This window comes from Anser cygnoides, chromosome 4 (assembly GCF_040182565.1).
Source record: "Anser cygnoides isolate HZ-2024a breed goose chromosome 4, Taihu_goose_T2T_genome, whole genome shotgun sequence".
Taxonomy (NCBI): Eukaryota; Metazoa; Chordata; class Aves; order Anseriformes; family Anatidae; genus Anser; species Anser cygnoides.
Window position 1 is genome coordinate 12,663,001 of NC_089876.1, and position 522,833 is coordinate 13,185,833.

Genomic DNA, 522,833 nt, shown 5'->3' on the forward strand with positions numbered 1-522,833 from the left:
AAGTGAACCTGGAGTGCCATCTGATGGCACAAAATTAAAACCACACGGCTCATGTGCTTGCTAGAAAAAGGGCAGGTACCCTTTAAAAAAACAGAAAAGTACCACTTTCTTGCAAGAATTATTGAACAGAAAAGGAAAACAAGTGCACAGAGGCTCCTGACACAAATCTGCTCTTTCTGGACATTAATGAAACATATATAATTCACAGGCAGCACCCCTCAATGAGCACATTAACTAGACTCCCCAAGACCGTATTTTCTGACTTTTTAAAGAACACACATTGCAAAAGTATAACTCATCAACACTTGGGTAATGACTTGTACCATGATGTTTTTGGCATCCTACGTCAAATCGTACATGAGAACTAAATATCTGCCAGTAATTGAGAATGGAAATGTGAATTGTTAATTACCTTTGTTCATCACTCACTGACGTCTCCATAAAGCTGATGCAGATGTCGCTAACCCTGACTAATCCAGCCTTAGAACTAATGAAATGAAAACTACAAAATGAAGGGATTTAAAAATCAAACTTAGTGTCTGGTGGGTTCTAGTCCATAAAGAGCACTTGCCCTTTTTCGCTTAAAACTTCATTTGTTTTCTTAAAATGCACACTGGCATCTAATTGAAAGATTCAGGAAAAGGGTTAAGAGAAATTCCAGCTGTCATAAGAGCAGGAATAAAGTCAGATGCATCAGCAATACCAAAGGAACTTAACTGGAAATGCAGCGGTTGTGCCATCAGCAGTAGAGTGGCATTCCTGTGCTTCACACTGAGCTATGGAGAGTGCAAGGGAAACGTTTTGTGGCAGAAAAGAGACTCAACCTTCACAGCAGCAATCCCATCTGCACGGTGCCATCAATAAAAGACGCATCACGTCTCAGCAGGCAGCTTCTGCCAGTGCTGACCCAGGGTAACAGAGACAGCACAGCCCTGGAGTAGGCTGATTTTGTCCTGGTCTGATTGTAGTAGTGGTGGCAGGTGTGAGAGGTAACTAATTGTACTCAGCCTCACTTGTTAAATCTATCTCCCCACACAAACCTTATAAAGCTGTCTCTTTTTTCTCTCTGTAGTGGTGAATCTGTGGAAGGGAGGAGGATGCAGCAGGCTGTAATTCTGTTGGGGGCAGACAATCTGGACAGATCCACTGCAGGGGGATTGCTTCTGCTGAGGCTCACATGAAGCCCAGTGAGCTATCTTCAAACAGGTAGTGCCATCAGTCTCTGGGACTACACCCACCAACCTAGATCAGGCTATGAATGTCTGGGCTGCAAGGTTGTGCTTGAATTGTTAGTATCTCACTGCCTTGGGAGAACATCTTAATTTTGTGTGTGTTTGAATCTAGTGACCTTCTGTTTGCAGTCAATTGTGGGAAAACTTGCTTGTTGTTCTGGAGGAGTAGTGAGAAGGCACTGGAAAACATCAGAACTTCACTGCTTTGTTTTCCTTGTTGCAAAGCGACACAGTTAAGGAGGAATTCATGTTCCAACCCACAGGCCATCTGGGAAACAAGAAGAGGGGAGTTAAGGCTAAGAAAGCTGTCCTGGTTCCAGTTAGGACAGAGTTAAGTAGCTCATAGTAGCTGGTAGGGTGCTATGTTTTGGATTAGGATGGGAAGAGCGCTGATAACATGCTGATGTTTTAATTGTTGCAGAGCAGTGTTTACACCAGGCCAAGGACTTTTCGGCTTCTTGCTCTGTCTTGCCAGCGAGCAGGCTGGGGGTGCAGCAGGAGCTGGGAGGGGACAGACCCAGGACAGCTGACCCAAACTGGCCAAAGGGGTATTCCATACCATCTGACGTCATGCTAAACAATATATAGGGGTGGCTGGCCGGGGTGGGGGGGCTGGCTGCTCGGGAATAGGCTGGGCATCGGTCAGCGGGTGGTGAGCAATTGCATTGTGCATCACTTGTTTTCTTACACATTATTATTGTTAATACTATTACCATTATCACTATTATTATTATTGTTATTATTATTTTCCTGTCTTAATAAACTGTCTTTATCTCAACTCACAGGCTTCACTTTCCCATTTCTCTCCCCCATCCCAGAGAGGGAGGGGGGAGGGTGAGCGAACGGCTGTGTGGTGTTTAGCTGCCAGCCGGGTTAAACCACAACAAAAGCTTACCAGAGAAAAGAGGTTGGGGATGGACTGCCAACATCTAGTCCTGAGGATATAATGCTTTGATAGGAAAACCCTAAGGGCATGTTTTATAAGATGTGGGCATACTAAAGTGTCAGATGGCTCTGGTGCAACAACTATGTATGTACTGACTACAGACATGCCCCACCTTACTCACGTACTGGATGTGCACCTGCTTCTTGACTAAAATGCTGACTATCAGTAACCTCCTGCTATTTGTTTTCTGCTATGTTTTGGGAAGTGTGATTACACACGTTCTTTTCCATAGAATTGCAAAGAAACTGGTGGCCTCACCATCAGTTTCAGCCCCTCAGAGGAAAGACTCTAAGAAACTCAGTCCTCAACTAAGAATGTGCCATAGATCGCATCACTTATTGCACAAAGTTACATGAAAAATTGTCAGACGAATGCTGAGGAGTGAATTGTGAAGCTGCAGTCTTACAGAAGCTGTTTGCTGTAGCTGGCAGTGGGAAGATTCTATTCTGTATGCTTGCTTCTATACCAATGTAAAATATTTTGTAAAGGAAGGGTGAAAGTAGTTTGTCCATGTTCATGTCTGGCTTCACAACCTAAAGAAAAGTTTCATTTGATTGGAGATGATGAAAATGCAAGTTTTCCCAGTGCAGAATGTCCTTCCTTAATCGGAGGGTGAATCTCATCTTTTGCACTTTGGATTATAACTTACAAGAGGAAGTTGCAGGATGCTAATGACCTTTTATTTTTATTTTTTTTCCCAGAACAAAAGCTAATTACAGCTTTTGAGTAACGGAAGGAAAGCAAAGGAACCATTTTAAGGCATATAACCAAAAGCTGTTTGTTTGGTTTCTAGCCATCCCTATTTGCATTTAAATGACATTTGCACGTATGTGTTAGCTGTTAGAGCAGCTATATTATCTCTTCATATTTTGGTGAGTTCCAACTAACTTTTGCTGCATGGATTAGTATTTGCTTAACTTAATCATTAAATGGCTGTTCTTCTGTCATAACTCTCTGCTGTTCAAACAATTGCAGGTGTAAAGCTGAGATGGGAGCACAGCCCCCAGTGAAGGACAGTCCCCTTCATTTGCTACTGACCATAACCCTTGCACTGAAAGGCTGCAATGCATCTGGCTAGTGTTAAGAATATATTCATAATTGTGAAATTCATTTTGCCTTTTTCAGTGGAAATAGAGAAGCCAAGAGACAGATGGACATTGGAGTGCTCCGGAAGGTGGCATATCACTTTATGTCAAAGGCTCATGCTCAACTTTGTAAGGAACCACAGTGCTACCCCTAAGGTAACATCCTTATTACCATGTATTACGAAAAATTGCAAGCAAATCTGTAATTAATAACAGCAATTTTATGACACTTGAGAAGACTAGTTTGTTCTGGGAAATAAAAAAACAAAACATGTAATTCCTACATATCTACTCATTTCTTTCTCCAGAAGCACTGGGCAAAATGCAAAGTATAAACTCCTTGCATTCCTGCCTAAAGCAAGAGGCTGTTAGTCATTACAGAGTGGGCTCTTAAGTTATTCAGGATTTCTATATGTGCCGAATTGTTCTTCTGTGCTTATAGAAGAATGTGCCAGTTTGAGAACAAGCAGTACTTTTACATGTTAGAGGATGGAATTCAAATAATGAATATTTACTTTAATTTTGTATATTCTAAATGCTAAAGCTGAGCTTACAGAACAGCTGAACCTAATTTAGATGTGTCAATAGCCATGTAATATCTTCTTCCTCCTCCTCAGTTAATTAATACTAATTCAAAAGATTGAATTATCAGCCTAGAAAAAGGGCACCTATCTTTGGAACTGTTTATAATTCATTATGTCTTCAAAATTAAATAAGAAAATAATAAATGTAGAATTGAATAATTAACAGCAGCTGCCACGTTCTGTCTCTCTCCTTTGCAGTTCAGGAAGATGAACTGTTTTGGAATATAAAGATGTGGCACACAGCAGTAGAACAAAGTTATTTTGTGCTCTGCTTGCCTGCAAGATTTGAGGTAGTTGGAAACACCCTTTGCAAAAACACTTTGCTTGGGATTGCAATCACACTTCGTAAGAATTAGTGATTTCATCAGCTATAATTTAGAAATATTTGCGAAAGGTTTCAGTACGCTGAACACTATACAGACAAGAAAATGGAGTATCTATCCATGATGTTACTGTTAATGTACCCTCTTTTTCCATTAAAAAATTGAACTGTCTCCATCAAACAGGGCTGTGCCCCTCTGTGCTTTCCCTATTAATTCCTCTCAGACTTGGAGGTCTTCGCCTAACTAGTTTTTAAGAGCATCACAAGGTTTCCCTATTGACCCCCGAAGAGGGTAACAGCCTCCAGCCAGCAGTTTGCTTCATGACAACCCCCCAAATTTCCCTCTAAGCAGCACTGAATGAAGCAGTGGTGTTTTGGAGGGCAAAGTGACTGTGTAAGTAATGACAACAAAACACTCATTTCCTTCCTACCATATTGTAGTCTTGTGTCAGAGGCTCTCTGCTGTTATGGTTCCTACAGTGAGTTGGTCAGGATTGTTTTCTTTCCTCTCTACAGTGTGGAAGCTGACACAGGCACTGAGAGCACTAGGGGGGCACTTCTCAGCTCCCTGTTCTCACAAGGATTCAAAGTCCAACTCGGCTGTTTGCCCTGGGCTGAAGCATAAAGACAGACATGCAAAGATTAGTGGAGTTGTGTGCAGATAGCAGTTTCAGAAATCTAGCTCATCATCTAACCTGTCAGTACTGAGCAGGTGAGCTTTTTTCCCTTACAACTATAAGCCAGTATCACCTAATAATTTCCTGAGAAAGTCATAAACTACAGTTTTCAAAGTTGTTGGAGTTAAGCCTCATAACAATGTTATATATGGGAACAGAGGTACCTGGATTAATGCTTTTGTCTTGCAACCCTTTCCATCTGACTTCAGTCAAATTTTCCCTTTTTGTGACATGTAATAACTTCTTCACAATGCACCAAAGTTAGTACATTGACATCTTTATGCAAGGAGTAAAAGCTTTTTTTAAAAAATTAATGCTAGTTCTGAATACCAAGACTGTTTTTTTTTCCTCCTGACAAACATGTGAATAGAAGTTTCAAAATTATGTATATCTAAGGAAAAATGCATCTTTAGAACCTAAATTTCAGAACCAGGAAGAGCATTTAGATCTTCAAAAGGAGCCTACAGATTTTCTAGAAAAAAAAGGAGGAGAAAAGGCAAAGTTTAGCTTAGCTGGTCTCCTTTTGGCTGGAAATAAGCCAATCTATATCAAAATTTGCATTTACCTGCAGGTAAACCTTACACTATTTATTTTCCCCAGGTAGGAAGAAGAAATGGCTGATAGTTTTCAAAATTAAAATATCCTGAAGACATAATTCCACTTCAGATTTTCTGATCGGCTCAGACATGACCAGGTCTGTAACATCAGGCTCAGCTAATTGCCTGGGAATCTGGCAGCATGGCTATAGGTGCTTTTGGGTTCTTCTTCCCAGCTGCAGCCTAAAGTGTGATGTTCAAGATGGTGCTTGACAGTTGGAGCACAGCCAAATGCTTAATTTTTTTCCAGGTTTCCCCTTCTCTATCAATTTTCACTGACAATGCTTCCCCCATACACCTCAAGTTGATGACTGGCATGCCAAGGCAAAAACAATATGAATGCAGGATCAGTGAAAGTAGTCGAGGAAATAATATGATGCATGTGCTACACACACATCCAGTGGTTCAGAAAGTAGTAAGTCACAACGAAAGCAGAGGCACACAGTATATTTAAGATTTCATAGCTATAAAAACTTGGCCTAATGTACTCACATTTGACTGCTAGCTTGAAATAATGTGAAGTACAACTTCAGGTATCTCATGCAAGAAAATTTTCATCCTAAACAAACAGCTTTCACTGGAAAACACAATTATCAGTGCAACGTGAACAACTGCTCAAAGTGTCAAAGCATAATGAACAAATGTTCTACTCATTTAATTCAAGTTTATCTTTTGTATTTATTTGCACAATACAAATCATTAAACAGACGTTCTTTTCAGTTTCCACTGTAGACTTTTACATACTGTTTTCAGTTGCTTTGGCTTGTCTGTACCATCACAATCTTATTATCTGGTGTTTGACATTCACATGCCAGCATGGATTATACCTTAGTGTCATACATGTAGTGATCATAACCAATTAGAACAAATACTGTGTTTTGTACAGAATATTTAATGCAAAATAAAAGCTTGAGAGATTTTTTTTCCTTTTTTATTTTTTACAGCCTTGCTGAGGTGTGAAATGGTGTGCTTTTCAAAAAAACACTTAAAATCATTATCTTCTGGACAAATAGTGAAACAATGAGCTCTGTACATAACACCACCAGGTACTGATTATATGATCACCTTTTTCTGGAATACACCAAATAAATACAAGCAATATATGCAACATAAGCTGTTGTCAGCTACCTATTCTAACTCATGCCTGTGAAAATACATATGGGCATGTTGTGAATATTTAAACAGTAAAGTGCTTATAACATCGAGCAAGTAAATGTATCTAGTGTCGTACCACAGGCAAACAGCATGTTCATTTTGGACAAAATAGTCTCCATGCAATTAGTCAGCAGCAATCCCCTGCATTCATTTACAATATTAAACTAGTATAACATCACTTCGGTCATATGGGGTTTTAAAGTCAGGATACAGTGTATACACTTACAAACCTCAACCAATGCTCTACATTAACATACATTTTGAGCATTGCTACAGCAGGGTGTTTTTTTTTTTGTTTTTTTCCTTTTTAAGCCAAACCTTTGGTAGTATAAATGCACCATACATTGAAGATACCACCGAACCAATATGACCTCATTATGCAGCTGACAGGAATGGGAAGAAGAAAAAATCAAAAGCAAATTTAATGGCTTTATGCACTGTGCTCCTCCAGTCATGCTCTATTTTCACATGCCTCCCTGCAGGTAGGAGTTTAGACATGCAATTCAAGCAAGTGATTGCTTTCAGTTCAAAGACAGGCCATTTACTGCCAAGACGACCTTCCAGAATTGTGCTGAATTCAATTATACTTCCCTGCCTCAAATTCAACAACACTTTCTTAAACTCATTGCTTGCCTTCAGCACAATATCTTTGGTTATGTCATCTTCCTCTACTGACTTGGTTCCGTTTTTGCTGCTGAAAGGCATACCCACAGTTATTTCAAATTTGTACCGATCAAACATTTTCATGTGGCAGTTATGCTTTGTCAAATACTTGAGACGACACAATTCTTCCTCCTCCAAAGTGACATTTTTGGGGTCACAGAGAGGGTACGTTTCACCATACAAGCATCTCATCCAATCACCGATAAAAAGTGGAAGCATATTTATTGCAGACTCTGCACTATTGTCAATTTCTGTAACACGCACATACTTGAACCGCCCAGTCCACGTCACTCTGTGTCCTTCCAGGTGACTACATAAAATCTGAGTACGTGCCATGTTAGTCTCCTTCCACGATCGGGGTCCACAGAGGAAAGCATACTGATTCCATGTCAATGTGGAGTTGTAAACTTTCATTCCCTCTGATCGATACACATAGAACCAACAAAACAACACTACAGCTGTAATCCACACCAAAATGAGTTTCACAATCGAGCTTCGAGTAAGGGATTTAACCATTTCAACTACAGAGAAGTTGACTTTCGTCCACCATCGGAAGAGCAGAGGAACAGCACACAAAACTAGAGTCACTACGATTTTCACGAGCTCCAGAGACACAAACCACTTAATGAAATGAACAAGACACATCAGTGCAATGCCTACGCCTAGCACTGGGAGTGCAAAGAGAAACAGAAAATAACCAATTGATGCACGAATGAGCCCAATGCCAGAGGACTCCTGCAGAATGACCACAGAGAGTTCACACCACATAAAGCAGACTAGATATGGGACCAGGTAACAGTAGGTGCCTTTAAAATTCCGTAGTTGTGCCATTCTAAAGAAAAGATAGAACAAATACAAGAACAAAAGGCATGGGATACTTACATTTATCACAAAGAAATGGCCTACAGGAACAGTGAAGAAAGTTTTACCTAAGAATTTCAAGAAGCCAAAATTTCCAGGTAATACCTGCAATAGGGATAAGCAACCAGTTGCTATCTCGGTCATTAATGCTCTTCGTGTGTAAGGTTCTGCACATGTGCTTAAACTCATGTAACTTGTCACTGTGAAGAAAACGGAGATGGTAGCTAACTCTGAGCATGGTATACAGTCTTTGCTTGCTATAGGGAAGGAAAAAATTACAAAGAATACAGAGAGTAAAAAATAAATGTATGGCTCTAAGTGATTCCATCCAAAGTTCACTTCAGCTTGCTCAACATCTAGGTTTGGTTCAAAACGAAGGAGTAAGTCAGTCAAAGTGCGGAAGTTTTCCCAGGCCTTACTGTCCTGAAAAACTTTCAGTGTGCAAATAACCATAGAAATGAAGGACAAATAGAATATGACTAATGGAATAATGAAGGCAAAAAAATCAATTGTCAGATTACTGATGATGAAGAAGAAGATGAGAGCATTGATATGGTGTGTTGGAATAATGGTAGACAACCAGTGCATTCCTGCCTTTGATGCCATATCTATCAGATATTCTTTAATTTCCATAATGGCATGAAGTGGGTATTTTACAACCTGGAAAGAGAGGGAGAGAGAAGCATTTTATTTATGAGCAGTTTTGTATCTGTACATCACAGATGATCATAGCTGAAGCAGTAGCAGTAAATTGTCTAACCTTAGTTGACATGAAAAGATATTTATTTGAAAAGAATGTTGCCAATAAACTGAGATTACTTTGTCTGATATTATTAGATCTGTTTTGATTAATTCAGTCAGCTGAAGCACAGAGGCTATTTTGATTTCAGGAAAGATGAATTTCATTACCTTTGACACATAATTAAATGGCTTCCTTGTCAAATACTCTGCTCCGTTAACATCTTACCGAAGATAATACAGAACTGCAGCCATGTAGTTAATCTTAAATCATTACTTGAGGCGTGAGTACTGTAGCTTTAAAGCACTTAACTCTACCACTGTTCTGCAGGGATTATGTTATAGGTTCTAATGAAAAGGACTTACAGAAAGTCTTTACAGCTGTGGTTTAAGAAAAAATCCTTCCCAAGTACCTATGGATGCAGCTGTCAAAGTCTGTTTTGTAAACAGCAGAAATACCTTTATATTTACATGCATGTGTGTATTCATATGTAGTAATTACGGCTGTTCTTTTAACCTCATAAGAGTAACTGTACATGGTCTTAAAAATCTATCTTGTGGCATTTCCCAATTCAGTCATATGACAACAGAAGAAATGCTGGATCAAATCCTCTGGCAACCACACACTTAACCTCTGAACAACAAAAAGTTACAGGATCTTTTTTTTTTTTTTTCCCAAACAGTTATTCAAATATTACCATCTGCACGTTAGATACTGCAAGCAAACCCTCCCCCGTAAAAAGTCAATTTTTAATGTTGTCCCAGAACTTATGCTTTTATATTATTTACAGCAGTGGAAAGTCCAAGAATGCTTCAGTGAAGATCTATGCATTGTGATGAAGCGGGGTAACAAACACAATGACTTTGGCATAAGCCTGTTTACTCGCAAAAGTATCTGTGTTGTTCTTTATAAATGCATCTCTTTCAGAATAATAGTTATTCAAAATATTGGAAAAAAAGACACCCCCCCATCCCTTTTTAAAAAACAAACAAAACCATAAAAAGTCAAAAAACCCTACCATATGATAACGGACAATGAAATGACAACAATGACAACAAACTCAAGTTAGTAGTCAAAAACCCGCTTCCTCACTTGAAATTTACACTGGTACTGAATGCGTGCTCCTTAATTTTCCCTTCTCCTTTCACTACACCTAGAGAATTATCAGTATAGAAAGCCACTGACAGCAAGTTTCATCATTCTTGAATTCCTTCATAATACAACCTTTTTATACTTCAAGGTTATGGATAATTTTTCCCACCTTCTTGTTCCTGTTTATGTAAGGAAGATTTGAAGTATATAAAAATAACTGTAATAAAAATGTGGCTGTTATGATAGGGCCATTTGAATCCTCATTGAGATCTAATGAAGTTAGATTGTCCCCTTGCAAGGAAAACCATTACTCCTCTCTCTTAAATATATTCCTCATATATATGAAGCTATAAACACATACGAAGTAAAGTTCAAAACCAAATTGTAACAATAATTCTCATACTGTTTTACTGAGACTAAACATCAGCTTTGAGAGTCGAGTGCAAGTCACCTCTGTCTGAAATATGCAAGTTAAGAGTTCTTCAAAATAACCTGTTCATTATTGTCTTTTTACCTTCAGTCGCAGGGGTAACTCTTCAGGAGTCTTCCCTGCCAGTTCATCATCTTCCTCTTCCTGCATAATCAGGTTAGATGGGATGATTCCCTTTGCATATTTCTTGGTAATCTCCACAAAGTCATCCAAAGCAATAAATTTTTTAGCTAAGAGACAAAATACAGACTTTTAGATAAGTAGTATCCCTACAACATTGTCCTGATTATGTGTGTTGGAATATTAATTTTAGAATCATAGAATATCCCGAGTTGGAAGGGACCCACAAGGATCGAGTCCAACCCCTGGCACCACACAGGTCTACCCAAAAATTCAGACCATATGACTAAAGAGCACAGTCCAAACGCTTCTTAAACTCCAACAGGCTCGGTGCCGTGACTACGTCCCTGGGGGGCCTGATATTTTCTTCCCTGTTATTAAAGTTGTACTCTGAGCTTCAAGAACTGAACTACTGATAACACAGGCTTCCCTAGCAACTTGCTCCGAGATCTGTGCTAAAAACAACCAGCTGCTTTTCCCAGCAATATGACTACTCTAAATCTTGTCAGACCAGTAGGTAATTTTATTTTACTCATAAGTAGGAAAACAAAGTGAGTGACTGTAGCTTATCTGCAAGTATTCCAAGGAAAATAGACTGCTGGATTAGGTTACACAGTTTTAATCACAAGTTATCATAGCTCTGGTAACTTTGTGAGAAATCTTTAACTAACATCTACACCAAAAAGAAATAATTGCACAGAAACAGTACTGATTTAGTAACGATTTATCTGTACACTATTAACTGAAAACTGACTTCTGATTAGGTGTTTAATAGACATTTTTCCAATTTCATACCTTACAGACAGATGTGATCATGGGAAATCATAGAATCATAGAATCATAGAATATCCTGAGTTGGAAGGGACCCTTAAGGATCATCAAGTCCAACTCTTGATACCGCACAGGTCTACCCAAAAGTTCAGACCATGTTCAATTATTTATAACTACAGGACTATAAGTTAATTTAGTGTATTAATTTAATATGCTTTGTCTATACAAAAGTCCTCCCTCAAACTATATTAACTGTGATTTAAAATACCCAGCCACAAAATACACTTTGCTCTGTTGTACACAGAGACAAAATTCTATCACTGCCTATTTGTAAAGTATCTGAATAAGAAGCATGATTTATTTACTGGTATGATGCATCTTTTCCACTAACATTTTGTCACCAACTTGATAATACGGTTGCAATTCAGTGGCAACACACAACACAATGAAGGCTTTTGCTAGAGGCCCTCAGACAAACGTCTCGAGTTTCAGAATAGAGTAAGCTAAAATCAAGTAAGATGCTTTCTCTGGAAGTTCAGAAGGAAACTGAGATAGTAATCTGTAACAAACACATCAATTTAAAATTATCAAGTTTTGCAACATCATTACATTGCTGTTCCCTGAGCTCTCACTACAAGGGGAAGGTCAGGGAGCAGTGACACTGTTGTGCAGTATCAGGAGCACGAGGACACAAACACTGGCGGCCAGCAGCTCTGGAAATCCTTACCCACTCCTGTGAGTAGAAGGGAAGCAAGAGATTACTTCAGAGATCTCTAGGGATGCTGCAAGATGATTTATACACTGCTTCCAACTCGTTTCATAGCCAGTGCCTTGAATTAGCATGGATTAGCCAGTTTCTATGGTAGACAAGCTTGATGTCGTTTGTAAAGTAGGATAATTAACAGCAACTTTTTCCATACGCTAAAGCAAATGACACTGCTGTAGATATGAAAGACTTTTGAATGACAAAGATCTGTAACACACCTCCTACACAGTCAGTTTAGCTAGTCAGCTGATAAAAAGATACCAAAGCTGGCTTGCTTAATACTAGTTTAAGATTTTAAAGAGACAGAAAACTGAATTGATTCACTAAGTTTAACACCAGAGGATTAGTGGGTTTGAGTCTGTTTTTCTTCAACTTTTACAAAAACACGGTATTTATGGAAGCCATTTAATATTAAAAAGATACAAATATTTTATAAAAACTTGTAGATACAGAACAAAAGGCATTTGTGTCAAGATACCTGCTACAGGAAGAGGTGTGTTAAAGGAGTTCAATGGAAAAATGGCAACGTACGATTTATCTTTTCCTTCAGTCCCACAACTTGGACGTTTTCTTTTGCTTTTATTTTTAAATTTTTTATTTTGCCATTGTATGAACCTGTATGCCCTGAAAAATACCACATGGTATGCCTCCCAAGAAGCAGTTTAGTTTTCTGCTAGCTATTCTTTTTCATTCACCAGCTGTAGGGCCGCATCACTGGCACACAGAGATCAGGGAGGCTCCTCACTTGTCCTTGGTGGGCTCCAGGTCAGGCCCAATACCAAACAGGCTATCTACATTTATTGTTGTCTTTGGACAAGATATATAGAAGTAAGATGGTCTTTCTGGTGTGGAATCAGCAAGCAGACATGACTAGAACCTCACAAAAGTTCCTTAAAGGCACTCCTACAGGTTCATGGGGTATCCTGAGAAGGAAAGAGTTATTAATTTACTGGGTATAGATGGCCTGCAAAGTGTAATGGCATGTATATTCTCAAGCATGCAACGACTGTCCATTGACAAACATCAGCTTTAATATTCTATTTATGCCTTCATTAAGCATACCCCAGATCAGGTATCTGGAAACAAGCTACTGGCTTAAAAATTATCTTCCAAGCATTGGCAATGTATTAAAACTGAAGGAAAAATTTCCTGCTGGCAAGAGAAATGCAGAAACTCTGCGGATCAGAGAAGTAAATGCAGGATAGTAACAGCTGTCTTGCTCATCCATGAAAAGATAAAAGCTCTCTAGAGGAGAAGGTAACAGCTTAACTCCTACTTTAAGTGTTTGATGAAAACTTTTCGTTTTTAAATGTTATTAGTATTTTGTCACCCAAGTGTCTCTCAAATTGATATAAAAAGCGTATGTTGTAGATTCTACTTTATTATTCATAGATTTTTTTTTCTTCAATTTGGTTATGACAAATTTCCCTGCCTCCCCCATCCGCCATAGGAAAAGAAAAATATGCACATCAATTTCTGCCTACGCTTACGTGTAGGTTCATTTACTCTCCTGTTATTTTATCTGCCATTTAAGCCTTAAAAAAAGCGGGGGGGGGGGGGGAGGGGAGGGGGAAGCTAGTTCCTTTTCTGAAACTTTGAATTACTGAAGAATCCAGAACAAGTGACTTGCTTTGCACTCATGCTCTATCAGCAGGTATCCTTTCAGCTAAGGAATGGAAAGAGCACCAGTGTCATCCAGTGAACACCTATGCGATGCAACTCCAATGAACTCACATACATCTGCTTTACAATACGATGACCAGACAGTGAAACACAGCAATTTTATCCTTATCCTATTTAGAGCTTTCCAAAAGTGGCAAATTAGTTACAGGAACATCTGCCCTACTCTCATCGAAATTTTGATAGGACTAGAAGTTTGGTCTTCAAAATACTATTTCTCCCTGTCATGACTCCCTGATTTATATACACAGGCACGTGTCCCTCCTCCACTTTTACTTCTATTAAAATTAACAAATCTGAAATACTCTGTTCTTTGGAGTGCCAGCTGCATAACTTGATTCTGAAGTCACCTGTGTAATGAACACGATCCTTGAAGGTAAAGGCCAAACTGAGCTGGTGAAATGTAAATTTAATCTTTCAAGAGGTTTAAATGCACAAAACCCAGGTTTGGCTCACCAATCCACGTATGACACCTTAGTTGCATGTATTCTAAGCTACAGATATATTAGTTATATGATGTGGGACATTTAACAGAGTTTTTCAAGAATTGATCTAGATTTTGTATAAACTAATGCATTTCAAGGAAATGAGATTTTCATGACAAGCGATTCATTAAACCTTGCTAGATAACATAATTTGAAAAGTACATATGCTGCACTGTTTGTAAAACATATTCTTAACTTAAAGCCTTCTTTAATTTTAACCTGTTTTCCAATTTTCTTTTTTTTCTGTTATAAAAGTAATCAACGCATCTAAGTATTAGCAGCACAAGCATACTATTAGCACAGAAATTCAGAGTAAGCCAGAGCAATGCTCCACAAAGTCCAATCTCCTTTGACACCAGTGATAATGCCCTAGAGGAAGATGCGTAACCACAATCATCTGGTTTCTTCATGAAATCCTCAGAAAACTTAACTCATCTCCTTTAGGACTGAAAACCACAAAACATTCATATTGAACACATCCTTAATTTTATTTGCCACTCCTCTTTTGCCAGTCCTCAATTTTCTGCTAAGCATTTTAATACTTTGGGCAAAGTGGAGACAGAGTCTTTCCTGTTCTTTTAATTTGGTTTTGATGTTCTTTTTTTTTTTTTTTTCCATATTGCACATCTACTCTCGTACTGCAAGTGAATCTATGTAAAGCTCTTTTTTATCAGCTTCTGATGGGATTCTTCTTCTGACCTTTTCTACTACACCACCTATAAAAAATCCCAATGTTAAGAACCTGTTATAGGCCCAACCTGTCACCCCTATCTTTTAGGCTATTCATGACTGGGATCAGACTTGTAAGTTTGTTAAAATCTGTTCATTCTGTTAAATCTGTTCATTCTGTTTTCTGTGCTACTATGACAAACAACAGAACTCTCAGTTGCATTCTCACTCATTGGGGAGAGTGAGTTTTATATCCAGGGGTTCCTTCCCCATCCAACAAGTGCAAATATGCAGAAAATATGCAGTAGGACCACTAATGATTTGACTTTCCTCCTGAAGGCCCAGGAGCATGGCTGCATTTCTTAGGTACGTGGGGCTAGAGAGAACTTGATTCAAAGTCCAGCCCTTCCAACCCTACAAAATTCGTATTTGACTACATGAGGCTGAACCATGTGCATTGAGTGGTTTAGATCTCCCCACTACGTGAACTGAGCTGCTCCTCTCTATTTAAGTTACGAAAGGAGTATCTTGGTACATCTTTCTCATATAAATTCTTTAACATATACAAAAACACAAGCATTATTTATGAGGGAAAGGCAAACAGAAGCAAGGCAAACAGAATGAGGGATCTGTCCACATTTAAAGACTGCATAATTCATTCCCTTATTGTAATCAGAAAGCTTACTGCAATTCATAAGTAAAAAAATACTGAGAGTGCAATTTATTTATTTAGCATTGAATAGCCTTTTAAGTGCTCGAATAGGAAGAACATAAAGATGACAAGTTACATGCAAACACCTTTTAGCATACTAATCACTGACAAGTTGATGAGAATGGTAACATCTACAACTTCACATGCAGATCAGTTACATTTACCTTGCACACATACTGAATAGACACCATCAGTTTACAGCAACCCAAACTTGCTATACAGCCTTACTCTGGCAGCACAGAATTGCTTAGCAAAACTAAACAGAAACTAAACTACAGTCAACGATTGAAAGAAGCATAATGCACTCACATTCACTGCTCACTAATCGCTCCAGCATCCTCCTCTGCTTCTGCACTGACTTTGGGACTGGGCCGGGTTGCTTCTCACCACCTGGTTCAATAACAGAAGTTCATGGAAAGTCAAAGCAGCCAATTAAAGCGATCAAACAAAAACCAGAAGGTTGTTAAAGCTGCAATATCTGGAGAATAGTATTTCGTCAAACTTAGCACAAGACAAATGTATATATACACATGCAGAAAGTGGCTATATAGCTTTTTATATCCATATTACTATACTGAAAAAAGGGAAGATCATTGGCAGGTAACATATTGTCAGAATGGCCGAATGAGACAGATGTCTTAAATACTGAATTTGCAAATTGAAATATCTGGCAAAATATAAGGTTGATTGTTAAAGAAAAAAGTTAAACACAGCAACATCATAAAACATCTATCTTCCAACAACAGTGCTGAGAATGAAGGTATCTTTAATATTTTGTCACTTGTATAAGGGCTTAATCAAATCACAACCTACAACAAGAGTTGGCAGGCCTTTAGGAAATAACTTCACCGGTCCAGAGAACACGTTTATTAAAATAGTTAGTCATTAGGACAGTTACTTTCTCTCAACTACATCATACATTTATAAATCAGGCATGAGACAGAAGTAAAACTCTCTAGGTTTCTAGCCTGAAAGCTTATATTTCATCAATACCATCAATTGGTTCAGAAACAAACCTTCGTTGTCAACTTGCCCAACATTTTCCAGTAGTTCAGAAACTGCTAATTGCTTCTTCTTTTTTGGATTTAATTTCCAATACATGACTAAGGCAGCTTTTCTCACAGCTCTCTCCAAGTCAGTCTCTGAAGATAATTTTTTCACTTCTTGCTCATTCTCAGAAGTGATGCCTCAATAAAAGAAAAATATATTAGATACTATTATCCCACACCCATGCTGAAATGACAGATTTGCCCACAATTTATTTTTCTCAGTTTAGTCTGAAACTTTTGAAGTTTCATTCACTTCTTGACCCCTTAAAAGTAAGTTACTCAAATGCACTTCTGTGCCCATTGCTTATCAAAATCAAATTACATTAAGTATAAACCGTACTTCAAAAACTGTGCATGACATGCATTATCCTTTTGTCTTTTTCAATTTTTGAAGCACAACAGATAAGTCAAAAGATGGTGCAGATATCTATGGTTGACATTAAAAGCAGAAAGATTATCATTTATTTATTTTTTAAATACGAGTTCAGATAGTTGGCAGACAAGAGGAGCCCCATTCCAAGCGTGGGAAGCAGCATGAAGGAAGGTGTGAATCTTGAAGTGGGAGAAGACAGCGAAAAAGTCCAATTAGGAGAGAGGTTGGAAAGGGGCAAAAGAATGAAACAACAGCAGACGTGTAGGTGGCGTATGGTTACATATGATCTTCACGGTCAAGTAAAAGAAGATTCAACGAAAGGTGGGGAGAGAAAGTCTGAGCATGAATCCCATGAAGGAATTCAAGCAAACAATTAATACAAAACAAATCTCAGCTCATAAAAGCATTTAAAATTACCTACTTGAATGTGCTGTCAGGAACTACTCACATAATTTTTCCATGAACATTCCCACCATATTTTAACCCCTCTTTTCAGTATTGAAACGTAGTGAGCATTATTTCAGACAAAGGAGAAAGCGCAAGCAAAAAGTCTCAGAGATCCCATACCTCTTCTGTCTGCTAAGCACCTACGTAACAATTTGACGGCCTCTCTTCGACCCTGCTTAGCAGCAAGGATGAACCAGTCAACCGCACTACAATTGTTAAGTTCTTCATCCTCCTCTTCCGCTAATCTCAAGAAGTGTTTTCCCACCTAGAACAAGCGGCAAACAGAATTCCTTCTGTTAACCTGAAATACACTCTAGCCTCTGTCTTCCTCCTCCCTCTGCTAGAATAAATTCTCTTGAACAAAAGGTCAAAACATTTGCTCCCAGCACTGAAGAACATAGCTGTAAGTTGATATTCTGCAGAGAAAAATCACTTTCCAGAAGTGGAAATAAGAAGGAATCGCAGTACATTTGACTAGGTCAATGAATTAGTTGCCACTGGTCTTTGGGAACCTAGAAGGATCAGGTAGAGCTTCTGGTATTACACACGGTATTAACAGCAGTCTTTTCTTGGATTGTTTTCTTTCTATAAAAATGGTCAGACAACGTTGTTAACATTACTTAAAAAATACAATAATTAAGTGTAATTACTGGTGCCAGTAACATTCAGAAATTCAAACGAAGTAAATTGGCAGAGGGCCTTGAGATGGAAGGAAGGCTCAGGAAGGAAATGCCGGACTTATAGCAGTTTAGCCACTGAAGGTCAAAGCAAACTCGTGATTAATTAGCGAATGGAATAAAACTAATATTGCTTAAGCATTAAGCAATTTAAATGATATAGCCTGTAAAATCCCTACCATTTCGGATTACAGAAATTATGGAACAATTGCCTATATCAGTTTTAAAAGTAAGACACCACCTTCATTCCTGCTATAAAATTGCAATATATGGTAACGTAAACACACTCATGCAGTAGCACAAAACACTCCTGATTATCATACCCCAAAGTGTTAAGTGGCAGAAATTAGACAAAACTACTGGACATTTTATTTGTATGTCCACAGAATCTGGGAATGTTTTCGCTTAGTTCACTGCACTCCTCTCTCTAAGGTATTGTATTAATTACACCAAGAATGTAACTGGAAATAGAGTACTGCTCCATAAACCCACGGTAGTATCTGCTGCAAAAACAAAACAAAACAAAATAACTGTTTGACAGTTTCTCTGAAACTTTGTTTTTGATATTACCAATAAAGGTGACTACAGAAATACCTTTGAAAGATTAATAATATAGAGTTATTACAAACAGATAGAACACATTGATCTCACCAAATTATTGTTTTCTTAACCATTAAAGATTAAGCCTTCAGCCTTGCAACTGGGTTCCAACACCAAAGTGGGTGCTCAAACAGCTTCTACTTAGTTTTTGGGTAGACCCCAGAATGATTAAACCCACAGTATTTGCAGCAAAGCTATCCAATACTAAGATATACAAAAGACAGAACACTTTTTATGAATACATGCCAGAGTTCAACAAGCACTGCACACGTATAGTGGCACACCAAGAAGAGTATTTGAGACAGGATTTTTAAGATTTCAATCTTGATAGCGCAATTGCCTGATAAATTATCACCCAACTGCAGCTATTTGTTCAAGCAATTGCTTCCTGAAATAAGCTGCATGGTAAATAACATCCTCTGACAAGAAGTTGTTTCTTGAGTGTGTTTATATTTATAGCCATTGAAATTTTGAGCAAAGCTTCAAGAGTAGCAGCACTTGATGCAACCCCTTCAAGTTATGAAGATCTCTCGGTCATAAAAACTTGTATTGCAACATAAAGAAGCAGAAAGGAAAAAGGGAAAGGAAAAAGCATAATACTGTGGTTTTATGATAGATTTTTTTTCCTATAGTTTTGTTGTTGATTTGAAGTTCAGCATCAAGATTTAATTATTTAACCCCCCTCAAAAAAAAAACCAAACCACAGATACCCCTCCCAAAATCTGATCAAGCAGAAAATATTTGCCCTTCATTTTGATTACAAAATGACAAGCTTTTGTGCATTTTTGAATGTTTTAGTAGCAAAACCACACCTCCACGTCCCATAACAAACATCTAGCCTTTCCGTGAAATACTGCTGAAAGGTTGACTTCTAAACAAGCCCCATGCAGCAGCTGCTTTTCACTTCCATAGCAAAGCTTCTACGTGGAACCACCCGAGGATGGCCACACAGCTCTGGCATGTGGCAATCAAATGATGAAGAACCGACAGGGAAAAGTATTAGCCTCAGACTGCTTAGGTGATAAATCATGGATTTTCTCTTTCCCATGAAGTAAAACAGGGAAATGAAGTCACAGCTGGTAATGGCTAAACACAGATCTTCATACTGTACTTCTGCAAAGGTTGTTGCCTGCCTCTCACCTTTGGGCTTCGCTAACTGAAGCAGTTCTCTTATGCAGTCCCCTTGCAGAGAGCCTCTCGTTAGACACGGAGCTGCCTCTGCTCCATTACAGAATCCATCTGTGGGTGTCTCATTTTTTGTAAACGCTGCACAGTTATTTCTCAATAAAGAATTATATAAAGCTACGGTAATGTAGGCTGACATCCACTCAGAGTGCATTTATTTCCATAGTCATTGCAAGGTTATTACTATGAGTTTATTCAAAAATAACTACACGCCAATGAGCTGAGTGATTCCTTACATTTGATTTGGTAATTATCAGCAACAAGCACAATGATGCCATCTCAGCTTCTTACTCTTAATCCTACAACGGTAACAAGTTAAAATACATTTGTCTGACTGGATTCTAAAGGGATGTGTTCCATGATAGAAAAAGAAGCATGTATGAAATATATATATTTTATTTTTGCTTTCTGAAAATAAAAGCTAATTCCCTCTCCACGTGCCAGAAGAAATTTGGCTCCCTAGAAGGGAAACAACTGTATTTAGGGTTCCTTTTCAGACAGTCAATTATCCTGAGTGCATAATATAGCAAAATTGTACGCTGGATCTTTTTTTGAAAAAAACACTGTTATTGTGTGGAAATAGAAAGTGTATGCAGTTAAAGAGCTAAAGGAAAGGAGTGAAGGAGAAGGGTAAAAACTTATTATTTATATAGATACATGCACACACATCATAGGCTTAGATTACACAAGGAATTTCTTACTCAGATGGAACTTATATCCTGAAAGAATATATTATGACTTGCTCTTTTGTGTGGAGGAATAGAGCCAAGATGTGGACTTTGTAGCGGCAATCCCCTCAAGGTTAAAGCTTCATCCTCCGCAAAGCCGCTGGCTGTTTCAGAGGTGAGGAATTCCTTACTGTCTCACGTTACAGCTCCAAGGACAGCCTGCCCTCAAACAAGTTGAGATGAAGTGGGGAGAGAGCCTGGCATTGCAATATTTTTTATTATTTTTTTTTTTTTCTTGAAAAGTGATCTCTGGGTTAAAAAACAACAAAACACCAATGAGCTTGTAGGAGACCACGAGCACTCCTTGTCAAAGCCAAAGCTGGAAAAGAATGCTTAAGTCAGTCACCAGCCAAATTAAGCAGGAATTCAAAAACTTCTCTGAAGTTTTAGGCTATTTGTACTAGATCAACTAGACCAATATACCAGCACAATGCAATGGAGAGGAAAGAAAACTTTTCTGAAACCTATGGGAAACCCAAATACCAACATATACAGGGATAGAATTACCATTACCATTTAATTGGATCTATCATTACACAACTAAATATAGATAGCTTCAATAAACCACGAAGGGCTTCTTTTCTAAAACATGTTAATTCAATGCAGAAATGGTGACAGAGCAAAAACCAACCTCTGATGTTCCTGCTGAAGCAGCTCAGTGACGGTTTCTTCCACAGAGTCCAGCCTAAGAGTCTTTGTACATAGTGAAGTACTGAACCAACAGTGTTGACACAGCTTTCATTTTGATAAACAATTTTGCTCCAATGACAAAATTAAATCCAACACCAAAATTCCAAACAGCATTTAATAATCACTACCTCCACAAATAATTCTGGTACATAGCAATATAAAAATAAAAGTCAAGCACTGTGGCTTCTCCACGCTCTGAGCCTAATCCTTCCCCTACCCCCCACCCCATTTTGATATTCATCTTAAAGGCTTATGCAAGAGTGGCACCTGAAACCCAAGTAGGCAGCAACGCTCAAGGCTGAGAAACCACCTGCCATCACCTTTCTCACCTTTCTTTGAACAGTTTATGATCAAAACAGATACTGTTCAACTAAGTGTCTTTGGAAGAGAGAAGAGTTCTACTAAAAGCTGGTAATGCTATTTTTGGAATTGAGAGCAAACAGCACTGGACAAAGAGCATATAAAATTACCTCTGTTTGTGCTTTTGGTTCTCCTGCTTTAGCCCTCTCGAGCAGCTCCTCAAAGAGCACTTCAGGTTCTTCCTTCATGGCCTCTAAATGAATTTGAGAAAGAAAGTTTGTTAGCAAAATTTGAAGTTTTCTAAATCGTTACTATATTTGGTCAAAGAATTACAGGATCATATCTACAAAATCCAACACAAGGCTTTTTACAAGAACAGCAGAACAGCAGTGGAAATTAACTAATATTTTCTCTCCACCTCAGTGTAGGCACTGTTACTTGTTATTTTTTACCTGCCACAGGATGGTAAACAGTTTACAGTTTCTCATTTACTTCCACAGGATTAATCTCTCAATAGAAGGAATTTCATTACAGTAAATATAAGCACACATGGAACCTGCAGTATGGATAAACTTTTGTACTGTTGTTATTCTTATTCCTGATAGCCCTTGAGTCCTTCACCTGACTGATGGCTTATTTAGTAGTGGAGCCTTCTCAGGCATTTTGAAAAAAATCAAAGAGCCTGTAAAACTTATCCAGTATATTTGAAAGCTCAGCTTCTCAGTCCCCAGAGTACATAGAAACAACAACAAAATGATTAAATGCTTATAAAATTCATTATACTGAGTCCAGTTCAACACTCGCGTCTATTTTTTTCTCCTTTCCTATCTGACTGAATACATACAGATGAACATTTTATTTTTTCTTCTTCAAAAGCATCACATTGCTCTACAGGTCAGTCATCACGAAAAATTTTCATAGCTTTATCTGATATCCAGGGTTTGTAAATAATGTCATGCTGGGAACAATTTTACGAAGGAAGAGCAAGTTTAATGCAAAAGCTAACAAAGCCTGTGACAGCTACTCCCTCTCCCCACCCCACCCACGAGAATTTATAATCTGAAGTTAGTTTGGAAAAACGATAAGGAGAAAAACAATATAATTTACAGTTTACTCAACTGAGAGTGTGAGAGAGATGTTCTTAATCAGTGGTCTGCTATCCTGTTTACTAGCCAAGATAAAACTTAACTAGAAAGTCAGATCCAAACTCAACATCAAGCTCCAAAGCTCGAGCCTTACCCCATTAACCCGTAAGGTCACCAACCACATCATGACGCTTGGCAGCTACGTATTTAGGGCAGACAGCATGAGAAAGCATGCTTAAGAAGCACAGTTTCCAAATGTAGGAAAAAACTTGAGAGACGCATTCTGGCACCTGCTCAAAGCTACAGATTTCAGTCTCTGCCTACTATGGGCAGCAATAATGCGAGAAGCTTGGTAAGCAGCCCAGCTAGCCGAGGTGCCATTTAGTATCACTGATTTTTCAAAAGGTGGGAGGAAGGAAGAAATAAACTCATTTCCAGATGATCTCCCAAGGAACAGGGCTACTTACGTTCTTTAATATCACTGGGACTGGGACTATTTCCAAACGAGAACAGGCTACAAGCCAACTCTTTCATTAAAACGGGTTTATTTTAACAAGAACAAACCATGAAGTAAGTTCTCTCCGTCACCATGCCACAGTTTTGTCTGCCAGCCTCCACTTAGAAAAACACTAATGCCAGATTATAACATGTTGTCTGGCTAAACAAGGCATATAATGAAAAATAATTTTCATTTACTACTCCCTCTTTTCAGAAAGCTGTAAAAATATTATTGTAAGATAAGCAAACAACATCCCAGGAAGATTAACTACTTAATCTCCTTGCCCTGATGTATAACCAAGAGCACTGAACCCTACACAAGTCAGAAACCTGTCTTCCGGATGGCACCACACACACCAGCACCCATCCTGCAGGGGCCCTCTGCTAACAATAAAGCAGAAGTTACAGAAAAGAGTGTATTGTTTGAAATGAATATAATATTCATTCATCTACCCCACCCAAATGAAAAAAGTTGGGTAACACAGCACTGCCCTGCTGCTTCCTGTGCTTTGACTTATTTGTAAGCCTTTCAAATCAGAATTTCAGCAGCAACAATCTTGGCTACAGATTTTTATTTTTTTTTCCGTTCAGTGTTTTCTACGTGTTGAAAAGAAAACACCATTTATGTTTGTGACACTCTGGATGAACCAATAAAGGAGGCACTGGTCAGAAGTGTTTGCTAACTAAGTGGAATTTACACACAAGAGTCAGAGAGAGCAATTTGCCAAGCCCATATAAACCCCAACAATATCAGTTGTTCTCTGGCCGTTTACACAGGCCAAGCAGCTTCTTTTCTCTCCTGCTCCATTTGGCATGCGCAGGAGCACAGCATTGCTCTGATCCCTTCCACCTTTTGCTCAGAATGAAGTTTGTTAGATAAGCCCATTTATTACAATATAAATCCCTAATGCACTCCCATTTTGCTCCTTTGTTTCTTCAGTACGGTGATATAATTACCTTACAGTCCGACTGCCACCTTCACTGGGAAGAGAAAGTAAAACATGCTGACACCGCAGGCAAGCCTGTTAAAGTGTTTGCTTTAAAGGAGCAGACTTCCAGCAGAAAGAAACGCTTCCTGCTGCTGTTTTCTACCTATAGCCCAATCCCTCCTGCCCCGTTATCACTTAGTCTATGCACTGTCATGTGGAACCTGTAAATATAAATGAAGATAGCTAATTTAAATTATCGCTGTGGGTTGGTTCTGTAGTTACATGGTGAGGGCAGAAGAGCAGACTGTGATGAGTTCTGGAGGTCAAGGTTAGAATAGCTTTGTACCAAAGCATTTCCACAACTATCAATATTTTGCTGTGCTTTGTCTGAGGAAGGCCTACAAGATCAGCAAAAGGATCGGGTGTGAATGACTCAGGTTGCATGCCTGCCCTATCCATTTACTTTCTCAAAGTATTTAGGTCAGTCTCCAAAGGTAAAAGGTACACAGTCAAAATGTGTTCAGGAACCAGGATGGACAGACGCTTTCTTCCAGTTCAGTTCAATGCTAGGAGGACAGGCACTATGAAAGACTTGCCCGCCATAAAAAGGCTAAGTGATGATCTCTAACTTAGCACCCGTGTGCTTAAGCATGTTTTTAGTGCTTTAACCTCCTAATGTTTATTCCTCCCACACAGTAGTACTGCAATGGAAGTGCTGTCAGTAGAAGCTTTTATTTTCCAGCTTTGCTAAAAAATGATGTCTTTTTAATGTCAAATCTTACTCTGTCTTGAATATAAAAGTTTCCAGAAGAGAGGAGCATTCATCTTACAATACTTCATGCATCTTTTATGACAATTAAAATAGACTTCACTAGCTGTTGTGTGTCAGGTGCATTTATATAAGCCAATGAAGTCTATCAGTTATTCAAGGTTCACAAGCACTGCAGTCATTCAAATGAAAGCAGGCAGGTGAAAGCACACAAATTTAAAACAGTACATAGCATTCATATAAGAAACAAATTAAGACAGGATCATGAAGCAGAAGGGAGGATAGTACTTCATATTTACCTTTAGTTCCTACTCTGCCACCAAGACCCTATGGTGACCATCATCAGGCTACCCCATGGTTCAGCTCTTGATTCATAAAACAAGCTAGTTCTACCCTTTCAGAGACAGGCCACTCAAAATCACAAATTGTTCATCAGAACAATGACATTATTAAAAGAATAATTTTAAAAAAGTTCTATTTAAGTCAAACTTAATATATGAAATTATATAGTATCCCTTAATTTTCTCAGTTCCACTCAAAAAAGTAGAATTGAAGAGATTTGTAATCTTCAAAGGATGAAGCACATGCGTACTTTCCAGTCCACTGCATTTATGTCCTTATACTACAGAAGGCATTTAAACCTCTGAAAAGTTACAGAAATATCCTTTTTTTTTTTTTATTCAGGCCTTTCATTTAAAAGGTTGAAGCTGTACAGCAGCATTTAGAAGAATAAGCCAAAGCTGCATATCATTAACTGATGCACTATTAACTGGTAGCACTTAAAAGGTGCTATCAAAACCATTTCTTAGAGCCACTTGTTTACTAGTTAAAAGTATGTTTTACAACCCACACTACAGAAGTCTGAACACAGCTGTCTATATACATAGACTGCAAGTAAGCTGATGAAAACTGAAGACAATTTCCTTCCTGAAATTTTATACATTACTTTGTGTTACTCTAAAGAGATTCCAATTTGGAGTTCAGCATTGCTGCTGAAGGCTTAAATGGAAATTTATTGTTCATTTTTGCATGGGCAGGCATTTTTAATCTTTGTTAGGTTTTGATCAGAAAGAAGAAATGTTGTACTAAAGGAAAACATCCTGTTTTTTCAAGAAGTCTAATCCTATGTTAATACTACTAAGTCTAATACTACGTTAGGATGCAGTTATTGTCCCTCATCTCTGACACTTAACAATTAAATTGACAAAAAGCCAGTTTATATATAGTAGGGGATTTGTGTGCGTGATATTCAAAGATATTAGTGTTTAATAATAAATCAGAAAAGGAAGATGCCATCATAGGTTAAATAATACATATAAGCCTCATCTTTGGGCTACATCAAGGCCTAAAACCCAACAAATGCTTCAACATCCACGGAACGTTTTGTATGAACCTCTACAGTTTAGATAAGAAATCTTTTCAATGCAAAAGATTTTGCAGAAGACAAAGGTTGTTGTCATAAAATTTATTTCCCAGTATTCTAGCACAAATCAGTGATGGCTGCAATAGATTCCTGTTTCTTCTACTACCCGTCACATCTCCAACTGAAACACACCACGTGTGCATCGCTGTAGACAGGCTGACTCAGTGTCCGATGACATATTTAGCAAGATGTCTTGCACACGCTTTAGACAAATACTGTTTCAAAAAAAATAGCATTTAATATACACCATGCATCACCATTCATAAGCTTTAAAATACGTAAGGCACATACATAAATAATAATCTTTACATATAAGGAAAGATTTTTAGTTATATATACACAGAGTAGATCATACATGCTCACCCAGAACATAAAACAACCTCCGTTTTCTCTGTGCTTTTCTAACTGCTAGGTAACACTGCCTTCCTTCAAAAATATTCTTTCAAGTTACTTCATGCAGAAAGAGTCAACAGGACGCAGACTGAATAATACAAGTGTTTATTGATGTAATTTCCTACCAACACAAGCATGTCACAGCTCCCAGCAGAATGGACTTTGCCAGAAGAAGGAGGTTAGGTTAGGCAAGGTTTTAGCACCTTGCCTGCTTTCATCACCCGCTGGCCAGGTGCACACAGCTCTTTCTTCTCCCCGTTTAGGTCACAGCTATATCACCTGAATTCTCCAGATAAAAGAGGAGAATGAAGACCATGAACAAGGAACGCCAACACCAAAACTGGTATGTTAAGGGATTACAATCTCAATCACAAACCTTTTGAGCTTATGATCTTTGTTCACGCTGTTATTGGGGCCAGCTACAAGAGTGTTGTGTTACTGCATCCAATAAATCAATTTGTACACAAACACAAGGCAGGCACTTCCATGTCTTTTGTGCAGCAGAAACCTAATGAGCACAGGATAAGAGGAAAACTGAAAGCAGGTTCTCAGACAGGAAGCAATAATGAAGACAAAGTATTAATTTGAATTATATAAATTTAAAAGAAATTACAGGTTTTACAAGCGAATATGAGAGCTGCATAGAAATGCTACGGAACAAAAGATGAACGCATTAGGCAACACCCCCAGGCAGTGTACGAAGGAAACCTGTATGGCACACACACTTTGCATGATCACGACTACAAGCATTCATTTGGGCTGAGAAAAGAAAGTGACAGGGACGTGCAGGAGGAGGAGGAAAAACCATGTGTTTGGGAGAATAAAGGATCTCAGATGACAAGATATGAAACAAGGCTTCTGGATTGGCCTTCCCATTTTATTATTACAGCGAGTATTCCTGAAGCAACTGAAAATAGTAAGTTAAGCATATGCACAATACATATGCTACATTCAGACCTAGCCAGTGGTAACATACTTCCAAGCTCACTGAATATACAGCCAGAAAAGTACAGAAACTTTTTTTTTCCAAAACTATGTCATGAGAAGACATGACAGTTGTCACAGATGAAAACTGCTATCAAGGTATCCCAGCAAGGCGGGCCAAAAAATGATAAGTAGTCAATCTCACAGTTGATCTTGCAAATGCTAGATTTTTATTTTTAAATTTAAGATTGTACACGCAGTTTCCTTTTTGCTTTGTTTGAATAAACATGATTAAGACATACTGAGAAAAACTGGAGCAGCAAAAAGGCCAGAAAACAGCAATAACAACCTCAATTCCTCCCGGAGAGAAAGTGAGTATTACATTAGAGCGATATAAATGTAAGATTTTAGCTACACTTAATAAATAAAGCAACTGATAGAAAAGATTTTTTTTCCTATAATTGAGCAGTGCACAGAACCTAGATGTTAGTGAGCTACTCTAACAGCACTTTAGATTTAGTACTCATCTAGGCATGTCAGAAACCAAGAGTCTGCTACGGTCATATTCAAAAGCAAAACAGGATTGGAGGAAAAGAAAGAAAAATAAAGGAGAAGACACAGAAAGTTATTTAGAAATAGGCATAAATCATTATAAAGCTGAGCTCATGCCAAAACAAAGAAAAATAAAAAAAAAAAATCAATGAATCTAAGACATTTAAATTTAAAACCTGTACCATGATAGACCAAGAGGAGAAGGTTTGCAGAACAACTCAATGCAGAATCTGTTACTTCTTTCTATTCCTTTCTCCAGCACACAGGTTGCAGCAGCCTGTCAGGCAGACTATACGCACTTCACGGGCAACTGAATATTTTAAAAAAGAAAAGGGCACGGTGAAAGATTTACTAACACACATACTCCCCTCCTCTCCCAGCAGAGGATAGCATTGAGAGGCTCCTGTGCAGGAAGCTCAAATGCCTTTTTTTTTTTTTTTTAAAGAAACTACTGTTACTTTCAATTGTAGATGAAAACTATATTTTAAAAAACCAAACAAAAAAACACCTATAGTTTCTCTTCTCTGTTTATCCAAGTGTTCAAATGGACTAAAATCTATTGAACTACATATTGCGGCATGTAACTTCTCACTTAAAGATGAAAAATGAAAGTGGCAAACAATACCAGAGATCCACGATAACAGAGACCATTAAGTCTGATATCCATACAATGTAAATACATAAAAGGAAGAAAAAACGTAAGCCTGTGAAGTGTGGGGAAAAAAAAAAAAAGATATACCAGGTAAAATGAGAATAAAAAAGCCGTGATGTGCCACCCTTGTAGGAGTGTTGGAGGACAGGCAGATTCAGCTTGTATTTATCGCTCTAAGGGTGGTGTGTAAGGCTTCTCACAGAAGTTTTCTAAAGAAATTACAAAGAAGGCTGTTACATGGATAAATAATAGACTAAGAAACAAAGAAATGAAGAGTAGAAATACACAGCTCACATACTCCCAGGGAAATGATTATTGGTTTAGACTAATATACAATAAGGACCTGTATTATTTAACATATTTATGTGTGACGTGAAAAAAATAGGCATATACAGAGATGCCAAATTCTGCTGATGATTTTGTGTTACACAGGGGAAATAAAACAACAAAAAACATGACCTATGATAAACTGAAGAAGGATTTAATGATTGATTAAGTGATAAAAGATGAAACAGTACATGCAAAGTAAGAAAAAGCTATCCTATCATTGTATGCACAGTGATAAGCTCTGAACTCACTACCATCACTCAGACTGAAACCTTGGAGCTGTAACAAACTGCTTTATCTGCATGAGCTTAAAAAGCTACCGGAGAAAACAACGGCAGAAGAAACACCCACAGAGCACTCTCAAATATAAAGACCTCACCTGTCAGCCAGGAAATCTCTAGACTGTAAAGTGCTAAACATGCTGAGAAGTAACCAGCAGCTCCTGCACACCTTTAGCATGGCAGTAACGTACGAGTAAAATTGATGAGGAGAGCACTAGCACTGCCTGTAGAAAAATCTCCCTAGGTCTAGCAGGCGTGCTGTAACCAATAGTGTAAAGGATTCACATGAAAAAGGTAAGAAAAACTGTGTAACTGGAAAGTGCTTGTCACCGTTCAGACTCTCCAGCAGCAGCAATACTGAGCACGGATAGCACCTTCTGCAGGCATTCACGCAGAGTTCACAGACTAACTCCCGCACTAGCTCACGTAGGAGAGAAGAAAAAGCTGAATGATACCCAGAGGAAGAAAAACACAACTTCGTACTTCAATAGCTTTATCCAGTAAGCTGTCTACTTATGTAAGTGGGCTTCTTACTTATAAGGAGTCACAGGATGTCAAGCATTTGTCAGTTAATAGCATGAAACGGGGAAGGGTAATTTACATGTTTGATGAAGAGTAGCATGGAACAAGCTTTCACCCACAGGTCTTTCCAGCAGCTAAGTCACTGGGGGAAGAAAGGAGGGAAAAAAAAAATGTCATCTTTGACATCAGATCTTCTCCCACACTTGAACAAACTCTCCATATACCGTTAAACATACTGATGTCTCAACTGATCAGTACTGCGCTGTACAGTCCTGAACTTCTCTGAAGCTCCAGGCATCCATCATTTTACTGCTTTGAGATCCTTTAGCAAGGAGGCCTTACTGTAAAAGGATCTGAAAGGAAAGTGTCTGAATTACAATGAAAATTACTGTACTTTTAGTTTAATAGGATACTAGTATGAATAACCTATGTTCACTGCTAAACTCTACTCTTCCTATCATGCTCAACACAACACTGAACAAATAAATCCGTATGTGCAGACATGACGGAAGACAGATATAGGGTTAGCTATTGTTTGAAAAAGCCTCTTCCGTGACTTTCATTATATGATAAGCTTGAAGCTTTTTTTTTCTTAAATCTTTTGACACAAAAACATGCCTCTGAAGTGCAACATGTAAAGCTTATCTCATACTTAATGTCAAGATAAAGACACCGAAGTACTACTTGCAGATAAAACCAAACTGTTCTGCTATCATTAAGTACTTTAGTTCATAATAACAAACGCACTTGTGGCACAGAGTTTCAACAGGAAAGCTAGAGTTTATATTACACCATAGCTATCTAACCCAAATTTGGGTTAGCTTGAAAAAGTAGCAGCCAGGAACAGCTCAAAACCGTGCTATAAATCCTGTCCCAAAGGAAGTTAGGCTGGTACACAGCAGGGATGCGTACCACGTTTATGGTAACCAAAAGCATCCACAAAAACAGAATCAGCTTCCTGGGTGCTGGTAGTTTTTATAATTCATTTTCTGTCCTCAATTTGTATTAAAGGACCCCAAAATGCACTCTCCGTCCCCTGGATTTCAATGCCTTCTGTAAAATAAAGCTAGTATCAATGAATCATTGTCTGGCTTCTTAAAAAGCATCCAGCAGCTAAAAACAACCCCCTGTATTTGCAGACTGCCTTGAAGCATTGACATCTTCCAGCTCTGACCAACAGCGCGAGATTCTTAAGCCACCGTTCCAAGAAAAGCGTCTCCTACTCCTTGGCTTTCGTCAGCCTTGTTCTCTACTCCTCCAGTATTTACCTTTGCTATAGTTACAGGCAGAAAAAGAAGTCGTTACATCAAAGAGTGTGGAGGCCTTGCTGGGGAGTTCAAAACTATGCTAGGACTGTATTGTAATCATCTGGTCTTTTTGGACTAGTAAAAAAGAAACAACACATGACCAAAGCATCAGAAATAACAGCCTGTCACCCAAGTGAAGCAGTTAGTTTGTTAGAAGACTTGAACAAGTTTGCTTTAAGGAGTTCACAAGTGAAATATACTAACTATAGTATAACATTTTCTTGCAGATCTCTGCAGTAGCCTATTTGCTGGCGTAAATAAGTTTAACAATGCTGAAAATGGAAGATTTTATAATATTAGACAGGAAATAAGCAACAAGAATGCATGCACATGCACAGTAAATAATGCAGGCATAGTCTGTTCAAGCAATAAATGTTGTCACGAAAAAACTAGGAAAAAGAAAGCTTCAGGGCACGCCCACACCGGCATATTGACCTAAACAGATACAGCAGAATACATTTTGTGCTAAATCTCACTAGAAGGTATTTCTTTCGGAGTCAATTCAGTAGCTCTTTTTTTGCAGGAAGTGAGTTCCTTTTAAAAAACACAAATTTGTGAAATTTAACTAGATCCAACAAAACCAGTTTTCAAGCAACAGTCCACAGTTCTTTAATACAGATTTTATTTTCACTATGAAACAAGCTCTCTAAAAACTCAACCACACTTAGAAACAAAGGCATATACATATTAATGACAAAAAGAAAGAATCATTTTATTGCTAGAAGCAGCTATGTAAACATATAATCAAAATGAAAGGGAAAAAAAATCAAACACCTTTCAGGAATGAGAGATTTAAACTGTTCGTCGCAGGCAGAACGTCTATTATAAATGGGCTTTTAGAAAAAGTTGGTCTGTACATTTTGTAACAAAATGTAATGTTCTAATAGCTTTTGTGTGTCACTGGATTGTACTATAGAGCTTTCAGTGTTCAGAGGAGCCAGTCTGAATCTCTAGAGAAATCCTCCTACTCGCTTTGCACAAGCTCCGGGAGTTCAGTGCTATTGTGTGCAGTACCTGTGTAGCACTAAAGTTTCCAGAAAGACTGACTGAAGTTCCACTTCAGAGCAGACATTAAGCATCATGTCAGAAACACGATCTGTTCATATAGAATATGATACAAACAGAGGAACTGACTGGAGAGGGAGAAACATTTTGTAAAACAAACATCGCTGTTTTAATAAATGGTTTTACTACTTCAGACCATTACTTGCTCATCCACGAATGTTCAATCCTTTCATCCATTCAGAAGCCTTCTGTATTCTTCTCTAACTGTAAAATAAGGGCTGGGTACAATTAAGAGTATAATGCACTTTTTGTTTTTTAAAGTGTGCTTCTACTTACACAGTAATCTTAAGACAGTCCCGTTTGCCCCAAGAACAGTCTAATATATTTGTAAAAGCATATACTGTGAGGCATTCTATTCTGAAAGGTGATAACAGGGATGAGAGAGAAGGAAATAACATTTGTTTAGAGAAGTGCTAAAGTCTAGGACTCAGCTTTGCTTCCTATGGGAGCAGCAGTGGCTTTGTAGATACGATAACAGTCTTAGTCACACCACAATTGCAAGTCATCAAATAGCATTAAATTGAAAAGGGAACAACTTCTGCACCCCCACAAAATGAAGGCAAATTGTCAGGAGAGCAGTGAAAAAAGCATGTAGGCGGAAGACTAAGAGTGATGATATTATAGAGAGTATAAATTTTAAAAGTGGAGGGAAAACTATTCTTAAAAGGTATTTCTTTCTAGTGTAGCTATTATTGTACAATGATCGTTTAAAGTAATTTAAAATAATTTTACACACGACTAATAATATAGCCCTGCTACTTTTTCTATGCAGGCACGTCAGATTTATCCCAATTTATCAATAAAAGATTTGATCAAACATGTTCCAAAACTGGAGAGTTAAAAGTAAATAAGCTTTTTGTCATTTCTCAGTTGAAATTAAACACTGCTAACCCTCCCCACCAAAACAAAACTAAGAAAATCAACCTGCAGAAAAGCAACATGAGAAAGAGTTGCAATCATAAACCTTACCAAGCCCACATATTTTTGTAGGTGAAGACCTGAAGTTATCATAACAACCTGCACAACACTCAGAATTTCAGTAATTCTGCAATGGATGTTCTTCAACTTAGACACTATCGGTTTGTTACCTTACCGTCAAAATAGACGACCCTTAAAAAAAAAAGGTTGTTTTGCAGGTCCATAGTGCCTTGTTAACTTGCTCACTAAGCACTTCAAATAGAGAACTTTGCAAAGGGTTGGTTTCATTTCCCAGTTTATTTTTCCAGTCTCATCTCCTAACTTTTGTACGGAAGTAAGCCTTCTGCTGCTGGAAAGGGCCCCTCTAACAACACAGTTTCAAATCTCTCCTATGCATTAATTTGCTGCAGTTTTATTTAAACATCAGTGTACGGATTAGGTACTTCCAAATGTTTTCCTCCAAAACCTCTGCAAAATATTTGCAGAGGTTAGCCGGTCTCCAGAGGTTCTTGCTGCTGCTGGGTTCAGGCGCGTTCTGTTAGAGCCTTGGTTCAGATGAGGAATGTGCTTTTAACTTCCCAGCTGGTCCCATTTAATGCATTTTGTTAGCACGCTGGAACACACATACTGGATGCCTTCTGGAGGAAACTAAATGGAAAAAATGTATTTCCAACTACTAGATGTAATTTAGACCAGCTGAAGTTTGGTATAAATAAATCCTACAAGATAGATACAATATGAACCCTGGATCCTCAGCACCAAACAATTGACTATACATTCATTACACAATGTATTCATGTGGATGTAGCTCTTTCCCTTCTACTGCTCATTTCTATCCTTCTAACACCTTGGGACTATGCTAGAACAAACATTTTGTCATCATATACTAAAACAGATTAAGGAATTGATCCACCTGTAAAAATTATGGAGGAAGATGATCCAGACAGGGCGCTTTCCTTAATCTGGCTCACTGAGTGGCCAAAAAATTTATTATGCTGGCACAGCCCAGTGGTAGGACTGAATGAGGAAGAAACAAACTTCATCTACGTGTGGAGAAACTTTTTTTTTTATACTTAAGCCACCCCCAGATACCCAGCCAGCATGAGGTTCAAAGATGCAAGACTTACTTCTGTTAAGGGACCTGTAAGCCTTTGTTTATCTGCCAAAGAAAATGTTTATAAATAGTGAAAAAAGCCAGGAAGGAATAGTCTTCCTCATAAACGGGCATCCAATCCTAGTCCCACAGATGGTAAAAACAACAGAACCTTACTGACACCAATAGCAGCAGACCTGAAAAATGCTGATTTCCACTGTTCTTCACAAAGTATGACTACCTCCCAAAATTTTATCTGAAAATACAGTCATTAACTTTGGTTTGTATAGAATCCTTTCTCCCCCACAGTAATGCTTGGCAAATGAGCTTTCCAGAAGCCCTAGTAATTACAGGTAAAGCTTGAAGGGACATCAATAAAATGACAGATAAATTGTTAAGTAATTAATACTTCAAGGCATAATCCTCCCTTTCTAACAATCAAAGATTTTTTCTGAGTTTTCTTCAAGCTTTGCACAAACATTTCACTATGTCTCCAGAGTTAGCCTGTATAAGCAAACTGACAGAAAATGAAGACAAAGTGCTAAAACAGAGCTTTGAAGCAAAGGTTCTTTGTAACCTTACGTGGAATAGGTTAACATTTGGAAAATATTTGTAAGTTAGCAATGTTTCCTATTGTTAGCTTTCATTTAGCAATGTATTGGGGATGCACTGTGGCACGCTGTTACAGTGTTGTAAATTGTTTGCAAGGTGTTTTTTTGTGTGTACTATTTATAAATTTTAAGTCATACAATTTATAAAATAATCCTCTAAGAGATACAAAAAACCTTCTAACCTTCCAAAGTACATGCAGAAATCCACTCATCCACAAACATAAGACTTTTTTCTGTCCTCAAAGCTCTCCGTAAAAAATACCTCCCCCCGATGTTCTCAATTCTGGAGCAAAAAATTTGTGTATATTGCCTTAATAACAAAAACATGGACAAAAGAAAAATATTCCTCTAACCCAAGAGACGTTTCTCGAAGCACTGCAACTTTGTTCTGCAGTCCTCTCAAAACTTCCCAAACTCACCTTTGAGATCCTACCTGATTCCTTTTCTCCAGCTGTACCGGCTAGCAAATGTACGTGAATAATGTAAAAAGAAAAAACCTACACAAATAAAATCCCTTTCATGCACATATAAGAAATTGTCACCCTCACACTGCGTACCAGACTTCTGTTATCCTAGAATGTCCTCTTACCTTCTCTTCTATTGCTGACCAGCAGACAGTTCTCTAACAATTTTTAAGAAAGACACTTTGCATACTTGAAAGCAGTTTAGGCCCTACAATAAAGAGAAGCACCTCCAGATAAGCTGGGATGAGAGTCAGTCCAGCTCAAGTTACCATTATGGCTGACTCAAACTAATGACTTGGACGCAGACATCCCAGGCAAGCATCCTATCATTATCATGCTTACCTAGAATATAGATTCATAAGCCTCTTTCCCTCTTCCAAAAACATTAATAGGAGCAGGATCTAGATACTCAGCTGACTAAGAGAACATGTTGATGGTGCTCTTTTTTTTTTTAAAGCCATGATCCAGGTACACACATGGGAAACAATTCCACTAGAAAGAATTATGCTTTTAAGCCTATTTTGGAGGACCCAGTGTTCTTACAAGGTACATAGCACATGGATAGAAATTGAGGGCATGTGCACCTGGGAGGCACAGAAGTGTTTTAGAAGATTCGAGTCTTAGTCTGTTTCAACAAACTTCACCAAGTTTCATGAGCAAGCAGCCATTGGTCTTCTTTGCTATATACCATGTTCCTACTGATGAAGACTACCAAAACAATGACAGAACTTATTTAAGCAACTGGCAACTCTCCTGTAATTTGCTTACATGAATACTGATGACTCAATGGTTTTAAAATTTTGGAAACCTTAATTAGTAGTGCATATGCTTTGCTCACCAGTAAACTTCCTGCCCAGGAACATTCATGAAAGAGTAACAACTTAGTTTTTCTTTAAAAAAACAAAACAACAACAGAAGAGTCAACATACTGATACGCATTCATTCCTAACTCATTCCATACACAAAAGCAGTAACTTATGTAGGCAGAAGTTTTGCAGAGAAAACAACAGCTTTGGGTAGAAGAACCCTCATTAAAAACAAAACAAAAGATCTACAAATCACTTTATGCTCATCAATTGAATGTATTTTTTCCCATGAAATCCAGGTTTGATTTACACAATACATTCTACTAGTGCTGTTACCCCTTATTGTGAAATTGATTATATAAGGAATAACAAACACTAACTAATGATGTATTAGCCTAAGATGAACTGAAAAACTGCCAAGAAAAAGCCTTCAGTATAGGCTTTTGATCCAAATGAAGTACCTATGCAGTTGAGGATGTGTATTGTACTTAAGTGCTTTACTGAGTCAGAGCCAGGGGCATTGGCTCCATTGCTAGATTATGCCGCAAGATACCGATAAAGCTGCAGGAGCAGAAGATAGGTGTTTCCTGGAAACAAATTACTTCATGTTCATATCAATGCTATAGCTTTGAACACTGTATGCATAAGCAGAAAACGTAAGGAAAAGCATGTATCAGAAATACAGATATTTTGGCAAGAATATTCCAAGAGTAACAGAATGGATGAGGCTGGAAGGGCTCCCAGGAGGACATCTGGTCCAACCCCTGCTCAAGCAGGACCACCTACAGCAGGTTGCCCAGGACCACATCCAAGTAGCTTTCAAAAATCTCCAAGGAGGAGACTCTACAACCTCTCTGGGCAACCTGTGCCAGTGCTCAGTCACCCACACAGTAATGAAGTGCTTCCTGGTGTTCAGACAGAACCTACCATGTCTCAGCTTGTGCCCGTTGCCTTTTGTCCTGCCCCTGGGCACCACTGAAAACAGACTGTATCAGTCCTCCACCGAGCCCCCTCTCCTCTAGGCTGAAGAGTCCCACCTCTCCGCCTTTCTTCACAGAAGAGATGCTCCAGTCCCTTAATCACTTTTGTGGCCCTTCCCTGGGCTCTCTCCAGTGGCTCCACATCTCTCTCATACTGTGAAGCCCAGAACCGAGCCCAGTACCCTGTCAGTGGCCTCAGCAGTGCTGAGCAGAGAGGAAGGATTGCCTCCCTCGACCTGCTGGCAGCGCTCTTCCTAAGGCCCAGGATGGGATCTGCCTCCTTGGCTGCAGGGGCACATGGGCACGTGGCAGGTAGGTTTGAGGTGAAACTGTCTTTCAAGATCATCATATGGCAGACACAGAACACCACTCCTCCTCCAACTGAAATCATAGCACTGTAATAAAAGACTACATTACTCGTATAAAATGCTACAAGCTTAAATTTGTATTGTGAGATACTTAAGTCACAAAGAGGAAGTGTTCTAAACCTTTAATAATTCTTATTGTGATAGCTTTCTGTACATCAATGTGTTGGTCGTATCTGTCCTCTTTTGCATCAGTTGCAGTCATCGGAGGAACTAGTGACACATAGTGACTGTTCAAAGCAACTGGCTCACTTTTCCAAGGAAGAAGTGGCAACAGCTCTTCTCAAAGCATCTGTTCTATGTCCTTTCATAAAACCAGAACACAACAGAGCTACACGTCATGGCTATGAGACTAAATCCTTTGCTCTTCCTAGATCTATCAGCAACTGGAACATTATTTATTGGTAAAGGCTCTAGTGATTCAAACGAATATCTATTCTGTCTGAATATTCTGAAGACTGCCAAAGTGCCAATTTTCAATTTGAGATTTTCATATTTATGTTTCAATAAGCAGATATATGGATGTGTGAACTTTTGTGGATTTGCGCTTCTCTTTCTGAAGTGCTACTTAAATCCCTGTTTTTAAGTTTTGATGTCCACTGCTGCTGTGGGTAGGAGAAAAATTCTCTGCTACCTCTTTTTAAGAGAGTTTTTCAGTTCTAGAAACTATTAGTATTATTACAAATCTTTCAAGTCTAAAATAACTGTAGAAGAAAATACTGGATGAAAAAACTTGCTCTCACTGAACACATTTGGTACCCAAATCCACTCAAATCTTGGCTGTTAAGAGACTCTGGCAAGATAGAATTGCAATAGTAGCTCATTCTACAGCATTAAATACTTGAGTATATTAAGGGGATGTAAAGGGCAATGACAGTGTTACCAGTACTGAAAAGATTTTTATAGGAATTGATTTAAATAGTCAGAAATGAGTCACAACTGAAATGAAGAAATATATCAATTCTTGACAGTCCTCTTTTATAGGGGCACAAAGAGAAGCACCTTTAATACAAAAACCAGCACAGAGATCATCAGTAAATACACAGGCCTGTAAAGAGACAGGATTGAGACAAAGCTTGATATGACTTTAAAAGCCTGATATTGATACAGAATAGAAAATCTCCAGATTAGCTAAAAAATACCTGACAATCTCTGTTTAAAATAGCATGTATTAATTTTCAGAATCTCGCATGAATGTGGGCACCAGCAGGAGAAACCTCTGCCTTCCCATTTTAAGTGATACTATAAAAAAGTGCAAGATAACTCCATACCACATTCCTAATATTGTTGCTATTCTCTTCTTGTTGAAGCATACTAAGAAACCGAAGAATGAAGAAAGGAAGAAAACATAGCTGTTAGCAGTAATCCTAAATTAAGAATCATGTAATTAATGTCAGAATTGTCAATTCTCCAGCATCTCTGAATTGTTTTACTGGTGGGTGAGATGACAAAGTCTGTAGTGATACCTTGAAGCATGTTAGAAATTCACGTATCAACTTTTTTTTATTTATTTTCTTCTGTCGGGAATGAGCCCTTTGGTACCAAAGAACCAAGAAAGTTCCAGCAGTCAATTCTGAATTAGATGTAAGAAGCACTAACACAGCCACGATATTGGCCTGAACCACATGCATCGCTTACCTACATCTGATGCGTGACATGGAGATATTCACACATTTAATAATTTTAAATTCTTGGATAGTTTTACGACTTGCTTTACTGAAGGCAATATGTATATATGAGTATTAAGGCATGCACACAATTTCAGAATTGAAAGTCCAATTTTAAAGAAAATTAAACAGCAGTAACTGTGTTATACCTGGAATAGCAAACTTCTTGCAGAAGTGTTAGATTACAAACCGAATTTAAAGTGGAACTCAGCAGCTGAACACCGAAGCCAGATACTTTTCTTTCTACTTTTTGCAAGAAACTTTTCTCTCATCCCACGATCAGTTTTCAAAGTTCATGAAACTGAATGGGTTCACAATGATGAAGAAAAAGTATTCTTCTGCCTTTCAAAATGTATCTTCATTCTTAATCTTCTTGACTGCTAATCTTAACTTTATTTTTGTCACTCCCATTTTATATATCAGTTTATTATTCCCTCAGTCTACATTACCGTAGTATCTATTCATCCAGATTAAAACTCATATTAAAGCTACAGTTAACAAGCAGTCAAACTAGTTAAAGAAATTAAATTGAAACCTTAATATTCTGCTAAATTACATTTAATTCTTCCTGCCAATTTTTCACAGAAACTTCTTTCCTGTTTCTCTGTGTATGTAAGAAAAAGTGGATGGAAAAAACCACAAAAATACACAAAAATATGTACAAAATAAGCAGCAAAAAACTTCTCTTCCAAAACAATAGGTTAAGAAATTAGAGCCATTTATTTTTTTACTTGATGGTGTCTCTTTAAAGCAAGAGCTGAATGTGTGTACGTACTTTATTCTTTTTATGTTTACCATAACCCAATTTTGCAGAAAAATTGCTTTCATGCTTACCATTTTTTTCAGCTTTCTCCCTGCTACGGGAGTAGTCAGAACCCGAAGGAAAAGTTGCAGCATCTCCTGAGGGTGGTCCTGACCTCCGATTGTTCTCACTGTGGTCCACAGCAGCAGCGTTCAGCTGGGACCTTCCAAGATGTTGCTGTGGCTGAGGAGGACTTGACTGGGGATCAGGATCTGAATTCATTTTAGCTGCAAAAGAAGAGAATTGTAATTAATTATCAGGTAACATGATTAATACACGAAAACTGAATAAAACTTAAAATGGGAATATATTCATGTAATTATTTGAACAAAAAGCCTTGAAAAGGGCAAGGATGTCAATAGCAACCACAAGACATATAAAAACATCCTTGAATAATTCTAAGCATTAACAGTTATTATTGAATAAGAATCTTCATATATGTATAATTAAGCAAGAACATCTACTGCCTTTTTTCCTTAACTCAATGAGAATTGGTTTTCAAGTCTTGACAAAATAAAAATCATTAATCGATCCCATAAAAACTGCATATAAATAATTTATCTGAACCTAATCTTGCACTTCCACATGCAACAAAAAAAGACTAGCCCCTAACTTTTAATAGAACAATATCAACCATTCTAAAACGATAGAAAAATCACTTCGTATCAAGAGCCTGGTTCACAGCCACCACCTCAATTCGGTAGCAGGGTAAGAAGAGAAGGATAAGGCAAAGGAAGAGGAGATGTGGAGCTACGACACTGGAAATGTGAGGAGGTATGTCACTAAAGACACACTTTGTTGAAACAGACAAGATACAAAATAAAGTCACTTGATTTAATACTTAGTTACTATCTTATTTTATTAAAGCGCTTTTACACTGAAAACAGTAGGGCAGGGCGGGAGAGGCCTTACAATTCCTTACAAGAGAAGGCCCGAACTCCCACTGTAAAGCCTCTCCTGAACGAGGAGGGGATCTCTGTTCTGCAGTTTGATTACTTACATTAGTAAACTTTCACGTAAGTGCTTACTGAAAGCTTAGCTTTTACAAGGCAGGAAGCGGAGAGGTACACGTACACTACCGCGGTGCAACACGGAGTAACTCCAGCTGCTCAAAAGCAACTTCCCCGGAGTGTGGCAATTCACAGCAAACACTGTAAAAGGTGTCTGCCTACAAGCTGTATTCTTAAAATTCTGTACGTTCAGAATGTTGGCCTAAAGATGTTTTCACAGAAGTGGAAGCAATAAGCCAAAACTGAAGATGCAGTCCCTAATTGAGGCAACATCACCACCTCTAATTAGAGAGCACTAAAATCACAGCAGGATGCGAGAAGTACCAGCTGTATTATCAGCACACAGCATTCTTTGAAACATAGACAACGTGCTTGCCAAAATTAACTTACTTACACCAGAAAACGTTTTACTGAAAAAAAGAAATGCATTTCTGTCTTAGGTCTCTATCAAGTTATAAATAAACCAACACAGCTCAGTTCACCCAACCTTCGGACAAGCCCTAGGAAAACACAGAGATTAAAATACTTTCCAGTAAGCCATCAAGAGTATTTTTAACCACTATACAAGCACAAAAGTTACTCAGCATCTTCTTGTGAGCGTGACCTTGGCCCAGGGAAGCAGAGAAGCGCAGGACCAGCCCGGGGATGTGCCCCACTGCGGACCCCCAGCGCCTGTGGGGCGGCCCCGATCCAGGACGGGGAACCGGGCACCAGAGGCCTCGGTCCGTGGGAGTGCTGTGAGCAGGATGGGACTTACCTCGGCCTGAGCGAGCTACCGAAAGTACTCCCCTCTCACACGCCGCTCCGTGCTCTCCCCGTCCTATAAAGGACTCCCCAAGTTTCCCTCGGTGCCGGGGTTTCCCCAGAAGGCCGAGAAACCCTGCGGGGAGCGGAAGGGAGTAAGGCAGGGAAGCTCAGGCTGTCCTCCCCCGAGCCCTGCGGGGGAAAGGTAGCAGCAGGGACTGCCGGCGGAAAGTTTCTCCGCCTGCTGCTGGGCGCCGAGTGGGGCGGTGGCGGCGGCCCTAAGGGGCGGCCCCGTCCCGCCCCATGCCGCGGCCCCCTTCCCGCGGCGCCTTGCGAGGGGGCAGCGCCGCCGCCGTTCCCCGCCCGCTGTTCCAGGAGGAGGAGAGGCCGGGAAGGGGGCGCTGGCAGCGGGGGTTGCCCGTGCTGAGGAGGGGGCTGCCTGCTGAGGGCTGGTAGCCATGAGGGAGGCGGCCGGGGAGGGCTCCCGCACCTCCAAAATGGCAGCGCGGGGCGCTGAGGGCGGCGGGGACCGAGCGTCGTTGGGCCGCGCCTCACGGCTCCCCCTTGAGGCGTCCGAGGTGCGGATGAAGCCTTTTTCTCGAGATAGGCCCTTTAGTTGTGCTTTTGGGGGACAGAAGTGAGGATTTGGGCCGGTTCTTGCTGAAATACCTCGGGGTTAGTGAACAAGGAGGCGGCCGGGGGTTGGTGCTGCCAGTTGGGGCAGGCTGAACCTGCTTCCCCCGGGCTGTACTTGTAGAGAACTAAAGGAGCAAAGAGAAGGAAAGAAAAAAAAGTAACTATGAAATTAAGAAATGAACTTAAAAGTTGCTACTAAATGTGCTTGTATTTCTGTCACGTACACTGAAAGCTGCTGGGCTGGTAGTGAAATGGGAATGTATCTGAAAGTGTTGGCATTGTACTGGTAGTAAACTCATTTCTTTTTACAAATACTACTTTACTTTTAATTTTTGAGATACCTAAAATAAATCAGTCTCTACACAGTACTGTGAACACCTTTAAAAAAAAAAAAGCCTCACAAACTCGAAATGGGAGATGAAATTTCAACTTTGGAGTAATTTATACGAGTAATTTAGTCATTAAGTGAGTTTTCATAAGTTCCAAGTTTGCAGCAGATCATGGGGTGCTGTGATATGTCTCATTTTTAAAACAGCAAATACTAGTTGATGTCGCTGCATTTTTTTTTATTTTTTAGTCCCCAAACAAAAATGTAGTCCCCAGCACCTTCTTTCTTCACTATGTCCATACCTTGGAACCTGTAACAAAATCATACCTTTTACCCCAAATAAACATCAATGAGCGTGAAGTTTGGCTTCCAGTTACTTAAAATAAAACTTTGAAAAAGAAAGCAGTCACTTTTAAGAAGATGCTTTTGCAGTCTGAATCTAATATAATCAGGAACCTAAAACGCCTGTATTGTGTTATCAATTCAGTTGTTTCTTTGTTCTGACAGTACGACTTAGCTCTGATACGACAACTTTTACTGCTGCAATCTGCTCCCCCTGCTATTCACATTTGCTTTAAGATATTATTTTATACAATTGATTTGATATTTAGTGGGTGTGCTTAACGGATGTAACTTGCTTCGGGAACAGGTGGAAATGAGGGCGGTAGCTGGAAAAGTAACTAACAAGGAAGTGTAAAATAAAGCCTCCCTCTGCTGCTTATGTCCGCTCCTTTCCAACACAAGGCACAGTCACACATGGCATAAGCCATTCCCGAGGAGCTCAGTTCAAGGTTAAAACTGTCTCCACTGAATACTAACTGGTTTAACAGTGAAGCTCTATATATAAAGTACATTCTGTGGTTGTTTATGAGTGATCGTACAGTGGATATGTATATTAGTGCAATTGCTGAACTTAATCAGCTCCTGAGTTTAGAAAATGACACCTAAACCTCTACAGTGACTGGATTGTCACATACTTTATGTACGCGGGTATATAAATACACATAGCTTGACGGAGAGTAAACCAAGCTGAAACATGGTGGCAGCAACCAGTACCAACTTCACTAACTTCACTTTGGCTCTCACTGTATCACAAATGTTAATTTGCATTTGGCGTAATTACAGTTGCCATTTGTTTCAGCTAAAGAGACAAACCATGGAAGTACTGTAAAAACTCATCGCAACACCTTTTCAATTTCAGTTATGTGCTATGAATAAAAGAAAATCCTAACAAAAACAAAAAAGCTTGAAGTTCAACCAGTTGCTTTTTGTATTAGAGAACCAATAATCCTTTTACAAATATTTTGTAAATTTACAAAGTGGTATTGGCTTTAGCTGATTTCTGTAAACATTGTTTACTCAAGATAGGATAAGATCTGAGTGACTGCCTGAATGTCTTAGGTGTGGTACTGAGCTATAGGCTGAAATTAACGGCTTTTCCGTACAAACATCAAGGAGTTCTAGAAACACACATGAACAGGGACATCTAGTGATCTAAGCAGCTCATATGTAGCCTGTGTTAAACTGCAGTGACTCTGGAATGTGATACAAACTTGACATTTTTACATTCTGTTGCGAAATTTGTATTCCAGCATTTAGGTATGAGTGTACTATTGAAACGTTTAAAAAAAAAAGTCTGTCTCTTGGAAAACTTAATTTGTAACGGTAAAGAGAAGAGATCATGGTAAGCAATGTTACATACAACATTTTGTTATTAAATCAGTCAATTCAAACTGATTTACCTTTCATACTGCTGAAGTGAAATCACATTTGTAGCATTGTTGGCATACAAGCAGTTTCTCAACAGTCCAGAGAAAAATCTTTAATCAAATAGTTCCTAAAATGATGAGAGAAAGCAGTGATAATCCAAGAAAATAGACCTGCATGAATCATTCCAATGAATAGCCTTCAACTCTGTTTGTCATAATAGCTCTGAATAGGAGTCCATTTCTTTATTCTATGGTACAGTCAGAAACAGATTTGATGTAATTAGGCTGGATGTTTACAGAATATGTAAATCCTAACAAAAAACATTGTCAGCAGTGCTGTTGTTGTAAAGAGTAAGGAGAGTTGTAAAATCCAGAGAAAAATGCCATGTGCATCTTCAGTAGTTATATATTATGAAAGGAAGTACATTATGGAAATAAAAATATTTAATTGATGCTAAATAAACTGTACCAAAAACTGTCTTAAATATCCTTTTTTTTTTTTTGCCCCACCTTTCCAATTAAATGAACAGCTGCTATTTCAAAATAATAGGTTTTGTTGTTTACTCTGTTACACCCATTTTAACAGCATAATTTAATAGATGGAGGAATTACATCAGCATAAAATTAGTGCAATAAAAGCTCCAGCATACCTCATGAGCAGCTGGGGCACTATTGTTTCGTTAGACTAAGGACCAGCCTGAAAACAGGCTTTTTTTGGGGGGTGTAAATCTAAAGCAGCAGGCGTTTTCTGCCAGAAATCTGAGCTCAATGCTTTAAGCACACTGAGACGACAGACGTAGAATCTAGAAAACGAACAATGTGATGTCAGTAACTAGGGTGTTGGTGCCCTTTGGGGTGGACATTTGGGAGGGAGAATTAATAAAAAGCAAGGGTGGGAGGAAATGGAAAGAAAAATATCGAAAGGTGGGCTCAAAAAGCAGGTAAAAATAGCAAATGAGGAAGCAAATCTGTGAAGACTGACGATGAATCTTGTCAGATCTGCATGTTAAATACCACTCTTACCTCAGGGGTGAATGGGCTTTTGCATAAGCACCTGTTTTCATGTGCATTACATAGGGTAATGCGAGCATCTTTCCACTGCTCTCTTAACTTCTCTTTATTCCACTGTCCTTATGCCAAGTACTCTCTGTGGCAGCAGGCAAGTAGTAATCAGCAACACTAATTCTCCCTTAAGCTCTCTCAGCTGGGAGCAGAGGGTCAGCATTCTCCTTTTCACGAATATCAATGCTATAGGTCACTTACGTGGCATCAGATGATCAGTTTTGTATTTATATCTCAGTTGTTTTCTAATCATGGACATACACGGTGGAAAAGGAAAAGTTTATAAAAATGTGCACAGATGCCATAGCCAGCTGTGCTGTACTGTACAGGCACAGTAACCACACAGGTGATAATTAAGGCTGTGAACGTCTGACATAGCAGCTTCTCTGAGGTAATGCCACAGTTGGATGCATTCCCAGCCGAGCAGGTGAAGGAGAATGTGCTCCTCTTTCACTTCTTTAATGTTCTTGCTCGTTCTTTTTGCTATGAGAGAGCTACCGATTCATTGCAGCAAGTGCTAACAGAGGCTGGCACTGTATCTCAAATCAAGTTGGTGTTACCGGAGATGAAATTTGTTCTAACATTACAATTTGATGTCTTCAAACACAGAATTTGTTGGTAGAGGTAACTTCCCACTCTAGTTTGTAAATAGCTTGTAAATAAATGAGGTTGTACCAAGAAGGACCGTGGGTACTACATGTCTCAAACAACATATTTAACATTGATGAGTTTGCATCAAGCTTTCAAATTACAAAGTATGCCACAAATTTTGTTCAGTAAATTGATATATTAATGTTCTTTCCTTCACCAGTTGAGCATAATCTTTTGCTTACAGTGACCTCTAGTGTAAATGAATGAAACAATTTGGATGCTGCTATGAATTGATTTCAGGCACAAGCACAGTTCAGATGCAGTGCAGTGCATGTAGAACATTATAAGCATTGATACCGTTACCTGTTTGAGGAGACACATATGCATGCCATCTGTTTGACTGTGTAACAACCTGTTTTATGGATTAAACAAGCACACAAAGCATGAACAGAAAACCATAAAAACAAAAACACTTCTTCAGCCATAATAAATAAATAAAGAATTTAAAAATCTTTCTTGATTGCTGTGTAGTTTTGTTTAGATTTTTCTTTATGGATCAAAAACAAAACAAAAGAAAACAAACACAGACAAAAACAAACAAACAACAAAAAAACCACCAACAAGCCTAACTATATATGATTCAGGTAATTTCCAGCATTCCCAAATGCATGAGATTACTCTTAATTTTAGAAAAACAGCCTTGTATTAGACTTTGTATCTGAGATACAAATCAGAAAGTAGTGATGCAAGAATTTTTACAAGGATTGCTCTAAAATTTACAGATTTTCCAACTCCTGACCCCAATTTACTGAGTTAACCTCAATATCATACATATTTTTATTTTTTTACCCCAGTACACCTAAGTATCCAAGTAACCATTTCCCCCTTTTTATTTGTAGAATAATTTGCTCTAAACCAAAGATTTTTCTGTCTGGTTTCTATAAAACTGCAGGAGAAAAGGAGAAATAGAGCAGATCATTTTAGGAAGTAAGTTATCGTGGAAAAGTTCTGATGCTTGGCAGTGTTAAATCTGGAATTTAACAGTTGTAGGGAATTTAGCTAGGGAAATAGTCAATTCAGTCCCTGGATATTAAGAATTCATGCTGTAAGCATCTTCCCACAATTCAGGAGGAAATCATCTCTGGCTCACTTTGGACAAATAGAAATTACCATTTCTTTGTCAAGCCAGTTCACATGGCTTGAAATGCAAAGTGTTAGTAATTGACAAAGGATACCACAAAAATGTTTCTATAAACTACCTTCTGTCCTTTCCAGGATTCCATCTGCTACCCAGCAGCAAACATTTTGTTCTCCATCCAGAAAACACGATGTATACATTGCTATCTGAAAAACTGCGTTGCTATGTCTCAATTGCAGGTAAGTTTAATGTAAAGGATTCTGTAACAGAAATTGTGTAGCATTTAATTAAGTTTTCAAAATTGTGCAAAACTGTCATATTGCAAGTTACATTTCTGACAGGAATATATGCTGTTAGTCCTATACCTGTCAGATCAAATTCTGTCATATTGTGGCTTTCAGGGTTTTAGTCAGGAAGCCCCCACAGAGTCATATTAGTCATTAAATTTTCAAATCATATCTATGTGAATAGTTCTCTTTCCAAATCTCACTACTTCCTGCCTAAAAAGACATTGTCAGAAACGTGAAAATAAAGTGAACTGTGATGTGAGTTAATTAATGATATAAGCAAATTAATTAAATATTAAATAGAGAAGTTCAGATTGATAATATCTGCAAATTTTCACATTATTCCTTGTCAATTATATAAAATCAAGAGAAAGGCTTCGGTCAATTTGAAATGCAGATTAAAACACGTGTTCTTTGTCCATTCAGTTCTTATCTCCCCCAAACCTTTTAGATACAACTTTTCTGCTACAGACCTCACCGTGCTTGTTCAGATTTGATTTATACATTTCAGTATTCCAATCCTATTGATTAACATTAAAATAGTGGGATTTGGTAACTTTAACAGTGACTTCACCTGGCTTCAAAAGGAGTGGAAGGACAGGTTGCAGCTCACTAATTTTGTACAATTTTTTCTGTTTTGTCATAGCAAATGCAATCAGCAAATTATTATCATGGTGCAAAATGTAGTTAGTGGATTCCCTCCGGGCGGTGTTAGTCAGTTTGAGTTGTTCAACATCTTCACAATCCTCTGTTAATTAAGTTGATACACACACGGCTCCCACCAGGTGGCAATAACACTTCATTCTTTAAAGCATTTGCTGAATCTTGGCTGGCAGAAATGTATTTTCTGTAGTAATTAGAGGGAAAAATGTGATTTATAATAAAGACAAGCTGTGGATGCCCCATCCCTGGCACTGTTCAAGGCCAGGCTGGATGTGGCTTTGAGCAACCCGGTCTGGTTGGTGTCCGTGCCCGTGGCAGGGGGTTGGACCTGGATGGGCTTTAAGGTCCCTTCCAACCCAAACCATTCTGTGATCCTGTGATTCTACAGGCACTTAGGAAAAGTCATTTGTAAGTGACAACAGAGTGCCTTGTGCTGGGCAATATCCATTATTAGATTTTTACAATCTATTTCAATATAAATACAAGCAGTAGCAACTTGGTTCCTGACAAACTAAAATTGTTTATACTTGCCTTTCAATGAAACCCCAGGCAGCAGACAGCATGAAATGCTAATTTACTAGTACAACTTTAAACCTCTCAGCGATCTCACAATTTTAGCTCAAATTTAGACTGATCAAATCCACACCTGTATCTACAATATAATTGTACATTTTAGATTTTTAATCTAGTTCCATTTGTGTAAGTGCTGTACACCTGCTATACTCCTATCGTATATTTCTAGAGGAGAACATATTACTTGCTGTGCACTCACTTTTCAGATGCTCTGCAAGTAGTCAGCAATCTTTATACAAATGTACTTCACCTGCAGATCTGTGCACCTGCTTAGACCAGCAGTACGCGTTCCACAAATTCAGGGTTTCCAGATGTGTTGCAGCTCAGTTAAAGGCACTGGTCTGACAGCATGCAAAAAGTTCTTGGCCAGTGAGAGGAAAAAAATATATATATATCAGGAAGAAAAAGAGAGTATTTCTGAGGAAAAACATGACAGCTGTGGTATCTAAAACTAGTTTCACAATAGTTGTCTCAACTCTTCGGTATGTTATCATGCAGAGGCATGCCATGTGCTTAGTTATTTTATGGAGTTCCCTATAATAATGTGTGAGAAGATGTAAGTGCCCAAAGAGGGCTTCACAAGGAATGAACAGGACAGCATCTATCCAGGCAAGTAGAAAGTTCTACGGAAGGAGATGGAGACAAATATTACAAACTTTCTCGTACAGAGGAAACTGTTTAGAACAAATGCCTATTTCTGCTATTACAATGCAACCTACTGTATTTTTAAGAACTTAGGTCATCTTGCATACTTTGCATGCAGTTCTTTTGTACATTTTCACTCAGCAGAACTCTATGTTCCAGCACTATAACCATCAGTTCACATTTTCCATGAATCCTATGTAAGTAACGTAAATTTTTCCTGCTCCCTCACATAAAGGTGTACATGCATAAAATTTCATAAGTATTTCTGAACCATTTCATAGTAACTTAAAAAAATAGATCTGGTCAGAATCCTTTCTTGTGTGTTCTGATTTTTAACCTATTGCAACTTGTCTGATTGCATAAATTGCCCATTTTCATTTTTCTTTTCTCCAAAATGCTTACACTTGGAATAAAGAAAAAGCTGCTGCAAGAAAAAGTAATTTATAGCATTGGTTGAAATAGGATATTGCATTTGGTTCAGTTTAGAGAAAATGTAAGGTGGTTGCAAGTTACTGTTTTTGATGCAACAGCTTATGAAAAATAATTGCTAGTTTTATATGACTGAGTATATCATGAAATACTCATAAACTTGGAAAAATATATTTAATGTGTCATTTAATACCACTTTTAGTGTGTTTCTAATAGCTTTTTGGACGAAAGCCCTTTGAACATGAATAGCTAAGACAAAAAGCCTGCAAAACTTATTCTTGAAAGAGAACGTGAGTTAGGTTTTGCTTTCTTTTTCAGTTCATTTTGAAAAAATGAGTGTAAAACATGTTTGAGTAGGGAATGTTGTGTGCAGAAATAAAAACTTTACTGCCATATATATTCTTGAAAGGTCTAGTAATACCAAGGCACATTCTGCTTCAATGGAAGGAATCATTCGAGTACAGGAAAATTCAAGCCGAAGAAGCTCACTACAAATTCAAACCATCCTATACAGCAACAGAGCTAAATACTTTGCAGGATATCTAAGGTATATTCTCAACTATGTATAAATGGACTTCACTAGGAGGGCCTAATAATGATGTAATTCACTGAAGTGGAGCTTAGTGATAATAAATCAAAAATGTCCCCAACCTGATGACGTCGGACATTTATTATCATAGACCTAATTCTGTCCAATGTGGGTTGCTGCATTAATGTTTTTATTTTGCTTACTTAATGAATATTTTTTCCCTTTTCTGTAAATACCATTACAATGCAAAACAATTAAGAATAAAAGTAGAAAATACATGTTCAGCCAAATTTTGGAACAGGGTCAATTTAACGCTCAGGATGCCAGAACCATTAGGGAGCACAGGTCATAAACAGCGGCTCCCATTCCCTGTTAGAGATACAACAGGACAAAATTTTTGTTACAAAATTGTTCTCCACCAAAGCGACATAATTATATGTGATGTACTGCAACAGAAGGAAAAGATGAAGAACTCTAAATTTCTTTTCACAGTGTTAAAAAAAAATAAATAAACAAGGGCAGTGCAACTGCACTCTATAGACCGTGCTTTCCCATACTCATACGTACATCCATTATGTAGAAATTTTAAGTTAATATTTTGCATTTAGAAGTCACAGAGGACATAGTCAAATAGTATACCCATACTTGACGTTTTATTCTTCTTTCACACTATTCAGCTGCCTTTTCTAATGTAAATAAGGGATTTTTCCTACTACTGTCCCCAGGAATGGTGCCCAAAAAGCAGTAGGCAGCCTTAGCTGAGTTTCACAAGTGGTGGAGTGTCAGTAGCAAAAATTACATGGAGATGCACTGATGTTCCTCATACTTTAATTCAGTAACTTCTGGTGCATATTTCTTGCCCCACTCATCCTAATTCTCTGCAAAAGTCTCTCTTTCAATTATTTCCTAATGATACTTTCTGCTTTATGTATAACGTCACCCTTCACCTCACCCTTCCTACTTCCAACACACTCAAACACAGTAGTGGAAGTATGTCTCTCTGTCACTTCTGGATCCAAGAAGACTCCAGTATCAGTAGTAGTACACTGATGCAATTTGTGTCTGAAATTTTATATGCTTTCTGATGCAAATTTGCTTTGTATTTTTGGCACAATTAATCTGCAATGCAGATGAACTATATCTGGATAAAAGAGAGTTGATTAACCACATGTATTTTTTTTTAAGACATGTTATTACAATTCTGTATATTTTTTTTCTTCTTTATACTCAGTACTTCAGCCATCAGTATTTGGTTTATGAGTATTTTGGGCTCTCCAGTATGCAGTAAATGCTCTAACCATTATTGCTGAGTCAGATACTTGTAAATTCTGTGGTTTGGCACAGCATACACAATAAATACTTTTTTTTCTCACGGTATTGTAAGGTCATATTTATTCTGCTATACGCTTGAAGTCATTCTAATTACTCTTTGCCCAGATGGCTAGTACGGATGTATGACTTGGACTGCCTTTTTCCCATGTAGATTGGTATTTCAAAGATGAATCTTACTTCATGTTTTGATCCATGCATTTAGACTCTGAGTTTCATGAACTCTCCATGCAACTATATTCCTGAATTATTCCTAGAATTAGCCTGAATGTCTCTGTTAAATAAAACTTAAATAAGGCTTAGACAGGACTTAAAATGGCAAATTTCTTTTTTCATCTATCTGCTAGTTTTCTATGTGTTCTGCTTAAAAATAAGCAACAAAATATTGCAAGACTTTGTGAGGAAGATAAATAGTGACATACATCTGCAAAAATTCTGTGACCTGAGAGACAGCGTATTCAGGATGGCAGTGCACCTCTGCTGTGTTCATTTTAATGTACATAAAGGAAGTTAGTATGACATACGGCTATGGATACTGATGTATATGGATGCTACATGTCTTGGCCTTGTCAAGGTGTTAAGTCTTCCCAGTATTAATGTGTTGACCTGATTTAAGTTAGGGTTGTATGAAGAAAACAAGGATTCAGCAATACTTTCAGACCAGGAGTCTTGTAAACTAATATGATGAAGAAATAAAGGGCAGACGTATTCCAGCCTGCAGGCTGAAATAACTGTTTTAACAGTTGGGAGTTGGAAAGCACTGAGTAATATTAGAAACAGCCATAACCATTTTTAGCTGATTAAAAGGCTACAACCATACAAAAGTGCTAAGAATTTTCTATAAAATACTTAATTTTTTCAAAAATGGTAATTGATCGATGTATGTTGTTACAGATCAAACAATATCTGGTGGGATGAGAAATTGAGAAAGAGAAGCCTTCAGGATTAATTTGCAGGGAGCAAGGCAGACTGTTTTAGAAAGAAAGATGGACAGACAACTGATAAGAAAGATGTCTGTTTTATTGTTTCAGAATAAATACAGCTTCTTGCATTATTTTTTTTTTAATTCTAATTAACAATGCTCTATGGTAAGGAGAACATTTGATAACTGATGGCCAATTTAATTGTTCCAGAAGAAGAAAAAAAAAAAGTAGACTTGGTGTGGTGAATCATGGCTGATTCACTATAGACTGCATCTTGGTCCAATTATGAAATCAGGGAAAAGAAATTACCTTGACAGACACGTGACTGAGATCACTCGCAGTCCTGAACAATTACATTTGGAAAAAACAATGAGCCTGAGAGAAGATATCTGATACATTTTAACAGACATAAGCTTATGTTGGATAGGGGAAGTCTTTTTAATGACCTCAAGATTCTTTTCTGCTTGTTCTGAACAGGCTAGCATTAATTCACAGAAAGGCTCTCAGAAGTCTTAAAAGGTCTTAAAAGCTTTTGTAATCTTAAATATGATATACAGCTATCATTTTAGTAACAATACCAGAGAAGGTCTATCACAGAAAAATGACTTACCGTCATTCAGTATTTGCAAATGAAACAGGGAGTGCACAAGAATAATGTTTGAATTTTTAGACTTTTAAAAAAGATTTTAAAAGTAACTTGAGAGACATAAAATCTGTTCCCAACTCAAAATGTCGATTTCTAAAACTGCATAAAAGCTGCTTCACTTGAGGAGATAGATGACAATACAAGAATATTAATAATGCTTTCATTGTTGAGCCCTAATTTGATTCTTTCTCAGTAGTTCAAACTTGAAAGCAAACAGTCCAGCAAATACACTAGGAATCTTTGTTTGTTTCTATTCAAAGTGTTGTGCCAATAAGTGGGTAACTTCTTCAGAGGAACAATGAATTCTGGATAATGTTAGTGGAAGGCAGATGAAAATCAACTTCATTTTTTCAGCTTTTGAAATTACTTAGATCAATAAACACTGAATCAAGATCAACATAAAAACCAAGGCAGTAAGACTAGCAATAGCAAGTATACACCGTTAAGAACAGCAAAGACTGATCTGCAAGTTAAATAAATCATTGTAGTTCTACTTTTGTTGTATGGGAGCAGAGGAAATACTTTGTTGGTCCTGTCTTGTGGAGGTGGAGCTCAGTGAAGGATGGGCTACTCCTACCGAAATCAGAGGTAGCTCCATGTAGCTCAGCTGCCCTACAGCCCTGTGGTTGGCAGCATCAGGCCAGGAAGGTAGGATGATGTTTGCTTCCATTCCTGAAGGCAGCTGAAATCTACTCCCTTTTATAGGAAGTTTTATAGTTCTGTTGTGGAAGTACCAAGCTACTGCAATCACCCCCTTGCTCTGTATGGGTAGAATTCACAGAATCAAAGCAGATGAAGGATGAACAAACAGATTAAAAAAAAAAAAAAAAAGACTTCTTTCAAGCAAGTAACTACTGCTGATTTAGTGGTTAATCTGTTCACGTCAACTCTGAGTTGGAATAAGTGAATTTTAAAATCTAATGCTCATCAAAAGTGAGCAACCGGTCTTGTCATGCAAGGTCAGGAAGAACAAATGGAGTGGTTATTCAACTGCTTTCAAAACCGTCTTTTAAGTTTTAGGCTCTGCAAACTCCAGAGAATTTATTGCTGAGTGACAGACATAAGGAAACAAGGAAACATCCTTCACTAACAAAACGAAGCACTGTAGATAATTTCAAATGCCACATTGATTTACCCTAATTTAAGAATTTGGCACAAGATAAATGATTTCTTTTTTATATTCTGGGAAAAAAAAAAAGCAAACAAACCTGTGAAAATGCATGGCAAGATGTTGAAAGGAAGTGCCATCATTTACTGTCACTAGTGCCCAAAACATCCACCAATAAAACCCAAATGTGAACCTTGCATGCAGCAGGGAAAAAACAAATCGATTAGCAGGGTAGAGAGAGAAGGGAAGAAGCAAATATTATTATCATATTATGCAAGCTACTCTTGGCTATTCATCCATATGCTATTTATATTGCTCTACTGTAAAAAACAAACAAGCAAACAAAAAAAAACAAAAAAAATATTCTTCATATATGTATTTTATAAGGAATAAATACCTAACGTGTATATATTGTACAGATCTTGCCTTTAAAAATCCAGTTGCCTTTTCTAAACTTTCTTGCCCTTCATATTCCATTTCCAAGCTTCTCTTTAATTCACCAAGTTCCAACTCCTTGCCTTTTAAGAACCGAAAGTGTACTTAACACTTTTGCTGCACCTATCTGAAAGATAACTATATGGGCATCAGCATCAGTATGCCATTAAATATTATCAGTATGCCATTACATTTAGCCAAGACCACCTATGCTAGAACTGAGGTTTACATAACTGAAGAATGTTATACAACAGTCCCATTTTGTGTACCAGTTTTCTGCAAGGACTGTGGAAGAAATCTGTGAAGCAAAGCATCGGCAGAATAATTCTGCAGCCACAAGGTGTTCTTTACACCTGCTGCCATGCCACAAATTCTACTCTAAATCCTAACAAATGAATGAATTTAGTTCTTCTTGAAAAATATGTTTCCCTGAATAACATTTTCCAGCGAACGTCTCTTTCAGTCCTCAGAAAGCTCATTTAAACGTGCCTCAAAGGCAAAACACAAAAAATAAGTTTTTTTTTTTCTTTATGTTTTTAAATTCTCTAGGCTAGAGATACTTGTATGAATGTTACTCTTCTGGCACAGGATTTCAAGGCTTCAAATTGCCACTGAAGGTGCAGAAAAAGCCTATTGAGTTCACCAGATTCCCTAGGTCTGGACTGCAGATACTCTTTAATTCATAGCCCTCACCATTATTATCCATCCTCTAATTGCTTGTTTTCTTTCCCTCCCAAATAGGAAGGCTATGTTCAGTCAATCTATTTCTAGCATATACAATTAAAGCACCATTCAGTGCATCTTCAGACTTATGAATTTTTCTCTACAGGTAAGAAGACTCATGATTACATTTATTCTGTTTTATAAGGAATAATTTGCCTTTCGCATAGTTTTCACTATGCATGCCCCAAAGCCTTCTAATCATACCATTCCCAGACAGATTCAGCATCTGAATAGTTACACAGCAGGTTTAAAAGTTCACACTCCAAAGTTGTAAAGAAACCCTGCAAATACACTTATATTCACTTAGGCAGCCTGGAGTCTAGAGAAGGCATCCATTACCATTTTAATTCTCTTTAGGCATGTCATTTTTAAAAATCCCTGCTTTAATCATTTCATTGTTACATTTCTACTCGTAAGTTACAATTTTCTGGCTTTGAAGAGATAAAGACCAACACTGAAGGTTTTGTATGTATCCAGCAGCGATGGAGATGAATCAGTATTACAACACCATAGCCTCTTTTAACACCAAACAGAAATAAATCTGTATGTTTTAAATGAATCAAGTCAGTGTACCTAGACATATTTATAAAAATGTCAGCATTAAAACAAATTGTGGTAATAATAAGCAAAGCTTAAAAACTCAAGTGTTACAAAAGAGGACTAGCTGTTTGTTTGAGATTTTATAATGAGAGCTCATTATTTCCAGACTCTGCTTCAATAATTATTTTAATTGTGTTAGAATTCATCTTTCATTTCCTTTCCCCATGAGGGGGCAATCATGCTTAACCAACCTGATAGCCTTCTATGATGAGGTGACCAGCTTAGTGGACGGCCTTATGACACTGTCCACCAACAACACCCTCACAGGAAAGCTGACAAAGTACAGACTAGGTAATTGGACAGTGAGATGGACTAAAAACTGCCTGAACTACCAGGCTCAGAGGGTTGTGATCAGCAGCATGAAGTCCAGCTGGTGGCCAGTCACTGGAGTTGCACCCCAGAGGCTGATACTGCCTCTGGGACTGTTTAACCCCATCACAAATGACCTGGATGATGGGACAGGCTGCACACTTGGTAAGTGTGCAGACAGTACAAAACTGGGAGGAGTGGCTGATACACCACATTGTTGTGCTGCCATCCGGAGGGACCTCAACTGGTTGGAGAAATGGGCAGTTTGATTATTTCAAACTGAACATGTAAAATGCAACCGCATTTAAAAAAAAAAAAAAAAAAAAAAAAAAACCCACACATGTAAAATACAGATTTGAAAATGTGGCTTTCTTTACAGATTCTGGAAGCAAACATACCCTATAATTTACATCTTGATAACTGCAAGGAAAAGAAAAAAAAATGATGCCAGAACGGACTCCCAAATTTCAGTGCTGAATCAGGCAGCTGTCCTAAAAACATCAAACTTGTTTTAAAGACTTAAAGTCATCTCTGCACATCCTTATGTTATTAATGCATAATGAGATTCTTCACTAAAATCAGCAACTACAGTGCAAATATGCAAAAAAAAAAAAAAAAACGAAAAAGAAAGGCTTTCAGGGCATGCCTTTTTGACTACAAATGACTGAAACTCTCAATTACTTTATATTCATACAGTATAATAAACTACAATATAAATATAAAAAAACGTAATGCTAAACACATGAAACAACTATATTTATTGGTAGCAGAGCAATTCAGTATAATGATCATAATTGGTCTCTTGGAGTACTGCTTTTTTTAAACCATTAAAAATGCAGCATTGATGACTGCATGTGAATATATATAAATAAATTTCCCTGAGGTGTATCATTACACATCACAGATGTATACCTAAATCACTTATGGAAATTTCTCTAGGGTCGTGAGAGATTTTCGTATTGTCTTGGAAGAGGAACACACATCTAGAGAAAGACTTAGGGGCTCACTTGTACTATCTGACCTTTTTAATAAGGGAAGAGAATGTGTTTACAGTGAAAGTATTGTAAATTTTATAATTTAAAGCAAATAACACCACCAACCCTCTTTTAACAGGAAACAAAGTGTAGCATACACAGTTCTGATATGTGACTGTGTGAACAAAAACTAACAAACAAAAACAACAACAGAAAAACATTAACTACTTACACAAAGCTAGAAAGAGACCAGCTAGTTAAGCTTAACGGTATGTCACTGAAAAGCAGGTACATTTTGGTAAACCTCTTCAAAACATTTAAAAAGAGCCCCAGTCTCACATCTCCCTTGTTTTCAGTTACTGAATTTATCTGGTGAATTACTGAAAGCAATGGGCTCTAAATGCCAGCTACTTCACGCACATGACAGATGTGATCTACAGGATAAATACATGAAATGCATTGCAAAGTTAGGGTTTTTTAGCCTGGATAAAGAAAACAAACAAACAAACAAACAAACAAAAACAACACTTAAATGTTATCAGAGTTCTGTAACGTGCTGCTTTTCCATAAGGGGCTCTTCCTTTGTCATTAGTAGAACTACAAACAAAAAAAACCACAAACAAAAAAAGACAACAAAAAACCATCGCCAGTTATGCATTCAACAAAACAAGTAATTGTTTCATTCCTCTGTTTATATAGGGAAAACCAAACCAAACCAAACCAAAAAAAAAAAACCAGCAAACAGTAGTGAAGGCCAAAAGCATTTAGCAATGCTAGAAGCTCGTATGCACTAAATAACAAGTAATTCAAACCCACTATTTGCTGAAAGGGGAAAACTGCCACCAAGGTTTACAGAGAAATGACTACGTGGAACAGAAACAACTACCCAAGAAATGCTTTTAAGACTTCTGGGCAAATCCTAATTCCACAGATATGATGGATTTTTTAATGCAATGGGACTCTGCAAACGCATTTCATGCAGGTGCATATATGTTCAGTAACTGTCACTGCAATTGCAGGGACACATCGCAGACATGCATACACAGAAGCCCTTTGTCCTCTTACCTTCCAACCTTGAACACTGTCAGAGAATGTAAGACAAGCCATGTTTAACTTCTAGCTCTCATAGCTCTGTTATAAAGGACTTTGTTTCTAGAGGTACACCATTCATCTCCTTTTTCTCTCTGGAGTTCCCATGTCAACATTTAAAGAAGTTACTTGATCTAACCAGAGATTTTCAGTCTGAGAAGCTTTGTTCTGTAGTAGTGTCTCTTTCTTCCTAATGAGACTACCATGGCTGTCTTCTACCTGTCAAGAGCTGCATGTAACACTTCTAAAATGAAAACAAACATACTTTAACCAGGGTCAGAATCAGCTAAGAACAGAAGGTGAGTCATTGTAAGACATAAAAATCACGAATATAATGCTTCCTCAAGGACAAAAGAAACCCTGACAGTTACTTGAATGTATGGTGCAGAATTAAAGCTGAGAAATATAAACAGAGATTAATTTTTCACATTGTTCTACCACAATAAAGAACAGGATGCAGGAAAACCATACTCCCCATAACCATGATGGAGCAATGAGCTCAGTGAACCATATTAACTGTACCTCATATTAGAATTGGAGAAATGTGAGTTCTAGTCCTAATTGTCCCACTGAACTGCTGCCTTGCCCCAGGTCTCACATTTGTCATTTTCGATACCTGCTTCTCTATCTGCAAGAACTAGTTAATTGCCTTTATGAAGTATCTTACCAATCATTAAATAAGGCAAAGATTTAGAGAGAGGTAATACTGTTTGTTAGACAAAGAATTATAGCTGGAGGAAAGGCCATCCAAGTTTGTGGACACACAAACACTCCAGGTATTATGAAACATTACAAAATTTCCAAGACATTAAACACCAACAAGAACCCATCTAAAAACTAACCTAATATTTTTGGTCACGCAATTACTGCTACTTCTGTTCCCATTTAAGTCATTTATAGTAAGAACACAAACTTTAAATTCATTATAGAAGTGACTTTTTTGTACCTTCCTCCTCCCTTCCCCCCAACAAAAACCAAACAGCTATACAGAACAGTGATTCTTTCACAAAAAGCTGAATAAGATTAAAAGTACAGATAAAAATAAATTAGGATGCAAATAAAGGCAAAATCCACAGCAAATATACATAAGAGGACAGAAGCAGGTTGCAAAGGCAAGTATAATTGTGCTCTCTCCTAATATTGGAGCACTTTTTATTCTTAATATCCTTTATCTTAGGTCCATGCATATTTAAGCAAATACTTACAAAAACCCATCAAGGTAATATCAGCTATCAGGCTTTTAACATGTGCCATCTATTCCTCTCCACTGCTAACATTCAGTTTTAATGCACTTGCATCAGTCACGGGTATATATGCTTTATTCTGAGATTTATTTCCTAGAAATACTCCTCCTGTTGAACAAATGAATAGTAGCATTCTGACTTTCATAAAAGAAAAGGAATGCTAGCACATTTTCAACAAAACAGAATCTGCAGTTCCCTGTTTGTTTGTTTGTTTTCCCAATACAATAATCAGAAGATACTGTTATATTCTGGTATTAAATCCAAAATTCAGGTGCATTTTTCATTGAAAGAGATAATGTATCTTCCTCAATGGAATTAGAATTTATCAACATGGCTTAAAACAAACTATAACAGTTCACACAGTTCGTTACTGAGGACTGTCCTCAGTCTCCTGCTGAGTTTGTTAACTGCAAAGGGAACTATTAAAAAAAATACCACTATATGATTACAAAAACACAGGACTGGAAGAGATTCAAAACCAATCCTCTACTACTCCTATCCTAATGCAGGATCCAATTCTCTTTTGTTGAAATTCATCCAGGAAAGATTAAACAAAATGACTTCTCACAAGAAAATCTGCTATGGTTCTTCACTGATGTTACCATTAAAATGATTTTAATAGACTGCAAAACAAAAACAAACAAACAAACAAACAAAACATCCTCGCCTCCCAGATGAAAAGTAATAGGAACAAGTAGAGAATATTACATTTTCCCCAGCTAATCAGTGATCTAGGATAGGTCAATAACAGGATGGATCGAGTAAGAAACACAGGATGAAGAATAACCAGCAAGGTAGCGGTATATTGGGGATTACACTAGATTAAAAACTGATAAATCAAGAATGTCATTCTATTTCAGATAAAGGCCATCTTGGCATGTAAGGCAAACAAGGTAATCCCACCAGTACTCAGGACTGTAAGGCCACAGCTGCCACGCTTCAAAAGCCAAGTCCATACTATGATAAAGATATGAATCACATGGACAAAGTCTAGAGACGAACAGTGAGTGGTCAAAAACCTAGGAGGAATTCAGAGAAAAGGTAGAAAAACAGTCTTCCAGCTCTATAAAAGAAGATATTTCAAAATATGCAAAATCTTCTGCAAAGAGAATGCTTTTAGAACTCAAAGTAGATAGAACTGTTAGAAAGAACTTGCAGCAAAGGAGGTTTAGATTAGATGTTAATTAAAACTTTACAAGAACACTGATACAGACCATCTGTGAAACCATCATCAGAGTTTGTTGTTGTTGTTTTTACAAGAAGGTGATAAAAACCTTTATAAGGGACATCCCAGCCATACGAAGAATGCCTTGGAGAAAAAGATAGTTCTCAGATCCAGCTCTGAGATTTTTATCAACATTCCTTTATTCTTCAAATGTAAATTGTTTCTCATTTTACCACAAAAAGTATTATTTTTTTGAATTGCACTTCTTTTAAAGAAGGTTTGATAAGTGTCAGTATTTTGGCATGCATTTAATTCCATTTCTCTCTTGCAATATACCATTTAAATACCACTTAAAAAAGGTATAGTTAGAATACTCCCTTATTACTTGCTGTCTCTTTTAATCCTACTGTTGTTTTTTGTTTGTTTATTTGTTTGTTTTTTGCTTGACACAGCTGAGAACACCGATCAGATAGCATCTTGTTTCTTAGTAAAAGCCAAAGATGGGTATCTGATGAACATAATGCTTTGCTTACTCAAAATGCAGCGCAGCTAACACAAAGGTTGACAATATATTCACAGTTAGCTATTTAATAACCTGTAATCCATTTGTCTTTTTTTTTTTATTATTATTTTGTTGACATACATATATGAATTATTGCATTAATAGAGTATTTCCTTACTACTTCAAAGAGTAAGAAATCTGCTGTTTACGTATGTTCAGGGTGACATTTTCTGGTTTTAAGATAAAGTTTCCAGTAGCAGCATGGAAACAAATCTTAAAAAAACTCTCAGGACACAAGAAAAAAGAAAGAATGGATTTAATTCTTAACTTAGATTCCCTTTAGTTATCTTAATCCCACCCTGAACTTCTTTGGTGGATTAAAAAGGGGCAGAGAATGGTGCATGGATTTTTTATTTATTTTTTAAAGTTAGCTGTCAAGACTAAAAAGATGATTTCATTAAAATGCAATTAGAAGTTCACAAAATTTTCTAGGCTTTAAATTTTTAATTCTCTTCCTCTGGGCCATTCTCAAAGTCTTTAGAATATGCCAAGATTTTTTCAACTAAAGGCCCAAACCACTTGAATGACTCATATTATAGCATACTCCAAGAGGGCAAGTTACATCATACCCTCTGATAGGGATGCAAGGAGCTGACAATTCCTTTGGAGGTTTAATTTTATTTTCCCTGTAGGTTAGCTACCGTTTCCTTTCTGAAGCAGGGTAATACTTTATTACGCTGTCTCACATCTACACCACAAAGCATTTTATATACATTGTGCTTGATTCATTCCATTTGAGCAGGAAGGGCTTCTGTAGGAAATAGGCAGTCTGAATTCCAAATGCAGTTGCACAGATGTCTCAAAAAAAAAAAAAAAAAGCTAAGGAAATTTTGAGCACCTTCTGAGTCCTTTGCCAGATTTACCTGGCATTATCAGATTAAAACAATTTTGTACACTAAAGTCTGGGTTATTGACAAACAGTGGTCTGTTTTTTGTTTGTTTGTTTTCTTCCCTGCAGTCTCCTTAGATGGCCTTTGGGAAATTGGCAAGACTGTACAGAAAGCAAATAAATTTGTATACAATACCTGCAGCATAGATTTGTCATCTCAGCAGCCCTCTCTTTTTGCTGTAAATCATGAAACACAACCGAAGAAGAGCCACAGAGGGAAAGCCCATGTGAGGAAGTAACGTGGTTAGTGCCAGCCCTCAGCTGCCCATACAGAGATTAACCAAGCTGCCTTTCAGGAAGCTGCATAGCCATTATCCCATCAGGCTGTGAATTAACCAGCTTACAAAGAGTGGTAGCTGAGAGGTCTCAGCAGTTCAGTCACCTGTCATTGACCACCCTTTCCTCAATTACATGTTCTTTGTATCTTCTTATAACCTAATTTCTATACCCTTTCTATTATCAGGTTCCTGCTGTATTACCATGGCTAGACAACAGTTGACTGGACCTTTTTCAAACTGTTAAGTGTATAATATCATCTTATGGGAAATCCTCACCGCAACATTTTCATACTGTTGCTCTTTAACTAGGACTGCAATTACACAGTTAAATTAGATTTTGTTTGACATGCATCCACATTGTGTCCTATTCTTTATTTGCAATGTGATTCTCCCCTCCACTATAAAATGACAGTCACAATCTATGCCAGCATGCATTATTCAGTTGCATACAATGTATCTGTTCGTATTTTGTCATACCAAATACATACCTTTTGATCAGTCTTAGTTTTCTCGATTATGGCTGTGCTGCTAATGGAACATGTTGAAGTACACACAACAATGAAGCACTGGGATAGTTGTCAAATATCTGAGTTCTGGAAGACATTTGTTCCGAAGCCATCTAAAGAAAAGAGGAGTGAAAAAAAGTGCTATAAAGTGTTATAGATAAAGCTCACTAAAACATGCCTGAGGACATAAGAAAATTGAAAAACATCCTGTGTTATTTGGATGGAAGTTTATGTTTATGCAATCTTAATTACTCAAGTTGTGACTGAACTCTGGGCACTGTACTTTAAGAGATTAATTGATTTTCTAGCCTTTCCAAAGGACAAATGTAGTAAGGACAGAGCTAATGTCATTAACCCTGTCAAAAATGTCTTCTTATTGTATTCTGTTTTATTAAATGGTGAAATTGTCTTTAAAGTGGTAAAAGGAAAGCTGAATTATAAGGGCAATTAATTAAAAATATTTGTTCTTATGGTAAGTTTAATTATATCTGACACTGATACAATTAATTTTTAAAATTGGTAAGTATTTTTGTTTTATTTTCCTCTGTTGCACATTACCCTGTCACTTAACAGAGATTAAGTATGCTTTTATTAAGTACGTGAGCATACGAATTCTGCAGTACTAAGCAATTTACAGACTGTTAGGAAAAACTTCAGTTATTTTGTCTCTGAGCTTCTAGAATATGATGATAATACAAAACCAATTGCAGTGTCTTCATTGACAAATATCATGCTAGTGCATCACTGGGATGAGTAATGAAGTGTCTAGTTCATCTTCCACAGCATATAACTCACTGATTCCAGTATCTTCTCCTTTGGATAGCAGCTGATCCTATCCAATTTCTACCTCTAAAGAAAAGACCACATTCAAGATTCAAAGTCCTACTCTGTCTTTATAGAGAGCTTCTTTCAAGTGAGAAACAGCAGACCTTGCAGATTTCCTATCCTCAATTGCATCCTAGCTTGCAAAGATAAACAAATTTATGGATCGTCTCCTCTTTTAATAGAGAAAAAGGAATGAATTTGTCAGCTGATCTATTCATTTCTCTAACACCGTTTCTTTCCTCATGAAAATGAACTTTATGACAGCAACATTTTTCTATTCTATAAGAAAGAGTAACAGAAGCTGTGGTATTTCTTAACAAAGATTTCCAAGTGGCTGCTGTCCTTTGAAACGACACATAACCTTGTATTATGTCCTGACAGCCTACAATTCTGAATACACAGATACAAGAAAAGTACATCTACTTTTCTAACCACATAAACTGCTTTAAAAGCACTAAAATCTTCAATATGATGAAATTCTAATATGAATTATATTATTAATAAGACAGACTTTCTTCACTTTTTTCCTTTGTACCTAAAGTTTGTGTTAAAGGAATGTTGCAACTCAGGGTTGCCAAACGTACACAGTATTATCAATATATACGTCTTTAGAAAGTTGAGGTGACCATTAAGCTACTCATCCTTCAAAAGAAAGAATGTGAATCATGAAGAGAAAAAAGCCACCAAAATGTAATGTTTTTAATGTCCATGCTTAGCAGCCTTTTTCCAGAAAAGCTCTCAACAGCTCGCAGTGCACTATGTACTACAGCAAGCATGAGTGACTCACAGACACGTCCACAGAGAATTCTTCCTAAGTATTGTGGCTGTTACTCTAATCCCCAGTCTCTCTTTATTAGAGCTAATCATCTCAACATATGTGTTGAAGAGAGCTATACAGGTAGCACTAGAAATCAATTGCCACCCAAACCTCTCGTGCTTATTTCAGTACCCCTATCTTTTACCAAATGTGGCTTAATGTATTGTAAATCTTCAGTTTTCCCCTTTGATTCAACATGGGCCAAATGCTTTATTCCCCTATTCCACAGTACAGTCATTAACTTCATCTATTTATATTGTCATTATCAATTTGATATGTGACTACACAGCAAGGCAGCCTTTAACCAAGTCAGCTGTACATGAAGCCTATAATAAATCTTAATTTTAGGGTGTATATTCCCAGAAGACTCTTCTCCCCCTATTATAGAAAAAGAAGCTTCTCAAAAACAGGTGCAAAAAAATATTAAAAGTGCATGCATATCCAGTCAGACATATGTCCACACACAAAAGAAAGGAATAGTGTACAATCTACTCAGTGCAACGTAGAAATGTTAAATTATGATTGTCAAAATTAAATTTGGAAAATAACATATTTCAGCTCTTAATTGCAGTCTGATTCCTTTGCCTGCTATTGATAAGAGTGCATGGAAATATTCCCTAACAGAAGCACATGCTATTTCTGGAGTTTGCTACCAATATCCACCTATGACAGAACCAATTAATAGGGTGAGAGAGAGTGAAGAACATCGCTAAGAAGAAACACTGCACCTTGTCATATCAGGGTTTCTACCATTTGTAAAAGATTTGATTCTGACAAAATATGTGTTGTGGAAATAATTTGTTCCACTCACAGGAGGCTGTAGGCAGCTGCAGGCAGTTTTTGCCTTTGGCCAGACTGAACGGTGTCTCCACCCCACTAAGATTCGGCGATATGATCTGCAGACACCAGCATCAGTCTCCCTTTTGGTTCAGCAGTATTTTACTTTTTTTTTTTTGATGAATAGGAAACCATTATTATTTTAAATGAAAATCTAAGGCAAGTTTTGCAGTGCTTGTAATAACTTACAGGAATAAAAATTATTCTGTTTCAGCTACTCTGAATCTCCCAGGCTCTCTGAAAAGGATGTCTTAAATCCATCTTTCATAGAAAAATCATTCCCATACAACACATCACACAAAAATCCTTTAGGGTGCATAATGACAGTCAGTCTGCTTAAGGATCCCCCTAAGAGTAATTTATTTTTCCTTTCCTCTCATAAACAATAGTAACATTAATAATAATCAGAGCTGAGCAGTGAGAAGTTTTAAATATGGCCATATATTATACATAATTGCTGAAGTGGTGCTATGCACTATTAAATATTTGCCTGCAGATGGCTGCATTTCAATGGACAAAAAACATACTGCATAAAACAAAATTCTGTCCTTCAATGTGTATTTCTGATTTCTAGAACAGTAAAAGAATCTAATAAATCAATGCAATCATTCTACATTTACAGCAGCAGATAATTTGTTCCCCTGTATGTAAATCAGTATCGGAAGTGGTCTGGAATGCTTTTTATGAGAGAATGTAAGAACTCAAAGCATTACTATTATTCAGAGCCAAAGTTTTAAAAACTTCTCATACTTTCAGTTTTGACTGAGTAGGAGGGCCACCACTGTTTGCAAGGCATTCTTCTTACTATTGAAAAGGTAGGGCAAATTTAGAGCATGGATTCTGATATCCTTCTGCTAAGCCACAAGCTTAAAGCTCTTTAAGATGAGTGTATCAATATTAAAAATGGATTAACTTTTCAATTATGGCCTGTCCTTGAAATTTCATTGTGCTTTCTACTTAATATAGTTACTTTGGTGTAAGTACAAGGAAGTCAAAATGCCTCTAATTCTAAACTCCATAGCTATAAAGTCAGCAAGAGTTTTTTAATGAATTTTTAAAGTGTTACTTTTAAGCCCCCATTCTATTCCCACTAACCTAAATGAGGAATTTGCATTCATTTTGAGGGATTCTACACAGAACCTAGTATTTTCTTGTACTTTTCTCACATAGCACTTTTTGTATTTGGTATTTCAATCTGCTTTACTAATGACTAAGGGCAGACTTAGAAAGCTGGTAACACAATACACAAACAAACAGTAATGATATGTCAGACACTGACTGGGCAAAATGTCTGTTTTCCTTTTAGACTTCTGCAGTTCACAACTGTGTACTCCATGTGTATTTTTCAGAAGCCTCCCACGCTGTCAGGGGCACTACAGTTACCAGGATATATCTGGATTAATTTCTGGCCAACCCATAGAATTCCTGGGTGGATTTGGGCACGTCTTGTAGGACCCAGTTTTTTTCTTGAAGTAAGTCAAGCTCCCAACTGAGGCTAACATAGCTCCACTGATACAACACCAGAAAACAAAAACAAACAAACAAACAAACAAAAAAAAAGGTCAGATTTTAAATCTTTACTTTATATGCCAGTCATCTTGGATACTGCATGCTTACTAGGAACATTAGTGCTTTAGGGGCGGAATCTCTGCAGTACATCTGTGCCGCACAAACAGTGCAATGGGTCCCTCAGCATGAATCCAATACTGATTTCTAGACATTAGTGGATATACCAAACCACATGCTCTTAAAAGAATTCTCTAGAGTTTGTAAAGTGAAAGTGCTTTCCAACTGAAAGGGACAGAACATTATATCTATGTGTGACAAGAAGCTAATCTTTTTGACTTGTGCAGGCAAGATGATCACATACCCTTACTTTCAAATGAAGCCCAATTTATGTACATTTAAAAAGCTCAAACACTTCTATTAGTGACAAATATTGAGAAACAAAGTGTAAGCTAGGTCATAAATTTCACCTCTTTTATTTGTAAGTACTGTCAAGCAAAAATGATTTCACACATAAGAAAATTAGCTTGCATGGTACAACCCTATGCATCAGCCCATTATAAGCAAATCCTATACAGAACATCCTTCCTTTTTTTCAGAAGACAATCCTGCATCCCTGCACAAGACACAACACAGATAAAAGGCTACACATATATTATTGACGAGCTTCAATTTCCTGATCAGGGCCAGAACTAAGGGCCAGAAATCCTATTTCTATAAAAAAAGAGTTACAGTGTAGCTAAAGCATAAGGGGCTGCTTATTATTGTTTCATTAATCCAGACTTGGAACGCAGCAACTAATAAATGTATTGACTTTTTTAGAGTGTATATATCAAACATTTATACTTGATAGTGTCTTGGAAAATGGAACAAATAAACTATATGAAGTAATTAATGCCAGCCAGGATATTCAAGTCATTAATTTTAAAATTAAAAGCAGCGTTTTCAATATAGAAGAGAAATTTCCAGGGTTATTCTGACTACAAGAATTCCTCCAGCTCCTGTTAGAAATACCTCCCTTTGGAAAGAGATTTGTTTAAATGTTGCTTAATACTGCCCTGCAATGAATGTTCCTTTTTGGCTTTAATATGTAGTCCTGACTGTTAATTGCCTTTCTCATTAAAAATGTACATTCTGTTTCAGATTTAGATTTTGGCCATTCAGTTTGGCCATCAATAGCATTATGCTTTTGCCTGCTGGACTGAAGTATCCCATCATCAAATTTCTATTGCCATGTTGTAGCCTAGTCACCCCAGAGCTCTCCTTCCGATGAATTGCCTCAGCCTACCTCTCTGAGTATGTTTCAAGATGGATGCAATTTCCTTGTGTTTGTGGTTCCTCTTTCAAATCCATCTAGCTATTTTCCCATACCCATCTCGTGTTGTGAAACTAAGTATGGATCTTGAACCCCAGCTGCAACAAAGTGAAGAAAAAAAACCCAATACACTGGTAACACAGCTTATTTTCTCCTTGAGGCTGGGTCTGTATACAAACGCTACATTAGCCATCAATGTAACATTGAACTAATTGTCGGGACAGTCCCCACCTGCTGAGATCTTGGTATTTTACTAACCGAAGCACATTTCTGCTGCGTGGACTTGGCCAGCCACCGAACCTGGCCCATCACACACGTACTCACAAGCAGCACTTCAGCTCGGGTGTGTTCGAAGCCAAGGTACGACAGCGCCGAAGAGGCAGCCTGGTTGGAAACGAAGCCTGGGCCTGCGAGCCTCAAGCACATATTCTCTTCCATTCTAACAAAATAATGAGGTTTTAAACGGCATTAGGATTTACAGCCGTCTGGCGTGGATAGCACGCGCTAGCGGTTGAGTTAATCTGACAGCTCTAATTCTTCTGTGCAACGATAGCGCCTAACATAAAAAAATTAATTCGATAAATCCTTTTCAGCACTGTACTCTTGGAGGGTTGGGGCCCACCTGTACTCGGGTGGCGAGCCAAGAAGAAGGGTCCCAAAAGGGGGCCCAGCCGGACTGGCACAGCTTCGGCCGCACCGCTCCCCTCAGGCTGGGCATGTTTCAGGGGGCACATCGCGCTTCGGGCAGTGGGGGTAGGTTGCTGGGGGGACCCGGCAAACGCTGCCCAAAGAGCTGGGACTAAAAACCACCAGGACCCGCGGAGCGGCCGCCTCGTGTCCGCTGTCCCCTCCTTATCCACCGAGAGCCGCCCCGCTCCCCTCAGCGCCACCACCGCACCCCCCAGCCGCCGCCCCGCTCCCCTCAGCGCCATCACCGCGCCCCTCAGCCGCCACCACCGCCACCCCTCACCGCCACCACCACCACGACCACCACCACGACCAACACCGCTCCCCGGTGTGGCGGCGGCGGGGCTCCCCGCCCGCCCGAGGCGGGGCTGCGGGGAGCGGCAGGGCCCGGCGCCACTGGCGAGCTCGGCTCGGGGCCGCCGCCTCCCGAGGGCGGGCCGCCGGTGACAGCCGGGGAGGGAGCCCGGGGTGGGGACCGGAGCCGGCATCCGAGGTGCAGCCGCCGCTCGCTCCGGCGGCTCCGCCCGCAGCGCTGCGGGTCCAGGAGGGTCCCTGAGGGGGCGAAGAGGGGACAAGGGGGCTCGGGGAGCCGGCGGGGCGCTGCCGCCGTTGCCGGCTGCGGCGTGGGTGAGTAGCGGCGGCGGGAGGGATGAGCGGGGGAGGCAGGCAGGATGCTGCCGTGCTCGGGGACTTTGACCGTGCGAGGGGATAAAAGTGTCGGCCCGCGGCTGGGCGAGGCCGTGCCCGGTCTCCGCTCGCCCCTCGGTGCCGCTCAACCGGGCAGGGCGGCCGGTCCTCGGCGGGGCTGGGCGCCGCCTGTCCCGGGGCGGCGAGCTGGGGCGCGGCTGCTGCGGGAAGGGAGAGCCCCAGAGCCGCCCCGGACCCCCCCCCCCGAGGGGTCGTCCCCGTGTCCCTACCCACCTCCGTGCCCCCCCGGGTCGGGAGGGGCGCACAGCCATGCCCGGCGCCCCGCCGCCCTCCTGCCCGCCCTACCTGGGGCCCAGCCCGGCTCCTGTCAGCCCAGCCCTGCTCCCTGGGGATCCCAGGAGCAAATCCCAGGCCTGCCCTCGGAAGACTCGCAAGATGAGGCCTTTATTTGATTTGATTTTTTTCCGTGACGGGTGCTGGCAGGCTGTTATTTACATAATATCCCTGCTTAAGTGTGACCTCTTCTCTAATTGGAGGCTTCCTTGCCATTTTCTATGGCAACACCACAGAACGGATCGCTTGGGGGGGCTGGATGAGAGGAATATCGAGATACGGGGTGATTTGGGTTTGTCAGCTGCCCCTTAGGATTGGTTTGTCATGGGGAATAGCTGAGGTTTGGGGGAAAGTTCCTCATCTCAGCCCTTAAGGCAGCCGGTAGGCCCGTGGGTCACTGCAGATCTGCCGGATCTCTATTTAAAGAGGGGATGGAGCAGGCACAGCTTTCACAAGCAATTAGGAACAATTTTTGTTAGGTTTTTACAGATTAGAAGTCATATATTACTAGCCTGACTAATGCCTTAAATGTACCGTGCTGCCTATAAATAAACAACAAATTCTAAGGAATGATGTTAATTTAAACACATTTGATATTATATATATATATATATATATATTCTGAGTTCATGGAATTATTAGAAGGAAATCCTAGCAAATTTCATAAGGAGGAAGAAAATGAGTCCCATTTCATTTCCAGATTCCTTTTGCTCCCTAAGATCCCTGCCATATACTTAGGACCTATCATGTATACACAGTAATGTCTTTTCTTCCTCGGTTGGTTTCACTGACAGTAAGCGTGATGCGCGTATGCATTTATGCAGGAATGGGATTCTGTAATGCTTATTAGGGTCTTACGTGTTTTATCTCTGTGAGATGCCTGTTCCTGTTTCAGGTTTTATATAGCTAGGGGTGAATACGCTTTGTGTAGGTTTTCTAAAGCCTGCTTAAAATAAATGTTTTCTGATTGTAAGAGACACTAATTCATGGTGCATTTAGGCAGGAAGGTTTTATAAAGAGTTTTAAATTCTGCTTAATTTTTGTTTGAGATGGTGCTTTTGTTCTGCATTGAAAATATGCATGCTTACTATTAATAACGCTAAAATCAGTTACTGTAATAGAGGAGCTGTGGTATTCTCTAGGGTTTATAAATTTGCTTTCAATTTCTGTTCCCTGTTGTTTATATTTCTCATTCCATTGGGATGACTTTGTTTCTTGCACCTGAGGGAGAGCGGCGTCTTTCTGGGGTTTGGGTGCTTGTTTTGGATTGGTGGAGGTGTTGAGGATGTTAATGTGAAGTCAATTCATACGCTGGAGTTTTAAACAGGAGGGCCAAGAATGTAGGATCTGCTAGAAGAGGTGGTTCTGCTTATGGATGGAGGGAGCAGGTGTTTGGAGCGGTGCCCCACAGGTTTGAGAGGGAGGCCACCCCCTGGGGCTTCAGCCTGAGACGCTGAGGTACTAGTACTGTGGGAGTTCATTGGTGTAGAGGTTTGTAGAGATCATCTTTAAGTTCTCCTGCATGCACATAAAGCATTTTTTTCCCCTTCTTCTTTGAAATGCTCTGAATGATGTTCATTCTTCACTTAAATGTATGTTCCTTGAGTGTCTTAGACAGTTGTTATGGGAACGTAAGAGTTGGAAATATCCTTAAGAGGCCATGGTTTGAACCAGAGCTAAAAATGAGGCTTGAATTGGAAGAGATGTGCTTTGTTAAAAAGTTAATCTCTACTACACAGTGATAGACCCAATATTTATCATTATGCTTTTTCTCTTAGAAGTCCATCTCATTCAAGTCCCTATTTGTTTTCATTGGTATTTTTGTGTCTCTGCTAATGTGCATTCCAGTTTCCCTCCAGCACCATATTTCTTGCAGTTTACCCCAGCTGTGCTGTCGGTTTCTGCTTTTAAATATTATTTCTCAGCATTTAAATGTTAATAGTTATTTTCATGTATAGTTTTATTTTTTTTTCTTTCTGTTGAATATTTTGATTAGAATATGATAGAAAAATAGGGGATATAGAATTAGCAAGTATGTTGACGTAATAAATGGGCCACATTTCTGGACAGTGTAAGGCCAGCTGATGTAAATATGTGTGAGGAACAGCACACAATGCAGTCGGTGTGGTTGGATTGCCTCTGTCAAGAAGCAAGGCTGCATGCTGCCACCTTCCAAGAGGATATATGGACGCGTACCACTGATTACTGCTGGGCTACCGATCAGTCTCAATTTATCTATTCATATATTAACTTTGGACTACAATTGCTCTGCCATCCAGGAAACAAAAACCATTACATTCTTCCTTGTGTTCTCATCTGTAATCCTCCTGATTCTTTTTTTTTCTCTCAACTTTCATTAACTCCATTCTGCTTCATTTCGAAAAGACAATATGCAGCCTTAATTGCAGCTTTGTGCACTGATACACAGAAGCATATTCCAAGTCTTTGTTTTTAATTTAAAAATAAAAAGTTGCATATTTAGAACAGTTACTGATTTATGGTACTTATTGCAATGTTATTCTGCATTATTCAGGAAAACCAATTTCATAGTCATTGTTTTATAGGTTATTCAGATGTTATGATAAAATATTCTGGACAATTCAAGGTCTAAAAAAGTGCTTATTTTTCTTCCCACCTTGGGAAGGCTTCCTCATATATGTGAACTTTGTAACCAATTTCTTTTTAACTTTTGCTAAGATTTTTTTAAAATATAAAGTGTTACTCTCCCTAACTTCAGTAATAGATCACCTTCAGTATTGCAATAAAAATGGTACAGATTCATTGTCAACAGTGCAAAATGGAACTGTGATCTTTAAAGCTTTAATTTGGTTGATTCCTTACTTGCAATATTCCATCTCTTAGCTCCATTCATCTCATAGGAATGGCAGCTTAAGAGAAACTAATTCAGTGTGCTGTGATAAATGAGTTCTCCCCCATTTTCCCTCAACCCAATTCCAGGCTCAAAGACTTGGCATCTTTCCACAGTTTTTCTTGAATTTGATTCATTCTTTCTTTACCATATGTACTTTCAAACAAATGCATAAATGCAAACGAAGAGCCAAATGTATCTGGGAATCTCCCACCTACGGCTGTTGTCATAAATTAGATGAGGAGTGGAAAAGGTGCTTGATGTAATGAGGAACAGTGTGAAAGGTTGCATTCCCTGTTTTGGTTTTGATGTCTTTCAGGCACGAAAATTTGGAGTCACAAAGTATCTTGTTAACTGTTCACAATGGGAAATTATATGTCAATATAAAAGAGCAAAATACAGAGCGACTGGCCATTTTGAATGTATCTTTTTATCCCCTGATTATACATTATATAAAAACATATATATACTCAGTTATTTTACTCCTTTGCTAATGTGGTGAAAAATCTAATTAACTGACTCAAGTTTCTAGAGGTGAAAGTCTGAAAGATAAGCAAAAATGATATGTTTAGAAATAGTGAATAGGCTTTTTTATATTGGCTATGTCTTCCTCGAAAAGCAGTTTCCATTAGTTTGTTGTGCCTTTTTTTTTTTCTTTGCATTGATATTAATGGAAGATGGTTGATGAACGTCATATTACTTTGATGATGACAAGACCTTTGATGTAAATATTACTTGCTTTGTTTCTTGTAGATTTTTAAAAAATACATATATTTAGACTGTGAGCTGGCATTGTGTAATCAGTATAAAATTAAGAGGGATGCTATTTCTGCTATCAGCTCAGTGTGTATTTGTTCATGTGTTGCTTTCTTGTTCCTTACTAAACCATATCACTAAATCCCTACTGAACATAGCCATAACCGTAGGAGGATCAAGATGTCTCTTGTAACTCTTGTCATTAGTCTTCGAGGTTTTGTGCTGTTTTCTTCTCATTTTCAGTCCACCCTAACAGTATTTTGTCTGTTCTCTAGCACACTAGAAAGTAAGGAAGATTGGAACTGTATCAGAAAGTAAGTTTTTCATGTTTCTTAGTTTCATTTTGACTTAACTTTCATCCTCTAGGATAGCTGGAAGATGTCCTCCAATTCTGTTGTCTTTGACAAGACATACGTATGGAACAGTTTTAGTCACTTTTGTGATAGCTGTTACCTCTTCATTCATTACGGAAGTGTCGTTAGTGCCCCACTGCTGTTTTTTTGCAGTTTCACTTTTGATTTAGCACTGATGTTAAGCATGTGCTGCAGAAGAAATGCATGGCTCCCTGGCAATAACTTCAGTAAATGGCATACCTTTAGTTAAGGTAAGCATGGTTGTCAGCCTTCATTCTGGGCATTGACTGCTTATCTGTTTGCTTTGACTTCACTATGCAGGTGCTTATTTTTTCCTCTTAAGTATAGTGTGTTCAAGTTTATCTTAAACCAAATAGATAACACATGGATTAAAGTGAGCCAAGTGGCACGTTAGTGTAATTGAAACTGAAGTATAATAATAATAATTATTATATGGTGAGAATAAAAGTATGCAGAGCAATCTTCCTTGACTTCTTCCAAAATTGTCTTATTTCTCTTCTTTAATGATCAGAATGAGGAACATCTTATCTATCCAAAACAGACCTTTTTTTTTTAATAAGACTTTCTGAATTGTCATTGGTTATGGGGCTGAGATTTCATCTTGTTTTTCTGTTTACTGTCTAGTCCAGTAACCAGAATCTGATAACTATTTACTGTACCATAATACTTCCACTTGTGCTATGAAAATCCTGTTAAATATTTTGCATTTCTTCTCACTGACTTGGATTTTACCTGCCAGACAAAGGTGCAAGCCTTCTTGTAGACTACTAAATCTCTGAACAAGCTTGTTCACCACTTTATAAATACTTGTGGCAATGCACTGCTACTCTGAACCTAATCAGGGCACATTTCTGGGCAGGGAGTTGTATTTTGTGAGACAGCGATGCCATCTCTGTTTAAGTGTCTGCAGGCACTTCTGTGATGATTTAAGTACTTCCTTCAGTTCTTTCTGCCCTATCAGGATACAAAGTCACCGTGGTCCCTGTCAGGATGGGGACAGTGTTTTGTGATGTGTTGCTTCTCTAAACTGCTTAGAAATGGGGGATGAAACCCCGTGAATACAGCCGTTCTACCTATAGAGGTGTAAAACATCACTTTCACAATGTTCCTACCTTCTGTTGATGTAGTTAGAGTCACATCTTGACATTTCCTGCAGAACAGAACCCGTCTTAGTCATTCATTAGCAAACTACTTAGATACAGAGTATATTGTAATTATCCTCTTGTTAATTCAGTGGAGCTTACTTCTTAAAGAAGAATACATCATTTCCTTTCCTGGACTTTTAGTTCTTAAACCGAAGAGAATGACCTGTAAGTGCATTCTATGCCAGCTTCTCAAACTGATGTCCTTTGATATTCACTTATTTAAAAAAAAGATCAGAGTGAAAATCTATCTGCACTATGGTAAAATAAAATAATTCCATTGACCAATAGGATGATGGACTTAATTCTCACAAAGGCAGACTTCAGCTTCTCTGTTCTGCATAATCCTAGCAGATAATCACCCTATTAGCTTTTGCACAAGGCTTTGGCCACTACCACGTAGCATGGGGAAGGAGGATGGGTTGCTGTGCCCCCAACACTTATTGCCTGTTCTAGCAATTCAGGGTCACTTAGTAAAATGGCAAACTCTTACTAAAAACTTTAATTATATTTGCCTCATATGGAAATGAGAGTTAAATGCTTCTGCTCTCTCTTACTGCCCTATGACTAATTTTTGAATTTGTTGGCCAAATTTGTTGCTCAAGCTGCATATGTAAGAGGAGTTGAAGTCTCAAAGATAATGCTCCTGCCCCAGAACTTAAGATGTGTATATTTGAATGGGATGGTAAGATGAGTTGTTGTGGTTTTGTTTTGTTTTGTTTTGTTTGTTTTTCCTAATAATAATTATTAAAGCAGTTTCCCTATTGCTTTCTGTGTAGAGTAACCTTGAAAAGTGAAAATTTTAGGGCTATTTCTTTTTTTTCCTGATACCTCATTATGTCCCATTAATGTTTTCAGGTTCATTTTTTTTCCTTGTTTTTAATGGACTGCCATCATGTGTTACCATTTCTCTTTAGACTCTGCATTCTAACAACCAAAAAGTCAGGGCTATTACTGTGTCTTGCAGTAAAATACCAAGCTTTCCTGCACTCAGATGTATGCTAATTGTACTAATATGGCTTTATATTAATAACAAATATGCTCTGTATTTTTTTTTTTTAATTGTCCACTGTGTGAAAAAGCCTCTAAGATTTTTATTTTTTTTCTTGTGATTTTTTTCCCACATTCCCACCTTAGCCTTTCCTAGATGGCTTCTAGACTAGCTGGCTATTTGTGCTCCACAATGGGGAACTGTGACCACAGCTGTGGTTACATGGTATGGCTGAGTTAGGTTTACTCTATCTAGTTAACTAACTACTAGCAGTCTAGCTATTGGGTAACAAAACAGTGCTTTCTAAGAGTACCAGTGGTAAACACAGAGAGTTTGTCTGTGTGTACACATGCACTAAGAAAATACTTCGTGAATTAACATACAAATAAATATGTGTCTGGAGACAGTTTATCTGACAAACTGGATGAAATAGATGGTTCCCACATTCTAGTGCTATAAAAGAACTTCATAATAATGCCAGATTAGGCTTTAAGAGGGGATGTACTGGGGATGTGTTTGATTTAAAAACTGTTTAAGCTCTAATTATAGTACTTAGTTTACTCAATGTATATATTGAGGTTAATTCTTGGAGGAGCACAAAAGTAACATAGGATTATAATTACCTACAATTTCTAACTTAGAAGATAGTTTCAGATTGGTCACACAAAGCAAATGAATCTCAAAAAAGAGAGAGGTCTCCCAATATCACTGTAGGTGATAAATGCCGTACATTTCTTATAGATGTATTTCTTACAGATCTGCATCTGTAAATCTAAAACCCTATTGTATTTCAGTAAAACAGAGCCAGAAACATCATTATTATCAAGAAAAATAATTCTTGTCTGTGAAAAGGGAAAAAAACATATACTGCAAGTTTGCTCCTTCATAACTAGTATATCTAGCTCTTCTGCATCGGATGCAAAAATGCATTACTGGTTTGGCTGCCACAAGCAGCTGTAACTGGCATATGGAGTCAGGGTGCTGGAAGAAATCCACGGTCCTTAACTGGAATGCAGTAATTGCCAGCTCCTTCCTGGGAGGTGCGACCAAATGAATGAATCTATCACAGCATGAAGATTAGATCTGCAGAATAACTATCCTGCTCCAGTTATTTCAGATTTCAGATACCCTGGAAATAACCCCTCGCTTTCTCAAGGAAATTATTTTTATTGGCATCTGAATATTTTGGGAGAGGGAAAATTAAAACGGATGATTTATTCTGAACTGATTGTAACAAAATAACTCTTTCCTTGGTCGGTTTTCTTGTAGAAACAGTCTGAAGAAGCTGGTAAGTCAAAGAATAGTCAGTGGAAGATGCAGAAGGAGATGAGTGAGTTAAAAGAACATGCTACAAAAGGAAATAGGAAAGAGTGGGTGTCTATGTAAGCAGCTTTGTTGATGGCAAACTGCTACATGTTCTTATTTTGCCGTGCTCTTTTTCGTGATGAAGGAATGGATGTTCTGCACAGTTTAAGCCATGCCATTCTGTCTTCTGTTGTAATTTTATTTTTTTTTTTTTATATTGGAAGGGTATAGTTAATTTAAGGCTAAGATCTCCTCAGTAATGGAACTGTAAAATGGGAAACACACATTTTTGAGAGTTCTTGAGTTAAACAAACTACTCTTCTTTTTGTCCCGATTTATATTGCCCGAGACACCCCACAGGTGACACCTTTTTTTTTTTTTTTTCTTCTTTTCATGTGTTCTCTGTTGTAATGGTTGTGGCTTTTTAAACAAGAAAATAAGTACCCTCTTGGTACTGACTGCCTTGATTGTGATTTCAGCCACAGCACGTGTAACATGGATCTATCTTCCATACATCCATCAACTTTATTGCATGCATTTGAATTTAAACTGGATGTAAATGACAACTTCTTTGGGCAGAGAGGTTGACTGTAGTAGTTACACTCGACATGAGGCAGCAATGTGCACTTACAGCCCAGAAGGCCAACTGCATCCTGGGCTGCATCAAAAGCACCATGGCCAGCAGGGGAGGGAGGGGATTGTCCCCCTCTGCTCTGCTCTTGTGAGGCCCCACCTGGAGCCCTGCGTTCAGCTCTGGGGCCCCCAGCACAAGAAGGACATGGACCTGTTAGAATGAGTCCAGAGGAACGCCACGGGGATGATCAAGGGGCTGGAGCACCTCTCCTGCAGAGACAGGCTGAGGGAGTTGGGGTTGTTCAGCCTGGAGAAGAGAAAGCTCCAGGGAGGCTTTATAGTGGCCTTCCAATACCTGAAGGGGGCTACAGGAACGCTGGGGAGGGACTTTTTGTCGGAGTGGACTGATAGGGCAAGGGTAATGGTTTTAAATTAACGGGATAGGTTTAGATTAGTTATTCAAAAGAAATTCTTTACTCAGAGGGTGGTGAGGCACTGGCACAGGCTGCCCAGAGAAGCTGTGGATGCCCCATCCCTGGAGGTGTTCAAGGCCAGGCTGGATGGGGCTTTGGGCAACCTGGTCTGGTGGGAGGTGTCCCTCCCCATGTCAGGGGGTTGGAACTAGGACATTTTTAAGGTCCCTTCCAACCCAAACCATTCTATGATTCTATGGTTGGGATTATGACCAACAGCCTTATCCTTTGCACATTGGAAGAGCTGCTACAGTTTTGGGGGTTTGAATACATCTCTCTCTATATATCTTTCTTCAATCTACAATAAAGTCTAGAAACGGGATTTTTAGAGCTTTTATTGTGGCTCATGCCACAAGTATTTCTGACTGACGAATGCTGCCCTGAAAAGTAGGGCTGTAAGCGGGTGCTCGTGTATATTCTTAAGATTTTAATAGACAAATGTGACCTCAGGGTCATGATCCAAAACTTTAGTGACTGAAGACATGCACAGACCTTCTTCCTGATATAAAATTAATTCTGTAAGTTAGTAAATTAGAATGTGAATAAATTTATTCAAAGCAGTTGTGCTGTAGTTGTCACTCATTGAACCTGCTTGTGAACATCCATGTCACGAAGCTTCACGTGATGCATGCCTCCGTCACTAGGACTTCACTGGTTGTGTTTAGTTCTGTCATCAGCTTGCAGTGAGTTCGAGAGCTGAGTCTTTCTAATTTGAACCTCTCTAGAATGTGTTTATCAGTGTTTTGTAGGTAAGCTCATGTCTTCTGTTTATCTCTGGAGCCAATCTCTTAATCCATCAATGTATTTTACTTCCACCTGCCCATGCTCTATTGAGTCTTGAGTCTCTTCTCCTTGAGTCTCTTCCATTTGGCAGCAGACTGGTATGGCTGGATGAAGTTTCCCAGAAGGTGCGTGGTATGTGTAGAAGGCACCAGAGATGTACAAGAAATTCTCCTTTAGTTTCTGAATCTCCAAAGTGTTGACAGATCACAGAGAGAACCTTTGTATGTTGACCTGGCAGAACAGTTACTGGCTGTGTGATTTTGCCGTATTGAGAATTGCTGTAGAGTCTTGACAGATACGTTGACACTTTGGGTGAAGGGCAGGCAGTGTATGTATACTCACTATATCACACCACGTAGTAGATTTTGGCTGCCAAGAAATGGCTGTGCATTTGAAGCAGAGGAATTCTTACAGTAGTTACAGGATTCTTGTAGCTTTCCTCACCCTTGCAGTACTGGAGTATGCCAGTGAGATGACTAAGGCAATAGAGAAGCCAGTAACTATCGACATGTGAGTTCACTCCCGGTCTGTGAGCCTCCAGTTCAGTATTGGAAAGACAGTTTTTGGTGCAAAGCTGCAATCAGTTCTGCAGGCGGTGTTGCTGGCCACTGTATCAATTGCAAAAGCAGCTTTAAGACTGATCTCCATCAGAAACATGCATACCTATAGCTTGTGCGTTGCATGCAGCACAATAGCATTCAAGAATAATGCTGGTATGTTTGTAGGTCTCAGTTAACCACAGAGTTGTCTTTATGAGCATCAGTGTGGAAATCCTCAGATGTTGTGTGTTGGGTGCTGATATCTTCCTTATCTGTTTTGGGCAAATAGGATTTAACTTCCTTCAGATAACATATCAGATTGCCTTCAGACTGCAAGAACTTTCTTGTTCATTTTTGCTGTGGCTTCTGAAAGCTTGGCCCCGAGATGTTTGGTGGAAATGCTGCATGCCATGTGCATTTGGCTGGCTGAAGCTGCTGGCTGCTGCACGTCAACACCACTGGAATGTGATCAGGACTCTTGCTGTCCTTCCTGTAATGTGCTGCACAAATAGCACATATTTGTAGCACTCCGGAAATAAATAAATAATATATTATAATTATAATAAATATATATAATAATTATAATAAATATAATAATTATAATAAATATATATAATAAATAAATAATACATTATAATTATAATAAATAAATAAATAAATAAATAAAATCTCATTTTATTCCTTTGTACAAGCCGCTTTTAAAGTGCTGATAAACATTTCAGCTTAAATGGAGTAAGAGGAGGGTAGTAGGCTACCTGATTGTGTTTGCCTTGACAGCAAACTGCAGGCCTCTTTTCCATATGGGATTTAACCTGCTATCAGCTTAGAGACCCATAATATGCTGGAATCTGCCATCTATGTACAGGGTAGCACATAAAATTTTACTGTCTGCTGATTAAACAAAATGTCAAGAGCAGAGGGATGGTTTGTAATCTATGTGTTGAAATTCCTGGACAAGCCTTTGGAGAACTGTCAAGTAGTTCCTGATTTATTTTTTCCCCCCTTTTTCAGGTAAATGTTTTCAGTATGCTGGACTTGGATGTAATGGCTCATTGACGGCAAAACTGCTTCCCTTTGGAATATGGCCCTGCAGTAACCCTCAATACACCCACTCATGCTGCAGACTGCAGGAGCTCTGGTTTATTCCTCTTCTCTCCTTGCCAGCAAGTTCTCTTCTGGTGCCATTTCCACCCTCTTTGAATCCGTTTGAAAAATTACGGCCAGTTGTACAGGACCAAACACTCTGTAGTTTGATATCCCTATACAGTGACTTCATCCTGTTCATTATGGAGTTTTCATTGCTCTGGAGATTTTGAAGGCATATTCCAGCTGCACCAAAGCATATAGATCACACTAAACAAACATATACTGTGATTCTCTGGTCAGCTTGCATCATTCTGCATTGTGGTATCTAGGGTTGTTTGACTTGTACGAGGAGGTTGTTGGAGAAATCGTGCCAACCATGTGGCTGAAGACTTAAATGATGTGTAATTCCACATAAACTAACAAAGGGCTTTTGAAGCTCAAGAGGAACATGGGGAAAGAGTTGCAGGAAATATGGAATTATATAGCTCCAGAGTGGCACTGATGACTGTCAGCACCCAGCTCTGCTTGGCCTTCTGGTTGAGTTGGGTAGTACCTGTGCAGACGCTAAAGCACAGCTTTAACCTGTAACTATGGCAAGCTTAGGTTCAAAGCCAACTCCAGATCTGAGATTTCTTTTCTGAAGGCTGTTAGTAGTAGTATACTAATAAACAGACTAAATAAGCTTGCAGCGCAGTGAGAAATGTTAGTCTTAACGGGACTGCCAGATTAAAACCATGTTTTCTTTTTTCTTAGCAGTTTACAATTTCAACCAAATTCAAATTCATTACTTAACCTATTTCATTAAATTTTGCACTTCTTTGGCTTTGTAATGCTGGAGTAGACTGGCAAGTGCTGTGGCATTTGTATTCAAAGAAATGTAAACACTTAATTTTTTTTTTTATTGGAGGAAAATAAAATTTTGAAAGCATTTCTAATAATATTTGGTTGTATGGGAGCCTTAACCTGCAAGATGTGGCCAGACTTTTATGCTTGTATGATTTTGACATGTGTATACCTGCAGTGAAGCCATGTAATGCGTTACAGAATTAATGCATAAATCTCAACTAACAAAGAGACAATGTGCAAGCTGGACCAGAATTTGACTGCTTCTGTTCGTGAGTATGTGTATGGGGAATAATAGTCTCTGTACAGAAATTTATTTCATCTTTTATTGTCAGAGGAGTTTGATCTGTTCCTTCTGTGTTTGGAATAGTCTCTGTGGAAGTATGTCAAGGAGACAAAACTATCATCCTGTTCCTGATATACAGAAAGCACAGTTCTGGAAACTGGTGGTTGTTTAGTTATCCTTCTGCATAACCACATGGCAAAGAGACATTTTTTTTTTTCTCATCCTTCTACATGAGATACTGGGCCAGCAGGAAAATGCCATGTTCATAATGTCGATCTGAATGCAATTTGGAGCTCTTAGCTTAGCATTTTTTTCTGATACTGCAAAAACTGATTCTGTTTTTGATAGGTGGAATTTATATTTAGATAAGTCCTATCTCCATACAATAATCTGCATATTTTAAACTCAGTTGCTTTAGTAACTCCTCCTCCATAGTACGAGTTCTCTGTTACTGAAGTTTCTTTCCTCCTTTTTTCATGAAGCACCTAAACCTAAGTGTAACTTGCATTTCAGCCTTTTTCCAATATCTATTTCATTCTGTGATTCCTTTTTATATAATTGCTTCTTTTCATTTGAGATTGTCTGTCTCTTTAGGACAGAATATATATTTGTCTGAACAGATAATGTGTATGTGTATTCTTGTAATTTATCCTTATTAATATTCATAGTATGTTTCATTATTATGCAAGTTTAATCATAAATGTTAATATCATTCTACCTGTGTTGTGCCAAAAAAATAATTTTACATAAGTTTTGTTGCTGCTAAACATGGGATTTATCTTTTTGAATTCCAAATTACCTTTCTATTTGAAGACTACGTGCTGTTGGATGACTTCACATTTACAGAGAATGTGCAGTGCTTTTCTGAATTGCCCTTACAATAAGAAAAGTGACCATTTTTTTTCTTTCTTGTAAATAGCAAGCTACTGGTTTTTCTAATTTCTGATTTTGCTTTTTAGTTATCATCAGGCCTCACTTATCCCTCTACTCTTTTTTCTTTTTGAATGAGTGTAATGACCCTTCTAAATTTTCAGTATGTTACAAATTTATTATCCAAAGATTGAAGTGGTTGAAGTGTTTTCATTCTCAGACCCATAGATTCACTTTTTTGCACTTGGGAAGTAGGCTGAAATTCACTCTTTGAATATATCAAAGAAGATGCTTATCAAAAGTGATATTTAGATTTTTCTCCTCTATGTTTTAGCTCACTGTGCAATATATGATACATGCAAAGCCCTACGTGAATGGTTCTCGCAGGATGGTTCAGAACCTGGCCCTTCTTGTGCAATTGATTCTAATGACTGAGTATGACTTTCCGCAAGGGCAGTTTTCTGTGTTTTGGGTGGTAGCTTAAGACAAGAAAAATCTTAGCAACAAAAAAGTCTTCATATAGCTTGACTACCAGGCAGACTGTAATGAGATGTGTTTGTATTGCATGCACATGGTGCAGAAATTCTGCCTTAATTGGTAGATCCACCACATGATGGAAAAGATAATGGGATTCACATTCTGTCTCATTCCCATCACAGAATAAAATCTCTGATTTGTTTGTATGTAATAGTTAAACAAGTTTAGGGCTTGGATTGCCAGTCATCAATCTTGGTGTTCTCTTACTTTTTTTTTTTTTTTTCATAAACTTTTAATTCTTGTATTCTTTTGCTAAATAGAGGCCATTACTTTATTTTTTCTTGTCACCATGGTGGTTTTTTTTTCATTTGTTTTGTTTTTTAATTAAATACTTGAGTAAAATAAATGTAAACTGTTTTTCTTTGAGGCACCTCATTGTTTTCTTTGTGAAGAGCTAAATTAGTGGAAGAAGTTTCCACTGGACTATGACTTTAGCTTTGTAGGGAAATAATTACCTTTTGAAGCCAAGATCCTATGTTTATGGTCTATTTACCTTGTTTAGCTTTTGGAATGCTGTATCTTCATCCCCAGTATAGCCACTGTTCCCTGAATCTTTAAATCTGTTGACCTGATATAGCAACAGAGAATTGCATCCTGGTCCCTAGCAGAAAATGTGGTGACCTGAAACTATAGCTCATTGAACTGAATTTTTAGTGCTTCTCCTGTATATATCAGTAGGCACAGGGTAAAGAAAACAAAATCCAAAGTAATTTTATGCATATATCATGCTTGCATTATGATCATTTATTGAGGTGATCTTAAAACTAGCAGCTGAATCTCAGAACAACAGCTACTGAAGTGATGTAATGACAAATCATAACACTGAAATCTTATTTTTTCTTCTGTTTGTAACTTTTACCATTCTTACCTTATTTTTTATGTCATTGTTTTATATTCCATGCTGTGTTTGATTCCAGACAGTACGTACAGCTTATTTTGTAAGATGTTTCCTGTAGATAACTTGGGTCAAAAAGCACACCTTTTGTCACCACAGCTGTCTTTTAGCAAGAAGGAGTGAACCAACCTCCTTTTAGAATGTCATTCATGCCCCTTTCGATCAGCTGGCAGATGTTACTGAGTGACCGCCGCTCACCCCGCTCAGCCCCCGCTGATCCCCAAGAGCCATATGTGTCTGCGCGGCAGGTGGCTGAACGCAGGACTGCAGCGGGGCGGCGTGGCCCTCAGCGGATACCCTCACCGAAACACGGAGACATTTCTAAGACGGAAGAATTTTCTTGGTGGAACATTTTCTTAAAGAGGTCACCGTGATAAGAATTCACTTTCACTGATTTCTGCATGCGTTCCATTAACTTGTAAATGCAGGCATCAGTTCTCACCGTGAACACTCTGCTGCCAAGGAATTTACCAATTTCTTTACTTACCTAATTCCAGTGACAACTTATTCCCCTGCCGCAAGAGTCTCTAACTAGCTTGGTGACTACGGGTATATAGCAAATTTAATACAAACAAAAATAAACTTTCTGAGTTAAATTAGGCAGTAGTATATTTGTTAGGTTACTGGTTATACTGATGACCAACACATTAAACAAGAGTTTTCTTTGTGTTGTGCAGCAATTTTTACAATGAAATTGTACTCTCATTATTGTGTAGACTAGAAAAAAAAGTAAAAACCAAACCAACAGTGAAGTAGCTGGCAGGCATATCTGGGTTAGGCTGCAGTAACTCATTAGAAGCTTCTAAAGCAGGATTACATAAATGGGACCCTGTCTTGTCAGGTTAAATATAGTTCTGTAGTTTAATCTAATATGTGGCTACCATAGTCACTCAGTCTTGACTGTCAGCAGTCGTCTGATTTATTCACCTTTTCAGTGCTACCATTAAAAACAAAACAACAACAAAAACAGAAATAAGATTCACCAGCGAATCTTCCATGGAATTCATTGTGAACTTTCTGCTGTTATTTAGAGTGTTGTGTTGGTGTTTGGTTTGGTTTTGTTTTTAAATTAAAAATATAATTAACTACTCAGATTGGAATAAACTTGAAACATAGGCAGCATATATTTCATTAATCTATTTTCCCTTTAATGAAGTTATCTAAAGAAATTGCCTTCCTTTTTCTGTTTTAGGGATACAATCTTAAAGGGTGCTGCTGCAAAAGTACGGATACTGCTAGCTATAAATATCTACCAATTATGAAATATGAGTTTGCAATATATCACAATCAAAAAGAAAGTAATATAAATGAATGTATAGGATATTTATATATTAAAGGAATGTATAGCTTCCCATTGGGCAATTTTTTGAGAACTTTCCAATGAAATTATGAACCATCATGGTCTTGTAGAAGCAGTATCTTAGTAAGATACTGAATGGTATTTCTATTATGCTACTATTCTATAAATACTTAACTACTTGTATCATTATTTATAAGCACTGTTTTCTAGTGACATTATGCATTACCTTCAGGTTTCCATTCAAATGTTTGAAGCAAACCAGAACAAAAACACATACTCACAGAGGGAACAGATGCAGGGATCGCAGCACATTTTGAACAGGTTCGTTTATCAGTTTTTCTATAGGGCCTCCCATGTGGTCAGAGATGACATAATTTTTATACAGTTGGCAGTGTGTATGTTTGCATGGACCTGTATATATCAATGATTTTACACAGCAGGCAGATAAATTGAAAGGGTCCTTCCCAGTGCCTTGGTTAAACTTTCTGGTCTTACAAAGCCTGGTGTTGGCACTGCAAGGTTTCGTTCTAACGGCATCAGTATCTATTAGCTGTTGGGTAAGCAGCACTGCTTTTGACAGTACTTTTCAACTGCAGTCTGTTATACTCACTGAGTTGCATTTTTCAGTGTAGCATTGCTTTTTGTCTGTGATCACACCAGATGCCAGGTTATCTACAGTTTCAGGTATGAAGTCAGTGCCATCTATCCATGTCTAGAGAGAAGCATGGCATGTCGTGATTGAAAGCCTTACCTGAAGGTGTGAAGAGGGTAATGGTCTGGTCATAATGCATGGTTGCATTTTTTTTTCTCAGATAAGATTATCCAAATATGATAAACTCATGCCATGTCTACCAAATTCAAGTGATATTAGTAAAATTTTGTTTAAACAAAACAAAAAAACGTGGGTAGTTGCAAATCCCAGTCCCTTTCTTAATTCATTGTACACAGTAAATTTGCTGCTGTTTTTATGTTGTTTCATCCTAAACAGAGGATCTGTTTAACAAGTTAATGAGGACATAAAGATAATTAACTTCACACTATTCACTTTAGTAATGGAGCAGAAATTAGTTATGGACCTTAAGTCTTACTTTTTTCTTTAAAGCCTAGGAGCTCTGGAAATCCTGTTTTGTATATATAGAACAAAAATGATTCTCACTGGGGTATTTCTATTAGTAACACCTCATTGTTTTTATTAGAATCTTCTAAAGACAAAAATAAAAGTGTTCTTAGGTCATGCATTAGAAATGTAAAAAGCTAGGTTCCCAAAATTTAAGTGAAATAATTAAAAGCCAAAAGTAAGATTGCTTCTTTCTAGAAAATCAGTTAGTAATTGATGTATTACAAATCTTATTTAACATCTCATTATTAGCTTGGCTGTTGAATTAGCAAGTCATTAGCTGTTTTATGAGCATTGTTAAACTGAGAAGTCACCCTTGGTGTTTTTATCTATGTATTTATTCAACATTTGTTACCTTTCCACAAGCCATGTTCCCCCCTAAAATGCTGTGGTTAATTAAATTGTTAGATTAACACTGTAAGTTGGGCAGTATTGCATTGTTGCCCCATGTCATGTGTGACAAATTTTTGGCTGATAAATGTTTTTAGGGTACTTCAGGATTTTTATGGTTGTAGGAAACTGAGGTATCATGGAAGAAAAATAATAACTGGAATATTGTTTTTATTAAAAAGCAATGAGAATTTAGTACTTGAGACCAAGCACATTTAAGGTGTTTTCAGTAGAGCTTTCCTAAACATGGTATCTAAGATCAGAATTGGGGAAATTATTTCTTTTGAAACTTGTAGGGGAAAAATAAAAACTTGGTTATTGCAGCAGATTCTATTTCCATGGACTTTAAGCTTCTTCTTAACTTCAACTGTAAGGCAAAACATAAGAGCAACCTGCAAGATGGAAAGGTTTTATTCTTTAAAAAGTATTTGTACAAAAATGTTCAAATAGCTTTCCTTAAATTTCTTGTTTTGGTTATTTTGCCTGGCAGAGAGCAGCAGTTGGGAAGGCCTTGTGAAAAATCACATATTTCCTCAGTTAACTAGTAAATTAAAAAAAAATCTTGCCTTTTTGTTGCTTTGTTTCAAAAAGAAAAGTATCTTCTCAGTTTGTATCTGAAAATACACGTAATTCTTCCTTTGCTTCCTCTTGAATTTAAGTTCTTTGGAACAAGGTCTACCCTGTACTATTAATTCTGGCTTTGTTGTCAAGGCAATAAATGTGATAATGCATCCAGTATGTTCTAGCATGTGTTAAAAGTATCGGAGACAGGCAACATATGCTTTAACAAGATGGGGCTTTGCTAGTTTCAGTCTGTCTATCCTTCAGATTTTTATCTGTACCAGCTTAGGTGATGTAAGGATAGAGGGTTTTTTTCGTTTGTTTGTTTTTCACCTGGACAAGACTCTTATTGTATTCTAATATCTTCTCTTCACCTAGGGATAAAAACTAGCATGTATATGGGATGAGCAGTCCAATTTTCAGCTAGGTTATCTGAGCGTTTCTGAAATTCCAAATAATAACAGTACTTATTGCCATTATCCCTCTACTTTGTTCAGGTTAGCTTTGAAATTGTTTGATTTTCAACTCACACAGTTGTCTATGCTCTCCTAAGTCTATTTGGGTGTATGTTTAATGCTTTGATAGATGTTCTAGAAATAAGTACCTGAGGAACTGTAATAACATGTATATTCACACACATTTTGATTTCAGGGGTGTGTGAGTGAACTCAAATTGCCCTCAATAGTCTGTAAGGATTTCAGCTTCTTTCTTGCTAACAAGATATTTTGCAGGTGTTACTGTAAAAATAACTTCTATCAGAAGTCTCTTTATCTGATTTATGTTTTAAGTAATTTGCAGTGCAACATTTGCCAGAAGTTTGATGCATGCCTTAGTAATGGGAATGCAAAGTCACAAACGTGATATTTAAGTTAAAAAATGTGGAGAGGAGCTGTAAGAGTGGTTTAGAAAGCCAGCAGTGACAGGGCAGCTGTATTTCTGCCTGGAATTTCCCAGGCAGAAGAATGTGCAGATGTACTGTAATGAAGTGCTTTTGCATGCCCTAGGTGCTTAGTAAGGGCATCAGATTTGCTGTTCACGGGCAGTAATTTCCACGTTCTTATAAGTCTTGGCTTGCTCACTATGCATATCATATATGTATAGTCTATGTGTCCAGACTTTTTTTAATGATCTTGACAAGTACATATTTCTTTCTAAGCAGGAGAAATCAAAATGTTCAGGTATAACCCAGGTCATTTTGCACTGTGTTTTGTAGCAAACAAGGTACTTCATGAATGTTCCCAGATCACAGTGACTATATCAGGCCAGAGAGGAAGAAAAGAACAGCAGCGTTATAGCATACACATAGACCTTTGATTTATCTAGAAGTATGGATGACAAAAACATCATGTATGCTACCTGTGTGGCATCCTGTCACCATTCTCTAACTCCCAACACATTTTGCTGAAGTACTGAGTGATGGATTTGCACCAGTGGTGGAGTTTTTGCCCATTGTCCTTCTGAATTCCTTCCTCTTCTACAATACTTGGAAAAATCCTGTAATGCCTTTTCTTTTCTGTATTACTTTTCTTTGGATTTCCACATAGGCTTACGAAGTCTCCTGAGCCAGAAGTTAGGTGAAGTGCTGTCATGTCTGCATGCTCTGTTCTAAATTGTCTCTGAGCTGGCACCTTTGGCTGCTGTCGGAGGCTGGATACGGTGCGAGATGGAGTTGGACCTACCTGAACCAGTGTGGTTGTTCGCAGCAGCATGCGATTCTTCACTTTTAGGGTAGCGCTTTGGAGAGGGCCTCTGTAAGTCCTGGCTATAGTGGTTCCCCAGACTGGTACTTCATTTTATTGGAGTCATGTCACTACAGGAATAAGTGATGGAAATTAAAATGCAATTATAGTGCGGAAAGGGAAAGACCAGGCCATACTGTAATAATAAATGTGTTTTGTTGTTGTTGTTGTTTGTTAAAGGCGAAAAAAAGAGGCCTAAAGATAGGTAGAGCACAAAGGAAAGACTGATTTCACCTTTTACATAAGGAAGGAGTCATATCCAATGAGACAAAAGAGTTTCCTTTGTGTACATATAAGGATGACAGTGAGTTTGATCCACTTCAATGAACACAGCAATAGTCTGTATGACACGGTTACTTGGTCACTAATTTGATTGGGGCTATAGCAGAGCTCCCCATGTTAATACCGGGAGTCCAGGTACTGTTGTATAATTTGGTTTTGCTTTTTGTTTACTAAGCTGTCCTTTCACTACGAAATACTAGCTTAGTTGTGAAGACCGAGGGGTTTGTGCTACCCGGTAGTTTGCATTTGAGATCTCAGCTTTCTTACTATAAATGTTGCTTGCTTATGAAACTGGTTAAGGCAGAATAAGTGAAATGGAGAGACTTCGGTAATAGTCCTTTACCTTTGAATGGTTCTATTTTAAGGAGATAATATGTCATCTACACAATATTATTTATTAAAATTTCTTTGATTAAAAACATATTAAACTTCCCAGTGAGAAGATAAATATTCACTTTTTAGGAACAACTATTGCCTTATTTTTATAATATTCCCTTGTTTCACAGAGGGATGGCACTTTTTCTTCATGGTTCCTAGCAAGAGGGAGGCCTACAAAAAGCCTGATTCACAAGAAACTTTACTTAGTATCTGAATACATGCGCTGGTATATGGCAGGTTTGTTTTATTCGTTAAAACAATTTCTTCTTCCTCCAGAGTACTAAAACTTTGCTCATAAATTCCATTGAGTGTCTCATATATTCAACTGCCAGCTTCCGCTTCCTGCCCTGTCTTATCAAGTGACAGCTTCCCATTTGCTCAGTGCTCACAGAGAAAGAAACCATCTCATAGTAATGTTCTGATTAGGATCTTCTTTAGTTTATCTCTACAGAAGGATATTAAATCAACCGAGTTTAATTTCTTAAAGGGCTATTTCTGAGACACAACTTGTCCCAGGCCTATCTTACTTAGACCCAACGTCTGACATTTTCTGTCTTTCTTATGTCATATCATGCCACATCGCATCTTTTTCAAATATCCCTTTGGTTGTCTCTTCCATTATTCTGTAAAGGTCTTGCAGATATTGGGAAATCCAACACTGTACAAAATACTTTCCAGTGCCCAAGTAAAGTAGATTATTCCTCTTCTTTAATCTCTGCCATTTCTAGAAATCTCTGCAATATTTCTAATACAGGGCTTGAAGTCTGATAACAGTGGAAATGGTTAAAAATGTCTGTACCAATTTAGATGGTTTAAAAATCCATTATTTAACAAATGTACCCATTTACTGAAAATATAAAGTGAGGCGCATGCAGATTGTTAGTAGTGTTTTGGAACAGGGAATGGGTTAAATGGTCTTAATTTCTTCCTGCATAGAGCCAAGAGTTGTACTTGATGATCCTTGTGGGTTCCTTCCAGCTTGGGATATTCTGTGAGTCTGTGATTCTTTCTTAAAAAAAAAAAAAAAAAAAAAAAAGATGAATAGCAAATACCATTATATTTTAGGCAGAAACTCTAAATTAAAAAAAAACAAAACAAAACAAAACCAACAACAAAATAATGGGATTAACAGGTTTTTTGTCTGTTTGCAACAAGTTGTAAAGTACAGCTTGTTGAATTTCTCCTCCTTTTTTACAGCTATGTATAATTTCATATAATCAGATTAGTATGCTTATTTAATATATTAACAGTTGGAAAAAAATGATCACATCTATTCTACTATGTGTTTTTAAGTTAAAAAAAAATCAAGTAGGTTGTAGGACACTAAAATCTCATTAGATGTTCAGTAGGCAGAAGTGGATGAAAAAGCTGGAAGTGGGTTTGAGACACAGTTAAGCCATAACCTCAGAAATGTTTGTGAAGCCAACACCTCAATTGAAGGAGGTGTTCCAGTTCTTCTTCCACACCCAGCTGCCTTTTCCTCTGCCAGCCTCTCTGTGTTGGCTCCAGCATTTTACAGATTATGAGAGAAATTGGCTCAGAGAAAGTGATAAAGGTTAAAGATATTGAGAACAGCAAATGACTGGCTATTATCTGGGATTGGTTCTCTCTTTTTTTTTTTTTTTATAATGACAACATCTGTGCTGACTCAAGGTAATAACATATTTTTTTAAGGTTTACACCAGCTTGAAATGTTCATAAAATTGTGGTCTTAGCTGAGGCATGCTGAAGGGAGAGAATGATAGCTTTCCTTCTATGCCCATTGGGGGATTACCCCAAATATCACTGGATAGAAACTTTTCTCAAGATGGTATTTTCTTGGAGTACTTGCCTTAGCAGTCATCTCTTGTATCCCCTTCCTCTGTTTGAATTACCTGAATCTAAAGGTGCAATTCTCAAAATGTCTGCTTGGTATCTTCCATTCTGTAAGTGAGTTTCTAAAAGCAAGTTTCCTGTGTATCTGTAGCTCAGGTTTTACATATTTCCAAGTTTTTCCATGTTTTTCCATGGCTAAACCAGTCACTATTTATCTGTGTTTAACCTAACCTGTTTCCCAAAAGTGGACTAAGTCAGTAGATGTGCTGTGCTAAAATACACTGGTAAACTGGGGGCCTTAAAGAATGTATTACTGGAATTTTTACTCAGAAATATAATCAGAGGAAGAGAGCTTTCTCTGTGTTTGCAGAATTCTTCTTGTTCAAATCAGTAGCAATCCTACTACAAAATATTATAGGATGCTAGTTCCCTATTGAAACTAGGTCACTTCATATAAAATAATTAAAGATTTATCAGTCCTTAGGGAAGGACCTAGCTCTCTAGACAAATGTTTGGGGCACTCAGCGGAGAATAATGAATCACTTGTGTTCAGGGTAAGGACTGCAATCATTATCTTTGTGTGAAGGGCTGCTACAGCACAGTCTTCCGATTGCATCCTAAAGATAAAATCGACCCTTGCTTCATCTTTGAAGAAACTAGCAAGAAAAATTGAACTACAAAAGAGGGGTTAGATCTGTGTTCTGTGGAGATGCCATCTTAGGAAATCTTAGTGTCAGAAATGCATCTTTTTGTCTGTTTTCTGCTGAGGATTGTATAGAGAGGGGAAAGTAAACTTTCCCATGCACTACAGAGGTAGTGGAAGGGCTTAGCAGAAGGCTGGATATTCTGCTTCTCTCAAGTGATCAGCATCAGAGCTGTGCATTTTGTAGTGCTGTAGCTGCCAAATCCCTCTGCAGATCTAGCCCCGAATCATTAACTAAAAATGTTGCAATACCATCACCGCTAACACCGGGTGCAGCTCCCAGCAGTTCAGCAAGCTACCATCTCAAATATTCAGAATAACCTTGAAATTTAGAAGTCGTGGCTTTTTTCTTTCTTCTCAGTAGCAGCATCTGGACAGAGTTAGAAATGCTTGCTTTTCCTTCTCTGAAAGTACCTGAAGTGACAGGAACTTGAATTCTTGGAATATTGACGACCTAAGCTATTCTTTCACCTCTGGATGATCTTAATGCACTGGGCAACTGGAACAGCAGAGACACAGTTAAAAGAAAACAGCATGAGTAACATCAAGGAATAGTGAGAAATTGAATGGCAGCTTCTCTATCAAGTATTCCTAACTCATTCATCAATGCATTGTTTACAGTGAAGTGTTTCACGTTAATGATATTTAAAAAGACAGTTTTCTAAATGACAACAATTAGTGATGGTTCTCAACTGCAACAAAAAAATGAGACTTGATATTGTCTTGGCTCAGGCTAAATGTCATAAGGCTAAAATAAAACCATCCAAATGAAAGTTATAAGAAATGCAACATTCTTACATAGTTAGAATGAGGCCTGATTTAGCCCAAATGCTGGACGGCTCACTCATATGGCAGGGGGCCCACCATGAGCATTTTATCTGGGTTGTCTGCTTGTTCCAGAAGTAAACGTCTTTGCAAAGGACTGCAGCTTCTAAAGTTGAGCATCTCAGATCCCCAGTGGGCAAAATAAAGCAAGGTAACACTGCCTGTCATTAAGAGCATTAAGAGAGAACTGGATACTATCATGTTTTGTTTTTTTTTTTTTAAATTATTTTTTATTATTATTATTAGCTACAAACAGTGAAGCAACTAATTCTTTTTTTTTTTTGTTTTGTTTTGTTTGTTTGTTTGTTCTAACATTGTTATGGAGAGTTTTTTCTGTAGTTGAGAACATCTCTCCTTTGTACCTGCAAAGTTAGCTGCCCTAATTAATCTGAGTACTAATTTAAATTAGCTTTCTGAAATGAAGGGAAAAAAAAAAAAAAAGTAAATCTAATTCCTTCCTGCTCTCTAAAAAATTGCTTTAAATATATATTCTCTGTGCCTATAGATTTTCTGGTATTCTGACTTGCTTCTGCTTTCAGCTCCTGTGCTAAGTTCACTTTTATCCAATGTAATCTTTTTTCATTGCTTTTCTTTTCTGCAAATATTATAAACTCACTGAAGTTGAGTTGAAGGGGAAGATAGATGAGATTGAATTGTCACTTTCAAATGTATGTGTGTAACAGAGGTGACTTCTCCTGAGAAGGTTTATGTACTAAAATAAGATTTAAAATAATATTTACAAAATTTCTATCATTTCAAGTGGAGCAACTTCATAATTGCAGTCAGAAATTCTGCTTGTACTCTAATCTGATACTAAAACAAGCAGGTTAAGAAGAAATATCAGCTGCACAAATATGCAGCTATTGATGGAAAGCTTTTACAGTCACCAGGTATGCTAAAGATGAAGCTGACTTCAGCTTTGTCCTTTGTCATAAAGAGAAACCGTATAAGAAGACTCCTAAATAACTGTTTGTGTAGAATAAGAGCATCACTGTTACACTTCTTAATCTGAACTTCGAAAATGTGTTTATTTTTCCTTTGTCATGGTAATGTATCATTATGTACAGTTTTCCTGTCTTCTCTAAGTTATGGAAAATAAAATTGCATCATTTAGTGACTGTTAGTAGAATATTTTTCTTTCCTCCTCCTGAATATATTTTCCAGTAGCCAGACAGCATGCAGAGCAGCCAAGTGGTAGGTGGAAGCAATGCTGTGATGTGGTTCTCTTCCAGGCTAGTACAGATAAGTGAGTATCTCTAAGATCCATTGGAAAGCAAGGCAGAAATTGCAAGTTAATGCATGTAGCTGGGAATACCCCACAAAATCAGGACGCCCATCCTAATTTAACATATGTAGTTATGCAAAGCTGTACAGATACTTTATGTTGTCAGGAAGGCAACATCTATTCTGTTTCTGTCAATGTACCACAGCAAAGCAGACTTTCTGCAGGATGATAAATGGCATATTTTTAATGATATTTGACATGGCTGCATTGTCTGTTGAAGGAATGAAAATAATGAGTTATTTATTTAATTAATTCAAAAGCATATTATCACATAGCAGGACTTGAGTTAGACATGAAAGGTTAAATCATGTTATTTTTTATACCATTCAATTATGTGCTTGCAGCACTGCTGTTTTGATTTGAAGCATTTGCCAGAGGATAAGTTCTTGGCTGCAGGTCCTGAACATAATAATCATTATCCCTTAACGGTAAACTTTACTCTCTTTCTACACCTAAGTTCGTGCAAGGGAGAGTATCCTATGCTTTGATAACATTCTGCCAGACAAGTAAACTTTCAGGCCTTATGAAGAGATATATAGTTTGGGTTTGTTTTTTGTTTTTTTATTACTGAAGGACACCATACTCTATTATTGTGAATTTTTAGAACATGGATGACTATTACAGTTTATAAGGAAGGAACAGAAAAATAAGGATGTATTTTGTTCTGTAGTTTATTTGGGTTTGAAAGGCAATTAGTGCAGTGTACCAGCAGATAGTACAGCTTGTGGCAATGATACATTTTAGGTAACTGATGTAGCACTTCTAGTTCATAGCATGAAAATTTTATATTGATTTCAATAGTTGGCTTCAGAAAGCCGATGAAATTTTTTCTCCACTTTCTGATAATGAGAAATAAATACACTTTTGGATTTGTTAAGCCATTTCACCTCACATTATTTCCAGTGTTAGTGCCTCGTGTACTCATGTTTGTACCCAACAATAGCTAGCAGTAACCAAAATGAAAGAAGGCAAACAGTATATTGTTGATTTCATTATCTCCTCTTAGTATTTTTACATTTCCTGCTTAACTGTCCAATGTCTTCATTTGTTAGATCTTTTGAGAACTCTTCAGTTTTTGAATTGCTTCTTGCAATAAAACTCCAGCCAATATTCAGTTTAATTCTTGGTCCTGACTCTGTTGTAGATGCCTTTGCATAATGCCCTCGGGTCCTGTAGTATCTGCTCTCTCTTGTGTTGTGTAACAGGAAAGTTTGTCCCAGATAAAGGGAGATTTCAGGCTTATTTGCTTCTGCTAGGGTTGGATTGGATTTATTTTCTTCAAGTCACTGGTATTTAACAAAAGAATTTTGCTGTTCTTGAAAAGCATAGTGTATCTTTACAACACAGTGCTAGTCTGCCTCTTATTCAAGCAAAAAGTAGTAACGAAAAATCAAAAAGCCATAATCAAAAGTGGTTCAGTGTTCATGGAAGTCACCGAGTGCTCTCAGAAGCAGCAGGGTTTCAGTTAGCGTTAAGGTTTGATGATGCTGACTGGTCTCTGAGGATCAAACAGAGGCTGTTCCATAATTGAATGAAATGCAATTCCCTGTTCTGCCAGAAAGTTCTCCTTTTGGTTTTAAAGATATTTCAAAGCAAAATATCTGTTCCAAGTGTTTCTCCTGGATGCATTTACTTCTCTAACTATACTGTTCTTGAAGTGCCCGGGTAATTTCATGAGAATCACCTGAGTGTCACCGTAGTGTTCTGCTCGCAGCTTGCCGAGCTGCAGATGGGATGGCCAGATCTAACACTGATATTTTTTAGTAACTCAGAAGGGTTTCTATCTCTTTCTTAAATAATACCGCAGATGAAATGAAGTCTAGTCCTGTTTAAAAACAGCAAAACCTAGCAAAACCCCGATGCTCTCAATTTCCTCTGTGAGTCATTAGGGTTTCACACGTACAGGGTGAAATGCCACTCACTGTACAAGTCATCAGTGAAGTTTTTAATGCCAGGGCCAGGAAGCTAAGACAATTATCTATACACTGTCCAGAGGCAGCAATATAACCTGGAGAGAAAATAGTGTCTTCACTGGTCTCTTCTCCCATACAGATTTTGTTTATCTGTAACAGAATTTTAAATTAAACTAAAAAGGATTATGAATCCAGTGTATGTGTCTTTTTGAAGTATAATTTTGCAGTAGGAGTTCAGTTACTTCTTGTAATTATCAGCATGATTCTATGTAGTAAAGAACTGTTTTTTACTTCCCTCTGAACTTAGAAAGCATTTTTTTCCTTTGAAAGGATGCATTTGGTAAGAAAAAAACACTTTACAGAAATGCTCTATTGTAATTTTGCTTTTATAACTCTATTACCATTTAAGTGCGTTATTTTTTTACAGTCAGGATATTTCTCAGGAGCACTTCCTTTTTACTCCTCCTGCACTTTAAAAGCGTAATTATGGATTAAGTGTTATTGGAATACTAATGAAGACTTTTTTTTTTTTTTTTTTTTTGAGGGAGGGAGGTTGTAGAGTGTAGCAGTGGTCCACTTTGCATCTCTCAACTTGCATGTGGTTGTTCAAGAATGAGTTCTATAAAAGCCTGTGGCTTTGTACTACAAAGACATCAATATAACCTCGTGCTAGTGGTATCATAGGTAAGAAAGGCTGGCTGGACATGGTGTTAACAATGCTGAAGTCTGCGGAGGGCACCTTTTGTTCTGGCACACTAGAAGTGCCAGGCTACAGAACCGCAGACGGGACTCTTGGGCATGACTCTCCTTGCCTGAGAGAACCGCTGTTTCCACTGTAAATAGTCTTAATTTAGTTGGACGGAAGATGTCTGATGGTAACCCAGGGTGCTTCTCAGGATTTTGTCAGATTAATTCACAGTTAAAGGAAGCTTAAGAAGCCTTCCCAGTTATCCTGCCCTACTTCACGTAGGACAGGACGTAACTGTTTGATTACACGTAGGACATAACGGTTTGGTTACACAATGAAGTTGAAAGAAAACTTGGCAAATGCAAAGTTAGGAAGGGACCTGGACAAGCTTGAGAATTGGGCTCATGTGAACCTAATGAGGTTCAACAAGTACAAGTGCAAGGTCCTGCACCAGGGTCGGGGCACTCCCAGACATGAGCACAGGCTGGGAGAACTCATTGAGAGCAGCCCTGCAGAGAAGGAACTGGGGGCTCTGGTGGACAAAAAGCTCGACACCAGCCAGCAGTGTGTGCTTGTAGCCCAGAAGGCCAACTGTGTCCTGCGCTGCACCAACAGAGGGGCGGCCAGCAGGGGAGGGAGGTTTGTCCCCTTCTAGTCAGCCCTTCTGAGACCTCACCTGGAATACTGCGTGCAGGCCTGGGGCCCCCAGCACAGGAAGAATTTGGAGCTGTTAGAGCGGGACCAGAGGAGGGCCACAAAGATGATCAGTGGGCTGGAGCACCTGTCCTATGGAGAAAGACTGAGAGAGCTGGGGATGTTCAGCCTGCATAACAGAAGGCTCCGGGGAAACCTCATTGTGGCCTTTCAGTACTTAAAGGGGGCTTATAGAAAAGATGGAAAACAACTTCTTGCCAATTTCATATCTTTAAATAAATGAAACATAGTTAAGACTGCAAAGAAGAGTGTGTCATATACTGTCAGGATCAGTAATGCAGAAATTTATTGAAAAATAGCTTTTGGTGTAAAGTGGAGCTTCTGAGAAGTTGTGATATGCAAGCAACGCACTGCTGGAAAAGGCCTTATAACTATGGTTTCCTTTTTATGGTGATTCTGTTAAGCTGACTGATAAAGATAATTGAAACTGATCACACCATGACAAGGGGCAGCCTGCCAGTACAAAAACAGGCTGAAAATTATCTCATTAACCAAAATCATCAGCACCTGTTCTGCCACTTTTTGAGCAATTTTTAAGCAAAGAATTAACCTAGTTGGTTATTGTGGTTTCTTTGCCTTTGGGCTGTCTTTCTCCCCAGTTAGGAAAATGTGCAGTATGGTTGCTTCTCTCCAGCTTCTTTTTTTTTTTTTTTTAATTCAAATACCCTTGGCTTTGTCCCTCTAAAGGGAGGCCTGTTGGAGTTCATGTGGAAATCCGAGTCCAAGTATATCTTGAATCAAAGAAAAGCCACTTGCACCGTTGGTAAGATCCTTGGCAGTAAATAATCAATAAATAATTTCTCAAAGTGTGGGGTGAGTTTCCTGATGTGATCTGCCTGTTTGAAACACTAATATATTGCTTTCTGTTATTTCTATAGGAAAAAGTCTCTTCTACAGAAGATTTTCTACATCTAGAAAATATTTTTATTTACATGTGTGCACACAAAGTGTACTTTATTTTTTATTTTTAAGAGAGAGTTGTTTTTTATTTTTTAGCCTATCTTCTTTCTCTAAACGGGATAACGTTTAGTTTTCAGGGCTGGCAGTTAGCTAGGGGAGAGCAGAAAGATATATTTTGTATTTATAAGGGGAGATAAATCAAAAAAATTACTTGGGGGAAGTTTCAGGTTTTGTTACTAGTCTTTAATGAAAGGAGAAACTAGAATATATTACTAAACACTGCAACTTTAAAATTTCAGTGAGAACTGAAAATTTGGGATTGGAATAGCCACATGTGTATTCTTTTCTAATCCACAGATTTATGTGGGTATTTTTTTGTGTGTGTCAAAGGCTGGGACTATTGCTTATGTTTGCATTGTATGAACTGGGAGTGATCGAAGTATCTATGTTGTTCCCTGGAGTTTGTGTGACCTGCGTTATCCATCAGTCTTACAATTCTGGTGCTCTAAATTGAACATCCTACTCAGGAACCCACAGTAACCATAGTCATTCGAACGCTTGCAAATGAGGTAGTTTGTGTGTTCCTCTTGTTTTGGGGAAGACTTGTCTGTCTGAAACTCCTTTGAAAATGGAAGATATTCTTGCCTTGCTACTTAGTAATGTTACGAGTATTTTATGTTCTGTTTATAGTCATGTAAGGAATAGTTATCTCCTAACTCTCTCTTTCTGCAACTAGCTTGATTTGCAACTAAACCAGAGAGATTAGCCATCCTTTTAAATTTTGCTGGACATGAGGATGAAAATTTAGTATACAGCTGCAGACCGGGATGAAACCAGCAACGTAAATATGCAGAGGATGCTTTCTGTCTCATTAACTTGTCTGGAGACCACTAGTACCTGCAGATAATGTCCGGGAGTATGCTGAAGCCGATAGGATTGCCCAGGAAGAGGCATGCACTCCTGTACTGGATGCTGCATCTGGAAGTCCTTCCCACATGATTTCCACATGCTGGGAGTTGAGGAGGCAGCCTTCTGCTAAGTGTACTTGGGAGGAGTACCATCGATGATGAGTTTGTATCACTTTGGGAGCTTCTGCCCTAGAGTACCACTGTGTGCTCAGGAGTCTTTGACATAGTGGGAGATAGAAGTCCTGTAAATCATTGTATCTGAAGCTTAAGTGGCAACTTAGATGAGATGCTGTATTACTGTTCTGTTTCCAGTTGTACATGAATAACAACAAATTAAGACTTTTCTAATATAATAAAAAAATCAAACACAGCACTGCAAGAAAAAAAAAATGTTACTGAGGACCAGTGATGCTACTGAAGATGTAGCTAGCCTGTTTTACAAAAAGTAGCATGATGTTATGATATTACCAGCAGATGGGGAGCTGAAAAATCCAAGTACTATTTTTCATAGTCAGTAGCCTATAATCCTGCTCTGTAAAGAAAATCTTGATAACTAAATGAAATAAATTAGAGAGAATGGAATGGACTGCACCTAAGAAGGGCTCTGAGTTTAGGATTGTTTTACTATGGAAGTTTTGTCAACTAAAAGTACTCTTGTTTGCTTTTGAGGGGGAGCTATACTAATTCATTTCAATATGTGCCTAAGGATTTTCCTTTGGTCCTAAAGACTAAAGGGGTAGTTACGGGATAGGTTTATTCATTATGTGAAAAAGCTGTTAGAAATGCAATACCTTGATAACTTCTGGAAGAAAAAAAAAAAAAAAAACAACCAACCAAACAAAAACTCCTGGAAAGATTCTATGTGCCTATGCACACTTGGGTAGTGGTTACTATGAAGTCTAATGGGATACTGAGAGAGGAGAGTTGAAGCAACTCAGAAATTTGTGCCTTACCCTGAGCAAAAGTAAGGCTTTCATAACAAGATTAGTAACAGTTGTTATGATAAGATTTAAATGGATTATCCTGGTTTATTTCTGTCACAGGCTGCACGTGTATTCTTGGACAGGTTTTAAAATCCTTTTGCCTCAGTTCCTCACTTAGAGAATTTCTCATAGAAAAGATGAGCAATTTCTTTTTTTTTTTTCTTTTTTTTGTAGAATCTTTCAGGAGAAGATTTTATGTATATATATATATATATATATATATATTTTTCCTTAGAGCTTTTCTCTCTTCATTTCTCTTCTAGGGAAACTTCAAGCTGTTAGCTCTCAGAATTTCAATAGAAATAGAGGGATTGAAGCTATGAAGCAGTCATTTTCTGCAGGAATCATTTTCTTTCATTTTAAAGGAGAAAAAAAAAAAGGGAACAAATTTTTGTTAACCAAAGTGCCTTAATGCTGAAGTTTCTTCCTTCCTGTTGTGAAGCATATATGCACATGCCATTGCACGTTGGGGTGTTAGACAAATGAAGCTTTTTTCAATAGGAAGTGTTGCTATACTTCCTCCTGGTTTTGCTAAGGAAGCAAGGTAGAAAGAATTGAACTTCAGCATTGTAAAGGGTGAATTCAGCTTTGTTAGACCTTTACCCTTTTAACTCTTCTTGATGTGAACCTATAGCATGGTTGATACGGGCTGATCTGTGCCACTATACTGGTACTTCCCACTTTGAAGAAAAGAAAATCTTCTTGGAAGGATGGCAACAATAAAAAGCGCCTTCTTACTTCTGTGTTTCATTTTTTGATAATGGAGAGCTGGCTTTTATGTGCTGTAAACAAGCACATAATGGAACCTATAGACTGGTTTCTAAATATAGATTTTATGTGCATGGTATCAATTCAGTATGTTGGGATGAAAAGAGGCATAAAATGTCAATTAACCATTCTTCTAATAAATGGAAGAATACACGTTAATGCTGCAGGCATTTTCTAGCAGTTGGAGTCAATAGGTGGGAGACCAGCTGAGCAGGGAAGAAAATATCTGACTGGAAGAGGGAGGAGCAGGAGACTGAGATAGCATCGCAGTATCATGCAGGGTACTTCTGATATAGGTCTTGTACAGCTTCTTTGTGGGCTCAAAAGAGAAGGACTGCAGGTCATCCATCACTGTGATGGACACTAACCCACCTGGTCACAAAATGACAAATTCTGTTTCAGAAAGTTATATTTTTTTAATAATAATTGAAACCATCAGGTTTTGTCTAAGAGTATGCTACCTGAAGGACATGTATAAACATTTTTGTGACGACTTTCTCTTTTTCCTTAAAGGTTTTTACACATAATTAACATCTAAAACACAAACTTCCCTATCCTTCCAATTTTATTTAATTGGCCTGGCAGTTTTGTATATGATCACTATTATTTGAAATAGGTATGCTGCTAATACAGCTATAAAGCAGTTGTGTGGCGTTATATATTACAGACAAAATTTATCCAGTGAGTAGGCAGTGGTACAAGTCTATAGAATGATGAACATCTTTTGTGGAACACTGCTGAAATACTAAAAACTCTGAAATATATCTGTCATTCATACATCATTTCCACATATTATAGTTGTTCCTCCCCTTAAAAGTAAGCAAACAGATTTGTAGGTTTTCAGCAATGTATTACAGTAATATGAATATCCACAATATCAATGGGAAAATCATACATAATATGAATATCAAGTGTATATTACTCTAACAGTGTCATTCCTTAAAGAATTTTCAGAAAGCTGAGCAGCTTTTCAGAGCATGAAATGTAATAAATGTCATGGAGTGAAAAAAAAATCATGCAATGCCTTAGGTATGAATTTTCCTAAACCTTCCTTAAGAAGTAGTTCCAGTGATGTTGAGAAAAGCCCTCAAGATATGAGCGGGAAAAAAACCAAGGTGTATCAAACAGAACTTGTTTTTCCTACAGCTTTAGGAAATCTGCTGTATAAATTACTGTCAGATTGCTTTTTCTTTTCTGTTTTTTTTTTTTTATATGCATTTCAACATGACAGCTTGACACCATAATACAGGATGAAGATGGTAACCAGTCTTTAGGCAATTACTTCACCCCCCTTCGTCCCAAACTGTACTTTGATGTGCATTCTTCATTTCTGAAACTGGAAATACGCTTGTTCTCTAATTTTATCCAACAGCAACAAAAAATCTGCATAAACACTATGCTTAGAAATACAAAGATAATGGCATAATATTTTTCAAGTATTACTCACTATTAAGGAAATTATGACAACTTAATTCAGTAAAAATCATATTTCAGAGATGTTCTAAAAGAAAAAAAAGATAATATGATCTGTGTGTCCTTCAATAACTTGTATCTAATTAAAATGATCCAGTTTTATGGAAAACAAGACATTAAGAAAGGTGTTTGTTTCTTTTCCAAGTAAAACATTGAAGTGTTTGCAGCTAAACAACTCAAGTCCACTCTTGTAATGCTGGCTGTAACAAGTACCATAATATTTTTGGAGTGAGGGTCAAGAAACTTTCAGTATCGGTCTTAAGCGTAATCTTGAGCTGACCAATTCTTGTATGTTCTTGTAATATTTATGACACATCATACTGTGTCATATTGCATCTTACTTAACACAGCATCTGGTATCCTAAGCGTAACTAATCTGAGGACAGGGTAAGGGTAAAAGCAGGTCAAGAATACATGATACTTTCCACTTAACTCTTCCAGCTTCCAGTTGTTTGTAGCTCAGTGGTTTTCCATGCTGAATATAATTTTCTTTGTCTTTAGTAACCATTAGTGGATTTTTTTTTCTCAGAAATTTGTTCATTCTCCCCTTCGACCCATCTAAATTTTTAGTGCCACATGTCTTTTCATTAAAGCTTCACTACCTGTTGCTTGAAGATTTCCTCCCTTTCCTCCCTCCCCTAAATCTGAATCCTACTAAATTTTTGTTCCAGAAAAGTGTCCAGTTGATTCTTGAGTATCTTTTTCATGTTAATAATCATGTGAATATCCACCTTCAAACTGCCTCTCTAAGCTGGTGAGTTCTTCACTTGATTGTTCTTTGCCCAGGAGCTGTTCCATACTTTTTGTCTTCCCCTCCATCCCCCCCCATTTGCTTTGTTCTCCTTTTTATCCAAAGACATCTGCTGTTGGATTAGTACCCAGTTACTGGCAGAGTCAGTATGCTTGCCTGTATGTATGATCCTGGCCTGAGCCAGTATGGTTATGCTTAAGCTCTTCAGCAGCCTGTGCTGCTGTCTAGTATTGCATGTTGTCTAAACAATACAGATGGTGAATCTGCAAGTAATTTAGAAAAATACACACAGAAGGAAGTCTGGTTCTCCCACCTACAGTAAAGTTTACCGAGGTTTATATTTAGAAAGAATTCTTCACGTGCTCATTAAATGCTTGTGTATGGGCTGACAGTTTGACCAGACTGCTACTCAAATATTAAGCAGATGTTGCTAGATTTTTATTTATTTTTTTAGATGTATTATCCTAATGGATTAATCTGACTCATCTGTTAAGACAGAAAAATTCTAGGGTTCTTACCTGTGTGAGTACTCAGTTAATGTTGGTTATTTCTTTCTATCCTTAATTTCTGTTACTTAAATAAATGTAAGTAATGCAGTAAGACTTCTGTTCGCATCTGGGTAGGCTATATACAAACAGCAAACATTTACAAGCCATTCACATCCAAACAACATTTAAGATTACCTTTGTATCATTTGTTTTTACTCCTGTTATATATCTTTTTAGCTTGTGTGTTCACAGTGAAGATGTAATTTTTGTTTGGCCAAGATAAGTGGAATGAAGGGAATGCTTATACTCTATGCTCTGCTTTTTGGCGCATGTCAAAAACTGTTTTGTTTTTGATAGGCATTGCAGATCCTACAGTGATTTATTTATTTTTTCCATTTATTAATGTTACTGTGGAAGTTGATGTGAGACAATTTCCTTAAGTTCACAGCCCTTAGACTTTAATGTATGACCCGGGACCCTGTGACCCTAAGTCTTCATTAATGAACCTTTCTCTCATCAAATTAATTTATGTATCATCAGTTGGAAACTGTAATGTAGTCTACCGATTTAGGTCAGAAAGCATCCTTAGGTGAGATTATAGTTACAAAATCCCAATGCTGTGAGCTGCTTGTTTCAAAACAATTATAAATCTAAATATTTTGGATTAATTTCCCCCAGCTGTGTCATTTAAGCTGTCATTCTTTCTGTTTTGACAACCCCATTCTTTGTATGCCTATGATTTGTTGAAACTGAAAATTTGGATACATATGATAGATCTGACTACTTTGAGACATTTCTAGTGATGCTGTAATGTTTCAAGTGGTATGACTAGAATTTCATTCAATATTGAAAATTATTTAGGGGTCTGATTTTGGATTTCCGAAAGTTAGCAGTTTGAGAGGCTGCTGTTGCTTGTGTTTTGAGATAAAGTTGCAAGAGAGATAAAACAAGGGAATTGGTAGGCTGTTGACTGTTTGTACCACAGATGCTACCAATGTGTTACTAACTTGTAGGCAATCAGGAAAATTTTGTGGATGCCTGATTGTATTTTATTTTTTTATGCATTTATTCTGTTAAACTTTTCTGGTTTGGGGAAATGGTTTTGACTGCTGCCATCTCTGTCATGGTAATACAGATTTCTAACATTCTCCCCATAGAAGAAAGAAGCAGAGAGTTTTTTATTATTATAATTTATTTACTTTTGGACTCTGTAAAGAGTAACGTGGACAAAAGTGCTGTCAACATAGTACTTGTCTGACTTACCCCTTTCTAGGTTATCTTAATATCCACAAACATACCAGTAAGGGCTGATATTCCTTCCTTAACAAAAATCATTTTATTCCTGCAGAGATAGTGTGGTCATAACATATTCCAGTAAAACACAGCAATACATAATATTAAAAAAAAAAAAAATCAACATGGTGACCTGACTGATAAATAATAGTCAAGCTGTGTTATAAAAAGTGCAAATAACTATTTGGTGTTTGGGATTTTCTTCTAATACCAATAGGTAATACTGATCTACAGGAAGCAAGAAGTTGCTAAGCTGATATTAATCTTATTATGTCAGTCTATCATGTACAAAGCAGGTAAGATACAAAATTAGATTTAGAATGACATTTTTAATTGTTTGCATTTCTATTATAAAACACATGATATGGAAAAGTATCAACAATTTCTTTTCAAGTCCTTTATTCTCTTATAAAAGTTGTGGTTTATAAAGGCAGATCTTTCAAACATGCTGTATATCAACACATCAGGTCAATTGTAGCTGCTGAAGATTTAGGAACTCTTGAGTGTTTTGAATTCTTCTGTAATGAAGAATGTTCATATTTTGTGTTTTGCTGGATCAAACCTGCTTTAAGAGGACTGTAGAAGCTTGCAGTTAGTTGAACAATTACAGCATTTATGTTTTGTTTTCAACAGAAAACATTTTCGGAGCAATGCCAGTTAAGTTAACCACATAGTGTGTGTGTTTCTCTTGTTTTTTCTTCTCAGAAGTTATGCCTCTGACAAACTCGAATAACTGCAGCGGAGTCAGTACAATACCAGGCAACTATTTAATGTGTAGTGAACTGATGCTTAAAAAGGGAGTTGTCTGTGTTGTCTTTGAGCATGCTAAGAAAAGTCACTGCTGGTACTTGTGCAAATAGGTTCACCACCATTGTAGATGTTAGATGATAAGGCAGATGCTTTTTGTGTTGAACTGTATATTGCCGTGGAATAGATTTGGAGCAATCATTTCAGCTGGATGTTTATTTCCTTCCCATTGCACCCTGTCTGTGTTTTACTTTGCCCAAATGTTAAATGTTCATGAGCTGTATTAAATGCACTAATCTGCAAGTTACCTATTCACTCCCCCCTACAAATCTGTAACAAGAAATTCACTAGAAAATAGCTAAGCAGAAATCTTTGAACATGTAATTCGACATTATTTGGTGTGTTGTCCTCTTTGAGAGAGGCACTAGTATATAAAGCACATATTTATTCAGCTTGTTCTTAACTGCCTGCCTCGTAGAGTTGACCTGTCAAAAAGATTTGATAGGTCTTTCCAGGCTTCTTCTTTCTAGCTTATCTCACTACTTAGCCAGTCTTACTGGATCCCACCTCTCCTTCACGTTATCTAACCTAAATCCTACTCCTTTCTCACCTGCCTCCCACCTCATCTTGTGAGGAGTTTATTCCTCTTTTCTCTTGGCAAAAACCTTTCACAGATAGGAAGGTGCTTCACACTTATTTTCTTTTCAGCCACATTTTTTAGGTTATTTCTCGTTGCTTCCCTCTAGACTCCTTTAATGGCCTATTTCTGCATAAAATAGGATGCAGTAGTCTAGACTGAAAAGAAGGAAGGAACCACCTCATGTGGCGATATACCATACCAGATATATTCTGGCTGTTTGCAATGTTAACTTGTAATTGAACAAAACATAATGTTAATTACTTTGGATAAAGTATTAATGTCTCCAACTTGCTTATTACAACCCAATTTCATTTTCTTCTGTTACTGTCTCCAAGATCCTGGAGAGGTGGTATGTTTTGGGCACTAATTTGTCTGCTTTTTGGGAGAGATGCACAGTATGAGGTTAAGTTGCTGAAGACATTTCTTGGTGTGTGCTACTTGGGACCTTCTAGATAGTTTGGTTAAAATGCTGTGAATGATAAATTATCTCCTTTGTTTCAGAAGAAACTTTTGATGTAGACATAATTATATACATCTTTTTGTTGCTTGTGGATGGTAACTTAAGAATTCCTTCTTGGAGCTCACACAGTAAACTTTTTTTTTAGTCATAACTCCAGGTTTTGACATTTCAAGCTCATCCTTCTTCTAAATTGGAAAAAAAAATGTAGATAGCAAATGTTTTAGTATGTGCAATACACTATATTTTTCAATAAAATATCATTATATATAGTTGCATTATTTTAACTTTAAAGGGGATTCCAATCCGGTCTTTGTCCTACTGGCACTCAGCTAAGAAATGTGGAAGCTGGTGTTACAAATAATAAAAAACATGGTTTTGTGCCTTTATAAAGCCTTTTTATTGGTTTATATTTACCTGAATCTACTGGGCTGTGTGATGTTCTGAGTAACAGGTAGTAATTTCTGGGGTAGCTGAAGAAGTGCTCACTTTGCTGGATGGCTTTCCCTGGCTCCAGAGCTGAGGTGCAAAAGCACGCCTGTCCTGCAGCTGACACTCACTGAGAGGCACTAATGATGCAGCAAAGCCGGCAAGATGCTATGCTCTAGTACAGTTATCATTTGTAGTATAGGTTGGACTTTAATTAAATTTCTTAATTAGGCTAAAATCCAATAACGCTAGAACTGGTAATTAGCAAGAGCCAGGTCAAGGGACAAGTGTTTTTTAGCTTCTTACCCCACCTTTGTAGTTTGAACAAGATGCGAGTTGGAATAAAGTTATGTATCTTCCTTTTTTTTTGGTCAAAATTACATTGTTTATGTTGCTGTTTTAACCCTGGCCTCACTTTAGATTTTTATATATATAATTTAAATCAAGTATTTTACATAATTCTGTAATAGATAATAATAATTGCAATAATAATTCTGTATTAGAACAGAATATTATGTATCAAGTCTTTGCCAGATTTCCAGCTGATAAATGTATCCATATTACTGATTCATCAAGTCTCTCTCTTAAAAGACTCTGGCGCTGCTCTTGAATCAGGATCTCAGGTCTGTTTGAAACTTCAGTCATCAATTTTCTTGATTTCAACATTTTTTTTTATTGAGATGTTATAATGGTATTTATAAATTTTGGAATAACTTTGCTCCTTAACAGGAATGATTGGAGAAACTCTTCAGGTCCAAAGAGCAGCATACTGATGGGGGAATACTTTTTACTCCATGCCTCCAGACTTTAGAATTAGAGCAGACTGTATTAAAACTTTCTCGTACAATTACCAAGTTTTATGGAGTTTAGAGTAAACAAGTAGTGTATACATAGGAAAATCTAGTTCCGTGTGCATAAATCATCTCCTCCTCCCTCTGTAAACATGTTGATCACTTGGTTGTGGGAGTACTAAGTCATATTTTAGGAACGGTAAAACGAAAAAGAAAGGGAATATTTATCCTATTGTCGTACAGCAGCCAGAGGATCTTGTGGGATTATGACTTCCTTTCTGTTGCCTTCCTGTTGAAGTACCAAGAAACATCAATTATCTTATAGGTAACTTTTATTTATTTTTTTCCTCAAATGCTGCTGATTGGCTTGGCATTTAAAAAATTATATTACCTAGGTGGCTAAGTCATAGATACAGATATGTATGTATTTATAGATATATCCTATAATCCTTAATTAAGTTACTTCTGAGAAACTTTAAAACAATTTCTCTTTTGTTGTGCATTAAGTGTTCGGTGGTCTGAAATTAACTAACTTTGAACTCATCAAATTTGAAATACAATAACACTTCATACTTAGCAGTGTTCCAGTATACAGTTTAACTGTATTTTGTTTGCTTTATAATAGCTGTTATGCTTTCAACAATAAATTGTGTTTTTTTACAATATTCACTCACTAACAAACAAACAAAAAAACCACAAGGATTTTACAAAGCTTGCGGATGTGTTGGCTGTATGGTGACAAGAAGAAATTTAGTGCAGGTTTGCTCAAGATGATGGATGTACAAATGGACAATTGTGAAGTCTGCTAGATTTTAAATTACAATAGATACATGCAACCTCGTGAACAGCTTAATTAAAAGGCTGTGCTGAACCAGAAAGAACCCAACACTCTGCCTGATGTATCAGGTGATAAGCATAGAGGGTGGTAGTTGGTACTGAACTGCCTTTAGTACCACATAAATAAATGGTCATGTCCACAGCATTAGGCCTGCCATGTACCAATGTATCTACCATTTAACGAAAGTCAAACTATGCCAGAAAGTTCAAAGTGTATGTGTATCCATTTTAAACCCTTATGAAGGAAGTGATATTAAAAGTGCTATTTTCTCCTGGTTTAGAGAGATATTTGAAAATGGATGCTGGTCAAAAAAAAAAATCTTTGTGTATGTTTTATATATATATACACATTTATCTCTGTATACAAACGTTAGCTGTATAAAGGAGTGTACAATCCAGTTGAACTATATCTGGGGACTGTATTCCTTTTACATGGCTTCTGAAATATATTTTATCAGCAACACATGCACTTCTGCTGATGGTTGCAATTTCCTTGACTTTTTGTTCCATCGTCCTTAATAAATATGGATCCTTTGATGCACCAGCATGAATATGTTAGTGTCTCTTTTTCTAATACATCTTCACTGACTCGAGCAGCAGTCTATTTCACCTGAAATTTTATTTACTGAGAGGTGATTATATAAATATGCAGTAAACATAATGTGGAACAAAACCATTTATTAAATGTGGGAAAAGTAAAAACCAAAACCAACCAACCAAAAAAACTGAAACCAAACAAAGAATTTCTTGAAACCTTTCTGTGCAGCATTCAAGTTTTATATGGCAATGCACATTATTTTTTTTAAAGTCATTATTTTATGATTCTTTATTAAAGGTGGTGTTATAAAGAAAGTGAAAAATAAATTAATACTCTTGACAATGTCAGGAAGATAGACCAAAGTCATAGTTAGTATGACGAATAATTTTGAGATAAACCTGCTTAACTGAATCATGAATAAAAATACTTGGTACAATGTATTTGGTATTGCAAATGTTTTGAGTTGATACTTTCTGACATAATGTTAGAAGAATATTCATTTCAAAATTAATTCATTATGGAGCAGACAAATTAAAGGAAGTTGAGACTTCTCCTGGAACTGAGTTTATTTTGTTTTGCAAATCTATTAGGGCAGCAGGATACTTTTAAAAAACAAGGGTGCGTGAGCCAGCAGAAGAGGGGAAGGTTCACTCTGCACAGGTGTGGAAACAAGAGAACAGAACTGAGTTGCACTTACTTTGCCAGTTCAAAAATTTCAAGCTCAGCAGCTGTAAAATAAGCTAAGCTATGTTACTGCTGACAGGCCTGCAAGAATTTTAAGCTCAGCATGTGTCACGGTGATGAGAGCTGTGAGGAACTTCTTTGTGGGAATGTTAGAACTAAGCTTGTGTCTGTGCTTGGTCCCCATGTTCATGTCCTCAAAAGACAGATATTTTGCAGTTTTATAAACAGATCTTTGAAATGTCGAAGGGAGTGTAACAAATCCAGGAAAAACACACTACACAGAGTACTTTGTAGGCACTGTGCCCTGCAGGCTGGCTCCTCCTGTTGTCACCTTTTCCTTCCCAGCAGTACGGAACATGACTGTTTTACTGTGGTATTGCACATCCCAGTTAAAATTCCTCCTGGCCTTTGTGAACACCAACATAGTGCCTTGGTTGGGTCGCTGTTTCTGGGGATGAGAGTGCAGGACATTAAGCATCCCAGAAACTGACTTATCCTTCCAAATCTGTGGCCACTTCTGAAATGTGTTTGACAGCATTCTGTTTTGGTATATAATATGTATGTTAATCTGCGTGTGTGTGTATGTGTCTATTTATATAATATAAAAATGCCTGAGGAGAGAAAGGAAAAAGGATTGTAAGTATCAGCATACATTGATTGTCAGTTTTAAGGAATACGACCAGCTCTTTGCATCTCTAGACACCTACATATCTTTTGACAAGTAGATGCATTTTCAGTAATAGTTGTAAAATTTTTGTATGTCCTATTGTGAAGTGTGCTACTGCCAGGTGTGAAATTCTCCTAATAGTGGCATCTGAAGAATTCAGTTTGGTACATAACTGGAAAGGAATTAACAGAGAACTGGAATTTAATACCTAGTATGATTACACATTGCCGCATCTCTACAGCACTTTTCCTTACCACGCAGTTGGTGAAAAGGCTGAAGAAGGATGTGACCAGACCACAGGGTAATTGGTTCATAAAGGCAAGTATCTAAAGATCACTTGGATTTATTTCTTCTCCCATCCCCCATTATTATGATTCTAACTGGAAGCAGCTCTTTGTTCATGTAAAACTAGAGTGCAGTCCTTTATTGGAAGATAGTAATGTCTTTGTATCAAACAGTGCCTGTTTCAAACTGTTACGCTTGTCAGTGTTTAATTGGACTCGATGAGGTTTCTGGGAGAATGAAACTTCTGTCAGCTTTTATTGTACATCACTTTTTCTAGTCAGAGACAGCATGTTAAATACATTTTATGAGTAGGTAGAAAAATACGCTAACCAGGTTCTGATATTATTAAATGTTAAGTCATTGTAGAAATCCAGAAGAGAGCAGTGAGAAGCTCAGAATTTACACATCTATATACGTCTGTCATTTTAATGATCATTATGAAGTCGTTACGCATGCAGAATCTGTGTACTTAATGGTTTCTGTGTAACTCTGAGAAATGTAGAGATCTGCAACTTTGCTGTTGGAATTGAAGCATTTAGTAGTAATGTACTCTAAACTGAACATCAAAGAGGATGCTCAATCTGTGTCATAACACACAGCTCATTGATGCATTTAGGTATGGAAAGCGTAGGTTTTATTCCAAGGGCTAAGTGCTGAACTGCATTTGAAGCACGTGCAACGCGGCTGCCCCAAGTCCTTTTTGCAATTCATTGCTGACTCACTGTGTGACCTTGAGGATACCTCTTCCCTTGGCATACTGTATCTGCAAAGAAGTACTGGTCATCACCTGTGTAGGTATTCCTGGATGGCTGAAACTGCAGATTTGATGAGACTGATCTGTGGTGTTACATGTCTTACCAGTATTATGTTAGGCACTGTGTATTAGCAATGAAAAGGAAGAGAGTGAATATGTGTGTCAAGGGATACAAAGGAGAAAACTGGAAATGAGGGTTGAATGACCTTATCTTTGGCTGCGTTGATTTTAGAGTATATGCTAGTTGATCCTGCAACACTGATTCAAAGTTAGTAAGAGGGATATGTTTTAAACAGGAAAAATAAGTAAAGCTAGTGCTGAAATTCATGGTAGGTATATCAACAAATTTCTTCCAACTTAATGTTATTCCTGATTTAACTAGGCATGCTTTTTTTTTTGTTTGCATACATGTCTGTATTTAGGTATACACAATATATGAAATTAGAGGGAGATTATAACACTATAGTGGACTGCCTCTGTAAAGAGTCTTTGACATCTTGAATGCTTCCTTTTGACAGATAATTTTAGCCTGTTGAGGCAGAGTATATTCTAACTTTCTGAATTTTTGACCATTTTCAGATAGCTACTGTTCTTCATTTTTTGAACTAGCTGTGCAAAAAAATATCAAAATACAAGAGCAGGAATTTTAGTCTGATATTAGTGGAAAAGTTTAAGTGGCCTACTATGTGATCATATCCTACAAGGTACTTGTAACATAATGAAGCAGAAATGTTTATTTTTCCAGTTCTTCACATGATACCAGCTTCTAGCCTGACAAGGACAGTATAGCTTTTGGCTTTCATTTTGGTTGGAATTTTAATTGTATTAATTTCAATTTTTCTCTTATTGAATCTTACTGAATAGTGTATTTTAAGACTGATGGTAGCTGTTAGTATCTGGATTTTAAAGGAAAGAACTGTCATAGAGCTGCAAGAAAGGTTTTTTGAGTAGTTTGTTAAAACCTCTGAAAAATAAAATGCATACCATGAAGTATAACTGTTGTGGCACAGTGCAGTTTTCTTATTGGTGCACAAGGGAATTAAACGGGAATGCTATTATTTGTAGAAAGTCACTTTTGACTTTTTCCAAACTCATGCTAATAGCTTACTGATCTGAAAGTTTCTTGCTTAATTGACTTTGACTTAAATTAAGAAGTTAAATGAGTAAATTCTAGCCTTTGCATAGGGGCTTTCAGGGTTGAGATATGAGAAACAGCTTGCAGGTTGCTTAGGCTTAGAAATCCAGTCCTTTTTGTAAAGGGCCACCAACATGTATGCGCTGATACCCTTATAAATGCTGAATGAATGTCTTCCATATTTATGTACTACAGTAGTAGGAGGAGGCCAAGGCAGCTGATGGGGGCTTGCTGTGAGAAGAGGGAGCCCTTCGTCTCTTCTCACAGAGGCCACATCTGCATTCCCTCACCCCCTACCACAACCTTGCCACGTAAACCCAATCACAGAATCATTACGGTTGGAAAAGATCTCCAAGATCATCCAGTCCAACCATCCCCCTACCACCAATATCACCCACTATAAACCATTTCCCTAAGCACCATGCCCACCCTTCTTGAATCAACTCCTGAGGCAAAACAGCAAATAAACAAGCCATATCTGTGGAAAATGTAAAGGCCAGAATAGCCTAATAAATTTTGCATTAGGTTTAAGTTTAGTATATACTAGGGCCTGAGGATCACCAGTGGAAAGATAGTTGTTTTTAAAAGTGACAACCTGTACTTTTCCATCACAGAAGGATTTCGGACATAATTGCCTTATGAGTGACTTAGGTATGAAAAACACCTCTTCAGACTTAAAAACAAGTCTGTAATAGCTGAAATAGTGAGGAGAAAGTTAGTACATGAATAAGGCCCCTCTGAGGGCCAGTCTAATTGGCAATCTTGCCTCAGCAATCTCAGTCACTTTGCGAAGGTACTACTAAACTCTGTGTCGGAGTAGAAAATAAAAATAGTCTTGAAAACCTTTATTGCTCCAGACTGTCTTTGAGTAAGTCATATAATAGAAAGACAAAATAGCTTCAAGTGCTGGGTCAGTCCAGGGCACAAAAAAATGGTATTCAGCAGCTTGAAACTGATCTGGAAGCAAGCTTCCGTTAGAGAGAAATACTTAGAAACTTTCCATGGATCACAGAATATCCCGAGTAAAAAGGGACCCACGAGGTTCATCAAGTCTGACTCCTGGCTACACATAGGACTACCTCAAAATCAGACCCTGTGTCTGAGAACGCTGTCCAAACGCTTCTTGAGCTCCGGCAGGCTCGGTGCCATGACCACTGCCCTGGGGAGCCAATCCCAGTGTCCAGCCACCCTCTGGGTGCAGAACCTTTCCCTAACACCCAGCCTGACCCTCCCCTGTCCCAGCTCCATGCCGTTCCCTCGGGTCCTGTCGCTGTCCCCAGAGAGCAGAGCTCAGCGCCTGCCCCTCCGCTCCCCTCGTGAGGGAGCTGCAGGCTGCCATGAGGCCTCCCCTCAGCCTGCTCTGCTCTGGGCTGAACAAACCAAGTGACTTCAGCCACTCCTCATACGTCTTCCTCTCTAGCTCCTTCCCTATCTTTGTAGCCTTCCTTTGGACACTCTAATAGTTTTATGTCCTTCTTATGCTGTGATGCCCCAAACTGCTCACAGTACTCGAAGTGAGGCCGCACCAGCGCGGAGCAGAACGGGACAATACCCTCGATCAGCTGGCAGAGCTGTGCCTGATGCACCCCAAGATATGGTTGGCCTTCCTGGGTGCTAGGGCACACTGCTCGCTCACATTAAACGTGCCATTGACCAAAACCCCCATATCCCTTTCTGCAGGGCTGCTTTCCATCCTCTCATCCCCCAGTCTGTACATACAGCCAGGTTGCCACTTCACAGGTGTAGAATCTGGCACTTGCTCTTGTTCAACTTCATGTGGTTGGTGATTGCCCAGCTCTCTGATTTGTCAAGATCTCTCTGCAAGGCCTTTCTACCCTCAAATTAGTTGACAGATCCTCCTCCTGATTTAGTATCATCTGCAAGCTTAGTGTGCATTTGATATCACTTAAAAAAAACATTGAAGAAAACTGGCTCTAAAATAGAGCCCTGGGGAGCCACACTGGTGACTGGCTGCCAGCCTGGTGAAACCCTATTTGCTATAACCCTTTGAGCCCAACCTATTAGCCAATTGTTCACCTATCATATTATGTATTTGTCTAGCTGTATGCTGGACATTTTGTCCAGAAGTAAGAAACAATATTGAAGGCTCTGCTGAAATCCAAGCATATTACATCGACTGGCTTCCATTGGTCAGATAGATGGGTAACCTTGTCATAAAATGAAATTAAGTTAGTTAAATTAGTTAGGACTTTCACCTTGTGAACTCATGTTGGCTGTGACCAATGACTGCTGTCTTTCAAACGTTTTTCAATAACTTTCAGAATAATCTTCTCCTTGTAAGGTCTAAGAAGCCTCAGACCTTTTAGCACTGTGGAACTATCTGAAAACTAATTTCAGGAGAAAGAAGGGATTTCAGGGGGTGAGGCATCCAGTAATTAAGTTGACTCTTTTGGAACACTTGGGAACAAAAAGAGCCCAGAAACTTGTGTAAACAGGCTGAGAGGTGTCACCAATCACAGCCTCCAGGAAGGAAATCTGAGTTGGGGAAAAAAGACTTTTATGTTGAATGTTATATTATTTTTCTTTATGTATAAAAAGACTGATTCTTAGTGTGAATAGGACTGTGTAGTCTCTGGCCATTGGCTATGCTCAACAAAAGCTCATTGAAACTGTTGTTGTTGTTGTTGTTTTTCATTATTTTTTAACAGACATTAATGTGTTTGATATTTAACGAATAAAGAATGTCATTTTCAAATAATGTTTTAATTATTGTTAGTATTTAAGGAGAGAGTTTCGCTTGGATAACTCTTCCACACACAAATGGTTCTGCATCACAGTCATTTTAATTACCAAGAATATTTACAAAAATACATTTATTACACATATGCACTATGTAACACAGATTTGCCTACTGCACACAAAAGCAACTGTGTCCTGCATTTTGCAACCTATGCTAATTTTCATGCAAAATCTAGTAAATGCTGTAATTAACTTCTTTTCCAAGTGTGTTTTATGGTGTTAAATCAACTGTACAAGCAAGTCACACTCATGTTCTTCTGCAACACTTGCTGATGAACGCCTATTGCTTCCCACTTCAGGAAAAAAAAAAAAGATTTGCATTGAAAATCCAATTAAAACAACAAGGTGGCAGGAATGATATCAATTCCTATGAAAGCAGTATTACATGACATGCTGTTTACAAGCCATCATTAAGGCCTATGGGAACTGTCACACTAATCTGCAGTACAGCAAAATCGACTGTTGTTGACCTATTTTTTGGTAGTGCACCATTGCTGTCAGAAGCCTAAATGGACCCTGGGAGTGACTTGTTAAGGAGTTGCCAAAACAAAAAGCTCTAGTACGAAGGAGGCAGGAAAGTGAGTTACTGCTTCTACCTCTCGTTGCTTTGTGACAGCTCAGGTCACAGAACCACAGAATGGTTGAGTTTGGAAGGGACCTCTGGTCATCTAGTCTAAACCCCCAGCCTGCTCAAGCAGGGCCACCTAGAGCAGGTCATTCCTACTATCCAAATAAAAATTCTGTCCAATGAAGACATATTTAGCAATAAAAACAACAGACTAAAACAGATCAGGAAAGTTTCTGTCAGTGTCCTTGATAGACTTATTGAAGAAGTAGGCAAGAATTTACTGCTTATAATGTCTTTGATTTATGTTGTTGTCAAAACGATATAAAAATAAGTAAAGTAGGAAAAAGTCCTCAGTCATTCTGTCAGCACCTATTAAGATCTAAGTGTGTTCCCTATAAAAATGATGGTCGTTGTACATTTGGCTGTGTGTATGTTGATTGAGGATACGTAGAATGCTCTAAAAATGTTGTGCTGATGATTATGTCAAATACAGGTCTTTTTCTGTCTGCTTTTGGTGCAGCCACATTGTAAGACTTCACATTTCCTGATTAAAATGTGGTGCATTAGGTGGAGACTAAATGGGTAAAACAGAGAGCAAGCAATATACATTGTGTACAATTGTTGCTGGCGTGTTCGGGCTGTTGACATGTCGAGTCCCATTCACAAAGGGCTGTGTCTGTGCCACTGATTTATGTGCATGTAAATTCTTTGCTCCCTTGGTAATTACAGAAAATCTGGTACCAAAGTAAATATCACATTCTTAGAAATCAAAGATTGGAGGTACCACTGGGAAGATGCAGCCTTCTTGCATATAACTTGGGTGCCAGACATGTATATGTCCTGCAAGAAGATTATAAATCAAATAAATCAAATTAATATTATGAATTTAAAGCTTTAGGTTATAAAACAAGGTGCTATAGTAAAATGTCATGGGTTTTTGGAAAGAAATGTGATTTCTGTATTATTATTTTTTAATATGTGGACATTTGGTAATAAGAAAGAACCCCCACCCTAACCTCATCTAATTTTTGATTACCTTTTTTTTTCTTTTAAAAAGTTATTCTAATTAAATTCCTATTACAAAGCATTTGCCAAGCAAAATTTCTAGCAACTACTGCAAAGAACTCGCAGATGTGCTCAGTACTGTATTCCCACATTGCAAAGGAATTGCCTTTTATTTGGGTCATTCTTGTCACTGTCTACCATGCTTTACACTTAGTCATCCTAAAACCAGAAAGTCTTGTTTCCAAAAAACCTTCAAAATGTGGATCAGCTGTACAAGAATATAAGGAGGGCATCTGAAATATTCAGGGAAAATACTCTTCTCTTACCACAGGGTAAGGATGTGGCTGTTGTTTATCTTGTTTTTCTGCTATGAAGATGAGTTGGCCCGTGCCTTATGATTGTTTGAGGTTTGGAGGACAGAGGAGGGAGGGCTACTATCTCTCTTGTACTGCAAAAGGTCTTCTGAGGTTTGTTTTTTTTTTTCCTTTTGTAGTCCACAGACCCTACATGTGTGGACCATATGCAACATCCCCCCAATTGTCAGAGGAACTTTCCTCAAGTGTTATACTTTCCAAGAAGAAATCTCTAAAATATCTGTTAACCTTATGGTTTTAATGTTCCTCAGGTAATGCACTCCCTTAAGAGTTAAAATGGATTAGGATGCCCTGTACAAACAGCTCTGGCTAAAATCTATAAACGCTGAGTGCTTTGCCTGTTTAGAGAATTTAAAGCAAAGGGCATCAATCTGTTATGCTCTTACCTTTAAATTTATGTTGATCTCAAGAGATGATGCTATCAGACATAATGACAAAGTGTCAGAAACAGAATTTTCACTGAAGATTCTTTGTATTTCAGTTTATCATTTCAGAAAAAAGTATCTTGGATATATCCCTTTTCTAAGTATTTGGGAAGTGTTGACGGAATTGCAAGTCATTGCCATGTAAACAGAAATAAAACCTTCATTATTGTAACACTGAACTTTTGTCTAGAGAGCCATTATATAACAAAGCACATAATTTAATCGACTTTCCTTATTTAGCATGTTCTGCCCTAACTACAGGATATGAATATGTTGGTGACTTCATTACACTGAGAGAAATTACTCGTTTATCAAACATCAGCTTAACTGTCATATTATTTCTATAATAGCTTTGGTTCTTTGAGGAGTTTTTGGCATATATGATATCTTTTGAGTTCTGAATGAATTTGAATGAGTACGGTTAATGCTCTGTTTGTTAGTAGATTAAGAAATACATATCCAAACCAACCACTTCCCTCTCCTCTTTATCCTTCCTCCCACATTCAGAAGTTGATTCAGCATAGCAGTTACTGGAAATGGGAAATTAAGCATCCAATTACTTTAAATTATTTCTATATTACCATATCTTTTAAGAAACTGTGGGAAAACTACTAAAGGATTATTGGGTTGTAGGTTTCCAGTGGTTACTAATAATTTATTACAAGAAGCATTCTGATAATATCTAATGACATAAAGACATAATTAAATATGTTTCAAGCCTGCAATAGTTTTTGTGAAACTTACTCCCAATTCTTCTGTTTTAATCTCACCGATATACTATACCAGTGAAACTTCCATTTTAAAAAGGGTATATTTTTCTATTGCTATACTGTTTTTATTATATATGCTGTTATTTCATCAGCTTGAAATTGCATGTCCTTGATTTATGTTCATCCTTCTCAAAACTTTGTAAACAATGTCCCCATTATATAGGAAGGCCTCCTGGTCAAGAATATGATTAAGATACTTTTTATTCCCAAATTTACTGGAGAATTCAAATACATCTGCTGTTTAAACAAGTTTTCTAGAATGCAAGAACTTCTTTAAAATGTTAGTATTATGGAATGAATAGATCTGTTGAAGCTTGAATACATTTTTAAATGTAGGAAACTCATCAGGGTAACTTTTGAATTTGAAAAGATTTATTCTGTGACCACTTAGCAAGAACTGTCTTCTTACTCTGCTTTCTTGCTGGCCTGATTGCTGTGTTTTGGTATTTTTGACAAGTAAATTCTTGTTCTCTTAGACATTTCTGCATTTACCTCTTAGCATTGCAAAAACTCTTCTTTCCCTTTTATTCAAATATGTTCAAATTAGCTTCTGTAAGCAAGAAGAAAGAAACAAGATGTTCTTTTATGTGGAATAATGACTGGAATATTTAGAAACAGGGCAGCTCCAAAAGGATAATGAAGATGAGGTAAAGTCTGACGTCATAAAAATCCAGGTTCTTGGTCTCCCTGTCCCTTGAGGAGGTTTGGTACTACAGAAACAAATTGAATTCCTCTTTTCCAGCCTCCTGTGCTACTTAAAGATGCTGACTAAGCTGTTTCAGCACTTTGATCTCTTGCCATGATATGGTCCTAGTTCTACTTTCATCCCCTTAAAATGTATTCTCTCACAGCAGAGAATTTGGCCCTAAGGAATAAGCATGCGGATATTTTTTCCCCTTTTTTCCATTAAATCCTGCCTAGATGGCTTTCCTTATTGAGCAAACAAGCTGCTAAGTTATTCCCTGAGGATTTAGTTTTTATCCCACTAACATTTGAGAACTGACAAAATCTTTAACAAACCACTTGAACTGAATGGAATACTTCCAAGGAAAAGAAATCAGTTAGGAGTTAACATTCTGGGGGCTGGTACCATTGGACACAAGCCTGGTGTATTCTGTGTGAGGTACAGCTTTTGGTGAAGGCTTGAACCAAGTGCAAGGTAATAGATATGTCCGTCATGTTTCAGTGCTGTTCTGACACGGCATCTTGTCTGGCTTGCAGCTCTCTGCCTGAAGGACCCTGGACTTTGGTAGGTTCTGTGGCACGTCTGCCCACCCTTTGCTTTGGAGCCCCTAGTGTGGCTTGCATTAGACGTTATTACATTATTGAAATTTGTTTTCCTTGTCTGAATCCCTTTTGAAGTGTAAGTCTGTGATTGACTAACACAAAGGGTGTACTGCAAGACTTGTTGCTTAGGAGACTTCACTCTCTTTTCTGTACTCCACAGTTTTAAGTAAAGTTGCTGTCATGCTTCTATTGCTTCCCCTTATGATCAAAATATGTTGAAGTATTTTCAATAAATGTGACGTGAAACAATATCAGGGCTTTGTGCATCTATTTTCAGTATTTTTTAAGAGAGGAAATTAACATCTTTACCTTCACTATGCAGGACAGACACAGAAAGAATAGAATTTAAGTTTCTGAAATTCAGTCTAGTCCTTTGTTCAATAGGACATGTGATAACTTCCTTTTGTTGGTATATTTTGGGTATTTATGAAGATCAAAGACAAGGGTAAGTGGGCACGTGACAATTTTTAGGTAGTCACCACAACTTAAGCCTCTAATCCCCAAACAAGTAATTTGTTTTGAAAAGGAATACAACCTTTGCGTTAGCTATGCTCAGTGACCAGTCTGTGCTGCCCTGTTCTAATGGTAAAGTAACTTAACAGCTTTCATCCTGCTTTCGTTGAGGATCATCTAGCCAAAACAACCATGAATTAGACTCTGCATATGTGTGGATGTGTGGTTAATAGAAAGAAGATGCCACGGTTGTAGTTTTGCATGCTTTTTTTTCTGTTGCATTTTGTTACCCTGTGTAATTATGTTTTCATTGCATTACTACCATCAAAGTTGTTCATCAAATCTGATTTGAATTAAATCTCTTTTTTTCTTTTGTTTGACAGATGATGTCACTAATATTGCTCAGAAATCCCTCCTTGCTGATGAAAAAGAGGATGTGCCAATAGGAGTAGGACTTGTGGTGTGGAAAATCCCAGTGCAAACATACTTCCTGACTTCGCTACTGGTGCTGCTCACTGTTAACTTCTTTAATGTAAAATCAGACACAACTGCCTCGGGACCTGAGGACAAGAGAAAGGTACTGTGCATTGCCACCATGTTGATTGCTCAGAAGAAGATTAAAGCTAAAAAATAGTTACATGTTTATCAATTTATTACAGAAAATATCACTCGAAACTTCAAGGGTTATTTTTTTTCTTTGTGCTGAGATATACTTTCAACCCTACCAGATGTGCAGTCAGTAAAATAAACCAAATCAGTACTAAGTTTTTATCTGTTTTAATGTGGTTCCCTTTACATGGAGCCTTCCTGTGTTCAGTGAATACATTTCTTGATATCAACATTTTCATACTCGTTATATTTTTCATTGTGTGGTTTTTTCCCCTCATAAAATCTTAAGTCCTCAGTACAGAAATGTTGCCCAGTGCCATACATTTGTCATATGCTTTCTAACCTCACCACAGTTTCTGTGTCCTGTATACCTGTCACCATTAATAAAGAAGCAAGTCTTTCACTAGAATCATAGAACTACAGAATATCCTGAATTGGAAGGGACCCACAAGGATCATTGAGTCCAATTCCTGGCTACAGACAGGACCACACTAAAATCAAACCGTAGGTCGGAGAGGCGTTGTCCAAATGCTTCTGACTAGCTTGGACCCTGTTGATGCTAAGCTTCTTTGACAGACTTTCCAAACCTTCTGTTGACTTTTGTGTGTTTATTGTGTGAACAAGTCTGGGCATTCAGAAAGCAGCTTTATATGCTGTGTGTGAAAAGTCAATGGTTTGGTTGCCTTGAGAGACCATCTACTTATATGGGGGAAAATACCAGTTTCCTCCTATTGGAGAACTATGGCAAGGGTAAGAGTTTAACACAATGCCTAACTCCTGGGTTTTACATGTTGTAGTATTCCTACAGCGGAACTGCAGTGATAATGCAGTAACTAGATTTAGAAATAGTAAGAGGACTGGACAACCCCTACTCTGTAACTTCTGCAAAATGCAGCAAAATGCCATTGGATCCTAGAAATGAAATACTTCTAGAAAGACACTGAGTACCATCAAGGTTTATCAAAAAACTATATTGCCAAAAAATAAATAAAGTAGCAGAAACCTAGAAAATATCCTTTCCTAGTGTATATTTTGCAGTTTGCATATTGAAATTGTTGCCTCTTTTTTGCTCACAAACCCTGCAATTTTATTAAATATAGTGGGTAGTGAAAACACTTATCTTCCACTTCTGATGGAAGGATAAATTATGAGCCTAAGCAAGGAGAGTGCTATGAGAAATGACAGCTGTACAGTGCATAATCATTACTGAAAACATCCTGAAGATGGAAAGGGTAAAGTTTTTGTTTTCTTTTTAAACAAACAAACAAAAGAAAAACGAAATGAAACAAAATAAAACAAACATAACAGAAATGTCTTAGGACCTCTCTGGGTAGTATTTGATTGTCTTCTGTGACACTCAAGTACAGCTAATAGTTCATTAGTATTTTCTATTTTAACGCTTGAGAGAGAATAGTGTAGTCATTATCAAACAGTAGATAAAGAGTGAAACGATATGACTAAAATAATTTTGTGTTCATTAATTACATTTTAGTATAGAGAAGAATTATTATAACTAAGTGTGGGTTTAGGGCAACAGACACACTAATGTGATCCTAAATTCTTTCTTCTGTAATTGGGTAGGCACTTCAACATTTACTTCCGACCTTCTCTTTATGGTAAACTGCAGGAGGAGCTTCAGTGACAGATGCATCTAAAAACCATTTTCATATCTATTTAATAATAATAGAAAGTAGATGATAATGCTTTTGAAAAGAGTAAAAATGCTGATTATTTTGGCTTGACTTTCTGCTAAGATGAACGCATTTTGATTTTAAATCTCAAAGGAGTGCTATTTAAAGATTTTTATTCTTTTGTCCTTGAGTTCCATCCTGTTCCTGTACATCTAAACAGATGAACATACATTAACAAATTGATTTAGACTGAATATTTTATTTAGCTGATTCAGCATAATGAAAATGAAATGTTCAAGATACGAGGGCCTTCAACAGCTAATGTATTTCTGAAGCTTATTTTGTCACGTGCAAATTATATATAAGGAGGCCTCATATTACCTGGCCTCATATACTTTACCTCATTACCTCATATACTACTTTATGAAAATGTGAGCGCAGGAATTTCAGCCTCTGTATTGCTTATGCAGATCTGCCTGATGCTACAGAAAAAAATAAAAATAAAAATCTGGTCCCTGTTTATTTGATTAGTCATATTTCTTGCATATCAATGTTGTATTTATTTGGTTAGACTGTTTCTGATATTTCCAAACTATCTCCTCAGAATGGCTGTGTAAACACAAACATGTTTGTGCAGGAACAGTTCTGATTTGAATGGGGACTGCTACATCATGCAGCTATGTGTGGGCACTTTGCTTTAAAGACTGGCTGGCTTTTTCTGTGAAAATTTAGGATTGCTGCAATGTAGTGGGTGTGGGGCCAGGCACATTTGTGTTTTTTAAATGTCTCGTTCTTTGTTTTGCTGACTGATTGCAATTTTAGCAGATTTTACAGTCCATTTTTTTTTCTTCTTTCCTTCTCTCTCTCTTTAAATTAATGCAATTTAAATCTCCATAAACTTTGGTATTACCAAATATATTGGTAATATGGTATATATAATATTGGTAATATATTGGAAATATGATATATTTCCTTTTTTTTTTTTTTCTTAACAGCCTTTGGACAGTCTATCTGTGCTAATTATCTGCACAAATATTGTTTATGTTCCCTACCATGTGACTACAGATCTATTACTCTTCAAACACAACAAAGAATTACTATAACATGCTTATGTCTGGATAGTTTCTCTTGCAAATATTCAGCTTTACTAAAAAGGTACTACATTTAGACAGCTGATAGCTCTTATGCTGCTGGCAGAATTCCCACATGCATTTTACAGTTAGATAAGTACATGGCTGGTAATGGTCTCGTTAAGATAAGACAGCTTAGTTATGTAAAAGGACTTCTCTGTTTTGAATGTTTGCAAGAGGTGATAAAAAGACCTTTCCCATATCACAGAAAGGTCTTTCATATATTTAAGACTTGGTGTTGGATATTAAGCAAAACAGATCTTCAGTCTGTTATGAAGCTACTTGTCTATTCATAAATGGGTATGAATGGAAAAAGGAAGGTATGAATGAACCATGAGAAACCTTTAGCCTACATGGTATACACTCAATAAATAGTATGAGAACAAGTTGAGAGTTATGACATCTCCTTATGATGCCATCTTTGTAATAACATACTTCTCTTGATAAATAGGATCTCTCTTCCTTGTGGTTCTCTTTCTAGCTCTTTAAGTGTTTTGTTGTGGGGTCTTGTGTTTCTTTTTCAGCTCTACTGTTCAATTGATTTGTTGAATACATCAATACCTCTGAACAGTGCATTATGAATATTGAATAACTTTGATGATATGGTCTAATTCTGGCAATATAAGTAAAAGAAAAACAGCACGCTTTATGCATAGCAATGTTATAAATGTTGATTTTCAGGAGAGTAGTTTTGTAGGACACAAATTATCTTACCACTTAAAACTTATCCGTTCTGAAGGAAACCTATCCTGTGTGCATACATACATACTATAAATATACACATTTATGTTGAATATATTACGTTAATATTGTATTACAAGTAAACTTAAGCAACAATATATTTTAAAATGTACCTTATATATTTCCATATTATAATCACCTTGGACAATAACGATCAATTTCAGGTTGTCGTTCAGTATCTCAATATTGCATTTCTTCAGTACTACAGGGTGCGTTTGTATTATTTTGATAATGATATTGGATATTTTTTTTAATTCATTGAGACTTTTCTGTTCCTTTTCCACCTTGTGTTCCATATCTTTCATATTAAATTTAGAGTCAGTGTGCTTGAAAAATGCTGCATTCCAAAACACTCCCATCTCACAGCTGAGTTCATTTTTTATTTAGTGTGAACTGTCAAAAAACAAACTTCAAGACAGACTAGAAAGTCTACCTTAAATTTCTTTGAAAAGGGGATTTCAGATGTTAACTTATTTGGTAGAATTACATTTATTAACATTTCCTATTTAGAATTGTACTAGTAGATCTTTTGTATTTTGGTTATAGCAGGGAACAGAGATGAGGAAGAGAAAATATGGGGAAAAATAAAATGTGTGAGTACAGAAACTGAATGAATAAAGCAGAACATGAACCTACCGATGCTAGCTGGAAAACACAAACCATCATAATGAAGAAAAAAGCCTTTTCCAGAGAATTCACTCTTTTGGGTCAAAATGAGGCTGAATAGCATAGATATACTTCCTAATTGCAAAGTTGACCAACAGAATTCAGATTGGTGTTGAAAAATTGCTTGCTCATCAAAGATTTTAATTTGCAGATACGGTATGAGGATAGGCTAATAGATGGCATCACTTTCAGAAATTTTCTTAAATTCCATTTTATCCACTTCTAAACAAGTGATTTGATCTTGGAAAAAGAAATTGTCTGCTGTGAAGTCTGAAACTTATTTCACTGATTAAATCTCTGTGATCCTCTTTACCTGAATTATTTTTAGATGTTGAGCCATGTTGAGAAGTTATGACCAAAACTGATGAACAGGTGTGTTAAACATTTATTGTCTAGAAGAATTATCATGTTATTGAAACCAGAAGTTCTCTGTGCTACTGGAGGTTTATCAGATGCTTATTACCACAGTACCCTTCCCTGTCTTTCCCCTGCCCTGAGGACAGTAGTGGTTCATCCTCCAGGAAGAATCCTCTTACAGTTTAGGAAAGGGGAATAACAGAAACTGACCACATGAGTCTGTTAAAGAGTGTGGCAGAACAGTATGTAGACAGAATGATGGGGTTTGTAGGTGTGCTCTGAAGTCAGTACCATCAGGGATGCAAATATGTATTTCATCTTAAAGATGAACAAAGTGTTGAGGGGTGGGAGGAATCAGACTTAATTAAATCATTTGGATGGGAGAAAAACTTAAATTTGATCTCCTGACTGGTAGCAAAGAGTACAATATCAGTTTAAAAATTAAATGAGCAAGCATGTTGCGTGTGGGTTGACAATGAGTAACTTCCAACCAGAGGAGAACGTGGTGATGGTGGTAACATTTTCTTTCACTGAAAGGACTGCTAAAAAGGGTCTTTTCTTGGAGGTTGGAAGGAAGAAGCAGCAGTATGCGGATGTTACGTATGGATAAGGACAGGCAAGAAGAACAGACAAAAATCCTTCTTTGAACGCTAGGGTGACTTCATAGCTGTATGCAATCTGCAGAGGTGGGAAAGAAGTGAGAAAGGTGGTCGTGGTTGGAACAATGGCCAGGGAAGGTCAAAATTCACAGGCTGCCATCAGATTAGTCGGCAACCCCAAAAAGTGCTGCACGACCTTGATAAGCATCTTTGTTACAGCACTGCTAGCCTAAGCACTGCTCATTGCAATTAAAACCAAAGTAAAAGTTCAGGGGAAGGAAACAAATTCTGTTTCAGTTATGTTAAATCTAGCTTAAAATTAAGAAATGTATAGGGGAAGTGGGTGAGGGAATATACTGAGATGTAAATTACAAGTTTCCAATCTATAGCAGAGATGTTTCTATTGCTTCATTCAGGAGCTTTATTGAGGCAATATTTTATTGCCTTGTGGTTGTTTCAGACAAGAAAGTGGAAAGGGATTTAAAAGAAATATATAGTATTTTACTGTCCTTCTGGGACTTATGGTATTGTTTCACCTTTGGGATCAGTTGTGCTTTATTCCATCTGTTCGACTGTGGCAGTTTAATATTTCTGTGCTTATCAGGAAACTGTGGCAAGCTGACTTCCCATTTTTCTCAAGTAAAAGAACTTGTGCTAAACTGCTTGCAAGACTGCAGTGGTAACAATTTCCTGTTTAGGTAAAACTTAATATTTTCCTTGACTTTACATTTAGAGATCCATACATGAATGACTTTTTCAAGTAAACAGAAGTCAGTGAAAGAAGGGTAGCAAGGAAAGTGGGTTATAATGCTGGTAGAGGCATGACAGCAGTTTCCAGGTGTGCTGTAATTTATTACAACCCAAGAAAAAAAAAAGAGAAATTGTGTAGTAGAAGAGAGGTGGAGAGTATTTGGGCATTTCAGTTAACTTCCAAAGATCAATCTAAGATTTAAAACTGAACTCATTATGTAGCTATTTACTGGGGAAGACCTGCATATCAAAGAAAACATCTGCTAATTTCCTATCTTTAATCCCTCATTACATTTGAGAAGTGTTAGTGAAAATCTTTGATGTGATGCTTCCATGTTTTTACTATATAACAAAAATATAAATGTGTGTGCAGCATAGCCGTTTGAATTCACATTCCCTAGAGGGAAACACCATGGTTAGAATTCAGAGCTTCTAGTTTTCACGTTGTTCATTAACAGGCAGTGTTTCAGCATTTTCTTGTTCCTGTGCAAAAGGAATATATCTAGGTAACAACTAAATCTTGATCTGTGTTCAACTCAGCTTTTCATTTCACCCTTACGTGTTTTGTTTTTTTTTCCTCTTCCTGTTCTGATACGCACTTCTCTTCCTTTCCCTTTTCCTCTTTTTGAGGACTGGTGGTTGTGAGGAAAAGAGCTGGGACAGACTCCACAGGGTGCTGGGGGGCTAATAGACAAACCGCAGATAGGACTCTTTTTTGGGCTAGTGGTAAGGAGTGGGCTGTATTAGATTAGAGGCTCTGTTCTGGAATGGTGTTCCCAAGGGTATATTCACCCCTGCTTTTTTTCTTTCCTGCTTTGGAAACTGTTACAGTTTTGCTAATACAGTTTTGCTGTTTAAGAGGTGAAAAATTGCATTATTACTGCCTTAGCTGTGCTGACTTAAACCTTAAAGCAAAATCTTATTCGGAGATTCCACTTGGGGAGATGATGAGTGATGTGGCAATACCTATTTCTGTATTTCTCCATGAAGCCTTCATTAAGGCTACTTGTGCCTACAAAGTCACTGTTGGTGCCCTAACTTTTCAGGTTTCTTCCTGCCACTTCTTCTCAAAGATGAGATTGGGAGAGTGACAAAACTGGATAGCAGAAATTAAATGAATACAATTTTACACAACTGGACAAAAAGTCTCCTATTTATGTGATAATGAAACTTGAATAAAAATTTTTTCCATAGTCAAAGATGATTTACAGAAGCATTTAGACCATGGAAAGAAAGAAGTTGTGTTTATAAGGATTTCAGATGCATAAACGTATTTCCTTCAACCATACAGGCTTCTGGGAAGCCATAGGTGACATACCTAGGCCTTCACTTTGAGTTAAACAATGGTTAGCTTTCTGAAACAAAATACTGAAATAAAATCTTTATTTCACAGTAATAGAAAAATATTATATAGGTACGAATAGGAAAAAAACACATAGGGAAAAATGTTATATAAGGAAAAGTTTTTCTGAGAGTGAACAATAAATCACTTTTTAATTCCCCTAAATAAGACAAAATAGCCTGCCTGACAGCATTCAGCAGTGTAAGGTACACTGGTACCAATGCTGTACCCACATAACTTGAAGTTGGATGCCCAGATTTCTTACTGGAAAAGTTAAAATTTGCATGCATTGATCTGAATTCCAAAATACCTTGAGACCTTAGTACAGTCTAACCTGGGCAGCACTCAGTCTCATTTTGTAGTAGCTGGTCACAGAGTAATTCTGGGGTTTTGTTTGGCATGTTTCTTTTTAAGCCAATGTGTGACTGATTTGTCAATTTATTTTTTGTTTGTTTTTTAGCATTGTGAGGGATGCTATCCTTAACGCTATGATTTTGACACGCATATCTGAATAAAAGTATTTTCTGCAAGTGCTCCTGGACAGCACATTCTACTCTGAGCATTGCCAGAGGGCACCTTTGTACTTCTGTTGAGCGACCTGCCAACAACCATTCCAACTAGCCTGGCATGCTTTGAATCAAAATTGCTGGCAGTTGCCAGAACGATGTTTTATTGGTAGTCTTCTCACGGTGGTGAAGTTTCCAGTTTGTCGGAAGACAGTTACACAACAGAAGTCTTTAGTTCACAAAGATTCTCTGCTGTGCTTTTCTTGTGCTTTGTCATGCTTGTCTCTGTCTGTTATCTGTGTAAGAAGTGGAAGTTTGTCTTCAGGCTCTTAGTGCATTACCATCTAGCTGTGCATTTTACTGGCTGTAATTTTAAGCTGCTGCTCCCTTATGGAACTGAGGGAAAATAGGAAAGAAGCTAACATCTGACTGAAATATCCATTTTTAGTATTTTATCCTAGGTGATGCTGTTCCATCAGCCTGTACTGCAGAACCAGAGTGACTTAAACTCTGTTCACTCCAATGAACAGTCATTCAATTATCAATAATTGAAATGTCAGTGTTAGCTGGCTGACTATCAGAGCACTGTTTTAAGAATAAATAGAAGTGAGTCACCTCGCTTTGTCACCACTGGTAGGCACGCATGTGAAAAAATACGTTCACTGCTTCCCTCAGCCAGGAAGAACACTCAGTGAATTGGCTAGCATGGTGTCTGATCACACAGGATCTAGCATCCCTGAAATCTTCTGATCAGAATAAGGTGTTATCTCTCAATACAGTATATGGGAACAGGGTATTATGTACCTGCAGAACAGTATCTAAAATACCAACATGAGAGTTATCTAAGCCACCCACTAGAAAACATTAATAAGATGGCATGCAGTCTTGCTTCACTAGAGCTTTAAATGCCTTAGTTTGTACTGCAGTGGTTAGATTATGCTCTGTGTGGAAGGATTATGCAAATTTTTTATGGAGAAGAAACAATTGAATATATAAAGATTTTACATTACATATTAGATGCCTATAGAAATAAGGAGAGCATTGGAGGACTGATTTTTGGATATTATTTTTTGTCTAGTCCGATATGGGACACTCAAGTAATCTTATGAACCTGTATCCAAAATACTTTGCCTTGTTTCTGAACTCATTTGGTCAAGCAAATACTCATTTTTTAAGAGCACTTCTATTAGGAATTTCTGGATAGATCCTTTGAGGGAATTGCAGCTTTGTGATATGCTAAATTTGATGGTTCCTGCCAACTAACAATTGTTGCAAACTCTTGGTAGTTTCTCATAATCCCCTTTTCTCATAATCCCTATTCACTGCTTCATATTTTAATATTGTCCTCAGAATATGAGGTATGCAAGTGTAATATCAATTTTTCTGAGGTCAAGTGATTTGTTCATGGTCATAAAAGGAGTCTCTGGCAGAACCATAGGTGAAACTGAAATCCATCAAGCCTTAGTCCAATCTGTTTCCCATGAAATAAAAAACATTACTATTATAATTCAGTTAGATTTGAAATTAGAGTTGAATGTGGGGTGTCCTACTTCAGCAACTTTCTTTGGCAGAAGTCCTTGATAATAACTGCCAACTGTAAGAAGTTTGAGTTCTTCTCCTTACACTTACTTGACTGAGGTCTGTCAGAGGCCAGATTTACAAAAAATATTAGATTTATGAAATAAGCATTCAACATTTTGTAAAGTGTTAGACTACCCCAGTTTTTCTAACCTTCTCCTAAGGTTCAATTTTTCTCTTTTAAGTCATATGACTGAGAATCTGAACCTCTCTCCCCCAGTCTGACTGTTTTGCACATTTCCTCCACATCTGTAAATTTTTCTCTCCTCTCCTCTCCTCTCCTCTCCTCTCCTCTCCTCTCCTCTCCTCTCCTCTCCTCTCCTCTCCTCTCCTCTCCTCTCCTCTCCTCTCCTCTCCTCTCCTCTCCTCTCCTCTCCTCTCCTCTCCTCTCCTCTCCTCTCCTCTCCTCTCCTCTCCTCTCCTCTCCTCTCCTCTCCTCTCCTCTCCTCTCCTCTCCTCTCCTCTCCTCTCCTCTCCTCTCCTCTCCTCTCCTCTCCTCTCCTCTCCTCTCCTCTCCTCTCCTCTCCTCTCCTCTCCTCTCCTCTCCTCTCCTCTCCTCTCCTCTCCTCTCCTCTCCTCTCCTCTCCTCTCCTCTCCTCTCCTCTCCTCTCCTCTCCTCTCCTCCTCTCCTCTCCTCTCCTCTCCTCTCCTCTCCTCTCCTCTCCTCTCCTCTCCTCTCCTCTCCTCTCCTCTCCTCTCCTCTCCTCTCCTCTCCTCTCCTCTCCTCTCCTCTCCTCTCCTCTCCTCTCCTCTCCTCTCCTCTCCTCTCTCCTCTCCTCTCCTCTCCTCTCCTCTCCTCTCCTCTCTCCTCTCCTCTCCTCCTCTCCTCTCCTCTCCTCTCCTCTCCTCTCCTCTCCTCTCCTCTCCTCTCCTCTCCTCTCCTCTCCTCTCCTCTCCTCTCCTCTCCTCTCCTCTCCTCTCCTCTCCTCTCCTCTCCTCTCCTCTCCTCTCCTCTCCTCTCCTCTCCTCTCCTCTCCTCTCCTCTCCTCTCCTCCTCTCCTCTCCTCTCCTCTCCTCTCCTCTCTCTCCTCTCCTCTCCTCTCCTCTCCTCTCCTCTCCTCTCCTCTCCTCTCCTCTCCTCTCCTCTCCTCTCCTCTCCTCTCCTCTCCTCTCCTCTCCTCTCCTCTCCTCTCCTCTCCTCTCCTCTCCTCTCCTCTCCTCTCCTCTCCTCTCCTCTCCTCTCCTCTCCTCTCCTCTCCTCTCCTCTCCTCTCCTCTCCTCTCCTCTCCTCTCCTCTCCTCTCCTCTCCTCTCCTCTCCTCTCCTCTCCTCTCCTCTCCTCTCCTCTCCTCTCCTCTCCTCTCCTCTCCTCTCCTCTCCCCTCCCTTTCCCCTTCCCTTTCCCCTTCCCTTTCCCCTTCCCTTTCCCCTTCCCTTTCCCCTTCCCTTTCCCCTTCCCTTTCCCCTTCCCTTTCCCCTTCCCTTTCCCCTTCCCTTTCCCGTTTCAGGTTTTAACTACTCCAAACCTCTACAATAGTAATAATAATGATGATAATAATGAAAATACATACCAACGAAGAAAAAAAAAATCTACCACCACCAACAAAGGAAATTTCCTGCAAAATTCAGATAAATAGATAAACAAAAGTAGTCCAGTATAATCCAAAGGCCTAGGTTTGACAGGATGATTAAGTTGCAGGGTGTCAGTGAGAGTGAATGACGATGTTGCAGTCTGTCTCTGTATTTGCTGTTTCTGTAGCCTTAATTGAGAAGTGCTACAATTTCATCTTTCTTCCTATCCCCACTTCTTTGTTCTTAAATACCGTGCTTCAAAGGAAGAGCTGCTCGTCAGTGAGACCAGGGGTCCCTGAATCACAGCCCCGGTACAAGCAGAAGGATGGGAGGCTGGACATAGGTTGCGCTGTCTCGTCAGGTCTCCTGCATGTGCTCAAGGGAAAGGAATTGGCACAAGGATCAGAGGAACGGCTCTGCCTTGAGCTGCCGGCCTCACATTGCAGTTAACCCAGCACCTTAAAGGGCTCAGGCTCTGTAGGAGAGCTGACTTTGGAAGACTGTGGAGGGAGGGTCTGGTTCTATTATTTTTAGTTGCGTTTGAATATCCCATTGTGGTGCTTCCATTTTCACTTTTGTGTGTCACAGGATTGCTGTTTCAAACAGTTTGTCTTTTAATATGTTTAGCAGGGTGATTATAAGGATTAATTCACAAATTACGCTTGAAATTGAGTAAATATTAACAGAGGCCAATCTAATATTCATTGAAACCAATGAATATTTTTTATTTGCCTCAGAGGCCCGGGTTCAAGTTCATAGCATTTTGAGAAGAGATTCAGGCCAAGGTCTTGGTAACTTCTGGTCTGTTGTAGTGCTGGGTAGTGCAGAAAGGGAGCTGCAGAGTGCATCTACATAGGGTCTTGAGGCCAGCAGAGCCAGAGGAGGAACAGCACTGGGGAGGATATGTGTGTGGAGGTTCTCTTCCTCTCCTAGGGTGGCTGTGATGGAGCCAGCATTTTCCACCACTTTTCTACAAGAGAACCCTATGCTACTGTGTTGTAAGGCAGCTATACTGCTCAGTGAGCACCAAGATGTCTCTGAACAAGCTGTGTTGCTGTGCAAACACATTTGCAGTGTGTACAGGCCTTTTATTTATTTATTTTTTTCCATCCCATTAGGTAAGTTTTTTTTTTAATTATTTTTGTTTGTTGTTCTCTAATGTTCTAGTAGCTTTGATATGAGCAGCTGTAGTGATGTGAGGAAAAGTATAAATTTCAGGATATCAGACAGGGTTCTCATACCCAAGGTTAGCGTTGTTGCACCCAAAATTGCATTTCTATTGCTGCTTTGTGGTGCATTGGCAATGACAGATGTCTGTAGTCACACTAAATAGCCCATTCTAAGTTATGTTTCTGAACTGGTCCTTCAGTTGCCCTGCAGAGCAATCTGTAAAATCAGAGACCTGTTGTTCCTTTAAATCTTTTTTCATTGTGTAACTAGTCTGTGGTTCCTGTTCTAAATGGCTTGCCAGGACTACTGACAATATTGTCCCTCCTGTAAGTAGCTTCAACACAGTGGTTTTTTTATTATTATTATTTTATTTTATTTTATTTTAGTTATGTACATAAGTTCAAGTTAATCCTAGTGGCTAAATGCATTTGTGATTCCTTCCCTTCCCTTGTCCTCTTCAGCTCTAACATTCCTTTTTACTGCATACGTACTTGTGATAATTTATTGCAAATAAGAGCTAGCTTGCTTTTTGTTTCTGCCTATTTTTTATTTATTTATTTATTTTTTGGATGGGCTGCTTATGTTCTTTGACTAGAATGAGGCCATTAATGTACTGGGTGCTATCCAATGGTCTGCAGTACTACCAATCAAAACTAATTATTCAGTGTTGTATTAGTAGGTACACATATGTTTGAGTCTGTGTATAGGGTTTAAATGAGTTTGAAATGCTTTGATTTTTTGTGTGTGTCATGCAGTGACTTGGAAGCGTATTTTTGTTGCATGTGTTTTAGCAGATGCATACATGACACAGGCAACCAATTAACTGAAGTGAAAATGGATTTATTGGTGAAATTCATTCTGAAGCTTGCCAAATTCCAGTTCTGCTAACTGCACGGTAAGGACCTGGAAGGCAGCGATCTGTGATGAGATGTTAAAACACAGCTACTGATCCCTGGGAGCAATGAGAAATTTTCTGAAAGACTGTGGAGGTGAAGAATCTCAGCACATCTCTTTAGCTGAGGTGCTATGGTAAAAAATAATGGTGGTACTTACAATCCTTAACAGAAGAGTTAAGTGACTTACAAATACCATGTTCATACACAGGGTATCATCTGTTACAGACCCTCCTAAGCCCGGCATCATGAAAGTTGAACTCATGCTACACTAATATCTCTATAAAATAAATTCCTCTCTTCAACTATGCTTGACACAATTACGTTAATATGAGCTCTTGTTGCAAAACACCAATTTGAACAGTTTAGTGCTTCTTGGTGATTGCTTTCCATATAGTTTGGTTCTAACGGTGTGTGTATATATATATATATATATGTATATATATATTATCCTCTGAAAAAAAGTCATAAGTAGCACTTAAAAGTGTTCCACTATGAGGAAACTCAGCAATACCCTAAGTACGATAGGATTTAAAGTAATCCTTGAAAGCTCTACTGTTACAGAAATAGATTTCTTAGGTAGCTGACAAATGGGTATCTAAAATATTACTAGTCGACAATATACTTAAAAAATCATCCTGATAATTTTGATTTATATTGCTTGGCTTGGAAAAGTATTCTTTTTCATCCTCTAGAGATGCTTTTGCTTTTATCCATTCAATGTTTTATTACATACAACTGAGAACTGAAGCAGGAAATGTAGGTCATCTGAACCTTGTGGGAAATATGCCTTGGGCATTGACAGCTATGAATGTCCCTTTTCCCATACAGCCATTGGCTGATTATCACATTTTTAAAATTCTAATATAGATGAACTAGCACCTCTGAAGATACCGTATTGTACCTGTGTCCGCTGAGTTTATTTTTATCAGGTGCAAGGGTAATAAATTTTATTTTAAACTTCTTGAACATTCAGAATTGTGCTGTACTGATGAGGTACTTATGTCTCATCTCATATTCACAAGCATAATAAAGATTGTGGTTAGGCCACAGTAGGGCTTTGTAATATTGTAAAAGAAAGGATGAATTAAAATGAAAAAAAAAAAAAAAAAACCACCTTAATCTGAATGGAGGCAAAATGTCTAGATGAAGAAGCTTCTATTTATTATTTTTTAAATTTATTTTTTAATGTATTTATGTATGTATTTTATACACAGTTTCATGAATTACTCTTGGCCTTCTGGGAACTTCTGGAAGGTAACTAAGTATCCTTACAAAAATAATATATTTAAGTGAGCAGTTTTAGTCTGTGGAAATGTATTTTTTTATATATATATAAATATATATATATTCAATGAATATATAAATATTCAATGATTTTACAGAAATGTTTTCCCACAGCTAAAATGTTACAAACATAGATTTGTTGAAATAGTGAGTATGGCAAAGTTCAGTATTCAGGCATCCTTGAGAGCTTTAAGGGTTGCAGTTCTTTCTGTTTCTTGCAAAGATTTCTGCAACTTAAAAATCTGAGTTTTCGGAAGAAATTAAAATTGGAAATAGAAGGTTAAAAGCAATATGTAATCATACAGAAAATGAAGATAGTTGTGCAGACAAATGCTGAGTGAATCTTTCTAAAATATTTCTTGGGGAGAAGAGAAACCAGAGCTATGCTATTGGTTTCCATGTTAGACAGAGATGGCAAATATAGGCAATGACAGTGTAGAAATAGATGAACTGAGGAATGTATCTGTTGTGTAAGAGCCCTAGCCAGAAGGTGTGATATGGTGTTTTGTTTTGTTTTTAAAGTGGAATCAACGTGAAAATTTCAGCAGTAAGGTTTATTATATGTAGTAATTGTTATTGTCCTCTGTTTCTCCATTTGTCTTGCTTGTATGTCAGATAAAAAGAAAATGCATGTCAGATCTGAAGGAGAGGACGATGTTGTTGTTCTCAAAGTAAAAATATGTATAGTCTAAGAAGTATTTATGATTAGGTTAATTGATGTCCTTGATAATATGAACTTGGACGTTTAATACTATGTGCTTGTATACACATTTGCAGATGTCTATTTATGTCTTAGTCCTAGATGTCCTCTTTTTATAAGTTATGTTGCTGAAGGCTGACAGTTTAATCTCTTATGCAAGAACAGTGAAATGGTATTGTTTTTTCAGGAAGCTTCAGGTAAGAATAATTAGTCTTCAGTTTATTTATCATTATGTATCATTTCTTCAGAAAACTGCTTGCCTGGATGTGTCTATCTTTTTTTGTTTATTTGTTTGTTTGTTTGGTGGAGACGTGCAAGATTTTTTTTTCTTCCTAAAATTCAGTAAAACTCTTTCATTTACTACGGATTTTAGCACTGTTGGTTTTTGTGTTGCATTTGAAAGATGAAATCTTTCTCTGAATGAAAACTCCTAGTCTAAAATGAAACTGTACTCACAACCCAGCAATTTTCTTTCACATAAGATGAAAGAGCAACTGATTCCATGCGGTATGTAGGGAGATACCTTTTTACCTGACACAAACTATTTTCTCCTCCAAGCATTTTTTGTCTATCTGTGCTTTTGCTTTATGCTTCAGCTGAGATGACTCATTAACAAGTTCACCTTCCAGAAATCTTATTCAATCTGAATAGCATTGTTCCCGATTGAATCAAGGCTAGAATGCTGAGTTTGGGATGACAAATATAACAGAAATAAAGTCATAATTTCTTAACCATGTGAAATATTGGTTCACGTACTTGTTTCACTTGTGAAATATTGCCTTTCATGTACTAGTCCCCCAAACTGTTGAACAGTTGATTCAAATCTAATCAAGTTTATTTCTTTTGCTGTTCTTTATTTTGAATTACAAGTTCCCTTTACCTATCAAGTAAAGCGAGACATTTGGTATGTTCCAGAGACTGTTGAATAGGTGACTTTTGACTTAGAGGCCATTAGTCTTCTCTCTCTCTCTCCCTCTCTCTCTCAATCCCTCTCCTCTAGAAATGATAGCATATATTCAAAAGTTCTTAAGATTTGCAATAAGTGTGTAGAACTCAACAGCGCTGGAAGTGGTTATTTGTATTCATACAGTGATTGAAGGACTGTTGTGGATGTATTGTGAGTTAATAAGTATGTTGTTATATAAAGCTTCTGAGTCAGTAAAATACAAATTTTATCAGAGTAGAGTATTTCTTCCTTCCTTTTTCTTGCTGTGTTTACAAGTTTAATATTTTCTGTCCTTAGAGTCATGCAAACAGTAAGCACGACTAGTCAAATAGCACAGAACCCTGGTCCCACTCACTGGTCCCAACCATTCGGGAGCCAAGATGCATCCTCTTCTGCTGCAACCCTTGTATAGCTGGACTTGGTGCCTTTGTCAGTGTTAAGAGAGGCATTGTGATTCCATAGTTTCTGCTTTTGAAATAGATAGGCTGGAAGATGAATGTAAAGGAAAGTAAAAATGGAAATATTTCTGTGCCCAGCACCACAGGTTGTTTTTTGTTTTGTTTTGTTTTCCTTCAAAGCTTACCAGAGATGTAGGTGATTTTCTTCAGATCCTGGAGCAAAGTTTTTATTTCACTTAATAGGTACACTTTTTAACTCTTATGAGTTACACAAAAAAATTAATAGCAATCTCTTGAGATTTCCATTTTAAGTGCTCAAGGATACTTCAAAGAGTAGTGCTGAACTTTAGTTTTAAGGCTAACATTAGTGCTAAATGTAATTTGAACAGCTGTAAATAATACTTATTATATTTAGACCCCCAAATTTTCAAAGGTAGACAAGAGGATTATTCTGGTATCTCGTCATAGGACCTGGTTTGTTAAAGGGTTTGAGTGATGGTGAATTGTGATAGAATATGAAATTCGAAGTCCTTGAGAATTATACACCATCAAAACTTCATGGAGAGACCACCCATTGAGGTGCAGAAGTATAAGTTTAGATGCTCATGTTGGACAGTATAGCACCTTCGTGATATGCTTGGGAGCATGGTACAATCAGGGGAGCTTACCGTTACTGAACAAGATGTACTTGGTAATTTCAAACCTCTTTTTCTGTTCTCTGGATGTCAGTTTTATCCACATCAAGCAAAGTTACCTCACATTCTTGTTCTATCATTTAAATATTCTTTATGTCAAACTGTAACTGAGATGGGGGCAGATGGAAGGATCTAATGAGGTTAAAATTCCTGAAGCCAAACCAGCAAGGGACACTTTCGGTTTCCTTAACTAAATTAATGATCTACTGAACTAAGGAATATATAATCTGGCTGCATTAAGAATTTTGTTTTAATAAGGACTGCAGAAATAATTCCTGGATAGTGTCTGAGTAACCCAGATAGCTTTTGAGATAAGGAACCATTCATTTCTCCTTCCACCATTCTGAATGGTTAATGATTATTAGATACTGGATTGCACATCTATTCTATCTTAGATTTTTTTTTATAAATTGGCCAAGGAAATAGCACTAGAAACTGATTTTGAAGTCCAATTTTCCATAAAGTTAAGGATTTTGGATGAAATATATTGACTAAAAAGTCTTTAGTTAGCATAATAGAAACTACAAAGATTAATAACATGAAATTCCTTTATCAAGAACAATACTTCCTCAAGTTTCTTCTATGCACTGAAGAGTTCTTGTTTCAAGTTACTATAAGAATATTACTATTATATTATTCTTGATTTACCAATTACATGTAAAATAACAGTACTACAAATTTTTATTTGTATTTAAGGTAATTTTGATATATAAATAAAATTAAATTTTAATTCAATTCCCCATTTTTCATTAATTATGTATTCTAAATGCTCGATATAAGGATTTAAGGAACAGATTAAGTTTTATTGTGTATGATAAATTGATTATTAAGTTTGGAAGGGAAGTCATCTAATAGTACAAAACAGAACACTGGTTTCACTTGTTACATTAGAAAATAATTGGTATAGTTGGTCTTTTATCAACTGTTTTCAACAGATAACAGAACTCAGTGGAAATCGTAAAATCATTAAATATTGTCAAACTAGAGAGGTGGCCTCCTGAGTTCTGTTCCCTTTTCACCTGACTTGACCAGTCATTTTACCAAGATATTTAACTCCTCAGTTTTTGTTTACCAGTCTTTAAAAATAAGAATAAAGCTTAAGTATTTAGTTGAATCCACCAAATGGAGTGTTGGTATGCATATGAATTCTTAACCCTTTAAAATGTATGCACTAAAGAACGCACATGATTTTTGTTATAGTACAATCTCTAAAATAACTCTCAGGTAGTTGTAAGTGGAAAAGAGTAATTTATTGTTTGAAAGCAAACTGGTAGCAATTTTCTTGGAAATATAACACTCCATGAATGTAATTCAGTGTTGAGGTAGGAATGTCTCTGCCTTGTCAGGAATTTAATGATGAAAATTATGTGGATATTTAAAATGAGCAGGGGATGTGGTTTTGGAAACTAGTTAACATTGACAGCACTTGTTGCTCAGTTTGTTCCTGTGGAGCACTGAATTCTTCTTAGAGCAGTGCTGGGGTAGGGTTGGGGGGAAAAATTAAGTTTTTATAACTACCCATGAAGCAAACTAACCATGGGATTTCCTAAGTATTGAAATTAGAGTTCTTTGTTGCTGATATTCTCCTTGAATATAAAGCTGATTTAAATAATTTAATACTTTTTAAGCTTAGATGCAGGCTAGGGAATAAAAATAAACTACCACTTTAATGTTTTTATTAGGTTATTTCAAACTATCAACCCTGAATGTATGCAGTTTATACACACAAGCACGCACATTTAAGTCTTTTAAAATGTTTGTCTAGCTTTGTAATACTTTTTCCATATATTCCGATGTTGTGAGACTCCTCGGTAATTTTGAGTAATGCAGTGTAACTGATAAACTAATGTGAAAAGTGGGTACTTCTTACTAGAGGAAATAGACTATTCCTGCTGAAACACAGGTTCAGTTCATTTACGACTGTCTCAGTGCCTCTTGATAATCCTGTATGTGGTTCAAATTGGGTTCCGAATAAGATATGATTTATATTTATATGCTATAGTCATCAAAAACTTTTATTTCTGTGAGCATAGGATGGGAATGTATATGGTTTTAGATAAGATGATGAAATATTATATAACTTCGTTTCTCATCTATTGCTTTCTAAGTCTAGTACACTATGCTAGTGTATACTACCAGGTATATAGTTCAGTGTTTTTTAAAACAGGATGTCAAGTCTGATGCTTGATTCTGCTCAGTGATGTAGTCTAATTCTGTTCCTACTACTTTGTTTCTTCCAGGACATGAGGGACAGCACCCGCAATGGCTGAGATTCATGTGAAAGATTTTATTGAACACTGCATGACGCTTAAATGCTAAAAGCAGAAGGCACTAGCTGGTAGCTCAGTGTGGAGCAAAAATTTTATTTGAAACTTCAAAAATAATTATGTCAAAGAAAAGTCGTTCCAAGGGAGAGAAGTCCGACATGGATACTGAAACACTGCAAGCTGCTAATGAGGAGCTACGAACTAAACTAACCAACATCCAGATAGAATTTCAGCAAGAAAAAAGCAAGGTACGTGTATATGGTTTGTGATGTTTATAAAACTTAATATTTACTTTTTATTTATTTTTATATTTACTTTTATGTGTCTCTGTAGCATTTTAAAATATGGTAAGCCAATAAAGTTATTTCTAAGTTAATTAATCACAATTAGTGCATTTGAGTTTGCACAGTACAGTCCTGGAGATGAATCCATGTGGAGATCAATTTATCTGTTTTTGCTTGGTGATATTATATTTCTAAGGGTATCAAGGATTTACCAGTAGAACAAGTACGCACTAAAAATGTGTTCACTTTATACAAAATAGCTTTGTTCTGTACTTGCTTCTTTATATCAGTGTAAAATTCGGAACATCTTTGGAACACCTGAAAAGTAATATTCCAGTATGTTCAAGTTTCTTTAACAGCCTTATGTGATACTCAGCTTTGAATGGTGCTATCTTTCTTATTTCATTTTATTTTTTCATAAAACAAACAAGTAAACCTGTGAATAGAATCTTCAGAATTTATTTCTCAGAGAGGAAAAAATAAACAATAAAGCCTTAGTTCTTGGCTGAAAGTAAAAGATTCAGTATATATCAGAGAAACTAAATTTATTTGGAAAATGGAAATTTCTGGTAACTTAGATTTTTTTTTTTTTTTCTGCTGCACAGACTAAAGCAAAAGGTCTTAGGATGATACACTTTACACAATGGAAATTTGAGAATTCTGATGTTATTTTATATTTGCTTGTTTCCTACTGTTGCTTTGATTGCCTTTTAGACTGCAGAGGCTATGAACTTCTGTCTGTCTCATCCTTTCTTCCTGTCTCTTACGGGTCACCAGTATTGATGAGTGAACAGAAAATCCAGTTATGTTGGTATTAGCTTCTTCATCTAACAACTTCTACTCTTCTTTCATATGATGTTAATAAACTATAGTACAAGAGCGGGGCAAACTCCTTCTGCTTCTTAAAACATCACTACAGGAAATTTACCAGTGGCTGAAGCCCTCTAAAATTGAATTTATAAGCTCATATATTGTATTGTATCAGTGTCTTTTTTAATTTATTTATTATCTGCTTCTGTTTGGGAAGAGAATTGAAAGAGCTGGTACATTTGGCTAGTCATTTCTTTTGTTTAGTTATTTTGTTCTGTATCACTTTTTATGTAGAAATGCAGAATGTGAATTTTATCTCCTTTTAATTACCTTAGAAAGAGCACAAAAATTATAAAGTTATCTTATACATAGGACAGAAGAATGAATTAATCTTGAGTGTTCACACTGAAGACTACACAAATAATACAAAGAGTTTAGTCCTGGTATACTTCAAAGTTTGATACTTTAATAGTGTCAAGTTTAACTCTGATTCAATGAAGATTGAAGGATAGCTTTAAGACACTTTCAAAACACTACCAGTCTTCTTCTAAAACTGGTCTGCTTATTTACTTATATCCATTCTGGCAACAGTTTCTTTAGTTTGGTTACTCGTTCATCTTTTTACAGTTTGAGAATTTTACATTTTTGGGTATTGAGGTTCTTATATATACGCCTACTGTATACTGAATGTACGGTACGCTCCATAGTAAGCTCTGCTGCATGGATGCATTTCTGGGAGGAGGGGGGAAGTGCTATCTTCAACTTCTTCTGCATTTTTGCTGTGATGTTTGTTGTAAATCATTTGACTGGAATTGAGGCCATAAAGCTTCTTTCTCAGCATCAGGGCAACAGCCTGCTATCTGTGTACGTGTTGGCTGTGTAAGATGGTGAAGGCCTGACTGACGAGATGATTGAATTATAGCTACAGAGATTTTACTTCTTTAGACTGCAACTTAAAAATAAGTAACAAAACCAACAGGAATTACAGCTTAGTATCAGAGTAGTAAAAACACTGTGCCTAGAGGATTCTAAATAAATTAAATGGCTTTATTGAGGGGAATGAGTAAGAGGGAATGTATTAAAGCTGTGAAAAAGACATTTCTGTGGCCTGTGGGATATAAACTGTATTAGGAAAGGTAACAAACTCTTGTGGGGCTAATTCATTTAATTTTATTCTCCTAAACTATTTTCTCCCTCGTGTATATGCATTTATTAATGAATTATCTGAGAAGGAACCTTCTAATTGATGAGAGACATCACAAATGGAAATTAGTTGTAATATATTTCTGTGTGCAAAGTACTGGTGTTGGTTGTTTTTGTTTTTGTTGTTGTGTGTTTTTTTTTGGTGGGGCGGGGAATTTTATCCAAGAGACATCGAAGACTTTGTGAATGTTTTCCCAATTCATTTTTGTTTCATTTATTGTTGAGCCTGTCCAAGAAATTTCTCCTGTAAAACTGTTCCCCTTCATGTTTATACAATGCCTGATCTAAAAGTGATGTGTTTGCAGTTCTCTGAATATGCACTGCTGTGGCTCTTGCTGTTGGTGTTTTGGTCATCTGGCATAAGAGCAGCTGGATTGTACAAAAATTGTAGTTACTTCAATATGAATGGAGACAGGACTCACTCTATCTGAACCTTAAAGTCCTGTGCAGTAAGCACAAGGAGATGCAGTGAATAAGCATCATGTTGATAGCCAGACTCAGGAAAATGTGAATCAGCTCAGTGGTTAAATGCCTATCCTGAGATCCATGAACGTTTAGAAAAGAATATTATCAAGTATATATTCCTACTGAGATGGTTAGCAAACATTAGAAGATAGTCTTCGAACACTTCATTTTTTCCTGAAAACAAAGTGTTACAGTGTTTGCTGTCACTGCCGTTCCATCTTCACTGAACTATGATATTGTCTTTAAATATCAGTGTTCTGCATTTCACTGTACATTTTATAGAGTTGAGATCACAAAACAGTATTCTGCACGCGGAAATATGTTGTCTAATTTCCATTTGTGATGTCTCTCATCAATTAGAAGGTTTCTCCTCAGATAAATCATTAATATACACATATACATGAGGGAGAAAATAGTTTAGGAGAATTAAATTAAATGAATTAGCCCCACCAGAATTCGTTACCTTTCCTAATACAGTTTATGTCCCACAGGCTACAGAGCTAGAATAAATGAGACATTTCAACCCAGTTGTCTCTGTGCTACCTTGCAATTTCACAGCTTGTTTTTGCAAGTCTTTATGCTTTTCCCCAGATTTCTTAGCTTTTTTTTTTTTTTTTTTCAGCTTTGGTGTCAGATACTGAATCTCTGTGTAACAGAGATTTAATGTAAGTTCTGAAAACTCTATTTTCGGTATGTGAAATTAAAAAAAAAAAAAAGCAGTGGCATATAATTCTGGCAAAACAGCTGTGTGTGCTGGGGATTAAAAAAGTAACATAGGAAGGAGTTATGGTTAGTACCTATGGAAGAATTCATACAGCTGTTAATTTGAGAATCCAGACAAACTGAACGTACATAAATGAATGTTACTACCATCTTCCATGTATGGAAAAACAAATAAGCAGATAACTTACTGAACTGTAAAGAGCCTCATGAACAACAAGGAGGTAGTAGGGGGTTATAATTGGCAATCGTCTTGGGGCAGGGAAATGGATGATGTATTGGTAAAACAATGTGTAAAGGTTTTTCCAATTAAAGTCGAAGGGCATTTAAACTCAGCTCTGTATTCTTGATGTATAAAGTCAAATTCATAATATTTAACAAAACCACTAAAATGAGAAAATCTGGAGCAACTGTCAAACATAGTAAGTAACAGAAAGTTATTAGGAATAAATGTGACAGTGTTACTTCTATTAGAGTTCAAAATTAGTAAAGGAGTGAATACGCTAGACATGATAATGTAATTTCTAGTCCCGGTAAAACACATATTAGAGCAGAGTAAGACATCGATAGACAGATATTAAACAATGATTATACTTAAATTGGAAGAATCAGCAAGAAAGTATGATAATTATGATTATGATACTGCCGTGTTGGAAGACGTTGACAGAAAATGCGGTGCAAGGCATCCTTAAAAAAGTCAGATGTTACAATGTGATCCACAGGAAAATTCTATTTAAAACTCTATTGGGGCCTATGTAATTAATGTATCTGTCAAATTATATATGTAAGCTATTTTGATTTGGATTAAGAGGACAGTTACTGCAGCCTTCAGAAGTTTCTAGAGGATTCCACCAATACAGAACAGGAAAATATCCTCAGATATGAGTAGAAACACATTTTCTATGATATTGTCACATAATCTTGAGAGTTTAGGTTAAAAGATTATTGGAAGTGGAAAATCTTGAGTCAAGAAAGATTACAATAGAAATGTAAGATGGATATATATATATATTAATTTCTTTTAAAGAGTTACTGCTGAAAACAAATATGGTAGAACTGGATGATTACAAAGGTGGACAGAATAAAGAGTGAAAACAACAGGTTTTTTGCTATGGAGAAAAACAATGAGTAAGAAAGAAGCAGTAGAGGCAAGTGGAAAGAAAAAGTGGTATTTGGGCAGACAGATAACTTAGATATGTATCTTATATATCTTATATAACTGGAAGTGATAAAAGCTGTTACTTTGTGAAGGTGTGATGCAATGGTGCAATCAGGAAAGAAGCCAAAAGAGTTCCTAGGCTGTGGACTGATGTGACAATCTGTCACCTCCAATAAAGAGACTGAATCAGGCCTGTGAATTCTCTAGTAGTCTTTCACTATCTTGCTTAAGTTTCAGGGATCTACATTACAAGCTTAATATGCCACAGAAAAATTATAAAATCCCCAAAAATACACGTTTTTAGCTTGTTTTTATTCCCCAAAATTGTTTTAAATTTAATTTAACACAGAATTCTTGCAATCCAGTTGGTAGATACTTTATCCTGTGACACACAAACAACTTTAGGTAGTTATGAACTTCCCACGCTGAGTATTTTCATCATCTCATTCTGAAACTAGCTTGTTGCCAAGTCATTTTCTCTTACTCTGAGATTCATTGGAATGCAATGTCACTTCCAAGAAGGAGCTTCAGGGATCCAGTGGTTGTAAGTGACCCAGTGCCCAAGGTTGTCTGAGTAGGCTCTGATACAAAGACCGAAGTGTGAGTTTGTGTTGGAGGGGATGGTGATTGCAGCTGATGATTCTGCTAAGGTTCCCTGTGTGGTATTGTGTGGAGTGCCTCACAGAGACACAGCTTTTGGGGTTGCTTAGCACTTCTCCTCCTTATCCTTGGACTCCGTACTGGAATAGACATATTAAAGTTGTTCCAAATAGGTGTCCTCAATGAATCTTCTAGACTCTCCCACCACACCTCCAAGTGCATTCCTGATGTGAGTGGGTATTATGCAGAGACTGCAAAGCTGATCCCTCTCCAGTTTCAATAGCAGCCTTTTGTAAGTTATAACTAGCCCCCTTGGAAAAGACCAGACAGGCAAAGCTCATTCAGCGGATGGTGACATCTACAGTTTCAATGTGGCTGATGTGGATGCAAAAACTTTTTCTGAAGAGCTTTTCAAGTGACGTAACAACAGCTCATTGATGTTCAGATGCTTGGTTATGCACCTTGACCCTTGTGGTGGTGTAGGAAGATTGCTATGAAGGCAACAATAGTCTCCTTCTCTAGCCTGCTGCAGAATGGAAGGTATATATGTAGAGGAAGATGTTCTTTGCTACCTCGAAAAGCAGAAAAGAAGGAGAAAAAAGAGAATTGTGCACGATGTACTTACCAAATGTAGAATTTCAGAAGCATATGGCAAATTCACTTGACATGTCTGGTTACAACCTGTTAATGCTATGTTTTTCCAATTTACTTTAGAGTAGATAGCCTTGGCTCTGAATTTGGAGCAATGAAAGCTTGTGTTACCTGCATTGTGGAGAGCTGATGGTTCAGAGCAGTTTGCAGATACTCAGGATTATTCAAGATCAGGCCCAGAACTAAGTATTTCTATTAAATATTGTTAAGATTCTTCAGATGATCTTGGCTGGAGCAGGTTTGAGGTGCATTGGTTACCACTGGATTTATATGTACCCGGATGTACCAAAAAGAGTTCTTATTTTACTGGTTTTGTTCTTTTGTGGTTTTGTGTGTTTTGTTTTTTTTTGTTTGGTTGGTTGATTTGTTTCGTTTTGTCTCATCATGTCACTGGAAATGAGATCCATACTAAAAATGTTTTCTTCCCTACACACTTTCCAAAATGACACATTTGGATTACCGTATTCCGTTGCAGAGAAGAAAGTTTTTAAGATGTTGCTGTAGATATTGCTGCAATTCAGTGAAGCCATATTTAGTCACACAGTAGGATAATTTGTCAACTTTTTTATTTCTTGTCCTTTTACCTACAGTTATTTGATCTCTAACTTTAACCCAAAAGGTAAATTCAAGGTAAATATTTAAGAGAAACAGAATGAAATGCTGCTGAATGCTTTTTCAAATATCAGTTTGTATCAGACTATGTGACCCTTGTTTTAAATGTAAAAATGTTTTGAGGAATTTTTCTGGTGATGGTAGAATCCCTGTAGAGTTAAACTAGTGTGTATGAATCTGCTCAGTGTGTGTTTGCAGTGATGCAAAAATGTATTTGAACAGGAGCCAACAATGTGCCCTTGCAGCAAAGGTCACCTGCATCCTGGTCTGCCTTAGGAAGAGTGTTGCCAGGAGGTCAAGGGAGGTGATGCTTCCCTCTATACTCAGAACTGGTGGGGCCATGTCTTGAGAGCTGGGACTAGTGCTGGGATCCCCAGTAGAAGGGCCATGGACGTGCTGGAGCAAATCCAGTAAAGGATCATGAAAATGATGGATGGCTTGGAGCACGTGACATACAGGGAAAGGCTGTGAAAGTTGGGACTGTTGAGATGGAGAAGTCTTAGAAGGACTATAAAATTGCATAAATAGCTGATAGGGGAGTAAAGATGGAGCCAGACACTCTCAGTGGTGCCCTGAAAGCCTACATGAATTTGTTTGCTTATTGGCTTCATTTCTTGGTTATGCTTGATATTGTTCCTGTTAACAGAACAGCTTTCTCATTTAAAAAAATAATTTAAAAAAAGGGAATGCTGGAAATTAAAGAAAGACAAATTGCATTTAAGTTCATTTTGAAACGGAGAGTAAGGCATATGGGAAAATGCCATATTACTATTTTCATTCCATTGGTTGATCTGGAAGCAAGAAGTGTAGAGATCTGCATATTGTGAGGGAGAGGGGGACAGAAGGAGAGAAGGACAGAGAGTTCATGGCTTTCAGGGAAGGCCTAACAGATCTCTCTATCTTCTCTGATAAGAAGCAATAACAAGAAAAGACTTTTTAAAAACCTTGAAAATTAGGATGCATCTGTTTTACTGGGTCATGAAGAGTGATATGCATTTCAGATGCCATGTAAAATCCAGTGGTTTTAGAAGGACTGTTATTCTTTTTGCTTACATTGCTCTTGCTAAAACTTTGTAAGTGAAATGACTGGATGATACGTGATGATATTCAGCTACTTTGAGTGGTTTAATATGTATTGTCACAGACAGCAACAATCCATATAGATATTGGCATGCATTCAGAGAAAGATGAAAACCGCTGAGCAAGCATACCCTTTTGTGTAAACCAGTACTCCTCCAAAATTTTGGAATCCATTTTTCATATATTAAAGTGTTTTTAGGAAGTAACAATCAATAACGTGTTAGATTGGAAACTGCCTTTTAGTTGCATAATTAATGTACAGTATGACTAATTTTAAATTACTGTAGTTCTGGAGAAGTACTAACCTTGTTTATAATTGCCATTATACAATTTGCTTTCCTGCGTAATTATTTGTGGGTTTCATTTCTCAGTTTCATTGCAATTTTCTTTACATATCAGTAGGGAAATAACTAATATATTTAAGTCACTGTGAGTGTTGGCTCGTTTGCAAATTTGTCTATAAATTCATCCACTTGTGATAGTAAATAGGCTTAGCTTTGTCTTATATGGAATTGGGTACCCTAATGCAAGCACTGAAAATCAGTGTTATCGACCATAGAATTGGAACTGGATGTTATAAAATAAAATATGGGTGTCTAAAGAAGATGATTTCCAGTAGCCAGATTTACCATTTGGGGTTGATTTTATTTTTTTTTTCATAAAGAAATATTATCTGAATCATCTAGTAACAGGATAACAGTACCTGTGCAATAATATCCAGGTCTGATGGTGCCTGATTCAGAACTGTTACCTTTTCCACATCTATAATTATAGTGCTGTCCCAGCTGGTGTTTAGTCCACAGTGGATCTAGGAGATTGCTTTCATGAAAATGCAGATACCTTCCCTCCCTATCCTGCTCCAATAAACAAAAATAATGAAGCCTTCTAAATGCTGCCTGAAGTGGTATTACTGCTTATATTTTAACCCTTTACTTTTCTTTGGACTCAAAAGGTTATAGTAAATAGAGTTACATCAGGCTGGTGGGGTTCACTAGTGGGGTTCCACAGGGCTCCATTTTAGAGCCAGTCTCCTCAATGGTTTCATAAATGACTTGGATGTAGGATGTTAAGGTATACTGAGTAAGTTTGTGGATGACACTAAATTGGGAGGAGCAGCTGACTCCATCAAGGATAGAGAGGCCAGGAGGGCCAACCATATCTTCGGGTGCATCAGGCACGACATTGCTAGCCAGTCAAGGGAAGGGATTGTCCCACTCTACTCTGCACTGGTGCGGCCTCACCATGAGTACTGTGAGCAGTTTGGGGCACCACAGCATAAGAAGGACTTAAAACTATTAGAGAGTGTCCAAAGGAGGGCTACAAAGGTGGTGAATGGTCTAGAGGGAAAGACGTATGAGGAGCAGCTGAGGTCCCTTGGTTTGTTCAGCCCAGAGCAGAGCAGGCTGAGGGGAGGCCTCATGGCGGCCTGCAGCTCCCTCACGAGGGGAGCGGAGGGGCAGGCGCTGAGCTCTGCTCTCTGGGGACAGCGACAGGACCCGAGGGAACGGCATGGAGCTGGGACAGGGGAGAGTCAAGCTGGGTGTTAGGAAGAGGTTCATCACCCAGAGTGTGGTCGGGCACTGGGACAGGCTCCCCATAGCACCAATCCTGCTGGAGTTCAAGAAGCGTTTGGACAATGCTGTCAGACATAGGGTCTGATTTTGGGGTGGCTCTGTGTGTAGCCAGGAGTCAGACTTCATGATCTTGGGTCCCTTCCAGCTCAGGGTATTCGGTGATTCTATGACTGCAGAATGTAGACCTGTGAAGAAATAAATTGTATTAATTATGCCTTAATAGTAAATGTTACTCTGAATATTAATAGAGTTCTCCCCTACATATTGCACTAAAATATGAGGCAAGTTGCAACTTTACCTTAGTTTAGCATAAATGAAATGAATTGTGTGACTACAGATCCCAGCTGTGCATAGCAGAGATGCAAGCAGTCTAGGAATACTGCGGCAGTGACTAACATCCAGCTGCTCAGTAACCTCATTTTACCATGAAGCACTACGTGTTTTATATATTTATATTGCCACCCAAGGTTAAAACACAAATGTTTGAAATCTCTGCTTCTCTCTGACTTCCCTTAATAGTAGCAGATCATGTGTAGAGCTCATATTTTGGCTGACACTCCTATAGGGGTTGTAGGAAGATGCTGATATTATTACTGATATTATGTGTGATTGGATACATTATACCCTTTCTGGTATATTACAATAGAGAAGCAAGCCTTTCTCTCTTTTTTTTTTTTTTTTTTCCCCTCCCCTTCTATATTAATGTCGAATCCCACCTGGAAAAAGCATTGCTTCATGTACAGCCTGCTGAGCATCATCTTATAATGAGGTTTCATCACAGTGGGTATTACTGTAATGGGCTATAAGACCTCCTCCCCAGCCCTTAGAGTCACTGGCCTACATTTTCTGAGATGTCTGGGACTCTAAATACCTCAGTTTTGGGGTGTCCAATCTGAAACCCCTTGAGTAGACTTGGTTTTTTTTCAGAACAATTCATTTGGTTTATCCAGTAAGGAATTTCCCATTAAAGTGGCTAAGAAATTAAGAAATACAAAATCAATTTCATTTTATTTTCCCTCTACTTACTTCCTCCCCCATGTTTCTACTAATAATAATCCACCTTTTTAATACAGTTTTTTCTTTCTGTTGCTTCAAGGTAAGATCCTCCTATCCTCCTCATCTTATTAGCGGGAAGTATCTTAGGTCAAGTAGTGGATTCAGGTGTAGAAATTTGGGAATCAAATCCCAAAGACAGTGTGTGTGCGTAAATTAGATAAATCAATCTATGCCTGGCTGGGGATCCCATCTGTAACACAGTGGTAGGGCTTCTTAGCTACAGAAGGATGTTGTGGGAATAAAATAATTGAGTGTATGTAAAGATCTAAGTCACTATGAGGATCCTTGAAGTATGGTCCTTCTAGAAGGTTTTCTAGCATTTCCTTTGCAGAGTAAATATGAACACCTCTCTCTGCTTCTTTTTCTGTCACCATGTTGGGCACAATAGAGGGGTTGTGGATAAGAGTAATCTGGGATGGTTGATGGGGGAAATAAGGACAGGGTTGGATGCTGCTTGGTGTTATTTTATCCCCTAATACTTTGAGATCTTGTTGCCAGTAACACATCTGCACAGCAGATTCCTTTGCACACACAGGAACAAACATAGCCTTTTCCAAGCTCTAGTTCTCTAGCTGTTTACTGAAGAGAGAAATTTCAGGTATGCGGTCTTTGCTTTTCAATATTCAGGATGAGTTCTTAAGAAGGTTTAAAACAAAGCTCCCTTGATGACTTTTAAAGGTGTGGTGATACTTGCTAATCAATATTTTATATTGATGTTCCAGGTGGGTAAATTGAGAGAGAAAATCCAAGAGGTTAAGCAAGAAAGGGAGCAGGAGCAGCACAAACACACTGCCTATGTTTCTGAACTGAAAGCTAAGCTCCATGAGGAGAAAATGAAGGAGCTTCAGAGCGTCAGAGAGCTACTGATCCGGCAGCATGAGCAGGAAGTAGCAAGAATGGTGAAAATCAAAGATGGTGAAATTCAGCGTTTGCAGTCAACCGTCAATGTCCTGCGGGACGGGGCAGCTGACAAAGTGAAGACAGCACTGCTAAGTGAAGCAAAAGAGGAGGCTCGGAAGGCGTTTGACAGCGAACGAATGAAGTTGCAACAGGAGATCTTGGAGCTGAAATCTGGTAAAAAGCAGCTTGAAGAAGCTTTGAACAACATTATGCAGGCAGATAAAATGAAAGCTGCTGATCTGCGCATGGCTTATCAGTCCCATCAGGATGAGATTAATAGAATAAAGCGTGAATGTGAGAGAGATATCCGCAGGCTGGTAAGTTCATTAAGTTGTACATGCTTATAGCAGTTTATGGCAGTGTTTAATATATTTCTTTATCTGCCCACAAACAAATATCTAACCTGTTCTGCAGTGACATATTTTATCAGTGTTGGTTGGTACAATAGGCTGCTACTTCCACTACTTTTTCTTCTGTACAGCATAGATGGGCCTTGGTTCCATGGCTGTCTCAACCCAATTCAAAGTTTTATGTCCCATCAAGTCAAATGTGAGTAAACCAAAAATTTCCAGAGTGAATTTTTTCAACAGATCAAAGAAATTGATTTTCCCTTTCCTAGTTGCCTGAGCTGTATTTCTTTACAAAAATCTCTTTGATGAAAACAGTGAGGCATTCATCATTTGTCAGTTCAACAACACCTTTGTGAGATGGCAAAACTAAATTTTCAGAGCAATTTTATAATTTTATGTGGGGAACCAATTGCAATGAACCAAGACAATATGTTTTCTCCTTCTGAATCATTGTCCTGCTCATTCAATTTTAACTATTGTTGCTCTTTTTGGCTTTTTAAAATTTCTGGGTTTATATGATGCCTTTTAGGGGCAGAAAAATTAGGGTGCAGGACAGCAGGCTTTTGTCATGTTTCATAAGCTGTAGAACTTCAGCACAGATGGCCAGACTATGCTATTTGTATAAAATGGAAGAACAGACAAAATTTCCTGACAGCGAGTGCCCCAAATATTTCAAGTTCTGCAGCTTTGTAAAAGGTAAAGAATCTATAACGTGGGTCATACACATCAGTATACGCAAAGTAGTTGAACATCAAAGGACATTTCTGTTGGTACCATGATACTTTCTATGCATATTCAAGATCTGATAGTTAATCTGGCTAAACTAACAGTACAATAGTTATGCAAATAAAATGTAAAATTATAAAAAATATATTAAATATTTTTCATATGTAAAGTCTGCATTTTAAATGGAAGAAAACATCCTTTTTCTGAAGCCAAAAATATTTTGTCAGTTTGTGCTTATACAGATATGTCCTCTCATTTCTTTGGTTCTTTAGGAAAAAAGATGGTGAGGGCAAGCTACGAATGGGTGGTGATTTTCTTTCTGGGGCAATTAAAGCTTTTAATGCTGTTAATATTTGTGCTTTAAATAAATTGGATATTGATCAACTCTTAGGGGTAGCATTTCCTTGATAAACACACTTGATAATGACCACTTCAAAGACTGACAACATGATATTGCTGTGAGCATAATTTCTTTCATGTTTTGTTCCATATTATACAGCTAAAGTTTTAAAATCATGACTACAAAGCACAGGTAATTTTAAAAAGTGTTAAGGAGGCGATACGCTTACTACATTGTCGCCTGTGTTTTTCTAGAAAATAGTTTATATTAAATTTAGTCTTCTGAAGCTCAAGAAATGGTGAGGTGAGGCACATATGCACCCCAGATTTTGTCATCATAAATTACCCCAGTAAACACACCAACAGTGTGTCTTTGAGTGGTACTGTAAAGGAACTGCACTTCTCTTTCAACAGTCGAACCTTTCAGCCTGCTGTGATATGAAAGTGATGAAGGAGGGCGTTCAGGGTTTCTCATCTGGCACAAAACAATTCTGTCAAATCATTCAGAATAGTAATTGGAGCCTTACTGGGCTAATCCATTTCTTCCTCCATTATCCAGTACAACTATGTCTATAAAAGATGACTATATTTGAAGCGTGTGTAGATAACTCCTGTTATCTACTCCCAGCTCTGGTGGAATTCTGCCATTGTTTTCATGGGCTTTCACTAGAAGTGTTCATATCCCTCTCCACCTTAAGGCGGGGAAAAATATCAGAAAAAAATGTCAGAAGTCTGGTGTTGCCTTGTAGTGGCTTAACCCCTTTCAGATTATGAATTTCAATTTTTTCATTAAATTGTGTGAGTTTTTATTGAAAAAAAAAAAAAAAGTGTTTCTTCCAGGAATTCATAATGATTTAGGCAGCTGTTTCTGTATAGGGCACTCTTTTAATCTGGGGCAAGGTAAAAAGCAAAACAAATAAACAAACGAAAAAAAAACACTGCAGAGTTTTTAGGTGCTGCTATCTTCCACTGGGAGAGTAAGTGGGATTTGAGTCAGATTATCTGGATATTTCCCTCCCTCCTGCCCCCTCATTTTAAATAGTGCAAAGGATGCTTGCCTTCAATTTTAAATCAACTGTATCTGCAGCAGATTTGGGGTACTCTATTATTTTAGATCCTACCCTTGTGAAATGAAATGGCAAGAATGTGGCAGGCAGTATTAGCACAGATCTGTAACTGAGCTTCAATTAGCATGCTTTTTGTTTGTGCTGTTTTATGACAGTATTAAGAAATCTGCATCTTTGGTATTAATGGCCGAAATGGGCTGGACATACCATAATTGAAAATCAGATGGAGTAAATCAGGATTCAGTGTATGATTGTCTTGTTAGACTTGGCAGATTTATTTTTACAGTTTTAGATCACAGATTGGCTTTGCAGATTTATTCCATATATAAATAATTATTAAATTAATATAAATAAATAAATATAAATAAATAAATAAATATTTCGGCTGGGAAAAAAATCAATACTATTACCAATGGTTTTAATACCCATGACTAATTTGAGTAAAGTCTTGCTTTTTCTTGGCTTGCGGTCAAAAAAATAATTAAAAAAAAAAAGCATTGAGAAAGGAAAAAAGAAAAATCTATTGTCTATGAATATGTGGATGTAATTATATTGGGTGCATTAACAGCCATGCTTGTATTGTACAAATGTTAGTATTTTAGAAATATCATTCATTGATTTTGAGATATGTCTTCACACTTCTGAACTGAGCCGTGAAAAATACCCAATAAGCCTCAGTGCAAACAAGATGAATGGGAAGATTCTAATTCCTAATAAGGGAAATTAAAACAGCTACTTTACAAAGAATATGTTACTCTTTTTCTTGATATAGTATGAAATTGTATTGGAATTTGTCAGTTCCTGTAACTGACTTCATATAACAGTTATATAAATGTTTTCATTGATTCAAGGAATGCTTGTGGACATGATTTCTTTTTTTTTTTTTTTTTCCCTTCTTCCCAAAAGAAAATACGTAAAATTTGGAAGTAAAAATAACTAGTAAACAAAATGGAGGTACAAGTGAAACAGAGAGGCTTTAAAAGTAAAGGGACAACTTGAAGAAGAATGCAATAACAATTCTTTCTTTTTTTTTTTTTCAGACAATATTTTCCAAGTAGGTGAGTCTGAGTAGTATTCAGTGTAGAACAAAAACCGTTATGACACAGATTGAGGCATTTCTTAAATATAGAAATAACATTAAAAACAGCAAATAGGAATAAAATCAATAATAGCAAATTGAAAAATAATCTACATGAAGGAAAAGTGCAGAAAAAGCCTATTTTTCTGGATCAGATTTTTCAAAGAAAAAGAACATGTAGAATCATTCTAGCACACTTTTATTCTCTGAACATCAGTATAAGCAGTTCCAAAACATATATTCAAATGGAGGCAAGTGTGTGCATACCTAAATATCTCTATATCAACAGACTTCTGTTTTAATAGCAACCTTGTAAGCAGTATGTCTAGTTTCCCTCCGAGGTCTGGGCTGGTATAAGTTAATTTAATAAAATACCTGATAAATGCTGAAAAGTACATTTTTTCATTTTTTCCTGAGCCTCCAGTAAGCTTGTCATGTAAATGACATGCAACAGGTTTCCTCTATTGGAAATTTCTTTAACATCAAAACCTTTCATCCACTTTACAGATAAATATCATTCTATTAATAATAAATAGTTAAATAGTAATAGATAAATAGTTAAAATCTTCGCACACATGGTCTTCCTGAATATTCCTAAACAGTTCAGATTTAAATGAATTGAAAGACTTATGTCACTTTAATGTAAAATAGACACAATTTTCTTATCCACAAAATCAATGTACTGGCCACCAGCCCAATGTAACCTCATTTACTGTAACCCTTTGAGCCTGATCCGTCAGCCAATTGTTGCATGAATTATAAACTCCTTCCATCGTGGAACTCTTCTGCAGTTTAGTGTTTCCCAAATATATGTAATGCCATACCTGAAAGAATATAATTCAACCTAATAGATTAAGTACTTTTTTGGATTTAAATTCAAAGCAAGAATTGTTCCAGTTCAGAACAAAACCAAAGGCCAGATTTCAACTCTAGTCCTTAGTAAGTTGGTGTTTTCTAACCTTGCACAGCTCTTACTGTGTGTGTCTGCCTATAATGCATTAGTGTATTTCTTAGCATTAGAATTTCATAAGTGAACTGGAGTATCATAAAATCATAGAAAAAAATAGATTGTGAGGGTTTTCTCAAGGTTATCCCAAGGTCATGTTCGAATCAGGGCTACCTTAAAAGTTGGATCAGGTTGCTCACGGCCTGATCCAGACAAATTTGAAAATCTCTGAAGATGAAGATTCCACATCCTCTATGGCAGCCCCAATACTTAATTGCATGTGGAGTGAAATTTCTTTCTTCTTTGACCTAGTTGGAATTCCTCTTTCTGTTACCACTGATTGCCATGCTTTTCATTTTGCTATTTCATTTGCCATGCATCTTTGAGGAAGATCTGCCTGGTTCACCCTAATGTTCCCATTTAGATAGCTGCAGTGGTATCAGCACCAAAGGCTTTTCTTGTTTTCTTTTTTTTTTTCTTTTTCTTTTTTCTTTTTCTTTTTCCTTTTTCTTCTACCAAACTGCCAACTTCAGCTGGCTTCCATATTTTTCGTTTGCAGAGCTTAAACTATTTAAGGGTCAGGAGTTTCTATCTCTTTTATGTGAACTCCATGAGATTTCTCCAGCACGTCAAAGTCCCTCTGAATGGCAGACATCTCCTCTATTGTAGCAGCTCCCAAAATTTGGTGTTCCATTTCTTCATCTGGATAGTTGATGGGGAAGTTAACATGCATTATTCTCTTCAGTTTTTAAGGGGTAAAATTTATATGTCCAAATAAAAATCTGTCTTGCAAGATTCAGCAATTCTTTTCAGTAAAACATGAAAAACAGTAGGAGCAAAAGTTTAACTCTCCACCAAAAAACAAAATTACATCCTTTGTAATGGCTGCAACTATTTCCTTGTAACATTTCTCTCGCATTCCTGTTACTAGGATTTTGCCATTTTAAGGCATTGGTATTTCTATCTCTAGGTTACACCCTGGAGTGTGAGTGATAAAGAGTCTTTTTCTCTCTCAAAATTCTGGTAGTTGGCTATTGGCAGGGGGACTTTTTGTTCCTCTGCTGCCCTGCGACTTGAAATTCGAGTGATGGGGCATGGCTTTTTTCACTTCACTTGTGCAGTGGGTGTAAGCAAGAGTATTGTTTCTTCCAAATAGTTAATTTTTGAAACTGGAAGCTGAGTTTTGAATCTTCCAAGTGTGTCTTTGAATCTTGTAAGTGTGTGCAGTCATGCATGGTTGGGTAGAGATTGCTGTGACATGCTTCTTATCACCCACTTAAATGTGTATGTATTTTGCACGCAGCTGCTGCTATCAAATTGTATGCTGCTTCTCTGGATTTTGCCATTTGTTTGAGAAGCCTGTTTCAGTTACGTTTCAAGGCTGAACTAATCTCCTGCAAAGACCCTTCTACCACCTTCAGCATTTTAGGACTGCAAATAATACCTTGCTTTCAGACCTCTGAAGATTTATGCTTGTCCTCTCAGGAACTAACAGGGCAGCATTCCACCAGAGCCTTGTTTTTTTCCTGAATCACACAGATCTAATGAAAATGCTTTATACAAACTCAGCATTTTCTGTTTATTCATAGTATTTTCTTTGGACTCTATTATTGTAGGTAGGTCACAAATCAGACTTTTATGTCTGTTTAAAAAGTATGCAACTCTTTAGACAGTATTAAAAACCCACAGAAATGATGTATGGTGTGGCACGTGGAAAAAAGCTCATGAAGTTTGGATTCCTGAGTTTTTCTAACTTTTCCACCATTTGAGTACTTTTGTTTCAGTTCTTTCAATGAACAGTTAAGAGGCTGCAGTCACCTGCAGTACTGCAAGGTGCTTTTGAGAAATATACCGGAAACCTATCGAAAAGTTCTGGAATTGTCTGCCTTTATAGTGTATCTTGTATAATTTATCGGAACTTTTAATATATTCCTTAGATTTACTTACTTACTTAAAAAAAAAATGGTGGAAAATATTCACTATTGGTTTAGGAAAATTACAAGAATGAAATTTAAGAATAAGTCCCAACTACTTGCGCATATAACCCTTACTTCTCCACTGGATGCCTGGCGTCTTTTCTCCCTCTTTCCCTGAGGTTCCTAGATAAGCAGCAAGCATTTAAATAAATAGGTGACCATGTCTGCTGTAGAGGAGGCTATGCACAGCCTAGAAATGTTTTGGTTCCTCTCACCAGGTGCGCTTTCAGTGTAGAATATTGCTGTTAGATCTTACTGGCCTTTTATTAATGTAAAAGTTGTTAATTCTATTTAGTTCTAACTATTTATTTGAGTAGCCTCTCCTTTCTGTTTTTCCACTTAACTAGCAGTCCTCCTGTCAAGATAACCCTATTTTCAACGTCAAGCATTTAGTATAAAGATCAATTCAAGTTCTTCTGGAGAAAAACACTGTAGAATTCTGTTCTGCAGTTGGCTAGGAGATAACTTTGATATGGATGGGTCTTACATTTGGCCATGCAGCAGCTGGCTTTTTCCACTTTGAAAACTGAGTATGTGACTGCCTTGATAGATCTCGCTTTTAATTCCCTGGGAATTTCTCTTTCAACTTGGTGAGAGGCTAAAGTTCCCCCAAAGGTCTCTGACTTTCTTTCATTGCAGCTATTGAAGTGTAGGATAATTGGCACAGAGATACTTTTTCCAGTGGCTGCTTGGTTTTCTTTCATGTCTGATAAATATTATTACAACACTTATTTCTGCTCGTTTCTCATAGCTTTAGGAGGCTTAGATACCTGTTCTTAGGAAACCGTGCAATTTTGGCACAGGCTATAAACATTAGCTCTTCACGGATATAATGCAGGTAATTGCTGTGTTCAGCACCTAACATATGACAGTACAAAACCCATTAATTAAGAAATGATACTTCAGAAAGCGGTAATTTTAACCAACAACACCAGAGTTACTTCCAAGGTGATTCTGTAGTAATATCCTTCTGCAGCTGCTGGTTGATGACCTTATTTTCTTTTCAATGCTCTTTCTGAAGTTATTTCTACTACTTCCCTTCTCAAAGCATATAATGGAAAACGAGTTCTAACCTCTTGCTGCTCTGATCATCTTGCCTTCTGATCACAGAATCGCTTTTTATACCGAATTTTGCCATGCTTAACTGCATAAAGAAAAACGTGACTTTTCTAAAATGTTCTAAAATCCATGCAGAGCAGAATGCAAAAGAATATGTGTGACCCTGTTGTACTGTATAGCTGCAGAAAAAAAAAAAAAAAAAGGAAGAAAAAAAAGTTCAATTTTTAAAACTGAGAACAAATTAGCAGCCAAAACAAGCAGTTGGAAAGAGTTTCTGGGATTTGATTCAGTGTAATACCTTGCATGTGAGCCAGTGCATGGATTGGGATTTCACCATGCTAAATATGATGGAATAAAAGATGGTCTCTACCCTTTGTATCTTACCAAGAAGTCTCAAATGAATAGCAGTAAGGGAGCAATCCACAAAAGCAGTGGGACAAGCTTTCAGTTGCTTGTCTCAGCTATATTGTGCCACAGATGCAGAAATGTCCTGTAGGCACCTGCTGTGGCAAGTCCTGTACCATGTTCCCAGGACCACGGGGGGCTGAGGAATGCAGTGGAAAGGCTTTTGCTTGCTCGGAATCATGTCATGAATCATCAGGTGAGACCTGATCCATCCAGGTTTATCAGCTTCAGCTCAGTGATGACCTTAGCATACCTGAGTGTATTTGTGTACATATTATATACATATATGTGCAAACATGTATACATACCACATTTATGGGAAAAGCAAACTTTTGGAAAGATGGAAAAAGCTTTTAAGCAAAAGGCTTCTTAATCTGCTGAAGGGCTTCTCTACCTGAAGGCTTTTTTTTTTTTTTTCCTTGCCACATAGCATGGTGTAATAAAAAATATTGCTTTTCTTTAGACCATGTGGATTCCCAGACAATCTTGGCTATGACAATGTTACTTTCACAACATGTGTTTGGTCCGAAGAGCAACCTACAGGGAAACCAGATTAATTCACTTTGGATTTCATTTTCCTAATGGAAAATACTCCGCTTACTGTTAAAATAAAAACCGTAATACATAGTCTGATAATATAAGGCTGTTTTGCTTTATCCTGCTATCTTTTTTGTTTGTTTGTTTTGTATAACAAACCTGGCAAGGCTTCTTCAGGAAAAGAATAGTTCTCCAGTGGCGTTGAACTGGCTTGGTGACTATGTGAATGCTTTTACAACTGTTAAAATAAGGCTACACAACGCTTAAGCCTCTTTGAAGAGTTGTTGTTTTGTCTCTGACTATCAGTGTATGTTCAGTCTGGGAAAAGGAGAGATATCACTTGGGTTTAGTCTTGTATCTTCTCTTGCTTTGCCTGCCTGCCCCTTGACCTGGCACCTCACCCACTTGGAGCTGAGGAATGTTGCATCCCTGAAAAATCATCTCCCCCTGCCTCCCCCCCTTTTCTTTTTTCTTCTTTTTTCCTGATTTGTAGTCTCTGCTAAGAAAGCAGATGGGGAAGATGAACAAATTTGCTCTGTAGTATGCAAGTGAGAAGAAAGATGGTAAATCTTTGGGTCAGGCATTGGGGTAAATTTAAGGAAAGTGAGTTAGTGACTGGGCTGATATATTTACATTGAAATCATATGTGTAACTGTCCCCTTCAGGAAAGGAGAGTTGTATTGTGAACCAGGCATCTAAAACAGAATTCAAAGCAGAGGTGTTATTACTGCTTCTCTATTCATCTCTCTCGGTTTGTTTTAAGTTACTTGAGTAAAATTGCTTAGTAAATCCTGCTAATTTGTGCTTGTAATGAAATTAGTACTCTTGCAGTATTCTGTATGTGTGTGTATATATGCATGTTGACTCGTGTAAGGATTCTCTACTGTGTAACTCAAGGTATAAGTCCAAATTAAAAAAAAAATAGTGTGTAGTAATGGCTATTGTGTTACTGTTTTCAATTATTATCAATGTCTCAATGATTTTTCTATTTGACTGAAACTTTTTTTTTTCCAAAAATTTTCACCACATAGAATTTATGGTAGAAGAAAAAGCAGTATGAAGAGTAGAGGGTAATTCTGCCTTCTTCCCCGCCTTCCCCCAACCCCACCCTAGACCATGCTCTTTCATGGCCTTTCTTTGTAATGTGTGTGAGCTTGTGTGCCTTCATCCATGGAAGTGTCTGTGAAGGGTGACCTGGGCACCATTTCACTGATGACATGTTTCAGAAGGTTTGTTCTGCTGCGGTTCAGCATCTGTCAGTCTATACCAAAATTGTTGCTTTCTTTTTATTTCCAACTTAAGCATCTATATTGTTCCATTTAACATTTAAGTTGTGAGAGTATGAAGAGTACAAAATGTGTGACTAATTGGGTAATTAAAATCAAGGCTGCCTACATAACATTAGTTCTTCCTTGTTAAGTGTGTGCCTCACATGGCCAAATTTCTATCTCAGTTACATAGATGCAGTTCCACTTATTTCAGTATGAACACCTGTGTTATTGAGAGCCAAACTTTGTCCACAGTATTTAGTTACATGACATTTTTTCCTCTGAAGAGATCCCGAACAGATCAGTGTGCATGACAGATAGCATTCAGTGAATGAGGCAGCTGCTTAATTTTTGTCATTGCTGTTCTCTGCACAGTCTCTCTGAAACCCTGCATGTTGCAGATTCTTCCAGTAATAAAAACTGCATGCTTTTCTGGTAGTCCTTTTTGACATATTTGAAACTCTCACAGATCTGAATTAACTTACTGGGAATTATTACCCCCATTTACTGGATGAGGAATCGAGACCCAATGACCTTCCCAAATCAGGAAGGAAATCTACATCAGAACCAATAATTGGGATTTAAGAGCAGTCTAGCCTGCTTTATTCACTTCAAATCTGACCTTTTTTCTGTGATCTTGTCATGAGTTCATCTCATGCCATCTCCTGCCACTCGGATCCAGAAAACTAATTTCACTTGTTTTGTAGCAAGGAATAAGACTGGAATCCTGAAGAAGCAAGTTGTATCTGATGATGTAATCTGGTTGTGTTAATCCTGTGCATCACTCAGACTCTCAGACTTGACAAAGTTTTATTTTTTTCTAGCATTTCTGTCTCTCTCTTTTTTTTTTTTTTTTGGCTGGGGCATGGGAGGGTGGGTTAGAACTTGACTGAAGGACTTCTATGGGTGTAGGACTATAATAAATAATGCATGTAGCTGTAATAAACAATACGTGAATGATTTAACAAGTTCATGGTTTTATTTTTATTTTTCTTTTTGCATACAAATATAATACTCTGACTTCCAAAATTCCATGAGTTTGTTGGCCAAGAAAATGATTTAGTAAACTGAAGGAGATAGAGCATGGTTCTAATAAATATATCATTAATGGTTAATATTCTTGTTAAGAGTTGTGTTTCTATAGTAACTGCTGCAGATTCCCACTTCTAGCATTTGGAATAGTACCAAAGTGAATTTAACACTGATGCTGGGAGGGACAAATCCTATGAGAGCTGCAATAGATCCCTGCTAGCAGCATGCTTTATTTGGTATCGAGATGTATGAACAACACAGTTCAGTAACCATAGATGGTGTTTAAAAACTAGTTCTCCCTACCATTTATTCTAATGCTCGGCATGCATTTGCTTTTTTCCTTCTATACAAAGACTAGGCCTCCTTTGAATCTTATAGCAAAGGCACACAAAATGCTTAGGTATGCTTAGGAATTGATGTTGAAACGTGTGTGTGTGTGTATGCTACTAATTTTAAAATGACTGTGAAGAGATTCACCCTGCATGATTTTTCACTAATAAAGAGGGGAGTCAGCAAATGTTTATTGCTCAAACTTCAAAATATAGCTTAGGTGAGCTTTAAAGGGTCTTCTTGTCTTACCTCATACTAGCCTTTTGTTTCTTCTCTGGAACATAGTGAAGGGAGATTTCTCTTCAGCTTATAGAAGTGTGTATAGTCAGATAAAGTGGAGACAATTTCAGTGGCTATATATTGTTTCAGTGTGATTGCATCTATTTTTGTTTGTTACTTGAACTGAGACTGCACCCAGCAAACTCATGATCAAGTGAAGGCTGAAACTCTTAAGGGAAGGGAAAAAGACTTCAGAGAAGAGATATCTTCCTTTTACCAACCCCCGTTTGGCTGCTGGTATAAATCTGAGAGAAACAGAACTTTGTTTTTGCAAGTTTGTGGATATGCATGCGGTAAACACTTGGGGATGTTATAGAAATTTCCTTCTTGCTTTTTTTCTTTCCAGATGGATGAAATAAAAGGCAAAGACAGAGTGATTCTGGCTCTGGAGAAAGACCTTGGCATCCAGGCAGGCCATACACAGAAACTCCTCCTTCAGAAAGAAGCTTTGGATGAACAGCTTGTCCAAGTGAAGGAGGCAGAACGATACCACAGTAGCCCTAAGAGAGAGCTTCCTGCAGGAGTGGGGGATATCACTGAGCTGATGGGAAGCCCGGTAAGAAAATTGTATTCCCTTCAAATGTTGAGCATGGGACAATTACTGCCTGTGTATTCACATTGTTTTTGTGGCTACATTTAAAATACTAGAACTAATTCATGATAAATGGCCTTGCACTACATTGTGGTGTTTTGCTGATGGTTAGAAACTCCTTAGACCTCTTCAATTTCAAAAAATGTTGAAAAATAGGTGGATACAGAGCTTTTAGCTTGTGACCTAAAAGTGAGCTTCATCTATGAACCAACTAGTTTCCTGTGACTGAAAAGGAACTTTATCTAGAATCCCATTATTTTCATAGAGTTAGTTATTTCATAATTTTAGAATTATAAAATAGAAACTATAGTTTTCAAAACTGCCATGTGATTTTAATCCATGCGCTATGCATTAGATTTGTTCTACTGATAGTAAGAAATCTTGTGAGAAGTTACCAGTAATATATAAAATATTATTTATATCAACCTTTGTTTTTTTCTAAACTCTTAAATCTTTACATACATTTGGCAAGTAGATCCTTTTAATGTAAGATATCACGTAGCACTTCCACAGTATGTTATTGTTTAGTTTTTCTTTTAATTAAAATAAGTTTTCCAGATATTGATGTAAGAGTTGATTTTAGATTTACACAGTCTACTTGTTAAACCATGATATTAAATTTATGGGTAGTAAAGTATATTTTATAAGATAATTTTATATGTCTCTATGTTTTTGATATAAAGGAGCAGCATTTGGATGAACGAGATGTGCGGAGATTTCAGCTGAAAATCGCTGAACTGAATGCTGTAATAAGGAAGCTGGAAGACAGAAATACTCTCTTAGCGGATGAAAGAAATGAACTGGTAAATTAATTAGTAACAACACAGATGGTGACTGGGAGGGCATCTTTATGGTAAATGAATTAATGCTGGAAAGTCACTGTTATAAATAATTTACAAATTAGTCCTGCTTGGCCACAATCAATTATATCTAAAGGTAAGAGAGATTTCTATGGATATTCACTTTGTCACCATAGACATGGGTGGAATCCCTTTTGTTCCAGAGTAATAAAGCTTTATAAATTTATTTTGGGGCCCTCGTAACCAAATAGACTGGTAGCTTGCCTGTGGCACTGTGTAATAATGTTGTATAAAACATGCATAATCCACGCACTCAAATTACTATATTAATCTTTGAAATAGACAAAATTGACATTAGTTTTGTGACATGCTTATGCTAGCTAGGAGTTAAAAAGCTCTCATGTACTGGAGATGGCTAATCTGCCATCCCCTTTCTCAAGGGTAATCTCTTAAGTAGGTGAAATTGTCCTAGGAGAATGATAGTAACTCATGAAAGAATGGATATGACAGTAATTTAAGAATGAATTTTACTAGCCTGCATTGCTTCTTAATTGCTTTTAATGAGATTAATGGTAAAACTCCCATTGACTGCAATGGAAAGTGAGTTTTAACAATAAGAATTTTTATACATGTCCTGTTATAATGCTCTATTCCCAATGGCAGTAGAAAGGATTTCTCATTCTAATCAGGTGGAATTTTGCCCTCATGCAACCTGTGTATCTGACTGTAAAACAATGCTATTATTTATGGTGAGGGTAGAATTTCAATGCAATAAATTGAGTGGAGCACTGACATCTTCATAGTTGCTTTGACGTGCTTAGTTTTTCCTGTTGAGATTTGAGGGCTTTGCTTTATGATGAAAGGACTAAATTTAGTTGCAATATATTGATGATTATCCAAACTAATTTTTGAAATTTTCTCGTCCAAAATCTTGGCTGAATCTAGACTAGCAAAGTTAATTGAATCATACTAGAGTAAAATTGGATCAATTGAGAACGTAGTCATGTATTAAAAAAAAAAAAAAAAAATCTATTCCATTTTAAATAGCTATATAGTCTAAACTGCCTTTTCATATGACAAAATTGATTCCTCGTTAATTATTTTATTTTATTGGGGGTAAGGAGAGCATGCTTTTTAACCTGGGTGCTATTAGCTGTTTTCACTACTTTGCCTAGATGCTGAGTGGTGTGGTTTTTCATTTTCTTTTTCTTCCACTTTTACCAGTACAGTTACTTTCTCTACTCTGTACTCACAAGAACATCATGCTTTCTTTCAAGGTTGCATTATATAAAGACAAGATTATTCAGCCTCCTAATCCTTTCTGTGGACATAAGTCATTCAAAACATCCCCGAAGAATGCTAAAGTACTGCAACATCTTTACTGCAGTGTCCCTCTTAATGGAAGGCATGTATGACTCAGTCAAATGCTGAGGTTTCAGAAATGCATTTTGGAAATCATATGGAAGAGGTTTTGTCATATTTCAAGACAATAGTACATAAACCTAGTAATATCAGTAAGCTGTTGTGATTAAGTACTGTAAAAATCATTTTCTTCTGAGAATGAGACAGAAAACCAAATATTCATAGAAATTAGCTCAGGACAGATTATCTTTTTCTCATTTCTGGTTAAAACTCAGAAAATTGAAAAATCTTTTTATTGGGCAAAAAATATAGAAAAGGACTCAAGGATTAATAAAATAGCAGAATACTGAATGCATACAAATACAAGAAAGGGCAGTAATTTGCTTCACATAATTGTCTAACATCACAAGACCACAGGAGCAAAATTGAGCAGCTTGGAAATGTCAGCAGAATGCTGAGATTGAATCTGTGCCCTCTGGCTGACTCTCTCATTGCTCTAATTACACATTAAGTATATGGGTTTTTTTAAAGTAAAGGAGGAAGAGTTTACTAAGGGATAGTTGAGTTGGTAAAAGATTGCTACCCTAGACATAATTGCTCACAATAAGTTTGTATGCAACAAGATTAGCTTATCAAGAAATCAGTTTTATAGATAATCGTAAGCATTTTCCAGGAGCAATATAGGGACCAGAGCTATTTCTTATTTGTTTGGACTCCTTTAGTTCTTAGTTTAGCAATAGCCTATCAGATGCCACTTAACAAAAGAACTAAACTTTCTGAATGAAGGAAAAAAGGCAAGAGAAAACCCACAAATTTCTTCTTTCCTGCAATTACAAACTAAAGCACAGCTTACTTTGTTCCTTGCCATTTACAGCTGAAACGTTCTCGAGAGACAGAAAGTCAGCTGAAGCCTTTGGTTGAAAAAAACAAGAGGATGAGCAAAAAAAATGATGATATGATGCAGTGCATCCAGAGAATGGAAGAAAAAATAAAAAATCTTTCCAGGGAAAATATAGAATTGGTAAGTAATCATATCTAATGTCACGTTATGAGAACACAGTTGCTTCAAGGTGGAAGTGCTTGTGAGGCTTTTGCTCTGGTACAGACATTTCAGAGTCTCAACAGTAGGATGGTATGTCTGTCAAATTCAGCCAATGCACTTGAATACTCCTATTCTAAATTCAGTGACATATCTTTTGTGTCTTTGTGTTGTATCAATTCACACTGATTAAGGAAAAGGATCACAAATAGTTAAAAATGTGTTTGGAGGCTGTAAAAATTTATGACAAAATCAGCTTTAGTAATGCTGCTTTTTTGATTAAAAGTCAAAACTGAATTTAAATGCATGTGCCAATGGCTGTACCATTGTAGAATCTTGAGTTTGCTTGCCTCTAATTTTGTCCCTGACTGGTCTTTGATGCTGCCCTAAACTACCTTATGTGAAGTACTGACACTAAGGCACACAAAATGTATGATATTTTGTTGGTGAAAGAGGCCTTATGTTGTGGTGGAGGATGCAGTGATGAGTATGCAGAATTCTTGATTGCTACATCACATGTGAGGATGTTCCTACTGTTATGGGAAGACCCTTTAAAACATTCTTGTGTTTAATAACAGATTTTATTTTAATTTTGTAGAAAGAGAAGTTATCTGCACAACCAGCACTGAAGAGGCACACATCTTTAAATGATCTTAGTAGCACACGGGAGGAACAAGAAATTGAATTTCTTAGACTGCAAGTCAAAGAAAAACAGCATGTTATTGATGATCTCACAGTGGTAATACTTCTCACGTCTGGTACACGTATATGCATGCATACACATCTATAGGCAAACTGAAGATTTGAGAGCAATATTTTAACTCCAGTTGTAGTAGTGGCATATAAGTAGTTCTTCAGCATTGAAGGGTTCTTGTTATTTCCCAAGTGGTGAATGAATTCCTTTGGAATGTGTATAAATCTCTGGATCTTAAAGCACTTACCATTTATGGGCTGCTTGTGGAAAGAGTTGTATCAATCCATTCATCTTACTTACAAAACTGGCTGTCAACAGCTGAGGAACCTGGAGGAAAGGAAGCTTTCCAAAACTTAATGACGGAAATATGTTGGATATAGACCCTACTGTAAATCCAACCTCTCTCTTGATGTAGAAGTTCTCTTGAAAAAAAGGAACATGCAGAATGGCATTCATTTCACTTAACTGAGCTGCCCACACTAGCTGTATTTATAGCAAATAGAGAGAAATTTGCATGACTAATTTAACTAAAGGTAGCAGCGTATTTTGGTATTTGGCACAGCTGTTACCCTCTGTGAAGACTACTAAAGATGATGCTCAGAGATTTTTGCACTGTTTGGGACTCACTTTAGTTGTTCTAGATGTGTTTTGGACATTAGGATACACCATTCTGGTGCTGGAAGAGATTATTTATCATCTCTGAGAGATCCATGCCCTTCTGGAGCAGCACCTGGAACTCAGGCAGACTGTTCTAGAGGATCTCAGATTGGCACTACTGAAAGCTACATGATGATGAAACAAATTTAAGATCACTCTGTCTAAATAAAAGATTAAGCAATTGATTAGAACACTGAAAATAAAAATAGAAGATACAAAGTATAAAAAAAGAAGATATGTTATCGCTTGGTCTGGAATATTGTCTCTATTCTTGACAGTTCCCTTCAGATTTTGACCCAGGATTTCTCTCTGTAATTAGTGCCAATGTCTGTGTGCATTCTCCAGTGTCACAGTGTTGCAAGCAGTAGGATCTTTGCCAGATTCTAATGGAAGGTCTGATTCACAAAGGTTTGCTGCTTTACCTTCCAAATACAACTTTACAGGCAAGGTCTGTGTCACTACATTAAATTCCCAATATATGCAGATATAACTCAATTTATATTTCTTCGTGAAGTAGGTATGAAAGAACTCTACCCACTGCATCTCAGCCAGTAATTTGAGGAAATGTATCTTATCCTAACTTTAGTCAACTAGTATTAAATAGTTTTAAGTATGAAAATAAAATTAATAAACATTTTAAAATATGGTTTCATTGTTGCTTTATCTCCTATTTACAGATACATTTTCACGGGGAAAAATAAGTTAAATCATTAACTATGTTACTGCTTTGATTGGCGGTACAAACTAATTGATGCTTCACCTGCAATATGAATGCAGTGGAACTCTGCACTTCCATTGTGCTTTTTAGCTATTATTTCTGGTCCAAATCACACCTCAGGAGAATACAAATGTATCATAAATATTAAAAATGACCCACATGTCACATACCTGATTAATATAAAAGTCATCAGCTTAACTCCAGCTGAGACCAATGTGATACACAGACAAAAGAATGATAGTCTTAGGCAATAGTGTTGTCTGAATCGATTTACCTTGTCCTTTGAAGAGTATCTTTGATGCTCTTGAATCCCTATCAACTTGAGTTCTCTGATGACAGGATTTCCTGGTCAGGTCTTAACAGGAAAGCTGTCAAGATAAACTCAGATGCTTGCAAAACATGCTAGTGATTTAACAACGTTTTAAATTTTTTTATTTTTTAAATTGGCATTATTATTGTTCTGGTAGTTTGACGTGTGATTGAGACAGAAAGTAAATTGAGCAGTCTTCTTGCAAACAAAATTAGTAACAGTAAGGAGTGAGGGGTTTAGGAAGTGTTTGTTCATTCTTCAGTGGAGTGAAAGGAAAGAAAAGGAAAGACAGTGAGAAGACTAGCTAGTTTCTCCAATTATTTGAACACCTGCTTTTAATGCAGGAGACCTAGGTTAAATCAGGGACTGTGCTTTAACCAGGTCCCCGAGGAGGGAACATTCTTCTCCTGCAGTGTCTAAAATTCAGCTGTGTGGTTTCAAGTTTAGCTTTATATATTATGTTTTCCTACACCATGGAATATCTGTTTCAGTCTACCTCGGCAGTTGTTACTTTTCCTTATTTCAAAAGCCAGATGTATTAAAGGCGCAATAGTAAGTGTTGTGCTTTTCTGAATTATTTCTTACTTTCCAAAACTTCTTTCTTGGGACAATGTGCTGATAAAGATGAATTATTTTATTGTGATTTCTACTGGGTGCTTCTTATTTGTCTAGTTTCTGAGCTGAATGTACAACAAGTAACTCTGAATAGAAAAATACCATACAGTGAGCAATAACTGCTAGAGATGCACTTGCTACTGCTATCTCTCCTTTAAAAATAGAGGTGTTGCAAACAAAGATGCAGAGCTAACGAAAGAATTGGGAAAAAGGCAAGGAGATAAATCACCCACTTTTTTTTTTCTTTTTAATTTATGCTCTCCTTTGCATTTCTTACCTTGTCTTTCTCCTCTTCTGTGGAATTCAAGACAATATTCTTGCACTTCAGTGTTTCTCAACCCAGTGTTTTTCCAATTATAGCTGTATTATGACTTAATTAATTGTGATCTTATTCCAAGGCCACATTAGAAAAAAGACATGGGCTATTCTGAATATGCTTGATCTGAAGCAGTCTTTGTTTTGATGTACTAAGTTAAATGTAGGGCTAATTTCCCTTAATAAGAGAACACCTTTGGATTTTAGACTTTTGCCATACAAGGGTAAGTCACATGTAGCACTATCAAACTGTATGTCAGAGGATGCCTGATATGATTACTAAAGCTGGATTCATTTTTGGCTACCAAACAGCTTCTTCAGGATGGTGGAACGCTGGACTGAGAACGTTAATTCTGTTTCCATAGTGAGCTTCTTGGTAAAAGAGTCAAAAGAACTGTCAGAAATCTGTGCCCAATATTTAACGAAGCCTCTTCTTGCCAACTTCCAATCAAGCGTGTAAAGCATGTGGCTGAATGTTTGTTTGCTTAAAGAGATAAAACTGCAGTATCACGTGGTGTTACACCAACATGGTGTCATTCAAAAGATAAAGACATTGTGTTAGCTTTATCTCAGGCTTTAAGAAAATTGTAATATTTCTTTGTGTTCGACATAACTAAATAGAGATTCCAAAAGAAATCTTTACTAAAATGTTATCTTTCCTTCTAGGAAAGGGAACGGTTATTAAGGTCTAAAAAACAGAGGAGGAAAAGTCTGAAGCCTCCAAAGGTGAGCAAATCTTCATTTTCTGTGCTTTTTGATTGCTATGAACAACAGTAGTTTCAAATACTGAAGTTAGAACTCTATTTAATTGTTATCATTTAGAATGATAACATTTCATGTAATTCTCCTGTTTTCTCTAGTAAGGCCCTAGTAAGTTTTTTTTTGGATAATGTAGGAGCTGCTTCAGGAGTTTTGTACTGCACACAAGTTTGTTTTTAATACACAAAATAATTGCAGTTTTAGCCATTGTGGCTTAAATTCAAGTGTCTTGAGGCCTAATGATATAATGACTTGAAACAACCAATATTTTAGAGTGCAAATTCTCAGTCCTTTTTAAATACAGTATACCCCTTTAAAGCACTTGCACAAAGTTACTGCTTAATTACATTGAAAACTTTAACTCATGCTAAGGATGTTATTGAAATGATATTTATGTAGATATATAAATAGAAAAAAAAAGATATAACTATTTTTCTCTTGTAACTGTTTTGTCCTAGAGTGCAAAGAAAAAAATAGAACTAAGAAAAGGAAAGTTTTGTTTCTGAATGTACCTTCAGTGTTTATTGCAATATGTGTTTTAAGTAATTGCTAAATACTGGGTTTTTTTGTGAAGTTGAGCATGAGCAGCCTGGAGCATGTAAGGGGAGGAGAATGGGATAAGAGGGAGAAAATGGAAATGAAGAGAGGTTATTATCAAGTATATCATGGTTTAAGATGCATGCTTTTAGTATTTTTTTTTTGTTTTGTGTTGATGTGTTCTGCGTAGTATACTCCTGATGACCTCCAGGTGGTGCTTTTTTATTGCTCTGTGCTCTGTAATAGCTGTATTCTGAAATATTTCTCCTTTTCAGTTCTCTGTATTGGTGGTAATTCTTCAAATGATGCTTCTAATAATGATATGTCTTTGTCATACAAAAAAAAAAAAAGAAAAATTCAAATGCAATAATAAATTTTATACACCTTCTTCTTTTATATAATGTAAGGCTGATAGAGGCCAAATGTGTTTACAGCAAACCTTAACTGTTCTTTCTTTGTGTACTATACCTGGAAGTTTATGTATTGTGAGCAAGTTTAAAACAGGATTAAAAAAAAGAAAAGTTTGTACCTAATCTGACACCATATTTTTATTGTCTTCTGTAATTATTAGCCCTCCTCATATTTTAAATAAATTGCGTAGATCTTTTACTAAACTGCAAAGTTCCTAAATGAAAAAAAAATCTATGATTTGATAACTAATAGTGCTAATTTTCATAGGCTGAAAACACCCATAATTATTAATTTATGTATTAAAAATATCCTGGGTTGACAGAACTTCAGCTGACCTACACTCTGAACCCCTTCTCTTTACCTATTTTTCCTTGAGTGAGATGCTTCCTTAGTGATATCATCTTCTTTTCCTTATTGAACAGAACAAGAGTTGTACAACATGAAGGTTTGAGAAATGGGTTTGATTTCACTGAAAACTTTATTGCATTGCTATTCTTCATGTGGCAAGAATGCTGTATTCTGCAGAGTTTACAGCAAGAATTGTGTGCATATGAGCAACGGAGTTACTAGTGCTTTGCTTCTTATTTCCGTCCATGCTACCTGTTGAGGAAAAGCTTGAGCTTTTGCCAGCTGCTTCCTTCCTTTGCTCATCACTCTTCTGTACATGTATTTCTCTACATGGTGATCTGGCTGTCCTCCTCTAGACTTGTGAGCCCAACTGAGCACCCTGAGGACGTGACCCTGAGTTGTGAGACTGAGGCCTGAGCTAGAAAAATGAGGTAGACCTTGTTGTGGAAGACCTTCCCCTTGCTAAAGGTTCTTGGGAGGATTTTTAGGAACTAATGTGATATGTAGCAAGTCTTCATTCCTATCATAAAGCTTGTTTTTACTTACTTGCAATTTGAGAACATCCTATAATTTTCTCAGTGAAAGAGTTGGGTAGGGAAATGTCAATCGCTATTGTTGGTAGAGTGAGGGGCAACAAACAACATAACAATTAAAAGAGAAGGTTTTTAAGTTGGACTGGCGCTCTATGGACCTGGGTTGTGGGGGTATAAAATTCTCCACCTGACTTTTAAATAAGGGTGTAAATAGTCACTTGTGTGTGTTACAGAGGGGACAGTGATAGAGACTTCTGAAGAAAATGCAAGTGGAGGAACAGCTAGACAGAATGGGTCAATCTGGGAAAAGAGAAAAGGCAGATCTAGTTGAAAATTGGGTGCATTTTATGTTATATATACATACATATATGTGCAGATATGTAGTTTTTAAATGCGCTAATTCTTTAATGAAGGAAATAAGTCATCAATAATATATTTGTTAGGGTCCTATTACTTGCTATGTGTATTTGCTTGTATGTTATGTGTAATTTGGGTTATGATTACTATCAGCCCCTGTGTAAAGGCAGAACTGCAACTTCCTTCAAAATTATGCTTTGAAACTTTGCACAGCTAATCTGTTATATCTTAATATCAAATCGTCTAAGTAAATTTTCTTGTTTTTTGCCTTACTGTTTTAGATAGATTAGATAGATTTAGATTTTAGATTGTTATTTCTCACTCTAATTCTCTATAAAAATATATTGAGTTACAGCTAGGGTTGAGAATTTAACAAAAATTAGAACAACTATACTCCAAAACCTAAAAACAAAATTAAAAAAAGCATCCTCTCTTCCTCTCCCCCACCCTAACCCCCCCCCTTATGTTCAAATCAAAGACCCATCCTTTTTCTAATTGTGATAGGTACATTTTAAAATTTCATACCTTAATTTTAAAATATTTTTATTTTTTATTTTATTTTAATGATTGTTAAAAGCCAAAGAAATTTACATTTTTTGTTATTACATTATTTTAATATAGAGGCACTATAGCTTGACTCCAAAGCAAAATCCACATAGGCAGCTATATTGAAAAGGTATATTATACCATTTAAAATCTTCTCAAAGTTCATTGCAAAATGTGCTTTGTCTTAGTTGTGCCTGCCTAGCTCCCACTTAAAGGTTGGTTTAACAGGACTTTCAAAAGGTTATCTCAGGTCAGGAATTTCTCCATGTTTTCTTGACTCCTACATTTCATGGACAGGGAGTCAAAAGGGTTTGGAATACTTTAGTTAGGTTCTAAATCCAGAAAGATAAATCAAAATCCTCAAAGCTATGTAAACTTCCAGCACTTTTTATTTAAACAATCTATGTAGAATGGACTGCTCATCTGGATATATTGTTGGGATTGTACCATCTTCATCTTATATGGTTTTACAGCCCATCTCTGGAATCTAGTTGAAAATGGTAGAACTCATCAAACCAAATGCTTGATTAGATGTCATTAACATCACTGAGATACAGACATCTCTCTCTGGACAGAGTGGTAATGTTGTGATTGTTCTCCTCTGGAAGTAGATATCTAAATCGGCCATATGGGTTTTGTCCTGAAATTGCCTATTTCTCTCCATGGACTATAAATGCAGTCTAGGATGAGTTGCTTTATATAGAGACATGTACAGTGCAAGTGTGTTTCTGTCTATGATCTGCACAAGATTTTTATATCCTACAGATGATAACCTATATATAACAGTAAAAGAAACTATGGCTGTATCTGTCCTAACCAACCACTCAGAAGGAGAAATTACTGATGTAAATCTTTGGCTTTGCTTTTCTAAGTTTTGTTAAGTGTAAAATCATCTTTAACACTAGTTAATTATCAAGTTTGGCTGTTGGAGTTGGATCTATTTCCAGATCTGTGCCCCACTTTCTTTGACAAAGTGAAAAAGGAAATAACTGATGGGAACTGAGTTTCATGAATGTGGTCAGATAAGCTTACACTAGAAGGTGTAGGAAGTTTCGTTTTTTCTTTTAATAAACAGGTGCACGGGTGGAAGACTATGAGGGTGGTGAGGCATTGGAACAGGTTGCCCAGAGAAGCTGTGGATGCCCCATCCCTAGAAGTGTTGAAGTCCAGGTTGGATGGGGCTTTGAGCAACCTGGTCAGGTGGGAGGTGTCCTTGCCCATGGCAGAGAGCTGGAACTGGGTGGTCTTTAAGGTCCCTTCCAACTCAAACCGTTCTGTGGTTCTATTGCACTCATGTACTGTTGCAGCTTTTCCTGAATGGGTACGCTTACACTCCAGCTTCCTTAATTTTCACAGTACTCTGACTAAACAATGTCCAGTATATGGACATTTCTAAAATGAGTGTTTTCCTAACAGTGATTCCCGTTAGGTAGAACAGTACCCATGGCATACCTTTCTCGGTCTGTAAAACAGCTTGTGGGAATGATCTTTCAAACTAATCCAATAGCCTTTATAGCCCTGTTGTGTCTAAATAACATTAGTTCAGCTGAAAAGCTTTTGAAAGTACCAGGGATTTAATTATTTCTTCTTGCAATTAGGTATCTATGTTATTGCTGGAGCAGTGTAAGTGCACTAGGTTACTGTTGCTAGTGTAGGTTTAACTGAGCACTCATTTAATTACCAAGGGACATACAGGTCCATGGACGAGCACAGGCAACAAGCTCAGGTCACCCATGAGGAAAGGAGCAGCATAGTGGGATGGGGCTTTATAACCTCTGTGACTGCAAGTCACAGAGTGAATCTTCCTTTTGCTGTTCAAGGCATGCTTTTTTTTTTTTTTTCAAGTGCAATGAGTGTGTTTTTGTTTTTGTTTTCTTTGACTTTTTTGTTGTTGCTGTTGTTTTCTCCTCCCAGTTTTGGTAGTGAAATAACAAAGTCTGGAAACAGTGTATTTTTTTCTTTCTTTCCTTTATTTATTTATATATATTTTTTTTTAACACACGGAATGGAATAACAGTGATTGCCCAGTTTGTTTGGTAACTGCAGAACTCTGCAGATTTGTTTCTTTACTTAAACTTTAACAAATGAACTCTATTTGTGATAGTGGAAGGCCTGCATGCCAGTGTGATGGAGTTCATATTTCTTGTTTTATATTTTTCGTTTTTTATCTGCCTCTGTGCTTTGGTGTGCCTGTATTTTTCTGGCTGCCAAGAAATGACTTATAAGCATGAAGGTAAGAAGTTACTGAATAAGTTCATCTGATTGAATTACAAGGAAATTCATCCTGGATTATTTTTATCATGTTAGATTAATTTATTGAAAATGAAATATTTAACTATAAAGTTCCTCCTTTAGGAACAGAGAAATTAGATTATTTATATGTAAGTATATCCAGCCCAAATCATTAAAAATGGAGGTATGTTGAAATATGCATGTAATATGTTCTATATATTGATTTATAACAGTCTAAACTGTTATGTTTACTGAGCATTATACTTCAGTAGAAACCTTAATACTTGAGTTACAAAGGCCAAATGCACGATTTTACTTTAAAATTACTTGAAAGCATTGATACAAATTCATGTGAAAAATACTTGCTATCAAATACATGATAGTAGCCAGAGGAAATAGAATTTAAATCAAATTTTTAGTTACTGATATGACTATTTTCTCAGTTATGATTTAGAGGTAACAATAGAATGCACAAATCAATATAAAAGAATAATTTGTTGATTGGGAATGTTTCGAGAATGTTTGTGCCTCTTAAGAAAAGCTTGAATGAAACTTGAATGAAAACTGTATAGTTACAAAAATCCAGTGAGTATTGTACATGCTCACATATGCTTTACAAAAGCCATTGTGATCCAGCTCTTAAGCTATATGTGGATCTCCCTAGAAGTCACTGTATTTATTTATGCTTTTAATCAACAAACTTTGTATGACTCAGATGTCATCTTTTTTTTTTCTCTACAGCTGTTATCAGTTAATTCATTCTGATTTTGCTGTGAATCACTTCTTGCAGATAATTGCTTCAAATATTAGATGATCAACAATAAAACCAGCTATTTTGTAATTATGTCATGGAGAAATTCATACATGTATGATTAATACACAATGTTTAAATGCCTTATCTCTATTTCTGTGGAAAGTATCTTATCCACGAAATGATAAATATGCAGCTTCTCTGTAGAGGAATGAGGCATTAAAAAACAAATAAATGGTTCACTCGTAACTCCAATATTATAGCCATAGCATAGCATTTAACAGGTTTTGACTTTTAAATTTCTTTTAAGCTTAGGGATTTTTTAGTATCATAGTAAATACTAATTTTCTTGCATATTTCCCTTCCATCAAATAATCAAGTGTATTATTTATGAATATAGGCAAACATAAATATTTACATGCTAGTATCTTTTGTCAAATTGGTGACATTTCTTCTCAAGGATCTTCTCAAACCCTTACACATTTATGTAAAGTCAAAAAAACTGTTGTTTGGCTATTTTATTTATTTATTTATTTATTGAAACTCCTTGAAACAGTGCACAGGTGTGTGTGTGCATGGTTTAAGCAAGACGCATATTTAAGCTGAGTTATCTGCAAAAGTGCTTGTAGTTTGAGATATCGCAAAAAAACAAACAAATAAAAAAAAAGTAAGACTCGGTATACAAATGTGTTTAACTAGGAAGCTGCTGACCTTCATGCTACTGTATTATCTATGCCATATATGTGTGTATTATCTGTGCCATTGGCGTTTTTCTCTCCATCTTTTGAAGTCCCTTCTACTGGCCTTTTTAAAATCAAGTCTTGAGTTTTACTCCCTGTGTCAGCCCTCAAGCCTATACTTCATTTCAGACTTTCTTTGAACTTTGCTGTAGTGTGTTTATCATTTTCACGAGGCTGAGCAGTCTTGAAGTTTTAGGCATGAGCAGGGTCAGCCATTCTTCAGCCCTCTGAGTTGATTGTCCTTGGCTAGGGTCATCCAAAGCACAGTCCAAATATTCTGAACTGAATCCACAGACAAGCTAATACAGGTGGAAGAGCAGGATACAAAAGCATTGGAATAAAAGTCTGCATGCAGCTTTGTTTTGGGTTTACTCTCAGCATCTTTGAGTAAATGGTATCCACATTGAGAAATGAGGATGCAATCTTGGTGGGAGTCTCTTGGTTTTTGTTTGCCTGCTCTCTTCTTCCTTACGTCCATATCATCTGCTTTCATTTTTATGAAACTATATCTCTTCATTGGTCTGGAGTCATAAAGCAGTCTTGTGGCCTTCCTTATAACTTGAGTGCAGTCTATTTAGCCCCATTTTCAACTCCCAGTATCTACTTGTAGTACTACTGTTAGATGATTGTAGGCTGTAGCCAGTGTCCAGTGTGGGAGGAAAGCTGGATGGGCTTGGATCTCCCAAGGTCTAGTTTTTGTTCACCTCAGTTTTCTTGGTAAACCTTTGTTCTGATGAGAGAGGGGTCTGAAATGTTTGTAATTTGAATGTGAGAGAACAAATTATTTTTCTGGATAAGTATTTATCTTTCTAGAATACAGCTTAAATCTATTCCCTGTGTCCTTTGTTTTGTTGAGCGGGGAAGAATGGTGAACAAACTGGTGTAGAATGTGAATGTTGGAAGAAAGAATTAAATTATCCCAGGGAAGTGTTTGTCTTAAGACAGTTCTGCTAGGCTCACAGAGCTGGCAACGCAGTGCTTCCAAAATGACTGAGAGATCAGAAATGTGCCTTTATAGGGTTTTAGTACTAAAACTGCATTCCTTTTCTTTTCTTTTGAATATACCTGATAGTAATGCTAGTGGTCTATTAGCTTACAAAAGTAAGGTTGTTTTTTAAAGATTGTACAAAAGCTTTCTATGGTCTGTGCGGCATCATCTGTATCTGCATATCCATGGATGGATGTAGAACCATATTCAATTTGGAAAAAAATGTGACTTTTTTTTTCTGAGTGCATAATATCCTTTCAGAAGCTTTTAGTAAAACCAGTTAATTTGAAAATGCAGTCTGAATGAATTTTTTAAATTATTATGTGAAGGACGCATCTTAAGTAAAGCAATTAAATGTCTTAGGACAGGGCATTAAAGTTGTCTTCAGTAGCTTGAGTGGGATTTGCTGTAATGTGAAACAACTATGGAGCTGTTCAGTTAGGTGGGACTTGGTGGATTGTGATAACCTGGTGACCTGGACCGTGGGCTGCAGGCTGGACATGCAGTGCACAGTGTTATGTACGCAGGCACCAACTCACCCCTTTATTTTATGGTACCACTTCATTCAAGATAGGGAATTTTGGCTGTTGACTAGAGCTAAGCCAAAAGAATGTACCATACATTATGGAGCTTTATGCAAAAGTGGAGATAGTATTTTTCATACCTATAAGGAAGAATGGATAAAGTTAAGTAAGTCTAGAAGACTTCAGTAAAAGTAAATATTCAGAATTCATAATGAGATAGAGCAATATAGATAAAATAAAGCCTTTCAATACGTTGAAAGAAAATGACAGCTCACAATGCCACTCAGTTAGCCAGTTTGGCCTTGCTGAGATGTAAAATGATGTTCAGAAGTAATAACAACTAATTTATTTATTCTTTATCCTTTAGGCTTATTTAATGAAAAGGGCTATTAACTTCTCACGTACAACCTGTGGCTTGTAGTTTAAAAACAAACAAAACAAAACCAAAGCAAACAAAAAATACTGACATCAGAATCTGTGATTCAGCATCAAGCAGGGCCAAAAATAGAGACAGGTAGACATTTTTTTTCCTTCGTCTTCTTAGAGCCACTTCTCTCCACCAGCCTCTCTGTCAACAATGCTTCATAACCTGACTTAATTTTTCCAGCAACTTGTACCTTTATCTTAATTTCCTTGGTTCTTTGAATTTCTGGGGGTTACCAGAACACTTGTGTAGTGTAGAAAGTTAGACTCCTATTGCTTAATAATAGTTAACATTTGTTAATGGTATTTTGGAAGGAGCGATGCTTGAGAAACTTATTTCTCAGTTAAATGTTAAAACAGTATTTTGATTTTTTTGGACAGCAACATTTTCTATAGAAATTTTCTGCTTTCTAAGTATGTATTAGGAAACTGCTGGAAATGGCAGAAGGATTATTGCAATTGTGACATTTTATGTAAAATGTCACATTTGTTAGTACTAATATTATTCACTTTCTTTGGCTACAATTTTTCTCTAGTTGTCTACAAGCATGCATTACATTGTGCACAGTTTTTAAAATTTGTATTAAAATGCTGGGTTTTGTACTTTTTTTTTTTTGCTATTGGAGCAAACTTTTGAAAAAATTCAGAATGATGGTGTTGGAAAAATAAATGGAAAGGAATAATGCATACCTTTAAGTAGGATTTTGCAAAATAAATACTATAAATGGATCTCTTTTTTTTTTTTTAAGCAATATGAATGTCAAAGTTAATTCCACATAATTCTTTGGAGTATTTTTTTTTTTTTTTGGTACTACATCATATATGTTACATCCTGTTGGGTTACTTTCTTCTGTACAGATACTGCAGTCCTCCACTGTGAATCTTGAAATATTCAAGATCTGTATGATTTTGATAATTAGCTTTGGTCTTTGTGTTAAAGCCTTATTGTACTGGCAATTACCCAGTGCTATGTGCAATTTACTTCTTGAATCTACTTAAGCAAATGGTGCTGGAAAGTTAACTAATCCAATGGAATTCATAGAACAAGAGTTTACACAGGAACCATTTTTCTTCCTGAATACTAAAACAATGGTCAGAGAAGACCTTGGCTGCTGTTTACTGGGTCACTGGGGTTTTCTAACTCTTTTGCTAGTAACTAAGGAAAACTAACTTTTCAGAGGCATGTTGTGGAGACATTTTTTGGATTTGATGAAGAATCCATAGATTCAGAAACATCATCTGTAACTTCATATAACACAGATAAAACAGACAGGACACCAGCAACACCAGAGGAAGATTTGGATGATGTAAGTAGCAGATGATTTTTTTTTAACTTCTACAGAAATTGGCATGGAGTATAAATGCAAACATTTTTCAACTATTCTGCCGTAGGAACTAAAAAAGATTTGGCAAGGAATTGTTTTGTTTTGTTTCAAGTCCAGTAAAAAAAACACAGTCATTGCAATAGAATTAATAAGTTAATATTCTGCCTTACATACTTGGTAGATAATTGGGCTGAGAAACAAAAATGTTTTTCTCAAACCATTTCTTAGTTGTGAAAAGAAAATGAATAGGCATGTTGCTTTGCCTAAAGTCAATAGTTACTAGACAATAGTTTGCCTTTCAACCTTGTAATTTATTTTACTGTTTTGTTACAACCAGGATTTTCTTACTGTTTTTGTGATAGCAAGAGAGGCTTCTGCAATTCATTAAGGCTTAAATGATCATAGGTAGTAAATACCCACTGTCATGTTTTGTCTGAGCTCTGTGATATACACTGCAGCTGGCCTACTTTAGGAGATCGCAAGGCTGAGGGCAAAGCATGAGTTAGATACTCTCTTTCATCTTTCTATCCTGTTCACTCACTTGTGTCTCATACTCCTCACTCACAACAGACTTCCTATTTTCCTAGCTTTAATATCTAATAATATTTTAATCTCTGTTCCTTGGAGCCTGAGTTCCTGGAGCAAAAATTAATTAAAGGGAAGGACATTTCTTGCTCTTAGCATTATAGAAAAGACATTGAAAGTGTTGATGTCAGTTGCTTAAAATTCAAAGCAAATTAAGATATTAAAATTACTTCAAGTAAAAAAAAAAAAAGATTGTTTTTTAAAAAAATCTAATGGCTTTTTAAATAGAACTTCTGTGTTAGTGGTTTTTTTTGTTTGGTTGGTTTTTTTCTGGCAAATTTCTTTATGTGTAGTACAGACAACGAGTAAGGATGTGGTGGACTGCATGACAAGTAGGACAAACCCCTTCTGAACACCTTGTGGCACTGGAGTTATTGAGGAAAATTGTGCATAGAACTGATCTCCCTTGACATTCCTCAGTCAGTTTCTTGCCATTTCTATGCATTACTGCTTTACCTAGTATCTTACACTGTCCTGAAATTATTGAATTGATACAGCTACTGATCTCTGCATTTCTACCTCATCCTCTGCATTTCTACCTTATTCTCAAGTCATCTTTCCTTCCATTTCTACTTGTGATGTTTTTTTTAAAGCTTTCTTGAACTTTAAGACTCAGGACAATTGTGTTTCTTGCTGTGTGTTTGTGTCTCTGTTTATGTATACAAACAGATTATCATATATATTTGTCATTACATAAACAAACCCACTTCTTTTTCCTCTTCATTAAGAGCACACCAAAGGAAGAAGCTGAACTAAGATTCTGCCAGCTAACAAGAGAGTATCAAGCTTTGCAAAGAGCATACGCATTGCTTCAAGAACAAGTTGGTGGAACCCTGGATGCAGAGAGAGAAGCAAGGGTAATTTTTTTTTTTTTAACTGGAATTTCTTTTAGCTCTGAAATAGTTGAAAAAGCTGAAAAAAAATGATGTCTTGTAGGAGATATCTTTGCAGGTCAGTAAAATGCATAGTATGATGTTCTTGAGGATTAGAGGATATTATCAGTTAGGCAACAATTTAGATTCATCTGGTGTGATCTGAACAAAATATCATTATACTTCATTCTAGTGTGCTTAATGTGTAAAAGATTTCAGGAGTAAGATGCTTTTATTGAGAATGATATTGCACAGAATCAGATGAACCTGAAATTTGGATAGTAGCATGATGGATTTAAAATTGTTTGGAGAAAAAGTTGTAATGTGTACTCTAGTACCTTTATCACGGGTATGTTAAAAACCTGATCCCGATCTGACAAAGTAAGAGTTTCTCTTAAAGTGTTTTGCTGAATGTATGAAGTCTCAATTTGTTTTTACAATCTCAGATAAAGAGAGCATTCTTCAATTAAAAAGTACTATTATTCCTATTAGGTCAGCATGATTGTTTGACTCTCTCTGAAATTAATGCTTTTTTAACCTCACAGCAATCTGTTTAGTAAGATTTTAATGAGATATTTGAGGTATGGGATAGTACGTATTCCTTTTTCATTTACACTTCTGCCATCACTATGTTTAACCATTTAGTACAGGGATGAGGTCAGCAGAAATCACGCCAACATCTTGCATGCTGGTTTTCCAAACTGGGGAGCAGAGCAGTCACTTCCTAATGATTTGGTGACAAGTATTTTCACGCCTCACAATTATTCACTGAACAACTCTGTCATGAAAAAAAGAGCTGGATTTACTAGGTGCAACATCTTTTCTGCTTTATCCCAACTCCTTGCAGGTAGGGGCATGTCTAGAAATGTAGCTTATCTACAGGTCACTCTCTACTTGAATGACTTGTGATCAACGAGCAAAAACCATGCAACATCTAAAGGGGTAAGAACTAGCCATAGGACTGGAAATTTCACCTTCACCTCATGTCCTTCACTCTGCATCAAGTACAGCTTAAACCTGTAGAGTACTGACTGCTGAAGGAACTGGCTGATGTCATTGTGAGGCCACTCTTTGAGGCCACACATTTGACACTCTCCCCCATAAGATTCTCGTGGACAAACCAATGAAGTACAGACTAGATAAGTGGACAATGATTTGGACTGAAAACTGGCTGAAATGACACAAAAGTTTGTGACCGGTGGCACAAATTCAGCTGCAGGTGAGTCACCAGTGATATACTGCAGTGGTAGCTACTGGTTCCACTACTGTTAACTTCTTCACTAATGACCTGGATAATTAGACAGAGTGAACCCTCAGCAAGTTTCCAGATGATATGAAACTGAGAGAATTAGTTGATACATGAGATGCTTGTGCTGCTAGTCAGAGGGTCCTTGACAGGCTGGAGAATAGTGTAAGCAGAAATCTCATGAAATTCAACAAAGGGAACTACAAAGTCCTGCACGTGGGGAAGAATGTGGTGGTCAAATACCGGAACATGTTTCTCAGAGAGGTTCAGGCATCTCCATCCCTGGAGATATTCAAAACACAGATAGACAAACAACCTGCTATACATGCCCCCTACTTTGAACACAGCAGTTGGACTAGAAAATCTCCAGAGCTCCCTTTCAAGCTCAGTAAGACTGATTCTAAAAACATATTTAAGAATTAAAAAGAAAAAGCAAAAAATAACCCCAAACCACAAAACCGTAGAAACGTGTTACATGTTGTGACTTACTACATATTACTGCCTTGCTACATGTTGCCTTGTCTTGTGCCACCACAACATGCTGCTAATAATGCAGAAAGGCAAAGATTTTTATGAGACTTATCAGTTACTGGTGGAGAGGGACTCAATTTATCCCCAAGGTAAGAGCTGCTGCTAACTTGATGTTTCTACTGCTTAAAACAATTAATAAAATTCTCACAAAATTGCATATTGCTAGATTGCAGATGAGCATATATTACTCACTTCACCATTTCATCCACATCATTTTCTCTGGCAAGCATTTTAAACTCCACTTACAGAATTTTCTCAAGCATAGAAGCAGTATGTTTGTGGGAGCAGAACTGCTGTGTCTTAATACAAAAAGCTTTTCAGATAAAAGTTACAAAGAAAGTAGACTGCTTGACATTATCTGCATTTACTTACAACTTAAAATGCTAGTCTATTATCCCCAGAGCCAGTATGCAGGAAATTCAGATTGTACTTTAAAATGTGTCTTTTTTTCCCAAGTTTGTTTGAAGTGGTTTTCAACTACCTTCACTTTTTCTTTTCTGTGAAATACAGTTCTTAGAGGAATTCTTGCTATACAGCTTTATTTGTTAGAGTTCTCAGCATCATACAAAAGCTTAGTCACATTTGAGACCCTAACTAGGAAGCTCAGCTGAGGAACAGGGCAGGGACTTTGTGGATAATTTCTCAAGTTAGATGTAAATATAGAGGAAGAACTGGGTGGTCTAATGCCATAGTCTTGCTACCTTCACCTGTTAAACATTTTCCTTTAATATTTACCATTTTTTATTTTTATTTTTATTTTCTTTGTTTATTTTAAGCCTCTGTGATGTATTATAGCATGCTTTAAAAGACGTTTAGATGTAGAGCTTAGTGATATGGTTTAGTGGAGGACTTGTTAGTGTTAGGTCAGAGGTTGGACTCGGTGATCTTGGAGGTCTCTTCCAAACTAGATGATTGTGTGGTTCTATGGTTGAAGAATATTTGTGGTAGTATTTCACCACACATGCTTTTGGTTGGTATAAAAAGAATTGCTTTTCTCCTGGCCATTGCTGTGGCAATTTCTACTATTCCAAAAGGCTGTTATATTGTTAACAATATCAGGTGATTGCAGCTGATGTTCGTTTAATCTCAAGGATGAGCAAAGGAATTGTTTTATTTCTTTCAAAAAAAAAAAAAGCATTTTTACATCTACTGTTAAATTGAGATTTCAGAGGTACTGATGTATTTGACAGTTATGAGAGACCATTATATATTCCATCTGCCTTCACGGGAAGGGAAGGACTGATATGAATATTTTTGTAATAGCTTTAAAAAATTTATTTTGCAGACATTTGTAAAATGTCCCTTTAGTAGACTTTAGAATGGTTGCTCTTTCTTGTTAAAGGCATTTTCATCTTTTTTGTCACATTCATACAAATCCATTGTTTGAGGGAGTCAGAAGGCAGCTTTTTTCATGGTTAGTTTTGTCCCAGTGTTCTGGTGTGATGAACGTTTCCTGCTACATTTGGATGAGGCTTAAGGTAAACAACAAGGATGTGAAGATGCAGAAGGAAATCCTTGTGGGAATTTTTGAACTATGTGGGTGAAAAAGTGCCTAAAGTTAGGTCAGAAAATTCTTGCAGCAGTTCCAAGGAGTCTCGTTGACTGAGGATATCCAGATATCTTTAGTTTTGTACACTTTTTATTTAGTACCTAGTATGATGCAGATGCTTCTAGGTCATCTCTGAACTCAGTAGGTAATACCTATTTGATAGTTTACGAGTCACGTAGAAAGAGGAAAATTGAGTGGTATATGCTGTTTATGGGATAAACGAATTATTTTGGGTCTATACGTTTTATTCATTCTTAGCCCTTTTAAAAATCAGAGGCTGTTATTAATTTATTCACTGTTTTTTGCAATTCTGTCTTGCCCTTTCTGCCCTAGTTACCTTACAAATATCTTCTTATGAATTGCTCTTTCTGTTCCTAACATTATTTTCTTTCTCTTCCGCGAAGACTTTGTCACTGAATATGTGATGTTAATATCTTCATAGGTTAGGAAAGAAAAATGTTGTTTAACTGATGGCTTTAAGTATTTTGTAACACAGAACCAAAAACAATTACTTTAATAAAAAACATTAAAAGCTGACTGGATGACCCACACGTGGGTGAAAAGCATCCTTTGATTCTGTATAAGATTAAATATACCTGTTCATTTGTATGTGCATGCATATGCACACAATTCATAACACTTTTCTTCTCCCCCCAGACTCGTGAACAACTGCAAGCTGATCTTCTCAGGTGTCAGGCAAAAATTGAGGACCTGGAGAAAGCTCTAATCGAGAAAGGACAGGTAAAAGGCTCTCTTAATGTCCTCTGCCACATCATTTTCTCCCTTGCATGCAGTGGTGCCCTTGCCATCTTCATTGCTTGCTGGTGTGTTAGTGTGACTGATGCAGCTTAATTATTACTCCAGCAGTGGATTACTTAGAGGACAATATTACATACACTAAAAAAAAAGTCCATCAAAGATTAATTTTCTAACACCAAAGCGTAATATTGGAATAGCCACATATACATGCGTTCTAAATTCTGTTCCCATTCAGTGCAGGCTTTTCTTCTGTTTTGTTTCTTTGCTATATATTCCAACAAGATGTGTATTCTGTATTTGTATTTTAGAATATTTTTGGTGCATAGTGTAGGAAAAGGATGCTTCCATACTGCCACACAGGATAAAATTAGGCCTCATGCTTCAGTGTATCTTGTAAATGCTACTAGTGGGTATTTAAAAAAGTCTAGGATATTCAGGAAGGCTGGTTAGAGTTTTAAGACTGTATTTAAAAGATGTTCAGCTGCATAACTACTAGAACACACAGAGAATATCAGAGAGGTTATTTTGTGCTTTGTTTATTTTTTAAAATCGTAATTTAAGATTGCAGGTAGCATATGGTAATAAAATAAGATACATTTATCTATAGAGATGCATTTCAAAGACTAATGATCCTGTAGCATCAAATAAAAGCAACTTACAAATAATGCTATTTATTCTGTGTAAGAAAGTTTTCTGTAAAATTCTGTATAAATTCAAAGGGGACCATATTCATGTTAAGGATAAAAATTGATAAAAATTGTTTATGCTCACTTCCACACAAATTTCCTTAGTAAATTCTATGCAAATAAAATATTACTAAAATAAAGAATATGTTATCAATCTAACAATATTGGCCCACTGAGGTTTTAGAATAATAATTTGAACTGAAAACCTCTTGAGTATCAACTGCGGACATTTTACTTTGTCAATGATAAAGGTGCTGTAGGCAAATTGCTGCATAATTGAAAACATTAACAAAATAATGGACTATTACAGTGTAAGATATAAGTACAATGTATGTGAATAAGATAAGCAACCATGGATACACATGTAAGAAATTACTTCTGTGACTTCTGTTTCTGGAATGGTACATGAAAAAGGTATACTTGGAAATTAGAACTCAGTTAGTTATTACTTTATAATAATAACAACTCTTAATAATAACACCTCGTAACCACATTTACAACCTTGTATCTCTTGGTATCTGAGATGGCCAACAGGGATGTGACATAACAAGGAGCAATACAATATTGTCCCTAGTGGGCTAGTTTGTACGCTAGCATTACCTTTTCACAGAAGTGGTTGCAGTATCTTCCTGAGAACCTATTCAGTTTTCCTAACCTGTTAGTATTTATATTCAACAAAATAAAAGGTGGTGATGATAAACTGACTTCTTTGTGCACTATGTGATTTTTTTATTTTATTTTTTTCCCTCATCTAGAAGGTAGTGCTGATGATTTAGCAATACTTGTGAAATGTTCATTTGGGGAATCCGTCCTTAAAATGTTTTCCAAAAATAAACAGTGAAATAAAAGATTCTAGTGCATTATCCCAGGAATTTTTAGTCTTATATTACAGCTGTAGGAAACAGAAACTTCAAATACCTTCACAGTTTTCCTGAAGTCAAATTCAAAGCAGAAGATTAAAATCATGTTGTTAAAAAATATTTTGAAACTTGACTCCTTCATTTCATTTATTTCAAAAATTCATTCCAAATACAATTTTTTCCAGTACTCATTTTAGTACATTTTTCTTAGCATGTTACTCTTAACATCATAACACTGAAGAACTTATTTACTGCATGAAAATTAAAATGTGCTTGCCTAATCTTGTATGTGAGAAAAGGAGAAAAAATGGTAGAATATGAAACTGTTGTCTACAGTAAGTAGAAAAAAAAAAAACTTTAAACTCTTCAAAACAGGGTATTTGGAATAAATATTGTCTTGGAGTGTTTTTGTTTGACTTTTCAAAGCTAGTTGAGGGGCTTGGCTAGCCAGATTTCCTTAATTTCTAGTGCAGCATCAATGTGCAAATACCTTGCTGACAAAAAAGTATCAGCCTTAATGCTGTAGTGAAGACATTTAGATTTTAAATGAATTGTCCTTTTTAGCAAAAAAATAATTTGATTTAAGGATGGAATGTCATATTAGTTGTTGGACATTGTATTACTAAACTAATTAGAGCACAATGAACTGGGTTGTATGTTTCTCTACAGAGAGAACAGAGTGAATTTGACTGTTAAAATCCATTAAATCTGAATGTCCAACTTTGTTTTTGTATTTTGGGTCTTTATAAGGATATTTGATGAAGCCTTTTGAAGCCATGGAAAAACAGAAAAGCAAAGAGCAGCTTTGGAGCAAATGATCAAATAGAACCAGTTTTTATTTGAAGAACATCATATATCACTGTCTTTCCTTCATACCTTGAATTCCTTGTCATAAATACTGTGTATTAGCTTGATTCTCACACTTTTTTGAGGAGGACAATTAACTGTATGTCTCTGAAAGTTATTTTCCTTTTTCTTCCCTTTCTCCATTGGGATTTATGCTGTAGAACACAAAATGGGATGCTTTTGCAAGAAACTCCCCAACTCTTTACAATGGAAAAATAAATACCTGAATAAATATTTTGTTTGTTTGTTTGTTTTTTAAATCACAAAATGTTAGGTAACTGTCTTCACCCACAATTACAATATGCAAACATTTTAAAGTAAATGCTTAGGAGACAGGAAACAGCTTCAGGGGAAAAAATGAACTTTTATTTTCTCTGTAGTTTCAGTTGCTGTTTGTCCTTGAAATACTTATGATTCTTTGATGTGTGACCATTTTTATACTTGAATGTGCAATGGTGTCTGGGATCTTGTAATTAATATGTTTATTTGTATTGTTTAACTATATTTATATGTATATATGTCTTTTTAATCCTCTTCTTCATAGGATTCAAAATGGGTAGAAGAAAAGCAGCTGCTAATCAGAACAAATCAAGAGTTGCTAGAGAAGGTATGTGTTTAGAGTCTGGGATTTTTTTCACAATTGCTGCACTTTATCATAAAATTAATGGTAAAAGGAAATGAATGTACCAAATACTGGAACATCGACATAAAAGTTGCACACTTTATTTCTCTCCAGAAACAGAAATTCTGATTAAAGTACCATTATCGATATGCTTTTGTATTCTTTCGGAATGGAAGCTACTCTTTACTGTGGAATTACATTTTGTTTAGGCCACAGTAGGACCCAAGCCTTCTGATGTTTCTAGTTTCTGCCAAAACATAACCTAAAATATTCATGATAATGTGGAATACTTGTATTTTACCAGTTACACAAAGATGACTACTGTCAGGACCACTAAATTTTAAACCTCAGCTAAAATTTCCTGCTCACTCCAGCCTTGGATTTTTATACTTTTTCCACACATTAAGTGATACTAGTTGATTTAAATCTATTGTATTACTTCCTTTCTGAAGTATTCAGAGCTAAGCATCCTCATTGTTCTTCACTGATGCTGGGGGGAATGCTAGTTGGTACTCAGAATGTAACTATTATTATTGTTATTAGCAGATCAATGTTAATACAATAGAAATAAGATAAAGAAAAGTGCATGACTAAAAGCAGCTACAGCTGGACTTCATTTATTCAGACACTTACACAGGTATTCTAAATGCTATAGCACGTTCCACCAGGTGCTACAGTTCTGTTTAGTTTCATACAAATAAAAAGATCACCCAGTTAAGCTAGCCAGTAGACCAAAGCTATAGGTGGCATAACAAAGAGTCAGTTTTGAATTTCTGTTTTGTCATTGTTAGTGCCCTAAAGCAGAAGTCTGGAAAATTAAAAATTAGGCATTAAAATACTCTCCATTATTGTGTTTCATATGCTGTAAAATGTAAATGTCTGGTTATGCAAAAACAATAAGAACAGTCTGTGCAAATGTTAATCCAATCCAGTTTTATTCACCTGATTTTAAAAGAAAGTTTATATTTTTAACTTGTTTAGATACAGTATTCATATCACTTTTTTTCAGACTGGCTTCCGCATTATTATTCTAAGAGATCATAGACTATTTTCTGCTATCAGTTCTTAAAAATACTTTTCTGATGGGAAGTTCCTTCTTTATCTCCAAGACAAGGTCCAACAGCTGCGAAGAAACTGAAAAAACAGTTTTGCCTAAAGCCCTGATCCATAACTTAGTATGATGCCTTTTCCATTGTTTACAGGGTGTTAATGATGTTATATTTGTCTCCTAGATTTACAGAATGGAACAAGAAGAGCATCAGCTGAAGAATGAGATGCAAGATGCAAAAGACCAGAATGAGCTGTTAGAATTCAGAGTGCTAGAGCTTGAAGTAAGAGATTCTCTCTGTTGCAAACTCTCAAATGGAGCAGAAATTATGTTTGAACCCAAGCTGAAATTCCTGTAAAGATTACTGATGTCTGGTGCATGTTTAAGGGAAATCACTTAGGTATCTATTTTTTAAATGTTGTATCTTGGGATAATGAAATTGATACCGCTGCCTTAATGTGTTTTGGAGAGAGCGCTCACTAATGTTTATGAAGATGTAATATAGCTAATATATATTGCATATAGTTTGTTTTACATCTAATAAAATATTTTGTTTTGCAGTATTTGCCTTTTTTATTTGTTTCATTTCCATAACTACTCCTTTCCTGCATGTAAAATCACTCAGTATATATACTACAGCCTTGGTTGGCATTGCTTCAATTAACACACCTTCTCACATCTTGCATGCAGTGAAATCTAAAGATCTGACACATCCATCACATCAATGTATAATTGCTTTTAACTGCATTGATTTAAGATTGACAGCATTAATATGAAGTAAAATGATCTTAAAAGAACACATTTTGATAGCAGCTTTGAAATCATTTCTCTTACCTGAAATCCATTTTCTGATTGGATAAAATGGTCATGGAATGGAAATAATTCTCATCACTCAGTTAACAGAAGGAAAAAAACCCTCTGAGAATGTCAGTTAGTGGTAAAGTACACCACTTGCACAATGTGTAAGTGGAAGTAGTATGTTGCCCCTAGCAAACTTCTTTAAAAAATTCTATACTTTGAATTAATGAAATAACCGTGAATAATTTTTGTGAATAACAACTTGAACATGTAGCCTGTGATCACAGTAGAAAGCAATGGTTCTCATAAATGGGGCCCATATAGAATTTAGTAAACTAGTTGGGTGTGATGCATTGTCACACAGTTGTATCACCTGATAACACATTGTTCAGTTTCAAAGATCATCAGCCTTCTTAACACCATCTAGAATAAACTCTCCAAGAAACCTGTCAATGTCACTCCTCCATAATTTTCACCCAGCACGTTTCACCAAAAATCTTGGCATGTGTAACTTTTCTGATAAAGATGAAAATGTCATGTCATCCTATTATATGGACATTCTGCATTTTGTCTTTGATATTTCTTAGTCTATTTTTTAATCATTTATTTTATCTACCATACCTTTTAATGTCATGGCACATTATATTCTAAATTAAGAATTTAGATTATTGGAATTTCAGTAGATATTCTGGAAGTAGGTATTCTAGAAATGCTTTCTAATATATATTCTTTATATTCTGTTAAGCAACTGTAGAGTAAAATGCTGAACAGTTTAGCATTAAATTGGCAGTTACCCTAGAATCTGCTCCCTAAAACATAAGTGTTTTTAGAAGTAAAACAATCTGAAAAAAAAATATTTGTAAAAGAAAAAAAAAAGTGCTTCAAAACATCCTTCATAAAAGTATTTTCCACATACACGAATTACATGAAAAGTAGCTCAGTATAATGTGTCTAGTTTTGTTATCTGCCAAATCTTTGAGGACTTGTTTCACAGAATAACAATGAGAGTATTTTTGTGTGATTGCAATAAAAGATTTTTCTCCTTAGTAGGCAAGCACGTAGACACAAATGTGATTGACAATGTGAATTCTTTAGTAAAATTGTAAATGCTTCTCATAATCAGAACAGTATTTTTCTCAGAACTGTTAAATTATTTCAGATAAAAAATTGATTAGGGTAGAAAACTGAACCATTTGTTTATCATTTAATGCAAGCAAATCCATGTAAGTTTAGTGCAATAGCAAATGATTAATTCAAAAAAAAAATCTATAATGATCACTGACCGTGGACAAGAATTAAGCTTCTGGTTTTGTATTACAATAGCTATGTCACTTAAGTCTATTTCAAAATTAGGCTGTTAACAGGAAAATTATTTAAAATAGAGCCTTTGGGGGGGGAAATATACAGAGCACAGAGATATTTCTCTCAACATTGTAATTTCAAATTAGGTTTAGACTAGTTAATGAACAAGAGTTGCCATGCTTTGTAATCTGCTTAAGTGAATGGATTCAGCCCTCTTGCCATTATCAATTAAAGTGCCACATTTTATGGTTTAGGAAATCAGGCATGCATGGATGGACATAAGAAGTAAAATATTTGCAGAAACTCTCTTTCATTGAAATTGAAGGTCTTGTTGTCAGTACCTCTCGTTGTATGGAGAAGAAATCTGGTTTTCTTCACTCATGGTCCCATGGCCATAGTGAGTTCAGAGTAAGACCCAGGGCCTCGGTTTCCAGGGTCTTCAGTCCAGTCATTTTCACAACCATGTTAAAACTTCATTTAAGTAAGAAGACTTATTTATTGTTTTACTGTATTATTGTCTTCCAAAGAAATAATAGCATTCATATTTTGAAGAAACATATGAAAATCAAGTAGATGGGCTGAATGTTTTAGAAACACTATTAGTTTTAGACAAATAAAAATTTATAATTTTTTAGCTTTAGCTCAAAGGCATATTTGTGCTAAAACCCAGCATCCTGGGTTGTACAGAGGTCCCCCAGGTCTGGGGATTTCACATGCTTTAATACAAAAGTTAACTGAAGAATAAACAAGGAGTAGATATACACCTTAAATTTTATTGAGAAAATCTGTGATAATATTTGTTGATTTTTTTTCCTGCAGTTTATTCTTCCTAAATAATCCTTTGTTCAATGAAAGAAAGCAATAGTGAAATGAGGTTATAACTGACGTTAATTATTGCAAAGATTTTTTTTTGCAGCTCCAATCAATTATTTGGGCAACATACAAGGGTTTCTGGCTCTGGAGTGTGTCTGTGAACTTTGCAGAAACTATGTGTATGGAATTTGTTGGAACCTGAAACCATTTTTGTTCTTAGCTATGCCCAACATCCTACAAATATGGTAGAAAGAAATATTTGTATGGTAGGAGTATGGTAGGAGGAAATATTTGGAATAGGAATAGGAATCTGTCTTTTTAATGTACAAGTCTATTTTGTAAAGGTGGGAAATAATTGTTTACGTATAATCACACATATTGTTTTTAAACGAAATCTTTCCTCAGGAGAGAGAACGAAGGTCACCAGCATTTAATCTTCATATAACCACCTTCCCTGAAAACAATGGAAGTGCGCTTCAACTGTTCTGTCAACATGAAGGAATAAAGGTATATGGGGGAAGTTAGGAACAGTTGGATGGCCAGAATGAAGAACCCAATATCCAAATGAACGGTTTGCCATTTTTATCGTCTCACTGTAGGGAATAAAATATGAAGAATACGTATAGTAAGCAAAGATATTTATAACTAGGAAAAGGATTTCATAAGAATATGATCTGGTAGGAATGTGGTAGTCTGTCAGGAGTTCATTCATGAAAATGAAGGCAAGCCAGTCAAGATAATTAGTGTACAGTCTAGGTAACTGCTGTAAAAATATTGCAGAGAAGAATGTGGTGTTTGATACGAGTCATTGTCAGGCTAGCTACAGTACTTTTGTCTTTTCTTCACAATAAATGCTTTCATCTAAGGTCAGAAATACCACATTCACATACTATTTTACAACCAATTTCGTGAAGTCCCTAGATATTTTGTGTGTTGAATTAATATGCCTAGGTTATTTGCCTGGGTCAGGGCCTTGAAGCATGAGGCGCCTGATCCAAAAGCTATTCAGACAGGTGAGACTATCATTTTATATCAAGCACAAGACAAACATTGGGATCTCACTTGGTTAGCTTGTGTTACTCGAAAGAAAAGGTTGTTCTTTCTACTTCTATACCCCTTTGAATAGGCTAGCCATACAAACTGATTTGCATGCTGGTTCACCTAAGACTGAATTCAGTCTTGCCTTGATAGTAATGTTGTGTAACAGGCCAGGTTGACTTCTCCATCAGTAACTTAAGTGGAATATCTCTGTGTTACAATCCATAGCACACACTAGTATTTTTTGCCTGTATTTGTAATTGTGTTTACAAGCTACCTAACAGAAGACTGGTTTCTATTCAGTTCCTTAATAAGCACAATACTTTCAGTAGTGGAAAATAAAATTGTAGGCTATATAGTCCCTCTCCTTCTCTTAGATGTATAGGGAAGACTGAGTAGTCTTAAAAAAAAAAAGTTAAACCTGATTCCCACCTACAGGTTTGCTTGGTTAGTCATTTTCCAACATCACAGCAAGTCATCAGTTATAGTCAATCAGCATATTGCCTTTCAAATAGAGTTTCCATGGGATGCCATATCTGCTTTTTAACTTATCTATTATTCTAACTTGCATGTACAGGTTCTGGAACTCATTTTTATCCATTGCCTTCTGTTGCAGAACATTTTTTTCCTAAATGTTTTTTTTTTTTTTGAATCCTCTTTTCAGCTTACTTGCCTGGAAGCAGGGACAGTCACCTGATATGGGCATACTGAAATTGTTTGCTTTTTATGTTTTCAGTATCTTTCAAAATTGTTAGCCATTGGCAGAAAACTAGATATTACAATGACGGAAAATCTGATCTGATTTTTAAATCTTTCTATATGCTTCTTCATGGAAATAGTTAATTAGAATGAGTATACATGGGTTAATAGGGGCAAGAACTGGCATATCTTACTGAATTCCATTCCTCACCAGTGTAACTGATCAACTTAAGAAGTTCCTATTCAACATTGTCACTGCTGATCAAAATCAATAGCTTCAATGTTAATCCATTTCAAATAGAAGTGTATTTTAAGCTCTGCACCATTCTAAAATTACTGATGTGCACTGTTTTGAAACTACTGTAGCATTTGGAGACACTGCTGGTGTTGGGGGAGAGAGGGGAGAGAGGAAGGGCACTTCCCAGGATAGACCAACTTGAAAACAACACATTATTCCTATTTTGGATATTTGGATATCAGGATAGTCTAATTTGTATGGACTTTTTCCCACAATGGTGTCTGGTTTTCAAGAAATCTTTCAATTCGTTATTAAGCCTTACTCTCTGGAGTCTGTTGGATATAGAATCATGAGCAGATCTGTTCTGATGTAGTTATGTAATTTGCAAGCATAGCTAATTTGGCTTTAAAGAAATTGAAAGATCAATCATCCTGACTCCCAAATAATGCAGTTGTGCAACACAGATGTAAACCAGCATTATGCACTGTAAGTAATGAAACTAATGAGCCAAGACACAGCCACTGTGAACTGCTGACCTCTTCTAAGAACTGCTGAATATGAGAAGTTGAGAGTACCCGCATTATCATGGCTGTCGTTTTTGTGTGTATATTAAGAATTTCAGACTAACATAAGCTGGTCTTTGCTCATGCTGTCAAGACTCACTACCTTCACAAACAGCATGGCTGCATACAAGCTGTCAATGGGAATATCTCTGGCCCACATTAACTGGTGGGACACGCTCGGGGTAGTTCTGGAGTTCCAACAGTTCTGCTGTTATCAGATATTAAACAGTTCCATGAATATTTTCAACAACTTTTATAGTATAAAATAGAGTTCTGGTGCCTAAGAATGGTCCCTGGCATTGTTTAATCTAAAATGCAGGCATCATCTGCAGATTCACCCCTCCTCTTTTTTTTCCTTTTTTTTTTTTTTTGATCAGTGGAGGGTTTTTCTTAATTGCAGCGACAGAAAAAAAGCAGTCGTTTAGGCCTGTTTATCAGTTTTGATTTTTCTTCTGTATTCATCGGCAGGATGATAAACGTGAACAGTACAGTCTGACCTAATGCACAGACCTCGGGGTTGCTTGCTATAATCAAGTGACATTTGGCTTTGTTTCTGAAAGTATCAGTAACACTTTTATAATTATGATGCAAAACTAACGTTTAATTTATTTGCATTTCAAGTCTTTTTGCATGCAAAGTGAATGAAGGGTACATAAAATATAGCATGCAAAACTGTTTCTCACCTCCTTTATAAAAATGTGTTGAACATCTTTTTCAGGATGTGAATATATCAGAACTTATGAAGAAGCTAGATATTCTTGGAGATAATGGGGTAACAATTTTTTACTTTCAAATATAATTCTAGTTTTGTGGTTATTTTAAAGCACTTTTTTTCCTCACAGCAGTGGATTTTTTCTGCCAAAAAAAAAAAAAGTTTCAAAATCCTCAACAGAAAACACTTAGGTCTCATTAAATAATGAGTAATTACAAAATTATTACTGAATGTCATACTGAATTAGAGCGTAAACTAAGTACTTTTAATATTTCCAATCATGGGACCCTTTTTGGTCTAATTTATAAAATACTAAATGTTGTAGCTTCTTTACTTTGATTCTGAAACGTACAGAATTTATAACTGTAATTTAATTTAAAATTTATCACTTGTGAAGAATAGATTTCCAATCCAATTTAAAATGCATCTTTTTTTTTTTGTATTTTAGAATTTGAGAAATGAAGAACAGGTTGCAATAATCCAAGCTGGGACTGTACTTTCTCTCTGTGAAAAGGTAGAATTCCATAAAGATTTTTGTCTGCCTAAAGACTGACCATGTCTGCTAAGATCTGATGTAACTGCCAGGGAAGCATGGCTTTTCTGTTAAATGCATCTGGACTAGAGCATGTATTCATCCTTACACGGCTTTGTTGGGATTGTGTTGTTGATTGAGGTACAATCAAACATTCAAAATAAACCCAATTTAAAAATAGTTTTTTTTTTTTTCTGGGGATGTTCCCTTGGAATAAATTACTAAAAAGTCACTAAAGAAGAGCAGTTTCATTCCGAGAAGTGCCAATGCCCTTTTGGGACCAGGTGTGCTGTGAGGTTCTCTGTAAATCACACTACATATGACTGAAAAATCTCTGAGTGGCCTGTGCTGCTTTCATCTGTAAATTAATGGGCATAGATAACAAAAAAGAACTTGTGTAAGACAGATAATTAGTCAGGTCACTCAATTCCACATGGCTAGCTCTTTAATTCTCCAATTACAGAGAGAATATAATCTGTATATGAATAACGATGTCATTTAGAACTAAGAAGGACTTGTCTTTTTTTCTGAAGAAGCTTCACCCTTTTGTAGACTGCTAGTAAATCTTTCCTAGATTCACTTTTAAAATTCAGAAACAGAACTTCAAAAGTAAAATCTGAGCATTTTGGTTAATAAGTAATTATTGCTTTAATTGACATAATTTAGATAATCTACTTTTCCAAATATCTTAATGTAGGTAATCTAAATAAGGTAATTTGATAATCATTAGCCTAACTGAGCAATTGCTATAAGCAATATAAAAAGAAGGAGGAGGACTAAAAGTGCTATCCTTTTGATTGCCTTATCGCGTGAAAAAGAGGAGCTGATGATCCTTTAAGTTTCCTTTAAATTCAATAAATAAGGTGGAAGAACCTCAATATGCAAGGCTAAGTCAGATTAGGTTAATATTGTTCAGGTAAATAAATGCCTGCATAAAAAGTGCCAGTGGAATTAGTGAGTTTGGTTAATTGGTGTCAGTGCAACGTAGAACACGCACTGTTATCTATAAGTTATTTCCATTAGTAATAAGGGATTGGCAGCTTTGTCAATAGAAGTAAATCCTTAAATAAACAGAACCATAAAATTAAAAATTAAGCCTTATTTATTTATTTTTGAATGTGAAAGTTATAGTGTAGTTTCTAACCATGTAAAATTGTGGGGGTTTTATTTGTTTGGTAGATTGGTTTTGTTTCTTTGTTTTGTGCAGTCATAGTTTGCCTTAACGGAATTTTATGGTGGTCTTATCATATAATCTGGTGATCAGAAACTCAACATTCTATCAGAAAGATGAAATTTTTCATTTTATCTTACATAGGTTAATAGACTGCACTTTAAGACTGAAAAGAAAATAGTTCATTTTATCTGTGGACTCTATTGATTTTTTGCCATTTTAGTGAAGTCTCTCACAGTAACCTCATAAGCACAACCTGACAGCCAGTTGAATCAAGAGGGTACTCTGAGAAACAAAAAATCTTTTGTCCTTTTTCCTGATGAACATTTGAGGTACAGGGTAATGAATGACATCAAATAACTCTAAGTTTCTCCATAAGAGGAGACACTATCGATATCCAAAGTTTACCAAGACAAAGAATAGGAGAAAATAGTTTTATGTTGTCCTTAACAAGAGAAACATGATACCACATATTTGCATAATATTGAATGTTTTACAGCACTCATTGAGAAGCTAAAATGAAAAAGAAAAGACAAAATCTGATAAGTAAAACTAGATTATTGCTTTAACATCCGTTCTACAGAATGTATAGACTGAATTTAGATTAAAACAACTCTACTACTGCCTCTTCCAGTATAATGTAACTATCTCAGATGTCCTGCTACATGAGGAACACACAACATCCCATGTGCATTCCTATAGTTCCTTAATTACAAAGTACCATATAATAATCACCTCATAATGAGATGTTTTGATAAAGTGAGGGTGCTACACTATGTAGTGCAGAAGACGTGCCGGTTACACTCATGTATGCTAATTATTCACACTCAATGGTTATTTTTTTTATCAATTCTATTAACTCCAAAAATTAGACCTTTAATTCTTCCAAATAATCCTTCATTTGCCTTTATTGAGAGTAACTGTGAGAGATGCTGAGGACTTCCAATTTCTATTCATTTAAAGGGCTCAGAATGCTCACTGTCTTGCAGTGTCCTTTATCAGCAGTGGGGCTTTGTTTAGCGATATCTTCAGTCTGTCACCTTCAAAATGAAGAAAACAATTATGATGAGAACAGAATCTCTGGGGGATATGATGTTCCTGTTCACTTCTTTCAACTTTGTATGCAAAGCTAAATATACTAAGTAGATAAAGCAAGCTTCAATTTTTTATCCATTAGTCTCTTAAATAGTGGAAGGTCCAAATGCATGAATTCATGAATTCACATTTTGCTTATCTTGAAATTAAAATCCCAAATTAAAAAAAAAAAAAAAGAAAAAAGAAAAAAAAAAGTATTGTAATGTTTATCAAAGAATTAAACTAAATAGGAGTAATCTAATATTAGCAAGCAAAGCATCTGATGAAAGTGATAATTATCCATTCATCATTGCCAAAGCTATGGTTGATCTTAATGGGAACTGGCCGACAAAAAGAAGAGTTAGTCTAAACTGCACTCTCTGAAAACTAGTCAGTGATCCTTATTTTGGACCAATAAAAATGAAATGAAATATAAGAATTCAGAGCTGAGCATTCCTACCCATTCTGGTAAATGCTAAATATTGATATAGTCCCGGTGATGTTAGTAATTCAGCAAGAACTTTCTATCCATGCACTTAACTTTTGCAATATGTGATTATCCATTTGGAACACAATACCTATTCTTCATTCCGATGAAAATTCTTTTTTTTTTTTTTTTTAATTCATGACGGCAACCACACAAAGCCCATTTGTCTGTCCATTTTATTATTTCTTCTGTACTACCAGTGTTTTAGAAGTGTGCATCTTCCCAGTAAAGACACGCCAAACTGTGAAATAAAGTATCAAGTTTACCACCTTCTCTTTTGTTTAAAACACCATCTGGAAAAGTGCAGGACTGGTGCCCTGAAATCTTATGATTTTGCAAATGTAGCCAACAAGTATATCGCTGGAAAAAAAAAAAAAAAAAGATTAATTTTGCATTGTTCACCCAAGTCTATGTTGCATCTTGAAGTTTACAGGAGGAAAGAAACTTTAATAAGAAAATAGCCTCCACTTATTGTTTTTGATTATGTTTCTACAGTCCTCCATTCTGCCTGTTTTCACAACCTGCTTATTCAAGTGTAACTTCAAAGTGAATAGATAGTAAGGGGGAAGCATATGCCTGGGAGTGTTGGCAACAAACTTGCAAAATGTTCAGTGAAAATTTTTCACAAGCTCTGTTTTTTCACTTTATTTTTTCCTCTTCATACTGCTATGTTCATGTAGTGGTTAAAACAGATAGAGGGGACAGAAGCTGCACTGACACAGAAGATGTTAGACCTGGAGAATGAGAAGGTAAGTAAAGGTCACCAAAACCAGAATTCATTTAGCTAAAACTCTTTTCAAGGGAAAGTGTATAAACTTCAACACAGGTTGACCTGCTGCCTTTCTCTGCTTAACTGAGATTGCTTCATGGTGGAACTGGTAAGAAGTATCCCAGTTTAATGCTTGTGTTCTTTGGAATGGGAGGGAAGTGCCAAAGCCATATAGAGCAAAAATAGCAAAATATATACGAAATAGCATGTGAAGGCATAACTTTACAAAGCATATTAACCAAACAGTGTATGTTTCTCTATGTATAAATTTGTCTGGCAACAGCATCGTCTTTTAAATCATGCTTGAAGAATTGTTAAATATAATCCTTTGGTCTCTGGTATTCAGTTTCTGGACAAGTTGTAAAGATCTCTTCCTAATCCAGATGACCTTTCTTGCACTGTTTCCTGTTTGCAGGAAACCTTCCTTGCACTGTCTTCCTGTTTAAAGGCAGAATGTTTTCTCAAAAGCAATTCTGTCTTACATAAGAAACTCAGTGTTATACTCACCTTATTTTTCCATATGATGGACAAAGAGTTTTGAAATGAGTGTTTGGTTTTATTGGTTTACTATGCATGTTGTGCTTCTCATCTTCAAAAAGCTTTACAAACAGAGATTAATCCTCACCACACCTTTTCCAGGTAGATAAGTAATCAGCATTACGTCCATCTTAGAGAATGGGAAACTGAGACAGAGAGGTTAAGTGATTTGCCCAGGGCCACTGAAGAAGTGTGTATTTGGGCCATGCAAAAACAGAAGTGCTCAGACTGTGTTCTGAATTGGGTGTAGTTTATCATACTGGTTGTAATAGAATATAAATACAAACAAATACTAGATTCTTTTATAAAAGGAATTGGTAAACAATAGTTTCTTTCTAACTTAGTTTATTATTCTCCCACTTATTATCTGTGATGTTTTTCAAGTATTACTCTGGATAGCCCTGTATTTGTTTAGCACAGCAATCTGGAATTCTTCATTGACAATGACTGTATCTCCTAAAACTGAATTGTGAGATGAGTTTAGAAGTAATATTCCAGTATTCCACTTTGAGAAGGGTTGAGTTTTAGTTGTCCTTGAAACCCATCTTATGAATTTGAGATCTCGCTCGTTTCCTTCTCTCCCTTTATCTGGCTGTCTTTTACAATGGCTTCTGGAGAAGTGACATGATCAGGGTAACTGCATTGCTATTCTGGGATCTGCTGGTGGCTCTGACCATCTCCATTGTCTTGGGCAAGTCAGTCTACTTCTCTGGTGTAAGCCACTTGTAAGTGTATGTACACCAGGCCTGTCCTTTACTATGTGTTGAACAGTGCATGGTGGAACTGTATCTTCTACAACAGCCGTGCCACTGTTGCTCTAATCTGCCTAAGAAAATAATGCCACCTGGGTAATCAAGGTGGGATTCAGCTGCATCAGCATAGTATCTAACATATATTACATTTCTCAGAGTTATGTACAAGAGGGGCTGGGAAATATGTCCTGTAGGACCTGTTGGAGACCCCTCCCCTTCTGGACAGCTGAAGTAGCATTCCCTAAAGTGGCTACAATAGCAGCAGACACCCATCTGCAAGGGAATTCCAGCCCCAGGATCAAAGCCTGGCTTAAACTCTGGTTCTAGTTTCAGTATTAATTGATAAGTAATTAAAAGAGCTTCATGAACAAAATAATAATAATAATGAAAAAAATTACAAACACCTGAATAATGAAGATTATATCCTTATACAGAAAACAGCAATTTAATTAGTCTTCCAATATTGGCTTTGTATGTTGCTGCTGTCACCAATTATGAATTGTTCTTAACAAGGGGCTGGCAGGTCATCTACAGGTACAAATGTATTTGTAGTCATTTTTTGCTCACAGCCCCCCTCAAACATTAATTTGCTGATCAGAGTGCATTTATTTTAAAACAAGATGTTTGGACTAACAATTCATCATCAGTACTGTTCATGGTTAGGCAAATGCTATGCCAGTGCTACACCAACTAACAGAAAAAACTGTTGGGCTTGCACATGTATGTCTGAAGGTGAAATTTGGCCAAATAAATGACTGAGGGGCAATCCTCAATATCTTTTTGTATTGTCATAATAGTTAATGCAGTTTACAAGCAACACCCTTCTGTTATATTTGGAAATGGTTGTGGTATTAAAATAAATCAATAAAAGTAACCAGACCAGCAAAATTAGCTTTTTATACTGCTAAAAAAAGCTACAAACAAACATCATCAAACAACATACAAGACTCCTGTATATTTAAGTTGGGATCTATTCTATGTGTTACATTATATATATATGGCTATAAGGAATGCAAGAGTTTGTTGAATAGAAAAAAATCAATGAAAAAATACTAAATCCAATCAAAAGGCATCTCTGCTTCGGGACTACTACTATTTTATTTTTTATTTTTGAGAATGACAACGTGCCTTGAGAGAAGAGTTAATAAAACCAACTAATTAATTTATGATCTGTTTATTATCATCAAAACACTCTAATGGCATGTTTTGTGAAACCACTGTCACCAGTCCCTTCTGGTTTAACTATTCATTCAACCATTCAAGCGTCCACAATCTTCCTGCAACATCATGCTTTTGGAAATTCCAGCCTGTCTTATAACTTCTCTGTTGTAAGGTATTGCTTCTGTGAAAGTTAGTGCGTTTGATTATAAAGCAAAAAAAAAAATCCCTATAAAAACTTGGTGTGTTTAAAACTCCTTCAGCCCTTTAGCTAAAGTTACTTAACCTCTCTGGGCATCACTTTACCCATTTCAAATTGACCTTTAACAGTTGAGAACTGAATTTCTATGGCTTTGCCAACACATCAGGGATCATTGCTGCAGGTTCCAGCTAGGGCATGCTCTGATTTCCTGACTAGAAAAGGCGAGGCAACATGGATTATGGTTTGCCCCATGAATTCCTTAGGGGTGCATATTGTATCATTTTAGAAAAACAATAAGGTGACCTCACAGTTGTTACTCTCATCCCTCTCTTGGCCTGCCTGGTGCAAATAACGGCTCTTGGACCAAATGCATGCACCCTCACATTCACAACCTCTCAGCCTTTGTGTGCACCTCTGGCAGGTCAAGGCAGGTTTGTACACTGGTGCAGAGGTCTGCGCTTTCTAGGTACAACTTGTTAGTAGGATACATGTACTTTAAGTGCTCATATTGAAAATTTGATATTCCAAATATCGTTATGATGAATGTGGTCATTAGCTAAGCTTTTCTTTTGTTTTCAAGTGGAAAGCTCACATAAAAAATGATGGCATTTATGACTCTTCATGATTTAGGATAAAGAACAAACACTCCCTTGTTTTTATTATTGCTCAGGACCTGTTCAGTAAACAGAAGGGTTATTTAGAGGAAGAACTCGACTACAGGAAACAAGCCCTGGACCAGGCATACATGGTAGGAAAAGAACAGTCATTAAATTTTCTTGTTTGAACAGATTTGATAAAATACAGTTGTTGGTGTTTTTTTCTTTCTTTTCATTACAAATAGGGTTCTCTTTTAATTGACTTACTGTTCTGCCAGAGTAGGAAATCAATTATAACTTAAACGGGGATTTAGGAAATGGATGATATTATTTAGAAGTGTCATGGTTTTGATTTATTATTATTTTTTAATTCTAAAATGTGTGAACACCTTGTTAGTACATCTAGAATGGGAAGAGCTGGCCTATATGTGCATGAAACTATCCTGGTAAAATATACCAGAAATAACTTCAGAACTCCTCTGATACTGCTTTTCCCTAACCATTTGTAAATACTGCTGCTGCTAACCTATCCCAAGTTGGGAATGCTTATTTTTCCTATGTGATCCCTTCCTGTGCTGCCCTATCCAACTTTACTTTTCCTACTTTTCAAAGGGAAAGCTGCAACCTCACCTTCTCTCAGGCTAAGCACCATAAAATGAAGCCTCATGAATTATTGAGGAATTGGCAAAACTGTACACCCCACTTCCTTAAGAGTGTGACTTCAGGAAATCAAAATATGATGACCTGAAGAAATGTTTATACATCACAAATATTTCTTACGGGCAAAACACATGCAGGGAAGGAGCAAGGTCTAGTGCTCAGAGCAGATAACAGATGGAAGCAAGCAGGCTCTATTTCTAGCACCGTGACCTTGGGCAAGCCATTTAACCTCTCTGCCGCTGTTTATGCATCACTAATATGGATAGAATTACCTACCTCACAAAGGTGTTACGAGGACTAAAGAGATGTTGTCAGATGCTTTTGATCTAAATGTCATCATATGCTGTTTTGTAATAGGAACATACTAACCCCAGTAGCAAGAGAAATACTGCCGATTCCTTTCTTTCCTCTTGGGAATACAGTTCTCCATATGAACGTAAAGTTCTCCTGTGCTCTCTGCTTTGCAAACTACTGCAGTTTTGGTTAGCGTATGAAAATCTAATTCGCAATCTGACAAATGACAGGAGACTGAGGAGGGATTAGTGTACCCTTAAGTGTTTTTTTCCTCATTGCTTTTGGCAGTAATAAAGCAAGTGAAGTAGACGTCGAACAATGGATAGCAGGACAATAAGGACAAAACGGAGAGAGGACTGTACTATTTTTGTTGTTCACAGCTTTCCTTTTGTATGCTGTGGGCTTGTTATTTTACAGAATGATTTAACAATTCAGTTGCAGTTGAAGGGAATCTTAGTTTGCATTGATCTTGTAAGTTTCAGCATCAGGGATTTGGGGGTTTTGCCACATATTAAATGCAGACCTATCATCTGAATCTTTCCCAAACAGAAGAAATTGGTCATTTAGCAGAATAGAAACCATAGCCCAGGTGTAAATAGGTGCCGGGTGGTTCTGTGCACTGCATATGCAATGCTGCTCACTGCTCACGGCTGCCGCTTTCTGTCCAGCTGTCTGTGTCTGTCCTCCCCTCCTGCCTATGGCTTTGCTCGCTAGCCTTCTCCTCTAGCTCTGTGCAGGTTGTTTGCTTGCTGGATTCAAATGGCAGCCTGTCTGTATGTGATTTGGGTTGCCTTAGAAAATCCAGGAGCTGGAAGCTACGCTGTATAATGCCCTGCAGCAGGATCCAGGAAGGCGGGCGAGCGAGTCGCTGACTGAGGCCCAGAGGGAGGATTTGCGGGCGGCAGTGGAGAAGGTGCGGCGGCAGATCCTGAGGCAGAGCCGCGAGTTTGACAGCCAGATCTTGCACGAGCGAATGGAGCTGCTGCAGCAGGCACAGCAGGTAATCCCCGGTCTCTCTCCTCCCTCCTGTCGGTGTTACCACTGTGGTTGCCACCACTGCCCATACAGCAGAACCACCTCACCCTCACCTCGTTGAGTCGTCATGCTTACTCTAGGCTTTGTACTGCTCCCGTGTCAAGAAGATGAGCAATGTGAGGACCCTGTTGTCCTGGGCATGGTATGCACGCTAAATGGGTCACTGTCTCGCTAATAAGTCGTGTTGCACAATCTGCTTCTTGTGTGTGGAACTACAGACAGCCACGGGGCTCCGCAAAGGGCTTGTTGCAGGTTTAAGACCTAAATTATGAGAAGCTTGAATGGAAGGATGGTTGTAAGACTGTAACACTATGAAAAGAGGAAAGGCAAAAGCAGTAGTTACAGGAATCCAATTTTTGGCTGTTGTTTCTTTTCCCCCTCTTTCTTCCTATAGCCATTTGTGAAAAGTTTTTTGTGTGTTTGTTAAAAAAAATAATAATAATAAAGAGAAAAGGACATCAGGAAATCTTTTAAGGGACTATTAACAAGCCTTCATGCCTTTAATTTAGTTTAGAATAGCCTTGTCTCTCTAAACAACTTCCTTTGGGACAAATATTGACAACTTAGATTCAGGCAAGTTCCCAGCTTCTGGAAGCGCACTAATTAATTACTGGAGAATTCTTTGGTAGAATTACTGTTTTTTCTGTGCAAATATTCAGGGAAAGAAGAGAACTGCATGTCTCAGGGTGTTAATTATTCCAGCAGGAATAATTTTTCCTGTATGGTTCCTCATTATAGTAACCTCTGGAAGATGCAGCCAGATGTCTTAGGTCTTGGAGCCTGCCCTCCAGTTGCTCTGGCTACTTTCTATGCAAATCTGGAATCACATATTTTAAATGCCAGAATCTGTATTGTGCAGATGTGTTCAGGATACTGTTGTTGTCTCAGATGCTGGTAGGGGTAGGGACTGCATTCACTTCAGTCCAGATCTCTCTTTATTCAGATTTGCTTTGTAGATTAATACAGGCCAGAACTGATGTAACGTGCTGACCCAGGACTATTTTGTTCATCTCCTCTCATTATGCAGTGATGAGAAGTACTTACACTGTGTCAGTGTTTGAGCTGAGTTCTGACTTACTAAAAGTCTCCTTTTTCTTGACTCCTTCACTATGTTGCCTTGGTTTGGAAGTTGCAACATTGAGATCAGGAGAATAGGAGCAACCTTTGCATTTATTTATTTATTTTTTTTAATGGGTGTCAGATCAGCGGTGGTGTACAGAAAGCTGGAGAAGGTAGGTACCAGCTGGTACTAAAAGCGTCAGAAAGAGATGGTAGAGTTAATACATATGAAATTTGGACAATAAGAATGGAGCCAGAAGTTATTAGTTTAATGTTATTAGTGTAGCTGAAAATTAGTGAGAATGGGTTTTATTTGCTAGTCTAATCTAGCCACACTTGTGGTGGTTTTGTACTTTTTTTTTTTTCCTCAGAATGACAATGCAGTGCTTTTCAGTTAGGTAAATATTATTTATCACTGACATTTAATGGGTGTGAATGGTATTTTGTGTTGACTCTATTCATTGAGTAGTGAATACAGCATTAATCATTTTAGGTCCTATTACAGCTCTGAAAGATCAAAAAAAACACTTTGTGCTCCAAGCAACCACAAGTCTGTCTTTACCCAAAACCTCTGAAACAATAGCTTACATATCGGTGGAATAAGAATTTTATTTTATTAGCTGTATAAATGTCTCTCATCAGGAACACAGACCCATTCAGCCATGTGCTACAGACGCTCACAACTTTTCAGATTTTCCTGCAGGTTGGCCTGTTTCAGTTCTGCTGGATCTGGTAGATGGTAGAGTTTTATGTCTACATTTTCAAGAGGTTTTCAAGGGTTTCAGAGGAGCAGATAACACCACATGAAAACTTGATGCTAAAGCCTCTACATCTACGCAATATGCAGTCTGAGGTTTTTACATCAGACCAGATGTAGCCTAGTCCTTCGCTTCCACTAGACATGTAGTATGATGCTCTTTGAAGGACCACAATTGGCTAGGACCTTTCTGTGGCCTGCTGTGGACACCTGGGCAGAGCTTCTGATTTAGGCTCATATGACATTGGCAAATAGGATGTACTGGTAGGAATAGATTCGTAGAGTGAAAAAGTATTCCCAAGAACCCAACAGGCATGCTATGCGCATTTCAGGTGTGTGTTTGGTCCCAGGGACTGCTCACTGCCAGTTGAAGGACATCCTCATTTGGGTATGGTTTATATACTCACAGATTATTCCACAATATAAAGTTAAATATGATGGGTATGGAATAAAACTTTGCTCCTGCTCTGAAGCAAAATATTAACATAAGCAAAGTCTCATTAGCCATGGATATTTATGTACCTGTCTCCAGATGCATTTTACAGTGTGTCATTAGAGTTTCATGTTGTGCCCATCTCATTAGACATGCTAATGTTACAACCCTGAAGGACATGTTAAACTAATTCTCATGCCTAATAAGGAGCTATGCATTTTTATCATTTTTGTCATCTATTTTTAACCCCCTGTAGTAGACAGGAAAACCAAAGGCAAAGATAGTAAATTTGCCCAGTGTAAGGGAAATGAGCATATTGCATTTCAAATCCGTCACTCAGATTCTTCTTGGTTGTTTCCTTTCTGAAGGTTGTATTTGTGGGTTCTTATTGGAATAGTGGTCAACCCTGATAACCAGTGGTTGTGTGCAATGTGCACAGCTTAAAAAACAACAACAAAACAACCAAACAAAATGCCATAGCATGGAACAATAGTGTCACGGGGCTAATCCTCGTAGGATTGCATTCGTCTGCACTAGCAGATGACAGAAGCTGAAATGCTACAAAAATGAGAGCATACCTGTGTTAGCAGAGTCCTAATGTTCTAAATGTCCTATGTCCTTAGATGCTACGTTAAATGACCCTTCCTCTTTTCTTGATATATTTATGGCCATAAGAGGTTTTGCTGACACAATGTCATTAGTAAGCACCCACTACATTTATTCTGGCAAAACTGTAGTCTAGACCTGTTCATATTTGTGCACTGTGCAGTGCCTTTGCAGTATGTACTGTTCTTAATCTCCTGAAGTGGAGGTTAAGGAGAATGACATGGCAGCATGGTGGACCTTCAAGACTGGATATGAAATGTCCGTGTTACAAACACTTTTAAATTTCTGCTTCTCTGAAGCAGAAACTATGTTTCTCCAACTAGTGATGGAGAAGTTTAGCTTGGTAAATGTTCTTTTTCAGGCTGAAAAAGACTGTCTGAAAAGGCCAGGGATGCGTATGGGTGAAAGCTGTCCACATGTGAGCTTATGCTGCTCTATGTGTGCTTCTTTTTCTAGATGTAAAGCCATAGTTCTTAGTCACTAGGTATTGGTGTTGTTCTAGTGAAATAAACGTATTTTAAGATGTTAGGCCCTGTTTTAATTTGGTAGCTCTGTTCATCTTTAGCGTGTATAACCCCACATTATTACTGTTCATTAATATAGGTAGAATTACTAGTGTTTACCCACTGAGTATTAAGGAAACCAGGCTTCTGTGGAACGAAATTAAATAGACTGTGTGATTAGATCTTCTTGCTAAGACATACAAAGCTTTTATTAAACTCTGATTGCAACATGCAAATGTGGGGGACAGATCCTTGGCTGAAGCACATTGACAGTATTCCCTTTAAGTCAGGGAAGGTGCCACCATCCTCTCTATTTGTGGGAGGCAAGATATGTTAATTAAAAATCTGTCATGAGCAGCTTGTGCTATTTGCTCCTAGCCATAGGGTATATGCAGTTCAACTGCTGTTCCTGTGTATATTGCCATCAAAAAAGTATCTCATTGTGCTGCAGTATCTTTATAAACTTTTATAAGCTAGCGTCTGGTTTATTTCTAGCAGAACTTCATTTAAAGTAACATTTGTGCTCTAGCCTATGCAGTGGCATGACTTTTGTGCATTTTGGCAATTATGGGGATCATTACTAGCAGGTTCTGTGAAGAAGGATATATTATATAAATAACATGCTTCATGGTAAGCAATATCTAGAGAGAAAGAAAAAATGTGGTGGCGTAGCTATAAAAATAATCTCCTAGAAAAGAATATTTCAAACAGAGCAATACCATATGTTTCTGAAGTAGTGATATCAACTTCTTAATTAAGCAAGCTCTATTTACAGTTTAAAATAAAAAAGAGAGAGAGAGAGAGAGAGAAAGAGAGTCACATGTCCAGATCTCCTGAAAAGAAGGTTGTGATTTTGTTCTCTGTTGAAATTAATAAATTCTAAAGGTCAGATTCTGCCGTATGTCTATCATATAGGACCTAACTTGAAATATATTCCTGTTGGTTTGGGTGTAGCTGTTTCTGGAGTAAGACACTGTGGAAAGTAACCAGAACCAGGCTCTAAATTAGGATAGATTAATTCACATTGCACTGTTGGCAGTCTTCAAACATGAGGAAAATGTATAATAGAATTTATTCTGATTTCATTCTATATTAAGTACAAAGAGAAACGAGAAAATCTTTGAAGGACAGCAGACTGATACACTTTCAGTTCCAAAAATGGTTGCTGCCAATCAGGAAGGATGTGAGAGACAGATTTTATTAATGTAATCCACTAATTTCCCAGAGCAGTCTTGTCTGTTTAAAATTACAAGAAAAAGAAATAGAAAAGGTGTGTGTGTTCACCATGTCATCAGAAGGTGTAAAACTGTTCCCTCTGAGTTGCTTTGTAGTCACTGTGCTAAACTGGAGTGGGGGGGAGTTAATCTAATTTGGTTTAGAATATTGTTGGGTGGAGCTCAGTTTTACAGAGTAAAGCAAACCATCACTTCATTTCTAAACCTGAAAATAATGCGTCTGTGGAATGCTGAAAGCATCCAAATTCCAGCTTTATACAGTCGGAATACAGATGTAATTATGTTAACTATATTTTGTTTAAACTGTAGCCTTTACTCAAATGACTAGTTTGGATTATTCATTGGTAATAAAAGCAGAAACTACCACTTTGCATGTTTTACTAGAAGAAGGTATAGGACAATCCTTTATGCCAAAAAGGTGTAACTCAAACTGACCTCTGCATGTCACTGTCATAGGGATGGGTTCACTGCAAATGTGGTGCCTCAGGCAATTGTTTTCATGGGCACTGAGGAAAAGTCAGAAGCAGAAGTTAGGTCTTATTTCATCCTGAAATATCAAAATGTAATCATAGCTTGAAATCAGGAAACTCCAAACTCTGTTTCTTTTTTCTCTCTCTCTCTTTTTTTTCCTTTTTTTTTCCTTTTTTTTTTTTTTCTGTCTTAAGGAGCTACATTCTTACTGCTAATAGATCAAGCAAAGTTATGGTGGATGCAATTCCTCCCTGAGTTCTCCACACTCTCTCATGGGCAGGATGAATTTTTCACATTGCTATCATTTGGTATGTCTGGGGGAGCAGTTTGCTCACAGTCCCATAGGGTTGGATGTCACTGTTTCTATCAGATTCTGAGCCATTCAGAAAACATGCTTTTGTTGTTTTATAGGGTTTTTGCTGAAAACCTTCATTTTAAAACATTAATTTGTTAAAATATTAATTGCCCATGTGAAGTAGGAACCTGAAATTTGTTGCTTGATATGTTACTGATTTCAGGTAAAGCTTGGATAAATACAGCAGCTCTGTTTCTCTTTTTTGTGTAATCTGTTATGGTTGATAGACCATCTTTTTGTCACCCAGGGAGAATTATTAAGGCTTAATGTTAGACTCTGAATGCTCTGGAGAGAGACAAAGAGATGAAAGCTTACTTTATTGAATTAGAAGAGGATGTTAAGCTCAGCATACCGTGCTGATCGGCATGAGGAGGTGTTGTCTTCCATTTGTCCTCTTTGGCACATTGTTTTGTGCTAAAGAGAGCTTGGCTTGGCCAAAAGCCCACAGATTTTTCAGAGAATTCAGGAAGTAGGTGTAAGTTTTACTGAGGATACTTACACAACAGTAGTTGGGGAAAATCTCAGACAATTTACTTCTAACCCTTTATAGACAATATCTGTTTTGATGCTTTAATTTTAAATCTAAAGTGTTATGGTGCTAGCAAAGTTCATCCCCAGCTATTTGCATGCAGCTGTACACAAAGAGGAATCCATAGGGCAACCAGGGATCTTTTATTGCATTTTCTAATGCTTGCAGTTGCAAAATGTTGACTGTTCAGTATATGATAGATTACTGGTGATGGTGCATTTTTGATATTCATGAATGCTCTTGAGGGCATCAGATACCATATGTATCTAACTGTAATCTACAGTCATCAAGTATATCATGACTAGGTTAATCATAGTTGACCTGTGGTATTGATTTATAGTGCAGGAGTGAATTTGAGTCTTTCAAGCCATCGTTGCTGCTATAACAACAGGAGTACAATAAACTTTGGTGATTTCCCACAGATGACATGATAAATGAGAGTTAATTTTAGTAATTTTATATACCTATCCTACCATGTTTTCTTATATATGTTTTCTGTATATTTAGGGTTCGGATCAAATCACCTCTGCTTTGCTAACTGCCTTAGCAATGCTACTTGTCTGCATAAGGGATGATAGCAGGGCTGGTCCAATACCTGAATATATCTGAATACCAGATATACCAAGTATATCTGAAAAGTCTTCTCCTTTTGTTCTTAAAGAGGTGTGATTCAGACTCATCTGAAGTTTGAATGCTGAAATCCTTTCATCTGAAATCCTGAATGCCCTGTGTTTCTTAGTGGGAGTTGAGGAAAGGTAATTAAAAAAAAAAAAAAGTATACTGAAGTTACAGAAGTGGAGACTAAATGTATTTTCATATGCACAGTTCATACATATAATTATTTAAATGGTAATTTGCTATTCAAAAACACAAGAATATAAAATATTCTAAATGTAATGTTAAATAAATATTATAGTTTTTAATATTAATTTTATTATTCTTATTATCTACTAGATAAAGAGTCTGGACTGACAAGCAGTCAATTTTCATATACTGAACATGTTTTGTCCTCTGAGCTCCCATAGACTTAGAATAGCCTTTCTGTATAGATATAATGCTCATATGGCTTTAATTATTGTTTTTTCCCTAATGAAATGAGCAGTTCTTTCTGCTGCTAGCTATCGATGTAGGATGTAGTTTTATCATAGCATAAATTCAAAGACTCTCAGTGCTGAAAAAAATAAAAAAATAAAGATCAAGCTTACTTATAAATATTAAGCCATATCTTCACATGCAAATAATCATTCAGTATCAGCTAATAATAAATGCTTACTTTAATTGAAATGCATTTATAAAATTCACTGATTTACTGCTAGGACCGATGTAATTGAATACATATTAATGTTCATGCTGAGATGCATCAGTGGAGCTGCTAAAAGATACATTCTCCTCAGGAAGGCAAATAAAGAAATTACAAATGCATAATAAAGATTAACAAGAACAACTCTCCTACTTCAGTAACAGTTAATTGGATTATCATGGTTGAGATTACAGAACATGGAAAAGAATGAAGTTTTTGCCTGCTTTCTAAAGAAATATCTTGGTGAGATTCAGAGAGGTATAGTATATCCAAAAATGAGGTATTATTATTATATTCAAATGTCTGAAATTTATAGTAAGTTTTTGATCATAAAGTAAAACAAGATGGAACAGAAATAGCTTAAGCTATTGAAGTTACAATGTGTTTGCTCATTTCCTTATGTTCATTATGCAAAATCACATTCTAGGAATATGGGACTAAAGGGAGCATTTGGATTCCTGAGTCCAGGCCTGTTACAGTAGCAGATACAACAGCTTGAGTAAATTTATCTAGCAATTACCCATGTAAATCGTATTGTAAGCACAGTAGGGTCTTTTAAACAGCTGTTAAAATGCATTAGATCTAAATACATATATTTATATTTCATTAAGGAATTTTATCCATCAGCTAAGTGATTCAAATAATAGCTAAAGGCATGGCAGTTTATATTCATCTTTGTTTAAATTTATACATATAACATAGTTATGCTGTTCACATTATTAAATATCTTACATACCTGTGTCCTAATATCGTTGAGGTGCTGGTTAAAAGAGTGATATAATGAAGCAATATTGATTCTTCCCTATGTTGGATTGATAAAATATTTCACTTGCTAACTTTTGCTGCAGAATTAGATACATTCTTGATCACATGCTGGATTCAAAGAAACATCTTGTTTTGAAAGATGTTTTGAAACATCTTTCATGTCTGATATAGTCCATTCATGGTGCATATTCTGTAAATGTATATCAACCTGAACCTTTCAGACATTTCAGAGCCGAGGCTGTAAGCAGCTTAGCAAATCCTTCTTTGTCTGCCTTGTGCTAAAATTATCAAATTGTTTTCTTGGATTTGCTGATGAGTGTAAATCCAATAAGAATGAGTCACAGGAACTATTAAGGTGATTTCTATGCCCCCTGTATAGTATGCTCTTGTGTTTTCACAATTATAGTAGCATGGCAAATAAATTCATTTTCTTGGTGTCACTGTCAGTAAAACAATGTGTTTGTTCATATGTACCCTTAATTTACACTATTATCTAGAAAACAAGAACATAAGTCCTGCAGCTGGATACTAAAAGAAGGATGAAGTGTCATTGTTTCAGCAGCTGAAATTTGCCACAGAAGTTCCTTTCCTGTAGCGTTTTCCTCAGTTGGCAAAGCTCCTTGAGGACTTGAAACCATCCAAAATGTTGTTCAGAACTGTGAATGGCTGGCTAATGCCATGAGTGAATTGGAGAGGACAAAGGGCTTAAATAAAGAAGTCCCATTTCATCTAGTGTGCATTCAGTGCATACTAGGCAGTGTGCATCACTGTCCAAAAGCAGAAAACACCAGAATTCTCAGAATCTGTTTGCTACCAGGAAGGTAACTGTGAGATAGGGTAAAATACCCAAATGCAAGGAATGGACTGCGTAATTGTAGAGAGGCATAGTACATTTCTCATAGGAATTGGAGGTATTGTTAAAGAAAAATCCCCACATTCTGGTTAGTTGGTAAGAAAAATTTGAACCTAGGATCTTAGAAGCAATTCTTTACATCTGAGATCTTTCTTTGTAAAGCTGAAGTTCCTGTGATGCCAAACTCTCAAAATGATGACAAATCATTACTGGGCTGATTTATTACCTCCAGAAGAAAAAAATGATGGCTCAGTGACTGCAGTCCAGGGCTCACTGAGCTCAGCGGAAGGATTTGCATTTATTAAGTGCTCCTTTCAAATGGGCACTATATTCATGGAAATGGTACTTAATGTAGATGGATTGCTATTGCAACACCAATTGCACATACATACTTCATGTGTACAGTGTGGGAATGTAATCAGCTTTTTCTAATTGAGCATTTTTTTTCATTTTTGTTAAAGCGTTCAATGATAAGAAGTAACCGAAGTGCAATGTTATCATTTTCACTACTAGCTTCATTATTTGTACTTCTTTGATCCTTAATGCAAGCTGAGTTTTTGAAGCCAGTGCTATTGGAATTTATCTATTACTGAAAGCAGAGGAATATTCTGAGGCACGTATCCATCATCTTGCTGCTGCATTTCACGTAAACCTTAATTCCTCAGATGGTCCAGAGATGTTTATGTCCTTGAAGCTGCAGTATAGGCATGGGAGTTAGACCATACTAAAAACCAAAGAAAATTCCCTTTTGAAATTAGTACGTAAATTCCCTTTTGAAATTAGTACGTAAATTCCCTTTTGAAGTCAGTACATAGCAGATCTAGCTGGTTCTCCACGAACAATGCATTAACATCATTCTATTAGACCTTGTCTCTGATTTGAACAGTCTGCAAGGAACCCAATGCCTTTTTTTTTTTTTCAGTTTTTAAAACTATTATTTTTGTACCTATGGGATTCCTGACAATAACGAACTTGCATCTGGTGTTATCTAGCCTTTTGCTGAGTTCGGGTGTATTTGGAAAACAACCATTATCTCTAGCAAAAATATCCAGCTCTTAGGAAAACTGAGATGTGGGTGCAGAGACCTCTGAATTGGTCGGAAATGCAGGGACATCCTTTGGTGCATTCTGAAGTTGCTATCCAGCCACCCTGCTTCTGGAACCTCATGTTAGCCCTGACATAATGCTGCATAAACCCACTTGTATGCCCTTTTCAGATCTGTGCTGGCTACTTATTTTCATGAAGTGTTGTCACCAAAGTAATTAGGCATCATGGAACTGGCTATGCTTTGCAGCAGCCAGCTAGGTACAGTAATGTTACGTACTCCCATCTTGGTATCTCACCTCTCTGTTACCTCAGAAAGTATGAGTTTACTGCCAAAAATTCCCTACCAGTACTGGAAGCTGCACAGCAACACTTACCATCCAAACTTACAAAAGTGAAATAATTGCCTAAGTGAATGATTGCACTTCAAGACATACATCCTGTTTCCCAGAAAGATGAACTTCCCATCATGAGGTGAAAGGAAACGACAGTTATGAGATTTGGGAGGAATCTTCTGTGCATTCGGAAGCTTGTGCCGAGAAAAAATTTGATTTCCTGTTTTGGGGCAATTTGACAGCCCTTTGTGTTTGGAAGCTCTCCAAGCATGGAACTGGAGAGGAAGGGCAGTATATGACCAAGGCAGTCAGTGAACTCTCTTCATACACTTGGAATTGACTGATGTTAAAGTTCCCTTTTACGGCTCTGTTCAGTTAATTAATATCATAAATAGTGCCTTGTTGGGGTGCTTTAGCAACCTTTCAGTCGTATGCCTATCACTAAACTACAGGGTTCCAAAGAAAATGTATGCTTTCGCTGCCTCAGCTTTCTGGACGCTCTCTCTCTTACCAAACTGTTAGCTTTTTGTCCTTTAGGGTGAGTGCCATGGGGCCGAGTGCCATCTGCTTTTGCTAAAGTATATATAATTACTCCTAAAAATAATTTATAATGGATCTTAGAAGTCTGTTCAAATTGCACTTAAGTGATAAGTAAGGCATATATATTGTCCGTCTTCAGTTTGCTTTTTCTATGGCTGTCTGGAAATGCAAATGGTTCTAAAGATGAGCCTCACTGCTAAATGAGCTTCGTTTGCTGTTCCAGCATAGCCTGGCTGGCAGAGCCATCTGCTGTTAGCTCGGCATTGCAGCAGGCCCTACTGCTTTCTGGCTGCTTGCAAGCAGCTACCCAGAAGTGGCAACAAACTTCATTGCTCATGGAAGTATGATTTGTCGAGTAGGTGCTTTCCCTACTAAAATGGATGCTCGGCCAGCATTCTTTCCAAACCTCAGGAGACCTCTGTGTGGGGGAAGTAGTGACATGGAGTATTCACAGATCTGCCCATCCATCATCCTGAAGTTTTGTGAGCTTTTATTTGCTATTGCAATATAATGAATGGCAGATTTGTATTCATTATTTTGGCAGGTTGGATGTGAATGCAGGCGAGGTGGGCAGCATTAAGAATCCAAGCATCTCTTTCACGATTACGTTCCCGTTACACTGTTTCTGACTGTGGCTCTTTGTTTGCCTACAGTCATTCCTTTGTATGGCTTCGTGACTTGACAGCACAGTGTCTCATCAACCCTGCCAGTCCCCAAAAGGTGCACTCATGTGACTAATGGGCAGCTATTAACTGTAGGAACCCAGCAGAACACTGCTGCACTTTGTCCTGATCCTCGCTCTGATCGTGGCCAAATACTGGGGGGGTTACTGGAAACGTAAACACTGTCATGCTTTTGGACTGTCTACCCATGTCTTCTGTCCCTTTCTGATAATAATAATAATTATAAAGTAAAACAATGGGCTTTGGGTCTATTCTCAACAAAGACTTCTCAGTGTTTTGACAGGAGGGTACCATAGGTTTTGTGGCTTCCTCACGCGGTCTGTTCTATTGAAAATGCACTGGATTTACTCTGTGAGGTTCCTGAAAAACTTTTTCAAGGCTAGAGCTGAATGGATCTTTTAGAGTGCAATAGTTATACCTCTATATGACACAGTAGGAAAAGCTTGACTTACTGATCGTCAATTTGTGCCCTGAAGCATGACAGTAGGTAGAATTTCTTGATAACAATAAAATATCTCTGCATGATTTGTTGTCACAGTTGTGCTTTTGCAAACATAAACAAATCAGAGTTCATTGGAAGCAACTCATCAGGTGCTGAAGACCTAAGAGTGAATCCACAGCTTCTTGATTGCTAATAGTACTTGCAAATAATAGGAAGAGAAGATAAAGATGTAAGTGCTTATATTGAAACTCAAGCAGTCCTGCCTTTAGTCTTAATTAGGATGTGAAATTTTTGTATAATTTCCTTCTCAGTGGTTTAATATAACTCTTGACTGAGGAACATCTGTTGCTGCTTCTAGAAGATACTCTTTGTTAAAGCTATATTTATTTTATGTAGCTTATGTATATTTTTAAGTCATATTCTGCAAATTATTATCTTTATGTGATCAAGAAAATGCTATAAGTACAGAGAGGCACAAAGGGGAAAAATAATGATTTTTATGTTACCTACTGTACATAGATATAAATCTGTTTTGTTTTTCCTGTTAATAAATTGCATTCTTATATCTATATTTTTAAAGTCATGTCTGCAGTTAAATGGAAATAGATAACAGTCAGATTTTTCAGGATATATAAATAGCTGAACTAGGCTGGTTATCTGGCAGTGCTGACAGGGTATTGACTGAAATAGTTACGCCTACTTCATCCCCCTGGATAATCTTCCTACCACACTCCAGGGGAACACAAGTAAGCAAGTGCAAGTAAACAACCCCAAGCTCTTATACCTGGTGGAAAATTCCAGCCCACTGTTAAATTTTAGAACAAATTCTGCGCCATGGGATATATCCACCCTGTGTATGTTTGCCCTACCGACATAGACCTAGTCATTTTGAGGATTTTATGTAGATGGATTTTCACTGCTAAGAAATGCAACCCTATGTGTATTCCCTTTAGATTCCTAGGTTATCTTTGTATTTAAACTGATTCTTAGCAAAGTGTAATTTTTTTTTCACCGTAAAACTGCTCTCTGCTTTAGTCTCACCAAGTTTAACAGTTATGACAGGTTATAGGTGAGAACTGCAAAACAGAAATCTCAGCCCTTATTTTTAGAACTTTTCTTAATAGCTGAAGAGAATAACTGAGTAGCTGGTATCTTTTGAAAGGATTAAAAATTCATAAGGGAGTAATAACATCTCAATTTTTACTTAATTAACAGAATTCCCTAATCTGAAAAAAGCTATCTAATCCTAATTAAAATATTCTTTTATAAAAGAACACTTACTCAAAACCCTGAGGTGAGGAAGCCACCAGATATTTGGGGACTTTTTTCTTTTTTTTTTCTGGAGGCATTTTCTCAGCACATATTGAAGCAATAGCTCACACAATAAATCTTGAAGGTGAAAATGGTGTTTAAAATTATTATTTCTCTCCACTTACCTCACTATGGTCAGATTTTGTCACAGAGCATGGCGGGACCCCCAGAATATAGAAGTCTGTCACTTGCATGTGGGATGTGGTTGTAAGCAGGAATCAGCAGAACGTAAATTAGTGGGAGGGAAATAGGAGTGTAACCTGATGGACCAGACTTCTCAGAGACACCTGCCTATTTCTCATCCTGTGGTTTCTTACAGTTCTTGTAATATTTCTGGTACATACAGCATATGAAAATAAGTGCTTGAGAGATAGACATACCTCAAGCAGGGAGTAAAAGAAGTATAAATCAGTTCAGATGTAATAGAGGGAATGTGAAATTAATACAGCTGTGCTCCAGGCATTTGTCAGCAAGGCTGCATGCACTTGTGTCACATGAGGGTAATCTGCTTTGTGCGTTTGTATTATCTGGGGAAATCTCTGAGCAATGCAGCATGATACAGGGGAGGGGCTGATTAACTTCTTCCAACTGCACGATGTGCAAAACAATCCTTGAAGCAAAGTCTTTTCTTCAAAAAAGGCAGCAACAATATCAAAGCTGTTGCTTGTGACCTGCCTGCAATATTTGGGTGGAGAGTAGCATGCCCTGGGCAAGGTGATCTTGTGGGGTGGATGTACCTCGTCTTTGGGGTAATTCCAGATTAGATTCCCAATGCGCTGTGGTTCCCAATGCAGTACTGAGCCGTCAGTGGATCCACTGCTGCTGTTGGGACTGTTGTGGGTTGCCATGGGTGTGGGGCATTTCCCACCATCAGAGGTTTTTGACTTGAATGCAGATGATTGACTATTAAGTTGTCAGTTAATCACACCGATTTATAAGTAGTGCCTGGGTGCTCTTCTGAAAGAGATGTTGTTCAAAAGAATTTGGGAGTAATAAAATAATTTGGGAGTGGTGCACAGCTCCTACATTAAACTTGTTGGCCTGTGCATAGAAGTTAGACTAGATGATAATTTCCCTTTCAAAGTTCATGAACTGCTAATAACCTTAATTTTGTAGGCCAGGCAAACATCAGGTAGTTAATCCTGAAAAAAAGCTGACAGATTATAAAGTCTCTCCTTGATTCCCAGGGGAGGACCCAGGTTTCTGCCTATAAAAAAAAAATTATGAAGTTAGTTCATAAAATCTGTAAGAAGTTCAATATGCTAATAGTGTAATAAAATACATCCTCTTAGTCTAGAAGCCCAAAACATAATAATAATAAGAATATATAGATATTTTAAAGGAATTTATAAAAAGGAAAGAAGTGGGTGGAAATAAGTAGGATGTTCAAATAGGGAAAGATACATTGGAGACGTTCCCTCTAACTCTGGTGGGAGATGGTCCTGGTAATGGAATGGGTTTAAACGTCTGAGTGGCATCTTGGTGGTGACCTGAAAATCTAAGTGTGCTGGTATATCTGTTTTTCTGGTATAGCATAAACATGCCAGAAGCATAATCATGTTTTATAGGAAAAGAGAGAGTTGCAATGAAATGCAATAGTATCATCTGCTGACTGTATAGGTAGTAGAAAAACTTCTGGGAGTTGCAGAGCATGTAGTTGTGTTGTACTTGGAACTGTGGTGCTATCTGTTTATATATGTTAAATTTACAATTTACAAGTGGTGAGATTAGAATTCCTGATAGTAAACATGATGGCCTGAAGGTGCATCTTGTTTAAAATGCTATGGTTTTGTTGAAACATGGAGCAATCCTGCCATCAACATGTCCAATATAACTGAACAGGAAGTGTTACATTAATAATGGGCATTTGTTCTCTTCATTTTTAATTTATTTCATATATTTTTGATTCATATGTTTTTTTTAAAGTAGATATTATAAGTTCTATTTCACTTTTTTGTTTCAGCGGATTCGAGAACTAGAAGATAAAATAGAACTTCAAAAGAGGCAACTCAAAGAAATTGAGGAAAAGGTAAATAAATGCCTGGGCAATGCCAATGTTCCCTCCTCCTTCCCCTCAACAATTTATTTTTCCCAGTTATTTTGATGTTAGTAGTATTTAACCTAATATCGGGAGATCTATTTTAATACAAGAAACATCAAATCTGAAGTTCAGTACTGTATTAAATGAGGTAACCACAAACTGAACTGAAAACTGGTAATCAGTTAAAATGAATAATGTTTTCTTTACCTTAATGTTGCATTAGCAGGAGACCTCTCAAGGCTTCATCATTTTCTGATATCCTTCTACTCCTGGTTGGGTGGAGGACTTCCTTCTATCTGTATCATATTTAACTGTTTTCCTTGAGATTAAATCTCTTTCTGAATTTGACTGCCTGAAGGAAATTTTTGTTGTCAGAGAATCAATGAGTGATACACTTCTACTTCATTGGTCTTTTGAAGGTTTAATATGTCAGTGGATAGAGACTGGCATCTACTTGCCGCTGACACTGAACACAATGATTGCTTGTGGAGGGAAATCCTTTCTTTTGAAGGAGCAGCAGTTTGTATATCCAATGCCTGTTGCTGGTTGTAGCTACGGGCAGCGGGTCACTTATACTTACTTTGTCATGAGTATGGCTTCTTATTCGCCCCTAGGAATGTATTCAATTTTTAAGTTTTATGTAAAATTCTGTCAAATCAGAAAATAAGGGTGGCAGTATTTTTGCCCTATGTATTCTTCAACAAACTGTCCTGCTTCCGAACGCTATACATAACAATAATGTAAAATCTCAGTTTTGTTCTTCCGGCCAATATATGAGGAAAAAGTGCCATTTAAACACTTCATGATTTCCTCATAACTGATTCTCTGCCCTTTTAGTTACATTTAGTTTGTGCCCTCGGCTGGGTAAGTCTTGATTCAGGCAAGCTTTCACAAATGTAATTATAAGTACATGCTTGACTAAGTTACAGAGCCAAGCCTGATGTTTATGAAGTTTACATAATCCACAAATGTTGCCCTCAAATACTGAATTTTGTACCCTGTACCCTCTTTTTGTACCCTCTTTTCAGAGTAAGATTGGTATACTGTGTCTCTCTTTCAAATCAACTCAATTAATATTGCTGTAAGACTAACTGCTGTAAAATTATGTCATCGGATTTCATATTACATATCTTACATCTTTTTTCTTTTCTTTTTTTCCTCATTTTCTTTTGATCTTATTTTATAGTTTTTGTTCCTTTTTTTGTTTTTTTCACTAGCATTCATTCTGTGGCCTTGATGACACAACTGAGCCAAGACGTGTGGTTGGTATTCTTTATATTGTTTTGTACTCAATTTTTATCTCCTAGATTTTGCCATGTTTTAAGAATCATCTATGTAAGACCCTGATACTCTGGGAAGGCTTTACTGATTTTCCTTGCACATAGAGGAAGAGTCACCTTTAAGATCCAAATTGGATGCCTTCAGTTAGCTTCCTAGGCTTCTGCAGAAGGTCATTCAGTTTTCAACAAGATATGATTTTGCATTCTAAGATATTGACTGCTGGAACTACAATGGGTTCTTCTCAGTTCTGTAGAGTGGGTACATTTTAACCTAAAAGTTCAGCTATAGGCTCGTACCTTCTGTCATGCAAGAAAATTGGAATATGACTGACCTTCTTTGTGCCCATGAAATATAGCAAGGATGAGACTAAGAAATCTGCATGTGTCTCCCTTCAAACACAACCATCATTCCCACTACCCCTTCCACAGCATGCTGACTCTTTCAGCTCAATGCAAAAGACAGAGTGAATTTCTTTAGCTGTAGCAATAGCTATAGCTAAAGACTTAGAAAGGCTTACCTTTCACACAGAACAGGAAGGAACTACAGGTTAGAGACAAAATCAGTCCAAGCCCTCTTCCCTGGAGCAATGTAAGTGGCATGCTGCCTTTCAGTGAGGATGATAGCTCCACAACCTAACTGACAGAAGATTAAGATATGATTTAAAACTATAGAAGATTTATGTAGTCTTTTTAAAAAAAAAAAAACTGAAAATATGCAATATTTTTACTTTTGAATGTTTTCAATACTTTTTCTTCATTGAAATCTGTTTTGAATTACATTCGTGGAAACTGCTTATGGTAAGAGATTGTGGTCAATTCAATCAACACATTTATAAGCTGCTGTCAAGTACTATATGATGAAGCATGATGACAACAGTCAATCCAAAAAAAGCTATTATATTTACCTTATATTAAGCCTGAAACTGTATTATCATCTGCCCAGACTGCAAGTACTTCTGAAAAATCAGTCCTGTATTATGGCCTCTTTTACAAGTTTATTCAGCTCCTGGTAAGCCCTGCTGTTCAGTTCCTCTTGGGAACTGGCTCAGGTCTTCCATTACTAGATTTTCTGCATAGGTTTTATGTTTTGAATTGAAACAATGGTAGATGCTGGTGGGTATAATACAATGCAAGTATTACTGACTTGCTACAAGTGCAGTAGCTTTCTTTTGATTATTAGATGGATATTGAAAATTAAGTGAAATTCAGCTATAGTTTTTACAGTTTTTTAACCTTTCATTTTGATTTTGCCTTCCTTTTGTAAAAATATAAAAATAAACAACATAAAAATTTAAAAAAGAGCATATGATTATAAAGATGTGTTTGAAGAAATGGGATGGTGGTTTTGGTTCTACTGATGGTGGTTTTGGTTCTTGTTGTTTTGAAGCTGACATCAAACTTTTAGGAAGAGATTGTGATGGGATGAATGCCAACACTTATTCCTAAATTAATTTTGTCTATCTAAAGCTGAGAAGAATATTTTTTTTTCTTTTTGTTTTGTTTTGTTATACAGGCTATTAAAAGAACCTATGGAGTGAACAGCTGAGTCCACGTGCAAAAATATAGAAAATATTTATTGAGCAGCTTTAAATTGGTGCATTTTTTTCATAAAACTGTTTGCATAATACTTGAAGCTGCAAAATATTTGAATTTAAAATTAGAGATTTTTTAAACATATAGCTTCAAGCTGGAATGATTGAATAATCAAATAGGGACCAGCACATCATAAACACTGAAAAAAAGTCTAAACAGAATTTACACTCATACACCAATCAAACACTGGAAAAAAATACAAGTGCAATTACTGGCTGCTATGTGAACTGTTATCTACCAAATGGTTTTCTTACAGTACTGAGATCTTTGTCTCCATTCTGCATGCTTTCAGCAAATGTTGTTTTCATTTCACCCAGCAAACACAAAATCTCCTTTTTAATATCTATATAAAAACCTAAGTGTTTGACAATGAGTTCTCTATAGTAAATAGCTGACAGAATAAAAAACAAAAGACAAAAAACAAAAACAAAACTATCATAAGTTGGAAACAAATAGAGATTTAGAGCCCCACAGTGACAAAATTGATATTAATTTCAAAAGTTGGAAATCCACAGATGGAGAAGAGAAGGGTTTTAAAGAAAAGGCAAAATAGAAGATTGAACTAAGAGATCTTTGAAGTGGCTAACAGCTGCATGGGAGAAGTGAATTTTTTGAATATTTCTTGAAAATTAAGGCAATAACTTGTAAAAATAGCCCTGGGAGAATAGAAGATTCTGAGATGGACTGCGAAGTCAGGAAAACAGAATGAATAATACTCTGTGCTCAGTTACCTTGTCAAGAAGAAAAACGGGCTTGAAGAAATTGATGTGTAAATGAATATGATAAGCACAGAAGTATTTGGAAAGAAATATTTTGAAAAGATGGTATCCTCATGAAAGAAGGTTGATATTTGCCATCAGGAAGCAAAAATAGCACAACCTCAACCAGCGAAGTTGAATTTACACAGTCAAGGACGTTGACTACGTGAACTGCAAGAAAATTTTTGGGTGAAGCACAGACTGAAAAAAATGGAAGTTGAAAAGAGTTATATAAGGTGGAGAATGGTTAGAAAATTCAAAAAGGTTAGCCTTTTCTTTCAAAAAGAGAGAAGCAAATAGCTGTTTCAGAGCTGGAAAGACAATATGGAGAAAGAGGTAATTTTAATTATTTCTGGAATGTAGAGGCAAGCTGACAATATTAAAAGCACAATATTTAAAGTTTCTCCTCCTAAGCATTTTCTTGAAAATCATCTCTGTGTTAAAAGGGCTATGTGCAAAACTACAGGTAGACAAGTCTGCTCCCATGGATGCACTGAACTCCAACACAAATGTAGAGTGGAATGATGGTTATGATTATATCAGATAAAGTGGAAATTATGATTGAAAAAAAATAATACGAGGCAAAGAACAATCAAGGCAGCACAAAGAAAGGTAGGGAACAGATGTATCATAGCAACTGCATATCTCACTGTTGGAGGTGCAGGAAGCAGCCTCAAAAGAAGCCAGTTGTCTCAGATAATATTTTAGACTCTGAAGTAAGATCAGAGATGTAGCCTTCATGAAGAATCACCAGACAAGGTCATTCATCTGCTGAAGGAGCTGAGGCACTCAACAAGATTAATTCAGTCAGATGCAGCAAATTGCGGTTCATGTGAGGATCTGAATAATCCTGTTTCCTGACACAAAGCACAATTTAAGTTAGAAATGATCAAGCCGGTCACAAGGATCATGCAAAAGTTTGGAAACTCTATGCCCAGAAGAATGTGTTGCTCGCAATGTTTTGTTCAAAAAGAAATAAGCATTTAAAGAATGTGTTAAAGCTTTTAGCAGTGTGATGACAGAATGTGGAAAAATGAGAGGTCTTCACTGCAAATGGAAAAGTTTTGTCATAACTCTGAAGAGAAGGACCATAACCAGAGATAGTCAGAGCTTTGGATAATGGAACCAGGTACCGGTGATGGAACAGAAATTGGAAAGTGAGATTAGATTTACTTGGTGAAGAAACACTTTCTTCTACTAAATATGTTTGCTCATCACTGCTTTGGAAATTGAACCAGAAGCATAAACGCGGGATGGTCATTCAACATGTGGCTGCCATGGTAAGTGCTCAGCAAAGACAGGAGATGGTCTTGTTACAAAGCAGAAGCAGTATGAGCAGTTTTTATTATCTTCTATGCATTTCTTTATATTGTAATTCAGACGTGACAATTTTCTCAAAGAAACTGGCTGATTTGGGTGAAATTTTCCATGACATTCATGATGTTTTTATTCTGTCCTCAGCTAGCAGGATTGTAGTTTTGAAAAACTGAATGCAGCATTCCAGTCTTGCTATCCATTGCATGTTGCTATCTACTATAAAACTGAGAACAGGTATTATGTACTAACTGGTTATATTCAATCTAAGGTATAATGTACTAACTGATTGTATTCAGTCTATGGAAGATGCTGTGCCAGATTATTACTTTTTGTGACACAGATTTTAAATAATCTCTCCCAGCTGTATAAGGAAAGAAGGGAATGATAGTTTCTGATTTCTGAGATCAGTTGTAACAGTTTTGCTGGTCTTATGTTGAAGTACTCAGTACTTTTCAGGATGAAGCATGAGCAGCATAGAAACCTCCTGAATCATGGGAAATGAAAAGATTTTAGAAACTGTTCTATTAACTTTCATGATATTTATATCAGTGACTAAAAGTCCACTTATAAGCAAGAACATACAGTAGAAATATGTGAGTGGAAATCAGTGTAATGATTTTAAGTGCTAGATTATTTCCTGCCTGGTCTTTCCTCTCTTTTTTTATGTGGTGGCTACTTTCTGCAAAATGTACCACTAAGAGTTTTTCCTTTTTCAGCTTATGAGTCATATACTAGGCTGGGGCATGGTTGAAAATCACATTAATTTAGCTTGCACGGTAAATTGTTAATGTGCAGAGTAATAATGTCCGCTATTACTACATATATTTATTTTGTGGTAGTACACAGGGGTGCTTATTGTCTGGGAGCATGCTGCCTATTCAAATTCACTTTACAAATAATACATACAGAGAAAATGTTAGTGTCTCAAGGAGCTCAAAATCAAAGATTCTGTTCCCTTTGGCAAATTATACCGGCCAGGGAAAAAAAAAAAAAAAGAATATGCTTACAGGTCTCGGGAAACCAAGGAGGGACTTGGGCTGGTAAGTCTAGAGAAGCTCTTCATAAGTGTTTTGGTTTTGTTCTCCATGTACATGGATTTGTACTCTGCTTGCCTTTCCACACTTTTTTTTTTCCACACTAGGTTTTAAGTATCATGGCTTCTCAAGGGATTGAGGAGTGGCTGAATCTTTTCAGGTCTAGATAGTAGACCTTGCATAGCTGATATAAAGCCAAAGAGTGATACAATAGGCCAAAATAATACCATTTTATGTAATTCACCATGGGTGGGAATAGCACCCATCAAAATGTGGAGCACTAAGCGAACTGTTTTTATTCTTTTTGCACTGATTTGATGTTATTTTTTTCTCTTCAGTGGCAAAATAATGTTACTTTTTTTTTTTCCTTCTTGGTGCTGCAGATCCAGCATTTGTTTAGACAACAAAACAAAATACAAAACAAACAAACAAGCAAAAGCACGAAAACGTAATTGCATTATTTTGTGACAAAGAGGTCCAGTCTTGGTGGCTAAACTCCAGTTATAGGTCCAATTCCAAACCTATACAAATTTAGAGAAAGCAAAGGCATTTCTGGTGTCAATTATTGGCCTATTTTTTAATGAAGGCAGTGTATATAAATGAAGGTGAACTATGGGCTGAGGAACTATTGCTGAAATAGGTAAAGGAAAAGAAAGAAACATCTTGACTTTGAAACCCCAAGTTTGAAAGTTCCTCTATTGTCTTAAAATAATAAAAATATCATATATTTATCCAAAATAAGATCTTTTATGATAAAAGTACTCAGTTTTATCAACTTTTCTATTTAGTAGAAAATTATTCCCTTTTAAAAAGTTTGATACCTAATTCCTTCATGAATTAGTCTAATTGTATCTTTTATAATGATCTCATATTGTAAACTGAAACTCCTTTGAGTTTCACATGCTGCATTACTTTGAGGCTAATGAAATAAGACTCTCTCATAAATAATAAATGTTTTCAGAACTGAGGACTGTTCATCTGACCATCAGAGAGGCTTAGACTCGTTGTATGCTTAGACTGTAATACATTGAGAATTTAGTTTTTTTCATCATGGATCCTTCATCTGGGAGAGAACAAGAATTCTGTTACTGTATTAAAATGCTTAGTGATGAAGGTTATGATACTCTGAATTTTAATGTTAAAATTGATACTTCCTGGATTTTCCAGCAATTAGAAGATGCAAGCAAACCTGATAAACAAGCAAACAGTGCTGAACAAGAGAATTTGAACCTCAGAATAAAAGAGCTGGAGAAATCGGAGCAAGAACTGAAAGGTGTTTTAGAAGACTACATGGATTCAGATTCCATGCTAAGAAATAGGTAAATAAATTTCTTTCTTTACATTTGAAATTAATGTTATATGACAAACCGACCCTTTATTTTGCTCAATTTAGTGGATGTCAAATGATTCGTGCAAAACTAGCAAAAAGAAAGACTATCCATTTTAAGGGTGTCTAATAAAATGAATTTATAAATGTTTTGTGTAGCTGTCAGAATAGAAATTCAATATTCAAATTTTTTACATCAGATTTCTAGTACGATCTAGAATCTACGAGCACATAACCAGAGAGCTTCCTCAGGATATTTCATCCTTAAATGTTCATAAGGTGTAAATTCTCCTTGCAGAATATATCACTTTTCTTTTAAGAGTTAATTTTGGAATAGGAAAATGTAATTATGTTTAAATTTGAAGTTTTGTGCTGCATAGAAGAAATTCCTTGTTTCAAAAAGAAGCATGGAGACATGTATGTTAATGCTAATCATTAGTGTAGCTAAAGATGTCATTAAGCATTAATTATGTAGTTGACTGGAATAATAAAATCAAGTTTTTGATGCCTGGCAATTGCACTATTCTAAACAAAGCTAGAGACTTTAAAGGATAGAAAATTTAAATGGCATTTAAAATGACTACTTGTATAATTTCTGAATTGCTTTGTTTCATCAAGAAATTTGGCCAGAAATGTTTTAATAATGTGCTTTTTGTCAAAATAAAAATAACTATTTATTTACTCATTTATTTTGAATAGAAGCTTTCATGGGAATAGGCCTATTTTAACAAAGATTTTTGGGAAGAAGAGAGATGGGAAGAACTTTATTTAAAACCAAAACAGAGAAAGTATGAGAAAACAGTTCAAGGAGAGTAGATGACCAGGAGAAACCTGCCTGGGTTATAGGAAGCCTGTTTTCATGTATCTTGGGTATCCAGTAGAAAGAAAAGCAATTCTGTGCCACAAGTTCTTGTGGTTTGTAGCACAAATAGACAAGGCAAGGAATGATGTGGAAGGCAGAACTGTTGGAAAATACACAGAAGCAGAGTCAGTAACTCTCTCTAGTCAGGGCAGAGTTTGGGGCTGATGTGGCCAAGTTTTCTATGGTACCTGTGTTGGATTAGGCTGCGTTAGTGCCGGTGATGGGGAGAACCTCATCAGGTTCACTTTGATAAATGAGTAGGTACTTATTTAATGATGTGTTTTCTATCTTTATCCTGTTATGTTAATATGATGGAATGCATTCTCTGTTGTCATAAAATTTGAGTTTGCTAAACACGAGCCTGGCAAAATCCTGTGATTGGATACATGTAGAGACCAGAGTTGTGGTTATCCTTAACAACTTACCATTGTTACTTCGTAAAACATGCCAAGCTTCAGTGAACTTTGATCTTGTAAATGTGTTTGCTTATGGTTTTCATATTAAACAAGCAGAGAGAGAATGAACATAGACACTGTCTTTAACAGCTTTGAGAATCTCCAGTGAAATGTGCAAACCCCGAGACTCTTGCTCATAATGAAGTGTTTATTAGTAGCAAACAAATGTGTTACAATTTTTATTGTTGGGAGAAAAAATGAAAAAATAAGGATAAATAGATGCATTGATGATGACAGCTTATCCATCTGGAACTATACTGTTCAGTATTTAATCAGCAAAGATCTTCATTCTCAATATCACAGGATGAAAGAGCTGGAGCTGTCACACAAAACCCTTCTTGTGATGATTGATCAGCTAAATGTGAAGGTGCACAAGGTTGAAAATGCAAATGTGCGTGTTAAAGAGAAACTGCGAGTCATTTGGGAGGAGCTGATGAACTTGGTAAGGAGGATATTGTTTCAAATGACCTAGTTTAGCTCCTCTTTATGGTAATAATTTATAAGTCAATCTCATCTCCAGTGACCTGTCTTTTTTTAGGCAATATATCTTCTCAGCCTTGCTCTTTTTATATAACCTGAGCAATCAGAAGAACATTTTTTGTTTGTGCCTCACTTTGTGTTTCTCTAATGCTTATGACAGCACTGACGTTGTTTTCATTTGAGCCCTTGATCTTTGGGATACATGCTCTCACTTCCTTCTTTCTCCCCAGTCAACCTGTTCCTTCTCCAAAAGTCAGACTTATCTTTCTGGCATCATAGTAACCATTTTTTTTCACACACCCATCTCCCCCCTCCATGTGATTCAACAGCACAACACAACCATCACAACCTGGTTCCTGTACAAAACACAGCTGCTCAGCCTGTCATCTGATTCTTGAATTGCTCACATATTTTCAAGCTGGGCCCCGTCTGCTGTTGCAACTACTTCCATCTTCCTGCTAGGCTTTGGGTCCGTGTATCCCATTCCAGCCTTCCCAGGCTGATCTGTGTCTTGCCTTTTTCCCTGGATGTGCAGTCATGTGGGTCACAGCTCTGCAGATCCCGTCCTACGTGAGCCTTTCTCTTCAGGGTGCATGGAGCAAGCTCATTGCAAGGCACCTCCTACTGCTGATTTCCTTCCCTTGCAGCTGCCTCTCCCCCACATTTTGAAATTATCAGCTCTTCAGTAGAAAACCCTCAGTTCTCTTGAGCATTCATAAATACATAGGAATAAATATTTATGTGTCAGGAGGCTTGGCTGTTGTCTGATAACACATACAACAGACTTTTTTCCCCTAGTTCGCACAGCTCATTGGATGGATCCATTAAAATGGAGAAGGAATCAATGTTCTTCTGGGACAGTCTACAGTGAAACAATCTCTTTTAATTCAGTTTATCATAATATACACTTCCATTTTATCAGTATTTTAAGTCAAGGTTGAATAATCTGACAGGACACTAGCACTATGTGGTACAACTCATGAATATGAGCAGTAGTCTTTGCTTTTTTGATTAAAAGTGAAATGTACTTTTCAAGATTCATTATATGTTCCCATCAACAGTTAAATAAACCTAAATAACAGCCACACCTACATGACTTTGTATAGCATTTCAGCCTGGTGTTCCTCCTGTCTTGTCCTTGCTCGTGAACACTTCTGATGGGAACATACCAGAGATCAAGAAGACTGACCAAAGAAGTGCTCGAAGAAATACAGCAATGTCTCTGTCCTTCAGTCTTGCTTAAAAGTTGCCACAATGGCACTATGATACTGGTGGCTGTTTCTCTGCTCAAAACAAGGGCAGCGAGTGAATCATGAAAGCCTTTTCTGCCTCTGCCTTTCGTTGACCTCTTTCACCTCTATACGTTCAAGCACACTTTGGTGCAAACAAAAATACTAAAGTCTTTCTCAAAAAGATTCAGCAGTCATCTGTTCTTTTCTCCTTTTACCGTGAGCTCATAAAAGGAGCTGACAGATGACAGGTATGGGGAAGGGCAAAGGGCAAAAAAAAAAACTTGGTCTCTTACAAGTGCATCTTCTGTTTTCTTTAAAAGAACCATGGCTTCTCTGTCTGTAACATCTCAGTGCTGTGTGAGTGTCAGCGTCAAGGATGTATTATTGTATAGTTCAGAGCTGGTTGTATGAATTTCAGTCCAAGGTTTCTTTTTATTTAATATGTATTGTATAACATGCAAAAGAATGTGTTTAAAAACTTCCTGTATTTTTTGCTTTGTTTTTCCTTCTGAGATATTTCTGTGAAATGATAAAACAACAGGTCAGTTTTGCTCTGAATGTAGGATTTTACTGGCTTTTGAATATTGCTACTTTTCTGAGTTCTCAGAAAAAAAAGGCAGAATTAAAATTAAGAAAAAAATAAGAAAAACGGTAAGAGAAGAAGAGATTTGGTATTGAGATGTTAACCATGCAAATCACTGAAATTGTAGGTTGAAAACCAAGAAAAGTCAGAGAAGAAGCAAAAGGAAAAATTACATTGGCTTCAGGAGCAGCTGAAGACAAAAGAAGATGAAGTAAAAAGCCAGTCAGAATATTTTGAGCACTACAAGCAAAAGCAGAAGCGACAAACAACAGTGCAGAGAGAAAGGGAATGTTACCTGCGGGGAGAGGTGTCCAGGCTGGAAAAGCAAGTGTTAGATCTCAATGCCCATATTGCTCGTTTGACATCTGAGTTAGAAGAGGGGATGGCACAGTGTCTCCAACAGAAGCTGGAATCAGCATCCACTGATACTCAGGGCTATAAACTTTCTGAAATGGAAGTAACGGAATTGAAAACTTGCATTGAAAACATGGAGCATGACATGAAAAGCCATGTTGAGTCATTTCAGCAAAATCTGAGGTTCTTAAGGGAAAAAGGGGAGGACAACAGAAGAGAACAGGCAGACCTGCTGACTGAACTCCAGTGCTACCAGGACACTGAAGACTTTCTCAGGAGAAAATTGGAAGAATCTTGCAATTATGTTTATAATCTGAAATTATCTGAAATCAAACTATGGAAACAAGTGGAAGACCTTTTGGATGAAAACAGGGTTTTAAAAGATCAAGGTAGAGTGAAGTTAAAAAAGAAGGAAGAAAAGGACTCACAATTTACGAGATTGGAAAATGGAGACAGCAGTGCTGACCTGGTAAGTAAATGTAAGGTGAAGTATAACAAACTTTTATCTTTGAATCACTTCAGATTACACTTGTCATTAGGTGTACAAAGGAGATGCAAGACAGGCTTTTTCCTTCCTGAATTTCTTTCCTTTATTTCTGTTGATGTATTAGAACTTCAGTGTCTAATTCACACCGACTGGAATCAGTAGCTGGAGTTTCATTGCATCCCTGCTTTTATTAGGTGCACATTGAGGGCACTTCACAAATCTTGTTTCCTCACATTTTAAAGTGATGTGCCCAAGGCAAAAAGTCTCAGTTGGCACCTGAAAGAAAGCCTGGGAGAACTTTTAAGACTTGTGAACACCATTCAGAGGAAGAGTACACATATGGTTGGGTGACTTTTTGCATCTTATTCATGCCCGGATGCTGAAGAAAAAAAACATAACTGAAAATAAATCTTGGCTGTGAGATCTGGACAATGGAAAACAAGGGAAGATGGATACCATATTCATGGCAAGGAGTGAGTTGAGATATTTGATGGTTTGCAGCTCCACATTATTGTGATGTGCTCTGAATACACTGAATAGGATTTCTTTGCTTCAAGCAGTTCACTCCAGCGTTGCATGGGAAAGCTCTGCATTTACTGTAATATCGCATTCAGCCTCTGCCAATTCATTTTGCTGACAAAGAATAATTCTTTTCATGGAGAGGACTCAAACAAGGTTTTATTCTTTATGCACTTGGTTAGAGGGTATTTTTAGTCTGATGATTTGTTAAATAAAGTGAAATAAGTTAAGCCTCATGCTCAGCTATCCCATTCAGATTGTGACCTGATATCCCTAGAACTATCCCAATTTTAACTGCAATTAACTGAGAGGTAATGGGCATGAATAAAACCCCTTAATGAAGGAGGACAATCACACTGAATAATTCCAGGACTGGGAGAAAGTAGAGAGGATCCTTTGTGCATAAAAGCCTAGAAGAAATCAAGAAGATTTTAATCTGGTACTTGAACGCATCTTAACAAAAGTAGTGATTTGGTACCATTTCTGGCTCTATAATCCCAAAGAAGTGAGTTCCAGGAACTTTTTTTTTTTTTTTTGGTGTGTGTGTGTGTGAGTGTGTGTACCAGAGAACGATTGGTAAGATCCTTCTGCAGCGCATAGATGACCTCTACTTAGCTGCTCTGATTTGGCAGAAGGACTCACTGCTGTTGCTTATTTTTATACATCACCTGAGCCAGGCTTAACATATTTTTAGAGAGACTTGCAGTGGGTCATACACAGGTACAACAACCTAGTACACTGTGAGGAGACTGCCCAACTAAAATCAGGAGGGTTGAGGGCTTTCAGAGCCAGAGAATAAGTAGTGGAGAATTATTTTGTTTGAGAATATTCAGAAAGGGAGAAAGTAAATGTTGAGTTATTTGAAGGTGTGAGAGCAAGATATATCAGCTGACTAATGGCCTGAATCCAGAAAGTCTTCAAGAAATAGAACCAAGTGTTTTTCATTCTATGCTGCACCATGGTAAAAGGTTATTTTTTTCTCCTACACAAAGTTTACTAATCATTTCTTTTCCAATTATTCATTTATAGCTATGTTGTCTTAGGAGTTTACCGAGTTACCCAGTCTTTGGTATAAATGAACATGCCATAATACATGCTAGGCCGGTGTACTTTGTTCTGATGCACAGTAGATTGTGTTCCTTAAATCCTGTACATAGCATCAGCAGCATCAAACCTTGTGTATTCTGCATTGCTGGTTGTATTTTCCTCCTTTTTTGGACCTGCTCTGAATTCACATGGATTTTTCCTGTAGAAAATAGTGGCTTGAAATAGTAGGAAATACATTTCAATATCTATGATAAAAGGAGGAGGGAGACCTCTGGCGTTGTATTGTAAAACTGAAGAGGGCTTTTTCCCCTCAACTCATGTTTTAGTATCACCTATTAAAAAAGAATTTCCTAATCTCATTACATTGGTCTTGGAGTATTCAAACCAAAAGAGTTACAAGAAAAATCCTATTTAAGCTCATCATACTTTATCACCAGGAATACAGATGAGGAGTTATGTGCAATACAAGAAAGATTTTCATGCTGTTACTTTTCTGGAAAGCTGCTGGTGTATCATTTTTCACTGAAAGAGCAAATACGATCATTTGTCTATTCCTCAGCCAGGAAAAAAGTAGTTTGTGAAGGCAGGCTTAGCGGACCCATGTGAAATACACACGGTATGAGATTCCTCACTCAATGTTTTGTCATTCAAATTGCCAAGCACATCAATTATTCTGGAAAACTAGGTGAAATGAATCTAATGGAGGAGTGTGGTCACATAAATCTCATTAGAAATGTGAATTTCCAGGATTGGTTTCAGGATCTTGTCTGCAGTGTCTTGATTACAGCTTATGCCTGAATGAAAAATGCACAAAAAAGCAGCTGGTACCATGTACCTCTGTCTTTATTTATCAGGCAATTTCTAGATGTGAATATCAGGGGATTATTCAAAGTTTTGGTGAAGGAAAGTTAAGAAACACTAGGTGATGCACCTTCCTACAGCTTTCATATGACATTCAAAGCATGGGTTTCATGCTGTGATGTTTCTGGCATTCAAGCATAGTATCTTTTACACCTTCTTGTATAACCATCTTTTGATGGAACCCACATATTAATAAAGAAAAGATATCTGGGACAAAATAGAGGCAAACTTGCAGGTAAAGAATGAGTGTGTTTCAAGGAAGTAACATTAGCTTCAGTATTACTGAGAAAAAGAAGGAAGAAATCTTGGAAGTACTGTGGTTTCCACTTAAATCATGCCACCCAGTCAAGGTATCATAACTGGGCATTATAATGCAGAATATGGCTTGGGTTGAAATCAAAATTATTCTCACACAAAATTATTCTGGTAATAGTGTGGAAAATCAAGTGGCTTTTGCAGACTCACTATAGAGTTGAAGGCTTTGAAGTCACTGCCTTTTCCATCTGTATCTAACTGTAAAGCTGCAGCTCAGCCCAGAGGGAATGAGATTTTTATTGCTGGCATCTGATGTGTGGGAAGACAGAAGTTACTGTGTTGGCTTGGTTTCTGTGCTGTAGCCTGTTCTGGCTACAGCCTCAATTATGTCTTTTGTTGAGAAATCAAACCTGATTATTCTGTTCACTAAAAATGAGCAGGGTAAATGCGAAATGATCTGCAGTGTATCAAACATTAATGGTATCTGCTTTGCACCAGAAATTGTCCCAGTATATAAATTCAATCAGAGAGTGAAGATAGATGAGCAGGATATGAAATCTATAATTACAGTATTAACTGTAAAGAAAAATTTGTTCTGAACAATTATTCTACTTTTTGTAAAGAACTCTGCCAGTCTAGGAGCAATTGTCTTTGTAGCCTGCAGGACGCTGGGCACCAAAATATTAGTCTCATTTCCTCTTTGATTAGACTTTCTTTTCTTTGTTCATGGACATATCAGTTAGACTATGCCCTGCTAGTGGTCCATCTGTGTTCCAGCATATTACATGCTTATTACCCAGATTTCTTCCTTAAGTAGTTGTAGAGTATGAAAGGGTGAAGTCTAGCAGCCATGACATTTACTGGAAATGTTGGAATGAGAAAACTCTATGAACTAGCAGCAATTATATATATAATGAAATAATGGGTCTTTTGAATGTAAATGGTAATAGGAAAGGAAATTAGTGTGCCTGTTTCTCATATCAGAAACACTGTGTGCTTATGGTCTGCTTTTTATTTGTCTCCTTTTCCCATTAAGAATGGAGATCTAGTCCAGGAAGACGTTCAAAATCTGAAATGGGGAGCAGTCTCAGATACACTCAGAAGCAGAGCTACACAAAGTCCAGTTGTACTGCTACATGCCAAAGAGTATGGTATGAAAACAAATTGCAATTTTGATTTCATTTCTGTGCAGCAAAAGTGAAGGTGACTTCATTCATGTGGTATGCATGACTTAGAAGGTAAAAGACATTCTAAAAACCTCCTAATCTGCAGACTATATCTTCAGAAGGTGAGGGAATAACTATTCACAAGTATGACACTAGCATTTAGATATGAGCTTTCCCTAGAAATCCTGGAACTGCCAGAGGCTATAGAGCTGAGGATTTAGGGGACACTTACCATGTATAGACCAAAGTATAGTGTTTGGGAATGCTGTGTAGCTGTCAGATTTGCTTTTTTTTTTTTTTTTTTTTTTTAGACCAAACATTACATGAAAGCTCTAATTTTGACAAGTTGTATCAGGCTAATTCTTCCAACTGAAATTAATGGGCATTTTATGGCAAAATTTCAGTTTATGCAAATGCAGACCTGCACTGAATATTTTAGCCCTTAGGTTTAACCTAAGTTTAACCCATTAGTTTTCCTCCAGCCACTATAATGAGATATATTTTTCATTTTTAAATGCTTTGAGAATTGTGGGGAACAGCCTCCCAAACATTTCTAAATTTAGAGCTTAATATTTATATTTTCTTATGAAATATGTTTTCTTGTTTAATGTCATGCTTATCTCTGCATCTTAGTTGATATGCACTTTTTCTAGAAAAGGTAGTCTTGGGCATACTCTGACTAAAATACTTTCTGTTCAAAATATCTGGTCAGATGTTTATGGGGTTGTTTTTCATCTTGTGAGTGTGAGTGGCATCACACTTACCCAGTGCTTTACTATAACAGAAACACCAGGATGTAGCTGTGATGGGCTAAAGCAGACAGAGAAGCTACAGGAAGAAATTCTACCAGTTTTGGAACAAAATTCCGGACCCTTTACAAACATTGCTGAAGAAGTTGGTTTAGCTGAGATCAAAATGGTGAGAAGAAAAGTTCCTGATATTCTTGTTATCTTTGTGAGCACAGTGAGTCTGTGAATTTTGAGATAAAAAGAGGAGTTGGTGTATTCAAAGTTGAATATAAAAGTATAGTGAAATCATATCTCCTAAAGATGCTATTCAAGATGGATAAAGGTGTGCACTAAGAAAATGATTTGTACCTTCTTATTTGTACCTTTATTCTATTTCAAATATTGGGATTATTTGAAAACTCTTTATATGGCAATGTTTTTCTCATCTGTCTGTAAATAAGCATTTTATGAATGAAGTGAAAAATGACTTCTGATGACATGGAATGATATGCCTTGTCTTATATTTTTCAGTTTGAAACATTTCTGTTTTACTATTACCAGGTCTCCTTTGGGACAAAAAAGCCAGGAGGTCTAGAAGATAGTTTCACTTTGTTTAGATGTATCCCAAGCTATCCTGCAGCAAGACGCCTTCCACCTTGCTCTGAGAGGTTAACTAATGATGAGACATGTAAGGAAAACAAAGATGAGGAATGCTTTTCTCTTTTGAAGGAACAAGCTATAAATCTACCAGCAAAGATGTTCCCTGTTTCTGTGGTTGAAGCTTTGATGAGAAACAAGCCCCGCCTTACCTTGTTAAAACTTGGAAGCTACCACATAGCAGCTTTCACAAAGGTGAAGGAAGTGAGGAGTTTGGATTTCAGTGAGGCAAATACCACTCTTTGCTCTGATGGCCTCTGTGTTGTTGCAGAACAAGGTTTTTCTGAAAAAGCTTCTGTAGTTCTTCATGGAAACATGCCTTGCTTTGTGAATGACAATTTCACATCCTCTCTAGAAAAATACTGTTTGGAAAAACATCAGCAAAACAAACAAATTCTACCAAAAAGTAAACGTAAAAATAAAAGTCTGGATAAAGGTGTTAATGATATAAAGTATCACAAAAAAATCTTTAGAAGGAAAGTTAAAGGAGAAGAAATACAGACTGAGAAAGCCCAAGCACAACAGGTTACCTGTGATTTTGAGGAAAATTCTGAAATTTTAAATAAAACAGAGTTGATTAGGCTGGGGAAGCAAGGAATGGACACCAAAGACAAACCAGGTAGCCCAGAAGTTTTTCACAATATATCTGTTGATTTTAAGGACTTACAGAATCATTTCAACAGTCTTGAATTAAAGAAGAAAGAAGAAACCCTCTCAGAAACGTGCATCTCTGATGTGACCAGGGCATGCACTGGAGTAGATATAATGAAAATGGAAGAGAAAGGGGAGCAACCTCAGAAACCAACTCACCAAATAAACTCTTCCGGGAATATTGGACTGAAAGAAAATAAAGACCAGGCCTTGAAATTACATAAATCAAAAGAGAAGAATTTCTCGTGTCAAAAGGTGGCTGCTGAAAACACGCAATATGCATATCCTCAGAAAAGTTTTTGGTCAGAGGAAGAGAGTTATCCACTAAAAATACTGTCTCCTATGCAAAAGAGGGCTGTGTGCTTAAGCAAACAACTCCTACCAAAAAGCAATTTTTATGCGTATTTCTGTCATCTGTCACCACTGGCAGCAGTTAATGAGCATAACGTGAAAATTTATACATTGAAAAAAGCAGTGGCTATGTGTTCTCAGAAGATATTTGTACTGATGCAAGAGAATGAATATTACTCAAAAAAGGTCTGTTTATTACAAGAGGAGAATGAGAGATATGTTCAGAAGGTTTGTGCACTGGAAGAGGAGATGAATGTATATTTTCAATATGCTTTAGAAGAAGTTAGCATTGCTTCTTTTCAAAATTTACCTAATGAGAATGAAGTTGCTGGTGAATGTTATATCAACATATCAGAAGAAAATAGAATGAGCCCAGGAGCAATTTTTGCTGAAACCTTCTCTAAGAATCTCTCATATGTTAAAGATAAAAATAGGAATTCTGAAAAAGATTCATTGACAATTGAATCAAATCAACTTCCCAAGAGTGTTTTATCCCTTGATGGAAGGAAAATGAGGTATTTACAGCTGCTTTCTAACCTGAAAGAAGAAAGAAGTAGATGCTTCAGAGAAATAGCTAAATTATTACATGACAAGGAGAACTATGTAGCAAAATACAATGAATTAATTAAAGAGAGAGAGAGAAACTTGCAAAGAACATCTCTTTTAAAAGATGAAAAAGAAATTTTATTGAGAAGTTTGGCAGAAGTAAAATGTGAACAAGACAAGTACCAAGCCTTGGTTTCAGAACTTCAAGAGTGCAAAGCCAGTTGTTATCAAACTATTTCTGATTTACGGGAGGAAAAATGTGCACTAAAAAGAGCTATAGACAGGATCAAGGAAGAAACTGCGGAACAACTTCATGAATTTCAAACAGCAAATGCAAACTTTATTTTAGAAAACAACAAATTAAAAGAATTAATATCTTCTTTGGGTTTCACCTATGAAGATGTGATAAAAGAAAAATGCTTGGAAACAAAGGAAAAGGTAGTAAACCTAAAAGAAGAAAATAGAAGTCAACAACGTGATCTTAATCCAAAGAAAGTTGAAACATCATGCAGTGTAACTCAGACTGAAGAAGAAGGAGTAGACCCCTCCAGCTATTTCGCCAACAAAGAGGTAAGTAGTACCAATAAGGAATGTTATCAAGCAGGACCTTCTTAAAAAATGCCATTTGGAGGAGAAAGATTAATTAACTTAGAAATATAGAAGGTTTTGTAAGCTGCCATGTCCTGGAGATCTGAGGTGCTGCAGTTAACTTTGAAACAGAAGGCAAAATACCGGCAATATACCAGAGAGTTTTTTCTGAATGTTGTATTAGAGAATTTTAAAGTGCTATAGCAGGCTTCAAAAGTCAAAAATGATACTTGAGTGCATTGGCTCAGGGAACTTTTTATTTATTTGCTTGCAGGAGTGAAAACTTCTGGTAGAGGGATTTCCACAGATTTCTGTTGTAGTGGTACATGTTCACTTACTAACTTTTATTCTTATAGGGTCTATTTTAAATTGTTTTTATTCTTGTGCAACATGTGTAAAGACAAGATCTTTAATTATTCTCAATTTCTCATCTGTATTTTTCCTCTGCAACCATGAATCTGACTCTGCAGTGTAATTCTATGGAGATTACGATGTTCTTCTAAAAGCAGAATTGTTACTTTATTTGAGAATGATCAACAGGGGAACATTTATCTCTAATATTTTGATTGTATGCAAATATTTGTACTAATTCAGATAAAATGAAAGTGTATGTTTTTAGTAAAAACGTGTACACCGTTGTGTATAGGTGAGAGGAGTCATGTCTTTCTGTTGTGTATTCAGGGCAGCACATTTGAAAGCTACAGTGTGATGAAAGAGCAAGTGGAAAAGGCAAAAGAGGAACTAAAAATACAGCAAAAGGAATTGGAAAAATCAAAAAAAGAGGTAAGCTCCCACTCTGATGTAATTCTGAGGAACAAATTTGTTTTATATTTTGTTTTCTTACATGGCTGTTCTTTCTACAAGTGTTTAATGCTTTTACAAAATGGGGAAGTCTCTGATCTGCAGAACCAAACTCTATCTCTGTGATCTTTCAGGTGAGTGATGAATTGCGCAGTTATTCATTGTTGGCTGGAATTTCAAGTGAAGGTGCATTCCTTCAGCGGACTTTGAGAAAAGCTGAGCGCTTAATAAAGACACACCAAACAAAAATATCTGCTGTAGCCACTTCTGGGCAGAGTGCTTCCTCCCCCTCACTAGAAATGAAGAACAGAAAGCAGCAGAAACACTGAGGATTACAGCAAACCTGAATTCAGACTAATTTTTGATTAATAGGCAAAATGACAAAAACTGATACAGTCAAGTGGTTTTTATACCTAGTGAGAGTGCAAAGCATGCACACTGCCTCTTGTCTTGACATCTATGTAGGAAGCGCAAAGTCCAACACCACCTACGTGGAAATTCTTATTTGGATGGTCAGCTAATTCTGTGCCTGTGTACAGCAAATCTGAGGTTTTAATACCAACTGAGGAAGCTTTCTGTGTTGTGCCTTTCCTGACACGTTAGCTTTAACATTCCTGCTTTTATTGAACAATCTCCAGTGCTTGCTTATCTAAGCAGAATGTATTGCTTTATGTCAAGCTTGTATTTATGGAGCTGTTTCACATGGTAACAGGCATTGCTTAGACTGCCTGTGGAATAACACTGGCAGTTACAAGTGTTACACTGAATATGTAAAAGAGCAGTAGGATTACACATGGTGGGTGTACAAAATGGATGTCCTTCGACAACCACTGTGTGACTTCCCTGATTTCAGATGAGGCAAATGAAATGAAGTGGTGAGTTGATGGCTGACTCCTGACCTTATAGTTTGCTGCAAATAGATCATTTCTTTTTCTTTTTTTTTTTTTTAATTTTTAAAATCTGATTAACTTGAGTCCTTCTAATCATTTTGTGTATTACTGCAACTTCCTCAGTTTATTTAAAAGAATGTAAAGCCTTTGATTCAGAAGGGAGCAGAAATGATGCCTCATATGAGGAAGGGAGCTTGCTGTTAGGCAGCCAGATTATCTATTGAGTGTTTTTTGTTGTTGTTTTCTGAAATAACAGTTAATGTGTATAAGCAGGGAAAACGCATCTTAGAAGTAATACAAAGGTATAGGCTCACAGGTCTATAGGCTTCTTTCTTCCACCACAGTATTTTTCATTTATGACATTTTTCGGGATTTTTTTTTTTTACCCCTTTCTTACTTTCATTTTGCTCTGATGGCTTTCAAAGATATAATCTCTGAAACTTTAAGTACATTCACCACATTTTTTTTTAAGCATCATTCAGAGTCATCCAGGTAGCTTCAAATTTAGAAACCAACTTCAATTTTAATCTACTATACTGCATAACTCCAGTTAGATATATTTCTATAGAACTAGATTTAAGATTTCTTACTAATTTATTGTTATAAGATGGTATATTATGGTATAATTCCATTTATTTAAACCAATTAACAACAATATAAAACTTGTAACATGAAGATCAGACTCAAGTCCATGGTTGTAAGCCAGTATTGTGAAAAGGTATCACTGGTAGACTAACTGCACTCAGTAATTTTGCTTTTTATTTTTTCCTGTTAGGCTCAGAAGTGGTACATGGAACTTGGCTTTGCTGAAACAAGATATGAAGAAATCAAAACTCGTTTGATACAGGTTCTGTCCGAATTAGACCATCTTAAACAAGAAGCTGGGGACAAAATGCTTCAAAAGCAGCACTGCAAATTAATGGTATGTATGTAAATGGAATCAAGAAAAGCACATTCCTTTGGACAGGATGTTTTGGATGATGAGACACCTGTTAATGTTATTGGCAAGAAATCTGAAGCAAGTATAGAGCACCTAGAGCCAATGCAGATGTAAACTTTAAAGGGAGGACATGTTATGCAAAGTGGATTTTCAGGTGACCTTAATGAAGCCACCCCAAGTTGAAGGTGTTTCCTTTGAGTGCTCTTAGCTTTTCCCGCTCTGCAGTTTGAGAATACTCCCATGTTTCTGGTATTGGGCCACTGCATCATTTTGCCTTACAGTGCAGAGAACTAGTTTTGGACAGGCAAAAAGAAGCTGTGATGCTGGACATTTTGTGGTGCAACTTCATTTGCAAGTGAGCAGGAGGTGTGGATTAATGGGGAGTCAAAATCTAACTGATATAAGCAGCTCAACTGTGTATCCCCACAATCCAGGAAATCTATCACATGGGGGAGAAAAAAATTAATTGGAATGTATCTATAACACAGAAATTCTGTGTTTTTGCAGTTAATGAAAACTTTTGGAATTTTCAGGGGGTTCTGTGTCTTGATAAAGTCTTTATTCCCCCCCCCCCCCCCCCCCCCCAAATAAACTGTTTTAATGAAATATTTTTAATTATTGAATAATCTCCTGGAAGCAGCTTTCAGAAAGACTTTTTAGATACCTTCCAAAATATTTCTCTCCTTCTTGACAGGCGAACTGCAAAGATGAAATTTGAAACATACATCACTTGAAAAGAAATCTTGTAATAACCTGCAATATTTGCAAATTTAGTTTGAACCTGTTAGATAGATATGGCTTCAGAAGAAAATAAAAACACATTCTGGAACATGTAAGGATTCTGGGCTCAGTTCAGTTGCCTAAATGTCCCTGTTTATCTCACTGAAATGCCTTAAGGCATCCTGGCCGAGAGCATAGTTGGCCATCTGCAAGCCCTGTGTACTTTATTTTGGCTTTTACGCCTCACATGGCATGATGTTTAGGCAACTGAATTCTGATTGCTAATTGAAAATGAAACACAGACTTTTTATCTCAGTATTGTCGTGTAACATAACTTAATAACATTTATTTCAAGCAAGAAGAATAACCCCCCGAATTGTTGGACAACAAACAGAAGTGTATCATGGGGTTTTGTTTAAGTTAACACTTAAGACTGGTGATCCTGTTCCTATTTTCAGTTGGTTGTCATACTATCCAAAAGTGCTTTTCATTCCTCAAAGATCAATTAAAAAAATATGGTAAATCACAATAATCTTTGTTTTTTTCCTCTTCTGAACTTCCTTTTATGGAAGACATCTGTCTGTGATGCTTGAAAAAAGTGAGGATGTGAGCACTCTCAATCTAGAACCCAAGGCTGTACCTTGTGCCTTATGTTCTACAGCCTCTGTTGCCAGGGATTCTAGTTCTCAGCTAAGACTTCAAAAGACTGTTGTGATATTATACATCACAAATGAAAGCTGAGATAATATACCTCAAAATTACTTCTAAGGCTTCTTGTTTCAGTGGTGTTGCTAACAGGGAAAGTACCATTTAACATAAGAATATTTGGGTAAATTTTCTAGGATGTTGAGGTGGCTTTCTGAACTCTAGCATTGTAGTAGGAGTTCAGAGAAATCTGTGGGTGAGCAGCAAGAGAGCAGTGTACTATTTGCAGCTTTGAAAATGCATTTTGGATGAAATGTACACAGTAAATAAGGTGCCGTGTTTCCCCAGTGATCTCCCAACTCTTATCATGGCCTGTAGCCAAAAGGTCATATTTCCTCTAATTTTCAGTTTTGAAACAAGCGCAGCACATAGAGAAGGATTTTTTTTTTTTTTTAATGTTTAGGCATCAACTTTAAATGCTAGAGATCTTGTCAGATTTTGTAGAATGCAGTGTGTTAAATGCTAAGTTTTGGGTTTAGTTATCCTTCAGTTATTTCCCAGTTGCTGAGTCCTTCACCCTTTTGGAGCTTGACCAATGGTTCAATGGTTACTGTTAACTGGGACACCTGACAGTGATCAGAAATAATTCTTGTATGCCTCATTTGTGCTTTGAAACTACAGAAATCTTCTAGCAGGCCAGCAAAGTGCAAAAGGAAAGAGGCAACCCTTGCCTGTCTTTAACCTTCAAGCAAATTATTTTTTCCACCTCTTTTCTATTAAGCATCTTCAGTCAGGGAGTGCTTCCATTTCTCATTTAAAGTGCTTTTGTTTTGTGTGTGTGTGTAGGAGAGCAGATGAGGAAAATACCATGTCTTAGACTCAGACTCATTCTTAGGCTTTTGTCAGTGCAACCCTGGTTTAATCAATCTTGATGTGTCCAACACTTGCTTTTGTTCTTTTCTCTTAACACAAGAGGGAGCCAACAATTTTGATACAAAGCATGCACGAATTATTAGAATGCTACACATAGAGAACGTGCTTCATTTGGAAGACTATGAAAATGTCATACTCATGTTTTTATCTGTGTTGCTTTGATGTGTCGCAGCCAGAATGACATGATCTATCAATACAGTTTGCTGTTTTCTGTGAAAGGGTACTTTTAATATATTCTAGTCACCAAGGTGTTCAAGTTCAAAAGATGGTCAGAAAGCCATGGAGAATTACACTGTGCTGCTATGGCTGAACACTAGCTCTTCTCTCAGCTGTTTCAGTGTTAATACCCATGAAAATCAAACCATCTTCTTGCACATTTTCTCAGAAGATTACGTGGTTTTATGGTAGGTCTGACTAGGATATTTAGCTTAATCAACAAAATGCTTGATCTCTTTAGAATTGCATGTATAACGTTACAGGAAAGCTTGAACAGCTGTGTGTATCAACTCAGTATTTATAAAATGTAAATTCACAACAGCATTAACATTTTTTCACAAGACTTTCTTCACTCTTCCTTCCCTTTTTCTCATTCTTAGACTGTACATGTGAATATTTAGCCTGATAGTATCACTTCTAGGAGCTGACATTATGATGCTGGCCATAAATCTAAAACTCTCACTAATCCTTTCAATGTAAGAGCATGAAACAAACAAACAAAAAAAAAAAGGGGGGGGGGGGGGGGGGGGGGAGGAGGAGCTTCTGAATTTAATTGCTCCTTCCCCAGTGGTACACTTATTCTGTACCACTATTATTGCACTTCAATGTAATTAATATTTTTTTAGTATTTTTAATATTTGTACTTAAAATTAGATTAGTTTAATTAATAATCTTCCATAACAAAAATATAACTGCAAGCATGCAATTTGCTTTCTGAGATAAACACATGGAAAACCAAGGGGCATATTATATAGAAGTTAGAGCAGGAGACGGGGGACTTTTGAATTCTATTCTTACTCACTCTGTGACCTTAGGTTAGTCACTTAATCTGCCTGTGCCCCAGTTTCCCCAAGTATGAAATGATTATAATTCAGTACTTACCTTGAAGGAACTTTGTGGAATCCCAGTCCGACACCTACTCTCAGAGGGGATCAAGAACTCCTTGCTCATAAACAGTTTTAAGATTAGTGCAAGATATGCTACAGTGTTTATGAAGGTTTGAAGTCAGACATTTCATATTAGGTTTAAAATGAGTTACAAGGTAGGTATGTTGCTTTAAAACTTGATTGAGAACATTTTTATTATTTTCTACATCTAATTTGAAAATCTATGTACTTGTTCTCTAGCCTGTGTACAATGTGAAAGATGCCCAGGAAATAGAGGAGAATAAAATAGCCAATAAGAGATTACAGCAGCAAGTGCTGACCTTGAAAGCCCAGCTCAGGGACCAGGCTGCGTTACAAAATCAGTTTCACGGCTTGCAAAATGAAGTGGAACTCCTTCAGACTCGGCTATGTGAAAAGGTACAGGAAAGCTGTTGTCTGTGTGCTTGAAAGGGCGGACTGATGTGAGCTTAGACTTCAGATTTTACCTCGTCTCAAAAGAGAAAACCAAAATAGCAATCTTTCCTGGGAGTGGGTCTGTGGATAATTAAATGGTTTACAGACATGTAAAAGTAACCCTTACTTCACAGAAATAGGGAAAAGATATAAACTGTCTGGGTGGTCAACATTATGAGAAGATGATAGTACATAATAAAAGTTGCCACCAGTCTCTGCTATAATCCCCATAGCATAATGCAAGCAAAGTAGTGCTGATTTTTTTTTACAGAGCCACCTTCCTGGCTTAAATTGTCAGGATTTTTAACATTCCCAGCTCTCTTGTTGCACTGTATCAGATCAGGAGATAAAGTGAGCTAGGGGTAGAATTTTAATAGTTTTTGTAGCTTTTTTTTTAAGACCCAGCTCTTAGGGTTACACACTATGAATTTCATTAACTCGTTTTCAGTTTTGGTGTGTGTTGTAGTGTTTATTTGTTTATTTTACTGGCATGGTTATTTTCATGAGAGCCTCCATATACATGCAAGTATGCTTACACAAGCAGTTTTTACACATGTGCATTGTATTTCACGTGGCAAACCAGGGCAGGTACTCCCATTAACATTTGTAGAGCTGCCGCCTTAAAGTCAAACTGCTCTCAGTGTGACTGCAACAGCTGAGCTCATAGGTGGAAATGAATTCCTATTAAGGCTTTGTTTCCTTAGATTTTATTTTCCATTTCTTTGGAACTAATTTTTTAAAAGAGATGATTGCTACGATATGAGCCAAATTGGAATTGCCCATTGTGCTCTGAAACAGCTAGCAAATGGCATTTTCTCAATAGCACACTACACAATGAACAGAACATTCTTCTCCCCTCTCTTTTCTCTGAAATATAGGAGACAGAGAATTTTATTCTTCCTGCAGAGTGCCAGCTTCATCGTCCTTCCTCCACAATAAATCCACTGCCTTGTCATGTGCTGTGATTTACTTTAACCAACCCTCTGTGGAGGCCTAGTGGCTTCTCTCAGGAGTTGATTAGGCTGCCTCTTAACAGAGTAGTGCTGGTAAAATGAATTTGCTTTATAGTGTCTGCTGCCTGCATTGATGGATGTTGCATATGAGATGGTAGGTGAGCAAAGGGTGAGACGTGCTATCCACGTAAATGGGCAGCTCTTAACTGTCCTATAGGATCAACAAAGCGTTTTGTTCTGTGCCTCATCAAAAATTTAATGTTACCAGTGAAGGGACCTACTGCCAGCTTTTTCTTTGTTCCCTCAGAGCTAGTGCAATGTAAAGACATGTCTCTTCTGTCCTGCATACTATGTTCCTTCCCAAGCCTGCGTTTTTTTGGCAGAGGACCATGTGACCTCTTTCAGCATAACTGAGTTCTTATAAAGGGAGTCTTCTGTCTTCTTTTTTTTTTTTTTTTTATAGAAATACAAATTGTCAAGCAAAATGAATGCAAAGGAATCTGTACTTTATTGCCAAATAATACTGTATTGATTTATAATAGAAATAGATTTGACCTGGCAGAACACTGCATTTCTGCATTATCAGAAAGCAGGTTTCCCATGAATAATAAACATTTTACTTATAAGATACAGACCAGGTCATCTGGCTCATCTCATAGTAGTGGAAATGTATCAATCGTGTCAGAGTAGAAAGTTGTTGATGTTCACATTTCCAAACCTGCCATGGAATGCACATACAGAAAATCCTCCTGTGTTTCTTGCATTCTACAAGATAATTTAAACAAGAAAAGGGAAAACTTTTCCCCAAAAGAGTATTTTGGAGGATTCACAGTCCAAATGGGAGTATTAATGCATAATGAATGATACCAAGCCTTTAATGTGATTCTGCTGTGATGAAATAACCCCAGTGATATGGGGCTACATCTAAAAAGCATCCAAAAGCACTTGGTAATACGTAAGCCCAACATCAGTGCTAGGGCAATGCTTCAGTGCCAGGGCTTATCGATGTACAAACAACTCCTTACTCTGCTTCATGGTGTTTGTGATGCAGGGTCACATAGCTACGTGAAGTGTATGCCTTGAAAGTCAGGTCTAAAACAAACATCAACAAATTTCTGCAATATTTTAAAGTTACCTCTGAATAAGTTAATAAATCATGTTTTTCAACTTTTCAGACAAAAGAACTTCAGAAGAGAAAGTCTGATGTGAAGCTGACGCTAGCTCCTCTGAAGGTAGTGTGTGTTCCTTGAGACTGAAGCAGGGCCTCTGCAAAGGGATATCCCTGTGTTTACAGGCTTGTTTTATTTTTCAGTGTATCGTAGCCATTCTCTGTGTGTGTGCCTGCCTTTGCAGATGCTTCCGGCTTAGCTGCTTGCTCTTGAGCTTTTAGGCAAGGGTTGCTTGACATTATTGCTAAGGGTACTGTTCAGTTTGGGAAAGTGGGTCTTCACAGATGGAAAAGTGAACGCTTCTGTCCAGTTTATGTGTGTGTGCCCCTCTGCTGCAGGGTGCAGAAGCACTTAGATGGCCTAGAAGCATAGGGCTGCCATGTACAGCTTTGGGTCACAATGTGTGGAATTCCATCAAACACAAAATGCAATACTGAGGTCTCAGCAGGGAGTGAGATCAATGTGTATGTGTTCATACTGCATAGGCTAAGTTGGCTTGCCTCACACGAAAATGCCAGGAAAGGAACAGCTTCATTACCAGGATGCACAGTGAATTTCACCAGCGAGGATTTAAGAACTCCACATTTGATGAAGAGGTGAAACGCCTGGTGAACGACATGGCCCTGGCAGAGTACGCAGCCACTTTTACACCAGTGTGTAATCAAGAGGTTAGTGTTTGTATGTCCTTATAGGATCCTCTGGTTTCAGCTTCTGTATTAAGTTAGCGATTTTTTTATAGTGTTCAGTGAGACTCAGTGTATAGTTATAAAATATATCTGGGCACCTAATATAAATATTGCTTCAGGCAAGTCAGTGGAGTTGGCTGTTTTACTGCAGTTTTGGTTGGGGTTTAATTCTTCTGGAGCTTATCGCCAAGTATGTTTGTGCACATTGCAAAAACACTTACCTAATACTTAGACAAAATACGGGGCCTAGTGGATAATGCAGCATATATGATACAATTTGACTTTAAATAAATTTTCTGCATTTTCTTCCTGCACAATGCTTCATCCCAGATTTCTGAAGGAATCAAAAGAAAAAGAAATGGCAGTGTGGTTGTGGGATGGGACTGGAATTTGTATCTGGCTATGTCTCCTTTGAGTATGTCAAGTCTGGTTCCCCTCCTGTCTTGCCCAAGCTCACACTGAGAATGAATGTTCTGTGTGTCAGGAATTAATAACTCATCTGTCAGAAAGGGAGATAATACTTCACTGCCTTCAGACGTTTTCTCAGACATTGCTGTGATGAATGAGCATAGTGTAAAGCTTCCCAATAAACAAAATATCAAAATACTGTGCTCATTCACACTGTCTTCCTGAATGTCCAATTATCACAAAATATAACAACTTTACCAAGACAGAATTAGACTAAATCTAAATCCTGATGGCCAATGAGTTCATCTGGGATGTAGGAGCACCAGATACGATTCACTGCTCCAAAAGACATTTACCTGTTCACTGGGTGGATCAGAAATCCCTCTCCATAGTGCGCAGCACTCTAGTGGCCAGAGGTCCCACCTGGGCTCAGGGAGGTGGGGATTCATGCCTGGTTTCTGGAGCATGCACACAACAGGCTGGCTCTTGCTGGCACCATGATGCTGCACTTCAGACTATCCTGGGTCCAGCTGCTTCAGCTGGCTGTGGTAAGGAATTCCATGTGTAATAGGAGAAACCCTTCCTGCCAAGGCAGATCTGCATGTTCTCATGAAAAATTTAGATTTCTGTGAATTCAGTTGTCCAATGGAAAACATTTTAGTAAGAAAATTTCCAAGTGGCACTGCTGCTAGTTTAATAAGTAGTGGTTGTAATCACAAAGAAGAGAGAATGTTTCATATTCATGTGATACATTCCTTTGGTTTTCAAAATCTTGCACTGAATTCTGCCAACATATTGTAAACTGAATTGACCTTTCATCTTTGAGAATTACTTTTTGCATTTCAACTCGTATTCTTGCTGAAATTCACATCTAAGATTCCCAGCTTTTACTGACGTAAAACTCCTTTGAAAGCTCATTCCCTTCCTTCCCCTGAGATTTTTACTTCTAAATCATTCCTAACATTTGAATGCTTCTAGAGAAAACTTGGTGGACAGATGCATTTTTTTCCTTCTTAAAATAAAAATTTCCAATTGGCTTTATTCATTTCTACATCCAGTGACAAACAGAAGTCTGTTGCACATTGGCAGCAGACTTGCCTTTTTTAGCTTGCTGAAGAATTTCATCTGAATGTATGCAGTGATGCATGGAGGGCTGATCCAGAGCCCTTTGAACAGAAGGGGACTCTGCATTCAATTCAGTGCCTGGTCTTGTGTAGGGCAGTAAAAAATTCTGTGCTGGGTTCTCAGAAAAAATGTATTTTAAAATTATTTTCAGAACTCTTCGCCCCCTCCCCGCTCTGTTGGAATTACATGTAGGTGGAACAGATTTGCCCTAACTGTGTGCTAGAAAGCTCTAACTTCAGTGGAAGGCTTATGGGCATCCACAAGTTACTCACATTTTAAAAAAAAAACACTAACCTAGTTCTTTTCTTATTCGGGGCACAACAGATGATCGGGTATTCCCTACTGTTTTCCAGAAGTATTTTCTTCCTAATACCCATCCCAATTAAAATAGTAAAACACTAAGGCAGTGTGATGCAAAACCAATCATCATCGGAGCTGTGCTTCACTTTCAGTGTTGGAAACTGTATTCTCAGACCCTGTAAATCACTGTTGTCCCAATGGCTCAATCTTGCTGATTTACACTAACTGAATATTTCAAATCAGTTTGGTTCAGCAGAGCAGCACTCATGTTGAGTTTTGTTGTTCTTGGTTATTGTCACTGCTCAATGTTGCATTCAAATGTTTTTGAGTGAGAATTAAAATGTTCTTGAATCATGTAGTGTTCCTTATATTGGTCCAGCAGTATACTTTTTGCTGACACCAGATATACATTGGAGTAATCTGTTTAGGAAGGAAATACAATTTTCCTTCTCTTAATATACTTTTCAAGTCCCTGTAAAGAGTAGATTTTGAATGACTTTTTCTCACTATAAAACTGTAAACCATGAAATCCCTTCATTTGTCATTTAGTTTAATTTAGTAATTTAGTGTAATCAGTTTAATTTTATTTTAGTTCATCATAATAAACATACAAGATTACACTGAAGGTTTTATTTCAGTTCTTTTTCATGCAGATGAACACCTACATAAGTCTAGTGAAAGTGATGATTTTGTGCAGGATGATGAAGAAAAGGTTCATCGTTCCTGTCACTTGGTTTTGAAAAAAATAAGCTCTTGGGAAGCCATAGGAATTACAATCTATGTCTAATATGGACTTGAAACTTTAGGAGTCATGAAGAAGTTAACTAGATTTCTAGACTTTGAGATATACTCTCCTTTTAAAAGACCCAAATTGAGAAACCATTTGAACCCTTTGTAGTGGACCGGTAATAAATTTTGACAACCGAAATCATTAAAATTTAGTCTTATTTTGTGTTTGGAAAATAAAAAACGTGTTTAAAGAGTGGATGTACCCCAGGAACAAGGGCAGCCTCCAACAGGTGTACATGGCACTCAGCACAGTGCCATGGCTGGTGTTCACGGGCCCAATGTCAGACACAAAACATGTGGCCAATCTCTGTTTCAGTCCTTTGGTTAGCTCCCATTTCTCACATCTGAGAGGCAATTTGTGGATAGAATGTAAGAAACACTTTTGTAATCTTTTAAATGCTGATTATTATTATTTTTTTTTTTTTCAGTTGGAAGGGACCTGTTCTCATCTTTGTTTTCTTGTTGTTATAGGATTAATTTATGGACATTATAAACAGTTATTGTTTCTCTGCAGTTTCCAATGAAAACTACACAGGGCAGCTTTCATCAGCTTATGATAGATATGCATGCTCACTGGACAGCTGACAAAAAGGACTGGGAATGGGCTTTGCAACAGCTGGTTTACTTAGATTGGTAACAATGGGAAGGAAGAGAAGATGCTTCAGATAACTAATAGGAAATGTGGAACTTCCATTCCAAAAAGAGGAGCTTCCATTTTTTTCTGAAATTAGGTGTCTACTTGTGGTTTATGAAATAGGCTTTACCCACTCTGACTAGCTTGAATATGAGGCTGTGTCCATGCTGCTTTTGATATATTGCAGAACCACAAAGAGGAGCAAGAGAGCTTGACTCACCCTTCACATGAGCTCATCCCAGCCTGTGCAGCTGTGCAGTATTTTTAGGCTTTTTCTGTCTTTTCAGGGTGCACATGGAGAAACAGGAGTATGTTCAATTTTTTCCTGCAGATGTCTGAGCCAGTCAGTCCTGGTTTTATGTCAACAGTCTCTGTCCAGATGACTGATGGCTGTAATGGATAATGCTGCTGTACTCATTCACTTCCATTTCTCTTGCACTGGAAGCCTTTGACTTGATGATGTATTTTTTATATTCTTCCAATAGTGGATATGAAACCATTGTGGCTGTTTCTCAGATCTGAGAAGGAATTTGTGCAAGGAATGTAAGGATAAATGGTAGTGCTTTTTATTGCTTTTCATGGAGTCATCTTAAACCTCATGTATGGAAAGCTCCAAGTAGAGAATGTGTCCAGTGGAGTGAAGTATTTGTTTTACAGAATAAGGAATAAATGTGCAGAACAGTGTAGCTTTATTGTCTTTGCATCAAAGTAGAACAATGCTTTTTTTTTTTCTTTCTTTTTTTTTTCTCTCTGGACATTTCTTTGCAAGAAAGCACTTACTGCTTTCCTGTGAATCATATTTGAAGGAAACAGGCCTGAAATAACATTCTGTCATCGTAAAACGATTTGTGTGTTGCTGTTAAGATCAGAAGCTTTTCTGACACTGAGGATGAGATACATTTCATGTCTGATATCTGTACTTCAGACAGTTACATCTGTGGTAGTTTCTCTTCTTCTTTCATGGTTAGTAAAGAGGTACTGTCAAGGAGTTACCCTGCTCATTTTAGGTATCTGCTTTAGATAACTTGAGTCTAAGAAGTGGCTTTCTCTCCATTGTAACAGGGGTCAGCAAGAGACGTACTTTAGTCAGGTGAGTCCCACTCTTAGAGTAGAAAAACAGTTTAACTCTGGGGTTTCAGTCTTTTGGGGACAGTGCTGATCAAGACCAAGGGACCTTTCCAGACAAAGTTTTTCACAGGAAGAGGCTTCTTTTTCTAACGTTACAGAGAATGTGACCTGAATCAATTGGAATTCCAAGGAGATGGAAGAACAAAGCTGGTGGTTGTTATTTAGTCATTTTTTCAAAAGAACAGTAAAATTCATTGTGAGATATGTTGGTTTTGACCTTCAGGAAAAAAATTATTAAAAATACTGAAGAGTATAAAATATGGATTAAAAACACTTAAGGGCAGCCTGTCCTTTCCAGAGAAATAACCGATAAAGCAGTTCAACTATTATGTAAATTAATGTTCTTAGAGAGGGACTCTCATGAATTTTTAGTAGCTGAGGAGTTAGTACATACTCAAGTCTAGTGCCATTTAAAAGTAAAATTGGATTTGTCTGACAAAGATTTAGACCTGTTTTCTGACTGCATACATAAAAGAGATATTCTAGCAATGGGTTTTGCTGTAATACATAGGAAACGATGGGAGTTTGTCTAGAACAGTAAATGCGAGGAGACTAATAGCCGTGATTAAAAAGAAATAAAATAACTTTGAAAATGAACCTTCCTCATAAATACCAGAATTTATATTAAAATATTCAATTAAAATTATCCAGAGGAATTAAAACTTTTTATTCTTATCTATGAAAGCATTATCTTTTCATTTTGGTAATAGGGGGAAGGGTAGTATTTTTTGGTTTTAATATTCATCCTTTCAAGAACTTGAAGGGTAAACTTGCACGCTGCCAAGTTTGGTGGAATATCACAATACTGTCATTTCTACCTAGGTGGGGGAATTTGTGGAAACTTTACAGGAACGTAAAAACAAACATCAAAGGAAAATAGAACTAATACTGTAAAAAGGTAAAGTGTGATAATTAGGTAATGGATGAAATGCACATTGAGACAAAATGCAGGAATTTTTGTGTTCATGAATAAAAATATACTCAGCTCTGGTGAGGCCGCACCTCGAGTACCATGTTCAGCTTTGGGCCCCTCACTACAAGAAGGACATTGAGGCCTTGGAACGTGTCTGGAGAAGGGCTACAAAACTGGTGAAGGGCTTGGAACACAAGTCCTATGAGGAACAGCTGAGGGAACGGGGGTTGTTTAGTCTGCAGAAAAGGAGGCTCAGGGGAGACCTTACTGCTCTCTACAACTGCCTGAAAGGAAGGTGTGGGGAGCTGGGGGTTGGCCTCTTCTCGCAGATAACTAGTGATACGACTAGAGGGAATGGCCTCAAGCTGCAACAGGAGACGTGCAGGTTGGAAATTAGGAGACATTTCTTCTCAGAATGAGCAATCAGGCATTGGAACAGGTTGCCCAGGGAGGTGGTAGAGTCACCATCCCTGGGGGTGTTTAAGGAAAGGTTGGACGTGGTGCTTAGGGACATGGTTTAGTGGGAGATACTGGTGGTAGGATGATGGTTGAACCAGATGATCTTGAAGGTCTTTTCCAACCTTAATGATTCTATTGAAAATGCTGGGCCGCATCTATAGTGCTATAGAAAATCTGACTTTTAGTGTTTCACAAAGTCTTATGAAATGCTGAAGAAGTGTGTTTTGGGAAGAATCATACCAGCTTTCATATATAGCCCAAACCACTCACCAGTGTTTGCATTAACTCACATCTCTGCTGAGCTTTGCTGTATCGGCGGCAGCAGAACTGAGTAATCCTGGAACTCAAAAAAGTTGGTGGGTTGAATAGTTGAAGGAAATAAAAGAAAAGACCCTTTGATGACTTTTTTTTTTTTTTTTCCCTAGCAATATCTACCAGTATCTCAGCTTTGATTTGGTGCTGTTTTTTTCCTGGTAGCTTTGCCAGCAATCCTGCCTACCGAGGAGGACAGTGATTTGCCTTTGCACGGGTCATTGAACTCCAGAACTTGTGCTGCTCCTGCTGATTCTCATCTATCACTAGGGATGTCTCTAACTGTGCTTCCTGCAGTGAGGAAATTCTCATCAAATAATTTTAGATCCAATCTCTTCATGCCTCAGAACATTTCAGGGCTGCCCTTTGTAACCCCTCCATCACTTTCAGCCAGGCAGCATTTTTTTTGTGAATGCTGGAGACAGTCACTGTTTTCATAACCTTGGTTAGAAACCAAGGACTTTGGAAGCTGCCTTTGGCTTCAGTGTTTATAGGCAACCATCCAAATGTACAGCTTTTGCTTTCCAACTTATCTATGGCTGTGGTGCTAGGATATGATTGGGTATTCATACCACCTTATCTAAATAAACACTATCCAGATCACAGACGCCCTCTGTTATCAGCATGGAGAAAGCAAGTCCCCTAGGGAGGAGCACCCATCTAAATTATGTGCCCAAAGTTGTTCCATATGAGTGCTCCTTCAGCTCCCGGATGTCACTGTCTTGTTCCCTGCTCGGCCTGAAGTAAATGAGCCAGGTGGTAGCCACCACCAAGGAGCAGTCAGTGTCTCAGCTGGCCGAACACGTTTGAGTTGGGTATTTTAATGGGACCAATGGCCAGAATTCAGCAGTATTGTCTCCCACCTCTCATGATGGGGAGCCAAGAACAGAAGGAGGAATGGGATCAAAGTCAGTGTCCATCACTCGTGTTTATCATTCACATTCTATCACATCTTGGGGATGTGATATCCTGGGGATATTATTATTATCCTGGTGTATTATCCTGGGGAAAGGTCTTTCCTGCAACAGTGGTGGAGACAGACAGGCATGTCCCACCCTCCTGACCCTATGGGCTGACTCTCAGCATGTTGGTGTATTTAAGAATTATGAGATTCATACTCCAAGACCAACAGCTTTGAGGGTTTCTTTGCAAGCAGGAGACAAGAGCGATGACCTTTCTCAGGTGAGGCTAGGTTGTACCCTGCAGGGATTCAGGCTCTAAGGCTACGGACAGTACAGCACAATTGATGTCTGTGTGCTCTCTCCCTGGCCTTGGAGCTGCTCTTGAAGTGCTTGCACGTTTCTCAGAAAGCTCCATGGTGATCACTACTGCAAGATGGTGAAACTTCTTTCCTCAGCAATGGCAACAGTTCACACACCATACATAGTCCTTTAAGCTGTCATAGCATTTTAGTTTGGTGGATCAGCTTCTCAATAAATGCTCATCTTTTTTGGGGGGGTACTCACATCAGAGTAATCTTACAACACTACAACATTTCAGAACCCTTTGTGTTTTTTTTTTCCGTGGACACAAGTGATGTAGCTAATGCTCATTAAAGATATACAGAGGAAAAACAAAGCATTGTTTTAAGTAAAATGTGTTTTATCTTAAATAACAATTTCTGCTCTGGGATATTTATAGTATTTTCATTTCTGAAGCTTTTGCAAGAGGACTAATTACAATGAGGTGATCACTTCATTGTGTAAGCAGATGTTTTAATTTTGGAATTAATTAAAACAACAACAAAAGGCTGAAAAATTTGCTAACGATCTTAAATTCATTGTGCAACTGCAAGAAAAAAATGAAGCATTAATCCTGTTGCTTTAATAAATTTGTATTTGGATGATGAAATGCTACTGCCCTGTGGTAGTCATTTATTTTCAGTGAGATCTTCCTGTTTCCAACTATTATAAGAATGTGCATAATTAAACAAGCTGCATTTCTCTCTAAATGTAGCTTCAGTTCAGTGAAAAGGATATTCAGGAGGGATAATCTGAAAGCTTTGTTGTGGTGTTAGTCAATCTGGTCATGCAATGAAATCAATTCAACTAGGAAAATTTTAATTCAGAATATGGGAGTCTGTGGAAGAGTTTTTGCAGTTGAACTAATATACTCTAAAAATCTATTATGCTTAACTGTCGTGAGCATTCTTAGGTAGACAAACCTGAATTTGTCGTGGAGTGAGAGAATATGCAAAAGAAATGCAAATTTTGAGATTCTTCAAGAGGAAACATGCAATCATGCAATCAAAAAACTAGCTTATTCGTTTATTTATTTTTAATAGTTTCTCTTAATATCCATATGCAAATTTGGAATTTTTAGTTCCTGGAGAAAAATTGAGAAATGTAGGATTCCATTTTAAAAGGATACAAGAATGTTTCGTAGTTAAAATAATTGGTAAACTGACTTTTTTTTTTATTATTTCAGTAAATATAACTTCTTTACATTTAATTTCTATGAATGTTTACTGTGATGAATTAATCTAAGCAGATTCTACTAATTCAAAATACACAGTGTTGGAAAACTTCATCTACTATGAATTTCCAAAAATGGTACTTTTTCTTGCAGCTGCTGCCTTCTTCCACAGACATTTCGGAGGCTAGTGGACAGTCAGAGGATCACGAGACGTATGTCAGAGTGAACGGGATGACAGGGTCAAAACCTGCAAACTCTCTACGAGAGGTGGATGGCATCCGCAGTTCTCACATCACTCCAAACGTGTATGCCAGTTCTCCTATAAAATTAAGAAGTCCAGAGAAGATCATAGCCTTGCATCGGGAACTAAGACAAAACCATTGCAAAAATTGCCAGGTCAGTAAAATTTTTTTCATCATTTTTAGTTTATTGAAATCTACTTTTCTTGGCAGTCCTTTTTCAGATCACATAAATATTTGAATCACAGTATCACACAGATTTCTAGGTTGGAAGAGACCTCAAGATCATCGAGTCCAACCTCTGACCTAACACTAAGTACTCCACTAAACCATATCGCTAAGCTCTACATCTAAACGTCTTTTAAAGACCTCCAGGGATGGTGACTCCACCACCTCCCTGGGCAGCCCATTCCAATGCCTAACAACCCTTTCGGTAAAGAAGTACTTCCTAACATCCAACCTAAAACTCCCCTGTCGCAACTTTCACCCATTCCCCCTCGTCCTGTCACCAGGCACGTGGGAGAACAGACCAACCCCCACCTCTCTACAGCCTCCTTTAAGGTAACTGTAGAGAGCGATGAGGTCGCCCCTGAGCCTCCTCTTCTCCAGGCTGAACAAGCCCAGCTCCCTCAGCCGCTCCTCGTAAGACTTGTTCTCCAGACCCCTCACCAGCTTGGTCGCCCTTCTCTGGACTCGCTCGAGCACGTCCATGTCCTTCCTGTAGCGAGGGGCCCAAAACTGAACACAGTACTCAAGGTGCGGCCTCACCAGAGCCGAGTACAGGGGCACAATCACTTCCCTAGACCTGCTGGCCACACTGCTTCTTATACAAGCCAGGATGCCGTTGGCCTTCTTGGCTACCTGAGCACACTGCTGGCTCATATTCAGCCGACTATCAACCAATACTCCCAGGTCCTTCTCGGCCAGGCAGCTTTCCAGCCACTCATCTCCCAGCCTGTAGCTCTGCTTGGGGTTGTTGCGCCCCAGGTGCAGGACCCGGCACTTGGCCTTGTTGAACTTCATACAGTTGACCTCAGCCCATCGCTCCAGCCTATCCAGATCCTCCTGCAGAGCCTTCCTGCCCTCGAGCAGATCGACACACGCACTTAGCTTGGTGTCATCTGCAAACTTACTGAGGGTGCACTGGACGCCCTCATCCAGATCATCGATAAAGATATTAAAGAGGACCGGCCCCAGTACCGAGCCCTGGGGGACACCACTAGTGACCAGCCTCCAACCAGATTTGACTCCATTCACCACAACTCTCTGGGCCCGGCCATCCAGCCAGTTTCTAACCCAGCGAAGCGTACGCAATGATCATTTGCCAATGATCATTTCCAGAGATGCACATTTTATTGTTAGTTTAAACAATCTGAAGATAACATGTACTTAATGTTTTTCATTATGCTTTTTCTTCCCCATTGTTTAAGAATGGCTTGGGGCATGTAAAACAATTAAAAGTTGTTGTTTTAATCATGATATACTCTTGGCGAGATTGTCTCTGAAAATTGTTGGATTATTATTATTTTTTTTGAAGTAGTTATCATGTTGATCCTGTCCTACCTTTTTTTTTTTTCCCCCTCCATTTTGTTTTTTTTTTTAGTGATCCAATTATTCCTATGCCCTGAAGCTCTTTATAGTAATTTCCATTAACTGCAGGAATCCTGTTAAGACCAGAGTTGATCAATTGCAATTGCATTTGTGACAGTCTGCTGCTAATCTAAACTTGCAGGAGATTTCACCCTTTCTAAGACAACCTAACCACTCCATAATTTTATGGAAACAAAATTCAAATATGCAATTTCCAGAGCCACTTAGCTAGTGTAGTTACAAATATTGATCTAATGAATTTTCTTTATAATCTCAGGTTAAAATAAAAGGAATAAAACATACAAAAACATTGTTTTTGCTTTTGACAAGAATAATTGAAAAAAAAAATCATGCAAGATACTGATGTCTCTTTGTAGTTAAGAAACTAGAACAAAATGTTGACTCAGAATTCTGATAACATATGGAATCCTTAAATTATTTATTCTGGGGGTTTATGTGATAATTCAAGCTGCTTTCCCGGTCATCTTCTTTATCACGGTCATATGTAAAAATGAGTGGTAAAAATATTGTAATAGAGGAGAATTAGTAGAGAGAGCAAACTGCAAACGGCTCTTTGATGGCCCTGATCTTTGTTAATTCATGGATTATTTATATATATCTATATACACCATGTGTGCTTTGATTAAATCCCAGGGAGAGCATGACACAGACCTATTGTACAATTAAATGGGAAGCAATGGCTGAAATCAGCCACAATGCCCAGAGTGACCTGTTTCCATATAGGGTGCAGAAACACACTGGGACATCCAAGGTTTTCTTCTCTTCGATCCTCCTCAGATACCTTCAGCTGATCCCTGCAATGTGAACCTGACAGGTGACCGCAACCTGCCTGTGATCCAGGAGGAAACCCCTTGGCCTCCGCTCTCAAAGATGAAGGAGACACTGGAGCCTTCAGAGCATGGTGCTTCCTGGGCCACGAAAGGGAGGGACCGCTTGTCCAAACGGGATGATGTATTTTGGGGTCAAATAGGAAATCAGCATGCAGGTGCTATTCCCCAGGGAATGAAACAGAAAAATGTCATTACGAATAATGCATGGCTCTCTAGAGATAAAACAGATGGCTCAACCTCAGCTACCGCAGCAAAAAGCTATTTGTCAGACGTGTTGTCGGCAAGTAATAAAGGTTGAAATCCTGTGGGGAGAAATCAGCTGCACGGGAAAGAATATAAACCTCAGAAATAAAACCAGGTAAAGCATCTTAGCAATGTGATTTTATTTTTTTATTTTTTGTACATACATTTTCTATGTATGTATAAAAAGACATAATTTTATAAACAAAAATATTTTACTAGTTAGCATGGCTTAGCAACTTGTTTGAGATAACTGCAAAATTGCATAACTGCATACCACCTGTTTATGATTTACTTTTCCTTTAGCTGAGACTGTGAAACAATCTATTAAATCACTTTTGCTTTTATGGATAATCCATTTCTTCAGCTTGCAGTGGCAAGTTCTGAAAAAATGTCTGCCTTCTGAGATGTTGTGCCATGGGCTTCCTAAAATCACATTTTACAGAAATTTGAGGGTAATGTTGCTGGTGGTGTTTCCTTAATGTCTCAGGATTTTTCTTCTTTCTTACCTTTATAAACTGACCTACAGCCAGATATTCAATGTGTTCCTGTAGTTGGTAGTATCTGTAAATTATCCTCGTTCAATTGTTACCTTTAAGCTCCTTATTCAAGCTGCAGTTTAACTTGAGTAGCTTTTCTGGACTTGTTTCAGAGCACTTCTTTAGGTGACTGCTTGGGCATCGTGAGTACAGTAACTTCAGCGTTCCAGGGGTGGATGCGGTGCTGCCAAACCCCTGTCCCTGCAGTAAGCAGAAGTGCCAAGCCAGCTGTGCTAGTGCAGCTGTAACACTGCTTCCTCACCACCCTGAATCACAAACAGATGTGGTCTGCTCTGTGTGACCCTCTGATGGATCCTGGGGTAGTGGGAGGGAGGAGGAAGGAGGTGTGTGCAGCTGCATGTGTGACCGACAGTGCTCGAGTTGGGGAAGTTTAACCGAGCGTGATTGTAAATTCTCCAGGACACTGAAGTGTCATTCACGTTGGGATCCTACCAGCATTAATACTTTTGGAAACCCTCCAATATTCAAGTCTCAGAGCTATCTTTATGTTTAAGCACTGTTGCAAGAAAAGGGCATTTTTAACACACTTAATTTTTAATATGTGGCATTGTTCTGCACTCTTTCTCTGCCTTCATTGATTACCCCCAATTTGGTTCATAGTACGTTGCTGCTTTACTTGATGCTGCTCTTTGGAAGGCAGAAACAAAATGAGTGGTTTTGAAGAAATACTAATGCATATGTTCATGCTTTATGGTGCGAAACCCATCTTCGTTTGCTCAGTAACATAGCAGTGCAATTGCTTACAGCAGTAACTGAATTGGTCTTCATCCAACACCTCTTTAGAAAATACACACCAGATGCCACAGGAAATAGCCTCTGGAATTGATGTTTTGAAGCACTGTGTAAGCAGAGGAGACACCTGTGAGGATCCAAAATCTGGAAGTCTGCTCTCATGTGTCTTCCTGTTCTTCCTGATGCTGGCCAGCAGTTCTGAAAACATAGCTGACACCCTACCAACAGCTGTTTTGTTTAACACTAAGAGATTTTGATGGGGAAAAACACTTATAAATATTTGACACAGCAACGTTCATATTGATAAAATGATGCTTTAAGAATCAGCATTTAATGAAAACTATTTTGGAACTTTTTCATGCTGACAGTAAATTACAGGGCCTGGTAGTTCAGGTGGGAAGTCACATCATACGTGAAGTGTGTTAGTAATAAGGGTATTAATAATAATACCATATGACAGTAAGATAGTAGCCTGTTATCATTGATACCATAGTATCGTACCACAAAATTAAGCCTTTCTTGGTCCAGTCCCTTTCTATGAAAGGCAACTGTGGTTTAACTATCATGCTTCATTTTACAGCTAATTAGGTTATTTGGCCCCATTTTTCCTCCCTTGGGAATTAATGATTTCCTGAACAAGGGCTGCAGACACACACAGTATTAGGTGGGGAACAGACACTTGCAAACCATGTACTGCCTAAGTCCACTTTGACTTAATCAATTCTGCAGGCAAACAAATTCTCTGCTGGCACTTTGTATCTTTGTTTTGAAAGTCATAGATTTTAACTAAAATCCTGTAGCCCTCTGCGTTTTTAGTTCTTTAAGAAATTAATTCTTCCTACTACAAAAAGTTGTGTAAATATGTGCAGATATCACAGTTATCATCTGTCTAATTATTTCAGGTGCTTTTTATTTCTCTTAAGTAAAAATGGAAAATTTTAGATACTGCAGTGGAGGAATGCTAATAATTTAACAGTGATCAGTTTGCAGTGCTGCCTGCAATAGCGCTAGAAAATATGGGTCACCTAAAGGCTTTCTGTTTTAAACTTCTGTCCTACTCCATTTCATCCCACCACTGAATGGGCAAATGAGAAATGATGGTCAGATTATGCCAAATAATTATGTGCTAACTGATGTACACGATTAGATGATGCTTTACACCAGCAAACAAGGTCCTTCAAATTCTTTAAACATTGTCATTTATAGAAACCAGCTCCAAGACCTACAGTGGCAGACCAGATGGTTTGTATGTTGGTGTCCTGCCAAGCTGAGGTCCTTTGGGAGTCTGAGTATGCTGAGGGACTCAGACAGAATAATTAATATTGCCCCTTATTCTGTAAATGATTTTTTTTTTTTTTAAATTGAGGGTGAATGGTAGCAGTGTGCTTAAAGAATGTACCTGAACAGTTGACTTGTGTTGAATTATCTGCTGTCTGGTGTCCAAGGAACATCCAATTCAAAAGATCTTGATGGGATGATCAGGACACTTGGAAGGAAGCAGGACATCAGTGTTTCCTCACTCACAGAGGCTGTTTCCCATTCAGACTCTTCCACTTACAAAGAACTGGTTAGAAACATCACAAAACTATTTGCTAGGATCAATAGTACGCATCAAATGAATGCCTGTTAAGCATGTTCAGGCAATATTCATGCTGTTGTTTTTTCCGTGCTTGAACTCCCCAGTACTAAAGTAAAAATGTTGTATTTTAGCAGCAAGGTCCTTTCTTTTCTCTCTAGTGCTAACAGAAATATCATTTAGAAATAGCATACAAATGGAATACATGGCAATTGTGCATATTTAGTGCTTTTTAAAGTCTGTGTGAAAGATAAACTTTAAAAAAGAAAACCATGATGTACCTGAGGCAACAAATGCACTGCAGAGTAGTTTGCACATGCACTGGGGGAGGGAGTGGGATGTGAAAATCGAAAACCACCAGAAGGAATAGCTGTTTTCCTGTGAAAGCTGTAAAATATAAAAATAATAATAATAAAAATCTTCCAGTACTGAACAAGCAGTTTTATGTAGTCAAAGGAAGCTACAAATTCTCCTGCATTCTTGCATTATCTGTTTTTGCTTTCATCTGGTAGGAACGGTCATAAACAGGAACATAAAGCTAGTTTTATGTTCAGATGAAAAGAAACAGAACACCTACAATGACAGATCATGTGTATATTAAGGAAGTTGTCTTTAGTCAATGCAGTTCCTGTATTAGACTGTTTCTTCTATTCTTATTATTTTTCAGGAAAGTAGTGTGCATAATATTGAAAAAGAAAAATAATAACCTGTCTTATGTTTTGTCTTCATTCACCTATCTTATCCAGTCTTGCCTGAACTTGCGTCATGAATTCTTGATAGTTAAAGTCGGTTGACAGTTACATATTAGGAATATCTAAACCAGACATAGTTTGGTCAGAATCAATAGCAGCAGGATGTGGAAGGAACATGGTCTGTGTCCCCCCTTTGAGAATGTGAGTGAGTGCACTGGAGAAAGGCCTGGGAGGCACTGGAAACTCAGGAAGACCACAAAGCTTGGTGTGTTCAATGTAAATGATGCCACTGTTCACTGTTCAAACCACAAGGTTTCCTTGGAGATTAAATATTTGTAGAAAATGGAGAGGGATTGCTTTGGAAGCCTACCACTCTCCATCTACTATGAAAAACTTTATGTGCAGAGGAGGTTTGGGGATCAGATCTGAGGCTCAGCCCACGATGACAGTCCCATGCTCAGGACTGACATTGGTGTGGGTCGGGACAAAAATGAGTTGCCGATGATTAAATTTTCTGTAGTCCTTAATAAATCATGTTTATATTTTTTTGGGTGGCAATTCTGATGTGCAAGAGCACTAATATCTTCTTAGTCTTTTCATCTATCCCTTAAGCTGATGAATATTAAAGCTGCTTATTAAAACCAGATAATGCATGGAAGGCTTCTGCAGTGCAGACCTTTCTCTTAAGGCCTGATTAAACCAAGAAACTCACAGATCTAATTGTGCAGCTATATTCTTAGCAGGTCAGCCAGCTGGTAGCTCTGACTTAAGTCCGTCATTCTCTCAGCAGTTTTTTCTTTAGAATAAAGAGAGCAGGAGGGGCTATGGAAGAAAGCTAAATATTTCAGAAACCTTGGCCAGAACACTTAGGAGTATTGTCCGTGGCCTCAATCTTATCAGTCAGGATAATGGGGAGCCATAAGATAATGTGTTAATTTACATCTGTATGAAATATTTATGTATATTTTTATACTTATGTATGTATAAATGCAGGGGATAGGCATAAATGAAGGTGAGATACAATAATAGGGAGAAATCACTTTCTGCAGATATTTCTTTATTTCTTTTTCTTTTTTTTTTTTTCTCTCCCCTTTGGGAGTCAATAATAGAAGTGGGGAAATAGACTGAAATTTTTATTTTAAAGACTGAATTTAAAACTTAACTTAAGACAACATTAAGACTATGCAGTGGGAGTTCTGGTTGTACCTTGACTCTACTGCAAGTTAAAATCCAGGCGCGTCTCAATCTACCATTGGTTTCCCAAATACTTTAGTTTCCATGGGAAGGAAACTCGTATGTGTGCTCCACTGCAAGCCCAAGTGTAGATGACAGTGGGACCAGGCCAGTGGGAGACACTTGTCCTGTAGCAGTTTAGATGTCCCTCATCTCCTTTGGCCTCGATGATGCTGAAAGAGGGGAATGAAAAAAGATCAGTGTCTGTATAAAATACTCCCAAAACTCTGTCTTTTTTAATATGCATAAACTATTGAACCTTCGCTCCTGTACTGGAAACTAGACTGACTTGCACCCTTGTTAAAGATCTTTTGAACTCTGGTAAAGGAGCTAGAGGATCTTGTTACAGATGATGGGTCAGGTTCACCACTGTGCTGCAGCAGCTCTGTTTCTGTCTGGTGATAGAGACCAGCTGTAAGCCTGGCTTCTCAGGCACTGAGGTCAAACATCCATGGAAAGAATGAAAAATTTTCCCTCTCCAATATATTTTTTTTTTTGGTGGGCTGTGGGGAACATTCAGTCGACAGTTAATCAGAAATGAAGATGTTTTGTTTTCTGCCTAGCCACTGCAGCTTGGTCATGGTGCAGAACGTGGAGCAGAGTAAAGGGGAATTTCAGCACAGGATTCCTTGAAGCTCCTTTGGGTTGGACTTGTACTAGTTGTATTTGGGCAAGAGAAGCTTTGAACGCTGTGGCCTCTCAGCATATGGCTGTCTGGCAAAACCTTCTTGAAACGGGGAGCTCCTTGAATGCATTGTCATTTTTCGGAAATGGTTCCAGGTCTGAAAGTCGTGAGCAATTCTTTCTCACTCTTAGCGAAAGCCGCAGCTAGGAAGGGAGAATGTGGCCGTCTGCTGTCGCCTTCCCTTGCCCCCACCATCTGCTGGGAGCTGCCTTTCTGCTTCCCCATCTGTGGGCCTGGGACTCTGTCTCTCAGCAGCCACATCTTTGTTTCCAGCTGGCTGGAAACACTTTACTGCTGCTTAGGTTACTTCTCTTGAGGTTTAAGAGTTATGTGGGTTTGAATCCCTTTAGCCTTAATGAGGCTGATGGACACAGGTGAATTTCATGTAATCCACTGTATAACTTAAATCAGATTTTTGTCTAAAGGTAAAGTCTCTTGCACAGCTTTTGCATTTTGTGTGAAATGGTTCCTAGGCTGAACAGCACTCATTTGCTTTTTTGTGAAGACTTTATCACAGAGATGCCTCACTATGAACCCCAAACAAGTTTAGGACAGCTCAGCCAACACTGAGGACCTTCATAGCAGCGAATGTTAGATAGCTGTCTCCGAAGCAGGAAATTTGTTATCATCTGTTTAGGAACTAAGCTTGAATTCTGCATGATTCATGATCTAGGGATTCCCAGTCCAAGGAATAGGATTCCTTGGACCAAGTGTAAGTCTGACTTAGTCTCCTGGGGCCCCTAATAGTCCTGAACAAAAATCAGCACTTGGTCTGCAGGACAGGATTCATCTCACCATAATGTAGATCTAAAACAGGGATTATGATCCATACTCTAGAGCTGTCTTTTCAACTCACTGAATATAAAAATGAACTGAGGAGGACTACCTCAGATGTGAGATCTACACTGCGGAAGAATGGGAAGGTGATTCCCACCCGAAGTACTTCAGCAGTAAATACAACCAAGGTTATATGTGACTTGCTGTGGTGAGCTGGCAGCGCCTAGCAGGACAAGGAGCTGAAATCCTCCTCCTGCATCCTGCGCAACTGCTCCGAACACTGGACTAGCCTTCTTGTAAGAGATAATTGCCATTAACACTTGGGAACCTTCGCTTTTGAGATGTTCTCTATCTTTTTTTAATGTTCAGCCTGAGGACTTTTCCTTTGTACTCATTCCTTGGATTAACTATGTAGTTTTGTCTTTATTTATAGTCTTCAGCTCTTTTGGATTCAATGTGAGACATTTAGGTAACAGATGATACGTATATTAAATAGGAAAATAAAATGTGTATGTAGATCTGAGGCCTTATTGACCTGACATAATTTCGCTTGAGGCCACAGGAGATCAGAGACAACATTCATCAAGTGAGGCATTGAGCATATGCCAGGTCGCGTGCTAATACTCAGGAGCTTTTGCATAATAATAAGCTGAATTCACTGTTCTCTATCTGTGAACTGCTCTTTACTTCTGTGTACTTCCCCTTGAACAGCATAAAATAGAACAATATAGAAGAGAGGACAACAACTTATAAAATGGTGTATTCAGATGGGTGGATTCAGGCTGGTCTGTGGTGAGTTTTCTTCAGTGTAATAATAACTGCAGTCACTGCCATTCTTCTGGGAAATGACACAGCCACGTGTGTTTCCTTCAGAAGGCTTCTGACCTCTTTTGCGTTCTTCTCTTTAATTTCTGTGTCCTAAGTAAGGTAATATTAAAAGAAATCCTTGATTGTATGCTTCCTTGGGAGCTTTAAAGAGTGTAAAGGAGGGAAGTGTTTTCTGCTGCTTCTAAATTAAAAGCAATTGCTCAAACTCCTGAAAGTCTCTGGAAGATGACATATCTGCTAAGAACAACTGCAGCTCCGTGCACTGGCAAACTGGATGCTGGAGAAAGAATAATGTGATTGTCAAGACACATCCTTCAGTTTAATAAACCATTTTTGAGAAGAAGGCTCTGCCTCAGTTTAATAGCACTCCTTGGAAAAAAAATTCTAAACTCTAGCATGAAAGTAAACACTCCTTTCTTTTAAAATAAACACCCTTTTATTTCTTCTGCAGTAGGTTAAACCTGTTATAATGATTTATGAATAAGAAAAATATTATTAGCATTATTAGGAGTAATGACCTCTGTTGTGGATAAATGTGATCCTTTTTGAATTTATAAACATGCGTATTTTATTTCCTAAACTAGATTTTCCCTCAGAAGAGGTTGTCTTGTCTGTAAGACTTAATTGTAATGTCATGTTGTATGTCCTATTATGAATTACTACCTTTGAGCTCCCAGTTAAACAGATGTAGCAATATATTGCTTTGTGCATCTCACCTAGGCACTGTGGCAGCTTAACATCAGGGGCTGCTTCCTGCTCCAAAACAATTGTTTTGGGACTGATTACCAAGTCATAGTGTTGTACAAAATGTCTGAATCTGTTAGTCAATCTGTTCCTTGGATTATCAGTGGAAGGAACTGTATTTCCATCTGTATACTTCACATTGGGACCCCAATGCATCAGGATCTCCCTTTGTCCCTTGGCAGAGTTCGTATTACTCCCCCACTAAGAGTCCCTGACATGTTTTCCCTTGGCAGAGCTGCCATCGTACCCCCAGCCAGTGCAAAACTCACATCCATCTATCCATTGACACTCTGAAAGACATTAAAACAGCACACAAACCTCAGGCCCTGGAAGGTGCACTGGTACCCTGATCACTTTCACCCTCTTGGTGCTGTTCTTGTGATTTCTGAAGCTCTGAGATCCTTGGTATTTTATTTTTTTTTCAACTGCTGCAGCTAAACTGTGTTATCTGTTGATGACCATGCCATTAAAAAAAAAGCAACTTCTAATTTATAGGCCCACCTGATAGACCTGTGACACAAGTTGAACTCATGCTCAATAATTAATGTGAAATAAAAGGTATAGTGTTACATGGCCCAGATAGATTAGATGCTCTGTATCTGTCATTTAGCCACAACTGATAAGTTTTACGTCCTCATAAAAGAAGGTACCTGTGCTGCTGTGTATTTTCAGGTTAAAGAAAAAAAATCATGTTATAATCAAATATATAAGCAGAGCATCTATAACTCAATAGGATAAGAGATAAACATCTGTAAGTATAATCAGAAATTTATGGGAGGATATGCTGAAATAAATACATTTTTTTGCCACATAAAATGTAATGGATTTTTTTCAGAGTTATTAGAAGGAATTAGGTATACAGATTTCATTGCCTTTCTACTGTAGTTGGTAACTAATTCCTCTTAAACCTTTGAAAATATCCCCTAATTTATTGAATTTGCTTATACATGCTTGTATATATTTATGTAGGACCAAAGATGAGGATTCTTGGTGATGTTTATGTTGTGCTTTTATTCAGTGCAAACTTCCATATGAAATATTTACACATGGGGTTGTATAAATAAGAGTAGATGAAAAACCTCGTGATCGTTTCACTGGGACTTTGTAGCATTCACTTTTGTAAAGCTAAGCAAGCAATAGGAGTGTTGAAAAGGCATTTAGTCACACTGGGCGTCAAGAAGCAGCTGCAGAGTTGACTGCTCTGCCACAGGAACAATGTAGTCCTCATTCACATGTTGGGTTTACGTGGAACCCAGAGATCTTATACGAATGTTCTCATCACGAAGGTCACTCTTTTTCTCCCTCTTTTTGTCTGAAAAGATCAATATCTCATCAAGAAACCCTTCAATATGGGATATTTTGAATGAGCATACAATAATTAAAGTTCTCTTGCCTGCACATGAGATATAGGGAAAAGAGTTTTCCTGGTATAATGAGTGATAAATAGAACAAAGATCATTTGGGAATAAAATGTATCTGTTTGATCCATTTGATAATTTCCATCTGGATGGCATTTGCTTCTCTCTTTAAAGGGAACAGGAGCTGCCTATTTCTAGGCAATCTGTTCAGTTTCTTTTACAGGAAAGGACAGTTTAGCTATTCCTTCCATATGAGCATACATTATTACATCTAACAAATATGTTGTTCATCTCTCATTTTATCCAGACCCTCTAAGCACTCTTAATCCCTGGGTGGGTTGAGATGGGGATTGAATTTCCTTTTTTTCTTTTTTTGTTTTTCTTTTTTTTTCCTTAATTTTCTTTTTTTTTTTCTTTTTCTTTTTTTCCTGTCCAAAAATGAATAAGGGAGGGGAAAGATACACATTACTCTGTATGGACATGTGTTACTTAGTTTACTAAAAAGAAATTCTACTTGAGGGACAGGAAAGCAAGATACCTGTAAAGATAACCGAATAATCATTGTCCCTCTTGGCCTGATGATGCTGGAGGTCTGCAATTCTAGCTCCTCGTTATCGTGGGATCCAAGTCTTGTAATCTCTGTCATAAATTAAGCAAGCTCTATCTCAGGGTTTCCCCTACTTTATAACAGTAAAGTACTCTAAATGTTAAGAGAATCTCTATGATCATTGTATTGGCTAACCCATGTGGAACCAACCAAACAAACAAAAAAGGTAAAAAATTAAGAAAATAAAGAAAATATTACAAATAAAAAGCTGGTATTTTAGGACCATGCCTCCTTCATCCTCCTCTTGCTAGTGGTCCCTGGATAATGGTTATTCTCTCTTTCTTGGTTTGGTTTGGCTTGCTGGGCTCTTTCAGCAGTGAGTTTTGAGTTTTGGTTTACTATATCCTGTGAACACTGCTGTTCTAGGTGTGCCTGGGCAGCTCAGCTGGAAGATCGTCCACAGAAATATTTGAAATTAAAACAGCCTTTTCTTTGCTGCTACCTACAGCCATTTGCACAATCAGCAAAAGTTGCCACCACAGCATCAGATCCATGAGAGCATGGATGGCTTCAAAATGGAAGAATTCAGTATCAGAGCTGTAGTTTTTGCAGCAATTGCTCCTTAACATTTTGCAACTGGAATGGTTATTAATGTTAATATTTATCAAACAATGTCAATTAATACCTCTGGCTTGCAAATACTTGTGTGCTCTATAGAAGTCTGTGAAGGGTAGTATAACTCCAGACTCAATGGAGGTTTATACTGATTCAGGTGAAATTCAGTTCAGGCCTGGTTCTTGGGTGATTTCAGTGCATTGGCAATTATACATCTCATCTGTGAGTCATCCGTTTGGGATCTGAATGCCTATTTCTTTTTCTGTTGTACTTGCTAGCTGTTGGCTGGGTTCAGACTGGACACAAGTAACCTGAGAGGGGGCAAGCCCTGAATGCTTACTTGTAGGTTTAAAGTGAATCCAGGCCATAACTTGTGGTTAGCATATGTAATCCAAAAAACATGGAAAATTCCTAACTTCCAGAAAAGCTTTTCTTTTTTTCCTGTCCTGACCTTTAACAATCTGCACCAATGAACAGAACAGCCAGGAGAAAGGCTCTCACCCTTTGCACCTCCTGCTCTGGAAGGGGTCACCAGGACTCACCTTCCTGCTCCCACAACAGGAGTTTTCTCACTACAGTGAGAAGTCTTGAATAGCCCTGTGGCTGGAAATACGTGAGTTAGCTTTAATTCCAGGCTCACTTGGGTGGCTATCTCCTTCAGGACTGCTCCTAAACTCTCATTTAGGAGATGGTGGCCAAGTTTCTGGTGACATGGAGCCTCATTATTCAAGAAGTCCACAAACTACAGTAAAAAATATTAAGGATTTTGGCCAAGTTGGCTAATGATGTTTCTTTCATACCTCACTTTAAAGGAGGCAAGAAAGAACTGGAGAAAGATGCAAGGAAGGGACAGAGGAAAAAAAAATCCATCTGGGAGCAGAAGAAAAAGGCCGGTAGAAGAAGAAATGAGGTTGTGCTGAGGGGAAGGGTAAAAGCAAAACAGGCAAATTTGTGTCAGGCAGGACAACATTTGGGGCTTGAATCCCTCATTCTCAGTTCTTATGATTATATTTTATAGATGTGTATACATTCTCAATTTGTCAGAATGCATTTAATTCCTCAGTAAAGCACAGTGAAAGCCAGAGGCATTGTGATTTGTGGTGGGATACAAACAGCTTCCTCTAGTGGTGGAGGGACTTTTATGCTTCTAACTGACAGAGTGAAAACAAATAATCTGAGTTATGTCATCGCCTGTGTTTCCCTGTGTTGGTATTTCCAGGGAATGCAGTCAGGTTGTTGAAGGAGCAAAGCACCATAGCACCAGAAATATCCTGGATTGCCTTGCGTCTCTGTTGTTCATGCACTGATTATGAAGGAGGCAAAAATATTTTTATTAGATTTTTTTTGGGTGCATTTTAAGATGTCAATGTCATATTAGGCTATTTTTTAAAAAGGGGTGAAATGAAAGGAAGATGTGTGGAGTCTCCCTTCTGTTCCCCAGAGTTTCATGAACTCGTGGCTGAGCCAGTCAATGCACACATCTTTCATGTGAAATTCAGTCCCATCATGCTGGAGGCCTTTGTTCCTCCACAGCATTCAGCCGGGATTAGAGATCTTCAGGTGGGCTGGCTCAGACTTGGTAAATAAAGTGAGACAGCAAAACACACGTGTGTTCAGGGCAGGGGAAGCACGTGTGTGCAGCTGTGTGGAGCCTGGTGCTGAACGGCTTCTTGGGGAGGGCAGGGGAAATGGGTTAAAGTGAAACAGATGCTGTCTACGCAGGAATTCGCATTCATTTTGTTTACTCACCTGGCTATTGAGGAAGCTCTGTGACAAAGAACATATGTATTCAGCTGATGGCCTTTTTATAAGACTAGCTATGACAAATACAGTACTTTGTTTTCCGTGCAGAGAGCTGATGTTTGTTACTGTCGTGTCACTTCAGTTACAGCCGGGGATTTTCTCCTTCTTCGGAAGTAGCTTTAAATGAGACAGAAGTAATATCTGGTTTGCTAGCACAAATTAAATAGCCAAATGAGTTTTGCTTCCTTTGACAAAGCTGTTACAGCTCTCTTTGTATTCTAAGATTTTATCCAGATAGATCATGGCCGTTTCCTTGCTGGTGCTGTGTGACAGCTTGATCTGGCTAATATCTACATCCTTCATAAACTATTAAGGAAGGCAGCATCACTGAGAGTTTATTTTATGCCTTGAAGTCTTTTTCAGACCATTTTGTTACAAGATGACATCTGCTACTGCTGCCAAAAGGGGCTTCGTGCTTGCTGCTGCTGCTGCAGGTCGTGGCAGCGCAGGGATGTGTGAGCTGTGCCTCTGTGGTACCCCCACGTGTGCCAACACCGTGCTCCAGACATCCAGTGAACAACCAAGCTACAGCACTCAAATTATTGGTGCAGTTGTTTTAGGAATAATTTCTTAAAATTTATGCTTGCTTGAGAGGTCACATCCTCTTGTATGCTGCAGGCATATACTAGGTCGTACCTCAGGAAGTCAAATAGTCAAAATTTTATGTTTTTTCTCATGCTTAGAGAATGAAAACCTGCTTGTGGACAGAAAAGGAAGATCCATTAAGCAAAACAAACAAACAAATGAAAAAACACCTGACAGCAGATGGATGCAGATACCTAGGGGAAAATACCAGGAGAGACTGATGCTTTCCAAGGCTTTAATCATTTGATCATTTGCAGTTCAAGGACTTCTTGAAGCAGCAGTGGTTTCTATTCATTTAATGAACCTTGGTGGATTTCTCTTCCCTTAGGTTGTCAGGTCTCTCTGAACCCGTGTAAGCTTTCTGCATGTTGCTCTGTACCCTGGCAGGATGCTCACCACTGCATTGCATGTTAAGAACTACTTTGTTGGCAACCTCTTACCAACAGCTTCATTAGTACACCCTGGCTCTTGTTGTTACTGGTTTCCCCCTCCACTTAGATGCACATTTACCCAAGAATCTGTCTTCATCATAGAGCATAAAGTTTACAGAGGAATCTTTCTAGCAAACAGCAGCATTGTTTATATTGTTTTCGGACTCAGATTTCCAAAGCCATCTCAGGCCATATATAATACAAACAATTTTGAAAAGCCCTAAAACCTTTCTTCTCCAATCTAGCAGGCTTTAATGTAAATGGCCACTTGCTGTTTTTTGTTTCTTTATTTAGTTAAGAAAAAGTACTCACTGGGCCAGTTCCAGAGCACAGACAGAACTTTTGGAGCTATGACTGACATTGCAAGCTGAGTTCCTTATCAGACCTTGTAAGGTAAATCAGACAATGATAGGTAGTGGGGGAGGTGGACTAAGTTAGGAAACAAGGGGGTACCATTTCTTTTCTATTCCATGTAAGTACTTCCTTTGGAAACATTTGATATTTATCATACTGCTCTCTCCTCTGTACAACTGCAGAGAATTTTTGTGCACTGGAAATCCTCGGCCTCACAAATTCTTGTCTCAGGTTAATACAGGCAAGGCATGAAGTGGATTTTGGGGTTATGTAACAACAGTATGAGAATATCTTCTTTTCATCTCTTTAATGCTGTGTATGCACAACTAACATCTCCATGATTCCTCTTTCTCTTTTTTTAGTTGCTGTCAGTTCCGATGTGAACTTTTAAAGCCAAAGTCTTTATGACTTTAAGATCTATTTCTAGGCCAAATATTCATCCTGCTGTTGAATATTGAGGAAGGCAGTTGGCCTTTTCTGGTTTAAGTGTTTTTCTCAGATGCCTGCCCTGGGAATTTAGCAACTTTTTTTCAGATATTGCTTTTTTTTGCTTTTTTTTTTCTCTGCTATGCTATTACACCTGCTTCTTTTCATTCACTCCTTTGTCTGTTGAAGTCCCCGTTCCTTAATGTAATCCTACTACCATGTGTGTTTCAACTTTTGATGAAAACTATTAAACTGTAGCTAAAGCAGAAGATAGTGACTGAGATGAAAAACTGTTTAAGTTCTGATAACCTCCAAAGTATAGAGATAATGGAGAAAATTACAGTATTGATGAGGAAGTATTGATACTAGAAAGGTATGCCCCTATTGAATCAAATGCTGAAATTTTATTGAAACCTCGATGCTGAACTGGCCACCAGGTTGACAATTGAATTAATTGTAAGGACTCAGGTGAAATGTACTGAACTGGGGACACTATTAAATTGACTTTCCTCACTAAAAGGGAGAAAACTGCAGTGCATGCATTTGTGTTATGTCAGGGATGTGAAAAGCCAATGAGAATTGTATTCTGGCTGCATGGTTTTTGTTTTTTCTCCAGGGATCACTTTGCCAGTTGGTTTGGTCTGCTTTATTAAAACAGTGGGGAAAGGCAGCCTGATAGCTGGCTCAGAGAGACCTGTAAGTGATGCATTAGGATGTTGCAATATGACTTTCATTGCAGGATACAGGATAATACAGGCTTAACATAAACAAACATTTAATGTCTCATCTCCAAAGACTTTTAATAATTTTTAGTTAATTGTGATACTGTTTTTTTTTTTGGTATATTTTAATTTAGATACAGAAAACCCTGTATGTTAATTTTAGAAGTGTTAATTTTCACATAGAGCACATCGATCTTGAAACACTCAATAAAATCAATATAACCATTTCTGATGACAAACACAGATTTGACACTTTTTGCACAATGGTCAATGACACATAATCTATCATGTTGTCTTACAAAAAGGAAAAAAAAAAGCCAGCAGACTAAGTAGAAGTATATGTAATTAAGATGGTTCTGAAATAAACTATTTAAAAATTCTCATCACATTATGACAGTATTTTTAGATTAAATACCAAATTTAATTATATTTCCTATTCACAGAAGAGGATTTCCAGTTCCTCATTGGTTCTGGTCCAACACTTGGACTTAGACCTGACTTTAATAGGTTGCACACTGTTCAGTCACTCAATTTGAATCAACTATTTACCTACCTTTCATGAACTATGTAACGCTTGCTTTGATCAAGTTCAAGATGCTTGCACTCTTAGACCTTTGCCACCTTTCACCATGCCTTTAAAATAGAGCATTTTTATCTTTTACTGAGGTACAAAAGGATTAAGTGTAAGTCCAAGTTCCTGCATAGTCTGTAGCAAACCAGGGTATCAAAGTCTGGTCTAAATCCAAAGGCAGTGCAGTAACCACTGGATCATCCTATGTCAGGAAGGAAGAGTTGAGAAATGAAGTTTTACCCAACACGTATAAAAGTATTAAAAGCTGACATAATGTTAATAGGAAGTTGTTTTATTTGTATTAAATAGATTTAATTCTTGTGAAAAGTGCTAGACAGTTTACCTGGAAGAAAAGGAAAAATCTATGTTCATTAATAGATACAATAATTTACTTTTATATAGCTATTGAAAACCTGTGTAGGCTTGAAAGAGATACTTTTCTACAGAACGAGGGTTTGTAGTCCATACTTTGATCGTTTGGTTGCATTGCTATTAATGGGGGACATACGCTCTTCAATTCATTATGAGAGAATATTTCTTTCCAACCAACTGCTCCATCTTCCCCTATCCTAGTTCAGTGACTTTCCTAGCTTTCACTGTTAAGTTCAGTGTTTCCTCAGGTCTGTCCCACTATGCAGCTTCCCTGTTTCACTTTCTTCGGAGATCCTACAACACTCTTAGCCGTTTCTCATATCTCCTGACAACTGGCTAGGTACTTGCTGAAGCTCACTTGTATCTCATGTTAACCACCATATATGTGCTGACTGATTCAGGATCACTTGTGTTGTGTTTTTTTTTTTCTTATGAAAAAAAGAGACTCCTTTCCAATTAACTGCTGAAAGCATGTTCTATAATCTACAATATATAAATTTAGTACATTGTCTTCTTTATACTACTTTGGTATAGATGCAATAGTAAAGATACACAATCATCTGCCACTCTCATCTGTAGTTTGAAATGATGTACTCTTTTCCATTCTTCCACATCTTCCTATGCATAATTAATTTAAATATATGTCTTTGCTGCTTTTCCATTTCTCTATACGTAGTCCCAATGAGTGTAACATCGCTACTTGTTGTCATTCTGTCATTTGGATTTATGCACATATTATCTGAAATGGCTTAGGAACTTTTAAAGAAGGGATGTTGTTTCCATCTTCTAATCAAGGGCTTGATCCTGCCATATTAAAAACATAGTAGGACTGTTTTATTTACTAAGAGCAATTTGCATAATAACACAACATCATCCATAACTCATGGTTTAAGACAGATCCGTATATATATATTTTTATATATATGCATTTAGGAACAACTCTTTAGGCTGTTTAAATTGTTCTTTGTGTTTCATCGTATTAAGACAGTAGCTGAAGAATTATTATTGCTCATGGTTACCATATGTCTGTAGCTGTGTTTTTTTTGGTCAGCATTTATAGTGTGGTACTCAGGAGATTTTTTTTGCAAGCAGAAATTATAGTTTCATGGCTGAAGCCCTTGCTCAGCATTACCCTAAGAGCTGATTCTTTGAGCAGTCCCCTCTAAATCCATTGCTTCCTGAGGATTAAGTTGCACCTTGCCGTGCAAAGCTGAAATTGAATCCAAATAACCCAAGCTGAGTTGAATTGACACCACATATGGACACCAACTTAAAAGAGAATTTGAATACATCAGTGCAGCTCCAAGCAGAGGGTGGCTGGCAGGAACCTGTGCCACCTCACCTATGCAGGATGTGTTGGGTCAGGTCAGAGGCATTCCTATGGTTTTCTGTAATGCAGGGCACAGGCAAACCAAGCTGGCAATTTCCTGAAAGACTGGAAATGTATCTTGTGCTTGAAAATAGAATGAGAGTTTCCTGAATGTCAAAGGTGTTTAATTATTTAAAGATGTCTAAGCAGGTCTGTTACCTAAATATGCATATGTGGAGGAGGGGATGGAGGGTAGTGACTATTGGATTTAGCCTAATATAGTTAGCCTGGGCTCTAAGTTGTTAAATATATATTACTCTCTCGGGTTGCCTTTTTGAATTCATTGGTGAGTGTGAAACAGATGATGGGTCTGGAACCAGACATGAGAAATCTTTACTAGGACTATTTCTAGTCACACATGTGAATACTGTAGCTATGCTATGGTCAGAGAGGTTTTTATATTGTTTGTTTCTAAGTCTGACAGAAAGTCTATTTGCCATTTGAGCCCATTTAATCAAATCATGATAAAGTAGATGCTATGAAACCCTTTAATATCCACCTAAGACTTCATGACCACCAAAGACAATATCTATCCTATATTAAATCACTTAAACAAGTTGTGTTTTGCATACCTATTTTTATTTTGTGCATGTTTATACACAGATGAGGAATTGTGTAAGTCTGCTATGAATTCAGCAAGTACCAAAGTAACCCAAGTCTTTGTTGAACCACATCATCTATTCTATCAATATTTAATGTGAGGAACCACTGAACCGCATAATTTGATATAGATGGGTGTACTGCTTCTTGAACACCTCTAAAGCTGTCATTCTTTCTTCACATTTTAGAAATGATGTAAGAGAATAAACACCAAATGCTGTGTTCTGATAAAAAAAAAAAAAAAAAAAAAAAGCATGAAGCAAGATAATAGTGCTTTGTATTGCACACACATGTTCCTGGCAGTTTTTCTGGAAGTCTCTTGGGAGCTCAGCGGGGCCCCTTAGCCTGTTGGTTGCTCAGGGGCTTCCTGGCACTCTGAGGTTGGTTCCCAGGACACAACACATGACATGGGATGGCCCTTCTTAGATGCATTTAGCTTCTCCTGGGATCTGTGGTTCTCCCTGCAGTGAGCACTGAGCAGACACCCAGTCAGTCTCCGTAAGCAGTGGGGTCAGACTGCTCTTGGCAGAGTTACTGCTGGTTAGCTTTTTCCATGCCTGCTGTTAGATCCAAATGCTGACACATCCTCTGAGTCTGTTATGGCAGCTCTTTAATGTCATTATTTGCAGTTAAAGCTAAAGCGCGCTGAGGTTAGGTTTATTTCTCTGAGCTTAGAAACGTTCACCCTGAATGCTATTCCAAACAAATCCTGTGAAACCACCACCCATGCTGCTTTGCCTATACGTCCTTTTCCCCAGATGGCTTAATTGTCTCTTGTTATTTGATTCTGTCTGTGGCCTAAATTGCATAGCCTATTTGACCTCTTGTTTCTCATGTCAATACCTTGCATCTGTTCATAGAAATTCAGTATCATAGCTTCTCTCACTGCTGATACCGGTTCCTTTCTCTGTCTTCCTACCTATGCGTCAACTGTTTGTTCAGGTGATAAGAATATGATAAAGACAATGGAAATGCCATAAACAATATGGCCACATGATAAATTAGTTTAATTTGCCCGTTTGGCCCCTCCACCTGGTCTCTGCTCCTGGGAACTCTTCAGCACACTGTGCCACTGAGCTAACAGCTGCCATTAAAAATACATCAGGCAAGATATTTTTTTTTCTATTTCTTGTGAAATTCTCACAGATTCAAATCACTCTATTGTGGGTCCTATGAAGGGGGTAAGATTCTCTCAGGAGCCATTAAACATAAGCATTTTTGTGTCAAGGATAATTGTTAAAGTCCAGAATATTATTGCATTCTCTCCCACAGGAAAGGGAGAATATTTTTTTCAGTGTGATTTAACACTTCCAGTTCCCTAAAAAATTGGAATCATAGTCTTGAAACCATACAAATTTTTAGCATGAAGGAATTAATTTAATTTTTAAACAATTTTATGACCTTTGTGAACTTTTCAATCAGTAAGAATTTACTCTTGAAGAGTTAAAGAATTACTTTTCAGTTGGTAAGAAGTTAAGAAGGCCTGCATTACTCACAAGCAGTTTGATGCTTCTGTGTAAGCTAACTCTGCAAGAATAAAATAAAATTCTGTGGTATTTCTCCTCTGTATTTCATTTAATGTGCACCGTATTACATATCTATATTACATACCACAAAAAGTATTGCAAGCTCTGCTGCTGCAGCGAGGTAAAATCCTTTCAAATCAAAGAAGTACTTATTTACTCCAACAAAAAATACTTTTAGTATTTTAGCAGAAAATGCTGCCTAGTGAGTAGTATTGCTAAAAGGACTGTAGGAAACTAACTCATTTTGCAATTAATATTTTTTCCCTTTGCAGATTGTCTTTAAAAATAATCACAATCTCTTTGTAACATTTTAAATCAGCGTTCAAACTGCTGGTATCTCTGGCTTGGTGTCTGAGAAATCGAGTGCTCAGTGCAGTTGTAGGAGAAAAGTCCCATGGTCTGAAGCTCAGTCTTGCTCTGCAAAACAACAGCCTGTAGCCAGCTCCTGTAAGGTAGCAGCAAATAGGGTTGTACTTCCATATGAATGTTAATGCTGATATTTATCCTTTGAGCATCTCTGTGTGCATCCATGCTATTGTCATTCTTGCAAAAGTGTCTAACTCAAACATATGCATGTTCTAATATGGAGATTTTTTTTTTTGATTTTTTTTTTTTTACTACAGAACCTGTAAAAATCAGTAGTTCATTATGGTAATTCAGCAGAAATGCTAAGTGTTTTAGAGCCACTTTTTTTTTTTTTTTTTTTAACTAGAGCATCTGTTTGTGATTCCTGACTAGATATCATGTATCTGATGAACAATGTTTCAGTGTCTCGTTAAAGGAGAGATCCAAGTGACAGCAGATGGATGGAGTTGGAGCTGGGACTAATTATAAGAAAAGTTGATGGCTTTTGGTTTCAGTTTTAAGAATCCAACCTCCTGCCATGGTTAACATGAAAATATCTGGATCTGATACAGATTGATAAGGAGATTACCAGAACAGGAAGATAAAAAACAACCTCAGGTGACCTGATTAAGACCTGTTTTTATTCCCTGTAACACGGACTGGTTGTTAGTAATGTCATGATAAAGAGGACTCGTCTATGGAAAAGTTTGCCTTGAGAATTTAAAATTAATATGTAAAGACTTGTGGGTTAGAAGTACAGCGTGCTCAAAGTTTGGAGGATATTCTGTAATTTTGTTAAGAAATCTGTGCCTTCTCTTACTGAAGAAAGTAAGAGGCAGAAAGTTGTATATTGGCGAAGGGTGGAGAAAAATACTGGCTAGGCAGAGCGTCTCTGGTAAACAGGTTTTAGTCAGGTCCATCCACAGTAACCCAAATGTCTTGGAAAGTTAGGTTTCTGCAGCACACGAAGCAAAAGAGTCAGATCAGATTTCCTTGACAAGAATCCCTAGTCTGTAAAACGTGACATCTGAGTTTGACTTTGGGTTTTGCTGCAAAATTGTTACACAGTTCTGGCTACTCAGAGACCTGAACAATTCTGCGTAATACGCATCCCGGAATACAAATGGAAATAATGAATACTGCTGTTACATGCCCTGCATGAACAGGCTGACATAAGTTAAGCAATGATATTTGCTTATTTAAATGTTTTTATTTGTTTGGTTTTTGAAACCCTCTGAAGTGTGTTTGAAAAGCCACCTCCAGACAGCCCTTCAGCGGGGAGCTGTGGCAGGTCCCTTTAGCTTAAAAGAATATTTATGATATTGTAACTTTTATATATGAATAGATATTTAGGTCTAAAGGTGGTTTTTATCCAGGTCAGAGGGGCTGAGTGTTCAGGCACAAGCATCCTTTGTACTGTTCCCTTCTTGCTGTTGCCTTCAGAGAGGCAACCCTCCCATTTCTTACTTATGGACGTGCCTCCCCTGTTGAGTGTCTCTGTGCTGTGTGTGTCCAGGCTGTGCTGTGTGTCACCACAGAAATGACATTGGTCAGCCTGTCGGATTATAAATGCAACACAAATTTACCCATCTGAAACCCAACCTTGTTAACTTCTAGATTTTTTTTTATTTTTATTTTTTTACCTTTGAAATCAAAATTTGAAAACCGTCAATTTCATACAACAGAATTGGTCTTGGTGGCAAATCCGACAAAATAAAATGAGACAACGTCAATCCAGACAAATAAGAGAGGAATTCCTTCCTTTTTCATAACATATTCCAGTCGAGGCAAGATAGTTTTACCCACCTGGATGAGAATCCAGTCATTCTTGTGTTATACCCTAGATTAATTTATTAGGTTTAAGCTTATTTTTAATAATGCTTGTAAAGCTTTAGTCAAAGCTCTTCACACAAGACTTTTAATGTTTCTGATTAATTGAATAGCTTATTCAACAGAAGCAGATATAAGATTAAAAAATATTTTAAGACCCTCTTTTTTAAAAAAGCATAGATCTTGTCTGGCATATGTCAGATCAAACTGACAACTGTCCTGGCACATACCACACCAAACTGTAGAAAGGGAATAGAAAGCTAATGATAAAGGTTTTCCTCAATAAAAGCAAAAGTTCCATGAGTACTGATCTGCAATACTTCTTTCATAGTTTTTATAAGAAATGATTGACTGAGATCATCACATGGACAAGTTGATCTAACACATTCATATTGCGTAGGGTTGTAGATGGGTTTCTGAGAGGTGAAGAACTAATGTTCTGCCTGCTGTGTTCCTGCCTGGACACTCAAAGCCATGCTTTTGATCATCTTTGCCCCAGCCTCTTTTGTCGTTGTTTAGAGAGCTCGTATGGGGGCAGATGCAGAGTGAGCAATGAGAGAAAAATGCGAGAACTGAAGCACATCTGGGCTGTGTGGAACAGACCATCTCTTCTTGAGCTTGATGCTCAAGCAAGAGATGGAAATTTTTAAAGCTTAGTTAAGAGATATATGCTGATATTAATAGTAACACTGTAGGTTTTGCTTTTAACTAAAGTAGATGGAATATTTTTCAGATGGAAATCTGAATTTCTTTTGTGAAGGTGTCTCTTTAAGATGTATATGAATTTGTATGACACCATTTATTCAGTGTACAATAATAGGAGTGATTCCCCTCTTCACAAATTTGGAAGTCACTGATTTTCAGAACCAGGTTGTGAACATTAATGTTTGCAGTGCCAAATTTACAAAGAAAAATAGATGGATGGCTAGTTGGTGTACGTAAGTCTCTACATGCTGTAAATACCTGATTTGTATTCAGGTTAGATCTGTTGGCCTGAATGTTTAATCTGCTGAAGTGAATCTTCTGGTCATCCCTTCTCTGCTGTTCTTTAGATTAGAGTGGAGTAGGCAAAATTAATTTTTCTAGATCAGTCTAAACTGCGAAATGTTCTCCAGCTGCTAATGGCTTTCAGTCCCTGAGATCAGACTGAAGCTACTCCAAAATTAAGCCTGCCCAAACTTGTATGTTATGGATATTAGGGCATTAACACCAGCTTTCTGCTCTGTCTGCTTCTATTGCACTTCATTACTAGTAGACTTAGACATGACTTAGATATGTGAGAATTTTGCTGGGTTTTAGATGTTTTTGTAAATCACCAGAGACACTGCGAATATATCAGTAGACATGCTCTGTGACAGCAAACTCATTTTTAGTGCTCTGTACCAAAATGTTAAAAATTTAACTAAACAAAAATATTTCTACTTGCTCCTAAATATGTTTCACAAAATAGGAAATGCCTTTAAAAACAAGTATATGCTAAAAACAAAGAAGCAACGATAACAAAGCACCAAACCAACAACTACAAAAACACAACCAAAAAAAAAATATTGTGTAACCATGCACTTTTCAACCAGCTGCTAACATATGGTCTTTATTCTTATAATCATACAGTCTCAAAAAAGATGGTACTTTGGAACTGAAAAGATATTTGCTGTTAACAGTATATTAAATACTTACTTGCATGCTCTTAGTAGCAATAAAATAGCTCCTATTAAAGTCAAAAGTAAATTATAGTTCACTACAATTAGCCAGGACCAAAGCTTGAATGAATACACAATTTCCTTCTTGCTCATGGTGCTATTCACAAAGCATTCAATTCTTATCCTTTACATCTAAGTAGAGCCTCCTTAGAGACATGCAATTTTGTTTCAACATCAGGAGTATGCTGCATTATCAGTGGTTGCAAAAGCACTTTAATCTGGAGGTGACAAACAGGAAAGATTAATGGCTTCAATTTGGACACATGCAGCCAAGTACCACATTGATTCTTTAGCAAAAGCAGAACGGACATGATTGCTTGGGACTTTGGAAAGAAAATATTGACTTGGGTCATAATCTTAAAATGCATTCTTATATAGCTTAAAATATCACCATAGAGATGGGAATACTCTATGTACACCCTAGCACCATATCAGCAAAACTGCTTAAATGTGTGTTTAAGGATATGAAGACATTTTGGGAACTTCAACAGAAAAAGGTACGTAATTAAACATTATAGATAATCTGAGGGTTTAAGCAGGTGTTTAAAAATAGGAGTAGTTTTTATATCGTTGTTTTTACAAGGGGACAATTAAGACACAGAGTGGCCAAGTGATTTCCCCAGCATTTCCCAAGAAGACTGTGGAGGAGAAAGAAGCCTGTGCAATTTTCTTGGGTCTGAGTGTCTGAAGCACGAGAGTGACCTACAAAGTCACCCTTAAAAGTTTCTGCACCACTGCAGGCAGTGTCTTAGAATTGCTACTTGTCGACACAAAATTTGGTGTAATGGGAAAAGATGGAGTCATTGTACTAACAGGGATTTTTACTAGATGTTTTTAGATAGATATTTTAATATTAAATTTTATTAAAGAACTTCACTGAAACCTTTAACACAAGAATAATTTATAAAGGGTTCAGGCAATACTTTGTTACATCTGTGGATATTTTTGCTTGTCTGTATGTTGTTTTTAAAGACTGACTTTTTTCTACAGAAGATGAGAGATGGGCTGGTATTCAAAGGAGGGTTGCAGAAATGATGTTGATACACTTTAATTGCTAGCCAGAGTGCTGTCTTATTTAATGAAACCTTTTCTGAAGCCAATTAAAATAAAAGGCTTAGAACACAGGAGGGGGCAAAGGGGTGAAGAGAACAGATGTACAGTCACATCAGCTGGAGAGATGTAATATTCACTTTCAAAAACAGGAGGGAATGCAATGGTGATTGGCCCCCAAAATCTATTCTCATTCTCTTTTACAGTAGGACTAGTAAACTAAAACAACTACAAAACTAATGTCTGATATCTGCTGCAAAAAGCATGGTCTAAGACTTTATGAAGATTAACTCATGACATGTGAGACCACAACCAAGAAAAGCTAAGCAGCATTCAGACCCCCGTGACAGTGCGACATACTCAGCACTTTTAAAAAGCAGGCCATTTAAATATAGCTGGTAGGCTAAGGAAGGCAAGTTTTAAAAATCTTAGCTAAAAGCCTTAAAATATCAAAGAGAAATAAGTCTGAATGTTACAAGTGTGAAGTTAGACATATGGCGTGATGGTTTTTGGGTTGCTGTCAATTATGCAAGTTGATTAGAATTAAGTAAAACTCTCTTAATATTGGGGAAGTGATTGGATGGAGCCAGTTTAACTGTTTCTCTCCCCTCCCTGCTGCCCCTGAGTTACATAAAAAATGGTGGGTTTATTGGTAAATGACTGTGGACTAACAAGGGTGAATTTTTCACTGCACTTGTGAGGGCCTATCCTTCCCATACTGTCTACAAATGGCAATAGAAGTAATTAAAAATAAAAATAAAAATACAAGAGATACCCAAGTTCTTTGTTAGCTAAATCTCCCACAGTGAGAAATCAAACAAAGCTAAAAACCAACCAACTAAGCAAAAGCGCCCCCAAAATCCCAACTATCCTTTGGATGACAGAGTTATTCAGTCCAAGAATCCCTTAAGCTGCTGTCTTCTTTATGAGACTCCAAGGACAAAAGTACTTCGGCATTTTGTGTCAAGACTGTAGTGATGGAAGATTCTTTTACTGGATTTAGTTCATCCCCATCAGTTCCTCCACTGATATTGGTGTGGGGTTTCTTTGGTCTTTTTTTTTCCCTTATAGTGTATGGCTTTCAGGCACAGCATTTTGAAGCTCAATTTCTCTCCTTCCTGAAAATAGAAAAATAATCCTGTTGCCTTTGGGAGAAGGAGTTGGCTCAGAGAAGAATTATATTGCCATGACATATATAAAAAAAATAATAAAAAAGGTACTTGCCTGAGAGAGAACAATGAACATTTATTTACTGTCTTGTGAAGAAAGAATTTCATGTCTATATGGAAGGTTGCCATATGACTTATATGCTATTAAATCTCACTTGAAGCCCTGATCTGAATGAGAATTTCTTGCCTGTCCTGAACCTGAAGCAGTTAAAAGGCAGATAAAGCCACCCACGTCTTTTCGGTCTACGATGATGTGTGCACACACAAGCAATTTGTGCAGTAGTAATGAAGGAAATGCAGACTAAAACTATGCATGCTGCCTGTCATTCTTGTAGTAGGTGAACATGGTAATGACACTCCAGCAAAAGGAAAGAAAAAAATTGCTGCTGTTCCCCACTATCTCCCTACACAGTACATTTCCTTCATATCATTGTGATCCTGGTTGTGTGAATAACATTCATCTGGTCCTGCATCCAGGAGCAATGTCTCCTTTTGTCTGCTGAGGTACCGTCAAGCAAATTTTTAATTTTTGTTTTGATGCACTATGAACTTATAGTAGACTGCTGGCAAGCGTCTAGTTGAATGAAAGTTAGTGACCTCCTAAGAAACAGTTAAGTACAGGAAAATAAAAAGCAAATTGAAGGAAAATACGATCTCTGTGCTTGATGCTTCCTAAACTAGCTAGCTAGTTCTGAATTTGTTTATTTTAAATACTGTGGAAACATGCATAATCTGCAAATGTAGTTGTGAACTCTGGTTTCTAACAAGATGCTATTGATTTGGTCAGCCATACTGTGAAAAGTACTTTAGTCTTTGGACTTTTTAAAGTAGTTTAACTCCTTGCTAAACTGAAAATAGAAAAGAAATAAGCTTAAATGATGTTTTCTTAATGTTTGTATCATGTGCACTAGTTTAACATTTAAAGATAAATGCATTTCAAAAAGGAGATGGAAAAGGATAAATATAACATAATGAGTAGAGAATATATGAATTTCATAGACCATTAATCTTTAACATTTCCTATTCAAGGCTGAAAATGCATTAATTCAGCTATCAGCTCTTCCCTGCTATCCTGACTATGCGGGTCATACAGAGGTTGCTATAGTAACCTTGCATTACCAATGTAAAGACACTGAAGGATCTGGCTATCTATATAAATAAAGTAATTGAGGGTTTTTTAGCAACCAGCACCCTCATCAATGTAATACATAGGCCCTTTGAGTGAGTACTCAGTCCCACGTGAATTAGGCCCTTCACTTGTGGAGTATGAGAAAAACTGGCACTTGAAGCCAAATTTTTGTGGAACAGGTGTAATCACAGAGGTGTCATTCACTGGGAAAGCCCTTACGTGATGCCATGTGAGCTTCATTGCTGCAGTCTGCAACCGCACCATCAAAAGACAGTCCTGGTACTGATCCCACGTGTGAACGTGCCCCTTGGAAGCAGATGTTGTTTGGATATTTCCAGCATGGAGAAAGGGTGGTTTCTGTGAAGCTAAGTTTCTGGTGCTGAATGAAATTGTTGAAGCACGTGACTGTGTGCTAGAGTAGGGACAAGGCAACTTCATCTTTCAGGAGAAAAGGCTAGATCCCTCTGTAGTTAGATAACAGGCGTGGTTTCATGCTGGTCTATTGTGGGGGCCTGTACTGATGACAAAGCAATGAGAAGTGGTACTTGGGAAGAAGCAGCAGATTTCTGAATCAGATTTGCCTGTGTGTTGAAGATTTCTGAGTTATGCCCCAGCTGAAACTTTGCAGTATTTGGGTACACAGAGGACCCACGTGCTTTCCCTAGGGGGAAAAAACCTAACTTGTGTAGCTTTTCCTGTAGTGAGAAAGCTTACTTTCGTAGGAGTTGCTTTCTTGAATTGGGTCTCCTAGTTCTCAGGAACTTGGGGGAACTTTGAGGCTTTTCTCCTATGTTGGTTTTAGTTAAATATGGCCTCTGGGTTCAAAAGTGATGGAGGGATGCAGGTATGGAGAGGCACAGTAGTGGTGAATGCTCTGTTTCCATTGGAAACCAATCTAAAAATATTCATGTAGCCACAGCTCAACTGTGCTACTACTTGAAGCTTCTGGCTAAGCCTGTGAAACAGCACTAGAGTCTAAGCCAGTGAAATAAAAAAAGAGTTAAAGTGGTAGTCTCTCGTGAGCCTTCATTTGGCCTGCAGTGCTACAAAGAAAACCTCTCATTGCTTGAGAAGGGTCCCAGCAATTTTCCTTTTTGTCTGGCCCTGAAAAGCCAGATCAGTTTTGTGACTTGCTTTGTTGAGACTGTCAGCCTGCTCCCTGAGCGGGGCTAGCGCCGTCCTGACAGCTTTCTGTAGGAGAAATAAGGGAAGAAAGATTCTTGCATCAGCAATTCAATTTACATTGCTTTCCCCCCCTCCTTCCCAGCACAAAGGTGGTTTTGTTCATGCTCAAGAGCCAACAAAAAAGTTTGGCTGTGCAATGAGCTTTCCTCTGGAGAAGAGGGAAGGGGTAGACGATGTGGCTGGTGGCTGCAGAACACAAACTTCTGCATGCCCCCTCCTCCAGGTCACCCGGTGAAGATGGTTTTTGTGTTAGCAAGTTGTTGTCTTGTTTCACACAGCTGTGCAGCAGCTAATGAGGCAGCAGTTGCTGGGTTTGCATCCTTGACAGAAGTAATTTAGTGTGGTAGTCAGGTGAGAACTTGAAAGAAAAAGGTTCTTTCACCACATTAGTGGGGCTCGGAATGGCTGAGTATTTGTTTTGCTCACATTGGCGTTTGTTTTTGTTCAAAACCTTTGGCGCTGTCAGAAACGTGGGAGATGCAGAGCAGTTAATCCTTGCAGCCAACACCCACCCAGGCATATCAAGACGGTCCTTACTTGAGCAGGCTGAATAACATTAGAGTTATTGAAATAAAAATAGAAGTTCTCCCAGTAGTTCCCTCTCATGTGTAATTTCTGATGATAAAATAGGTTCTGATTCTGCAAAGGTCTTATTCACCTAGGAGTTAATCTAATCACTTTTTTTATGTAAGCAAGGATTTGCAAATTCAGAGAATTATCCACGTTATTCTTCTTCCTGTCAGCAATGAAGCAGATATACTGAATATGTGGGAGTCTCTTGTGTCTATTAGTCTTACAGAAAGAGGTCTTGCAAGCAGAGAACTACTGAGCACATTTCAAGGTTTAGCTTACAGCAGGAAGAAGGCCCATGTACCCAGGGCAGTAAGGCACAAAACCATCTGGGTAACTGAGTGCCTTGCTCTGTGCTGGAGTCCCTTGGACAATAGTGGAGGAAGTTAGGGTTAGGAAAGATGCGTGCATTTATCACCTTTTGCTGCTGCAAATGGCAGGGATTTACATATTTTGAAGCAAAGAAAGAAAAACTGTTGTCTCCATGAGAAAAGTAAATGACCTGAACATACATGGGAAGTGGTCTGGTGTCATTCTTTAAGAGCTGTGTGCCCTTTCTCAGGCTCAAGGCCATGCAGTTTGCAGGATAATCAGGCACATAATCCTCAGCAGCTTCATACGCTCAAGCGAAAGTACAGGATGAAGGACATCTAAGCTAGCTTTCACAGTCTCTTTGCAGTTCTTTTGGCTATAATGATTTAGAGAACAGACTCTGGTGTTTGGTACTGCAAGTTAAAATGTTGTCTTGGGCTTTGAATGGGGAGAAAGAAAGGTCATCCTCTTCCTTGCTGCTGCCTGTGCAGAGACATGAGCCATGGGAGAGCTGCCCTCCATCAGAGGAGACCACCCGTTGAACTGGCTGCATCCCAGCACTGTCAATGAATCTCATCAAGGCATCACATGAATATCTATTTATACAGGAGTGAGGAAGGGTGGAAGGAAATGAGGGTGAATGAACTACCTTATTTAGAAGCTCCCTGTGAGCTTGCCAAAATCCCTTAACACATATCACTTAGAATAAAAATTACTTCTGGGTGTAAGGAAGATTTAAATTGTCTTTTCTGTATTGCTAAATAATGTTTACCTGGGGAGACACAACATGTAAATTATAAATGAATGAGGAAGAGCTGGTGATATATTAGAAGTATTATCTCCAACCTGAGGCCTTCAGTCAAAAGAGAAGGTCGTCTGTTAATGTTAAAGAACACAGCACCAGGTATTTATGTTTCATATTTCTTCTTTTTTGAGTTGAATTTTCTTCACATAAACAGTGCGGTGCTTTTCTGAGGAGACATGTTCTATGTCTTCTTGTTAGGCTTCCTAAATTATATTATTCTGTGATAGATTTTGTGTTTCAGGAGATAGAGTAAGGATCTGTAGTGTGCTGAATGACTGCTCTTCACTGGTGTGCAACAACTCAGACCATGCACACATTAAGCCTCATTTCCCATAATCCATGTTCCTGTAATGGAATTGAAACTTTTTTTTTTCCAGAAACATTATTAAAGTATGCCTTACATCATGCTGAGTCAGACAGCAGTGTATAAGAATTACTAATTAGCCCCCAAGAAGTATTCTTTGTGCTTTGTTGAATGATAGGGGGCATATTTCTTAAACTCCAGACCTCATATTCCTCATTTACAAAAATGGGGCTGGAATTATTTGCAATAATAGTTTATGATGTAGTGAAACTGAATTATTTGGGACAGGATTGTACTGGGCAAATGTGCTGGAGAAGGGAGAAGTGTATGATCTATTGAATTCCTCTCCAAATATTACCAGTGAGAATGAGCAAATTGGAAGTAGATGTAGACTTGCCTCCTGTTTGCTGAAGTGAAGGAGGACTTGTGAGGGGGATATGTACCTGTCCTTCTTATGGGCCTCTGGGTTTCTGTTCCCACAAAGCAAGAGAGGACGTTTGAGACCTTGGTGTCTCCTGGGGCTGGAATGGTTCTGTACTGCTGAAGCAGCAGAAACCATCCACTGATGAAGTGCATAGGCAACAGCAGTATTCCTGTTTAATTGAACTCTGCTTTTGTAGCTGCTAATTGTACTCCTTTTATGTTTTTTTTTTTTTCATGTTTAAGCTGTATCATTACACCTAACAAAATGTTTGTTGTTACCTGCTGTGATTTTGAATAATTCATTGTATTAATATGCAGTTTGGGACCATCATATATTCTCTCTGGAGAAAACCAAAGGTTGATTCACTGTTTTTGTATCTTTGAATGTGAATGGAAAGTAGGGTTTGGGTCACATGGTCTTTTATCAGGGAGCTAATTTTGAATCAGCTAAGCAAGTGAAAGAAATTGCAATGAAGTTAGAGCATTCACAACATGTGTGAAATGTTTTCATGAAATACCTTGCTAAAGTACAAAGTAAATTGAGCAAATCAGACCAGGACGTCCACAAACAACCGTGTCTTGTACTTTCAGTTAATTGTTTCTGCAGATGTAGTCATTGACAATAACGTGTTTATCTTACATCAGTGTTACTGCCGCTATCAATGTCATTTGATTTTGTTTCCTTTTCTTAATGGATGGGTTAGCCAAATCTAAATATAAAAATCTACTTTTTCCATTATAATAGGGATTTTTTTTTCAGTGAGTTTTGTGAGTTGCCAGGGAAACACGAAAACACTGAGGTAAGGTCAGAAAAATGGTGGCATGCCAAGCATTGTTCCTAGTTTTTTGGTCCCAGCTTAGGACCGGATAAACGATATCGCTGAGGAGTCCAGCTGTTAGCTGATACTGGCAGTAAGTTCTCAACAAAGACAGGTGTGGTATGTTTGTTTGGATTAGGAGAAAGTCAGCGGGAACACTGCAGGGAAGGGTCACCATGTCTGGAAAAACACAAAAAAGATTTTGTTTTTCACCCCAGTCCTGGGCTGTTTTATGCAGTAGCTTCATTGTGGCACTGTCCGTTTGTGCTTCATTACTGTCTCAGGGCTGCATTGATTCCATCTCTTGTACAGTCTCTACCAGCCAAGATCTTTCAGAGTATGAAGCTGAAATCTTCTTTCTGGCTATCTTCACAGATAATTATAGAATGTTTTCTCATTTTCCAAATAATGAAAATACTGGTCCTCTGAACATGAAGCAGACTGGTTTAATGTTAATACAAAGGTCATTCCTAAAGGTTAACTGCTTTGTAAATATCCAGATTGTTCCCTCCACTCACTACAAGTTTGCAATCTGCTTAATATATGCACAGTCAGGAAAAAGCTGTAAATATAATGCTAAAAGCAGACACTTGTAACTATTGCTCTTGCTTTTCTTCAGCTTATGCAACTGTTTGCAGTAACTTGGTGCCAGCAGAACTGTTGCGTCCTAGTACTTTGGGCTTAATTTTCTGTCTCCTGACTGCACTGTTCTCATTCCAACCCTCTTGAACAGATCTGTGTGAGGAGGGTTTGCAAGACCAAGCCCATTAACTAAAAGCCACAAGTACATAACCAGCTGCTTAAGCCATCAGTCTAGAAGTGAGCTCACCCATGAAGCTATGCCAGCTGAAGTCCTGGCTGAAAGCACTTAGTAACCAAACATTTTGACCATAAGAATCCCTCCCCTCAAATCCCACCCAGACAGATTGCACTATCTGCGTCTTCCTTTGCAAGTGACTGACTGAACTTCCCACTTCCAGGGGTTTTCCAGTGAGTCTGTCCTACCTTTTATCTGTAGCTTGATGAGAGCCATTCTTTTCTCATCCACCTATTCACAGCAGAGCCTAAAAGGGCAGAGGTTATCTGCATCCATGGCCTTCTCTCCGCAGGCACACCCAGAGGATCTCTGGTGGTAAATAGGATTCTTGCTCCACAGGCATGCAAGTCTGTTGAAGGTGATGAGGTAATCAAGGTTATCTCCAAGAGCTCCTTATAAAATTACAGTCTAATGCATTAACAAGCTGTAGGAGAGAAGGGTGTATTTTATAGAAATGTAGTCAGAAAGTCTGAAACTACTTGCTTAAAGTGGGTGGAGAAAGCTGATGGAGTGTGATAGACATACAGAATTTTTTTCCTGTTTGCAGAATAGATACTGTTGATTAACTGGGCTTAGTATAGCACTGCATATGTTAACTGAGCATAAAATTGTTCCTACTACTTGGAAAATGCCTACTATTTGGATAAACTTAACAGGCCATGCTCTGGATGTTATTGCACATGTGAATTTTTGAAGTTTTAGTTATACTCATGCAGATAAAGCCACTGGTTTTTGTGAAATTGGTATCAAATTGTTTTCCTGTTCTAGTGTCAATATTTTTATTTGTAGTAAAAATGGAAACAAATGTAAAAAGAAATGTGGAAGTTATACCTATAGCATGTATATTCTGAAAAGCCTCATACTCAGAAACAACGCTAGGGAATCCTCAGTTCACACATGCCACTTAGTGCAGGTGCCCCCAGGAGATGTCAAATGCTTGTCTGTCAACCAGGCTGCTAGTTTACATCCCTTATCCTATAATCCTAACCCATTCTGGTTTGTGCTTTATGGTCGTGCTGACTTCTTGTTGTCTAGAAAAGTCTCTGCATCATTTTTGGAGCTGTTCTGGACATGGTCTTCTATTCTGCAGGCATGGGCTGCACATGTTGCTCCTAGTGCATCATCCCGCATTTAACCATATTAGAATATTAATAGAAAGCCAGTGGCTTCATTTCCATGCTAGCTGGAGATTGGAATTGCAAATTAGAGTTACCTTCTTGGTCTAGAACTGGGATTTGCATAGATGTCTACATTTATTTAATAGCTGAATAAAACATGTCATAGTGACTACAATAGAGGGTCAAATTTGTTGTTCTCAAGTCTGAATGCATGCCATGGATGTGCATGTACTTACTTCATGGCAGCATGAGTGCTGGGCACCTGCTGTTGATTTGTGTCCTCTCCCCTTCCCAATACCTTGTCCTGGTTTTAATGCAGAAAAGATTTTTACAACATCCAAGTCTGGATAGCATCTCCTTGGTGCTGTGTCCTGTGCAGATGTATAAATTCCCTGAGCATTGCCCATGGCCATTTCAGAGGGGTTACTGGTGGATGTATGACAAAATGGAGACGGTTATAGGAAAGGGCTGAGCAAGTAGCATCAGTAAGAAAATACGATGGAGTGAATACACAAATTAACAACTGAACTTAAAAGAACATGTTGAAATATAACTAATGTTAATTAACTCAAAATCTTTTCTTTCCAGAAGCAAAACTGTTGTTGAATTGATGGGCACTAGGGAATTTTAAAAAGTGAGAGGGAGGGAGAGAGAGAGAGAGAGAGAGCGCCTTAGGAAAATGATTCATTGTGTCTGACTGTAAGCTTCAGGCTGGGAACATACAACAATTACAGGTCTTTGGAAAAGTGAAGGATGAGATTTTAGTGGGTCTCCTTTAATAGGAAAATGCTGGATACAAGTGTTTGATGAACAGCACAGAAGGTTATGTAGCAGTCACAGCATATTCTGTCTTATTTGGGACAGAGAGCCAGATGCATCACTGTTACATAAGCCTGCTGACCTGCGTAGAGAGCTTTGTGATAATAGGAATTTGAGAAAAATAAATCCTTTTCAACTTAGCCAATGCGAACATATGAAATTAGTGTCTTTTTGAGCTTCTTTGTTGCTTTCTCTGGAGCTGCACAGTTACATAGATATGTTTAATGGGGAAAACCCCACAAAACATGTTATTCCTTGAAGGGCTTGCTTTTGAAAGTAAAGTGGGGAGGGGATGAATACCTGAGGTAAGGAGGAAGAGTGAAAAGCCTCTGAAGGAAATGAAAGTGCTGTTTGCTGAGTAAATCCATATGTTTAGGGGTCTGGACCACAAGATGTGTTGTAGACCAGCCATAGTGGCCTATTATTTCAGTGGTGTAGATGGAAAAAGATCATTCCATTTTGCAGAGGATTTTGATAAATTTGGCTTTTTTCGGATTTGAAATGAAAATTAGTTTTGTTTGTTTGTTTTTACCCAGTTCTTAATTGTTAAGACCTGGAACTGGAAGCATCAGAAGCTTCGGGGTCCCCAGCTCAAGGCACTCTGTCTGCATCCTCCGGCTGATGGGGATGCCAAGGAGTTGCACGTTTCCAGAGCCTCCAGACTCTTGCTTCTTGTCCTTCTGCATGGTGGGCTAACAGGGAGCTGGCAGCCTTGGAGTCTACGAGCAGGGGTACTCCGCTCTGAGTTTCTTGGCAAGCTGCCTAATGAGATCTGTAGAGGAGCCAACAGCTTAGGAGCTCTGCAATCTCTGAGGCGATCCTGGAGCAATAACTTCTTTCAAACTCCCACTCTCTGTCAATCTGCCAGCAGTGCTGTTGAAGACCAGGGAAGAGGACCTGGCAGGAAATCAGGCGTGATTCCTGCAGCCTCATCAAAATCCAATGTTCTGTGAAAAGTGTTTCTGACCGCTTTTAGTACCCCCGTGTGGAAACCCTTACAAGCCAGCACCTGATCTTGGAGGTCCTGCATCTCCTTGCTTTAGATATAGTGCATGCAAAGCCCAGTGAGGAGGAAAAGAGGATAAAGAGATAGGTACATCATCCTAGTGGCTCCGCTAGTTTGGGATCATCTCTGTACTGGTCTGGGATTTACTAGTTATGCCCATATACAACCATACGCTGGGTCAAGCAGCAGCCTGGAAATCAGCTCCTTGCCACCCCCACCTTTACGTAGCTCTGTAGCTGGGATGCAGGTCAGCAGCAGCTCTTCACGTAGTGCCAGGCTGCCTGTAGTCTGATGGCCTACAAATCCCTGTTTTCCTTATGGTATTCGAGGACATGGGTATTCTAGGAAGCCTAGCAGCTGATACGACGGTACAGCAAAGGCAGATGAAATATGTGTTGGCACCCTGCACTTTTTCCCCTGCTTACTTTATGGCTGACCTTGAAGTCTGTGTCTAAGCAGAGATATTGGTCCAGCACAGATAGGAGAATTGTCTGGGCACGTGTGTCCCAAGCATGTACTTAAAATTCAGTAGACATCCCCAATATAAGTTATAGCAGCCTAAAGCCTGCTGTAATTTATACTTATCCACAGCTACAGACTGACATTTCAGCAGTCAGAGGTCCCTGGAGGGTGAGCATGTTGTCACTTTTTCTAGCCACAGAGCAGGAGGATGGTAGTACAACAGACTTTGGGGCTCATGATGGCCCCTGTAGGGTGAATTAGGACTAATGATGCAATGCAAACCTGCCCAAATGACAGAGAGAATCTGGGCCACTGTGTTCATTTTGTCTGATTTCCAAATTTTTCAGTGCTCAAGGGGACAGGATTGCAAAATGTTGACTTCCTTCTATGGAGGTCATATGCTGAATGCTGAATCGTCCACCACAGGGATAAAGCTTAACCAGGGAAACTTGTTTTGCCTCTGTAAATATCGATGGGAACAAATGTTTTTTCATCAATAATTGTAAAGCAGATAGATTTGTGATAAAATCATTTATTAAACTCTGCAGGCTATAGATTGTTGCCTCTGAGCAAAATTTGGTGTTGGTCCTTATGCTTTCCAAATGACTAGGGGACTGTCCAGCTGAGCTGTGGGGTGTCCAAGGCCCTGCACCCACTGCCTCTGACAGACAGGGCTGAGCAGGCTGCCACAAATCTCCTGCAGGTTGGTTTGGCAGCAGGGTGAGGAAGCAGCCACAGAAAGCCTACGATTTCCTATTGATTTTCTATTCTAGTGACACTCTTTTGATTGCTACTTAAAAAAACATCCTACCTACTCTAGCAGTTATTCTGGCTTGCAACAGTTTTTTGTAAAGATGAATCAAAATAAAAATAAATAAAAATCTCAAATATCTCTGTGTTCCTGTCTTCCTAAGCTTTTTCTCTGATGTGCAGAGCATCCAGAAATCCGTATCTCAGATGCTATCTAATCTGTTCTGGATGAGCATACATCATTTTCCCCTGCATGGCTGAAGGGGTAGTGAGATCTAAAACGCCTTGATGAAATGTGAATTTACTTGCCCATTTTTCTTACGCTGACAGCAGCGAGGCAAACCTGCTGATCAATTACTTGTATGACTGTGCATTTAAGGGGAAGATATTTCTTTGTTACTGCTACAGCTCTGCTGCAGCAATTAAAAAAAAAGTGTTTAAGGAGGTCACAATAACTCTGTAAGTGTCTTTGGTGACTAAACGTTACTCTCTAAATATGCAGTGCTGCTGATGATTTTTCCTGGTCTCCTGTGAGTCATAAAATCTTGTCTTACATTGAGTGAGCCATTCTTAATGACCTTGACTTTTAAAGAAAATGTCTGTGACTCCCCCTAACTCAAATAATGTAAATGAATGTTTTTTTCTAAAGGACGTTTGTGGTACTTTCCAGATCGCCAAACATCCTGAAGGACAATGGCACCTCCACATTTGCAGGCACCAGTGCTCTTCCCATGACAAAGCCCCTCTGGCACAAAGGTTGCTGTGGCATAGATGAATGCAACCCTTGGTCTTCTGGGTAGATTTTACCCATGCAAATATGAATACGTCTGTCTGGGAAGATCATCTGGTAAAGAGACAGCGCTCTCCTGAGACTGAAAGGCCCAGATGGCTTCTACTTCCAAAGATCTTATGTTTTCCTGCTCACGTGTACTCTTTTCTGCCAGCAGGTCTTTCAAATGCTCATGGTTGCACTTACCTCCTTGGCTTCCCCAGCATCGCCCACAGACCCGCTCTGAGGCACAGGGTTTCCCCTCCTTGTCTGTTAATTCAGTTTGCAATGCCTTGCTGCAAGGAGGTTGAATCAAGCCCAGCAAATGAAGCATGTTTTTTTTACAGGCTTCATATCTGTTACTTACTCTAAGTAAATCTGTTCCAGTTCTGAGAAACTTGAATTGCACATTAGCGGCAGAATCTTATCTTTAAAATTATGATGTTAAGGATACCTCTCTGAGAACCTGCAGGGAAAAGGAGTGGCCCACCAGCCCCTTAAGGTTTGGAACTAGCTGAGCTGATCGTGCTTCTATTTGCATATGGGTTTTAGGGCTGCACGAGTGTTGTGTGTCAACCTGGGTGTAAGATGTTCATCACTGAAATAAGCACCGTGTGTTCTAGTTGCACACGCATAGTGACATACTGCTGTCATATTTGGGGGTGCTGTGCTCTTCTTGTCTCTATAGTGTGAGGTTAACTCATTTGTATTAGCTTTTAAATCCATTATAACTGTCTTAATGAGAGATGTAAAGAGATGTAAATAAGTTCACGTCTTCAGTTTACCTTAGGATGAAAAGACCCCATACTTAATAAGTGCCAATTTCAAGGCTAGTAAAAGCTCTGGAGTGTATAAATGGAGTGATGTCTGTACAGGAAAATCAAATCAGTAAACATCTTCCTGTGGAAGATGCTTTGAATATAAAGGTAGTTTATTTGCTTCTTATTGTAAATTGGAATAGGGCCATTCTTTAACTAGGACTAGCACTGGGTGAACTTTTTATCATTTAAAAAAAAAAAAAGATTCCAGCTGGTTTTATCTTTTGTCTGTGTGTTTCTCAACAATCTGTGATCAGACTTTGAGGTTTCTTAGTTTGTCATTTCCAATTTTTGGACTGCTTCATACCAGCATGTTTCACGCTACGCTCCTTGGCAAGCTGGCTTGCCTTGGCTGCATTTTCAAGACTATGGGTTAGAGATTGATCTTGTAAGTTCACGTGTTACTGCTGCCCACCTGCAAAGTTCTGGAATGTCTGATGTGCAGGAGGTTAGGAATTGGGATTCTTCTGTAAGCATTAGTCTGTCAAAGCTGGGTGTCTTGCATCAGAACAAGAAGTATTTGCAAAGATGTTATTTTAGAAGATATTTTTATAAGCAAATATATTATATAACTATATAACTATATAACTATATAACTATATAACTATAACTATATAACTATAACTATATATATATATATATAGTTATGTCATTATTAGAAGAAATAAACTTCCAGGATGGTGCTCAGCACAGTGGTGAATTCCTCTCCATGCCCATTTGTGAGATTTACATTTGCAACACCTGGTCACTGTGATTACCCAACCCCAGTTAAGACTCCTAAATTGTTCTTCTCCAATCAGTGTGAATATAAGTGTGTGTTACATTTTCCTGAAAAGTTCCATACCGTTAAATAGCATTGCTCATATGTTTTATATTGACCAGATTCAACTGTTAATGAAAGTAATGCATTTTGCATAGAATTTGATTAAAACAAACCTCATTCATCACTGCTTGAATTCATTTTCCCAGGGCTACTCTGTTAGTTTGAAAAGAAAGAAATTGCCATAAATCCAGAGCAACAAAGTTGAATCAGATCTATAAATGTAACACAATTTAGTATGTAATAACTTTATTAAGCACAAAAATTAGATTACCATGATTTCATTTTCTAACAGAAGATAATTTATTTATGGTTTCAAGCAGCCATGGCTGTTTGGTTGTTGGTTTGTTTTTTTGTTGTTGGTGGTGGGTTTTTGTTTTTTTGTTTTATTTTTCCCCTGGGATGCAATTGGCATAGCTTTTCCTTTCCTCTGAGATATAGCCAAGCTCTGTTGGCCTTTAGTTGTAATTGGGATCAATATGTCTTCATTCAGAATTTAATGAGATTCACACCTCTTGAGCTCCAACATGAATCCATCAATTAAAATTAACTTTATAAACAGCAAGTTGTGAATGAGAAGACCACATCAAATACTATTTGATTTTCTTTTTCCAAGTACAGAAATCAAACGTTTTTGTGAAGATCAGTATGCTTTTGGTTAAACAACATTTATTTACCAAATGGCTGAGGGATGCCATGTGTATTGTGGTAAAAAGCAGCTTTGCAACATTTCCTTTCTTGCAATCTCCTTCACCAGTTTTTCTATATTCAGATAATCAAACTTTGTCTAAATAAAGAAGTTTATATTATGAAATCAGGTTGTACTGTAAGACATACATGAAACAATTTATGGTAGATCACTTTTATTAAGACGTATGCCACAGACTTTTAATTTTCTGTAATTAATAGAAATTATAAAAATGACTGGATGCTCGTGATTACATTAGTCAGACCAAGTAAAGTATCTTTAACTTCATTATCAAATGCTGAAGAACATCACAAGCCTTCATGCCTGCCATTTTCTCTCATTTGTGCTGTCGTAGCTCCAGAACAATGGTAAAAGCCAGTGGTGCTTCAATGATGCCAAAGGGGGTAATATGTGATGCTTGGTAATGGCCAAAAAGAGCAGAGTAATTATTTTATATTTTGCAGCATACATTATTTTCAGGTGTTCACTGTATATTCTTCAAACATTTGTTCACAGATTATATGTATGTCCTTGTTGGAGATAAAGAAATTTTATTAATTCATTGAATTTTTCACTTTCTTCCCTTTAAATACCTCTAAGAACAACAAAAACAATGGTGTACCTACCCTGTATATCAGGGCTGAGGCATAAAGCACTCACTGTGTATTGGTGACATCAGATCTTTGATGTTGTGTGTTAGTTATTATCAGCAAATATTCCCAGTATGCATTGGCTGAGATTAGTCAAAAAGTAGAGTGATGCTGTTGGAATTACATGATGGTCTACTGCCTAAATTCACCTCAAATACTTGGAAAGTTGACAGACATCATTTAGATATGCTTTTTACAGAGGTATCACAAGTTTTCATGCCCTCTTTCAGAGAATCAGAAGAAAATTGTGTCTTTCCTATGATCTTACAATTTCCTGAGACTTAGTGCATGATGAACAAAGATAGATGGGAATGGTAAGGAGCAGCTAGAACAAATAAATGCAGGCACCACACAGAGGTTATAAAATATTGAAGAACATCAAGTGGGCACATGAAAATGGATCGCTGATCTTTGCTATGTTGGGAATGATTCAACCCTGGCTTAGGCAGTGGAGCACATTTTTATTTTGTAAGGTTACCTTTAAGGCTTCAATGTCATGAAGAAATCAGTTTTGTTTAATGACCTTCTGCATTAGCAGTTCTTTGTGTTGGTGACTGAAATTGATTTTGCTCCTTTTGTGATGTGGAGGAGCATGAACCCGGCCTCTGCATCGCTGCTCAAGCAAGTGCTTTAGCCATAACAAAGAACAGGAAGCCAGCAGATTTCTGAGCACCAGAAATACCCATGCTGAAACTTATAGGTTCACTGTTGATAAAGACTCAGCTGGTTTTTAATCATTATGAAGCCCTGCTGGAAACTGCACCTTTGTGCTTATGCACTGCGCATGCTTGGTTGATAATTTTCTTTGGTAAAGTGACATCATGAAGACCACCTTTATTTGCCTCAAGCATTTTACAAAAGAGACATCCTCGCTGACAAGAGTAATTACAAAACAGTTCAGTAGTCATTTACGTTGCCATATTACTTAGAGTTAGATAAGTGGTATGAAGAAAAAGAATGGGAGGTGGGTGAATAATAAATATGTCAGGAAAATAAGACTGCAAGGAGCATAAAGGTCGAAAAAGACCTGGAGTAGAGAATAAAATGAGGGATAAATAAGTTCATATGGGAAGGAGCAATGGAAAGAACGTGAAAGAGAAGGTGAAGAGTCTGACAAAAATAAGAAACTTAATTGATGACTAACTTTCAAGAAACAAGCTATAAAAATGGAAGGAAATTTTATGCAAATAATGACTTTAAGACTGTAAATGCTCCCAAGTTTTGCAGTGCCTGTTTCACAAATATCCTTTAATGTTGACTTTAGAAAATTGAAGAATTTGATTTAAATTTAAATTGGTGGCTGACAAAAATGTGGTCACTAAAGTGAAAACAAAACAAAGCAAAACAACAAAAAAAGTATGATCATTGAATTAATGAAGTTTGAATCAGGCTCTATTATTCTGGCCATACCAGTTTTCAGACCTGATATGTTAAGGATTGTTTTCCCTGTGAAATAGTCAGTAAATACTGGCAATGATGGGTGGCTCCTGTGCAAGCAAATGAAAGGCTGAAAGTGCAAATTCTGTCTTCTAAAATAAGATGAGTTTTAGGAGGTCCTAGGGACTCATCTCTCTGATCCTGCATAGTTCCTATATGCACTGACAGGATAACAGAGAAGAGATTTTCTGTTAGTGGAAGGCGAGAAACAGGAATGTGTTCCTGACTGGTAGTGTCAGGTGATGGTTGGGCTTGATGATCCCATGGGTCTTTCCCAACCTAAATGATTCTGTGATTCTTTAGCCTAGCACCAGCACTCATGTAGCCTTCCCTTTCTTCACCTGAGGACAAGAATGACCTGCAATGGACTCTGCTTGTTGGCAGTACAGCTTAGGGCTCTATGTGACCATGAAAAGAGAGGAAACTCCAAAAACTGGTTTGGATACACCTACAGCAGAGATGAAGTGTAATATCTTAGGAAGTCTGCAGAAAGCTTCTGGTGTTTTATCGAATCAGAAGTAGGTCTGAACATTTGCCACCTTCTGATCCAAGATGGAAGTCCCAACTAGTGAGTACAGAAGGACTGATTTCAAATCTCTCATCTCTAGGATTCACAGCTGTGCTCTTGCACAGCTGGCACACTTCTGGCTCAATTAGTGTCTCTTGCATACCTTACTATTTTTGTTTCCTACAATATCCCATATAGCTTCTTCTCCAAAAATTATGGCCTCCCCATTATTACTCTGCCTCATTCTGCAAGATATTTTTTTCTAGTTCTGTTCTTCCTCTTCCAGCTTGGAAAAGTTTTCCTATCCTAAGGTACAAGCCATAAGGTCTCTTCCCCCACCCAGTTTCTGATTTTATTCTTGTGGAGCACATGTTGGAGAATGGGATGTGTTTTATTGATGACAGTTAATTACTATTGCCAGCTGGTTATTATAATAATGATTACAATATATCAATTTTTTAGAATTTTGTATGTGGATATCATTTCCCATGCTCTTGATGTACTAAGATGTATGTTTCTGTAACAGATATCAAGTTTTAGCCAACAAATGCAGGCAATGAATTGATGTTATTTAACAGTAATAATGATTCCCCATTGGAAATTGCAAAGCCAGACTTTGAAACTTGATATTTGAAGGAGGATTCAAATGATGAATTTGAAGTTGTTCTGGGAAGAGGCATAGAAATAGAGCTTACTTGGAAAGCTGGATTTGTGATGGTTATCATCCCTGGAATGAACTTTATCCAAAAGTCTACTTCTGTGGATCCCTGCCAAGGGGATTATGAAACAGTGTTGGGAAGATGGCAGGAATTGCTCTTTCTCGTATTGATAAATGGATGAGAGGAACTTGACTACAGGAAGGAGTAGCAAAAGTATAGGATATGCTTTTCATCTTAAAATCAGTGAATCATGGGAGAACATCTTGATGTGTTTAAAACAATTCAGTTTCCACAACGTGTTCTCTTAATGCTGGAATTATTGTGTTTGTATGGAAGCACCAAGGCACACTACTTTCCAAATATTTTATTTTGGCCTTAAATGAATAATGTTTCTTTAAATTGTGGAAATCCAGATTCTTCTCTTACATTTTTCTCTTTGTATTTTCTCCTTCCTCTTATCCAGGGAACAATGTTTCACTCACACAGAAGAAGCAATACTGCTCTGAAGGAACACTGAAAAGTTCTTTGACCTGGAGGTTACCACAGCTGCTTCGTTATGGGAAAACTGAGAAGCTGCACTGATTTACCATCTGCCATGTTTTAGCCACAACCTGTAGTGAAAGTTGGCCTTGTGAGCCAAACTGATGTGTGGTTTGAGATTTTGTTTGTTTGTTTGTTTTTCTTATGATCTCAGCATTTGCATTTTAAAGAAAATTCTATGTTAAATACAGACCTCAGTCTTTATGGGTCTGCTTATGTAGGCATGTAATATCTTCAGCCTCGTATGGTCTTGAGAATTCCTAAACAATGCTTTGATCTGAGTTAGGATGCTGAGTAATTCTGAGGATATGTTACTTGAGGTGCTGGCTATGAAATGAGATTTTTAAAAGGGTAAGTAGGAATTGAGGAGGCACTTGGAACATTAAAATACTGTGTCGTAATACTCTAGATTGATTATTTCAACCACATGAGTAGGCCACACTGAATTTAATTTTTGGATAAGTTATTCACATGCATACATGCTTTTCCTGAAGTAGGTGTTTTTGTAACTGGTTGGTAATATTACATGTAGTTGCAAAATGTTTTTGCATCACTATGTATAAAGCACGTTTATGCACCCATATCCCCTGCTATTCATATCTGAATACCTATTTGTGAAGGCAGGAGATGTGAACACTTGTGCATAGGTGGTTGTATGGATATGTACATTGCTTTTTTAACTAAAGGCTTGCACACAGCACTGTTGAAGGCAATACTCAGGTTGACCTGAGTGGGAGTAGCTATGGGTACTGCTCTCCAAAACACTCCCTTACAATGTAATGCACTTTCACTGTTGATAACTGTTTTATGACTTGTATGTCCTCTTTTTTTTTTTTTTAATGTTGAGCTAGTTGCTAGAATGTGCTGGTCTTTACAAAGCTTTGTCTCCCGGTAATAGCAGATATTCTTTGAAAGGAGGCAGAAGGATATAAACTGTGGAATCCCAAATCAGATTAATGTAATGTGCATTTCTAGATTATGATTAGTAACAAGATGACACGTTGGCATGGTAACACTTGAAGCTTAACTACAAGTTCTTAAAATAAAGCAATGACATATGTGTAGGTTTCTCTCCATGTGCATCCCCTCCACCTGAAAACACGTATCATTTCCACAACTCTCAGGCAATTAAACCCTACTTCTTACTTTTGAATTAAGTGCTGAACTAAAACATCATGCCTCTTTCTTAGTAGTTATGCATAATCTCCCACCATGAGTTATAAATGTTGATAATGAACTTGTGCATTTTGCGACATCTTAGGCTTTCTGCCATTCGGTTTCATTTTAAAATGATTAGTGTAAGGAATATAAAGCATGCATCATTCCTTGAGGTTTGTACCACATTGATCTTTAAATTCTGCCACCTCCTAATATGAAAATCGTCTTACCAATATTGGAAAACCCTGTTTATTATTCAAATTGACAGACTGGTGGGTGCATTTCATGTGGCTGAGGATTGGCAATTAAAATCCCAACTTTACCTGAAATCACTGTAATAAAGTGGTAAAGTTTTTCATATGAGATTATCAGCTGAGACTGAGAGCCTAGCTATTATTTTCTGTTTGCCTTATGGTGGAAAGTGCTGTCTAGTTGCTATAGAGTCTGTTCAGTTTCCTTTCACTAAGCAGGAGCTAACTTGTTTAGATGTGCTGTCTATGGCAAATGTGCCAGGCGCTGCTTTACATGTGTCATTGTTTTGTGTTAAACTTTCTCAGAATGCAAAATGGGGCACTTTGTTCGGATTGCTTTATATGCACAATATTGCTTTGACCAAATTCCTTACAGTCAGAGTATCGAGACGCTGCTAAGTTCTGCCTAAGTAAATACGGCCTTCTTCTGTCACTCTGTGTGGACAAAATGGGCAGTATGACATGAGGATTTCTTTGGCAGTTCATTTATTTCCATATACTGTACTGTATAGAGCATCACAGGATATTGAAAATGCAGCTTACAGTATTTCCACAGCTCCTTATGCAATCTTGAGAGCCTGAATTCTGTTCTTCACACCAATATGGATGGCATATGCTGGGAGTACAGTGATTGACTCCTGCACGATAATCATGTTACATTCACAATAATACAATTGCCAGGAAATATTTCACATACACACTTCAGTTCCCAAGTTAAACCTTCTGCTAAGGCATGGCTGATGTTTGTCCTTGTGGGCTTTTAAAAAGTGGAAGCCCTGATCTGTTGTGCTTCACAAATCTACCTGCATTTCTAACTTGCAGATGAAGGATTTCAGTATTTGAATTTTCCGTGGTTGTGGGGTGGAGGAAGGGACATGTGCATGCTGGGTTTTGCCACTAATCCTTCGGAAATCCTTTAGTGCCTTAAGGAGGCAGAGGGGAAACAGACATGAGGATTACAGAAATTTGCTCAAACCTCTTTCCTGCTTCAGCAGAGTTACTTTAAAATATATTGTGCCTTTGGCTCCAAACATATTTGCATTATAAATCAGTAGCTATGGGATTATGGACAAGAATTTTTGTCCCTGTACAAATGTTAGGAAAGAAAGTATACTGTTTCTTATGTAGGATGTGAATTAAAAATACAGCTAACAAGTTCTACATTGGCATCCATGCACAAACCATTATTTGACAATGACTTGCAAGTTGAAGGTAAAGCCAAAAAAAGGAGGAAGTTTAAATGTATTAGATGAAACACTTGTACCACTGAAGTGTCCAGCAAATTTCCACTGGGAAAATTTCTCCCTGGAACCAAGATTTCCTGCTGTCTTCTACTTGGCTAAATAAGTGCTCACATTTGATAGGTACTAAAGCATCACACTCTGTTTAATGTTTTCTATACACATAGGAGGAGAAAAGAGTAGTTGTGGAGACCTACCTTGATTTGGAGTTGTTGGGATCTGTGGTATAAATTTCTGTTCACTGTTATTTCTTTATGTAACAGACTCTTGCTATTGGAATATGAATATGCAAATGTAAATTCCAATATGGGAGGTTACTGTGCAGTGTGCACCAACCGATGCTGAATATCTGCATTTCTCCACTCTCTGAATTGTGGTTTTGTCCTCTATAAAATGAAGAAAAATGTAGTTAACAGGACAAAAGCACTTTTTGCATAAAAAAAAAAATACACAAAAAGCCTGTGTGAGGCAATTCATATACTCACTGATGGTCCTAAGTGGATCTTAGGAAAAAATGAATAAGCCTTTAGCACAGGGGGGAATTTTATCTTCTAGGAATTAGGAGTAATTTGATGGTACAGAGCTACCAAAAAAAGAAAAAGAAGGAAAAAAAAAAAAGAAGGAAAATAGAAAAAAAAGGAAAAGGAGAGAAAAAAATGTGGGCCTGAGAATCAGAGAGCTCAAAGTGGTGGTTCTCTATTTTGCTCCCTGTGATGACAAAAAAGTTTTAAAGAATATGTAAATAGTTCAAAGAAAATCATTACACGGCTCACAGTACGTCAGACAAGATGCAGCATGGAACAGATTTTAATAGCTTGTTTATAAATTAGGCTTCTGTCTTTTGTTTGGAACTTAGAAAAAGAAACCATGTAAATTAAATAAGGAGTAAAGACTCACTACTCACATTGGACTGAAACAAAGATATTTCCCCACCTCCTGAGGTATTCTTGAGAAATCTGGGATGAATAATGTATGGAGATCTTGCCTTTTGAGCTCTATTGCTGTGCAGATATTTAACTCTTCTGCACAGCCACCAGTGTGATGGTAACCAGAAGTCATGAAGAGAAGTTGTTAGGGATGCAAATTGGGTTCCTTCTATTTGAAGAGGTGCCAAAGGATGCACAAAAAGGCTGGGGTTTATGGTTTGATACTTGTTAAACAGATGTACCAACTTAGGTGTGTTTTTTTCAGGGGGGTGGGGTTGTAAATAAATGCAAAAAGTTTAAACTTTTTGGTGTCAAAGTGGAGAAGCTAACTGAGAAGTTTCAGTAATATTAAAGAGGCCTCTCTTGCTTTGATCTGTTCCAGTAAAACCTTACAGATAACTTTTCAGCAAAGATTTCCACTCTAAGACATGTCATGGATATGAACTGTACATATGTACTAATTTTCAGTGTAACTAGGGAGGATACAGAATTGTAATGAAGTCACAAAGTCTACTTGATGATTATCACAGATTTGTAACTCTCACTTAAATTATGTAAGATATGTTGACATTTTATCTTGTTAACAAGATGTATTTTTCTATGTTAGTTAAATGTATAATTTGTATAATTTTGTATATTAAATGTATGCATATTTTAAATTAAAAACTTTATAATTTTAATTATTTTTAACTCTAAAATGGTGATGGAGCTTCTGAAATATAGTTGTAAATGCAGCTGTATCCCTGCACAGAAACCTAGAAAGTCTCCATTTCGAGGAAAGGCCACCAACCATCAGCTATTTGGTCTGCTAACAGGGTAAGGAAGCCCAAGCTTTCACTCTGCTTGGCAGAGGAGCTGCAATTCAGCTTTTGGTGACTTAGCAGAATTAATGTGACTTAGCAGAATGCTACTGACTGGATCACTTGCTCAGGAAGTGGGAAACCTGAACCTTCACCAGCTTGTGGAGTTTTGGATCTATGGTTCCTACATGTTAAGGGGCCATCCAAATCACCAAAGCATAGGATGGAATTTTGTAGGGGAGGAAGACATGGCAGCTAGACATATAACAGTCATGTGGAGCAGAGAGAGGGAGTCTCAGTGACTCAGCTCCCTTTTCTGGGAGAAAGAAATCTTGGGTCTCTCTCACTCCTTCAGGGCAGCTCATTTCTTCTCCCTCCCTCCCTCCCTCCCTCCCTCCCTCCCTCCCTCCCTCCATCCCTTCCTTTTTTCTGATAATTATGTTCTAAAATATACAATAGCAAAAACAGGTACAAAATGTACGTTGAATGTTCTCTGAGCCCCTGCATCAGGGAAGTCCTGTTCCAGCTCTTGAAATTCACAATGCTGAAGGAAGAGTTCTAGATACAACTGCTAAGTCTGTAAACTTGTTGGACTTTAATTGAAGGTTTTTGTTGAGTGAAGCAAGCATGTCTCCAGGTCTTCTGCTGTCTCTCATCTAACCTATTTGGAATATAATTCATTTTCCATTGATGCTATGCTATGTCAATATAAACATTAAAGGTCCTATAGGAAGGGGATGCACTTGCAGTCAAGTTCTGTCCTCTTTTCACCAAGTTATGCCAAGACAGGATGAGATGCAGTGTCTGCAGGAAAATATAACAAAACACTATATTTCTCCAAAGCTGCATACATATTTTTAGGTAAACTCACAGGGTGACAGGGTATCAGGCTGTAACTGGGTCTTCTTCTGGAGCAGATAAAACTACAATTTCATCTCATAGTGAACAGAAGAACAGTACGCATCTGTTCATTTAGAGCACGGGTTTCAGTAAACTAGGGGATACAGTTCAAAGAACAAATAATTTAAAAGCAAAGAAAGTCTGATATGATTTTATGCTTATTTATAACTTGAAAGTTTAATGCTGTTTTCTAAAACATTGATTTGATGTGTTCTCCGAGTCTTGTGGTCTCTTAATGCAGTAACATTAAGATGAATGTGTTAATGTTAAAAAATAGCATTTTTCCTTGTTATTTCAAAAAACCTGAGCAGTTTTAGAAACTTGAGCAATGTTAACTAACTAGAACCCACGTGTAAATAGAGTCCGTCTTTCTTGGCTTTGTGGATGTTAAACAAAAGGTACTCCTCAGCTCTGAGTCATTGAGCAGACGCATGCATCACATATCACATATCTGACCTACTGTGGGACCATCAGAAACATTTATTTCTGGAGCTTAAAATTCATCACTTGATTAGAAGGATAGATTTCATAAAATGAATAATTTTCCCATCACTTAGGAAGACATGAAGGTCACACGTCACACTATATCTACTACCCACATATTTCAATAACTATGAGGGTTTGATGTCCTGTGTAGGAGCAAGTGGACTTTTTGTTTGTTTTATTTCCACCCAACATGATCAATAAATCTCAATGTTACCATTTACAGAAAAAAAAAAAAAAAGAAAAAAAAAGATTTGCCTACATACTAGGGAATTATTTAAGGAAGCATCAAAGCAATGCCCTAGAAGCTATACATTTATTTATTTTTTTTTCACACGGCAATGAAATCTCCATATGATATGACTGCATTAATGAAGTAGCAAGGTTTATTAAGTGAACCGTGGAATCCTGGGCATCCATGCTCGGAAACACCAGCCGTGATGCTGCACCTACCCAGACTCGGAGCGCTAATAACCATAACTTTTGCCTGGTTCCCCGACACCCTCATGCGAACAACCTGGTGTTCCAGGGCATCCAAGCCGGGAAACGCAGCAGAGGAGGATGCTTGCCTCTGACTTGCCCAGGTGTGTTACATCGCTGCTTGGTGCATTATTTGGGCCCGTGGGCAGCTGTTCATGACCCGGCTGGCCGCCCGGGTCCGCTTCCGATGGAACCCCAATGAATCCCCGGGGACCTCCAGCCCCCCAACTCCTCCACCGCTTGCATCTGCCGCCTGCGGGCCCGCCGGGTGCTGAAGGGACAGCTCCGCGGGGGCGCGCCCGCGCTCCCGGGGCTCCATTGGGAGCGGGGGGGGGGGGAGGATGTTCCGCGGGGGCGCGCCCGGCGGTGCCAGCGAGGCTCCGCGCCGCGGGACCGCGCAGCGCGGCCGGGGGCCGCAGGGAGGAGCGGGGCCCCCCCCAGCCCCTCCCCGGGCACCGCCGCAGCCTCCTCCTGCGGAGAGAGGGAGGGAGGGAGGAAGGGAGGGAGGGAGGCGGGGAGTGTGCAAAGTGGGAGAAACTGCCCCCCCAGCCGGCCTGCAGAGATTTCAGATTTTTTTTTTTTCTTTTTAATTTTTTTTTTTTTTCCTCGTTCGCACCGCACGGGGGGGTGCGCGCAGCGGGCTCCCTCCTCCCCTTCCCTTTCCTCCCGCCGCCCCCCCGGCTCGCTCTTTATACCGGGGGAGCGTGTGCACTGCGGTCCTTGCTCGGGGAATTGCTGCTGCGCTTCCTATTCGTCAAGGGCTTTCCAATCACCTGCCTCTGCCACCCTCTCCTCTCCTCTCTTTGTACTTTATTTTCACGTGCTCTTTACTAACACGGCTATTTTTAAATACCGCTTGGATTTATTTCTTTCTCTTATTTTTTTTCTTTAATTTTTCTTTTTTTATCCTTTTGGAAGGGGTGGATGGGGGGAGGGAGGTTACCGTTTGCATCTCCCTGAGGGAAAGATCCCACCAGCCAACCCAGCTCCGCCACTGCTGCATCCATCCATTCATTTTTATGGTCACCAGCAGCCTATCCCGGTAGTAGAAGGTGCCGAGAAGTGGGAGGCAGAGAGAGAAGAGAGCGAGGGAGGGAGGGAGAGCTCCGGACAGCGAGAATGGCCGAGAGAAAGAGGAACTGGAATAAAGAAGATGACCTGCCCGTCTATCTGGCTAGGCCGGGCACGACAGCCCAGACACCGCGGCAGAAATACGGGGGGATGTTCGCCTCCGTGGAGGGGGCTTACGAGAACAAAACCATCGACTTCGACGCCTACAGCGTGGGGAAGAAGGGGTCCCGGACCCCTCGCAGCGGCAGCCGGCACGACATGCTGGACGGGGGGGACAACTACAGCGAGACGGCCAGCGACATCAGCGAGGTCTCGGGCTCGGTCATCAGCTCCCCGGGGGAGCGGGAGGACAAGACCCCCGGCGTGGAGATCCGCTACCCCGCGGGGAAGGAGCTGCTGCAGGGCCACGACAACGGGCAGGTGAGCGGGGAGACCCCCGGGCCGGGGGGGGGGGGGGGGGGCGTGCCGCAGAGCCCGGGCAAGGGGGTAAGGGGGGCACGGGGGGGACGGGGTCTCGTTGCCGGGGGTTTTTCGGCTCGGAAGGTCGGGGCAGTGCCCCCCCTGTCCTGGCCCGTGAACTATCTCACTTGCCTGAGCTTCCAGGGGGTGTCTGGGGGGGCACGCAGCAGAAATCCTTTTCCTTTGTAAGTGATGGCGATGAGTTTCCCTTCCCGCCGGCTAAACGCCGCACACGCCGGCTGGGCGGAGGAGGGGGGCTGGAGGGCAGCACGACCCCTCCGCACCCCCCTATTACCCCTGTATCCCCCCCCCTTCCACCTCCCCCCGGCCCCGCAGCCCGGGCCGGACGGGGCGAGCGGCGGAACAAAGCGGCCCGGCACGGCCCGGCCCGGCTCGGCTCGGCACGGCTCGGCCCCGCCGCACTTTTGGGCTGGTCGAGAAAACTCCGCCGACGCTGTCCCATGGGAGCCCCTGGCTCTGCCCCGACCCCCTGCTGGAGCCCCGGCAGCTTTCATTGTCTGCCGGGCAGGGAGCGGGTGGAAGGCGGGAGCATCGCCCCAAACGTCTGCCCCGGCTTCCCCGCCCTGGGGCTGCGGGAGAGTGACGGGAAAGGAGAAGTGAGGCCGGTGGGCTTCTCCATCTCACCCCAAATCGCGGCATGTGGGCTGGGGGCACAGCCGGGGGCTGGCTCTGCTGGGAACCGGGTCAGCGATGTCCCCTTCGGAAGACACGCAGCCTGGCAGCCCTGTCCCTGCCCCGCACAGCCACGCGGTGCGGATCCCCCCCTCTGCCTCAGCACCCCGCCTGGAGGCTCTGTGGCCTGCCCACGATCTGCTCTTTCTGCGGGTGAAACTGAGCTTTTCCCCTCTTTTCTCCCCTTCTTCAGTTTGAGTACGAAGGGGTGCTGGTGTCCCCCCGGGGGGTGCCCAGTGCAGGTGGGTGTCGAGCAGCCCCTGGTGGGACACAGCACCCGCAACCACCCCGCAGTAACCTTGGGACCGCCTGCGCAGGCTGCCAGCTGCGGTGCAGCCTTCCCTTTTTCCCACCTCACCCCATGAACCCCCGTGCCACGGGCTGTGGGAGGACACCCTCAGCATCCCCCATCTTTTGGGACATCCGTGGTGCCTCCCCCCAGTTTCCCATGTGGGCTGCTTCCGAGTTCAGCCTGGAAGCCCCGGCTGGTGAGCACATCGCACCTCCATGGGTGTCGCCGTGCTTCCAACCTTCCTCTGGATCGCATCCAGGGGTGAGGAGGAGGTTGGGGACAAAGCTCCCTGGCTTCAGGAGTGCAGTGAGCAGCCACCCACCTGCCTGACCCTTGAGCAGCGGGGACCAGAGCTGTTTGTAAGCTCTGAATGGAGATTTTTGGGGGTGTGTCAGGGACACCTGGCTGGGGGACACCCCGGGCATGTGGCAGGGCTGTGTGTGCAGCGTGCCCCTGGCTCCTCGTGCCTGGGAAGGGGGCTAACGTGGGGGCAGCTTTTACCCTCCCCACAGCTGTACGTGGAGCCTTAATCAAGCAATGGGTGGACCCCCGGTGCCAGAAAAGAAGGGAAGCTTCCATTTAGCCACGTTTCCCTTCTGGCCAAGCGTCCCCTTGGCCTGGCCGTGCCGACCTTATGCCCCCCCCCCCCTTGGGGACAGAGCAGAGCCGAGAGCGCCGCAGGGACAGCGACAAGGAGGGCAGCGGTGCTGGGGACGGAGCCGGCAGTGCCACTGCCTGCCCCCGCAGCCGCAGAAATGCCCCCCCCCCCAATGCCTACCCCCCCGTGGGACCCTGGCGGTGACCCCAAACGTGCGAGCGGGGCGGCGGCGGGGCCGGGGGGCGGCGTTTCCCAGCGCCGGTGCGGGGGGGAGGCTCCGGCTGGCTTGATGGGCAGGGAAAGGGGGGCCGGGGGGGGCTAGGGGTGGGGGCCAGGAGGGAAGGAAACGCTTCCTGGGTTGAGCTGAGCGAATCCCGCTCCGACCTGCAGCCGGGAGGGCGCTGCTGCCGCCGGGAGAGGCAGCGCTCGCCGACACCCCCCCCCCTCTCTCCCCCCCCTCCCCTTCGGGAGCCGCGTCCCTGTTTTATTGCAGCCGGGGGAAAAAAAAAAAAAAAAAAAAAAAAAAAAAAGGTGCCGGGTTTGCCTGGCTCTCCCCTTCCTCTGGGCGAGGAAACTTTGCCTCCATTACACAGCTCTGCTGGGTCGCCCCCGCCCCACCCCATCACCCGAGCGGGCTCCGATTTTTTTTTTTTTTTATTCCCGTTATTTCCAACCGGGTTTTTTTTTTATTTTTATTTTTTTAAATTATTTTTTTTTTGCTGCCGGTCCTCGGGGCGCGTTGCGGGTGCCGGCGCTAGCGAGAGCCGACATGTCTTACCAGGGCAAGAAGAGCATCCCGCACATAACGGTAAGCGCAGCCCGGGCCGGTGCCCTCGCTCCTTTGTTAGCGGGCCGGGGGGGGCGGCGGGGAGCCCCATCTCCCGGGGCTGCCTCCGGGGGTCCCCGGGGCTCGCCTGGGTACCGGCTCCGGTGCCTTCTCCTCCTCCTGCAGCTCCGGGCTGGGAGTGCTTTCATTTCGTTATTCGATTCCCTTTTATCGTAGGGCTGTGATATCGTCTCCATTGTCTTTGATTCCGTTATTTATTTATTTATTTATTTATTTATCATCGTTATTTTGATGTATTTTATATTTTTCCCCATCCCTCGCCCTCCGCGCACCGCGCTCCCTCGCCAGCCCCCATCCCGGTGGCGGTGGCTTTGGGGCGGGGGGGGGGGGGGGGGGGGGGGGGCCGGTAGCGGCTGTACCCCAGTGCTGGAGGGTTTGGGGGACCGGGGGACCGAGGAGGGGGGCCGGTGTAGGGTCGGCGGAGCTGGGCCCCGGGAGGCTCGGCCGCCGGGCGAGGCAGAACAAAAGAGGGAGGGGACGGAGCTGCGGCACAAGGCGCCCCCGGCGGGCAGGGGAGGGGGTCCGGGGGGGCTGGGGGCGCGGGGGGGGGAGGGAGGGAGGGAAGGAGGGGAGGTGGGGAGAAAGCGTGGAAAAAGGGAAGAGCGCCATGATGCCAGCACCTCTGCGCGCCGTGCCTGCATCAGGCAGGGTGGGGATCAGAAGTCAAAGAGTTAATCATAACCATCCCCGTGCTGTCGGTGCCTGTCTCCCGCTAGATGCTTTTATCCCCCTACAATGGAGCGGGCTTTCCACGCCAGAAAGGAAAGCTCCGGGTCCTTGGAGTCTGTATATTGTTTCATCCCCCCCGCCGACAGGCTGGGGATAAAGGCGAGGCAGAGGGAGGGGGCTTTCATGGGAAATTTCTCCCGGATTTTGGCCACGCAGAGATTTTGCAGCGTGGGTCTCCCAGCTGGGGCCTGCTTTGTTCTTGGGGGGCTGGATGGGGGGGATGATGGGGAATCGGGGTGAGCTTGAAAGAGGTTTGGGTGTGTTAAGCTGAGCTGGCACCGTTGGGGTGCTGGGAAGCTGGGCGAGTTTCTGTAGCTGGAGACAAGGCTGAGAGGTGGGTGTGGTGGCTGCCTGAGCAAACACCATGGTGGTGAGCAGAGAGACAGGTTTCAGGAGGGCTCTTTGCCTCAGGAGAAGGGAAAATGTACCCTAAAGGCATTACCTGAGCCGGTGTTGCAAGGCTTGTAAGCACCTCAAGGCTTTCTCGTTATTTAAAAAAAAATCCTTTAGCCAGAATCTTTGGCTAAAAGGGGAGCAGCACCCTTCTGAAAGCAGGGCTGGGTGATACCACAGACACGGCTTCCCTCTATCAACAGGCACCAGTGCCTGGTGGCCAGGGTGAGCAGGGCTGTGCTGGGTGAGAGCTCGTCCTGCTTTGGTCCAACACACGTTGTGTGACTTGTTGTAGCTCGGGGTATTGGTGCTTGCCGGCCAGCCCCTGTTCCCCCTGGACCAGGGGAGGTCCTGGCTGACTGCTGGGTGGGCATCAAGTGCCCCGTGCAGGGCTCGACCTTCATTTGCAGCTGGGGTGTAGCAGGTTCACACCCACCCGTAGCTGCTTGGTTGCTCTCCAGTTCAGAGTAAAAGAAGAAACGGGATGAACTGCAAGGTCTTTGCCTTGGAATCAACAGTTCGTTTTAATTTCTTGACTTCTCCCAGATTTCTTTTTCTGCTGGTGAGGGGATTGCTGGGAAAAAGAAAGCCCAAACCCCAGCCTGTTCCCTTTGGAATGGGATGTGTGGAAGCTTCCATAAATTAATATTCATTAACGTTAGTGTTGAGTTTTATGACCAAAGCAAAGGCATAGATTAACATTAGTGAAGTTGGCAGACGTCCGACTTGGACTGCCGTTTTTATTTCAATGTTTTACACTTCTTCCTCTCCAGCAAAAGCAAATCAGGCACTCTGTGTTACACTTTATACTGACTTCCCAGCCCAGAAGAGTCCACTGCCTCTGGCTCCATGCATCTTCTGAAAGCCCCATTCCAGTATGGCAAATTGGATATTTCATCCTGCCACTGAGGAAATACATTGCTGCTTCAAGCCTCTGGGCTCTGAGGAAATGCAATAGATCTCTAAAGTTATATAACAACAACAGCAATGATAAAATCTTACAAAAATGTCATTTGTTACTGGCATAACGTTCCCCCCCCCCCCCCCCCCCCCCCCCCACTCCTGCTTTTTGGAGCTACATCGTCTAGGTTCAGTGAAATAATGGGAAGCTCATTTTTGATGGTGCCCTGTGTGCTGATGCATTGCTGCGGATTTTCCTGTGCTAAACCTGTGTTCCTTGCCTGGGGCCAGGAGCTGTCCTGAGCTCGCAGGAACATCACGCAGCATCCTGCACCAGGCCAGCCACGTGCCTGCAGTCAGGGCTTCTCTGAGACTTCCCTCTGGGAGCACTCTGTGGGTCAGGTCTGCAGCATCAGGAACTTCCTGAAGGAAGAAGCAGGGGGTGGTTTCAACTCTGGTCAGTGTGGGAGCAGGTACAGCGCTTGGAAAGACCACCCTGTGGTGTCCCGGCTGGGTTACCTTCAGGGGTAGGTGGGCATAGCTGCCTCCTCATGCCTTGTCTGGCTGCACCACATTATGTGCACCTTTCAGGCTATCAGCAGTGCCCGAGTGATACCCCCTTCACCCCTTTCCCCCAAAGCAGCAGGGCAGCTCCCTGCTTTCACATGCTGAATCTGCCCCCGCTTTTCATTTCGGCCCCTGAACATCCTTGCTTCTTGCAATTTGCCCTGCTTCCCTTCGCGCATCCTGCAGAGCATCCAGGCTGCTGTGTGAGCACTGCTCCATTGTACGGTGGCATTCAGCTGGCAGTCAGGCTGGAGAAACTGGGTGCCTTTGGCTGTCACTGCTGTGGGAAGGAGCTCTGTCTTTGAAGCTCCAGGCGGGTATCTGGGTGATGTAAAATAGAGACAACACTGAGCCACAAAGTGTGAGCATTTTGGTGATGTCCTCCCCACTTTGTTGAGGCCCTTGGGGGTGTCTCTCCCCTGATTCAGGAACGTTAGCTGGGGAGGGGACAGGCAAGGGTGGGCACAAATGCATCTGCAGGGGTGTATTTTTCCATGTGTGTAGTACAGTTACCCACCACATCCAGTGCTGAGGTGTTTTTCTGCATGAGGTGGCAATCTTCTGTGCTTTGGTTGTGCATGCGTGCTCTCACATGGACCAGATTTTCCGGGGTACGTTCCCCCCACCCCTTGCTTTAACATCACTATTACACTCCTCTTGTGCTGGATGCTACAGGGAATCAATGGGGATTATGACACTGAAATATCCATCACACATTATTTTGGCTTGGTTGTTTTGGTAGTGCTCGGCACGTTTCAAGCAAGGCCTCAGCCCAGATGAACTCGAAATTACAGTATGTACAGAGCACAAGTAAAAAAGCATATGGCACGTAAAATGTCTGTTACAGGGCTTGTTTGTTCCAGTAGCGGTTGCAGCCATTAAAACAGAACCAGCGTGAGCTCAGTGAAGAGGAGGTGTGAAGACAACTCCACAGAGCAAAGGGAAAATAGCTAGTCACGAAAGCAAATGCAGGGGGGCATGTGTAAGAGGCAAATGGTGCCTGAATCGCTTAGGGAAGGGAATGGTATTGCTGGGAGTGCTCCAAGAGTTGGCACATCAATGGGGGAAGGAGCTGCTGGTCCTGAGCTGACAGACTGAGAAATGGGGAGAGAGCTCAAAAATGAGGTGTTAGAGGGAAAGGCTCTCTCGCTATTGAGCTTAGCAAGTAAAGAGGAGAACTGCTATGAGATCAGAAGCAGCAGCAGATGCAGGAAAATGAAGAGAGGGTGGAGAAATTCAGAGGAGTGGGCACAGAGAATAATTTTAGTTGTAGCCTTTTGAATTGATTGGCATGAAGAGAGCTGAGAAATAAGTGGGCTTCAGCTGCACGCGGCAGAATGCTCTGAGGGAGACAAATCCGAACAAAATTCATCTGGGCTTTTCCGTTGTGAGACTGGTCTCAGGCTGGGTGCTGGGGGTCAAGATGGGTAACTTGTGTTGAGCCTGGGCGTAGTGCTGGGGTAATGTAGGGTGTTCTGGTGTGAGACAGTAGCAGCCTGGAGCTAATTCATCTTTGACACCAGGGGTGACACCTCCTAGAGGAGCAAGGCATGGTGAGTGCCTGGAATGAGGAATCTTCGGTCCTGGTCTGGGTATGGATCTATTCCATGTCTCCCCTGGCCATGCTGTTTTCCCAGCCACCTTTGTTTAAACGTATGAAGCTGCAGATGGGTGTATGTCTTGCCAAAAGTGTTTGAAAAGCCACTGCAAAGAGCTTGGCATAGGAAAAAATTCTCACATTATTATTCTGTTGTTGGTGCAAGATTTAGACTGACTTAGCACTTTTTATGCTGCTTTAAAAACACCTGCGCCTAGGACTTCCAGGTCCATTCTAACTCTTGTATATTTGCTTAATACCCAAAGTTATATTTTTTTCTATCAGTAGCTTTCTGTTAGGCTTGGATGCTCTCAGCTTGCCTGTCTGCTGTCTACATTTGTGAATTCACATTGTCTATTATACTGATCTTGAATTTGGCAGCCCTGGCAAACCTGGCAACCAGCTTTAGCTGGTTGGGTAGAAGTCATTGGACTTCCAACCACCATTTCTATGATTCTGTGATAAGTCGTCGTCTTTCCTTTTTCTACAGGAGAGTAAACCACTTCAGCCACTTCCATCTACTGACTTATTCACAGTAGGTCTTTTTGGTGACCTGTCTTTCAATCATCTCCTTCTGTGGAGACTGAAACCTTTGGCAGAGGGACAGGAAGAACAGTTTGGGGCAGTGGTTCCTCGAACTGCCACAGCAAGTTTGTCAGTCAGTGCCCTCAGCTGTGCACATGAGGGTTTTCAGTGTCAGAGCTGGTGCTACCATGGGGAGCTGAGCTGCCTTTTGCTGGAAGCCACACGGCTTTGGAAGATGAACAGTTGCTGTCTGGGAAAACAGCTGATACGGTGAGGTGGTGAGAGGGAATCTTAGACTTCCTCAACAACGAGTGCCAAGAGTCACCACTGGCAGTGAACCACTTTCCTGACACATGAGGGGTCTGCTTTCTGCTTCTTTCATGAGCAAGTTTATACGTGGGGTGAAGGGAGGAGCCTCATTTTCCTTTGCAGCGTTGGGAGCTAGGAGAGCCCACAGACCTGTCAGGCACTCGGGCAATGTGTGGCCTAGTTGGGATACATTTCTTGCTTCTTTTGCAGGTGTGAGAGAGGTGGAACAGAGAGAAGCAGCAAAATAATTTGTAGTTTTCTAATCCTGATACATGTAAAGATGGCAGCATTGTACCTTGGGACAGAGATACTTCAGGATTAGTTTTCCTCTTCTGTTACTGTGCTTGTAACCAGATGAAGTTTCAACCGGTAGTAAGTGTCCTGATGAGGCTTAAAGCCACAGCTCTTAATTATATTTCTACCGAGTAATAAATATCCCCACTGTTTTCAGTAAAATCTACACTCTATAATCTTCTGAGTGTAATAGCGAGGACACAAATAAAGATGATGACTCTCACCCACCCTATTTGTGGCTGGCTCAGTGCTTAGAGCTGTAAGACTGTGGAAGAGTTGTTCCTGGACCAGTGCTCATACTGAGGGAGGTGTCGTGACTTGCTGTGGCTGGCACATGTCTACATGCAAACAATATGCGTGTGCATGCACTGCATTTAGTTGATCACGAACCACCATTGCTAACACCATATTCAAGGATATTCTTCTGTTTCTCTTGTTTCCATCTCCTCTGCCAGAGAAGGGGCTCCTTATGGTCTCAGCCAGATTTTGACCAGGTGTAGTGCCCCTGATTGGTGCCAAGGCTGTTGTGTCCGGGCAACCTGGTGCGGGTTTCTGACCAGAACATAAATAAAACTGATTTTAATTCAGTGGCACGTAGTAGGAAGCCGTGCTGAATTGCTGTTATTTTTTTCCCAGATTTAACCTTTCATGTGAATGGCTTGCTGAGATTTTGCTGTCAGCTCTAATTGACATAACTGGTGTGTAACCCAAGAGATGTGTCTTATGATGCATGATGCAACAGCTTTAACCCTCCAGCCCATACTTAGGTGAAACTCCTGCTGATGCCAGTGAACTTTGTCATCAATAAGATGTTTGTTGTGTTTCTGTCCAAAAAGCAAAGCAAAGATGACATTTACAGCAAAGAAATCCCCACGGAGTTTGAGCTGTAGGAGTAGTCCTTTTAGACTGTGTGATTAAGGACTGAAATTGCTAGATGAATAAAAAGCTAGGTCTCCAAAGGAGAAACAAAAGAACATTATATCTTTTAAATGAATAAAGATGAATGAATACATTGGCTACCGACCAAGATACAGCATTACTACAATCAACATAATCCTTCCTAAATGAATTGCCATATACCGGAGTGTGTTTACTAAGAAAAGGACCTTAAAAGCAGGATTCTCCATTAGTAGCCTAGCAGAAACGATGCCTCAAGGATGCAGAGATTTACAAGGAATTCCCTCGGTTGATTCAGGGCTCACCCTAGCTAAAAATTACTTCCTATGGAGTGTAACCTAGACATAAAATTCAAGAGGGAGGGTAGTGCTGATTAAAAGCAGATCTTCTATAAGCAGACAGTACTTCATGAAATCCCATTTACAGCTCTTTGATCCTTATGAAAGGATTTTAAACAAGCATTCCTCCTGGGGAGGATGTCTTTCTTCCTTTGCCATTAAATTAAAAAATGTTCCTTATTTGTAAGTACTTTGGTAGAGCCGAGGTAACTGAACTGTATTGTGTCACAACCAGTTCTGAGTCTGACCAGCTCTGAAAATAGACAGCCAAGTATCTTTTAAATCTCTCATTTATTATGGGAAATAACTGCAAGAACGGATGCATGGAAGTACAGAAGAGCTCTGAATATTTCCCTCCGTTGTCTGCCAGTGGGAGTTTTGCTTTTGAGGCACTGCTCCCTCCCAAATATTCATGTTGAGATTTTGATAGCCAAGGAGAACACAAACATCGGCCTGGGGATTTTGAGCTTTACCTCTAAAATGAGGATGTGCCTTTTAACTCTCAGTGGTCCTTTTAAAGTCTTGGTAACAAAGGATTCTACCTCTCAAATGCTGAAAAAGTAAAGAGGAACGCCTTGGCTGCATGTGTGATAACATAGCTTAATGCTTTCCTATGTCTGTTATGTTTAACTTGATGTCTTTTAAACCACGTACTTACAGGCAGAGAACTGGAAATGGAGGTGGATTTAGAAGTTAACCTGTTCTCTAACTGCTATTTAGTATAAAATCCTTACTCATCTTCAGGGCCGTGAACTAATCTGGATTTTAGAGAATACACCCATTGTTGCTGTAGGAGATCTGAGGACAATGGTATATTCTAGTAAGTCCTTAGAATTATGCAAAGGGTGAAATCACTGCTGAGTGTTTTCTCCTCCTGTAGGACTGGAAAATTTGGGCTAAAAGTGTTGCAAAGACCTCTTCAGTTGGCAACGGCTGCAATGCAGCAATTGTAAAACTCCAAATCTAAACATGAAGTGGTGCTGAGACCCATTTTCTGGGTATGTCACGTGAATTTCGTTGTAGTTAAATTGTAAAGCAAACTGTAAATAATTAAAAAGGCATTACTTGCGTGATTTAGAGCTGGAGGTTTAATAGATAGACATTCCGTTTGTGAAAGAGAAGCAAAAATATAATAGCATATATCAGAGTTGCAGTCTGGACAGATGCTGCTATTTGGTTAAAATATCACTTCAAAATTTCTTTGAATGTTTTCGTATGTCTAGAATAGATAATGTTAAGATTCTTTTTCTTGCCTTTTTTTTCCCCTTCAAGCTCCATTTTGTACTGTGTAGGTGTGGTTTTTCCCTGAAAGGTGTGTGCAAGTGCAGTACAATGGATATTGATGCTGCAGAGAAGTGTGTGTTTTACTATAGCTTGTGCTGCATTGTACTGTGGCATGATGCACCAGGTTGAAATTACATTTGTTTAATGAATCTTATATCAGACAATGGCAGATTTATTTCTTCTGTTGCTGTGTTTTTCAGTAGTTCTAGAAGTAGATTGAGAATTGCACATTTTTTTTTTTTTTAAGATTTTTGTGTGTAATAATTTTAAATTTATGTGGCTTAAGTGCGGTAGGTGAATGAAAAAAAAAAGGATAATTTTAAATTTCTTTGCAGTTGATCTTCCTTCAGCATTGTAATCTAACATTTGGATCATATTTTCAGATTTTTCGGAGTTGAGTGATTTACTGACCGAAGGAATTTGACTTCCCTTGTAATTGTGCAGGGCCCTCTGCAGAATTCAGGACCACAGTGTGGGGTTCATCATCAGGATCATCTGGCAGGTTGATTCAGACCCTGTTTGTCTCTGCTGGCCCTTAACCATTGAGAATGTGAAAATATGGATATATTTCACGAAGAGCTAAGACAAACTGACGTAAAAAAAATCAAAACAGGCAATCTGTACAAATTGTCACCAGTTTACAGATGTTTCATGTTGCTCTTGCTGTAAAGCAAACAATAGTTGTAACTGAGCAAAAGCCTTGTGTATGGGCAGACAGCCCCTCCTCCTGCAGCAAACGATGCTGAGGTTGTAGCATCTCCTTCTGCTGCCGTGAAAATTGCTGTCATGTCACCGGCTAAGCTCGGTGGCTTTGCTGCCAGATTAAGCAGGAAAAGCTAGCCTGAGATTAGCAAAAAAATCACCGGGAATGCAGCGTGCAGGGTTGGGAGGTGGAGAGCTGTGAACGATAGGAGCGGCTGTATCGTACTGAGCAGCAAGCTGAGCTGTGCAGTGCTGGAGCGCTTGTAAAATGGAGCTGTGGGGATGCACAAGACACGCATCGTTTGCTTGCTGAGCTGATGCTGTCTCATACCCAGCCCCAAAACCCGGAAGCGAACAGCTCCGCGTTGGTGCTGCCGCATCGATGCTGCAGTGATGGCTGGAGAGCCACCTCAGCTCCAATCCTCCCCCTAAATGCTGAGCAATTGCATGAATCCACACCTCCCATGTCAATGAGCGCAGGGTTTTTATTGCCTTGAGTCTTGGCACCCGGTGAATTGCTCAGTTTTTATGCTCGTTGTAATTCCTCCTCTCTGTTTTGCTGTGTCCCTGCTGTCTGTCCTATATAAAGGTTTATATTGCTGTCACCGCCTGGGTTGAGTAATGAGCGCTCTGCTGTTTGTATTGTGAGAGCACCCGAAGGTCACCCCAGTGGCTGAGGGTACATCTGAGAGCTAGGCAAAGAAAATGGCCTGCCTTGAGGGATTTACAGCTGGGAAGGGGAAATATGGGCCAGCGCTGCATGATTAATTCATGAGTTTTGGGTCACTCCTCCCTCCCCCTGCTTTCCCAAGGACACAGCAGACCGTGGCTGTCCTCCAGCCTGGAGTGTTAACAGGAAGAAGAGGACTTTGGTCACTAGTTTTTCTGGATGTTTGGCACTTGATAAGGAAAATTGCGAGCAGCCTGCCTGACATCAGGCCCCTGGTAAAGAGTAAATGGCCCCCGACCACACACAGCCTACTTCTCAGTCCCCGTGTGCCCAGATTTCTGTCCAGGATCTCACTGCAGCAAGTACCAGTGACCTGAAACAGTGCAGGAAGCATCCTGGCACCAGTGGGCATCACAGCAGAGTAGGGATGCAGCATCCCTTTGTGCTCTGGCCAGGGTCATGCCTGTACCCAAAGCTTAGGCTGCGATGGGCTCCGATTATTCACACGTTGACCAAAGCTTACTTCATAAACAATTTCACAAATTGCTTGTCAGCATGAACCCACACCTCCCTATTAGCCAGTTACGCTTGTATCATTTTTCCAGCATGGTCATGGAAGTGCATCAGCAAGGACAGGTGCACACAGGCATTTGGTACCGCTGTTCAGGCTGGAGATGAGCCACTGCTGGTCCCTGCAGGGAGTACGGGGGCACAGCGTGCTGCTGAGATGTCTGTGCGGCACCCAAACCCAACCTGATTTGCTTGTGCCCGTGAGCACCGTCTGTGTAAATGTACCCAGCTTTGCTCCTGGCTTGTTGCGATCTGTAACACGTCCTACAGACGCGCTTATGGTTTTGAGTGGTTGGGAAAAGTGCCAACAAAACCCTTTTCATCAGAATTTGCTGATTCACTGGGATCAAAATGTATGTCAGGGATGTTTTCGCATCGATCAGTCCTGGTGAAAGCTGGGCACGACTCCATGGACACCTGCCTGGTAGCTTGTGTCCCTGGTAGCTTGGCAGACTTGGGGAGCAGTGGGGAGCATCAAAATTTGTGGGGGATTTGGCAGCCTCATCTCCATCCCATGGCTTCCTATTCCTGGCTGGGCACAGTCTTAGCCACAGGCCAGCTTAGATGCTGCTTCCTTTTGCAACAGTTCTGGGAGGTTTGTATTTTCTTCTGAGCAGGAAGATGTCAAGAATTTAAACATTGAAAGCCTCTGTAAAGTGCAGATTGCTTTCTTCACCAGAATTTCTTAGACCCTCTGAAATGCTGACTTTATAGCTAAACATTCAGTAATCCTTTATAAACTGTAAGTGAGACTTAATGTAATGGGTGACACATAATTGAGTGCTTTCTTAAAACTAGATTTGTATCCTTTTGGGTTTCAGATTCTTCTAATATGTTGTTTTGGCCACATACATATATATATAAAAGCATATAAAATCCTGATGTATACAGTTATTCTTCTGGGGTTGTGCTTTGTTTTATTTTAGTCTGTTTTATATTCTCAGCCTGCTACATTTGTTTCTATGTATTATGCATCTTCTCCTAAGTGTAAAAAAAAAAAAAAAAAAAAAAAAGAGTAGAACATCTTGATGAGCATGCAGATTTTTTTTAACTCATTGGCAGTGGCAGATGTGGTGCTCCGGGAGCATTCCCTGCCGGTGTCAATGAGCTCTTGCCTCTTTGTGGCAGGACAGTATTAATGTGTAGGAAGGCAATGAATGAGCTTAGAAAGAGCTCACAAGATGGTGGTCTCTGCAGGTCAGCGGGCAGTGCAGTTCATCATCATGGTAAGGAGATGCTACTGCCAGCACATGGCAAAAATTTATTACATTTCAGGCTGCTGATTCACAAATGCTACAATTATAAGCGACAGTAGAGAGGCTGGGGAGAAAACATGGAGCCTGGTCTGGCAACTTGCAGAATGAGGACTTGCACTTGTCTCTGTGCTTCAGTGGGAGGGTGCCAACATGTGAGGCAGATCCCGGGGATGTATTTTGGTGCAGTTTTGGACCTTGATTCCACCCCCACGGTCATTTGGCTGCTTCAGCACATGGAGAGGAGCCTCAAACTTTCTGTATATGTACTCTTTTGTCATGCACTGTATTTAAAATGTCTTTATAAATGATGGCTACTTTCCCCCTTCTTGCTTTTCTAGAATGATACAGAGGGGTACATAGGCTTCAAACCTACAAAACATTCATGTACAAGCTCAATAGTAAATATTCAACATTAGGCCTGTAACTATGAAGTTGCATTGAAGAAAGGTTGTTATAACAACCCTAATTCTGACTTAGCATTTTTTATCAATAATTTTTTTTAGGAGCTCTCTGTTGTTGCCCTGGTTTTATAGACGAGAAGGCATATCAGCTTGTTCAGTTGTTTTCTAAACTGGGAACTTGAGACGCACGTGGTTTATATGTGTGAGTCATCCTGTAATTAAACTGTGAACTGAGTCTGGAGTGAGGAGTAATAAAGCATGGACAAAATGGAGATTGTGGGTTACTGTTTGGTGAGCCAAGGAATTAATTTATAATAAATGGCCTATTATATATGAATGGGAAAAGCAGGTTCTGACTGCAGCATTCACTGTCACTTGGCAAATGCCTTTCCAAAGCATCATGCACTGAAGTTGCAGCCTTTCCTTGTCTCTGGGTAGGTGGTAAGGTGCTGGCGTTTCCAGTATGACTTCTTCAGTGGGGGAATTCAAATATTGATTCTGGGGAATATGCTGTGGTAAAAATTGTTTTCTGTAAAATCTGTGTTTTTTTCTGAGAACAGAGTGTAACCGTTTGAATAGAGAAAAATGAAAAGAGGTGATGGTTGTGAGCAGTGTCCCAGCAGACTTGATGTAGAATCACAGAATCATTTAGGTTGGTCTGTTCCCGATGTACGACATGCTATTTTAGGTAAACCTAACTTTGGAGACTGCACTCAGGGACTGATACACAGCGTGGGGGGCCCCAGTGCAGACTGCCCCCAGCCACCTAACTTGTAAGAACGTTTGGCACGTACCTGCAGGAATCATGAGCCAACAGACAGCAATTCCTTCGTCATGCCCTCAGTCTCCATGCAGAAACAGCCAACTAGAAACTGTTTTTTCTGCTGCACCTCTGTAACACAGTACGGGAAGCACAAGCTGTGGGCCGTGCAGCCTCTTCCAATCTTGTCTCTACCCGTTTGAAGCTCTGTCACTCTTCCCGGGGTGCTAAGAGTCCCATTTGAGCTAATGTACAGTGTTGGGCAGTTTGGTCTCCGGGGTTCACGTTCCTTTTTGGCCTCCTTAATGTAAGGTAGTGGTAAAAAGGGGATGGAGCAGGATTTCGAGTGTTTCTATGTTTTCTGCTTTGAGGGTAAAACTGTGTGACCATCATGAGGCCTGATGTCCCAAAAGTCAGTCATAAGCACTCAGTGAAACTAAGTCTTTCTCTTCTACTGCCTATGTACCCCCCTGAATCTATGGTATAGATCTATACTTAGGGTGAGTGTTTTGATGTTAATGGCTTTGCATATAGTATAAGCCTATTTGGTATCATCAATCTGTTGTTATGTTTACTGTTTTGAACAAACCCACATTTCTTCCTCTTTTTCTCCCCAGAGTGACCGACTACTCATTAAAGGTGGAAGAATTATCAATGATGACCACTCCTTCTATGCAGACATATACCTGGAAGATGGACTTATAAAGTTGGTTTTTTAAACATTGAACTTTTTTTGCATGCCTATTAGTATAGACTAATGTGATTTCTTGATCGTGTTGACCAGATATCTTGCAAACAGCATCTTGGTTATCTCTAGATGTGGGGTCATTGTAGAGGAGTGCTAAATAATGAAATTCTGCCATTTTATCCTTGCTAGGATTCAATAAGTAGAGAATAACTTTATTGTAAGTGGAGGATCTTTGCTCTTCGAGCAGTTCAGTTCTAGCTTCTTCCAAAACAGTCAAACTGAGGCAAAGACATAGGATCTCTCAAAGCAAGAAGTAATGCTCAATGCATTGAGTATTTTTTGAGTCCATGTATAGCAGGAGGGTTATTACAGCATTTTTACCCCCAAATCTAATCAGGGCAAATACAGACATGCTGTACGGTATTGTGCAGCACAGAAATATCAGTGTTATGCAATGCTGAGAGGGACTAACTCCTTCTCAGTCCTGCTGTTGGTTAATGCTGAAGTATAGCACGTTCTGTTTGTACAACAGTGTTATATATTTCTCGTATGTCCCTTTTTTCTTAGAAAAAGTGTTTGATCTTAAATCTTCGCACAGTTAGAAAGAGAATCCTACAGACTTATTATGATATATAATATAGAAACTGGGAAAGTATTCTTAGCTAAATGTAAATAGATATTACTGAAAGCCCAGTAAACAGTAACAGAGAGATCATGTAGCTCTACTGGTCACACCTCGACTTAGTGGGGATGAGGGATAACTTTGCTGAATTATGTATGTTTATAAGCTCTATAATGTACACAAGGATTAAAACCTTTTTCTTGACTGCTAAACATTCTCCTTTTTGATCTAACAAGTTTGGTCTCCAGAGGCTAACATTTATTGCACAGAAGTATTATTATGGCTATATGGTAAATAATTAATTACATACTTGTTTCCAGAGCTCCTTTTCTTGAGAAGATGTCATCAGATTAAAAATCTGCTTCTTTATATATTTGTGCCTACTTACATTATTCATGATTCAGGTTTTTTAACAGAAAAAATTTGGAACACTTTTATCCACGGACTGTACGGTTTTCTTTTTAGTATTTCACTCTGCTTTTCCAGATATAGTGTAATATGCATTGCAGAAGAAACAAAATGAACCTGTTGTTGTAAGTAGAGAAGGCACAAAATTTTGAACACATACCTTTCTTTTTAAGAGCAACAATTAATCAAGTTGTACTCTATCATAGATATTTTAGTTGATGTTTTTTTCTGCTTTTGTTTGTTCAGATGCACGTTTTCTGTTAATACTTGTGAGCATCAGAACTGATTCAGCAACTAAGTGCATGAGATGCTGAGTCTGAAACTGCTGCGAATTTTTGGCCTCGATTCCAGAAATGCAGGGGTACTCCTTAGGAAGGTTAGCAATGCCAAGTTTTCAGCTGCCCTGCCATTTAGCAGCCCTTCGTTAAGTACATAGACTCCCTCTGAAATCTGTACCTCCGCAATGTATCCCAGCTGCTGAAAATAGCTAGGATTAATAATGAATGTATGGATGATACTTTAATTTTTAAAACTCCTTTATCTTTCCCAGAGGGGGCAAATTTGCTGTTCAACATCCTGAGTCAAGACTGGTGTCCTGAGTTTAGGTGACCTGACATTTTTCTGTGCAAGCTGCAAGAAGTCCTGCTCTGAAACACTCAGCAGCTAATTTGTGAGCACAGCCTGATGTGAGAGGGGCTTGGCTCCTAGCTCTGTTCAGGTGATAAACTCTGCAGCCCAGGAAAGTGCTATATTTTCTGGGATTGGTCTTTTTCAGTTTCTCCAGCTGAAACTGCCCATTGTGTCTAAATGGTTAACATAGTTGTTCAGTGTTACTCAAGATCCTTTGGAGCTGGATCTTGAACCTCAGGCAGCCACATTTCAGTTGATGTCCTAACCCTCCGGCTGCAGATCCTACTGTTAGCACAGAATTCTTTCCACAAAATGGAATGGACACTAAACCACTGAGCCCCGAATAGGCAATAGTTTGATGGCTTTGCTGGGATATAAAAGATCGGGGTTTGTTTTACTGTTCTGCAGTGGAAACTGATTAGAAGATAGAGGGTTGGGTTTCTCTTGCAGTCTAATGAAATAGAGTAGGGTCTTTTTAGGCCTGTGTACCTGCAAATTGTTCTGCAGAGAGGCATGTACACTTAAACTTGAATGCATTTGAAGATTATCTACAGTTTGGAGGATGGTAGATGCTTTTTCCAACCTATCAAGGCTCAAACTGGCTCCCTCCCTACAAGGGAGCACTGGTACATGTGCATTTTTTCCAGCTGTAATTTAAGCCATGAATTTTTGAGTGAAATTCACACTCAAATAGCAGCTGAGAGACTGTTCTTCATTATCTAAATAGTAGTTTAGATATTTAGTAATTTAAATTACTGTTATTACATAAACAATATATTTTGCTTACATGTATCCTGTCTTTCTCATCCACATACGGAAATGAGCCTTGGTCTCGGTGTGAAGCAGTAGGTCACACTGTTTGCTGTCCTCTGCTCCATCCCTGCCAAAGGAAGGTTTTGGGTCACTCCTGGAGTGTGGGGACTACCAAGTGTGCAGGATGGGTGGCTGGGGACCAGAGCTGGACAGACGACAAGCCAAGCTAGAGGGAGCCTGAGGTGTCTAAAAGAGACCTGGGCTTGAGAATGACTGAAATAACTCCATAGTTGGGGGAGTTTTCCAGCTTTCTCAAGTTAAGCTTATGAAGAGTTGGAAGCCTGATGTTTCCCTTGTGTTTAAATCAGCCTGTGTACGACAGAATGTGCCAGCTTGCTCAGTTGAAGATTATAGACTGCATCAATCCATCAGTCTGAGTTTCTAGTTTGCTAAGTTGCTGGTGCATCAGAAAAGCAGCTCAATCGTTTATGCAGTGCCTAGAATAGAGTTATCTGTGCTATTGTATTTTTTCACCCACAAGTAACTGAACCCCATTCTTATTAACATACAGTTAGCATTAACAAGTGAGCAATTCAGGAATCCTGTCACATTATCCTACTCTGTGTTTGAGTCAGTCAGAGTAAAAATAACCTTGGATGCCAGTGAAGATCAGCCTTCTCCTAGCCTTAATCTTGAAGCCAGGGCAAGAGATGAGACAGGATCCCGGCAGGTGATAGCACAGCATCATCCACAAAGGCTATTTGGTTCCATGTCACTTCAGGTGACTTCGGCTATTGCCAAATAAGCTGATACTCGATGGTGCACAGAAAATAAAGAGCAATGAGTCATCAAAAAACTTCATACTTAGCACCCTTTTGCTTTGTTAGGATGTGTGTCCTCTTGAATAGGGAACTGGTAGATATTGGTTGTGGAAAAGAAAAGTGAATTGCTTCTATATTTTTGCATAGGTTTGCTTTAATAATGTTATTTTTAGAAGGTGTGGTAGTCCTTGGAGTGCAATTCCAGCTTAAACATTTTTAACTGAGATTGGTCAGAGTAATTTTTTTTCCACTTCCAAGTTTTGTAGCCACGCAAGCACTGTGCAATACTTGAGGATTGTTCTGATTAAAATTTTGGGAATAGATTCCACTAACAAAAATTGGTGCCACACCATTATTATCCATGGGTCTACATAACTTTATACAAGCTCCCAATCTGCTCGTGGGTTGGAGTGCCTTATGGTATGCCTTTGCAATTCAAATTTTGACAGTAGAGAAGCTTCTTGCAACACGTTTGTGCAATTTGATGTGCTGGGCTGCTTCTGCATATCGACTCCGTGTTTGTCATGGTATCATCAGCACTCCTCCCAGCTGTAAACAGGTTACAGCATGCTCCCAGTGCTATATGTGTTTATGAGTATTAGACGTCAGACGTGGGCTTGCTTCAACGGGATTCAAGCTGTGATATTACCAACTATCACAAGCTAAGCACTTTTGGATTTGTTTAGCACTGAGCAATTGAGACCACAGCTCTGGCTGCTGCCGGGGAGTTTGCTTACGGAATGGCTTTGCTTCTTTCCAGCCAAAACCCACAGCACTGGGGAACCTAGCTGCTGGAGGTGACATTTTTGCACAGGGTATAAATAGCCCCAAGAGGTCAATAATTTTTTTTTTTTTAACAACTCTGGTGGTTTGGTCAAATTCCAATTTGAATAATTACCCTGTTTTTTTTGTTCCCCCCCCCCCCACTGGCTTTAATTAACAGTTATATTCGTTTTCTGTTCTAACTTGTTGTGATTGGCTGTTAATCAGGTGCTGTGTTTTGTTCCATAGGTGGGAGTTGCATTTTCATATGAGAGAAACAGATTGAGCAGCTCAGATGTCTGGGGTATTTGTTTAGCTGTGGGTAAACGTTATTTTATCCCAGACAAAAGGAAATTAGGACAGGGACTGTGTGTCAGCAATATGAGATAAACAACTGAACTTAAACTATGTTATAGCTATCTCTAAGCCCAGATAGATTACAGATAACAGTGCAGAGACATGGCTCCCACACAGAACAGCACATTTTCCTGTTTGGAATCATACAAAATAGACTTATGAAAATATAACGTGACTTGAAAAGCTAAAGGTTAATTTACTCACAGTTATGTCCATGAACACTGAAAGTATTTTAAGTATCTAGAATTTGCTTGATATCAACCTGGGGACAGATTAATATTTTTAATAGTGAAAACAATCCTGTTTTGAAGAACTAAAAGGGGAAAGATGGCAGCAGGTAATTAACATTGTTTCCACACAGTTGCGCAGAATGTTTCACTAAGCTTTAATTGTGGGAGGATGAAGAATATGTGAGTTGGTAGACTAGAGTTGTTTGACTCTCAAATGTGTATTTCTGTATCTTAGCACATTTAGATTTTGTTTTAAGGGTAAATTTGCATTGCTTGATTACAAAGTAATTATGATTCCTTTCTGATATACCTTTTGATTCTGCCGTATATTTACAATTCCAGCTTACTGTCATATTTGATCTATGTTTTTCCATTTTCATTTAAGAACTTAATGTAAAATATTGGAGCTTCCAAGAGAAAGTTAACCCCAGATATCTGTCCTTGTTGAAAGACAGGACACTCAAGTCTCACCCTGAATCATATATAAATAATAATAATAATTTAAAAAATCATTTTTCAGTGCTGGTGCATTACAGCTTCTTTATTGGCTGCTGGAGCAATAGGAAAAGCAATAAGAGCACGTGGCCCAGCTACACAGGTTCAGGGATGCTTTGTTCTGCCAGGGCAGTGCACAGCAGCCAGAGCAGGTGTTTGAATTTCTCTTTTCCTTTGGGGTCTCAGTTCTTTCTGTCTCTTGTATGGCCCCTAGGTTTCTCTCCAGTATGTGCCTGAAATAGCTTCTGTCCCCTTTGCTTCTTTGTTTAAGTAAAATAATATTGCCTTTCTTTGCCTCCTAGGCAAATAGGAGAGAATCTGATTGTACCTGGAGGAGTCAAGACCATAGAGGCTAATGGGCGTATGGTTATTCCTGGTGGAATAGATGTCAACACTTACCTACAAAAGCCCTACCAAGGAATGACTGCTGTCGATGACTTCTATCAAGGCACAAAAGCAGCACTAGCAGGGGGCACCACCATGATCAGTGAGTACTGGCAATGCTAATCCTTCCACCCCAAGTTGAAGACCATGTATCATCGGTGGGGATAGCTACAGGAGGCTCCATACTGATACTCTGAGATCTTTTCCAGTGAATCTTCACATTTCTGGGCACTATGTTGGGAATTCATTGAGCACTGTGACCCGGGGCTGGTCTGAAAATGAACCTACGCTCAGAGAGAAACAGCAGCATAGGGAATTGTCTCTTGGATTTCCCTCTGAAATACAGAACAAGCATAAGGGATAATACACATTTTTTAAAAAACACATGTAGTTAATGCTATAGCTATATGATATAGAAAATCTGGCAAAAATCTGTTGTTTCCACCTAGTGACATTTCAGGGGCTTTGGAAATAACAAGATGCTTATTTCTGAGCTTGGATTTGGAACAAAGAGTTGAAGAAGTCCTCAATGGAAATGTCCTGGAATCCTTGGTGAAAGGGAGAAGTGTTTCTAATTGTTAAATACCCTTCCTCTGTGTACTATACGGCAGGAAAAGATTTATCTCTCTCCTACCAGTAGCAGTTTGACCCTTCGCTAGACTTTGAGAGGCAGTTGTTCAGGTGACAAATTGTCTTAGCTTCTTTGTGCAGAGGAGCTGCCCCTCTGGGGTAGAGGTTTGCTCCCTCTGAATTGAGATGTAGCTACTTTTGATGAGCGGTGTTATCTATTACCTATGTTCAGAAGCAAATATCAGCTGAAAGGATGTCTGGCAATAAGCACAAAATACACTGCTGTTCATTACTTTTGTTAGCAATTTTTTCAGTGTATGTTCTTCAGTTCAAGCTTCCTGTGATACATTAGGTTTACATATGCCATCAGTAAGCACATTTTTGTTTCCATGCATTCTTTTGACCTAGCTCTTCAAAAGGATAAGTATATATGCATAAGTAGTCATGTCCTTATTTTATGTCATTCGACTTAGTGACGTTATCAGATGCAGAAATCTTAAGACAGTGAAGATGTGTAGTTACAGCATACTCAATCTGCCATGTAGTGTGGCTGATCTATTTGTGCTCTACATCCTCTCTGTTCAAATATTTGGCCGTATTTCCGATTCTGACTGCTGAGAAAGCATTCAGCATCTTCAGTGATCCATTGGTAAGGCAGAGTGAGCCAATTCAATGACTATGATGGACTGGTTAATAATAATGCTAACTGTGAAGTACATAGAAATGGACACACCAGACAATGAATACAGCTAAGTCCAGAACCTTAAGTCTCTCAGAAAACTGTAAATGGAAAGATAAATATGCCCTAAATGGTGAGATGTTTGGGTCTGCCACTGTGCATCTATTGCTGCGCCAAGCAGCTTGCCAAAAAAACTCACTTTTAGTGTAGACTGTCCACAAAGTATGTGATGCCTGAGACAACAGGATCTGGCTAACATCCCAAAGTTACTGTCTCCACACAAACTGACCCAAACGCTGCTGTTTTGGCCAAGATTCTTGAAGGTTAATTACAGGAACTAAGGAAATCTGAGCAGTGTGTAGTCTGGGTAACAGACACTGAATCTCTTTTTCAGTTGACCATGTGCTTCCCGAACCTGGATCGAGTTTACTGACCTCCTTTGAGAAGTGGCACGAGGCAGCTGACACCAAATCTTGTTGTGATTATTCTCTCCATGTGGATATCACTAGCTGGTATGATGGAATTCGAGAAGAGCTGGAAGTACTGGTGCAAGATAAAGGTTAGTGAGTGAAAACAAACAGTATTTTTGTTTTTATTGAAATGTGAAATGTCATACAGAGGGGAAATGACTGATGTTAAAGAATACATTGTCTAGAAAAGAAATGCACAGGTGCTGGATATGCTGTCCAAGATTGTGCCGTACCTTGAACTTTTTGTATTCCCTTGCTGCTTTTGCTGCTTTGTAAAATGGACCATGTATGTTATCAGACACTAACATATCGTTTTACACTTGCTTTTACATGTGGAAGTAGGCTCAGACATTGCATAACGAGACTTTATTTTAAGATAAAATTCAGAGAGCAGCATTTAAGGTAATCATCAGTCATCTTATTTCATGAATGGAGAGAATGAGACATTGAGTTCAGATTTCTACTAGACTGGACCCTGTCCATTTAGCTTCATCAAATCAACCCCAAATATGAAAGGCCAGGTCAGCATATGTGTCTGAGAAATTTACATCACAGGCTGTTGCTAATTCCTCAGCAGTTGTCTGAGATACTTTACTTGCTAGAAATTTTTTAAAACGTGGCTATGTTTTTAAAATAGGTTCAAATTATTGAAGAAAAGAGAGCCTAAAGTTAGGTACCTAATAATGAAAAAGCGTCCTGATTTTCTCAAGTGTTTGGTCTCCAGTGGCTTTCCCTGAAGTTACTGGAAGATGATTTGTATCAGGACTCACAAAATCTAGGTCACTAATTTAGGAATCTAAATTCAGGATACAGTTCAATTAACAGGTCTACCGTCATGTGAGATACTGTAGGTTACCCTATCCGGACTCCAGCTACCATTCGGGACTAGGACAGATAAAACAGCTCATAAATCTTCTTCCACACCTGCCACTTGAGTTTGGAAGTGTCCTATATGGCAGGCATCTTGGTAGCACCATATGCCTATGTGCGGGCAATTGAATCTAGCCTTCAGAAAGTAAGTTTTGGTCTAGTTCCTGCCTAACAGTGTAGATTTTCTGTCCAGAAGCATATTTTTTCAAATGTTTTTCACTTGATATTTTCTTTGCAAATGTATGGATATTAATTAGGGAAATATTTTCTGAAAATATAAAAAAAAAATTTCTTAAGTAAATCAGAACAACCTTTTTGTTAGGAAGTCTTAGTATGTATATGCATATTTGTTTGGTGTAGTGCTAGTGATGACTTAGATTTGAAAAATTCTCTTCATGTAAAAATATACCATCAAAGTAGAAAATTTAAGCAAAATCCTATTTTTTTTTTGAGTGAGCAATTGTTCACTGAGTTACTGTGGAGGTGAAGTCACATAGAGGAATTTATTCTGTATCGCAGCGTGGTAGCTGTACATGTGCTGTATAACCAGTGTTTAGGCAACAAAACTCTTCAATCAGCAAGATTACACATAATTTAGACAAACTGCTACTGGTCTTACATAGGTCTTTATAAATATAGGTGATTTATACAAGGTGATGACATCTGTTGACACTGATGGTGCTGTTCCCCTGTTATCAGTGTTGACATGGATACACTGCTGTGCATTAGCCGACCATCAGGCAAGTGTACCGTGCCTTGTTTCAAAGGGTGGGTGTTATTTTCCAGAGCACGTGGATTACAGACAGCTCCACACTCTCACACGTGCCTGGGGCTTACATTAAAAGCCTGGTGCAGACAGTTGGGTTAACAGTTTTTTCTGACTGTGGAAAAGTGAATTTTCAATATACCTCTGACCTGCCTTCACTTTTCAGGGGAAGCAGGAATCAGCTGATTGGTTCCTGAAGTGGGATGTATGATGTGGCCCTTGGTGGCCTCTTTGGTTGCAGCAGCACTAGGAGGTCACCTTTGTTCTCATGGATGCTGCAATCTGGCTCAGTCAATGAGAATTACTCTCATGTGCGAGGAGGCACAAGGAATGGGAGAGTATGAAAGCATGAGCACAATAGGAAATATTTCAAATTAACAGTTAATATTTGCTGATAATTGGAAACATTTGAGCCAGCTGGAGCAAGTAGACTTGATGTGAATGGAGTGACACTGGTTTTCATCATCTGAGAATCCGGGTTGAATTTGTTCTCGGCTTATTGTCTGGTGGGTGAGTTAGGCAAGGAGCGGGACTCAGTTAATCACATTACAGTGCTGTGTGCACCTAATACGATCTTGGCTCATATGAGTAACAGGAGCTGCTGATGAGGTGCCCTGGCATGAGGTATAATTGGCTAATTAATCAGTTTTAAATCAATACAAAGATAATTTAAAGAGACACAGGCTTTGGATGGGCCTGGAGATTTTTAGAACCAAATGTGGATTTGTAAAGAATCAGACTTGTAGCAGTTCAGCAGCTAATTTGTGACTGTGATTCTCCAGTGTATGTAAAGGAACAACAGCCTGAACTGTGTTGACAGAGGCCTTGATGGTTCCTTTAACTACTGTTCTTTTTCACTGTTAAAAAATTGTTTGAAATTTGCAGAGGATTCTGTTGAGCACTCTTGGTGCAAGAACAAGCATCCACCCATGACATGGGAAAGAGTATAGTATGCAACAAATGTTAAACGTGAAGTTAAATATGCAGTGAACTAGGTCTTTTGAAAAGCCACATATTCCCAGTGAGAAGATCAAGGCACCAGACCTTGGCACTGGGCAAAAAATCTCAAGCTGGATATCCGTGTATGTAAATTGGTGTTATTTTACTATGGTTATCTCGCAGAGGCACTGTATTTGCAAGATTGGATGGTTTAAGCTATCTTTCCTGTTAGCAGTAAAGGCAGCCTGTGAAGTGCCCTTTCATTTTGTGTATATCTGATGTGGTTTTTGGTTTACATCAGCACATTTGGTTTACTTCTGCACTGCGGGAGCTGTCAGAAAGGGAGCAGGCTCAAGGTCCCACAACAGGGTCCCTTCTGAGATGCTTTCTACTCTCATATGGAGTTCAGGGACAACATTACCTTGAGTGGGAGCAAAACTCATCATCATGTTTCCAAGGTCAGAAAAGGGCCTAAAAGAAATTGGAAGAGAATTTTTGATACTTGGGCAATGCATGTCTTCCAGCCATAATACCTAGAGAAAACTGCCTTACCTCCTGCAGGGCTGTGGTTAAATGAATTACCTTTGGCTAGATCTCAGTGGATAAGGGAGAGCAATAGGTCACCTAGCTCTTTGCTTACAGAGAAATGCATACAAGAGGATTCAGTCACAAGCTGTCACTAAGGCTAGTCTGCGTGGCTTGGACTAGCTTTGATATTGGTCACCCGTGCAGCTAACATCTAAGACACTGGGGGGGATTGTGAAGAGAAAACAGAGCTTTCCTCAAAGGCTGGTTGGGCAGATGTGCTGAACGCTGCTGTAGTCAGTCAGAGGGTAGACAGGACTGCAGGTGTGAGGCTGTAAGCATTGGTCTCAGGGAAAACATAGTTAAACTTCAAGATTTTAAAGCTGGGACATACTGACTGCATTGAAACTGTATAATATGGAACAGGCTGAGGCATTACAGTTAGTAAAGCCCATGTATGTTTTATGGGATCCTGAGAAACAGAAACAAAGACTCACCAGCTGAGGGGGCTCCACGGTTCAGGGTAGATTTGCTCGGGTTGGCAGTCAGTGAGGAGGGGCCAGCTCCCCCTTCATATTTATCCTGAGCTGCCTGGCCTTAGCAGGAAGACATAATACCAGGGATCATTTCAAGGTTTTATCCTCCATGTATCCCAGGGTATTTTAACCTTATAATTGTGAATAAGCAAGCCCTGTGCATGACTGTGAGCAACCAAACCCTCTGCTTGAGGATATAGCTGTGCATGTCTAGACCCATGAAGGAGGTGTATCTTCATCAGGGAGCCTTATTCATTCAGCATAACCAATGTGAATAATATGCACAGTTCTCTTTCTTATTTCCTTCTGCCACAGGAAGCAGTTTTCCTGACAGCTGTTCTGAAATGCAGCATACATGGCTTAGCTTGGAATTTACTTTTCTTTGAAGCTAGAAAACTGTGAGATCAATCCCTGTACCAAGCTGGGGATGTTGTCAGTAGACTAAAGAGTAACGCAAGTTTATAACTAATATAAATTCATATGTACAGAAGATATCAACAGAAGATGTCTGGAATTCCCATTCCCTTAAAATATGAAGCTGTGTAATCCCTCTGTGCAAATCTTTGAAACAAATAGCAAAACGTAGTGGTGTGAGTACAGTTGATACTTGGCCACCAACACTCAACACTAGCATTTCTTACTGATTTCTAAAATTTGGTGCTGTCATCCTTCATGGTTCTGTATTGCTGCCAACATAAATCCTTCCATCTTTGGAATGTGGAGGGAGATGTATGGCAAGTTGTTCTTTGTAGCTGATTTCAGGCTTTGATTCTGGGTCTGCTATCAGCTCAGCTGGGTGCTTTGGGCAGTAGGATCAAGAAAAAGCAAGCCAGTATGTCAGTTCAGACACATGATTCCTACAGCTAGTTCCTCAGCACTTTGGGGAAGCATAACTGGAAGTTTTTCTGTTTAAAAGCACGGTTTCAGGTCAAATTGAAATGCTTTCCCTGATTAGTTAAAGAAACCTAAAAAAAAAACCCTGGCAATTCGCAGAACCTAAAACTTTGCAAGGTTTGTTGTTGTTGTTTTTGTGTTTGTTTGTTTGTTTGTTTTACAACTTTACATACTTGTTTAGCCACTGTCATTTGTCTGTGATTTGGCTCCAAACAATCTCACCTGCAGTGGTGGCTGGGTTGCTCCAGGGCTGAACACTGCAATCCACAGAGTCCAGCAAATTCCCTCTGAAAAGAGGGGATTTAGGCTTCTGGTCATAGTAGCTGTAATACAGCTGTGGAGTCCTGCTTTATTTCTGCCATTCATTGGTGAAATTCCTTATGAATAATGTATGATCTCTTTTTCCTGATTGGTTTTGTTCAAATACAATTTAAGAATCCGCTTAACCTGACAACGCCTTTGCATTTTGTCTTTAACAGGTGTTAACTCTTTTCAAGTCTACATGGCCTACAAAGATCTCTACCAAATGTCTGACAGCCAGGTATTGCTCTCACTGTTTCTCATTGCTGTGATCTGTCTTTTCTTCTGTGGTCTCCCTCCTGTCAGCTGGGGAGCTGCTAAAATTGAATCCCAGAGAAACATTTCCACTGGTCTGAGTGTTACTGATGAGAATTTGCAGCTGAGGAGTTTTTCTCTCTGAAAGGCCAGTGCTGAGAGGTGGTGAAAATCTGAATGTGTTCCATAGAGTATGACTTTCAACTTCTGCAAGGATTATTTGGTGTCCCTGGCATTGTAACTGCTCAACACTGCCCAAGATTTTGCCCTCCACTTTACTTTGCTGTTACCTTTCAAGAACTCTATGTCAGAGAGGGAGAAAATGGTGGAACACATGAGGCAGTGACAGTTCTGAGATTTCAAGAGTTTCTCAGTTGCTGCAAACAGCTAAATACTGTTGCTGTTTGGGGGAGATGGCCTTTTCTCATTAGGGCTGGAGATAACAATGAGCTTGTTTCTCCAGTGCTCATTACAGATTCCACCCTCTTCAGCTTTCCCATTCATAAGTATCAGGTCATTATAAATGGACAATGGCATCTGTTAGTAATAATAATGTTTGCTTATTCAGTTGAGAAAATGTTTAAATTGTACTGATTCCTAGAGCTGTAGCTCTCAGTCTCTTAAATAACTGATACTACACCTCCAATACATGTGGTTTTAATTGCAATTTTAGACAAAATAGTACATAAATATTCTCTGGGAGGCAGTGCACGCCAGCTTCATGTCCTGGTTGGAATTACCAGAAGTGCTTCAAAATGTTAAATGTGCAGCTGGACTAATGCTTGTTACCCTGTGCAAATGTGCATGTTGCAAGCTATGTATTCTGCCCCATTTAATGCTAGCTGAAGTGATGTAGAGAAAGTGGGCGCTGAAGAAACCTTGTCTTTGGTACTTGATCTGTGTTTGAAAAATGTGTTACTGTGTTACTTAAGTCTGATTTATGCAAAGAATACATAAGGTCAATACCTGTTGAAAAGGGAACTACGGTTTCAGTAAGTCTAATATCAGAAAATTTCAGTAAAAGCAATATGAACAGAGTTCTGAGTGTGAATGTGTTTTCCTTGTTCAGCGGTATTTCCTTCTTTGTACCACCTGCAGCTCTATGAAGCCTTCACCTTTCTAAAAAGTCTTGGAGCTGTGATCCTGGTGCATGCTGAAAATGGAGACTTGATAGCTCAGGTGAGTGAACTGTGATTTTTGCTTCACTTTGTGAGAAGATTCACACGAGAGGGGAAGTAAAAGGCCTCCAGTCTGAGTATAGGTAGGAAAAAAGGGAACTAGCTAGTAAGCACATTTATTGAGCCTGATGCCTTATGCACTGCTGGTGTAAACCCTGGCATGAGAGGATGGAGGCCCTTCTGCATGCTTTGGCAGAGCATCTGTGAGGTATAGCTGTGATCCAGACAGCTCCTTGCCTTGGCTGCAAATGGGGACTGGTGAGGGGGACAGAAGGAAACAAGATCTCTTCTGAATCCAGCAGATTGCTTCACAAGTGAAGCAGAACAACCTAAAGCCTTACTCAGAGATTTGGGGGACAGGAAGTGGATGCGTGAAACTTTATGCTAATGTCTCTTGTTGCAACTATCAGCATAAATATTATAGTGAATTTAGAGCAGGTGGTAAAGCTCTCAGAACTATTTTTTTTGAGAATATTCTTATAGATCTCTGAGGTTTGAATATAAGAATCCACAATGATCTTCAAACATATAAAAACTGTGCATTGAAGTATAAGTCATATTTTTTAAAGACACCTCCCAGAACCAGAAAAATGGAGTCAAATTCAATGTGTTCCATTAAAAAGTCCCAGATCCCCAGTGACCTCTTTGCAGGTAAGGTCTCCCAAGTAGGGATTATCCTCACGCTAAAGCGTGATCTGTGCAACAGCAGCGGATCGAAAGAGGTATCCCAAGGACAGTAGTCAATAGTAAATCTCTCACTTGTCCTTTTGAGGAGAGGGTTCCGCTATAAAACAGAATGGGGAGGTCTGACTGGGTATCGTTATGAGTTCGTATATCTGGGACAGATGAATATTTTAAGGCTGTAGCAGAGACGTCTCACTCCTCTGGTCCCTTGTATGTGTGTAGAGCACCTCAGATATCTGTGAGGCTCCGAGTGAGCTGACTGATTTATTTGCTCAGCTCTTTATCTGCTGGTTTATCAGCTAAAGACTAAGCAACAGATCTGACAGGGAAATTACAATAACAATAGCTGAAAACAAGTTGTCTTTGAGCTCTACACTCGGGAAGCCACATGCTTGTTGTCTCATGCATAAGGGAGGCTCTTAAGTGAATGTTTGAATGACTGAGTGTATAAGCACTCTTGCCTGTAAGGGTTTATTTTGTTGTTTTCCCCTCAGTGGGATTTCTGTCTTTTACCTATGTGGTACGAACTTACTGCCTTTAACAGCCTTCTTTCCCTAGGTCAAGTTTGGCCAAAATAACCACTGGACTCAAAAGATACTAGTGAGGAGTCAGCAGGCACATGCAGTGCAGCTGTATTCTTCTCCCATTAAAACCAAGTGAAAACTATCATTTGGATTCAAGAGAAAAATAATGCTGATTTTCCATGAAGACTAGCATGATTTAAAACTACCAATGTATATAACTTATAATTTTAGCATGACACTAAATGTCCAGTGGAAGCAAAATCGATAATAATAAACATAACTCAATATTACTGTATGAATGGCAAACTGAAACAAATCAAATGGCACCCATGATGTTTTGATATGTGCTCCATTAAAATCAACGTACACTTGTGGAATTGCATTTTTGATGAAAATCTGTTTCTGTTAGCTTTTTCTTTGATCAGCTTTAACATACAGCCATGGAATATGAGCATACAGGAAAGAAACATTAGGAAAAGAGGAAGCAGTAAAGAAATGTGAATTATGTTATACATCAACATATTTCCCCAGCATTGCCATGTCTTATAAAATCAATCTGTTCCTTATGTTTTTATTTAGAAGGATTATTTGGATGGTGAAAAGAAAGCTGGGTGCAGAGATGTTTTGCAGGACTATCTCGTGGAAACAAAAATTTGAAAAATCTTATCAAACAAATATTCTATCATATTAGCACTATCAAATCCTCTTACAGTGAAAAAAATTATCATATGATCTGATTTTATGACTTCCTTCAAGATGCAAATGGATCCTATTTTGCTGTCTTGCTATTTTTTGTATTATACGGATGCAACTGTTTATTTTTTATTGTATTTTAATTATCTGGAGTCTTTAACTCACAGTGTTTAGAACTGTTGCATTAATGATTTAGGACATCTGCTTTTAAGAATACGTATGAAACATTATGATTTTCCAACCAAAATAATCTTTATTACACAGTCGAATTAATACATTCCTATTAATCAGCTTTGATTGATTGCAGAGAAGGCAAAAGTATACGTGAATATTAACTTAGGTTTTGCTCGAGGATATTGGTAATGTGTGAGCTTTGCACCCCTGGGGACCTGGGATCAAATATTTATTAGATGACATAGTAAAGTATGTTCGGTAACTCCATCCTTGTCTCTTGGGGACATTTGTTTGTGTCAGAGACATTACAGTTGTTGTACTCTGCTCATTACCTGTGGGCACGGCAGGCCAGGGTTTGAGGGACATCAGCAGCTCTGTTCCCACATCTGCTCTCTTAGCAGACCTGTACCAAACTCAGATCAGAGTGGCTGAATAACACTTTCTACAACAAGGGAGCTTTATTCCAATACCACTGCTTGGTCTTAAATTAAAGAAAAGTGAAGCTCCTTTTCTATTTAAAAAAATTGACCTAATTGCACCAAAGCTTGGTAGCACAGATTTTTAATGACAAAACCCCCATTGGTCCTAAGCAGGGCTTTTTGGTGCGGACACAGTGCCCTCACAACTGGAGTGCACTTTTTTACTTTCATGGAAACATAGTCTTAGTGATTCCCTCTGTAGGAAAAAAAGGTGTAACAGAAAGCTCAGTGACAAAGGCAAGACTTTATTTGATGAAGTGTCAGCAATGCTAAAACTTTAATGAAGATAACAGCACTTCATAGGTTGCAGACAGAAAGGAACTTCTGGGAGTAAAGAAAGAATTGCAGGATGGAAATATTCATAATTACTATTTAAAATATTGGTTGAAGCCTGTTCCCTAGGCTGGTGTCTTGGTGTCAGATAGGACTTTCTGGAAGACAGAGGAGACTTTAGCAGGCTTACACAGCTGCATTTGCACTAACAGAAAAGGGACGGTCAGAAAGCACGGCTGTTAGCCTGCTGGGGGCTAACTGGTACGAGAGTCTTGTCCTGGTGAGGTTGTCAGTATTTATCTGTTTTGTTCCAGGAACAAAAACGCATCCTGGAGATGGGAATCACGGGACCCGAGGGACATGCCCTGAGCAGGCCCGAGGAGGTAAGAGGCTTCTCTCCTCCTGTCGTTCATGGAAATCTTTTGTCAGGCACATTGTACCCCTGCGTGGCCTCTGTACGTGCAGGTGACAGATGGGTGCATGGGGTAGATAGTCTGTTTCTCCCATGACTTCCAGAATTACTCAAAGTTGTGTAAGTCCAGGTCCCCTTCAGCCTGTTTGTATGAAATACCCTTCTGCTGCCGGCCGCGGGTGCATCCCCGCAGGCCTGAGGTGTCCTTGTGCTCTGTCACAGCTCCACCACCGCGCTGTGCCAGGCCTGCAGGCCTTTTGGACTGTGACCCCGGCGGTTTGGTCTGTGACTACAAATACCGGGCTGAATTTCAGATTTCTCTTCATTTCCAAACCCCATTTCAGCTGTGCTCTGACTCTCTAGGATTGGAGAAGGCATAGCAGGCTGAATGCCAGCAGCACAGCTTATGGGATAGACTTTGAGTTTACCAGATTCATTAAATTGCCTTGGATGAAAACCTCCTATACAATGGCTGTGTACGTATATGCTGTGCATAAATGTTTGCCAACATCTGAATCTATGTTTATGTCAGCAGATACATTTGTAGTAGAAATGCAGACTGTAGTAATGCAAATATGTGAGAATGGAAAGATGCTGCGAGGCAGCTCAATTTATGCAATTCTCTTGTAATAAAACGAGCCGCTTGCAAGGATCATCTCAGACATCTGGAAACGGTTTCTTTAATGAGAATGAAAAGACGGATACATGCCGATGTCTCTTAATGTAGACAGTTCAGGCTGCTAATAGCATGATGGGGGGCAGTAGTGGGAAGTGACTGCCTTCCTTGAAGACTAAAGAGACAAGGCCCTGGGGATTTGAGGCTAAACTTGAAGAGACTGTTGTGGTTTGCAGATCTTTATATAACCTCTCCCCAAGGCAAGAGGAATAAACTTAATTGGTCACATTCTTCTATTGAACTGTTTGCGTTTTTTCATTTTTCTGTTTAACTTCCACTTAAATTATTCTGAAATAATTGAGGCGTTTCCTTTTAATGAGAGTAAGGACCTAAGGAAAATCTGCGTTTGCAATTTCCAGGAAGGAATTTTATATCTTTCTGACTGTGCCATCTGATGGCCTCAGCCCCAGTGCTGAGGCATAGAGGTCCTGCTTTCCTTTTTTTTTCTTTTTTTTCCCTTTTTCCTGATTTTCCTTTTTTTTTTCTATAGGTGACTGGGGATTTGAGAGCAAATATTGGGATAAAAGACCTAGGAGAACCTGAAGTGACAATCTGATTTTAAGAAAAAGATATTTTACAAATCTGTGAAGAACTAAGGCATGTGGTTTTAGACAGGTTAAATTGCTCAACTTTTCTAGCACAGCTTTGGGAGAGGATTTTGTGCATTGCCTAGTCAGTATTTTCAGTTATAACAGATTTTTAGGTATTGCCAATGCCAATACTGTGAGTCTGTCTAGGAAGGAGGAATAAAACTGATGACTGGGTAAAGCAGTCTCGGAGCCACTGGGAAGCACTGCTCCTCCATATGAAGATGACTGCTTTGTGCCTATGTCCCAGATGACTCCTTGAAAGAAGATTGTTTTTATGCTTGCTGACAGAGAGGACTTACTGGGCGATGTTTCAAAGGCTTTTATGGATTATGGGCTAAATTCAGTCCATAATGCTGAAGCTGCTGTTTGAGAATATGTTCACTGTCCTCTTATCCTTATGTAAAGATTTCAGAGGGTAAGCTGCCAGGGAGAGCTCCAAGCTGGGGCACTGTTCCCTTGCTTCGTTCTCCTTCCAGCTGCAGAATACAGTGAGAGGCCCAAAGTACAGGCTTGGGAGGGAGATAAGAAGGAGCCCTGCCAGCCACTTGGATGTGATCTTCCTTGCGGGCCAGCGAGCTGTATTAGCACTAGGACAACTGTACCCCCTTAGCGAGTACAGCCTGGCTGTGATTACTCCTACCACAAAATGCCTGAGGGGGTTAGCTCCTGCTTTCCAGCACTGCATATCCCACTATGGAAAAAGCAGAATCTAGTCCTGAAGTATTGTTGCTAAACAATGAGAAATATGGCTCAGTACTCCAGTTCATTTTTTCTTGTCTGCTTTTGCAGTTAACTTCTTTCATTCTTTTTCCCTCAGCTTGAAGCAGAAGCAGTTTTCCGTGCCATCACCATTGCCAGTCGAATAAACTGCCCAGTGTACATCACCAAGGTGATGAGTAAGAGTGCAGCTGATATCATTGCACTGGCTAGAAAGAGAGGTAAGAGACTTCCTTTTCTGCCCCCAGACTTGGATTTTGTGTTGAATAGAAGCTCAGTGGAAAAAAATAAGTTGCTGGCAGACTGATCTGTGCATTTCGACCCAAATCACAGATGCTAAATATTTAGGGCTGAGAAAACTGAAAAGAGGCCCTTCTGTGCTTTTCCACTGAGAATCATAGAATCATTAAGGTTCAAAAAGACCTCCAAGATCCATCTGGTCCAACCGTCCCCCTACCACCAGTATCACGCACTAAACCACGTCCCTAAGCACCACGTCCAACCTTTCCTTAAACACCCCCAGGGATGGTGACTCTACCACCTCCCTGGGCAACCTGTTCCAAAGCCTGACTGCTCTTTCTGAGAAGAAATGTCTCCTCATTTCCAACCTGAACCTCCCCTGGCACAACTTGAGGCCATTCCCCCTTGTCTCACTCCACAAACTCTAAGCACCCCCCATCCCCTCAAAGACTGTGGTGTGACCCTTGTGCATGGGGATGTCTGTGGGTCAGCATTGCTCACTGCAGCCGTGAAAGGGTCCAGGTTAAAGACCACCCAAAAGGGACTTGTGAGCCTGGAGGGTGCCCATTTTGAAGCTACCTTTGTTTGCTGAAACGAGTGCCTCACAGAAACGGCACCTGAAGTGCTGCAGTACTGGGAGACTCAGCTCTTCCTCACAGGTGGTGGGCCAGGACATAGCATGGCATGGGGCCACTCAAGAGACTGAAAAGCTTTGTCCTTTCACAGTCAATCTTTCTTTTGCAATCCTCACTTTCTGCCACAAACTGCATCTTATTAATAATTCCTCTCCTCTGCTCCCCTCTTTTCTCCTGAATTGTCAGTGTTTTCCCATACTTTTTCCTCCCTTCTTTTCCTTTTCCTGTTCTTCTCCCACTTTGTCTTCTGTTTCCTCTGTTTCTCTATTTCCACAGTGCCTCTCCTCTTCTTCCACTTGCCCCTGTTTACAAAGGTGGTGAGGACAAAGGTCAGGCCAGAAAGAGCTGATACACACTTTTTCCATCTTTTTCTCAATGTCAGTTTTCCCTTTGTTTCATTTGAGAACGAAGGAGGGCAATGGAGTCAGGACTGTTCTGCTGGTTGGTGCTAGGAAGTGCATGAGCACCATAGAGAAGCCAAAGAGCTAAATATTATCTTGGTATTTGTATTCATGGAGACTTGGAGTTTGCTGGTGGGACCATATGCTGTTATCTGCTGGTGCTGTGCCCAACCTGAGAGTGGTAAAAAGGCATCTGTCAGCTGGAGCCCATCCTCCACCTAAATTCACTCTGAAGCAGAGCACCAGAGAGAACATGGCTGTGATTAAAATAGTACAAATTAAAACCAGGTCTGAACTGTCTCCTTCTGGATTAGAAAGAGAGCTTTGTAAATATCCTGATCAAAAGCATGTGTAACTCAGAGAGCCTCCTGATTAATTTTTTATCATACAGACAAAGCCAACGCTGCTTAATTTTCTGGGAGCTACGCTGACCATGTAGCAGTGCATAAATTATACATGGCTGTGTGCAGCAAGCTCTGTAATGTGCTGGAAAGAGAGAGGATTGTAATCAGTTCCTGTATATTCTTGCTTTCCCCAAGGTCCCCTTGTTTTTGGAGAGCCAATCACTGCCAGCTTGGGGACAGATGGGACACATTACTGGAGCAAAAACTGGGCCAAGGCTGCTGCTTTTGTGACCTCGCCACCTCTGAGCCCTGATCCTACCACTCCAGATTACTTGAATTCACTCTTAGCATGGTAAGACTTTTTTTTTTTTTTAACAGTCTGGTGGCTGGGCAGGTGCAAATGCCACGTGGAATAAAGCACCTAGGGATCAGCTGAGTTTCCTTTAAACCAGTTCCATACATGACACAGCAGAGAAGAAATGGTAGAAAAACAAGGGGGATTGTTTTGCCCCTGTGTTTAGGCTGCCAGTCTGGTGAGCAGGCCTGGACCCTCCAGTTTCTAGTTAGCACATTCAAGATATAACTGCTGGCTATTCAGGTTATTTCTTTTTCCTTCTGCTTTTCAAGTGATTCGTAGTTGCACAGCTAGATAAACAGTCTTTAGCCTAGGACTTCAAACTAGCTTTCTCTCTAATTCTCTGTTTTCTCTAGCTAAATAGTTAATACATAGTTGGATCACATCACCATCCATAAGCAATAGCCTGGTGGATAAACCCCCATCTGTGAGCATAGTCTCAGTTTTAAGCCCGAGTCATATATCACAAGCACAGGTCCTGAAATTAGAGTTGTCCCCACAGAGAGAGATACCTGGAACCAAGACAGCTTTCTTGGAGCCATTTTTGTCAGAGCTGGTGCAGGTATGTAAGCCGGAGCACTTCGTAGAATTAGGCTGTCTTAAACTAAATTGTAAATGTTCATAGGAGCAGTGCGCTGCACTGTTAATGAATGTGTAGTCAAGCTCTGAGTTACATGCATTCCTGGTAAGAACATGCAGGCATTTGCACTGTTCTGAAGGCCTGGTGGCCTGATTTTCCATAATTGAGCTTTCTGTTCCTTAAAATAAGAACAAGAAGGAAAATTTACTTTTCTGGCCTCACATGTCATTGTCAGCATCATAAAGAGTGAAGCTCATTGTGTGCGGGAAAGGCTCTTAGCCAGCATATGTGAATGTATATAAGAATGTTTGGTCCTTTACTCTGTCAGACGCAGCTATATGATTTCAGAAAGTCCCCCCAGATAATGGTATGTGGGTTAAAACAAATCAGCTGAAATAGCAAGAGAAATTTTAGACCTGGAATCCAAATAACGACATTAACATTAACATCAGAAAGACCAATTGAGGAGGCAGAGAAGTTTTCATTATCCTCCAAGCATGCAAAAATTACTTTTTTTTTTTCTTACTGGCTTAAAGTCCTAGATCATAAATGACAGCAGCTTAGCCTGCTTTTGGTTTTAATACTTTAAATCTATACTGTGAAACTAAAAAGAGCTGTATATATTATCCCTCTGCCATGAGTTTGTGGGGAATTTTATGCAAGGATGATGGTAAAGATAATAATTTGCTTTTCTATTTCACTGTTCATCAGGAGACTGGTAATTTACATTCATTAAAGAATCCTCACAACAGTCTTCTTCTGCAAATATGCATACCGCTTATGCTGTTTCCCACAGAATCTGTTGATTATTTTTTTTTTGCTAAAAAGTGGAAAGTATAAAAATCAAAGGTGCCTCCTGAGGTTTGCAGATTGGATTTGTCTCATGAGATTTGGTCCTTTTTTCGTCCACGGGCCATACACCTTGGGTAGCTTTCATCTTCTATGGTGTACTGCTGCATTATTGCTGCTGTGACATGCTGTTTCTTCTGAACTAGAGATGTGAGATCTTGGTGCTACATGGAAGATGTCATCTGCCTTGAAAACATTGTTTATGGCGAAGAATAACATCATGAAGTATTAGTGAGGTGTTTAAAGATACATATGTCTTCTGTTAATTCCCGCCAGTTTCTTTTTCTGAGATGTTTTCTGTGGTGATCCCTTCATCTCTCAATTTGCTAGCTGATCTGTTAGCTGTTAGTAGAGGAGATCTATCAGTAGGAGTGCTCGTGTGTAACCCTGAGTTGTTGGGTATCTCCCGAGAGTGACATTTGTCAGCTGCCGGAGAGCCAACAGAAGATGTTGGCTAGACTGGGGAGTGCAGAGTGTGTTATTAGATGTTAGAGGAGAAGGAAAGTGGAGTTAATAGCATAGTGGAAGGAGAGCATAACAACATAAAGACAAGGAAATGGACAAGGATACAGGGCCTGGCTGTGACATTGATGTTTTTGTGGCTATATTAAGGCCAGAAAAGGAAAAAAGAGAGAGTTTAAGCCATGAAGAACTTAGCTGACGGAAGAACAGAGAGAAAGAAGAAATGGCATGCAGTTCATATCTTTGTTTCTGAGTGAAGAAATTAGTGTTTTGCTGATGGATTTGGTTTAATCCTACGGAGTAATATCAGACACGCATTAATAATTAGGAATAGCTAAAACGTATCTGCCTTTTCACCAATAAATACATGACTTTGCCTTCTAACAAAAAATGAATGGCTGGTTTTGAACATAGTGAAGAACCAAAAAGGAGGCCAAAGGGTCTTCTCTGACTGTCAGCAATCATTAGGGCTGGCAGCCCAGAAAATTGCATTAGAATTACTGATGTGTGACCCCTTTTTTTCTGTACTTGGCTATTTGTTAACTTGTTGGAATCTAAATCTGTGGATCAAAATCATTCAGATGTTTCAGAGCTGGAACTTACGTAATCAGTTTTAAAAATGGATGACAGCCTCTTCTGGACATCACCCTTCTGGAGCGATAGAAGCAATTGTAGTTTGTTTTAATGTGCTTGACTCCTGTAAGCTTAGTCAAGATCTAAAAATATTAGCTGTTTCCTGTGGATAGTAAAGAACCTTTTTTTTTTTTTCTTTTTTTCTGTTTTTGCAAGTGTTGTGGTTTAACCCGGCCGGCAGCTAAACACCAGACAGTCGTTTGCTCACCCTCCCTCCTCCTTCTCTGGGATGGGGGAGAGAAACAGGAAAGTGAAGCCTGTGAGTTGAGATAAAGACAGTTTATTAAGACAGGAAAATAATAATAACAATAATAATAATAATAGTACTACTAATAATAATGTATATGAAACAAGTGATGCACAACGCAATTGCTCACCACCCGCTGACCGATGCCCAGCCTATCCCCGAGCAGCCAGCCCCCCCACCCCGGCCAGCCACCCCTATATATTGTTTAGCATGACGTCAGATGGTATGGAATACCCCTTTGGCCAGTTTGGGTCAGCTGTCCTGGGTCTGTCCCCTCCCAGCTCCTGCTGCACCCCCAGCCTGCTCGCTGGCAGGACAGAGCGAGAAGCCGAAAAGTCCTTGGCCTGGTGTAAGCACTGCTCTGCAACAATTAAAACATCAGCATGTTATCAGCGCTCTTCTCATCCTAATCCAAAACATAGCACCCTACCAGCTACTAGGAAGAAAATTAACTCTGTCCTAACTGAAACCAGGACAGCAAGATACTGCATATTGGTTATGTTCTTCCTTCTTATTCCTCAAAGTGGCAGTGTACCAGTTCTGATCTCTGCAAAGAATTTTTCTCTAAGGTGAAAAAAAAAATTGTTATTGTTTGGTTGCTCTTTCTGTGTTTTACTCCATACCTTTCTCTGTGTAAGACTTTTAAATTAGAGAAATCCAGAGTACATTTCACTTGCACTATCCTTTTTTTTTTTTTGTTTGATTAGAATAACACTCCCTTTTTTTAGAATATTTTTCCCTTTTTTATTTTCATCATTCTGTTTTGGTAGGCCAGTCATTTGTGTAAGAATTACAAGAGAAGTGTATGTGCAGAGGAGAAATGCAGGGAAACAAGCTTGATGCTCATTACTTTGTACTGTAAAATATGCTTTTATTTCTACATATGGTTATGAATTTATCGTGTGTCAGACATTTCATACAAGCTTCTGATCATTTCCTTAATCTTATAATAATCCTTTGTCCTGGTTAGTGCTTGTGCCTGATCTCTGTCGATAAGCAGCCTTAAACCTGAGGGGGCTGTAATCTGGGAATTCAGGATGTTCCTGGGGGAAAGTGGAGATGTCCAATACTGCTGTTGCTCTTCAGTGACCTGTAGCCAACATGTAGAGGCTGCTGACATGACTTGTAGCCTATACCTCCATCGTGTAGGCTTGAAAGGTCCATTCGAGCTAGTCCGAGACCAAGGTAGCCTTGGTGACTGCTCTAAACCTTCTGTGTGTTAACTCCGCAGTGGGGACCTGCAGGTGACGGGAAGTGGACATTGCCCATATAGCACTGCCCAGAAAGCCATTGGAAAGGACAACTTCACTATGATTCCTGAAGGGGTCAATGGAATTGAGGAAAGAATGACTGTTGTCTGGGACAAGGCTGTAGTAAGTAACTACTTACTTGTATGGATTAAAAAGAAATTGACTGTTGGCTGAATGATGCAAGCCAGGAGACTCTTGGCCAGTACTTCAGTGACTTCCTAATATATTTCTGAGAATTCCCAGAGACCTACTACAAGATGAACTGTTTGTTTCAAAGTTTTATAAGCTCAGGTCTGTGTTTCACTTCTGACAGCACAAAGCCGTAGTGTTTTATCAGACCTAAGGCTTCACAGACTAAACCACTGTAATTTTTTCAGTTGTGTCAGAGAGGTTGCTTCCCACAGACATAGGATCTGGAAGCAGTTTAATGATTTTGAAGTAGACCCTGTATAAACGTGATGAATGGATTGTTTGAATTTGGGAAGTGTCTCATCATTTTTGAGAAATTACAAATGGATGGCAGCTGAGCCTGAGGCTACACCATAAAATGCTTTGAAGGAGAACACTGCATGTAATTCATACTGGCATATTTTGCTGTGGGGTGCCGGTGTATGTTAGCAATTTTTTGATGGTTCCATGGATCCTAATATAAAATGATATCTTCCCTCCATTGCCCGTCTTCACATAAACAGTCTCACTCACACACACACTTATTACCTTACACTGCATTGCACTTGAATGCATATTGCAGACTGCAAGGTGGTAGTATTTAAAATGCTCTCATGAGCACTTTACCCAGACCATGTTTAATAACCCCTTTCTTCAGGGAATGCTATTGAGTTCAGAAGCACAGAAGCAGCTTCTGACATCTGCCATGTAGGAGCAAAGCAGGAAAGCAAGCAAAATGCAACCAGCCAGTGATATTTCCCTTTTGTTACTCATGTGAAGACAAAGAGCTGCCACAAGTGTTACAAAATGGGATTTACAGGTGACATTAATTCCTGGACCACTGAGTAGCTTGTATTTTGGGAATCTCCTGGTTGACTAGGCAGAAAATATGTGTTAAGCAAATAAACATTGCTTTTTTTTTTGTTTCCAGGGAAGACCCCAAATACTCTGCTGAAAAATCAAAAGGTGCAGTGAACAGCTGCTATTAAGCTATCACTGACTGTATAAAAAGTTCAATTGGTGGTGACATTTCTCCAGGCAAGAGCTTTATAACTGGGGTTGTATTACTCAGATTTATAGATTTTGTAATGCTACGAGTAGAATGGACTTAATTTGCAAAAAAAAAAAAAAGTTTCTAAAACAGTCTGAGCATTCTTTAGACTTGAAATTTTATTTAATCTTGTAATACTCATATAATTTCCCTGGTTTAAAATCAGTAAAATGTTTAAATGGCAATTACTAGGACTAGCAGCAAAGCACACATGCATCAGTGTAGGGAAAGCGACCTTAGCTGAGAAACTTGATGGTATCATCTGCACTCAGGTTTTATTGTCTGTTCTTTGGGATGCCAGGAATAACACAATCACTTACCTGAAACTCCAAAGTAATGTGCCTTGTATAAAAACCTGCTTAATAAAGCCTCTGTTTCACGCAGCATCACCAGATATATGAACTACACCCTTTCCCATGTCTCCTCAGCCATTCAGCACTCTGTATACTCAATTACTATCTTATAAACATGTTTCGGTCAAGTCATGTTGTTTTTAGGCCACAGGTAAGATGGACGAAAGCCAGTTTGTAGCTGTCACCAGCACCAATGCTGCCAAAATCTTTAATCTGTATCCAAGAAAAGGACGGATTGCTGTAGGATCGGATGCCGATGTTGTTATTTGGGACCCTGATAAGGTGAAGACTATAACAGCTAAAAGCCATAAATCGGTAAGAAGAAAAAGAAAACAACCAATGAAATATGTCTCTTGCTTTTCAAATGTCAAAATTATGTGAACTAACATATTGGATATAGAGGAGTTGGGGTAACTGCCTGATCCTTTTCTGAAACATGTAAATATTTCTGAAAATGAAAGTAATGAATCTTGCATTGGAAGCACTGGGATCAGGAAGGATTTCTTTTCTCTCAGCGTATACAATTGCACTATTTTTATATGCTTGTGCCTGATCTGTAAATAGGTGTGAATCAGCAGGTCTGCAGCTGAGGTTAATAAAAGCTGTGGAAATAAATCTAAAACCAGCTTACTTCTTTTGCTTGTATGAAAAACACCTGATATAAAATGCACAGTTAAATCAACAGTATTCTAGCGTATTATAGATGATTGAATATTTTGATAATACAGCTCTGATCAGCTTCATGGATGGGATTTCTTATTTAATTCCAAATCCTTGATGTGTACTACTCTTTCCCATAGCACAGAATACCAGTGACTCACAGTCACTTTCATTTTGGCAGTTACAGGTTTTATGTGTTTATCTTACGTGTTATCTATCTCAAAGTTTTTATCTCATTGTTCAGTGCTTTGTTTTTTTATATTGGGAAATTCTTCCAAAAATTGTACTGAATATCCAGTGATATGGTTTATATTAAAAAGGCATAAACATTTGAAAACCTTTAAAAGCTTTAGATGATGCATTTTTTATTTCTCTGTCTTGAGATATTGCAGTATTTTTGAGAAAGTAATAATTACCTGCCGCTTGACAGTCATTTCCATTTAGTTTCAAGCTTTCCTGGTCCTTTCTGGGCTTTTTCAGACAGAAAAATTCAGGCAGAAATATGCTGGCCCTTAAAACTCAGTACTTGCTGCAAGTCTGAAGCTTGCTCTGCTAGGCCTTTGAAATTCCCTTATCGAGTCACAGCGTGTACATGATGGGACTCAGTCTTCTGGGTATCCAACAGCTGAGTCAGAATTTTCCTTCTTATTAAGATTACTGAATTTCTAGAGGTTCTGGATAAACAGGGTAAGTCCTCAAAAGCAAATGAGATAAAGTCTTGATGGAAAGTGAGCAATACATACAGGGGAGTCTGATTGGACAGATTCTTTTTAATCATTTAATCAATAATAATGGATAGAAATGCATTGCTTTTCCTTCAGAAAAAGCAATTTTATATGCCTGTTAATGGCAGTTGCTTAAAAATATGACTACAAATGTGTATTGTAAGTTACTAACTGAAGGAGACCTTGTACTGAACTTGCAGTATGTTGGTTGATCCTCAGGCTGTTGAGTACAACATCTTTGAAGGAATGGAGTGCCACGGTGCCCCGCTAGTGGTCATAAGCCAAGGGAAGATAGTGTTTGAAGATGGAAACCTGCACGTAAATAAAGGAATGGGCCGCTTCATCCCCCGCAAACCTTTCCCTGAATATCTTTACCAGCGCGTCAAAATCAGGAATAAGGTAATGTCAGATATTATTTAATGTTCTTCCAAGGCATACCTTTTCGGAACCACATTAGCAAATTTTAATTATTATTACTAGTGTGCTAATATAAATCTGTGTAAGATGACCTATGTATGACATATGTCTGACCTATGTTAGTATATGGTCAAAATATGACCAAAAACTGGCTCCTCTGCAAGTGCGAGTTGATATAACTTAAAATTGCACTTCAGTGGGTAGAGCATGTAAGTGCCATTTGGGTATATAATTGCCGTATGCCCAGCTGTGCAGTCTTTTGAAGGGAGGTGGAGTAGTGATAGAATTTACTTTTAGTTAGATGTCAGCAAAAAGATACAGATTCTTTGGAAGGAGGGTTAGCCAGAAGAAAAATAGCATTTTAAATTGCTACTAAGCTTTGCATACTGAACAGCCCCATTGCAGAGAAGAAAAGCATCTAAGTCAGAGATGCTTATTATATTTGGCATCTCTGAACTGCTGTTGGTGCATTTGCTAAACTGAGTATTAGCAGCATTCACAGCTCAGAAAGCTTTTATTGTGTATTTAAATAGAAGCTTGGGAAATGACCAAGATCACAACTGGGTCAGTTCTGGTTTTGAATTATATTCACGCTCCGCTGTTGAAGATCAGTTGGCTTGGCACTAGTTTTGGGTTGTTTGGAAATTGCTTTTTGCCACTGGGCAATACAGTACTTTGTGAGAACAGGTAACAAAGACAAATTTAACAAAAAAATGTGTTTTCTTCAACAAGGCATATGCCTGTAAGGGTGGCAGCTGAAATTAAGTCTACAAGTGGGAAGGATAAGAGGCATAAAAATAAAATGCATCTGCAAAGGAGTTTTGCAAAATACCAACAAATTATTTTTTCTTTTTTCTTATTTTTTTTTACGTTAATCAGTTAGATGACATGCGTCGCCACATCTGCCTTTCAAGGGTTTAGCACATGGGAACGCTATATAAATTGGAGTGACGATGTTATTTAAATAGTGAAAACAGCACTTGAAAAACAAGTATCAGAGAGTGGTGCCTTACACCGGGGATTTGGTCAAAAGTAACCGGCCCAAATAACTTGCATCTTGCAGTGGGCCCAGATTTGGGGAAAGACCTTTGATTCTAGATACATAGGCAAAGGTCTGCAGAGGGACCAAGTGAGGCGTTATTGCTCGTCCAGCTCCCTCTGCTGCCTGCCGAGAGGAAGTGAGAGCAGTCTTACATCTTGTGTTTCTTCTCAGAGTCAATTTTTTTTAATTGAAAAGATTTAGAAAAACCCACTGATGGTGATATCAGCCACCATCATGTGGCTATGTCACCACACAGCAAAACCCATCACACAAGGGTCTGCAAAGCTTTAGCTGGCCCAGGAAAAACCTCCTGGAACAGAGACAGCAGTGCAAATCCCTGCCTCTGTGGAGCGCTGGATAGTGGATTCACTGCTGTGATCAGCAGCTGCTTCCCTCTGGGCATTAGCTTTGGCTCAGCTTGCGAGACAGTGTCTCTTCTGAGCCTGATGTCCCTGTCACCAAAAGCAAGGAAAATGCACTGATTTATGTAAGAACAAGATCAGACCCCCGTGAATAGCGTGGCCTTCCTCCCCAGTACTTTAAGTGTACTGTTAACTCACTGGGGAAACGGTCCTGAAACAATAGTTGTGTAAGCCTTAGATTTATAATCTTTAGGATGGGCTTTGGATTAAGAAATTCAGTGGCTTCAGATTCTTCCTGAAAATTTAAAGTGGTTCTTAAAATACTGTTTCCTAGATTTCTGTGTTTTTAAGGCTGTTATGATTCTCTTTTCTCATAATTGTCATAGGAACTGTACAGGGATAAGATACAGAGACCTTAAACTGAAATCAAAGCTCAGGTGACAGATAGTCTATTGACAGATAATGAAAGATGGGTCCCATGCCACAGTCTGTTGTATAATTGCTTTTCTAGTTCGTAACAAGAAGTGGAAACTTTTGAAATTTAATTTGAAAAATTGCCACTGCTTTTCAATGAGGTTCTAATGAAAATAATGTGATATTCAAAGGGGAGGAGCAGAGAAAGCAGGTAAGAGTGAAATTGCTACAATTGGTACAGTGACCATCAGTCTTACCACAACCAAAATGGGATTCAGAAGCTCAGATATGAGACTCACCTGATCCAACCCTGCTGAAAACCCTTTGAATGGAGAGAAAAGAGATGACAATGATTGATCTTACTTAAAATAATGTCGTAGGTGAGATCTATTGTTCTTTTTGAGATCCAATCTCTCTCCATTGACTGCAAAGGAAGCCTATTAAGTCTTGATCTCATGTGCTTTATATATATTTATTATATATATACATTTATAAAATGATGAGAGGAGACTTTATAGTTTCCTTTGTATATAAAGCAGACTGTAGCTTTGACAAGAATACAGATGTGTTTTTACTTTAGCTAACGCAGAGTAGAGGTCTGTGCTCAGTGGCCTCTGTATACCAGTATCTTTAGGCAGCATTATCAGAGCATTCAGTGTCTGATTTTATTCTATATTTATTCTCTGATATTTATTTGCTCTAGGTGGGAGGACTGCAAGGAGTCTCCAGAGGAATGTATGATGGGCCTGTGTATGAAATCCCAGCTACGCCAAAATATGCAACTCCTGCACCCTCAACTAAATCTTCTCCTGCCAAAAACCAGCCCCCACCAATCAGGAACCTCCACCAGTCTAATTTTAGCTTATCAGGTAAGTCAACCTGACTCATTCGAAATGCCTTTAAAGCCTCAGTATGTATGGATTGTTGCTGATAAATTTCAATTATAAAAATTACCTCTTTAACCATATATGTGTGAAATATATAAGCACATATATATGTGTATGTAAGAACATCTGTAGTTAGGTATGTTCATATACATTCGTTCCCTAGGAATATTTTACAAATTACCAAATATTCAAAATGTTTGTCATCTAAAATATTTATCTGCTTGCAGTCTTTTAGTATTATTTACCTGACACCTTATGGTTAGCTGAGGTCTCTGGTTGATATGACTGAGGCCTGTTGGTATGTATGGTTGATGGACTTGGGCCTGTTGTGACTCATGTGGCTCAAACACCTCAGATTTCTTTCTTGCTGCATCACCAGAAACTGCTAGACACACAAACTTCAACTGTCCTTGTCCATGGTTGGAAAACCACATGCAGAATCTATTAATATGCCGATTATAGTATTTCTTGTCTCTTTGCTCTTGGTGCCCAAAACATTTTCCGTGGTACTTAAGAAATAGACAAGAAAATCATCCTTTGGGGTTGTTGGAAATAATTCCTGACGTTTGAAGATAATTACAAGTGTGCCAAATCATTGTCTTCAAAAGTCTATGGCCCAATTGGTAAATAAGTGGCTCTTTATGATGTTGTTATGAAAGTGACTGGATTTTCTCCCCTGTGGGAGCCAATGGTGGAGTTTTCATCCCTGACAGATCCTGTCTTTAGAAACTAAATGAAACCTCTGGAAGAATGCCTAAAGAGAGCAAATATTTTAAAGACCCTTCTGGTGAATTGGAGTGCATTTTTCCCTGTACAGTTAGGTCCATGGTGAGCATATACAAATATGTAAATCTGTATAAAGCAACAAAAGTGCTTTCAATCTTGACCTCTAAGAATAATAAACAACAAGTGGGATTTTCAAAAGCACCTGAAGCTGAGGTTTCACAGTCCACTGCTGGATCTGTGTATTACCATGGCACCGGGTGCTAACAAGTATGATCCAAATCAGGCAAATGCACATTACTGTTTATGGAATTAAGCAGAACCAGAGACTTACGATAGCATTTAAAATGATCCTACACTTTCATAGTAGTTTTATGTTACCTATAAGAAGCTTGTACTGTGATCACACGATATTTGGTCTGGCAGAAAGCTTGCTGTCACAAGTTTAATCTTACAGCATTTTAAAATGCATTTTGAAGCGGGTGTGAGTTTACATCAGATCCACGTTCCTTTTCATGTGGACTTATGATCACTAACATCAAATTTTCTGTACTGTTAACCCATGGACCCAGTGGGGAAAGGTGTTCTAAATCAATGAGGCAGGTTTGAAAAAGCCACTTTACACATACGTGATTTCCCAGTTAGAGCAGCAATATTTTTCAGGGTCTGATCTCATGGAGGGAATCCATTCTGTAGATTGTCATTGCTGCATGGGCTCGTTGTCACGTTAGTGGAAGACAATTGCCCATGTAGGATGAGCATCAGTCTGATCCCAAACATTTAAGCCTACAGTTCTGATTAAAGATGACTGGAGCTAGGCACAGAAATGTGCCTTTGCAGATCTCTCTAGCACTTCAGGCAGGGGTCTGGCTCAGGAGAAACCAACTGATGTGAGGGAAACATAGCTGGAATGTCAGGTAAAACATCACCGCTGATGATTTTTTCCCTTTCATAGCTTTGTTTCCTGTATTCCTCTTGTTGCAGGAGCTCAGATAGATGACAATAACCCACGCCGTACTGGACACCGCATCGTGGCACCTCCTGGTGGTCGCTCTAATATTACCAGTCTTGGCTGAAAAATGGTGATGGACAGAAACACAAGGAGGAAGTATCATGGGAATAATGTACATTCCCTTCAATATCTGTGTTATCAAACCCACAGTTTTATTTGGTACTAATGGAAATAAAAAATGTCTCTTTTTTTTTTTTTGTATAGGAAGAGGTGATAATAGTGTGGTGTGTTTGCTTGGAACTACTTGCCTCACAATTGTGCTTTCATGCCATAGTCACCTTAAAGCATGGTGCTTCCATTGCCCCTTTAGTGACTACAGGTTTTAGCTTCGTCTCGTAACTGAATGATGGTTCCTTTGCACCCTTTCGCTGTATTAGAGTAGTTAATGCATGTTACTGAGTTATTTATGCAAGTTGCATTCAGTGAGTGAGTCCCTATAGAACACGTTGCCAACGATTGACTAGACACAATGCCAAGATTAATGTGTATTTGATAACTATCACCAAAAACACTTATGAAGGAAGAAAATGGCCATCTTGAAAGTATGCAGTAGAGTAGTATAGGCAGCTTCTGTTTTATCTTTAATTTATTATAAACCCAAGAAGCACTTCAGAATTTCTCAGACACAGAAAATCACCAGAACTTAGAATGACAAATGGTCTTTGTAGCACCTGTCTGTACCCACTCAGTAGGTTCCAAGTCTGTGTCTTCATTGTTTCCATTTTCGACAGCGCCATAATTTATGCAAAGCAATGCCATTGCCACCCCTGCAGGGATTTCTCCACCTGGGCAGTAGTGCTCTCCTTCTGCATGAGTTTTTTGGTACTTACAGATAATCCAAGTTGCCGTCGGATTTTTAAAGTTTTTTGTACAAAGTTTTTCCTTTGTAATCACATGCATTTTTACTTACTCTACCGTATCAAGATCTACTAGTCGTGGTTCTATTTCTGAATTCAAAGCTTGTGAAATAAAGGAAATTAATTGATGGGTAAGCGTCTTCCTCTGCTTTCCAGTGCTGTTACTCAGTGATTGAAAATGTAGAATGGAGAAACTCATGAGAAACTGTCTTTTAGGTTGGCATCATGTGAAAGAAGGAACCGACCTCCCTAGATCACAAGGGGCCTTGTATAGATGTCTGCATATGCATACTGTAAGCATGCCATAATCTGTCTTAATTAGAGCTCACTGTAAAAATATACTTACCACTTATATTGCAGCTGCCTCAATTTTGGCCAAGTGAGACCTAAATTAGCTTTCTTCCAAGGCTTTCAAGTTTACCTAACTTGTTTCAAATGGACTTGATTGCCAGCATCTTCATCTGTGCAGAAACAGTAAGCAATGCTCCAGTTTGACCAAAGCTGTAGTTGACTTACTATTGGTTTTCTTGGTGTGCTCTGTGCTGATCTATCTGCCCTTTGGCAGTGTTTAGGCATGTCATGAACAAGACATGACGCAGAAAAGGTGAGAGGACATGGACTTGTATTATCTTTTTCTGTAAAAGAAATGTTTTGTCCTGTTTTTATAATTATCTCACAGACTATGTAAAAGGAACATTTTTCTATCACTTTTTACCTGTCTGATTGTGTTGCAGATGTTGTGGGAAGTGGGTGCTATAGCAGAGGGTGGGGTACTCTGAAATTAAGCAGGCCAGCAAAACATTTCCCACTGGCCTTGTGCCATTTCCTACACTACCGAGCTGCAACAGGAAAAGTACTGTAGGAGCACAGTGCCAGTGGAATGATTTTATCTAGTCTCGGGCTTGACAATGTAGCACTGGTCAAGTTCTGGAAGATAGCCTACCTGAAGCGTGTCATCTTACTCTGAAGCCAGTGTGCTATCACCTCCAACTTTCCTAGGAAGGGAACCACTACCCTAGAAAACTTCATTTCTGTTAGCTTGGCCTGAAAACCTGGCAGCAGAGCTGGTCTGAATAACTGGCTTTTCTTTTTGCTTTGGCTTTGATCTGAACCAGTGAACAAACACTGCAATTCAGCCTGAAGTCAACTGAATTGATTCTGTTTCCAAAATAGAAGAAAAACATCGCCTTTCACGAATACAATTATTTTCTTTCTGGTGCTCGTAAACAAACAAAAATAAACCAACACCCTTCCTCCTGCCCAAGGATTCAAATCCATGTTTCCTGTTGCCTGGAGAGTGCCCTCATCTCTAGGCTGGCTTGCTTGGAGATCTGTGTATTTTATTATGTAAAGCAATGGCAGCATAAAAGTCTGAGGACAAACTGCTCTGGAAGAACCTACAGCCTAGCAGGTGACCCATCTTGTTTAACAATCTTGAACCAAGAATCCACCGCCACTGTCTTATTTCAGCCTGTTTGCTCTAAGTGTTGACAGTGCCAGCAACAGGTCTGGTGATCTAACCCTGAAAATAGAAAGCAAGCTGGCTTGTGAAACTATCATCTGGCAAATCTGACATAGTGTGAAAATTTTGGAATCGCTGATTTCAGTTTCCGTAGTGATTTTCTTCTGTGTTTGTACGGGTAGCAATGTTTGCTTACCTCCGCGTAACACTACTCAATCTACGAGGCTTTTCACCTTTGAGGTGATAACAAGGAATTGTGTAACTAGTATTGACAGATTCCACTTTTCCTCCATGCAAAACGTAATCCTAAACCAAAGAACCCTTTGCGTGTGAGCCAGTCAAGCTCCATTGTTGTTAACACACATTTATTTTTTCATGCTGAAGCGTCTGTGAATGAGTACAGCTACACGTTTGTAAGGTGCTTTGTGGCTCAGTGGTTCTGCATGACCAGACTGTGTCTGTCAGGTCAGTGTAACTCTGCTGTGATTTCTCTGAGGAGAAATGTGCCAGCGTGCTCATGGTGTTCGGAAGCCCCTGCAGCCTGAGCACACTCCTGTGCCACTGCCTGGGCAGAGCCTGCATTAAGCTTGTGGATCCTGTGCTGTGCCTGGGTCTCGCCACTCTGGACACAACTACGACCTGGATGTGATTCAAAGACCTCTTTTACATTTGAGCACAGGGAGCTTACTGCGTGGTCACCAGCACGGTAAGGTGAAGGATGGATACCTCACCTGGACAGCTACTGTGATACACCACCAGAGAGCTGGCACCAAGGGGGGGTTTGAACAAGGTAAGTGGTGCTTCCCTTCCCACTCCAAGGCCTATTTCACAGCAGTGTCCCTGCCCCTACATCGCTAAGTTACCGTTAAAAAAAAAAAAAAATGAATTGGTTTGTGATCCTGGTTACATTTGCAGAGCAGGAAACTATTCTGGAATTTGCTCTCTTGTAGGAGCACCCATCTGGGCAATGTTCAATCTGTAAGCACGTGGGTGGGAGCAGTTGTTACCTCCCTGCTTTCTTCTTACAGTTTGAGAAGTCATTTTCATGGTTTTTGAATTGTCAAACTTCTAAAAAAAAAAAATGTAGCAGGGCTTTAACATTTTAATAGTTAAAATAGCCCTAATGATGTAAAACTAGCTCTTCCCCATTCCCATTTGCAGACCCCCTTAAAGTTAGTCCCTATGATCTAAACAGTCTGAGGACTATCTTTGTTACAAACTCCAAGATTTAAACATGTAACTGCATTACTCTGGTAGCAGGCAAATCGTAAAGTAAACTTGTCCAAACTGTCACTCAAGAAACTCTCCACGGGTCCAACCTTCTCCTGCACCTCCCTTGACAAAGTCTGTTAATGATGATGCTAAGGCTGTTCCAAAACCGACATGTCCCAGCTGATAAATACTTCTTGCTAGCAATACACTGATCTTTATCCTTAAGAATTAAAACCACAGGGTGGACAGATCAGATGACCATCTACTCTGGGTTCCACTAGCAACAACGTAAGCTTAAGGGAAGGTAGGAAAAAAAGAGGAAACTTACAATGCCAATATTCTTCTGAACATATCCGTTAAGAAGCAGTAGCATCTCTCCCCTCCGTAGCATTCAGTGGATTGTTTTGCCATGAATTCGCCACGGCACCTTTAAAACCGATGTAAAATCTTGGAAGTTATGGCTTCCTGGAGCAAGGATTTGCACAGCTTAATGTTCTAAGTGCTTCCTTTTAAATCTGCCATCACTGTCAAGTTATTTACTTGACACCACTTAATTCTTGCTATTTAGCCTTGGCCAGTATTAAATCTCAGTGATCAAAACAAACTGATTTGAAAACAGTTTTCCATCTCGATTTTGGTGAACTTTGCACATGCTTTCCAGCTGTATTTCAGTGATGGCAGTAAGTGGTATTCAATTAAATTGTGTGCGGGAGAGGGAATAATGTCTTCCAATACAGTAAAAATGCACTTATGGATACTGTTTCTTTGAGTATCATATAACAGAAAGTATTTGCAGTGATATGGGTAAAGTAGTTAGGTCTCAGCACCCTGTCCTTCTGCTCCCTGACTGCATATTCTGTAATTTTCTAGCACAGGGAGGTGCAAAGCTAACTTTATACAGTCATATACACTGGTTTAAAAAATCTTTAAGCTCTAACAGCTTTTTCTACAGCAGAGTGACCACTGTGATGGGCTATTTTATTTTTTTGATGATATACAGTGCACTCAGTGACTCTCAACACCACGCCTAGGATTTTAGATATCCCGTTGTCATAAAGTTGTGAATGAGGTTCAGCGCAACCAGAAGCTGTTGTTAGCCTTGATGTTAAGAAAAAAAGACTTTTTTTTTCCTTAAATTTCTGCAGTATTTGTTGTATGTATCTGTAAAGCATGATCAAAGCTCCTTGTGAGTCTCTCCTGAATGAACTTAAAAAAAAAGTGCTTTACAGCTTTATGCTATAAAGAAGGTGTTTTGAGCTGTGATGGGTGCCTAGGGATCTCCATTTTCCCCTATCTGACACCCACTATGCTGGAGACTGCTCTTTGCTGGCAAAACTGCTTAGCAATCTTCCAGGGCCTCTCTAGACACAATCCCTGGCTCACAGGCTATTTCTGTGGTTCCTTGAGACACAGGGAAGATAAAAAAAAAAAAAAGGAAAGGAAACAAAATCAGCAACAGATCAGTAGGAAGGAATATTAGACTCGTGGAAAAAATTAGGTTGGAGAAGGTACCTGGAGGTCAGGTAGTCCAGCCTCCTACTCCAAGCAGGGCTAACTTCCAAGTTAAAACAGGTTGCTCAGGAGCTTGTCCAGCTGAGTGCTGAAAGTCTGCATGGATGGATATTCTGCACCCTCCCTTGAATAACCTGTTCCTGGCAAAGAATTTCGTTTTTCCAGAAGAGTAAGTAATTGGCACTTCTGTGCTAAAACTTAGGACTGTTGCAATGTGCATGTCTGCTGGTGATAAAGTATTTCACAATATCAGGAAAAATCTTTGTGTTATTTTGTATTGTCTTGGCAATAAGCAGTCACATGGACTTAAACTGAACTGAGGGGTCAGATAAAAAAAAATAAATCCATCTGTAATGACTATCAGAGGATGGGAGGGGGGTTTTTGGCATCAGGATATAGATACTGACTGGCATAGTGGTTAAGGTTGAACAACGTAATACACAGAGCAACTGTTGTGAGATTAACTTGGCATTTACTACACTTGTTTCTTAGGCCAATGAAGTTCTCACAAGTGTCCTTGTTCAATACCTACATCGCTGACAGGGAATTATGAGTGCCACACCACGCATGAAATCTGTACAGGACTTTAATTTAAGCAGGACAGTGAATCTGGGAGTAATGCAGGAAGACTGTGAAGTTAGTAACAGGGACAAGAGTAGCAGTTGATTTTTGTCATGAAGCAAAGGTGATTCTGAGAGAGAATGGGAGAAATGGCTGTTCATAGAGATTTGAGCCCAGAGAGATGAGAGGGCAGGGAGGTGCCTGCAGGGCAGACCCAGTGGCATGGGGAAGGTAGCAGAAGGGGTCCCACCTCCAGGGGCTGTGGGAAGAGCTGGTACCCGCTGCCTGAGCCCAGAGACCCTTCCCTGCTCCTCTGAGGACCTCCAACAGGAAGGGAAAGAAAGCCTGCTGGATGTCCGAGAGAGGGCACTGCTGCCCTGCTTTTGGGATAAGCTGAACCTCTCGAAGACAGAGAAAAAGCCATATAAGCCCTGCCTAGTTAAATGAATCACACAGTGCATCCAGGCGGACTGCTGCATCCTGACTGTGGCTCTACCACACCGCATGGTTTATAACAGCATCTTTAGACATAATCAACTATTATGAAAAGCTGCCTTCTCTCTATCTGTATAGAGTCCACTGCAGAATTAAGATGTTCAAATAGAGGGAAGTAGGCTGCATCCTTTTGAAAAAAAGCACATCAAACAGGCAATAAAATGTCTCCTTCAGTGAGGCAGAGAGACCATGGAGAGCAATTGCTGAAACAGCAGAATCTAATGCTCGAAGTGGTACAATTTAGAAAAAAAAGTGGTTTTGACAATGATTGAAGTGAAAATTAACCATTTAACAATTGTGTGTAAAATGCCTAGTAAAGTCATTTGTGTGGCGGCACTTTTATCTGAAGTAAACTGCATAACTGATGCAGGATTTTACATCAAGTGCCAAAGGACGGCCTTTTAGTTAGCAAAATATATGTTCATTTTAAAAAGACAGAAAATTTTAATTTCATCTTGAAAGCTGTAAGATTGCTTAAGTGGGTCAATTAATTACACAACACAGGTGCTCTGTAGAGCCAGTGAGAATTAGCTGCTTTGCATAACAAGAATTCCTATAAGAAACATAAAGAGCACAACAAAGTATGCTGAAAACAAGTTTATTTATCAAATAATAGAAAGTGAAGTATAAAAAAATCAAATAGCCAGTTTTGTCTCACTCTTTCCAAAAAAAAATAATTTGAAATCTGAGACAAATACGGGGAAATAGATTTACAAAAATCTTTGTACAAATTTTCAAAAACATATGTAACCTTGGAAGCATTAAAATATACCAAAGGAGAAACCAAACAATCTTTCGATGTACCAATAAAATCTGAAGTCTCTTTAAGTATTCTTTAAATTTCTTTCTATTTTTTTTTAGTCCAAAGCATCAATCACAAAATACTAAGACCAGATCCACAACATTTAAGGCTCAAAAGCAAATGGTACATCAATATTACAACGAAACCTTCCTGAGATGTACTAACCTCATTCAGTCTAGTGTGTATCTATCTGTTCTGCACTTTCCTCAGGTATATTCCTAATCTAAAACGATCTTCCTCTCATGTTCCCAACACAATCTGGAAGACCTTAAAGCCTTCTTTGTTCCCCCTTGCCAAAATCAAGTGCGAATGTTTCATTTACAGCGAGACAAACACACATGGGGTTGAGTCTCAGTCTGTAGCTAAAGAAGATTTCTCGGTTATTATTGATGTTCTTCATTGTTCCTCAGTAAACCAGCTCAGTAAGTATTTATAGCTGCTGAGATCTCCCAGAAGAATGCTTTGGTACTCTGTGTTCAGACAGCTCATAGAAATATTTTTACTACCTGTTCCCTTTTTTTTTTAGCATCTTTGAGTTTTTCCTTGGTTCAGCCTCCTCTTTATGTGGCCTCTGTAACTTCTCTCTGAAAAAAATAAACAATAAAACAAAATTGTAGACCAAGTTTTTCAAAGGCTACAATTCTGTCTTAAACTAAATTCATTTTGATATAAGAAGAAAGGCACTTGCTATATGACTATAACTTTTGCACTCACTGTTTTCAGCTGCCTCTGTTTAGGCTGCCAGAACAAAGTTGCATAAAGATCAATGTTCCTTTGTTGCGTCCCTGTTCCCTACACACGTATCCCTTGTTGGCTGTGGGAAAGGAGTGTGTGAAAAGGGTTGATGCCATCAGGGAAAGGAGCCATCTCCTAAAGTCAGTCCCAGGCTGAGGTCACTCAGGGGATAAATACTTTTCCCCAAAGGCCTGTGGCTCCTGAGAACCAACTGTTTGCTTTGCCTGTCAACAGGATTTTCTCTGCTCAATATATCAAGCCCCAGTGACCAGCTGGCTGGTTTGATCTGCCTGTAGTAATCAGCTGGCATCTTTCAGGTTTGTAGCCATTTCTTCTCCTCTAGTTAGCACCCCAGCATAAGCCAACTGAAACATCTATCAAGAAAATCATTGTTAGAACTGCTACCCTCATCAGCCAAAGACTGGCGCTTTCCTTTGTTCATGAAATAAAGGTGGTAGTTGAAAGCCTAAATACCACAGGCCATATTTTGGTTGCTACAAGTCAGCCTAGTTCCACTGGATTCAATTGTCTGTGCTGATTTATGCTGTCCGTGACTCAGGTTTTTAAAAATCTAATTAAAGGAAATTTGGAAACAGTATTTCTCATTTCTCTACTTCAGAAGTTATTTATAAAATACATAACAACATAGACAAGCAAACTCAGATGATTTTCGAACATTTAAAGAAGAATATGGGAAAAAAGGTCAAGTACATGTGAGAAATAAGTGTTAAGGAAGATCAGCTAGTGTAGGTGTTATATTTTAGTTTTGATTGGCATACCTGCTTGTGAAGTAGATGTTTTACTGCTTTGTGTAAACAGTTTTTTTTCACAAGCCCTTTTTTATAGCCTCTACTGTACCTGCATAAACTGGACTTCAGTCCAGGAGGCTCTTGAATATTTTCACAATAATTATCTTTGTCTTCTGATTCTGGAGAGTGAATGCTCCTTCTTTCTGTTTTTTCCCCTGAATTACCAAAGATATGAGGATTAACAAATAAATAAATAAATCACAGATATTACAGCTTGTTTGGTTTTGATTAATTTAAAGCAAAATGAACCAAAACACTAATTTCTAGCACAGTAGCACTTTATACATAAAAATTATTACAAGAAAATCACTCAACTTTACATTAATCTAGAATATTGTTTTTTGACTATAAGTTCTCACAGAGTAGACTTCAACTTTCAAATTTGCTGCAGGCTGATGTAAGTGTCTGCAAGGTGCAACCACTGAAAGCGCTATCATACATTTTCTTAGCAAGTAATTGAAAATGGCTCCTTACCACTAGCAAACAGAGGTACAGTCACTACATCATTTTATGTGATTTGAAGCAGTACACTGAGATGTTAAAAAGTCACTGCTTTTAGTGTCCTGAGCCAAGCTTCCACATGTATCCCTAGGGTCACTGTGCATACCAGGACAAACAGCTCTGCACGCTTGGAAAAAACTGACTGGGGAAAGAGATTCAAAATTGTCCAAGTGAGTGAGTTGCTTTTCCCTTTCAGACACTTATCTCACCTTTCAGCATCTTTCAGGTGTAATGCAAAATGTCTCCTTTTGATAATGACAGGATGATTTCATGGCTCAAAGGATGAGAGTATGTACACCCCATTCCAACTATGCATCAGGGAACACAACTGCTATTCTGACAATCTGTCCCTAAGTATCTCTTGAATAATAAAATAGTCTAATCTGTTAAACCTGCAACAAATTCATATAAATATTTCAATCTTCCTGATTCAGTAAGATTTTACTTTTGAGTATGTGTGTGGGATGGCTGATTCTTCCATTCTACCATGAGAATGAAAGCTGGGCGATTCAGTCCTGCTATCCTCCCAGAAACCTAGTGATCAAGGTGAACAGAGACCTTTTTAAAGAACATGATAAGGACATGAAAAATAATTTGAGACTGAACAAGGCAAAGCCTTACCTCAATGGACGAAATGTGGTCTATTGGCTAAAAGACAGGTTTGGAGTCAGCAATGGAGACATTTACTTGTGGTTCAGCTACAGGCAACCCACATGACCTTGGAAGGTCACTTTACTTTTCTACACCCCAATTCCCTCATCTATTAGGGACATGGCACTGATGGAAAAAAATATCTCTCCTAAAGCTCTATCTTGTCATATTGCACTGTATGAACCAATTAAGTGGAATGATGTGTTTTTAAGACAATCCAGGATCGTACCAACCTGCTGGCTTGCTCCTTTTGGAAGGCTGCTTCTTCACAGCGACTGGAATTCGGGCCAGCGCAGCCAACTCAGTAACAAAGTCCTGCTCGGCATTCTACATGCAAGGATAAAGCAGCAGTCAGTTAACACAAAACGTTTTGATTCTGGTTATGTTATTCTACACATGGCATGACAAAAAAATGGTTATGTCATTGCGGAAGCACATGAAACAATGTGAACACACTGGGGATGTGTTTACTACTGGAAAGGGATTCACTGAGGACAACAAAATACAGTGTCCCATTAAGCACTCAGCTCAAACATGCTGAGTGCATGTGTGTGATGAAGAGTAGGAGATCTGCTGTGCAACCTGGCTGGTTGCGACTACCTGGCATTTGGGCCTGATCCTCCTTGTCGTGGCTGTGAACTCAAGCACACCGATGTACTAATAAGGAGGTTGAACAGTCTCCATCTGATTAGACAGAGATGTTCAAGTAACCAAAATGCGAGCCTGTACTCACCATAGACATGATGCAGAACTGTCAATAGATAAGATAAAGAATATAATGCCCCCACCCAAGTCCCAGGTTCTCTGTAGTATATGGTTTCAAACTGTTAACTGTCCACATGTGTTGCTGGGGTCTGAGCCATAGCTTCAGGGGTGGAAACAGTTGCGAATCTTAGCATTAATTTCAACTGGGCCAGTGAAGAGACCCTTACAATCTGTCAAACAGTAAGAGTCAAAACAACAGATGTTTTGTCATTGACTGGTTCAGATCTGTGAGTCATTTTATCGTGATTTACCCTCAGCTGATTCTCCAGCTCTGTTTCTAGGTGATGCAATCCCTGCAGCTTCTGTTTCAGAGACTCCAGACGAATCTGCTGGTGCAGTTCAAATTGACTCAGAACCTTCTTTTGCTGCAGCATCATCCTGGTAAAGGGAAATTTTAAAGTACCTTTGTTGTTCAGTTCAAGGGAGGAATACAATATTGGTGAAGGGCATTTATAAGATTTTGTAGAGAAAAAGGCAGTATCAGCCCAACCAGTCTCTGCTGGGACAAATAATTTTGCTGTAGATTTTTAATTAGCTTTACTTATTTTAATAACCTGCCTGCACCACAGAATACAAGCTCCTTTCTAAGGGTGGAGCAGTTTGGGTCATCCACGCCTGGACTTTGGGAGCTGGAGTTCAGCTCTCACTTTGAAGTTTGTTTTCAAAATCATTGTATGTTTTCTGCAATGAATCAAGTCACTTTTCCTATCTGCTTGCCAAAAAGACAAGCTGTTAGAAGATCAGGTGTGAGGATAATGGATTAAGAATTAGGCATCTCATTCAGGGCTCTTCAGTACCAAGTTGACACTGAGCCAGAAACATGATAATCTGAAACCCAGTGTTGTGAGCATTGACAACTATATTCATTGCTGGTTTTATTGTGCTTGTTAAGGATTAATATTAATATTAATACAGTAGAACCTGAATGGCTGCAACTTTGCTGAATCTGTAATTCTTCTGTTCTCTTGCCTGATCTACCTTGAAGCAAAACTGTCAATCACCCATCGCATTCCTCAGGGAAGGAGATAACACAAAACGTTTCTGACATTTACACATACTGCAGTTGCTATTGTAATGGTCAATGCTCACAGAAGGTTAGCTTTCAAAATTTGTTCTTTGAACTCACACTCATAACCTTCCATCAAGGGCAAAAGCAAATAAAAAATTCTGCTGAGTTTAACAGGAGTTAGATAATTAATAGAAATTTTGTCATTGATTTAATGCACGACTGGGATTTGACCCTAAAAGAAATCAGAATGGCAACAAGAAACTGAATTTGATTACTAATTGTTATGAGACCAGCTTAGATAAAAAAATTGTTACATTTTTACTGCTTGCATGAAGCCCAATTTAATTGTATTTTATTTTAAGGTACTAGAACAGGTTATGGGAGAAAAAATTGAGACAACAGCTAAAAGTGAATTTGTATGTCAGAATAAACGATGAACTTGATAATGAATACTTAACAGATCTTTTCTGAAGCCCTTTGTTAGATGAATCTATTTCTATACTAATTCAAACAAGGATGAAAAACAGAAAGTGGGCAATAATTTCTTTCAATTTAGAAGTAGCAGAATGTCTAAAAAAGAATGAACCTCTTTACAATGACAAAATTGCACAGGCTGTGTTATTTTGGATAATAAACCAAGAGTAAAGAAAATAAAAGGATTACAAAAATACATTATGTGCATGTCATTTTGAAAGTCCTTCAAACTTATATAATACAGCTTTTTATGACAACTTATTCCTTTGTATTGTCAGTGCTTTTTGTCTAGAGTCTAAATTTCAAAAAATAAATAATGTATTAAACATGATTTTTATTTAACATTTGTGGCAGTCAAGCCTAAATTTTGTGCAACTAATCTTGACTGTCCAAAGGCATTCAATGAAATTTTGCCATTTTGATATTATTTATGCTTCAAAAATGCTATCTTCATTATGGTATATTTACCCAACAGCAAATTAATATATATTCTTGGTTTTTAAAGCAGAAACAATGGAATGTAATGAATTGGACACCATCAGCTCCCATCCTACATTTGTATTATCTTTTTTTTTTTTTTTTTAATTTGGCATGTGTTTTGGCATTGCTTTTCACTCTCTCTTTTCAAACTGTCTCTATATAGTTCTCCAGTCTGTAATTAATGAGCATCAAAAAGTAATTCTCCGAGATCAAAGCGTAGACAAAATCTGGCAACAGATATTTCTTTTCCATCAGGGACAAAATATAAAATGCAAGCCCAGAACATTTATTCAGCTAGACATTTATATAGATCTGCAAAAAGTCAAAACATTTAAACTGAGTCAGTAGCACTTGTGCCTGCTCTTACCTTTGGTGGACTGTGGATGATATGTTCAGGATGCCTTTGGTCTGTTCTTCTTTCAATGTCTGTTCATTCTCTTCTTTCTTTCTAAGTCTGTTCCTTTCATTTCTTTCTGCTGAAATAATGGTTTAGTAAAATCTTCTGCTCAAAACTACAAACCTTGCTTTGAGTTCTGGCAACCTGACAATTTATGCCTTTCATCAGCACAAATTAATTCCTGTTCTAGGTAGTCCTTCCAAAGTCACTGCTCCTTAGAGATCTCAAGTACTTCTTACATCCACTTGCTCTGCCACTGTGATTTGCTGAAACATCAGACAGTAAGTTGTGCATTGTTAGCTGTGATGGTAATGTCAGGGAATTGTTATTATTCTTATCTGCTTCTCCCACTAAGTGATTGATTAACACAGAATTCAAAGGAGACATTTTATGAAAACACCTTAATGCCTTAAGCAAAAACTGAAATTTCTAAATGAAAACTGCCAAACAAAAAAACCCTCACCTCTGAGGCCACTTAGTCCTGGGAATGCCTAACTTAACTATGCTTCCCCTTGTTTGAAGGGGAAGTAATTTTGGAAGTTCTGCTTGGTGTTTATCTGCTGAGCAGGGTCCTGAGTCTTGTCTTCAAAGTCCTGCCTGGTAGCAATCTGCCAGATACGACCCATTTCCTCACACCTACTGCTGTGGACCACTGTTTTTTTCTAAAATACAGGAGGGAGATGGATGGGTATATAACAAATTAAGGTATATAACATTTATATGGGGGGCATCCAACTTTTTCTGAATGCTGGGAGAGGATGGCAGGCACCTCTGAGGTTGACATTGTATTTGGTGAGGGGAATCACTCTCTCGTTGTGGTAAACGTGCTTGAAAAATCACATACCAGATTAGGCCCTTCTAAAAATTAAGAAACGTGTGTCCTGCCTCCTGGGTGGATGGCAGGGCATAGAGGGTCTGGCTGTGCCCAGGGGCAGCACTTCAGGCTGTTAAGAATCACAGGGAGAAATTTAAGTGCTTCTGGGGGCCATACAACAGCTGAAATGAGAAAGACATGCAGTCTGCATCACAAATTAGGACTCAGGTTAAGAAAGGACTTATGTGAACTAAACATCAGAGACCCTCATTAGACCCACTGCTCACTCCTCCTAATGGAAAAGCTACCAACAAAGCAGAAGGAGTTGAAGGAGCTGTTACAGAAAAACCGAGCCACTTTAGAGTATGCACATATATGTTTGCAGTATTTTTTTCACTGTACCAGTTCATCTGACCTTTCAGTTTCAGCTTGGTTTCTCTCTGGTCACCCAAATCTAAAACACGCCTGCTTTTATTATCAACATAAATTCTCTCATCTTCCCCCATGCCTGTAGGCTTACACTGCAGCAAGAAAGGATTTTATTTTTCCTCAGTTGAAAAGAAAATGTGCTCTTTTAGTAGCTGCTTACACACTTAATTTTCTTTCTCATAGTTCATGGAACATCAATGCACTGAAACAACAATATATCCACACAAACAGTAGGAGAAAGAAATGATCTAAAAGAGCAATTACCAGGCTGACTGTGGCTCTAGTGACTGGTATTCCAGGTCTCACAGGCTATTTGGGAAACCAGTAGACAGCAATACCAAAATGCCAATGAAGCAAAACATTCAAGTATGTAATGATACCGGATCAGCTCAGTTCACGTCAGAGGAGTGTTCTGGAACAAGCTTCTTTTGTAGTTCCTGCTTAAAGCAATCCACATCGAAGGGATTTTAGACTCTGCTTGTAGTCGGCTGAATCAGGGCCAAAGAAGTCTTCAGAAAGACTTCGTGAGAACTTGAGTAACTGGATGCCTTGTTGGCTGCCGATGTCTACAACATAGATCATCAAAAATCCCTGCACAGATTTTGCCTAACCCTTTTATTTCAGCTTCCAATATTAAAGGCTTCAAGGTCCACAACAAAGGGCACTGCAAAACACATGGGTTCTCCTGTAACCAGTAAGCATAGCTATCTATTAACTGGGGCTCATGAATCTTTCCTACCCAAGTATGCCTTATCTCTGGACCCAAGCCTTGAGTGGATAGGCCTGTTTCTCTTCAAAAATTCTCTTTTGTGGTTAAAGAATCAAATTTATTTAAACTTGCTAACTTTCATTTTGAAAACAGTTTTTATTTATCCACTCCACGTGTCTCAAATACTTAGTCTTAGATGCTATTGCCATTCTACTAACTCGCTATCTTCATTTAATGCCAACAGCCTTCATCCAGGGGAGGGGAGAGTGTTTACAGAAGAAATCAATAATTACAGCTTGCTTTTTTTCCTGTCCTAAAGGAACTGAACAATTAGAAATAATTTCAAGAAAAAGAGCCCGTGTTTCTGTGGGATCCAGGAGTTCATAAACCTCATCAGCAGTTTCACAACTTGTGAGAGGGTCATAGTTGACAGTTAAGAAATAATGCAGAAGTTCATACGTCATTCCAGGATAGGAATGATTGACTTTTTGCTGATCCTCCCATGAATCTTCTCTATTGCAGAGAGAACAACATTTCACTGAGTCAAAAAAGAGAATCTCCTTCTTAAACTTGAGGGCAGCCACCTCAGAGGAAGCAGACTGTCTGCCAATGATGCTTATGTTTTCTAATGTGGGAGCGAGGACTGAAGACACAGATCTTCCCCATTATAGGAGAAAGGTCCAACTTGTAGACTCCAGTCATATACCCTCTCACTTTCCCTATCAGCATTTAATCCATTAATTCATTTTAGTTTCATATATAAATATAGTAAGTTGAACTGTGCTCATGGTAGAGGTTGGATGTACAACCTAAGACTTGTACAACTGTCGCATTCTAAATCCTTCTGCCTTGTGTTGAGCTTTAGAGCACCAGAAAATCAGTTACTGGTGGTTGTGACGGTGGTAGTATCTCTGATCTTAGCTTGGTGAATCAGAATTCATGGTTAAACTATAATCTCTGATACTAAGTCATTATTCTATGTGTGGTTATACAAACCTTGAGTAACAACATCCTGCGTCTATGACTGCAATTCAAGAAATTATTGATGATAATAGCTCTACTACTTTTCCTTCAAAGATGGAAATGGACCTACACATTTATTTTACTTTGTTGTTTGATTTAAAATAATGTATTTCTGTAATCTTTATGAGATCTTTACAGCAATAAGAAAATGAATTTATCTACTACAAAACAAGTATTATCTTACAGTTAATATCATACATACCTTGTAAGGATTTCAGTTGCTGAATTTTTTTCCCTTCATAGCCTTCCGTGATTTTTCCTACCTGCTGGTAGTAGTTTTGCACCAGTCTACTGATATTACTGCTGGTCCCATATACACTTTCTACAGCAGCTTCCACCAGCCTCTCCTGCAGTAGACAGTACAAGCAATGATTCATTTTCTAAGTCAAACACTAGGTGCTTTGATCTGCCTAAAACTGAACACCAAATTTAATCTTTAATGTGCATAAAAGATTGTGAATTTTGTGCTTTAAAAAAGTTACAAACTGATATCCTGGAAAACAGGTATTTCTATTCATCCATGGAACATTTCAACATGAAAAATTACAGTAAAATCTTTCTCAGCTACATCTGGGAAGGGACCATTCTTCTGTCTGTTCTATCTCCATAGCCCATTTTGCACGTCAACCCGACTGCCGGTAAAGTAAATCAATATATGTGTAGTTCTAGTACAATTTTCCTTTATACAGAAAATCCAAATATTTGCAACAACTGCATTTATTAATCTATGAATTGACTTTCATTTTTATGTATTTATCTACAAGATAATTTAATCTATTTACTATATCCATTAAGCTGTTAATATATGAATACTATTAATTAACTTCAAAATCTTTATCAATAGGTAATTCTCCATTTCTTCCTCATGTTTGTGATTTTCTGTCATCAAGAACTTTCCATTCTTTTTATGTTCTGAGGTTTGGTTTAGGAAAACCTCTTCTGACTGCTCCAGTGAGTCCCTCAAAAATACAGTAAGTTGACATTGGTGTTAAGTTTGTAAATAGACAGCAAGTTATCTTCAGTTTTAAAACAGGTTATAATGTTCTCCTGTTGATACTTCTAGACATAGGGTAATGCATATATATAAGGTTGCCATCCAATTTATTAAAGTAGTACTCAATTTGTTAAGAAAGCTGCTGTTGAACAATTCCATACCTTGAAATCCTGTTCGTCATCTGATTTCTTTTTTCCAGCTTCCTGTCGGGCATGCTGTAGCAGTGTCCGCCCAATCACTTGCTCCATGTGTTGCTGAAGAAACTGAAGAGCTTCTTGCATTTCTGTGACTAACTGCTGGTGAAATTCTAAATGGGTTTGCTGCGTTTCTTCCTCAAGCTTCTCTTCCTCTTCCAAAATGTGGGACTCCTGGTAATCAGACAAAATGATAGCAGGCACTGCCGTTTAAATGCGTTCACAAATTTAGTCAGCATCACTGTAAAAGAAAGTCCTACAGCCACTCAGAATGTTACTATTTTAATACTTAATCTCATTTCCAGCATAAGTCAGTACAGTCACTTAATTCCAGTATAATTTCTTTATATAATAATTATCAAGCGTAATGCTTAATTCCAGTATAGTTCCAGTACAGCCACTTAATATATTTGTCTTGGCACCAAAGCTATTGTCTCTGTCATGATATGTACAACAGTTATATCCTGTCCAACTAGTCATTTCCACATGATGCATTCCTGTTTTTGTGTTCTGTACTGTTGAATTGGGTCTTATTTCCATTAAAAATACAAACGATCAAGCTCAAATACCCTGACTCCAGTAAGGGATAGTTGTGGATACCTTGATAAAGAGCAGAAGAACAAGGCAAGCATGCAGTTATGTTTCTGGAACACTCTAACAGTTTTGGGGTCTACCTGAGAAAAACTTGGCATATTTGTATTTCCAGCCTTTCATGAATGTGCTTAATAGCACTTAGAGACCACTTGCACTCTGTGTACCTGGTGAGTTCTGTGGCTTAACATATTAATTTTGAACCTGTCATCTAGTAGCTTTGCTTGGTGTTCTCTTGTTCTTTTATTAGAAACAAGAAATCAGAAACAAGTGAAAAATTGTTCCCTACTTACATACTTTATGCCAGTTTTAAAACTTATGACACTTCAGAAGATGCATCTTCTTAAGGCTTTCAGTCCCTTGAGTCCTTTGGACCATCCATTTTCTATGCTTCTTTTTAAACTCACTTTCACTCCAAACTCTCTTCAGCACACAATAGGACACACCAGAATAACCTGCTCTTTCCTTCTTATGTGTATCACAGTCTTCCACAGATTGCCTTCTATTGAGTTGCTGATGTCTCTCTTATACTAATACTCTCATTTAAGCCTAAATATAATTAAATTATTCTGGGGGATTCAACACTACCTATTTGATTCCCTCTTGGAAATAAAAAATGCAAGTAGGAAAAGAACCTGCTCTGCCCACATTCATCTGTGGAAAATAATGATGTCCCTATTAATGCTGGCTATTCTGACATGTCTTCATTTATAGCTCAGACATGTTTTTGACATTTTTTAAAGACAGATGAAATATCATTAAAATTATTCTCTCTCTTTTTTTTTTTTGATCATGTCATTCTGACCAAGGTAGGATTTCATAGTGGTATTTTCCTGAATAAAGTTTACATTTTATATGAAATAAACAGACTGGCATAACATTATCTACACTAGCCTAAAATTGGAACAAACTTAAATTAAATTTAGTTAAAACAACACAGTATGTCTTAAACTCTGTTTGAGTGTCTGCAAATTAACCTCTTCCTTAACTCCTTATACATTGGTTCTAGTTTTGGAAGTTGTTCCTAACATTTTTTGTCTTGCTGACTTTTCACAGTTCCACATCTAGGCTCTACTTGTTTGGCAGCAAGGATCTTATGTGTGTATTTTTAGGATGTCTTTGTGAGACTGGTTTTAGCTGGCCTTGGAAAGAGGCTGTAATGGAGAGAGACCAAAATAACAGTAATACCTGTGGACATTTCATTTTTCTAGGGAACACAGTGATTGAATCAATTAATGTCCCTGCGGGAACTAAGTGAGATGTAACAGTGGAAAGCACACAAATGCAGAAACAAGAGGAATGCAGTCACATGCATTTGTATTTTATTTTACTTCTTGTGAAGGTTAATGATATTTTGAGATTTTCACACTTAAGAGGAACTACTTTGATAGAAGTATCAAATATGAAACTGGCAGCAGACAGAATTTCCTTATTCCTCTTTCAAGAAGAGAATTAGCGTTCACGTTATGCACATCAAAATTGGAAGGCATACACAATATTAATTCTCTGCTAATTGCACAGTGATGGCATGGAGCACACAGCTACGAGGTGTTGGGTGGGTTCAACCCAGACGTGCAGCAGCACTGGGTTGGGCAGGGGCTAACACTGATGCCAGCTGGGAAGGGTCCTCTGATGCTGACATCAGCAATGCAGTGTTGTTCTAGGTAAGTATCCAGTCCAAGTAAATAAATAACCTACAAAACCTAATATTAACCAGGAAGAGTAACCCTAAAAACACAGTTGCAAATAGATATGAAAGTGACCTGTGGGAATATCAAGTCTAAAAATCTGTTAAATTTTCTCCCATCCTACAGGAATCAGATTCTTTTGAAGGATGTCAGTTGAACAGATGCTGAGCATCTCATCGACAGAGGAGAAAGAAAAGAGAAAAATGAAAAATGACAACAGTATAGAACTTCCTAGGTCTGTTGGAGGAAATAAATAATTTATTCTGATATTAAGAAATTTCCAAGTGCATATAATGATCCCTAGAACAGTTAGTAGGAATTTCTCGTACACTAAAACAGTAACTTGCATAGAAGTCTTTATACATGTTGCCATGATTTGTTTTAATTACTATTTTCATATAAAATTGGTAACCGAATAAGATTGCTATGATAACTTTTGCATTAAAGAAAGATAACACCTATCATAGATAGGCAATAGATAAAATATTAGGGAATTTAAAACTACAACAGGCACACTCTGGTACCTCCTATGTCAAGAGTGGGTGCATTTTTGACAGTATTTTTTGTTTGGAACTTGAACACTTTTATTTTTTGGAGCTCACCCATGGCTACTTCTAATGCCAGACATCAGAGCATATGACTATGGACAAAACCCATCGGGACACTGTACCTACCACTGCCTTCTGCAGCTGCCACTGGTCTTCATCTTGGCAGTGGGAAGAGCCCTTCTGCAGGATGTGCTGCTCTCTGAGCTCCTGAAGCAAGCTCTTCTTCCTGGACATCCTCATGCGGGCCAGAGCTGCCATTCCAATGCTTCGAAGAGTTAACCTTCTCAGTACTGAACACAGCAGGAGCCGGTGTTTTTGCAATATGTAGTTAACAGACCTGTAAAAAAATTCATTAAAAATCAACCAGCTAAGCTGCTTTCTGATTTTGCACACCCATGCTCAGGAAGAGTCATTGCTGAAAGATGACAGCTACTATTCTCTCTGTGACATCTCACACATTCTAAGCATGCCTTACAATGTTTCTCAGGTGTAATGAATGCATAACACTGTGATAGACATATAATTCTGTCACTCTGAAGTTAAATTAAAATAAAAATAGGAAGAAAAAAGATAAATAAGCATCTGTGATTACATTTTTTTTTAAATAAGAGACTTGAAATAAGATTAAAGGAGAATATAATCAGATCTACAGGAAAGCTATTTCAAGCTGAAGAAAATGCATGTCTTGGATTAACAAGGGGGGATGAGACACTGAAGGTGATAGTGTTAGCTGGCAGTGCAGACATGGCTGGAACAAGTTTTTGGTGAATTTTCAAAAGAACACATTTTGAAGTAAATTATGGACAAAATGAACGAAATGTGCTGTGTGCACATTTGGGATGATACTCTTCAAGGCGGGTTTGTGTCTCTACTTACTGTGTGCAACGAGCTCTCTACGTACCGAATCTTGGGCAATGTTGAAGTCAGAGAACATGAAAATGGGAGGCTGAACTGAGAAGTAGATGCAAAATAAAGGAGTGCATTGGCAATAACACCGATATTCCAGATAGTCAAGTCTTTAACTGCATTGATCTTTGATAATGTGGATACTATGATGAATGAAGTCATTTGTTATCTTAATCAAAATAAGGCAGATAACACAAATTTTATTTATCTATCTATCTATTTATTTATTTATCGAGAGGTATGTCTCTCAAAGAGACTTTAGTTGAACAAAGATGAGACAAAACTAAAAGTTTCCTTGGTGAATATAGACAGAGAATGCGAGCCAGGAGTCATTTACATGCAAAGATATGGTCAGTAGTATTGTAATAGCAGAAAGCAAAGGTAAAGGTGAATGACTGAACATTTTATATTGACAGATATCCAACTCCAGCATGAGATACAGAGTACAAAGCGAACTTCGATGTACTTTTGAGATTAGGAATAACTCACAAACATAGGAACAGATATACAGAATGTACATCACTTGACAAATCAAAGAAGACTTTACTTTTGCCTTAACAGGAATCATCATATCTGTCGGCATTTTGTTTTACTACTCAAACTAATACCTACAGAAACTGTCTCTCTGTCTGAGGATGCTCAGAATCCCTCAACACTGCTTTCTGCAATGTGATATATATGGGTTTTTATCTGTGCATGCAGCATTGCAGTTTTACTGCACTGCTTACCGATAAAACCGTACTTACTCATCACTGAGGCAGCCTAGTCTGCTCACGACACCTTGAATTATCTTCTCCTGTTTCTCAGACAGGTGCTTTTGCATCACAGCAGAGAGAGCATATTCATTTATCCATAGCTAAAAGCAGGGAAAAAAATCACAACTGTAAGATACTCTGATTTCAGTGACCATATCAATTATCTAAAGTTGGTTTTGTTTTGTTTTGTTCTGGTTAGAAACAGTAATTCCCCTCTTCCATGAAACAAATTCATGCTGAATTCAAATTATTTTCTTAGGAATATTTTTTTCTTAATGATCAAAGTCTTAATCAAAATTCACTGAAAAGAAACTCCACTGATTTGGATCAGCCCTGAGCTGTGTCTCCTACAGATTCCCTGGTTTCACCAACAGAGAACCAATGGAACAATGTGGCACAAAATACTGCATCGACTCTTATCAGCAGGTTGCAGTGGTCTTTCTGTTTCATTTTTTTCACTAGTAGAGATGTAGTTTTTACTTTCACCTAATAAAATAAAGGTATCTTTCATTACACTTTGTATATAGTACACAGTGCTAATAGTTAGAAATGGAGATGTTGTGATTAGGTTTAGGACTGTGAGTTTACAGCTCCTTCAAGGTGATATTTAGATCAAAGAATTTAATCTTGAAATGTTTTGATGGACTCACCATTAGACTGTAAACTTTTGGAGATACAGACTTAGATTTTGTTTAGTGTATTGCCAGCATTTAATGAATAATAGGCCATAAGATGAAATGACTGTAAGGCTCAAACTCCATTACTGTGAGATGAAGAGTATATATCAGGCTACATTGGCAGCTGGGTAAAAGCAGGTTGCTTGCAGACATATGCAGAGTCCTAAATTAAATATAATACTCCAGCTCTCTGACAGCTTTACTTCATGTTCCATCTTCATCCAGAACATGAGGGAGTAAATTTTCTGTTATTGTAGACAGCAAGATTTCACTAGATCAATATGTCCAGCAAAGAATTAGATGCATAAGTGCAGCCTCTCTTAGTGCAAGGTATTAGGAGTGGTCCTGGGCCTTCATATTGGATTTGATGGTCTTTTCCCTGGGAAGCAGTGATCTGTGCAGGAGAGGCTTTATATGTGAACACAGAATTAACTCCCCAGGGAAGTGCAGAACATCAGAAAGCACTTCATCTTTGGCTTTAAAAGAAAAATGCATCTCTTTCTCGGACAGTGCATTCTCTGCAGCATACACAGCAGCACATATTGTTATTCCCTCTCCATGAAGAAAACCTTACCAAAGCACGTTCTCCCACGCGGGGTGCCTGGGAAGTATGGGCTGGCAGTCAACATTACAGATGGAAAGGGCATGAGAGGCACAGCACTTAAGTCTGCACGGTGCTGGGGAGCCCCCTGAGCTACTTTCACAAGTTGCTGCAAGATGTGCCTGGGTAGCCAGACCTCAACTGATTTGAGCCTGGGTGATTCTGAAAATCACAGAGCACAGCCAAGCACAGTGTCATCTCCAACTGCATACTGTGAGTGACAAATTAAAGTCTACCAGGTCTCCAGGTATCACTGTGACAGATGCCAATAATAGCTGTATCAGTATTTCCCTTTAGCAGCTTTATGGATATGGTTCCCTAGTGTTTCACACCTCTCTGCATGTGTCTGGTAAATTCTTTGGTTGACCAAGCTGATACACTGCACTGCATATTTCACTGTCTCTTTCAGCAGTTAAAAGAGGGCTGAAAAGGACCTTTTACTTTCTAGAGAACCTTTTTCAACGAGATGCTGCCTGTGGCTCAGATGTGGCTCCCCATTATTTTTGGAGACTTGGTATTCATCAAGAAGTTGTTCTTGAAGGGCCTGTCTGCCCACCTGCTCTCCAACAGCATGCAGTTTAAATCAGAAGTAGTCCATCAAGATACAGGAGAGGTTTTCTGGAATTGTAAATGATATAATATTGCAGTCAAGAAACAAAAATGTAACACCTCAGCTGCTGCCCATAAAACCTATCCAAAAAGACACTCAGAATGATAACACAGACAGGTACTGTAGTAGGAATTGCAGTAGGAATTGTTTACTTATTACTGTTTCTGAGGAAATAGTGTAGTTCTGTAGTGGTGAGCACAGACTTTCTTTTAGCGGAAAAGAATGAGTCACCTTTTAATTGAGAGTGCATCTAACATAATCTGTATCCAAAATTTATAATGGGTCTCTTCAATCCTCTGAGACCAACAGAAAGCTTAGAACACAGCAAAAAATTCTCCCCCTGCACTGTTGTTAAACTTAGCAGTACAAGTACATCAGCCATTAAGTAGCATGAGAACAAAGAGGAAAGAATGGACATTACTATGCATTTAAGTAGGGGTGTTAAATAAGGAAGATTGAGATTTGGACCAAATACTAAGCCAGTGTTTTGCTTCCTTAAGGAACAAGATGATCAAGAAGGGAAGGATCAGATGGGGGTAGGAACAGAACAGTTATTGCGTATTTTACTGGAAGCAATACTTCAGCTGTTCACTGGGATAGAACTGGAGGGCTGGGTATTTTCGACTCCCCAAAACACTACAAGAACTCACACATACAGACCCAAATGCAACACTGAAGGGAATCTTAACTTATGGCTGATAAATAGCAAAACAGACACAACTATTTAATCTATCCAGGTGGAAAAGTGCTTTGATGCACTGCACTACTCTTCCAATACCAGGCCAAGTTGCCAGCTGCCTTTCAAAACTTTTGTTTTCTTGGGAATGGCCTTACATTGCTTTGAGACCTAACACTATTAGACAAGAATCTTGTACCTGTGTTGTGGTTTTTCCTCTGTGGCTTGGCATTGGGAGCACTGAGTGGAGAATCGAAAAGGCTGAGAGGCTACCAGAAAGTCAGCCTGGACCTGGGCTGCCTGGAGGGGAACAGCACTGTCCCCTGTTGGACTGCCAGCTCTCACCTCTCCTGACCTGGCATCCCACATCACTTGCCTTTTCATCCCCACAGTTTTCCACTATAGCCTGTCTCCAAAATACTATTAAACACTGACAGTGGCTGGAAAAGAGCTGGGCTCTCTGATTCCTAACCTGCATTTAACCACTAAAACCAGGGACAAAATCATCATCACTGGCGCAGTAAAGCTCCGAGGAATGTTTGGCTATTTGAAAAGAAGAGTCATTCCAATCACTGTGAAAGAAATCATTATCTGTAAAACAAAGAGAAGGCAAAAAAGCACAGCATGTCAAGGCTGATAAGCAGATGCTGATTCACCTCTCTGGGTGCCAAGCAATGGTGTGTGAATGGATGGAAATCTCCTCACCCCATTTTGTCTCTGTAAGTTTCTTGGTGTTTTGTCTCCTGGCAACAAGTCCATTGTAAGACCTTCTGCAACAGAGCTAACATTAAGCATTACTCTTTGACAATAAATGTGTGGAATATGCCTTTTGTAAGTAATGAAACCCATAAAATATTTTGAGTTAGACTTCAGATAAAACAGCAAATTAGACCCAAGTAAGCACACTTTCTTCTGCAGCTCTCTGACATTTTTTAGCACAGATTCTTCAGGAAATCAGAGGAAAGCAATTTCTCTCTAACAGCCTGTAGATGGTGTGTGATGCACACTGAATGTCAAGCAAGTACCTTACCCTAGTGCAGCAGCCTGCTCTGCATAACAGACGGCAGTGCTCTTCCAGAGACATCATGAGGTAGGAACTATGTGGGAAAATGCTCATAATTTATTTTCATTAGTCATTTATTCCTAAATTCCTATATTTTGCCTCACTTACATTGCCAAGCTTATAAGACAAAAGTTAAATATGAAACTAAATTTTCCTTTTCAAGCACAAAAGAGATTCTGTTTCCCCAAAGCACATTATATTCCAGATATGTATAAATGCTAGGAAAGGTAATCTCAAAATAAATGTAGTTCAGATAAATGGGGAAAATGTCTTTTTGAGCCACCTTGGAAAGCTTAAATATCCTGGCGAAAAGCCTTCTGGTGGTAGACTTCCAAGGTCTGTAAAGCAGGTGACTATGTAACTCTCAGTATATCATATTTATCAAAAGGAAAACGAGAGACTTATCTCCTGCTGGAAAATGCCTGATAAATTAAAAGGCCTGTCAATATGAATGTTTATTTATGGATCTTCACATATTTTCAGCACTGTAAAATCTATGGGATCTCCCAGATGACATGATTACCTGCCACAAGTGTCTGATCTCTCTTCTTCTTTTCTAAAGCTGTGTTCTTTTCAGTAGGATACAAGTGTCAACTTATTGTTTAAGTGTACATGTTGCTGTTTTTATACTATGAGTGTGCCAATAAATGCACTTGGCATTTAAATGTAATATAGTGAGTTGTGTGATACTTTTCAAACTTGTTTATCATGAAAATCTGCCAGCCTAGCCTTGGTGGAATAGCCGTTTCCCTGCATACTCTCTTCAGATAGAGATATAGCAGTCTTTCTTCCAGTTTAGTTCAAACTACTTCTGAAAGGCCACGTGTAAGTGAAAAAAGCTGCAAAGACTATCGTCTTGAAGAATCATACATATTCCCAACAGGAGAAACCCTCTTCTAGAATTTTATCCCACACTTAACCACTCATCCATAGGAAAGCTCTGTCTGTTGCTCAGGCAATTTTTACGTTGAAGAATGCCCAGCTACAGTGCTGGTGACCCAGAGACCAATGTGAAAGCTATGTCCTTGTTTACGTGAATTTCCCTATAGCTCAGTAATTACTGTTAATGATGTCAGCAAATCCTTTACTGTTTTTGTGGTTTTTTATTCTCCCAGCTAGGAAGCCATCTGCTTTATATTATGAATGCTACAGTACACAGAAAGTATGGAAAGTCAATGTTTAACTATCCTATGCTATTACTGGAATATCTGAATTCACATACAATGAATTCATCATACAGTGCTGTCCAAGGAACTATTACCCAGCAATTGACTGCTGGAGACAAACTAATTCTTTTAATCTCTTGAGAAGCAATCCCAGGGGTGCTGGTTTCTCCACTTGATATTTGTACATACTGTGTCCAGTGATAGTACTGGAGGAATGCATAAAGCGTCTTTGGAAAAAAAACATTTAGACTTGAGATCACCCCCTCTGTGGGGTTTATCCTAGCTGTTAAAGTACATCCTCTCTGGCCCTGAGCAATGGTTGAGATTCAATAGGACAGTGAAAGCACCAGGCAAAGGAGCCCTAACATGAATTTATTGCTGTTGGTTTTCTTCTCTGGTCTCAATACCTCCTTTGATGGACACAAACAGAACAAAAAAGAGGGATTCTTCACCTCCTCAGATTCTTCACCTCCTTCACCTCACCTCCTCCAAAACGTAAAAAGTACGTTTTATATAAAAAAGTTTATCATGTGTTTCCAATTATTATAGTATTAATACAAAGAAATTATTAAGAAACATTTATCATTGTAAGGCTTCCTTTCCTGTAAACTATACTCACATGTACTCTCTCCAGAAGGACCAGCTGAAGGGGTTTTTTGAACTGTTTCTGTAGATACTCAAGAGCTGAGGACACTGTGAAATAAGACAGAAGCCTTGCCAAAAAACGTTTATGTGCTGACAAAGCTGTCAAACACTGCGGACAGATGTTCAGTAATTATTCTCTGACTCCTCTATGCTAAGTCTACATGCACAGCATATATATTCACTTCATAATGCAGCTCAAAGTGCCCATCCTGAGTCTGGATTTGTGTCTGGATCTGGGCTGTATATCTACACAAAAAATACTCCCTGCAGATTAGTACCTTGACAATTTCTTTCCATAGCTCTGTTTCAGAACCTGGGGTCCCAAGATGTGATATGGGTCTTACCTTTTTTTCTTGTAGTAGCTGTTCCTGAAAAAGCTTCCAGCGTTTCTGGTGGTGGGTGTCCCACTTCTCCAGCTGAGGGACCAAATTCTCCTGCCATTCCTCTTTCAACAGTTCACATTCTCTTACAGAGAGGCCGGTCACAACAGGCAGGGTCTGAAGAAACAGCTCATTCACCAACTCTGCTAAAACACTGGAAGCTTTAGAATACAGCTCCTAAGGGGACAAAGAGGGACAAAATGAGGCAGGTGAGAAAGCGAACCTCATGTCCCTTTGGAGCTATACGCTGTACAATGCCAGTGAGGGAACCCTGTCTCAGTTAACACATTGGACCAGTAACCCCTAGAGATAAAAGCCAGTAACACCTGAGTTATACCAGGTTTTGTAGATGGAACCTGCAACAACATACATGTTTTAGTTTAAGGCACATAAAGGCATTTCAAATGCAATAGTGGCATTAGCACAAGATTTTGAACCCTAACTGCTGCCTACCTGCAACTCCAATGCAAGTAATATCATGTTCTACTGGCTGTAGTGAGGTGTTGTAAATTCCACAGATTTTGCCTGTCACTGTGGGAAGAATCCTGTGTAGCACAACACCTCATAGGCATATTTTTAAAGGTGGTGACATAAACTGAATAAAGGCAAGAAATAAAGAAGAGTTAAAAGGGACAGTGTGGCATTTAGGTAGACAAAATTGACACTAGTCATGTTAATAGTTGTTGCTCTGAAATATGACATTCTTCAATGCCTTCTGGAAGGACAGAATTATTCAAATCCATCTTGATACAGAACAGCTTCAAGCCTAAGAAAACAAACATCTTCTGGTTTTGAATTGCTGAGCCTGTTTCATTCGCAAGAGGAGTTTGGGTGATTTAGTCAGATGGCATCCAAGCTACTAAATCTTTTCAAAACCTGTAATTTCAATGTCAAACACACAGTGATGATATGAGCTGCCTTTGCAAACTTGCTAGAAATTTGAGATAATCCCTGAGATAACTGAGTGCAGGTAGCTTTCCCTAGAGGAAGAGAGAAAACAAAGACATTGGAAAGGTCACACAGACACTGCAGTATTCCAGCAGTATGAAGAGCTGTTTTTGTGCGAGTTCACCATCGTCATATCAATCAAAAAAGCTTTATTGTCTGCGAGTTTTTGCTTTCATTGTAAATCACTGTTAGCCCTCCTGAAAATACTTAAATTTATATCTTTTCCTGTAAAATACAGCTAATATTTTTAAATCTCTTTTCAGCATTTCTCTTGCAAAACCAAGTCAAGCCTTCTAGTTGTAGCTTTCCGTTAAATATGTGTTTAATCACAATCTCTTAAGTGATTAAAATCCAGAATCTCTCAAAAGAAGCACAGTCATATTCATCCAAATGTCAAAAACATTTGTCTGCAGCTCATACACATGAAAATTTCTAGTGGACTTGTCTGGTTTTGGGGGACACACTGATATAATGTATTACTGTCTAAGAGCCCATTCCAATTTCTAGATGTGGTATCATAAAAATAAATAAATAAATGAAGAAGGATGTTAAATTTGCAAACTACTCAGAAAAAAGCAATGAACATAATTTAGGCTGCACATTAAATCTGGCTCTGTGCATATGCCCCCTTAATGATCAATTTTGGCTTCACATACTGTTTCCACAGAACCTTTATTTGTTCAGTGTTTAGGTTTATCAATACCCATTGAGTGGACAGATTTTAATTCTTTTTTTTTTTTTTTAATTTATTTTGTATGTCTCAGTTATTGTAAAATACCCAAGCTGTGCACTGAATACTAAATTATTATTTTCCTCCTGGGATCCCTGTAGGATGCTAATCACCATATTAATGAGCTGTTTCACAAACAATAAATAGCTTAGTTTAACAGCTCCCTGCAGCAACCTCTTCTTATGGATAAAATCGAGGCACAACACTATCAGAAGTGTTCACTACACCTTTGAGATGAGATGTCTCGTTTTTTACACTCTCTTACTTGTTAAAAACATGCAGAATTTTATGAATCCAGCTCCCACTGACTTTGTTTAACCTCTGACTGGGTCCTTGCCAGAAATGATAGTTGGAGACACAATTGGATACCTCATTTCTGGTAACACTTCTCTCATTTCTGGCTATTGCTCACAATCTGGACATGACAGTGTCATTAGGGTAACATCTGACCAGTGATATATTTCTCTATGCAGCGCCTTTTCTTACTACGAAATGGTTTGGCTGGCTGGGCTAGCCTGCTTAGTATGCAACAACTTCTGTCAAAAAGCAAAGTTCTTCACTCTTTGGTAGTTTGGTTTGAGGCACTTTGTGGTCAGAGTGCACCGGGTGACGGGGCTGCTCTACTGCTGGAGGTGACACTGGAGTGACTGTGCTGGAACCTGCTTGGTGCCTGTGGTTGCTGCTGCTGGCACACATATTGGAGCCTGACCCTGTGGACGCATGGAAAACTTGGTCTCACGGTGTTTCTGGCAGCACAGGAACAGGGCAGTGGGGAGACAATGTTAAACGACTATTCTGCAATAAACTGAAAATGGTTTTACAGGGAACTGCAGTCCAAAGAATTCTGGATACCTGTCCACAGATGCCTACTGTGCAGGTGCTGAATGTGGCTATGTCTGCTCTGCTAAAATCTCCCAGATTAAACAGCTAGACTGGGCACTAGGAAACACTGAAAAGTGGAATGAAACCTACCACACCAGTCCTAAATTATTGGTTGAAACGTGCCCCATACAGCACAGAAGTGCCTCAGGCTGCATATATCACTGCAAAAACACTATGCAGCACAGGTAGATTCTGTCTCCTCTTTAATTATTCTAGCTACCAGCTCCTGTTACAACAAGAGGCAGCATTCATACCGTCTTCTTAACGATCTGTTTAGTTGTGGACCTGGTTTAGCTTGTCAACACTAATGCAAAATGGTCTGAGTTCTTTCTGCTGCTGCTTTATTTTAGAATTCAAGTCTCTAAATCCTGGGATTTAACATAAAGATCCTATTTTTCTAATCTCTGTATCCCATACCACGTTAAAAAAAAAACTCACTCTGTCTCTGTAAACCATCTCTTCTCTGAGCTGTTCTCGCCTTTTGAGACAATTCAATTCTCCTGCCTTTACTGGGTGTTCCCAAATATAAAAAATTCTTTTGGGTCTAAAACAGTTCAGAGGAAGCCTAGCGAAGTCTGTGGCATTTCTATCGCAATCTCCAAAGATCTCAGGCAGGGTGTTAAGGAACTCTATTCTTAAACAAACAGAGTTCTATCTACAGCAACTAAATCGCTTTGCAACACATTTTGCTTCAGAACTGATAGCATTTCCCTGGCATGCTGACAGCCCTGTATTATTATTTACTAGGGAATCTTTTGCACCGAACCTAAAGAATGCGTTTTGTTACTTGTCGTCATGCCATTTTGTTTAAAGATCAATTGAATAGCATTCTGCTTGCACTCCCTGCAGCTTCCAATTATGTTGTATACTTACTGTTGGTGCTACCAGAGCGGGAACACAGATACCCAGGAAAACTGTGACTACATCCTGTTCCCACAACATACTTAACTACACAACCTCTTTAGTGTGATGGGCAAAGCTATCTTCAGATCACAGGTGCTTAATTATTTGCAAAATACTTCATGGTCCTCTGCTGAAATTGGTGTGAAAGGACAAGAAAGCAGGACTAGAAATCCAGGAACAGTTTTTCACATCAACAGTTCCTTTAGAAAGGACAAAGCTGGGCAAATACATGGAAGACAAACAGGACTGAGTGGTACGTACTTTTCATCTCACAGATGCTGCCAACAGGCAGAGGAACAGAAAGCTTGGTCAAGTGCTCTAAGTCCCTCTGAGAGTGATTTTCAACAGTACTGAACACTTAACTTCTATTATAAATTCTGTTCTGTGCAGGACACAAATCCTGCACTTACTGGTCTCAGCTGCAGTCTGGGATCAAAAAATAAACCTCCATCAGTGATGACTATCAAAATACTAACTTCTCTTCAGCTGGTCACTGGGTTTTTTAACCTGAACACTTAATAGGATGTACATTAGAGCCCATGCAGTCCAGCACAAACCCTAACATTACAGCATGCCCTACACAGAGAACATAGCACACGTACAATGTGATGGCTACATGGTTTAATGCAACACTTGTAGAAATGCAGTAGAATGGCCTTGTAAGATTTGGTAGGGGAAATGGTAAGTCTCCATTTAAGAAGAAAAATGCAGATGTGATTTAATTCTATGAGTATGACTCAAGCTAAGAAAATAGTTCAAAATATTTGTACTCTAAGGAATATACTCAATATGAAACAGCAATAAAGTCCATCTGAAACAAGGATAGTGTGCTGCATATTATAAAGGCTATTTTCTCTAGGAAAAGAACAAAAACAGTTAGAAATCCTACTGCTTGAGCATCTTATTTTTGGACTAGAACCCCTACGAAATAGTTCCTATAAACTTCCTGATACGCCATTTCTTGTTTGTAGAACTTTTACTTAATGAAATTTATTCAAATTGATTCCATTAATAGAATAGCTGATTGCAACGTTGAATGAACCTGTTTGTAGTACCTGGCAGTCAATCTGAAAGCTTTTCAAAAAATCTCAAGAGAAATTCATCACGCATAAAGAGATACCACAGGGTAGACGCAGAAATAAAATGGGCTCAGATTGAAATGCTGAGTAGATCTGAATTTCAAACAAGGCAGTAAATATATAATTTTGTCAAAAACCAAGGGAAATACACAGTTTATCAGATTTCACTACAAATCTGAAGATCAGTATTAATGCTTTCCCTTAAAGACAAATGATTAAAGGGTTCCTACATGCAGATGAGAATAAAGCAAATAATTAAATTGTGAAGCAAGAAAATATATTTAGAAATGCTGGTTGCATTGTATTTTAAATGCCACTGTCTAGTATTTATTATCTCTAAGAGGCAACTGCATAGTTATTTGTTGACTTGCGATAGTTACTTGTTAACTTCAGATACAACAACATTTCATTAAAATAATTAACATTTCTGGTCAAAGCTGTAGAACACTTTTGCACCTCATGTCCAAAGGCTAGGACACTTTTTTAGGGGGCAAGAGATTCGTCTCCCAACTCATACTGTGTCTTACTGAGGAAAGAAATTCAGTAGATCATACAACCTACAACAGTTCCAAATGTTCTGGGACACCACTGGCCACTAGAAGATACTTCCCATCATAAACTCAGGCTAAGTGGGGAAAAGCTGACTGCATACATTTCTTCCTCTATTCCACAAGAAGAATTCTGGCATGCTAACTGCACCCTGCTTTTAAGCATCGACACTAAGACATGATGACATGGAAGTCATCCTTAGGCACAAGCTAATAATAATAAAAAATACTTTGAATTCCATACAATAAAAATGGGACTTCCTTGAAATTACAGTTTGCCCTCTCATTGGTCCTTGATTAATTCAGGAGGCAGTTTCAACCCTAGCTTTCTGTACTCTCCTACCTTTTTAGGAATGTGCCTCTGAGATATGGTGATATCCTTTACTAGATCAAGCTATCAGCAGACTATGAATCCTTACAGAGATAAAACACATTTTCTTATATAATAAGGCAAGAAGAAAACTTCAGAAATAAGCCTATCCATATCACACACCCTGTATTTCATATCAGCACATATGTTCATAGTGACTCTTTGAGAATACCTACAGCTGGGCTGAATTTCTTCAGCTCATTGCTGACTCGTGACTGAGGCCAGCCAATTGCTTTGGGCACCCAGAATGACCCATGTCGTTTGGTGATGAGATAGGAAAGGCCAAGAAGGCTATTAGGACTTCTATCAAGGTTATAGGTAGTACACAGCTATAAACTCATCAACTTCATATAAACTTTAGTACTGGCTAATGGATGAAACATTTAGGTGTGATTTTACAAATATAACAAACATTTTCAGAACTTTAACTGAATGTGCAAACATAGTAGAGATAAGGAGCTCAAAGCTTTGACTGAAATGACCAGACCAAATTTAATCAGTCCACCAACCCGGAATTAGAGTGAGTTCATGTGGTAAGAGTTCACATATTTAATCTACCAGATCACACAGTCTTTCAACTTTTTTGCGTCAAGTCACACGGCAAAATTTTCAAAAGTGAGCATTTGAGACAAGCTGTGGGTGACTCAGCTTCAAAAGCAGCTTGCTCTGAATAGCCACACATGCCATCCACTCTATGAAAGCATCCCCAACCATATCTCATGTTAATTAAATTATATAAGGGAAGCAATGAAAGAGCAAATCTCTAAGAATCTGTACTCATGATTTTGACAAAGATAATTTTTCCCCTTCTATTAACCGAGGAAAACATCAAATACTTTGCTTCAACCTCACATTCAATGTTTACCCATTCATAAAATGTTTATTGCCTTGCCTGTTGATAATACTCACTACTTAATAGCTTTTAATCTAAATTCTTGTGCATTTCTATGTTCTGTCAAGTCAAATCAAATAACATTCTGGTGAACTGCTATCAGCGAAGAGGAATTATAAATGACAGTAAATTTTGTATTTTTATGGTTTTGATGTTAAGGCTGAGGAAAAATAATTATTTTACGAGGGACTATGTAATTCCCATCTGTTAATTGATTTCCTTTTGTGTAATCTGCATGTCTGTTTTCTTAATAAAGAGCTGTTAACCACCAAGCTCTTTTCAATTCTCCCTTCCCTGCTGAAATAAGCAGGTAGTTCACCAAAATAAATAAATAAATAAATAGAAGGAGAAAAAAAAGATTAAAGGTTGGTTAACACCTCTCTCATATGATAAACTCAAGACAGATGTGCGAGGAGCTATTCATTAATCTTTCCCAGAGTTCAGGAAAAACAGAAGAGAACATAATGGGTATGGGAGGAGGAGGAGATGCTTTAACTGACCTGTGAAAGAAAATTACAGTAATAATTTTCCAACTCAAAAGCTACCCAAGCCAATACAAAACTGTTATTGTGACACAGTATCCCTTGTGTATGGGAAAACTCTGAAGACTATGTTTACTGAAAGTATTAAGCTAAGCCTTTCCATTAGCTCCGACACAATTCCTTCTTCAGTTATGACATACTGCAAGAATCAAAATCACTTGTCCCCCATTCCTCAACTTGTACTTCAAAAATTAGTTACGGAGCTTGTGCTTAGACACAAGACTACTCACCTACAGTATTTTAATCCACTGCTATGGCTGAAAAGTCCTATGCAATCCAAATACAACTCCTTCATTCACTTCAGGCATCAACAGATTCCACTGACCTTAGTTAAACCATTTTAATTGATTTATTCATGTGTACACAAAACAAACCTACTCAATTATTCTTTGCAAACACAGTCAGCTTCCAGACCATTGCATTTTTATATATTTCTTCACCAATTTGAATAATTTTTTAATGTACTGTAGCACCACAGGGTACGGTAGTGCTACAGGGCTACATAAATCTTGGTGAAATCACAAACTGTTTAAAAGGTGAAAAAATGAAAAAAAAAAAGTGAGAAGGGCTTAGGAGAACATTGTGAGAACAAGATTAGGTTGTTCTCCCACAAGTGAGTGGCACTTGTAGTGAAGTGACTTTTTTTTTTTCTGTACCTAGGATATTCACTTATTCATCCAGTACCTAGAATATTCTACTTACTCGTTTGCTTTCCTGCTTGCTTATACTAGGACAAACCAAGGTAACTCTGCGGAAGGAAATCAAGTAACACAAGTGTGCAACTGAAGGAAGAAAGGAGGACCTAAACTTTTTATCATGTATAAGCTGGACAACCTATAATTTAAAGACCAAATTGCTTTTTTAGCTTCTTATAGGGAATTAGAGCTTTGGTGATTTGCTTTTAAACTACCACAAAGTAGCATTTTAGTGGCTATGATCATGTTTATGCATTACACCATCCTAGGAAGAGCTGTTAAGAGGTCTCCACAATCTGTCACAAAAACAAAATTATAAAAATAAACAAACACCACTCAACTATGTGGAAACAGCTGCTGTAAATGACTGCAGTTCGAACAGAACGAGTAAATACAGAGGTGATAAAAGTTTTTAGAAAGGATGGTAGAAATGTGGGGTGAAAAACAGCAAAAAGAATGGTTCTGAGGGTGTGGAGCTGGGCCTTAGGGAAGGCAGATCTGAGTCTTGCCAAGTCCTCTTCCCTTGAAAAAAAGGTGGAGTGACCTTCCAACACAGCAGTCCAGGACCATGAGTTTAGGACCGTGCCCAGGCACTCGGGTTTCTGCGGTTGACCGAGTGAATCTGTCAGGGTGCAGCTCTTGAGAACTTTGTGCCTTGGCTGAGCAAGCAAAGGACCGTGCTGCTTGTGGGGACCACAATGTGCTGCAGACGCAGACTTGCTCAGCATGGGCAGCAGCGAGCAAGGGGCTGGACAAAACAGGGCCTGATGGTGATGGCATTCTGCTGTTGTCTTTGAGGATTTTTTCCAGTTGGTAATCTACAGTGCAGGTTTTGATACGGTACTTAACCAAGAGTGGATGGTTTAGAAAGTTTGCACCTGTATGCTCTATGACAGTTGCTTTGAAAGCTGCTAGTAAATGTTCTTAGCTGAAGTTATGCCCTAGAAAGGGACTTTATCTAACTGGGTGCTATGCACCTCTCCAGCACTGGTGCTGTTACATTGGTAGATGAACTTACTGGATATTGGACCAAATGGTCTTCTATCTCAGCCAACATGGTTGCTCTTTACTATGGTATTGGTGTTTATCTGATAAATTTCAGTATTGATGCAGCTCCAAGGACCAACTTAAAAAAGCAGAGGACTTGGATGTGGAAAAAAACAACTTACTTTGGGTTCTACTGCCATTAATCTGAACAGAACACTGGGATTGATTCCAGTTCTGGGGGCTTACAGCTAAAGCCAAGATGGCAATGGGTACACAAGCAGCAACTTGACTGGAACCCTAAATCCTGTGGGTACTGGATGATATTAGATTGTTCAGCCCAGAAAAAATAGGTAAGTGATTGCTTTTAGTCCTGGGCCAGCAGAGAATATGAGCTACTTGGTAAAGGGGGTATTTAGAATAGCATTGCTACATCATGGTTACGGAGAAGTTGTGATCTATGTAACACTTTGCTCATCTTGGGTTAGGTAATTAGCTCCTAGTAGGACACCTCAGTCCTATTTCTCCTAAATCCAGGGGCTATTTAATTTGTGTGTGTGTTGGAGGGGGGAAAGAGTAAGTGCCATGTGCAGCTTTGGAGGGCTAATTGTTATTTGCAACAAAATAAAAATTAGGCTTAATGCTAAATATTTAACTACTTCTAGTTTTTTCCACTCTGACTGTGTTTACAAATATATGAATTAATCTTTTTGAAATCTTCTTGCAGTCTTTGGATGCCTTGAGGACCATAGTCTGAGGACTATTTATCTACATACATGAAGAGCATGCTAATGTGGCTATACAGAGTTTCAAGCAGTTTTTCAGTAATATTACTAGGCTTCAGTTTCTACGGGAGGGATAAAAAGCAACTGAACAGAACTCTCTATTGTTAAAAGTCTTTTCTTCTAACTTATTTAGTAACACATGCTGACAATTATGAAAACATGGAGATTAAGTGAACAATAGATTGTTTAAAAACAGTCTTTAGTTTATCCTCTTCCTTGCTTGTGGTAGAACAGCAACAGCGGAGTCCAAACCCTAAAAATGACTGCAAAGCAAATGACTATCAGTTAAGCTACAGGGAGTACAGACCTTCTGGAACAACAACATGGAGCTCTGCAGTGTTGGCAGATGTGCCCAAAACAGCTGTTTCTACAAACTAGCTGTTTCAAACCCATGTGGGACATAGCTCTTGCAGCACAGGGCTGAATATTGCCTTGGGAGGGTTGCTGGTACCAGCTGGTTAGTCTAATGTTTGCTTGCTTGGGTCTACTTGAGCTGCAGTCACACCACTGCACTGTGGAGTATCTCAAATTCTTTTTGCCTTCCCAGGAGTGTCTTGCCCTCACCATTGGAAGCAGTAGCTTCTCCCTAGCAGAAAGATGGAGAAATGAAGCAAAGAGGTGAAGCCCTGCTGTTCAGGGAAAGGATTCTGGTTGTCCAAGGTGCAGTTTTGCTCTGAAAGTGTGGTGAAACAGAGGAAGAAGCAAAGGCATTGTGGTTGTGAGATGCAATTCCTTCCCTCAGTGTTAAATCTATGTTTGCTTTTATGCCCTGGGTAACAGGCAAATTGTTTAACTACTGCACTTCCCTCATCTGTAGAAGTCAGAGCAGTTCCATTTATCTATAGTAGGGCTGTGCTCTTGTATTTTCTCTTCTTTCTAGCTTATGCTGCTTGTAAGGTATACTGAGAAGCGGTATGCCCTTCTGAAACAGTCTGTACTATCTGCATTTAGGGCTAAGAGAGTAAAGTGCAGTTGTGCACCATGTTAAATGTCACAATAAAAATGTTTTATTGTAAAAATAGCTGGAAAACAAGATTTGTGGACCCTCATCCAATAGATGCCAGTTGGATTACAGTACTTCTTGCAGTTTTTCATTTCTGGCAGTATTTGTATGGGTCTAGGAATAAGAGAGCAGCTGTAATATGGAACATAATGGCTTTGAGCTGAGTGAATTGGCAGAGATCAAGTTTGTGCAGCTCTCCTGGCAACTTGGCCATTCTAGAAACACTTAATTCACCCAAACCAATTTTTCTTTAATGAAAAAGAAAACTTAGCTACACTGCTGAAAGAAGTAGGATATTCAGTCTGGTTTTAGTGTCAGTAAAGCAGAGTACACAACAAAGGAAAGCAATATAACTTTACAAATAAGTGAAACTGTGCAGGGGAAAAAAATGTTTGGTCTCCAGAGACTTCATGTGAAATGAGGAAGGGGCTGGAGAAGAAGTCAGTAACTCTGGAGAACTGAGTGCTCACAGTAATATCAGCAGACATGCTGACTTTTCTTAAATAGTTTTCTACAATTAATCTACTCTGATTCATGGGCATAGCCCTCCAAGCAAATTTTTTCCTTCTCCGAAGCAGTAATTTTTCTCAAACATCCTGTTGTTTGCTTTATTACATAAAACCATGGTAAAAACTGCTTTTTTGTTCTAAATACAGTAAATTATTATTTTTTTTTCAGTTGAATTTCCAAAAGTGCATGTGGACCAGTGCTAATTAAGATTGTGTGGGTATCTTATCTTGATGTGCTGGAGACTACAAGTTTCCATAACACCCTGATCTGGTCATAATTAATCATGACAAGGATCCTGTTGAGCTGAGAGTGATTAGTTTCAGCCTAATTAAAGGTCACTGCCAGATACGCTTTTGGTCTTCATCAGATAGATCATGTTACCTTATTTTTTCAGTACAGACAGAAAATAATTAAAGATGACGCAAAGGCATGATGCATCTACATATTTTCCAAATCAGTAAGATTAAGAGGCGTAAAAATATTACTTATAACAAAGATCTGAACTTATTTCAAGGAACTAACTAGAGTCAAAATAATTTTTTGAGAGGAAAAAGAGATGAGAAAACTATTTTTGGACATGTAGTGAACTTAACTAAGAATAGTATCATCTCACCACAGTGTGGAGGAGATAATTATGTCACATAAATGAAGTCTCTCTCCTGATATTAACGCCAGGCATAGTATACTCTAAATGTTATTACAGATTTGTCAGCCACTCAGGTAGCACATTTTGGCAGACCATTTAGGTATTTTCTGACTTATACAAGGTTAGGAAACATACTGTATTGGGAATAAAATGGAAAAGGCAAGCTAATGGGAGACTGTTTCAATCTGTTTTGCCAACCTAGCTTTCTGGAAAAGCCACGATCTCTTCTGCAATTCTCCAGTCCCTCCCTGAGACCACACGCTGTGTCACGAAGCTAGTGGATCTTCAGAATTATTTTAGTTAATAACATATCACTAGAGGTGGTACCTTGTAGAGAACTGCAACAGCCTCTGTGCTCTCATAGTCATCTTCCTCTTCCAGTTCCCACTGCGCCTGCCAATGCTTCTCTAGCAGATCATGGTAAGCCTAAGAGAAACACAACAGGTATATAAATAGTATATTTAAGTAGCTGGAAATGTTGTTTTAATAGCTTGTGATCCTCTCCCTCCCCTTCCGCAGCACCTTCTCATGTACCCTCATAATAGTAAGGGGTTATGTGGAATCATAACTCAGAGGGACACGAAACCTTAGCACCTTAGTTTGGGCATATCCAGTCTTACGTATGAAACTCTACAGCCTAGGCAGTCTGGGGTACCTAATACTGGAAAACATTTGAAATCACCTGATTCGCATACTGCTTGCCTCTGTATGTGTATCACTTCATCATACCCAGGACTGAGGTGCAGAATAACCAACATAAACATCTCTTATAACTCTATCACACTGTACGGGACTTTTGCACTGGGGTTGATCATCGTGTCCCATAGCATGGTCAGATGGCTCTCCACCTGAAAGGCTGATCTAAGACTTGGTCCTGGATGTGAGGTAGACACTTGTTCAAGGGCAGTGCATAGGAAATTTCAGTCAGAGACAAGGACCTGGCAGCTTTTCCAATAGAATTTTAGCAAAAGGCTTTGCAGAGTTAGCAGAACATGCAGAAAATGGAGCACTTATGATCTTCCTCTGTCTCTGCAGAGCAATCCTCTCTTGTCATAATGTTCTACTTTAGTCCTTTTTTCTTCCCCAATGTCTGAAATACTTCATAGGTATCTAACAGATACTTTTCCCATTCACAGAGTAGGGAAAAAAAGATCCAGTATCTGATTTGCAAGAGCAAGTGGGAAAATGTAAGGTGGCTTTTTTCTTTATTAAAAAATAAATTATTATTTTTTATTTAGAAAAATAGAAAGAAAAATGAAAAAAAAAACAACAAAAAAACAGAAGAGAGCTTTAATATGTTCCTGGTGCATGAAGGAATACAGCTTTGCACGCCCAACTGCATCCTCTCATAACATTGCCTAGAATGATAGCTGAAACGAATGCCAAAACAACTGCCCACTCCACTATCAGCAGTGACTGAAGGCTGTGACACAGAACATCTGTCACTGTAACATATGTCACTGGCCTAACTGGGCATTAATGAGCCCTGTGGTAGTCCAGAGACATCTGTGTTAGCCATACCTGCAACGGTGAAGATGGGAGAAAGAAGAGAGGTCATGGTTCACGACTGGGGAACCTCAGGCAGACTACAGTACTAATGGGCTGCAACATTGCTAGACACTGGTTGACAATAGGGCTGCAGAGATACTATGACCAAATTGCAGGGCAATATTCTTGATGCTTTTTTTTTTTTCCTGTTTGTATGTTGTTTTCTTTTTTTTTTTTTTTTGAGTTGTTGTTTCTGATACCATTTCCCTTCGGCTTCGTATTTCTTACCGTTATTCTTCCAGCCAGCAGCATCTGCTGCTGCAGTATATAATATTAAAGGCCTGCATGCACACAAGTTCATTTATCCCATTAAGCCTGAACAAACTCAGGACAGAGTCAACTTCTGTCTTCCTATCAGACTAATATTTAAAAAATAAAAATAAAAATCACCTATGCCCTAAACCCATAGTTTTTGTGTTGGAACACACTATTCTGATTTCAAGACCTTCTTACTAGACTTTCAAATTGAAAAATGCAGCTGAAGCCAAGGATGTGGTAACCTGATAGTGGAGAATCTCTGTCTAACTGGACTGTCTTTCATAACTGTGACTTGAATATCCACTGGAGGTAGGGCTGAGCAAGACTGGCTTACTACGACTGGCACTTTTTGGCTTGGGTGCTTCACTGGATCATTCCTATGTTTTCTGCCAGTAAAAAATAAATAAATAAAATGCTTCTTTCCCAGTGGAAACATAGATGAAGGAGACAGAAGGATGTGAGGACTCTAACCTTCACTTTATAACCTGTCATGCTGTCATATAAAAAAACACAAAACAGAGTTGCAGGAAGAAAATCATTACCATCCAACTTGTGGGTGTTCAGAAGAAAACAATGTGAAGAAGGTTTACTGTAAAATTCACCTCCCTGATCAAGGTTAATGGGACTGTTTGCGCAAAATAATTATTGGACTATTAAAATCAAACTAGGGAGCTGCATATATACATATTTTTCTTACTCTTCAAAGAGTCTCTGGACTCAAGGCCCCTCTGTTTTAGGACAAGAGGTTCTCTCCATTGTGGTAGTAGAAAGGCTTACATTTCTGTCCTTTAATACTTGCTCGCAAGCATTTTATAACATTAAGAATTGTGTTCTGTTCTGCAGCATAAAGAACAAATTGTTACTTCTGCACATTCCTGATTAGCCTGACATAAGCAGCTCATTACTCTACAGTTTAACTAAGTGTAATTGTTAGCTTTCTAAGGCAAACAGAATAGAGCATTTCCTGCATGAAGCTGTGTGGCTGTAACTTTGTAGGGGAGAGATTTTGACACAATTTCTAAGCTTTGTTTAAGTAAGTTGGGATGTGTCGAGGACGTTTATGAGTGATGTATATAAAGATAATCCATTCACAAGTGCTCAGTGGATACAAAAATGTGTGACAATTATCTGTCTCAAGTTATGAAAAGACAAAGAAGTAAAATGTGTTCTAGTATTTTAAAGTGCCTGAAACCTCATTTGTCTATATGTGATAGTAAAAGGAGCATTGAAGAGAACTATGCCAGACAGGTGTGGCAAATAAGAACAGTAATGGCATTATCTAATTCATACAATATAGAACTTGGTGTGCAGTACAAGATTGCATTGTTGAGAGTAACTAACTTTGACAGTTTGCTACAGTTGGAATCTGAGTCTTCTCATATAGCAATTTATCAAAGTTATTAGATTTCATCAAAATTTTAACGCTGCTGGATATAACAACTTTAACCTGAAATTATTTCTTTTCATGAAAATTGACCATTGATTTTTTTTATTTTTATTTTTTAATAACTTGGGTCTATGGTTCTCAGTGGTTACAGGAGTTTTGCACCTGTCAGCATTTACAGCTGAGAGCTCTGATTTACTATATACATTCTGAACAGTAACAACAGAGATATTTTTCTCTATAGAAAATATGGCCAAGAAAATATTACATTGGTCACTGTATAACATATTAAATTATCTATTGCAAACCTTCTCTAAGGTATCCTGTCAGTGTTCATAATGAGTTTTCCCTCTGCTTATGTGAAATTTAATAGCCTTTTGAGCCTCAGTAACCTCACTCATAGAATGCAATTAGATCAGTGCAGTCCGTTTTCTTCTGTAATGTAGGCCAGATACTTTCACCCTGAGATTTCCTGTATTGAACCAAACACAAAGTATCTAAGTAAAGGATGTTTTCTACATGCAATCTAGCTTTAACTCCCTTTGGCATTTGGTTCCAATGTGACAAGTCCAACACTAGAAGAAAACACCCCAGGCAAGCCTAGACAATAGGATGTCGGACCCTTTCCTACCTGTGCTACTGTAGATGATTTTCAGGAGAATCATCCAATTTTATGGAACTGGGAGAAATCTGAAGCATATATAGCCTTAAAAACTAATATAACATTTTTATGTGCTCACCTTAAGAAAATCATCAAAATTTCCAGTATGAAATGTTTTACTAAGGAGACTCTCTTGTTCAGCTTTCTGTTTGTGTTTGAACTCTTCTCTCTTCTTTGCACGGCACTCCAGTCGTTTCAGCATCAGGTCTTTACTTTGCTGGATACATTCTGGAACATAAAACACCAATGATTAGATACCCTAACTCCACAGGGAGAAAGTAGCATCTGCTACTGTCACACAACATAAGCTCATGGAAAGCTGTTAGTGAACAAAACAGGAAAGTAATTACCAAACCGGATTTCAAATTTGTTTCTTACTCTGATGGTCTTTTTAGATGCAAACTTTTGGGTTGCTACATGGGACTTCAATCTATCAGTGTTTTGGTTCACTACCATCCTACACCCTCCCCTTCACTAGTTTCACTTCCATCTAAAATAAGGAGGTTGTTAAATAATGCCCTTCTGCATTTAGGGTTTACTGACTATAGGTATTTTATAATCATTTATAAACACTGACTTTGCATAAAATCAAAGCCTTGATAGAGATATTTCTGCTGTGGAACAAGAGAAGCATTACAAAACCAGAGGAAGAAAAAAAAAAACAAACATAGATATAAGTTGATTTTTAAGGAATGTTAGTGGCTGAACATATGCGAAGACGACGAATTAGGCATGCCAGTTAGAGAAGTAAACATCCATGAAATAATCTGTGACATGAGTTGTTTGAGTCTGTGAGTACCAGCAAACTGTTCACATGATTAGTTGATGCTTTTCAAGTAGAGCTAGTCTATAGCATGGGAATTTTGAAGCAGAAGGAGTTTGAACCAGATGACATCCAGAGGTCCCTTCCAACCTCAAACATTCTGTGATTCTATGAATTGCTGACCCTGAGATATGGCACAATTTCATATTCAAGCTTAGTGATGATATATTCTTGCATGCAGAAAGAATATACTGCAACAAGAATATATATGTTCTATTTCTTTTACTGAACTCTAACCCTGATGCTGTTCCACTAGAAGAGTTTTCTTTAAGTACGCCTATGAGTAATAGATATGGTTCTGAAAAAATCAGTGAGATAAAAACACTTCTCATTATTCTGCTTTTGACTGAACAAATACTAACATTTTCCATGAGTGCTGATGGGAATCACTGAGCCCTTCATTCAGCACCTATCAGAGAAGGTGGGGGTACGCTTTGCAACATAGTGGACATTAGGTAACATCCAAAGTGACACCAAGAAGAACCTTAAATCAGTAAGACAGTCAGATGAGACTTCATTACAATTGCATACTTTACAGCTAGGCAATCTGAATGGTTGTACAAGGAAGAAGAAAAGACTATTTAGAATATCTTAAGTCTGACACAGCAAAACAGAATAATTTCTAAAGATAGTAACTGTTAAAATTATCTTCTCACAAGAGTGACAGCAGAACTGTCTTTGTGTACCTTCTCCTGGCTCCACATGGTAGTAGTAACAGATCATAAAACAACATTTTTCACATATCTAGGTATTACTGTCCCTAACATTAGCCAGTATCACCAACAATGTCAAGTACATAAACAGTAAATGGAGAAATCTTAAAAAAAAAAACTTGCAGCAGATGTGACTCTTCTTCAATCTTCAAATCAATGAAATAAGATATAGATTATATGAACTGCAGAATAAGTACAAAGCGATGCCTGGAACAAGACCTAGAAGGCTTAAAGCCAAAGCGTCCACCCTTCACAATAACAGAATTCTCGGCCAATTCATCAATGTTTTTAAAACAGAGGGATATAGGGCCAAAGCCGTAATTTTTGTACTGCTTAATAAAATTACGACAACTCATACCCAAATTAGTTAAGTCATGACCTCCTGTCTACATACTCACCATTAGTGAAATGTGCTAGTTGTTCCCAGAATGCCTTGTGCAGGTCTGTTAAAAGTTCTTCCTTTTGTCGGACTGAGAGATTATTCTTTACAGTTAAATGGTCCAGAATATTTGAGACAATATTTAATCTACACTTACACTCTTCTGGTATATAGGACTTCAATGAATCAATCATTTTCACCATAAGCTCCCAATTAAATAACCTTTCCTGAATGTCCTAAAACAAACAAACAAATAATCCTGTTAAGAAACTAAGAATGGGTCTTTGGTTGTGCTTGTCCTTTTATTATTCAATTCCCAACAATGCAAAAAACTCAGAAGGCTTCTCAAGACTGCATGGATAATAACCTTGATGTACTTAAATACTTCAGAAAATCTTGACCTGTTTAGGATAGCAGCAGGTTTTAGTGCACATTCACTTGACAAAGCAAATTTAAACCTACTACTCTTTTCACTACCTGCAATGTCAAGATGTTAAAGAGGGAAAAAAACAATAACAAGCTTGCAGAACAAACTCAGATTCTCATGGGGTAAAGATGGAGAGAAGGACAACATGGAAATCCTTGACCTTTTTTCAAGATACTGTATGGCACACAACTGCATGCCTTTATTTTGAATTGAGAACACATATCTCATTTTGACACTGCTGGGATTCCATCAAGTGTGTGGTTAGCTGGAGTTCAGTAAATATACAAAAAATGACTGTAACTGCTTATGACCTAGTAGCTTCCATTGCATTATTAGAGAAGCCCAGGATTATAGTAGGAAGCAAAATTTCCTGTGTGAAACTGGAACTACTTTGGTAAACGATGTAGTTTGGAAAGAGCATGACAACTACTCTAGTTAATGGAGACACACAGACTCTGACTTTGCAATGAGATGCAAGTATAATGGTAGTGACCTCAGGCAGGAATATTTGCTCTATTTTGTATCCAAACACCTCATTTGAAGACTGCCCACTTGAAAGAATTACTGTACAAAAGCACAGCGTGGGTCAAGTGTGAGCAGCTGCAAAGATTATATTAATATATGGCCAGCTTGGTTTACTTAGCTGCAAAATGAACAAGTTAATAATCACTGCATTTTTTTATTAGTTATCAAAATAAAGCTAATAACCACTTATTCTCCAAGTTACTAGAAAATGCAGTGGGACAGATTCTGATTGTACTGTTAATCTATAAATTCTAAGTAACTCTTTCAGTATCTCCTATGCAAAGCAAAGCAAAGATATGGGCAAGGTAACAGAACAAAAAGCACAGTGTTGATGCATCTATAAGCGTATTTTTCCTTTTTAAGACCATACTCCTAAGAGATGCTAAGGGTTTTCAATTTCAGTTAAAGTCACTGGACACACAGAATTGCCCTCAAATGACAATCTCAATCTAAATTAGAATTTCTCAGTCAAAGTGTAATAAATATTTTGAAAGAAAAAAAATGTCCTAATGCCCATGGTAATGATTCTCCCTCACACTGGATCTAATGCTCTTGGCTCCTGGCTCACTGGCTGAATTTATATCGTGCACGTCACTTTTTCCTAACATGACCGCCTAAACTGTATGTTGAGAGTTAGAACTGATGGGGAGAGAGTTCACCCTCCTGTGAGTCTTTATAAAGTGCCAACAGAAGCTGAAGTCCTTGCAATGAAGCTGAAAGAAACACAATTGGAGTAAGCAGTCTACAGCATTCTGAAGATAGGACTGACAGACTCTGTACACTTGCATCATGCTTTGTGTTCAGATTGACTACAGATTTCTCAACTTTCACTTCTTTTTGTACTTTACCATTGCCTGCAAATCCTGGCATTCATTTAATAAGCCTTCTACTGCAATCATCCTCTCGGTCAGATCCATCGTTATCTTTGTTGCTTTGGCACTTGAGCATTTTGATTGGTCCAAAAAAACCTGCTGGGCTTTGTCAGTCTGCTTCCAGAAAGCTTCCATCTGTCGAATACGAATCAAACAACAATCCATTTTCCCTCATTAATCATCTAGTATTTCATTACCCTGAGAGGCATATGAGTCTACTATGAGATTCAAGTCACTGCAACTACACACAGCTATCAGTGTTAATTACAGCAGAAAGCATTATCCTGAGACTATTTACCGTATGATGATATACGTGTTGATGGCACATAAACAGTATGTTGTATGTTTGGCCAATCCTGACTTTTTAGAAGTAACAAATCCTGAGTTTGTTACTTCTCCACATACTGCATCTGCTAAAGCCCATGATATTGTTAGTGTTAATAGGAAAAGTAGAAAGGGTAACAAACTTATTTTCTGGAAAGTTTCTTCATCTATAAGAGTAGGAATTCCAGTCAAACGTGATTTTTGCTGAAAAAGGAAAACTAAAAATCTTCACTGTTTTTCACCATCAAAACCTTTCACAGCTACATGCTACATAATGACTTTATTAACTGTACCAGAATTAACTACTTTATGCAGTATCGGCAGAGTGCGTGTGTCGATTCTAATATATTATTGTAAGGGCAATTTCTAGTTTTAGGCTCTGATCCCACAAACACTTATGACTGTGCACAACTGTGAATATTCTGTGGGCTTCAGTGGGATTACTAGTATGCATAAAGATAAGAAAATGTATTTGTCACCAAGATTTATGTTAAAGTTCTGTGAGTTCTGCAGTTATATGGCAAAGGAAACCTTTATATTACTGGGAGAGAGTGGATTAGTTCAAGGTCCTGATGTATAAGAATCTGCATAGAGGGAAATAATTCTAAACACAGATAAAAAGCTTCTGCTGTCATTAAGAGTGACAGATCCACTGAAGGATGACTGCCATCAGTGAATAACTGCCTCATGTTGCTCAGCAAGGCTGCTGGGGAGTTTTTATGTGACTAACACTGCAGAACGCTAAACAATCAACTTCTCACAGAACAAAATTAAACTGTAAAAGAAACCTCACAAAGGTCTACCATCGTTACTAGGACTTCTTCCCCTATAAAGCAAAATGCACAGAGAACCAAAAGAAAGCTGAGAAAATTTCTAGTGAAGCACTTAACCATCAGACACTAAAAAATGTTAACTCCTCTACAAGAAAGGCCCAAGGCTGAGATAATGGACTGTTTAGTTCAGAGCTGAAGTGCTGTGGTCAATCAGTGCAGGCAGCCCACAGAGCCATCAGTTTGACTTGTCAGTCTCTCATTTTCATCAGCAGTGAATTTGCTCAAACCTCAGAAACAGGACTGGGAAGTAGATTATCATCCAGGTTATGTGGTATACTGGGAAATAATATGCAGAATATTTTTAACCTCCAGTTTTCTGGACAACAAGCTAGTTTGGATACAGGGATACTACTGAAGAGAAAAAAACACTACAATTAACACTACAATTAAGCTTTTTTACATTAAAAGCATGTAAATGTGCAAAACTGCTAAAGCAAAATGCTTTGCTAATGCAAATATGCAAAGTATACTAAAAGGTTGTACATAATTATTTTCTTAGTAATTATTTCAGCTGAAAAGAAATTATATTCTCTTAATACTCTTTCAGTTATACAGTATTGAAGAAAACAAGGTGCTATGATAAAATTCCTGGAAGTCAGACTATACACCTAGGCTTGAAATATATCTTACCATCCAACAAGCAGTAGACGTTTTTCATCTCTAAACCCAGTGTGATAAAACAAGTGTTTGTATAAAGAATGTTTGGCTGCCTGTTGCTGGAGTTCGAAATACTCTGCCAGAGCAATAAAAAAATGTTTTCAGAACTCATGGACATCTGAAGTACTAACCGTGGATTAGTCAACACAACAGTTAAAAAAGCATTAAAAAAAAACAAAAACAAAAACAAACATTCCCCATCAAAAGAATAACATTGGAATAAAATTTTATGAGAGAAAAATTAGAAAGTTACATTGTCTATTATGTGTTCAGAATATTCCCTTTCTTTCCTTTCTAAGTCTTCTAGAGTTTGGTACTCTGAATTATGGGCTCCTGACATCTCAGTATTCTGGAGTCTACAATCAAGTTGCTTCTGTAATTCTTCAAAATCCTGAAAAAAAAAAGCAAATGATTTGTTAAACTGGAAAACATATATTATTTCTAATTTTGGGGGTGTATCTGTATGTTGATTCTTGCATATGACAAAGAAACTGAACAACAGGATTCAGAAAGCTCGCTCTCTGGGTAATGCACTTCCAGCAGCAAGGAAAGAAAACTTTAAGTATATGGCAGCTCTGATTTACACTTAATACAAATATATACATTTCTGCTAGTAAGTACTGTTGTTCATCTCCACTGAACTCAAGTTTTAGTAAATACTGGTCCATGAGCTTTTGTACTCTGAATCTATCCACAAATGTTTCAATTTTAACACACATGCCCCATCTTACATGGCAGCTATGAGTGTACATGTATGTTTAAAAGTACAGGTAAGCATCCAGATATGCTAATCAGATAGTGTTGCCTGCGGACTGCTAACACACATGGATGAACATACCTGTAATGTTCATAAGTGACAAATTGTAGTTTACATGATTATCTGGGTTTTCAAGTTTTTCAATACGTTGAAACCTGAATGATTTTTCCTCAGAGCTAATAATAATGACAAATACTACTCCTCTGCCCTTACTTAGTAGATTGGTACTGCAATGTATGATCCTTCAGTTGCTTAAACATGCCTTACGTAACAAGCATTTATTTTTTATATCACACAACTTTGGGTGTCAATGCATTAAATCGATGCAAAACAACAACAAACCAACCAAACATTACTGAGTGCAATTAGATATTGGACTAGACTGCCCAGAGAAATAGTGTACTCCCCTTCACTGGAAATATTCAAGAGTTGGCTTGACAGGACACTGGATAACTTTACTGACGGCCTTGCTTCCTACAGAAGTTTAGTAAATCTCCATGGGTGTCTTTCAATGTAGACTTTTCTGTGATTCTGATCTGGAAAATGGAATGTGGAATCAGCAGCTCTCCTATTTTGTTCAGTTTTGTAAAGCCTTTTTTTTCCTCCTAATAATATTTAAAATAGTATTGTGACTCCACCTGAAATGCATGTTGACTGTATACATACGTCTTCTGGTTCAGAAGTGGAAAATGGATTTTGATAAAAGTATATGGAAGAAAAAGGGACAAAGAGGACATTATGTATATTTTCTGTTGATAGAAACCCTGAGTTTCCTTCTGGTACTTCCTGCTGTTTTATTATAAATTATGATTCATGGGACCAGATGAAGACCTGATAATTAGAAATTATTAATTCTGAGTGAATAAGATTCATGGTGTTCTGTTTACTTGAGTGGATTCAACTACAAAATACTTCTGTTCTTAACAGATTAGACACATTGCTGTCCTGATCTCCTCAGACAACAGCAAAGAGGAAATGCAAACAAGGTCATGGAGAGGTAATGTACAGGATCAACTAACAAGCGAGTTTCTTTGAACTTCTTCTGAAATAGATTACAAATGACATTGCTGTTCAAAAATAGTAGGTGAGATAGCCTGCTGTGGCAGCCTGCACCAGTTGGTGGGATTAACTCCTATGTTTTGTTGTCTGAAATGTTAACCAACAAAAACACTTACATTTTCCTGAATTAAAAGGATCTTCTTGAACAAATCATCATTAATCTTCTTTTTATGACAGAAGTCTGTGAGGTATATTTTGAGAATCTGAATAAACATCTATTTAAGAGGAAAGAAACAAAACTCATGGTAAGTGCCTACTGAACATGATATGGATATTGTTGTGTTAAGTTTTGTGGATTGAAGTCAATCATTGAGACTGTAGTGAGTCGTAAGAAAATAACAGAAACATCATCAGCAACTCTGTAGTATTTCCATTACAAAAAATTCTTCGGCTTTGTCTTCAGTAAGAGTACTGGAAGATGGTGTTATGTTCATACAAAGACAAGCACTAATCTAATATATCCTTGTAACCAAACTGCCACATTTGAAACTATCCTTTACTGGAGAGTACAAATCACTTAAAAATAGAAAGCCCATTTTTCTAAAGTTTAACGAACCCCTAAGATGAAGGATACTAATATATTCATTGCAATGATTTCAACTGTAGTTGAAGAAAAAGTATCAAACATTTTTATATAAAACCTGTAGCCCAAAAGTAGTCATCTCAAGTTTTAGCTACCTTCTTTTACAAAAGGTATGACTATTTTCTTTTTTTTTTTTCTTTTATTTAAGATTGTAAGACTAGTTTCTTCAAAAAGATATTTATGAACCCCAGGATAATTCTTCATTAACCTCTTACCCCCTTGACTGTTTTAAAATGTCAGACAATTTACTTATCTGCTGTAGAAGATGCTCTTCCAAGATGAAGGCAAAAACATGAAATTTAACAGCCACTTGCATATTACTCATGTACTTGAAAACAGATGATGCAGAAGTTATCTATTTTTAACATTTAATGTAAAACCAAATAAAAACATATTTACCTATTAAAAAAGGGAAATATCATTATTGCCCAGCAGAGAAAATGCTAAAGTAGCCATGTTTTGGATCTCACTGACTTGACTTTGGATAGGATTTTGCAAAGTTTTGAACACAAAGCACCAAGTACACAAAGTACTGCAAAAAGGGTGTGTGTGTGTGAATAATTCAGGAAAGCATTGATGAAAGAGGATTTGTTTCCTTTTCCTAGACCTGGTTCTAAGAAAGACTGACTCTGAAGTCAGAGAAATGACAGTGGAAAAAGAAGGAACTATTCCCCAGCTTTTTTTGCCTTTGTTTCCTTCTAGCGAAAATACGAATCTATTCAAAGCTTCAGCTAAAGGTCAAGTCACCAGCCTGTTGTGGTAATTTCTGGTGGGCCACAAAGTGTTTTAAATGCTTTTTTTTTCTCAGTGTTTCTGTGGTTACATCACCATGTTGTTATTTTATCTTCATTTACAAATTGATGATTAACTTTGAGATCAAGTTTAACCTTCCCTACTCAAACTAAACGTCTTTCTGGAAGCTGATCTCAAGTTCCCTTTCTCATCTACTCACTGAGTAAAAACCCATCAGAAGTGAAACTGCTTTCCAGGTTTACTTTCATGCTTCTTCTTTAGGATTGTTTATAAATTAGCTCAGTAAATCTCACGTCTTGAAATATTCCTAGCACTTTTAACAAATTATATCACGAATGATCAGTCTAAGGTCAGGAAAGAAGGGGAGGAGAAATCTATGTATTGTATGTCTAGATTTATATTACCTGTGCTAAAACTCATTTATGGTATTGATTCTGCACTTGATCGCAATTAGTTACCATAAACAATTCTTCTAACCAAGTATTCTGTGGCTTTAATTGTATATATCCTTTTTTTTTTCCTGTCAGCTTTGGATGCTGTGACTTGATGAAGGTATCTATCTATGGTTTAAAAGGGTACCTTAGTTCCTTTGCCCTACAAAATCAAGACTATTGTACTTCTCACAATAGTACTGATTCAGCTGAACTGAATTTTCAATTTTATCCAAAACACTTAGGGTCCCTGGAGCTGCAATGTATAAGCATTGTCCCAAAAACATAAACTCATTTTATTTTTTTTCTCTTTTTGTGAATCCCAAGTACTATATACTATTATCTGGAATAAAAATTAAAATTGTTAGATTATGCAGTTTGGCCTCCGGTATTTCATAACCCAATACATTTCATTATATTTTACTCCTTTGTGAAGATCATACACACGCAGAACAGAGACGAAAAATACAGAATACTATAAAGGTACAACTCTGCTAAACTACTTCCAATGTAGCCAGTGGTTAATGTTGATTATTCCCTAAACTGATATTCAACTAATATGTTCAGATCAAATATCTATAAATGAGACATGAGTACCTACCACATGTTTTTCTTTTCTGAGCTCAGTATCAAGAAGCATGAGATCTTTTAAAAGAAGACTGCAAAGGCAGAGCTTAATATCAAAACTAAAACAAAGATTTAAAAAGTGTTAAAATCAATATAAATAAAGATCACATAAAAGAGCAACAACATATAATGGTTTCATTTAATCGCTAAATTCTTCTAAAAGCATTGCCCCTAGAACAGCAGCTGAGTCACTTCATTTCTACATTGCCTTCTATTTCAGATAAAATATCTCTACATACAAAGTTGGAGATGCAGTTCTCTTCAGAAAAAGGAATGGTAAATATAAGCTTGAATGGCTACAACAAAGCAAAAACAAAGCTTTTAATTAAAATGGTTGTCATAAGAGCGGACATTTAGAAAATAATTTTTCATTGCTAGTTCCTTCCTCAGTCCTCAAGGTGATATAAATACAATTTTCTTTATTTTCACTAATGAGAATACAGACATGTATTCATCTAAGGGTATCTCACTGTTGTGTAGCTAAAAGAAAAATAGAGCTGACAGTCCATTTAGATTAGCTCTACATACTTAATCAACCGTGCATCTGAGAAGCGTACAGTATCAAGACATGACAGGAATAGTTCCTACTAAAACAAAGAGAACACACTTCTGCCATTTGCTGTTCTCAAGACACAAGTTGTGTGACTTGATTTTGTACAGTGCAGAGGGCTCCAGCTGAGCAACAATCCACTACACGAGTGAAATGAGCACACAAGACAAAACAAAGGGATCTCCTTATCGTAACAGTGATAACCCCTTTCATGAGACTTCTTTTCTGAAGTTCTGATTCCCCAAATTTCATAAAGAATAAACTGACTTTCAGTGTACAGCATGATGCATTTCTTTAGTCTCTCCAACCATTGCTTTAGGGCTATAGGCCAAAACCCTGTCTCGATGTGGTGAATGTATGCACACAAGCCCAGTCTTTCATTTATGCCAGACTTTTACTGGTTGTCCTGAAAACCACTAGGGCACTAGGAAACAACCAAACATGAGGACAGATTTACTGCTTACCTCTCACACGTTAGCACTTCAGGGAAGCAGGTCACCTTGACGAAGGCTCGAGCCTGAAATCTGTCATCACTTGTTGTGGAATGTATCGTTGTGGAGGAACTACAGTCCTCCTTGTCTCCCTGGCTAAGGGATCCCAGGCTGCCTGACGTAGATGTCTCCATTACCTGATTAGGCAGAACTGCCTGCTTTGGATTCTCATGCAAAGATGGATTGGACGAGCCATCTGCCAAAGGCTACAGTCAAAGAAAATTTACAAGGTTAATTAATACAACACAATCTGGAGATAAACATCTCATCAATTTGCAGTGTTTGCTTTCAAGCAAAAAATTAAACAACATACACAGTGAAAGTGTTTCCACATAAATTAACATTTATCATCCTGACAGGTTTCTGCGTTGCCTGGAAAAGCACTCTTCTGTTGAGGTTATCTGTTTGGGGCATTCTTCCTGACTGAAGGGCAGATCCTTGTGGGGTGTTTCTTGTGTCTCCTTGGACAGATACAACCTTCATTAATGTTAATGGGAAGAAAAGGTTTCTTGACTACAGTGAAAATTGACTGGACATCATGTAAAGCACTGCAGGTTTCAGGGGGAGATGAAAGCAGCTGATGCCTTACAGAATAAACCCTGAGTCAATGGACTATAAACAAAGATCCCTATTAAAGCAGATTGGCAGTAAGTTTTCTTCTGGTACTTGATTCTGCAATTTACTTTGACACAGAACGTTTGTTATTAATATTTACAAGTAGAGTCTAAAATCTTACCCTAAATTTCTGATTGATAGGATAGATGACTTTTGCCTTTAATGCAAATGCCGTGATGTTACTGTTCAGAGGAGACTCATTTTCCTGCATGGAAAAGAACAGAAAACTACTTTAAAGTTTGAGAATGGCAGTGGACCTGATGGTTGTTCACTATAAGTACTGCATGCCACTTTTGGTTATATAACCCAGAAATTCCAATTGATAACAGAATGCTTATTGACTTTCAGCTTTGTCATGAGGAGTCTTCTCCTAGGACTCAATTCAGGTCAGAGTTTAAAACTCAGAAAATAGAACTCTGTCATTAGCACTGCTCCAAAATTTTTTCACGCCTGCAAGGAAAAATGAACAATAGTTTATTATATTCACAAGTTATTTTCATTTCCTTTCTTTTCCCTTTAAGCAGCAAGTAAAGATTTCACATGGGAGATTGAAATAATCTTAATAATAGAAAGTACTGAGGAATAAACTCCACAGATATCATCATGGCTATAAATTCTGCCTTTCAATTTAAATAAAGAAACAATAGATTAAACAAAACTAGTCATTTTTCCAGGAAGAGCTTTTATAGTGCAACCCTCACCTATAATCTAGAGAAAATACCCATGTTCCTCCAAAGAACTTTTTATAAAGAATTCATTCTTTTCATACAATCTGCTATTTCACATAGTCTGACTTTGTGCTCCTCCTCTCTCCTATCCACTGCTTTATGCACTGGAACAATGGGGTAATCAGCTTTGTTTTGTGAGGTTATGCATGGCCAATTAAAAGGTTGGTTGGCTGTATGCAACAAATAGAATAGTTAAACCCAAGCTTTAGGAGATTTCCTGTTCTAACCCTTTTCTTTTTTTTTTTTTTTTTTTACATGAAATGAAAGAATCCGATTTGTTAAAATAATTTTCTTTATATAGATTTTTCTAGGAAATATCAAATCACTAATAGAATCTAAAAATAGAGATGGGAAGAGAGGAGCAAACCACGCCATTCATTAGACTCTTTTATTGTTGCACCTTTTCATCTCTATTTCATTTATTTCCAGAAGTCATTTCTGGATTTACTGATAAAGTAAAAAGCAAGGGGTCAGCATGTAAAACATTTGCTCATACTAAGTAGCCCCACTGCTACATATTCAGGGATAGAACCCGACAGATCCATTGCTCTGAAATGGCTGGAAGCAAAGTAGCTCCAGTCCAAAGCCATAAAGCCATGCCACAGTATGCTGGAGCTCATACATCCTGCTTCTCAGCAGGCATGAGTAATACACAGTTATTATTAATACGGTAATTGTGGTATTATTGCAGTGTGGAAGGTCTCAGAATGAAAATATCTGTTTTTCTGAAGTGCTCTAACCTAACTAAAAGCATTTTTCCATCTATGCATCTTCCTGAACTGTCAATCTGATGTCAGTAAAAGCCAAAGCCTCTGGGAACTGGAGCAAATGAATAGAAAAAAAAAAACACATATAACTTCAGTAGTTTGGCAAATAGACAGGAGAAAGCCCTTTCAAATAACGAGGCTACTTCTTAATGTGTTATAAATGAGTTGGCTTGTTTGGGAAATGGATATAGTTGTGAAGGATAACCTTTTAAAGGCTGTGGTATCATTTCAAAAGGGTTGGTAATATTCATACATTTATATCGTTGCATAATTTCTCTCACAGGATTTACACTCCAAAAGAGAATCTATTCAATGCTCACTTGTTATGCTGTAATTTAATTCAAGGAAAAGGACCAACCATAGTTTGTCACCATTCTTCATCACAAAACTGAAATGAAGATTAATTGCCTGCCAGGATTTAAATCAACAGTAAAATGTTTACAATGATGTCTATCTTCTCTTTGTCTTGGAACCAATCCTCATTACAAGGTAAGCACCAGGCTGTCTAGCTTTAACTGACACTTTCTGCATGTATTTAATTTATGCATAACAGAGTTAGTTGGACTGCAAAATTTTTAAGTATTTCTACCCTCAACTTTTAGCTTCTTCAAGAGCAGTAAAATCAGCTTGGGTGAAAGGCAAAGCTACACGGTAGGACTGGTTCTCATGACTATTTTGAGATTAGCACAAAAAAAAAAGAAAGAGTTATTTGGATTTTTTAGTGAGGGTGGGTTAACCCTGTACCTTCTACCACATTCTCTCCAAATTATTTTTCTATTTGTCCTTGAATCCCAGCTTACTACTAGTGGGTGTTTCACTACTTGTGGTCATTTGACCTCTGCACTCTATCTTCAGCTAGTACTTGATGAGAGAGTTTCCTGTATGAGAATGACATTAAAGATGCTGTTCTCAAACATACTAAGTTTGGTTCATTTATTCTATGTCCCTCCATTGACCTATACAATCCAACCCAGATCTATACCCATATCCTAAAGAGGCACTAGGAAAAAGTATTTATTCCAGATTAGATCTGATGAAACAACTTTGTCACTGTCAAATTTTCTCTAATAAAACTTCTCCAGAAAAGAATCCATTATTAACTACCAAGACTGATTTCAGTGCTTATGTACTTCTTCCTGTGTCAATAGTGTGAACTTTTTTCACCAACCTTTTGAAATCAAGGATGCTAAACCTTAAACTAAAAGAAGCCCACGTCCAAAAAGAACTGAGGATCTTGACTGAAATGTCCAAACAAGTAGCTCAAATTAAAAAGAATTCATATGGGAAATGAATACCTGAAATGGTTGCATTCCTAAGAAGATGCTCAATCTCCTTACACTTTTCCTGAATGTTTTTTAGGGGCTCAATTCCAAACCACTATAATCAAGACAGCTTGGACAAGGCCCTTAATGTACCGATTACTACATCCAAAAAAATGGACATCCACCAAAAAGAATGTAGCTTTACCTCCAGCACCATTTCCTCTTCTGAAGTATAGGGCTCTGCTTTACTTTTTGTGAGTGTGTGCTCTTTTTCATCACAGTTGAAGCTTTCCAGAAGTCTCTGGGAATCATCCTTCTGAAATTCCGAGAGAAAACAGGTAAAATGTAACTCTGAGATCATACAGATTCACCTGGAAGATCCCTGACAGCAGCCTGGATACTCTCACATCTCCACTTTGAAAATGATTTCAGTATCAGTTGAAAATGATAATTTTGGAAAAATATGAACTGAAAATGAATGAAAAAAAGAGTTTTATATATTCAAGAATAATTTTTTTCTAAATTACTGAACATTATGAATTTGATTTGTCAGTCTGGAAGTAGAACTTTATCCCCAAAATTTGTAGAAGGCTGTGAATGTGTCAAATCAATCCACCTGCTCTCAAAATGTCTTACTCCTGATTACTATCGAGCTCGCAGTCTTGGTTCAAACTCCTTACTTAAAGCAAGTTAACTAAAATTGTCTGTAATTGTTTGCAACAAGGAGAATGCCCAATATTTCTGCTCACCTGCCAAAAGAAAAACTTCCTAAATGAAGTTTTTTGTGTGGGAAAGTTCCTGTCAAGAACAACTAACCATCACAAAGTGTTTACAATTTTCCTTCCCCAAAAGCAGCATACATCACTGGTCCCTACTTCCCTGACAAACACACACAGCCTCTGGTACAGACACAAACTGTGAGGGCACAAAGTGCTGCACGCTTCTCTGCGCACTAGCATAGACCAAAAAATGACAACACCAGCCAATGCATCCAAATGCAGCACCGCAAGGAATCTTGTAGTGATGGAAAAGATCTTGTGGAGAAGGGCAGCCACCCTACCCTGATGACTTTTTTCTTTTACTTTTCAGGTTTTCGTTCAACTAACTGCTTTCTGACGCAGTCGAATTATATGGCTGCAGCCACTATGCACATAACTGTCTTATGGAAAAATTCTCCTTGAATTGTTTGGTCACCTGGCATGTAAAATAGTCCATTTTCTTGAGAGAATTGCCTAGCCTTGGAATAGATTTCATTTCTTACGACTTGCCTCTGTCACCTCTCTGGAACATAGGTGCTCAATAATACAGGTCATGTTCTTGTGTTAAGTCTCCAAGACATGCCAAATTTAAGATGTTGTTTTCTAAAAATCAATTAATGACAAAAGAACAGCTACAAATCTACTTTCTCAATTTTATCACCTATTTGCCCTGAACCAGAAGTTCGCAAAATTTAGGTCGAGTGACTGGCAGCTGTGGAATTAGCCACATTGGATTCACCACTGTCCATCACACCACAGCCATTCAGAATTTGCTTTTCTCATCTCTGCAGTTTTGTACTGCGTTTTCATTTTTTCCAGGATTCATTTATTTTTTGCTAGCATTTCTGATCTCATGCCTTTCCTCACCATTTTCGTCCTTGTTTTTGCAACTCCTCCTGAATAATATCTACAAATGAAACTGAAGTGCTACCGAGCTTCCCTTTTAGATCATTAAGAAGTTTAATAAAACTGAGTCTAACTGTAATTACTGTAATACTTCTTCAAGCTAATCTAATATCATAATGAGACAAGCTCCAACCCAAAGGGTCACAAGAGCCTCTAGGCAACGCCATTAAGTCTAACAGGAGAGTTTTATTGATAGAAATGCATTACAGTGCACTGTAATGTCTGAAGTTACCATGGTAAAGCTTTCTTAAAACTTTCCCAGTATGCACAGATCCTTACACCAATAAGGCACTTAACTGCATGCATTCAAGCCCCACAGATTCAGGCTGAATATATAGAAGTGATTAAATGGGGCTGAGTGACAAATGCTGGTGGCTTACTGCAGTGCCTACAGATGCTCTGTACTCCAGGTACTTGCCCTGCTCCCACTGCACGTATAACTCAGATGCTTGGGAAGCAACATGGTAAAACAGGTAAAATATCCCTGCTTTTATTCTGGGTACAGAAGGCTATAATAGAGTAACTACTATATTACAATCGTAACAACATAGTATTTATGATATAGTGAGCATGTTACTATATTATAGTAGTAACTATATAGTAACTAGTCAGAATACTACCATATTATAGTAGCAACTATATAGTAACTATGATACAGTAAGAATAATAGTTCAGACCTGCTATACATGCAGTAAGCTGCTCCACAGCACAGGTGGGGCAGACAGTATGTGAAAGGAATGAGTAGAGCTTAATGTCACCCTGTTTGCATTTGGGAAATCAGACCCCTAGGATACAATCTGACCACCCTGCAATGTGTTCTGTATGCAGCAGCAGATAGTTTATTTTTCTTTTGAAATAAACAACTCTTATACAGCAGCAGCATTGATTTTAATGGCATTTAAGCACCTAAACTCATCTAAAGATCTGGGCCAGAGAGAACTGACAGCCTCTATTCCCTATTGACATAAGTGACATAAAGGATAAAATTGTACTTGGCTATATTTGAGTTAGTAGTGACAGTACAATAAAGATATCGTCTATTAAGGCAGGGAAAATGAGCAATTGAATCAGAGAGGCTTACACTCACATAGGATGCATTGATCCAGCATTTGAAGTGAATCCATTATTAGGCTAAAGCATGGCTTCAAACAGAGTTTCAAACCTCCCACTTAAAAGCAGTTGGGAGCAAGAGGATTTTTCTCTTATGTCATACTTGGTGATGATCAACCCTAGCAGATACGCACGTGCTGCAGGCCAGTTACAGTTGAAAAAAGGTGCAGTTAAAAATCAGGCTGAACCAGACACCCCGTTGAACACTGACAATGCTTTGCGGGACTCCGAATTTCCCAGCTGTGCCAACCACTGCTGCACCCAGGTAACCCAACATGACCCGAGACCAAACGTGGTCCACAAAGGTAGCAGAAGTTGGTAACAATTCTCAGAAAACATACCTGCCAGGTAGTGATTCTGCAGGTACGCGCTACCTCTGTTATTCTGTGGTCAAAACAAACGCTCTGTGTAATAAAGATGTACGCCCCCATCCTTAAAACGGCGAGCCAGGTATGCCATTAACAAAATCATACGCTTTAGAAAACCCTGATACTTTTGCATTGAGTAAACTGTCAAATATATTCTGCCTCCTGTGTGTCTCATGTCTACGAGTGTACCCACAGGGCAAATTTATTGCTGTGGGTGAGTATTCATCCTCTCTGCTTGCGCTGTTCATTTCCCTGCTCTGGAAATCGAGTTGTTCCTCCTGTTGCAGAGTGGAAACAAACAAGTGGTCATTTTCAAGTATCTCAGGAAGTTTCTGCAAATGGGGTTCATCTTCCACAGTCCCCAAAAAGCTGCACAGCCTTCCACACGAAGTGATGGCTGTGTGAGACAACTAGTGGGTCAGCTGAAGGTATTTTCAGGGATAAAGGTCAGGAGGGCACTATTCAGAATACATCTATACCAAAAACAGTGGTGTTTTTTTTGAGTCAACCCGTTTACATTCCAAAAGCAATGCTGTTGTGTTTTGTTTTGAGTCAACCCGTTTACTTTGGGTACGTTTTTAATAGAGTAAGCAGTAAAACCACTTTAAAGAGGGGTGTCGCGAGCTACCCCACCCACCGCTGAGTTCACCCGCAACCGATCCGGAGTTAATCCGACGCCGGACCGGGGCCCAGCGATGCTTCCCCTCGGCGGGCCGGGCCAGCAGCGCTGCGGGGCCCGTCCCAAAGCCCCTTGAAGTCCTTTCTCCGAGCCCCCCGGGTGCCCCTTTTCCCCGCCCGGCCTCCCCGTACCTCTCTCCGCCGGCGCGGCCCCATGGCGCAGCGGCAGAGCAGGGCGGCGGCGGCGGCGCCCAGCAGCAGCCCCAGCAGCACGGCGGGGGCCAGCAGGGCGGGCAGCACCCGCAGCGAGCCGGCCCAGAACTGCAGCCCCACCGCCCGCAAGCACGCCCCGACCCCCGCCATCGGGCCCCGGCTCGGCTCGGCCGGAGGGGAGGGAGAGAAAAGGGAGGTCCCGCCGCTCCTTCCCCCCGCCTATCGTGGGAGGAGACCGATGGCGGATGGCTGCGGCCCGGCCTGGCTGGGGGCAGCGGCGAGGAGGGCTCCGCGGAGCCCCTGCGCCCCCACGGGGGGCCCGGCGGCTGCTGGCCGCCCTCCTCATGGCGCTGCTCCCCGCTTGGCCCCTCGGAGCGGCCGCCTGGCGCCCCCCGGCCGGCCCGCCCCGGGAGCCCTGCGGGAGGACGGCGGCTGGGGTAAGGCGGGGGCGCCGCGGGGCCGAGCCCCTCCTCAGGGGGCTGCGGCGGGGGAAGGAGCCTCGGGGCCCCTGAGGGCAGAGGGGTGCCCCGGCGTGGTGGCCCCGGGTGGTTTGGCAGCCCGGGGTGCAGCCGTCGTCGCAGGCTGGTCCCATCTCTTTCGCCTCAGGAGGGCCCTGTGGTGCGAGGAGTTGTGGCTAAGCCTTGCCCTACTGAAGCAAAGGGAGCTAATTTCCCTGGGAAGGCTCCCAGGTCCAACGTGGGGTGGGTGCTCTAGCAGGCATCCTCTGCACCCAAAACCATGTCAGGCACCCTTCTGTGGCCCTGCAGGCACCACGGACCCTGTGGTGGCGTCGAAGATGGGAACATCTCCCATGGATCAGCATGATGGGGCCACTGCAAAACCCCAGGCGCTGACACTGACACCGTTTATCTCTTCCTGAGCGGATGCATTTGATTTTGTTATCAAATAACAGCACTCTGGCTCACTGGTGTCAGCCTGCTGTTAGGGATGCCATTGGTGTTTTAAGATACAGCTCATATTTTTATTTCTGTTTCTAGTTATCTATCCAGCAGGCTGTGCCAGCGCAGTTTTCTTTTGACCATGTGAAGAGTACCAGAACGTGTGTGGTGCAGGATGAAGGGAGTTCACAATTACTGTGTGCTTTGATTACAAAAACCACTAATCAGCAGGAAATAGCAGTGTTTTTTTTCCCCCAAACCTTATTTTTTCCACCATAAAAATAATGTAAAACTTGGGAAAATGTGTGCTGGCAATTTTGCTGCATTAAATTAATTACTTTTGATGCTTAATGTCACTGCTGGCCTGTAGGGTTGGCACTGGGCTCCCTGTTGGCTGATGTGGAGCTCCTCATGATGCCCTCTGGTATTATGGATGCACTCTACAATAGACTGGAAGAAATATGTCAAATATTCAGCGCAGAGTAGTGAGGACAGAATGTCAGATAAGGCAGAAGAGAAAGCAAGGAGCGCTGTAGTGTCATTCATAGTTGATGCAAATGCCTATACAAACACCACAGGTTTTTGTGTGAGCTCTTGTAAAACTGCAGATGAATGACTGCCTGGTGTCTCTGGAAATCCTGAGTCATTTGTACATAAATTTCGTAGGAAGCAGGATCAGCTAGCAAGCCACATTTTATACACGTCTTTATACATGCTTGAACCAGTGTTTGTCTACTTCTGTTACAGGCTTATTTACAAAGAAACTGTTGGCATTTAATGCCCATGTCATGTATTGCAGAAGAGTCATGTTTAGTATTTATGTTCATGAACAAGATTTATGTTAATACTTAACATAATAGGCTGTCCTACTATCTTTTCATCAGTGTTTTACACTAGTGTCATTCCAGCCATTTACTGTACTGGTACACATTCCCTCAAAGACTGCTCTATAAATATCTGGCAAATATCTGGTTAATTCCCTTCTAATGAGATTTCTATTGCTGTATATCCATATATATGACAAATATGTGAGTATATACATATATATATATATATCGTCACCAGGCAATTTTTTTGTTTAAGTTTTTTAATGGAGTTTCCTGTTGGTTTTTGTGTTTTGACTAGTCAAAACTCAGATTCATTTAATTGATCATTTAACTAATGAGAAGAAATTAGTCGTGGAACTAGAGATCTCTGGCATAATTTAGTTTGCATGCAATAATTTTGTTATACAGGAAGAACGGTACAATTGGATATGTGAGGGAGATGCAAATAGCATGCAGTGAAGAGCTCAGTGCCTGGTGCCTCCCCGAGCTGCATCCCAGGGCTTCTCAGAGTTCTTTGTCCTTTCTTCCTCCTCCACAAGAGCTGTCTGTCTCCCAGCTAGCTATCTGTACTTTTTTTCTGCTTAAGACCCACGGCTTCTGGTGCATCCAAATTTATGAAACGTCTTGCATTTTCTGTTATGTTGATGGAAAGTGTCCTATTGGAGGTGAGAACTGCTTCTACACAAGGTTAACTAAAGCTACAGCTCTAGCAATAATCCAAATGATGAATTCCTCAAGCAAGTGAAGAATAAAATTGCCCATAACTCACTCTACTATAACAGTAGTGTTGACATGAGTCAGAACTAACATTACTCACATGCATTCAGCAGACGTAGAAGATGGCTGTTAATCAGCTGGTATTCGTAACTGTCTTTTCTCCCACAGGGAAACATTTTTATTAAATGAGAACTTGCTTTTGTGACTACTACATCCTGATCAAAACACTGGGCATTAAAATCCTTAAAAGCACTGGTTTCTTTTACGGAAGTTTTAGAGCTGTGATTTCTGATCTCCATGGTTTGGGCACAGCCAGGAGTCTCATAAGCTACAGATTTTAGCCTGTGGGATCTTTGAATGGATCTGTGTAGACTCATTCATCCGATATGGACAAATTCCTGCTGACTCCTAGTGATAAGATTTTCCTGGGTCCTCAGTTCTGCATTTGGAAATGACAAGAAGAATTATTTTGTAAGAACAAACTAATGCTTCATAGCAAACACTTCTGCTCCACTATTGTGCAGAGTCTCAGCCTCATAATATCCACTGTGAACACAGTCTGAGCTCCAGGCATGCATACCCGTGCTAGGAAGCAGCAGTGCCTCATACTGCTTGAAAAACTGCCTCTAGACCAGTGTTGTATTTCTTCTACTAGTTAATTTTGGGAAACTCAAGGCTTTGTGGAACAGGATTCTGTCTAATTGTAAAGCATAAATTCAGCTTAAAAATTTAATTAAGCAATATTTATGAAAACAAATATTTTTTTATAATTGCTGTCTTCTCTGTTAACTCTAGGTTATTATAGATGATCTGTGGCTACAAAATGAGACTGAATGCCTGGGAATGGCAGGTATGCAATTGTTTTCTCTCTATTTTCAGCCTGTGGGGGTCTCAGCTCTACAGGGGGATAGGTGTGTAGGTGGGCAGGGTTCTGAAGCCATGCCCGGATTTTACTTGCTCTCTGACTTTGGAGGAAGGAAAGGGAGAAAAAGTGAAGCAGTCTGGTTCTGGAGGCATCCCATCAAGGTTAGTACCTGAGATCTTGTCCCAGTGTTCAAGTTCAAATAACAAGTTCAAATACTGTTTACAGTGGGTATCAAGTGTACTGGTTACTGATCTCAAATACACAGCACGTATTTAGTGGGTTTTGCCTAATCTGGTTGAAATAGGGTGGTCCTATACTTAGAGGAGTCACATCTTAGAAGATCTGCATCAGAGGGCTGAATGCCAGACTTTGTCTACATTTGAACAAATCATTTAGTTGCTCAGAGACTCTGGTCTTCGTGTTCTTTACATGGAGATAATAAACAGCGTTCTACTTCACTGAAGTGTGGTGGAGATGAGTACACTGAAAGGTTATGACATTCTCATATAGCATATTAAGAGGGGCAATGTAATGTCTGTAATAGACCCTTCCCCCATGGCAGAGGATGCCATTCCCCAGGAGATGATTCCGTAACATGCATTTGCCAAGAAATTACACGCTCTGAAGCAGTCATCCAGTGAGACGCCTCTAATTTCTTTGCCCTATGCCATGGCTAATTCAGAAATGAGTTTATTAATTTAAATATGAAAGCAAATAATTCAGATTTGCTTAGCTTCCTTGTTGTTGTTTTTTTTTTTTTTCCTGTGTTTATACAACATAATGTTTGCTGCTCACATCTTCCTTTCTGATGGGTTGCAAATTAATAAGGTACTATCCACTGAGAAAGGAAATGCATGCGGTTTTATAGTTCAGAAGAACCTAATGGTGTTAGACAAAGTGGCGCAATTGGAGGATTTTGAGAGTATATTCTTGTGTTAGTGATTGATTAGTTTTCCATTTTGTTAGTAGGTAAATATTCATGTTAAAGGAAGGGCTGCTACAAACACTGAATCGTGTGCTGATTTTATGACTGAGAATTGCCCCATTCTAGTAAGCATAAATTTTAACATATTTACAGCTAAGTTCTTAGTGGTTTGCTTAATCAAGATACTAGAATGTTTATTCCTACTGGAGAAGTTGCCAGTGAAAGAAAAACTGCATAAAACATTTGTCATTGAAAATGGCAGTGTATTGAATTGAAATTGTTTGAGACAGCACACTGATCTTATAGTTTCTGCTTGAAGTTTTTTCAAGTTGTTTCTGGATAAGATGACAAAAACAGCCCCAGAATAGCCATATGATTGGGGAACATAGTGGATTTTTAGAATTATGTTCTAGTCTGGCCTGACTTATTAAAACAAGGCATGAAAAGTAGATTTGTTTTGTGTCATCGATGCCAATAGTTTCTTTGACTTTGTAACAAGGAAAGCTAATAGCAGCATTCAAAACTGGAATACAGTAAATTACTACCTTTGCTTGTTCATTGTTGCGTGTAATTGAATGGACTTTAAATTGGATCTTGTATCCTGGTTGGTTTTCAGGACAAGGCATAATTCAAAACAACAACAACAAAACCATAGTCAACAAGTATATTCAACTCTTATTCCACACTGAAGTAAAGCAAGATAATTCAAAGCTTTACGGATAAATTTTGGGGAAAAGCAAATCAAACTGCAGATTTGGGACTTGAAATATACAACCAGTGAGAGCTAACAATTTACATGTTTTGTTAAATTGCTTTTTTCCTCCTAGTGTCAATTAATTTTTAATAGTTAACTTGACATTTCACAAACTTGTCGCAGTCTTCACTCTTCTATTGTATATTAACAGGTTAGGAGATGTAAAGGTATGGGGGCCTTAAGGACCTACTGGAGTCTTTGCTGGAAACCTATTACAAGACCATTTAAGTTTGTATCATCCTACTTAATTGCTGCGCCTAATAATAATCCTAACTGCTATCAAGAACAAATAAGGCATTGTAGTTCTTGCGTGTTATGCCTACCCTTTTAATGGTTGTCCACAGGTATTAATCAGCACCACTAACATGTTCAGGATGCAGCCTTTTTAGTCCAGTATGTAAGGCTGAACCTAACACTGAAGGTCCCTGTCATTACTCAAAACTAACATCTTAGCAAAGGACTGATCACAGAGGACAGTTCCTTTTTTTGCATACCTATTCTTCCATCTCCAGCCAATATGAACACAGACCCACCATCACCGCAGACTTCACACTGTAGGTGCATTTTGTACCACATTGGATCCTCTCTGTAATTTGCAGCAAGCAAGTGCAATGAGAGGTGGTAGTAGGAGACTTCTCCTCTCTAAATGTGTTGTATGTGGCTTGACTGTGGCTGCTAGAAGTCCAAAACAGAAGATCACCACACAAAGCAGTAGTGCACAAAGCAAAGGAGTTGGCAAACGACTGCCTGGGGGTAGCAGCAAAGAAATTTGAGCAGCATTCAATTGTTGATCTGGTTTTGCATTTGAGAGTGTGCTGATCAATTGTGCACTTGTCGTTTTCCATTGTTGTGGCACTGTGTGTTTGTGGGACTGAGTGAATGCTATAGGAAAATATTGGTGTGGTAAAATATTATGACAATCCTCCAGTTGTTTCAGCTACATTAATATTTAATTTCATGTTTTCCTTTGGTAATTCAATACAAAGTCAACCTACCAGTGCTGGTAATTATCTAGGAATATGCAATTTAAGACAGGGTTCTGGTGTGTCTGTTTCTATTTGGTTTATGGAGGATTAAATAATGAGAAAATATTTTAATAACATGCTGATGAAAGGGAGATAAAATATTTAACAACTTGATCGTAGACTGTAAATGTGTGGAATGTTTAATTTATGTCATTAAGGAAAACAAAGAAAATTTCATCTTGGAGACAGTTATATTTTCTCACATCTCAAAAAAAAAAAAAAAAGTGAAATTATTGCCTTTCTTTGATGAACTGTTTGATTTGACATCTTTGGGGATGTTTACAGAAAAGCCCCCGATGAAGCCTCATGCCTTGCTGCTTTGCTCGCCGGGAAATGTTTTGGCCTGAGGTGCTGTACCCGGGTGCTCCCAGCAGCAGCCTGGCAATCTGGGCTGAGATTTGGGCTGTGCAGCTGAAACTGTTCCTCTGCTTAGCAAAATTTCTGTTTCAAAAAGGAATGGGAATAGCTTCCATCTAGGAACTAATGGAAGTGAAGACTGCAGCTCAAATAATGTCTTTTTTTTTTTTTTTTTAAACAGCCAGAAAAGTGGCAAAGATTGAAACTATAAGAAAAGAGAGTGGAAGGAATAAAGAGAGTGCAGAGCCAGTGTAAGGATTGGGATGCACCTCTGAAGAGGCACTGACAATGCTGTGCTCTCGTTTCTGAACAGCAGGGTATCAAAAAGAAAGCTGGATGCTTGTTAGTGAAAGGCCTCAGGAGTCAAGCGTTAGTATTTTGTATTTTCTAACCTCAGACAAATCAGACCTCAGACAAGTAGATTACTTGTAACAAAAACAATTTCAGAACAGAAATCTGGGATAAACTTGAAAACCGCAGAATGTGTTGTGCCTGTAACATCCTTTCTCGGGTGTTCAGTGTCTGGCTTTTCAAGCAATGATCAGCTGTCTATAATCCATCTAGACCTTGTCTGAAAAGAGACAAGTCTGAAATTCACCTATCAAGATTAATTGATAAGTACAATTATGTTGTCTTGAGGTTACGAGTATTCAATGACTTATGTGGAAAAGCAGTTATGTTCTTGTAGGTCAGCTGGACTGAGGTGTGTGTAATGTTCTAGTGACAGATAAATATTTGTGGATCAGGAAAAGAGTATTTTTTTTAACTGACATTTGAAACTACAAAAAATAATGAGATAGAATAGTGCTGCTTTACCGGCAATGGAGACCAGGGTATTAGCAAACAGCCTGTGCTGTTAAATATAAAGGATGAGAAAAAATCTGGAGCGAGGCAGTGGCACGTGTTGCGTTATGGATGTACCTCACACTGATTGTATCTTCTTGAGCAAAGCCTTCCACTAAATGCTGGGAAAGTACAAGTGAATTTGCAGAAGTATCCTTGTAATCATGATCACCATTGAGGCTGCTTAGCATAATGTCAAGAACCTGCAAAATCCCCAACCTCTCGTTACCAATGATGGAGCAGCCAAATAACGTGCCTCGAGACTTAGTCTGGGAGCTAGCCACATTATTGCAGGATTGTAAGTGATGACAAAGCACGACTTGAAAACAGTCATCTCGTATAATTAATAATCCAGAGATTTATTCAGAGGCAAAGAACACGATCAGTTAATCAAATTGGTTACTATGGACTTGGTACTTTCCAGAGGGGAGTATCAGGATTTGCTGTCACATGGAAAATACAGTTGGGTATAATGATGGAGAGATCTCATGCTACATAGGGCACGAGAACAAAAGATATTTCATAAAACAAATGTCTCCCTTCTTGTTGACTAACCTTCCTTACAGGAAATACAGAAGGAAGTGATCTGCTAAGCAAGAAGCACTTTCAAGGCAGTAGTTGTTCAGCCAAGCCCATACATTTTTCTGTATTGAATTCTGGCTCTTTTGAAGCTCTAAGAAGCTGCTTCATGTCGTCAATTAGAGTTTCTGTCTGTTATAAGGGAAAGTTCATCTACGGTAGCCTGGCAAGAAAATGAAAAGGAGAGCTGATTTCCTACCTCCATAGGAATGGGGTGGCAATTGGATTAACATCTCAGAGGCACAGCAAATATGAAATGAATCCTTCCGATGTTTGGATATATCTGTACAAAACTAAGAAGAGGCATGATTCAGTTGTCAGAATATAGGTTTAGAGCCATGTTAGGCTGGATATAATATCATACTTGATCTGCTGGGGAGTGCAATGGCCAGGTGGGCTCAGACTGGTAGCCAGCACGTCAGTTCAGCACTGGTGGCGTTCTGAGCAATTTGGGCTGTTGCTTAGTATTGAAACTGAAATGCAGCATGCATGACTACCCTTGAAAAATACCAACCCAAAAGGTATGCAGGCATTTGGTATTGTAATTACATACCACTGTTCTCCTCACCAAATTTTCCTTATTATTTTTATGGTCCCTAAATTAGTCTGTTTCACTGTGTAATAATGGTTTAAGTATGTATGTGAAATTTAGGGAAGTGAATTAAAGCTAATTGTAAAATATAAACGAGTAGCTTTTCCTGGTGGGTATAATCACATTTTTATCCAGTATAAACCACACTCTCCCAAATTAAAAGCATGCTATTCCTCCATGGGAAGACAGTGAAGGTCCCTGAGGTGTACATGTCCATCTGGGTTCTGTAAGCAGCAGGAATGCATCTCATTCATTACGTTAACAGAAACCCATCAATGCCTCAAGGCACTTTATAGGACCTTCTTCTAAACATCTAGTTCTGAATGCGCTGTGCACGTCTTTTACATTTACAACTGACAGTATTTCTCTGTATTGTTCTTCCAACAGAACAGTGCCTTTCCAAAAACATGAAGCTTCTCATTTTTTCTGAGATTGTCAGTATGTTCAACTTTTCATATTTCATTAACATTTAATAGCTGAAAAAAATGAAAGCTTACGTAACAGTGTCATTTGCCAAAAATCTTTGCTTTTTGATTAGAGATTTTGTTCATATGAATATATAATGATAAATTAATGATTAAAATATGATAAACTAATGATTAAAATGTGGAGTTTAAAAATAAGTAATAAATTAAAACTATTTTGCAAAGAATGACAAAAATGTATCTTCTTTAAACACAGAAAGCCCACAGTCCTTTTATAAATTTTCACTACATTTTTTTCCTCTATTCAGCAGCCGTACTGTTTTACAATTAGATTAAATTACTGATTTTTAGTATAAGCTCCTATTATTAATGTCATAGGTGCTTTTACTTCATTAGATGAAAGTGATTATCATATTGCAATTCCAAAGGTGTTATTGTAGTTTCATGTGATATCCTGGGCTAATCTCTACTAAAAAATGTGAGAGAGGGGGTATAGGATAGCATTGATATTGCAAATTACCAAATTGCGGAGTATTTGATTTGATTGCACTCCAATTAATCTGAAAAGTAATTGACACCCTTAGTCAACTGAGAAGTATTTTTGTTCTGTGTACTGAAATACTTGATGGTTAATTGGCAGACTGTATCTTTGAAGCAGAACACCCTTAGCAATGAGGCCACTCACATTGTAGAGTGCTTCAATTATTTATGCTTTGCTGTAAAATTCTTTGTGTTGAAAATATTAACAGTTGATTTAATGTGGAAACCTTTTAATTCATGGATTAGATGATTTATGTTTAAGTGGCAAGAAATTTTCAGTGGAGTTCCCTAGGTAGGACACGGTTTTGTTTTAACTCTTGCTGGCTTTTCTGGGGCAAGTCCCATCTCTGCTTCCTACCTACCCTCTCGTCTTTATTGCCTATTTACATTTTAAATGCTTTGGGGGAGAGTGTGCTGGTCATGGTGTGCATACCGAGCACGAGGTACCACAAGCCCCACCGCTGGCTGGAATCTTCAGGGGTGACACACACCAAGCGGCTGCTGCGCCGGAGCCGCCTTTAGCTCTAATGCAGAGTCTTGCCTTGGTTTTCAGCACTGCAGTTGCCTCTGGTAATTCAAGCAAGTGAAGTCCATGACCTGCTCTTGACTTCTGCAGCCTCGGATGACCAGTGGAGCCATTCGGTTTTTGCTTTGATACCTTCATGGACAAAGAAGATTTTGTTTAAACGAGAGTCTAAACGAGAGTCGAGTTCTGTTAATCATGAGCTGGTCAGTAAATCATAGTTTGCTACTTATAGTATTTATAAGCATCATAGCAATTACATCAAAACTGGATGTTGCGTGGAACTTACTACCCAATTAGTATGTTTCTAATTCTGTCTCAGGTGGTTGTGTTCACTTTAGATGGTTTCAGAAATACCAACTGGTTGTGAGACTTCCAAATAATTATTGTGACAGATACAGCTACGTGATTGCTGTGTAAACTCTGATAGACACATAATAATGAATTGCATCCATATAGTGTAATGAACTTAGGGAAGTCTGATAGCCAAAAGATGCATATGTCAATTAAGATAATAGCAATTACAAGTGGGAATAAGTAGTTCAAACAGATTTGGACTAAAAAAAAAGTAATTGCTGGGATAACAAAGCTCTTAAACTTGAAGGTGATTAATTATTTTTCTCATTTCCTTATTTACATAATTTTACTTGTGCTGCAGCTTGTGACTTATGATAGTTTCCTGCACTGTGTAGACTTTTCCTCTTCCTCCACAGCCTGAAGATGTGTCCTCTGGATTTGGAATAACCCTTCAGAAATGTGCTGTGGTAAGTTTTTTGGTGTTTTTTTTTTGTTGTTGTTGTTGTTTTGTTTTGATTTCATTTTTTTTTTTCATTTCTCTTGTTAATTTGATAGGAAATTTGTACTCAAAAAGTGTCCTTTAAAACTGGAAACAGAATTGTACCCATACTGTGTATTTGGGAATATTTCCATTTTTCTGTTGAGATGGTTGCACCCTCTGCAAGAGGAGCAATTTTGCATTGTTGATTCAAAACTGAATTAAGTCAGTGAAATCTTTTCTCAGACTACAGGGAATTGGGGTTTTTGACTAGTGTTAAATACCTCGGTATGAATCTATAAAGAGTATAAATGTGCAAAAGTTAGTGAGTTCTGTGTATCAGTCAGGAGGCTGGGTAATGACAGAGAGAAATTTCTTTAGAGAATGTGATGAGCCTTTTTAGGTGTTCCTCTGTCTTCCATGTGTGCCCTACCTGTCTCAAGTGTGGACTCCTTTCAAAGCATGGGGAGCTGAGCCCTGTGAAGCCCGCTGTGTCTGGGGACATCCTGTCACAAAGCCATGGAAGAGCCCATGTGTCACCATCAGCATACTTAGTGGGACTCAGCTACAGTATTTAATAGATAAAAGTTTTCATTTGGCTTGCATAAAATGCATATGAGGAGCAAAGACCTCCCTGCTGTAAAGAATTTTTAAACTTTCCGTTTTACATTTTTAGGTGGCATAGATCTACCTATTATTTTTCCTTTCATTTTTTCTCCTATTTTCTTTTTTCTTTTTCCCACACTGGCTGAATCAAATCTGAATTTTTTATCATTAGAGACAGTTCACCATGCTTGTCCCTTTGAGAGAGAAAGTGCATCCAACTTTAAGGCAAATCTGAATTCAGCCATTGAAATGTTTCATATGATGACAGAGAATTTAGTACCCAGTACAGAAGAGGTGACATTATGACCTGCGCCAGATCATTTACACAGAGAATGAATATGCATCACATCTCATGGCACTAATTATGTATAATGTCATTATTGAAGTAGCTGCATATCATAATTAATGAGGCCAAATAGTGAAAATTTCAAGCATAAGAAGCAGTGACACAGAATCTTCAGGGTTTTGCACTGTGGATTCTCAATTTTTGTATCAAAGCTTCTCAGAATGAGAGTTTGAGACAATTACATATTGTTTTTTCTGCTATTCATAGCACAGCCTCATACAGACTCATTAAAAATTGTGAAATCCTGCTGTACCAGATGAAAGATAGTCAGTTGTAGATGCTAGGATTACCAGAAAATAATTGTAATGTGCTACCTGTTGTACATTACTGAAAACTGTGCAACTGTATGTGAATTGTCTTCCATGTTGAAATGCATTTCATGTTTTATTTCCCTTTGCTTACCTTGTCATCCTCTTCAATCTTAATTCATCTGAACAGATGCTTTCCTGCTAAGAGGCAGACTGGCCATATGGTTGTCTTTAGCTGTTTTAAATGAAAAAAAAAGTGAATTTTGCACATTTCCTACCCACCACCTGTAAGTGACTCCTCAGAACATGCAGATGACATATGTTTACTTCTTGAAGGCAGTATTTTTCCAACATCTAATCATAGAAATACCATGATTGAAATTGGGGTGTTTAAATTTTACCCATGCTTTGAGGGCCCAGTCCTTCATTCTTTCACAAGAAAGAAGTTCCTGTAGGACTTCATTCCACAGTGTGGCATGAACACTTCTCAGGTAGTACTTTGTAATGATAGTAATCTTTAGCAGAGCTGAAATAAATCTTTAAATTTGTCTGTTTGGCTTTTAAAACTTTTACCTGTCTCATTTCTGTTTTCTAAGCGTTCTTTCATTGCATGTCATCTTTGTTCAAACTTCTTGGAGATCCTCTGTTCCTTTCACTCCTAAGCTAATTCCTCCTAAAATGTTCTTGCTCTTGCTGTGGTTCTTTCATTCCACTCACCCATGTACCTTAAGTGACATCTGTTGTAGGGGGTGATAACACTTCAGTGGCAGAGGAAAACCGAAATAAAGCGCTTATCACCATTGTCAGTGGCTGCCATTGTGCTTTGTTTCTGTAGTTGGCTGGCAGCGTAATCATCTGCTCCAAATGCAAGAAAAAATATCTTGTTGCTACTTAGAATAGCAACTCAAAGGAGATGTCCAGTGGCCAGTGATCCCAATGGCAGCGGCATATGGAGGAGATTCTTTCTAGGAGAGGTCAAATCCAACGGATTACCTGCTGCTTCATTCTTTTCTGTTATTTCATCCACTGCTATCAGTAGATGAAAAATAATCCAAATTTTCCCCATTGCCATTTAGCTTAAAATTCATTGCCATTCAGAAATAATGAAAGTAAAACCTCTATTTGAAGTCATTGACAAATGTAAAAAACACAACCTTTTGGCTGAGGAAAATTGCAGTAGGAGATAGGTGATAGATTTTTGATTCCTCAGAAGGGTTGCTTTGTTAAGTCACTGAATTAAGATTTTTGTTAAATGAAATGAAGAGAAAATGCAAATTTAGTTGGAGAAAGATAATGAACTGTATGTGGGAGTGTGCATTAAACCTCTTAACTAAAGGAAGGAGAGGAGTAGCGCTGCCATATTCCTTCACCTACCTATGAATATACACATCCTACTTTTTCTGCCTATTCTGTTGTAAGAATTTAGCTAAATTACTGTTTACATCTCCTCTCTCCAGATGTAAAGGAATATATTTGTGTCTGGTTAAAAGCATGGGAAGAGATCATGAAATCCTAATTTTTCCCTTCATCTCAGAGAAGAGCAAGAGAAAGGTATGGGAAAGTAAAGGAAGGGAAAGGCTTTCTGTTTTCCCAACTTTTCCCAGCTCCTTCTCTTGGTAGTGCATAATTATTTGTGTGCACAAGCCCATCCACGCTTATTGTGGAACATAATATTGTATTAACAACTTGTGCAGTTTGAACCTGGGGTCTTTCAATATGTGCTTTCTTGATTCATTGATTGGGTCAGGGTCTCTGCTTTGTGGCTTTGGATTTTCTTTTTGCGACTTTGAAGCTTTTTTTCCTGTTTCATTTTGTTGTGTTTTCTAAAACAAGTTTCTAGCTTTGTGACTGCATAGGAAAGGTTGAAAGATATGCTGACTGCATCATACCAGTTCAGAAAACCAGGAGACAGAGAAAATCTGCCCCAAATATATCGCACTTTTAACATTTGGTGTTTTTAAATCTCATAAATGTTGGGTCTAGTTCATGACATATGAACGTATGAAATTGGCAAAGCTTTCTTCACAAATGTGATCAGGCCTACTTTTATACCTGCTGGCATTTATTTGCAGAATCTGGTACAATAGGTAGTTGTTTTTTTCCCCCATAAGATTTATTTAATACAGTTGAGTTTGAACTTGCTGTAATGAGTTTGGAAAATTTAGTGTAGTATAAAGAGAAGAGCTACTTACATAAACAGATTTATTCAAATGCAATGATTGTCATTTATGTAGGAAAATGCAAACTAAGTAAATATAATTTTAATAAATCGTTTTTTTTTCCTCCTTGATTCATAAAACATTCTGAAACTTTCATCTGTTTCTATGTTGAATTAAAATGAAATGCAGGGGTCAAGGTGTACAATAAAATCATAACTACATATGTTGCATCCTGTGGCTGCAGTAAATTGTATGATTTCTGACATCTCTCACAATTAATGTTTTTAGTACTCATTTCGGGGGGGGGGGGCTGCTTTATTACTATTTTTCCTAGTGTCCAGATAGAGAAGAGACATTTCCTTAAAAAAAAAAAAAAAAAAAAAAAAAAAAAAGGTTGGGGGGGAAAGAGAAAGATTGTGCAATAACCAAAGTGTGATTCAGGGACGAAGTGTTAATTTGGTGTCATTATTAGAAGACCACTAGGCCATCATGGCTATGTTATGGGCCATCATATTTATAGGCCTGATGGAGTTTTGGACAGTTTTGGCTTAATACAATTTTATAAGGGAAGGCACTTTGAAAGGTGAGAGGTCAGTAAGTGACTCTGTGCTCAAGGTAATTTCATTTAGAGGGTGTAATTATTCAGTGAGAGTTAATGAATGGCTAATGGAATAAATAGATAAAGTCATGTGACTGTGTGTTGCTAGAGATTGCTTATTAATTTATGAACTTCATCTCTAACTGGAAACAGAGCCTTGAACTCCAAGTCTGCTAGTGGCTCCGTCAGCCCTTATGTGGGAAGGGCAAATGGAAGCAGCTGGCACCCTTTGGAGCTTGTGGTTGCTGTGGAAAAAGAGAACTAGAGAACAAAAATGCATGAAGAGAATGAATTGGCATTGAGGACAGCTTGCAAAAGAAACATCTTCATGATACAAAAGCTAAGAATTTTCCAGAATCTGGTTATGAAGTTATGTTCCAGTTCTGTGTGTCACAGGGGTATTCGTATTCTTGTTTTCACTTACTTCTGGCTTAGTAGGAACTGGGTTTCCAACTTCTGTTTTATGTCCCTTTGTCTCCGAGCAACATCCAGGCATACCAAAGATTAAAATCTCCTTGGGAGTTTGCGATCAAACTGAGTGTAATGCTGTTTGCAGGTTTCTCAGAATGCGTTCAGAAAATTGGCTTACACAAATAGTGAACTATTTACTAGCAATCAAGACTACAGATTTTGCTGTTGATGCACATAGAGCTGTTTTGCACCGTTAATATCTCTGTTTTCAGGTGGATGTTGAACATGATCCTCAAACTGCCTATGTTAGACTTCTGATTAATAATACCAACACACTGCTCTCAAGGAACATTACTGATCTTATCCTCCTGGACAATATCACTGGTCTACATGTTCAAAAAAACAGTGGTAATAAGACAACAGATGGTGTACAGATTTACAGGAAAAGATTCTTGCAAGGTAACAAATTCTGCAGAGAAGTAGCTTTGATTACACATGTGGAAGAGCATCTGTTCAAATCAGGATATTTATTTATTTTTGATGATGTAAACTCTGTAATTATTAGTTAATATTGGTGAAATACCCTATAACAAGTTTTGTGCTGCGGTTTAAAATTCTATTAATTCCCATTTTGGCTCCCACCTTTGAACTGCCTCTTCCAGGCACGGAAGTGAGCCCTTGTGCTCTGTAAAAGTCACTGCTATCAAACCGAAACAGAATCTTTCATGATGGTATTTGTTCGTTTTGGAGATTTTAAAAAACTGCTGCACAAACAATTTTAATTGAAATGTCTTTCCTATTTAGCCAAGCTAAAAAGGTAGAAAGTAAGCAAACAGTTTACTGAGTAGTGGCTTTAAAACCATGGCGGATTAGCTTGCTGAAGTAGGAGTACACTGGAATTGCAAAAGGCCATGCAAACAAGCAGAATGATTAATCAGAAAGAAGGCAGCTCTGCTCTGTATCCATTTTCCACTGACTTGAGCAAATTATAAAATTGAAGCAAATAATAGACCAAAATGACCATTCTGGTCTTGGAGATAGTTTGTTCCTTAGATAGCAGTTGGATCCTTGCACATTCATAAAAATTTTGCTTTCTTGATTCCTTTATCTTTCCTTTCCTAAGCACATGTGTAAGAGGTAGAAGATGTCCACAGAAAATTAATACATTGCTTGTTAGGGTTATGATTTTTTCACGTGGGGGATGTGCTGTGTTGGAAAGGAAAAGCTCCAGTGCTGTCCCAGGTCTTCCTCAGAGAACTTTGTGAAATTTTCCTGGGATAAAGTAAATTTATCCATATTCTTCCTCTCTGGACTATGCTGGTAGGCTCTGGCTGCCTCCCCTACTGAGGAGCTTACTGCAGCTAGGCTCCTAGGAGAGCACTTTTGCCGGTGAGGAAGCACAGTCTAAAGGGGAGCCTGAAAAGCTCCTCAGATGTTTTATTCATATTGGACTTGCTTTTCATATTTTGCAAACATCTGTAACTGCAGCTGAGCTCAGCTGGGTGCTCAACTCTTCAGTCTTCTTGTGTTAAAAAAAAAAGTGCAACTCTGCTGGGTTATTTTCGAGACAGTGTAGCTACTGTTTTATTTAAGAAAATGCAGACATAATTCCTTAAGAGGCCAATATTGTATGGGTAAATGTACCTCATCTACAAACTTTTTTCCTTTCTTTTAACAGTTGGAGAATACTTTGCAATCAACTACACTGCACTTCTTGATGCAAAGGAAACATGGAATGGCAGGGTCTTGACATTGCCTGCACAGTTAACTTTCAGGAGTTCATCACAGGTATTTCCTGTACAAGTCTTGAAAGCAGTTCTTGTTCAGAGGGCTGGAGTACCTCTCGGATGAAGAAAGGCTAAGAGAGCTGGGAGTGTTCATCCTGGAGAAGACAAGGCTCCAAGGAGACCTCACTGCCGCCTTTCAGTACCTAGAGGGGTCTTATAAAAAGAGTGGGGAGGGACTCTTTACTTGGGTAGATAATGATAGGACAAGGGGGAATGGTCTTAAACTGAAAGAGGATGGATTAGATTAGACATTAAGAAGAAATTCTTCACTGTAAAGGTGGTGAGGCACTGGAACAGGTTGCCCAGAGAAGCTGTGGATGCCCCGTCCCTGGAGGTGTTCAAGGTCAGGCTGGATGGGGCCTTGGGCAGCCTGATCTAGTGGGTGGCAGCCCTGCCTATGGCAGGGGGGTTGGAGTTAGACAGTCTTTAAGGTCCCTTCCAGCCCAAGCTATTCTGTGATTCTATGGTTGTCTGCCTAAGCTACAAGACCTGTGATGAGGCCTGCATGTACTGCAATGAAGTTCTTAGGCTCCCTGGTTGTTTAACATGAATTTTTAAATATGTGAGTTATTCTTCAAAGGTTAGGAAGTCTTAGGCCTCCTTAAATAGGTAAAGGATGTTTGTGTGTTGTCCTGTAGCATTTCTCTCTACTTTTTATATTTCTTTCCAGTTTATCTGTGCATCCTGAAAATAACAGTATCCTACCTCCTTATATGTGTCTTCCTGTAGTCTGTGAGAGGTTGAAGTTTTGACACATTTTTATTAAAAAAATACTTTCTTGTAACCAAAACCACTGTTTCAATATGAGTGTTTTGAGGACCTTGAAGAGATTTTTGAGAGAAGCTGGACAATCTCCATCTTTGGTGATTTTTTGAGAACTCAGTTGCACCAGGCTCCAAGAGAACTGATCATAGATCTAAAAACACTGGAATTAGCCTAAGTAGGAAGCAGAACTAATGACACAGGAAGAGTGGTTTCCTCCAAAGTAACTTATTCCTCATTCTTAAATATGGTTTGATATTTTCCCCAAGGTTTTCGTAAGTGCATGTAGTTAGACCTTGCAGATACATTTTCATTTCCAGCTGCTGTATCTCGCTTGTTTTAGAGGAAAAAATGATTGATGCGCATAAGGGCATACTAGAGAGACAGCAAGACTTCAAAAACCAAGGAACGATAAGAGTAGAGGATACAGGTGGATGTTTAGCAGAACTGATAGACGCTGAGCTGCAAACTTTGATCCCTGCAAGACATATGCAGTGACTTTGACTCCTGTTCTGTACACTTTCAGTCACCACGGATTTTATAAGTGTCGAAAAAGTGTAAATCTGTGAGCACTGAATAAGCCTGTGCATGGTTAGGAGGGGTGTATATCCCACAGAGCACTGTTACCGGTACATTTAGCTATCAGATTTTATTCAGCTTTACACTTTGTGAGAAGTATAGCATTTCTTTTGAGGAGAAGCTTTTGTAACAACTCTGGGCTGTTTGCCATTGTTATAAATTGGATTCTGCTCATTTTTTAATGCTTGTAATATTTTTATGTTTCTTTCAGAATAAAACACATCTCATATCATTGATGGCATCGTTCACCATAACTGAAGAAGAAAAGACCAAGGTAAATGCTATGACTTGGCATTACACTGACTCCTCTTCTTAAACTCATGGATAATCTAAACTAAATCTTAGGGGGCTAAGATTGTACTTAGGTACTTAAATCTCATCTGGCTATTAATCATAGACAAGTTCTGCCTTCTCCAATTTTAAGAGGAAGAAAACAGGAGTCAAGATAGTGGGGCTTTGTTGTCTTAAAGCAGCAATATTTAGCACAGAAAATCTACAAATTTCCATTATATTTGTAGCCTTTTTTTTTCTTTTTTAATCTGAAGCATTGTCCAGCCACAGAGAACTGTGGTGAGGAAATTGCTCACATGCTCATGGGCATAGCTACCAGAAGAAAACTATTTGCCTTTCCAAAAGTGTGGAGTTATCCTCCACCTATTGAGAAGATGTTTGTGTATCATGCTGAAATGAGTGAGATGTATTTTGTGAGATTGTATTTTGTCCATAGCTTCAGGTATCATAAATGTTCTCAATCTTAAATTTTATTTTATTAAAAATTATTTAAAACTGTTCATGATTGTGGTGAACGGTGAACAACCAAAGTGCTTATGTGACTATGTGGATTCTAAATGTTGACTTGGGGCTAGAAAAATGAAGAATTACTTACACAGCCATGCCAGTACCATGCTAAGCTGGTCCTGTGAGCTTACATGTGATTTAATTGCACGCTTGTTGTTGTGCTGTTCTTTAAAGTTTTTCATACCCTGTGGATTTTCTCTTCTGTATTGCTTAAAGACAGTGCTTGGTTGCTTGTGACAAGGTAAATGAAAAAATACCGGTTATGAAAAATGTGGGTTATGAAAAAATACGAGCGTAGCTTACCTGCTGGCCCATGCCAGATGTCTTCCCACAGTGCTTCAGGGGCTGTGAATACTGCATGTCTCTGCCCTTGGCTGAGTGGTTTTGATGCTGAATAGGAAGCTATAGTGAAAGCAAAAAGCATTTTTCCTGTCTAGCTACATTGCATGGGATTTGTGATAATAATTACGTTGACCTGATTGTTCCCAGGCTTGTTTCCCTCAGCATCCTTTAAATCAGTGGGAGCGCAGCAACTTTTGAAAGAAAATCAGGCCTGGAATGCCTCTTCGCCTCACACTATTGAGATGGCTTAAGAAGTTAGCTTTGCATAAGTGTTTTGAGACTCACTGATGTGCCAGTGGTTTGGAGGTCAGCCTGCAGTGCCGAACTGGTCCTGTGCTGTGGCTTGTATGGGGTCTCTGGTTCCCCATGCCACAGTATCCACCATGATGCTTTCAGGCATTACAGCCTGTAATCCAAGGCTGTATCCAAGGAAATGGACTGTACCTCCAAAACTCGTTTTACTGTCGTATAAAAGCACAGATAATTCCCTATCCAAGGACTTTTTTCCATAAGCAGCCAGTAAAAGGATCAAATTCTGCTGTTAAATTAGAATAAATACTTTCTAAATTGCAGACTGCATTTGATTGTTGCTTCCTGTGCTGAATTCTGTTTGTTCTATGGAATGCTCCCAGCTTTCTGCTTTACGAGATGACCAAGCCCTGCTTGCAAGCGGCATGTTAATTATTTACACTTTCTAGCCCCAGCAGAGTGATTATTTTGTGGTGAAACATTATACTAGTAGCTGTGCTATATTTTTTTTATGCAGACATCACAAAGAACTAAACAAACATTAAATTAACTTTTGCTACATGGAGCATGAAGTAAAAATTAATTTTTAATGCCATTCCATTTAAAGATTAAATTAAGACCTGAAGTGAAAGGCCTGCAAAGATATTAGTTGAATTGTAGTTCCAGTGCTCCTGCTATTCTTTTCTGACTCTGTCTCATGGAGAAACTGGTACGATGTACACAAATTAGGGAGTTTTATCAATTGTCAGTTACCTGTTTATTCTGAACTCCTATTAGTGCTTTATCCCAGTGTTGTTTACTGAGTTTTATTGAATCAAGAAATGGCCATTAATTTCAGGAAGCCAACATCAGACTGATTTTTCAGAGGCTCTGGGCAACGTCAAATGTCATTAATTTCAACGAGATTTTGGAGAGATTAGCAACATAGGCTATTAAGTACAGTCTTCCCAAAAGTCACAGCAGCTACAATTCAATCCGTGAGATATCTGTTGTTGGAATTACAGAGGCATTTGGACTAGGTGGACATAAAGGCATGCAGACTTCAAAATCTATGGAAAATAGACACTTGTTGGAAAATATTAATAAATAAAAATTACTAATTGTAATTTAATGCTGAGTAACCCTGAAGTTTTATGAAGCCATTTAAAAGTAATTTACTATGTTGCTTACTGCTGTGATCTTTAAGTCTGATCTTTGTATATATAGGAAAATTAATTTAAATAATATGGTCTTTTCATTTCAGATTTCATATAGCCATGCCATCCATGCTTCAGGGTTCTTCATTGCTTTTTTCGTTTCCTTTGTATTGACATGTGCTGTTTTTTTCATTCTTTACCAAACCAAAGTATTAAAATGGAATTTCCATAGTAAAAACCAGGTGAGTCATACTTTCTGTAACGGTACTTTATATAATTTTGTTATTAATCATCTCTGCTGATATAACATGCAAACTAATACGGATTGCCTAAAGTGTTTTTGAAGCTAAATAAAAAGGCACCAAGTGCTGGATTGAATTCACTGGTACTATAATCTCTACAACCCCAAATCTTTAGCACAGTCAGATTTAGAGGTGATATAAGAATAGTCTGATCAAAAGAACTGTCAATAACTGGTTGTTAAGCTTCGTAGGGGAGCGATACTACCCACTGGCTTTGCATTTGTTTTCATCTTCTTCCTTGTCCTCATCTCTCCTTTTGCTCCCAGAATGAGAGGCAGAATAACTGAGTAGATCACTCACCTTGAATGCAGAAGGCATGAGTCCAAACTGTATTTCTGATTATCAGGAACAGGGGTTTGAATCTGGGTCTCTTAGATCTTTGGATTTACCTTGGTCTCTAGAGTGATTAAGCAAAACAGTTGGGTTTGGAGATGGAGCATTTACAGTGCTCTTTATCCAGATCATTCCAGTTCGTAGAAAGTATTTCAGCACATACTGGGTCAGAGAGAGAAAATACGGTCTGATGAATGTTCATCAGATTGGCCCAAGTTCCAGTCCTTGCTTTTTAAAATTATTTTGATATTTATATGAAGTAGAACAACTTCAGTGGGAGGGAGATAGAGACCTCAATCACTATTACAGTGATGAGAACAATCCTCTAAGAAAGGCGGGTGTCAAAGGTTTGAAACCTTCCTCTGCTCAGGTGGTGGTAGATCTCCTACTGGGTTGCCAGGTCAACAGGCAGTGTCGCTCTGTCTATTGCAATTTCACTTGGGCATGGTCTGAATATGTTGGTTTAGGTAGGAAGCGATGATACAGGTGAGAGACATATAATTTGAGACTCCCTCTGGGGCTGTTGGATAGTATAAACTGTGCTGGCTGGTGCTGTCAAACTGAGACAATTAAGACTGACAGAAATTTAAGTGGTAGCTGTGTTCTCATTCTACTTTTGGATTTCAGTTTGATATTTTTTCTTCAGTGGTCTGATTTCTCAAACGCCCAGAAAGCTTTAATTTATAATCTATAATGAAAGTGTCTGTTTAAAGGTTTCAAAAAAATTCCACGTTAAGTTTAAAGATTTGGTTGAAACATTTCTGTAGGCACATTAATCTGGCTGTCTGGAGAGCACATGGGGGTTTTATTCTTCCTATGCCAACCGACTTCAAAACGAAGAAACCCTTTAGATGCGTTTCTCAGGGACACTGCTGTGCTGTGGCATTTGTGGAGTGTGGAGGCAGTCCAGGGATGGTAATGCACTTGCAGTGCTCTGCTCTTCTGCATAGCAGTTGGAGTGCTTTTGCACAGAGGACAGATGTGTTGAGAAGCATGTACCCAGACGTAGCACTCTGCTCGGAGACCTCAGCTTCCACATATTGCTCTGCTTGAGACAGGCAATCTGGGAAGCATTGCAGTAGGGCATAGCACATTTCAGAGGCTGGGGTGGTCTTGCTGGAGATAATTTGTTTCAGGACTAGATGTGTGCAGTTTGCTTTATACAACTACCAGTATTGGTTTCCTATCTCTAGGTAAAAATGCTGTGTCAGATGTAACTTTTTACAATGTACGATAGATTTTGAAGACAGTGCATGTGCTAAGTCATCTATATTTGCTCTACTGAAGCAACAAAAAGTGAGGAAAAAAGATGTATTTTCTTTGTGATTTAAATTCTGTGAACAACTTATCTTTTCTTTTATTTTTGACAAATGACAAAAGAAGGTTTTATTTTTTTAAATAGATTTGCAGTAGTTTTTCTATCTAATGATAGGTAAATTTGTAATTAGTCTCATTATGCAGAGGGGATCCAGTCTCAGACCAGTGGATGGACCAGATGAGCTCAGAAATCACTTCCAGCTTTACTTTCTGGTTGAAAATTACTACATTAACAATTTTTATTTCCTTTAGGCCTGAAGAAATAATCCCTTTCCATTTAAAGGGCTTGTCTTTTTTTTTTTTTTTTTTTTAACAGAAAAACCTCAGATAACATTGTTATAAAAAAAGACCAATTTGGTCCTAGCATGAGCTACTTACAGCAATTTTCTGTATAGTGATTTTCTTAGCCCATCTCAAGGGAGTCTCACTGACCTGTGAACTGTCTAGTAGTATAATCTTGCCATATGTAATGTGTATACCATAGAAATTTTTAAAAAAATTTTACTAGAAAGTTTATAGTAGAAAATAACCTCCTTGGAAGGCTTTTGCAAGCCTACTGATGTCAATGTAAAGTCTGCTATCCTTTGCATTAATTTCTTCATTAGTACTCCTGATCAGTTATATAAAAAAAGTTCAGCCTGAGACAAAAGTATTACAGTTGATCCTAGATATGTATTTGAACTACACAATTGCTCTATACCGTTTCCAGCTGTACAATGTGATGATAAGTGGGAGTCTTTCCAGTAACTCAGGGTTACCTGCAATAAAATGAGATCAGCTTCACTGTAAGTTTTTTTTATAATCTGAAGCTTACTTTTGTCTTCTTCTTTTTTAGGAGATACAACATGAACTCAGTCAAAATCACAAACTGGAACATTCTCAGTTCAATTCAGGTGATCTCTTTAGTGAAGATGTAATTATGAATGACCAAATCATTGATATACTGACCTTTGAAGAATCGGGGAATATGCTTCAGGCTTTAGAAGAGTAAGAATTCCTGCTGTTACATCACATTAATCACATTTATCGTCATCTAAATCTTTGAACATGTTTTGACTATGTACCCTTTAATTGTTATTTTTGTAGTGTCTATTTGCACATATGACTGCGTTACCTTAGGTTTTTGAAATGTATTAAGATAGCCATCTGTGGGAACTGAAAATTGTCATAATTTACATTGCTTCACTTATAGAAGTCACAGCTCTAGATAGGCCTGAGGCATGCAAGTTTTCCAATTCAAATGAACATCTGTTTTTGCTTCCCTGTGGTTCATTAAATGAGGGGAAACTTCTGTGTACAAGATGATGTTGAAAGGGTATATTCTACAATTGCTGAACACAGTTCTGCTTTCAGAACTGTGGCTTTTATCCTAGCGCACCCCTTCTGGGTGCTGGCATTTCTGTGTAGCAGCGTATTTTGGAAACACCTGGATCAGAGTCTAAGGAGTGACAGTTTGTAGTGCTAACAGAAAGATACCATGTAGATGGGATCAGCAGGACCACTGGGTAGAGCAGAGAAACTCTCCTGGTTTTGTTGAAAGGCCAGTCAAGGTTGTTTGACAGAAACATGCAGCTAATAAAGGGCATCTGTTCTTCAGCAGAACTGGAAAAAAGGTCTGATGTGAGGACAGAGCAGATTTTGTTTGTTCTAAGACTGAACAAAGTTAGCTCCTGGCAAGTCAGGTTACAGGCAGTATTATGCAACTATAAAATCTGCAGAAGATGAAAAGGGAAAGTTAAGGGACCATGGAAGTAATTTTCTTTGTTAAAGGGTAACTAACAGCATTATTATTTCCTGCATTTTGTTGATAATTAGGATGCTTATCTCTGTGAATTGCACGTTGGTCTTTGCTTTTATAACTATATAGCAATACAGGTTTTTAAAAGACTTATCCTAGAAATTGTTATGTGAATGTTAAAAAGAAGAGGGCCAAACATTTTTAAACTCATTTCAGTATTATTTTTTATTAGAGATAGTGAATATCTTGCTAGTTTTAACAAAAATACTGGACTGCTTTGAGATGCGTTGTGATTTAGAAAGGTAAGTATTCTTGCAAACCCTTAAAAAGGATTATTTGAATAACTGGATTATTTATATAGCTAAACCCTTAAAATGGGATTCATTTCTTAGTTTGAGTACGTGTCCTGGGGCTATGTTTTTGTAATATTCTTATGCAGTTAATGCAAATGTCTCTCTTGTTTCTGCTTCTTTCCTCCCTTCCATATCCTTTTTTTATATATTTTTTTTTTAATCAAACCACTTCATTTATCTGCTTCCTATTCCAACAATTTCCTTTAGGTAACAGTTTGAAATTTTATGACTGATTTAATTGATTTTCCATTGTAATAAAGGAAGTAATTTTAGAACACAAGTGGAATTAGTGTACAGCCGATGCTTGCTATATGATTGGAGTACTTGTAGGAAGTTCTTGCAACTGTATGGAGTCAGATCTGGCCCCAAAACAGGCACTTGTTTGAAGCATTCCTCATTGAAGGCAGTAAAGGTGTCCAGTAGGATATAAGTTACAAAGTCACTTATGCAAAATTGAAAATACTGTTTCAAAAATGGCCTCAGAACTGCTTCAGTTGGCAGTTCTCCTGAAAGCAGAAATGCAGAGATTGTCTCATCTCTTTGGATGTTCAAGAAAATAAAAGGATTTTCTCAGCTATAGTGTAAAATATTAGATAAAAATGCTGGTATAGTCTGAAATAGCAGGAATAGAAAGGAATGCTTTCATGTCATTACACCATCCTACACGAACAACAGTAGATATGCTCACTAGACCCATTTGGGGGATTTATCTGTCTTAGGGCACCTGGATTCATCTGTGTCTGTTTTGGAAACATACTGGACCAGCTTATCCTTACTGATGACTTCTCAGTTGCTGATAGAGCACACTACGATTTTATCATGCCGAGAGCTGTGATTGTAAAACACTACAGTGGCCATCAGCTTATTTTAAGCATTGTGTATGGTCTCCACTGAAACCACTATTCCACATTATTGGATTGAAGAGCATCTGTATTTCTATTGAATATTTTTGGCTGATTTAAAATCAATGTAAATAGTTACCAGGCTTGGAATTTGCACAGGATTTCACTGATCATAGGAAGCAGAAAGAGCTTGTAAGATTTTTAAAAGTGTGATTTTATATTCTGCATGTGGGAGACAACATCTTTTTGTAGAAGAATTCTCCTCTGATAGACATTCTGGTGGACTGTTGATTTAGTGTAGATGTCTAACTTTTTGCCCCAAACCTTTGCATTTGAGTTATCAATCCCTTTACTTAGCTTACCATCTCTGATCATTTCAAAATTTGGCAGTTAGGCAACTAGAAATGTCTGAAAGAGCCTTAGGGAAATGAAATCACTGATGATGATAGGGAAATTAAATCACTCCCTTCATCCCCTCCTCCGTTAGGAATGGGAGACACAAAAAGCAGCATCAGTGTTGATGGCAGATGAAAAAAATTTACTCTATTTTGGGCAAGTTGCTTTTTTCAAGAGAAAACTTTGATAGTCTTCAATTTGTTCGTGCTTTTGTAAGGAGGTAGAGCATCATAGCAAATAAAATAAATGCTTGTTAGCAAACAGTCACTAATCTTCTTCAGTTTTTGAGTTTTCTATTGATTTTTCTGGGATGAGAATGATAGATGGACCACAAAAACATCCAGAATTGCTGTGGTTCCTCCTTTAAGAGAGGATTGAAAGGGTGATAGATGTTACTGTGAAGGGCTCAGATCAGCCTCTGTTAGGGGTTAGGAAGTAGCCATTGATATTTATATTATCCCAAATCTTCTTTCATGTATTTTTTTTGTCTAGTTTGTTTACCGTTAGGAGATAACACACAGGTGAACTGACCATTCATTGGCATTCATGGGTATTAAATTACTGCATGCCTGTTCCATCTCTTACTGGTGGCACAGTTTATCTGGCCAAATGAGGATCTCTGTGATGGAAACTTCTACACTAACTTGTCCTGAGTTCCCTTTTTTACTCAGTGGTGAAAAAGAGCACTTCTAGGGTATAACACCTCTTAACCTAAAGTAGACATCCAGAAATTAGTCATATGAATGCTGTGCCCAGTGATTCCAAAGTCTGAAGACTGGGCTGATTAACCCAGATACAGGAGTCTGGAGGTGAGACAAATCCTAGTCTTGCAGGATGATGGGTCTAAAACGCTACAGCATTAACTTAATGCCTGTATTAGGTATATGTAATATTTTTCCTGCATTTTTCAACAGCTAGAATATAAACCTTGTTTTATCTCTCATTGTTAGCACTCTTTTATGATACTAAGCCTGGGATGCTTCCCTGTCCCTTAATTTTTGTTCCATATTCTTTACATAAACTGGGGAAGACAGTCCTTTAGTTTCACATCTATATTCCTTAAAGGTTTTCATCTTAGTATTTTCATATATTAACTGTTGTACATTATCCAGGCCTTTAGCAGATTCGAAAGACAAAGATAAAATACTGTACCATTGCCTTAGGGACTTCTATGATAACAATCTGTGCTAAAAATGGAATAGAGTAATCCTTATTTTTACTGAATTATCTGTTTTAAGGATAGTGCTTTGCAAAACATAATGGGAAAAGAAAGAATGTGCATTTGTAACTTATTAATGGATAATTGCAGTCAATTTGAATGGACTTTGTGCTGAAATGAAATGTTATAGTTTTACCGATTATAGTCACAGAATCATTTTTTCAACAACATTGCATTTTTTTTTATTTTTTTACATTTAGCGTTACCCAGTAGAATGGTTGGGTGTTCTGTAAGGAACAAAGGGTTGAGGATTGATTTGTCTCACAGTAGTGACAGTATACTAAGAACTGAGCTTGTATTTTGAACGCAGTGTTTTCATGTCATGTGTATACTGAATATGAATTTCAGCATCATAATCCTGCATTTTTTTATTTAGGGAGGCAAAAGTATATGGGCTTTTGTTAGAGATGGGTTGATACTTCACGTATTTCAACCAACAAAATCTTGCTTATATTTTTATTCAGCAAGCATATTCTAGTTTGATAATTCCTTCAGTGTAGCTATGTGTCATTTTCTCTACATGGTGAACATATAAACTTGCCAACGTAACTGATATATTCTTTTTGAATTACGCTGTGATAGTGAACAGGTGTAATCATTCTGATGTTTTGTTCAGTTGTCCAGACACAAATGAGAAAATTACTCAGAAAAGTAAAAGCCACGGAATTTTTTGTCCTCTTTATAGCATGAAGCTAGGTTAATAGTTAATATCTTTTAAGAAGTGACAGTGCCAAATTGTTTAGCAAATACATAGGAGCATGTGTTCAATATTTATGGACAGGGACATCTTCGGAGTGTAGACAGTTTGCGATGTCAGGAGGATTGGCAAGAGAACAAAACATACTTTTAATATTTCATAAGAAAGCTTCTTAGTTACTTACTTTGTGAGTTTAGTCTTAGTAAGTCATATCCTTGATGCACATTATGCAGCAAAATAGTTTGGCTTTTATTCTCAGTAGGTTCCTTACTGTGTATATTCCTTAATATTGGCCCATTGGCAATGAATGCTAATGAGAGGAAGCTATATGATTTGAATATTTAACATAAGCACTAGAAAATCATGTTGCAAAATGTTGTAGGTCTCTTTAACTGTGTATCTGGAACAGAATGTGAAGATAGCTGAGCAGTTTGGCTTTGTGTCCAATGTGATGAAGTCTGGCCACCCTCATAGTATCAGAAGATACAGCTATTATACAGGCAACTTTATTTCTTTAAATGACTTTCCACTGCTACAGCTTTTCTTTTTCATCTTTATTTCCTAGAACTCAGCTTACTTGAATTTTGCAAAGCTCTAGCTGAATTTCTGGCTGAACTTGAACCTCATTGCTGATACACAATAAACTCTGCCAATTATTTTGGCAGATCACTAAGTAATATGTATTCACTGAAGCTTATTTTTTTCTGATGGTAGAGGGCATCGAGGCCAACGTACTAGAGAACAAGATCAAAATGTTTCCAGAGATGCTTGACAGAAAAGTCAAAAACAATTTACTACCATATTAGAAGTTCACCTTTTCTTTCTAAATGTAAATTTTTTGCCATACATCTCAGTTTAATTTGCTATGGAGTCAATGTGTTTTTGTTGTTTTTTAAACCTGAATTCAAATGAAACGTAAGAAGAAAAAGCTCACATTGTCATAGCAGCTAGACCTGAATATTCCTCCGTAGAAAATGGTGACAAATAATTACATTTTTAATGCAAAAAAATGGAGGTGCTACATTTCTGTACTTCATAACTTTTAAAATGTATAACAGAAATTTTAGAATTTTTGGAGGGAGGTCATATTCATAGCTCTGTTTTTGTGCAATGTGGACAATGCAGGAATATAAAAATAAATAATAACCACGTAGATGTAACAGTAAGATAAAGCACCTACACATGGAATGAACCCCAGACTCTGCGTTTGTAGTTCTGTGTTATAAATGCTGTTATAAATTTGAGAAATGCATAAAGTATCCTGTTTTTTTTTCCATGAGAGAAACACAAATGCTTGATAGGTAATAGGAAGTAGCTCATAAGGTAGAGGAAGCAAAGAAAGAATTTAAGAATTGAAATACCTCTGCTCTCTTGCTGTGGCAACTTAAAAGAATTTGATGATGAAACAGCTGCCAAATCTGGTACTTACATGTTCAGCAATTTTTCATGAGTCAGTTTTCTCTGAAGAAGAAACAGTGATCTCTCAGCTCAATTTATCATCTTTTTTATTTTTCCTTAAATCTTTATCTATCTACCACGACAATCCTATTTCTGTGTTTGTCAGCATGTAGTCTTTTTTAGGAAAGCTAAACTTAATCTGTGACTCATCCATGTGAATATATCCTTAGATAATAGTCAAGTCCCTTTCTTAACTATTTTATTCATCTACGAGATGTCCTGTGTTCTCTGTAGGCTCACACTTCAGGTGCTGAGTTTATGCTTAGCTGTGTAGCAGTGTCGTAGGACTGATGGATGACCTCTCCCAGTTCAGAGCTGGCTGCAGACCATTACAGCTACTGGTATAGTGCAAAGCATCTTCTGATGTCCACCAACGCAGATGGGCAAGGCAATACACCCTGCACAGGAGGGCTGAAGACTTTGGCTTTTGGCATTTGGTAGCTGTTAGTGGTCATTTAGACCTCACGTCTTTACATCTGCTTCTACTGCAGCACAGTTTGGGTTTCTCGCAGAGATTTTCACCTCATCATGGTGCAGCGTGGGTAAGATGCCTGCTCCAGAGTGTTTGCAGTCTCTTTTGTGACTTGACACAGCTGGAGAGCATGAGAAGCAGAGGGAGGAAGAAGGGAGGGAGAGGCAGAAAGGAGCAAGCTATATCACCACAAATGGGCCACATCAGCACAGTAATTTCATGTTCACTGAAATGAATGAAATAATAGTGTCAGTAGTTGATCAGTGTTTGCTGTTATGCAATTTCCTGTGGTGTTTAAAGCACAAGAGGGTCACCAGGAGATTAATTTTTGTTCTCCTCTTTCTTTCTGTTTTAGAACCAGGATTCTGTAAAATATTAGCATTGATATGCTTCATAGTCTGACTCTGGGGGGTTGGAAATCTCAAGTATAGTCATGAGCTTTTATAATAAAAGCATTCCCCTGTTTAAAAAACAAAACAAAACAATACAGCCCAATTTACTATATTATTAATCTGTCAATAAATGGATGATTTAGGAAACAAACCACATCCGCAGTTGAATGTGTTTTGATGCCCATTATACTGGAATTGGCTTTTTCTGCTTACTGTTACTGGAGCCAGCACTGGAAGGTACTGTTTGAAGTCACAGCTGTGTGATTCTCTTGTCTGACCCCAGAGGGGTTTCCCTCTGTCCATGTTCACTTCTGTGAAGTGTAACAAGGCAACATGGACCTCAGCACTTCTTTCTCATCCCCTCTTCCCTTCCATGCCGCAGCTTGCCCGCTGACATTGTGCCTGCGAGTGCGGTGCCATGTGCAGGCTGCAGTGGGTGCCCCCGGGCTGGAGGGGCCGTGTTTCCCCCCCGTGCCTTCCTCCTCTCCCCAGCAGGAGCTGGTGCAGCCATCAGGCCATGGTGCCCCAGGTCATGGCTACAGCAATGTGTGCAGCATGGTGGAGTCACAAACCATCCACAAATAGCCTTAAGTCGCGTGCTTTTGGCAACGTTGCGTACCATGAAGGGAGGCCTTTACAGAAACCGCCACCACGGGGCTCCAGTCTCCTCAGGATGCTGTTGTAGTATGTTACTAACTGAGTACCATTTGCAGATGAGAGATGAGTTTTCTAAAAATAAATGATTTGTTTAGTTTTGATGAAAAATATCACTGAAGGGGAATTTGATTGATGTTCCTCATCCCTTTAGAATTCAGAAAATTGTGTCACAGTAGTTTCTTACCTTTGTGAACTCTCCAGACACTTAAAAATGTGTCTAAAAGCACTTAGTTCATTTTAGGACTGTGCCATTCAGCAGCTATTAATTCTCCTGTTTTAAAATTCCCTCTCTGGGCCTCCAATTTTAGTAATAAAACTTAAAGACATAATTATTTTGTAGTTAGTTAAAAAACTTTTCCTCTGTTCTTTTGTTTTTGTTTTAATTAACTATGCTTGTTTCTTCCCTGACTCTAGTTGCTTTCCTGTATTCATTCATTAGGTCTGTGGAAGACATCAGAAGTTCAGACACACTCTCTGCTTCTCTGTGTTTGGCATCTGGGATTCTCACCTCCCAGATCTTCTCTGACAGATCTTTAAACACTCTTCCTCTTCAAGTGAGTGAAAAATCTTTACACTTGCTGTTTGCAGCTTCATTTTCTGTCTGTTTGCTTCTCATTTCCACTCCCCTTTTGTATTACGTACCTGCTGTCCTGTCCTTATCCTTTCTCTGCATGCTTTGCCCAAAAGAAGCTTTGATCTGTTTCATCAATAGATTGCCATCTGCTAACTGTACCTTATTGGCTTTCATGTTGCTATTATGTTGAATATGCTTAGGAAGAGATACAAGACCTTTTAAACATGAATTGCTGTAACAGGAAGAGTGCAGATCATTTAAAGCAACTTACTAAATCTACCTTGGTCTCAGGATGCACAGTGTCAGGTTATGATATTTTTTTTTTTTCCTATGAGTCACTATTGCACATTTAATCCAGATGATTGTAAGCATTGTTCTTCAGGGAGACTTGTGTCTGAAAACATTTGTTTTATTGTATGTAGAAGATTCCTGTTTTTTACTGGCTGTTAGTGTCAAAAATTGAAAGAAGTAGGTTAAAGACTGCCTGTTGATGTCTTAGACTCCAAGACTGTATTGATGCAGCTTGCTAAGGATCAGGGCTGCCCTCAATACTGGGCACACATCTCATTTGGCGTGAGAGCTTGAGGCAAGGTGCACACGTGGTAGGCTTGATTCACTCCTTCAGCCTGCTGTGGAGGAGGCAAACCAGAAGCAGAGCACATCACATGTAAGGTAGATTCCAAGTTTTAATAGACAACCTTTCTTCAGCTTCCATTGAAAAAAAAGACTGCTGTATGCCAGGACGTGACATGGGAGAAGTGTGGCTTCTAATTACTTTTTCTCCATGTTATTAACCTTGGATTGGTGGAACTGCTCATGTGCTTCCTCTGCTTCGTTCTCTTCTTCACAGATTTGCTGCCAGGTGGGTACCATAGTTCTTTCTGTAGACAGGAAGGAGCATGGAAATCTTGCTCAAAATGAAATCAAGTCTAGTCTGCAATAACTTGCAGAAAAAGAAGGAAGTGCTAGGGGAAGACTAAGCGAAAGATAACGACAGAAAATATTGTAATGGTGTTTGGTTTTGATTTTCATTCTTGGATCACTGCTGAAGACCATAAAGCTAACTAGTAAGGAGGTGGATGAGGAATGGCTTAACTTTTTATTCCAAGCATGGTGGAAAAAATCCTGCATATGTGATAAGAAATTAATGTTGTGTTACCAGCTGTGTATCAACACAATGGAACTGCAAGGTGTTGCCTTCCAGCGAGAGAGTTAAGGAATTCAGTCTTTCACACTTCAATAAGAAAGGGTTATAGAGTGCTGTGAGCACCATCTATCAGTGCACAAATGAAGAGGAGAAAAATAGCGACTAAGGAATTTTTTATTCCAGCAGACAAAGATAGTTGGAAGTGGAAAATAGTCAAATTCAAGCTGAGGATAAAGTGACCTTTTTTAGGCCTTAAAGGAATTGGGAAGTGAAATGTTTTTTGGTTCTCCAGTAGGGAATGCTTGAAAACCAAGATGTGCTATTTCTTGCAGAAGACAGATATGCTTCAGTTAAAACAGAGCTACGAGACTTGAAACAGGAATTCAGACACTCTAGTAGCTTGAATTTTGCAGGCTAATAATTAATTGGGACAGTCATTAGGGAAATGTTATAGCATAAATCTCCCATTTTTTTTTAATCCTTTTTATTTAAGTACATTTACATGAAACTGATATACTTACTTTTTAAAAGTTGGTAAGTAGAAGTTGTCTTAAGTAAACAGCTTAGCACTAGCTGGCTATATCAGCAAGTGTCCTAGGTCTTCTGTAAACAGAGAAGACCGAGACAGAAATACGCATCTGTGCTGCCAATTTGAAGTGCTTGCTGTGTTGCTTTGGCATCCTGTTCCCTTGACCCTGCCATTATGTGTCCTCTGTGGCTTCTCCACTGTGCCGGAGCAAGAAGTACTCTCCCCAGAGAGAGGGAGCATGTCAGTGTCCTGGGGGACTTGACCATGGTCAATGTGGGTGTAGCTGTGCCAGTCCTCTACCACCACCCAAGAGGGCTGTACCTGCAGACGCTCTCCTGCAATATCCACCTGCATGCTGCACATAGAAGCTGGATTGTTGTATTTTCTTGGGGATGTTGCAGAAAATATTAGCTCTTACAGGATCTTCAAATTACTGTGAGGAATGTTTCAGGCACAAACTGTTTCAGGCACAGAGGTCTGATTCCTGCTTCTATATGGGAGAAAAGATCAGAAGGAAAGGACCTCTGTTCCACCATTGGTTTTGCGGATGCAACAGGTAGCCTTGCAGGAGATCAGCAAGACAAATATGGGCATCACCAGTGTGCTTCTGGGCTTTTGAGAGACTGCAACAGAAATGTCTCTCTGCTTCTTTATGATTAACTAGAAAACTTAATCTATTACCTCTTAAATACTTGGAGAGAATTCGAGTCATGGTAAGAAAGTAACTTAATTACATCACATTGATTTCTGAATGGGAAAAGTACATCTCTCGTGTTTAACAGAGGGGTAGTGATAATATATCACTGACTTTCTTTTAGTTAAACTTAATTTGCTTAGATAAGGAAAGGAAAAATTAACAAAAAGGCGAGGTGCTTACAGATCTGTGTGCTTTGATATATAGCATTCTGAATGTAGTAACATTCTCATACTTTGCAAATCTTCCCAAGACCTTTTCTGTGGATTTGAAGTTTAGTTTAAGATTTGGCAGCAGAACAAATCAATGCTTTAGCCTAACTGAAAAAAAGATAAAGAATGGATTTAAGTTTCTAATAGTGTATTTTTTAGGTTCCAAAAAATTACTGTGTACTTAATCTGCACACAGAAGCATATAGTGCTGTGTGTTCTTGTAAACTGGCATACGAGGGCAAAAAATATCAAGTTCTCCAATATTGAATCAAATGCAGAATAGGCAAAGCTACAGAAATTACAATAGATAAGTATTTTATGAAATGAGAGTGGTATTCCAGTTTAAATAAAGATAAATAAGACTGTATCCATTTACTGTAATTTGGTGGGGTTTTTTTTTGTTCGTTTGTTTTTTTAAACAAACAAAAAAAACACCTCTGGACTTTTCTAGGACTCTGTTACTCTTAATGAGAGACAGAGGCATCAGCTTTTTCAGCTTCTCTAATTTGTTTATATCAGCACATAATCAAAACACTTTTCCCTCTTCCCTGCAGGGAAGGAAATAAACCAGAGGAGAACACAAACCAGTAATGCATTAATATGGATGGGTCAGTGAGTTTAGAACTATTTTACAGAGTCAGCAGAATTTATAGTCCATTCAGATACTTCATCCGCACTGTGTGCTTCCCAACATAAGTTTATTTTCTGTTGGAGGTTTTTGTTTGCTTTTAAATTGACGGAAAGTTTTGTGTTCCAAAGTAAAGCTTTTCCTTTTTTGGTCTAAACCAGAAGTGTATGAATACATACATGTATATATGTATGTATGTATATATATATATATATATATATAAAATGGAAGTTAGTTTAGTAGAAATTAGTTCACTCTACTTTTAAATGAATGATTACTATCATGATTAGTAAACTCATGTGCTGAGATATTTCTGCACTTGTCTGACTGCCATTCTCAGTTACACAATAAGTCTAGATATCCTTGTTTTATGATAGAAATTTCCTGTGGTCTGAGATTTTAAACAGTCCCAATTGCCTTTCCACAGCCTGGAGGTTGCCAGCCTGACTCGGGCAGATGCTGATTTGGAGGCATATCGAATGCAGATATGTAAAGAAGTGATTGCTATGATGATGAAGAACATGGTTTTAAGTCACAGCCTCTTTCCTCATGTGGAGAAGAGGATGAGTTCAATTTTTAAAAAACAGTTTCTTGCAATGGAGAAGGAGATTCAGGAAGAGTATGAAAGAAAGGTTGTGGCTTTCACAGCTGAATGTAATCTGGAAACTAGGAAGAAAATGGAGGCTCAACGCCAAAAAGAGAGAGCTGCGAATGAAGAAGCTGAAGAATTAATGAAGAAAGTGAATGAAAAGGTAAATCTTGTATAAAATCAAGATACTTTGCATGATGTGGTTTTATATAGATGGTTTCTCTTTTAGCGTGGGATGGCTGAGTTGTTTGCTTAGAAGACTAAGACTATACAATTTAAATGTGTTCAGAAATTCAGATTTGATAAATAGAGTGATTGAATAGACATTTTCTGTGTGTTTTACTTTACCAGGAAAATGAAATTATATCAAGAGTATCGACACTTGAAAACAAAAGACTATTGTTATCCTGATTATTTATTTATTTATTTATTGCATAGTCACTTTTAGCCACCCTTGCAAAGTTGTGTGTTATTATTTGTTATTTTCTATGGTAGTGATTCCAAAGAAATCCAGTCAGACACTGTGTAAAGTATATTGCACATTCAGAGCAGAATCATAAACCTAATCTGCATCATACACCTTAACAATCTTGGTAAAAATTCTCCAAGATTTATATTCTTATTTTGAAGAAAATGAAAATATAAGCTCCACCGAAGACTGATTTCTTCCAGGCCAAGTAAAGGCACACAGAACAGTCTATATGCAAAGCAGGTAGTGGACTTCTCTTGAAAATAGCCTCCGGGGAACAGAGAGATAAGTTGTGTTAAGACAGAATATAATCCTTTACAAGTTTAGGGGCTCTGCTTAAGTGAAAGCTTAATGCTTATGTGTGTTACTTTCATCCAAAGATCTCTTTCAGAATGGGTATTATTGCCTAGGATTTCATAGATAGTCAGGAATGGGTATTATTGCCTAGGATTTCATAGATAGTCATTAGCTGGAAGCTGTGCCTAAGTCTTAACATCCTCTGGTCCAACATCCTATCTGCAAAATCATGCTCTGTTCTTCAATGTCATCTTTCAGGTATAATGATTTTTTTACAATAAAATGGACTGATCTTTTTCCTTTTCATTTTATGTGTCTGGAGGGAAGTCTGCTAGGTTTTGAATATTCTACCTCTGTAACCTTAAAATGCTAACATACCGAAGTTAATGTTCCATGCTTGTCCATAACTCAGCTTATTAGGATGACTTGTGGGAATAAATAGTACTGTTCGTTATTTACCAGTGGGGATTTGTTTCTGGATGTGCAAGTGGATGCATGGGTATTGGATGCAGCACTTCTGAATTTTCAGCTGTTTCATTTGGGTTATAGAGACAAAATAAGTTTTGTTTGGAATAGATTCTGTTACACCAGTATATTCCCTTGCACATGCTTATGTATACTGTAATTGTAGGGAAAGGTACTATAGTATGCTGAGGCTCTCTGGAAGAACTTTAATTTATCAGGCTGTTGTGTGGAGAAAGCTGGTGGACTTACTTACGTAAGCCAGCTGACCTTCTTTGGGGTTTCCAGCTAATTTTAGATTGTGACTCCAGTGAACCATATTTAGTGAACTCTCACTAAATATGCTCTTAGTCCGGCAATTTTTCTTTGCACAAAATACATTTGATATTGTTTCAGTCTGGTTTATATTAGAAAACCTCAATGTTAGGAGTCAGTGAAAGAACTAAAGCCAATCCAATTCTTGTCCTCATGCATTTATCATCTACTTATCATCCTGTTATCCACCTTTCTCCCCTAAAACTGTAATACTAATTATGCTTTCTGAACACAGCAAAAAGCACCAGGATCTATGAAGGAATGTGTTTTAATACTCCCTGTGGAACCTGGTCCAAAAGGACATGCTGGGGAACTAGGCATGGCTCACACTAGAGCTCCTGCCAGTGGGTGACATCTGAAAAACAGCAGTAAAAAACCAGCTGCAGCACCAGCCGCTTCACCCTTTTCAGTCAAAACACAATATATATTCCCTACCCTTTTGGATTAATTGTTTGCTGCCTGCAATGCATCACTTGGGAATGAGGGGTGACCAGTGGGGGGGGCTCAGTGCAGAGGACAGTTCTCCCCATATTAATAGGATGAAATTCGGAACAAGACCGACATGCCTATTGTTTAGTAGTTCTGCTGACATTAGAAACATCCTTTGCTCTTTGGGAAATGTATTTTTTGATTCTAAAATGAGTTTATGCCATCTGAGATTAAAACTATGAATATGTTAAGTCTTACTAGAGAACTATGAGAACTACTTTGCTCTTTCTTGCAAAGAGGCTTTTAAATTAATTGCCATTTAATTCTGCACCATTGTTGTAACTCTAAAGTGGTGCTCTTGAATTAATTTGTAGAAACCAATAGATAAAGTAGGTCACTGATAATAAGAACTTCTAAAGATTTGAGGTAGAGTATTTTTTCTAATTTATATTGTTTTTAAAATGTGTGCTTACTGTTCTTTCATTCTTTCTGTATTTTGGAAGTCTATTCAATTTTAATATGATTGCAGAATTGATGAAACATAAGAAATTCATTACATGTATATTCTAAAAAGACTTCATAATGCCTTGGAAGTGTTACCTGGGTTATAAACTGACTGTTGTACAACCCATCATTCCAACAGATGAAAAACATGGGAAGTGTACATTGATTTAGTATTAGTCTGCATTCAAACCTGAAATGACAGTAATCAGAGTATGCATAAAATACATATGAACTAGTAGCAATGATACTTTAAAAAATGTTGAATATTGAATATCACTTCAGATATATTTATTTTTCTCTTCTCTGCAGCCTGCTGTTGAATATAGAACTCTTCTGGATAGACTTCACAGGCTGGAGCAGGACCACTTGAAGAGGTTCCTTCTGGTAAAGCAGGAGGAATATTTTGCAAAAGCTTACAGGCAACTGGCTATTTCCCAGAGAAAGGAGCTCCATAACATCTTTTTTACACAGATAACAAATGCTACCTTAAAGGGAGAACTGAAATTGGAAGCAGCTAAAGCATTAGTGCAAGATTACTCTAAAATACAGGTAATAGGATGACAGCTTCATTCCTAACTTAATGACAGAATCCAAACCCACAGTAACTTTTGTGAAATGTTTCAGGAAAATATCTGCACTCATATATAGAAGATATTATCCATATGTTAGCACTTTTTATAACTAATGTTTGTAGGAATAACATTCAAAAATATATTGCTATCATTATGGACATTTAGATATCTACACAACGTACATATATTGTTTTATATATATATATATATATATATATAAGCTCACTGTTTTTTGACCTGTAAGAAATTTTTAACTTTTCGTTATTAATGAACAAATTTGGCCTGATATCCATAGGTGTTAGTTGAAATTAACTTTACGTCTAATTAGATATATTTGTTCACATTCCTTCCTTCCTGTAGGGAGACATTGAAGAGTTAATGGATTTTTTGCAAGCTAGCAAGAAATACCATCTGAATAGAAGATTTGCTTACAGAGAGTCTCTTATAAGTAAGGTACAGTTAATGGATTCTCAAGCTTCTACTCTTATAAATGCAGCAGCAACCCAGATATCAGCTCTCATTAATAAGATGGAAAGGTAAATATCTCAGCTGTTTTTTTAAGTCAGTTTTAAAGTCAGTTTAAAAATTACCAAATATTGCATCTGTTGATATGATAATCTGATTTACCTATTTTTTTTAACCTTTGCTTGCTCATCTTTTTACTTGTCCTGTTTGCTGCCATGTTGGAATCATACTCTAAGTTTAGCCTCGAGATTTTGTTGATCAGAGAGAGGTTCTTCCAGTATGCTTGCACTGCTTTGCCTGTTTTGCTAAAATCTGCAGCTGTGTGGCTCAAAGACAAAAATAAATCTCTTGGCATAGGAAATACAATTTAGGCACATCTTCCACAGAGAGTTCCTTTCCATCAGTTCATGCTTCTTTTTAGAATTGGATTATATAAGAAATGTTCCGAGATGTTTTCACAGATGTCGTTATGTGAAGAGCCTTAATGAGAAAAACTCTTTTCTGTACGACCGCTGCATCCATGGATCAAATCATTGAAATGAACAACTGGGGCTTCTCAAGCTGGAAAAATAGTTGTATGCCTGTTGCTGCACTTAATAGTAAAAAAACATATTAACAACAGAACGGGGAGGAAACATCTAGTATTAGTAATCCAAGACCTTGTAGATCTCATCCCCAAAAATATATTTTAATGGGAGGGATGCTTGCACACAAAAAACGAAAACTCTCTGCAAAAACAATCAACCTCTTCCCCCTTAAAGCATCGTTAACATGATGACAAATAAATTCTGTAGCACTCTTTTCAAACTTCACAGAGTGATAGTACTCTGCAGGCAAAGGAAACATGACCATAGTTGGAGATGGCATTTGTAGAGGAGAAATCCCATCTGATTTTTTGGGTGTAGAACGACTTATTTTCCTCTAACTTCCCATACCTGCAGGGGGCATGAATTCCATTCAAGCAAATTTTGGCCAAACTGTTATGTTATTTATTCTTTAGATGTTGAGATTATAAAGCTGCAGAATCTATTAAAACAGATTATTTGCTAGACCTTTTTCTACAAGCAAACTGAAATATCTTTGTATAAACCCAGAGGAAGTTATAATCTGTGCTAGGAAGGCTTAAATTTCAGTTTTTAACTCTAAACTGATTTGGGGAATATTTATAATTTGGGGTGTTTGAGCAGGTGTAGTTTGGTTTGATGGTTTGGTACTTTAAATTTGTATCCATAATATCCTCTTAAGTTTCATATTAGCACTGAATTTGCTTGTCTAAATATAAATACAGGTCTGTCTTAATCTGTTATGCCGAACATTGATAATGGTACTTAAACTTACAGTTAAAAATGGAATTCTAAAATGCAGAGCTATTTATATTGAGAAGAGAAACTGATATACCACAGGTAAACAGAATTGAGGAATACATGAAACAGCACATAAATGATGAGGGGAGAGGTCGTAATAGGATGTTTAAAATTTATCAGATAGAAAGGCAATTCAAAATTAATATGAAAAAGATTATGTGTAGCCAGAAATAAAGGTTATAAAAAGCAAAACGAAACCAAGCCAAAACAATTCTAGGGAGATTTGCGAAGATTTTAAATGAAGTAAAGCAGCCATGGTTTTCAAGCCGAGCTTTCTAAAGATAGCAGTTAAATAAAATATCCCATTTGTTAGGACTGGCTGTGTGTACTCAGTGCTGTTTGGAAAGCAAGTCTGTGAGCTGCAGTGCCAAAATGCAGGAAAGCAAGTTCTAAAATTCAGATGGTAATTATAGATTTGTAGGGTTGTCTAGCTAGGCGTTTTGTGTTTTCCCTTAACAAATAAATGAGTCAAAAGGTGATACTTGAGGCAATATTTAGCCTGATGTTGTTCTGGGTATACCCAGAGGTGCCAGGTTCGTGACATTTTTAAACTACAGCATTTGTAGCATGTTGCATTGTTCTTTAGTGAGTATCTGAACTCCCACAAGAAGTTTAATTTCTTCTTTGGTCTCCTAAAAAGCTTAGTCCAGTTCTGCTGATTCACTATTTATGAACAATTCAAGCTCCTTTATAAATTTCTTCAAAAATTGTAATATTTATGAGACCTCAAGCATTTCTTGTTAACTGTTTTTAAAGTAGGCAGTTGATTATCTTTGACATAAAAGATCAAAGCAAAACATCTTATGTTGGTCTCTTATTCTTGTGAATATTTTTCATTTATGTGGATCTTGATATAACCAAAGTAGTTTTCCAATCTGTCTTGCTGGACCTTTCAGGAAGTAGGCATTGGAAAGTGAACGCATCCAGTGGTAATGCATCAGTATAAAGCTTTCTCATAATCTCTTAACGTTTCCTGCTCTTTTCTGTATAAGGCATTTATTGCCCTGAATTATTTCCCTCAATTGTGATGGCAATATGCCAGCTCAGTGGGTGAAATCCTGAAGTAGCTGAAGTTCAGTAACATCAACATTGTCTTGCAGGTTCTGTCTGTATGGTTTGTTTTGAGTCAACCTCCATACACAGCTTTTCTGCTTCATCAGTTACGCTTCAGTCTCTCCTGCATCTTCTCTAGCTTTCATAAATCAGTCTTCCTTTGCTCTGGTCCAGCTTTCCGTAGACAGTTCTCCATAGCATGTAATATGAGCTACTGCTTTTTACTTTTAGTACCCTCATTTCACATTTTCTCCTAAACTTGTTGGCTTTTTCTCAGTACAACGAAATCAAGGTTTGCCTCCAATTGACCTCTGATACTGGCTGCTCATGAGTGCACATTTCATCTCTGTACCTTCAAAGATACTTACTGCATTTAGGCGAACCCACCTGTAAACATCCTTGTCATTACTGCAGTATTTTCCTTCATTAACATTCTCCTCGTTCAAAGACATTAAACATGTGCCTGCACATTTCTTCAGTGATTAGATGTCTGATATGCCGAGAGCAAGCAGTTTATCATACAGTCTATACTGTCTTACTATCTTTCTTCTCTCCTTTTATTTTGTATTTTAGTTCACAGTCCTTTGGGAACAGGGCGTCTTTTAATTCTAGTATTCTAATTACTTTTATACTGTATTTATATGAAACCAGAAATGAAGGTCTCTTGCCATGGAATTACCATAATACTAATTAATACAAGTTACTGTTTCAATTTCCATAAACTGCCATAGTGGCACTATTTTGTTACCTGGGCTTTCTAAATAAGTAGATTCCAAATAAATAAAGAGATAGATCTTACAGTACTACATAACATGCAGTTTGGGTTGTGGGCCTGCTGGATCTCTAAATCAACAACCCCAAACTGAAATAACGTAACTCTTTTTTTTTTTTTTTTTTTTTTAATCCTAAGAATAGGTGGGTATATATCGTCTTCCAGTCGTTCTATGTTGCATGGCTATTCTGAAATCTTTCACTTGTGGGATGGTTCCAGCACATCCATCTTTTTCTATTGCAGTCCCTTTCACTGCCCTGGACAGGGATTTTAATTGGATGCAGCAAGGCTGGGTTTATTTCTTAAACACGAGGCAGGCTGAAGGTGTTAAAAATAATATCTTTGTTATTATCTTACCTTACTTTCTCACTATAATAAATCGACCTTTGATTCACTAATCTTTTGCCTTGGGCTTGATGAAAAGGAGGTATTAGAGCTAACAGATATAGATAGAAAACGTGGTGCTGTTGAGTCTATTATTGTTGGGGGTTTTTTGAACATAACACTGAAATTATTTGCTTTAAAGGCAAAGATGACTTTGCCAGAAGATCTGTGAATGATGCCTGGTGAATGATGCTCTCAAGTTACTGAGAGGTATTTTAATCTGCCTTCTGTAGAAGATTAGAAAAATTCAGCAGACGTTGGAAGAAACCTTTGTAAAAGAAGGCCCTGTCTGGTTGACATAACCGTGTATTAAAGCAGCTCAGAGTTTCTTTCCAGCACTTTCAGTATGCAGGGGATATTTTGTGGCCTACTCAGATACCTGCAGATGCTTGAGCAGTAGATAGAGAGGTGTGAATTGTGGAATCTGGATACCACATTTCTATTGCAGTGCCTGCAAACAAGCTAAGACATACATCTTCTGCGTTATTTCTTTTAGCTTGTATTTTGAAGATTTTACTTGCAATAAAGCTTTGACAGTATCAACAAATCCTAACAGAGTAAGATCTTGTACTTTCTGGTAAAGGATTCTGGTGGTAGATTATGATCTTTAGCCACGTCTCTAGTTTATTATTGGGTCTAGGTATTATTTTGGAATGGGGATTTGGAAGAGCAACATATTAATGCCTTGATTTTCAGAGATTTTGCAAAATTATTTTGAATCCAAGCTCTGTGAATAATGTTCATGTCTTATGAAAATGGGGATTTGGAAAATAAACCAGAAGGTATTTAGACAACATCCAGATTCAGTTTAGGAATTGGTGCTTTCTGTTCAAAATTCCATTTTGACCTTTTTAACCGGGCATTTTGGAAGCTCACTATGCTTAATATTAAAAATTACAACTTAAAAATGCCCAACAGCCTTGTCTGACTGCATTAAGATCTTCATTTATTCTTCTGTTTTCTGAGAAAGATTTGGGAAAATTCTGGTGTAGATAGGATAGTGGGAAATTTTAAAAGTTCAATTTCAGTTTATATAGAGGGAGATTTTCTTAACTATCATGCTATCTAAGTAACTACGATTGGGATTTTGCTTACTTTTTGATGTTAAGTAATACAGCAACTGGAGGTAGACCATTGTCCTAAACTTCAATTTGAAAGCACTGTGCGCTTAAGAGTGAGGATTTCCGCTGTCAGAGTATTGTATTTCACTGTTAGCTTGAAATGTTCAAAAATTTTCTGATTTAAATGCAATAGAAAATGTGAATATAAGTCTGTTCATGGATATGATTGCTCTGTGTCTTTAAAATAATTTTTAAGTGTTTTTATTTCGTTAAATTACACCCTTAAAAGAGAAAATTGTTTCTAATTACGATTTATAAAGGACATCCAGAGTTGCACTGCAGTGGCGTTAAATGAAAAATGTAAATATTATGAATAATATATAAGGTTTAAAATGTCTCATTTGAATATTGCTTACGTTACTAACTGATATGTAGTTTGTTTTGCATTTGCCTTCCCTTCCTTCCTTCTTCACATTCCTTCTTTATAAACCTTCACTCTACCCTCACAAACTGGCTTCATTTTGCACTCATCTTTGAGATTACGACTATCTTTCTATTATCCACTTGTTTCTTTGAGTCTCCCCAGATATTACTGCAAAAAAAAAAATAAAGATCTTTCTGTGTGGCTACTTTGTTGAGCCTTTGAATGGTACTAATTACTTCAAATATCCTTTTGCTCATAAGAATTTAGGATAACAGACTTCAAACACTATTATTACAGAGCGGGTCATCTACCTGAAAGTCATTTGGGACTTCTGCTGGATCGAGCTGAGACTGAAATTAATTCTGTTAAACAGAAATTTGATCATGATTTGAAACAAGAAAAGCAAAAGCTTCATCAGAAACTCATTATCAAGCGAAGGCGGGAAATGTTGCAAAAGGTAATTATATTCAGTATATTTATTTTCACAGGGCTTAACATGAAGAAAAAATTGAATGAGTTGAAAAGTAAAGCATAGTTCTTAGGATGGGGGTCGACACTGCCAAGAGCACAGATGAAAATAAATGTCTGTTCTTTTTATCTGTGTGCCACCATTTGCTGTGTTACGTATTCAGAAATTAATAGCTGTTCTTTAAAAATTAAAAATTTTAAAAATGCAAGAAATTGACCTAAGTAGAGAAACTCATGAAGCCTATCTACTTAGTCTTACCTGTTCCAGGGAGGTGTTAGAAGCCTTTGTGCAGACAGGCAAAAGACCAGTGAGGTTCTAGAATCAGTGAGGGAGATGGCACAGATCTGTGACAGTCATTGTTTTCTGTGGATTTTCTGGCTGGGACTTAAATGCACTTATTGCACAGTTAAAATTCCTGTGGGTCAACTACAAAACTCTGCCTAAAGGATGTAGGAAAAACTACATTAGGTTCTTTATATTGGATTAGGTGATATATCTCTAGGTGACCAAAATTAGGTGAGATTAATTTTACCTTTTGTGGGATATGTGTTTCAGTGTTTTCTACTCTTTAACAGATGTCGCTGCAAAGAGGAACGGTAGGTATAAAGATGGAGACTTCCATTTTTTGTCTTTATTCTCAGTATAGGTAGCTTTGGTTTAGCTTTCTGGTGAAATTGCTGCTTGCTGGAAGAAGGGGAAAATCAAAAACAAATACAAAGAACAACAACAAAACATTTTTTATTTTATTTTCTTCTTCATTGGTATTTATTTGATCCAGATTTACTTCTGGAACACTGCCAGATCATTACAATTCAGCCGTTTGTCATTATGTTAAACTGCAAGGTCATACTTTTCTTAGGTGTTAGCCCTTCTATCTAACAATAATCCACATTATCACAGGCCTGCTTGTTGCACACAAAGCCATGATGTTGAGGATTAAGTTAGTCTCTGGATGCTGAAAAGCAGTTTCGAGAGCACTCAAAACCAAAAGTAGAAACTTTGCTTTGCTGTGAAATATGTAATTAAAGAGCTGGAATTTGAGAGCTGTTCCTTCTCTTAATCTTGTTCTTCTTTTCAAAAATGAATCAGCAGAAAGAGCATCGAAAGGAGCAGCTGTCACTAGGGGACCCCTTCAAAACCACTAAGGAGGTCACTCACTACCTGAGCCACTGGAAAAATCTTCTGAATGATCACGCCGTTGAATTTGAAGAATTTACTGAAAAGCTTGATAATGAGGCCAGTGAAGAGCTGAAAGATCTTATATTTAGTCTAACAGAGAAAGCCATTGAGGAGCTTAAGCGTGTTCAGTATGGAATATTTGTGCAAGAACTGGTAAAGCTCAACGTGCCAAAGATGTTCCTTCTGGAAGCTGTGGAAGAGCATAAAAAAGAGATCATTGTTAAACGTGAACAGCTTGAAAGGGAAGAACATGAAAAGAGCATGGTCGTTGAAGAGTTGCTGCAGCTCACGAGACAAAAACTAAGCCAAGAACTGGAAGCTAGGTTTTCGGAACAAAAAAAACTAAGGAGCTGGGAACAGTCAGTATTCATGCAAGTATCTCTATGCCTTTTTCTTAGTTATTTTTGTAAACAGTGATGAGCTAGGAGTTGTCATACCTGTCTGAATGTAATTGTTAATGATCAATTATATGTCATGCACCTGGGAATTGATTTCTCACAAGTGCTCAGCCCCTGCAGAGCCAGCAACATGCACTGACAGTCTGACACTTCAGTAGAGTTTCCAGGAAACAGAATTTTTGAAACCAAAAGGTGGAGTGGTATTTTTATACTTGACTTCACTTTGTATCAGGTGTCACTTGTGCATCGTTCATTATTATTCTTGGTTCATTCTCAGAGGTCCAACACTTTGCAAATGTCATTTAGTATGTCAAGCCTAATGAGCCCTGCACTCAATTTTGATACATGCGTTCCAGCTACAAGTCAAGCCTTATTCATCAGGTGCTCATTTTATGCTTTACAGAAGCATTTCTACATATTTCATAAATATACAGCACAGTAGCGTACCTGTGTGGTTCAAGAGATCCACATGTGACACTTGGCTAATCTGTCCTGCTGACAAAGTGCTGCTGATACCGAGGCCCCAAGCTGCTTCATACCTCTTTTTTAAAGTAAAACAGTTTTGTACAGGCAGTTTTGTCCTGACAGCATCTCTGTAAGTTTTTCTGCTGTACTGTGTAAAGCCACATAAAAGAAATAGGAAAAGGAACCTTGCCCATCTCATGTTTGCTTTGTTAGAGGAAAAAAATCCATTTGTGTCTTAGTTTAGTTTTTAATTTCAAAGCCCTTGTACTTTATTCAGCATTTTAAATACTTTTTCTATAAGCTATTTCAGTGTATCTTCTAACTTGTCTTATTATCTCTGAATATATTGCTGAGAACAGACCTACAAGAACAAGGAAGTAGATTGTATGACCCAGCAAGTCTTTCGTTTTTATAACTTATGATTCCATGATAATTGTGTTCTAGTCTGCAGTGTCACCTGATGTATTGTTAGATGCTATCTATTTACTGCAATAGTAAGCTGATTGTTTTTTCCAGTAAAATACTGGCAAATACATACAAAAACTGCAGCATTACGCAACTATTCTACCAAAAGTCTCTTAAAATCTGTCACTTTATGTTCAGTCTGCTGTCAATTTTGAGATTTCTATCACAGTTCCCAGCTCTTTCTTTTGTGTTCTCATCTGCTATTTTTCACAAAGAATTATTTTGAATGATAGCTTTTCATTTCTGTTGCTACTGAAGAGATAATAAGTTAGTCCAAAATTCCTGTGAAGACTTTTTTTTTTCAATGCTGAAAGTCCTTATTAAGTATAGACTTTACAAAATTGTGATTTGCAGTCTTTACATACACACACACACACACACACACACATACATGCACACACACTGGATTTTCTCCTAATGAATGTCCTAAGACAACATGAGAAATGGTAAGTATATTGGAAATGCTTATTTGGAGTAATACTGCATTAATTTTTTTAGGTGAAAACTTTACAGCATATTAAGACGTTTTAATTTAGGATGTAACGGTACTTTGCTGAATCAGTAAACAGAAATAGGATCTATTTAGACGCAGGATTTCTAAACCCAGGAATATTTTAGTGGAACTATGAGGTACTGTATAACTATGATATGTTGAATTAAAGCTTCAGTCTTAATGGAACATACAGTATAATATAATAATAATAATAAGCTACTTTAAAAAAGTGATGTTCATGCTTTTAATGCAAATGCATTTTTGGGAAAGAGAATTTGTTCAAAAGAAAAGGTAAACTGCTTTTATGAAATACTCTTAAATATTTCAGTCACAAGATCAGAACATGAATATAGTCTAAGGTTAGTCAAAACTGGAAGATGAATTTAGGCTTTAGCATGTTCTATTTTTAAGTCAACTTCAGCTTGGCCTGAGGAATAGTTCCCTAGACTTCTGTGTTGAGAACCTTCCTTCGACAAAGTAGGAACTTTTTGAGTGATTCATATTGTTAAAATATAAGCCATGTTGTTCAGACTGCTAAAAGCTTTTTTACAAAGACTAGGTCAAACCACTTGGTGATGGGGCAGGTGACATACGTGAGTTTATAATACAGACATACTTTTTCATTTTATTTTTCTCCCCTCTCAGTCGCTTGGACTGCTAAGTGCTGAGAAACAGCACAGGGAGGCTTTACAGGAAGCCTTTGTCTTGATTACAGCCCTAACACCCTAAATTCGGGGTTTGTATTGTCTGAAGTGGTAGAAAGATTCTGTACTTAGGAAGTTTACTCAAATTTGCATTATTTTTTATTCCAAATGTGTTTCCTTTTGAAAATGATGTGTTACAGTCAAGGAAGTACTGTACTTAGAATTTAAGGTATGCTCATGGATATTTTAAACATACTGAGCAGCTCAGTCCTATGTGAGATGAATAACTGATTTATGCACAATGTAAAGAAGAATGATCATGGTCCTGTAAAGTATTCTTGTGCATGTCTTCAAAATTTTATGGAAAATTGTCTGTATCACTGAACAGCAAATGGCTTTCATTGTTTATTTTTTTCTTTTAACAGGCATCTTCTAAGTTTGCCCCTTTCACTATCTGAAGAGGAATTGCTTAAAATGAGACAAGAGTTCCACTGCTGCTTTTCTCAGGTGGACAGCAGCTTGGCTCTGCCCAAGATAAGAGCTAGAACTTTGCTTCAGGTTTTTGAGCTGGAGCAAAGGGATGCAGAGCTGCTGAAAGTTGATCAGAATTTAGCAATGACCAATAAACAGGTAGGCACAGTGTGGGATCGGTGTGGGGATGGGTGAGGTGTTCATACATGCATCCACAGTTGTCGGCCTGATCTGCAGGTGAAGTCCATAGCTTCTCCATAGAGATGACAGCAACGTATGCTTCTCTTGTGTGTGGATTGGTAAACCTTAAAGATAACTGTTTGAGCAGCAGTCAGATATGGTTCCTTCACATACACCTGCACACCTGCATAGATCTACTGCTTGTGTGTCCTCCAGCCTTGCCAAGATGAAGGCATCCGTATAAAGAAACGGTTGGGTGACCAAAAGGGGACTCATCTGAGGAGAGTCCACTGAAATGTGAAAAACTGGAGAGATGATAAGTCTGACTCTGAATATCAGGGACCAGTTAGGTCCTCTACAACCCAAACTGAGATTTCTCTTGCAAACCCTCCACTTCACTAAATTTGGCACTAAAGTAAGGAAGGACATTATTGCCTCTTGATAATAATATGGGCTTGATTTCAGATTCTTCTTTCCAAAATAATTGGATATGTACAGAGGTGGTTTTATTTTGTTTATTTTAAATCTAGATAATAAGATAATCTAGATAGTCTAATAAGTAGATTTAAAGTTAGAGAGACTTTCCCAACAAGAAATATCTGTCAAATGTAGCACTTTTTTTGTTTGTCTGTTTTGTTTTGTTTTTAATAACACTGAAGGGTGTTAAATTCCTTTTGTAAGATGTAAAATCTATGGGATCATAAATTGTTTTCTGTTCTTAAACACGAGAAAGAAAATTGTTTCCTGTATAATTTTTCTGATACAATCGTAAAAGGAGTACTTTCCCTTGCTTTGTTTTGGTTCAGTTATGTTTTCTAAATGTGTAAACTAACTTGGGATAATTATATTAGGAAGTAGGCTAGTTCAAAACCTTAATAATTTCTGAATTACTTAAGAAGGAAAATGACTTTGCAATAGCCTTATAGTTGAACAAGTGTTATCATTTCCATGAGAGTTCATTATACTTAGTTGATATTCTTGTAAAGATATATAAAGGTCAAGAATAATTTGATTACATGAAGTGGTGCCTATTAATACTATCAGGTTCATTTGTGATTCATATACTGTGTCTCGAAAACAATGCAGTTCTTAAATTAATTTTCTTTGTTCATTTTTAACTGTGCTGAGGAAACTACGTATCAGTATGTATCAGTTAACATCTTTTTTTATTGTCACTACTAAAGGTTGTATAAAATCAAATTTATAGCAGTTTTCATGGAAAGGGTGAATGAATGAAATTTAAATGAAATGAAATGAATGAAATTTTAAAAAGGAGTTTCCAGTTTTATCTGAATGTCTGAAAGGAATCATCAGAATGAATGCACAGCACATGCATTTCAGAAATATTTTCTCAGTGAAATTTGTCCTTGTCAAGTGTTTCATTAACTGGTGAATCTGCCCAAAATAGTAAGTAGTAATCTTAATGGTACCATCCCCATCTACCTCTTACAAATAATGCCTTTTTTGCTCATCTTATCACAGCAGCATTCTAAAATGAAAAAATCAGGATCCAGGAGTAGAAATAAAATAGATATTCTGAAGAAATCTTTACAGGACAAAATTTTCATTTATGAAGACTCGGTGAAAGATGCAAATGTGAATAAGGTAAATGTAAGAATTTTCCTGTTCTGGGGTCAGAACCTGTATTTTAAATAATTAAAGAATAACAGTTCTCAGTCATGAATAATATCCAGATAAAGAAGACATGAGGTGGAGTGGCATGATCTGTCTTTTTGCTCATACCTGCATTTGTCAAGATGTATTTAAAGATTGATAGTTTTGGCTTTTTTTTTAATTTTTGCACCTTAGTTACAGAACTGCTTTCGTGTCTCACTCTTTTTTTCATCTGATGGTTCTGGGGCTTGGTGTATCCATGATTGCAAGATTCCCCTAGGTCCTCTGGGTTTCCTAGCGGACCTTTGAAATCATAGAATCATAGAACAGTGGATTGTGCTTCACTACTGAACAAGATTTTATTCATGGGCCTTGTTAATGCTACTGAAAACACAGAAACAGGTTCTTAGATTCCAATACATTTTGTGTAGTTTTATACTGAGTTTGTTTATACACAACTCATTGAAGGGGAGCCTTGATTCTTGTTGGTACCTTTTAAAAGGGTCCCAGTCCCAATCTATTGTTAATCCTTAAGGAATGGAAGGGCCAGTGTCAATATGGGGTTTTGGAGGTTTTTTCCTTCTCTGCCAGTAGACTTTCCATGAGATACTCATCTTCTTTAACCTCTCTCTGCTTCGTTTTCCCATTTGTGAAATATGAGTAATATTACTTCTCTGTATCTGAGGTATATTATAACGACAACAGTTAGACGTAAGTAGTGCTCAGCTATATAAGTACTAGCCAGAGCAAGTGTCATTGGAACTTGAAATTGGTAGAATCATAGAATTATTAAGGTTGGAAAAGACCTGCAAGATCATCTGGTCCAAACATCTCCCTACCACCAATATCACCCACTAAACCATGTCCCTAAGCACCATGTCCAGCCTTTCCTTAAACACCCACAGGGATGGTGACTCCACCACCTCCCTGGGCAAACTGTTCCAATGGCAGATAAAAAATAATTTCACAAATGACTGCAATACCAATTTTATTATAAATTTGGAAGAAATTTTGTACACCTGTTTCTTCAGCTTTTTGTACCTGGATCCCAAGGAATGGGTCAATATGTTTATTCAGACATAATTTTATGTGAGATTAGCATATTGTTATTATTGGTTGCAGATGGTAAAACCAAAGGTTTATCTAGTCCAACATCCAGTCTTTGAAACTGAGAGCAGATGCTTAGACAAGAATGCAAAGAGTGGCCAAGTGTGTTCTACCAGTCTTTAATAATTTAACAGCTTTTACCCAAGGATGTATCTAATTCATAACTGGAGGCATTTGTACTTCTGTTTTCAATTCCTAATACCATGACCTCCAAAATCTCCTTTCATTTTTAATTTTTTTTTTTACCATTACTTAAAAGGACAATTGAGTATAGGTCCTTCTCTTAAGCATTCGTTTTGATAACACATTTGGTGTGATCATTGACTTAAACTTTTGTTAGAATCTTGTTTTAAAATTGGAAAGTTAGCTTCTCTAAGCCTCATTATTTTAGTTTTACATGTGCCATCTGGCATACCTGTTGTTGTTTTAATTGTACAGCTGCATATTAGTTGTAAAAAGCCAAATGCTTTGGGCTTTTCCCAATAAGGAAACTAAACTATTGTTAAGGAAACTCATTAGTTCTCACATTATCATTAGAACAAAGAAGTACTGCAATAAACATTATGTTGATCACAGAAGAAAAGTTTGGTTTTTTTTCTGCCTTCTGCAGTCTGTTGCCTCATTCCTCATTTAGAATCTTATGCTTCTAAATTTTGCATTGATGTAAACACTTCTATCATCTAACTCAGAATTAACTATCTGATTTTTCACAGCCAATTCAAAGGGATGGGGGAACAATGGAGCAATGTTCTGCTTTATTTCTCCTCTGTTCACTGTTGCTTTTCTCCTGCGGTGCTCACATGGTGTTGTGGGTTCTTGTCTCTGTTTTGCAGCCTACAGGATGGCTATAAACTTTTTTCTAGACAGTGGTTATGAAAACAGCAGTGGGATATATTGTTTTGAAATCCCATAAAACAGACATGCCAGAGAAGAAGTTTTAGACAGGATGTAGTGAGCTGAGAGGCCATGGAAGAAAGTTTACGGCCTAATCTTATAGTATGAGGACTATCTAATTCCTCTGTGTTTCATAGCTGTGTTGAGGTGTCCTGTGCACTTGGCATGATTATGTGGCAGTTCCTTTCTGAAAAAGCATTTATCTTTATCAAAAGAAAGACAGTGGTAAAATACATTGTTTCTTCTGTTTACCCTTCTGGGCTAAAAAAAAATCAATAGTAATAGACATACATGAGAAAAGTCTTTGGAATTACAGGTAATGAAATACATTTTCAGGGCAAGTCAGTGGGAACTTAAGAACTGAGAGCTTGAAAGATCAGATAGACAGTGTGGCTCTGAAAATTGCTAATTGCTTTTGAGAGCTTTATCCTCTGTCGCAAGGACAGAGTGTAACAAAGATCAGTAGTATAATCATTAATTCAACATGCCTTTCAAAACAAAAACTTGAGTCTTATTGGAGAAGTTTGTCTTGTGCGCAGGCTTTCAAAGGAAGATTTTGTTTAAAAATTTGCCTCAGCACTGATGTGTGGAATAATCTTGCTTCCAGGCCTTTGTCTTGTGTCAATGGCTCATAAGAATATCTTGAAATAACTATTTGGATTTTGGAAATCAGTTTGCTTTGACGAGATAAAACAATGAAACAACAACAAACAAACCCCAGTCGGGTGGGCTTGTCTGTCTTGTGCAATCTCATTCAAAGTCATGATCTGTAGAATGTTCTGCAGTTTTTGATTTTATTTGATTTCCAATTGGTATTGCTAGAGTACAATATGGGGCTCTGAATGCTTATGAGCTGTTGGATTGTGAGGTTAGATGGGAAATGTTAAAATTACTAGCTTTTCAGTAAAAAGCATTACACAAAGAAGAAAAGGTCTCAAATTCATTTTACTTGTTTCTCACCTGCCTGCAAAGAATATAGAAGATATATACATAAAAGTAATATTAGTATTGAATATTTCCTACTAAAAACTGGAACGTAGGAACAAGCAATGGATATTTCTGTGTCTGGCCTAAGGTACAAGTGATCTGCTTTTTAATGTTGTTTTTTTATGAGCACTTGGAGGCAGCTTAGCTCTTTTTCCATAAACTCCAAATTTCAGCCATTACTTTTGCTTTTCACTAGAGATCTCTGCTTCCAGTGCTAAAAAATAACAACTTAGTTTTTAGAATTTTGTTTTACTGTATTTCCAGTGTGATCTCTGAGCTGAATTCTCTTCCAAACCCAAATATCCAATGTGTGTGTTACCCATATGCTTTCTTAGTTTTTAGTGTCATACACCTATATTTTTCAAGCCCATCACTGGAGACAACATCTAAAACAAGGATGCTCCATGTTGGTGAACCGTATAGATGGGGTAGCACAGATCACATACACCTAAAAGATTAGGCAGAAATGTGACTAATGAGGGCTCTAAGAAATTTAACTGCAGCAGCTGAAGAAGTTGTCTAGCCGAGATGATTGTCCCTTCACTGTTCATTAGTGTCTCTCTGACAGCGAACACATCCTCGAACAGCCATGAACAGCTCCCACTTGCAGACCATAATGAAAGCGAACTTGTACTAATACACAATAGTCCTAATATGAATTACTGTAACTGAGTCATGGGCAAATTTAGGTTGCTCTAGGGAACCTGCTTTGGCAGGGAGGTTGGACCCGATGATCTCTTGAGGTCCCTTCCAACCCCTACAACTCTGTGATTCTGTAATCAATTCTTTAAACAGTAATGTTGAAAGACAAAGTCCGTCTTTTAAGATGGAGACTTGTTAAAAATAACAAGAAAATTATTCTTGTCTCTACTTTGTGACTGTAGCATGGTTTCTTACTCTTGAGTTGTACTTGGCTTAATTCACATTAGTAGGAAATACTTCCTGATGGTAACCTTCCTTCCCTTGTGTTCACGGACATTCCAGATGATATAATGGAGACTTTGGAGAATATCACATGAACATAGCACAAGCATATTTGGTTGCAAATCACATTGTAAATTTAACTCCATCTACCTGGTAATAGAATTTGGATGAAACACAATCTCTCTTGGCAAGTTTCTTATCAATATAATTTCCAAAGAAAATTCTTAAGCATCGTATTACATGTTTATTGTCTCAGGGATCTAAAAGCTTGGTGGCAGTCTCCATAAATGCTGCTTTCAGGCTAATTGTGAATAGAGTCAAAGATATATAATTCTGATTAACACGAATAGAATACAAAGCTAACATGAATGGAAAGCTAATAAGGTGTTAATGACTTGAGTACGTATCATCTTTCTTTATTTGTGCAGAGATACACTGAGGGGCCAAATCAGATCTTGTGCCAATGGCAAGTCATATAGTGTCTAAAGACTGCGGTTCACCTTCAGCATTATTGTTCACACTTGATGGACAACTACTTTATAATTCTCTTCCCTATAAGTGGTGTGACTCACCAGTGCCACAGGGGTGTGTGTTGACAATTGCCTGATAGAGCTTTGCCCTCCACCTCTCCCTGGGGCCTTTCTTCAGAGCAAGCGGCAGGGCATGCTGCAGCCTGGGCAAAGACAGGGGCCTGCTGGAGCACCTCCATAAGCTGGGCTTCTCGGTTACTATTGTGAACTGTGGGCATCTCAAATATTTTAACGAAGGGATAAGGCTAAGAGTATGTATAGTGGTGCAACACTAGTAAAATGTTGTAACTAGCCAGATAATTTTAAAGAAAACTCGTTTGAGATTATTGAATTCATTGTGTAAGAACTCTGTGGTGCCATATAGCAGAGTATCTCAGAGGACTATAAACGTAATGCTAATCTTTCTAATAAACATACAGGTCTATTTATTACTCCTATTTTCGAGACAGGTAGAACTGTAGAGAGATTAAGGCTGCACATATAGGATGCCTTAGGATCCATGCTAAGATACCTACCGTGTAGATATCTGAATTAAATAGGGATGTTCATCTCTTCCCATTCTTTAAGAGAGGGGCCAAACTGGATGGGATAACTACCTTTCCATAGCATGCAAATGGGAATACCTGCTCTGAGTGACAGTAAATTAATCAAAACATCTTTAAAAGGTTTTGAGATGCCTCCTCTGATGGCTGTGGTCCTTCCATTCTGTCACAGGGAGTGGTTGCTTGAGCATTTCTGTTAAAATAAATAAGCATTTTCTTAAGTTTCCAATATGATTTCTGAAAACTTTTTTACATGCTGTGAAACTTCTCAGATTTTTTTAGGAGCAGAAGAGAATTTAGAGATGGAGTGAGAGGAAAAACCCTGCACTCAGATACCCAGCAGTGTCATAGTTGGGCTGTTTCTGTGCTTAGATTCTGGATTCAAAATCCAGTCTGTAGTGCAGCACTTGATGTAAGTTCTAAGTAGTGGAGTTGCAGCTCTCATGCTTGTGTATGCTCGCTCTGTCTTCCCTCTCTTACAATAAAAATTCTGGGCCGGCATGGGTAAGTAACACAGTGAGAGAGAATAAAACTTAAGATGAAAATTTTTTGACGTCTTTGAGGATTCACTTACCCAAATGTTATATGTGCAGTGTAGTCTAACCTTGACATCCACACTTAAACATCAGTAGAAAGAGTTTTTTTAGGGTATGACACGCACCAACAGGCACCTTTTCCCTTTTCTTTGACTGTAAAGGGGGCTTAGAGTGACAAGCTCAGATGGAAGCATCTAATCACAGCTGGTCACTGGCCACATTGTCCTGCAGGAAAACAGATTCAGGGGCAATTTCACTGTCTGTGAATGTCAGTGGTAGAGTATGGAGGGCTCGTCAATACCATTGCATCTGATTCTGTGCTTGGGAATGCAGTTTGCCTTCCACCCTCGGGTTTGCTCTACGTATATCCCGTTAGATATGTGGCAGCAACATAGTAATTGAGTTAAAATATTTTGTTTTAATCCTGTTTGAGTCTGTTCAGTCCAATTTTAATTCTGTTTGAAATCCATTACCAGTGGAATCTTGATTTAGAGTTTAACCTGTTTGTATAAGAGGATTTTTCATTATTTAGTTAAAGAATTGTAGGTTGAATTTTATTGGTCAATATCAACTAACACATGCTAAGTTGAAACTATAGTCTTTCTATAAATTTTGTATTGTTTTAACTAATTGGAAGGATGTATTTTCTCTTCCTCTTCAGTCACTCATGTATGTAAGCAGAGATTTGTTTGTGTTATTAATTTTTACCTTTGTTACATTAAAAATTAATATAGACCCTGTATTCCAGGTTAGTATTATTATAGTTATATGTACTCCCCCCTCCCCCCCTCCCCCCCCCCCCCAAAAAAAAAAAGCCTGATCTAATTGGTATCTCACCTTCCTGCAGTATTTTGTGATCATTTATATACAGTAAAAGCTTGGAATTGAATGTTTAAAAACACTCTTTCTTTTTAAACAATGTATCTCATTATAAGATAACAGCTTTGATTTCTTTGCTGCTTTAATCCAGCTTGTTAATTGCAGACTAGTAAAATCATGAGTGTTCATGTAAGGTTTTAAGGTTTTATGTTAATCTTGTTATCTTTTGTGCTTCATTATTTTTTAGGTTAATTACGAGTTGCTGCTTGAGAAAGACTGTCAGCTGCGTGATCTGGAAAATAAACTTGGAGAGTATATTGCTTCTTTACAGTTTCAAAAGACTGTTAAAAAAATCAAAATGTTGGAGCTATATACTGCTATCATAAGTGTACAAGCTTTGCTCTTTGAACAACTGAGCATGTCAAAAACCATGTCAAAATTGGAATGTATTCAGATTTTGGAAGCCCATAATCCAGTAAGTAATGAGGATGTGAGAAAGAAAAACTCCTGTTAGGAGGCAGCAACTGAGACAGTAGTTTATTTGACTTTGATTTAGTTACACTGGTTTGTAACTCTTGATGGTCTGGCCTTGAATTTCTGTGTTTATGTGCACTCTACTGTTCTAAATAAAAGAACTAAAGTAAAGGAAAATATTAGTGCCAGAGAAGATTGTATATTGTGATTATTTATTTTTGTTACAGTACCATCCAGAGATATACAGTCAGGAAGAGCAGTATTTTGATGACTAGTTAAATTTTGTTGATTACAAGAAAGAACATTGGGAAGAGATAGTGTCATGATTCGTCATGAATGTGTTACAAATTTTTTGAGAATATAATGCTAGCCATACAGGAAAATCCATAAATACACAATATACTTAAATCATGGAGCTTTTAAAGTTATATATATATATAAATGTATAAATATACTTACCTGTCTGTCTCCCTCCAAGCATACTCACATTGTTTCTATAGCAGAAACTTCAGAAAGACCTCTTCCCTTCATTGTTCATTGCATTTATTACACACGTTACATGTATGTGACAGTTTTCTATTCTTTTTTTAATACTTCAGTGCTCTGTATTCATAAGGACGGGTTTTGTCTGCTATTTGTGGCCATCCAAGTGAGGCTTGGGAGAGCATTGGAGTTGAACAAACAAAATGATTTTTTAAGAGCAAAATCTCTTTGCTTGAGGGCATCATTAGAAAGCTATTACTATGAAAACTCCTGCTTAAATTTTAATGCTCTCATCTCTATAGAGCTTCTCTTAAAATGGCAGTTAGTATGCTTATACCATTCCATTTAAAAAATAAATCATTAAATCTGTAGAGAATGGAGAAAGTTCTGCATAGACAGAGTATTAAAATAATTTAATCTGGGATTATTGCTTTTAATGCAGGAATTATAAGAGGTCCCAAAGAAAAGATTGGGCTTTGTCCCATCTTCTGCAAAGAGGTTGCTTTTAGCTTCTCTGTCCTTGAACAAATGGCGAAAAAGTATTGAAGGAGAGACTGAAGATAGAATAACTAGCACTGGATTCTTTACCCAGTGTGCAGGAACTGAGCTAAGCCTTATTTGGGGAAAATTATATTTTGGGCACTGTTGGTTTACAGAAACTATCTCCTGGTAATCAAACCTTTGTCTCTTGCTGTGTTTTATTTCTGCTCCTTTGTTCCTCTATCTGACAAACATTAACACCTGTTACTTTAAAACAAATATGTCAGATTACACAGGATTCTCTAATGCTTAACTACATCAGTGATAGTTTTACCAATCAATGAAACAAAACACATCTGGCTGTATGTGAATTTGCTTTATACTCTTAGAGATAGCAAGTTAATATTATTTTTAGGTTTTTAGGAGAGTAGATCTGAGCTCCAGTGTCACATCTTGCTGACCAGGGAGCAGATGCTTACTTAGAGATACCATACTTCAATGAATTTGTAGTGTGAATACAGCTGATGAGGTGGAAGAATAGGTAGATAAAAAAAATCAGTATTTTTTCCAAGCTACAGGTTGGGAAGAAAGGTGCTAAGATATTTAGTAAGCAACTTTTTTGAGGTCAGACAAAAATGACATTGGAAGACTGGAATATGAGCCCTTCCTTCTGATGTCTGCTTTGATTCTTTGTTCAAAGAGGTCTTTGTCATGAGAGATCCAGTCCACTTAAAACTTTGGGTTTTAAACCTTTGATTTTTAGACCATTGTATTTGAATCCTGATTTTATTACACAATTTAGTGTACTATTGTGAATTTATTGAATTACTGTCTTTGAACTCACATCTCTTTGATACTAGCCATTGATGCAATATAACTAAAACTAGTCTTGCTGAGTTTCACAAGCTGTTCCAGTGGCTTTATGTAGCTCATAGATTAATTCTGATGGTGCCATTCTTTTGTTTGGATCTCAGGCTTGCCGGTAGTCTTCTTTCTAGATGTCTTCTACATAGGAAGGTTTCAGAGAGTATCAGCGTTTAACACAATGAAAATTGGCTCATATCTTTAGGCATTGTTCTCATATGTTCACAGCATGCAAGTCATGTTTACTGAAGCCATTCGATGAGTTGGAAAGTGTAATGACTGCACGTGGCTGGGTGGAATGAGAAAATGAATAAGCTAATAACACAAGCTCCGATACCATCTTCTTTCTTCACTCCAGTTGGAATTTGTTCTTGTAAGATAATTTATGAACTTCAAGATTGTGTTTTCAACCTCTAGGAGACTGAAGAACTTGACAGGAAGCTGGAGTATGAAATGTTGCATAAGGAGTCAGCTCAGCAGCAACAACATCTAATGAATAAGCAGAGGTGGACACCGGATGGATTGGGGCTTTCAAGTGAACCTGTAGAAATGAATGCAGACAGACAGGTGACAGTTCTGCTAAGACAGGCCATGAATAAATGTAACCAATTTATAAATCTGCACCAGCAAAGGTGAGTGCTTTGGTCTCAGGTGTTGCTAAATCACCACAGTCATTACAGACTTTAAGATAGCACAGAGAAACAACAGACGAAATGTCTGCTGTGCTGGGGAGGGACTGTGGCCCAGAGCATAACTGAGAAGTCTCAGGAGCACTGAAATAAGAAATAGGAGATAACTTAGTTGCATTTGGATGGTGATGTTCTTTGTGACAGTCACCATATCTTGATGGGGAGCCAGTGAAAACGTAACAATACTTCCTAGCAGCAAGGGGGAAAAGAATTCTAATCCTGTTTCTTCATTTCCCAAGAAGATGAGTAAGGACTTCAATGAAACCTGCTCAAGTGGGGTCAGAGGAAGTAACTGAGAAATAAAACTGAATTTCCATCTCCACTGTAGACTGAATTCCCTGTCCCACAGTTATTTTTGATGTCATATATAAGTAAAGGTATCAGTGGAAAAGTTAAGTACCTTTAAGTAAAGGTATCAGTGGGAAAAAAAAATGCCTCTTAGGAGAGATGTAGAAATACCTGTCTTGTATGAAGGTCACCCAGCAAAAATAGATGATAATGTGCGAAATTACAAAATAATGTATTACATTAGGGTTACAGGAGTTAGAAAGTACATTTCTACTTGTATTGCACACTATTAAAAGCCTACCACATCTCAGGTTTCATGTAAGATTCTTAGAGGGTGTTTTCCATTACAAAGAGGGTTTCCTTTGAACCAATTGATTTATTAAAATAGCTTAGATAGGCTTTGAGTGGAGTTGTAGCACTCTTAAGTCTGTTTTAACTCTAAAGGGGCTGGAGCTGTCATTGATGTCTCTCCTAGAAGAGCAAACAGGTTACTGGCTTGGGAATACTACAGGATACAGGTGTGTCAGTCAGGCCTTCAAAGGAGCAACAGCTAGTCTTTACTATTTACCTGTAAACATAATGGAAGAAATGAATCTTGCACTTTTCCCAGATAACATTGTAATGGCTTCTTAAGTTGGTCTGGAAAGAAAAAAAATCAGTAATGAGGAAGGTAACAATTTATTGTTATTTCTGAAACAAAAAGGTCCACAAATTGCGGAAAAGCGTTGTGATGAAAATGAGGTGATGGGGGGACTGATTGAATGACAGTCCTTTGGAGCAATTTCAGATTTGTATTATGTGCAAGAACATGGCCTCAGATTCTGCTCTGATTTTGTGTTGTGGTTTAGGGGAGAAGAGAGGAGGAGAAACTGACTTATTTTAGAAGTTACGCTGCTCAGCCAACATGGCTGACAGAGTTTTGCCTCCTGAATGGATGACTTTCAGTTATTGTTTCCTATAATACAGTCATTGCACCTGAGAAGATTTCAATGTTAATTCTGTCTTTCACTTCAGCTTGAGAGATGAGCAGTGGAATTGCATGGTGCTTGAAGATCTCCTGGAAAATATAGAAATGGATGCATTTTTGGCACTTTATAGTCAGGTAAGCATGAAATTGAACAAAGCTAGCAGGTTTAAATTACAGCTGTGTCAGCAGATCAGCTTTTCTTCTTTTTTGGGAACTGTTGCAGATATATTTGTACCCAGTTCTGCTAATAGTCAGTTCTGGTGTTTGCAGCATATATTACCATTGACTTCAATTAATTCTGACCTACTTTTCAGCCTTTTTAATTTTACTAAGTTATACTACTTCTTCTTCACCTATAAATCCTTTCCGGCAGTTGTCCTATTGCATTTCATTCTGTGGAGGGAACTAAATTGCATGAGTTTCGTGTTTACAGACAGATTTACCGTTTGATTTCCACGTGTTAAGACAGGGGTTCTGTTTAGGTTTCAGTCTATGTGAGAAATGAGTAGCATTGATTGTGTTACAAAACTAAATGATAAAAGCACTGCTAGTTAAGTTTTCTAGTGTCATTACTCATACTATTTTCAGAAAGAACATCTCTTCTTCATTGGTCATAATTTATTATTTGTTGGCTGCCTGTCAGTGCCACAAAGGGCATTAAAAGTGAATCACTGTTGTTCCTAAATTGTATTTGCAGGTTTTGGTTTAGGTAAGTAACTAATATCAGGGTGAAAAAAAAAAAGACTATAGTAGCTTCTACGGCTTTTACCATCTAGGTGTCTTACCTTTCAAGGGCAGTTGCAGTTGCAGCCACCTGTATCACAAACTGGGAACTTCATATGCTAGCGAGCCAAGGAGGGACAACTTAGACTAAGGGGATGTCAGCTTTTCCTGAATCTCGGGTTTGTTTCTACTCAGGTTTCTGAACTCTTTATCTTCTGTTGAGTCAGATGTCTACTTGAGATCAGCTTGGAGTGGGACTCCTGTATATTATATGTGCATTAGGAGATTCACGTGGTAGGTCACACATGCTTTCAGACCCTTACTCTGATTTGGGCAAGGAACTTGCAGCAAGGTCTCCTAAAGCTCACAGGAGTTTGATAATCACTTCAGTCTGTCTCTCATGGGGACGCTCGGGCTCCATTCAAAGTGGAATCATTGCATTAGCCTCGCTGGAAGAGACTTGACTCATCTGGGAGCCTGATGGTTAAGGTGCTGTCCTGGAATTGACTATCTCGCTTTGTGCTAATGAATTAAGTTAGAGTGGAATTCAAACCTGGTCTTACGCTTCCCAGGTTTCCTATTCTCTGGGCATAATAATATAAGCACCAAAAATCCATTCTGACATGTTTTGCAAAGTGTAGCATTTGAAGGTGTTGCTGAGGAGGTCACAACCAGCATTACCAGCCTTCTAGTTTTAAATCCAAACTATGTGTTTCTGTAGCTTTTTTATTATTATTGTTTTTCTCTTCAATTTTTATGTTGCAACCCCTTTTTTCAAACTGTCTTGCTACCATATTCACCTTGACAGTTTGGCATATGGTAAACAGATATGGCTGTCAGCAACTGCTGAATTCTACTCCAGCTTTAAACTCCTTCTCATTGTGTTTCCTGCCCCCATGGCTGCTGCACGCAGAGCTCCTGAAAAAAACTTTCTGCTGTCTGCCATTGTAGGATGTTTGTGTGGTAAATACTCACAAGATGGTGAGTTTTAATCTGATTATTTCTTTATAGCTTTAAATTTTACATGTATTCATTTATGTTCCACTAAAATAACCTGTGTACTGCTGATGAGGCAGTCACCAACTATTTTCAGTTATGCATTAAGTTGTGGAACAGTAATATGGGCAGCAACAGCTATAACACTTTTCAGAGGTGATATTAAATTGAGGCTTCATTTTCCCATTTGTAATTGCAGTTTGTGTAACAACTGAAAATTTCAGAACATGTTTCTAGGTGAACAGAGGATAGATCTTTTGTCCTGTTCAACATTCTTTTTTTTTTTTTTTTTTTAATTTGGTAAAATGGGTAAGGATTTAACAGGCTTCTATGAATGTTTTGCTGAAGCATACAGTACTTCAGATACTTGTTAAATATCGTAAATGTAAGATAAGAAATAAATTATTTTAAGCATCAGTGGAAAATAAACATCAGAACACATACAGAAATTGAAAATGCTTTGAAAGGTCCTTTGGCTTTTGCTCGTCTTTCTCTATACTGCTTTAGTTTAAGTCATAGGTCTTGGTGGACCAGTCTTGTGAATTCTTTTATACCTTTTTTTTCCTAGTTCATTAGATTTTTATCTGACAAAACATTTTGCATCCAGAAATGCTGACTGTTATGTAGGCTTTAAACAGCACTGACCAACTCTTCCAGATTAACACTACTGAGACCATTATCATAGTGTAATTTCAGTGCTTTTAAATCTGCTGTTGCTTTGTGATTTTGGACTAATTGAAGGAATGGCTGGGGCCTTGTACAATGCTCATTTAGCTATTTCCTGGGCTGGTGAAAACACTCAGCACTAAGTGGGAACTCTTAAAAAAGAGCATGAACACTGCATTAATCTTGTACTCTGGTTCTTAGCTTGCCGTACCCCTGGGCATAGAAGGGTAGGAAGAAGTTGCATATAACAAGACAGCTGCTCAGCAGAAGACTTCTTATCTTGCAAAGGACGATGTGAAATGGTTTTCTGCTGCTTCTGAGTTAGCTGTGTGTGATAAGAGCCTCAACATTTACCTCTCACATGAAGGCATTAAATTCAAGATGTGTACCCTATTAAAATCAGCTGAATGATGAAGCAGCAGTGTAGGACTTAGTGGAAGGGACACCAAGAAGAGAGGCAAACCCAGTGGCTAAGTGCTACTTCTTCTGACTTTGAATCATTACAAGAGGAATGTTGGTCCTTTCCCAACAGACCTTCACTCTTTTCTTAGCATTTCAGTTCAAATAAAGTGCTCTTTTCATTGGGAAGTGTTGATTACATTTATCAATTAACTGCCCAGTACTAACCAGGAATATTCTGGTTTTGCATGTTACTGTAAGCTAGTGTCTATTCTAGAAGTTTTTTAATAGTGACGCTTCTTGTGCTACATTCCCGAAGATCTTACCATTTGGCTTGGGGAAAGCTGGATCTTGCTTTTCTACAGCATAGGTAAACCCTGTTGATTATGTTGCTGACAATTTAATTGTCTTCTTGTGATGACTGTTGGGTTTCTAATCCTTTGGCACAGATGTATCGTGAAACAGCTTCTGAACAGCATGGTAGGCATTCTGCAAGTTCAGAAATTAAAATAAATGTTGTGCAGATTACAGATGCATGCAAACAGTACGTCATAATTTTCACAGTACCCAGTCCCTTTAGCACCCTAGCAGGTGAGCAGTGACCTTGATAACTCTAATTTATATATCTTGAAGACAGAAGCAGGTTTATGAGCATTATTGTCAACTCACTACAGCTGAAAAACTGGACACACTGTTCAATGTATACCTGGGGGACTGTGCTGTATGTTTTGTTCATAAGATTCCCTGAAGAAATTTTTAGTGTGTAGAAATATGTATTAGATACACCAGAGTGGGATTTTTTGTATTTACATTTAGTCTTATAAAAGGTAGTCCAGAGATACTTTGGGACACGGAGTTTATGAAATTCCATAACACCTATACAGATAGTGCCTTCAGATACACAAAAATGAATTCTGTTCATGGCAATTTTCATAATATAATAATTCCAACTGTAATTCCAAACTTGAATAGTCATAATTCAACTGTAAAGAAGTACACGCTCAGTAGAATAGGAGTTTATTCATTTATTAAGGCTCACAGTATAATATGTTCCTTCTTTGGGATATGTTTATCCTGTGTGTTGATATAGGAATTGATTTTTAAATCTTTTTTCCCCCTGTTTTCTTAAAATTTATAGGCACATTATATTGACACATATTAAGAAACTATAGTATTGTACCTCTGTATGTTACACTTATTCTTTTCTTTGTAGAGGATTTTCCCCTTTAAACTAGTTTTTAGAACTGTGGATGTAGCCTTCTTGGAAAGTTTCACTTTCCTACATTTTGTCTTGCAGCTTACATCCCTATGGAAGCAGATCTAGGTCGGTAAGAGATTTGCTAGAATGATAGTGAGTTCAGGATCATAAGCCTCTCGGTGAGAAGTTACTTATAAATGAGCATGTAGCTATAGCCCCAGGTACACTAGTTGATTTTTAGAGAAGACAAATGATGGAGACAGATTGTCATGTGGGAACAGCATGGTAAGTTTGAAACACAGCATGAATCAAGTTCATTGATTCTTGCATATAGGTGTTTAAATACACATTGCTCAGACAAAATACTTAAAAGTAATTCTACTGTTTGCAAACCACAGTTCATACATCACTATTTATACTCTGGCGAAATTCAGAGAATACGGGTGAGGTTATTGGTAGCTCAACTAACATTTTTATCCATTAATGTTACAAAACACACAAATTTCTAATCTTTGCAGTACTTTACTGTCTCTAATATGCCTGAAGATTGAAACTCACCCCACACTGGAGAGCCTTTGGTCTGACTAGTGTGACCATTCCTGTATTTGAATGCACATTCACTTCTCCTTCCTGTTTACGCAAGCTGGTCCAGGTACCTGTGGGTTTTTCTAAGTGCTACTGCAGGTGCCTGCTCACACATCAGCACTCACTTTGCCAGACATATGCTAGGTGCACCTGGCTGGTGCCACTTTTGGTACTGTTGACAGCACTGTGACACCTTGGAGGATGACTTAATCATGAATTCTGCTGTGTTAGAATACCACTGAGGGTTGTCTTCCAGTACAAATCATACTTGATGCAGAGAGGTAAGGGTCAGAGCGGAGGAAGGAATATTTTAAAGAGGAAACTATTACAGAGGAAAGCAGTACTGAAGTCATGACGCATATAAATAATCATCCCCATATAAATTATGGAGTTAAAGGTCCTGCTGAGACCATTCTGTCAGAGGGATGGGTCACAGAGATGCCATTTTTATGTTTTTTTGCAAGTTTCTGGAACAACAGTTTTTAAAGACCAAGCAGCCTGTATACATTGACTACAGAAATTAAACTTATCTGTCTGTATTAAGATTTAAGGCCTTCTTTACATTTTCCCTACAGAAGAATCAAATCACTTCTTACTTAAGAACCATGAACAGATGTCTCTCTTTCCTAACTACGGTACCCATTTCAGGATGAAAATAATGGATATTTGAAATACCCAACAACTTAGTAATCTATGATCAATCTTAGCATTTTGTCTCATTCGTTCTGGTATCTCAGTGGTTTCCATGGAAAACATGCAGCAATACTTAAGAGCCTAAGAGACTTTGGGGAGTGACTACTTCTGCATTTTGGAGAGAAATCTCTGCTTGTCTCAGTATACTGTAGGCTGTTTTATATTTGATACACATGAGAAATCTGCAGAAACAGCCCTGGGGACAGAGTAGTTTTGACAGCTGAGCAGCAAGTAACAATGTGGTTTGGGTGCCTAGAGGGAGACAGGGAATTGGTCTGATTCATCGTCTAGGGAACAACTGAATTTGAACTTAGTCTGTTTGGACACTGTGTGAATATAATTTACCAACAACCTTTGGGCCAGAAAATAAAAGAAAAAACATTTTTAGGGGGCTGAAGATGTTTCCTTCTCTTACTGACAAGTATTACAAGCTATTCTCTGAGCTTATCACAGAATGTGGTGTTACGAGAAGCTAAGCAATGAAATGCCCAACCATGGTAACATGTAAATGTTGTCATTAGGTTTCAGAGGTTATTTTTTTCTGATTTTGCAGACCAAAAAATGCCATATTGCTTCATTCCTATGTTGATAAGATTACAATCCATAAATTAAGTAAACCTTACATTCTAGAATATGATTGCATTGTGATTTTTCTGGCATCGAGTATCTGCTCTAAGCAGACAAAATGAGAGGAACCGGTTGTTTAGAATTTAAATTGCATGTATTTGTAATGAAATGGGGTACTTCAATGCATATGGGCCAGTGTGGATGGAAGCAATGAATGCAGGACTGTGACCACTTGACACCAAAACCACTAAAATGATTTTTAGTAATACTTTTTGTTTCTATGATGAATTATTTTTTTACCGCTAGCAATTAAAATTCACTAACCCTTTCCCTCCCTTCCCTTCCTATGCTGCTTCCACTTATTAATCCTCCAGGAGCTCCGACTGGCAGGTTATTTAGCCAAACTGACAAGGGTGCCAATGGGAACGTTGCACGGGATTCTGAACTTGTTGCTGCCCTCCAGTTCACAAAGTGAGGTTCTTTCTGTCCTCGATTCCATCAATAAATATACAGATGCTGTTGCTGAAGGTGATAGTGCTGCAGATGAGTCTGGCAGCTGTAAAAAAAGGTAAGTGTGATCTTTTCTGGTAGACTGTTGGAAAAGATTATTGCTTTCTTTATATATTTATTTGCTTGACAAGCAGATTGATGATAGAAAAATAGGACGTTCATAAGTTTCTTCTGTGAAATATTTTCATGGTGTAAAGTGTTTTGAAACTGCTGCTTTATTTTATGGAATAAAATTGATTGATGAAAAGCTCATAAGTTTTATAAGCTTAGGAGTGTAATTTAACTGAATTAGGCAGTTATTTTATAGATTTATAAACCTTACTCTGATCATTTTCTTTTTGTTGACTTGAGTTTATTAAAATAATGAAGTCTCTCTCCCAACTCCCTGCTGTGCATGACATGAGAAAGGGAAAAAAGATTATTTTTAAATTAAAAAAAAAAAATCTCCAAATTGGAGAGAGATGGGTTTGAAGGGTGTCCCTCAGAAAAAGAAGGATATGGACCTGTTAGAGCCAGAGGAGGGCCATGAAGATGATCAGAGGGCTGATGATCATAGCACCTTTCCCGTGAAGAAAGGCTGAGAGCTGGGGCTATTCAGCCTGAAGAGAAGGCTCCAGAGAGACCTCATTGCAGCCTTTCTTTACTTAAAGGCTTCAGTACTTAAAGTATTTCAGTACTACTATAAAAAAGATGGAGAGCAACTTTTTGCTTGGGCAGATAGTGACAGGACAAGGGGGAATAGTTGTAAAATAATCTTAAGTTTAGGGGAGATTTGCATTAGATGTTAGGGGGAAATTCTTCACTCAGAGGTTAGTGAGGCACTCAGAGGTTGGTGAGGCACTGGCACAGGTTGCCCAGAGAAGCTGTGGGTGCCCCATCCCTGGAGGTGTTCAAGGCCGGGTTGGACGAGGCCCTGAGCAACCTGGTCTGGTGGGTGGCATCCCTGCCCATGGCAGGGGGGTTGGAACTGGGTGGTCTTTAATGTCCCTTCCAACCCAAGCCATTCTATGATATGATTCTATGAACCTTCTAGTTGTTGGATGTGAGTTGTCAAGGAATGGCTAAGGGTCCTTGGGACCATGTGATCTTATGTGATTTAAATAACTTGTGCAAAAACCCTTGTGTGCTCTTATTGGTTGCATTTATTGCATTAAGTTGCATAATGTTAGGGTTTTGGTAGTTAAAATAAGAAAAGAGGAAAAAGTATGTGTAGTTAGGGATTTGCTGCTGGGAATTTTTTCTTTCCTCCTCCTTCAGGAAGAACCAAGAGAGGTGGCAAGCATTGGAGAGCAAAGTAAGGGAAGATCTGATAAACAGAAGTTTGGAAAGAATTCCTTCTCTAAACAGGAGAGAAGACAGGTAAAGGAAAAAAAAAAGAGGAAGAAACATATGATTTTTTAAAATTATTATTTTCTTATACTCTATTTCATCTCCAAAGTTTCTTCTACATCTGTCAGAAAATAAGTTCATAAATGTACCTTTTCTGACACTGTTATAATCTTTTATGCTCATGCAACACATTTATACATAATATGCAATAATAATATTAAATACCTAAAAAGGTTTTTCTGTACTTACCAACAAAATTCACACATTTTTCATAAACATTGCCTCACCTTCCCTTACTTATTATAAGGTTAACTTTTCTTATGCAGTTTTGTATCTTGTAAAATGTTATGCAAATTATTGGGGATTGGAAGAGAAATTACATTTCTGTCTAAAATATTATTTTCCTTAGCTTCCAGAGGAAAGTCACCACTCCTATGTCATGGTATGATACAGAAAGTGATGCTGTTTTTCTGCCAAGTTTTCATTTTTAATTCTTTTTTTTTTTTTTTCTTTCTCATTAATGTAGCTTGATAAAGAAGAAGCAACTTCTTCTCCTGGAAGAAGCATCATTCATTCATCTTGGATGTTTGTCTACGCATCCTCCTATGGAACAGTCTGGTCAATATGTTTCCTTGAACACTGCAACCGTTGAATCCATAGAAGTATTAGACACAGGGGAGAAGGTATTTTTGTTCCGTGAGCAGAGTGATCCAGTACTTTCTTTTCATAATTCTCCAAGGAAAAAGAAAAAGAACTTTCTTAATTCCAAAAAAGCTGCACATGCAAGTACGGATTAATGAGGGAGACTTCCATTTGAAGAATCGATTAGGGAAGAGGAAGTTATTTAAAAATTAGGAAGAATGAAGCTATGCAGCTTAGATAACACTTGCATTGTTTTAATATCAACTTTCTGACATTGTAAATAGTTGTAATTTTACATTGTCGAACTTCACAATGAGCATTGTGCATCTTTCAATTCTCATCAATGCATCTTTTGATGGATGGACCACTCAGTGTGCAAGGAATTGGCTGAATGGTCACACTCAAAGAGTTGCGGTCAACAGCTCAATGTCCAGTTGAAGATCAGTAATGAACAGTGTTCCTCACAAGTCAGTGCTGGGACAGGCACTGTTTTAACATCTTTGTTGGTGACGTGGACAGTGGGATTGAGTGCACTCTCAGCAAGTTTGCCCATGACACCACACTGTGTTGTGCGGTCATAATGCTGGAGGTAAAGGATACCATCCAGAGGGACCTGGACAGGTTTGAGAGGTGGGCCTGTACAAACCTCAAGAAGTTCAACAAGGCCAGGTGCAAGGTCCTGCATCTGGGCTGGGGCAACCCTAAGCACAAACACACGCTGGGTGGAGAATGGATTGAGAGCAGCCCTGGTGAGATGAACGTGGAGGTGTTGGTTGATGAGAAGCTCAACATGAGCTGGCAATGTGCGCTTGCAGACCAAAAAACCAACCGTATCCTGGGTTGCATCAAAAGAAGCATGGCCAGTACATCGAGTGAGGTGATTCTCCCCCTCTGCTCTTGTGAGACCCCACCTAGAGTACTGTGTTCAGCTCTGGGTCCCCCAGAACAAAAAAGACATGGATGTATTAAAACAAGTCCAGAGGAGGGCCATGAAGATGATCAAAGGACTGAAGCACCTCTCCTGTGAAGAAAGGCTGAGAGAGTTGGGGTTGTTCAGCCTGGAGACGAGAAGGCTCCAGGGAGACCTTATAGTGGCCTTCCAGTACTTAAAGGGGGCCTACAGAAAAGCTGGGGAAGGACTCTTAGGGAGTGTAGTGATACCACAACAGTAATGGTTTTAAACTGAAAAAAAGGGGGATTTAGATTAGATATTTGGAAGAAATTCTTTACTCTGAGGGCAGTGAGGCACTGGAGCGGGTTGCCCAGAGAAGCTGTGGATGCCCCATCCCTGGAGGTGTTCAGGGCCAGGCTGGATGGGGCTTTGGGCAACCTGGTCTGGTGGGAGGTGTCCCTGCCCATGGCAGGAGGTTGGAACTGAGTGATCTTTAAGGTCCCTTCCAACCCAAACCATTCGGTGATTCGTTCTATGATGCAACAGATGACATATGGGTGTTTTGTGATGCACGTTCTGGCAGACAGGACTCAGTGTTCCTTCAGTGCTTTGCACTGATTTTACTGTAGCTGTTTCTTCATAATTTATATAGAAAGGTTATTTATTATATAAAGCAGGTATTGATTTACTGTTCTCGTATTTATGTATTCTTGTAATAAGCTGTGGTATAGCAGATGACATGAAGAGATGAAGTAGATGACCCACAAGTCCTCTGTTGTCTGATTTTCTCTTAGTCTAGCTAATTTAGTTTAATCTTGTGCTGTTAATAAGCTTTGAATTTTACTTCTGCAGTCTGTGTTCTCCAGTGGTAGCTGATAGTCCAGATCTTCAGCGTATGCATATGCACTAGGCCTTTCAACCCAGAGTAGTTTCATCTTTTACCTTTTTGTAAAAAATTTACTTCAGTAGAACTAGAAATGTGGCTTCAGTTCAGAACTTAAGTTTTAAGTCTTAAATATTTGCAACCCGTTGCAGTATTTTTCTTCCTGAAGCAATGTCATCATATATATCAGTAGAAAAGGGAAACTTGTAAATGGACATGTAATACGTTCAAAAGTTTTTTTTAATTACAGTGCTGCCAACTGTTGTAATTTTATGCGGGTGTTTTTGAAGTTCTTATTCCCAAATTTCTCTAAATTATGAGGATATCGTTTTACATTTCAAAAAAGAGTTAATTTTCAAACCCTTCTAGTTGATGGAAAGAAGTCCATAAATACGAACCCTAAAAACTGTAATAGGAAAATATAAATTAAAAGGAATGCATGTATTTGATAATTCACAATATTCAAGCTGGTTTCAAAGGATTTTTTGAACTGTGTTCAAATGCTGTGAGGGTACTGTGATTGTGTATTTTGCTGTTTTTGAGGTATGAAGTTTCTATACCTTTGTATTAATAGGACACCAATTTCATTTTAAAAATTAAAATGTTACTTTGTATGTGTGTCTGCAGTTGTCATCTATTCCCAGTGGAAAAAAAAACATTTTTTCCCTCTTCACTTGACAAGTTTAAATATTCATTCCACAGTAAACAGCAATTAGTGTTTCTTATCACTATTAACATTAGAAAATGTTCTATGCAGTAATTAGCCTGATAATCCTAATTATTTTCTGATTGCATTCTTCAGTCTCTTGAAAGAAGTCATCACTCTCACAGAAAAAGGAGCGTGTCAGGGTAGTGGGAGTTCAGAGTTTGCTGTGTTTTAAGGCATCTTGTATGTCCTCCTGAAGGCTAGGATAGGTTAAGGTAGGGTCTGCCCTATCTTGAGGCAGGTCAGAGCTGCCTCTGGAGGAGGCTCAGGTGTTTCAGAAAAAGGTTCAGAAGAGTCATGTCTCCAGCAGCCCCTGTGCAAGACTAAGCAGTAGGAAAAGCTGAGCTGTAGTCAGGGCTGCAAGGAGCACTTGAAAGCTGTAGTATCCTCACCTGATGCAAGTAAGACTTCTCCCAAGCCCAGACCTTAGGCTGTTACTATATGAAAAGGGAAACAGCAGCACTACTCACAGATAAGATGTTGATACAATGCAAAATCTGAATATTGATTGCAATATCAATTTATTATCCTCAGCAGATAATCTGCATGTCTAATAGCAGAAGGCTAATTTGCAACTCTCACTCATCACAAATCTGAAGCAGCTCAGTAAATGTAACTATTCTAGTGGGGAACTGTCATACCCTGATCTGGATCAGTTTCATATCATGCAGTGCATATTCAAAGAAATGTGCTAACCGTAAAATCTCTCTCACCTTACAAAATAGGTACTATCGAGGTAACAGCCCACTTCAATAAATGTTTGATTTATATTCATCTTTGAGTCACTCAGAAGACAGAGGAAGGCCCTTGGTGTGTGTGCAATTCCTGTGTGTGTACTATAGGTATTAGCATCCTTATTTCACAGTTGAAATCTTCCAAGATGTGCATACTGGACAAGCTGGTCAAATTAAGCCCATTGGGTTTAATTGTCATTGTCAATAAAATAACTAATATAAAGCCAAATTCTTCAGCATTTTGAACATTATCCACATGGGGCAAATTGTTCTTCATTCTCACTAGATTAGCATGAGAAAAGGATGTCTTATCAGTCTCTTATTTTTAAACAGATGAAGCAAAAATAAAAGGGTTCAAGTATCTGATACTGGTGCTTAATACTGTGCTGACTGTAGAATTAGGACTTATTAAAAATCAGAAAAGAAAACATAAAAATCAAGAAAACAACAACAACCAAAAAAAAAAAAGACAAAAACACAAAACCACCCCACTGTTGTTTAGCAACTCTCCTGGTTTCTGCCTGGTTATATAATGCATTTTACTTGGATCGAAAGTATTGGAAATGAAGGAGCCTCTCATTAACACCCCATTTAATTGCTTTCCCCTGGAAGTTCATTATTTTTCATCTTGTCCCTGACCCTGGACATTATACCCACATTGTGGTTGTCATCTCCCCTCTACCTGAGGCCATTGACCAAGGAGCCAAAACATGGAAAGAACAAGAAAAAGAGCAGTTGTTGGGCAGTGACACTTTAATCAACACAGGAAAAATAATGGTATAATTTATTGAAGAAGTGAATTCTCTATGTTGGACTGTAGCTTTGTTATCCTTTCTTCACTGGGCACTTAATGTTAGCTTCCACTGTGCACAGCACCTCTCTCATGTCCAGAGGCAATTCCTGTTCACTAACTGGCCCCACTTCTGGATTTTCAGGAGTCTTATCAGTTGTGCAAAATGGTCAGTCCTCAGGTTTAGCAGACATGGGGACTCTGCTGTAGGCTCCTCTTAGCATTATCATTATCTGGGTTTTCCACTAATAGTGTGATCCCTCCTGAAGGACCATGTGGTGTTTGTAAATTAAAGGTTTGCACTGGTAGGGAACAAAATGCCCCAGAAAAGCTTTAAGAGGAGCTCTTGCTGAGAGAGATTTGCTTTTCCACGTTATCATACAAACCTGGTGCTAGCACCATATAAAGACTCAAAGGAAAAGATTTTAAAATACTTCAGTCCTTTTAAAATGAAATGGGCACTTACTGGAATGTTTGAAATTGACACGATCCTCAGTGTCCATAGATTACAAAAGATTCGGTATCCATAGGCTTCTGGACCTGTGCAGCCGTTTGCAGTGAGGTATGTATCTATCACATTTTCTGCGGTGTTGTTATGGTAGTGGTGTTCATGTATGCTGCAGTTTCTTCATGAGTGCATTTACTGAAGTGTAATTAATTAGAGTAATGAAGTTCTTTGCTACGTCTCTTAAGAGAGGTTGAAACAAAATCACATTGTAGATAATAGTGTACAACCTGCAGAGTGCCCTTTAGACAAGGTAGGATTTTAAAAGCTTGTTTATTTTCCTCTCTCTTTTTCTGGCTTGGCGTATCAGAGATACAGATATTGGATTAGCATGCCAGAAATGTTCCTTACTCAGTTGTTTAGTTTGTCTCTAAAGTCAAGCTTTTTTTTTTTTTTAAGAAAAAAATTCAATTTTAAAGGTTTCTTTAACAAGAAAGATATTGTTAAAAAAAAAAATACACCCTAGGGAAAAGTGTTCTCTCTATAAAGTGTTCTGCAGTGATTGAACTGAAAATGTTTCCTTGAAACAACGAAGTTGAGATTTCATTTCCCTGTCCTCACTATTATATATTAGTTTGTTATGAAATACAGTATGCATTCTAAGCCTAATAAAGAATAATTAATACCAAGAATGAAGGACTGGATATTCTGGTAGAAACATCAACATTATGTCAAAAATTGAATCAACTGTAAAAGAAAGTGAAAATACCTACATGGACTTGGCACTTCTGCAATGAGAAAAATGTAAAAATGGAAGTGAAAAGATTAACATTTTTGTGGAAATAATCGTTGTATTTAATAGATATCTTTATCTTCACTCATGGCTATCATAATTTTGTTTTCAGATTAACTTCTAAAGTGACAATGTCTCTTTAATAAGGTCAATTCTGCAAAATGCTCATCTGCTTTATTTGAACCTGGGGAAATCATGCTGCTTTCTTTCATTATCTTGTATTTACCCAGTTGCTATTTTAACACCTTTATTTCTTCTGGGGAATGTTAAGTTTTTATGCTGCTATCTTAATACAACCTAGTGCCAGTAATTATACTGCCTTTCATAGATGGCTCTTGCTTCCTGAGAGTCTGAGAGCAGGGTTTTCAAAGCACCAAACGCCAAGTCCCCTAATTCAGCTGACCCACTTCCTCCTCTGCTCTGTGCTGAAAGCTTTTGCTGCTGTGCTGATACGACTGGTGCAGACATAGCTGTCCCAGCATCAAGCATTCTGATTTTGCCTACCGAATTGTGAAAGCTACTTTAGGAGAAGTTTTATTGTCACAGGTCATTGAGTGCTGCATGAGAGTTCATATGAACATGTGTACTGGTCAGGCAATATGGTGAAAGTGATAAACGTGATCCTGCCAGCAGAGTGCTCCTGGTGGGATCCAGCCTTTGCGGCTTGTCCGCCCAGTTCCCCTTCTGCAAAATGGCTGGCAAGGCCAGCAGCTCAGGTCTGCAGAGCTTGCTTTCTATTCATTTTCTTCTGGTTCACAGGGAACAAGATAGGGAAGGTCGGACTCAACGCTTGTGAAAGACTTCACGGTGTGCTCACTGCTTGCCTTTGTGTTGCAGACAAGCTGTAATATAAATGGGTTATTTAGTGCAAACTGATAATATCCATCTCTGTACTTGGACAGTCTGTGCTTTCTCGTATATTATTTTTTTACCCTAATTATTTTTTCCACTTCAGCTGTGTCAAGAAGCCTGAAAGCCACATCAACTGAAAGCAGTTTGTTTTTCCCGATGTTCAAGCATTCCTCTGGAGAGCAGGAGATAGGCATTTGGTTTTAGCACAACATAGCTTAGTTGGCTATACATGCAGGAAATTCAATTATAATTGGAAAAAGCCAACTTCTTTGGAGCTTGTTCTTAATCATGCCAGAGACCTACCTTCAGAAAAGAGGTTTTGTACTTTCAAACACTTTTGTTTGAAGGAAGATGACTAAGTAAGGAAATAAATTAAAACCTGAAAGTGGCAGGTACCATTCCCAGCCAAATTAGCACTCAGAATCTGAGGTCAGAACTTGGATAAGTTTGAGCATTGGTGTTAGGCTTTAGCCCTTGATTTTATGCATTTGAGAATGACATCTTTTTAAAAAAATCTGAGTGGTTTTGTAGTTGTTCAACTGAACAAAAATACTCATATGCAGAGTGTTTCAGGAAGAGGAAAAGTTACTTCATAAAAAGTATGCATTGAAAGGCCTTTACAAAATATTTTGAGTGGATAGATGGGCAATGTCTGTGCTAATTGGGGTAAAAGTATATTTTCCCAGTATATTTTCATTCTGCTTATGGCTTGACTGTTACTAGACATAAATCTAGTAATGTATGCCAGTTGTTTTTTCTTAATTTGCTGTTGATCACTGGTAATTCATTGTTCTAAAATTACCATTGTGTCTGTATCTGCAGATCGGCTTGTGTACTACTTACACAGGAGTATGTTTGTCATTCCTCTTTGTACACTATAGAAATATATAGTAATTCAGGGTTGCATCATTTTTGAAAGTGGCCTCTTTCAAAGGTAGTCATTTCACATGGTTCTGTCTTGGAGAATATAAAGGGCACATCAGGAATTAGAAGCTGTCCTTGAGAGTTTATTTTTTCAGATCTTCAGACTATCTAAAATATTCTTTCTTGCAATATTTTTGACAAAATTTGTGTTCTGCTAATACGAAAAAAATCTCAATCTTCCATAAACAATATCTTTCTTTCTTTTACAACTCCTATGCAATTAATAGATTTTCCCATTTTCTCAGCTTATCAAATGAGAAGGAAGAGTAATCCATGACAGTTTTAACACGGTTGTTTCAGTTGTTCTTTTTTAAAAATGTAAGATATATTTTTCTCACACACACACACACACAAAAAAAAATCCTTAAGATTTGTCTCTTTGATGTCTGCGTTTCACTGGGGAACACAGAAAAAGCTTTATCTCCATCCTGAAAGCTGGGAGATCAAGTCTGTGCTTTAACATAGGTTTCCTTCATAATCAACATCCTTTTTTTTTTTGTTTGTTTGTTTGTTTGTTTGTTTGTTTTTTTCCCCCAGGCAGGATGAATAGTTTAGAACATGTGATGCTCCATGACTGTTTTAAACCCAAATGAATACCTACGTATAAATTTTTAATTTATTTATTTTCCATGTGGTTGGATGGTTACAAAGTGGTTTGACGAACAGTGAGGAGCTTCATGGTTAACTGGAGGGCTGACAGGGCCAAGCCTGTCTTGATGCACACTGGTTTTCCTTCTGAGACGAGTATCACCCAGGGCCCTCCTATGCTCCTGCCCAGCTAATGCTCAGTCCTGCCAGCCATATAAAAATGCAGGAAATTTGAGGTGTTCAGAATTGTCTCCCATACTGATACAGCTCATCCACTTCATGTAAATGAAGTACAGTATTTTCTTTATAGCTTCTGTACAACAGACTACCTATGCTAACCATGTCTCCATTTCGTCACTGTGTGTGATCTTTTCCTTCGGTGTGCTTGCTGCCCTTCCCACTTAAGTACTGTTCACACATTTAGTAAGAATGCTCTCTATTTCATTTTCCAGATGATCAGTAAAAAGAAATGGGATGTTTTACAAATTTCAGTACAAGAAGCTACAGTTGTTAGCAGTCACAGTGAAATAGAAAGGAAATCAGGAGTAACCCAAGACCTGAAGTCACATCTTCAGCTCATGCCTGCAGACAGAGAACTTCTAGAGAGAAGGGTACATGATGCTCTGTTTTGTTGCAAGGATTGTTCCACATAAGCCAAATCATGGGATTCTGAAGGGTGGGAGGGCTGAAAAGTGTTTTGCTTTTAAATACATTCACTTAAAAGCTGTGCTGCATTTAAAAATTAAGAAGTTTTAGAAAAAATTATACAAAAATGGTACCATGTTTACCACAGAATCCCTCAGTACAATTTGTGCAGCCTTACAGATAGGAATGAGCCTTAGCACAAGAACAAGACTGCAACTCTTCGCCAGTAAAGAAGAGGATAAGCTGCATCTAGCTATTTCCATGTACATAAATGTTAAATTCACAATTCTGTTCATTGACTTTTGACCTTATTTGTGTAAGGTACATTTGTTTATTTGCAGAAGTCAGCATGCTGTTAACCTAATTTTCTTTTGAAGGAATATAGTCTTTGTTTGTGGTTGCAGTGATACCAGGATAAATGAGGTTGCGGGTTGCACCTACGCAAGATCGGTGCGTTGCAGAAGGAAACCCAGATGCATTAGGCTCTGTCAGTGCCGGTGGTGAAGAGCTGGTTGTGCAGATAAAACCTGTCAGCAGGAACAGTACTGTGCTGGTCTCACACAGCTCCAGGCCACTGCAGAGCTGAAATTGTGGGATGCTCCCGGTACGAAGAGTGGCTCTGTGCAACAGCTAGTGCTGGCAGCAGTGTCCTAGAAACCCTTTGTGGTCCCAGTTTAGGAAGAGAATCCTTGGGGGTCGCTTTTTATTTTATTTTTATATTTTTATGAGGTCTGCTAGGAAGTTTAAATATAGAATTATAGGCTTACTTTATAATCTCTTTTGCCTGTGGTCCTCATTGCACTATCACTTAAGGAACTGCCTATGTCGTTGGGTCCATATCTTCAGCCACCAAGCCCAGATAATCATTCTGCTTCCAGCGAGAGCACCAGTTTATCTGGTGAGTTATCTGATCGCTTTTCTTCTATCTCTGCTCAACACCCCTATGAAGCACCAGGGATAAAGTGATTCCTTAGAGGTCAGCTTCTTGCGTACCATCCTGTCTGCCTTGTTGCACTGAAACGTGACAATTTGTTAGATAAGCTGGGAGCACACAACCTGGGGAGAGCTCCAGGCTTTCTTGTCAGTTCCTTTCATCTGGATTTGCTTTTCTGTTGTGAGGGAGTTAAAGCAGGAAGCCTCCCAGAGGTGACTGAATAAAGATTGGGGAACAGAGCCCCCAGTGCACTGCATTTCATTTGTGAATAAAACAGGGACTGAAAAATCACCAGCACCAGGATAAGGCAGCTCTCAGACAACTGCTGAATATGCAACGTGGTCTCTCAGGAGAATTGACTCATGAATAGCAGTGCAACAGGAGAGCAATTTCAGGCGCCGTCTGTCTCCTCCAAACTGGGTACAGCAAAGCCATGGGTTTAGCAAATTTACTTTGGTACGTGCTTGATGCAAAGCAGGAAGCTGTAATACTCCATGCAGCATCTGCTGATAAAGATCTTCAAAAGCATCATGCATGTTGCTGTCAAGAGTGAAGTGAATTTTTGATACCAGGCCTATACTGTGGAATGAGGGAAATGAGATTATGAAATGACTTTATTCTGAGAATAGTTGTAGTGCTGCCATTGTGTGTGTTTTTGAGAGGTTTTCTTCCTAATCGGAGTGTATTGAGAAAGAGAGCACTCTAATTCTGGCATGTGGAAATAGTATTTGCCAAGAAGATGTGATAAGGAAAATGTGACGAAGAGCTCTGTAAATCCTGGGGAGAAAAAAGCCCTGCAGAAATGACCATGCAGCTTCCTGGCTCCTCCAGTACTTATGCAAGTGAATAGCTCCTTAAATGCAACAGCATTATTTACCTAAATAAAGATGTCAGGATTTGGTTAATACAACCCCATGTACACTGTAATCGAGTGTCAGAACAGAGTAATGCAGTGTGGCACAAACTCCTGCTAATATGTTCTGGCTGTCAGAGCGTGCTCTGTACACAAGGTATACGCCACAATTTATTTTGCTTTATTTTGACCATCTAAATGTCACAGTGTCTAATCGAAGCTAAATGTCGTGGCTCTCCCCATAGCTGAGAGGCAGGTGCAGGCACTCCTGTAGGATGTTTCATGTAACACCTTCAACAGGCAATATAAGGTGTGCTTTGAGTCTCTTACTGCTTTGTTACAGAGAGTACAAAAGAGGAAGAATTGGGAAATTTGACTTTATGCCACTGAGTAGGAAAAAAATATTCAGATAAAAATCTATTTGTCCTTCTCTTGGGCTCTTCTATACACTTTCAGTGTGGCTCTTAGAACCTCCTCTTAGAAAAGATATTGAATGCAAGAAATCATGGTTGGAGGGCAGAACTGTATTTTATGAGACTAACTAGTAACTGGGCAAAGCAGAGGAGCTTTTCAGGGTTTAAGTCTTTCTTCAAACAAAACCAAAAGCTCTTTTCAGCTTCTGGCTGCAGTTGCCATGGGAACAATTTCAAACAAATACATGATTACAGCTGGTCAATATTTTTAATGAAAGAATGGTTTTCATTTTCAAAACAAACTTGTGTAGCACATATTAAACAAAATTGGAAATAAAAACATTTAGTCTGATTTGTTTCCGCTTCCTTGCTCTTCTTTTGCTTAATCCTTTTAAATGGCTGAAAATCTTATTTTCCCTTTTCCTTTAATTTATGAAAATAAGCCTTTTTTAATAGACACAAAACATGCTACAAAATACTTGGATAAAAGAGTTGGAAGAGTTGGTCATTTTAAACCGGTCATTTTAAACCAGTCATATTGGGCTAAATCCATGATCTTGGGACCTTGTATTAGTACTAAGAGTATGTATTTAAATATTCAGCACCCAAAATGTGATATTCAGTGAATTTTCCTCCACTACAGTCTAACTCTAAAAGCACCTAAAATTTATAAGCCTTGAAATTTTATTTTCCAGTTACCTAAACGCTTATTGGTAATGACACATACTAGAGGAATCAAGCTATGCTTCACACACAAGCTTTTTTGTATGTGTTTTTTTTGTTTTGTTTTGCTTGTTATGTTTATTTTTTCCTTCCGATGCCTTCCTGGTGAGCCACCAGGGCTTTACAAGGTAAGAGTGTTTTTGTAAAAGATGTTTTAGTGTTTCATCTTCAGGAAACAGTCAAATGCTTAAAAAAGAGCCCTAGAATTTTTGCAGAGATACAACTTTAGAGCGTTGCACTGCTTGTATGAATGGGGGCAACGTGAGCTTGAAAGCAGAGGTATTCCCACTGCGCAGCTGGTTCATGATACTGCTATAGAGTTAGCCTCTACACTGTCTGAATTCTCTAAAATTCCATATATACTTGTCTAAAGTCTGAAAATCAATCACTCAAATGTCTTAATTTGAGAGATTAAAACCGCCACCCCAAATTATTTGATGGCGAACTATTAGATTCATCCAGCCTCAGCGTTTGCCTCGTTCCGGACCCTTTGTGCAACCTGAAGGGAAGATGTGCTGTGGGCACGAGTGCTGGTTTCATCGCTGCAGATTGTGTTAATCAAGATGAACAGCAACAAATCTTTAGACTCCTTTTGTGACAACTAATATCTAAAGAGCCTAAAAGGCTGCCTGGGAGTGCACTGCCGTGCTGCTGACATAGAAATCCACCAGGTCTTTTTGTCGAAGACGATGCCATCATGTCCGGGAACTGCTGCGGCGGTGGTCTGAAGTGCAAGTAGTTACTCACGTGCCATCCAGTTGTGTTACAGAAATTTAGAGTGTTGGTCATATCTGTGGGTATCTTTCCATCAGTCCCAAGAGGAAATTGTATGGTGTTTTTCTTTCCCCAATTCTTCCTGAGGCTTGAATTAAATAACCAGCAAGCGAAGTATGCATATGTCCTTTATGAAACAGTACTGTTATATTACACATCTGTGAAAATTGCACTTACAGCCAGATCTTGAGCACAGATCCATTGATGTTAACAGATGCATCCTAATTGGTACCCCTTGAAGCTCTCTTGATGATTCATGTGTTTTTGCTCTCTTCTGGTTTTGTTTTTTTTTGTTTTTTTTTTTTTCTTTTTCTTTTTCTCCCTTTAATTTTCTCTTTTTGGTTTAGCATAAACATATAAACAGAAGAAATAAATACATCTGTGCATGATTTCTGTGTTGTAACTGGAAACAAATTCTTAGGCCTGAAATCCATTTCTCTCTATTCATCCTTGTTTATCCTTCCATTGGCACTTGATTCAGTTGAACTGAGTAATTCTAACTATGCATGTGGACTGTCTGGTAATACAAAGCAGTCTTGCAGGGTGTAGGGAATTGCAGGTGGATTGACAATTACCATTCTGATGCCACACATTTTGGGCCCATACATCAAAGCATAATTTGCATCCCTTTTAATCACTTTGCCTGATTTTTTTTTTCATTTAAAAAGCAGTTCTTTGTGTTTAAGCAATACGGACTTCACCTTACTTCCATTCTTCCAGTATTTGTTTTGAATAAACACGGTAAAGAAGCATTTCTACTGCCATTTAACAGAGGGAGAAATGAAGCACAGAATAAATAGATTCAAGGAAAGAGAGTGGACTTTTCAGCAAGTGCTGTCAGGTGGCACTTATTCCATGAGCCTCAGTTATGAGTAGGTGATGCCATCCCTTCCCAAAGAGTGGAGAACAGCTGGCATTTTTGCAAGTGCCTTGAGCACGAAGGCCAGTGAGAGCAGATGGGAAAAACAAGGCAATGAGAGAAGTACAATTGAGCATGCCCTTTCTTCCCCTTTTTAAGTGAGGAAAACAATTTAAATGAAGAACTGGAACTCTTTATGTTCACGTGATGCATGCTGGTTATTAAAAATCCTATCTCTATTGCTGACATTATTTCAGTTATTCCTTGAGAATAAAATGTGTTCAGAAGTGGTTTAGTTTCTATGCCATTGTGAAGCTAAAACTAATCAAAGAAAGAAAGGAAGAAGGAAAGAGAGAGAGAGAGAGAAAGAAAGAGAGAAAGAGAAAGAGAGAGAGAGAGAGAGAAAGAGAAAGGAAAGAAGGAAGGAAAGAAAGAAAGAAGGAAAGAAAGAAAGAAAGAGTTGATTACAAAAAAGTTAGTGTGCCATGAAGGGCTATCAAGCCTATTCCACCAGTACTATTTCAGGGAAATGTGTGGAGAAAGATACAGATAGGTTGCGAGTTTCTTTCTTTTCTACCTTGGATAGAAATCTGTTCAGGTTGTCAAGAGGTTAAATGGATATGGAGTCAGATCTAAAATTCACAAGTAAGGATGGAGCCATCAGGAAGGGCTGCAGTCAGCGCGCAGGGAGTATAAAAGCTGTAAAAGGCTGTGTGTGGGTGCAGCGCTCCTGAGGCAGTTTCAGGTGGCAGTTTTCAAATGTATGCATTTTTCCTGGCATGGCAGTGTGAGCACTTGAACTGGGAGAACTCGAGTTCATGCTTATGATTTACGTTGTCTCAGATTAGTCACTTCATGTTTTGTCTGAATGCTGGTGCTATTAATAACATGAAATAATGATATTTAAATTACTATAATCATAACTGTTGATTGTAGCTGATTGGAAAATAGCTATTCTGGTTGCTTTTTCTTGAAGAAAATTTCAATTTGTTTCCACAAAGTTCACATAAGGAACACTCAGCTCGAACCTCAAGTGCTTGGGCTAGGAATGTGCCCCCTTGCTATCCCTGCTATGGGCAGGGCTCACCTGCTGGCACCAGGGGCAGGCAGGGACTTAGGCCCTTCCTGTCACGTCTCAGCCTGGGGCTGCCTTTGGTACCCAAAGGAGAAACAAGGCTGGTGGGCTGACAGGAGCCAGATCATCTCTGGGGTGTTTGGGGACCCTCACTGTGCTACCATGGGTCCATCATTGCTCTGATCCTCCACGAGGATGGAAACAGGGAAAGGGCAGCTGAGGCTGGGCCTGCCACCACCTTTGTCCTGGGCTCCTGCATGGTTCTGTCTCCTCCATGCCTTCCCCATGCTGTTCCTGGGGTGGAGCATCCATTGCCTTTTGGATTCTGCTAGGGAAAAAGAGGTAAGAAAAGTAAAAGAAAGAGAGGGAGGAAGGAAAGGAAAGGAAAGGAAAGGAAAGGAAAGGAAAGGAAAGGAAAGGAAAGGAAAGGAAAGGAAAGGAAAGGAAAGGAAAGGAAAGGAAAGGAAAGGAAAGGAAAGGAAAGGAAAGGAAAGGAAAGGAAAGGAAAGGAAAGGAAAGGAAAGGAAAGGAAAGGAAAGGAAAGGAAAAAAATTAAAAAAAAAGAAAGGGGAGAAGAAAAAAAATTAAAAAATAGGTATCTTTAGCAACAGCACAACGAAAGGCAGTGAATGCATCTTTCTGCAATGCTCCACCAGTCTGAGACGTACCAGATCTAAACAAGCCTCTCTGCTCTTCTGTCCTCTCTCATTTTGTCTTTGAAGAATCAGAATCAGGCTCAAGGAGCAGCAACAATCCTGGGTCCTCTCTTTTCCCCAAAGAGACAGTTAAATACTTTAATGTCATTAAAAAGACTGAAAAATAAATGTATGTCTAAAAGAATTCCTCTCTACAGCTGAAGAGAAAGAGGTAAACCATGGTGTTTAATTGAATTTCACTTAGTCTTTCACATTTCAAATGCCTTAACCATTTTCCTCTCCTTCTTTATATCTTTAAGATAAGGTTAAAAAGCTGTAATAGAGGTTGTTGCTATGGTGCTCATACTAGGGTGTCTGTAGTCATATCCCTGAACCTTGGATAGCTCTTGTACATGTTTACAGCTTTGTCTGTCTGCATCTATTTACTCTATCAAAATTAACACAGCGTACCCCAGCTGGTAGAGAAATTGTGCTTGTTTTTGCCTTGAGAAAATGTAGAATAAATGCAATGTGAAAGAAAGGTCTGCAGGCCTGTTTTTTAACACTTCTCAAGTGTTTCAGTAGACTCAGAATGTGTGTGTGCAGAGACAGACGTGAGAGATGCTGTGTTTGTCAACATGTGCAAACTAGGGGGCAATTTATTTATTTACAACTTTACAAAACATTGTGCAGTCCCTGCCAGCTGACATCACAAAGAGGTCCTCTGGAATAAAATCATCAATGGAGCCCCATGAAGGAAAACAAAACAAAACAAATAACAGCAACAACAAACAAAACAAAATCAAAACCAAAACCAAACCAACCAAATAACATTTACTGTGAGTCTGAGCTGTACCATAGCTCCCTGCTCTAGCATTAGTGGTCATCTTTTTTTTTTTTTTTTTTTAATGCTGGTTTAATTTGTTGTGATGCAGATATCACACCGGCACCTAGCTGTTATAGACCGGGTAAATCTTGCATCCTTTCTCTGGACACAGAGCAGAGGAGATTCACAGCCCTTTGCACATCCTGCACCGAAGCCCTGGCCACCGGTGAGAGGCTGAGCTCCAGCCCAGCCTCTGTGTGAAGAAGCTGCCATGCTGTGGAGCTCCTCTTGGTGACACAGGTGGCCTTGCCCTCTGGAGGCTCTGCCATGTCCAAACCCTGTCCTGCCCTTGCAAGCACCAGTGCCTCAGACTTATACCAGTGGCATAAGACCGATAGCTTTTCTAAACACACCAGCAGGTCAGGGCATGGATTAGCATTATTGCACTCTAATGAAATTAAAAGAGAAAAATCCACTATCACAGGCTGTGTAATTAAACTGCACTCTGTATCTTGTACCGGTAGCAAATACATTCTATTAAAGTGTTTGTCTTAGAGCTGAAGCACGTTTCAAACCAAAGGTGCTGCTTTTTCTGTGAGTGGAGGCCCATATATAGGGCACGCTGAACAATGCTAATGCATGAGTGAACACACACAGGGAACTGCGAGAGCTTGAGTTTCTGATGGCTATACATCTTTTTCCTGTAGTTCCTTACTATTCCTCCATTTGTGAGCTGACAGCAGCATCAGTCATTTACTTAGTAAGTACCGAGAGTGGTTTTAGGTCATATATTTGTTATCCTCTCTCCAGAGGTTAATCTGATACCCTGGAGAAACACAACTCAAGATGTACCTCGTGAGACATGCAGTTGTTCTGATTTAGCATGGCAGCTTTTTCCTCTGTGACAAGGAAATGTTCCTCAGCAGATAATCATACTTGTTCCAAAATAAAGGCTCACTTTCCTGTTGATGTGGAAAAAAAAAAAAATGGGGTCCTTATTTCTGAAAAAAGGACAACTTGAGAAATGTGGGCTGCTTGTAATAGAGGAGAAAGAGAAGCTCCCCCTTTAACATGGAGGAAGGTCTCTGCTGAAGCTACTGGCCTTGGCGGTGCTGCTCCTAACGCAGCCTCAGCATGTGGTGTGAAGACGTACCACCTTGCACGCTCCCCTTGGAGCCAGGTGTGAGTTAGGTCTTGGCAACAAGAAAGTGTGTGTGTCCTGGCATGTTTATTTCAAAATGCCTTAAGAAAGGCTTGAGTGGGTCCATCCGAGGGTCTTTTAAAGTCAGTGTGCTGTCCCCAGTGGTATCGTAAGTCAGTGCCAAGTGAAAAACAACAACTGGGCAAACAGGTATCATCCTTTCCCAGCTAGCCACTATTTTTAACTCTATGACATCTAGTGTTTTCTATGTTTTCTTTGGGTTTCTCTTTCATCTCTTTCTCCACCCTTGTACCCACATAAATTTTAACACAGCATCCTTTGGCAAGCAGTTCCACAGATCTATTTGTTAAGAAGCACGTAATTTCACTTCTTTTGTATAAAAAGGAATTGGCTTAGGACATGAATAACAGTGTGCCAAGCCCCTTCAAAGTGTCTTTTCTGCAGTCCATGCGTCACCAGCTCCATCTCTGCTTTCTTGGGACTTCAAGTGGGCTGCCAGAGGGAGAAGTGTAAATACGAGTCTTAGCATGGCATGGCATCACTCAGTGTTTACTCCTCTCTCTCTTATCTCATCTGCTCTGCTGCTAATTGAAAAGAGAAGTAAAATTTTCCCTTCTTTATAATAAATAATATGAAAATGTCACTTTGAATAATACCTCCTAGCAGCACAGTGAGTGACACTCCAAGTTTTATGTTGCTGTGGTTTGTTTTTGTATGGTGCTTATCACCACAGTGTCTAAGCCTCTCACAATTTATCATCACAATTGCTCTCCAGGGCATTATTATCCTTCTTTTATGGAGGGAGAGCTGAGGCATTAAAGAGCTGGTCTAGCACCCAGGAAAGTGGATGACAAGCCTGCTTGCTAAAGGTCAAACAAGGAGCCAGTGGCAGAGCTGAGAACAGAGTAACAGATCAGTATTTTAACCCCTGGACCAGTTTTTTCCTCTTTTTCTATATCTTTCCAGATTTTGGGGTGTTTTGACTTGTCACAGTTTACCCATTCATCTTCAACTCTAACATGTAAATGATTAAAATATTTTGATGCCTGTCATGCATTTTCTGCTTCATGTTTGTAATCAATTAGAAAGTGCAGTTTCCAAAACTATAGACCAGTGGGTGAAGGAGCACTGATACAATTTTATTTTCTCTGGGGATCAAAAAATATTGGCAGCATCAGACTGCTACGTTATTTTCTTGAAGTGGATCTAGTAGAGTAAGCTACTGTATTTTGATACAATTTATACATCCTAATTTTGCCAAAGATTTCCTCCAGTGATAAATAGTTCTCTAATAATTCATTTTCTGTGGCAAAAAAACATGTAAAATTAAGTTTTGTATGTGAACAAAAAAAGCCATATAGTTGCTGTCCCCTCTTTCTTATTTTAACTCTTACTTTTCTACTTTGCTTTTGCAAGCAACAGGGGAAGACATATTCTGAAAACTCTCTCTCTCTCTCTCTCTCTTTTTTTTTTTTTTCTTGGTTACTTTCTCTGCAGATTTATTTTTTTCTAGGATGTTGAATGAGAATTTATTTTTAAAGTGTTATAACATTTCCACAAAATAGCCTAAAACATTAATGTGAATTTCTTTCCTTTTTTTTTTCTTTTTTTTTTTTTTTCCCTAGTTCAATTGAATGACTCCATTACTGTACTTAACACTCATTGAAACAGTTTTACTAACACAAATGTTCTTCTGAGTTCCACCTTTCAAAAACTGCTTACAGTTCCAGAGGAAGGCAAACAATGTAGGATATAAGCAAGTATGATATATTGCTGGATGAATATTCCTGGAACAGTCATAAGAAATACTTAGACATTGCTAGCAAAAATAGCAGTCATGGAGGGAGGGATCTTTACTCCCAGTGGAGCAGTTCTTGCTGTCAAATGCTACTGTGATTTTAGGTGGTACTACCCATGTACTTACAAATAAGTAGAAAAGTAGGACAGAGCTAATTTAACCAAAACTGTATTTTTGGCTAACTACTAGTTTGTGCTAGAATGCTAGTGATATGACTAGGTCTCCTATATGTATGCTAGCCCCTGAATTTATGAAATACAGCAATAACAACTGCCAGCAATTGAAACACGATTTTTTTCTGGCTCTTTTGGTCTCATAGTAAATTAAAGCTGAATTCTTTGGTCATTAAATCATGTGGGCCACTACAGATATTTACTATTAAACTACAAGACTGAATTTAGTAATCAATCAACTGCATAAAAACCTGAAACAGTGAAAATAAATCGTTCAGATGCAACTATTACCAAATCCATTACAGCAGGAAGTTCATTTTAGTACTTCATTCATTTAATTAAGTGGCTAACTAGATATGTTTGGGCTTATTGCATAACACTGATCTGCAGACTGAATCTCTAGGTCCATATTTTTTATTTCCATCATTCTTTACTTCCTCCACATTTTCAAATACCATTCATATAGCTTTGACACAGACTAGTAAGTCCAAGTCTTGCATTATTTTCTGTTCACTCCTGGGCTGAACATTCAAGAGATATTCTGATTTGCTATACAACTAAAAGATACTTGGTTTTCTTCTCATGTTCTAAGGTGCTCATAAAATAAGTTATGGGTGAAATGGTGTGGCATTTAATAGCAAGCCATTCTTGGAAGATCAAATGTAAATAGTGACAAACTTGCAGATGAATAGGCCCTAAAATGCAAATGCTGGAGTCCCATACTTATATAAATATGTATTACCACTTCACATGTAGAAAATAGCTGTTCCTCTCCCTGTCAGGTCAACCTGGGGCTAAGGCTTTATTTATCTAACTCCGCAGGTCCAAGCATAACAGAGCTGCAGACTTGGGTGACATCTCTAGGAGACACTTTTAAAAAGTAATAAACCCCACAAAAATAGCAGCAATTGATGTATAAATAACCGATGAGGCTTCTGGGGGATAAGAACACTATTTCTGACATTCCTTTTATTACATTCTAGTGTTCTTTGGCAGATTTAAAAAAAAAAAAAAAAAAAAAGAAAAAAGCCTAAAATACATAAAGTGCTGTTGAGCTACACCTATTCACATTCTAAATAAATTTAGTTGATGACTCAATCTAATACTAGACCTTCCCCATGTTTGTTGTAAGCTTTTGTGTAACACAGCTTCTGAAATTGTAATTTAATAGGGCTAACCCGAGGGCAAATTTGCCATAACATGAGGCCAAGTTATTACAGTAATCAGCCAGCTCAGAAGGAGCTTAAAGGAGTGGGATGCAGAAACTGAGCCTATTTTTTAAAAAAGTAGGTGTTTGGGGAGCCTGTGAACCATTGCTAACATTTCTGAAAATAAACCAGGTAATTGAAGCTCAGCATGCTAAATATGTAAAATACCTTTAAAAGACTTGTAACTGAGGAACTATTGAAACTATGTACTGGAACTAGCTAGAAAATTGTCTATCCATAATTTGCAGTCTATGGAATATTCTTCTGTTTCAATTACTTTTTGCCTTGAATTTTGAAATGCTCTGCCAAAAACAATGAACATTGCATCCGTTTGATTTTCCTTGTTCACAAAAGACAAAAATCAGTTTTTGTTTGACAAAGAAAAAAATCAAGAATTATGATTTTTTTTTTAAATAAAAAAGAAGTATAAACAAACTTTCTGAGAGAGTTTGATTTCTAAAAATGTCACTATATTGCTAGAAACTTCCTGAACAATAATGAACTTAGAATTTCCACTGAAACAAACAAATTTAATTCAGGTGCATTATATCTGCCATAGGCTGCTGCAAATTTCTGTAGTTGGTTTTCACACCCACCTTTTTGCCTCTATTTATAGTATAAAAAAAAAATAAAAAGTTATTTCAAAGAAATAAAAGGTTAATACAGAATTAATTCTAGTAAAACCTGTGTAGGGATGATGATGTGGCACATTTATTTACATTTCAAGAACAAATATGGTAAATAGGCACCTACTATTCCAATAAGTTTTTGTAGAACCTGCAAAAAATACTAAAAAATGTAACAACATCCTTTGAGGAAATCCTTCCCAGAACAAAGAAGCCCAGTGATAATATTGACTGCTGGTTCTAATTGTGCTTCACATTCAGTATAAACCAACTCAGTATAAACCAACTCATCACTATTTTTCCCCATCTACCACATAACTTTTATAGAATATGAATAAACTGTATTATCTAGACGCAGTATTGCTATTGGAGGTAAGCTACTGCTGATAAAATTACCTTAAAGTCTTTCTATCTCATAGGAACTGGATAAATTTAAATGACATGAAATTCAGAAGTTACATTTAAACTGGATTTTTGTCATGTTATCAAATGGAGACTCCATTAAAAATTGTCCTGTGTATGTTACCTGTTTCTCTTTGGCAACTAGTATCTAGACCTGCTGCATCAGAGGTCTTTGTACTCAAACTCAATTCTGCAAGGTCTTTGGTTTATTCTTACGTGCCCTATCTTCAGATTAGTATTCTCCCCTTACCCATTTCCAGTTTCTCATTAGACACTGGAACATAAGCTCCCAGGCAATATCATAATAGAATAGGGAGGAGGGTGAAATCCTGTTCCTTCTTCAGATTTATGATACATTCCTTTGCTGTAAATACCAAAAGACCTGTAATGATCTTTGAATTTCAATTCTCTTTGAAAGATGGTAGTATCAGTAGAATATGTCAGGCAGAATTTGAAATTCCTGCTGACCCTGATAAGCTAGAAGTCATCAGCACCATGGCCGCATTATTTGGAAGGAGTCAAAGAGCAAAGCCCTTCTCTTTATCTACCATAACTTAAGACTGAAAATTGTCCATGATGCCCAGGTTAGGTCAGAGTCCAAACAGGGATATGTAGTGTTTCTCAGGAGTATCAGTGACTACATATAACTACAACAGTTGGCTACCTCAAGCATGCATGAGAAAAGGAAAAAAAAAAAAGTCTGAAGAAAAAGGTATATATCAAAAACTATGATATAAAAATAGTAAGATTTTAAAAGGGGGAATCAAAAATAGTAAACAATGACTTGGCATTAACAGTTCAAGACAAGAAAATATTTTTCCATCATTAATTTTCAGCTTTCATTTATTGTTTTGTCTTACTCTTAGATGAAGGACAAAGACTAGAAATGCTATCTAATCTGTGAAAGTCTGACAGACTTACAAATACATGGAAGGACATAACAGTTGTCTCCATGTACACTAAAATACTAAATATATGAGAATTCAACATTCCATAGGTTTCCTGTTTTGAAGTTATTAGAAATGTGTGATTCAGACAAAGCAATCTATGCTGTCTTAAACACTGATCCCAGCAAAATATCAAGAATAGAAAATCCCTCCCTAGTAAGCAGCCTCTTTCCAAAGTGCTTAAATGTTCCTTTACAGCTGCGCATCGATGTGACACTTACTGTACCTGAACACGAGACAAGAACAAATGCACAGTAAGTTTGGAAATTAGAGCAATTCGTTATCAGGCATGCGGTGAAGGGAAGCATTGTTAATATTGTATTACGGTAGGGGTGTAATATCAAAACCAGGAGTCAGGTCCAGCATGCCTGGCTTTGGCAGAGGTGCTGCCCCACTTCCCTGTGCAACATGGGGAGCAGGGACCGGGGAAAGAGGAAGGAGGTTCCCCCAGCCCAACCTAGTGCTCGTGCTGGTGCGGACCAGCACCCACATGGGAGAAGAGAGGTACAAACACCCTGCATCACTTCTGGGCTCTGCCTCCCTTGCCCTCCTGGACTGCGATCCCTGCATTGTGATTATTTTATGAAGCATCAGTGCATCAGCTCTTTTTTTTTTTTTTTTTTTTCTTTCAAGTCATAGCCTGAAGAGCAGACACATCTTACATTTTGTTAAATAGCGGTCACTCAGAAAGTTCAACGCCTCCCTTAGGCGCCAGCAGATCCCAACCCATGTTTTGATGTCTCAGGAGAGCGAGCTCTGACCAACTAGACTGCTGGAAGGGGTAAAATGGGGGCACTCTCCACATCTCTTTTCTGTTTTGTGTAAAAGGAATAGATGATATATGCAGCGAGAGGTGAGGGCTTCTGGTCTTATTCCTGCCCTTAGCTTTCCCCTGTTGTTTACCTCTAAGCTTTCATGTGCAAAAGCTACTGCATACTGCTGGACATGTGTTTGTGTGCTCCTGTAATGAGCTGCCAAATCCTGCTAACAAACAAGGTTCTTTGATTCTTGCTCCTGAAGTGGAGGTCAGAATCCTAAATGAGACATTAAAGCCATCACCTGTGTATTTGAACTGTCAGTGTCCACTGGGGCACTGGCAGTACCCCCAAATCCTTTTTTTTTTTCAGATTGCTTTCCACGTGAATGTCCCAGCTTCGATAAAATTGTGTAATAAAACAAGGTGAAAAGGTTCAATAGCTTTCCAGAAAGGGAATCAAAACTGGAGAAAGAAAGGTGCTGAATATTTACATAGAAAACAAGACTGTGGGAAGTTAATCTTAACGTGGATGTACTTAAGAGACTACCAACACTTACCCTTTAAACTTCATGAAATCACCATGAAGGATGGTTAGAAAGACAGGATTTCTTTCACTTCTTGTCCCATTGAATCCAGACATTGACTAAAAGAGCATAAGACCAAAAAAAAACAAAAAATCCCTCACCCCTCCAGTTTTGCTTAGGGGCTGGCAGCATCCCCCAATGCTGACAGGGCAGTGCTGGGTGCCTGGACCCTTTTCTCGGCTGCCTGAGCACTGCATCTCCACAAGCATGAGGGACTGAACACCCATCTCTGAGGTTCAGTGGCTGCTCACAGGAAAATCATCCCAAATCGCTATCCGTCAACTGTTCGTTTCCACAGGACTGTTGTACCTTATTGTGCAGTATGTTTGTGGGAGTTTTGCAAGTGTAGTTTTGTTTTTCCGTCTTCTGCCCTGGGAGGGACCCAGGGCTCTGCTCTTGCCTGTGGTTTCCTTTTCCCATCAATGCATTTTAATGAGCTGGGATGTTTGTCTGCTGCAGAGTACCGATGTCCCATGGCATTTGGGTTTTGCAAGTGGTTTCTGCTGGGCTTTTTGAGACCAGATGCTGACTATTGAAATAATGCACGATCCTAAACAAATAAGAGAAAAACTGGAAATGTTCAGTCTTCACAGAAAAAGGAAACAGAGGCAAGCAACCTCAATTTCTTTTTTCCTTTTTGTATTCAAACCTAATGTGTACCCATGAGATTTGTGATGCAAACCATTCCCAGTGTTTAACTTGAGCGATGAATGCCTTCAACAGATTTCTTGTAGGTTCCCAAAACCTCAGGATCCCAGGGAAATGCATTTATCATTCAGGCTCTGTAGCACTGAGCTGAGACTCTCTGCTCCTCCTGTGAGACCTTTCCCTTTAAAATCTTCCTTGCAAGGTGAAGGTGTTTCCATTTCAAGTGATCAGGGAGAAGTAGTTTTTCGGTGTTCATTAACCATACACAGAAAAAAGGTTTTCTCTGTGGGTGCATTTGCCCTGACTCTTATTGAAGCCCCACAACTGACAAGCATACATAAAGACAGAAGGATGCTGAGAGTGGAAAGGGGCTTTACCACATCCTGCTTCCCTCTAAATCCTACTGAGGATCCAAAAACCTTTGTTGCTATAAGTCTGTGATGCTCTATAATTTCTCATTACTTGACTAATATAAACACTGACCATAACTGCTGGCCATTAAACAATCTCCTTCAGAAGAGAAAAAACATATCTACAAAAAAAAAAAAGTTGCTGTTTAAAAAAAAAAAAGAAAAGAAAACACAGAAGTTTTCCACTGACTGCTTAATTGTGTTTGGGCTTTCTATCTTTCTTTTTTTTTTTTTTTTTTTTTTCCAGGCTCTTGTGGCAACACATCTTTGTTCTGGCATTCTGTAAGTTTTGGCTGTTTTCCATAACCATCTCTTAATATTACTTTTCTGTGTAAATCACTAGCTTTGTCAAGAACCCAGAAAACCAGGAGTTCCTTCTTGTTTTGAGCCATCTGGAAATTTTCAAGACAGTGTGTTCTATAAAATAAATAAATAAATAAATAAATAAATAAATAAATAAATAAATAAATAAATAAATAAATTTGGAGAAATCCCCAGGTTTCAAGGGATATCTTTGTTTCCATGAAAGGTCACCTCGCTGAATCCTGGCAGCCCATGGGGTGTCAGCTTTGCTGCTCTCCAGTTTTGGAGGCACCAAGAAATCCCTGCTGTGAGAGTGCTTTGATTGTTTCAAGGTGAACAAATGCACCTTCTGATCCCTGAAAAAGAAATCAAATGATATTTTTGAAACAATGTCTTGCTCAGAGCTGGTGAGCTCTAATCACACTTTATTTGATTTGCACTCACATTTCCTCAGCAAGCCTGGGGCTGTTTGCTCTGTTACACACACCTCTGTCCCCAGTAGCTGTATTTTCCCTTATTTCCCATCTCTGGAAGGGAATATGACCCACTGGGCACCAACACTTTCATCCACTCCTCAGAAACCTGCTTTGTCCCCCTCTGTGAAAGTCATATTCGTCCCGGGACTCTCCCTGCCCTTGTTCTTTGTGCTCTCCCTCTCCTTCTCACTTACTCACCCCTGGGCTCTTTCATCCATGCAGCCTGTCCCTGCCTGAGCTCTGCCAACAGTCCCAGGATCCAGGTATTGTCTGTCTCTTTGTTGACTGTATCCCAACCCTGATCTCCAGCCCGGTCTCCTTGTGTAGTCTCAGGTTGTAGCCTCTTTCCTTGGTTTTCCATTTCTCTGTTCTCAGACTCAGCTTTTCTGCCCAGGTAATTCCAGAATTTCCCCTCAACTAACCCCAGCTTTGTTCCTTGTCTTCCAGTCTCTCTCTCTTTGTTCACATACACAACATTCACGTTTAGTGAATCTCATACCAGAGAATGTTTAGATATCGTACACCACTTTGGTTTTAAGTTTCTTAGCATTTTACTGAACTTGGTGCAATACACTAGTGGGTCGTGTCATCAAAGAGAGCGTCAGCCTCCCTGTGCCCGTCATCTTTCCACCCAGGTTATTGGCAGTAACTTGGCTTTTATTGGGAGCAAAAAGGCTGTCATAGAGATAGAATAAGGTGACATCCAGAGAGCTGCTTGTGGTTGCGGCTGTAGCAAACTCGGCCTTGTTTTCACCCAGTTCTTCAGACAGAGTGAATTTGAGATTATGCCCAGGTGCTATGTGTGTTTGGGTTGTGCCTCTGCAGAGAAGCCCAGTCTTTGGACTGTGTTGACTTCTTTCCATCTTCTTGCAGCTGTGAAGTGGGAACAGTGTGTGAGAATGGTGCTAGAGATGAAGACGGCTTTTTTTAAAAGGTGAGTAAAGCACCGTAAAGCTTTCTGTTATCTTAAAAATAAAATCAACCTGCACCAAATGCCAAATTAAAATTGGAGAAAGAAAAATGCTGCTGAAAATGTAAAGTGGTAAGCAAAACTTACTTGCAGTATAAATAATGTTTCTGTATACATCTGTTTGTGCTCGGTTGTAACCAAAGAACTTCATCTTGGTTGTCTTTCCCTAAGACATTTACATTTACACTGGTGGTGGGAAGGGACTCCATTCTCTGCTTTTCTAGCAGACACCAGTGGCTGTTTAACAGGGTTCATATCAGTCCTGATAATTACCAAGAGGATGTCAGAAGAAAATGTTTTGATAGGTTTCCATTCAACAGTTTTTACCTTTTACTTTGAAACTCAAAATACTTCAGCTGACACTTGCTTTTATGTTACTACTTTCATCATCCAATGGAAATGGATCTTTAATAGCACTAGTAGCTTTCCTTGCATACTTTAAATTGAAAAGACCATTTCAGGGAACATGATTTGTTGATAAAAGACCAAGGGATATAGAGCTCCTTACTTTGGCCTAATGGTGTTCACTTGCCAATTCATTTTGCAGAAAATTGAATGGATTTTCTTAGCCTTATGTCCCTCATCTTTCCCTGTGGCACACACTTCTGTCCTTCTGTCACAGTAAAATACAGCATGAGTGTTAATGAACAACTTTTTCCATTTGCATTATGTGTTTAAAAAAAAAAAAAAAAAACAACAAAAAAACTTCTCTCTCACCCTACACACCATGACAATGTTTTCATGTAACAACAAAGATCATTCAAAATAGTTGTACTTTGCATAATATAAATTCAAAAGCAAGCCTAATTTCTAGTATGTCTTAAAATCAGGAGATAGATGTTTTTAAATATGCCTTCATAAAATGTTTTTTCTTTCCTAAAAAAAAAAAAATTTGCTAAAAAAATGTATAGTAAAGGAAAAAAAGCAAAACATACAGTCATTAAGACTTGTTGGAACAAATTATTTTCTTCCAACTAGTGTGAAAAAATATCTGAAATATAACAAAGCTAATATTTGAAATGAAATTAATTCTCATTTTAAAAAGAGAAGGGTTCCAGTCTCTCAGGACCCTAAATTAAACTTTGAACACTTTCATATGAATACTGATTAAATAGCAATCACTTTTTGTGCTGTGGCTGATCTTGAGAGCAAGTAACATAGATGTGGAACTTGAAAGGCACATATTTAGTTTTGTTTGAATTTTATGTTGAGTGTACTGCACACTTTCGTGCTCTTCTCTACAGTCTTCTATATAATCGTATCTTTTTTTTTTTTTTTCATACCTTTTTCCCCCCTAGTTGAAGATTTTTAAGATGGTTCTGTTAATCTTGAATTCTTTCTTCAGAGACTGGGAAAAAAAAAAGAGAGCCTCCTGGAAGGACATATTTTAAGCTTTCCAAGCTGTGGAAAGCTTTATAGTCAATTTTTCCATTTGCTGGATGAATATTCTCACTGTGAAGCTGCCATAGGTATTTCTGGTCTAGAAGTAAAAAATCTCTAGGATAGCTGTAGATATGAGCTATAGGAAAGATCCATTACCTCAAGAAAAAGAGGAAATACCCCCGTGGTTAGAACATTTTACTGGTGTCTGACACAGCTGCTCTGGGCCCTTGAGGTGCCTTAGTCTCCTTATGAAATAATAGAAAAGAGTAGGCTCTAAACACAGGTTTTCCTGGGTACTGTGGTTCAGACATCCAGATTTAGAGCACTTCAGTATTGTAGCCACTGAAGCCCCTTAGATCTACCTCATAATATCTTCTAGATCATAAGAGCCAGAATATATGGCTAAGCATGGATCCAGGAAGGACGGTCATAGAAATGGAAATTTCTTATCTCCATGGCAGAAATGATATCCATTATGGTTAAAGTAGACCTTTCTTTGAAGTACAAAATTTGCTGTCACTAAAGCTGTTAAGAAGTTGATTCTACTTGAAAATTAGACTTGGTGGAAGCAGAGGTGCTCAGTTCAGAGTTGAACTGAAATCATGAGAGAAGAAGAGGAGCTAATCACATCAGTGTAGAAAGGAGTAATGCTAAAGAGAAGCTCAAAAAGCTTCAGAAAATTGTCATAAATACATAGAAAAGTCTGTAATTACTCCTGATAATATGGCAGAATATACATCACATAGAAGCTTGTTGCAAATAAAATCTTTCCCTTTCAGTACAGAACATCAAGTAACAATAAACTGGGACTGGAGCTTCACAAATATGTTTAAAAATTTGTATTATGCTTACTCTTGGCTTGTTATGTCAAGAAAATCACTGTTATTCAGGAAGACACAGGACTTAATAGCAAAACATTATCATATTCCAAATATTGGTCCAGAGTGTATATTCTGTCTCCTAGAATCACTTCTTTCTCTCCAGCCTACTCTAAATCCATTTTCTATCTTTTCTGGCAGAAAATGCGCAAGTCTCAAGTCCCTGGAGAGAAAGCGAGAAAGATTTTATTTTCTAACACACTTGCAGATGTGTTTGCATTATGTCTCATTATATTTAAGTGCACTATTTAGCTCGGGAGACTGAGGTTTCTGCCACCTATTGACAGGAAAAATCTGTTTTTAATGCCACTATTTTTTTTCCCATACTTGTCACTTGTAAAGAGATAGACTTTCCACAGCTGCTAGTAAGGCAGATTAAATAAGATGCATCTCCCACATCCAACCCTTTTCATTATACATTAATATGTATATGCCACATAATGGTATGTCGCTGTGTAAAAAAATCACAGGGATCACTGCATTATTTCTATAGGAGTTTTAGAATAAATATCTTCCAGAAAAATAGAAACACATTTTCAGCAGGTAATACATTTTAAATCTCATGACATTCGTTGATTAACTGACTTGAGCAGTTGATGGGAAGTGAGAAAATTTTAGTATGAAGTGTGCTAAATGGAGAAAGTTTGATTTATTATTCTCAGCTAGCCAAAGTAAATACTTTTTCTTTAAGGAGACAAATACTGTCAGTTAATCTGTTTATGCATATCTGTGCTCTTCAAAAAAAGCCAGGGATATGCTCCTCATATAGGTACTGGCTCAATAAACCAATAACCTTGGTCCTATCAATAAGAGATGGTAGTATAACAGGGTGGAAGGTGGAAATCAGTATTGACGTATTCAGGGTTAAAATGAGAAGGATTGGGGCATTACATGCATCAGTATTCATATTGTATAAATGTATAGTATAGTATAGTATATGTATATATATATAGTATAAATGAACTAAAGCCATGCAATAAGATAGCCCAGGGCTTTGTTATGCAAGTAGCTGCTGAACACTTATTAATAGTCAAATAAATAAATAAATAAATAAATCCTTAACTCCTTAAAAAAACCCTCTTCCCAAGACCATACAGTAGTATGAAGAATGTGATTGTATGAAGTGCTACTAAATTCATACATCTTAAAATGATTTTGCAGCTTCACATGAATAATTTACTGTCCTGTAAATTTAAAAAATCACTGCAGTTCAGAGAGTTTTTCCAGAGATGGATAGCTTGATGTCTTAGAGATGCAGAGAGCTTCATTTCTGTGGAAAAATTGAAAACCTAGTGACAGGAGGGTGTTTGTGTTCTGTGTTACCAGGGGAATATTTGTGTTTTTAAAGAGGATGTAAATATGAGTGAGGATAACATGAAGCAATGAAGGATCCAGAAAAGAATGGTAGAGTACTCCTATTCAGCTTTAAAAAAGAAAAAAAAAAAAAAAAAAAAAAAAAAAAAAAAAAAAAGAAAAAAAAAGAAAAAAAGGAGTGGAATAAAATTAAAATGTAATAATATGCAATAGTATTATTGTTCTCAGGATAGTTCACGTAATGTTACTAACACAGGCTTTAACAGGGTTTTACCTTGAAGAAAATAATGAGAAGGTGGTAATGGAAGTTGCTCCTCTACTAAGGAAAGTACACTAACATTTATGTATATTTAGGGACATTTCTCTGCCCAGATTGAGTAACTGTGTCTCTTATTTGCAAGAAGACTACTTTGCTTATTCAAAGCTGTGCTTATGAGATGGTGAAAAAAATATTTATTTCAGGAATCTCTTTAAAATAAATATTATTTTGCTGGTTGTCTTGATCTATTTAGTGTTCTTTTTTTTTTTTTTTTTTTTTATTAGATGTTCAGTATTAATGTGCATCTCTGAAAAATGGAAAATAAAGCCCTGTACTGAAGTAAGATGAATGTTAGCTACAGGAAAAGACTCTGTAGCACTGCGATCACTCTATTTGGTGGGTTTTCAGCAGGCCATCACTATTTCCAGGAACTTTATTTCCAGGAGACTGTGACTCATCTTTACAGTAACAGTGTATGTCTGTTAAAAGCTGAATCTTTTGTTTGACTGGGTGGGAGAAGGAGGTGGGATGTACGTCCTTGTGTAGTGCAGGGCAGGACTTTGGGAGAGAAGTGCCCAATCTGTGGCAGTCAAAATGGCGGGTGCTCAGTGGAGATCGATGCCTGTCTGCCCTGCAGTGTTTGTGTGTGGATGTCCCCGAAGGAGGAGCAGGGGGAGTGAACACCCCCAGGCATGGCTTATATATGTTTATGTATTTTCAGCAAGCATTTTTGGTGGAAGGGCTTGCTTGCTCCTGATGCCAATTGCATCTGACATGCTGCATGCAGGCAGGCTTGCTTCTCACTTACAGGTACCATGTCCACTGGTGGACTTCTGTCAGGGATCGTTTTCAAGGTATAAAGGAAAATTAAAACTCGATGGATGACCCTTCATAAGGAATAGATCACAGTTGAAGGACAGTGTCTGCTCTGCACATTGTTTAGGCTAATGTGATGCTTCTCGTGAGGAACAAGCTATCTCTGCTTGTGGCTCTAATCCTCCTCACGTATTTCTTCATTTCAGGTCTTCACTGGTCTCTTTTTTTTTAATTATGCAGTTGCAGAGATTTTTCACTCACTGAAACCAATGTCCTGTGCTCCTGTTGGCCTAAGCTGGACAGAGGACAAGGCCTCCTCTCCACACCCTCACCACATTCCCTTCTCGCCAAGACTGTTTAGCCTCAGCTTTCAAGTTAAATGGGAAACTTATAGCCGTAAGGGAGGTTTTGCATATAATTTAACAGAGAAAAAAATCCATAAATCTGCTTTATATGGTTGCTTATTACAGTCAATAAGCTGATTTCACTATTACCTGCCTCCCTGAACAATGCTTTCTCCAGTTTATCTCTGTCTTCAAGTTACATCTTATAAAGCCAGTTCAAAATCTAAATTCCTTGCAGCAGTGTCTGACTTACCTTAATGTATGGATATAGTATGGATAATGTATGGATATATCATGACAGGGCTCAAGACTTAAATCATTCCCTCATTACTAATTAATCACACAGAAATTGCCTCAATATCTTAGCTCATTGACTGTGGAATATTATCCTCACTGCAGAATTGTATAGCAAAGTTATAACTACTAATTAAATTGTACAGTACTCTTCCAAGAGGGATTTTTCAAGTACAGAATAATCACTGTGGGAAAATTTTAGGAATGTAATATAGCACATATCTAAACAATGAAAAAGTAAAATGAAAAAATTCTCTAGAGCTCCAGTTCCAACGTATTTTTGCCCATGAAAGTGTCTATGACTAAATCTATTGAGGTAATTAGATTCAAAGGACACTGATTTTATGTGATTTTATATTCACGGACATAAATTTTAGAAGGACTTGGATTTTAGGACTGTTTTTTAGTGCTGTTTCTCTTAATGACTACTGAATCTTAATGAGATTTTGATATCCTTGCTTTATTGTTTATAACTGACTTAAAGATTCAGCAACAAAGCTCTGTCCTACGTTATGATTTTGAGTGTCTGGGAGGACTCAGGAGGACTGTTTGGGTATTTTGTTAGAAAGTACTATAATTGATTAGATACATATGTCCTTCCCAATTAAAAATTACCAAAAAATGGAGTTTGTGTATCTGAGCCAAGTTCACTGATGTATAGAGCATGGTTAATATCAACTATTATTAAAGCCCTGATTGTACTGTGTGTTTTCTTGTAAACATGATTATAGCAAGCTAATTTGCATTGCTAAATGAATGCTAAAAATATCAAAACATTTTTTTCTACTGGCCAGAGAGTAGTTGATCCAATCATTAAAATAAAGATAAACAGAAGTAACTACTCTGATGGAAGCTAAGACGATTAAGCACAATATGCATACAAAATTAGTTATTTATCTAACAATATGCTCCCAAGAAGAACAGCAAAGCTCTTGTTTAAAAATCACACCAATCGAGCATGGAAGCTTTTGTGTGGCACCAGAAGGATCTACAAAACCTTATATTATTCCTCATTCAAAATTTACCACAGGGCCTGTTGGCAGCACGTGCTGAGGGACTGAGTTGCAGCTGCTGCATAGGAAAAAATAATTTCTAGTTTCCCTAGCAGGGCTGATGACTTTGGCTCCAGCAGCCGCTACAAGTTGTTGTTCCTTTTGGCATACAAGAAGGTGGAGTCTGAGCAGCCCCGCACTGCAAGCAAGTAGTGTCTTGCCTTCTCTCACTTGTAGTAAGAGCCTGTTTAGCCAAGGGTGAAATTTGGGCCAGATATAGACATAATGGTGATTATTTGCTGGACAGTGATTTGTTCCAGATCTGCTCTTGAGGAAGATTCTAGCACAGGAGTTTCAAGAGTATACCTGTGGATTTTTTTTACACGAACGTACTTTGAATATCTGCTTGCTTTCCGTCTCCAATTACAGCTGTAAATGTACCTGTCCAAAACCTCCAAACTTCTCCTGTGTTGACACTTTTTTTTTTTTTCTAATAGAAGTGTTGGCATAGCTACACAATGGGAAAACAGAAAAACGCTTTTTTTTTCTTACTCAGCCAGTCACTGTTCCCTACTACATCCCAATACACCAATATTCAGCTTTAGCTTAAACTGCTAGAAATCAGTTTTAAATTGTGCTCATGTATTTCTGCAAACAGAAAACATCTACATGGATGGAATGAATTGCTGCCTAGTACTTACTCCATTACGTACTTCGATATAATTTTAACTAGTGTGCCAAGATCTATCACCAACCCTCCCACCTCCTCAAATCTACAGAAAAAAACTTCTGGAAATATTTCATTAATCATTTTGTCCAAGACTAAAGATAAAAGGAGCCATTTGTATTTTATGACAGTTGGTAATTAAACATTTACAGTACTGTGCCAATATTTATATACAATCTAGAAGGAGCAAACTGAACAGAAGGTAAATTTGGCAGAGTTTAAGGTGGAGTGATGCTGTGGGAATGTGCATGTGTGAGCAGAACTGTAACACTGCAGAGCAAATGGCATTGCAATAAAATGTTGCAGCAGCAAACTGCTTTTCCAGCTGTGTTAGACTATCTTCTCTCCCCCCTGGAAGAGAAATGAGAAAAAATATTTTACCCTTGAAATGATGTGAAGAAACCAGATGAGACTTTGGGAGTTAAGATCACTGGCTGCTTTTGCAGAGCAATAAAGCTGCATAGAATAAATGAGTCCCGAGGAGCTTCTTTTGGCTTTATGACTTCCACATTTTGTTTTTCCCCTCCATCTCATAGACTGTTTTGTGAAAAAACCTCCACATCTTATTTGGGTTGCCTTCCTTGTTTTCATTTCTTCTGGAAAAACAAGGCAACATTCATTGCAAGTGTGTCTTTCTGCATAATTTCTCCAGCACTCTAATACCACTTTCCCATGGAAGGATAGAAACTGTTTAAATGGCTCAGTCTTACTCCTGCTGAAATGATCAGAATTGTTCCCATTTTTTCATAA

At 38.3% G+C, this 522,833-nt stretch overlaps 7 protein-coding genes and 1 long non-coding RNA gene across 31 annotated transcripts; 6 read left to right on the forward strand and 2 right to left on the reverse strand.

Annotated features, from left to right (window-relative positions):
- Positions 1-758: 758 nt before the first annotated feature.
- Positions 759-5,583, forward strand: LOC106035108 (uncharacterized). Its single transcript, XR_007157671.2, has 4 exons — positions 759-1,206; positions 3,304-3,419; positions 4,686-4,881; positions 5,447-5,583. It is a non-coding gene; the product is annotated as an uncharacterized lncRNA (long non-coding RNA).
- A 290-nt stretch (positions 5,584-5,873) lies between these two features.
- On the reverse strand, positions 5,874-42,180 carry WFS1 (wolframin ER transmembrane glycoprotein). Its single transcript, XM_013179711.3, has 8 exons — positions 41,835-42,180; positions 40,100-40,294; positions 21,805-21,887; positions 17,575-17,719; positions 16,602-16,772; positions 15,895-15,975; positions 10,467-10,612; positions 5,874-8,781 (listed from the first exon to the last, which is right to left on the reverse strand). The coding sequence occupies exons 2-8, from the start codon at positions 40,287-40,289 to the stop codon at positions 6,973-6,975; spliced, it is 2,625 nt and encodes an 874-aa protein (XP_013035165.2). The 5' UTR covers positions 40,290-40,294; positions 41,835-42,180; the 3' UTR covers positions 5,874-6,972.
- A 27,488-nt stretch (positions 42,181-69,668) lies between these two features.
- JAKMIP1 (janus kinase and microtubule interacting protein 1) lies at positions 69,669-224,446 on the forward strand. 11 transcript variants are annotated; one of them, XM_048046323.2, is made up of 24 exons: positions 69,669-69,805; positions 121,745-121,938; positions 134,742-134,845; positions 141,110-141,384; positions 152,073-152,567; positions 163,989-164,198; positions 164,918-165,037; positions 167,271-167,417; positions 168,034-168,174; positions 171,411-171,470; positions 181,072-181,200; positions 182,532-182,660; positions 186,659-186,742; positions 189,697-189,759; positions 191,007-191,105; positions 194,141-194,242; positions 196,992-197,045; positions 197,434-197,499; positions 200,930-200,998; positions 204,338-204,415; positions 206,014-206,217; positions 221,437-221,502; positions 222,732-222,776; positions 224,308-224,446. In XM_048046323.2, exons 4-24 carry the CDS (start codon positions 141,256-141,258, stop codon positions 224,338-224,340), a joined length of 2,523 nt encoding a protein of 840 aa, XP_047902280.1. In that variant the 5' UTR covers positions 69,669-69,805; positions 121,745-121,938; positions 134,742-134,845; positions 141,110-141,255; the 3' UTR covers positions 224,341-224,446. The 11 variants fall into 11 exon arrangements, with proteins under 11 accessions (XP_047902280.1, XP_047902297.1, XP_047902247.1 ...); XM_048046340.2 differs by lacking the exon at positions 134,742-134,845 and having other exon boundaries at positions 222,701-222,776; XM_048046290.2 differs by lacking the exon at positions 134,742-134,845.
- On the forward strand, positions 172,006-181,065 carry LOC136790637 (uncharacterized). Its single transcript, XM_066995638.1, has one exon. It carries the CDS (start codon positions 176,363-176,365, stop codon positions 176,495-176,497), a length of 135 nt encoding a protein of 44 aa, XP_066851739.1. The 5' UTR covers positions 172,006-176,362; the 3' UTR covers positions 176,498-181,065.
- A 1,771-nt stretch (positions 224,447-226,217) lies between the features above and the next one.
- C4H4orf50 (chromosome 4 C4orf50 homolog) lies at positions 226,218-308,652 on the forward strand. Of its 9 annotated transcripts, XM_048046161.2 has the most exons (16): positions 226,218-226,425; positions 228,664-228,815; positions 230,444-230,582; positions 232,563-233,258; positions 236,995-237,109; positions 237,909-238,042; positions 238,414-240,627; positions 241,327-241,428; positions 243,112-243,258; positions 246,918-247,094; positions 249,259-249,315; positions 249,738-249,920; positions 258,575-258,817; positions 260,995-261,459; positions 274,802-274,900; positions 303,872-308,645. In XM_048046161.2, exons 1-14 carry the CDS (start codon positions 226,399-226,401, stop codon positions 261,397-261,399), a joined length of 4,791 nt encoding a protein of 1,596 aa, XP_047902118.2. In that variant the 5' UTR covers positions 226,218-226,398; the 3' UTR covers positions 261,400-261,459; positions 274,802-274,900; positions 303,872-308,645. The 9 variants fall into 9 exon arrangements, with proteins under 9 accessions (XP_047902118.2, XP_047902114.2, XP_047902122.2 ...); XM_048046157.2 differs by lacking the exon at positions 274,802-274,900 and having other exon boundaries at positions 303,872-308,643; XM_048046165.2 differs by lacking the exon at positions 274,802-274,900 and having other exon boundaries at positions 261,049-261,459; positions 303,872-308,640.
- A 2,183-nt stretch (positions 308,653-310,835) lies between these two features.
- On the forward strand, positions 310,836-360,488 carry CRMP1 (collapsin response mediator protein 1). 2 transcript variants are annotated; one of them, XM_013179806.3, is made up of 14 exons: positions 310,836-311,678; positions 326,957-327,045; positions 332,408-332,592; positions 334,133-334,297; positions 339,218-339,279; positions 340,392-340,472; positions 343,613-343,681; positions 345,794-345,914; positions 347,509-347,665; positions 351,671-351,812; positions 353,406-353,576; positions 354,866-355,045; positions 357,585-357,750; positions 359,476-360,488. In XM_013179806.3, the coding sequence occupies exons 1-14, from the start codon at positions 311,307-311,309 to the stop codon at positions 359,565-359,567; spliced, it is 2,052 nt and encodes a 683-aa protein (XP_013035260.1). In that variant the 5' UTR covers positions 310,836-311,306; the 3' UTR covers positions 359,568-360,488. The 2 variants fall into 2 exon arrangements, with proteins under 2 accessions (XP_013035260.1, XP_066851742.1); XM_066995641.1 differs by lacking the exon at positions 310,836-311,678 and adding an exon at positions 313,813-314,108.
- A 5,696-nt stretch (positions 360,489-366,184) lies between these two features.
- Positions 366,185-420,361, reverse strand: EVC (EvC ciliary complex subunit 1). Of its 3 annotated transcripts, none has more exons than XM_048046255.2 (21): positions 420,191-420,361; positions 416,444-416,554; positions 413,603-413,686; positions 412,840-413,072; positions 411,800-411,884; positions 409,548-409,646; positions 407,869-408,006; positions 405,778-405,936; positions 403,997-404,213; positions 402,142-402,290; positions 398,539-398,637; positions 386,659-386,871; positions 380,868-380,977; positions 379,342-379,552; positions 376,356-376,562; positions 375,403-375,547; positions 372,196-372,301; positions 370,117-370,243; positions 369,334-369,427; positions 367,998-368,103; positions 366,185-366,988 (listed from the first exon to the last, which is right to left on the reverse strand). In XM_048046255.2, the coding sequence occupies exons 1-21, from the start codon at positions 420,359-420,361 to the stop codon at positions 366,907-366,909; spliced, it is 2,946 nt and encodes a 981-aa protein (XP_047902212.2). In that variant the 3' UTR covers positions 366,185-366,906. The 3 variants fall into 3 exon arrangements, with proteins under 3 accessions (XP_047902212.2, XP_013035266.3, XP_066851741.1); XM_013179812.3 differs by having other exon boundaries at positions 372,196-372,304; XM_066995640.1 differs by lacking the exons at positions 366,185-366,988; positions 367,998-368,103; positions 369,334-369,427; positions 370,117-370,243 and having other exon boundaries at positions 372,198-372,491.
- Positions 420,362-420,456: 95 nt separating this feature from the next.
- Positions 420,457-491,657, forward strand: EVC2 (EvC ciliary complex subunit 2). 3 transcript variants are annotated; one of them, XM_048046227.2, is made up of 22 exons: positions 420,457-420,648; positions 423,450-423,504; positions 430,113-430,288; positions 430,796-430,846; positions 435,498-435,684; positions 436,904-437,013; positions 438,565-438,627; positions 440,986-441,120; positions 443,666-443,817; positions 455,266-455,590; positions 458,213-458,452; positions 458,836-459,011; positions 464,296-464,455; positions 465,557-466,017; positions 468,537-468,741; positions 470,245-470,367; positions 476,963-477,190; positions 479,434-479,648; positions 481,008-481,095; positions 487,162-487,355; positions 488,555-488,656; positions 489,153-491,657. In XM_048046227.2, the coding sequence occupies exons 1-22, from the start codon at positions 420,457-420,459 to the stop codon at positions 489,421-489,423; spliced, it is 3,909 nt and encodes a 1,302-aa protein (XP_047902184.2). In that variant the 3' UTR covers positions 489,424-491,657. The 3 variants fall into 3 exon arrangements, with proteins under 3 accessions (XP_047902184.2, XP_047902168.2, XP_047902158.2); XM_048046211.2 differs by having other exon boundaries at positions 470,248-470,367; XM_048046201.2 differs by having other exon boundaries at positions 465,560-466,017.
- Positions 491,658-522,833: the final 31,176 nt, after the last annotated feature.

Excerpts from the sequence above, each read along its gene's own strand:
- WFS1 (XM_013179711.3), bottom strand. The coding sequence starts at position 40,289 with ATGAATTCAGATCCTGATCCCCAGTCAAGTCCTCCTCAGCCACAGCAA. Across the intron at positions 15,976-16,601 it reads TGGGCAAGTTGACAACGAAG|GTGGTGAGAAGCAACCCGGC; the intron begins GTTTGTTTCTGA and ends TTATTGAACCAG. Across the intron at positions 8,782-10,466 it reads AGTTACCCCTGCGACTGAAG|GTTGTAAAATACCCACTTCA; the intron begins GTAAAAAGACAA and ends CTCTCTTTCCAG.
- CRMP1 (XM_013179806.3), top strand. The coding sequence starts at position 311,307 with ATGGCCGAGAGAAAGAGGAACTGGAATAAAGAAGATGACCTGCCCGTC. Across the intron at positions 327,046-332,407 it reads CTGGAAGATGGACTTATAAA|GCAAATAGGAGAGAATCTGA; the intron begins GTTGGTTTTTTA and ends TTTGCCTCCTAG. Across the intron at positions 334,298-339,217 it reads AGTACTGGTGCAAGATAAAG|GTGTTAACTCTTTTCAAGTC; the intron begins GTTAGTGAGTGA and ends TGTCTTTAACAG.
- JAKMIP1 (XM_048046323.2), top strand. The coding sequence starts at position 141,256 with ATGTCAAAGAAAAGTCGTTCCAAGGGAGAGAAGTCCGACATGGATACT. Across the intron at positions 186,743-189,696 it reads CTCTAATCGAGAAAGGACAG|GATTCAAAATGGGTAGAAGA; the intron begins GTAAAAGGCTCT and ends TCTTCTTCATAG. Across the intron at positions 197,046-197,433 it reads ATATTCTTGGAGATAATGGG|AATTTGAGAAATGAAGAACA; the intron begins GTAACAATTTTT and ends TTTGTATTTTAG.
- LOC136790637 (XM_066995638.1), top strand. The coding sequence starts at position 176,363 with ATGGAGTTCATATTTCTTGTTTTATATTTTTCGTTTTTTATCTGCCTC.
- EVC2 (XM_048046227.2), top strand. The coding sequence starts at position 420,457 with ATGGCTGCGGCCCGGCCTGGCTGGGGGCAGCGGCGAGGAGGGCTCCGC. Across the intron at positions 438,628-440,985 it reads CTGAAGAAGAAAAGACCAAG|ATTTCATATAGCCATGCCAT; the intron begins GTAAATGCTATG and ends TTTTCATTTCAG. Across the intron at positions 455,591-458,212 it reads TGAAGAAAGTGAATGAAAAG|CCTGCTGTTGAATATAGAAC; the intron begins GTAAATCTTGTA and ends TCTTCTCTGCAG.
- C4H4orf50 (XM_048046161.2), top strand. The coding sequence starts at position 226,399 with ATGGTCATTCAACATGTGGCTGCCATG. Across the intron at positions 238,043-238,413 it reads GTTTAGCTGAGATCAAAATG|GTCTCCTTTGGGACAAAAAA; the intron begins GTGAGAAGAAAA and ends TACTATTACCAG. Across the intron at positions 241,429-243,111 it reads TGGAAAAATCAAAAAAAGAG|GCTCAGAAGTGGTACATGGA; the intron begins GTAAGCTCCCAC and ends TTTTCCTGTTAG.
- EVC (XM_013179812.3), bottom strand. The coding sequence starts at position 420,361 with ATGGCGGGGGTCGGGGCGTGCTTGCGGGCGGTGGGGCTGCAGTTCTGG. Across the intron at positions 409,647-411,799 it reads TCAGAAAAGAAAAACATGTG|ATGTTTATTCAGATTCTCAA; the intron begins GTAGGTACTCAT and ends CCTCTTAAATAG. Across the intron at positions 369,428-370,116 it reads AGCTGGAGAATCAGCTGAGG|AATGCCGAGCAGGACTTTGT; the intron begins GTAAATCACGAT and ends CCTTGCATGTAG.